The 576,716-nt window shown below is 42.9% G+C and overlaps 3 protein-coding genes and 1 non-coding gene across 9 annotated transcripts in view; 3 read left to right on the top strand and 1 right to left on the bottom strand.

The window, feature by feature from the left end:
• Positions 1 to 236,152, top strand: part of PRKN (parkin RBR E3 ubiquitin protein ligase) — a 1,299,677-nt gene extending 1,063,525 nt beyond the window's left edge. Inside the window, exons 8-12 of the mRNA XM_041744985.1 lie at positions 27,504 to 27,565; positions 44,349 to 44,498; positions 195,917 to 196,000; positions 228,432 to 228,549; positions 233,980 to 236,152. Of these exons, the coding sequence (XP_041600919.1) occupies positions 27,504 to 27,565; positions 44,349 to 44,498; positions 195,917 to 196,000; positions 228,432 to 228,549; positions 233,980 to 234,092 (527 nt within the window). The 3' untranslated portion in view covers positions 234,093 to 236,152. The remainder of the gene's footprint in view (positions 1 to 27,503; positions 27,566 to 44,348; positions 44,499 to 195,916; positions 196,001 to 228,431; positions 228,550 to 233,979) is intronic.
• Positions 236,153 to 284,327: 48,175 nt separating this feature from the next.
• On the top strand, positions 284,328 to 411,752 carry AGPAT4 (1-acylglycerol-3-phosphate O-acyltransferase 4). 3 transcript variants are annotated; one of them, XM_041742805.1, is made up of 9 exons: positions 284,328 to 284,442; positions 321,868 to 322,132; positions 380,266 to 380,435; positions 394,633 to 394,794; positions 395,418 to 395,571; positions 399,223 to 399,325; positions 401,867 to 401,942; positions 408,579 to 408,777; positions 411,197 to 411,752. In XM_041742805.1, exons 2-9 carry the CDS (start codon positions 321,955 to 321,957, stop codon positions 411,289 to 411,291), a joined length of 1,137 nt encoding a protein of 378 aa, XP_041598739.1. In that variant the 5' UTR covers positions 284,328 to 284,442; positions 321,868 to 321,954; the 3' UTR covers positions 411,292 to 411,752. The 3 variants fall into 3 exon arrangements, with proteins under 3 accessions (XP_041598739.1, XP_041598737.1, XP_041598740.1); XM_041742803.1 differs by having other exon boundaries at positions 284,337 to 284,560; XM_041742806.1 differs by lacking the exon at positions 321,868 to 322,132 and having other exon boundaries at positions 284,347 to 284,442.
• Positions 411,753 to 418,745: 6,993 nt separating this feature from the next.
• MAP3K4 (mitogen-activated protein kinase kinase kinase 4) lies at positions 418,746 to 529,616 on the bottom strand. Of its 4 annotated transcripts, none has more exons than XM_041742799.1 (27): positions 529,303 to 529,616; positions 492,294 to 492,484; positions 477,834 to 479,197; positions 460,455 to 460,697; positions 457,593 to 457,739; positions 452,558 to 452,715; positions 450,397 to 450,513; positions 448,598 to 448,697; positions 448,413 to 448,496; positions 447,021 to 447,287; positions 445,638 to 445,787; positions 443,539 to 443,700; positions 442,949 to 443,082; positions 442,233 to 442,311; positions 441,424 to 441,502; positions 438,098 to 438,194; positions 437,166 to 437,309; positions 433,831 to 433,931; positions 433,154 to 433,234; positions 430,260 to 430,451; positions 428,970 to 429,040; positions 427,099 to 427,215; positions 426,060 to 426,219; positions 424,075 to 424,197; positions 423,062 to 423,168; positions 421,487 to 421,666; positions 418,746 to 419,276 (listed from the first exon to the last, which is right to left on the bottom strand). In XM_041742799.1, the coding sequence occupies exons 1-27, from the start codon at positions 529,458 to 529,460 to the stop codon at positions 419,256 to 419,258; spliced, it is 4,827 nt and encodes a 1,608-aa protein (XP_041598733.1). In that variant the 5' UTR covers positions 529,461 to 529,616; the 3' UTR covers positions 418,746 to 419,255. The 4 variants fall into 4 exon arrangements, with proteins under 4 accessions (XP_041598733.1, XP_041598734.1, XP_041598735.1 ...); XM_041742800.1 differs by having other exon boundaries at positions 441,436 to 441,502; XM_041742801.1 differs by lacking the exon at positions 437,166 to 437,309.
• On the top strand, positions 477,311 to 477,493 carry LOC121486033. Its single transcript, XR_005986511.1, has one exon. It is a non-coding gene; the product is annotated as a U2 spliceosomal RNA (small nuclear RNA).
• Positions 529,617 to 576,716: the final 47,100 nt, after the last annotated feature.

Raw genomic sequence — 576,716 nt, 5'->3', positions numbered from 1 at the left:
AAGCATCTAATGGTGTTTGTGTGCTTCAGAAAGAGAATATAAGTGCTTAACTCACACTTTGAGGCTTCCTCCCAAATGCCAACCTGGAAAGGAATACGGACTACAGATAAACTGGAAAGAATAAATAACTAGGTTGTTGTTGTTGTTGTTATTATTATTATTCCCCCTAATGTAAATGTCAGGAAGAAGAGGAATTGGATTCAGAAATGCTCTCTTTGGTTCTTCTCCAAATAATAAATTGGGCTTCACACAAATGGAAAAGCCATCGTTGACCTTCAGTGACAGCTCCAAAGCAATGCATTCTTTATGAAATAACACTGCATTGCTAATAAAGCGATCCCAGCAGCCAGGCTTGTGCTGTTTAATTTGTTTCCATGGTGTGATAGTGTAATTCTGACATGCTGAAAAATCACCGCACAGAGACTCATACTGCAATTGTTGCTGAGCGCATTTTCAATATAGCATTTGTTATTGCGGTGCTGGGGATGTCTTCCGAGAAGCAATATCCTGTTTGAAGCTGGATGTAGAATCCCCATAATGTAGACTCGAGTTGTGTATCCAGCTTCAGTTTATCTCAAATGCATGTAAATAGATATTCATTCCACATTTTCGATTGGATGGAACAGCTACTCTCTTTCAATAAAACCTGGGAATCCTCCACGTTATTTCTTTTACCTTCAGATGGCAAAGGGTTAGGGAGAAATGTTAAAAGGTATTCTTACAATAACAAGCCACCCATAAAATTTGAGGGTTTTTTTTCTTTTTTCCTCTTCAGCGTATAAACATTTTATTTATTTTTATTTTTTTTAAGATTTTATTTATTTATTCATGAGAGACACAGAGAGAGAGGCAGAGACACAGGCAGAGGGAGAAGCAAGCTCCATACAGGGAGCCGGATGTGGGACTCGATCCCGGGACTCCACGATCACACCCTGGGCCAAAGGCAGGCACTAAACCGCTGAGCCACCCAGGGATCCCCATATAAACATTTTAATAGGCAATCTATTATTATATTAAATCAGCTAATCTTACCAAATAGGCTTTTTCGACTATATTTAATCTCAGATTTTACAGCACCATCATATCCAGAGCATGTGGGTGACTGCTTCGTGAGTCACCAGCTAAAAGTAGAAAGGTTGGGCTCTGGTGTCCTATTTGATTGGGAAGCTGGAAGGACAGCCTGTATTGAGCACACACATTTTTCATAATTATGTTGCCTGCAGGGTTGCCACCTGTCCTAATTTGATCTGATTAAGGTGAAATGCAAAAACTGTCCTCATTTCTCTCTGAGTGGAGTAGTGCCAAGCTTCCTCTCAGAAAGGAAGAGGGGATGAATGCATCCACAACTGAGGAGGGGGGGAGGGGGCGGTAAAGCAATCAGCCTGTCTCCAGTACCGTGGCAAGGTGGGAAAAAGTGGCCTCAGTGCTATTGAGGACGTAAGCTTGTAGACACATTCTGACAAGGATTTTAGCAGCAACTATCAAAATGTTTAATGCAATAACACCTTACCCAGCAGCAATTGCACTTTGGGAAATGTATCCTAGTTGATCATCTGAATGGTTGCAAATATACATGTACAGGTGACTCGCTGACACACATATCATCACTCAGGGTTTGGTTAAAGGATATGCACATAAAGGCCAGGTGAGCAGCTGTGAAAAATGATGATGTATATTTGTATTATTTGGCATGAAAAGACGTTCATTCGTGTTATCAAGTAAAAGGAACAAGATACAGAGTTTCATGATGCCTCATACTTAAAATCATGTGCATGTGTATATAGTAAGAGAGTTATCTAGAATAATATCGACCAAAATATTAATGGTGACCATCTCTTGGTGGTGGAATTGCTACTTTTCATTTTCTCTATATTTTAATATGTTACCATGTTCGTGTTTTCATTTTGGAAAATGCTTTAAAAAATACAGAGAAGGGATCCCTGGGTGGCGCAGCGGTTTGGCGCCTGCCTTTGGCCCAGGGCGCGATCCTGGAGACCCGGGATCGAATCCCACATCGGGTTCCCGGTGCATGGAGCCTGCTTCTCCCTCTGCCTGTGTCTCTGCCTCTCTCTCTCTCTCTGTGACTATCATAAAAAAAAAAAAAATACAGAGAATTGCGAACATTAAACATCTCCCAACCTCTTCTAAACAAGGGGGAAATCCACTGGAAATGATAATCTAACACCAGTACTTATAAGAAAAGAAAAATATGTCACCTTGTTGCTATATCCCTGATAACACTGAGCCATTATGCAAGCCAATTTTCTTCTTGATTTCTTGTCCTAAAATGGACTTTTTTTTTGTCTTAAACATGCTCTTTTTAGAACAGCATAACACCATTTGTCCTAACTGCTACCTAGTCACGTATCTGTATAGATAATTTTCTCATTTACCCTGAAAATTTTAAAGACGATATAACAATGCTGTGCATATTCAAGAAACTAACTAACCCATGCCATTGTGCTCCGAGTAATATCTTATCACCAAACACAGGTGAAAGGCAAGAGTCAAACAGAAAAGGCTTCAAGTTTTCTGGCATACTCTCTATATAGTTTGTAATCACAGAATTAATCAGTAAACCGTGAAATCTATTTTGGTTGAAGTCACAGAATCACTGTTTGTGTTTTGAAATAAGATACTTCAGTAGAAAAATGTTAGTTGGAATATAGCCATTGGCCCACAAGATGTTCCAGAATCTTTGTCCTGGTATCAAGCCTATGTTGCAGCTAACCCTGGTGATATGGCTGTTGCACCCATGCCAACCTAGGGTAGGTGTGGATCCAAGTCATAAGACAGAGCTGTCAACTCAACTCCTATGTTCACAACACTTACATCTATCTGGTTTACCTTATTATAATATTAATACTAGTATACAAATGCAGTTTTTTCCAGTTTAGATTATATCTGGTATAGATCTTCAAAGGAATGCTCCCAATTAGGAGGTTCTAAATTGTTCTATGATAATCTCAGTATTTTAACAAGAGAGCTAGTTTTCTCAGGCTGGAATATTTCTATTATAAAATAAGGTAGATTATCAAAAGAATTGGGTTGTCCTTACAAGTTCTGCCTTTTAAAGGATCCCTCTTGAGACTTTTTTTTCTGTGAACCAGAGTGTCCTTCTAGAAAAAGGACCTTACACTTTGGCAAAAACCAAAGACAAAAATGATGATACTACGTGACTACGTGCTACCTTTGAGGAAAGTGTGGAGTCCTGCACAATTACAAAAACTCCTTACCTGATCTCAGGAGTATATAATATAAAATAAACAAAAAGTAGGTATATCCAAATGAGTGAAGGCTGCTGGGAACAGCATGAGCAGGAGACTATTTCCTTAAGATATGTCCCCTCAGCTCTCTGAGCAATAACTACTGATGGACGGATGTGTAAATGCACATGGCTGTTAGGCCCCTTCTCTGCCCCAGGTATGTAAGATGCAGGGAAGACATATCTAAATATCCTAAAAGCTTTTTTGATCCACACAGCCGTCCCTCTAAGACCCAGGTCCCCTAACCACAAAGTCAGTGTTAAATCCCCATGTGGCGAGACCTGTGTCTCCCCAGGGGTATGGATATGTCCACATTACCCATGATCCCTCACCCATCTTTTACATCATTTTCCCTCTCTTCTGGGTTCCTGAATACCACTGAATAACAGAATGGGTAGAGTTTACAGTATATGTATAGCTGTGAAAATGTAATAGATACAGGGAACTCAGTACACCAAAATGTGAGTCATAGTTGCAGAACTTTTGAATCTAATGATGGGTGAGAGAGAAGTCTCTGGAACTGTGTGGAAGGTTTGAGCATCGGGCCAGAGAGTGAGTAAAGCTATTATTTGAGTCACATGCCAGATCACCTCTGCATAGAAGGATATTTTATATATAAAATTAATATGTCCTCCCTCCTGTGTTCTTCTTTTAAAACTTCTTCATCCTGGAAGTTGCTCAACATGGAAAGTAAGGGGAATAATAATGGAAGGAGCCTCTGCATAACAACCACTCAGCCACCATGATTGTGGATTCATAGCCCATCCTTTTCAGCCACACCTCACTCACTAGATTATTGTGAAGCAAACCCCACAGATCATATCATTTCATTTAGAGCTACCTAATGATAAAGAATTATTTCCTAAACATAACCACACTATCTGGACCATACCTAAAATATGAATTATAATTCCTTAATAGTATCAAATATCAAGTCATTTCTTACATTTTTCTTATTATCTCATAATTTTTTACAGTGGAGCTTTTCAAATCAAGAACCCAAAGGAGTCCACATATTCCATTTGGCAGCATGTCTAATGGATCTTTTACATCTGTCTCTCTGTCTTTACATTCTTGCAACGCATTTGTTGAAGAAACTGTGTCATTTGCCTTGGAGTTACCCACATTTTGAATTTTGCTGTACCCCTATAAGGAGATGATTTACAAAGTTAGCATGTATGTAATATATCACTGAGAGGGCTTGTGAAAATGCAGATTGCTGGGCCTCCCCCCATAGTTTCTGATTCAATCTGTCTGGGGCTGGGCCTGAGAATCTGGATTTCTAATGAGCTCCCAGATGATGATGCTGGTGATCTGGGCACCACACTCTAAGAACCACTGATGTCAGTAATCCTCTGTTCCCTGGATCACCTTTAAATTAGTATTTCAATCCAAAGGTTTGATCTGATTTTAGTTTTTATAGGAATCTTCAAAAGTAGTACTATGTACTTCTCTTAGGAGGCACGGATGTCTTTTGTCCATCTTTGTGGGAATAGCAGCCGCTAATGATTATTACTCAATTTCATTTGGCTTTATGAATTATTTATATTACAATAATTCTAACATTCCTTTTTATAATTTAACAGCTTCAGTAGTTTTATTGAAAGAAATTTCCTTCATCAACTATTTGGTTACTGGTAGGCACAATTTATATGTTAAGTGGCAGATTAAAGACTTGCTTTTTCCCTTTTTATTTATGAGTTTTAAGGATAATAAATTGTTTTCCTAATATGTTCAAAGGTGAAAGATGAGATTTAAAAAAAAAAACAAGAACTCATGAATTTTAACACAATATATTTGAATATATTGTATTTCTTATGTATATTGGTGCTCAAATTATTCTGTTTTTAGCCACTATGAGCCTCTCTGTTGGCTCTTGAATCTTTTGACATGACCCTAGTAATTTTTTATTTGAGATATAATTGACATATTGTATTCATTTTAGGTGTGCAACATGATGTTTCGATATATATATTTCTGAAATGATCACAAGTCCAGTTAACATCCATCATCATACATAATATCAAATTTTTTTCTTGTAATAAGAGAACTTTTAAGATTTGCTCTTTTAGCAAATTTCAAATATACAATACACTATTGTTAACTATAGTCACCTGCTGTACAATACACAACCGGGACTTACTTAGTTTATAACTGGAAGTTTGTACCTTTTGATCTGGTTCACCCATTTCTCCCATACCTTAACATCCACCTCTGCTAGCTACCAATCTGTTCTCCATGTCTATGAGCTCAGAGTTTTGCTGTTGTTGTTGCTTGGCTGGTTGTGTTTTTTTTTGGATTCCACATATGAGATGATGCAATATTTGTCTCTAACTTAACATATTGCCTTCAAGGTCCAACATGTTTTTGCAAATGGTAGGCTTTCCTCATGTTTTTATGCTAAATAATACTTTTGTTGTGTGTGTATATATGTTTTAAAGCAAAAATTTCTCCTGAGATTATACTAAGCTTGTTGTCAAGGTCAAGATGTGCCAGTGGAAAGAGAGATTTGATACCAAAGTCTCTGGGTAGTTCCATGATAGCAAGAACCTTGCCTGTCTCCATTACTGCTGGATACCACCTCCCAAAGTGGCCTCAACAAGTATATGCACAACAAATATTTGAATAAATGAATGGCTTCCCCAATGCCAATTCTCTAGGGAACATCACCAGAACCTCAGTATTCCAAGAATTAAATACTCTAATGGAAACTGTCTCTAAGGGGCACCTGGGTGGCTCAGTCAGTTAAGCATCTGCCTTTAGCTCAAGTCATGATCCCAGGTCCCAGGATTGAGCCCCACATCAGGCTCTCTGCTCAGGAGGGAGTCTGCTTCTCCTTCCCCCTCTGCCTGCCACTCTGCCTTCTTATTCTCTTTCTCTCTCTCTCTCTCTCTCTCTCTCTCTCTCTTTCTCTCTCTCTCTTTCAAATAAATAAAAATTTAAAATCTTAGAAAAGAAAAAAGAAACTGTCTATAATAAAAAGCAAATAACTCTAAAGACCATTTAAAGGAAATAGCCTGGGTTTATATAGTCAAAGTTGATATGGGGATTTGGCAACCATTTGGCCAGTATGATTGATACTAATTATAAATGTTTAGAAAAGTCAGGCCAGCCCAAACAAAGAAAAAAAATCTAATTTGGGGCCTGATTATCTGCCCATGCTCTTTTCATCAATTGCATCAACCATAGGGTTGCTCCAGCAGCTACTTCTCTTAGGATAAGAAGCCTCAATCAGCTATGCAGGTTGTAGTGTTGATCTGACCAGAGGAGCCATGACCAGCTCTGCCTCTTGGGACAAACCTCAGGCCATAAAGAGTAGAAGGCTCCCGAATAAACACTGGTCTAGAATTAAAAAAGAACCTGGAGAGCTATGGGCTCTGTGGGTAGAGACACACATGCCATGTCTGCCTCAGGTACCAGCACTGAGGCACAAACTTGCAAAGCTAGTACCAAAATAAATAGTCACAATTTTTATGGCAATTTCTTTTGCTATTGGGATGAATTCAATAATGATGCATGATGAATATAATCACTATATTGCATTTTATATCCATCAGAAGTTTCATGGTGATCATAATAGTAGATGTGGGGATTTTACAGAGTATTTGATGTCCCTCAGGCTTTCTTCAAGGAGGGAAATGGATACCTGTCAGCAGACTGGGGGCAAACTGGAAGGACATGGAATGCTCGGTGAGGATGTCTGGTGGGTCAAAGCATATTCCTTGTCCAAGCCACAGAGGAAGGCCAGAGAGAGAAGCTTGATTTGGCAGACCAGAGATACGTACGTATTGGAGCTGAAAGCTAGTGCAGTCTCCCCACAAGGCTGAGTGTCTCCTGTGACAAAGCTATTTAAGCAAAACTAAGATAAGAAGGCTGCACAGCATATGGCCTCTGTTTAAGCACAACTTGAGAATTTTTAATAGAAATCTCTTTTTTAGTGCCATGTTATTGCTTTTCCCTTTATCCTGTGTAAGTATCAACAGAGCCAACTAAACATAAGCAGAAATAAAGTAACTATCACCTGTATTTCTTCCAGTAAGTGAAAATCACCATCAGTATATTGGCGCATGGTCTTCCAGTATTTTTCCAATGCGTATGTAATCACTTTACCAAACCAGAATTATCCTATGCATGCTGGTTTATAATCTCATTTCTTCACTTAACACCACATCACAAAAACCTATGCTCATCATTAAATAGCCACTTATGGTATCATTCTCATGGCGGTGTTCCATTCCATCATGGTCTTTGCATGGTGGCTTGCTCAGAGTTCAGACCTGCACCTCCTTTGCTCTCCCTGGCTGGTCCCCAGTGTCATGGTACAGCATATACACCCGTGTATTTCTCTGTCTTGAACCTCTTGAACTCTGCACTTGACTACCTAACTGTCCCCTCTGCACTTCGATGGATAATAAGCATCTGATATTTAACATATTCAAAAGTGGACACCTGCTTAGATGCTTACTTCACCCCCAAACGACCTCCTCCCAAGGTCTCCCCTGTCTCAGCCACTGGAATTCTTAACTTTCCAAGTGCTCAGGCCTAGAATCTTGCTGTCATCTATGACCATGACCTTTCTCTCACCCCTACCTGCCATCTATTGGAAAATCCTGTCAATCTGTCTTCAAAAGCATATCCAGATTCTGACCAACTTTCACTTCCTCTCCACCACCACCCTAGTCCAAGCCACTGTCATCTCTCACTTGGACAAAGCCAATGCTTCCTAGCTGACTCTCTGTCTCAATCGACTCACTACAGGCTATTTTAACACAGTACTCAAACTGAATTTCTTTTAAGAAAAAACAGATCATGTGACTCCTCTGCTTAAAACCTTCCAGTGATTTCCCACATTATTAGTAGTAACAGCCTAAATCCTGAGAAATGATTTTAACGGACCCTGCCTGGAGGGAGGGGAGGACCTTTTTGCCTACGACTCTATTCTCCTTTGCCCATCCTTCCCCCTTGCTTCTACAATGTCCTATGAACACGTTTCCTCCTCCTGCACCTGTGCCCTCTGCCTAGATCCTCCTCCCCCAGGTAAACACATGGTGTGATCATGGTCCCCTCACTCGCTTCGGATTGCACCTTTTGTGGAATGATTTTCTAACCACCCAAATAGTTCCCTGTGGTACCCCATCACTACTTTTTTGTTTTGCGTAGCACTCTAGGAATATTTGACATTCTGTTATTTACTTGTGTTTCTTCCATCTGCTCTCCCATCTACAATATAGGTAACATAAGGGCAGGGGCCTTTCTGTTTTGTTCACTGATGTATCCCCACTACATAATACAGTGCATGGCATAAATATGGGTTGAATGGATGAACCTGGATAATTTAAGTATATCAGATAATAATACATACTTCTCCCATTAATATACCCTTGATTTTCTCTTCCTACTGGAAAACTACAGTGTGAATAATGATGATAATAGTAAAATAGTAAAAATAGTGATAATAGTAAAAAATATGGAGGATGAGTTATTTTGTTTTAAATCTTCCCCAGGTGACTATTAATGAATCACATCATTAATAATAGTCTGGATAATAAGATGAGGCAAGTATGGCAAACACTGCTTACAAGCAGTATATTTTCTGAAAATTCCTTTTTTTTTTTCATGCATCAAAAGTGACTAAATATTTCATCTTGCAACCCTCACATGTATTTCCACCGGATGGAGTGGGGGGGTGGGGGCTGGGGGTGGTGAATCAAGCACTTCCTTCTTGCTGTTAGATTTTTATTTTCCAAAATAGACTAGCTTTAGCTATCCTAATGCCTGGAGCCTGTGACAAAGCCTGAATCATAGAAAGGAACACTCACTGACTGGACTTGGCTTCCAACACCCTTTGTGCTAACAGTTTGACAGCTGTACTTCTCCATCCTTCTCCCTGAAGTCCTCACACAAAACCCCAGCCTTCTAAATCCATGTCTATTGGATTCCATTTTCCCCACTTCCTATCACATTCCTATCTCTTGCACCTTATTGATGGCCTGGACCCAGTACTTTTTGCAAAGTCTGTAAATCAGTCTGGTTCCCATTTTCCAGAGACTCAGTCCTCAGACTGCTGCTGTGTCTGTCATTTGCTTACCATCTTCTATTTTAACACATCATCTCTGTTCAACATCTCATCTCTGATTCTAGACTTCGTGGTCCTCTTCTCTCTCAACACTTCCAGGAAAGAACTTTTTGTACTTTGGTACTTATTGGACATGATAGTTCATTTACATTTGCAAAGCCAATGGAGTAACCAAAACACAAACGCAGCACATGCAAGGGAGACGAACAATTTGTGAGTTTAGACCAAAATGACAGCACAAGAACATCACCTCCTGGATGAAGCTACAGTTGATGGGCTTTCTTACTAGAGGAGCTTACTGCAACCTCTGAAAGTTCTGACGGTAAATGTTGGTGGGTGTAAGAACCTCCACAAGGACATTGCAAGTAATTGAAGGTTTTTACCAGGATAATAATCGGCTTTGAAACACTGACTTCCTCAGAATCTATCAGTTTTCATTTTGTAGTTGACAAGTGCTTAAAGCAAATAGTCTAGTAACCTACAGAGCTATATGAGGCAAAATGCTGGATTCAGCTGTGTGGAAAGGCTCGTTCTCAGGCCATGGTGTTGTCTGCTGGGCAGTCCACAGGAGGCAACAGACCCCAGTCTTTGCCAGCTATTGGTGTGGTAACTGGAAACCTGCTAAATGTGTTAGAAGACCTCATTATCCCTGTTCTTTAAAGGTGCCTGGCTGCATGCCTGTGAGTGCTGTACTTTAGAAGATAAATAACAAACTTAGACTCATTGGTATAACACTGCTGACAGATGAGAATTACTCATATTTAGTCATTTTAGCTAATTAAAGTAAATAATGATCACTAATTTTCATGTAGAAAGATCTAGACAATCAAATCACACTACATTAACCATATAGCTGAAGCTGTTATTTTTTTCCTTCTCTTTCCCCCCATCATAAAAGCTGTTATTTGTCCTTGAAATTGGATTTCTGGTTTTATGTATCTCATCTCTTTCCAATGTATATCACACCAGCAAACAAACTTTAAGTATCTGAACTATGTAAAAGCAGTGATGAATCTAAGTGGCAGCACTTAGAGTGCTAAAAAAATTGTTTGTTGTTTTTTTTTAAGAATTTGAAATATGCCTTTCAGTAATGAATGCAATTATACCCACGCTAAGACAAATAAGAGAAACAAAAGGCACAGCACTCAAGCAACCAGGGAAATTACTGAAATAAATTTAAAACACAAAAAAGTCAGAAACAGAACACCATTAAGTACTTGTAAAAATATAAACTTTTTTGTTCCCTCCCTCACCACACTTCATCCCCTAACTGATCTCTTCATCTCATCTTTAAGCCCCCTTTAGAATTGTATCAATTCCTAAAATCCTGTTACGCTTATTTCTTTAATATTGTTTGCGATATTATTTATTTCCTCAAACTGAGTAATGCCTAAAGATGTCCTGAGAAAGTCCATTTTAAAGAACCTCTGTAGAACAAACTGTAGCATTCAAAAATAAATTCATATTGGAAATTTCCAGTTCATAAACAGAGATTTTCCATAAACTTCTATGTCCATAAATTGTTTGGTACCCAGGATTCTTTTACCCTAAAGAAACCTCATTAAAAAAAAAAAAGAAAGAAAGAAAGAAAAAGAAACCTCTTTAACTTAACCATGCTAATTGGTCACCCAGGTAACCTACTAAACCTACCCAATGAAGCTTTTTCTGATATGACACACATAATCTCAGTCTCCTGTTTGATTGGATGCACTCAGGGATTTAATCTCACATGTTATTTCCCTCGTAAGGCTAGTTAGACATCGACACACTCATTTGGGTAAACAAACCACCACAAACTATGGAAAAACATGTTCCAGGGACCCCCAAATGGGGTCTCCATTGCTTCCCCTTTCCATTCTCTCATTTTAACTGAGAATGAACTTTCGAGAGTGACAGGACAAGGAGAGTGGTGGGTTAGGAGCTCTTTCCACTCAGAGCCTCACACTCCCAGTGGCCATTCATGTGTGTTGAGTTAACCATGGAAATTTGTAATCAGAAGGACACCGGAGTACCAAAATGCCACCGGTAGAAATGTAAAGGCAAAAAGCATTTAAAATGTAGATCAGAGATGCCTTGGTGGCTCAGTAGTTGAGCGTCTGCCTTCGGCTCAGGGTGTGGTCCCGGAGTCCCGGGATCAAGTCCCACATCGGGTTTCCTTTGAGGAGCCTTCTCCCTCTACCTATGTCTCTGCCTCTCCCTCTTTCTCTCTCTCTTTCTCTGTGTATGTCTCTCCTGAATAAATAAAAATCTTTAAAAAAAAATAAAATAAAATGTAAGTCAATAACGAAGGAATTTTATGAAATACAGAGGTGAAGGCAAAGTACTGAGAAGATACGTGCTGAGGACAATTTTCTCATTTTTTAAAACTGTTTTGACATAACTCACAAGAAAAAAATTAAGCATTATTAATTTCCATTACTGCATTTTCTCTCTTGCCTTTTGTATATTCTGTGTCAATTCTCACAAATGACCACCAGAAAGTCTATTGATGGAGTAGACCAGTGTTTATTAGACCTAGTGCAGAGAGAGACCCCACCACGGCAACAGTTGTGGGGCTCTTAAACGAAGGGGATGCCAGGATTGATAGGGATTGGGGATCTGGGCTTAAGATAGATCTTCCAGGTGGCGAGCTGCCTGGAAGGGGGCAAGATTCATGACATAAAAGTTGGAAACTGGTAGACACGATGCATCAATGTTTTCTAAAAGGGGGCTTGATAAGAAAACTGTCCCCTGACACTTGAACCTTTGCCCAGGTAAGCACTCTGTTGTCCCATTAAGGAAGATGGCTACTCAGATGAGCAAACTGTGATAAATTACTTGCAGGATGCCTTGAAACAAAACAGTGAAGTTATTTTTTGCCTTACAAGCTTATCTTCCAAGGCAGGATTTTCTGGAACAATTAGGTCTCGGTGCTTAGCCCCAATAGTTGAGCTGTGTGGATGCAGGTGCTGGAAATTCTCATCTGCATGCAGACAGCCACTTGGCTCCGCAGACACACCTGGTGCTTCCAGCCTTCAGGCCTTTGATCCTTTTCTTCCTCCTTCTTTTTCTTTCCTTTCTTATTTTTTTAACACCTCCTTCTTGATTGCTCTTGGCACACTCGGCTATTTCTCTATTTGTGTGGCTTGTTGCCATGCATGTTATTTCTTCTGCATGCTCCACAAAGGCGGAGCCCCTTCCTGATTCACTTTTGCTCCGTCTATAGCACCTGGCCTCACGCACAGTAGACACACACAGAAAAGTAATTCAACACACAATGAGTGAATGTTGGCTTAGAAATCACCTCCCACCAGTAATAATAGTCATGTCTATTATTATTAGTGAGATGAAAACACCTGAGAAATTTCTGACTGCATTTCGTTATCAATGATTCCTGTTCTTCGGCAGCAACTCCCTGGAGGACTGGTCATGTCATGGCCACTAGGAATTGACTCAGAAGGGACACTAGGATTAGCACAGCAGTTACAACAAAGCAGAAAATACCAATGTGCATGTAAGTTAAGAAATCACACACACATCTGAGCTTCATATACCTATTTTGAGCTCCAATAAGAGGCTTCGTGTTCTTTTGGGTAGTAACTGCCTCATCTATAAGTGAGAAACTGAATAAATAATATTTATGGCTTTTTTTCAGCTTACTCTTAAACTACAAAATCTGCCCCAATAAGCCATGCTGACTATATAGTGTTTATATTATAAGGTGTTCCTCTTTAAACTTCATAAATGTTCATCTGTCTTCATGAGAAAAATAAACTCAGGCCTATAAGGTTTTGAATTTTTATTCATCTTTTTTCGAAGTTCTCTTTGTAGATACTTCAAATTTTCTTGTGTGTATGGGGGGGGTTGTTTTTTTTTTTTTTATGAGAAGGTACAAACATGCAATGAGCTAGAGGAATATAATGAACACTCAGGAACCCACTATCCCGCTTTGTTAGTGTCTGACTATTCTCACTGCTTCAGATAACTGTGCCGGGTTAATTAATATTTCTGTGTCTTTGTGTCATCGTCTGTAAACTGGCGCTAATAGTACCTCTCTCGTAGGGTTGTTGCAGGACTGAGTTATTTTACACAAAGCAGTAAGAGTGCTTTATCCATAGTGTTGCAGAAATGTTAACTTTTATTTTTACCAATTATGATAATAAATGCATCAACCCAGAAAGAATTCCCTGAAAAGTAAAGCAAATGGACTTTTATTGGGGCAAGTAGAATTGCAATTTGGGAGACCACAGATTCAGGCAGAAACCTAAATTGTGTTCTGAGGATGATGAAGAGGAGGCACATTACAGAGTTGAAAGGTCCTGAGTATGGTTCTCCTTCAGGTCCTCTGTGCAAACCAGATTGAAACTAGGTTAACTGGGATGGGTTCATATGCAAATGAGTGGTTGAAGCTTGTAAAACTGGGTTGGCTCCTTACAAAGGGGAAAGTGCTGATGAGCTAGGCTGAAGACCACAGCTGGCTAGAAAAGTTCAAGTTCATCCTGTCCTCCAGATAAGGACATGCATAAGTTCCTCCTCCCTCATGGCTTCCTAACCCTATTTTAAGGGACTCTCTCAGTGAGGTTTGCTTAGGTTTGAAACCTCTTTTTGCAAATGTTAAAGACAAAATGGAAGCATCTCCCTCTCCTTTGCTATGATCTTATTTTACCTACTCCTCCTAAATTTGGTGTTTATCATTCATGTGTGTTATCTTATACAATTAGTGTATTTGTAAGAATCCATGTTACCCAAGAGATTTTTCTGAACTTCCTATAAATGACACTGTACTGTGTGAACTATCGCAGCTTCTTTTCTTGACCTTATGTTTTTGAAATTTGTCTACTTGATATATTTCACCCCAACTAATTCTTATTAGCTCATTTTCTTTTTTTAAAAAAAAAAGATTTTATTTATTTATTCATGAGAGACACACACAGAGAGTGAGAGGCAGAGACACAGGCAGAGGGAGAAGCAGGCTCCATGCAGGGAACCCAACGTGGAACTCGATCCCGGGACTCCAGGATCACACCTTGGACCGAAGGCGGCGCTAAACCGCTGTAGCTCACTTTCTAAATGTCATTTTCTCATCAGAAGACAGTCTGAGTACCTTATTTAAAACTATCCCACCTGTTCTTACCTCCCTGACCCTGTTCTGTTTTTTTTCTTTTACTTTTTGACATCATGTTCATCACCTTCCAGAGGTATTTCATCATTTCCCTCTTTAATAGTTTAATTGTCTCCAAGGAGGGATTTTTGTCTTTTCATTTTTCCACCAATGTGGTCTGAGTGCCCTACAGAGCTTGGCAACAAGGGAGTGCATGGTGGGTACTTGTCTGATGGCTTCGTCTCTCCTCTTGATAGTCATTTCAGATGTTTTCTTTTGTTGTTGCTGTTATTCCAGAAATGCTGCCCTAAATATTCCAGCAAATATTTCTATGGGACTGTAAGTTTCTCTATGACATGTACCTGTAAGTGAAATTGCTAGATGAAAGGTGAAAAACTTCCACATTTTTGTAACTCATTAAGGGTGTCTTGGATTCATCAAGTGTTGGCTAGTGAAAAGGAACACATAGGGCATTTGGGTGGCTCAGTAATTGTCTCAGGTCGTGGTCCCACTGTCCTGAGATCAAGTTCTGAGTCGGGCTCCCCACAGGGAGCCTGCTTCTCCTTCTTCCTATGTCTCTGCCTCTCTCTGTGTGTCCTTCATGAATAAATAAATAAAATATTTAAAAAAGGAAGGAAGGAAGGAAGGAAGGAAGGAAGGAAGGAAGGAAGGAAGAAGGAAGGAAGAGAAAGAAAGAAAGAAAAGAAAGAAGAAAGAAAGAAAGAAAGAAAGAAAGAAAGAAAGGAAGAAAGAAAAAGAAAGAAAGAAAAAAAGAAAGAAAGAAAGAAAGAAAGAAAGAAAGAAAGAAAGAAAGAAAGAAAAGAAGGAAAGAAAAAAAGAAACAGAACACACAGAAGAACCTTTAAAGACATAAATAACCTATTGGCACAGATAAATTATTAAGATGAGCCTGGTTTTATTTATCAAAGTAATAACGCTTTGAAATTTTATGGTATAAAGTCCTACTGCTAATTTTGAATGCAGTTGCTCAGTCAAGGTATCTTAGTGAGTTTTACATGGTATGATTAACATTTGGCTCTCAGACTAATTCAGAAATAGCTACTTGGGCAGACTACACGGAGACCCTGATCAGCCTGGCTTGAGCTGGGTGGAAAGGAGCTCATCAAACCGATTGGCATGTCAGGCTTGCAGATGGGCCCCACCCTGTTTTGGCTTGTGATTGAAGGTAATTGTTCAGTGTTGTGCTGCATTATCTTTGATCACATTGAATCATGATTTATTTTTGATGCCATTTCATCGTTAGCCAGTTTCCTTTCCAAAGTTGTACTTATGGGAAAAATAGAAAGTAACTGTAATTGTCAAGCCTGCATTAGGGATTCTAAGCTATAGCCAAGAGAGAAATTAATCCTGAAAGCATTTCACACCAAACAGCAGCAATCTGCAAATTGCAGATTATTTGTGTCATGTGGACAGTGCCAGTGGCACATCAGAGAGCTGAAATCCGTTTCAATTTTTATCCCAAGCCTGGGTGCTCACGGTTTTCCATTGAACCCAAAGGATATCACAATTGCCCCATGATGATTTGCAAGGAAATTAAAAGGAAAAATAGTGATTGAAGACTCATGTGGCTTTTAATGCTTTTCAAGGGAATATATTTTCCAAATGAGTTTCCTCAACTTCACAGCATGGTTATTGAGGAAATTCAGCACAAGCTTTCCACAAAAGTTGTACTTCAATTAATCCCCCAAAGGTTTTTTTTGTTTTGTTTTGTTTTTCTGAGTTTTTGTTTTTTTTAATAGCTATCAGTGGCTTTGTGGAAATGATCCACAGCTTTATAATGCATTTTCCTGAAGAGATTCCATATTAGATTGTAAAATCATCTTATTACATGGAGCCAGAATGATAGTAAATGTTGATTATAGATATTAATTGAAGAAAAATCCCAGTTTAGAAGTTATCCTTTAAAAAAATAAGATCCAATTCTGTCTTTATATGTTTTCGTAAAAATAAATGTTCTTATTCATTTTTAATACCAAACAAGCAACTTTTTTTATTTATTTACAGCGGGCTCAGATTTTTAGAAAGCAGTTGGGAGAGATGAGTGAGGGTTTAATAGCAGAGAAAAGAAGAGAAAAGCATCAACCTGTGAACATATTGTCCAGAGAAGCCCAGAATGAAATGACATTCTCATTTCAATAACCAAAGACAATGCAACAGGCTTTTAAAGTTGGACACAAGACAAAGAGAGGCTCTCATTGAGAAAGAGGGCACAACGTTAGACAGAAAAGCTTTCCAATCCTGGTCTCTCCTGTTTCCTTGAGCAAAGAGAACATCTCCCATATTGGAAAGGAGAGAACAGCCAGTCTCAAGAGGAAGTTCTGCATAAGAAAAATGAGAACAGAGTGAGGAACACACAAGTATTTTAAGTTGCTGTGAGGTCTGCAAGCACATCCACCTGTGACCTCTGAGGCATTGCCAGGGGGTCTTTGAGCAATCATGAAGAACAGAGTTCAGAGTTTGTGAGGTTGGCTTTTTTTTTTTTTTAACTTTCCAAAATGAGAAATGACCAGATCTCAGAAACTGCAGAGCAATGAGTTTGTTATCAGTTTCTGCCATCAACTGAAGAAAAAATTAAATAGTGTGAGCACTGATAAGGTATGTGTAATCATTAAGAGCCACCTCGGATTCACCAAAACCAACTGTGGAAGCAGTCATGGAGGAGGGTGTGGTATGCTCACGGGATCACTAGACCTGAGGTCTTAACCAGCTCTGTCTTCCTGAGACATGGGCCAAGGGGTAACTCGTGGTAGGGGCTGCAATAGCTGGATGTGTGGAGGACCTTTGAGGAGGTCACAATCTGGAATGAGAGAAGCAGGAAGGGTCAGGGACTCTTGGGAGCAGTCCTCCCAGTGGTCTGAGAGTTCCAAATCCCCACCTTCTAGATCTTCATATAGGTGTTATTTTTCAAAAGGTGAAACATATTTTTAACAGCTTTTTTATTTGATTTATGACTTTTAAATATACGAATAAGTGACATGCTTTTACACTTTCCCTTGGGGCCAACAAGTTAGGGACTATTCTAAACTAAGCTCTTGGATCCCAAGTTCAGAGTGGGCATCATAGAACACTTTATCAGTAGGGTGGAAGGAAACCCATCGGTGTGATGTCAAAGATAAAATTAACAAGTATGAGAACTCTCATCTAAGAAGTCTGACCTTGCAAACAGAGTACATCTGTCAAAGCCTTCTCAGAAAAAAAGCACCATGAAATCTCAATCTTGGGCTCCACAGTATCTGTTCAGTTATCTGATGCCAAATACATGGATGAGTGTGGCAACAACAAATAAATAGGAGACTTCCTTGGTACCACATTTGAACAGGAATATTGCCAACTACAAGCTCAAATCTAAGAATAGAGGGAAGGGAAATGAACATCTGGATGCTTCATATAAATTTTCACATGTATCACAGATTATTGCAGGCAAATAGGTATTTCCCCCAGGGGAGAAAGGTCAGTAAAAGCTTAAAAGGATTAGATATGATCTCTATCACTCCAAAGCTACAACTAATATGTGGAAAGATCCTTCTTACCACAAGAACACCTCATTATTAGAATGGAATTCTTTGGCCAATCCTCTGGTCCTATGGTCCCTGTCACTGAAGTCTTGAGACAAAGTCTGAAATGCAGCTGGTAAGTAACATTGTAGAAGAGAATTCTGGACTGACAGAGGGGTTCATCTAGGGATAGTGACAGCTGAGTTGTTTAAAAATGAAGACATTTCATTCTTGAATACATGACTATGAGTTACATAAATCTGTCTTTGATCACTGAAGAAATTAAATGGCAGTCCATAAAAATACAGGAATTAGGTAAGATTGTCATTGATATAAACAAAATCATCAGATAGTGTTTGGCAGTTGTGGGACTGTCTTAAGGAAGATATCTTGATGTTTCCACAGAGGTCTGAGTGGTCTGATTACCCATCAGGGTGGCCCCAATCTGAAGCCACTCAGCAGACCTAGACTCTGCCTTCCATTTAGAAATCTACTCTCACTGAAAGTTAGCCTTATTTTGACAAGGCCAGTAGAGAATGGAACATTTCAAGAACCCTTTCTTGCTTAAGTAGTGGCATGTTAATATTTTGTGTTTAAAAATTAAACTTTGCATTTAAAATACAAAATAATTAATTTCTGAGATTTTACAAAACTGATCCTGGGGCAAATAGACTTTCTCTCATACGACCTTAATTAACTCTACACAGGCTTATAAAGTCATCTATTTTCCAAAGCTCTTGTTTGTAAGATCCAAAAGGCAATGACTTTTCCCCCTTCATTTATATATTCACTCAGCACATATTTATTGAGTATTACCCTTGGGCTAGACACAGTTCCCATGTCCTTTGAAGCTTTGAGCAAGTCCTTGTTTTCATGGAGTCTGTGTTTGGTGTGGGAAAAGCAGATGTTAACAAATAAACACAACAGAAATTGTGATAGGCCTACACATGGGAGCCCTAATTTTTTTTTAAGAGAGGGGGTAAAGGGAGGGTCAGAGACAGGGGAGAGAGAGAGAATCTTAAGCAGGTTCCACACCCAGTGCAGAGTCCAACTCAGGAGCTTAATCTCACAACCCAGAGATCATGACCGGAGCCGAAATCAAGAATCAGATAGTTAACTGACGAAGCCACCCACGTGCCCCTAAAAATGCATTGTGACTCAATTTAATTAGTTGCCATTGATAGAAGCTTTGTGTGGCAATGAATTCACACTGAATGCCTTATCTCTTTTGGAAAATACAGTGATGTGCAGTATGACTATAAAGACTGGCTCTACCACCAAAGAAAGCCCGTCGTCCTACTTCCTTTTTGTTCATTTTTTCAGTCACTCCATGATGTACGCTTTTAACCTCTAAAATTTTGTGTTGCTTTTGTTTCTCTGTTGTGAGTAGATTTTTGGTGTCTTTGTGGTAGCCTATTTCCTCCCCCAAACACAAGAAGTGTGTTCAAGTTCAACAGACTAATCTTACTAGTTGGAGGATTAAAATAATGTTGTTTATGAAATTCTGAACTTGTGGCATATTTATATGCAAAATCTAATATCCATTTTTGTTAAACCACCATGACAGGGCAGAAAGTAGTTTGCAACGCATAGAGTCTGGGATTTAGAGGTAGAATTTCAAGGTAGAATTGTCAGTTACTCAGCTCTATCATTTGCTTTGCTCACAACCTGGGTGACAAAAGGTAAATAGCCTTTAATATTACAAACACGCAGCCACAAGTAGAAACCAGAGCTCCCTCCACCTCCCGCAACAACAAAAAAAAAAAACAGATCAGCCCTGGCTAAACAGAATTATGAGTCGTCAGTTCTCTTCTTTGACATCTTTGTAGAATATTTGTTTTTAAACCACAGCTTGTTTGCCATAATCATCCATCTGTTGATTGTGTACGCAAGTGATGCCCTTACTATGCGTTACGGCTGACTCAGAAGGCTAAACAGAAGGTACATGAAGCAGTTGCTAACTGTCCCTTTTGTGGAAAATTTGAGTCAGTTTCCCTTATGCATATTTGGATAATTGGATGTGCCGGGAGATCTGGGGGTTCAGGAAATTTTCCCGATTGCCTCTATTCATTCACTTTGTAGATACAGATATGTAAATGATGCAATTTGAAATGACCAGTGGGATAAAAAAAAAATCTTCCAGCTAGTTCAAAGGTAAAAAAATGTTGTAAAGTTTTATGATATCAAATAAAAACATCAAATTGCTTATTAATCACTTGAGTTTATTATAGTGAGTAAATGGATAAATGAATTAACAAAAGGCAACAAACTTAAAGTCTTAAACATATGCTAGCCATACTTTTCTAAGCCCGTATGATCATGTGAGTATATCTATGTGTGTATATATGCACATTATAAACACATACACATACTTGATGATCCATTGTTTCTCAGCAGATTGCCCTAATAATCTCAAATATGTCATAGGGAACTGGGCTCCCTTAGCAAAATTGGCCTCTAAACATTGAGGGTTCAGGCAACAAGGCATTTCTGGCAGGGCAGTGGAACAACCATCTCAAGCGTAGTCTGACAAGCACCCCTGCTCTCCAGAGGCCCTCAGAAGAGCAGCTACCATTTGCTAGGAGCCCACCGTGTGCAAGGAACTATACTAGGTAATAGGTATACAAACACGTGGATACCCACACACAACTGTTTACAGCAAGCCCATGAGTTTAATATCCTTACTCTCATTTTACAAGAGGAAGTAAAGGCTTGAAGCTGACATAGTATCTTGGCCCAAGATTGCACAGCTGGTTAGTGATGGGGGTGGACTGTCACTTCATTTCCTTCTCCTGTTCTAGCTTCCTCATTATTTCTCATCTCCTCCAGAGCCAGGGAAATAGGAATGGAGAGAGGGGGACAGGCTGGGACTGAGAGTGCCACCCCCACCCCCGCATGTGGGGTAAAGAGGCTGTGGGATCCCCCCACAGGGCAGGTGGCAGAGGGGGATAACGGGACAGAGACAACCAGGGAAATACCTCTCTCGTCTGGGCACCACTTGCTCTTTTGCAGGCATGTTCAGGAAGAAGCCTGTGTCCTGAAAGGCATGTCCCTGCCTCCCACATTCTTGATTTTACACATGTTCTTCATTCACAGAAGCGTGCCCGTTTAGTCTGTGCTTTCAACGCAGCTAGATTTGCAAAGCCTTCACAGCCAACCTGACATTTCTTTTCCTTCGGTAGGACACCCAAAATAGCTCTGGATGCAGCACTGCTACTCAGTTCATTTCCTCAGCAATTCTTTTTCAAGGCAAGATTACAACAGATTTAAATGCCTGGCATCGTGTGTATTCTACTATCCAGCATTTCTCCCCTAAACTGTCATCTAGTATGGTTTTTGTCTTGTTTTGTTTTTCATCATCTAGTATATTTTGCAAGTGAGTTAGAGCTTCACATTTGCCCTCCCCAAACAAGTCATGGTTTTCACCTTCAGATCTGCCAAATCTAGAGAAAGTGGTCGGGTCCCCATCACATCAACTGCACCCCTGGCCATCTGAGAGTCTTGGGACTTGTACTTGGTAAATCACCTGCTCAAGCCAATGTATTATGGAATTTCTTCTGAGCTCTGGGGGTTCTTCCCCAGATCTTCCTTTCTGATACAGGAAATGGCTCAGCGTCTAACCTTCAGGTCTTGTTCTCTCTGTTCTTAACCACTCCGCCAGTCTCCGTTTTGTAATCTGCGGTCCATTGAAACCAACCCATTTGCGGTTTGCATGGCTTCCACTCCACGTTGGCAGGTCGAGTTGTCACTTGCTGGATTTGCCTGCCTTTCGAGATTCCAGGGTGACACCTGCTCTCTCATGGGTCTAAGTTGCTGGTTTTCAGTTTGCCCAGATTCTCCTAGTTGTAAAGTTAAGAATAATAACTGCCAATCCCTTCACACATCAGAGCTGAAAAAAGAAGTCCTGACCTTTAGTTCTTAAGACAACAGATCATGCAGCAATTGTTTCACGTGGCCACTTCCCTTTTAAATTCAGGAAATTTTTATTTTTATTTTTTTTAGAGTTTTTTTTTATGATAGTCACACACACACAGAGAGAGAGAGAGAGAGAGGCAGAGACACAGGCAGAGGGAGAAGCAGGCTCCATGCACCAGGAGCCCGACGTGGGATTCGATCCCGGGTCTCCAGGATCGCGCCTTGGGCCAAAGGCAGGCACCAAACCGCTGCGCCACCCAGGGATCCCCTAAATTCAGGAAATTTTTAAAAGAAGTAGCAGCAGCCATATGTGGAAACACTATTAATATCATTATCAATTTTTTTGTCATTCTGATTTTTTTGTCATTCTGTGTTGTTTTCACATACTTTGAAAACTGCTGTTCGAGATGGAGATGGGGATTATTCCTGGTAAAAGATCTCAGCACTGGGAGTAACTGATTTATCCAGGAACACGTAACCAGTTAGTGAGTGTACAACCAGAGCTTCAATCCAGGCTCTGACCGCAGGAACTTTTATTAAAGGGCATGAAATCCCCAATTTCGGTATTTCGCTTCTGGAATCCATAGCTCCAATTGCTATTTTCAAGTGGTGGCAATGGCTGTAGGCTTTTCCTCAGAGACCATTGTATGAAAGGAGAAAGGAAGGGAAGGTGCTAACTGCATGCTCAAGGCTGGATTTTTGCTGAATATTTAAAGGGAAGACTTGAATAGCACTTTGTTTGAAGTGAACATGCCACAAAGTGGCAGAGCATGAGGAGAGGGAATGATTGGTGCGTTAGTTCTACTAGGGGCTGAGCAGGGACAGGTTAGGACAGATGAAGAATGAGCCCTGTTTTGAGAAAGACACTATTTCCCCTTTTAGTCTGGAGGAGTAGAGACGGATAGATACAGGGGGTCATAATCAGGAGGGGATATGAAATTCAGGGATGGCGCCCTTGAAAGCTACCAGCTGGGTTCCCTGGAAGTTGAGGCTGAGACAGAGGATGGAGTACTGGTGTTTATTGGGTTGGCACCTCGGAAGGAGGGGAAGGGAGCCAGCTTGGACAGAGTAGGGAGTCACACTGTCATTCAGGCCCCACAGAGCCTCAGCCCCTGCAGAGCCTCGGAGCAGGTGCAGCCCACGCAGCTAGGTGGTGCTGTCCTGGGCAGCAGATTGGGGTCCCTGGAAGGCATGACCTGAGATGAGGCAACTGTCTGCAGCTAAGGGCACGGCTCTGTCACTGTCCCTAGACAGCTCAGCCACGGTCCTTCCTTGTGGGGGGGCTGGGGCCCTTGTCTCCACGTTCACGACAAGAGCTTTACACCTGTGTCAGGTGAAGTCTTATTTTGGGAATGAAGTGTTAGAGGTTAATTAAGAAGAATGGTGATGGTTTGGTGAGTCCCCAAGGGAGGTGACGGGGTGCTGGCCAAAGAAAAGTGAAAGGCCAGCCACAGCCAGGGCCTGACCAGGACTGGACCCCGCACTCAGCAGGGGTGCAGCATCAGGGAGATGGCGTGGTTTCTATTAGACTTCCAGCCCCGGTTGCTACACTAGCAGTGATTGGCAAGACTGGACCCAGAGAAGGAAAAGAAGGTGCGAGGTCCTGGAGGGCATGAGAGATGAGTGGTCAGAAAAGACCATGTAACCAATACGCAGGAAGCAAAGCACCTGCAGGGCTGGAGGTCAGAACTGAGGCTTCTGGGAAGGGGAAGAGGAGTGGTGTGGGAGCCCCCCTCCCAGGTGCCACCATTGCCCAGCCACCATGTGCCATGGTGACCACATGGCAGGGAACTCATCCATAGAGCACCTGCTGTTGAGTGAGTGAGTACCCAGGCACTGTTGTGGGCATGGCTGATACCACAGGGACAAGACAGCAACCATCCCTCCATGTGTCACCTTCGCATTGCAGCAGCTGGCGACAGAGAATAAAGTACATGAGGTGTAAGGTACATTAGAAGATGATTTCACTCTGGAGAAAATACAGCGTGATGAGGATGTGTGGGCAAGGGAGTGAAAACAGGCTGCAATTTCACGCAGGGCCGCCCCAAGCAGTGTCACTTAGAAGGTGACGTTTGAGAAAGGACATGCAGGAGGCAGGGAGCCCCCCATGCAGGTATCAGGGCCAAGAGCTTTCTGGGGATAGGGAGCAGCAAGCACAGAAGGTTGGAGACAGCAGTGTGTGGAATGGTCAGGAGCAGGCAGGCGATCACAGCCCAATGGGATGAGGAGGGAGAAAGAAGGCTCAGAGGGTGGAGGACCTAGAAAGCCACTGCCTTCTTTGAGATGGAAACCCTATGGGGCAGGGGGGTGGCATGATGTCCCAAGTGCACATTTTATTTATTTATTTTAAAGATTATTTGAGAGAGAGAGAGAGAATATGCACAAATGGGATGAGCAGAAGGAGAGGGAGAGAATTTCAAGCAGACTCCCCACTGAGTGTGGAGCCAGACACTGGGCTCCATCCCATGACCCTGAGATCATGACCACAGCCAAAACCGAGAGTTGCCTGCTTAACAATGGAGCCACTCAGCCACCATGTCCCCTCACCACGAGCACATTTTAATAGAAGCCTTTTCTCTATGATCTCAAGAAAAGATTTCCCCTTGGGAGCCTGAAGGCAGAGACTGCTGGGCACTGTGAGGATTCAACTGACCCAAGTAGGCCATGGTGGCTCCAGAAGATGACCCATTGCCATGCAGGAGGAGGCTCTGTGTGAAGAATTGGGAAAAAGCAAGAGTGCAGCCCCAGCATTAACAACAGTCTTCACGGAATCCTTCTTTGCCAGGCTCTTTCTTTCTCCTGGCACCCCAACCTCCCCCCTCACACTACTGGATTCCCTGTGTGTCTTACGTTTCTAGTTTCTTAATTTGGGAACTTGCCTTCACAGGGAGCTTGGGGCTGTCCATTTCCCACACTGATGTTTCTGCAGCGAGCAGGATGCTCCTCGATGGTCTCTTAAAAGTCTTGACCCGTCACACATCTTCCCTTGTAACTAATGCCATATGTGTCCTCGTTTATTATACTTTATTCCTCCTTCCAGGTGTTACAAGTAATTATCTAGTCTTCTGTGAAAGATGTTTATATTGGAACCCTCACTGACATCAATCCTTGTAGTTACATCTTAGGAGAGTGTTAGAATACAAATCCTGAAGACAGGCTAATTTTAAAATCTGTTTCTTATTTTACCTGGCATTAAATGAAGTCAAATAAGTCTTTCTCAAATTTGAGGGACATGGAGGACTACTTTTAAAAAAAAAAAATCCTCTAAAACTCCCAAGGTTGAATAAACTTATTCCGCAAAATAGTATCCTTTTAAATACATCTCAATATAAATGAGGACATAAACATTTTATATTCCTACAACTGGAAGGCCCCAGTGAAAGTTAATAAATTAAATGTAAATTTTTAAAAAGGTATTCCAGTTAGCTCTGTGAATTGAGTATCACAGATGCTGGCATTTTACGGCTCCTAAACTGTTCCCCCGGGATGCAAACAAGGCCCTGGCTGGTTGGCTTGGTGTCCCTGTGCCCATGGTCCCTCCCCCGAGTGCACCTCCTACACTTGGGGCAGACCATGGGCCCCCCACTTGTTGGGAACACATCCCTAGAGCTCTTTCCTTACGAGTTTCACAGAACTTCCTGTTCCCAAGATGATCTAAAACTCTAGAACTGGTATGAGGCTGAACTTCCACTATAGTTTTTGGTTGAATGGCAGCCAACCAAATAATCCAGCATGTCTTCTCCTAATTGTTTAGATAGTTATGACAATATCTAATATGAGCATCTTGAAAAGAACCTTCAGACTGCATGCCTATGGCATCCAGTTGAACAAACACAGTTCTAATGTCAAGGACCTAGCTTCCTTCCTTTATAGCATTGGGTGTGCCTGAGGCAATTAACCTGCTATGCTTTCTGCCAAAATATCCATCTCAGGATTTTCATTTATTTTATTGGTCTATTGTCAGGTGGTGACATCACCCGTTTACATTGTGTTTATATTTTTAAAACTCCTTAGTACTACTTTGGTAAGCACTTACAAACCAGTCTCTCAAAGTATGAAATGTTATATCAAAGACTGTGTCAAATATAACATCAAACACTAAAACTGTGTTTCAGCATTTTACATGACCAGAGAATTTCTGAACTGGAATGGACTCTGTCAAATTCATCTCTGCAATATCTTGCGGAAATAGTCATTTAGCCTGTGTCTGAAAACCTACAGTTACTAGCTCATAAGGCAGTGTAGTCCATTTTTAAGTTAGAAATTTCTTTATATTGAACCAAAGTCTACTGCTGTCATTTTTGCCTATTAGTTATAATGCTATCTTCTAGAACCAAGCACAAATTGAATCTCTCTGGCAAAGGATAACTCCTTCACCCCTGTGACAATGACAACTCCCTCCTTCCTCAGCCTGTCCTCCCTAGACCAATGTCCTCGGTACTTTCCATCCTCCTTATTTCTCAATGCTGAGTAACAAGGACAACAGCACAGTAATTGCTTTGGTACATTGTGCATGCAACCCAATTCCTCACTAGAAACTTCAACAGATTATGTAATCCATAGACTGTATCTAAGAAATGGGCTTTTATGTCAATTTTCGTTACTAGAGTAAAGATTGTAAATGACTACAACCTAATAGGTAGGATTATTCTGTTAAAAAGACAGAGATGGGGATCCCTGGGTGGCGCAGCGGTTTGGCGCCTGCCTTTGACCCGGGGCGCGATCCTGGAGACCCGGGATCGAATCCCACGTCAGGCTCCCGGTGCATGAAGCCTGCTTCTCCCTCTGCCTGTGTCTCTGCCTCTCTCTCTCTCTCTCTGTGACTATAATAAATAAATAAAAATTAAAAAAAAAAGATTTAAAAAGACAGAGATGGAACATAACTTAAATGTGCTCGCTTTGGCAGCACATATACTAAAATGATAACTAAGCATGTGCTGGCATACATATATATAATTTATTTACTTATTTCTTTTTACAAATGGAGAAAGAAAATCTGAAAGCCTGAAGAGGCTCCTACTGACTGGGTAGAATGGAAGGTCATGAGTACCCAAACTATTCTGGCTCTCTTCTTGAGTCCTTTCCATAAGAACTCCTTTCCAGACCAAAAAACGGAATCCTTCTGGTCATAACAGATCCTCCTGAAAGAACCAGGCATGGTTCTAAACTACAACCAAACCCCATGAAGATGCGGTGTCCAGCTGCCCTGTCTTCTTTCTTATCTTTCTGTGTGCAGGGTGCCTGCCTGCAAAGCGAGGAAACAGGGTGTGGTCAATAAGGGCAATGAACCTACACTCACCAATTCTCCCACTCTAGTCAGAATCCTGGTTCTCTATGAGGGAGAGTAACATACTGGACAGAAATGATGTGGGAGCCTAAAGCCCCACAAAGGCCAGATCCCAATCAGAAGGAAGAAAAGTCCTGGTGAGGCTCACCTGCAGTTCCTTCCCAGAGTCACAGTGGGGACCTGGACAGCAGCCATAGCTCCCTCAAAGGTATGGCTTTTGTGTGGTTGGTTGGAACATGTTGTGCAGGTAGGTGTCTGCGTCCTCCACAATAATACTGCAGCTGATAGTCAGAACTGCACATAAAAACACATTACTGTACAGAATGGTAATAACATGTTTGTGATTCATTGTTTTCTCCAACAGCTGGCTGCCCCAACTCCTTGATTAAAGAGCTCCATCACTTCAGGATTCTTGGAGAAGAGCAGGTGAGTCAGCCTCTCAAAGGCAGCGCCGCAGTGTCATGAAAGATAGACACTAATGAGACAGTTTGGGCTCTCTCCAGGGAGGCAGAGTATGTCTCCTGACCCTTGGCGCCCTAAAATGGGGAAGAAAGCCACACCATAGATATGTGTGAGGACACTCTTTTCCTCTTCTATCCATCAGACCTGACAGGTTATTAATTGGTACATCTGCTATCTGCCAGAGTATTTCATCTCAGGACGCTGGCAGTAAGCAGGCATAACGTATTGGCAGATAAGCAAACAAGTAAGTGCCCAGATGCATGATGCCTAAGAGATCAGTCGTCGCAGGTGGTCTGACATGATGTCTGTGGGTGAGTGTGAGAGCTCCTCTCACCAGACCTTTGCACTTTGTGCATGTTCTCCATATTTCCCTGCAACTGCTTTCTCTGAATGTGAATCTGTGACTTATATACAAAGGACCCATTAAAAGTAGATTATTTAAGTACTGTGGTACTCAGATGACAGATTCTAAATGGATGTGCTAAGTAAATAATTCAGGGTGCTGAATTATACACACATACTTTTAACTGCATAAAAGTAAATTTCTTAATCTTTGTATAGAATTACAGCTTCCATGGTATTATGTTAAACCTTGATGTCAAGTTATTCTTGAAATGCTTACACCAAATAGTTGACAGCATGAAAGGGAGACCTACCTCACCCTCTTACTGGCTTTTACTCAAAGGACATCTTTGCCACATCTGACCAGGGAATATGCAATATGCAATAAAACCAGGAGTTTTATTGATGCATTTTTGGTCAGTATGTTTTTCTTTCATACATGTATGTTGTAAAGTTGGATGATTGTGTCCAACATTAGATTAAAAACAGAAAGGAAAATTAAGGAAGACACAAAGAGATGGAAAAACATTTGATGCTTATGGATTAGAAGAATAAATACTATGAAAATGTCTATGCTACTCAGAGCAATTTACACATTCAGTGCAATCCCTATCAAAATACCATGGACTTTCTTCACAGAGTTGGCACAAATAATCCTAAGATTTGTATGGAACCAGAAAAGACCCCAAGTAGCCAGAGGAATGTTGAAACAGAAAACCAAAGGTGGGGGCATCACAATGCCTTACTTCAAGCTATATTACAAAGCTGTGATCAAGACAGCGTGGTACTGCCACAAAAATAAACATGTAGATCAACTGAACAGAATAGAAAACCCAGAAATGGACCCTCAGCTCTATGGTCAACTAATCTTGGATAAAGAAGGAAAGAATATCCAGTGGGGAAAAAAAAGTCTATTCAATAAATGGTGTTGAAAAAATTGGACTGCCACATGCATGAGAATGAAATCGGACCATTCTCTCACACCATACACAAAGATAAACTCAAAATGGTTGAAAGTTGGGATCCCTGGGTGGAGCAGCGGTTTGGCGCCTGCCTTTGGCCCAGGGCACGATCCTGGAGACCCGGGATCGAATCCCACGTCGGGCTCCTGGTGCATGGAGCCTGCTTCTCCCTCTGCCTGTGTCTCTGCCTCTCTCTCTCTCTCTCTCTCTCTCTCTCTCTCTCTCTCTGTGTGACTATCATAAATAAAAATTAAAAAAAAAAAACAAAAAAAAACAAAAATGGTTGAAAGTTCTAAATGTGATATGTGAATCTGTCAAAATCACAGAAGAGAACACAGGCAGCAACCTTTTTGAACTTGGCCACAGCAACTTCTTGTGAGACACATCTGTAAAGCCAAGGGAAACAAAATCAATAATGAACTATTGGGACTTCATCAAGAAAAAAAGCCTCTGTGCAACAAAGGAAACAGTCAACAAAACTAAAAGGCAACCTAGGGAGTGGGAGAAGTTATTTGCAAATGATATATCAGATAAAGGGTTAGGACCTAAGATATACAAAGAACTTATCAAACTCAACACCCAAGAAAAACAATCAGGTCAAGAAATGGGTAGAGGACAGGAACAGACATTTCTCCAAAGATACACATGGCTAACAAGCACATGAAGAAATGCTCCACATAAGTTGTCATCAAGGAAATACAAATCAAAACCACAATGAGATATCACTTTACTCTGAGAATGGCTAAAATTAACAAGACAGGAAACAACAAATGTTGGCGAGGATGTGGAGAAAGGGGAACCCTCTTGCACTCTTGGTGGGAATGTGAACTGGTGCAGCCACTCTGGAAAACTGTGTGGAGGTTCCTCTAGAAGTAAAAAATAGAGCTACTATATGACCCAGCACTTGCACTACTGGGTATTTACCCCAAAAATACAGATGTAGTCAAACGATGGGACACCTGCACCCCAATGTTCAGAGCAGCAATGTCTATAATAGCCACGCTGTGGAAGGAGCCACGATGTCCTTCAACAGTTGAATGGATAAAGAAGATGTGGTATATACATACAATGGAATATTACTCAGCCATCAGAAAGGGTGAATGCCTACCATTTACATCGATGAGGACACAACTGGAGGGTATTATGCTGAGCAAAATAAGTCAATCAGAGAAAGACAATTATCATATGGTTTCACTCATATGTGGAATATAAGAAACAGTGCAAGGGACCATAAGGGAAGGAGGGGAAACTGAGTGGGGAAAAATTAGAGAGGAAGACAAACCATGAGAGACTCCTAATTCTGGAAAACAAACAAAGGGTTGCAGAAGGGAAGGTGGGTAGGGGCATAGGGTAACTAGGTGATGGGCATTAAGGAGGACACATGATAGGATGAGCACTGGGTGTTATACTATATGTTGGCAAATGGAATTTAAATAAAATTTAAAATTTTAAATTAAAAATTTTAAATATAAAAATTTAAAAAAAACAGAAAGGAGTTAATAGGGGGAGGATAAAAAAACTAAAATTATTTTCAATTCCTTGATTTAACAGGTTTCAGAATGTCTCCTTTATATTTTCATACTGCAAAATCCAGAATTCAGCAGGCATAGTGTTTATTCAATTGTAATCAAAATCAGTTATCCTTCATTATAGGTAAGAATTAATAACTGAATCCTGCAAACATACCTATTTAGGAAAACACATGCATCTCCCAGCCATTTTCCTGCGAAAGCCTGAGAGATTTCTTAACGTAAGAATTACTGATTGTTGCCCTGACATTTCCACTCAGATAATGGAGCCCTCTCTTCTAACTTGTACCAATATTTGCAAATTATTTCCCTATTTGTGTTAGAGTCATTGGTGATTAGTAGGGAAAGAAGCCAACTGTAATCATCTCCTTAGTTTTGCATACAAGTCAGGCCACTTTGCATTCTCCTAGAATTGTAATCGAGCCACAATCAAAATCACTATTATTCTGATTAGTTGTGCAACATGGGGTCATGGTGTATCACAACAATTTGATCTTTGTTTCCTGAAAAAAGCACTTTTCCTTCCTTCCTTCTTTCTTTTCATTCAGAAGATACTTAACGAGCACCTACTCAGGTGCTAGATACCATTCTCAGTTATAGGAATATAGGAGGGAGAAAGAAATACCAATGGACAACTGTGATGTTATATACATACAGACACATTCAATATTCATTATGTTAGGTGGTTATTATGGCCATGGAGAAAAATAAAACCAAAAAGAGGGTAGTGGTAGCTGGGGCTTCGAAGAGGAGAAATTTATATCAAGTGGTCAGAAATAACCTCACTGAACAGGTAATTTGTCAGTAAAGTCATAAAGGGTGTGCCGGAAAGCATCCTGGTGACGTCTAGGAAAGGAACTGTCCAAATAGGGAATAAATGAGTACAGAAGTTCTGAAGTGACCATCAGTAATGCTCATTTCATGTAAAAAGTATAAAATATAAGGTGTGGTTGGAGTAAGGTGAGAAGAAATCCAAGAGGGTGTGAACTGGAAGCCATAGGCAGGAAACATTTCTAGAAGGAAGACTGATCATCCATGCCTCCCTGCTGACCAAGCATGAGCCCAGTGAGAAATGAACAATGGAATTTGAAACTTGGAGGTGATTGGTGACCTTGACCACGGCATGGGGGAGGGAGGACAGGGAGGGAAAACCTGCTTGAATTGCTTGAATTGGGTTCATGTGAGAGGAGGAAGAGAAATGGGAGACAACAAATGTAGGTAACTTCTTTTCTGAGGAATTTAGCTGTAAAGGAAAGCAAGGAAATGAGGTAGCTGGGGTGGGGGAATACGGAATCAAGATAATTTTCTCTTTTACAGGAAAAGCTGAGGCATGTTTATAGGCCACTGGGAGTGACTCTGTAAAGGAGTAGGGGGTTGGTGATGCAGGGGAGAGGAGAGATGGTCAGGAACAATGTCCCTGCCGCCAAGGACACAAGAGAGTAGAGGGGGGATGAGAAGAGAGGAGAATGGGAAAGGTAGTTGGTCCATTAGTTCTAGATCCCAGTGGGTCCAAAGAGATTTTAGAGTTTGAGTACTAGCAAGGTTTAGCTGGAAAAGTAGGTGCTAGCTGAAGAGTGAGATCATTGGGGCACCCAGGGTGGCTCAGTGGTTGAGCATCTGCCTTCGGCTCAGGTCATGATCCCAGGGTCCTAGGACCGAGTCCCACATTGGGCTCCCCGCAGGGAGCCTGCGTCTCCCTCTGCCTGTGTCTCTGCCTCTCGGTGTGTCTTTCATGAAGAGATAAATAAAATCTTTTTAAAAAAGAATGGGATCCTTGACATTGAGATTACGGAGGCTTGCAGGGACTGGCAATGGCAGGGTGAGGGGAGGGCCAGGAGTGCTCGTGGCCAAGTTAGTATAGAGGAAAAGTTAACTGGAAAAGTTGAGGCCAAAGGTTTGGGAAGCCAGAGCATTGGAAGGGTGGCCCATGTGGACACTGAGATCCTCCAGAATTATTACCAGAGCAGACTGGGAAAGAGTTCTGGTGAGCCACAAACTGAAGCTTCAAGAAATGGGGGCAGGGGGAGCAGGGAGAGAGAAATTGAAGGAGGTAAGGCTCAGGAGCTGCCTGCAGATGGAGAAAGTGCACCCAGTGGAACCTGGTGGTTCGAAACTCAAAGCTGGAGGGTGTCAGGAGAGAAGAAAACTGTTCTACTTAGAGCGTTGCAGAGCAATGCTTGGTGGTACAAAGTGCAGAAAGTATTTGAGGGAGCCGCCAGGGAAGTGGTGTCACAGGGAAGAAGCCAGTTTCAGTGGGGGAAGAAGGTGAGAGGAACAGTAGGTGTAGATTGAAGTCACAGGGCAGGTAGGACTGTCTGGCCCTGGCTTCCCCAGCACAGGGGTGGGAGCTGGGGCAGCTGGAGGGCAGAGTAGGGCAAAGCAATGTACGGACCACGTGGGCATGGGGGTCAGATAGGAGAATGACAGGGGAGCCAGGAACTGCTTCAGGGACTGATACTAACCAGAGGTGTCAGTCTGGGACATTTCTATCCTGATGATACATGACAAAAGCTAGTGTCCTCAGGGCAGATGGTGACTGAGGCTCCAGAGAGAAAGCAAAGCATTCCAGCCCCACCGCTCCTGCAGGTTGGGGTAGGGCAGCCTTTCAGGGAGCTGGTACAGCATTTAGGCTCTCTCTTGATGCTTAAAGCAAATTTTATTACTTGACGAAATGAGATTTTATATTAATGTGTGTTACCAGTGCCCTTGGACACATCACTTCAGTCGCTCACTAATGTGGCTTTTCCATTCGTAGAAAAGGAAGAGAAATGGTCAGCCATGTCTTAGAATTTTTGTGAATCAATAGGATTGCCAATGTAAGTTGCAAATATTAAGTGCTATGCGAAAATGTTTCTGATTTAAATACTACTTGCATTTTTTACACTCAATCAATAGATTGCAGTGGTAGCAACAAGGTAGGCAATAAAGTAAGTGTGATTGCACCTAAAAGTGAATTGATAAGATGCACACAGATACTGCTTAATTACTGAATCTATTGCTGGATGGTGGAGATAGATGCTTATCAGTCATCTCATTTCTTTGTATGTGATTCCTTTCCATTTTCATTGGTCCTTAAAAGGCCCTTGATTTTTGAGATCTAGATTAAAGATAAATCATTAAACACTATAAATAATTACCTTCCTACAATAAAAATATAATTAAAACTCCTTGGAATTCAACATAACACAATTTATATTAGCTTTTTGGCCCTGTCTCTGACTTGTGTTTATAATTCACGTTCATAAAGCATCTTTCATCCCTCCAAGTCCAAGCTAATTGGCAAAGATATCATCACATAGTAGGTAATTAAGCTACTCCAAAGTTTAAGGTGAGCCTTAAAAAAAAAAAAAAAAAAGACAGAAAAACCCCACCAGGAATAATATCTGTCAGTCCATAGGGTTTTGAGAGCCTTCAGAAGAACGGCATTTCAGAAATACCTCTACTTATACCAGGTTCCCCCACCTTAGGTTCAATCACTAATCACCAGAATTATGAAGAAACAACATTCAAAAATTCATGTATTCCACAAATATTTTGTGAATATATTTTATTGTACTACTATTTGCTAGTGTTAGGTAAAATGGTAAACAAGGAAATCACAAGAATAAATCATGGTAAGTGCTATGTTGAAAACAAACAGTGATTGAGATTTGACGTATTTTAGATAAGGAGCCATAAATTTTGAGAAGGCACCCACTATTCACTGAGCTGGGATCTCAGTATTGGATAGAAGAGCATTCAAAGCAGAGAGAAGCACATGTTCAGTGACACACACACCCAAGAGGCAAAGAGATTGTTCTGTTCAAGCCACTAAGTAAAATTAATGTGGCTGGAAGATAATGAGCAAGAGGGACAGTGATGAAAGATGAAGACCATCCACACCATGTAGGCCATGATCAAGATTTGGATTTGAAAAAATATATATATTTGGATTTGATTGAGTTCAATAGGAAATTCTTGAAAGTTTAAGCAGGGGGCGGGCATTAACTAAATTACATTTCCAGAATGTCAGTCTTGCTCCAATCAGGACAACATCTGGATCAAGACAGTTGGCAGAGGAAAGAGAAGGAAGTGAATATCCAGAGGTAGGACACAGGTGTCAGGGATTCATAAGCTGAAGGAGTCCTACAGTTTTTATCTTACTGAGAGCCATAAGGTGGTAGGAAGGTGAGAATGGAGGTGAGGAAGCTGGGGCTCACCTCTGAACAGATTTGATAGGCCTAAAGCATTGAGAAGGAGGCAAGTCAGGATTTGGATGTATGATTCAGAGCTCAGAGGAGACAGAGGTCAGGGGTCAGAGATGGAGAGATAAATATGGAATCTTTGGCACACAGATGGCATTTTATTTATTTATTTATTTATTTATTTATTTATTTATTTATTTATGTTTATTTAAGTCATCTCTACATCCAATGTGGGGCTTGAACTCATGACCCTGAGATTAAGAGTCATATAGTCTTCCAATTGAGCCAGCCAGGCACCCTGGGCAGATGGAATCTTAAATCCATGGCAGTTGCCAAATGAGAATTAAAGACAAGGGACCAGGTGAATCCTAAGGAGTTCCAACATTTGGAAATGTGTTAAAAGAAAGGAAAGCCCAGGAAAAGACAGGGAGAAGGAGGTGGGAGGTGATGAACACCACAGTGCCTCTGGAGGAAGTCAGAGGCACTTGAATTTGGAGGCCAAGAGTAGTACTACTCAAAGCTGTGTCTCAGGGACTGTAGTAAAGGATAAATAACATGTCCATGGGCCACCATGCCCTATGCTGACAGCCCTTAAACCCGTATGTGTTCAGCAGTCCTGTTTGCAAAACCTCCAGAAGTCTATGGTTTCACATTCACTGTTAGAAACTTTCATGAGGAAAAAACACTTAGCAGGAGCCCCCACTCCATAGCATTGCCTTCCTAGGGGCCCTGCCATGGCCATAGAAAGGACAAGGGATGAAGAGGACAATTGGTTTTGACCTCCTTTCCAGAAGATCCCATAACCACTGGAAGTCAAAGTATTTTTTTGACATCATGTCATCAGGAACATCTGAAAAAGAAGAAACTTCAGGTCCCCAGGCTGGCTCAAGTAGTGGGGCATGCAACTCTTGATCTGGGGGTCATGAGTCTGAGCCTCATGTTGGGCATAGAGATTACTTTGAAAAAAATAAAACAAATAAAAATTTAAAAATAAAAAGGAAAAAACTTTGTAAATTGCAATCCAGGATACAGTCTATTGCTCCAATTATAGTTTAGGTGTTGTTTGATCTGTTTTCTCCTTACATCTGATTTCAGCCATCCTAATGATTATTTTTTCTATGCAGTGAATAAGGTCCAGCCCTTTCTCTAGCCAATTTACTTCATCAGTCGATGACAGATGTCCAGGGATGAAGAAAACATTATTAGCAACAAAACAGAGACTACAAACAGGAATGTGGCAGGCACACCCACAGAGGCTGTCACCAACTCCCCCAGGGCTAACTACCTGCAAATGAGGAAAAATAAGATTAAGGTTACTGAGAATTTAACGAGTGTCAGGTTGTTTTGTTTTTCCCCAGTTCTAACACATATAGAAAATAGGGCATCCTCCGTATACCAAGGAGAAATGGATTAATCATAAATGTGTGTTTCTCTATGAAGTTATTTTAGATTTTTTATCCAAAGAGGAAATTCCATAAGAAACTATTTTTCATTATTTTCTAAAAGGGTGACTGAGGAAGAGTGAGCTGGAAAAAAAAATTTTAAGATTTTATTTATTTATTCATGAGAGACCGAGAGAGAGACAGAGACAGAGACGAGGGAGAGGGAAAAGCAGGCTCCCTAGGGGAAGCCCGACATGAGACTAGATCCCAGGACCCCAGGATCACGACCTGAGCCAAAGGCAGACGCTCAACCACTGAGCCACCCAGGTGACCCTAAAAACATTTTTTTTAATAAAAAGGAAAAAACAGAAAGTGGAAGCCACTTGGTATTGGAGAAAGAGTGGTCTTTAGAACCATAGCCCTGATTTCTGATCGGGGATCAGAGGTGTCCTGCCTGCGTGAAGTTCAACAAAAGACTGAACTTCTATGTGACTCCATGGTTTCATCCTTTTAGTTCCCAGAGTAGACAAAGAAGGTGCTGCATGGGCAAAGTGTTGGCGCAGTGGCTTGGCAAAGAATAGTAGCTCAGCAAATGGCATTTCTGATGGGAATTTGAGGAGGGAGGACCCAGGGAGGGAATCCCCAGGTGCCGGTGGCTAAGACTTAGCAGAATCCAGAGTTTAAGAAGGGAAAGCAAGACAAGTCCCAGCCTACTCTGTTGGGTTTGTCTTGTAGCTATACCTGAGTGCCCCCAAAAGGATATTCTGAAAAATTCCACCGCAGAACAAAAACAGCCTCCTTCCCTGCTCAGAGGATTTGAAAGGCTGCCATGGAGCTCTGGGATTGCTGACAAGCTGTGACTCATTTGACAGAACGTTTGCCAGTTTTCTCAGACTTCAGTTTTATCACTATAGTATTCCTGTACTTTATATTTCCTGCAATCTCAAACTTGAGGTTCCTTTTTTGCTTTCTTTTCTTAGGAAAGCATGCAAATCAGATATCATGACAAGGAGGTATATGTCTTCCTACACAGGTGTTTTGGGTGGTTTTCCAGGAGTATGAGATTGTCAGGTGCGGGGCCTTCCCAGCCCGACTCCTCAAGTGACCACCAGTGCTTAGCATGCAGTCAGTGGCCAGCGAGAAAGAGGAAGCTAGCTGCCCCATGTGGGATTTGAACACGTGAACCTTGCTTCATTAGAGAACAATATTCTACCCAACTCAATTCTTCAACTTACCTGCAGACCCCCAAAATACAACCTCTATTTGATTATACTCTCCCATGATTCATTATTCAGATTTTTAAAATATCAGTTTATTGAAACTTGTCTGAACTTTATATTTTAAAAGGAATATCTTCTGTGCTTAGGAATATCCATGGGAGTACACATAAAGACTGAATAATTTATTTCTGGAATAAATAAAATATAGACCATAGCAATGAGTTGAGATTTTTACCTAGATAGATCATACTAATGGAATGCATTTTCACTATAATCTGATGAAATGTAAGAAATGTTTTTAAAAAATTTTTTTCCTTAGAGGTCAAGTAGTATGCTTTGTTAATATTCACTTTCAAAAAATTTTTGCGAATACCATGTTGTCACTCTAAATTATCTTAGTTATCTGTCTGTGGATTATCCATTTTATGAAAGTATATCCATAAATTTGCAGACTAGTTTTAATAATATCTTAAGCAACATTAGTTGGCAGGTTAAGACGAATACATCCACACACACACAGGTGTGCACACAGTCACTCACAGTGATTCCAAAGATAAATAGTAAGGGATTTTTAGAAAATTTTGAGCTCACCTGAGAATAGATTCTACACAGACTTACCCACATTGCAAATTAATCATGTTCCTTCAGGGCAGCCCGGGTGACTCAGCAGTTTATTTTTTTTTAAATAAATTAATTTTTTATTGGTGTTCAATTTACCGACATACAGAATAACACCCAGTGCTCACCCCGTCAAGTGCCCCCCGGACTCAGCAGTTTAGCGCTGCCTTCGGCCCAGGGCATGATCCTGGAGTCCCAGGATCAGTCCCATGTCGGGCTCCCTGCATGGAGTCTGCTTCTCCCTCTGCCTGTGTCTCTGCCTCTCTCTCTGTGTCTCACATGAATAAATAAAAAAATCTTTAAAAATAAAAAAATAATAATAATCATGTTCCTTCAGTTCTCTTCCTAAAATACCATTATTGATAAGTGAAAAAAGCACCTGCATATTATGCGAGTAGTGTCAACTGATCGGTATCTGTTCACTTTCCCGATTGGAGTCCATTTATCTCTTTACCACTATTGTGTATATTTTGCACTCAGATGAATCTCCATATTCTGCCCTATTTAGTGCTAATTTGTTAAAACTCTCTAGTAAATAAATAGTTGGGTTCTTTCAATACATTGTCAACTTTGTGCCAGTAAGTGGTTGAAAGGAATCCATGGAAATGTCTGCCATACCTTGAAGGGAACCAAGTATCTCTAATGACATACATATAACTACATGTCTAATTTCTTTCCTTAGCATATGAAACTTTCTGTGACTACTAACTCATTACTGTCTTTAGGTCAAATGTTTGTTCTTATAAATTTCACAATGTTAAAAAAACAGTTGTAAAGCACTCAGTAGGCTTGGGTTTTATTTCAGATGTCTGTACTTTTTAATTATCAGAAATTACAGGTATATAAGTTAAAATATTTGTCTTTAGAAAAGAAATCGTATGCTCAAATTCTCTTGAGTGTATCACAAATAGAATAATTATAATTAAGTCATTTTTATAAGCTCCTTAGCTAATGAGCAGAAAGAAAAATATAATTTCACATTTCATCAGTAACTAAGACCACTGTGAATACTGTCAGCAAGAATTTCTAAAGTGTTATTGGACTTTGTCCATAGGTTAACTTCTTCCTAGTTAAAAGCTGCCATTCAGGGATGCCTGGGTTGCTCAGTGGTGAAGCGTCTGCCTTCAACTCAGGGTATGATCCTGGAGCTCCAGGACTGAATCCCACATGGGGCTCCCCACAGGGAGCCTGCTTCTCCCTCTTCCTGTGTCTTTGTGTGTGTGTGTGTCTCATGAATAAATAAAAAATATCTTTAAAAAAATAGCTATCATTCATAGTAGTAAAATCACTTAACTAAATTAAGTAGTTGGGTGATCTATCATTAAATCAGAAAATAGCCAATTGCTTGAGAGCCATTTATTTAAAATAGAAAACCATCCTACATCACTCTTATTAATTCCCATTGCCATTGATTGTTTTGTTAGAAGAATTAAATTAATTGACACTCACTGGAGTTAGATTCCATTAATTCATCCTACAACAGTTTGCTGTTTACTAACTGTGGATAAGATACTCTATCAAATTCAGGAGAAACAAATACAAAAAAACACTGGGGGGTTGTGGGTGTGCAAAAGGTCTACATTAAGATCCGAAGGGACTGAATAATCTGGGTCCCCTGGGCTCACAAAACTGAACCAGCCAAAGATATCTTTGGAAACAAGGCCTCACACTGAGCAGAAATGTGTTTGGAATAGAGAAGGGGATGAGGAAAGAGGAAATCTAGTTAAAATTGGGTAATAATGCTGGGAGCTCATGGAAAGTGAACCCCACAAACCAGAAAAGGAAGCTTTTGAGCCACCAAGAGCTATGCTGGATCCTCCTTGTTTCTAAAGTTTACTTAGAACTGATCTCATGTAAAACTGTGCAACAACAAGAAGCAAGGTTAAATCCTACACAAAGTTTTTAAGAGGTTACAGAGAATGAGGAGGAGAATGATGTCCTGAGAGGTAAGAAAAGCATGTTAGTCAGGTGGAGACTAAAGTCACTCTTTGCAAAGGAACCATATGATAAAGAAATCATACAAATACAAATAAATAACAGATACTGTCTTAAGAGAAACAGAAAGTGAAAAGGAAGAAACTTCTAAACCTGAAAGTAAAGTGAGATGACAGATTCCAGAGAAGTTGACAGATGTAGAGGGTGAGTAAAGAAGATCCAATATATGTATACTAGAAATCCTATAAGAAACATGTCAAAGCAAGAAAATAGAGCAAACACTGAAAATTAAATTCAATGCAATTTTCTTGAATCATGAAACTTGGTCAGAAAATGACCAGCACCAAGATACATTCTAACAAAACTACCAGATTCTAAAGAAAAAAAAAATATCCTTTGGGCATCTGGGTGAAAACATTACCAACTCAATGTGTAAAGGGAAAAAATAATCAGATTGTCATCAGGCTTGTCCATAATGCCTTCCACCAGAAGCACAAGAAGTAATACAGTGAAGTTGCTCAAGGAAGAAAACCTGGGAGGCCAGAACTTTATATCCACTCAAATTCATTTTCAAGAATAAAGGCCCCAAAGGAACCATCACCAATACATATGCAAGACCTCAGTGAATATTTTTCCCATATACTCCTTGTGAGGAATTTACTGGAGAACATGCTTCTAACAACCAAAATTGCCATAGAGATGCCAATATAAGGACTGGGGGTGAGCATGAGATATATTTGTGTGTGTGTGTATGTATGTGTGTGTGTGTGTGTGTGTGTGTGTGTGTGTGTGTGTAGACCCAAGATAGCATGAAAATTAAGGAAAAGAAAGCATAGTATGGAATGGCCATATGCTTCAACAATGCACATAGAGTATAATTATTAGAAAAATTTGGCAGGAGAAATTGTATAGCATGTGAAAATATATGTGAGGCTTTTAGTAATCATATTCATAGTGATACTGGTATTGTTATTCTAATACCCTTGTATGTGTGTGAGATAAAGCAAATGAGCTATTGTGGAATATAGTTTTCTTCCATCATCCTCTGTGTTCTTAAGAACCAGTGTAGAAGAAAGGAGATATAGCAGATGTTAAGTAAAAGCCTGAAGCACTGAAATACCTACCCTCCTAGCAAATTTCAGGTGTACGATATAGTATCATTCGCTGTATTACCATTTTGTGCATTAGATCTCCAGAACTTATTCCTTACAAAACTAAAACTTCATACCCATTTTGTATAGGCATAAAGGTTGAACAGTCCAGTGGTACAGCACTGAGCTGAACACCTCAGAGGGGTTTGAAACATATTTATTGAAATCACTCACAGTCGTGTGAGGAGATATTTGTGTGCCAAAGCCATGTAGGGGTGGGAGGGACCGAGGAGCACCTTATCTCTTATTCCTTACCATCTGGCTTAAATCCAACCTCCTGCCTACTCTGCACTTAGCAGCCATGTGTTGTAGAGAAACATAAAATTCTGCCGACTGGTTTTCCTTTCAATGCATAATCTCTGCCTACAAATGGGTTGTTTAGTGCTGCCTAGCAATAATACTAGCTCCTTCTATCCGTTTCCTCTCCCCTGGTCATTGATGTCTTTCTTCTCTTCTCAAATTTTCAACACCTCCTTTATCTGTCTGCCCCTGGGCCCAAATACTCCCTTCCTTCCTTTGCTAAGGATGGCGGCCTTATGCCTTTCAGGCCAACCCTTCTACTCACCCTTGAGATCCTGCTCCTCCCTCTGCCTAAGGTCAGAGCTTGTTTCCTAGCTGACATCATCAATACTCTCCTCTCCTCTTTCCACTCATTCCCTTATTTCTTCAATTTCAAAAAATCCTTTATAATCCCACCACCCCCTTTAGCTGCTCTCCTATGCTTCTGTTCTCCTTTTCAGCCAAACTCCTACAGGAAGAAGTACCCATTCTCACCTCTTAGAATTCCTTCCCTCCAAATCTGTCTTGACTCCATTTGACTCCACTAAGACTTTTGGCTCCATGACTCCACTGAAAATGGCTCTTGTCCAGATCACAGACATCTGCATTTCTGACTCCAACCAATTTTCAGTAATTGCCTTCTGTGTAGCTCTTGGGACAATTTATCATGACACCCTCCTAGAAGAATTTCATTCCCTTGGCTTCCAGGATACCTACATCCTTTTCATTTTCCACCTGCCTTCTCAGTCCCCTTTGCTGGCTCCTTCTCATCTTTCCTAGAAAAGGTTAGCTAGTCTCAGCCAGCCTCATGACTACTGAGAACACAGAGTCAGATTGTCAAGTCAGACTCGCAGGAATCATAGATGTAACCTTGTGTCAAGCTTTACTAATTACTTCAAGGATACAGGTAATAATGAGGTATCCAAAAAGCACAGAGAAGTGTGGGTCATTTGGCGTGGCTTCCTAGGTCACTTCTCAGCATCTTAGGGTGTGCTTTAGGCCAGACTTAATAAATGAAGTCTCCAAGAAGCTCACAGAATGATCATTAACATGACATCTCTCAATTATATAAACTGTCTCATCATTCATCACTCGAGCAATCATTCATCACATAAGTATTTCCTGCTTAATGTATTCCATAGTTAAGAAATCTTTTCTAGTAAATGCCATTGTATGGATGTACCATTAGCATGTTTACAAGAGAATCTGACCAAGTCATCTTTCTTTCCTGGGGCCAGAAAAATGAGAAAATGCATGGAAGGCTTGATGCTAACCCTTTCCCGCCCAGCCTTCCATGCACATATGATTTCAAAATTTGTATCAACAACCCACACCTTTCTCCTCAACTCCAAACTCATATATTCCATTAGCCACTCAGAATCTTGGCTGTGTAGCAGTTTATCAAATTGAAGATGAGCACAGTGGAAATGGCTCTTTTTTGCAGTTCCCAGCTTATACACACACACAGACATGCATGCACATTCACACATATACAGACACACCTTCTTCTGAGTCTTCCCATCCCAGTAATACAGTCTCTGTTTTGCTCTTTCTGTGTGTGTGTGTGTATGTGTGTCCTATCTTCTCAGGCAAAAACATTACATTCATGCTTGACTCCTTTTTTTTCCACAGGCCATGTATCCAATCTACCTAAAAATTTTGCCGTTTCTACCTTTAAAATATATCCAGCTGATCTCCCACCTTTACCACTAGCTTGCTGGCTCAAGCCACTGTCATCTCTCACTTGTATCACTGAAAATCTCCTGCTTGCCCCTCTGCTTCTTCCTCCTATCCTTCCTCACCCAAGAGTCAATTCTGAATATTTAAACCAAATGCTTGTCTTTAAGAGATTAGTCAAATTATGTCACCCCACAGTTCCAAAGTCTCCCGTGGTTCCCATATTTCTCGGAGTAGCAGCCAGAGTTCTCCTAATGGCCCTCAGGGACCTACATAGCCCAGATCCCCAAAAGTTCTCTGTCCGCATCTTCTGTCATTTCCCTATCTGCTGTCACTCAGCCACACTGGCCTCTGCTGTACCTCAGAGCACCAAGCACATTCTGGCCTCTGCATCTTGGTACCACTCTATCCTTAGCCCAAAAGCCCAGTCCCACAGGTAGCCATGTGGTTTGCTTTTCTAGTCTCCCTTAGATGTTTGCATACATATACCTTCTTTACAAGGCATCCCCTTCCCCCTAATCACCTCTTCAAAATTATAGTTCCTATCTTCTCCAAAATCTGCTTCTTCTCTGCTTTTTATTCTCCTTTCCACTAAAATAAAGCCTTTCAGCATTTGTTGTTATAGGCATGTGGATGAGAGCAAAGGTGTCTGTTTTATTCACTACTCTATCCCCAGCACCACAGTAGGGTCTGACATATAGTAGACTGTCACCGAATGTCACATAAACTAATTTACAGTTGAGCAAATCCACTTGACTTGATTTGAGTTTAGAAGTGAATATGATCAAATAACACAAAGAGGACAATAACAGGGCAGTGATAGGAAGGCTCTGGAAACTGTACTGTGTGGCTTTATGCTGTAGGCTGGGGAAACCAGAGAGGGTGATAATCCACGAAATGGCATGAGGAAATCAGGGATAGAAGAAAGCATGCTTTAAGAAAAAGAATAATGATAAAAGGAATAATGTGAATCTCTTCATCAAGCTGAATGTGCTCAGTATTGCTCAGATATCATGTGCGCTGGATGTTAGGGCCTATTTTCAAAATGGTTTTAAAATAGAGGCATAGAGTCCTGAATAGAAGCATGAAAATGACTACCTGATGAGATTGATAATGATGCATTATGTGTCCATAACTTAAAATGTAAATATGTTTCCTAAAATTTGTATGAAACAAGACTGTTAAATGCAGTTGATAGTAGTATTATTAAAAACAACAACAACAACAACCTTGGGGGGGTGGGAATTTAGGACCAGTTTCCTAGAAATGCAAAGTTATCTGCTTACCAATCACAGTTGGGAAGGCCTTGTCCTTTATGTTGGATCTTACCTTGTCCACGCCACCCCACCTCATTTTTTAACAAAACAGATTAACAAGAAAGCCCACAGACCTCCAGCTATTAATATTTTGACTAAAATAGCACATTGTAGCATTATCACTCTTCAAAACTCATGTTGTTTTTTTACAGTACAACCGATACCAGCAATATGGCGCTGAAGAGTGTGTGTTACAGATGGGGGGCGTGTTGTGCCCCAGCCCTGGTTGTGGAGCTGGACTGCTTCCCGAGCCAGGCGTGAGGAAGGTCACTTGTGAAGGGAGTAATGATCTTGGCTGTGGGGTAAGTACCACCTACACCTCTGGGTGTTGACTGTGTGTGTGTTTGGTTTTAGCGAATTGGCAATGATTATATATTTGTTTTATTTTCCTTTTCCCTTTGTACTCAGATATCTTTGAACTGATGTATAACAAAACAGAATTTTAGGGGTGCCTGGCTGGCCCATTCAGAAGAGTATGTTACTCTTTGTCTCAAAGTTGTGAATTCAAGCCCCACCTTGGGTATAGAGATTCCTTAAAAATAAAATCTTTAAAAAAAAAAAAAAAAGAAAGAAAATAGACCTTTAAATTCTTATATAGGATCCCAGATATGAACATATATATTCATTGATGTGAAGGAAAAAGTTATATTAAGATTTTCTGCTCTAATTGTTTATCACGGTGTTTTTTCTAAGACATTGTGAATTACTAGACCAGACTTTTAAACTTTTTTCCAGTGCTCAGCTGATTCAGAGAAAAAATGTATTATTTTTTCAGAGTTGGCTTTAAGTAGACAGAGTAAAGGCAAAAGAGAATTTCCCACCAGTGATGTCTTAGCAGAATTGTTTGCCTAAGTATTTCAAGAAATAAAATGAAGATTAATATGGAAAACCTGAAATGTTATTGTGTCATAAAAATCATTTTAAATAGAGATGAGCAAAACTAATGGTGCCTCTTAGAGAAGCAGAATAAGAAACATGGAAAATGTTTGTTCTAAGAGGTCAACCAATATGACCCAGGCAGCCTCTTGAATGAATCTATGGCTGCAAGCTGACAGGGAAGGTGTGAGGGAAGCATACTCAAACACAAAAAGCCTTGCTAAATTATAGGTTGAAATGACAAATGGATAATAATCCTGATATTAGATTTCATGCAGGCCAGGAAAGGAAGGAAGTGTATGTGCTTATAAAATGCTATTGAATTTTGATGGGAAAACATTTCTTTTAAAATTGCTACTTCATGAGGAGTTTTGTAGAAGGAGTGTTGATGGCAGAGGCATATTGCCAGGGCCTAATTTTTGGCTGAGAGCTGTAAGTCATCTATGCGTAAGTTGACATCTGTTGTCCTCAGTAAAGCTATCTGTCGTGCAGTGGGGTTGCAAAGCCCTGGGCTGAGCCATAAAGTAGAGGAAGTGGACGTTGGAAAGCAATGAGATACCATGATGACTCCTCAGAAAAAAAATGCCTCTGGATTAATAATCATGATTACATTAGAATGGAAACACAAGTTATAATTGCTAGCTTTAGAAATTACAGATGTCAAACTGCACTTTCCAGCCAAGAGCATCATCATGTACTGTGTCATCTGCACCAATTGTGTGGGGCCTAAGCAAGCTGCCAAATTCTAGGAGACCACAATGCTGGTGAATGTTTTCTATTAAAATGAGTCACAATAGTTTTTAACTAATATCCAAACTGTATGCTTCTGCCTGCTAATTGCCTACTGTTGTTCCATTCTCTAAAGCTGGATTTTAAGGTCTTAAATTTCTTTATGATCTTTATGAGAAAGAGACTTTCTTTGGCACATCTTCTGCATTCTGTTGTTCACCTTGCTTTAAAGAACTTTGAAGGTTTTATGTAATTTTAAGTTTTGAATAGCTAAATCTTCCTTTTTTTGTACAATGTGACAAAGTAAAGAAGTAGCATACAATTTAAGCTTCAAATCCTAGAAAATTACTTTGGGAGTGAATTGAACTGCTTTGATACCTTTGGGTTAAAGAGTTTGGGGGCATACCTTACCTAAATGAGAAAAGCTGTCTTCAGGATATTTTTCCTTTTGAAATTCTAAGTAATGAGTTTTATTTTATTTTTATTTATTTGGTTTTGTTGTTTTCAGAAGTGTGCTTGTCAGTTTGTATAGTATTTCTCTATTACTGCTTACAAATCACCCCAAATTTTAACCATTTAATTAATAAGCATTTATTATCCCACAGAGTCTGGGCATCAAGAGTCCATAATACTTAGATGGGTGGCTCTAGCTCTGGTGCAGGGTCTCTGATGATGCCATAGTCAAACTGAGTTGCTTCACTTATCTGAAAGTTTGACTGGAGCAGGAAGATCCATTTCCAAAATGGCTCACTCACATGAGTTTAGGACAAAAAAGCTCACTTCCTCCCTGGCTAGTGGCAAAAGGCCATAGTTCCAAACCACATGACCCTCTTCTTAGGCTGTTTTTCCCCAGGATGGCAGCTAACTTGTGTAGAACTAGTGATCCAAGAGACAGAGCAAAGAGAAAGTCACAGCACCTGTGTGACCTGATCTCCAAGGCTTCACTTCCACTTCACTTCATTCATTAGAATTGACATGCAAGATTCAGCCACCCTCAAAGAAAAGACAGTTAAACTCCATCTTAAAGAAAAGAATATCAAAGAATTCATGAGCATTTCCTGAGCCACCAGGGTTTACAATATGAAGAACTTGGAAAGAGAACAGAGGAATAATTTTCTAAAGTATGCACTTAACTTGATGCTCTTATTTCTATCCCTGCCCTTTTGCCCCAGTCCCCATACTCTTATTCTGGCTTACATTGATTCCTATTACGCGACTTCTCAACAGAGATAAATCGACCTCATCATTGCCCTTTGCCTTCAAATCCTCAACTTTCACAAAAGGTTGTTAACCCAACTAATCTGCTTTTTGGGACTCTGTAGGGTTAAAAAGGAGATTGAGTTGGATGTCTTAAGTTCAAATCCTGGCTGAACCAACTATTAGTGGTCTTAATCTTTCTGTGCCTCAGTCTCCTCATCTCTAAAATAAGATGTATTATAGCAACCCCATATAAGACTATTATGACAATGAAATGAGATCATAGATGTAAAATGTTTAGAACAGTACCTAGCATGCAATGTATTTATATTTAATATTTAAAGAAACGTTTAATCAATGCTTATCAAAAGCTTGTTTGAAAGACCCAGAATTAAAAAAAAAAAAAAAAAACACCTAAAACCTCTGTTCAGGATAATCATTTGATCTTCTCTTCCAAATATTCTGGAATCAAACCACATCAAGCTAGATCTACAGCAGGGAATTCGGTATCTATGAATTTTAGCCCTTCAAAGGCTATGAATTTAGCCCTCATTTTAGCCTCAAAGAGTTGCTTTTTTTACATAGTACTTTGTCAAAATATCATTCATTCACATGGTGGTCATTATACAGGAAATTTGATACCTGCAGTTCAGAATATCCTAGTGGACTTTTCTATGAAATAACATGGTGGTTATTCCAGGCTGACCTGTGCAACAGGAGCACTGATGCTTGTCCTGAGGAAAGTTATCCTTGAGGACATGGTAAGTTGCACAACCAATGCAGTGTCCCTCTAAAAGGTGACTGGTCAATAACCTTAAACCACATTTGTATGCTAGCTATAGCATATAAATGGACCATTATTAAAACAAATTTTGAAGCTCTTTGTCTGGCTTCACTTTTTTCCTTCTTTTTCTTCCCCTTTTTCTGAGTCCTGCTAAGATTTGTTCATTCTCATAAGCTGCCAAACTTTTCTGGATTTAAGGGTGGTAATGGAAAGCTGTCGTATGGTAGAAATCATGGTTAGCTCAGCTTGTTTAGAGACAGAACAGGGCCCAAAAAGTAGAAGTTAGAGGAAGATAAATCTCTGCTTACCATTTGCCCTAACACTAGGGACAACCAACAACAAAATGGGCTATCTCAGGAAGTAGTAAGCACATCATCCTACATGATCAATGGTTCAAGGAAAATCATTAATAAAAAAGCTATGGAAAAATCATAGAGTTTTGGATGTGATAAAGCTCTAGCCATCATTAACCTCTTTGGTTGTCAGGTTGTAGTTTACGGGTTTAATGTAAGGTATCTGTGAGTCTACCTGTGCTTAATTTTTTTCTCACCTACCAACAGATTCAAAAAGTACAGCTCTTATTATCTGGGTATCCAAGAAGTGCTTGATGTTATAAAGTTGGGCCTTACAGGTGCATTGTGATGTGACCAGGAGCACCCATTTTCAGTTTTGAGACACAGCTCCATGTGTTGTACTTACTCCAGGCTTGGGTGGCTCTAGTCTTCCAGTCAGTCAGCTTATCACTACACACCTAGATGGTCCTTCATACATCCACGACTCCTATGAATACATACAACAGGGATATACATACAATACAATCTGAAGGAACAGATTTCAGGTTTTTAATTGGCTTCTTAAAATAGGTGCTTAGGTTAGTATTTATGACTCTCTTATTCAAACATATAGTACTGTCCATTGGAAAATCAGATTACCTGATCCTTTGCTCTACTGTATCACTAGGCTGAACTGTTACCTGCAGAGCAGTACACATTAGCTAATAAATGAGGACAAGGATTTCCATTTAAATGATAATGTCAGTACAACTCAGAAAGCCTGATAGATATATGATGGTTCCAGCAAATTTATTACCAGGATTCAAGTTGAAGTATTATACTTGTTACATGCCTTTATAATCTTGACATTATTGTCCTCAGTAAATCCATGTATTTGGAGTTCAACATTCATTGGATGGATGGATGAATTGATGGATATAAACAATGTAAAAATAATATGAATACACTATCACTTTTATTTTCAAATATTAATCATCATTTACCCCAGTATTAGAATTGCTTACAAGAACCTTATCAACAAATACAAAATATACAGTGTTTGACTTGCACACATAATACATAATTCAGAAGAAAATATACTAAGTTCAGAGATCCACAAAAAGTCAATTAGGAGCCTGAAAGTACTGCAAAAGTTACAGTTATGTACCTGTCAAAGGCTATGTAGCCAAACTAGAATTTTGTACATTCTGATATATAAAAGTCTTAAGGGTACTGAGATTTTGGTTTTGACAGAGCACAGAATATTTTCACATTGATAGACAGAACCTAACAAAGAATGTATTTTGAAATCAAATAGCCTGACCTCACTCTCTGCTAGCCTTGATCATATTTTTACTACTGCTTATAAAAATATTAATTGATTTCCTAAGGAATTCATGTTATGCATTATTCTTTACTCTGGCTTATTGCTATTCATCAGAACTATCTCACTAACTTTTATGACTCCAATGTAAAATGTTGACGTGTTGAATACCAGAAAACAGCAACAAAATATGGAATATATTAGTACTCACTGACCTGGGAATACAGAAAGCTAAGGCAATCAAATGTTGTGAGTTTTCCATAAATAAAACATCATTATCTTATTTGGTGTTTTTTGGGGATATTATATGTCTGAGAGAGAATTTCTTATCTGGGATAATACTAGGGATTAGATGAAGAGTTTTCTGTTTTAAATTAGAAATCTAGGGACAAGATAACAACTGAAAAAAAAAACAGATTAAAAAAATCATATTACTGACCATTTGTTAAGGAAATAAGAAAGAATTTCTTCAAGCACCTGGTAGGTGCTCCTTACTTTAATGGAGAGCACGTGTTGCCAAGGCAGATTTCTCAAAGTGCTAATGAAGCATCAGCCATGGACTCCCCAATTGCACAAACCTCTTGTTTTTACCAAGTTTGTCCTCTTGCATTTTCCTTGAAGAGGGCCTCAAATATTGTAGTACTTAAAGATGGAAAGGCTCCATCAAACCTAGAGCTAGATCTGTGTAAGTATGGTGTAAGACCCACTATGTGCAAAGAAATTTTTGTTCAAAATGGTGATTTTGGGATCCCTGGGTGGCGCAGCGGTTTAGCGCCTGCCTTTGGCCCAGGGCGCGATCCTGGAGATCCGGGATCGAGTCCCACGTCGGGCTCCTGGTGCATGGAGCCTGCTTCTCCCTCTGCCTGTGTCTCTGCTTCACTCTCTCTCTCTCTCTCTCTCTCTCTCTCTCTCTCTCCGTGTGACTATCATAAATAAATAAAAATTAAAAAAAAAAAATGGTGATTTTGAACTACTTATAACAGTAGCGTTATTATATCATTGAAGATTGTACTTAGATCAGGGTTCAAGCCTCATTTTCAGTTCTTATATAAGAAAGAAGTCAACGAAGACAAATAAAGATACCTAGTCTTTCACTCAAAAATCGGATATTGAGTTAAAAACTATAATAAATAGATGGGGAGCCCCTTTTGCATTACATGGAGCTCAGAAATAAGCAGATAGTCAATATTTAATAATAAAAGGAAAAAATAGTTGTTTATCCTATACTTTAAAGATAGTTTAATTTTATAAAAATACCAAATTTAATTATAACTTGTATGAAGTATTTTGAAAACTATATTGAGTTCTCCCTTTTAAAAAAGAAGTCTAGAGAGTGAAATCTAGACTCCACTATATGTAGTGCTTTCACATATATTTCCGATGCTTTCAAGGAGACACCAAAAAGGACAGGTATTTTTCTTTGTGCCTATATGTAACTGTTTAAGCGTAAAGCTCCAGCTGTAGTCATAAGTGGCTTGCTTTAACCACCTGGCCTGTGCAAAACATGGAGAGTGGAATCATATCTTGTTGACACATTATTCTTTTATATACAAGATGTTCTTTATCAAAAAGTATTTTTAAAAGAAAGTTAATGTTATGAAATGTCAAAAATATGCATTCCATGTTTATTTGACATGTGTCCAGAAATCTAATTTAAACTCTAAGATTGGCTCATTTGCAGATAGGAAACAAGTGTCGCTAGACTTTCTGTATGAGAGACAGCTTGAAGTGCAAAGATAGAAAGCTTTGGAGAATATTTATTTTAATTAAAGAAATCGTTCACAAATGTACAAACAAGTTCTGCATACCATTCCTCTGGGAAACATCTATCAATTGGCAAATGTTCCTAGAAAGTGTCCTATTGTTTGAAATAGAAATACATATTTTCTAATCGACACAGACCACTGACCATTCCATGTGTCCTTAGCTATTTTTTGTTGTTATTAAAATAAAGGTAAATCTGGAATAATTATACTCTTTTAAAATGGTAAGCTTCATCTCATTGAATAATGTTAGGAAATCAGTTCTGTGGCAGGTGGAATGGAGAAGCCTTCTTTAGCTCTACAAGCTGCCAGAGAGCTTAGAACATTCTAGAAAACAGATTTCTACTGAAAATAATATAGTTTCTATGCAGTTCTTTTGATCCTGCTTTCACCTCCTTCTAGGGCCCTGCAGTCCAGTATGGTAGCCACTAGCCAGATGGCTATTTAAATTAAAATTAAATAAAATTTAAAATTTGTTTCTAAGTCACATTAGCCAGATTCCAAGTGGCTTTCAAGCCACATGTGGCTTCCTGCTACTTGACCACAGGTAATGCATTGTGTCATTGTCACCACAGAAAGTTCTAATGGACAGCATGAGTCTAGCTAGAGAAACATTAGAATATCACCCAGAGTAGCTTCTGCAAACTCAAGCTTCCTGTGTCTCACATGCAAACACTGCAACCTCTTCCAATCGAGTTAAGGAGAAAAATCTTTCCAGAAATTAAAGCAATTCCTCTAAGTACCAAAATGTAGAACAGCATTTTCCCAAGTGAGGCTCATTCAGCACAGGTTCCAGGGGATATTACTGGAAGGAAAGTTGTAGTGGAAGCAGAGAGGCTGGGCAGAGGTCCATCACCAAACAGCTTGGAAACACATGTTAAGCTAGGTTAAACAGAGGGGGCTTTTTCCATAAGACTTAAAGCTTTCAATCTGCAAACATGCATTTTGCCTGAACAAGTCAAATACCACAAGCAGCATCTTCTAAACTCTTTAGAGCAAGAACTGCCTTTTGTGTGGTGCATTTTATAGGATAGATGTTCCATGGAACAATTTGGGAAAATGAAAGCACTTGCTTTATTTTTTAAATGGACAGTGCTGAGCAGCAAGTGTACCGCAGTTATAATGAGCTAATGAGATCCACCTACAGCATTTTCCTCTTCGTAGAGAACTAACAAAATATTTTTTTTAATTTTTATTTATTTATGATAGCCAGAGAGAGAGAGAGAGAGAGAGAGAGAGAGGCAGAGGGAGAAGCAGGCTCCATGTACCGGGAGCCCGACGTGGGATTCGATCCCGGTCTCCAGGATCACGCCCTGGGCCAAAGGCAGGCGCCAAACCGCTGCACCACCCAGGGATCCCCAAAATGTTATTTTTATAAAAAATGTATACCCTATTGGTTGTGGATGTATTTTTGACACTGCATATTTTTATAGTGAAAACTTTTCCATTGTCTTAAGCAGCTATTGCCATATATATAATTCTGTGGGTATCAGATCCATAAACAAGATAGGATGAAATGTTACAGTTGTGGGTGATCACTGCCTTCAAGTGATTTGTATTCAATGAAACATGATTTTCAAACTTCATAGAAGAAATGATACTATGGTAAACAATATATTTGCACATAGTAGGTATTAACATAGTCAATCTCATAAAAGGTTAATTGCATAGGACATTATAGTAATGAGGAAGGAATTGTGGGTTTTGGAGGTTCCTGTTTTCTATGCAGCCAGAAATGGCTGCAGCACATTGACACGAGCAGTCACCAACAATGTGGGACGTGGGAAAACAATTCTTGTTTTCTCTGGGCCTGGCCCACAACAATGTGCTCTTGCAAGGTGACCAGACAAGTTACCCTACCTGGCATTCTGAATGGTGGGCCTCCCTTCCCTGGCCTTCCCAGAGGCCATTGGTAGATCTTGGGGACAGAGAGTCATGCTTCACCTCATTATACTAATTATTTTTTTACCCCCCACTATTTCTCAGGCTTCTATCACCTGATGGCAGAAGCCTCATAAATACACATTATGCCCTCATCTTTTTGATTTGCCTCCAGCTCTTTTCTCTTCATAAGCTCTCCTGGACAGCAGCCCCTGCAGGAGCTAAATCCTCCAACATAATTGATCTAGGGCCTGGGGGCCATCATCCCTTCCTTCCTGTGCACTGGAGTTTCTTGATTTACCTTCACTCTGCCTTTAGAGAATGGCCTCAGGGATCTGAAATCATTGTTTCAGTTGCTTCCTTATACTTTCTGGTTCTCACTTCATCCTTTGTGGTGATATTTACACTCAGGATTATAAGGTTATGATCATGTTTCAGCCCTATCACAGAATCATCCTTGGAGATCAAAGTTCTGTGTCCTAACTTGGGTTGCAAAATCCTTACCCCTGCTCCAATAGGTGTAATAGTCACGTGATCCTGCTAGAAATAGACCTTATGGACATAATCACAAAGATTTATCAGGATATTTGTGGAGGATATTTTTTGTAGCAATGCTTTGTAATAGGTAAAAACGTGGAGACAAATTTTCAGTAATATCATTGTGGTTAAGTATAATTTTGACATATCTATACAATAGAATAAAACATCCTGTTAAAAATAATAAGGTCAACCTGTGTGTTGATATGGAACAATTTTTAATATATAGAATTAAGTAAAAAGAGCAAGAAAAAAATGATCGATACTTGTAAATACTTAAAATAATTTCTGGAAAGCATTAAAGAAATCATTAACAGTGGTTGCCTTTGGATAGAGAAAGTGGGGATATAGGAAAGAAAGTTTTTGTCTTTTACTTTATAACTTTCTGTAATGTTTGACATTTCTAAACATGTTGACATATTACTTTTACTTTTTATAACAGAGAATTTTCTTTATGAATTACTTCTTTGTTTCTTAAGCTTCTTATTTAAAAAAAAAAAAGATAGCAATGGTACTTGTTAGGAATAAAAGCGAGGTAATCAATAACTAAATTAGGTAGAATTTGACACCATTTCAGACATAGTTTTTCTTTGGGCTTAGACGAGGGAAGAGGAAATGTGGCTTCCATCAGCAGATATAAAGGACAGGGAAACCAAATTGTAAACACTTGCTACCATTCACTCAAAGGAGCTAGAGATGCAGGTGGTCCGGTTTGGCATCTTTCAAGCATTAATTTGTGTAGAGCATACTCTCCTGTCATACTGATTTAGTTGAATGACATATTTAAGAAAAATGGGAGTGAAGTCTGCTAGGAAATTTAATTTATGATCTCAAAATAAGTTCTATGAAACATGTCAGCAAATGCATTGAACAGTCATGCAAATACGTGAATTTTAATTTTTGTGTAGCTTTAAAGTAGTTTAAGTAGTTCCCAAATTATAGGCAAATATTTTCTGATGGTACCTTGCACAAATTCGTAGTCTAGGAATTATAGTCTTAACGGTGTGTTTTCTTGTTTTCTGTTTGTTTTTGTTTTGTTTTGTTTTGTTTTGTTTTGTTTTGTTTTTGCTTATACCTATTTTCAATAAATTGAGACAGAGTACAATGTGGCCCAAGCACAACAGGCACTTAGCACGAGGGTAATGCATTTCTCACCACTGGTCAGACGTTCCCCTGGAAAAGCTAAGTCTCTAGGTTATTAGATGAGTTCTGTGAAAATTCCTGCACAAGGACAGGGCTTTTCCTGGGTGAAGACAAGTGGCTGGTGTTGTCAGTGGTCCCCAGGGGACTATGATGGATCCATAAACTGTGTTCCCTGGATCCCAGCCTTAACTCTTTCCCTGCTTTACATTCATTGGACCCAAAGATTCCACCAGGTGAGGTCCTCAAACGTCTTTCGCCTCTTCAGCACAGAATGGATGAGGCCCAAGGAGAGGACCTTGAAGGCTGCCCCAGGCAAATCTGAACTGACCCAACATGATCTTGACTCCCACCTTCTCCCTAGACTGGAGACTCATAGGAAGTATACCTGAAAGACCTACCGGAGCCTGCGACCCAGGCTTTCGTCCATCCATCCATTTAAATGTCTATACTGTGACCAGAGAATAAGATTCATTTCATGTTGATTTTATTTAAGGATTTTTTCAAGAAGGAAAAAAAAAATTAAGACTATAGAAGCCCATGGATGAGGCACAGGCCAAATGTAAAAGCTTGGCCCCATCTGAACCACGGTCAGAAGAAGGATGAAAACAAGAAGGAATCCTTACAGAGGGAGATAACACGATCTGATGTGCTCTAGAAAGTAATTTGTCAAGTGGACCTATTACTGCACTCACTTCCAAAAAGAAAGCAATTTTCTTACCCCTTTCATAGAAGCAGGCCCAGAAAGCCTGTTTCTTCCTCCATCCATACCCCTCGCCACTCTCTTTTAGAAATAATATTGTTCCTGACATGTATTCTTCTTCCCAAAGCCTTGGTGATTTATTGTCCAGCATGCAGTGACAGCTGGGAATTTAATGTCACGTGATTTTTTTTCCAGCTCCTCTCAGGGTGTTACTGTTAAACAGACAGGTCCATAATTCAAAGGAAATCAGAATTAGCTATTCCTGCAGCTACTTCCACAGATAGAACCCATTCCACTTACAGAATGTCACCTATCCCTAAAGAATTTTTGAGCAAATGCCCAGACAGTGTTCGCTACTCCCTCTCTTTCTCTGTGAACTTGAAGCTCTTCATGTATGCCAGCCGGCAGATTGGCACTTTCCAATTATTTGGAGGACACAGTAAAAGAAGAGATACTGAGTCCAATCAGGTAATAAGTTAGTCCTTTGCAGAAATAGGATGGAATTTTACTTGCTGGATGTTTCAAGAATATGAAGTGCTTGGAATAGGTGCCTCCTAGAAGAGAAATCACCCACTTACTTGTCAGCCTTCTTTAGACCACTCACGTAAATCATTTAATATGTAAAGAGGGAGTAGAAAACAGAGCTCTATTCAGAAGATGGCTGCTATTTGCAAAGAAGTAAATCCACATCAAAGGAAACTTCTGAAAGTCTGCTTTATGTGAAGACATGGCCTGGCTCTTGTAGAAGCTGTATTGTATTATTGAAAAGTGCCAGAGTTGCTTAATCAGTAAGAAAGGCTGAAGTAGAATGATGGGATTAAGGAGATAAGATCTTTGTTAGACTACGTCTATTGACCTGGAACTTCCCATAGTGAGCTAGATAAAAACTGCCTCCCATTATGAACACAGCAGATTTTTAAAAGGTCTGGAAATTGGTTGTTTGGAGGCCCCATTGCTGTACGAATTTTTAGTTCATTCTAAAGAAACCAAAGATTGTTTTAGTACAATCTTGGAAAAGCATTACAGTTCAATATGGTATAGCTCAAACATTTGCCGGGCATGCCTTTCATATCTTGAACACCGTTTTCAGTGCTATTGACATACAGTTGTAAATTGGCAAAGGACACAAATTACCCCTAGAAAACTAAGAAAACAATCAGCAAGGTGTCTGCTCAACAGGCTGCTTTCTTTGCCTCCACAAATAAGACTACTTTTGGCTGGAGCATGACCCCAGAGCACCTGGCCACCCCCAGCCGGGGTGAGCTCCCAGCAGGTCATGGTTGGAACGCTGCATAGACAGGTTGTAGTGGACAGTGGAGATTTCCCTCTGACACCCATCTCCCTCTTGTTCTTGCTCACAGAACACTGAGTTTTCTTCAAGTATCTTCCCCTAAGGGGAGGATACCTTGGCTCATACCCAAAAAAAAAATCCTCAGTGACCGAACAGTCTTCTATTCCCATGGCCCTTACTTATAATGGTTTGGGGAAAAATCCAGGTCTTTCTGACCTTGACGTGCTACTGGGCTAAGTAGCTCAAAAGCCACTCTGTTTTTGGACCATGTTATGGGAGAGAATACCTTTCCTTTCTATTTAAGTCCGTTGAATCGGGCTATTTTTCTAGCCAAAATCTCTTAACTGGTCCATGGGCATTATCTTAAAAATGACCAAAGGAATTCATTTGGGCAGAACTCTGGGCAGATAACAACATAAAGAGCTATGTGATAAGGCCTTTCTAGTAGCAAACATTATATCCTTCAGATTATATCTATCCCATAATATTTTTGTGTATCCACGGTAGCTAAAATCAGCAATAAACAATTTCTCCTCATTCCTTCTGGCTAAATGGATTGTCACGCATTCCGTTATATTATTCAGCCATCAGTTCCATGGTGTGTGATCGAGACCCAAAACAGCAGTGGCTTAACTAGACGGAAGTTTATTTCTCTCTCATAAAAATCTTGAGCCTGGATGCTGGCTCTGTCCCCACGAAGTCCTCAGTTGCCCTCAAATGTGGTGCCAAAGAGTCAGGGAAGAAGAGGACATTCCACTCCTTAAAACCTACACAGTTCATACCCCCAGGACAGAAGCTAGTTACATGGCCACACAGCCAGCCCCAAAGGCAGTGGGTACCATGTGTCCAACTAAACTATTACCAGGTAGGAAAGGGCAAATGGATGGTGGGGGGTAGAGGTTAGTCTCTCCCACATCTGCCATAAGTCCTCTCCATCCTATCATCCTCACTCAAACACCATCCCCTTATATTCATTCTCAGAGTTTTCTATTTTCATGCAGGAAAAACATCTTGAGCAGAATGCCACTTCCTGTTTATTTCTAACAACACCAGGTGCTTGCCTGGTGATTTTTTCTTTAAACGATACATGTCTTTCACTTTTTCTCTCCAAAGGCAGAAAAATTAGATCTCCATCTCTCAATAATATCCATAAAGAGGGCAGCCTGGGTGGCTCACCAGTTTAGCGCCGCCTTCAGCCTAGGGCGTGATCCTGGAGACCCGGGATCAAGTGCCACATCGGGCTCCCTGCATGGAGCCTGCTTCTCCCTCTACCTGTGTCTCTGCCTCTCTCTCTCTCTCTCTTTCTCTCTCTCTCTCTCTCTCTCTGTGTGTGTCTCTCATGAATAAATAAATAAAAATCTTAAAAAAAAATACCCATAAAGTGGTTTTCAGCCCTTACATTCAAAGGTGTTGCCAAATAATTGTCTGAATTGGTGCAGATAGAGTTAGCATTCAGGATTGCCAAAAACTGAGAGTATGGGTACAATTCCAGAAAATGCCCTGGTTGGACTGAAGTTTTCACACACTGATCTTTTTGTTCTAATTTTACATACAAATGTACTGCTTCACCACATAAGAACCACCCATACCACAGATTAAAGCTTTTGGAGTTACAAACTGAGTATGAGACTTCACTTGGAGTTAATATCAGCTTCTGATTTACATTTGCCACAGTAGTCCTAGGAGTTTTAGCTTTTATTCTTCTCCTGCAATCACTAGAAATCATGCTGTTTTCAGCAACTAAGCTGTTCTAATAAGAAACATTCACTGGGGAGAAAAAATATTCAATAGATCCTTCCTTCTGTTTAAAATAAGTCAGTAATACTTGTAAGGGAAAATCATTTATTTATTCTACGGGCAGTAATTGACCGTCCGGTACATATGTGACGCTGTACAGGGCATTGTGGGCACACAGAGGCAATAACACAGTGACACGCTCAAGGAACACAGAAGCAAATGAGAAAACAAGACGCACATGCACAAAACAGCATACCCATATGGCAGTAGAGAATCATGCCAAATTATGTGCCATGGAACTTCAGCAGAGTTCAGGGCATGCTTGCCCAGCTCCCGTAACACCTTGAACATGGTTCGTTTTAACACTTGCCACCTTGCTTGTTCACAAACCATTTACCCCAGTTAATCTGTGGGCCCCTGATGGGGTGAATAGGGCTGCAGCCTATTCATTTTCAGATCCTCAGTGTCCAGCAGGGGTTTCCAGCATGTACATGTAGCTGACATTGAATTCTCCAGCAAGACAGGAGAAAGCTCTGAACAACTGAGGGTGGGAGCTTCATTAAAGGCCTGGAAGGATGAAGAAATGTTCCCTCCTGGGCACTGGGAATCCACCAGGGTGAAGGCCCAGAAGGTGGGGACTGCAAAGACCTGAGTGGGGAGTAAGGAGCAGGTGACTGGGGGAGGTCAAGGCTCAGGGGGCTCTCATGGGCTGCAGGTAGGATTTGAGACTTTTTCTCAGACCTGGGAGACCAGGTAGGGCCTTTCGAGGCAGAAGCATGACCAGAGCTTCTGGAAAAGTAATTTAGTGCCAGCATGGCGTATGGATGGAAAGGGGAAATTCCTGAAGTCACTGTTAAAAGGTAAACTGAGGCACATTTAAAAAATTTTTTTTCAAGAGTTTCTTTGAGCATATATGGGTTCGAGTCAGGCGACACCATGCTAAAAGTGGTCAGGAGCTTGCTCGGCAATTATTTGATTAGCTGTAGCTCAGGAGATTGCCTTTCTTGGGGAAACCTATTGGCTGTGTGTGAGGCGCTGCCCTGAAGTGTTCTCTTCTCAGGTTTGGGTACAGGGTTCTGGCTCTGGTTAGGCCTCGCTTCTGTAGGCAGCCAAGGCATCAGCATCCTCCCCACCCCCCAGTGCACCCAGAGCCTCCCATTCCAGCACTCCCACATCACCAAGACCATTGTGGCCAGTGTCATCTCCAATCAGTCTAACCCTCCTAACAACCTTGCAAAACCATTTATCTATTTTGTTTTGTACAAAAGTTTTTCAGACATTTAAGGGAGTCTAGTTTTATAATATTAATTTCACTCCCAATGGATACCTTAAGACTGTGGAAGATTTAGATCCCTCTCGAAGTTTAGAGGCTATTTAGGAATTGACAAATTCACAACCACATTCTGTATAATGTTTAAAAGAGAATGTGTAATAACAATTCAATGTACACTATATAATATTTATTCACCTATCTTTGGTATGCTACACAATTTACTGCCTTTTATTCTTTTATTTTTTCCTTTTATTCTTTTATCTGAAAATCAGTGCTGAGGTGTCTGGTGGCAGTCAGTTGAGCACCTGACTCTGGGTTTTGGCTCAGGTCATGATCTAAGGTCATGATCGAACCCCGAGTCAGGCTCCATGCTCAGCATGTACCTCTGGCCCTGCCCCATGCTCTGTCTCTCTCTCAAATAAATAAACAAAATTTTTAAAAATAATAATAAATAAATAAATAAATAAATAAATAAATAAATAAATAAAACTAAGTGCTTCATACTTAATAGTCTTCAAAATCAACTATTCCTCTTCGTTTTCTCAGCACTTACCATGGTATCCAACACACATAAAATTGTATAAGAGGATTTCCTATTTAAAAGTCCCTCAGGGAAAAACATTTCCAGCTGGTAATTGTAGGGTTTTTTTTTAAAATAATATTTGGGGAATAGCAGGTGGCAAGGGGTGGACGGTGCCAGCCACCCTCTCTGTGTGGGTATCTCAGCGTCCGCACACTCAGTGAACAGGATAAAGTGAAAGACTCATTGCGTGAAGCTCTCTAAGCTTTGGGAGCTGGGGAGCAGTGACAATGACATTGCAAGCATGTCGCCACGTGAACATCTCTCTTCTCTAATCCTCGTGACTTTCTACTTAGCAAGAGTGTGTTTTCCTAAAGAAAGCTATTTTAAAAATGTAAAAGTAAGAAGCACAAACTAAAATGTATAATAACCCTAGATATTTTAAATGTCTCCCAACCATTTGACAGTGTTTTGAGAATCACGGTCCTTCCTGGAACTGACCTCCCTAGTTCCTGAACAGACAACACACCTCACACACACAAACCTGTATCACACTTACACACACCACACACACACACACTGCACCATACGCCACTCCACATACACAAGCCACACATCCATCATACCACCCTTACACCACGTATACTATACCATACTGCACTCACATCACACTCACACGCTACACACACACCACACCACGTTCATACTGCATATTCTATAGCATACCACACTCACATACCATATCATACTCACACCACACTCACACCACACACACACCATACCACACTCACACCGTACCACACTCATACCACACACACATACCATACCCACACCACACTCACACTATACCACACTCACACCATCCACACAAACCACAGCACACTCATACCATATTCACACATTACACACACCCATATACCACACACACACACACACACACACACACAAAACACACACACACACCATTCATACCACAAGGAAGAGTATGAAAGTGAAACTTTTTAGACATTTTTACCAAAACCCCTTCTTGATTAAAAATTTCTGGAATCTAATTCCCTTGGTGCCCTTTCTAGATCTCTTGATTGGTTACAGAGACTTTTAATTACTCCTAAAAGTAGGACAAATTGTAAAAGTTCCAGAATATTTCTCAAAGCCGTAGCCTTCTACGGCTTCTCCTTTTTTTCATCCCTAAACTACTCAGTTTCCTAAGCCTGCAAAATAGGACTCAGGTCATGTACTAGCAAATCCACTATTCGAGTTTAGAAGTTCCCTCTCTGGCAGGCTGCCTGTGAACTTCCCTGGACCCTGCCCCTCCCAGGGGTGGGTGCTCTGCTGCAAACAGGGGCAGGCAGGATGCGTCCATGGGTGGGTGTTGGGTCCCCCTCACCCTGGAGCTGGCAGGAGCCTGAATTTTCCTCATTCCCCAGTCCTCTGGAGCTGGGCCCATGGGCACTGCCTCCGTGGCAGCACCAGATGCCACGCTTCTCTCCCCTCCCAGGGGCACCAGGAGCACAAGGGTTGCAGGAAGCATTCCCGGTTTTCCTGTTGGTTCCCATTCTCCCCACTTGGTGGCCTTTGCCAAACCTGACAGCAGGTTTGCATGCTCCCCTGATGGCTTAGCCTCTGCCACATGCAAGGTCCCCTTTAACTTCCTGCAGGAACACAGAGTGGCTCTCTCTAACACCTGGCACTGGCCACACATCAGCATCCTCACACCACCTTCAATCCTCCCAGGACCAGAGGTGTGGGGTGTGTTCCCCCTGTGACTCACAGCTTGGCTTCTGCTGTACCCTCCCTGCACTCCATGCTAGGTGGGCTCCCCCTGGCGTAGGGCACGAGGCTGGTGGGAACAAACAAGGTAGTTGCCTGCCCTGGGGTCTACGACCTGCAGCGGGCTCACCTGGGACACCACTGAACGTCACCCACTGTCTCAGCCCAGGCTTTCCTCCAGGGAGTGTTGTTGTCGGGGGCAACAGGTGAAGCAAATTAATGGGCACTCATCTGATTTAATACAATCAGGTGATATGATCCAAGTCTGTGGATGAGACACAGACCTGCAGTGGCCCAAAGCCTCCTGTGCACATCTTGGGGGTGTATGTGTATGCGCAGACACACAGCCCCCAGAGAGAAACAAGTGCCACATCCTCACCTTTTGAACCTATTTCTGATTCCACCAGGTTCCTCCTTTTATTGGTGAACTTACTGGACTCCATGCCTTGGGGCCTTTTCAGGCTCATAGAGTTGACTTCTCCCATCACATCTCTAGGATATGTGAGTGCGGGGAGTTCCTCAGCAAGCCTGCTGGAGGGTTTGCACAGTAGTCTCTAAGGCCAGGGCAAATAATGGAACCTATGGAACTTACATTTGAGTAAAATAAACAGTATTTCAAATGGTGATGAGTGCTATGTTCTGTCTGAAGTGATAACATATCCTGCAGGTAGCCGGAAATATGAAATTGAAATTTGATGTATTAGGATCATTTTGAAGATGTGAGAGTTACTGGTAGAAAGGTAATAGTTGAAGCTCTCCAAGAATTGGTTTGCTCTTGGAAGAAGAGCAGCCTAACAGTCTTTTCTCTGCAAGGAAGTAAGAGGACTTGCACCTGTTATTATAGACAGACTGAAGCAGTTCAACCCCAGCTGGTCTCAGGGAGGGGACTTAAGAAAATAAAAAAGGTGAGTATGTGATTCTCAAACCAGAGTGTCTGTTACAGAATTTGATACGCAGTCACAGGGTAAGGAGGATACATTTCTCTGGACGATTTGGGGTAGGTCTGGGAAGAATCACTTTTACACTGAACCAAGAATATGCATCTTCAGAAAATTTCTAAATTAGCACCTCGATTCTGGCCTTTGACTTCAAGACAAGTCAGAGCATGCGTACTCTTTCCCCTGCTGTCCAAGAGCACCTCTGGGGAGGACATCTCGAGTGGTAATTTGAGGGATGGCAAGAAACTCATGCACACTCAAAACTGAATAAGAAATGTGCATGAAATAGGGGCGCCTGGGTGGTTAGTCTGCCTTCGGCTTCAGTAGTGATCTCTCCCAGTGCTCTCTCTCTCATGCTCACTCTCTCTCAAATAAATAAATCTTTAAAAGAAAAAAAATGTGTGCGAAATGGAGAAAGTTTTTAAAAACTACTTCTTACATAAAATGCTCTTTGCTGCTCTTTGGTTCTTATATCTAATAAGCTTTCGGTGCTCTAAGAAACAGGTTAATGTTCCTCCATTATTTTGTTTACACACCATGTAAATGGAAATGGTCCTGGGAGGATTGGCATTAATTATTATCAAATGATCTTTCCCTTCATTATCAAAATGTTAGCAATTAAATCACCACTTCCCACATGTGAGAAATATATTAAAGGATATTTAACTCTTGCAGAGTTCTAGCTAGAGATAATAATTTTTATAAATGTGTCTTGATTTGGAAAATATTATTTATGCCTTCCTTTGGAGAAGATGACTTAGATACAGAACAGACCTTTTCAAAGTAACCTCCCTTAAGTCAAATTGCCCCATTGTATAAGTAAGTAGATCATATTTAGCTCAAATATGGAGGTTTAGATGTCTTATCACTCAAAACTAAAATGGTATGAATTTAAAGAGAGACCAGCCTTGTCTCTGTCCCAGGGCTGTGAGGTGATGGGTAAGTTATTGAATCTCCCCGGTACCTGTTAGCTCCTGCAGAAAGGTCTCTTCCACACCTGAGCTTCTGAGCTTCTTTGCCTGCTCTGTTGTCACTAAAGCAGATGACTTGCTCATGACGGCAAGGTGACCCCTTTGTGCTATCAGGTTAGGCCTCTGAAGGGTTTCAATAACAGCCTTGGGGCGTCACTCCATTATCTTTACATTCCTCAGGCATCCATCATCAGCTCTCACTCAAGTCAGATGGTGGATAGTGAGACCCTTGCCTAAATGCATTGAACTTGAACAGGAAGATGTACTTGACTTGAGGAGGGACCCAAAATGAAACTGACGGTTGTGGCTTGTGTGCCACACTGCTGCACAACAGCTGTTTTAAATAACAGATTCCTAAATTAAGATTATTGAAACAAGATGATTCTTGATAACCTAGAAACACTAATTCAAATAAAGTGAAGCGAGGTTTTTGCCTTCTAAGGTAAAACTGTATGCCAAGCAAAATTTACTTCATTCTCCCTTAGCACGCAGAATAAAGGTTTTAAGGAAGGCTTTATTTATTTGGTTTTGGTTTTCCTCAGTTTTGGTCTAATTTCCAAGAATCATTGTCCAGCCTCACATAAACTTTAATCATTCAAGACAAAGACTCACTTTTTTTTTTAGATTTTATTTTTTCAATTTTTTTGTATATTTTTTTTTTTTAAATTTTTATTTATTTATGATAGTCACAGAGAGAGAGAGAGAGGCAGAGACACAGGCGGAGGGAGAAGCAGGCTCCATGCACCGGGAACCTGATATGGGATTCGATCCCGGGTCTCCAGGATCGCGCCCTGGGCCAAAGGCAGGCGCCAAACCGCTGCGCCACCCAGGGATCCCAATTTTTTTGTATATTTTTTATTGGAGTTCGATTTGCCAACATGTAGCATACGTTGGCATATACTATATATGCTCATCCCCAGTGCTCATCCTGTCAAGTGCCCCCCTCAATGCCCATCACCCAGTCACCCCATCTCCCCACCCATCTCTCCTTCCACCACCTCTTGTTCGTTTCCCAGAGTTAGGAGTCTCTCATTTTGTGGCACCCTCTCTTATATTTCCCGCTCATTTTCTCTCCTTTGCCCTATAATCCCTTTCACTATTTTTTATATTCCCCAAATGAATGAAACCATATAACGTTTGTCCTTCTCCAATTGACTTCACTCAGCATAATACCCTCCAGTTCCATCCATGTTGAAGCAAATGGTGGGTATTCGTCATTTCTAATGGCTAATATTCCATTGTATACATAGACCACATCCATTCAGCTTTCGATGGACACCGAGGCTCCTTCCACAGTTTGGACTATTGTGGACATTGCTGCTATAAACATTGGGGTGCAGGTGTCCCGGCATTTCACTGCATCTATATCTTTGAGGTAAATCCCCAGCAGTGCAATTGCTGGGTCGTAGGGCAGGTCTATTTTTAACTCTTTGAGGAACCTCCATACAGTTTTCCGGAGTGGCTGCACCAGTTCACATTCCCACCAACAGTGCAAGAGGGTTCCCCTTTCTCCGCATCCTCTCCAACATTTGTTCCCTCCTGCCTTGTTAATTTCCCCCATTCTCACTGGTGTGAGGTGGTATCTCATTGTGGTTTTGATTTGTATTTCCCTGATGGCAAGTGATGCGGAGCATTTTCTAATGTTCTTGTTGGCCATATGTATGTCTTCCTCTGTGAAATTTCTGTTCATGTCTTTTGCCCATTTCATGATTGGATTGTTTGTTTTTTGCTGTTGAGTTTAATAAGTTCTTTATAGATCTTGGATACTAGCCCTTTATCTGATAGGTCATTTGCAAATATCTTCTCCCATTCTGTAGGTTGTCTTTTAGTTTTGTTGACTGTTTCTTTTGCTCTGCAGAAGCTTTTTATCTTGATCAAGTCCCAACAATTCATTTTTGCTTTTGTTTCCCTTGCCTTCGTGGATGTATCTGGCAAGAAGTTGCTGTGGCCAAGTGGGTCAAAAAGGGTGTTGCCTGTGTTCTCCTCTAGGACTTGGATGGATTCTTGTCTCACATTTAGATCTTTCATCCATTTTGAGTTTATCTTTGTGTCTGGTGTAAGAGAATGGTCTAGTTTCATCCTTCTGCACATGGCTGTCCAATTTTCCCAGCACCATTTATTGAAGAGACTGTCCTTTTTCCAGTGGATAGTCTTTCCTGCTTTGTCAAATATTAGTTGACCATAGAATTGAGGGCCCACTTCTGGGTTCTCTATTCTGTTCCATTGATCTCTGTGTCTGTTTTTATGCCAGTACCACACTGTCTTGATGACCACAGCTTTGTAGTACAACTTGAAATCTGGCTTTTTTTTTTTTTCATGAGTGACACACAGAGAGAGAGAGAGAGGCAGAGACATAGGCAGAGGGACAAGCAGGCTCCCTACAGGGAGTCTGATGCAGGACTCAATCCCAGGACCCCAGGATCACGACCTGAGCCAAAGGCAGACGCTCAACAACTGAGCCACCCAGGCGCCCAAAGACTCACCTTTACTTAGGAGACAATTAAATCATCTTCTGAAGCAACATTTAATTACCTTTACCAACAAGAAGTTACTCACGATCTAACCTCAAACCTTTCTTACTAGAATCTACAACTCATGTATCTTATAGCAACTTTTTGTATCAAAATGTTCTTGAAGACTCCCAGATATAAAGACACCAGTATGTGTTGGTGGGACCAACTATATGTATGCTGCCCAAAATCCACTGGGGGCCTCTGAGGAGAGAAACCTCACAACCCAGTCTCCAGAGTCTCTCCTCAGTGGAACACTGGGAGTTCCCATCTTATTTCCCATTAGTGCCTGGATGCTCATGAATACTATTGAAGGCTTTAAGAATGCTCACTTTAAAGGGTTAAGGAGTCCATCTTTCTTTCTTTCTTTTTCCTTTCAAGTTTTTATTTAAATTCCAGTTAGTTAACATATAATGTAATATTAGTTTTGGTGTAGAACTTAATGATTGATACATCACTGATGTACAACATCCAGTGCTCATCACACAAGTGCCCTCCTTCATCCTCGTCACCCACCTAACCCATCCCTCCACCCCCCCTCGCCTCCAGTAACCCTCAGTTCATTCTCTGTACTGAAGAGTCTGTTACTTCTCTCTCCCACCATGGTCATCTGTTTTGTTTCTTAAATTCCAAATATGAGTGAAATCATATGGTATTTCTCTTTCTCTGATTTCGCTTAGCATAATACTCTCTAGCTCCATCCATGTCGTTGCAAGTGGCAAGATTCCATTCTTTATATGGCTGAATAGTATTCCATTGTGTATCTATAGCACATCTTCTTAATCCATTCCTCAGTCGATGGACACTTGGGCCCTTCCCATAATTTGGCTATTGTAAATAATGCTGCTATGAACATCAGGGTGCAAGTATTCCTTCCAATCAATATTTTTGTATCCTTTGGGCAAAAATCTAGTAGTGCAACTGTTGGGTCATTAGGGTAGCTCGATTTTTAACTTTTTGAGGAATCTCTGCACTGTTTTCCAGAGTGACCCAGGAATCCACCTTTCTTAAATGGAATGGGAGAGTGATAGTTCTTGGAGGGGACAAGAGGCCACATTACATTTCCACAGCTGTGTGTTCATGACAGCCCCAGAAAACTGTTTCTTTACACTTCAGGAGATACTTGTACTTCCTACTAGTAAGTCTGCTAGTATTTTTGAATAAACAAAAAGGAGAAATCAGGAAATATCAATTAGAATAAAATCCTGTCTTAAAATTAAATACTTCGATGAATAAAGTCATAAATGAAAAATCTTGATGCTAAGGATTACTTTAGTACTTAATATGTATTTTATGCATATGTCTGTGTAAATTCTTCTATTCCACAAATGTGTGTTAAGCCTTTAGTATGTCTGAAGTACTTGGAGGGATAAAAAGATTTTGAAAACACTGTCTCAGATTAGTAGAATTTATTCAAGTTAATTCTAAATCTTTAGGGACTAAATAAGAGAAAAGAAATGTTAAAAAGCTGTATTATGTTAAAGGGGCACTAATGTGTGGGGCCTTTCTGGAACGTAAGCTTACCTGGAGAAATGGCTTTCTATAAAGTGCCTTCCAATCTCACACAAGGGTTCTTCAGCCAGTTGGTTCAGTGGTACAGTCGGTAAAGAAAATCTGGCTCCCTAGAGGCCAGGCTCATAAAAAAGATTGGGAGCTTGATCTGCTGGGACTTTTGGGGTATAAATACAAGGTTAAACTCTCATCACAGGAATAATGGGGAGCTCCAGGAAAGGTAACACAGTGCACTCTAAAGTCTGTGTCATCTTAGCCTGCCCAGGGAGATTTTAAAAGGTGCCCACCCACACCCCACTCCCTCAGGCAGACAGAGGTCACAGAACTGGCCCCCAGACACCCTCTTGCTATAAATTAAAAGACACCTCTTCCCCATGTGGGCAGAGCCTCCTTCAGGTTAAAAGGTCAAGAAAGACCACTGCCAAAGTCCTCAGTTTCCAAGCTCATCTGGCCTAAACCTTTGTCAATGCACGAATTATACCACTGTACATGGAGGGTCTGGCTCAAAACTCATGCTTGGTGCTTAATGTCTCTGAATGAATTAATGTTGAATAATGTAGAATTACATCAGAGCCCGCCCCTCATGCCCTACCAAGTGGCAATTACTACTGCATGTATGTTTTATTTAAGGATATTAGAGAGTTTCTAATGGTTAACAGAAGATAAAAAAGAAAGGATGACTGGAACAGGACAAAAAAAAAAAACGGAAAGGGGTGACAGGGAAAAGGAGAAGAACATGGCAAGAGGAATGATGACTTATTAGTTTTCATGATTGAGTTTATCTGTAGTTAAGAGAATTTGTGTCCATTCTTGTAGCCTACGTACTTTGCAAAGTGAGTTAGATGCCATCATCTAAACCAAGTACAGTACTATAAGCAACTGAAGTACATTGAACAAATCTCTGGGTGTGTGCGTCTGTGTGTGTGTGTGTGTGTGTGTGTGTGTGTGTGTGTGTGTTTGGTGGTCTACTGGAGTTAGAGGCTGGCGGTACCTGTTCATAAGAGCTAATTATGCATATTTCTTTCTAGCTCTGTGTTTAGTAACTTTCTACCTCAAAATTGACCAGGATGGTATCGTTTACAAGACTAAATTCTTTCAAGAGAGTGGCATGGGGGCTTTTCTAGCACCTACTCTGTGTGTGATCACCATTATATTCGAGCAGGGGTCTTTAGAACATACACAATACCAGGGAGTCTACAGAGACAGCTTTGGATGATAGACGACATAAATCTACCTTTCAGTTAACCTTCCATATTGTATGTGTTATGTATTTGGGTTTTAAGCATAATTAGATTAAAAATTTGGATACAAATTTGGATGTATATTAGTAACATCATTTAGAATATCATACTATTTGCCAAAGATGACTTTAAATAATTATTTTATTAATTTTATCTATAAGCTATTCTATAGCAAAATAACACACAAAGCGTGTTCAGCATTTGCAATTAGAACAGGTTATTTCCAGGTTAACACAGAGCCTTTCCTGGTGCAATTCATTAAATGTAAGAGTGTAATTAAATATCATAGCCATCTGAGATTCCAGATATTTAAATATACCAAGTCCAGGTAGATGTCCTTGTCTCTGCCCATATTTTAATATTTAGAGCTTGGGAGTCACATCTTGCATGCCTCCTGATAGTCTAAGCTTTTCCTGTGTTTGCTTTCTGATCATTTCCCTCATCTAGTTTTATAATAAAGCATCTCTCAAATTCATTGTCTAGTTGGGACAATATTACTATAGTATTTTCACATTGTTCCCTTTCTAAAGCATCCATTCACTAAGAATTCTTTATTTTATCTTTATTACATCTCTGTTTAATCTTGCTGAGATGCATTCAGGTAATTTAAATTGCAGTGACTGTAAGACAAAGAATATACAGAGTTGTAAAGAATGAGAACAATTAGTAAGGTTCATGGGGCTGGAATTCATTTAAGAAGTCTTTGAGGAATGCAGTTTTCCTATTTATTTTACCTCATGGTGCCATCTCCGATTTTATTGTCTGTTTAGGACTGTTTGTTGCAAGGCCTCCATTGTCAAGCAGGAACCTTTCAGGTTCCTGAACACACCAGCACACACTATCTCGCCAGTTCTCATAGAAATCCAGTGCTTGCTGCGGTTTACATTGCACGAGATTCACGGTGAGTTTATAAAAGCAATAAAGTAAAAAAAAAAAAAAAAGTCCCATAGTATCCGAAAGAGATACAGAATGCTTCAGAAAATCAGCCTTGAAAGGAAGCTTTTGAAGATCTTAGGAATCCAGTTTGCTTACCAACCTCCAACATAAAATTGGAGAGGTATTCTAGCAAGGGGGAAAAAAGTGGGCCTAAATCCAACCACATTGAAGACCAAATTCAACAAAAATAATTACATCACCAACACCTGCAGCGACCAAAACAATTAATAGTCATTTATATTTGTGTAATGACTCACATTTCACCAAGGCATGATTGAAACAATACACAGTGACTACAACAAAAAACTAATAATAATATAAACTAAATAAAGTTCAAATTATATCAGATACTTAGGGAGATGCTTCCTGTTCTACCAAAGGTTCCTGTTCTACCCAAAATGATAACAGTTGACTTTTTAATAAATCCATTTGTCACATAGAGAAAGACATTCCATTGCCCCATTTTCCACTTGTTCAACAACCTTGAGTTTTTATCCGATTTGGGTCTGACATTTTCTGACCAGGCCACACAGAGCACTCTAAGTAGGGAGTTCCAACCGGTGGTATTTGTCATCACTGAATCAAGATACTTTCTGTTTTGATTTACATCTGATCTGCAAACATCTTAGTGTTTGCACTAAATCACCACCATCCACTGATCAAGAGTTGGTGATAAATGTACCTGTCCTTAATTAGCTACATAACATGTTATGAAGACAAGTTTTTACCAGAGAATATGATTTTAGATTTTTGTGTTCACTTTAAAAGTCAAAAGTAAGATTGTCAAAAATGAAATTTGTATTAGCTTTCTAATGCTGCTATAATACATTGTCACAAACTTGGTGACTCAGAACAATATAAATTTATTATTTTCTAGTCCTTGAGGTCAGAAGGCTGATACCAGTCTCTGTGAACTAAAATCAAGACATCAGCAGGGCTGCCTTCCTATCTGGAGGCTCTACGGGAGGATCTGTTTCCTTGCTGCTTACAGCTTTTAGAGATACCCATTTTCCCTGGGCAATGGCTGCTCCCTCCCTGTTCCAAACCAGTAATGCTGCCTCTCCCTCACCTTTCTTCTGTAGTCATACCTTCTATAGACTACAGGCAGGGAGAGTTTTCTGGTTTTAAGGATTTGATAATTAAACTAGATACACCCAATAATCCAGAACAGTCCCCCCATCACTTAACGCTAAATTGGATCAGCAAAGGTCCCTTACCACGAAAGGTGAGATACTCTCAGGTTCTGGGGATTAGGGCACAGATGCCTTTTGAGGGGCTGATATTATGCCTCCCATGATATTATAAAGAATGACATAAAGAATACCCATCCCTGAAGGTTTTCTATTATTTAACTCTGAATCAAACTACACAGGAAGCTGCTCCTCATGCTCCCTAGTTGCTCTCCTCCCCCCTGGACAAATGTAAGTAAACCTTGCGTTGGTGTTATACCCCAAAAGGCTATAGCCATTATCTGTTGTCACAATAATTCTGTGTAACAAGCAGCCACGAAACCTCACTGGCATACACTACACATGTATTTTTGCTTCTAAATCCATGGTTCAACTGGGCATTTCTGCTGACCTCAGCCAGCCTGCTGATCTTGGCTGGGCTTACTCAGTATCTGCAGTACTTGGCAGGTTGGTGGAGGGACCTGCCTGGGGCAAGTGAGCTGCCTTCCATCTGCTACTTGTGATCTCTCAACCTCCAGCTGGCCAGGCTACCTTGCTCCCATGGCCAGAAGCAGGGGTCCATGAGAGAGCAGAGGTGTGCAAGGCCTCTTGAGGCCAGGCTCAGGACTAGGTAGGACTGCACATTGTCATTCTCACCCCATCCTATTGCCCAAAACAAATCACAAGGCCAGTCTAGCCTCAAGGAATGTGGAAAGAAGGGAACCTAGAATTGGTGAAGATATGGATATATGGAAGGATGGAGAATGGTACTTCTCCTGCAGTTAATCTACTCAGAGGCACTCAGCATCTTACTGTGAATTTGTGCTGCCTTTTGAGAATCTGAGTAGAAATTTCTTTCAAATCTCAATACAGAGATAAGCTCTGCCCCTGAGTCCCTGGTGTGGTTATGGCCACATGATTGTACCTCATCTTGGAGACAAAATAAGGTTGATCCAGGTTGGTCCTTGGAAGAAATACTCTCTGGTGATCTTTAGTGTATGGTGGGCTTATCTTCTAGCACCCATGCTAGAGCCAGGCACCTAGTAAGTATTAAAAGATTACTGAAAGAATGGTTTTGTCTGGTGAATAATACAAATATTGTAATTCACCATATTTCTTGTTTGCTTGAATCTGGAATTCTCAGAGACAAATCATAACAGGGTAGGATTTCTGGGTGCAAACTCTAAATATGGCTCTATTTAACTATTCTGATTGATTTTTCCATTATCCTGATTTCATTTTCTGTTGACTTTTATAACTGTAGGTAATTTGACCATCTCAAATCCTTTTTAGAATGAGCTTCCCTGAAAATAAATCAAGTTTCCAACCTATAAAGCTGATAAAGAATTAGCTTCTCAGCGACGAAATCTTCAGACAGTATACACTGAAACGGTTGCTAGTTTCACTGAATCTCTAGGTTTGGTGGCATTGTGTGTGAGGAAAAAAAATAATAATAATCAACTTTATTTAACAACTCCATCATTTTCTATCTATAAGTACATGAGCAAGTCACATCACCCATTTGAGCTCATCTGTAAAACAGGAAGGGTAATAATTAATAATAATAATGAAGATCATGCCAGTGTAATGGGGTGATTGCAAGTCCCAAAGATTATAAGGATAGCCCTTGGTACACTGCCTGGGACTATGTAAGCCTTGATGAGTAATAGGGGGATGGGTTCTTGGGAAATCCTAAGACTTGACTCCTTGTTTCCACCCAATATGCCGACTGGCAAGGTCATCTGTACCAGACACAAGGACAAACTTGGCAGGTACGGACCTAAAGGTATCAAGGTTATCGAACATAGTGTATTTCTAATTCTCGCAGGTGAGAGTCATCTTTAACAAATCATTTTGCTCTCCCTTTCATTCTCCATCTCCTATTGAAGAGGACATTTCCAGGGGATTACTTTGCTGAATGGAAATTTGATCCAGGAAATGACTCCTGAAAGATGAGCTAAAAATGCCCTGCTGTTCCTTGGGCTCATCGTGACAAGGCCAAGAGGAGAGTCTTACTTCTCTCTCCCCTCTGCCTGCACTGAACAGACCAAGCCTCCCTTCTCATAAATTTTAACCTGATTTCTTTCTCATAAGTCCTTTGAGGAAAAGGAAAAAAAAATAGTGGGATTGGAGGATTATTGACTTCTCCCCCTAGGACTGGCTATGGAAAAGGGAGCCATGGGTCAGAACTGATCTTATGCTCCCAACCCCTAACTTATTGACCCTTGTATGCTGGTCATTAGAGAGCAGAGCAGAGAACAGGTGTACTGGGGAAGGGCTTGGAGTAGCCTACTTGTTGGCAGGCCAGGCAACAGGAAGGATGCCCACAGAGCCTGGAAGAGGGGGACTTTCATCCTCAGACAGAAAAAGGACTGGTCCTAAACTTGTTCAGTCTTGCAACTCTGCACAGTGAATTTTTTATGCAAGACTTCCTCTCTTGTCTTGCAAAGGATGACCTCATATGACACATCCCTATGTCCTCTCTCTGTCTCACGCAAAACCCTACACATATGCACACATGCTACAGGCAATCAATAAATGTTATGACTCTAAAGTTTTGTTTTCACATTCAAGGATTGAATATTATTTGCTTTGGAGGAAGAGGTAAAAACAAGCTAAAATAAACGTAATTGATGTTTGGAAATGTGTAAAAAAAAAAAAAGAAAAAGAAAAAAAACAGGCTTCACATCAAGCCTCCTATGATCCTGTACATCAAATGAATACAGAGACAACAGCCAACTCCACTCTCTAATAGGATCTGTCCTGTCCATGCCTCCCAATCTAAAGGAAAGCAGATGAACATTTCACTCCAAGAAAAAACTCTTCTCATTTTGTGCATTGGTAATAGGTGAAAGTATAATTTTTAGGACTTTTCATCTTTAGGTTCCCTTAAAGAAGTATTTCTTCACCTTCAAGGAGTTGGTTCTGCTACCCTAGGCAAAACAGGTGAAATTGCTGTTATTTTAAGGGAATTCAGTTCTAAGGACCACAATCCTTCTGGGACTCAAAACTTTAAATTTAACCTAATTCTGGTTCTATCAGCACACAAAATGATTTTTTTTTTTCTCTTTGGGAGCATTTAGTTCAGATCACTTCTATCCAGTATGAATGGAGCCTCTATTGTGGGCCTAGACAATTCAGTAGGTGGTGGCACCAGGGGACTAGACCTCCCTCCCTACCCTTGGGGCTCCAGTCTACCAGATTCCAACATGCTTTTGTAAGTGCTGTGACAGAGCTATGCAAGGAAAGCCAGGTTATTGTTTTCTTACCTTTTCACTAGATGGGCAGTAATGGAAATAAGTGAAGGGTTTTCTATGTTTAAAAATGTTTAATTATAAAGAAAAACAAGAACTTCCTCAAAAGGAGTCATTTTTAAAAATCCACAGCCTGAATTATGCTCAAGTTTTTGCCCTAGATAACCCAAGAGATAGAAATGCTGCTTCCTAAGCCTTCTGAGGCTCCCGTTCAATCAGAGGTTTTACCCATATTTGGGGATTTTTCTCAGACTGGGTTTTGGAGAGGATTAGTGTTTCCAGGTATATGAAGATTTGCAGGAAAGGAGAAGGAAGAGAACAGCACCAGTGATAAGAGAAATCCCTATGAAATTATTTTAAGACAATATTGGAAAAAAAAAAAAGACAATATTGTCTCATGGAAGCTGTGTGAAATGGAGAAAGACTGTCTCCACTATACCATCGATGTTAGCAGTGGGGACACGCAAACATAATAATGATGACCTGTGACCTGTCACACAGCTAGTTCTAGGGCAGAGCATTCACAGTAATGATGTGTTGCTTTGTGATGGGGCTAATACAAAATGACACTGTGGAAAGCGTTGCAATTGATGTGACTCTCGTTTTCCGAGAGGGAGCTCAAATACGGATCTGCTGTGTCTCTGTCTCTATCAAGATGTTCCATCTAGAAGGAGATAAATTTGTATTTTTTTAACGTGTGCATAGATTTTCTTCTGAATTTGTATGGAATCCTCCTTAATCTGATTAATAACAAATGACATTGACTCAGCAGACACTGGCGTTATCGATGGATATCGCTAAAAGATCGTAAAAACTCAGTATCTCCAGATTCTGAAATTTGTACATGCAGCTAATTTATTATGATAATTCTTGTCACAAATGTAATCTTGGCATAATATATACACTGGATCCAGCCATGTCCTTATTGCAGTGAAAATAAAATAGAAACCATTATTAAAGTATGTACCAATACATACGTGTTTAGAGTATTAAAAAAAAAAAAAAAAAACCTGCAAAACATCTTCTCTTACACACAGCCTGGAGTTACAAGATGCATTACAAGACGCTTCCATTTGATTTTGTCTGCACCGCATCAAGGATAGATAAATAGCCCAATGAGAACATGGGGTTACCTCTGCCACTTTGAAATGCCGTCGGACCTGACTATATGCCATCTGCCATCTAGTGTCACCCGCTCCTTTATTTATTTGGTGTCACCGGGCCTTTTGCCTGTGTTCATGTGATGAGATTGGGGTGCATACAAGGTATTCTGTACTCAGTCTCCATTCCCTGCGGAAGTGACAGCCACCTGAATTGGGACCGATGTTCACAGAGAGTGCCCTGCTGCTGTCATCTTTGCCTTACATTTCCCATTATCCCTGGTCTGACTGTTTACAGGAAATACCAGCTTTCTATAGCCTTAAGACAGTGAGAATATCTTACGTGGTGTACTTCCAGAAGCTGTTGCAGTGCCCTGGAGGGCATCCTAGCTGTTGTCCTAAATTGGGATGACAGTGTTGCTCATATTAAATTGCCTTCTCGCTTGGCTCGGCATGCTGGGATCCATATCTATTAATGCAGGAGTGTCCAAATGTCCTGCTAGGAAAGCAATTTGTTCCTCAGTAGGGCGTCAGGGAAGCAGCTGGTCTAAGAAGCCATCAGAGGTGATGTTAGGGGCAAGTTGTGTTTTTCTTGATTTAATGGAAAATCTTACTGATCCATCGCCTCACCTGTCCTCACCACTTGCCAACAAGGCAGCACATATCCATCTTCAGCCCTTTCCTTTTCGTCCCCACAGGCCTGGCATTGCTGTCTTGTGGAGAGTCAGCCCTCCACAGAGCTCAGGCTTCCTGATGGACATTCTGACAACAACAAACACATTATTAATGGCTTTTTTTAATGCCCTGGGGAGGCAGCACAATTTGGAGACATTCAGTTAAATATCACACTTAAACTCAATTTGTTTTTTTTTTTCAAAAGTACCTCCCCAAGGAGAACTAACGTACATGCACCATATCAAAACATGCCCCCCACATCCCTCCTGCCTCATTACCCAAGCCCAATAAAGTGATTTTCTTGAATGTAGTGATTTTCTTGAATGAAGCACTCCAAGATGCCCGCTTGCATGGTGGTTCTGCTGAAATGCATGTTCAGTGACTAATTCTCAACCAGACATCAAAAGCAATGACCAGACACCAAGTCCATGTTCATTGTGTGCCATGGAGACTTGTCTTAAAGTGTCTGATGAGCAAGGAATGCTCACCTTGGCTCTGATAGGAAGAATCTTTATGGCCCCAGTAACTGGACTGAGAGGCCTGGTAATCCAGAGATGGAAAAGACCTCCCAAATGGGCCATGGTTGCATGAGCTCCTGCTGCCTGCCATCAGAGCGTGCATGTCACAAATGTGTATGAGAAAGCACTGCAGTCTTAACATTCATGGAGAATCCAGCATTCCTTAAAATATGGCAGTGATGTTGTACTAGGCACACAGTAAGAAGTAATGTCTGTGTCTCTGAAGGCAGGTTATTTAGGGTTTTGTCCATATATAAAAATGGCACATTTAATATTCAAGAAGAAAGAGAACTTCCCCAGGACAACTACTGTGTCTTTAATCCACTCTTTTGTGCAGTTGAATTTCTGGATGATTTTTATGGGGCTTCACTAAAAAATTTGTCAGACCTTAAGGATGGATCGGTAACAAATTCTTTGAAATAGAAAGTACATTCTTCTGTGGTACAAAATGAATGTCTTTAGGCAATTGAATAATAAATTGCTCATATGGAGCCACTGTTTATCATTCTTTTACTCATCATTCTGTCTAGAACCAGAAGCCTCCTGCTTCATCAACCCAACCAAGACTCACCCCCACTTCTAGCACTGTCTTGTAAGCATCAGTGCTCATGATTCTCAATACTTTGAGACCCTACAGAGAACTAACTCATTTTGGTCCAAGGTTTAATGAACGATTGCACACATAGTGGAAGAGACCAGTAAAAACTACTTGATTGGTAATAATGCCCAATCATCTTTTCTGTGTCTGACTATACCTTGCAGTCAATTTTGACAAGCATTTATAAGTACAGACCCTGTGTCAGATACTAGACTATCTGACCAAACATTGATACTAGGCTTTGTGTTAGCAATACAGAGATGACTATGAAGAATTTATGTAGTCTTTATGTAAAATGTCTTCACTACATTTGTATTTTGGTGGAGACCAATTTTCTCGTAAGTTAGACTTACATTAAACTTTAGATTCTTCTTTTTCCAGTAATCAAGTTATTTTGAAGAGCCATCTGTAAATTCATGGGCCTACTTTCAAAGGTGCTTTCCAAGTTACCAATTAAATGAGACCCAGAACCAAAAACTGTAGGATACCTTTAGCCATAATCTTCTCTGTTGATATTTAGCTAATTACTAACCTTTAGGTATGGCCAATTTTTTTTTCTCCTCGTAGAATATGTTAGAATAAAGAATTGATTTTCTTTTAATTTGCCTAGAAAGGAAAGCCAAGAAAGTGAAGAAAGTTCATAAGGGTTTCAACCTATCATTAAAAATTTGTCATTGGAGTCACCTAAATATGGCCTGTAAACCATGTATTTACCTACCTACCTATAGCAACAGCACATGATTCATGGCCAGTCTCTCCTGGTGAGATTCTTATTTAGCAAAGCTTTTACCTGACTGCTCCTTCCCTTCTATGCCACTTGCATCCACTTTTGCCTTTTGACCTTGCCTGCACTTCCACCTTAGAAAGAAACTAAAATCAATTTAGGTGAGTTTTCCCTTTACTAAATCCCCTCCAGTTGGTACCAAACCCCATTCTCTTCAAGGTGATTTAAGTGAGTGGACACTGCATCCTTCTTCCAGTCCTGGGTGAAGGCGGGAGACTAAGATTGAAATCTCTCTGAAGGCTACCATTCTATTTGCTCTAGATTCTCCAAGGTACTAGAAGAACGAGATCATCCACTGTGTCTGATGTGGAATCTTTTTGAGTATACCATGGCAGCTCACCTTCTGTAAAATTGCAAAGGAAAAAAATGAAATATTTGCACATACCTTTCTAAATCCATTCCCTGTGATGATGCTCTCTCAAGTACCTCCTCACCTGTGGTTCCTGATCTGCAGCCCTCCTGAGTCTACCTGGGGTCACCCCACCTGGGTCTGATCATACTAAACCCACTCAGTCTGTTAGCACATCCCTTCATTCTGGGTGTCCCAAAGTTGCTAGGGAGATGCATTACTGTTCAGATAATCCATCAATGTTACTTAGACCAATAAGCGAAGTCTGGAGGACAAATTCAGTGCCCTTCCTTCTGAGTCATGCGTATCTGTGTTTTACTAGAGACACCCATCTCTCATCATTCAGAGACATCCTAATAATATTTTCTTCTGGTTGGGAAAGGGAGATGGCCGCATCAGGCTGGGAGAGATATTTAAGGTGAGCAGGGTTTGGGGGTGAGCCTTGAACAGCACAAGGTACATCACTGGGTGTGTTGCGTATAAGCAGCTGCATCCCCGTGGCCTGCACGACATCAGGCCTGATGTGAACTGAAGGGGCAGGAAGGCCCAGCCACCAGCAGCCAGGCGTCACTTAAACTTCTAAGCCCAGTTTCAAGCAGGTAGCGCATGTCTCAACAAACAAGGCCAGAGCTTCATCCTTCCCCGGTAGAACACATCCTGATGTGGATTCCCATCCTCTTTCCAGATGCTGCCCAGAGCCACAGCCTGTACCCTCATCTTCCTCCCACTAACCCTCTCCCCTCGCAGCTTGGAGAGGCAAACCCCGTGTCCACTGGGTCTTAACCCTTCTGCTTTTCTCCACTACCAGTGCCATGCGCCTCCATTAGCCTACACTCCCAAAACAAAAACTTGGTGTGGGGCTGTTGTCCTTGTATTCTGACAGTGGCTTGCACCATAAATGTTTATGTCTCTCAGGTGTCCAGAGAAGGAGTTTTTCCTTTACTTACATTTGGACACAAGTGTGGTTGTCAGAGTGTGTGTGCTCGGGCATTTGTGTGGACAGAGATGTTCTTGTACTCAGCCTCCCTCTCCTACAGCCTTACTGCGGCGTGGCAGGCTGCTCTGAGAGCTGCTTTCCATCTGATTTGATTCAGGCAACATTCCTGGGTACCTGTGCTGAGCCAGGCACCTGGTACTGTAGGGTGCTGTAGATGGGTGAGGATGCTTGGAAGAGCAAGGGGGCAGTGCCTGCATGCAGGGAGCTGAACTCTAGTGGGGGCTTGGGCAACCTTGCAGTGGGTACAGGGAGGGCCACCTGGGCACCAGCATGGGGCCTGCCATCCCAGCTTCCAGGAAGGCTAGCTAAGCTGAAGCCAGGTTCAGGTCATGTGGTTGTGAGGATGTGGTGCTGGCAGAGAAGGAGCAATGCTCTTTTCCAGAAAGTAGAGGGGCCAAGCAGGGTCAGCTGTGACTCTGGGAGTGTCACTTGGGTTCCCCTCTCACCCAGAGCACCCTGCCCACCCAAGAGGAAATAGTGCCTGGCACTCTGGAGCTGTGCTGGGCCTCCGTGTCCAGTCTTTGCGGCCACATGCCAGCTGTCTCTGGGCCCTCCTCCTGCACACCCGGCCCAGGGCACTTCATTCCACTCAGGTGGGCAGTAGGAGCGTGAAGAGGCCAGTCTCACCTTCACACTCCCCTAGGGCCCTCTCCTGCCCCGTTGCTCAGCTGCCAGTAAGTGAGGCAGTGACTGTCCCAACATCCACCCCAGGCCAGTGGCTTTCACTATGTTTCCTGAGATCCCAACTCGCACAGTCAAATCTCCTTCCGGCTCAAAGCCACAGAGCTACCAACTTCTATCAGTTTCATTCTTCTTTGGGAAAGAATAATCTTCTAGATTTCACATACTTTGAAATAATTACAAATATGCAGGAGGTTGTAAAGATAACACAGAGAAGTCCCAGGTAAGGTTTTACCCAGTTTCTCCTGGTGGTTACATCTCTCATGACTACAGTACAGTATCAACACCCTGAAACTGATCTCGTTGGCATTTGTGTGTATAGTTCTGTGTCACCAGATCACACGTGTGCATGTGTAACTACCACCCCAACTCCTGATTCCACTTTATCACTGTGCGGCTGGGTGCTTACCAAGCAGAATTCTTGAGACAGAAAGATTCAGTGGTTCTGATCCATGGTGATATCACCTATGAGTAACAAAACTTAGTGATTCTGGATCAACTTGCTGCTCTCAGATCCATGAAGATTGGTCAGAACAAATGGTCTAAATAAATAAGTCAATTGCATGGAACTCTGCCCCAGCCAAATAGACTTACCCTGAGCAATCACAAGTCAGTGATTGAAATGTGCTCCCATGTTGCCAACAGAATTACTTGTTCTGGTAGCACTTTCCCAAGGCAGACCCTTGTGAAACTTGTCTGCTCCACAACACTCCAATTGAAATCAACACAATTACTATGAATTCCATAATATTACACGTTTTTCATTAATGAGAAAAAAAATTAGTTGTTCAGCCTGTGGATTAAATGTGACTTCTTAGAACAAGATGTAAAATGAGTATAACTCTCTAGAAGCATCAACTCAATTTTCATAATAAATCCGTCCATTGAGATGACAGCTTTTTCAAGAATCGTGTTTCTGCACTTTTTTTCCTTAAAGTCACATCTTTGAAATGCTGGTAATGACCTGGTCTCAGGTTGTGTGGAGTAAAGTGGCATGAGTTTGGCATTGCATTAGGAATATCTAAATGAAGCTTCTGAAAAGCTCAGTTGATGGTTATTTTTAATAATTACATGCAGTACTTGCAGGTCATTGAGATAAATCACATAATGTTGAACTCCACAGTCTTAGAGAGAGAAAAAATTATCTCCTTTGCCAGAGATTATCAGGTTATTAATTTTTTTCAGTGCATGTGTGAAAAGCCATTAGCCTTTTTTTTTCTTTTCCTTAAATATCTAGCTATACCAGGTGATGGTACTTAAGCAGTGATGATTTTCATTGAGCAAAATTACATTAGAAGAACTTCAAGTCCTGTCAAGGTGAAAGCTATCCGATGAATAAGTAGGTGCCATCAGATTTATAGTCTCCAAATTCTCAAAATGGCAATGTGATCTTCCAATTTCATCTATATTTATCCCACACTCAAATCAGTGCTAGAGAGAATTCCCTTTACTTATTATGGCAGCCCAGTGAGATATGGCTTCCTGTGAAACACAAATGAAATAACCCAATTTGCTCCTCGTTTTAAATGATTCTCCTTTAAATGCTGAAATCCGGACTCTGGTGGCCTCTCACATCCCACAACTAAACACATGAAGAGGAGGAATCATCTCTAAAGGCAATATAGCCATAAAAGAAGCAGCCCCACAAAATTCTACTGACTATATAGTTTATAACTATACTAAAAGGTATGCACATGGATTAAAAAGGAAATCCAGAATAGAGAAAATTATTGGGTTAATATGGTGATATTATAGGCATTTTTGCTCCTTTTGTTATCAACAGTCTATAACACTGTAATGTATTTCCCTATAAAACACAGAAGGATAAAAGATGGGTGCACATTTGTCTCCTCAGTACTGTGTATATGATAGATGTTCAGTACATGAAGTTGGATGAAAGTATAACAATAAAATTGGGGCTTATCAGCATAGTCAATTAAAGTTTCAACAACACAATTTACAGAGTGGCGTGGAGACATTGCACGTTTGTTCAATGCTCTTGGGAGGGGGTAGGCATGAGTGGAATGGCTCTGGTGCATCTTGTGTAGATCGTGGTTTCCCTAGTCCATCTTTACCTGGCAGACCTTTACCTCTCACCTCAAAGCTCACCTGCATGAGGCCTCAGGTCCTTCTAGTCCTCAGGCGCAAGGCAGCCTGATGGAGCCCTGTGGCCTTGGCTACAACAGCAGTTTTGAGAAACTTGACCACTATGGTGTCCAGTCTGCTCACCAATGTCTGCGTCCCACCCCACCCACTCTCCCATAACCAGATCCTTCCTGGCCTTCTGTTCCCTCAGGGACAGAGAGTTCCTCTAGTCTAGTAGCTGAGCACCTTCCTCCCAGACCCACACTCCTTAAGATAGGGTCCCATACCAGCTCTAAGGATCACAGAGATGTACCTGCCCATTCTGGTTTCCTTCTCTCCCATCACCGCTGTTCAGACAACCTATTCAGAGATGCAGATCTTTAGAACATAGGTTCTTCTCCATCATTCTCATCTTTGTCCCTTGCATTTGGACCTGTTCAAGTTCATCCCCAAATTAACGTACCCCAGTATTACTCTTTTCATACCTTCCCCTCTTAACCCATTATGCCCATAACCCCTCTCACTTCCTAATAAAACTTTGCTCCCAGAGACCTGTTCAGAAACTCAGTCCTCACCTCACATAGTCTGATGCTATTATGCAGTCCAGGGCCTATTTATAGTGGCACCTGGGATTATATGGCCACATTCAGCATTCAGCACTTGCATGCCCAAGCCCAAGGAGTCCTTGCCTGGCTAAATAAATACATCTAGTTTGTAGAAATGGGAGAAAGGAAGATCCTCCTTTGCTAATCTATTCACTCATTCACTCTTCCAATCAATCATTTGTTCTCAGTTCCCAAGATCCCAGTGTGCCAAAAAATGTGCTAGATACTAGGGTTACAGAGAACAAGCTTCTGCTTTTAAGAAGATCTCAGTTCACAGAGGCCTCTCCTTCCAAACAATAAAGGTTTGCTTAATTTGTGCCAAAATAAACCAAAAGTGGCTGAAGCAATTTACAAGACTTCATGGACTTCACAGGGGTCCTATCAGGGACAGAGGACAGAGCCCTGCTCAGGAACAAGTCCTGTAATGTTGAAGGAGCACCATGCACCTTAGGATGGGGCCTGGAGCTGGCATGTGGATGGTGTGGCTCCTGTCTGCCAGGGAATCCATGTCTTTGGGTGTAACTATTGAAATTCTACTCAAGATGGTGAACCCAAGGAAGCCTATCATGATGACCATGAGAAACTGCACAGTAAATGTGTGGTTCTTACCACTAGGTGGCCCTCCTCATGGCTTGTCAAGTACTTCTCTTTCTTGACATGAATTTGCTGATATTTTATCAGCAATACATTTCATTTTTTATTTTAGTAAGTCTCACTGAGCTCCTGTTCCGCAGAGCCTCCCTTCTGGACAAAGGGTATTTCTGTTTCAATTTGACTTTTGTGGAGGTTAATTTTGATGACTGGTCACTTTCTTCCAGTTGTTTTAAACAATTTTTCTGGGTTTTGAATGTTCTAGTTTATCATGTTTGCAGCATTCAGAGGGCTCTTAGAGTATTTTTATTCTTTTACTAATAAAAGTGATTAAATCACCCTTAATACTGTCTTAGTATCCTTCATGGATCTCTTTCCATTTTTAGACTGACCTTGAGTAAATTGAGTACATGTGTTTTTTTATTCCCATCAAGCTCCAACTTTATTCCAGCATGTTGGCCCTTGACAGGCAAGTTTGTGTGCAGAGATGAGGATGTGTGTGTGTGTGCGCATGCATGTGTGTGTTGGGAAAAATGGAGATGTGGGCGCCACTGAACTCGCATGGCAAGCCCCGGCTTTCTGGGGATGTAATAAATGGAACCGCAGGAGCTGTCTTCCTCAAAGTGAGACATTCTTCTCCCAGACTAATGTTTTCCACGCCAGTTGGCAGACTTTTTTTTTCCAAGATCAACCCATCTGCCATTTGCATCCCACAGTAACCTGGCAACTTGCTGCCCAGGTTGGGCTTTTTCAGCCTGACCTCTGGCCAAGGCAAGCTGCAATATAGTCATACTCCTTTGGAGAATTGTCCAGTCACTTAGGCAGGTCTGCACTGTTACTTGCTCATGTCATGAGGGCTTCGCATTCCTGAATAGATTGGTGACAGTATGACTGTACTTCCTAATGTGTCCCATCAATTGTCATGGGCTGAAAGCCTTTCCAGGAATAGCAAGCATGTCAGATATGGCTGTGGAGTCCATGAAAGATACATCAGTTTCCTGCTCCTCCTTCATAGTGCTCAATATCTTTAGTCTCGTTGCCAATTACCTGGGAGTCTAGAAACAAAGACCTCATCTCCAGTTTACATCAACAATCCTGAGTCTGTGGAGCTTATATTCTACTGGAAGGGAACATTGAAAAATGCCAAGTATCACTTTGATACCTTAAATGTAAATCATCTGAACTATACATACATAGGGGGGAAAAAGGGAGTCTAGTTTGTCTTCATCTCCTCTATTTTTAAACTGACATCATCCTTCCAATCCATCCAATTGAACTACTCCTTCAAAGCAAAGTGATTCCAGCCTCATGGGCCAGTCTCTTCAAGAGATCATCTCATTTGATTTTTAAAAACTCTACAGAGAACACTAATTTTCCTTCCTCGTAAGCAATGTCACTGTTTATCAATATGTCTTATGAAATTTTAAGATAAGCTACCCTTTGTTACCATTGGAGTCCATTATCCTAAACGATTGCTTCATTTTCTACAGCAAACAAAAGATCAGTGGCCTCTTTAAAAATAGCATTTTCCCTATTGGTAGAGGAAAATCATGTCTGGACTGGCTTCTTTGGTGCAAGAAAAGCTCTCTCCCTTATCCAGACTTGGCACTGACACTGCCAACAACCTCCCTGAAACAGTGGCCACAGAGAAGGGGTCCAGCTCCGACCCAGTTCCCCATGGAGAAATGTCTCTGAGACATGTTACCCAAGTGACATAGCATTACACCTGCCATCATTTAGAGTAATAGAAAATGTAAATTCTTAACTCGCTATGATTTTCTTAAGAGTTATCAAAAACATAACTTGTGCTTTAATAGCATTGACTCTGGGTCTCTGAAGACCCAGGCTGGTTACTTATGCAAATAGCTGTGCTGTGTAATTAGGGTAAAGCATTTTGGTTAAATTGCTTTTCTACACCAAGAATTCTATCTTAGACCAACCTTTGTAAATAAATGGAACCTGCTGGGTTTGAAAATTAGGATACTAAACGCAAATGGGTACATTTCTTCAATAAGCTTTGCCTTTGGTGTGTTGGTCTCACATTTGATTAACTTGAAAGAGCAACTTAAATCGAACATCTCAGACACGGCTCCATACCCCGTAATATCGCAACACGCCAGGATTGTTGATTTATCACAAAGCATAAAGGAGGTTCATCTCCACAGATTTTTTATCATTTTAGTGGCCACCATACCTAGAATTCCATCAGTAGAGAGTGAAAAGCTTAAGTTCCTTTCTTTTAAAATCTTCTTTTTAAGATACACTCTTATAAAAATATTTGTGTCTAAATACTATGTCTCTTGGTGATGCATCAGTCTTCAGAAACTTATTACAGAAACAAGGAAGATAGAGGATTCTTATCCCGACAGGGGAATGAATCCAAGAGCCTATGGCCAAACCCAGTCTGCAGACGTGCCCTTGAGAACCTTATGGGATGGGGCTGCACAGTGGCTTCCTTTTTTTAAAAAAATTAACTTTCACTTTTAATTGGAATATTTAAACTTTAAAATATAGGTTTATAGCTTCTCTTAAAAAAGAAGAAGAAGAAGAAGAAGAAGAAGAAGAAGAAGAAGAAGAAGAAGAAGAAGAAGAAGAAGAAGAAGCTCTTGCTACAGTAGATGGGCATTCTCATGTAAAACAAAAAACACAAATCCTCTAAAGGTGAAGCAGCAGCCCCTCCTTGAAGCAGTGAAGGTGTTGGGTGTGCCACCTTCCCAGCCCGCTGCCCTCCGGACCCCTCAGGCTCCCTGCCTGGCCCCAGAGGTCCTCAAGTTGGTTACCTCTCTTTTTGAGGCTCTGCCATTCTTTATAATATCCTAACAGGTCATTTTCTTTCTGAATGGACAAGTGAACAGTTCATACTGGGATTAAAGACTTTTTCTCAAGCACTGCTGAGAAAGATCCAGAAGGCAGAGTTGCCAGGGAACAGTTGCTGAGCTAGCACTCGGGTATTCTCACCAAAAGGAAGATGCCAACTGTTTCTGTGACGTTGTCATGGAATTATAACATCCAGGATCAGCCAAACCATCCTCCTGTTCTTCGCTCTGGTCACTTCCATATCACCCTAGTGTTTAATTTGGGGCAAAAAAAAATGTAAATGGGACATAGATGGATTGGAAATTATTCATCTGAGAGTGACAAAAATGATTAAGATGATTAAAGAGTTGTTAAACTGGTCTATAAGGATAGACTTGAGGAGCTGGACTTATTAAATCTGAAGAAAAGGAAGACTTGGGTGGATTTACTCGGTATATTATGTACTAGGGGACGTTATGTGGACGATGCTGACCAATGTTCTCTTGCTTAACCGAGGACAGAGCAATGGGAAATGGTCCAGTTGCTCAGAGCAGGGGAGAGTTTTTCATCATGTAGAGTGGAGAACGTCAGGATCATAAGGGCTATCCCTTAGGAGAAGCATTTCAATGTAGAGTTTTCATATCTATTATTCTCCTTGAGAGAGAGTTTTTAAGGATAGAGAGTTGACAAGTAGTTTTCTATCCTGTTCTGCCTAAGGGCAGGAATCTGTACCGGATGACCTCTGGGGTATTACCTATTCCTTTGAGTCTCTGGAATTATAGAAGGTCTTGAATCTGATTTTAGGGTATTCAAATCAAGGATACATCAGCTCCTAGCCATCAGAAACCAAATGACAAGGAGACACACATTTTTTTGCTATTGAATTAACACCTGGAATCTCAGATATTCATGCAATCATTTCTTTTGTAGTCTGTGATTGCAAACTAACAGTTATTAGTCTGCTGTGGCACTTATAAAAGGGTGCCGCTTTTATGCCTCACATGTAATACTTCTGTTAGAGAAGTGTTTCCATGGATACGTTTTGTCAGAAACTTCGTTACCAAAAATAAGAATATAGACAAGCATTCTCCTGTGTCAGAAAAGGTAGGTCACTCACTTCCTCTACTATTATGCATTGAGCACCTATTTATGTCGCAGAATCTGTGTTTTGCACAGAGCCTACAAAGGTGAAAAAGGAGCTTACTCTGCGGGTGGGGATGGGAGGAACATCTCCAGCCCAATGTGGAAACCTATTATCAAAATCCACTCCGCTAAGTGCTGGAAGGAGCTTGCAGTGAGTACAGAGGTGGAGGTATGAAAAGATGAAACACCCCTTATGATGGTCAGAAATATCAACTGTGCACTGTGCCCTCAGGAGCAGAGATAAGACAAGAGATGAAGGCAGGAAGAGAGGGGAGGGCGTGGGAGAAGGAGTTTGGGAGAAGAAAGAATTCCTTCCTAAAAGCTGTGTACCAGATTGAGAGGGACCTTGGTCCAAGGGGAAGCTCAGCTCTACACCGAAGCTCCCTGCGGCTTGCCGTGGTGGCCTGACCAATGGAATGACAGCTGGCAGAGGAGATGGCAGAGATTGGTGGTGGCCACCCCCAGTCACTGTCTGACAGCATGTGGGTGGTTCCGTTCCATTGAGATGAACAGGTTTTCCAGTGCCAAGCCCAGCAGATACCTGACACAAATTCATTCACACCTAAGCAGGGCCTTCTTCTGGCACCATAGTATCTCAGGTTGAAAAGGACCTCAGGATGCGTCATCAAACCTCTGACACATTACCCGTCATCTCCACATACCTCCCTTCAATAGGTAGGCATCCACCTAAGTGGTAAGAAGTCCTGATCATTTAGGAGAAATTGTGATTTTAAGAAATGGATAAAAAATAAAGTTTTTCCCGACACGAGGCTAAAATTCCCACCCTGAAACTTCTACTCATTGGTCTGAGATGTACTCCTGGAAGCTTCTAGAGGTAGTTGTCCATGTAGTCCTTTTCTCGGGTCCGTGTCTCTAAAGCCTTCACCTCTGCTCTTCCTTCAGCTTCCTCTGCTGCGGCCCTTGGCCTCATATGGCTGCTCTGCCTGAATGGGTGATACTTTGTTTTTGATATTTCTTAAAATGTGGCTCTCCAGGTTGACCTCTCTGCATACTAAGTTGGCATAGCATATTGGTGATAGCATTTGGGACAGCCTTAGCATACTTACCCCCCAAAATTTAAATTTGTAGCAAATTAATTCTGTCCTTATTCAGGCAGTACCCTAAGTGTATGCTGGGCACCTCCCAAACGGTCTCACTGGAAGCGCCTCCCCCACATGCCCTGGGCCCTGGCTTCGGTAGCCCACATCATCCTTCCTTGGCTCTGGTCTCTCTCACCACTATCCTGTTAGCTCCAGTGACTGATTCTGAGCATTTATTGTCCAATAAGCATTTGTTAGCAAAGTCATCAATTAGATAACTAACTTTGGGCTTCTACTGAGTTACTGTTAATGTAGATGGAAGTGCCATGACACTCCTTCTGTTTGCTCCTCTATCAGCTCCTGACTCAGGCATGTCAGTCAATAAGTGTGGAATGAATGAAGAGTCCTCCATCCTTTTTCTCTCCCCACTCACCTAAGGCTTCTGACCCACTCCTACCTGGCTCACCACTCATTGTAGTGTTTCTGGGAGCTGGAAAAAGGTATTATGCTGGACAGGGGGCTGTCTTGTGGAAGAGTCCCTGACTGGTTCCTGTGACAACTCTGCCCTACCCTAGAGTCTCCCTCAGAGCAGAGACTTTCCAGTGCTCTGACAGGCAGGTAACTTTGTGTTCATGACTGTAAATCATACTCACCAAACTTATGCAGTTAGTGTTGGCCCATTCTTCCAACCTTCTGAGACTCTTTGGATCATTCTTCAGACATCTAAACTATTGATCATCTTGTAGCTTTTGACAGCTAAAAACATGAAAATCGTATCTGCTATTTCTCCATCCATGTCATTGATATGACCTTCAAAACATATTGATATCTTTTCTCTTGCTGTAGGAATAAACATGATAATATAACAATGTACCATAAGTCAAGGTCGAAAATCCAGATTATCTGGTAAAGCAAGAATTATGTCGACCACTAAGGCCCCGGTGACGCTATAATCGAGCATAGACGTCTTGATAATCAAGACAGAAAGGAGGCATGGCCAATGACACAGTTGTCATTATCAGATTAAAAGCATACCAGTTCCTTAGGGGAAGCTAGCTTTTCCTAACAGTCGATTCTAAAAGAATTCTCATGTTTGACTTTGTATGGTGGCTATCCTATAGTGCCATGAATAATGTTTACATTCTTAAAAAAATAAAAAAAGGTAACTGTAGTACTGGACCAGACTGCTTCTGCATGAACTTCACCTAAGATATGGTGACTTTAAGTATGGCCCCAGAGGCAGAGCACCTGCCTTGGAACCCAGCTCAACCACAGAGTAGCTCCCAACACTGGCCAGTCCGCTAACCTCTGTACCCTTCCAGTAAGTGGGGATAATTAAAGCTTGCCCTTCCTGTGGTCATTATAGTGGTTAAATGAATTAATGTAAAAAGCTTACTTAGCTCACTTATGGCAGAAGTTATTTAGGATAAAAATGGTACTTACCCCATGTGTCATGAGAATGAACTAGATAATGTATATAAAGAATGGTGCCTAGCAAACAATCAAGTTCATGAGTGTTGGCTTTTCTATGAGACACTTTTTTATAACTTGTTCCAAACAGATAAAATATCTCCACAATGATGTCAGTAAATTGCAAAATACTCTGTGCTATAATAGCAAGCCATTTACCATACCCCCATTCCACCTGCTTTTAACCCACCTCATATTGCAAATGATGTCCAGACTTTCCTCGAAATCATTTTATTTCTTTAGAAGGAAAATCAATTTGCACTTTATAATACACATCTGGCATTTGCCTCAGGCAGGAAGACACACCCTGACAGTCACGGGGATTCTTCTTTCAACAGCCACAAAATAATAGGATTTTCCATGGATTGAGAAGTTTGATATATATTATCTAACTTAATCCTCACTACCAACTCAGGAAGTAACATATTATTCTACAAAAACAAAAATGAAAAAAAAATGTGGCTTGAAGCAATTAAATGACATCCCAGGTGTCACATATTACCAAGTAGTGGAATCAGGTGTAGAAGCAAGTCCATCTGCTCTGGAGCAACTGCTCATGCCTGTTCCATACCATCCTCTTCACCACCCCGGCTCACCACTGTGTAGATCAAGGCCACCTAAGCCCTTACTGACACTTTTCCATCCTCACTAGTAGCAGCCAGTACACAATACACACTATGTCACAACTATTACCTTTCTGTAAATGCACAAGTGCCTCTGAAGCAGTGCTCCCCAAACCCCTGTGTCTCTCTTCCCTGTCAATTACCCACCTCCTCACTCAGGGAACACTGATCACTCCCATCTCCACAGACCAACACATAGAAATAACAGATCAGATTATACCATGTCTTTAAATGTCAGAAAAGATTCTGGAGTCAGGGATGATGCTTTGGAGAAGAAGGATCAGGAATGCAAGTATCTCAGGGTACTGAAGAATTTCTCATACTTCCTAACTTTGGTTAGAACTGGTCCTTCGCCATCCAGTATGCAGATTTGAAGAAACTGCCCTTTTGTTGCTGCCAGTTTTCTACACAAAGTCTTCATGAGCTTAGAGGAAATATTGTATTGACTTGTTTTACAGTTACTTAGTCTCCTTATGCCTCAGTTTCCTCAACTATATAATAGGGAGAGTAGTGGCACCTCTGTCACAGGGTGAGGAGCCAATAAACTGACATATGAGGAACCCTTGAATAGGGCACGGCACACAGTAGGCATCGTTCACAATGAGGATGATGGTGACACACTTCATTGCTTCCTGCCATCTATAAGTGGTTTTTAACACAACGCATAAAAAATAAGTTTTATGTCCAGGTGATTCAATAATTAGGGTACTGTTCTCTCACTTGGCTCACAACTAGAGCATGTAGACTCTCTCCTGTCACTGACAAACATTTCCCCAGAGCAGGTACATCTTATAAACATGCTCTCTATCTTCTGGAAGGACCTGATGAAGGATCATGCTACAATGAGGCCATGTTGCTTTAAAGGAACCTCTTGCATGGCCCAGCCCCTGACCTTGGTTTATAGACCCTCAGCGACCCCAGGGCGGTGCTTAAGCACTGGGGCCTTGGACAAGCTCAGCAGGTGAGACAATAGGACAAATGACCAATCTTCACAACACACCAGAGGCTCAGAAAGAACGCTGAAGCGAAAGGAGACAGTTACAAATTAAAGATACTAGAGACAAACAGCCATATGAACATCTGGGCCTCGTCTGGAACCTGATTCCTGATGTAAACCAACCAACCATAAAAAGACAGCTTTCCACAGACTGGGAGAAAACATTTGCAAAAGACATAAATGATAAAGGACTGTTACAAATACACAAAGAATTCTTAAAACTTAACAATAAGAGAATGAATAACCTGATTAAAATGTGGGCCAAAGGCCTTAACAGACACCTCACCAAAGGAGACCTACAGATGGCAACTTAGCATATGAAAAGCCGCTCCATATCATGTGGCATCAGGGAAATGCAGATGAAAGAAATAATGAGATACCACTACACACCTACTAGAATGGCCAACCTCTGGAACACTGACAATGAGCGCTGGCGAGGATGTGGAGCAACAAGGGCTCTCATTCACTGCTGGCGGGCATGCAACACGCCTTTGCATGTTGCATGGAAGACCCTTTGGCAGTCTCTCACAAAACTAAACACACTCTCACCATACAACCCAGCAATCACCTTCCTCGATATTTACTCAAATTCGTTGAAGACTTCTATTCACACAAAATCCTGCACATGCACACAGACGTTTATAGCAGCTTTATTCAGAACTGCCAAAACTCGGAAACAACCAACACGGCCTTCAGTAAGTGAATGGGTAAATAATCTGTGGCATAGCACGGTAATGGAATATCAAATGCTAAAAAAGAAATGAGCTCCCGAGCCATGAAAAGAGATGGAGGAACCTTAAATGCATATTGCTAAGTGAAAGGAGCCGATCTGAAAAGGCTGTATACTATGTGATTCCAACTGTAAGACATTCTGGAAAAGTCCAAACTATGGAGACAGTAATAAGATCAGTTGCAGGGGTTTGAGGGAGGGATGACTTGCCAGAACACAGAGAATTTTTAGGGCAGTAAAATACCCTGTAATGATACTGTAATGGTAGATACATGACATTATCATTTGTCCAAACCCATAAAATATGCAACACGAAGAGTGGGTCCTAACATAAAGTATGGACTTCAGCTGATTATGGTATATCAACAGAGGCTCATCATTTGTACCAAATGCCCCAATCTGTGGGGGATGTAGATGCCAGGGAGGCTGTGCGTGTGTGTGGCCAGTTGGCCTAAGGGAACTCTGTACGTTCCACTCACAGTTTTGCTGTTAGGTGTAAAACTGCTTTGAAAAACAAAGCCTATTAAAAAATTAAAGTAAAAAAGATTGTTTTGGCACAATCAAGTTTAGATGATAGTAAGGAATCATTGTTAATTAAATATAGGTAAGGGGCACCTGGGTGGCTCAGTGGTTGAGTGTCTGCCTTTGGCTCAGGTCATGATCCTGGGGTCCTGGGATGAAGCCCCACATCGGCCTCCCTGCGGGAGCCTGCTTCTCCCTCTGCTTGTGTCTCTGCCTCTCTCTCTCTGTGTCTCTCATGAATATATAAATAAAATCTTTTTAAAAAATGGGTAAGACTTCAATAAAAGGAGATGGAAAAAGGACTTTTGGTAGATGATACAGCATGAGCAAGAGTGAAAGAGAAATGAGGGTATCATTCAGAAGCTATCTAGATGCTCAGCTCATCTTTAATCTCCAGAACCATTACAGTTTCAAATACTTTGTTTCACTGTTCCTGTAGGGGTCACCATTCCTACCCTCCATTTCAGAAATCATGGTATTTTGGCATTGAAATTCTACCTGCCTGAATGGTTTCTTAAACCAAAAGTGAATTAAAAAAAACCTTCATCAGGATCCCTGGGTGGCGCAGCGGTTTGGCGCCTGCCTTTGGCCCGGGGCGCGATCCTGGAGACCCGGGATCGAATCCCACGTCGGGCTCCCGGTGCATGGAGCCTGCTTCTCCCTCTGCCTGTGTCTCTGCCTCTCTCTCTCTCTCTCTCTCTCTCTCTCTCTCTCTCTCTGTGACTATCATAAATAAATAAATAAATAAATAAAAATATATTTTTAAAAAAACCTTCATAAAAAAAAAAAACCTTCATCAGTTCAGATAAATGATGTCATGTTAGAAGGTCCCTAGCAGCCTAACACTACATAACAACGTCCATGTCTTCCCTTCATCTCATCACTTATCATCTCACAGCATCTCAAGAAGGGAAAGTACAGTACGATAAGCTACCATGTTCATATAACCTATATTACAGTAGATTGTTACAAGAGTTCTACTTTATTATTAGTTATTGCTGATAATCTCTCACTATGCTCAGTTTATAAATTAAACTCATCATAGGTATTTATGCATAAGAAAAAATGTAGTATGTGTAGGTTTGGTACCATCCACGATCTCAGGCATCCACTGGGGGTCTTGAGCACTGCAATTCTCCAACTTTCTTATACCTAAGAGTTGTTTTGGAGAATCTATGAAACCATAGATTACAGGGCCTCCCACCGTGAACTCTAATTCAGTAGGTCTGAACTGGTACTCACAATCTACATGTCTCCCGAGCATGCCAGTGGACTTGGGCCCAGGTGATTCAGGGACCACATTTTAGAAATCAAGCCACTGGGATATGTGTAAGGGACTAAAGAGATGTCACAATTGCTAAAGCTTAGAGAAAGGAGCAAGTAATAGGCGTGAGTGAGACAACGGGTATAGAACATTGATTAAACTTGGTTTTCATTTCAATACTTAGGAATATTAAACACTCCACAAAGAAATACACTCTTTCTTTGAGTTTTAAAAGAAACACAGTCCTCTATGTGTATATTTTCCCACTTTTGATAGGGATGTGTCACAGAGAAATCTTTCTCTAAGTGAAACAGGCTTGTACATGTAATGATGAATGGCAACTAACAAGCCCCTTGTGATGATGAACTGGGACTGGGATTTCCTACTTCTTCACCATATCAAGGAAAATTCAGAATTTTACGTGTAGTCTCCTAATTTTTAAACGTTAGCTTCTAGTCTTTTAAAAATACTCTTTGGGCCAAAATAAATCAAAATGTACGTGCAGGTCGAGATCCCGTCATGACCTTTGGACTAAAATTTTAGTTGGACAGATTTGTTTGGACTTGATCATTGGTCTTCAAGCTGACTTCCAGCATATGCTAAGAGGCTACAGAGGAGCTTCATGGGCTTGTGGAAACTGAGGCAGTAGCTGCGTCCTCTTCCTCCTCACCCACCTCACCCCTTCCCACCCCTCCAGAGACTATCTGTGCTTATATTACACATAAGTGTTCCATGTCAAAGTTTACTTGAAAATAGAATTTGGCCTCTGAAATTTTAAAGGAAAAAAAATTCCTTGATGTTTTAGTATAGGCTAAAGACTGTTGCTGTAACAAACAACCTCAAAATTGTAATGGCTGAGAACAACAGAGGTTTGTTCCTCACTCATGAGACATGTCCACTTTGGTTGATGCGGAGGTCTGCTGCACCTCACTCCCAGTCAGGGGTCCACTGCTGCTGACCATAGCACCCTGAGTGTCATAGCCACTGGAGCAGGGGTGAAGTAGGGACGAGGAGTTGAACACCAGCGATTAAAGGCTCTGGCCTACAAGCCACATATGTCAGTTCCACTCATGTTTTATTGGCCAAACAAGTCATTTGGCTCCATGTGACTTTAAAGGGGCAACATGGAGCCATCCTCCACTGAGCTGTGATGGAGCAGAGAGCCAAAAATACCTCTGAGCAGTTAGTGTCCACCAGAGCTGGTTATGTGCGGTATAGGAGGGGTGACTTGAATTGTAAGCCACAGATTATTTTTTATCTACTACGGACCAAGAAATTATTATGGGACTTTTGAGGAAAGGAGTGACTTAATAAATAGGATAAACATAAATACTAATTTTTAAAAAGTTAAACATTCTCTTTATCAATTAATGTCATATGTAATAGGACCATGATTTGCAGTCTGAATCAAAATCTCCTTGGTGAGCATGATTCTTGATCAGCTAGGTAATGGATAGATTAGATTAGAAATTGATTAACAATAACTTACCGCTTTCTCCCATGTGAATGTTACCAGTCTAATAACAGTCTTATAAATAACTAATGAAAGAAGGCAGTCTCAGGGCTTATAATACAAATTCTCCTCCTACTACAGAAAATGAGACCTATCTGTTGAATGATAAATATCCCCCCATGGAAACAAAGGTTTCTTCTATCAGGGCTCTTAATCAGATTTAGAAGGATAATTACCATCACGCAATTTGAACTAAATATATTAAAGTGTTTCTTTTAAGTGAAAATAATTGAAAAACATCAGACACAAGCATGTCTATCTGAGGGAAGGTTCACCTTGGCAAAGGTTGGAGCAATCACAGCTACGTAGCACTGCTATTGTCTCCCTTCCCACCTTGGCAACAGGGAATGCAAAATCCCGGCCTCATATCATTTGCTTTTGATGTGAATTCTGTCAAATAGAAAGGGGTCATTGAGTTAGCCTTCCAAATTGAGAGAGTAGCCGGGAATACTTTGTGGTGCAAAGTATGCAGCCTGTGAAGGGGAAATACTTTACTAAAAAAAAAAAAAAAAAACAAGACAGACAACCACTGCAGACAAATGCAGGCTTGAGAACTGTAGCCTTGATTCTTTTCAATGAGAATACAGAACTTCAAAGAAGAGTAATACACCTCTGTTTCCTCCCCTAATTTATTCTCTGTTCAAGACTAAAGAACAAGGATTTTTTTTTTTTCCCTTAAGAGTATAGCCTTTGCCAGAAGGATCTTTCGTGAAAGAGAAATCTTTGTGCATCTGCGTGAGCAGAAAGGTTCTGTACATCCTGTTCCCTGTGGTGGGGACACCCTGTTCTCTGCTCCTCCTTCCCCACAGAACATGACTTTAGGGGGTCCAGATACTTTTCATTCCTTGGCCACCTCCTTATCCTGTCTGGAAGATCCACTTTAGCAGTGGCAGAGAGCTAAGAAGTGTCTATCCTATAGGCCACCTGCCGGAATCGCCTCCTTGCCTCAGCACGCGGGCTGACCCTTGGCCAGAGGCTGTACACAGGGACCTAGGAGGGAAATGTAGGCAGAGCAGTTCTTTTAGGATGCTGCCTGCTTGGGGTATGAGTTTTCTAGTGCTGCTGTAACAACATACCATAAACTGTCTCTGAGTTCTTAGGCTAGAAGTCCAAAATCAAAGTACTAACATCCATGCTTCTAAAACCCACAGGGGAGAACCTTCCTGGTCTCTCCTAGCTTCCAGTGTTTGCTGGCAATTCTGGGCATTTCTTTATGCAGATGCATCACTCCAATCTCTGCCTTTATCATCAAAACAGTCATCTGCTCCCTATGTGTCTCTTCTTATGAGCACACCAGCCATATTGGATTTAGGGCCAGCCTTCCTCCAATATGATGTTTCTTAGCTTACTAATTATATCTGCAACCACCTTATTTCTAAATAAGATCACATTCTGAGGTACTAGAATTTAGGACTTCAACATATTTTTTTGAGGGACATAATTCAATCCATAACACCTGGGTAGCTAGATCCATCTGCTCAACCTTTCCCCTGTGTGCCAACATTATTCTGATGCTCTGTGATATGACTGGACAAAATTGACCAAGATCAGATACTTCCATCAAACCCTGAAGAGCAAGAGCATTTCACTTCTATGTTAAGCCTTTTGATTTACATTTATCTGTTCAACAATAAATATGGAGCACTTCTGTGCACCAAGCCCCAAATGGTCCCTGCTTTCATGGCAGTTACCAGCCTAGTTGGGACAGTTTCTTTCAGTAACCCCATGCATGAATGCTAAGAAAGGGAGAGTTCAGGGTTTCATGGAAGTATGGGATGGGGATGTTGTCTTAGGACAGCTAGAAAAAGCCACCCTGGTAACTAAGTTTGCACTGAGGCTTGAAGGAGGAGTTAGTTATAGCTCCACTAAGAGGCAGGGCATCCGGTTCTAGAAATGATGCAAGTAAATTAAAATAACAGTCAAAAATAAAATTCAGCTGTGTAAGCAAAAGAGATGCTTCTTTGGGGCCCCCGGGTGGCTCATTCTGTTAAGCAACTGACTCTTGGTTTCTGCTCAAGTCATGATCTCAGGGCTGTGGGTTTGAGCCCCATGTCAAGTTTGCACTCAGAACAAAGACTTCTTATCCCTCTCCCTCAACTCCTCTCCCGAATCATACTCTCTCTCTCTTTCTAAAATAAATTAAATGTTTTTAAAAAGAGAGAGAAAAGATGCTTCTTTCTCTCTTGGGTTACAGTACCCATAGGAAATACAGGCCTCCTTTGGCTCTGTGTCAAAGGAAACACAGAACCTTAGGTTCTGTTGCTTAGCTATCTGTGGAGTGTGCCCTCTTCCACATGGATAGAGAAAGCTCCCACCCCATCTGTACATCAGCCTGAGGGAGAAAGAAAGAGAAAGAGTGGGCACACCCCTTTCCTTTTAAGAGAAAAACCCAGAAATTGCTTCACTTTTGCATTACATCCCAGTGACCAGTTCTAGTCATCTGGTACATGAACTCCAGGGGAGGCTGGGAGATGCGGTCTCTAACCTGACAGGCACACACCCAATTAGGGCTTCTAATCCTGTAGAAAACATGAAGAATAAGTATCAGGAAGGTAACCTGCAGCCGTAACATGCCCTCAGACATTATAGCAGCCAAAGATTCCTACCCTCTAGGACCCTGCTATCACAGTAGCCACTGGCTATGTGTGGCTCCTGAATACCTAAAATGTAGCTGATCCAAACTGAGAGGAGTTGTAAATATAGACTACAAACCAATTGCAAAGACTTCAGTATAAATTAATATTTTTATACATTGGTGTGAATAAAATGTATTACCAAAATTAATTCATCTGCTTCTTTTTTTACTTGCCTACTGTGGGCACCAGAACATTTTAAGTCACATATGTGGCTCTCATTTTATTTCTTATTGTCCAGCACTTCTCTGGAATCTTACAGTGTAGTGTAGCAGAGGAGACAAGGAGGAAAGGCAAGGAATCGGGGAAGGATCACCTCCTGCCAAAAGGACATTTAGGCCAGGACACTGAAACTGTAAGAATTGTTTTCAGATGCAAGTGAGGAAACAAAGAGACTCAGCAGAGGAAAGAGAGTGAGCAGAGAAGGTGGAGCTGGCAGACCTGTGGCCGACACAGATCCTGCAAGTCCACCAGAAGCTGAATGTCCTTCAAATACATCTCAGCCATCTCATGCATGCTACTGAAACCTTGCCAACCCATTTCCTTGCATTAACCCGGAAGTGAGTATGCCCATTTCAGAGCACTGTACCATCAGTTAAATCGGATAATAGGTGCAAAGACCTAACACAATGTTGGTACAGTATGATTCAGTTTCATTACTGAATAATGAACCGGTGGAAGAAGAACCTAGAAATCCAGCTCAATCTGAGGCCTCCATGTACAAACAGATTTCAGGTGTTTTGATTGTAGACCAAGAAAGAATTCACTGGAAATTAAAGCAAATGGGCTCTTATTTGGGTGATTAGAATTGTGATCCAGGAAACACAGATTCAGATCGAAGCCTGAATTGTGTTTCAAAGGAGACAAAGGGAGCAGATTATAAAGGTCCTGAGTGCAGTTCTCATTCAGGTCCTCTGTGCAAAACAGGGATTGAAACTAGGTTAATTGGGGTTGGTCGAAGTAATTTGCAGACTGAAGTTTGCTGAACCTGTATTGGCTCCTTTCAAAGTGAAGAATGCGGATAATCTAGTGGCACGGCAAGGATGCTGTTGAGTCCAGGCTGAGGGCTGTGGCCAGCAGAAAAGTTTTTAAGGGTTTATAGTTTCTTCCAATGAGGACGTGCATAAATTCCTCATCCTCGTGACCTCCTATCCTATTTTAAGGGAGAATCTTGAAATTTTAAAAGTCATCGATCATTTAACTATATGGAGTACAGAGCATAAGCAATACAAGGGTTCAAACCTTTGCCTAAGATTGAGTCCCTGTCCTGGAGGGCCTGAAAAGGATCAACCAAGGCTTCTCCCTGGACACCAGGCAACATGATGATGGAAAACATTTTCATTACTTTCTTTTTTAAGATTTTTATTTATTCATGAGAGAGAGAAGCAGAGACATAGGCAGAGGGAGAAGGGAGGGAGGGATCCAGGAGGAAGCCTGATGCAAGACTCGATCCCAGGACCCCAGGAATATGCCCTGAGCCCAAGGCAGATGCTCAACCACTGAGCCACCCGGCATCCCTCATTACGGTTTTGAAGTAAGCAAGGCTATGAACCCAGACCTCACTGGATGCGAGGAGATACGAGTTGAGACACAAGTTGACAAAATATCACAAAGTCCCAACAGAGGACTTTCCTTTTCCATGGCATCTCCCGGGAATCTCTGTAGTAAATCTTCTCTGTCACCTGGATGGCTTTTACTATCCGTGTGTGTGTGTAAGTGTGTGTGTGTGTGTGTGTGTTCATGCATTTTTTGCAAACTACCAGGTGGTTATGAAAGTTTAAAATGTTCTATTAAATCTGATTAAAAAAAAAAAAAACCTAAGTATAAGGTGCGTCTGCAAACATCCACTAAATCAGACACTGCTGTCAACAATTATTTTTCGATCTCTGTCTCCATGGTAGGGGGGAAAGCGCTTATTTCGTTTTGTGGGTGGACCCTTGAATGTGCTGCAAATGGTTGATTGAGTGGCGCTGCCTCCCCAGGCTTTTGTCTTGTCTTCCCAAGCTAGCCCTCTGTTCTTGCCTTCAGGCTGTCACTTCATTAGTCACTTACATATGGCAGTTTGAAGGCATGCTAATTGAGGGACTTCACTGCTAGCTTCTAACTAATCATTCTGACAGAAAGCGTCTCCTCTGCAGAGAAGGAGGTGGAGCCCACGTGCTTTTGCTTCTCGGTGAACGTGCATCATCGCTCCATCTCACGCCAAGATGTTCTGCTCTGAGTCAACGCCAAAAAAGACATGCAACAAAGTTATCAGTGTCCCTCCGCAGCCCTTTGGCACTTCTTCAATCCCTGTGCCATCCAGCCCCTCCTTATTCACTGTAAGATCCTCACACTACTCTGTCCCTCATCTCTCTTTGGGCCTTCTGTTTATCTGTCCATCCCTCAGGTTATCAATTGAGTAACTACTGAGCTAGTCGCTTCTCTCGGGAGAGACCCAATACCATGATGATGCAGAACTCAGACTCTGGAGCCAGACTTCTTCTGGAGCTTGAATTCCAAGTCCATCACTTGCTAGGTGCCTGATGCTGAGCAGATGGCTTAAACCTCTCTGAGGACCATTTTTTTCCCCTGGTCCCAGGGAATAATCATGGTGTCAGCCTCACTGAGCCACTTTGAAGTGCGTGTCTTCAACCAGTGCTCCAGTCCTGCTACATGAGAACACTGAGGCACAGAGAGATGTGCCCAAATCTCCAGCCTAGTACAGAGGAGATGGAGGACACACTCTTAGAGCATCTGTTTCTCAGACCCACACCACACATTTGGAACCCTGCCCCTGTGCAGCAATGGTAACCATTCTTCCAACAGTGTTAAACCAGGTCTAGTAGAGCCAGCCCCAAACTACCCCTTGATGTCCTCCCACATCCTGTATCTGGTTCCCAGAACTCCCCTGAAAGCTTAGGGCAAGGAAGTGCATACAGTCCTGGTGTTGCTCGCTCTGTCACCCACCCAACATGCATTGAAACCTCAAAGAACCAAATGACTTCACAAACTGTAACAGGCTACAGGTACGTAACTCTGTGCTTAACTCAATAACGAGATCTGAACATAGCCGATGACATCTCTTGAAAGTGAAAGGATCTACGGAGATTAATAGACAGGTTCCTGCAGTGTGAATCCTTTGTACCAAGAAACTACCACAAAAGTAGGTCTCTCCAATCCGGCACACAACTCTGTAGTCTTCGTGGCCATGGACACTTTATTTCTGTCACCTTCTCTTCTCTCTTCAACCCAACTAGAGGAAGTAAATATTTATGTCATTGTATGGTAATTGCTGGCCTCTGGTTCTCTTGATGCTACATTAAATTGGAATTTTGAACAGCTACCTTCTTTCTGGGGCTTAATGCCACCGCAGTAACAGATGGGCGAACAGAACTGAGGAGGTTCTGAGGGAATTGGATGCCCAGCTTAAAGTAATTGGAAGCAGTATGGCAGGAGCCTTTGGAACTCAAATGAATCCAGAACTTGGTGTTAGCATAATCAGCATCAAGCAAAGAAGTGGGGAGTTCCCGCAGAGCCTGGAGGAAAGCCTGCATGTAATAGTTTGGGTTTTGAAAGCCTCTCTTTCCCTTGAAAACACTGTCATCCTTGGGCTAATAAACCAAATCTTGACAATTCAACAAGGAAATATACCAGAAATGTCATAATAATGACAGACTAGGAATCTCTGCATCAATAATTCATAGATTTGATACCTGGGAGGATAAAAAAAGTGTATCATAAACCTGGTTGCTATTATATAGCCCATTTTCAAAGATAGCCATTTATATATTTTTTGTGATTACACTGCCCTGATTTTTTTTCAGAATGACTATAGTCACTTTACTGGCAAAGTAAAGTACAAAAAGTATAAATTATAAGTTCCTTTTCTTAAAGGAAGGCAGGGAGGGAAGGAAGGGAGACAATAAAGCTTATATGGGACAGCATGTGAGTGTGCCAAAACTGGTCTTGACTTTTAGGGTCCTTTCTGAGTAACGGGTTAATTTTGAAAGCCCTTAGCCCCTTTCCCTTTGTTTCCACGTTTCTCGCACCTGAGCTGCCTCTTCCCAGAGACTCAGGTAATCAGTAAGAGCTAAGGACCGGCCCCTTTGGTGCAGAGGGGCTGCGGTCTCCTTCCATCCACCCCAACGTCCCTTCAACACTCATTCTCCTCCTAGATGACATGTTCTTTAGTTGCATAGTCTGTGGTCTCTTACTTCTTGGGATTCACTGTCAGAAATTCCTTCTTGGTCCTTTCTCCTTTCTCTATTCCTACAGAGGAACGTGCCTCGAATTCTATTTAAAGTTTGCACTAAAAAAAAATAAAAATAAAAAAAAAATAAAGTTTGCACTAACTAGTGACTCCAGCAGCTTGGGACAAAATTCAGAGTCCTTCTCCCATTCTGGAAAGACTGATGTGATCTGACCTTCTGTCCTTGTCCCTCTCACGTCCCGCTGGTTGGCAGTGCTCCAGCCCCACAGGCCCCTCGTGGTATCTGTAAATGAATCAGCCCTGTCCTTTTTCAAAGGCCTCTATTGTCCCTTCCTGGAACATCTTCCCCTGATTTTCGCATGGCTGTCTTCCTCTCTCCCTCTGACTCTGTTCATGCGTTCCCTCCAGAGACAGTCCCCTGACTATCCCCTTTCCCCCACTGTGACATGGCCCAGCCCATAACCCAGCCCTATTTGCTTCCTCATTTGTAACCAACTAGGATTAGACTATGTATTAAATCTCCTTACTTATTTTTTGTCTTCCCTTCCCCACTATTTCCTGGAAACAGGGAACTCATCTGTCCTATTCACAGTTTAGTAATAAGCATTTGATACATACTTGTTTAAAGATGGGAGAGGAGGAGACAGGGATGAAGAAAGATAAGAGGGCAATGGGAAGGGAGGAAGGAAAGGAAGGGGGGGAGCAGGAAATACTACTCATTCATTTATCGAGCATTCACATGTGGACACTTCCTAACACTAGCCACCATGCTGGATTCAGGGTACAGGGGAGGAGGAGTACAAACTTCTCACAGCAAGACTTCAAGACATACCTTTTTTGAATGAATGAAAAATAAGGCACAGTCCCTACCCCATAAGTAAATTGTATATTAATGTATATATATATATATGCATATATATGCAGTCAATACTTGTATTGTAATAATTGTGTATATATACATAGTCAATACTTAATATTATTCAACTAATTTTTGTTTGTAGTTGTTTAAGAGGCTAAAGGAGGTTGTTTTAGCTGTGACCATCAAAATCTAAGTAGGGGGATCCCTGGGTGGCTCAGCGGTTTAGCGCCTGCCTTCTGCCCAGGGCGTGATCCCGGGGTCCCAGGATCTAGTCCCACATTGGGCTCCCGGCATGGAGCCTGCTTCTCCCTCTGCCTGTGTCTCTGCCTCTTTCTCTCTCTCTCTCTTCTCTCTCTCTCTCTCTCTCTCTCTCTATATATATATATATATATATATATATATATATATATATCTGTGTGTCTTTCATGAATAAATAAATAAAATCTTAAAAAAAAAAACAACCTGAGTAGGATACAGTGTAAAATTATATAGCCACAGAATATAATCTAAAATCTTTTTGCCAGCCTTCTGGGCCTGTGTCAGTACCTTCTCAACACACACCCTTTGTTTTGGAAGCTTCCTTTCCCATAAGTATCTGTCATCCTTGATTGGCTCAAACAGATGACTGAGGGGCAGCAGGGAAGAGTAGATGGCCAGGCGGCTCTGGCATCAGGTAAAACCTGGGTGAGAGTCCCAGCCCTTCATTCAGTGGCTGTATCAGTGAGCTCTGTGCCCCACTGTCTTCCTCTGTGAAAGAGCTGAGCAAGAGTACTTAACTCAGAATTGCTTTGAGGATGAAACATTATCTTTGTACAGCCTTTCACACACGCTTATCATAGCCAACAGTCCATAAACATCAGCCATCCTTACTGCCACTGCCTCTCACCCAGAATATCCTTTTCCTTCCCTGTCACTTAATTATACACATCCTTCATCACAAGTTCTCCTGGCCTCCATGAAGCTGACCTCCACCTCCTCTGAATTATTACTTACACACTGATGATTATTGTTTTAAATATGAGCTCTCCTTAAATTAAACTGTAAGCTCCTTGAGGGAAAAATCAGGCCATGTGAGCACAGAGCAGTTTCAAAAAAATCCTTGATTGATTAGAAGCTCACATTATAATGTTGAAAATTTTGATTGCAGAGTTTGTGCTGCTCTGGTGCTTTAAATTCATATGAAATATGTCTGTAATATTATATAAATTCTAGACTTCTACATTTAATCAAAGTCTTAATCATAATGAGCAGCATTTATGAAAGGGCAATTAACAGATTCCCAAAAGAACTGGAAATAGTAAATTGCTAATAGCCTCCCTGAGGTTTCACTTTTTGTGCTCATAAATTAAATACTTTAATAACAGAGGCAGTATGAACCCAAAAGGGCACAAGTTTGAAAGGCGGAGACCTATGTCTTGATTCTTGTCCTGCCAACATAGGGCCCTGGGCCACAGCTTCTTGACTTCACGTCCTTTAGCTCATCTCGTGTGCAAAAAATTGTATTGACTTAAAAATCGTCAAAATGTGTTCCTAAATTCTTAGGGCTGCGTGGATGCAGTTTAACTTCAACTCCATTTGTAAATATAGTTTAAATTATTTACAAAGTATAACAGAAACAACATATACTGACATAATAGAAACTAAAATGAATGATGTTGCATAGACTTGGGCTTACGTTTTGGTTTAATAAAGAGCATCCTGAAATTGCAAAGTGAGTTCTTTAAAAGAACTGTACCTATTTGCTCCTACTTATCTGGCTGTATCCGCATTTGCTTGCTCTAAACAACTGAATGGAAGGTAGAGCTACATAAGATATAGTTACATCCATCTCCCATGACAGTGAATTTCAAAAGTCTGTGCCCACAGGAATAAGTTCAATTTATAGGGAAAAAATTAGTTTATTTCCTTTAAAAAAAAAAAAACTGGGTTTCTGGGCACTCCTTAGTAAAACATGAACAGCTCTCCTAGACCACCTTCTGGGCATCTTCTAGCTCTCCTACTCCGTAGAATCATAATTTAAACCTAGCAGGACCTTACAATCTCATGCGTGTACTTTTATGTTTAAATTTCTCAATAGACTGATCAGTGCTTTTATCTTTAAGCTGATTTTCCCATACTTTATTTCAATTCCATAAAATTTTAATATAAAGTAATTCCGTCACCAAGACAGTGGGATTGTACGAAGTCTCCAAGATACTCCAGTGTGGTCTAGAATGTTCTGCTTTCCTCAGGCTACCTCTCTCTACTCAGACTTTTTCACCCTTTCACATCATCGTATCAAGCAATAGAAGTATTGCTTTCTAACTAATTCATCACAAGTAGGAAGCTCTGTCTCATATATCCTGCATCTGAAATTCAGAAGCCCTCATCATCCTCAAAACATTGCGCCCATCCTGTATAAGTTAGGATGGCTTGGGGGGAAATGCAAGGTGGCCCATGAATTTTAAACAAATATATTTTAATTATGATACTTAAAAATACTCTCATTTATGACTACATTTATTACAATTTGCAACTATTATGTTAGGAAACAGCCTGGTTTCAGTGTTCATGTTGTCCATTGTAGAATGCACACAAGAGCAAAAATGAATTAGAAGGGGGAAATAGGGAAACAGAACAGGTTTTATTTTGAAGAAAGAATTACTGGGGAAATTACAAGAATTAGCTAATGGAAATATCTAAAGACATTTTTTTAGCCATCCACCAAGCACCAGTATGACCAGGAAATAAAAAGTACTCTCTGCCTACTTAGAGAACTTAGTCAAATTTATTTTATGGAAAGACCTAAGGCTGTAGTCATTTGAATGGCTAACTCAGTTCATAATAGACTTCCAAAAATATTAACACATTTGTTATAGCATAAAGCTTGATTTACTGAAAATACCATACCAGCTTATGCAAATTTATTCTTAAAGCTCAGATGTGACGAATATGCATGGTCTGTTGAAATTGGCCATAAGCTGATCTGATTGGTTCTTTTCCCACTTGTGCTAGTATGGCCTGATTTTTTCCCTCAAGGAAATGGGGAAAGAATCAGTCAGATCCAAGAAGCTGGTGGGCCATAGAGCCAAGTGGCTAAGAGCAGAGATCTTTGCATCAGACCAGTGGTTCTCAGTTGTGGTGATTTTGTTCCCCAGGGGTCATGTGGCAATGTCTGGAGGGATGCTGCTGGCATCTAGTGTGCAGAAGCCAGGGCGGCTGCTGAGCCTCTTGCAATGCACAGGGCAGCTTCCACAGCAAAGACTTGTCCCACCCAAGCTTTAATAGTGCCAAAGTTGAGAAGCCCTGAATCAGGCCTCCTGCATCCTGAGCTCACGCTCTCTGCCCTGGCAGCTTGTTTGGAAAGGCTGCCTGAACTTTGCAGACCCCAGTCATTTCATCTTTAGAAGAAACAAACCCCAAGACCCATCTCCCAGGCCAGAGTCACTGTGACAATCAGACGGATGGATATTTCCGGGGCCTTCGGGATATGGCCTGACAAGTAATATACTCAGCTCATCTTAGTCATCATTAGTAATGATAATAACAACACAAAAAATAATGACGAAGCCTTTTTTTCAGATTTGCTGAAGACCAGGGTGTTTACAGTGTTTCTCAGCATTGCAATAGGGCTGTAGTTTGAAAGCCAATTACAGGCATTCAGAAAATGGCCATGTGCTCAAACCAGAAAAGTTTTCTTCAGACTTAAATCCTGCTGTGACCTTAATATGCCACTCCCAAGCCCTATGGGGTAAGTAAAAGAGGTCACAATGAGTAATAGACAATTTGAGCTCCTAATGTGCCATCTATAGGAGGGGAGAAGAAACATTAATGTGTATGTCACCTTCAGATGTTTGAGGTAAGGATAGAATTGTAGTTTGTTAAAGATTAGTGGAATCCGTGGACATTCCACGGGTTTCTATGCTGAAAATTAATGCAAGTCCATATGCTATTGGCTATTACCCCTTCCCTAACCTTCTAGAAGAAGCCTGACAGGATGCTGAGGCAAGCACCCTGGGGCTAATTAGCACTTAGGCATTTCAACCACACTCAATCTTTATCATGGGTTTTCAGGGGAGGCCAGAATGGAGCCCTTGGAAACATTTGTATAACTATTAACAAGTGCTTTGGAGTAGATCTTAAAAACAAAGCCAATCCAGGCAATTACTACATGGCTCTGAAAATGCCTCTATATTGCATAATTCTCAGTGTCTCTGGGTTTTGTTTTGTTTTGCTGAAAACCAAATTATTAATTGTCACAAATCAGAACTATTGTTCACCTGCTGAACACGTAAAGATTTTCTAAGAAGTCCATGAACTTCACTGGTCTCTAGCATTCATTCACAAAACCAAATTCACTTTCAAACTTTCAGAGAAGCCACATAAGATTCCGAAATGCCAGGCTTCATGATTAAATTCAGAGAAGGTGCTGAGGATGCCTGTGGATTCTCAGAGTTAAATACACCAGTAACTGAAAATCTAAACTCAAATACTGAAAGTGCTTATGAACATCATATTATAAATCTGTTATAAGATGGCCTTATGTTTTAATACCAAAAAGTTGCGGAAGTCCTCTATGAAATCCTTATGAAAACTCAATTAACCTTTGCGGAAGAAAGAAAAAAAGAACCAGAAACACTGCCAGAAGTAAGATCATGATTCCCATACTGGTGTCATGGTCAAGGAGAGCCAAGTACTCAAACTAAGTCAAATACTCTGCAATCAGACTAACTTGAAGGGAATTAATGGTATTAGAAGGCATTCGTCATGCTTCCCTGCCTGTGTGATTTGCAGTTGTACTCTATCCCAATTTTTCCTAAGGTACTCAAAATTATACAAAGAAAATAGGTATTTAAAGCCCAATTCTCAAACTTCTCTCTGATGGCTAGCTTTGTCTTTTAAAATACCCATCCATATTATTCACTTAGGTTCTCACATTAGTGTCGGTAACAATTGTGTCATTGACCAAATAGTAGGGAGTAGGTCAAATTTCTCTATGAGCTCCTTGAAAGAAGTGATCTTGATCCTAATGTAACCTACTATATAACATCCTACAAATATTCTTAACCAGTCAGTATTGGGCAGTAGTTAGGAAATGTTATGTCAAAAACTTCCTAGAATGACTCCTTGAGCCATGAAACTTTAATTTATAATTTGGCATGAATCTATTTGAGTAACATGAGTTAAATTCTTGTTTTAGTTTCATATACAGTTCTCATAAATGAGTATGTTTGTTCATTTTAATTGGGATAAAGTATTTCCTTGAAAATCACCTACCTTCTCCATTGTAAATGACTTGCTGAATCCATCACTGGTAAATTATGATATTGTTGTACTTTCTTCCAAAGTGAACATTTTTATTTACCAGAGTCCCACTAGTTTGTAAAGGAACTGTAACAAACTGTATTCTTTTTCTTTTCTTCCCCCTTCCTTCCTTCTGTTTGAAAAATTACCAAAACTACCTTTTATGAGAAGAGAAGAAAATGGCCCAGGATTTGATCTATTTCACGAATATGTTCTAGGGTATAACCAATGGAGAACAATGCTAAAGAGATCAAATAGAATGATAGATTTCAGATCCCGAAACCCATAATTAAATGATGGCTGCCTTAAAAAAAAAAAAAAAAAACTAATTCACCACCTATACTCATTTTGAGCCTAGATATTCTCTTACCTTTCCTGAAGCTACTATTACTCTGTGACTGCTCCCATCCTGGGGGTCAAGTGGAAGGTACTATCAGGTGGAAAGGTGATAGAAATTCTCAAAGAAAAACTATGTGATTTTCAGTGGATGAGCCTACTGTGACCATAGCTTTTATACATTTTGAATGGCTTTTAAAGGAACACATTATTTCAAGAGTGGTGTGGATGTATTTGTTCAAGACACTGCCTTGACTTGAATATTCCAATATCGTTTGTGGTTTATCAAGTTGAAGGGCAGTGATGACTGGCTTCTTCACAGGGCTGTTATGAGCAAGTAACCTCCATCCCTTCCCTCAGGATCCTCACTTAGTTGTTCTGGATTGTTCTTCCCCATGTCTGGTTACCATGGAGAGAGCTGCACCATCAGTTTGTTTCCAGTTACCAAGTGGTTGTTAGTTCATTGCTTATGAAAATGGTTTCTCTAATGCTAATTAGTGATAGCAATGAAATTAAAAGCTGTGCCTGCTTTTTTTTATTGATACTCTTTCAGATAAAGGATTGAAATTACTAATTATACTTTCTGGCAAAAGAAAGCATTCACTTAGTATGTAATGAGTTTGACTTTAACTCTTTTCTTACCTTCTATTGAGGATTCTGGTTATGTGATTTTCTACAAAGAATCTAATATTCCCTAAGTCTCATCTGCTTCCTGAAATGATGTGTTTGGCTCCTTCTGCCCCAAAGCCCAGATCCATCAACCTACAATAGACCCATTATAGCAATGTTTGTGATACTAATGTAATCAGATTCTGTCTCTGACATTTATCAACTCTGTGATTGTTAGCAAGATGCTTAGACTCTCAATGTCCTCACGTGTGAAGTAAAGGAATTAAGACCCATTTTTTTTCAGGATTTTTGTGAGGTGAAATGGGAAAAGCAGGCTGGCTTCATGGACATTTAACTTCAGGGGGCTCCTACATGGTTGTTAGCATCTTGAAATGCTAAATAATTTTCAAATGAGGGCTCTGTATTTTCATTTTGCATTGGGCTCTGCAAATGATATAGTCAGGATAAGCTAGGCTATGCTGCAGTAAAAATAAATTCTCCAAAGTTCCAGTGGCTTAACACATCCAAAGGTTTTACTTGTGCTACCTGTCCAACCCCCATGGCAAGAATGCTCTGCACATCCTAATCATTTAGGGACACAGATACAAGGAGTCTTATTTTGACTTGAACTCCCATAACCTCTGCACCAAAGGGAAAATCACAAAGAGAATTGTGTAGTAGTCCCTAAAATTCCTACTCCAATGTCCATACTTCTTTGTCCAGAGCAGATCACACAGCCTAGTCTAACATTAAGGGAGAGGAAAGTGCTTTCTTTCCATGTACCTGGACAGCAGAGCTGGAGTAGTTGATGAACAGAACCAATATTACCACAGGACGTGGTGCCTACTGACATCTGCTGTTTTCAACCCACACTTGAGAGGTGTACATTTTAAGATTTCAAATTTCTCCTAAAATGAGCGCAAATCAAATTACCTAACAGTAAGATCATTTTTCTTTTAAAAGAAGTCCTAATTCTCTTCTTTTACAACAAATACAAGATTCCCTTGACTATCATCTTCCCTGGGGATGGAGCATATGCTGAGAAAGTTAATGTTGCAGCATCAGGACTAAATCCTTCCTCACCGAATTAAAACACTTAAGCCAGCACTGCTGAATCCTTCATTACATTTTCTCAAAATTGAAATCACATTGCTCTTTGTTTTGTGATTGTAAAAAATAACTGTATAACACATTCAAACAAGATGAAAAGGTATGAAGTTAACATACAAAGTAGTAAAATCAGTAGTAATCCCACTACTCACTGCCACTTTTTTGTCTTTCCAGACATTTTAGGATACAAAGTTACACTTGAAATTTTTTTAAATATTCGTGTTATTTTACATATTAATTTGTATAGAGTGGTTTTACTAAATCTGTCTCATGGACATATGTATATAACAAGTATAGTTATGATAATAATATTTTATATTTCATCATTGTGATAATCACTTGATATGCCATCACGTGGTATATGTAAGGATTTATTATCCCTACCCACTCATCCCCAGTTATAGGTTCTAGAGGTAATCAAATAGCAGTTGTTCTCATTCCAGAAATGGTCTGCACATATATACACAAATAGGTGTATTTTTAAATTTCTAGCCAAATTGTTGCATTTTATTATAAATTCCTTCAATTGCTATATATTGTTCCATTTTAAGAATATATCACAATTTGTTGGGTGAAATATCTATAGAGGATATTTAAACATTTTTGCTATTATAAACAACTTTACAAAATATTTTTGTGCATAAAACTCTTTGAGTTTATCTGGTTATTTTCTTAGAATACATTTAAAGGAGTAATATCCTGTTGTTGATTATTAAAGATTATTCTAAATATTTATTATATCTAATGAATATCTATATCATACTGATTATTAAAGATTATTCTAAATATTTATTATATCTAATGACTATATATCACTATACTAGTATATATGTGTATCTACATAAGGCTTATTATTTGCTTGTTTGATAAATAATTCAGAAATTTTTGGAGAGGCCACTTACCAGCTATTTTGAGGAATATATGAAATAATCATTTCAAAAGTATTTTGTAGGCGCACCTAGGTGGCTCAGTTGGTTAAGCATCTCACTCTTGATTTCAGCTCAGGTCATGATCTCAGGGTTGGGAGATCGAGCCCCATATCAGGCTCCATGCTGGGCATAGAGCCTGCTTAAGATTCTCTAACCTTAAGAGGTTAGGGGACATCCCTCTCCCCCACCCCCAAAAAAGTATTTCATAAATTGTTAATACATGTGTAAGTATAATAATGGTCAATAGTAATTATCAATGTTATTTATTTTAAGTATGGCCCATCTACCTATATTATTTTATAGGTAATAATAATAAAATATACCTGTCATATGTACTTTCACATTCCAGCAGAAATGGTACTATAAGAGAGATAGAATGTGCATGAATTAGCATCACGTAATCAAGGAACTATGGGTAAAAAGTGATGACAACCACACATCCTGTTCTGCCCAACACAGGCTGGGTTATGCCTACTATTCTGGAGTACATACTGCTATTTTCTTCTTCACTCTCAAAATCCTCTGGCTAACCAGTAAATCATTGCTTGTCAGTAAATTAGCCATTACCAAACCTTGGAAAAGATATCCTTCATATACCCATGCCCACTGTCATTTCACTGTCCTCAGAAGAGCTAATCCAGTTTATCTTTTTAAATTCAGTTCACTGATATGTACAAGTATTTATTCTACCTTACACAAATCTTCCCATTGAAGGCTACTTTTCATATCATTCTTTCTTGCTTTAGAGACTAGTCACCATCTTCTGCGTCTACAATAGATCCAGTCAGTGGATCCCTTGCCCTCCCAGATTGTGCTGGGGCACAAGGAAAGGGTTGCCTACACACTCTCAGAGGATTTGCTGCCATTATCAGGATAGTTCTTGTATCAGTAGTGCTTATGCATAATAATATGACCTCTCTATTTTTTCTAATGCTCATATTTTCTCATCCATCATACAGAAAAATAAAAATGATTTTGAAAGTACTCTGTATAAAAACACCAAAGCAATTTAACCTTTCACCTTTTCTATGACCAGTCCCCAAGTAAAGTTAGAGAAAATACATTTGGTCTCGCATGCTGCCACTGAGTTCAGGGAAAATCATCCTCATAACCATTATTCATTAACCTTGCACTAAATAAAATTCCCAACCATTTTTTCATCACCAGCACAAAGTTGCCAGGAGCCTGCAAGAGGTGTCACTGAATGGTTTTAACACTTTTAAAGCAAAATAACATCTTTTTAAAACACTAGGTAGGAAATTCCACAAGAACAGTGTTCTCTGATAATTAACCACACTGGTGAGTTAAGCGCTCTTGGCTTTTCCTCAGGATAGCTCCCTATTCAGCATCATCCAAGTTAATTAACAGACATAATGCTCACTTCCTTGCCGATCTTACTGCCTAATTAGAACTGCATGTGTTGTTTTGCATCAAAGCCATTTCACCTCAGCTCACCCACCAGTGACTCCGTTAGCAGTTCCTATAAGCTGGCTCTCGATCTCCATCCCCTCCTTTTCGCGCTAGATAACTTCCTCACAGAGCCTGTGAGACAGTGAAGCATGGTCTCATTCCACTGTAATAATGGAACGTTCCAGTTAGAGCCAGAGTGTGGAAATTTCACACCCCTTCCAGCACATCAGCAGTGCACTCAGAAATCGATGCCTGTGTGATAGAACCACAAGTGCCAAGAGGCCAGTCGGTGGGTTCTCCAGCCTGAGGCAGCCCTGACTTCCCCACAACTGTCCCTTCCCTGGCAGCCATATGTAATGGCCTTTTTAATCACTGTCATCAACAGTGGGGATCCCTAAGGAACATCTTACGCTTTCAAAAAAATGTTTAACATGAGCTGGCCACCAATATTTGGAGTTCCCCAGGGAAAGGCATTTTATTTTTTTTTTTTAATATTTCCTCCATTTTTGGACTTTGAACTTTTTTTCCCTAACCAAACACCAAATTCTCATTCCAGGTTATAGGGGTTAGGCAGCAGCCTTTCCACTCCCACCACAAGTTAGTTTTTTTTTATTATTATTATTATTTATTTAGGATAGTCATACAGAGAGAGAGGCAGAGACATAGGCAGAAGCGGGCTCCATGCACCGGGAGCCCGACGTGGGATTCGATCCCGGGTCTTCAGGATCGCGCCCTGGGCCAAAGGCAGGCGCCAAACCGCTGCGCCACCCAGGGATCCCCGGGAAAGGCATTTTAAATGTTTAGGTTTCTATCTTTGAGCTGGGTTCTCTTTTAAGACATATTCCAATTATAGTTGTTGTGAATAGTAACCTTACAAATAAGACCTTAGAGGGGGAAATCACTAAATACGGCTAAATTTTTTAAATTCTGATTTTCCGCAGATGTGTCAGAAGCCTCAGCTTGTCCTTAGAATCTCATTATTTTCTTAATATAAAATATCAAACTCCCAGTAAAGCATTCTTAACTATTTTGTGCCATGGGCCCCTTTGGCAACTTGATAGAAACTTTGGGCATTACCTTAGAATAACATTCTTTAAATGGAATATGATGAAATATGTAAAATTTAAAAGAAATTCAGTTATCAAAACAATAAAATTATACAGTGGAATATTACTCAGCCATTAGAAACGATGAATACCTACCATTTGCTTCAACGTGGATGGAACTGGAGGGTATTAGGTTGAGTGAAGTAAGTCAATCGGAGAAGGACAAACATTATATGGTTTCATTTATACGGGGAATATAAAAAATAGTGAAAGGGATTCAAGGGGAAAGGAGAGAAAATGAGTGGGAAATAACAGAGACAGTGACAAAACAAGAGAGACTCCTAACTCTGGGAAACGAACAAGAGGTAGTGGAAGGGGAGGTGGGCAGGGGAAGGGGGTGACTGGGTGACAGGCACTGAGGGGGGCACTTGACAGGATGAGCACTGGATGTTATACTATATGTTGGCAAATCGAACTCCAACAAAAAATATACAAAAATAAAACAGTAAAATTAAATTTGTGACTTGTAATTTGTGCTTGTTTACTAATGCATTAAATAACAAGTTGATACATTTAAAATATAGGAAAATTAAATCTTATTGTTTAAAGACATGTCAGTACAAAGAGCCTTCCTGCTTGGTTGGAATGAGACTGTTACACTGTCTTTAATCATTTCCTTCCCCGTAGTGGTCAAGAAACAATTGTAGATGAGAACATGGGAAAGCACCATGTGACTGGGTCTCCAACACAAGAAGAGGAGACTCCTGCATTCTCTCATGGTTTGCAGCTACATCACACAAGTAGACGGAACACTGATCACATGCAATCTATTGCAAATTGAAGTAATAATGAACATAAATCACATTTCGAGCTATCTACAGCAACTCTAAAATGATATGAACATATCAGTGGTTCTAATTTATGACAAAGCCACAGATACCACTGATACTACTGACATTTTTGCCTACATTCATAATTGTTTTAAATGCTCAATTTTAGGTAGTAGTAAACGTAAATATGTAACTTCTTCCCATCCAAGTTCACAGACTCCATGGACTCCCACAGATAGCCCCCTACACTATGGGAAATAAGACAATCTGTGGTTGGAGTATGAAGGCTAAGATGAAGGAGAACAACCACTGGGTATCTAACCAGCTAAGAGTTATCGGGAGTTGGCCACATACAAGGCACTGTCCTAGGGTCTTCCATGGTGTGACTTTTATTCATCACCTGAATGCCAGAGGTTAGGATGCAAGTAAATGATGGAGCCATGATTCAAATCCATTCTACAGGACAGGTGGAATGACTTACCAATGACTTTGGAAAAAGTCAACTGGCCATGCTCCACCCACCCACTCTTTTGTTTTGGGAGCAGTCCTCAGGTTCTGCTGTTTTTCCAGAAAATCTAGCTCTGCCTCTGCTTAGGTGGGTAATTCAGTTATGTAATTCAGTATTAGAAAGCCACTAGTCCGTGCACATAAGACACATCCTCCAACTTCATATTATATATAAAAGTCATACCTTACCTGCCCCCTCTTTCTTTTCAAACTGAGATGGGGACAGCAAGTTGTCATTTATTGAGTTTCTTTAAATCCTGACACCTGCAATTAAGACTCATTCTCCTCTAGAGGTGTTTGTTCCATATAAACAATTGTAGTTATTACTGTGTATCTCTTTATATAAAGCTAAACTTAACCTCCCTCTACTGTGCTGAAATTCTCAGAAAATCCTAGTCCTACTGTGAAAATAAGAAACATGCTTGCACCTCATGGCATCCATTACTATTGACAGAACATTACCAACTGGGCCAGACAGGTTCATCCAAATAGACAGGCATACTTCCTTTCTTTTTTAACAGGCTAAAACATTAGATTAGGTTTTCCAAATATTTCTCACGACAGGGAACTTCTCCATATGCTGCAATATTTTTTAATGCCTCCCAAAGTTGATGTTAAAATTAAATGGAATCCAGATGAAGTCTTGCTATAGTGTAGCAAAGAAAAACTATCCATTGCTTCATTCCGTGCTTTATCTTTCTATTAATGTTACCTGAGATTAATTTCTTGTAGCCACACTATACTATTATTTTTCTTCATCACACCTGCTGTCCTCAAGCGAGGGCTCCCACAGCCAGTTTAGTTTTCACATATGTTCTAGTGTTGGGATTTATACTACTCTTTAAAAGTTTACTCTGTTCATCTTGTTACATTAGCCCGTGATTTCAGACTGCTGGAGATGTTTTTGAATCCTGATTCTGTGTTCTATATACTTTCCAATTCAAGATCATATGGAAATTAGTTCATCATTCTAGCAATATCTGTTTTCAAGCTGCTAATAAAAATGCTCAAGAGGGATATATTCCTTATTACCCACTTCATGGGTCTCCATTGTTAACTCTTTCACATATCAAAGATTTGTTGTTTTGGTTGGTTGGGGTAGGTTTTTGTGTCCTTACAACATCTAGCCAAGTGCTAACATTACGCTAGTCACTTAATGAATACTTACAGCTTTGAATTCATGAACAAATATTTTTCTGACTGCAAAAACGCTTATGTATGTATATATGTGTATCTGTGAGCAAAAGAAAAATCCCCCAGTAACCCCAAAATCCAGAAATTATAAACTCTACTAATGTTCGGCTGTATTTCTTTCCAGACTTTTTTAAAGGCTATTTTTCTACTTTTTTCACTCTGTTTCCCTAACTCCTGGTCATCTTGTGCCTCTACCTCTAATAAGAGGGAATGATTAATCCAGGGCTAGCATTTGGAGGACCCAGACTGAGAGAGCAAATGCAGGTTCACATAGCCACATCTGAATATTTAAAAAATTGTAAGGCAAGCCAGCAAACTGTGAAATAAAATACATTCTATCCTCTTTACCTTGGGAAATATGCCTTCATAAGGACCTTGTGGGTGGAACTCTGATTTAGAATTCCCCACTGTTCAGAACTCTTCACCAGAATTTAGTGGACTGGGAAGAGTTGGCCCCTCCCCTAATCCAGCCCTTCCCCTTGTCGGGCCCTGCCTTGTCCACATCCCCAGCACATAGCAGCATCTGGGCTACACTTGGGCTGGGGGTGGCACACTCTTGGTGCAGTCTATCCTCGGGAGAGCTTGCAAGAAACTGCCTGCATAAGCCCTGGGATCAGGCCCATGGCCATTTGGGCAGGGAATTTGGGGGCTCTGGATCCCTGGAGCATGGTCTGAAGAGATTATCCAAGATAGTCTTTCCTTCTCAGAATCTTTAGTCATTTCAGCAAAGTCTCTTTTGCCATGTAAAGTACCCTATGCAAGGTTCCAAGGATTAGGATATAGACATCTTCGGGGAGCTGCTATTCTGCTTGCCACAATATGCCAGATTTGACTATATGGTAGGATTTTGGCAAGGAGTCTTTGGAAAAACACATGAAGCAATTTTACTTGCCTGATGAGGAACTCCCATTTGTATACTGCTTGGCCCTGAACTAAAAGGAAGTGGCTTTGGAAATCAATCCTATTAGTCAACAGAATCAGTATTTGGTGCATCGTGTGGGAAGGACTGAGCCACACTACAATGAAGTCTGGATTGACATAGGGTAAGGGCCTTAAACTCTAAGCACACAGACTATGTTACACACATAAGCACATGTAAGTAAACACTGTTGCATGAGTCCTGCTTCTGGAGAGGAATATATGTGGGCACTCCAAGGCTGGGTCTTCCCAGGTCACTAGTCATAAATAACCAAGCAATCTGCAAACTGTAGATGGGAGGGAAGGGGTTTGGTGACTTAGACATCACATTCAAATCATGGCCTTCCTGAAAGATGAATATTTAAAAGAATCACAGATGATGTTGGGCAAAGTTTAGTAAAGAAATAATGTGTTTTTAATCTTAAGCATCTAAAAATATTAATAAGCACATGTAATAAACGAGGGATGAATGTAAAGTGGAATTAAGACAAAGGACTTAAGGAGCGCCTGGGTAGCTCAGTCAGTTAAGCATTTGACTCTTGATTTCAGCTCATGTCATGATCTCAGGGTCATGAGACTGAGCCTGGTTTTGTGGGATTCAGTCCATGCCCAGTGTGGAGACTGCTTAAAATTCTCTTTCTCAAAAAAGAAAGAAAGAAAGAAAGAAAGAAAGAAAGAAAGAAAGAAAGAAAGAAAGAAAGAAAGAAAGAAAGAAGAAGAAGAAGAAGAAGAAGAAGAAGAAGACAACAAAGACGACAAAGGACTCAAGTCTGGTGACAACAAATACAAACATAATAAAGTCAGGAAGAGACAAAATAAAGTCAGAAAGCTAACTTGGAGGGTAGTTATTTAGGTTGCCTGAAGATTCCTTCCTGTGTGCAAGGAGTCTTGAAGTCTCTAGTATTTAAAACACTAATTCATATAGTATTAAAAATGTTGTAATTATTTTTTAATTCTTCCACATGTATTTTGGGAACATAATTATCATGAATTGAGGTACCACTGCTATTTAAAGGAAACTCTATGTATTTATTGTGGTTGACAGTTCAAGGTTGTGTAAGCACTCGGCATTGCTATTTAGGGCTTAGTCTCTGCAAACCACAGGGCGTGGTGAGTGTGTATTCCCAGTGGGAAAACTTCTTCCTATTATGCTGCCTACCCCTGGGCCTGGAAGTTCTGCCTTTTCAGTCTTTGAAATGAAGCCTCTTCCCACGTCTGGCCTCCATTAGACTCCCCAGAGTTGCCAAGACAACAATCCCAGTGTAGCCTGTCTTCTTTGGTGGTGGCCATACTTAATGACAACCAAGAAAGGCAATGTATAACACATAAGCCTATAATTGTGTTACTTAAATACAGCATATGTGGAATCCAACTTTGGAGACAGTCTTTATGTGTTCCTACACTGGTGCTCAGTCTCTACCCGGGGGTCCACTCACTCTTCTATTTAGTCTCATTCTACCCAACTCCCTGAGGGTCAGTCCAGATCCCTGGTTTCCCATCACTCCATCTCAGTTGCCCTTTCTGACAAAACTACAGTAAATATATACATATTTTAATTTTTATTTTAGTTTTCCAGCATGATAATTCTTTCCTTGCCTCTTTTGGTTTTGGAGGGTAGATGGAAATAGATTAAAGATTTCTTTTCCACATAGGTCTTGTTTATTCTAATAATAATAGTTCCATTGCCTTCTTTGGTGTTACCAGGTGGGGTACAAGCACACAAGTGCACAGAATAGGGAGCAGGGGGCCTGGATGTCTGTTGACTGACAGTGCCCTCCTCTTCCACCCAATCTCTACCTACAAGAATGTAAATATCTTATGAACTAAGCCTATGATATCTAATAATTGAACATTGACAACACCCCAGAAAGCTCCTGCATGTGTCTTCCCAATCAGATGTAACCATTATTCTGAGTTCTATCACTGTCAATTAGTTTTCAATAGTTTTGAACTTCTTCTTTAAAAAAAAATCATATAGTATGTACTCTTCTTTGTCTATCTGTTTTTGTTCACCATAATTCCTGGAACATTCAACCGCATTATTGCATGTATCTGAATAGGTTTTTCCCTTTTTCTCTTTTTATTGAGGTATATAGTTGACATAAAAATTCTGTTAGTTCCAGGTGTGCAGTGTACTGATTCCATATTTGTGTGTACTGTGAAATGACCACCGCAATAAGTCTAGTGAATCTGTCACCATAAATAGTTACAAACCTTTTTTTAAAAGGTCCTATGATACAGACTTTTAAGATTTACTCTCTTAGCAACTCTCAAATATGCAATACATATTATTAACTATAGTCACTATGCCATACATTACATCCCAAGACTTATTTATTTTATAAGGGTTTGTGCTTCTTATTTCTGTACGATAATCTATTATATGAACACCAAGCCCCTTCTGAATCCATTCTCTCTACTCCTCCCAAAGTAATTTTCCCAGATTAAAACTGATCTGGAGACCACCTCTACCAGTCTACAGCATAAAGCCTATATGCTCTTTTACATGATTTTGGAAGCCTTTCTACCCACTGTTTCAGCCTCCTGACCCACCATGCTCCTCCCACATTGTACTCAAGGGGTGCCCACTTTGCTTGTCATGGCCCTGTGCCTCGGCTCTTCCAGATACTTCTTCAAAGACTCTCCTCCAGACCTGCCACCTTGTCTGTTTTTCCAGCTTCACTTCACCTAGTGTATCAGTTTTAGCTTTATGATTGGGTTTGGCTGTTAAAAAAATAAAAATAAGTGAAGGATACAGACGTTAAAAGAGACAGAAGTTCATTCCCTCTCCAATAGAAGAAGACTAGAAGTATGAAATTGAGGCATAGTGTTAGATTTTCATTATCACCAGGGACCCAGGCCTGTTCGCTTCCTCTTTTTCTTTCTTTCTTTCTTTCTTTCTTTCTTTCTTTCTTTCTTTCTTTCTTTCTTTTTTCTTTCTTTCTTTCTTTCTTTCTTTCTTTCTTTCTTTCTTTCTTTCTTTCCTTTCTTTCTTTCTTTCTTTTCTTTCTCTTTCTTTCTAGATCTTATGTATTTATTTGACAGAGAGAGGAAGACCACAGGCAGGGGGAGCAGCAGGCAGAGGGAGAGGGAAAAGCAGGCTCCCCACAGACCCTGGGATCCCAACCTGAGCTGAAGGCAGACACTTAACAGACTGAGTCAAGCACCCAGCCCTTTATTTCTAAACCATCTCTGAGTGTGTAGCTTCCTAGAAGGCCCACAAAAACCTTCTGCTTATAGCTCATTGGCCATCAAGCAAGGCTGGGAAAAGTAGTTTTTATCTAGGCACATCACTGCAGTTCTGTTAGTGAGGAAGGAGAGGAGCATGGGTATCAGTAGGCATTAATGGTCTGGGTCACTCCTGGCTGGCTCCTTCAAGACCCATCTCAAGCACCATCATCTCCAGAAAGCCTTACCCACATCCCCAGACTAGACTCAGCACTTCCCAGTCTGCATTCTCAGAGAAATCTGCACTTTAAAGCATTGTACTGCAATTATTTGTATGTGTTGCCTATTGGATGATAAGATGATAAAGAGGAGCCTGTCGGGATCCCTGGGTGGCTCAGCGGTTTGGCGCCTGCCTTTGGCCCAGGGTGTGATCCTGGAGTCCCAGGATCGAGTCCCAGGTCAGGCTCCTGGCATGGAGCCTGCTTCTCCCTCTGCCTGTGTCTTTGCCATTCTCTCTCTCTCTTTCTCTCTCTCTCTCTCTCTCTCTCTCTCTCTCTCTCTTCTCTCTCTCTCTCTCTCATGAATAAATAAATAAAATCTTAAAAAAAAAAAAAGAGGGGAGCCTGTCTGACTAATCATTATGTCATATGCCCAGCACATAGGAGAACTTGGTAAATGTATGTTACACTGAATTCATCTGAAGTTAATAATTTATATACTCCTTTATGGGCTGGAATTGTGTACATATTATATCCATGTGTATCAAATGCCTAGCACAGTTCCAGGCACGTAGCCCACCCCTAATGACATTTGTTGATGAATGAATCGATGAATTATAGCTAAGACTAAAGGGTATAAATGGAAGAAGTGTCTCTCAAAATGCCGCTTCCCCAGCACATTTAAAGAGATAGCTATTCATCAGTACTAATGGTTCCCTCAGCAGCAGGACACTGATGAGCCATAATGAGAGAGGCTTCTTAATCCAGAGGCAACACTGAGAGAAAAAAAAAAAAGTGAAATCAGTGACAAACAAGTCTAGTTTTTAGAATGCAGAACAGACCTCAAAGAGGAGGTTGGTTTGCATATGGGTCTATAATCCAGACAGGAGCTCCAGATCTAGGTCTCTTGACTAGATCCCATTCCTTTACTGTAAAAAGAATACTTTACCTCTGCTACCAGAAACAGGAGAATAAGAATCTAGAACTCTCTGATTTTGCTTGAGCGTCCCAGTAGGGAAGGAGCTTGTACATAAGACTGGGAACCACATCCTCAATGAGAGGACCCTGAGATTCCTCTCAGTCTCATTCTGTACCTGATGGCTTTAAAATAATTCAGTCACTTGTCAGAAAGCCTGCCATTGGGTGTCTTTCATTTCCGTGTGTCTATGTGTCAATACCTGTTTTAGCAATATGTATGGCTACATATATATTTAAGCATAGGCCCTGATCTTACACTAGTATGCACCTTCCAGAAAGGAAAGCACATCTCAGAGATGTACTAGCTTATCTTTTAATATGCACACTGTACTTCCAAATCCTAATACACACAGCCTCTGGGTTATTGAGTAAGTAGAATTGTTTAAGCTTCTGCCTAAAAACATTAGAGTGGATGAGTGCAGAAATGAGAACCAGTAAACTATAGGAGAAAACTTAAAAATATTTTCTAGATTCCCACTGTAACAAAAGAACAAGTCAAATAGGATACACATTTTCAGGGTTTGTTTGGTTTTTTTTTTTTTTTTTAACCCATCAGAGATCTGAGAATGGGAAGAAAATTAAATGAAAAAAAAATTAATAAAAGTGACAAGCTCTTCTGAGAGGAAAGAAGACTTCCAGCTACTTTCCAATCTGGCAGGGCAACAGGAAAAGGAGAAATCTGCCACAGAGGAAGAAAAGACCAGCTGGGCTCTTAAAAGGACATTTAATAGATACATTTGGTCTACATTGACAAAGTAGAATCTTAAGATGCCCTAGTCAAAAAATGAGTCTGAGCCCCTCATGGATGGGTTTACCTAAGACTGGGGACCATGCAGGAGAAATAAGAGACATCCCTAGCAGGCACACCAGGCCTTCACAGAATGCAAAGGAGTGGCAGCCAAAGGTCAGGGGCAGAGAAGGCCTGCTGAGAGAAATACCTACGCATAGGCCTGAGTCTTCACTGAGAGCACTACAGAAGCCTCTCAGAGGATGGGCCAGGTAGCAGGATGGATATAGATCTTCTGTGGCACACAAAGTGAGGAACAGCTGAGCAAAGAGAATTCTTTTATATATATATATATTTATTTATTTATTTATTTATTTATTTATTTATTTATTATTGGTGGAGAATTCTATACAGTGACCAAAAAAACACATCCAGGCTTACAGCAGAAAGAGATCTCCTATGGCTAGAAAAGTGGAAGCCTAGGCTATAAGATCTCTGGAGTCTGGCCACAAACAGATCTAAAGTCCTGCTGAAGGGAGAAACTGGATCCTTCCTTCAAAATATGTAAAACCAGTGATGAACTGAATCTAGCTGAAGCTGCAGCAAAGTGCAGATCCACGTTAATTATACATGACACCAACAGTTTGAAAGGAAAACTGGCAAGCCCTGTCCTGGGAGTAAAATAAATATCTAATTTGGTCTCTGTTTTTTTACACACAGTGTCTGGCATACAATTGAAAAATTACAAATTGCAAAAAAGCAAAAAAATATGATCCATGGTCGAGAGAGGAAATAGTCAAAAGAAGTAGAACCAACCCCAGGAATGAGAATTATTAGATACCTATTTAAAAATAACTCTGAGGGGCAGCCCGGGTGGCTCAGTGGTTTAGCGCCTCTTTTGGCCCAGGGCGTGATCCTGGAGACCTGGGATGGAGTCCCGTGTCAGGCTCCCTGCTTGGAGCCTGCTTCTCCCTCTGCCTGTGTCTCTGCCATTCTCTCTCTCTCTCTCTCTCTGTGTCTCTCATGAATAAATAAATAAAATCTTAAAAAAAATAACTCTGAGAAATATGCTGAAACATATTTTAAGTGATGGAAGTTTTTTTTAATAGGAATTTTCAACAGAGAACTGGAAACCATGAAAGAACCAATTGGAAATGCAAGAAATAAAAAATATGTGTTCAGGATTGACCCTTTCATGGGTTAACAGAAGACTAAAGAGCAGAGGAAAGTATCAGTGATCATGAATAGAGGTAAATATAAACTATTCGAACAGAAACACATAGCAGAAAAAGTGATGAAAATTAAAAAAGAGCATCTGAGATCTGTAGGACAACATCAAAGAGTCTGACATACATACTTAGAGTCAAGAATCCAAACAGGAAATGAAAGAATGGGGTAGAAGAAATACTTGAAAACATAATGATGGGAAATTTTCCAAAACTGATGAGAGTGCCAAACCACAGATCCAAAAACCATAACAAATCCCAAGCAGGATCAATACAAAGGAAACCATTCGTAAACAAATCATTGTAGAATTGCTGAAAACTCAAGACAAAGAAAGGAATTTCAAGAGCTTCTGGTGAAAAAAGATACATCACATACAAGGAACAGTGATGAAAATGAGGGATGACTTCTCCATCAAAAATAATGGAGGCCATGGAACAATGGAGTAACTTTAAAGCAGTGAAAGAAATGTTGGACCCTGGCTCACGGGTGCCAACGTGTCCCGGCGGACGCCCCAGAGACTCAGACCCCAGACAGGCAGATGCAATTAGCAAGAGGGTTTATTGGACGTTTGCGCAAACGGGCTCTCCGCCTCCGAAGAGGAAGAGAGCCCTGATTAGCAATTACAGGTATCTTTTAAAGGCAAAAGGAACAAAAAAACCGCTTAAAGACAAAAGAACCTCGGGAGTTGCATAGCATTCAGGTTATTGATTTCACAGAGGGTCAACATGAACCTATTCAGGGACATTCCAATCAGGGTGTGGGGGGAAATGGTTTTCTTATTGTAAACAGAATGCTTTTAGTTGCTAAAATTTCAGGAAGACGCCTGGATGGGCTGCCTCTGGATTAGGGCACGCCCTACTTACAAGGGGGGAGGTTTCTTCAGAAAAAAAAAATGCCATACTAAAATTCCGTATTCAAAAAAATTCCTCAAAATAAAGGCCAAAACAAGGACCTTTTTCAGACAGACAAAAGCTGGCAATTCATCTTCAATAGAACTGTAGGAGGAGTTCAGGAGTCCAGGAGAACTGTAGGAGAAACTGTGAAAATGTAGATCAGAAGTGATAGAGGATAAAAAAGAAAATCCTAATGTCATGAAGTTATCATTATGGGGAGAAGTGGGCCAGAAAACATGTAAGTCCTCAAGATGAGCTGCCACAGTAAGCAAGCATAGCTGGAAGCGTGGTCAGCAGAGCCCTGAGACAACGCAGCCTGAAGCACACCCCATTCAGGCGAGCCTACCTACATTGTTGGACCCTGGCTCACGGGTGCCAACGTGTCCCGGCGGACGCCCCAGAGACTCAGACCCCAGACAGGCAGATGCAATTAGCAAGAGGGTTTATTGGACGTTTGCGCAAACGGGCTCTCCGCCTCCGAAGAGGAAGAGAGCCCCGATTAGCAATTACAGGTATCTTTTAAAGGCAAAAGAAAAAAACTCGCTTAAAGACAAAAGAACCGCGGGAGTAGCATAGCATCCAGGTTGATTTCTCAGAAGGTCAACATGAACCTATTCAGGGACATTCCAATCAGGGTGTGGGGGGAAATGGTTTTCTTATCACAAACAGAATGCTTTTAGTTGCTAAAACTTCAGGAAGGCACCTGGATGGGCTGCCTCTGGATTAGGGCTGGCCCTACTTACAGGGGGGGTTTCTTCATTCCCTCCTCTTTGTTTGGGCTCATTTTAACCTTAAAATCTTAGGGAACATTTATTTTTTCAGTTTGGAGGGCCCGACATTGTTAACAGCAGAGCTTGGGTAATGGACAATTTTTCTCGGATGAACTGGAGCAGCCGGTTAAGGATGCAGGGGCCGAAAGTTAGCAGCAGGAGCAGGATAACTAGAGGGCCCATAATGGTAGAGATTAGGGTGGTCAACCAGGGAGACTGATTAAACCAGCTTTTAAACCAGCCCTGCTGGGCCTCCCGGTCCCTTTGTCTTTTATTTAGCCTATCCCTGAGTTTGGCCATGGAGTCTCTGATGACTCCAGAATGGCCTGCACAGAAACAGCATTCCTCTCCCAGGGCCGCACACAGTCCTCCCTCTTTCAGGAGTAGTAAATCCAAGCCTCTCCTGTTTTGAAGTCCTACTTCTGAAAGTGAGGTGAGGGACTGTTCTAACTTAGAAATGGACTGCTCTAGTGCCCATAGATCCTCATTTACAGCTGCCTGGAGTTCTATATAACGTCGTGAGCCCTGGATCAGTGCAGCTGCGCCAGTACCCACCCCAGTAGCGACCCCTAGTCCCAACATAACGACTAGGGTTAAGGAGACAGGTTCGCGCCGAAAACGGGTGGGATGTTCATCATACTGATTTTCTAGAGTTTCAGCAGGGTGAGAGAACGCCCTGGGTATGATCTGCACCATGACACAGAAGTCGTTTGAGCTATTTAGAACCTTAGCTGACACACAGGGGGTGAGGACTTTGTTGCATGCCCACCAAGTTCCCGGCTGGGGCTCCAGGTAAGAATCAGTCCCCAAAATCGGGGTGGTAGTATTGCAGAGTTCCTGGTAGCCCCGGGGGGGTGTAGTTAGCCTTGACAGTGATGTAATCCCAGGAGGAGGAGGGCCTCTCATCCTGAGTCTCCCTAGTCTCGCACCCCCAATTTTTACAATAGAAGTATTCCCCTCCTCCACAGGTGGGATTTAGCCTGCGATCTCTGTGGTACCCGGGACAGACATAAAAGGGAAGAGTGCTGAGCATGGCCCTTCTGTCAGGCGTGCCACATCCTCCCCATGGGTCTAATCCCAGTTGCCCTGGAGGGCTTTCTCGGTTAGGGGCTCTAGAGGTGTCCAAGTATCCCTCTAGGTCCCATGGGCTAGGGGCCCCTATGGTTAGTTTGCATAGGTCAGGATATAGGTTAGGCCACCAGGTTCCCACAGGGGCGGTCTTAGTTATAGACCAGACCTCGTCACCCCCAGACGTTAGTACCTGCCAGGTTAACATTTTGAGGGCATGAGGGTCACCTTTGGCGGAGGTGAAGAGCGCTAGGAGAGGTAGGAATATAACAACTGTCATTGAACAATTTTTGAAAGTCTTATCTTGAGCGGGTTTTGGGTGCGGTGGAGCTTCCACTGAGGTGGCTCCTCCCGTCCGTCCTGGCTGGCGTCAGCGGTGCTCGTTGATGGGGCGCGCTTGACGTGTGAGGCGTGGACCCAAGCAGCAATGCCGTCTACCTTTAAGGCGATTGGGGTGGTCAGTAGTACAGTGTATGGGCCCTTCCAGCGGGGCTCAAGCGTCCTGGACTGATGTCTCCTGACGTAGACGGAGTCACCGATCTGGAACGGGTGTGGGCCGGTTGTGTCTCCGGGGCGGTAGACAGCCGCAAGGGGTTTCCAGATCTGGCGCTGGATAATCTGGAGCGCCTTTAGCCTGTCCTGTAAACCGGGAGTGTTAGCAAGAGGGTCAATAGCAGAATCTAGTAAGCCTGTCACTGGTGGGGGACCTCCATAGAGAATCTCGTAAGGAGTTAGCCCATGGCGCGCAGGAGTGTTCCGGACTCGGAACAGAACCATAGGGAGGAGTTGGACCCAGTCTCTAGTGCCAGTCTCCAATGTCAATCTGGTTAGGGTCTCTTTAATTGTTCTATTTATTCTTTCTACCTGCCCTGAGCTCTGGGGTCTGTATGCACAATGTAATTTTTAATTTATCCCCAGTAATCTGGCCACCAACTGACTTACCTGGGAGACGAAGGCAGGGCCGTTGTCCAACCCTATTACCTTGGGCAGTCTAAACCAGGGGAAAATTTCTTTTTTTTTTTTTTTTTTTTTTTTTTAGAGGAGATGTAACTCATACGTATTACTATTTGTTGTTTCAGTGGGGCTGAAGAGCTCAGCAATCCACTTGTTCCTGCTACTAATCCAAATTCTCATGGGCAGTTTATTTTTTTTTTTAATCTTATTTATTTATGATAGTCATACAGAGAGAGGCAGAGACGTAGGCAGAGGGAGAAGCAGGCTCCATGCACCGGGAGCCCGACGTGGGATTCGATCCCGGGTCTCCAGGATCGCACCCTGGGCCGAAGGCAGGCGCCAAACCGCTGCGCCACCCAGGGATCCCCCAGGGGAAAATTTCTTCTAGGATTTTCTTGACAACCACCTGGGCAGTTTCCCGTTTGGTGGGGGATGCTTCTGTCCATCCTCCTGTGGGCCTAGTGCAGCGGCTCGTGCTGTTTCATCGGCCATCCTGTTCCCCTCTGCTACTGGGTCGTTGCCTCGCTGATGCCCCGGACAGTGAATTATCTACCACGGCCGCCCCGGCTTTCAGTTCACCATTTCGTAGAAAGCTACTCCCCTCGGTGTACCAGGTTGCTTCAGCATCTGGCAAAGGCTGGTCCGTCAAGTCCCTTCTGGTGCCATGGACCTCGGCTAGGATCTGGTGGCAATCATGCATTAGCAGGGAGGGGGACTCGGTTTCCGGAAGCAAGGTGGCCGGGGTTAGGGATGTAGCCGTTCCGAACCGTATCCGCTCGGAATTCAGTACCATGGCCTGATAATGGGTGACCCGAGCGTTTGAGAGCCATCGATCAGGGGGCTGGCGGATGACTGTCTCTATGGCATGGGGGGGCCACCACAGTGAGGGGTTGGCTGAAGGCCAACTTATCTGAATCTTTTACCAGGACTGCCACAGCCACTATTATTCGGAGACATGGGGGCCATCCTGCAGCCACGCTGTCTAATTTTTTTGAAAAATATGCCACGGGCCTTTTCCAGGGTCCCAGTTTCTGAGTTAGGACCCGTTTGGCTATTTCTCAGCGTTCATCAGCATATAGCGCAAATGGCTTGGTTACTTCTGGGAGGCTCAGGGCAGGGGCAGTCAATAAGGCCCTTTTTATTTTGTCAAAAGCCAATTGTTGCTCCTTTCCCCAGTGGTAGGGGGTGTTGGATTTCGTGAGAGGATATAGGGGAGCCGCCAGCTCTGCAAACCCGGGTACCCAGAGGCGGCAGAACCCGGCACTGCCGAGGAACTCTCGTAGCCCTCTGGCATTAGTGGGTGCTGGGATCAGGGCTACAGCCTTTTTGCGGCCCTCCGTCAGCCACCTCTGGCCTCCTTCCAGGAGATATCCCAGATAGGTCACTCGTCTCTGGCCTATTTGGGCCTTTTTTGGCGGAGGCCCTAGACCCCAGTCCTCCCAGTCTCTCGAGCAGGGCCCCCGTACCTTTTACACAATCCTGTTCTGTCTTAGCCGCTATGAGCAAAATCATCCACGTACTGCAGGAGAACGAGGTCCGGATGGCCAACTCGGAAGTCTGCCAAGTCCTGATGCGAGGCTTCGTTGAACAAGGTGGGGGAGTTTTTGAATCCCTGTGGTAGCCTTGTCCAAGTGAGTTGTCCTGAGAATCCCATCTCAGGATCTTTCCATTCAAAGGCAAAAATAGGCTGGCTTTGAGAGCTTAACTTTAGGCAAAAGAATGCATCTTTAGATAGAGCTCAAGGGTCCTTCTGCCTCAGTTAAAACTGAATGTTGAGCTCCCGTAGCAACCAGGAAGGTCACTGGTTGACCCCCCCACTTTAAGGGTTATCTGAGGGGGGGGGGGGCTCCTGGCCCTGACATCCCTAATCTTCATCCTCTAGGGACAGTACGGGAATGGGCTTCTTCTTAGGTCCCTGCGTTTGGCCCTTCTTTGGACAATCTTTAACCCAATGTCCTTTTTCCTTGCAGTAGGCACACTGGTCTCGTTCAACCCGTGGTCTTCTTGTCTCCCAGGTCCTTACTCTGTCCTGACTTACTCTGCCCTGAGCCCTGTACTACGGTGGCCAGTATCCCAGTCAGTTCTTTACTGCGTTTCCTCTCTCTCTCTCTCTCTCTCTCTCTCTCTCTCTCTAAGTATACATATGGTAGCCCTCCATTAATCTTTCCAGAAAACCTGCCGGCGTCTCATCTTTTCCCTGCACTATAGCACGTACCTTTGCCAAATTGGTGGGGCATCGCCCTGCCCCTTTGAGACCCGCTAGGAGTACCTGGCGATAGAGACGGAGCCGCTCCCTACCAGCAGCAGTGTCGTAGTCCCAGGTCGGGCCAACCAAGGGGAAAACATCCTCGATTTCATTAGGCAGCTGGGTCGGCCTCCCAACCGCCCCGGGGACGTTTTTCTGTAGACGCACTGTCTCTCCTCTGTGGTGAGGAGAGTCTGCAGGAGCTGATCAGGGTGCCCATGGGGTCCTGGCTGAGAGACCGGGGCCTTCACCTGCAAGATAATATCAATATTAAAAGTTCCATTCCTGGGCCACCCGATGTTGAGAGTCGGTCACTCTGAGGAGCAGAAGGTGACCCATTTTCGTCTTCTGACTTCGACCGAAAGGTTGTGTTCTCGGCTTGCGAGTTCTTTCCAGTGATCTAGAGTGAGGCTTAAAGGGGTGGTTACAGTTTGCCCCGCGGGTGTAGAAAAGAGGTGAGCGGGGAGGAGGAGGACAGGAAGAAAGACACAGAACAGACAGACATACACAGATGACAGGACTGGCGCGGCGGATTCAGATGGGAGCGGTCGTCAACAGCGACCCTCCCCGAAGAGGAGGGAGTGCCGGGGCTCCGTTCCTCTTCCAGACCACTCCAGAGTCCGACTCCGGAGGGGGACCAGGGGTCTCGGGCACGTCTGCCTCCCCCGCTGGTCCAAATACAGAATACAGAGTACAGCGTCCTGCAGGCACAATACAGACCCGGCACAATACAGACCCGGCCAGTCAGACAAACAGACGAGACAGATATGACATTTAGCGAGCTCGGTCTTACCTCCTACCGGTCTTAGGATTGAGCCTGGGGCGTCTCGGATCCCGGACAAGCCCCCAAATGTTGGACCCTGGCTCACGGGTGCCAACGTGTCCCGGCGGACGCCCCAGAGACTCAGACCCCAGACAGGCAGATGCAATTAGCAAGAGGGTTTATTGGACGTTTGCGCAAACGGGCTCTCCGCCTCCGAAGAGGAAGAGAGCCCCGATTAGCAATTACAGGTATCTTTTAAAGGCAAAAGAAAAAAACTCGCTTAAAGACAAAAGAACCGCGGGAGTAGCATAGCATCCAGGTTGATTTCTCAGAAGGTCAACATGAACCTATTCAGGGACATTCCAATCAGGGTGTGGGGGGAAATGGTTTTCTTATCACAAACAGAATGCTTTTTGTGGCTAAAACTTCAGGAAGGCACCTGGATGGGCTGCCTCTGGATTAGGGCTGGCCCTACTTACAGGGGGGGTTTCTTCAACATGAATGAGGACTAATCTAAAACTGTTGTCTCTGTTGCTGCCACTGTCTGTATGCTCCGCAGTGCTCGAGAAGATGATTTGAAGGACTTTCTAAGGAATCAGAGATATTTGGCCTTTGACTGCAGACGTTCAGGCAACAGGGTCTGAGAAATTGGATTATTCTTTATCTGAATAACAAAAGGGCCAGAAAAAGCATTTAGTGTAATGCAGGTCGATCTAAAGGTCCTTCAGACCTTGGTATTTGGTATCTTCAGAAAGAGTTGCTAGATCCCAAATGCAGTCCATCCAAGGTTAAGGAGAGACAGAATTACATGTTCAATTTAGGATTGCTAAAATCTGCTTGGGCTCAGCTGACGTCTAGAAGACAGGATTCTATGGCAGGCTAGGAAAGGATGTGGTCAGGATACATAGGCCAGGTACAACTGGACAATAGTAATTCTGAAAGCTCAGAAAGTATTGAGGAGACTAGGAAACACACTAGCTAAGGTGGCACCAACCTTTCAGTCACCTTCCAGAAGAATTCTGCTGAGCACAGCAGGCCACCTTTCTCCAATAGTATTTCACTGACCTTCCCAGCAAGAAGTGTCCAGTCTGACCTGGAAACTCTTCAGTGCTCAGTTACCCAGAAATACCAATAGGTGCTTTTATTTTTATGCAGTATTCATGTCAGTAGTTATCTCTATGCCTTTCCTGATACTTCTAGTCTGCTCTACATGGGGCTTCTAACATATTTGTGCTGCCTTGTTTATAGTGAGTGCTCTACCTAATAAACAAACAAATCGAGCAAAGCAGTTCTGAAGGAATGGAACATTTTCTTGGCCTCAGGCTACAGTCTTTGTGTACAAGAGATATTAAACTGGTTTTGAACAAAAATCACTGATTATTTCAAGAATGGCAACTTAAGTAAGGATGCAAAACATACTCTGTGTGTTTTTCATTACTACCATTCTCTAGAGAACCAGAGTAATATTTGCCAGCTACAAAATGTTTTAGTAGCAATTCTCAACTAATTCAGCTTATTTTTCAGCAAGTCAACCTCTGCTAACGACATATTACATTTTGATTCTTTTTTTTTCTCACATGATTACCCTGGGGAGACATTCAAAGTAGACCTTTTAATAAGGGTTAGCTATACTGCTGATAGAACATCATGGTGTCAATTCACTTGAGAGGATATTTTTCCAGAAAGACATACTTTAATGACTGGTCAAACATACTAACCACCTTATCTTTGCTTTGGGCCATATAACTAATTTAGATAGTCATTAGCTTCTAGGTAATGGAAGAGCATGTGCTACAATATTAACTGAATACCAAATCAGGCCCTAAAATACCCCCTTCTGTGGACAGAAAGACGCCAGCTTATAAACCATAGATAGCTGGAAACACAGACCTTCTCTAGCCATTATGATTAGAATTTAAAAATGACTATTGTGAAAGTTGTTAAACACAAATGATGCCAGGCTCACTTTTAATCTGATCTCCCGAGATAGGGTAGACTCTGATTATACTGGAAGATAGTCTATAGATGCAAATGTTGTGCAAAGAAGAAAATAAATCGTAGATTTGGAGGTCCTCCTTGCAACCACACCTGACAGTGTTGAATGCTCCCTCCTCCAACAGCTCCTGTGACTGACCCCTTTCTCATTTACCTCCCCGAGCCCCTCCCAGTTGCATCTCACAGTCTACCTCCCGAGTTCATCTTCTACCTGCCGTTTAACTGTTGGTGTTTTCAAAGGGACCACCCTTGGTCTTTCACTCTTCTCAAATCAAGTCCTCCTGCAAGCCATCTCATTTAAATTTATTTCTGTGGCTCTGATTCTGTGGCTCTGATTCCTGTCTATCATCAATGTACCCCTATCTATCTAGTGAGACTAGTCTCTGGAGCCCCAGGATGACACTTCGGGTTACCTACTGGATATCTCCACTTGGAATTTTCTTAAGTGTGTCAAATGCGAAAGCTCACTATTTGAACTCATTTCTCCGCCTTTTCTATCACCCACATGCAAACCTTCCCTACCTCCTCCAATCTCAGCCTTTGTGGTGTGTGGCACCTGTGATCATCCACAGGCATGTTCTAGACTCTTAGCTCCAGTAGGGGATTGATCACTCATTGATTGATTCCAGCTAGGAAATATTTCTTATATTTATCTCCTCTTTCCCATCAACTCAGGATCCTCCTATCCTTTGCCTCAACTTCTGCAACAACCTACTTTCTTCCTCCCTGCAGTGTGTTTTCCCACTATTCCATCTGTTATATCACTATATATTCAGATCAAAACACACCCCATTCAGTGATTCCCAGTAGGCTAAAAATCTAAACTCCCAAGTATGGCACATACTGAGGTCCTGAGCCCTCCATTATCTAGTCTCACCTTCATCTCTCCTATTCATCCATCATTCCTGTCATCTCCAGCTGCACCTTGTACTTAACTCATGCTGAGCCACTTCCAGTTCTGGAACTCCCTGTGCTCTTTCAGACTCTCAGACCTCTGAATATACTGCTGATCCCTCTGAGCTGCTGGCTAGCAAAACCCTTTTTCCTTCTCTGAGAACAAATTTGACCTTTAATTCTGTTCCTGGGAGACCTGAGGAAGGTGAAATGTTTATTGAGTTAAGAGTAAGTACTACTAATAAGATTTGACTCCTGATTGGCGCATTGAACCCTGACAGCCAGGACTGAATGGGGGCAGCTACAGCTGTGGACTTCCCTAGGAGTCACGCTTTGGATGTAGAAGCATTGCCTTCCATAGCTTGAACTTATGTCAATGGGACTTTTTTACCAGCCCATTTGGGTTCCGGGGCTTCTATCCCAGCTTGGCTACCTCATCCACATGATCTTGTTCCCCAAACCTGAATGGTCATTGGAGTTCAAGGAAGTGTTTTCTGACACTCTCTACTGGCATGCTATGTTTTCTGTCCTATATCCTTTTAAGTGACTCCAGTTCCTAGTGTGACCTATAGTAATCTCATGAATCTAAATGTCCTGTTGACCCAAGACCACCTACAGGCATATTGTACCTCCTTTGCCCGTTACTGCCAAACCATGAATAACTCATTCTTCAAGATCTCGGGCAAAGTCACTCTCCTCTTCAACGTGCAATGCCCATCAAGCCCCTCTCACCCAGGCATAAATAATAATTTCATTACAACTACTGTAACTTCATATAGCAAAGATCACAGTTTTATGTAAATTTTGGTTGTGCTTCCCCCCAAAGCTAAGCAGAAAGTTCCTTGAGGGCAGGATCCACCGCTGTTCATATATGTTTCTGCTGTTCCTACACTGTGTCTGTTACACCCTCTGTGCACACAATAAAAGTTGAATGGTGAGATGGATGATGTTTGAATTGAAGGAAAGAGAACTAGTGGGTAAATGTGTCCTTCACAAAAAGTCAACAGCCATCATCCTGTCTAAACAGAATATCGTTAAGCAGCACCAAGAAAACCTGTTTGCAATGTAATTATTTCTGCTGACCCAATTCTGGACCTACAATCTCCCACCAGGAGGTAAGTCACAAGAAGTCCTTGTTAAGCCACGAAGGAGAAGGAGGCAAATACAAAACTAAACTTCACTGTTATAGTTGTATCCAAAGTCGACACATTAGCCAGTTTCCTGGGACCTCAAAGAACTCTACCTATAAGTAGAATGTTCAAAACAGAAGTGGGAAAATCAGGAAAAAATCTTATTTGTGAGGGAGTTGCAGGCAGGTAAGCAGGGGTGGATAACTGAGAAGGCGGGGGATCATGAAGGCCCTTGTGCTTCCTGGAGCCCCCAAATTCCAGACATTCCTAGAGGCAGATTAAGGATTTAGGAAATTCCACCCTTCTCACATCTTTGCTCAGAACCAGCAACCTTCACGCCATGAATAAGAAAGAAAAATTGGCTACCTTTGCAGACAGACCCCTGATTTGTTCCCACAACTGCAAAGCTTGCACTTTTTCAAAAATAAACTAAAACTGAATGGATCATTTAATTCACACCACGTTCTGGAGTTAATAATCACCTCCAGCACATTTCTCAAAATGGTCTTATGATTTAGAGAGAGAGAAGACGACATTCCCTTCAGCTTGCAGACTGCCAGGAAGAGAACCCCACCAGACACTTACTGTCCAGTTCAACTGGGTTTCCAGTGTCATTAAACCGGGGTAAACCAGCAAGACAGTCCCCCATGGGGCAGGAGCAGACACGGTACATCTGAAAGTAGCTTCCTCTGGCCTCCAGTCCCCTAGCGAGACCCTGGACCACAAATGACCCTATCTGAGCAAAGAGAGCGCTTGCCAGATTTAGAGAGCTCAGCCTGGACTTGAAATCACTCCTGGTGTTGGATCGGCTATGGTTCTTGTCTTTATTCCTGTCTCTCCTTCAGATAAGCTTGAAGGGATTTAAGGCTATCCAAATAATGAGAGGCACTGTAGCTTTCAAGAGACAGTAAAAATGGGTTCTGGTGATTTTTTTTTTTTTTTAAGATCTTATTTATTTGTTCTTGAGAAAGAGAGGCAGACACATAGGCAGAAGCAGGCTTCCTACGGGGATCCCAGTGCAGGACTCGATCCCAGGACCCCGGGATCACGACCTGAGCCAAAGGCAGAGGCTCAACCACTGAGCCACCCAAGTGCCCCAGCTTCTGGTGATTCTAAAGTTCTGACAAAAGTAATAGTGAACTCCTCGCTTTGCCCCCAGTCTTTGAATTTCTGGCAAAAATGTTTCTCCTTTGACAAGCCTGCCTACCCAACCCTAGCACACTCCAGACGGACAGAGCTCAGCAGGCAGGGAGTTACTGGCAGGGGGAGCAGAGAGCTCATGAACGGACTTTCCATTGCTCCATAGAACAAGAGGAAAACACACACATATTTAAGAATAACCTTTGTGCTTAATGGTGGAAATGTTTTTGTGCTTTGGTAACGCTCTTTTGCTACTGAATCAAGGGTGATCGTACTTCATTTAAATATAGGAAGGAAATAATTGATGTTTTCACATTCCTGAGCATTTGGTCTAAACACTGCCTCTGCAGTAAACAGTGTGCAGACGTTTTCGGAGACAGGCGGACCGTAGGAGGTAGACAGACAGCCGCCTCCACCTCGGCAGGGGTCACAGTGCTGTGATCACAGGCTTCCAGGTTCACATCAGCCGTGCTGATGGCCTATCACTTGCGACATGCCAGACGCCTGGTGAAAGTGCCCTCCCATCCTTGCTACTCAATAATTAAAATTTCAATCCTATTCTCCAATAATGACCATGATTAAAGAATGACAACACATCTTTAAGACCTGTAAGTGGCATAAGAGACACCTGACCCCCTTTCCACAGACAAGCAGCTGCGCTGGAATGTATTTCGTTCTTCCACTGGAGGTTTCCTTAAAGCAGTCTGTTTATTTTGTTGTGTTTTTTGTTTTTATTTTTGTTTTTGTTTTTTTAGCAAAGAAAATTTGAATGTAGGAGAGCAGTATTTCTCTTTCTCTTCTTCTAATGTTCTCATATCAGACAGTGGTATTCCATTTTTGTCTCCCGAGTGGTGAGCATCCCAAGTGATTCGGAAGGTAGCTATGCTTGGTAGTTCAGCCCGTGTCATGTGATAGCCCACAACCTTTGAATTCCCAAATCGCATTTTTTTTTACAGGTCTATTGATTATTATCATCCTTGTTCCAGGTAGCTACAAAGGAAGGACAAGAGAGGACTGCCTTTTTTATTAAAACTTTTGTATGTGACTTCCTTTGTGTTTACCCTCCTGATTGTGAAAGCTTGAATAGTATGATGATAAAGCGTGTGTGGAGTTAGTGATTTCCAATCTCTGTATTTTCAGACCCAATCTCTCCTTCCGGAAACATATTTGTACCTAACAATCGACTTTTATATTCCTTGATTGTGCTGTCCACCCTTTTTTTTTTGGAGCTTTATGTGTGACACATCTTCTGCGCTCAGATCACAGGGCACTCATTAATACGTCTGTCCATCCATTTACCCACTTTGGCCATACATTCGGTAATCATGTAGCATTGGCGTCCTAGGCACTCTATGTAGATACAAATGTGGCTTTTGAATTATTGGCATGACACCTTTGTACCCTTTGAGAATACAGTTGGGTCATCAAAAGGCGATTAGAAAAGGTAAATCCTGCTGATTTACTAACATTGCTGATTCCTTTGACATTTATAGTAGGGATCATTAGAGTTCTGTGTTCAGTGGAAATGCATTAAGATTTGGTGTTAAAATTTTTTTAAGTAGGGAACCTGGAGTATTTGAATGCTGTATCGTCATAGCTACCCATCTTCCCTGCTACATGTCTGAGAGAAATATATCGCATGAAAAGTAACAGAACAGTTTATTATTAGCTAGAGCTTTATCCCCAAGCCCCATTGGAGCATACCAATAAACCAGGTTGGACCAAGTGGAGAGCTTTCAAATTCCCAAGCACCAAGAATAGGCCTGGGAGTGAGCCTTGCATGTAGAAGATGCAACCCAAGTCCCAGGACTCAGCACTTGTATAGGGCCACCACTACTCCTGCTCACTGTAGAGGAAGAGACTCTGAGAGGATAAGGACTTGGTTTCAATGGCCAGACACCACCCCAGGCCTCCTGCAGCCACCATAGTATACCTAGGTTTGCAGAAGAGAAAAAAGTTTCTGAGCAATGAGTCCAGGTCTCCTGAGGAAACCCCTGAGTTCTCCATGAGTAAAAGGAAAAAAGAGAGGATATCACACGTGAGCCCTAAACCCTTTTACTGTGTGACCACTGTTGCAAAGCAGATCCATGGTAGTGGACTCAAACACCAAATAGGGTCTTTCTCTTCAGGTGGGATAATGTCTTTTCCTTGATTTTATTTGTACTGAGAAAGGATCAGAGCCACTGAAGCAAGAGAATTGGGGAGTCCTTCACTTGCCCTAGAGATCAACGTTTTACTGGGGAAAAAATGATTTTTGAAATATTAATTTTGAAGTGAAAGAAACTATGAGCACACATGACCAAATGAGACAATTTTTCCATGTTTGTGTTTCTGCTGTATGTCCATGCAAACCAAATTCACGTGTTTCTTTCTACTCACATAATACTTCTAGAACTTCCCTGAGATCAGGGACTGGATGTGATTTATTCAGTTGGAACAGTGCCTACATGTGTAGGCCTCTATAAGAGATAAATTATGAGGATATTTTCATTTGAAACTTTTCTGTTCAGTAGTGGCAATTAGTGGGCAGATAGAAATAGCAGGATGTTCATTCAGCAAATGTTCACCGAGTATCTACTGCATGCCAGGCACTATGCTGGGTGTTTAGAACACAGCATGGACAATGAGACCAGCATGACCAAGGCCACGTCTTAGAAGTCTATATTCCAATAAGAGAGACAGAAAATAACAAAGTGATATATAATGTAATGTCTAAAAGAACCAGGTTTTTTTTTTTTTTTTTAAGATTTATTTATCTTGGAGAGAGAGTAGGAGTGCAAATAGGAGGGGCAGAGGGAAAAGGACAGAGAATCTCAAGCAAACTCCACGCTGAGCTCAGAGCCTGACACGGGCTCTATCTCACGACCCTGAGATCACGACCCTAGCCGATACAAAGAGGTGGAACCTTAACTGGCTGCACCACCCAGGTGCCCCTAGAAGAACCAGTGTTTTGAAAAAAATATATAGCCCAGTGGGTAGAAACTACAGAGAGCTTGAGACTATTGCAGGAGGGGAGGAATAGGGTAAGTTTAGACAGGCTAGGTGGTCTCACTGGGGAGGCAACATGTGAGCAGAGACCCTGATGAAGTTACAAAGCAAAACAAGTCACTCAGAAATCCCAGTGAAAGGCAACTGACCTCCAGACAATAGAGTGGAGCTAATAGAGCCTCAGCAGCCCTGACCTTGGTTTGGATTTTGCATTCCAGCCTCAGTGCTTTCTGACTCACACATCCTAAGCTTCGGTGTAATTTCAAAGCTGCTGCAAGTTTTCCCTAAAATAAGCTTGGGCACCAGACAGGTGTTAACAAGCTCAAAAGTCCATTATTAGGAAAGTTCTGGGCTGTCATTATCATTCAGTTAGGAAACATACAAGAAAAGACAGACCAAACTCAGAACTCTGGAAATTGGATGCAAGATCATGAATGGCCTGTTACTACTTTTATCTGCTCGATTTAAAAAAAAGGAGGGGGGGGGGGGAGGATTTCTACAACAGCGAAATTTGTCTTGCAGCCATTCCGATCCCAACCAGTTCATCTCACCAAGAAGTTCAGAGTATAAAGAATTGTCCATCTAATAACCTAACATGAGCTAGGGTTATCTCTGTCCTCTCCTGCACAGATTCCAGTGTGACATGGAAAGTGAGCTCAAAAGGAAGAGGCTACCTGTCATCTATCCATAATACAGTCCATGCTGCCTTTCTATGACCTGTGACATCACCAAAGCACTGCTGACACCCCTAGCAACATTTATTTGAATTTTTATTTTTAGGTTTCTTTCCGTCTCCTCAAAAAGAAATAAAAAAAAAAAAAGCAACATATGTGATCTGTGCCTGACAAGCCAGTTTCTTAATGTATGTAATTGTTGACAACAGAATTAGCATTGTAGGGCAGCCCGGGTGGCTCAGCGGTTTAGCGCCGCCTTGGGTCCAGGGCGTGATCCTGGAGACCGGGGATCGAGTCCCACGTCAGGCTCCCTGCATGGAGCCTGCTTCTCCCTCTGCCTGTGTCTCTGCCTCTCTCTCTCTTCTCTCTCTCTCTGTGTGTGTGTGTCTCGTGAATAAATAAATAAACTCTTTAAAAAAAAAAAAGAATTAGCATTGTAGACACCAAGTAAACACTTCTATTATATACTGTAGTAAAGAAGAGTAATACACCTTTAGTTCTCATTTCACTAAACAGAAAATAAGATATTAATCTTCCTCTCTGAAGGGGAATTCAGCTACCAATTGCTATGTTACTGATTTGTCATTAATAGTACGATGTGTAGCGACTAACTAGCCCATTCCCATAAAGGATGGTCGTGAAGTTTGCTCTTTTGGATTTGAAGGAAGGAAGAAAGGATAGAGGGAGGGAGGAAAGGAAGGAAAGAAAATAAAAGAAAAAAAGGAAATCACTGTGTATTAGTCAGGGCTCTCTTTATTTCAAAGATTTGGCTTATATGATTGTGGGGGCTGGCAAATCTGAATTCTGTAGGGCAGGCCAACAGTTTGGAACTGTACCAGAGCTGATGTTACAGTCTTAATGCAGAATTTCCCCTTCCTAGGAAAAATCTCCGTTAAGGCCTTTCAACTGGATGAGGCTCACCCATATTATTGAGGATAATTTCCTTTAGTCAAAGTCAACTACCTATAGATCTTAACTTCACTTATAAAAATACTTGCACAGCAACACCAAGAGTGGTGTTTGGTTAAGAAGTTGGTACTATCACACACACACACACAGCTTATGAGAATTCCTATAGTACAGTGATTAAGACTAGGAAATACATAAAGCCATAATTTTAAAGCCAGAGGGTCTGACTCCATAGTTCTCACTCTTAGCCAGTACTCAGTACTACTCACAAGCTCAAAATCCAAGCTCTTATTGACTGTAAGGAATTGGCTATTTTATTCTTTTTAAACATTAAACAAATGGATTATGTGGATTGAATGGCTTTCGAATTTGCGATTGAATTATCAAATGGAAGCCATATCTAAATTTCAATTAGAAAGATTTTAGTATCTGAAAAATGTGCGTGGCTCCATATAAAATATGGCAGAATAGAGGATTTTATTGAGCCCAAAGATCTTGAGATGGAAATATATTTACATCTTAAGAGCACAACAGTACAAATTTAGTCAAGTGATTTACTCAGGTTGGAGGCGGGGAGAGCATTAAATATATAACTTGGATCTAGGGTCACAGGCTCCATACCCACTTCCTATGAGTTATGGAATTATGGCATCATCGCTGTGGCAACTATATATAGGGCTCAATGGATCCCACATGGGTCACCATGAAGAATCTAGTCAGTGTCCCCAGGGAAAAATTTTTACTTAAATGCTACCTCAAGCCAGCTGAGAAGACAATCCCAATTATATATAATTGTATGGGATAATGCAATTGTTTCCTTAGTAATTAATCATCTTTCGCCATCGTAAAGATTTAGAATTAAGTATAGAAAGGTTTAGGAGAATTAAAACCATAGAACTAATACTTTTCTAGAATTTATGTTTGTTTGAAATTTTACAAACTTGTAAGTTCTAAAGGCATGTGCTTAATTAAGGAAACAGATCAGCCTTGTGACTTAGGTTGAAACACCTAATTAAGTAATTGATTTATACCTGGGATAATAAATTGAACTCCTATAGTTTGCAAGCAGTGTTGAAACTTAAGAGAACTTAAGACTTACCAGATTTATTGATTTATTCATAGGAGTTACTTAAGTCCTCAGGAAAAAAATTAATTTTTAAATCTGATATTGGAAGTACTTAAGAATATGCGAAATTTGTAAATGCAGTCCAAAGTACTTGAAGGTGGCACCAATTTTCTACAGATTTGAGAGAATTAATTTTTGAGAATTAATTCGTTTTTGACTGGCCAAGAGTTCTATCAGGACCAAAACAGCCCCTTATTCTTTCAATTATGCTCATTGGCCAGCTGGTGTCGCTGTGTCTGCTTGCACGGGGTCCATCATGGCCCCTCCAACATTTATCTATGTGACCCATTACCAATGTTAACTACCCCATTCTCTTGAAATTGTCCTGCTCGTATTCCTGAAACAGGGATTCTGGCCAGAATATCATCTGAGTCATGCCATATCACAGGGCACTGGCTATCTAAGGATGGGTGGTCCCACAACCCCAGGGCTGAGTAGGCTCCCCTTGAAGCAGAGACTGTGGACAACAGGGTCCTTGAGAGGGACCATGAGCAGGGGACACCCTGAAGTTGTCTTGCCTCAAAGAGTAGTCATGGTACAGGAAGTTTCATCTGTGCTCTGTCTATACTGATTAGGCCACCTATGAAACTTTATATCCCATGCTTGGTACCAAGATCAAGAGGGAGCTGACAAAAGATGATAATCTTTGAAGATCCTACTTCTTGAGACAGAAGCTAGAAGCCAACTGTAAGGGAGTATGAGGAATGGAAACAGAGGTGAGAGCCCTCACCTTGGCTCTGTCTCCTGGGTAGGTGGGTGTGAGGGAGGGAGCAGGGCATTTAAAAGGAAGATACCAGGACCCACCAACGACATTCATTCCCCAGATACCTATTTTTCTACACTTACTCTTTGATCGCCTATACCTGTCCACATGGGACAAAAGCATGTGCATGAATGCCTTTATAAACTTGTGAAGTATTATTGGTTTTGGAAGTACCATCAGTGTGTTCTGCCTCTGCCTCACCCCCTAGGCCTCACCTGTTTTCTCTAGAATGATAAACCTCTCCTGCAGATTCTGACTCCTTTGAGGTCTAGACACCAGTTTTTCCTGATTGTCCTCTTTGTGTGTGTGTTGGCCAACTTATCTTTTTATTTGTTGTGACTTAGATTTTCATGGGAAGTGAATAGAGGATAATGAGATCCCTTGTGGAACAGACATTTAGCAGGTCATGGCCCAAAGTGTTTCTGAGTTACCTCCTTTCAAGAAAGTAATCATTCTGTGGGGCCCATGATGAGCTGTGGTGCAGTATGCATGATAAATGAAAAAAAAAAGTCTTTTTTTTTTCAAACCTTGAAACCCAACTTGAGTTTTTTTCTGTTTGATTGTTGGCTGGGTTTCCCCTCTGATTACTTAAGTTTCAAGTTGTCGTTGAAGGCAGATGACCTGGAGTGGGAGTTATTCTCCTTAGAGGACATAGTGAATCATGGAACAAAATCCAAATGTCAGATTTTGAAACTAGAGTGTTACTTTTTTTGATATTGACAGAATTGACTCAGCATACAAATTCTAAATTACAAGTATAAATCAAGTAATTGTAGCGATAGTACATAGAGCTTCTTTTCTGTCAGGTTGGTCCAGATCGATAACCACAAACCATTTATCCCAGATAATGTTCTTACCTGAGCCCTGATAGCCTCATTCATATTGCCTGTACGCAAGCTATCCACCCCAGGGTGATGACCGTCTTCTCTCTATTGACCCTTTATCATTTTATTTTGAGCAGACAAGACCTCAGACCCACCACCTTTTTAGTGTGACCTTGGGAAGGAAACACTGGGCTTCCTATGTTGCACAGGACCCAAAATCACCTTCTGCTTTGAATGTTTTTATTTTAAAATAGTATGTCCACTCATTCAGGAAGATTAACTTGAACTCCAGCTTCTAAGGATCACCCAGCAACTAGATGACATGGTATAGGAACTGCTAATGGTCCCAGGGCTCTTTGCTTCTCAGAAGTGCAGGGAACATCTTTGCAGCCAGAGATGTCTAGCACTCCTCCTTCGATCAGGAGAGGCCACCCCACAAAAAAGTCTTGCACATAAATATGTAATCAAAGTGCACAGACTTGGATAGAAAATATGTACATGAACCTCAGGATAGATGCTACTACTGTAACTTTTTACCTCTTACAAATTTGAAGCATACATGATAAGTGTATCTGCAGAGTCAGCACTTGATAAGCCTGAGAGGTAGGTACATAAGTGCTTACTGCCTTAGTCGCTGTATTTTCTGTATATTGGAAATATTTCATATATTGTATACATATTATGTAGATAAAGACATGAAAGGGGAAAAAGAAGGGGTGGCTAAGAGTTATGAAAGATTTTACCCAAAACTGTTTAATTTTTTTAAAGATTTTATTTACTTATTTGATAGAGAGAGAGGCAGAGAGAGAGAGAGAGAGAGAGTGCAAGCAGGGGGAGGGGCAAAGGAAGAGGGAGAAGCAGATTCCCCACTGAGCAGGGAGCACGATGCAGGACTTGATCCCAGAACCCCAAGATCATGACCTAAGCTGAAGGCAGACACTTAACCCATTGAGCCACCCAGGCCCCCAAAACTGTTTTACTTCTAGAGACCTTTCTTAAACATAAGCGATTGCACAGAAGGGAAGTTGAAAACGAAATGTAAATTCTACGGAATTGGATTTTGAAAGGTTTGGAGGATTATACTGTTAGGAGTTTAGAAGTGAATTTTAGGTTTTCACCACAGGAAACCCGAGATTAGGCATGTTTTAGAGAACCGAAGAATTTAGACACCCAGGGAAAAAACTGGTCAATGAACAGCAGTCCCTTCTGTGAGTGAAAAGGTCATGCTAGGTTACTTTCTCGGGGACACTCAGCTGTCCTGGGAGCAGGTAGGATGTTGCTATAGAAACAGCTCAGTGTGGGGTGAGAAGGAAAACGGGATTTAAAAAGGATATTTTCCTTCTTTGGGGGTCTTTCCTTAAAAATCATTAAGAAGTCACCTGCCCTGCCCGGGAATAAAAGAAATCCTGTGTAGCCTAATGAAAAAAACAAAAAACAAAAAACAAAAATCTCACCTTCGCTCCTGGGAAGGAGAGATCTGGCCCCTGCCATGTCAGGGCGGCAGAGCCGTTTCTAAGCACACTTAGGAATGTTTCATAGATTTTTGCTATTGTCGTTTTGTGTCTATCTGGCAGGAAAATGCATTGATCACGAAATTAAATGTGAATTTAAAGAAATGCAAAGAGCGGTCTGTTCTGCAGTTGCAGCCTCCCCCACGTGCACCGCCCTCACTCTTGGCTCTTCATCCATGGAGGAGGGGGTTTCTCAACGAGATAAGGATAAATTGTTTTTCATCCGTGGAGGACTTTAATTTGATAGAAAGGAGAGGCCTCATAAATCACAGATAGAAAAGAGGCTCCATTTAGTTTAAATTTTAAAGTACAGCTCAGGTTAACAAGAGTAAGCATAGGTTGCTCTAGGAACAGGCATGAATTCCTTCTGTGACACTCAGCTATCCCATCCCTTGTATGCTTCTAAATGAAGTCAAAGCTGGCTCAGCTGCCAGGCTCCGGGACACCAGAATTGGGGTTCCTACTGGGCTTTACTCTCCTGTGACTGGCCAGGGTGCCAAGCCAGAGCCCTCTGGGCCACAATGGCTGGCTGGGCTGGTGCCTCCCAAGTCACACTCATCCACCAAAGACTCCCCCATTAACCAAGTAGCTCCACGCCCAGTTTCACCACAGCTTTGGCACCCTCCACATCCTGAATGATAGCAGACAGAGGCTGGAAGCTTCCACTCCCAAAGCTTCCCTTTGTTTGAGCAGCTGCCCCCCTGCTTCCTCCCTGGCTTTCATTGATAATCGCTCCTTCCCATGTGCATCGCAAACACCAGCCTCCGAGCTCTCCCCAAGGAAAAGGAACCCACTCCCCAGAATCTCCCTGAAGCTGCTCTAGAGAGGGGTTGGGGAAGCTGGTGGGCCCATGGAAAGAGGTTGGGCCCAGCCAGCTGCTCACTGAGTGATGGTGCCACAAGCCCACCTGAGGGGAGACTATTTACAGGCCTGGAACTATGCTTTGGTCATTTGGCACCCAGGATGCTGCGCTCATCAGATGTGACCACAGAGCAGGTGGGCTGAGCAGTACAGGTGGTCCTGCCCTGTCATTCTGCCCTCAACCCCAGGGAATGTGGCCAATAAGCTTCTATATGATTTAAAGTCTAGGAAATGAGCACCAGGGCCTTTAAACTTAGGGGGAAGGACAGTGCACCTGTATTCCCACTCAGACGTGTCCATTGGTGGGAGAAAAGGGAAGGTGGCCATAAGATCTTGGCTGTCTGCTCAGAAAGCCTGCATCTACCCTTGCTGAGCTGACAGTGGTGTCCTCACCCCAACCCAGGTGCCCTCCCTGCCCCGCATCCATTCTGAGCACCAAAAGGTTGTCACAGGGCGCATGTTTCATCGTCCTCTTCCGCCTGGGTCAGACAGCCTCCAAACGGTTATCATAAAGTCTGGCTTCCGCCTCCCGTTCCCTTATCTGGTCAGTGTGGGACAGGACCAGGGGGACATGTGTAGCCTGGCCAGACTTTCTGTGAGGCTGAGCACGTCTGATCTCAGGGCTCGTGGGTGAAGGGTGAATGAACTGCCAGCCCAAACCTCAGGCTGTGGAAGGCGCTCCTGAAATCCAGAGTAAAATACAGGCAGCGGCTACCTGGAAATAAAAAACAGAGAGTGTGCCAAAGTCCCTTATTAGAAAAGACCATGCTTAAGAATAAATGAAAATGCAGGCTAGAGAGTTTGGAGCTTTGTGGAGCTTTAAATAAATATTACTGACGCTAGCAAAACAGGAATAAATCCATTAACCTGATAACTTACACATACCTCTGGCCAAAACCCCAGGAAGGCTTTTTCCAAAGTAATTGAAATGCAAAATAAATTACATGTAAAGATCCTGCCCATACAGCATGTCAGGAATGTCATTTCATCCATCACTGGAACAAATGTCTCCACCACCGCACAGTAGCTCTTGTCCAAAGCTCACTTTTGCTCAGAAGCCCTTGCTACCCGCAGACAGGCCAAGCACAGTGAATTAGCCTCTCAGGAGGAATTCAGCTTTTCAGAGCACAACCTCACCACATCAATTAATATCTGTGGATTGAATGCCCACTGTATATGTACCACTAACCAGGGTGCTGCAGGGACTTTCCAGAGCATGGCAAGCGCTAGATGAGCCACTGGTTTACAGTCTAAATGGAAAAACAACGCATGGAAACGGCAGTGTTGTTAACAAGTCCACTAGATCTCATGAACTTGAGGGTTTATGCACAGATGCATTCCTGCAGGAAGGTGGTTTGGTTGTTTGGCTAAACACATTACAGATAATGTTCTTGTTAATCAGAGAATGTACCTTCGTGGAGGAGAATCTTAATCATGTCTTAAATGGTGAAGACAAATTGCCAGGCACCGAGAGCCTCTCCCTGGCATGAGATTTTCCCGGGGAAGCTCTGGGGTGAGAGGTGCCTGAACTGGAGTGCCCACCTCCTGGGGCCTGGGCTGCTCCCCCACGCTCAGCCAGCCACCTACAGGCTTCATCTGGGCACATGTAAAGCCTAAACGGTGCCTTGTGGCTCATTAATGTACACTGAACTGAATTCCGTGTAAATCCGATATTAACAGATTACTTACACTAGCATTTTTACCTTTGTCCTATAAAATCACAGGATCCTTGGTGATTACAGTTCAGTAGTGCATTCGTTACTTGAAGTGAAAGACCACTAAAAGGCATCTGTGCAAAAAAATAAAAAAAAAAAGAGGCATCTGTGCTAGCAAAGTGCTCAGACTCCTCTATCTCCACATGCCCTCGACTCTGCCCCCCAGGATACCAGCGCAAGGCGGAGTGATGTTAGGAGCTGGAGCACATTCATTTTTACCAAAGATAATATTGACCAACCATTACTACAGGTGGTGCAGGATTTATTTATTTATTTTTTTTTTGAGAGTGCTGGGGGTGGGTGTGACCATTTTAAAAATTGGTTGGTTGCATAAATTACCATTTGCCAACCAACCGCTCTCTGTGCTAAGTGTTCATGGTTAATAACTGTGTAGCATGATTTGTAAACCTGCTGTCAGCTTCCTTCATTAGGACGTTATGGATCTAGTAAATAATGAGCTTTGCCTTCAAGGGGGCATTTAATGACAAGCTTTCTGGGAGTCGCTCACCCTGTCCCGTGTTCTGGTACCACTAAAGGCTGCTTTAATGTATGCAATGTCCAGCCAGGCCCCTGCCTCCTTGCACACAGGGGCACATTACCCCAAGTAGGACCGCAGGTGTCAGAGGACATTCTACTCCCTGACCCGAATCCCCATTTTCTTAGCCTTGAGCAGGTCAGATAAACATTCCAAGCTCCGAGCACTTGGGTGGCTCAGTGTTTCAGCATCTACCATCAGCTCAGGGTGTGATCCTGGGGTCCTGGGATCGAGTCCTGCATTGGGCTCCACACAGGGAGTATGCTTCTCCCTCTATGTCTCTGCCTCTCTGTCTCTCATGAATAAATAAATTAAATGTTTAAAAAAAGAAAAAAGAAAAGAAAAACAAAGAAAAAACCATTCCAAACCCTGATTTCCCCATTTCTGAAATCGACATGTTAATAACTAATTAGCAGGGTGGCATCAAACGAGAGACAGCTCCCGTTAAAGTGACAGTAGGGACGTATACACGTGCTAAGTATAGTTCTTATTATCTCCAGAATTAAAGAGGAGAAAGGCTCCCTTTCCACCTCCTCAGATGATCCCCCCCTTAAGCGCTGGTCTCTGCTATCAGCATTTCAGTGGCATCATCCTACCAGCAGAAATGGGTGTTTGGAATTGGAACCACTGAATTATGAGCTGCTCAGTCATGGGCCTCATTCAGCTGGGAATCCAGCCAACCTCATGCAAGCCAACAAAAAGCGCCCTGCTGCAGGTGACCAGCACCCCGAGCATGGGCAGTGGCCCCCACAGCTCCGTTCCGTTCCCACCCCCTGCAAGTACGCCGCTGGGAGCCTGGCATTCTCTTCCAGACCTTGCTGTACTGACCTATGAGGGTAGGAGTGCAAGGAAGATTTAGCGTAGGACTTTCTAAATCACACTGAGGAATGGTTGAATAAAGGCTATTTGTTATTATCACTAATAGCCCTTCCAATAAATCTGTACTGAATTTTGAAGTGCAGAAATAATTCCCCTTCAATTTCAGAGAAATTGAACTTTACTTAAAGATGATTAAAAAATTCTTCTGACACACTTTGAGAAAGCCTCTCTTCTGACTGCTCTAATTTTAAATAATTCAGAGTTGGTTTGGTATAGGTATGTGTATTAAAATTAGGATGGAAAGAAAACTGATCAGTGTGCCTGCATCATCTCACTGAGTGACGTCAGAGGTCTCCATAAAGGTGGCAAAAATCAGAAACCGGGGCAGCCCGGGTGGCTCAGCGGTTTAGCACCGCCTTCAGCCCAGGACATGACCCTGGAGACCGGGGATCGAGTCCCACGTCGGGCTCCCTGCATGGAGCCTGCTTCTCCCTCTGCCTGTGTCTCTGCCTCTCTCTTTCTCTCTCTGTGTCTCTCATGAATAAATAAATTTTAAAAATCTTTTTTAAAAAAATCAGAAACCTGTTGGCATAGCTTCCCATTTGAGACTACCAGGGCTGTCTGCTGAGCAGACTGCCACCAGGGAAAGACCCCCGTCATCCACTTCCCTGAGAGATCAGTCCTCCCTGTGAGCACTGGGAGAGTTGGAAGCAGCAGGCCAGGATGTGGGACGGAGAGACCCAGGGCCAGGCAACCATCAAGCACTCCGGTACTATGTTCCTAGCACTTTCTGGGCCCCAGAGCCCCTGCAGCAAAACCCACACCAGCAGCACCCCCCTGTGTAACTCTGGGAAGGCCCTGGAGCTCTCAAGATCCTAGGCTCTCTCTGGAACTCACAAATCAAGAAAATTAATAAAAACGTGAATTGCTTACGGGGCTTCCAACAAACGCCTAAAACTGAGATCATCGGGTGCTTCCTTTTAAATTGGATCCATGATGACTCAGCCTGGTGATTTTCTGGGGAGCTGAGCTGCACCCCCAGCCCTGCCTCCACTTGGCTCCATCCAGCAAGTTCCAGGGGTGTTATAGTCCTCAGGGCGCAGCTCCGCTGGTTTCACACTCTTTCTGACTTTGCTTGACTAACCTTCACCCCAGAATCCCCGATGCTGTTTAGCTGGTTTAAAATCAAAATCCCTCCGAGATCTTTTAGTTCAGAACGTTTGTGTTAGGAAAATCCTCTACATCTTTACCAATGAGATTTTTCAAAAGTGATCCCATCTATCTTTTTGTCTTTCATCTGACATTTCCGCCTTAAATTTTCTAGAGACACCATCAGTTTGGCCTCTTATCACATTAGCCTCTGATTTATATTCTATGAGGTGTTGGTCTTTAATATTCCAGAAGACAAATAAAGAGCCCACAGAAAACCCAGAGCCATTCTACTTTCTACCTTCAAGTGCAGGATGGTGTTGGGAGCCATTGGGAGCTTCGGGTGGCACTGGAAATTTCTCTTGGGTTTTGAAAGGGCAATTTCGATTCAAGCCATCTCAGAATGTGTTTCTGACAGATATGTTATGAATTCTTAGGGTCTCACTTCTTGTCTGCCTCCTGGTCTATGAGGTGGAACCGGGAACTTTTTTATTCACTTCCAGCAACTGCCACACCCTTGGAAGGGACTCTGGGTCTGAGGCTGCCCCTTCCCCGAACACCTCTGTCTTGAGGTTTAGCCTACACAGTGGCAGCCTTGGTGTAATTCCAGGCTTTTCCACCTCAGTCTCAGGCACTCTCCATATTTTGGCCCAGATAATTCTTCATTTTAAGGGAAGCCTGTGCACTCTAGGATGACCTCCAGCATCCCTGACCTCTGCCCACTAGAAACCAGTAGCAACCCCCAGTTGAGAACCAAAAATGTCTCCAAACATTGGCATGTGTCCAGTGGTGGGCAACATGACCCTGGATGGATTGCTCTTGGGGCAATGGGAAATCCAGAGTCAAAATACTGATGCTCAAACCCTGGCTTGAGTTCCTTTTGGCTGGGCAACTTTGACCAAGTCTATGAAAGCTCATGACCCTGTGTCAGGAAGGGATTGTGAGCAGCCAGCCAGACAGTGTGGTAGGTTTCAGGACACATCATTGAGGCCAGATCTCCCATCATCTATTTTTTAATTAATGGTAAGGATTATGTTAAGATGTGCGGTAAATAATGAAAATCCAGCTTCTTTATTTCACCAAAGGTACATTTCCAGCCCTTCTGCACAAACCGGTTTAGTTCAGGGTAGATTTAATGCTCTTAGAGATCTTGCTTTATCATCGGAAAGGGAAGATGTTTAACTTCAGGTGGTATCTTTTATGTGGCCCATGATAGCTGCTCCCACGCAGTTAATGGCACCCAGATAATTATAGACAGAGTTGCCTTCGGGTTGTAAACATAGCTCTGGGTGATTGCACACTTTCATTTATCCGTCCTATTTGCATTCGTACTTATTTGCATTTCTACGTCTCCCACAGCTGACACTTGTTTTTTAATTTTGTGATTCCAAAGCACTTTTCTGATTGCTCTACGCCTACTAGAAGGGCTCCCCATCAGGCGAGTCTCTGGCAGCCTCCTCCAGGCTCTGCCCTCTTTATTTCTTCCTTGGTTTTGGAGGGAAGCCAGTTGTTGGGGGAGCGCATCTGTTGCCAGAACCGGGGCATAATGAGTCATTGTTCTTCTGAGAAGCTCGTTGGTGGCGGCTCCCTTTCAGCTGAGACATTATACGGACCTTGTCTCCTTTCTCTCCAGATTACACCTGGGGACCCGCTACATTTTGTTATAATGACAAGAATCACCTTTCTTTCTCTTTTACAAAGTGAGATTGACCTTCCTTCTGTCTCTGAAAGAAGCACAATTTAAAAAAAAAAAATCTGTAGCAATCAAGTGCCATAGCCTGATCTGAAATTACCAAAACAACCAAAAAAATCCCATTAAGAATTTCGCCATAGTGCTGAGACCATGCAAAAAACTCTAGCCTTCCATGTGCTTCTGTTTCTTAAACAAGATGGTCACGTTCTTCCTGCTTTCTGTAAAATGTACATCAGTGAGTTTAACAAAATGTATGTCGTGATTTTCCTAAGCTAATCCACAGGCAGCATTACTCAAAAGAGCCGTATGCATGATGATCATTCTGATAGCTAATATCTATCCAGCACTTTACAATTTACTGATCCTGTAAAAAAAAAAAAATCCATTATTTATTTTTCTGTTATCTTTTATCTCTATTTCCACATGAGCCCTGCATTGGAGAATTTCCTATTTCCCTACATGCATTATTCTCCCTTCCTGTGGGAATGACAGCAAGCAACCCTATGTGTACCAAGTGTGCCTTCCATCCTGCATGCTGTACATAAAGTTTATTTTTTTTATTTTTTAAGTTGCCTTTTTTAAAAGATATTTATTTATTTATTTATTTATTTGACAGAGAGATAGGGAGAGATAGCATCAGCGGTGGCAGAGGAGGGGGAGAAGCAGAATCCCCCCTGAGCGGGGCTCAATCCCAGGACCCTGAGATCATGACCTGAGCCAAAGACAGACTGAGCCACCCAGGTGCCCTTGTATATCAAGTTTAATGAGATTCGCCAGGCAGACAAGTTTGTAAGAAAATAGACACGGTGCCTGTTCCAGAACTTCTAGGACAGACTAACCCCCTGCGTGGGCTTCTCAGATGATGTATTACATTTACTTAGCTACACCCTGACTCAAGGAATGTCGTATCTCTCTGCCCTAGATATGGTTGCCCTGACTCTGTGCATCTTCAAACAAGCTCCGCATTTAGAAGTATGTGGACAAACTAAGACCCACCTAGTAACTGTATCCATTACAGGAGGAATAAGCAAACGCTTATCAATCAAATAGTCAGAGCAACCTGCAAATGGTGGTCACACTAGTGCTCCTATTTGGGGGAGAAAGTATGACTTAACTTAATATTCATGTAACAACTACTTCTGAAATATGCTGTCAGATATACAATATGCTTATTGTCTACATGCAGACTAGCTCAATTGAGGTGAGGTTAGTAGGTATAATACATTATAAAACCTGTTTTGAGACAGGCTTTATTTTAATTTTCATCTTATTAGCATATGCATACATGATGTCAGAATTATGATGCTTATTTTTTCACATATGGATCATCCCAACTCAGCTGAGCTTACATTCTTCGATCTTATCCATGTAAAAAGTCAAAGGGAGCCTCTTTCCAGGAGACCCAAACATCAGCCCAGGATTAAGTCCCCCATGGAGAGTCCACTCAGCCAGCATGGCCACCTAAGCCACCACCAGGGACATAAGCATCCCGTATTTGGTAAGCACTGCTACCAAGTTCACAAACCTCTTGCTGGTGCCCAGTGAGCCCAAGGGCTGCTGAGGCTAACTGCTGGTTGGAGCAGACCCCAGGAGACAGGATACAAAGAATAAGTACATATTCATAAGTATTATCATTTGTAAAACTTTTTGCACAAAGTAGGATCTCAATGCTTTTTATAAGACAACATCAACAAAATTGTCTCACCTTCACACTAACCCTTGGTATTCAGGACTGTTGTAAATCAGACAGGATGAATCAAAAATGTGAATTTATTAAAATAAGGTACAGCTATTCTGGGCACTTTTTAGGGCAATGAGAATATAGGCACCTATAACGTGTATCAAAAAGGTTACTTGTAAGATAATATCCTGCAACATCCTTTGTAGTAAAATAATCTCTTTTTTTCCTGGCAAACTTTTACAGTCAACCCAGTTTACTTTTGTTATATCAAGCTGCACAAAAGTACATATACTATTTCTTCCCAAGCTATCTCATCCAGCCCTGTCAGGTCACATTAACCTAGTTACCAGTGGAACAAAAATGCAATTGGCCAAAGGTTATATTTCTTTGTCATGAGCACAAGAGAGTGGGAGAACATGCCAGATGAGGGCTTTCAGCAAATTACAGCCAGAATTTGGGCTTCTTCCCAGTATTCTTCAACCTGCCCTCCCCTCTCTCCCAAAAATGCGCACACCATGTTACCCTGGGTGGGGTGCCTGCCAGATTGGTGTTCTGTTTTGTCTTGTTTTGTTAGTTTTAAAGATGCATCTGTAACAGAAAATACTACTGAATTTACTTCAGCATGCCAAGCAATTTAAGAGGAGCTTAGAGATTTCTTGTATAATCATGCATTAGAGTTTTCAAAGAGCTTTCTTTTCCTATCTCCACTCTACCCCTCAAGAGATAGGCTAAAGGTGTTTTGTAAATCCTCACTTTGCAGATGAGAATATTCAAGTTCAGGGAGACTTGTCCTGCAGTTACATATAGCAAGATACAGTCCCCAGTGTGTGTTGATTCTAGAACAGACTATGTTAACAGTAGAGTCCACTGGGAAAGGATGCTGTCTGCAGGGACTGGGGCCCGGTTCCTGCAGGTCGGGTTGTTCTGACATCAAGAAGAGTCTGGATGAGAAGCAGAAAGGCACGGGATACTAACCAGTGTAATAAGAAGCCGGCAGGACCCAGCCCCCAACCCAACCCTGCACAGCTGGTGTTAGCCTAGGGTAGTAGCAGAGCAGAAGGAGCAGGGAACTTCTGAGTGAGTCTTCTTTTCCCCAATGATTTATGGCATTGACAAGCTGGAAGTGTAGATTAGCACAACCTCTTGAGCAAAATAGCAAATGAAGAGAACACTACTAATGGAATGGTACAAAACAGTGGCCCTCAAATTATTTTCCCTGTATGACCCCATACAAAAATTTGGCAACTACATACCTCCTCACAAGCATCTAAGTTAATCTATGAATTTTCTCCTAGGTGTTTGTAAAAAAAAAAAAAAAAAGTGAAATTTCTGAATTAGAAAACTGATCTTTTCTTTTCAAGAGGTATAATAATAGCACTCCTTTAAATGACTGAAGTAGAACCTACATGTTGTAGGGATTCGATACCCACATCACCCCTTTAATAAATATGTGCACAAACTCTTCTTTACCAGTGGGAAATGTGTGTCATACCTTTCACTTGTGGTATTCCCATTCCACTTCCCTCAATCCCCGATGTGCCATGTTTTCATGTTTGAAAATATTTTATGGATCACTGGGTATGTATCTCTGTTACCAGAATATGTGCAAAATTTAAGTTTTTTTAAAATTTCTTAAACATAGCAAGATAAAGGCCCTATGAGATTCTAATTGTTATTACCTTTCCTAATTGAGTTATCATTAAAACGATTCATATTACACAATTCATCAAAACAACACAAATACATGACAGACTTTGATGGGCACTCGTTAGTCAAAAAGTGAAATGGTAATGGGAATGCGCATCTGAGCGATGTGAATGAATGTTACCTTACCCTCTGCTGGGATGAGGGAGAGCTCCGTGCAAAATCTTTTTCTATATTTAATTTTTATCAATGTGCAAGAAAGAACTGTGTCCCTATGATTAGATCATAATAGAAGAATGTTTTCTAGCAGTATCATTCCATTTTCTTAAAACTCATTTACAAGTATATTGCCACGAAATCACATAGTGGTCTATCATCAAAAACTATTCTTAATTTTCAAATTTTCAGAAGCAAAAAGAAACAAAAGAATCCATTGTCCAGCCAGCATAGTAACTCACTTTTTCAGTTTCTGGGAAGTATACCAAAAAGGCTTTATGAAGCTCTAACAAGTAACTATTAATTATACCTTTGTTTTGTAAATTTAGAAATCCTTTGTTTACTTTAATATAGTCAACGAGGATTGAGAAAAGCTAAATATTGTTATTTTTAATACACCTTTGCCAATAAAAATCTTTTGATAACAGTATTTGGCAAACTCAGTCCTTGTCATCAAACCAGTCAACAAAATCAGACCAAGTGGATTTATTTTTTGACATAAGTAAATATGCTAATATGAATTCCAGAGAACACTGTGAATGTCACTAAGAGACAGATATCCACCTTGCAAGATGCATGTGAAACTCAGGATCAGAATGAGAGTCTATTGATTTGATGATTTTGTGACGCTTAAAAAACAGGTATACACTATCTGTTGTTCCTCACTTAATTTGTGATAAAGGAATATTACATGTAGCTGAAATTAGGTTATTTATGAAACAGGTAGGCCTTGAGTCCCTTGATATTGCCTACATGTGTGTATATTAAATGCATTCTGATGTTAGACGTCTGTGAATAAGTTACGTGCATTCAGAAATGACTCCATTAATAATCAAACTTATTCTACATATCTAAAGAAAGTAAAGTGCATATAGGTATGTGTATATGTGGGTAATATATAGATATGGAAGTAGATATAGATTTATACTATAGATATATATATAATATACACACACATTATTTCTGATTCAGCAGCCAGCATATAATTTTAGTTTTTCGTTAATAGGAGGTAGAAATAGTAAACACTGTAATATGAAATACGATGAGTATTGACTGTACTTGGGATAAATATTTCATCATATGATTTAAAATAATATGGGTTTTAACCACCTGATTAAATAATGCACATTAAATCTAAAAGGAACCACGTGAAAATTTTATCTGCAGATTTACTCCGGTACAAAATGTAAAAAATTTGATAGTCCCTGAAAATATTTAAGTTATATTTAAAAGAATAAGCTGTTTCAACTGTTCAAAATGTCTTTCTTCCCAGCCCATGTTACGCCCCAGGAATGAGTATTGGGACTGGCCAATCATAACTGCTTACATTAAATACAAGGGAGGAAGCCACTTCAGCTTTCAGGACTTGTGAGCCATTTTCTCGCTGCATCAGGTTCTTTCCCAAGAGCAGCACATTTACTGACAATAGGAGAAAGAAAAGGTTAAATCATTAAACAAAAACTGAGCAAAAACTGCTCTCGTTCCCACTGCCCACATTGTACAACATCTCTGATCATAGAACATTCTAATGAGAGATAGAATTCCCCATATTTGTCACCTGCTTCGCATTTAACTGCAAATTCTATAAGACCTCAAATCCTAAGGTGGGTCTTTCATGCCTGATTATTTCCTCAAGGAAGCTTTGCCCAAAATAGATTTTAGAATCATCCTTGTTTGGTGCCTGGGAGATTTTTTTCACCCCAGTAGTGAGACTGTGGAGGGTGAAGGGTGTCTTGCTTTTGTAAAGTAGAAGAAGGGCTATTTTTAAAAGAACATGGGAGGGACACCTGGGTGGCTCAGTGGTTGAGCGATTGCCTCTGGCTCAGGTGGTGATCCCAGGGTCTTGGGATCAAGTCTCACATCGGACTCCCCGCAGGGAGCCTGCTTCTCTCTCTGCCTATGTCTCTGCCTCTCTCTGTGTGTCTCTTATGAATAATAAATAAATACAATCTTTAAAAAAATAAAAATTAAAAAAAAAATAAAAGAACGTGGAAAAAGATAACCTGTATGAGACCAGGATCTAGTACACACAGAAATGGAGGCTCTGAAATGGCTTCCCTGAAACTCCTTGCACTTGGGAACCCCTGGAAAGTCTTCTCACTGTACCTCAAGGATCCAAGGTCACTTGTGTAAGGGCCCTTGGTGGTGATGCTTTTGACCCATGGGGCTCACAGGTGCCTCAGGCACCTGTGTGAGTCCACACCATCCTCAGGCCATCACTGCCTGCTATCGATGAAGTTATTGTCCTGGTTTCACCCAGCTGCATCTCATAGATTCAGTCACAACTGGAAAGGACCCTAGACATCTTCCAATACAGATCTCTGATTTAAGAGATGAGGGATCAGAAGCCTGTAGGGTCGATGATATGCCAGCCAGAGTGACAACCCCATCTGGGGCACCCTCTTCAGTGCACTATCTGGATTCTGGGTTGCTGATGGATGACACTAAAGATTAGAGTCATCTGGCAAAGAAGCTCCCTACTCCCAGCATTTGGGCTCTAATTTCCAATTAGCTGTTAACTGATGGGGACCACAGGAAAACCCCAGACGGACCTCGGACTTTAACTACTTCATCTAAATTACTAACCCAGCATCTCTCAGGAGCATTCTGAGGAAAAAGAAGATATAAATAGATTTTTTTGCCCTCCCCTTTTAATTGTATATTATGCCATATGGGTTTGAGGAATGCTTTACTATAGTTATTTTCAGTATTTCCCAAAACTTTTTGTTTGCAATTGGTCTCCTATATATTTCAGATATCCAAGCTAAGGCCAGCACCATAAGTAGAAGGATGATCAATTAACCACACTCTCTGATAATCCCTGGTTATCTGATGGTCATATGTAGGAAGGGGTTTGGGGGAATACAGATTGTGAACAGGAACAGGCAGGGCCAGAACTGTGCCTGACAGATCCTTGAGCCTCTGGGAGAAGGCCCCAGCTCCTCCATGGGCAGTAAAAAGCTACTCTTTTGCTCCCACTATCAGTTCCTCCCAGAAGACTTGAGCAATTCACTCTGAAAACAGAAGCAGAGTTCTTACTGGTCATCTGGTCCACCGTCCTACCTCGAAGGAAGCTAGAATGCAAAGGTATAAGGGAAGAGAGTGTGCAGGGAGAGAAATCTCCAAGGGTCTCTCACATTTCTACATGACTACCAAGAAAAGGCACTGTGCTGGCCCTTGTTTCAGACTGGCTTTCCAAGGATATTTGTACAGGGAACAGCCTTGGAAGTTATCCTCTCCCCCTCCAGAGCAAAGGGAAAGCTGGCTTACAACAAAGATAACATCTCCCTCTGGAGACAAGAGCAGGCCTGCTAGCTGCCTATCATAAAAGACTGGATTCTCTAAGCTCAACGGTGCCACCTGGCCCACCTCCCAGCACCCGGGGAGAATTGGGATTTAGGGTATCAGCACAGGAAAGAGGATACCGCTGTGGATAGTACTTGGCCCTTTGTCACTAACCCAGGAGGCTATTATCTTCTGCCGTGGTCCATGAGACTGGGATAGGCTAACTTATTAGTTTCCAAGGAGGGCCAAACCTCAAACCCTTCACAGTTCTTTTTTTTTTTTTCAAAGATTTTATTTATTTATTCATGATAGATATAGAAAGAGAGAGAGACAGGCAGAGACAGAGGCAGAGGGAGAGGCAGGCTCCACGCCAGGAGCCCGATGCGGGACTCGATCCCGGGACTCCAGGATCACGCCCTGGGCCAAAGGCAGGCACCAAACCGTGAGCCACCCAGGGATCTCCAAACCCTTCACAGTTCTTAACAGGAATTAAAATGCAGTCTTCTGCTGATAGCTACGTGGAGCCCTGAACATCTCCAGTTACTCACAGACCCGTCCTCACTAGGGAAAGGTTCTGCATCCCTGAAGGAGAGGCCCACAGAATGAGTCCAGAATTCACCTTCCTCCCACATACCCACAGGCATGTACCTTTACCCCACTAGTCAGCTGTCGCCCAGACCTGAGACCTGGCAGTGACTGCAGGGTCTTCCTTGATCCTTACCCTCCACATCCATGGACTCCCAATTTCATCACACAGATCTTTTTCTTGGCTCATTAAATCTAAAAGGAACCCTGTCTCCTCCATCCTCACTCTGTACAGCGTATCCCACCTGAACCATCTCAGTAGCCTCCTGGCAGGAGATGTAGCCATAACCCTCCAACCATCCTCCACAAGCCTCCAGAACCTACGGGCAGCTCTGTACTGGCACTTAGCTAGCTCACCCCAAGGGCTTGGCTCCAGGGATCAGCCCCACCTCTCCATGGCGACACACTTTGTCCTTCCCTCATCCCTGTGTGCCCCCACTGCATCCTGTTTCCCAAACCCACACAACAACAGCACACACCACACTATTTTATTGTAATGATCTGGTAACTTGCCTGCACCTGGCGATCAGCTCTCTGAGGGCAGGAACCTTGGCCACCTTGTTTCCAATGTATCTCAGCACCTTACCCAGCACCTGACATACATCATGCACTTAACAAATAATTGGTGTGTGGATTTATAAATGAGCAAATTAGCAAATGAACAAGAATACAAGTGCTTTATCTTTTATCCTATGCAGTGTGATGTTGTTGATCAGAGCACTAAGGGAAAAGTATGCATCTCAAGGCACGTTTGAGGTCAACAAAGGTGCTGTCTGCGGGTGTCCTGCCTAAGAGAAGTATCATTTCAGGTGCAGTTTAAATGATCTCTTGATCATGAGCAAAGCTGCCCCCCTTCTTGGACCAGCTAACTTGAACAGATCAACCATCCTCCCAGTCTTGGGGTAAAAATGTATGCCTAGCCATCAGGAAGAAGGTGGGGAGAAACCAGGCACCCCTAGCCATGGGTCAGCTCATACTTGGGGCCTGGTTAGCAACATTGGCGGAATGGCCATGTAGGGCCAACACAGTCATCTGCCTTAAAAAAAATATGCAATGTGTGTGTGTGTGTGTGTGTGTGTGCACACAAAGATGGGAGATTTTTCAAATGCAGAAGTACTAAGGTAGGAAAATAAAAGAGAAGAAAAATTGTGAATATGTGATTCATTGTGAGTCTTAATACATGTGAACTGCAGACTCTTGAGCAAGGCAGGAACAGTTGATAAAGAATTACCCTTCGGACATATGGGAAAACACAGAGCACAGCAAATTCTCCAAATGGCCAAACACAACCGCTGTGCAACACACTTAGAAACGAAAGAAGGCTCAGTGACCTTGCTGGATGCTGCCAGAAGTGGTCGCCCGCAATGCCATCTGTCTTCCTTTGAAGCTGGTGTGGCTGATGAAGGCAGCGGAGCCCCGTGATTCACAGCACCCCATCCATTCCCCAGATGCCAGCAGCCTGAACAGCCCCTCCATCCATCCCTGCCAATCACAGTAGAAGGGTGATTGCATCATCTCAACATGAGATACCATTATGGCGCATTCTCCACAAGGGGAAATGCTGGAGTCCTTTGATAAAGGGTTGGATTCTTCTTAGGCAATTATTATTGTATTTCATTCAGAATATTAGTAAAGGAAGATCTTTGCCTATATTGCACTAGGATTGAGATTTATGATTTTGAGGAGATGCTTCCTGTAATGCAAGTGCCAGAGTGTAGCGATTGCAGAGCATTGCATACAGGTCAACCTGGGTCCAAATCCCAAGCGCTGTGGAGAAACCCTCAGACTGCCAACAAACTCCCTTCTGCAATGATGGGCACGTCACCCTCTACTAAGACCTCCAAGCCCCTTCTCAAACTGAAAACTTCTCTTCTCAAACTGAAAACTAATGCTTTCAGGTGTATTGACAGGATTTATCTTAGTCTGAAATACTGCCTAGACATAAGTGGTTTGCTTGATGTATCTGAGGAGCAGACACAAACGACTCAACCACAGCATATGTAAATCTACACATTGCAAGTGAAACATGGGATTTGTTGAGAGCCTTATAGTTTACTAAGTTTACTACTATAGTTTACTATAGTTTACTACTGCCTAAATGTGGAAAATAGTGGAAGCTAAGCAATTTTGTGCTAAGATAAACAAATGATAGATAATTGATAGATCGATAGGTGATAGATAATAGATATCTTACATCAATATCTCAAAATATCTTGTAATTGTTTCACATTTTAGATTTCATGTAATAATTACTAATTATTAGCAACTCAGACAAGAGAGTTGCTAATACACTTATGATATTGCCTCATAAATTCTGTGGTTTTTCAGTAACTCAAAGGAAATTAAAAAAAAAAAAAAAAAAGATTTGTTGAATCAATCCTATCCCAGTTCTCTCCCAGCTGCGTCTTCTGTCAGCTGGTGACAACTTCTAAGGCACCCTACCTTGGATACTTAGAAGCGGTGGACATTTCACTTTCTCTTTTCCTTTTTTACTAATCAATCCCCTTTTTCTTCTTTTCCTCTTTTTTGAATTTGTTTTGTTTTTAATGTTCCCCTTCTGCCTCACATAATTGTTATACTCCTAGAGCTTTCATTCAGACTCTTCATTAACTACCTAGATAGATATCACTCCTCCTCACTAATTCCCCCTGAAGATCTAACTTCAGAACCCATTACTGTCATTCTTACCCACTTGTGACACTGGGGACTTGTCTTCAGAAGGATGATGGGATAGAGCACTGTGGCTCACAGAAACCCTGTGGGCCCACCACAAAGGGTTTAAAAATTCCTCATCTCCTGAGGAGCAGAGGCATCATGTGAATATGAGGAGATTAATGCATCTAATGAGTCTAATTTATATTATACATACATCAGAGTGTATTTTACAAAGCATGACATCTTAAGTGTTTGGTTAAATTAGTCTCCTCACAATTCTTGTGAACACATCTGCCCCAAACACCGTTGCAGGGTTGGCTTCCTTCAGAAGGTGAAGAGACACCTTGCTGAGTGAGTCTGACAGGGGAGTAACCATGGCCACCAGTCCTTGATCTGGTCTATCAGAAAAGAAAAGCTAGTAAACTGAATCACTCTGTGGATCTAATCTCAAAAGATGAGGACAATCGAGAAACTTTGAGACTAGCCTTGGAGGCAGATTGAACCATAGACCTTAGCCATCTCTCCATGCAGCTCATCCCAGCACCTCTTACATAAGCCATTGGACTCTTTTTATGAAGGATAAGGATAGACCAGAAAAACAAGAATTGTAAAATTTCACATAGGATTTTAATGTATGCAGTGATAACATTTTTCAGAGGCCACATTTTGATGTGGGGTAAAGCAAAGACATAACATGAAGAACCACAGTGTTGTAAGTACAATCCTCCCTCTACTCTCCAGCAGGCTTCAGCAGACTTTGGACTTGTAATCAAACCAGCTTATGTTGAATCCCAGCTCTGCCACTTACTAGCAGGGGAACAGTTATGTTATTAACTTCTCTGGGATGCAGTTTCCTCCTATGTTAAAGTGTGTTGTGAGTGTGTGTGTGTGTGTGTGTGTGCATGCATGCATCAGTGTATATGTGCATGTGAGTGACAGAGAAATATCTACTTCAATAGACAGATGTTCAGTAAACGTGGCCTCTCTACAAGATTCACAGAAATAGAGGAATCCCTTAGGCGTGACGTATGTAACATACGCCTGTGATTAAGCTGGGAATTTGCCACTACCTCTTAAATACTTACGGACTCAGAAGCTCCCACAATCTCCTCCACAATCCAGTCCCACTTTTCAGAGCATTTTTAAACAGGAAGTTCTTCCCATGGCTTTTTAATTGTCTCTTCAAAATGTAGATGCAGAACAGCTTTGTATCACCCAAAACCCCTCCAGCTTCTCCAGGACAAATCATATTCATTCCTAGATACTGGAATTCCTTTGAGACTTTGATGATTCTCAGTAGGTCTGCCTAAATATCCTCTCCAAACCGTGCCTTCCCCATTTTGGTACCAGACGTGGCCATAGCACTATGATGACTCTACAGGAAGGTTAGCAGTATCCTGGCAGGTCCTACAGGCTGTACCCCAGTCTGCATACCTTCATGCTTCCTCAGTGAACATCTCTGGCTTGCGTGTATCTAGTCTTTTTATAAAAAACAGAAATTTAATGATAAAAATGGTATTCATTCATTCAACTGATACTTAGCTCTGCCTATGTAGCAGATACTTTTCTAGTCAGTAGATGCAGCATAATAAAACCCAAAGTTGGGGGTTTTATTTCCCTGCCTTCCTCCAGAAAGATGGTGGCAACAGATGACACCCTCTAAAGGATGAGATTGGTGGGGTGGTGGGGAGACACTGAGGGTGCTTTCGTGAGGGTGCTCAGAGAAGGGCTCTCCAAAGAAGCACCTTTAACCTGAGACCAGCAAACTTCATGAATCCCAACCCAGTATTGAGGAGGGATCCAGATCTGCAAAATGTTTTGCTCGTCATTGGCCCTAAATCAAGGAATTTCAAGATATGCTTTGTCATCCACATTCCAGAGCTTGACGAACACAGACTATTCGCCATTCAAATAAGTGTTCTTCATGCATGGATAAGTGTACAAGGTTTCCCAAATAAGATTCAGACAGTTACAATGCATAACCGGTGTAAGCTGAGAGCTACAAAATATCCATCAACTGTTATCCACTTGCGTGCTGACACCTCGTACAGGGGCCACCAAGGTCAAGCGTGATGCTAACCCTTCAGATTCCAGAGAAGAAAAATGGACTCTAATGCCCACTGTTCATTTGGGGGGCAGATTTTCTCTGATGAGGACGTCAAACCAAACCCATACGAGGATGTCATAAATTAAGGAAGCTTTCATCCCCAAGCCCATTGTACTTGTCAGGTCTGTTCTGAGAGTGCCACTGCTCTTGATGAGTCAAGGCCCTCTGTTGTCAGTGCATTTCTCACCTAATGTGATACTGAGATGTGAGTGGATTTATTGGAAATATAAATGCTTTCTAAAAGCCACAAATAAAATGTCTGAATGCATGCCCGGCTTGTCCCATATTGTGGCCCGCATGTTGTGAGTGATGTGGCAGGCGATGTCTGCTACACTAGGAGAGGCTGTCATTGACTTCGCGATCATTGGCATCATCTCTGCTGATTTGTGGGTGTCTAGAATGCAAGGCCAGCTCATGACTTCTCATCTGGAAGTTGCCAGCCTAGAAGAAGGCCTTAAAAATATAAGTCATTTGCCTCCTGGACAGTTTTTTCCTTTTACTTCTTTCTTTTTCTTTCTCTCCTTCTTCCTTTCTTTTTTTTTCTTCTTTCCTTCTTAGTTTTTTCTTTCTTCCCTTCCTTCCTTTCTTTCCTTCCTTCTTTCTTTCTTTTCCTTCCTTCCTTCCTTCCTTCCTTTCTTCCTTCCTTCCTTCCTTCCTTCCTTCTTTTAATTTCTTCCTTTTCCATAGTTCTCTCAATATAAAGAAAAGGAGAAGTACAAAGAAACAAAGTGGAGACTAAACAGAGTATGTACAAGAATACAGGCATTAGGGGCACCTGGGTGGCTCAGTGGTTGAGCGTCTGCCTTCGGCTGAGGCTGTGATCCCAGGGTCTTGGGATCGAGTCCTGCATCAGGCTCCCCACAAGGAGCCTGCTTCTCCCTCTGCCTGTGTCTCTTCCTCTCTCTCTGTGTCTCTCATGAATAAACAAATAAAACCTTAAAAAAAGAAAGAAAGAAAAAGAATACAGGCATTAGCCAAAGATAGGAGATAGACAATAAGGTTAATTTTCTTGAGATTTTATTTTTATTTTTGTTTTCTTGGTTTTTTTGTTTGGTTGGGGTGGTTGTTGCTTTGCCTTTGGCTGGTGTACTAAGAGGGAATCATTGGTTAGTATCTTTGATGTGGACCCCCCACCACTTATCTCAAATGGTCTCTTGGAGTAAAACCTGAAAAATATTTCCCTTTACTGTGTATGTTTCTATAGTGATAGCCTATTAACAGGAACCCTATATGGAAAGTCCAAAAGATTCTAAGTAGCTCCTCTTTATCAAAACCCTGCACTTCTAAAATTCACTAAATTCTAAAGCCTTTGTTCCTTAACATATCCACTCTCTTGGCTGAGGATGTAACAAGAATCTTTTCAACACGGCAGATATTAAATCTCTGACTATACTGTATACAGAATAAACCCGATCATATGTAATTTCAAGAAATGCACTTAAAATTTTCACTTATTTCTTGACTCTTTATGTGATTTGTTCTGTGTAGATCTTGCATGTAAGTTCATCTTCCACTGATATCTTTATGCACGCTTTAATTTCTCTCCGAATATCTAATGTGGTCCCTTTAGCATAGTATACAACAAGCAGGGTTGGAAACAGGCCCCAAGAGATATATTTAACTTTCTGGTCTAGCTCCTTCCTGATCTCAGGGCCCTCCTGCCTCCCTCTGCATGGAAGAAGGAATGTCATCTGTAGAAGTTACAACATATTCTCTAAGCACCCCCATGCTTATCCTTCTTAATTTTTAGTGAAGATTAATTGTAGTCAGTGCATGGTCTCAGAGCATTGGTCATTGGAGTAAAATGGTTTTACTCCAGCAACCACTTAAACTCCAGGCATACTGCCGATACCCCATTCCCTTCTGACCACTTCTTATAACTTTTGGATGGAAATTCTGCACCTACTAGTTAATTGTGTAGAAAAGACTGAGTTTTGCTATTCAGAGTACCCCGAGTACCTCCATATATTTGTGGAGAATTTAGTGTGTTTAAAATAGGACTGAGGTGCCCAGCAGAAGTGTTCATTCAAAATAGCAATGAGTAATGCCTGGGTCCTTCCTGGAGGGTAAGGTCCCAGCTTTCCTGGAGCTGCCTGGAGGGTAAAACCTCATCCAGATGAACTGCAGGGGATTTTCTTATACCATCACCCAAAAATACAAGGAAAAGGGGCCTCCCGTTCTCTGTGTATATTCTTCCCAATGATTGTCCTTTGGTCCTTCAATGACTCAGGAATAAAATTAAAGTTAGCAGGGAATATGAATTTCAGAAAAGTAAGAATTTCAGTGAGTTAATGCATTTTAAATCCAGTGAGTGGATTTACAACTCTATAGTGTTGAGGAAAATCATAAATTATCTTTGTTTAAAGGTTTTATTTATTTTTTATTAATGAGAGCTAGAGAGGCAGAGACATAGGCAGGGACCCCAATTTGGAACTCGATCTCAGGACCTCAGGATCACAATCTGAGCCAAAGGCAGATGCTCAACCACCGAGCAGCCCAGGTGTCCCAAGGAAAATCATAAATTCTGTAACACATTATTTAGTGTGGCAAAATAGAAAAAATATAAGGCCCAGCATACCGACATAACCACTCATCATGTCAAAAGCCCATCAGCTCTGCCTGGCACTAACAATTGGCATTTGTAGTAATTTGTATATTTTCACTTTAAAAATGTAAAGAGGGACGCCGGGGTGGCTCAAGGGTTGAGCATCTGCCTTCGGCCCAGGGTGTGATCCTGGAGTCCCGAGTTCAAGTGCCACATCGGGCTCCCTGCATGGACCCTGCTTCCCTCTCTGCCAGTATCTCTGCCTCTCTCTCTCTCTCTCTGTATGTCTTTCATGAATAATAAATAAAATCTTTATAAAAAATGTAAAGAAAGCGGCTTTAGAACTTTCCAGAACTTAACCTATCCACATGTAGAGGTGCTTCTTCAGCTCTCTTTATACAAATGTTTTGAAAGAGGAGCCTGGATGGCTCAGTTGGTTAAGCCTCTGCCTTCTAAGCAGCCGGCCTTCTAAGTGGCTGCCTTGGGCTCAGATCATGATCCCAGGGCCCTGGGATCAAGCCCCACATCAGGCTCCCTGCTCATCGAGGAATCTGCTTTTCCCTCTCCCTCTGCCCTCACCCCCTGCTCATGCACCCTTGTGTGTGCTCTCTCTGTCTCTCCCTCTCACTCATTCTGTCTCTCAAATAAATAAATGAAAAATCTTTTTTAAAAAATGTAAAAGTTAAATATGAGTAAAGCAGCTAGCACAATGGGCAACAATGGTAGCTGTCCTCTTGGTTTAGTGCAGCAGGGAAGCCCTTCTTCCTTCCACACTCTTCTGTTGTCAGTTCCCTTGGTGGTCTGTAGAGTCTCTTCTCTGCTCCTTGGGCTTAGACTAATATTGCTCAGCCACCCATGCTCTCCAAGGGAAGACCATTGAGCTATCTCTTTGTTCCATCTCTTTTCTGCCTGAAACTTAAGGTTTCTAAAAGCCCCTTTCAGTCTTCACAAACTCAAATACATGTTATCATCATTGTCCAGCACACCCTCTCCCCAGTCCTGTCCCCCAGCTGTCAGCAGCCACAGGGTCCTGGGTGGCTGTCTCCTGAGTCCCACAGGAGACCCCTCATCACCCTGCAGCCACGCTCACCTCCTTCAGCTGCTCAGATGCCAGAGCTCACTCCCTTTCCAGGGCCTTTGACCTCTGCTCAGAAGTTCTCAGCCACCTCCCCCACCCTTCCCCTGGACAATACCTACCTCTGGCTTTGCTTTCCCTCAGGAGCCACTTGGAAGGAGCCTTCCGTCATCTTTTACCAGGCTGAGGACTTGCTGGATCTGGGCTCTGCAGGATTTCATTCCCACCAAATGGCAAGGGCTTCCCTAACTGCTCCTTAGTGTCAGTGGTGGAAGCAGAGCACTTATATCTTTGAAAACTGCTGAAGACGAACACCTGCTCCTCACTACACATTTGAGAGAAGGCTGTGTGCTGCATCGCTTATTATTATTTATTTACCTACTTTATTTTAAGATGCATCATGTCTCTTAGATGCCAGCCCCTGTGCTAGGAACTCTTGTAAACGCATCGTTCCTAATCCCTCTAGTAGATGTCACTCTGCCATGTGACAGGGGAGAAAGTGGAGTTCAGGGAAGGGTGAGCAAACCGCCCAGGGCAGGACAGCCGAAGTGGAGGAGTCAGAACTGGAACTCAGGTCCACTTAGCAGTTTCCCAGTTTGGGTGCAAGCAGAACCAAGTCCTTTTCCTACAAAAGTCAGAGAGATCATGTGTGCGGTGGTGAAGAACGTGGGCTCTGGGGTCGAGAGCATCTAGGTCAGCCTGACACCTATCCCCACCTACCCGTGTGGCTCAGGACATCACAGTTCTCCTCAAGCCTCTGTTTTGCCACATGTAAAATGGGCCTGGAAGAGGGGGGCTAACTGAGAGAGGTCTGCAAAGCATATAATTCCACATCTAGTGCATTATGCTCCACAAGGTATCAATGTGATTATCTTCATTACAAATAAATAAGTAAATAAATAAGTATACAAATATTTATTTATTATACTTATTTATTAACAGTTACTGGATGAACATATAATTCTGTGTCCATGGTGTAAATGATGTGTTTGCATTTAACATATTTTTAGAAACTTGCTTTCATAATGTTTTATTTTTAAGCATCCGTGATTTGTGTGTTTCTATAGAGGCAGCGGGTGGCATCATGGTCTGATTTGTGCTGAAGTACTAGGACATTCCATCGCCTCTATCTGCAAATGCCAATGTATTTTATAAGCAGAATCAATTGCCAAATGCTTATGGGGGTCAGGAAGTTAGATCGGAGGTACAAATGTGGTTTAGAAGGAATTCTTACAATGGTGCTAAAGTTCTGGAAGCAAATACTACGTGGGAGGCCACAGAAAGAGTGAATTGTTGTTCACACTTCAGCTTTGATTTGGAGACACCTGTGAAAGAAAATAATCCTTTCCCAGTACTTACTGGTTATTTTATTTCCAGAAAACATGCTTGTTATTTTGACTGAGGCAATTGCTTTGCTTTCCCGGATGGTTTATGGTAAATGAACAGTGACACCTACTGGTCGAGGATGGTAATATTTGTTTACCAAGAAAAGCTACCATTCTCACTTAGCTGTGTATGATCCCAAAAAATGATGCCGGATGTTTTGATGTCAGGGAGCAAAGAGCCAACACCAGAGTTTAATAGCAAAATCAAACCACACAGAGACAGATACATGAATATAGACAAATTCGCTTTCTGGTTTGAAGATTGCTCTTTTCTGCTCCAAAATTGTTGTGCTCTCTTCCCATAAAAATAGGCTCATCAGAACTGCTCCAAGTGATTGGAGCTCAAGTGCCAAGTAAAAATGTTGGCTTGAGTCACCTGTTTTTCTTCTCTACATTGATTAAACAGATTGCAGAGACTGCTCCAAACACACTATTTGTCTAGCTCATTACATATTAATATTTCCAAAGTGTATTTTCCCTTTCTGTAACTTGGTTCTTTAAATATTTTTATTGATATGCAATGATGCCTTTTTATGACAGCATTATCAATTTGACATGCAGCTCATCCTGGAAGTTTTTGTTAGAATCTCCAAGTCTAGAGAAGATAACACCAGGTCAGCTGTAGGGCAGTCACATTGCAACATCATGCCGGGTGCCAGAGGCAGACGGAGTAGAGAAGGCATGGCCCAGTAGCCCCAACTCACTGGGTCCAAATCCCCCTGAGGAAGCAAGTGAGACAGGCCTGCGGTTCCCTAGTGTCACTGATGCCGGGGGGTGGGTCACCGAGTCAGGATCTAAAGCAAGCCTGGGGCTAGGTTTGGAGAGGAGAGTGGGTCTGTCTCCATTCCCCCAGCTCAGCTTTGCCTGAGGCCCTGTCCTTGGGAAATTGTTAGATGCTGTTGACTTACCAAAGCCCGTATGTTTGTCCAATTTGACTCCCTCTATCTAGAGATTAACACCGAAGAGGTCATGAGGGGTGAGTAATGGACAACCCAAATCTCTAATGCCGTGCTGTGAAAGCAATTCATCCTGAGTTTTCACATCCATAAAAACGTCTACCTTGCAGGATAGTTATGATTACTGATGGTAGATATGTTACTCCAACCCAGGGCCTGGTGAGTAACAAACACAGATTCCTATTCCCTTTCTCCTTGTAAGACACAAATCTTGTTCTCAGAGTTGTGTGGGAAGGTAAATTTACACGCTTTAAGTCAGAGATTAAATGAATGAAGTATGGCCATAAAATGATTAGATGACTTCCAGGCCATCAAGAACAGTGTCGCCTAAACTTTGGACTCACAATCAAGTCCTATCCTTGCTCTAGACCAGGGTCTAGAAAGAGAGCGATGGGTTGTCTGCCCTCTAGGCTCAGAGGGAGTGAGCATAACCATACCTCACTCTTCTCCTTTGACTCCTTCTCCCACCCTCCTCACAAGCTCCCTCCTCTCTCTTCCTTCTTCTCTTCCTTGTTCTCCCAAAGCCTTAGCTGCTTCTATACAGATGGCTTCCCACTCCAATGCTTACATCCTGACTTCTCTGCAAAGCCTTCAGTCCTCCACCTACAGGGCCTGCTGGACATCTAGACAGGGGGGTCCTCAAAGAGGAAAGGCCGCTGGACAGGATGCTTGGGTGTGCTGGGTATGACAGTATTGATCCATCAGAGAAGTCACGATGTAAAAATATTGATCCAAGCCCTCAGCAGACCATGTGAACTTTTTCCAGCCAGATGCTAAGAGGAGCTCTAAGTCTCCAGCACTTGCCTAGAAGTAATTTTTCTTTCTAGAAATATGGGTGGTTCTTTCTTGCTTATGTTTCTTATAAGATTAAGAGCTAATAGGCAGCATGTACTTTTTCCTATCAGATTGTCATGGGCTACTAAGGAAAGCTTGTCTCTTATGAGGCAGTAGGCAATGGTGGATAAGGGTAGAGAGGGAGGGGAACTGACGTAAGAGCAGGTTTTAATTTCTATCGGTCTTTCTGAATTTGAATTTGGACACTGAGAGCTGCCTGGCTTAGTCACTAGAGTGACTCTGAGTATTTAAACGACTGGCCTCATTCACAAATTGATTGAGCAAATATGTATTGGGTGCCATCTGTGTTCTAGGTATTTGGGATACATCAGTGACCAAAGGAACAAATATCCTTGCACTCATGAGTTAACCAGGGGAATCAGTCCAAGAAAAATAAGCCCAACAAATAATTAAATTATCCAGATGTTAGAGTAGTGCTGACAGACTTTTTCTATTAAGAGCCAGGCAGTAAATATTTTGGACTTGAGGCCACTGATCTCTGCTGCACTACTCAGCTGTGCCCTTGTAGTATGAGAGTAGCCATAGCAAAACATAATACGTGTCTGTGGCTCTGTACCAGCAAAATGTTATAAAGTCATTGCTGCCCCTGTGTTAGGGCACGACACCCACTATGGAAAGGGAAATGATGGGAGCAAGGGGCCAGTGACGTCTGGGGTGGGAGGGTGGGAAAGAAGGTTTCAGCATAGAGTCGGGTGATCAGTGAACTTCACTGAGAAGGAGTGATTTAAGCAAAGATCAGACAGGGAGGGATTTGGCCGAGTGGGTATCCAAGAGTTCCAGGGTATCCCAAGCTGAGGGAATAGCTGGACCTAATCCCTTGGCATCTTCTAGAACAGAAAGACTGGCAATGTGGATAACGTAGACAATACAGAGAGAAGGAAAACAGGTCGTGGGGGGATGCTGCTGGGGTGCTGGGGACATTTGGCTGTGACTGAGAAAAAGTGGTGGCATTGGACTTGACTTCTGAAGAGAGCTGCTCTGGCTGCCATCTGGTCTACATCTAGTGGGGCCAGGGGACTATCACCTTAGCAGGCAAGACATGACCCTGGCTTAGAGCCCAGGGGAAGCAGCATTTCCTGAAGGATCAATGAGGGATATGAGCGAAGAGGGACTAAAACATCCCCAAGGTCTTGTGTTCCTCACCTGCAGCTGGAGAGAAAGGGGTTTGAAGTCTCCCTTCGTGAGTTCCCATAAAGGGCTCGGCCCAGTGCTGGCTGCTTGGGGACAGCCCAAGGGACGCTGGCGTCATCATGGTCGTTGCACCTGGGTCTCTGTGAGTCGAAGTTAAATCACCTACTAGCTGTAGATCTTCAAAAGGCTCACAATCTCTGAGCCTCCTTTCCCCACACCTGGAAAACGAGCTTAAGAAGAAAGCAAGTGAGGCACCTGGATGGCTCAGTGGTTGAGCGTCTGCCTTCAGCTCAGGGCGTGATCCCGGGGTCCTGGGATCGAGTCCGACGTCAGGCTCCCTCCCAGGGAGCCTGCTTCTCCCTCTGCCCATATATGTCTCTGCCTCTCCCTCTGTGTCTCTCATGAGTAAATAAATAAAATCGAAAAAGAAAGCAAGTAAGCCTACCTTTGCACACGGTTTCAGGGAGGATTCGAGAAGGTTCTCCTGGCACCAAGTGGGCCTCCTAGTAGCACTGCTGTTTTGTGTCCTGTCCGGTGTCATTCTGTTGAGTTACTCAGACGTGCCCTTCCCGAGGTCTTCCGAGAGCCACCTGTCCTGGAGTTGGAGCTCAGAGCTTTCCCCTCCCATGGAGCCTGCTCTGCTACGCGTTCAGAGTAAGCGCTGCCGCACCTGCTGCGATGAAAGAAACAGGTGACACGGTGACAGTGGCTTCCATGCCTCTGCACAATGGCAGGCTCTGCGTCCTTCCCTCAGAGGAGCTGCCAACCGTGTTTAGGTAGAAGAAAGCAAATTGCCCACGTGCTGAGTCCTTTCCGAAACAAGCTTAATTGCCTGTGAATGATAAGAGTTGGTATCTAAAATGAAAACCCGTTAATTCACGGTCCCAGCAGACAAGTCTTTGCTGACGAGGCCTCGTCCTGCAGCCAGACTTCGCCCCGGCCCTGCTGCCCGGAGACCGTCCTGCGCTGCAGAGGTGACGTGCCTTTTGGACCCCCTAAGCCCTGCGCCCCATCAGGCAAAGCCTGCCCACTCCGGAACAAAAATCATCGCCACGCTACACAAAGCAGATATGAAATACGGAGGAGAGGACCCTTTGGCAAGACAGAAACCCCAATACTTGACTTCTACTTTTTCTTTTTTTGAAGATTTTATTTATTTATTCATGAAAGGCACAGAGGGAGAGGCAGAGAGAGAAGCAGGCTCCATGCAGGGACCCCGAAGTGGGACTCGATTCCAGGCCCCCAGGATCATGCCCTGAGCTGAAGGCAGACGCTCAACCACTGAGCCATCCAAGCATCCCTGACTTCTACTTTTTAAAGCAAATCTTAGCCCAAAAGCCAGAAGTCAATAAACAGCTAGCCTCTGAAGTAAGATTTTCACACCCACTTATTTGCCGCGAATAGGAGTTTGGAGACCATTTCAGAGAGGTATTTTTTCACCTCGGGGTGTTAGAGCAGAAGCTGTGGCTACCTGCCTAGGACCGTCTCGAGCAGTCAACGCACTTGAACTTTACTCAGGCCATTTGAAACAGAATCTGGAAATCTCCAGGGATCCTTGGATGGCTCAGCTGTTTAGCGCCTGCCTTCAGCCCAGGGCGTGATCCTGGAGTCCCCGGATCGAGTCCCACATCAGGCTCCTTGCATGGAGCCTGCTTCTCCCTCAGCCTGTGTCTCTGTCTGTGTGTCTCTCATGAATAAATAAATAAAATCTGATTTAAAAAAAAAAGACTCTGGAAATCTCCAGATAAAGGTAGAGCAGTTACCTCGCAGAGACAGAACCCTGAAAGCAGGCCAGGCAGTCCCAGCCATGCGGAGAAGGACGCCCCAGGTGCACGGCTATGACGTTTGGGAGGACTTCTGGAGAGAACCTCTTTTGTGAACTGTGCAGAGATCCAGAACCTACTACTGGGCGTCTACCTGCTTCCATGGCATTCTGAAGCAAAATGAGTGGTATGTGCTCCAGAGAGGCATCTGGGCAGAGAAAGAGTGGCTTTCAGAGGCACATCTCCCCAATACCCTGCCCACACCTGTCCTCCCCACCTGGCCTGTGGGAAAATACCTCGAAGGAGTTTGCATTGCTCCTCCTGTAATCTGTCTCCTCTCCCTCCCTCTGCCTCATTAGCTCCTCCCAGACTCCTCTGAAGGCAGCAGGAGGGGGAGAGGGAGGAGGAGAAGGAGCAGAAGGGTGGAGCCCCCGCCCGCTTCATGCTGCTTTCTCAAGGTGCTTTGCCTTTTCATTAGAAACTATACCCTGGAATTGGCTTCCTCAGAGCTGGGGCAAACGGACAGCTCATTTGTCTGGCATTATCCTTGTCCCCAGGAACGACCACAGGGCTCCATCCTTGGCCTGACTAACATGGAATACAGTGGATAGAAACCCACTGCCCTCTGTGGCCAGCCCCCATTTGGGAACTTGCACAGCCCAGTCCTTCTGTGGGGTTCCCCCTCCCAGCCCCTTCAGGCTGCTCCCCTGACGAAGTATTCCCCGTACTCTCTGCCCCCCCCGCCCAGACAACCCCCAGCTACTTGCCAGCCTGCAGTGCCTAAACCCACCTAGCTCCCACCTTCTTCCCAATTCCCACTGGAAAATCCCCCACCGTGGGCTCTATCCCCAGCTGGCCACATCCCAGCCTTCTGCAATTCAGCTAACCTATGTGGATGTGCTGACGAATTGCTAAAGCCATCGTTCCCATTTCTATGATATATAAATAGGAATCTCCAATGGCCTTTCTGCCAAGGAAGGAGACTCAAGCAGAGAAGGGGGAAGAGGAGGAAGGCAAGGGCCTGCCGATGGGACGCAGAATGTGTATGTAGCAGGTAGTCTGGCGCAGACCTTCCAGATCATGCCCTGGAGGCCCCCATGCAGGAGGCAGGCCCAGTTTCCAAAAATGAAGTGCAACGCTGCCCTAATATACAGTCCTCTCCCAGGGCCTCCTCAGGACTTGACCTCCTGTGTTAGTTAGATGTTTGGAAACGGTAATGCAGTTTCCACAGGAGCCAGAGTAAAGCTGAATCCTGAGATATTCTAGTCCCGTAGTGTTGTGTGAGTATTGTTTAGCATTGAGTGTTCTAGCCCAGTCGTCAAGGAGCTGAGTGAGGCAGACGCAGATAGGTCTGTGATCACCATTCCATCTTCAGTACACATCCCAGAAATGGGACAGAGCTGATCCTTAATAAGCATGCACTGAGGGAATGTACGAAGGAAGGAAGGAAGGAAGGAAGGAAAGAAGGAAGGAAGGAAGGAAGGAGGGAAGGAAGGGATGAACGTGTTCCCAGGCCACCAGCTCCGCCACATTAAGCTTTCGCAGACAACCCCTACATTCACCTCTTCGGTTGTGCTTGTCGCCATGGTACCCAGGCTCTCGGAAAGAGGGTCTCTAGGGTCTCATCAACAAAACAGAGGAAATAAATCTTGCCTCACAATGAAATGAGAGCTTACAAGTGTCCTTGAAAAACAGCAATGGTTTATATTATTGCTTACAGTATTAACTTATTGATCTGCACAATAAAATCAGCTAAGGGGTGGCAGTATGCGTGCACTGCCTTCTTTCAATGGGAGGAAATTATTTCAGACGAAGAGGCCCCGCCTGCCAGGCGCAAGAATTTGTGAACGTCATCAAGCCATCACGTGGCCCTTCCTGTAATTCTTACATGTGGGGGATAGATGAGGCACTTTGTTTGGCTTTGGCTTAAGGAGTCTCAAATCCTTCCGAGGATGAAACATTCCATCAGCTCCTCGATTAACCTTCTGTACTTGGTGCTAGTGCATCTAGAGCCTTCGCATACCATGTTCATGAGACAGGGTGGTATATACCAAACGGCACTTCTTCACGGTCTTCACAAGTACCAAGTCCTCCTCCCCACCCTCCCGTGCAGTGGTACCCACCCCCCCCACCCCACCCCCCCACCCCCCGCCCCAAGCTCCGTCTGCTTCCTCATAACCAATCGTATGGCCCCGATGAGAGCCAGAGAGCCAGAGCACAGGAAATTGCTCACTCTTCCCATCTCACCACTGAGTGTCTGGCCACCTTGACTCCTGGGCTCCTCGGAGCATCAGCCCAGTAGCATAGCCTTAGGCAGCCTCAAGTGCTGTGCAGGCTTGAAAGCCCAAACTGGCAGCCCAGTTTCAGTTGGTCCTGGGGACCCTGGTCTTCCCGAAAGGCCGAGCACAGCTGCTCATAGGTAGAGGGTTGTATGTGCCTCCACCAGGCCAGGACAGAGCTGACAAAGAACCGAGTCTTGGAGGCAAAAGCCAAGCTTGGAGCAGCAGCAACTCTAGCCACTACTTCCAGACCGAGGCCCAGAGGGGACACAGCAGGCCACCAGCAGGCAGCTGGGGTACAAGGGCTACCAGCTGCCACTTGGCCTGTGCTACTTACACAAACATTTGGGGTGGCCATGTCGCCATACAAATGCACACACTGCACCCAAATGAGACACACTCACTGATATTCCCACACCCACTCACACTCACTTTCAGATTCCCTGCCCACGGACCTGCCCCAGGCCCTTGCCACTCCCGGTACTGGATGCCAGAAATCTTCTCTGTCCACGTCTTCAAGGGCAGCTGGCACTTTAAACACGGAGCTGCTGACTCAGCAGGTGCACAGGCTGCTCCAGGCCTACACCCATGATCTTTCTCATCCTGACACAGGAGCTGAAAAGAACATCGGTGCCCAGCTAAGCCCTTTTATTCATGATACACGTAAGACAGAATTTAATCTTCCTGTTTCAAATACTCTCTGAAATATTTTTCAATTCTGCTTCTCAGCTGAAAAGCAAGACAAGGGTAAACTTTATGAGAATGGATCTGCTACTCAGATTTATATAGATACGTAGCAGTTGTATTGATCTAAGGGGACTGCAAGAAACATGGTGGTGAAGAGGAGGCAAACTGCCGTGGAGAAGGTGTGCTTCTGTACGCTGGCGTGAAGGTTGTAGGGTAACGCGGATCAGACCATGAAAGAGAACTAGGTTGGTGACACGTGGCTTCAAATAGGGTTTTAAATTCTTATGGCCTGGATTGCTATTTATTGCAAAGTTATCAACCCAAGGTTGGGGCTTGCTTTTATTTTTACAGTGACAGCCTTATGTGATTCCACAGAACCTTCTGGCAATCTAAAAATATCCGACAAGCACACAACTTTCCTTTGAGCTGAAAAGTGCCCTCAGTTTGAGAGTCACCATCCATGCTCCTGGAAAGGTGCCAGTCGGAAAAGACTGGGTTCTTCCACACTTCGATATATTTATTAGTGTGCCGTGTGCCATTTGGTAATTTATTCTTGAAGATCCCACTCCGGGAGCCATATGGCCATTATAACCTGGCACATTAGAGAACACATGATGGTCTAATAGTCTGAGAGATTTTCTGTCCAAAATGCTTGTAGTATTGAAGGCTATTCTCATCCACACAACCACAGTGTTGAAAAATTGACTTTCCCAATCCAGCATCTGCAAGACTTGCCTGTATGCTTATGAACTGTCGTGGGAATATTAGGTAAATGGGCAAAGCCTCTCCATTCTGGATAGGATTTCTTTAGCCATTCCCTAATACCATATTTCAGTAAAGCAAGGGAGGAGGACTCACTGTGGACTATACCTCTGGATTCTTTTTTAACCTTCACGGATGATTCGAGTGATGTTATATGGGCAAAAAAAAAAAAAACCTGCAGTCATTTATGCCAACACCACACACACAACTCTCCCTCCCTGCTTTGGATCCTTCCTATATTCAATATGCATCTGTCCGCACCACCACTGACCCTCTGGCCGGAGGAGTGCGTCTGTGCTCATCAGCCCTCAGAAATGTTGGTCCACGAACCCAGCCTAGGAGGTGAGGGGGAGAAGCAACCCTAATATCATGTAGTTAGAGGTGAGCTTTTTGACTTGCTGCTGCAGAGCTTCTTGAATGTTCTTTACATGCACACACACACACACACACACATTTTTTAACAGAAATGGGTTTGTGTGGATGTACCATGTTAGCAGTTTTCTCTGCTGAGTATGTATTGCAAACGTCTTTGATTTCTCCAGCACCCCATGCTTCACAGTGACCTAACATCCATTCAGGAGGCTGTGACGTGGTTTACTTAAGTCTTTATCCTACAGAACGGTGACACTCTTCCTGTGGCCAAATTTTTGCTACATTTCTTATTTCTTTCTAGAAAGAACTCCTAGAAGAGGTACTTTGAGGGTCAAAGTATGTGCATGTTTCTAAGGCTCTGCATATGACCATTTCCTCAGTTCCAAGAAGCACGTTTTTATGTGTTTTCACATTTCTGAAATCAGGCTAGTGTTTTAAATCCATGTCAGTGTTTACGATGGCAGTGGGCTTTGTTTCTTTCGTTTGTCAAGCTGTTACAAAACGGAAGGTACTTTTTACAAGTAGCGTCATCATGGAATTAAACCGTCCGATAGGTGAAGTTGCCTTCCGGAAAACAGATGTACCGTGAGTGGCCCTCCTGCCAGCAGAGGGGCTGGCGACTCCCCATCCCCTCCTCTCTCAGCTTTGCCAGAGGATGAGCACTTGTTATTTCTTGTCCATCACATCAGCACATTTCTGTATTTATGATTCACTAATAATTAGCTACCGTGATCATATCTTGTAATAATTGTAATAACTGGAGTAATTTTGGCATAACTTTGACTTTCCATGCAAAGAATTGTGAAATCGTATTTATAAAAATATAAATTTTAATGACAGAGCATGCTCATTATAGAGGCTTTGAAGTTAATATAATTTATGCTAAATGAATCTTAATCTTAAATTAAATTAAATCTTAAATTCTTCTAAAGTTCTACTTTATTAAAAATATCAAACAAGCCTAAAAAGCCTTGATTGGCCAGTATGCATGTCTCCAGCACAGTGGGGAGTTTTGCCCTTCCCTGTAACACCGGTGCCAAACATTCTTCCTAATTCCAGCTGCATTTCCCCATTCTTCAGGAATGATGTAATCCTGCTGACACCATAATTCAGTGCCTGCAGAATGATTGCAAATCCCTGATTGTGCTGATAGCACTGAGCGAGCATGACTCGGTAAGGAGCAGCGACTGATAGAAATAAGTTGTTACTTCCATTTCAATATTGCTGATCCTTGAACAAGAAGAGAGATGAACCCATTCCATGTGAGTGGAATGGAAATTACCAGGGATAAAGGAGCTTAGAAATTGTTTATTGAAAGTCAGCTTATTGCCATTAGCCTACCAGGCATTTCATTTGAGCTAATACTGAGTGAGAAGCCACATTGTCATGACACGGAAGCCATTGCACTCAAAGCATGACTCAGGTCACAGAGCAGAAGAACAGACTAAGACGTTCCTATCAGGTAGCAGTGAGTGAAGCATTAAATCTTACATGTTGCTCCAAAAGGAGAACTTGGAAGCCACCCCACTGTACGTTTTTGATGGATATGAGAAAGAGCAGAAATGTGAAGCTTCCTTTCAGGAAGCACCAAACTAAACTTTATAACATTAGAAAATCAGACACTAAGTGGGAAGATTTAATTGCAAATACAAGAATTATGACAAATTGCCAATATTTGAAGGGGGGGGGGATAAAACCAGAGGGTCATGAGGGTCATTTCTGTCCACAAGACTGCCCATTAGCTTCTTTAGTCAGTGGGTTTATTACCAACATGAACCTTATTTTAATTCTTGAGACTAACTTAACATCCCTCTTCAGCCAAGTAAAGTGTATTTTTCAAAACTGATAGGAGCAAAAATCCACCTTAATAATATCCACTGTAGGGACTCCTGGGTGTCTCAGTGGTTGAGCGTTTGCCTCCTGGGGTTCTGGGATCAAGTCACGCATCGGGCTCCCCCCAGGGAACCTGCTTCTCCCTTTCCCTATGTCTCTGCCTCTCTCTGTGTGTCTCTCGTGAAAAAATAAATAAAATCTTTTTAAAAATAAAATAAATTAAAAATCCACATTTTAGCTGCCATATTGAAAGCCAAAGACACAGATTTGCAGCTAATCCTACTCCTGGTCCCGTTACCACTTCACACATTACCCCACAGGAGGTGAATCTCAGAACATGAGGCTGCCTGGCGGTGAGCCCTCAACGACCCCCGGTTCCTATTCACATCCCCTAGAACCAGCCATAAATACTGGTTCTGGGGGACCCACTTCTCAGTAAAGAAGTTCAGAGGCAACTGCACATGCCACAAAGGAGCAGCAGTCTTGAAGAAGAGGTACATGATCACGTGACAACAAATGGCAATTAATGGCCTTTCCCCTCCAATTCCGTTGTAAATCTTGTCTCCGTGTGACAAAGCCTGTTTCACGCCATGCAGTTTATTCTTGGTCGGCACTAAAGTAAAGGTCTGTGAGAGATGCTTGGGGACATAAATCAGTATTCAGGTCAAAGAGTCGTCAAGCCAAAGGAGCTGATAAGAAGCAACTTTATCGCTTAGTCAATCTTCCTGCTGTCAATGAAAATAAAAAATAATAAACCTATGTTAGACCGTCACAATAGAAGAATCAGTTCCTTTTGAAAAAGGGAAATCGGGGACCCCTGGGTGGTTCAGTGGTCGAGCGTCTGCCTTTGGCTCAGGGCGTGATCCGGGGGTCCTAGGATCGAGTCCCATATCAGGCTCCCTGTGAGGACCCTGCTTATCCCTCTGCCAATGTCTCTGCCCCTCCTTGTGTGTCTCTCATGAATAAATAAATAAAATCTTTTTTTAAAAAAAGGAAATCAGAGGAGATTATACTTTTCTGCTGGAAAGCTGACCTGGTATATACAACTTTGCACTCTAACGTTTTTCAGAAGTATGTTGGCATTGGCTTAAAAGATGAGGGTGTCAGATTTTCTTCAGCAACAAAGGGGAAGGTGTGGCCATCTGCACAGTTCTGCAGCTTGTTTGGAATGAGCATGTCACTGCGTGGACACAGAGCCTTCTGATGAAGAAATCTGTGACTCATGTCATTTGCAGGGAGTGATACACACCATGATACCCTTTCCTACAGAAAAGCATTTCTGAACATGGAGTCATAGAAATGTATCATTACAGATCATGGAAACAGGAGGACATCCTGATACACCTTGTTGTCTTAATTTTGGATCTTAACTAACTGGACGGGGTCAGTACCGCCAGGGTCACTGAGACAGGAAACCATATTCAAGCTTGGTTTGTAGGACTGTCTTGTTCTCATCTCACTTGGTCCAGCGTACCCTTCCAGCCTGAAGTGTCACTACCGCTGTGGAATTTGGCCAGACTTCCTGGAGGGAGCAAACCCTCTCTGGCCTGTGACGGGTCTGACCCCTGTCACAGTGCTGATGCTATAGTGTGATTGTCCGAGGAGGTCTCCGTTTCCTTCTTGGCTCCATGGAATCACAAATAGACTCAGGGCCCAGTGCTAGAGAGAGCAGCACTCGGGACACATGGGTGGGCATTTCTATGTCCCCACCCTCAAGGAACTTGGATCTGGAGGGGGATGTTGGATGAGGACACACCCGGCACAGATGATAGGATGAAGTCAGGGTTCAGTACGGGCTGGTGAGCATGCAGGGAAAGCAGTGAGCCCAGGCTTGGGGTCAGGGACATCTGCCCAAAGTGAGTTCCTAGTTGGGAATCAAAGTACCACTATTACGGGTTAGTCCAGCAAAGGAGGACCATGCGGGACACACATGAGGAGAGGCTATGGCTGTGGCTCGGTGGAGACCCAGCCTCCCCGAGGCCCGCTGCCCTCTTCCTCTGCGCCCCCCATGCTCCCGGGCCCCGCACTGCCCAGTGCAGCACGGCGTCTCAGCAAATGCTCATGGCATTGACGAGTGATGCCATTCAAACCAACAGCCCACCCCGTGAGCAGTCTGCCGTTCATCCTCAGGATCGTAGCAAAGGTTCCTTTATGAGCTATTAGCCTTTTGAAAATTTGATGCTAGACACAGACAGAACTAGAATTTCAAATAATAAGGCGTTAGATCATTATAATTATCCCTAAAAATACTCACTAAATGCCCATTATGCCTGGCATGATCCAAAGCGTTGGGCAATTTTTTAAAAATACAGAATAATATTATGTTCCAACATGAGTAGCAACAGCAAAAGGAACGGGGTGCCTTTCCACCATAAGGGTGATCAATCGGCACTGCCAGGGCCCCATGGCTCTAACATTCTCTGCCACCAAACTGAAGGGGAGGAGAGGGCACCGAAAAGTGAACCTTTTATGCTTCTCTATTCATTGTTATTTGGCTTAATGAATGTCCCTTGTGCTTTGGGACCCAAAGGTACTGGTAAAGAGGCAGCAACATAGGTGACATTTCATTTCTTGTCCCCCGCAATCTGCCGTTATCTTGGCAGCTCTGAGATGCGGAGTCCAGGTATTTGCTCTTCAGGTGCACTTAATTAGCTTCTTTCTACTTCCTTAGCAAAGCAATAAAATCAGGAGGGGAAAAAAACTTGGGAGAGAGTCCTGTAAGCCTGAGTTTCATTCTACACTGTAGTCAGATGCTGCAAGGTGTGTGTTGCCGGGAGATAACATTTCTCGGGTGGCCGAAGGCACTTGGCTCGGCCTGCGGCTCCCCGCCCCCCCCTCCCCCCCAGGCCGGCGTTATCTTCTGCTAACACTCGTCCGGAGGAGTCTTTCCTCCACCTCGACGGGTGGTGGGGCTGCTGGCAGGGCCTCGGTGGGGACGGGGCCTCGTAAGTGGTGTGGGCTTTCACCATTGTCTGCTAGTCAGGGCACAGATGCCTATCAGGGGAGGATAGCGTGGGAAATGCTCCCGCCACGATGCAGCGTGCAAGCTGTGAACGTTCTTTAAGAAGTGCTGAGAACACAAACAGAAGCGTTAAGTGGCTCAGCTCCGCGGAGGCTGGTGTGTGAATGAACATCCAGACCCGTCTTCTCTGTCTCTTCTCCTAAGCTTCGAGCTGGAATCGTCACGAGGGATAATCTAGACCAGAGGTCCTGGGGCAGAGAGCACCTGAGGCCCAGGAGAACTTTAAATAGGGGGTGGCTGGGGACTCCTGGGTGGCTCAGTGGTTGAGCAACTGCCTTCGGCTTGGGTCGTGACCCTGGGTCCCAGGATCGAGTCCTGTGTCAGGCTCCCCCCAGGGAGCCTGCTTCTCCCTCTGCCTATGTCTCTTGTCTCTCTCTGTGTGTCTCTCATGAATAAATTAAGAAAATCTTTCAATAGGGGGTGGCTAGCCTCCAAAATCCAAGTGCCAAGTGGTGATGCACGTGGTGATGTTGTGCACGTGGAGAGGGCCAGAGACGCTTTTGAGGTTTATTTCAGCTTCTGTCATTAGTGCGTGCTTTTAAAATGAATTTTTTTTTATTCAGGTTAATTAACGTATGACATCCTATTAGTTTCAGGTATGCAACGTAATTCCCTATTTATGAAAAAAAATGTTTTTCTATGGGTAAGGACTTATAAGATCTACTACCAGATTATTACCTCCAGTCCAGGTGCCGTACATTATTACACCCCCATGGCTTACTTATTTTATAACTGGAAGCTTGTACCTAAAATTAATTCTTTGGCGCCACAGTGTCACTGGCCCTTCACTTCACTCACCGGGATCCGTCCAAACCATGGCCGATGAAAGTCCACTTGCTCAAATCAGGTGGGGTTGAAGGCTTCCCAACGCAGAGCTCTGGCTTGATCCATTCACACGTGAAAGCAATGGCCTTGTCACCCAAGCCCCGAGGTTGGCTAACTTCACAAGACGCCAGTGATACTCTGTCAAGCCAACAGGCCCAGCATCGCGGATTTCTGTGACTTTATATTTATTCAGTTCTTCCCGTGGCATTGCTTCAACGGAGGATGGTGTCGCAGACATCAGAAACGGTTTTGTGTGCATCTTCGGATCCATAGTCTGTGTCATGATTAATGGCCGGGACGCTATCTGCCCTGGTACATGATCTGACAAAGTGAGCGAGCAGGTAAATCAGGCACCCGTGACACCGGGGAAGTTAGCGATAACGCGGGTCAGCCCTGATTTTCGGGCTTTCTTTAAACAAATCACTCACAGGGTATGACGGGGAAGCTCTCACTACAGACACATACACTTCATTTTCTTTAATTTGACAGATGTTCTGTGTTCTGCAGGTTTTTCTTTACATCATCGTGCAAGGTGCAAGGTGCAAGGTGCAAGCCTTCCAAGGCCCGACGTAAAGAGCATTCTTTGTTAGAAAAAAATACATGAATTTCTTTCCATGAACATTCTTAATTTCCTTATCTCCTCTTTGCGCCCACCCCCCTCGCTCCTCACCTGGCCCTGCTTACCTACACTCTGTGGAAGGTGGTCTGCTTCTTTTTGTTCTGTTGTTCCTATAGTGACCGTGTATATCATCAGACTAGACAGTTCTTCTAAAACTTCCCTGTCCGGCATGGGAGCCGCCAGCCGCGGCTAAGCACCTGGAAGGCAGCTGGTCCAAGTTGAGATGTGATGTGACTGTAAAATTCCTGCCAGAGTCCAAAGAATTCGTGAAAAAAAAAAAAAAAAAAGTAAAATAACAACAACTTGTTGTATTGATTCCATGCAGAAAATACTATTTGGGATGTATCGGGTTAAATATTTATTTCACCTGTTTCTTTTTTACTCTCATATGTGGCTACGAGCACATTTTAAAATCACTCCTATTTCTAATGGACAGTGCTGTTTCAGACTGTGTCCTTTTGCCAGTAGTTTCAGAATCCAACAGACGAAAATGCTGCAGAATTACTCTAGGAAAGTCTATTCCAGCTGGGGTTTATTGGTAATGCATTCCCAGTATCAGAGATTGATTTTCTAAATGAGTGTTTTTCCCCACCACCCCATGGCTGACTCTCTAAAATAGGCTGTGCTGCGGATGCGAGAGGCTTTCAAGCTCCTCGCAGGCCTCAGCCTGGCTCAGCCCGCAAGCTGCAGCCCCTCGTCCAGCTCGGCCACCCCCCCTACCACCAGAATCCTGCAGCCTCCCCCTGAGCTGCACTCCCCCTGGCCCTCATCCCAATCCCCACCCCTGCCTGCGACCACCTCCCCTGCCTCTGAGCAGCTCCCATGCTGCCATGGTGCCCAGGAGGATGAGCTACCCACAGCCCCTTACGTCCTACCTCCCCAGTGCTCGCACTGCCCAAACACTTGGAATTAGCACGATTAGGGGGCCTATCATTTGGTGGGAAAGCCACTGCCTGAGGTAACAGAGCTCAGTCACCGACCCCAACCCACCCCAACCCACCCAAAATCTCGGAGTTTCTGCACACCTGCTCCCTGTAGATGGTTCAGCACAGGATCGCAGATTGTGTGATATTCCCCTCTTGTTCTCTTATTCTCCATAAGCATTGTCTCCCAAGCATGGCCATGAGCTCCTGGAGCTGGGTACCTGGCCTGCACGGAGCGGACATTGGTCACCTCCTGTGTTCCAGACCCTGGGTCCTGAGGAAATAAGACGAACCAAGACACAAATCCTTTCAATGTAGAGGAGGCAACAAGAGAATAGCTTCTCCTGGAGGGGCAAACATTTAATAGACGTAGGTAGAAGAGAAAAAAAAACAGTGCTTAAAAGAAAAATACCCTGACTTTTTGGTTGAGGCTGCAAGGAGAGGAGCGGGAACAGGTAAGTTCCCAAGGCACCTCTGACACTGCTCCATGCCCGGGAAAGGCTTGATATATTTTAATCGATTGGTTGATGAATTATTTCAGCTGCAAAATCTCTAAAGACAAAAGTCTCTAAAATGTGCCACAGGGGGTGCCACCAACTTGCTTGGCTCCTTGCCAAGACTGACCCTGACCCAACATGCCTGGGGTCGGGCCCAGGTGTTCGAGGGAGGTGTTCAGTGTCCCTGATATACAAAGAGAGCAGAAGGATGCCCACAGGCACATGGGACAAATTGGGCTCAAACTGCCATATGGCTTGGATTTCACGTTTTGACTGGCATAGTGTAATCATTTTTACAAAGTCTAGTGCCTTGCTACAGATTGTAAATGATAAGGTCACAAGGATTAGAGACCAGTTAAAAATGTTAGGAGACATATGCTGTGCATTTTACTAATGAATGGCCATATTCAAACATGTTCACTAATTAATGGCAATATTTGAATGGGTCCACTAATGAATGGCAATATTTGAAAGTGGTGTTGAATTTGATGCTCTGTGGCCAGTGCTCCATGTCTGGAAGGAGCCAAATGCTCCATAAGGTCTGGGAAATGCTGGTTTTAAAACAAAATTGAGCCGGCCTTGCAAGATGCTAAAGGGAATTTCCACTCAGAGACCGAGATTTGCCCGCCAAGAAGTTTGTTTAGATGACCGTGGAGGGTGTGAGCGTTGTAAATATAAGAGTCCCGGCCTGTGGCCAAATCCCACTTTAACCTTTGGAAACGAGAAGCTAGGAAGTGAAGCCAAAGCTGGGAGATGCCATGGATGGGGGTGACGACCAGCACCACAGGAATTGTTCTTTAAGATAGGTACAGCTGGGGCACCTGGGTGCTCAGTGGTGGAGCATCTGCCTTCGGCTCAGGTGGTAATCCTGGGGTCTAGGATCGAGTCCTGCAGCGGGATCCTCACAGGGAGTCTGCTGCTCCTTCTGCCTATATCTCTACCTCTATCTCTGTGTCTCTCATGAAGAAAGAAATAAATAATATTTTTTAAAAAACATTATTTTAAATAAAATGGTTACAGTGAAGAAAGGAAGTGATGGGATTCAGGAAAGCATCACTGCCATGAACCCACCCACTCCTGCTGTAAGGGCTGCCTGGTGAGCAGCACAGAGGGCCCAGGACACAGCCCTGGCTGCTGAGCCTAAGGCTCCCTTGTCTTCTGTTTCCTTCTCCCTGACCCAGACCTCCAGTTTGTCGGCTGTCAGCGTCTCAAGCCACCAGGCTCAAATTCACTTAAAGTCCTTTCCAGGGAAGCAGAGCCAAATCCAGGCCGACTGAGCAAGGAGAAGACAGGCTCTGTACACCTTGTCTCAGAGCCTGGGCGCAAGAAGCAGGGAAGTTGACTGGTGAGGACTGACCACAGGCCACGTCTGACCCCAGTTTGGCCAAATGGCCAAGACTCAAAAGTGACTCAGAATTAGTTATTTGGCCAGGGGCCTGCTCTTTGGTGATACAATGTGGACAAAGAGGATCTTAGCCAAAATGCTGTGTTTATTTGCGATTCTTTCCAAGCCACTGTTTGACAAAGGTCATCAGTGGTAACCCAGCGAGTGGGGAGAGAGGAGCAGGCCTTCACATGCCTTGCTGCCGAGCATGGACTGCCCGCCGCATCCTCCACAGAGGGCAGGTGTGCAAGTGCAATCAAAATTTAAACTCCACGTGCCCTTTGACCCCGCTATTTCACTTCTAGAAATTTATCCTACACATTTCCTTTCCCTTGTGCAAAACTGACCTATAGAGAAGAACATTCCCTGTGGCTTTGTTCATAATGGCAAAATATTGGAAAAGACCTACATGGCCATCCTCAGGAGCCAGGTTAGAGGCAGTAAGGTACATCTATCAACTAGAATACTGTGCAGCTGCTCAGGACGAATGGGGTATTCAGCATGCACTTACAGAGAACAGGCTGTAAATGTATTGAAGGAAAAAAGCAAGGAGCAAAGCACAAGGCATAATGCAATATTTTATATGCCATTTTTGCCGTAAAATAATATAATGCATTAAAAACTTCTGGAAAGATACAAACAGATGACAGTGATTATCTCCCAGAAGCATTGTAGGTGACCAAGGAGGAAAGGAGACATATACATTTGGCACCTTTCAAGTTTGTGCCGTGTACATGTATTATCCACTCAAAACATATAAAACTACTTTTTAAGGCCCATGACTGTGTGAGTTATATATCAAAGAAGGTGTTAAAGAAAACATAAAATAAATGTCCAATAAACATGTTTAGGTTTAAAAAACTATAAACATTTTGATGTAGGAAATAAGTTTAAATATCTTTAGGGGTGCCTGAGTGGCTCAGTTGGTGAAGCGTCTACCTTAGGCTCAGGTCACGATCTCAGGGTCCTGGGATCGACCCCCACATCAGGTCTGTGCTCAGCAGGGAGCCTGCTTCTCTCTCTGTCCCTTTCCCCCCCACCCTGCTCATTCTTTGTCTTTCTCAAAATAAGTAAATATTTTTTTAAGTTTAAATATCTTTGAATAGAATTATAGGTTGGACAGGTCAATGTCCAGCAGTACCAGCAGCACCACTTTTGCCATCTGGCACATTCATTAGCCCCTCTTGACTCGAAGTTTGGAGGTCAGCCCTGTGAAGGTCAGCTAGGGGACATGGTCTCTTTGTTGTGCGAACTCATCATCTCCAGTAAGTCTCTGGTTCTGAGACAGATGGTAAAAAAAATTTCCCCCTGAATCTTAGTCACAGTGAATGTGTGCATTAAGGCACTGCACATCGGAAGATTGAATGGGCACGTACAATCCTTGATGAGATCATGATGATGTAAGAAAAGGAAATTTTCAAAAAGAGTTCTGTAAAGAGCTCCCCATGAATGAAAATGAAAACAAGGGAAGTAAGGGTTTCTCATGGTGGCAACCCCTAAAACAAAAGTAATTTGGAGGAGGGAAATGTCAATGTCCCAGTATTTTGTGGGAATCCGGATGGCACTGTTCAACCATCCCGGATGATTCGTATAGAATTTGAAAACTACAAAGGAATTCAGTCACTGAGCTATTTTCAGCTTCCTTAAAATTATTTCTTTTTAGCCATTTGGAGGTGACATGTAAAAGATTGTCTTAGTCTGTTTACATTTAGAGCGTGGCGTAGTTTATGATTGCTTCCCACCATGAGAGCCTGTGATTTTAAGATGTCGATTACTTGAAAGGAAATAAACCTGACTTTCTTCTTTTCAAGATTGTGTTTTAGTGCATTCTAATCTAACACCACTTCCGTTGTGTTGCACTGTCTTGTCAGAACAGTTTTGCATGTATCAGCGGCTGGTCACCCGTGGGGAGCCTTACCCTTCTAATACTCTATTTTTAACACACTGAGGCTGGTTCATATATATCACTGCTGCCATCTTCTGGGAAGTCTTATACCCAAAAGAAAACTATTTCATCTGATCCCAAAAGAAGCACAGATGTGTGCCTCGGGCTTTGATGTTTCCCTTGACTATAGTAAGGGGTCCTGAGACAGTATTTGATTCTCGCCTGTTCTTTTAACACAGAACTTCAGAGCTATGGAAAGAAATAAACGGCATATAATAAAATGCCTTTCTAATAGATGCTGTCGTGACAGAAAACAGGCAGGAAGAAACGTGGGCTTTCATGTAGAGATCATTCAACTTTAAGGATCAAACCCTTATTTTGAGGGTCATTGCTTGTAAGTACCAACTGGCTCTCAACTGTATCGATCAGCAGACACTGGATGTTCTGATTGCATTGGAAGCTGTTCATTTGATTCTTTTTCATGTTTCCAAAGAGAAAATGGAACGTCCCCTTTTGAATGTCTCCATTATGGGCATGTGGGAAATCAGACTCAAACATCAATCAAATGACTTCTCTACTGACATGTGATTGAGTGATAAACATGACGGGCAATTCATAGAGCTCCATGGTAGTACAGGATGGTCTAGGGGATTGACAGTGAAAGTACCCCTGCACGTATACAAGCAAATTGAGGCCAGCATCCCTCCCCATACAGCAGTTAGGAGGGTCAGCAAGCCCAGCATGTCCCAGGAGTTTCCAGTTTTAAGGACAATTACATAACAGCAGTTAATTACCAGAATGGTGGGAATCACTTTAATTAGCAGGGGGCTTCACTGTCACTTTATTGCCTATAAAGCATCACAGCTTTATGAGAAAACCATTTATTATGTTTACTATGTGCCAGAATCTGTGTTAAATTTCATTACCTTATTCTTTACTAAAATAAAGAGATATTAGTATCACACAGGATAATAAGTAGTAGAGAAAGGCCTCTGTCTCCAGGTCTGTCTGACTTCAGAGGGTTTACTTTTAAATATTAAATTAGATCTTATTTTTTTAATATTTTATTTATTTATTCATGAGGAACAGAGAGAGGGGCAGAGACACAGGCAGAGGGAGAAGCAGGCTCCATGCAGGGAGCCCGACGTGGAACTCGATCCTGGGTCTCCAGGATCAGGCCCTGGGCTGAAGGCAGCGCTAAATTGCTGAGCCACCCAGGCTGCCCTACATCTGATTTTTAAAACTATAAATATCTACTATGTGATTTCATGTATTACAATGTGGTATTCTTTTTTAAAAAAGATTTTTTTAATTTATTTATTCATAGAGACACAGAGAGAGAGGAAGAGACACAGGCAGAGGGAGAAGCAAGCTCCCCATAGGGAGCCTGATGTGGGACTCAATCCCAGGACTGGGATCAGGCCCTGACCCAAAGGCAGGTGCCCAACCATTGACCCAGGCGTCCCATGTAGTATTCTTTTATGTATAGTCCAAGTCCAAGATTTTATTCATCCTTAAAGTGAATTGTCAACACATATTAATTAATTTTGCAAGGCAAAAAATATTACTTCAGTGGTAAGAATGGTTTAGCTATTACTTCTTAGGGAAAAAAATTGTCTTATTGAATTTCCCATTTGGTAAATAGTTGTTTTAAAGTTGTACACCTCATATTAGGCACCTAGGATGACCTAGTTATTACAGTTAAGTGAAAAATTTGGCATGAACCTCCCAGGCAGCTAATCCAAAAAGAAAAATGAATTGGATTAGCATATTCAGTGTCAAATAAAGGAACACTGTCCTGTTGTTGGGAGCGATGACCTTATTTCTGGTATGGACTTCTTTTTTTTAATATAGTTCTATTTTATTCATATTCAGTTAATTAACAGATAGTGTATTATTAGTTTCAGAGGTAGAGTTCAGGGATTCATAACTGGTGTTGACTTCTAAGAGCAATTGTCCCGTGGGTACTTGGGATCGAAAACATAGACACAAAGAGATTTGAACTACCATTTTGCAAATAACATAGAAAATCCAAGTACTTGTTTTTCTGTATCAATCCATTTGCAAAAGAATTAACTGACCTAGTAAAATTTTTTCTCTAGCAGCTGAGCTATGTCAGCCAGCCAAAAGAGAGGCGGAACCAGTAGGAGGTGGATGCAGATATATAAATATGCCCAGCTGTCCCCATAGATCTATAGATATCTAGATAAATCTGTGTATCAGCACATGCACATCTCTATACACAGAGAGAAAACTGACATGTGACTGTAAGGCTTACCAGGCTGGCCCTAACCCCATGGGCAGGCCTCCAGGAAGGGCAGGCTGGCACAGCCTGAAGCTGTTGTCCACAGATAGACTCTCTACCTCTCGGGAAAACCCCAATTCTGCTCTTAAAACCCTTCCACAGATTGAATCAGGCACACCCAGATTATCTAGGATCATCTCTCTTCCCTAAAGCAAACTGAGTATAGATGTTATAGGCCGACAAAATACCTGCACAGAAACACCCAGATTAGTGTTTGATCGAAGAAGTAGGGACTACAGTCCAGCCAGGTTGACATGAAAAGCTAACATCGTAGGAGCTGAGATAATACAGTTTGTACATATTGCTTTCTAACCAGTTCTAATAGGGAATAGACTTTAGAGCCAACATTAGAAGGATGCATTACGTTTCTAATTTTTAAGAGGCTTTAAAAAAATTGTTTTTAACTGCAGAAATTGGTGGCATTTATCAGATCTGTCTCAGGAGAAAGCAATTCAGGAAAAGTATACTAGATAAATGTTTGGTAGTCCCTTCCATTCAATTAGTATTTGCTCGTAAGGTATCTTTAGTAGCAAATGTGAGACCACCGCTAATAGCAAGTCCCAGGTGAATTGTAGCCTCCTGTGTTGTCAATTAGAACAAGATCCATGTGCCCTAGATGAGAGACATGCAAGGTCAGCAGACTGAATGTGAAAATGTGGGAACCGGAGCACTTTTCTTCTCAAGCTCTTTCTCCAGAAATATCTGCACCACTGGCAGCGTTTGAAAACTGACCCAAAACATTATATCAAGGACTTTTGTCTATGCCTAAGCCAGACATCCCCCAACTGTCCTCTGTTTGTTGTGCCCCAAGCAACTCAATAAGTGTTTTGTGGTGGTCCTGTGCCAAAGAAATATAGTTTTGTTTATCAAATACTTAGATCCAAACGGTTTTGTTTATTAAATAATTTAGGTCCAAGTAACATCAATAAGAATTTAATGTCTTAGCCATGCAATAGTCATTTGAAAAGGTAGTTCACATAAACTGAAAGAAAGAATATTTTTATTTTTTTTCTTAAATAACTACATCTCCTGTTGCAGACAGTTGTTCACATGATAGTTCTTTTCCTTTTTTAAAAATTTTATTTAAATTCAATTTGCCAGGCAGCCCGGTGGCTCAGCTGTTTAGCGCCGCCTTCAGCCCAGGGCGTGATCCTGGAGACTCGGGATCGAGTCCCACATCGGACTCCCTGCATGGAGCCTGCTTCTCCCTCTGCCTGTGTCTTTGCCTGCCTCTCTCTCTCTCTCTCTCTCTCTCTCTCTCTCATAAATAAAATCTTTAAAAAATAAAAAAATAAATTCAATTTGCCAACACATAGTATAACACCCAGTGCTCATCTCATCGTGTGCCCTGTTATTAACACCCATCACCCAGTTACCTCATCCCCCCTCCACCCACCTCCCCTTCCACAACCCTTTGTTTGTTTCCTAGAGTTAGGAGTCTCTCATGGTTTGTCTTCCTCTCTGATTTTTCACCACTCAGTTCCCCCCTGGTAGTCATTTTCCTATCACAGTAACCAAAACCCAGCTCTGCAAAAACATGTCATTAAAAGAAGGGGAGCACAATCCACAGTAACACCATGAACTGCCTTGAGTCAGTCATTCAGACAGTGTCTAAAAGTGAATGTCACTGTGTGTTCCTCAAAAAATTTAGAATATGAGAGCCTGGGTGGCTCAGCAGTTGAGCATCTGCCTTTGGCTCAGGACATGATCTCAGGTTCAGGGATGGAGTCCCACATTAGGCTCCCTGAGAGGAGCCTGCGTCTCTCTCTCTGCCTATGTCTCTGCCCCTCTCTCTCTCATGAATAAATAAATAAGTCTTTTAAAAAATCAGAATATCCCACTGCACCCCTGTGAGCTTCCTGTGGCACCCCAGAGTGCCTCAGTACACAGTTTGGTAACTGAAGGGCCTAAGCATTTGTACAAGCACCTCGTTGAATCCTGAACAACCTAATTAAAAATTTGAAAATTTTCAGGGCGCCTGATTGGGCTCAGTCAGTGAAGTGTCTGGCTCTAGATTTCAGCTCAGGTCATGATTTCAGGGTCATGAGAATCACCCTTCTGTGGGGCTCACGCACTGGACATGGAACCTGCTTGAGATGCTCTCTCTCTTCTCTCCCCATCTCCTTCTGTCCCTCCCCTACTTAAAAAAAGAAAAGAAAAACCCTAAACATTTTCAAGATTAGACCTTCTAGATATTTCCCTGTTTTGTATGAGAAAGATTCAAGTTATTCAACTAGGAAGCCAACTGCATTGATCTCTACATTCAAGTTATACTCTCTGAATAGAAGCAAATTAACAAGCGCATTAATGTTAAATTACCACCAGCCAATTTTTACAGCTTTCTTGCTTGCCTTCTACCATGCTGAAATGGGCAAGCCTTCATCTTCATGTGCTCTTCCTTTTCTGTTATTTCTTTAGTCCATTGTTTGTAGTTCAGTGTGAAAGGGATTTAATATCTTTGTGTCAGGGAAGGCCTATTTATTCTGACAAACTGATCAACCTCCAGGGTGTTCCTCTACCATGAAACTGATTTTATATCTCATCCACGAGCTAATAAGATGTGAAGCGTTTTCCCTGTCACGCCGAGAGATCAGACTTGCTTCTGTAGAAAGCGCTGGGTGAAATCACACAGTGGGTTCTTCTCAATGACTGAACAATACAGCCTGCATTTTTCCAACATAGCATGTGAAAGCAGAGAAATGGCTCTGAGGCAAACCTAAAGATGAGCAGACACATTAATAAAAAAAATTGTTTTTCATCTTAAGAGGAAGCTCTGAGATCCACTTCACTCACTGTTTACTGGATTAGCTTTCAGTTCAGGGAAAATAAAAATGCCAAAAATTAAAACCTGGTAGTGTTGGTGAATTGTGTAAAGACATCCTGACACACACCCCTCTCCTACCAACCTGAATTTTTTTCTTATCCTTTAAGATTTGATTTATTTATTAATGAGAAACACAGGGAGAGAGGCAGAGACACAGGCAGAGGGAGAAGCAGGCTCCCTGCAGGGATCCCGCTGTAGGACTCGATCCCAGACCCCAGGATCACCACCTGAGCCGAAGGCAGATGCTCCACCACTGAGCCACCCAGGTGACCCACAACCTGAATCTTTAAATAAAGTTTAGTTCCCACTAAATTGGGGCCAGTCTCCCTGCTGTGAGAAGAAATAAGACTACAATACTCTGGAAATAGTGGCTAGAAGGTAGGTTGCATCATATCTATAGAGGCTTTTTCCTTACCAGATACTTGCCTTTCTTGTTTAGTATGCTCAGAGATTAAAACAATTTTCAGACAAGCTGTTAAAACAAGAAATTGGACATAGGGAAGGAGGGAAATCTGTCTCTGTGGTGAAGACAGCATGAACCCTTGGATAGGCTGTTCTTTCTGAGGTGAGGAAGGGTGGTGATATACTAGGGGATAAAGCTGGACTTCTCTGCATCCTGTTTATTTGGGGTCTTACCTGAAGCAAAACTGCACTGACTTCTCAGCTCGTGCTATAGAATATTCATATACAACTTTAAGCCTCTGCAACTTTTTTGAGTCTTCCAGATTCTTGGTACCGTGACTATATCAGTCATCATTTGCTGTGTAAAAAAACACCCAGAAACTCAGTGATTTAAAACAACAATCTTGTTCTTGTTTTGCCTTATTTTCTTTTTTTCCAACAAGGCCGTAATTTGGGCGGGGTCCTGTAAAGAGTTTGTGTCTGTTCCATGTGGGGTCGGCTGGGGTGACTCATCCAGGGGCTGGAAGTTCCCCTGGAAGTATGGCTCAGACTCATGGCTGGCAAAGTCAGTGCTGGCTGCCTGCTAAAAGCCCAGCCAGGGCTGTTGGCCCTCGGCCTCAGTTCCTCTGTGCACGAGCCTCTCAAGAGCCACTGGCAGGAGCAGAAGCCACCAATTTCCTAAGGCCTGGGCCCAGAAAGCGGCATGCCATCATTTCCACCATGTGCTGTTGGTCAAGGAGTGAACACATCCATATTCAAGCAAAAGAGACATAGAACCCACCTCTCCATGAAGAGTACCAGCTCATCCTGGGCTGATGCTAGAAAACCACCACCCCTGCCCATACTCCGTAATCACTGATCCTGCTCTCTTCCCTGGAACATCGCCTCTGAATACAGTTTCTACTGTGAGATGTGTTTCTCCCCAGTGTGTTAGAGAATGTTCGTTGAAGGGAACCTGTTTTCTACTAAAGCAGCTCCTTCCTCAGCTGTGAAACGGGGTGGGGGGGAAACAGTACCTGGCTGTTACCAGCTTGATTTTTAGAAATCAATTTTTAGAAATATTGTAGAAATTTTTAGAAATATTGTATGCCAGTTAAGGCGTACTAGCTCCCCTACCTCGTACAGGGATTCGATGAGAGAGTTACTACTGCTACCCTGGTTTTTCAAAGGGCACATATCTGAGGCATAGGTGCCAAGGTGGCTTCCTGAGGTGTCTCACTCAGTTGGCAGGTGACAGGGTGATGACTTCAAGCCCATGTGTCCAACTGCAGAGCCCACCCCCTTAGCCAAACCCTCTAGAGCATGGCTGGTGACGATGGAGTAGTCCTAGAGGGGACAGCTGCCTTTTCCAGCATTCACTCTGTAGCTTCCTTCCCACAACACAAAGGGTGGAGGTGCTCCCCAGGTCTCTTCCATTCTGCAATGTGGGAATGATGAAAGGAGCACCATCATCAGGTGAGAAGACCCACTCCAGGCCACGTATTAGTCCCTGAGGCCAACATAACCAAGTCCGACAGACCAGGGGGCTCAAACAACAATTATTTTCCCACAGTTCTGCAAGCTAAGAGCCCAGGAACCAGGTGTCAGCAGTGTTGTTTTCCACTGAGGAAACAACAGCAGTGTTGTTTTCCACTTGCAGTCATAGAGGATTAGGGCCTGCTCTAATAACTTCATTTTACCATACTTACCTCTTCAAAGACCCTCTTTCCAAATGCAATGACATCCTGAGGTACTGGGGGTCAAGACTTCACCACATGAATCAGTAGGGGACCCACTTCATTTCATCTCTCCGCAATAGGCTTTCAATGCAAAACCAAATCTATTAACATAAACATATAAATCCCCCATGTATGTAAACAGGTCTTGGATGTGAAATTCTTGAATAAACTTGTTTTCCTCATATCCTAACACCAGTAACACTCTACTACAGGTATTTATTTGCATTATTGTCTCTTCTGGCAGACTGGAAACATCATACAGATAGGAACCGTGTCTCACGCATCTTTGAAACCCTGCTATGGTGCTTGAAATATTACTTAGTGAAAGAATAAACAATACCATTGAAATATAACTTTATTTCTCTTTGCAAAAAGTAATCTGGCACGGAACCCATCACACAAGTCAGAGGAATAAATATAATGAGCTTGGGGGGGGGAAATGTTATATCCAAATGCTGCCAACAAACACATCCCTAACACATGTGTGTTCTTCTGCAGTTCATCTTTTGCCGGGAATGTAAGGAAGAGTACCATGAAGGCGAATGCAACACCCTATTTGAAGCCTCAGGAGCAGTGACTCAGGTAGAGTGCCCTCTTCCCTCCACAAAATAGGGCTCGGGATTGGGTGAGAGACAAGAACTGGTCAGAAGGGTTCCAATCTGAAAAACAAAACAAAACAAAAACCCAAAACCAGACTAGTAGCCTACAGCTACGGGGAATGGGGCTCTGACTATCTACCCCTGTGGTCCTCCCAGATCCATCCGCCTTCTCAGGGTAGGGCTGTAGATGGCCATTGGGATATGCCCATACTTTCCCCAGGGGAATAGGGAGAAGGAACATAGCATGATCAGAGGAGTCTTCAAAGGAGAGAGAAAACAATTTAACAGTTTCTGAATCTGATCAATCAATATGAACCCCCACACTTATATTTTTTTAAAGTGCCTTGTTTAAAATCATTGGTGAAACTATCTCCATGAATGATGTGCACAGACGTATTATATGATGCAAGGATATTATTGTTTTTTAGCAATATCATGAACTATGCTAAATTGTATTTCAGTCTTGATTAGGTAAAGAACGTGTTTACTGAACCTTACTCTCCAATGTACTATATCAAGGCTTAGGGAAATGCAAATACATTTTCTTTTATTTATTAATTATGATCAACAAACCTTAGAGGAAAGGAGTAAAAATTTCAGCACAGTTGATGAATTCACTCATTATTTTTCCACTAATAGAGATGTTAACAAGGTTTTAAACATTAAGTCTACCCAGATAAATCTTTTAGTTATTTTATTGACAGGAACCTCATAAATAGACATAGAAATTTCAGAACGTTTTAATTTTTTTAGAACGTTTTAATTTTATAGTAGAGAATAGAAAATATCTGAATGTTCTAATATCAGAGCATAAAGAAGTATATCTTTATAAGGTATTTTGTGGATTTATTTACTAATATTAACATAACCAAATAAATATAACTTGTGAATTCAGGTCTTCTTATCAGCTTCTAAAATGTTGGCCATGAGCATATTGGGAGATAGGTCTGAATTACCATAATTTTTGCAACAGAGGCAGCAAATGCTCTTTCTGGTGATTTTACTTTAGCCCAGGGGCATTCAAATACGAGCTCACTGCATACTGATGTCAGGAATAATATTAACCCTGAGACTCCCCTCCCAGGACCCTGTAGCCCAGAAGAGCTAGACTAGACCAAGGAACTGAGAAATGGAGTTGGTCTAGAAATTTACATCCATATGTTCTTATAACCACAAATACTGACAAAGCTTTCAAGAAGTGACACCTTAGTATCTATTTATTTGAAAACAATAGCCATAAGGTGAAGGAGAGAACTGCTTAATGTAAAGTTGTCCCAGTGCCTGATCCACTTGATAATCCATGATTCATTTCAGAAGAACCAACTAACCTTGGTGTTAATGATTGAGGTAGCACCCCCAAAGTTTTTTAAACCATTGAAAACTGAATATTCAATTCAGGAAAGCGGAAGAAAGCTAGAGCTGGCCTTAAGCATTAGATGATCAGGATCCTGTATCTGCAAAGACCACCAATTAGCAAACATTAAATCTAGCATTTGTATCCACCAGACATTCTTCTGGAAAACTGCAGGTAAGCATTTTTTTTTTTTTAGGATTTATTTATTTATTTTAGAGAGAGAGCAAGCAGGGGAAGGGGTAAAGGGAGAAGGAAAGAGAGAATCTCAAGCAGACTCCTCAATGAAAGCAGAGCCCAACACAGGGCTCGATCCCATGACCATGAGATCGTGACCTGAGCCAAAAATCAAGACTCAGATGCTTAACCCACTGCCCCACACAGATGCCCCTGCAGATAAGTATATTTTTCTTTAGAAACACATGAAAGAGTTATAGGGGAGACTTAAGGGAAAATAGATAACAATAGTAATATGCAAAACAAAGTTTAGGAAATATATAGCTTTGTACAATGCCTCCCCAGAAAAGACATGGAATGTAGATCAGAGTTTGTCAAAATGACAGTGGGTAAAGGATGATCAAGAACATTCCAGCAGAAAATACTGCATGGACAAAGAAACAGAGGCAAATATCTTATCTGGCGCACAGATATTTAATAGATGTTTGTTGAGTGATTGTTGCATTCATAAAGAAAAAGACATATATGTCTTCATTCATCATATATGTATTAAACACCCATAATCCATTAGGCTTTGTTCTAGGCTCTGGGGATACAGTACCTGCTGTCACAGGTTTTACTGTATTAGATGCCACACGGGCTGCACAATCAGTATGATAGGAGTTCAGAAGAATAGTCGATTTACTTTTTTTAAGATTTTATTTATTGGGGATCCCTGGGTGGCTCAGAGGTTTAAAGCCTGCCTTTGGCCCAGGGCGTGATCCTGGAGTCCCGGGATCAAGTCCTGCGTCAGGCTCCCAGCATGGAGCCTGCTTCTCCCTCCTCCTGTGTCTCTGCCTCTCTCTCTGTGTGTGTGTCTATCATAAATAAAAAAAAATAAAAAATAAAAAATAATTTAAAAAAGATTTTTTTTATTTATTCATGAGAGACACAGAGAAAGAGTGAGAGGCAGAGACACAGGCAGAGGAGGGAGAAGCAGGCTCCATGCAGGGAGCCTGATGCGGGACTTGATCCCGGGACTCCAGGATCAGGCCCTGGACTGAAGGCGATGCTAAACCACTAAGCCACCTGGACTGCCCAAGAATAGTCAGTTTAGCACAGAGTTATCCAAGAAAGAATTCAGGAAGAGGCAGCCCTGTAGTAAGACCTCCCTGAAGCTTCAGCTCCTTTCTGCCTCACTCAAGCTGCTGGGCCCATATCATACTGCTATTATTGGAAACAAAACAAATTGACCAACTAAACTGGATGAGTCTCTCTATCCATTATTGCCTGAGAACAGAAGGTACTTCTTGGGGTTTCACTGCCCTTTTTCTCTATGTCTCTGATTTATCCGGGTCCTACAGGAAAAAATAATCCAACTCAGATGCACATGAAGAGATTTTAACTAAAAGGTCACAGATGACCTACAGTAGTGGGGAAGGGTCACAAGAACCCACAACAACATGGAAGGCCTCCTAGTACAGTGTCAGTGAGGAGCCATGACCACCTGAGACATGAAGAGACAAAAAGAGGAAATGATGTCACACAGGGAATAAGCCTGTGAACTGGAGCCATGGAGGTGGGGCCTCTTGACGGGAGGTATGACCACAGAGGGTCCAGCATAGCCAGTGGGCCCCAAGCAGGAAGGGAAGGAAGATGGACATCTTGACTTCTCTCTCTCACCCTCTAATCTCTTGCTGATGTCTCCCATCGGTCACATCCAACTGAAAGCCAACTTCAAGGAGTCCTAGTGACACAGACTGTGTGGGTCAGCCTTCCAGGTGCAGGGCAGAGGAGGGAAAAGAATACAGAGTAACCAGCACATTCTCTATGTTCTGATTTACCAAGTCTCCAAAGGCTCCTGATTTCAATCATAGCTATTCTTGGACATGGAAAAGGATGAACCACATGAACTGTTTCATCAAACTAAAAGATCCAATTCCATTCAGTAAGAAAAAGAAGGACTGTTATTTTAACAGGGCTAGTTTGTTTTCTGTTCCCTGTATTTCTCTCAAATGGCAGTCATCTCCAGGCAGATGACCTCTGCAATTCCACCGATAAGAAATTTTTGAAAGGAGAACACTCTATACATGCAACAATAAGAATCTAAACACAGCCGCTGCCCCCCGCCCTTGGAATTGAAGGCTTTGGATGCAGCCTCATGTCTGGATTTTGCTCATACTAACAAAATACCCTCATTAACCCTCTTCACATTTCCTTTCAGTTCAATTCACTTGTAAGGTTTTCCCTTTCAGTATTTGCAGCTACTCTCCACTGTTCTCCCTTGAAAGCTGAGCAGTTTCTGGTCTTTGATATTACATTATCCAGCCAAGCAAGCCCATGTCTCCTGGGGCCCAATCAGGCCTTTTCCATCAGTTAGGCTGCTTGACCCTAAGCTTAATGCATTTTTTGATTAATGAAATAATTTTTTTAAAAAAAAGCAAACTCAAAAATTGGTTTTAAATTGGTTTTAAAATATTGAACAAGCTTTAGGTTGAAACTGCTGGGAGTTTGGGAAATCAGTGACAGAAGATCAATCCATCACAGGCTAATGAGAGTCCAGTCCCATTTGCTTCCCCTTGTTCTTGCCTGGCTGTTTTCCTCCCCACGCTTTGTTTCCTTCCATATATTCCCTCTGGAAGCTTTCTAATAAGTAAACACTTGCTCTTGCAAACCACATAAATTGATTCATTCTCCCAGTGGTTCCAAGTAGTACATGTTACTCTCCCTATTCAACTGGAAGGCAAACTGAGACTTCTAGATTTTTAATGATATTGTCCAGAGCCACAGAGGAAATCATTTTCAGCGGCAGTACCCAATGAAAGAAGTTTGGGAACAGTGGCTGCTCTCTCCAAGTAATAAATCTACAGTGTCTAAAGGGAGTGTGCCCACCCCTGCCTGCCAAGCTCCTACCCAACCTGTAAGACCCAGCTCATATATCACCTCCTGCATGAAGCCATCTGACCACCCCCACTACCTCCTTGAAGCTCTCAGACAACTGTATATACTTTCGTTGTATATTAATCACACTGAGATATTGTTTCCCTATCTCTTCATTAAAATTCAGAGCTTTATTGGTGCAAGATTTGTACCTATTTTGTCTTTATAACCTCCAGTGCCTGGGATGCCTAGGATACAGTAGTACTCATTAAGTGCTTTTTGAAAGAATGACAACTCTTTCCTTCATCCCCAAACCTCCCTTCTCACCATGAAGCTGAGAAAGCACTCTATAGAAATGGTGAAAGGAGTCATTCAAGATGGAGACATAGGAGGCTCCTGAGCTCCCCGCCCTCATGGATGCAACAAAACTTCAGGTGCTCATGGAGTAATGCCCTCTGAAAGAGATCCAGAAACTAGCTGAGTGTCTCCTACATATCAGATGAATGAGAAAAAAAAACCCACATCAAAATGGGTAGGAGAGGCTGGGACACACTCTTGCCATAAACCTCACTCCTGGCCCTGTGCCATACAATTAGGGCAGAACCCTCAACTCCTAGCTTCATCTTGGACTCCACATCCAGAACCCTGGCTGTTATGACTGGTTACCAAAAACCTAGCTCTGAAAACCAACAAAGCTTATGACCTTGAGACCCACGGGACTACAGCAAACACAGAAGCAATTCCAGTGGGGTACACCACAGTCACCACATCTATCCCCACAGGACTCAGCACAGAGGGAGCAAGCAAAACATCCCATCTTGCAGTCTTTCCACGAAGGAGGTTTACCTGCCTGCTTTGAAAGCTGCTGCTTCCAGGCCAGGCTTCTAATTTATCAGGCACTAGGGGTTGGCTGTGATCCTCCCCAGAAACTGGGAAAATGAGAGGATGCCTCACTCACCTTCTCCCTGTAGTCCACCACAAGTTGCCAATGTCCTCCTGGAAGGAGCTTACGCACAAGTCTGCACCCCAACTTCAATGGCTCTTACCCAAGAGATGGGTCTCTGATCTCTGCTCTGACAGCCAAAGAGGCTTTGTTTATGAGTTCCACAAGACTGTAGCTAACAGTCCTAATGACACATAGTAACTGGCTATTCCTCCCCCCCTCACAGAGCTCAGTACAGAAGAAGCAGGCAAAAAAATACTATCTCCCATCTTTTCTTGAAAGGGATCTATCAAAATACTTGAAAACCTGCCACCTGGGAGTCAGGTTTCTAATTTAGCAGGCATCTAAGGGCTGGCTGCAATCTTCCCCAGAGACAAGGGAATCGAGCAAATACTTTTCCCATCTTCTCCCTTCAGCCTAATCCAATAATAGAACCAAATTGCTAGTATCTCCTTGAAGGAGCTTGTACACACATGTGACACCCAGTTTTCACAGCTTCCACCTTAAGGATGGGCACCTGGCTTTAATAGCCAAGGGGGCCTGCAATCACAATTCCCACAAGACTGTAGCAAACAAAGAAACAGTGTGTAACAGGTGCAGGATCACTACCACCACTTTATGGTGGTACACCTGGACTCAGCACAGAGAGAACAAGCAAAACCATCTATCTCCCAGTTTCTCCCTGGAAGGGGCGTAACTACATACTTTCCCAGCTGCCACCTGAGTATTCCACTTCTAATCAGCCTGAATCTAGGTGCTGAGGGCAATCCTCCCCTTTGGTATCCTGATAGTTCTTGACATATCGTCAACTACTGGAAGGCACTAAGAACAAAGAAAGAGGCTTGAACCATCACAAAAGTTTGAGTGACAGCCAAGTGCTTGGGCCAGGTTAGTTGACAAGGCTCATCTCCTACATAAGACGACTCTTTTAAGACTGGGAGAGGTGGCTATTGTATCTAATGCACAAAAACCAACACAGAGAATCAAGGAAAATAAAGAAATGGAGGAATGTGTTCCAAACAAAAGAATAAAATAAATCACCAGAAACAAATCTTACTGAAACAGAGATAAGTGATTTACTTGATGGAAAAGTCAAAATAACAGTCATCAAGATGCTCACCAAGATCAGGAGAGCAACGCATGAATAAAATGTTCCAACAGAAATAAAACATCTATCAGAATACCAAACAGAAGTCACAGAGCTGAAGAATACAATAACTGATCTGAAAATTACACTAGAGGGATTCAACATCAGGCTAGATGAAGTGGAAAAAAGGATCAATGAGCTCCAAGACAGGCCAGTGCAACTCCTCTAATCAGGGCAGCAAAAAGAAAAAAGAACTTTAAGAATGAAGATAGCATGAAGGACTTATGGGACACCATCAAGGAGACCAACATCCAGATTCTAGGGGTCCTCAGAGGAGAAGTGAGAAAGAGTTGGAAAGCTTATTCAAAGAAATAATGGCTGAAAAAACTTCCCTAACCTGGCAAAAGAAACAGACATCCAGATCCAGGAAGTCCAAAATGTACTAAATAAGATCTAAAGAGATCCACATCAAGACACATTGTAGTTAAATTTTCAAAAGTTAAAGAATAGAATCCTAAAAGTAGCAAAAGAAAGGCAATTTGTTATGTACAATGGGATTCCCAGAGGGCTATCAGCAGATTTTTCAGCAGGAACTTTCCCAGCCAGAAGGGAGCGGGGTGATATATTCAAAATACTGGAAGAAATAAAAGCCTACCAACCAATAATTCTCTACACAGGAAAGTTGTCCTTTAGGATTGAAGAAGAGATCGAGTTTTCCAGACAAACAAAAGCTGACAAACTTCATGACCATTAGAAAAAATGTTAAAGGAGTTCTTTGAACTGAAATGAAATGCATAAATCAAGAAACAACAGCAAAAATCTCCATTTAACTTTACATATCAAAGAGCTAGAAAATTAAGAACAAACTCAGCCCAAAGTGAGTAGAGGAAGGGAAATAACAGATCAGAAGAGAAATAAATGACATAGAGACTAAAAAGATAACAAAAAACAACAATAAAACTAAAGCTGTTTTTTTTATTAAAAAAAAAAAAAGATAAACAAAATTGACAAACCTTTACTAGACTTACCAAGAAAGGAAGGTCTCAAATAAAAAGGATTTGTCCAAATGTAGCATCCATTCCTGATAAAAAAACACTCAGCCAACTGTGTATAAAGAGAATGTACCTCAACATAATAAAGGCCATATATGACAAGCTCACAGCTAACATCATACTTAATGGTAAAAAAAACTGAACATTTTTCCTCTAAGATCAGGAACATGACAAGGATGCCCGTCACTTTTATTCAACATAGTACTGGAAATCCTATCCAGAGCAATTAACCAAGAAAAATAAATAAAAGGCATCCGAATAGGAAAGGAAGAAGTGGTCTCTTTATTTGTAGATGGCGTGATACTATATACAGAAAACCCAAAAGATTGCACCAAAAACCTGTTAGAACTAATAAATAATTTCAGTAAAGTTGCAAGATATAAAATCAATATGCAAAAGTCAGACATAGAAATGACCAACTGGTTCACGAAAAGCTGCTCAACATCATTAATCATCAGGTAAATGCAAATCAAACCACAGTGAGACATCACCTCACACCTGTTAGTTTAAAAAAGACAAGAGATAACAAATGCTGGCAATGGTTTGGAGAAAAGAAAACCCTTGTGCACTGTTGGTGGAAATATGAATTGGCACAATCACTATGAAAAACACAATGGAGGTTTCCCAAGCAATTAAAATTAGAACTACTGTATGATCCAGCATTTTCACTTCTGCATATATATTCAAAGGAAATAGGGCAGCCCTGGTGGCTCAGCGGTTTGGCACCACCTTCGGCCCAGGGCGTGATCCTCGAGACCGAGGATCGAGTCCCATGTTGGGCTCCCTGCATGGAGCCTGCTTCTCCCTCTGCCTGTGCCTCTGCTTCTGTGTGTGTGTGTGTGTGTGTGTGTGTGTGTGTGTGTGTGTGTCTCATGAATAAATAAATAAAATCTTTAAAAAAAAAAAAAGAAAAGGAAGGTTAAAGAAGATGAGGTATACATAAGCAGTGGGATATTATTCAGTCTTGGAAAAAGAAGGAAATTATGTCATTTGCATGAATGAAACTGGAGGGCATTATGAGCCAGACAGAGAAAGAAAAATCCTGCATGGTATCACATATATGTGGAATGTCAAACCCATAGAAACAGGGAGTAGAAAAGTGGTTGGCAGAAAGCGTACAAACTTTCAGCTACAAGATGAATAAGTTCCAATGATCCCATGTATAACCTAGTGACTATAATTGATAACTCTGTATCATATAATTGAAACTTGCCAAGAGAGTAGAACTGAAATGTTCTCACACACACACAGTAATATGTGAGGGTGATGGATGTATTAACTCGGTGGAGGGAATGCTTGCACAATATATGATACATCACATCACCATTTGTACGCTTTAAATATCTTACAATTGTATATGTCTATCATACCTCAATCAAACCCGAAAATTGAAACACTATGTGGAAAAATTTTCAGATGGAAAATATCTTTCATAGCAAAATCTCAGAGTCATGTCTCTTCAAAGGCAAAAATCTAGCTACTTGTTTTCATAATGAGGTGAAAGCAGAAAAAATGGTAACTCTAAAACACTCTATAAAGTTTGTTTTGCATAATAAAAAATAAATAGTTTAAAATTTTTTAAAGAATGGGCAGTAGCTACAGGGCTGACTTTTGTCTTAACTAACTCTAAAACGTTCTAAAAAGTTTGTTTTGCATAATAAAAAAAATAAATAGTTTAAAATTTTTTAATGAAGGGGCAGTAGCTACAGGGCTGACTTTTTTTTTTTTAATTTTTTAATTTATTTATGATAGTCACAGAGAGAGAGAGAGAGGCAGAGACACAGGCAGAGGAAGAAGCAGGCTCCATGCACCGGGAGCCCGATGTGGAATTCGATCCCGGGTCTGCAGGATCACGCCCTGGGCCAAAGGCAGGCGCCAAACCGCTGCGCCACCCAGGGATCCCTATAGGGCTGACTTTTGTCTTAGCCATCTTTTGAATCATAAGAGAAAATAAGATTGCCCATGGTAACCCACTGTTCCCTCCATCTGCCTCCTAAACTAGAAGAATGAACCTCCGTTTTGCCTGGGATAAAAATAATAATGTACGTTTGTGGAGTACTTGTTTACAAAGCACTTTCAAATACACCTTCTCGGTTTGAGCTCTTCACAACATTATGCCATAAACCTATATTATAAGCAAGGTACAAGGAGAACGAGTGACCACCCAGGATTGTAAAGTTGACAATCAGTCTTTCTAACTGGTGTCACTCTGCATTTTGAAAAAGGATATGGGTAGGCTACTGTTGGCTAGTGAAATACTATACCACGGCAGCACTCAAATGCTAACAGGGACCGGACTAGTAGTGTCCATGAGCAAAGGAGGCTGGGTTAAACTCATGGACTTTCCTATGTTTTGATAAGGATGAAGATACATTTCACTCTTCTTCCAACTTTTCCTTTAAAAACAAATACAGCAGCAGAAAAGTACATTAAAACAATTGCCTACAAACACAATTGCACATAGCCTGTGGGGATCCATGCAAAACTGGAAGTACATAGCTCCGTTTAATTTTACCAAGTAAAATTGGAGGAGCAATGTTACCAGATCTTCCAAATTGATTTATTTTATTTATTGGTAGCTTGACATTTATGTGTTTGTGTTAAATATCCTTATTTGAAGTGTTGAGAGCTAACTGCATAAAAAATTAAATATATCTATAGGTAGGATTTTGTCTCCAACCATTGTGTTACACTTTCTGTTCATGACTACATGAATCTGATTTTGGCTAAGTCTTGATTTCTTATAATCAATAAAAAGAAGAAAAAAAGAGGAATATCCAGTAAATACTTACAAAGCATCTACTCTGTACCATTAAGACTACAGGCTATAGCATTAAACAAGATTGGGAATCCCTGGGTGGCTTCGCGGTTTAGCGCCTGCCTTCAGCCCAGGACATGATCCTGGAGTCCCAGGACCAAGTCCCACATCAGGCTCCCTGCATGGAACCTGCTTCTCCCTCGGCCTGTGTCTCTACCTGTGTGTGTGTGTGTGTGTGTTTTCTCATGAATAAATGAGTAAAATATTTAAAAGAATAAATAAACAAGATAGACCCCAACAAGACTTGATCTCACGAGGTTTATAATCTAGTGACATAGAAAACCAAATTAACAAATAATTAAAATATTATATGCTGAGAGCCACAGTCAGGGAAGTTGAGGATGCTAGGACATCTAGTTTTCTAAGACGTTCAAGGAATTAGTCATAGAAAGAAATGAGATCTGATACTGAGAGGATGAGCTATCCAGACAAGGACAGGACTTAAGGATGCTCTAGGGAGAGATGAAGTATGAAAAGTTCTAGAGATGAAGGAGAATGGCACGTTCAGAGGAGTGAGAGAAGCTCAGTGTGATCACGGCGTAAAGTGTTGGCAGCAGTAGCAATAGACCAAGCTGGAGAAATAGGCAGAGGGTAGCAAATAACGGGTCGTATGAGTAATGTCAAGGAAGTTGGAATTAAGGGTCATATGAGCCATATTAAGTCACTGAGAAGGCATTAAAGGATTCAAGGAAGATCGACATTGTCAGATCGGTGTTTTTGAAAGATCGCTAGCGGGGTGCCTGGGTGGTACAGTGGGTTGAGTATCCAACTCTCCGTTTCTGCTAAGGTCATGATCTCAGGGTCGTGGGCTCAGGCTCCACACTCAGCAGGGGTTCTGCTTGGGAGTCTCTCTCTCCCCCTCTGTCCCCCGCCACTTGCACTCTCCCTCTCTCTCTCCCTCTGAAAATAAATCTTTTTAGAAAGAAGAAAGGAAAGAAAGAAAGAAAGAAAGAAAGAAAGAAAGAAAGAGAAAAAGAAAAAACAAAAGAAAAGAAAGAAAACAAAAGTAAAAAGAAAAGAAAAGAAAAAAAAAAGATCAGTAGCTATAGTAGGAGAAACAGTAGGGAACTGTAATAGTTTTCAGGAAGCAGCCCCTGAGCCCAGAGGTTTGCAAGCGGGCATACTGGAGGATGCTCTGGGAGCACTGTGCAGGGAGCAGGGTTGGGCAGAGAGGGTTGAATGCTGGTGCAGCTGCAACAGTCCTATAAAGAGCTCTGGAGCAGGAACGGCCCTTCCGAGTTACTCTACATCACAGGGGGCCAGGCTTCTGCACCCCTATCGTCCCCAGTGGTCCAAGCCCAGGGTGTGTGCCACACTAAAGCCACGACTACTGAACTTGACCATTTGCTATCAAAAGGACTGCTGCTTAGATGCTCCAGCCCCAGGGGGCTGCAGAGCGTGCCAAGAGCTTTACTCCAAATGGTGCAGAAGTCTCCTCTGCAGAGCCCTACATACCATCATCATGGTTCTCCTCTGGCTTGCAATAAACTCCACGTGATCTTTTCCCGCCACAGACACCTTGAATGCCATGGCTGCATGGCCAGAGACAGGGCTGCTTGCATGGCAGCCTGCCCCACTGCACAGCACTTTGTGGCATCTCAAGACTGCCAGTGCTTGTCTGCCACCAGGAACAGCCTCCTTTATGGGCACCTGCTGCCGGGTCTCTACCTCGACCCCCCATTTTAGAGTTTGTGTCCCAGGACCACCCCTGGTACCACCTGTCATAGGTCAGGTCCCCAGGGAAACAGCCTCTGAGACACCTCTGAGACTTGCACACATGGGGAGCACTGTCAGGAGCAGCACGGTAGGGGGAGAAGGAGGCTGGATGGAGCAGAGAGAGGAGGTAACTCCATGGTGCTGCCTGGAGGATGGAGTGGGGCTGGGAAGTGAGGTGGCTCTTGAGAGTTGTCTGTCCCAAGGTGGGGGGAGTGGGGGAGGCCAAAGGCTGGCCTTCGGCATTCATCCATGTCACTGGATGGGGCCTGTCCCCACATCCTCAAGTGCTCTTTGAGGGACAGTCTTGGATGGTGTGGAGAACCAGCAGCTGGGATGGGGCCGGATGCGGCAGAGGGTCCACCCCAGATCCACGACTAGAGGGACACCCAGCGCACCGGTGAGGGCAGCCGGGCGTGCGGGAAGGTGGGGCTGGAGGCCCGATCCACAGGCCGCGTCAATGACCTAGAAGGCAGGACCAGAGAAGCAGAGGTCCAGGTCGGCGCTCGGATTTCTAACTTGGGTGGATGGTGGCGCCTTTCCCTGGAGGACGAAATGCTGGAGCAAAAGCAGGGGGTGCAGGGACAGACCGCTCACGCTGGACGTCCGAGAGCAGGTGTCCAGCAGGCGAAGGAGTGGATGCATTAGGCACCTGAGAGGGGACGCCTGGGCTGCAGCCAGGGATATAGTGTCTAGTCGCTTGCCCCTCCGCCACCTCCCTACCCCAGCCTCCAGGGGTGTCTGGCCAGAGGCTGGGAGGGGTGCCTCCCCGTGGAGGAGAATGAGACAAGGAGAGCCCGGATTCCTGGATATATTTTGCCTCCTCTCTCACCCCATTATCTCTTGGCCATCTTCTGCGCCCTGCACAAGCGTCGCCCCGGAACCAGGAGCCAGGTGAGAGGTAGTCTCCCAGAGGCGCAGGTGTCGGTTATTTAGGAGCGTAGTTCTGGAATCGCTTGTTGGTTGAAGTGAAGCAGCTTTCTGGATAACCGCTGCCCTGAACCCCGGGGTCCAGACCAGCCTGGTGGCCCCGGGGCCACAGGGACGGTGATGCATCTGTGCAGGTGTGCCCAGTGTGCAGCTCGGTGGAAAGGAGGTGAACAAGTGCCCGCCCCCCGCCCCCCCACCCGGGCCCTCTGTACCCCACTTCCCAAGCGCCCAGCCCATGACAGGTGGGCTCTGGGGGAGCAGGGCCGGCTCTCAAGAACTGGTTCCTGTCTTCCCCACTTCCAGGCAAGTCCCTCACATTGTAACAGCGTTTTTCCTCACCTGCCACCTGGGGCCAGTAAGATCTACTGAGCTATAAATAATGAAATGAGAAGGTATGTGAATCATTTTATAAGTTGTAAAGAACTACAAAACAGTAAAACTCGGGCTTTGGGTATTTTTAAGGCTGAATGCTAAAAATGTCAGGCATGGGCAGCCCCGGTGGCGCAGCGGTTTAGTGCTGCCTGCAACCCAGGGCGTGATCCTGGAGACCCTGGATCGAGTCCCACGTCAGGCTCTCTGCATGGGCCCTGCTTCTCCCTCTGCCTGTGTCTCTGCCTCTCTCTCTCTCTCTGTGTCTCTATGAATAAATACATAAATAAAAAATCTAAAAAATAATAAAATAAATAAATTAATTAAAAATTAATTTAAAACAAATAAATAAAAAATAAAAATCTCAGGCATTACAGAAAGAGAAAATGAAAGACAACACCAGAGGGCAAAGGGAGGTGCACACGCCCACACACGGATACACGGGCCTGACCTCAGAGGCACACAGAGCAGGTCTCTGTCCCTCCAGGGACCCTCCTGCCCTTCCGACTGTTTCCTGCGTTTCTGGGGCTGTCACTCCAGGAAGAGCCTGCACTGAGCCCCACTGTGCACTTCGTGGGCTCAGCATCCCTGGTGGGGCCTCCCCCTCTCTCTAGAAGCCTCCCCAGCCTGGCGTCCTCACTGCAGGTCATGACCCGCCATGCTACCTGTGCTCTCCTACCTCAGCCCCAGCCCGAACCCAGCACCCCCCCCCCAGAGAGGCCCCCCGCCTCTGGCCCCGATCCCCATCCTCAGCAGCCTGGCTCCTGGACTCTTCCTCAGGAGGGGCGGGCTCGCCTGAATGGGGGCCACCTCATGGCTTCCAGATCCAGGGGCGGGGGGTTAGGAATCCTGGCAAACCTGCTCGAGAAGGCCCAAATGTAGACTCTTCACCCTAATTTGGTAGTCTGTGTCCTGTATAACAGACGGAACCTCACATACACAGCAGGCACCCCCGTGTATGCCCCCACGCACCCCCACATACACCTCAATCACCACCCCCACCCCACACATACTCACATACACCACACGCCACCCTCTCACCCCCATACACCGCACACACACTGCACACACCTGACGTACACACCATGCACCCCCATATACACCCTCACATACCCTCACATACACACACACATACACTGCACGCCACCCTCACATCCCTGCACACCTTACACGCACCCCACACATACCTCACACACCCAACATACATACCGTGCACCCCCATATACACCCACACACCCCCACATAGCCATACATCACATACCATCCCCACCTTGCATACACGAACACACCCCACATACACATAGACACCCCATGTACACAAACACCCCCACACATACACTCACATACACCATCCTCACACCCCACACCCCTCACACACACAGCCACACATCCCACATAGATACCATGCACCCCCACATACACACATAACCCCCCACGTACACGCACCTCACACACACATACACATACACCCCGCTCCCCCCCACAGCCCCCCACGTACACGCACACCACACACTGTTTTACCCCCACCCAAGTTGATGGTTCCGGGCAAGCCCGCCTTGCCTCCTGCCGCAGGGAGGGGACACGGCTGCAGGGCACCTCTAACTCACCAGATGGCGCTAAATCCTTAAGGGAAAAAAATCTGCAAGAGGCCAGAGCCACAGGAGATGCCCTGGGGAACCAGGGGTGTTTGCCACTTGGGACTGACAACAGGGGCAGGAGAATCAAAGGACTGTTGTCACCGGAGCAGCATTTCCGAGCGAAGTGCAGGTGTGAAGAGCTGACTACTGGCTGCTGTAAATCCTTCACTCACAGATTAAACGTGGAGAGGAAATCCATACTGTCACCCGCGGGAGGGCTCGTTGACCATTTGTGGGAAGAAGCGGTTCATCTGCTCTGACTGCCTCCTGTCACGTGGAGCCTTTGCCCAGTGCAAGCACAGAGGGCCTGCAGCACCTGCTCCCTATTCCCCAAGTTTTCATCTCTCACCTGCCGGGCCTTATTCTGTGAGGAGTCCAAGGCAAGGCAGAATGGGTTTGGTTTTTTTTGTTTTTGTTTTTGTTTTTTTAAGATTTTATTTATTTATTTATTTATTTATTTATTTATTTATTTATTTATTTATGAGAGACACACAGAGAGAGAGAAGCAGAGGGAGAAGCAGGCTCCATGCAGGGAGCCCGATGTGGGACTCGATCCTGGGACCCCAGGATCACGCCCTGGATCGAAGGCAGACGTTCAACTGGTGAGCCACCCAGGTGTCCCCAGAATGGTTTTGAAGGCAAACAGATCCGGTCTGGAGAAGGAGTTTCAGCCATGCCACGCCATCACGGTTACGTTCTGGGACCCTGGACGAGGCAGTGCAGCCCAACCGCTCTGTCAAATACCAGTCCAGTTGTTGCCGTGAACGTATTTTTGGGTTTGGTCATTGACATTACATTTCTAGGTGTGTATTTCTTCAAGCAATGTGGATGGGCCTCATCCAATCAGTTGGAGGCCTTAAGGGCAAAGATTGAGGTTTTTCCAGAGAAGGAGTTCTGTCTCAAGACTGTGACAGGAACAAAAAAAAAAAAAAAAAGACTATGACAGGAACGCTGGCAGCCTACCCTGCAAATACTGAACTAGCCGGTTCAAACAGTCCCTGGACCCAATTCCTTAAGACGAATCTGTATATTTTATACACATATATATCCCCTACTGGTTCGGCCTCCCCAGAGAATCTTTTTTTTTAAGATTTTATTTATTCATTTATGATAGATATTGAAAGAAAGAAAGAGAGGGGCAGAGACACAGGCGGAAGGCGAAGCAAGCTCCATGCCAGGAGCCTGATGTGGGACTTGATCCCAGGACTCTAGGATCATGCCCTGGGCCAAAGGCAGGCACTAAACCACTGAGCCACCCAGGGATCCCCTCTCTCTGGAGAATCTTGATGCTACATTAGTTGTAGTAATTATGAAGTGAGTCCTATAATCTCTCAGAGCCACGTTTTACTCATCTATAATATGATATTGTAAAATCATTAAGATTTATTGAAATAATGCATGCATAATGCCTAGCTGAGAGCCTGACAAATGATGGTGTGAGCAGAATGAGGTCATTCGGTCCTCATCCATCCCCACCCCAGTATCCACACTCTACAGGATTACATTGGGCTGGGCAGAGGGACACACATACACACACCCCAAATCTGTTCCATCCGTTGCTGCATGCGGACGATCTGCTAGTGGTGCTTTTCAGAGGGAAGTTCCCGGAACCACAGCATGAGCATCACCCAGGAGAGTGTTAAATCACAAGCTCGCAGGCCCCACCCCAGACCTGATTCAGAAACTGCTGTTGGGGAGGACCTGGAGCAATTTGTGTTTCAAGGAGCCCTCTAGATGATGCTGGTACATGCCACGGTTTGGGAACCTCTCTTCTGCTAATGCAAGTGCCACAAGGCAGGGATGTTTTGGTTTTGTTGTTCAATTGCTCGTCATCTCTTTTGCTTACTAATGCATCTCCGGTACCTGGGACGGTGCCTGGCATACCACAGGCACCCAACACTTGCTCACTGAATGAATAGATTTCTGTGGCAGCTCTAGCAAAAATAATAGTCTGCTTTGTCCCAGAATAGCCTCACTTTACACAGAGGACGAGCTACGTGGCTCTGCTCTGGCTTCCTCTTCACAGTTGCGGTGCTTCCGTATTCAAAATCCTGTCTGTGTTGAAATTTTAATTAATTAATTCCCTAAGTAAGCCTTGACTAGAGATCTTCGTTATCAAGAATACAAATTACCTTATCTTCCTTGATCAACTGTGGATTCTTCCCCATTTGTCAATCGGTAATAATAGTTGAACACAAAGCACTTTAAAACGCCCAATACATGATACCTATTAATAATCTTGCTACTTGGTATGTATTTTGTTCCTATTCTTCATCAATCTCCAAATAGGCTAATAGACATTCTTTGCTTCCTTCCCCTCTTTGAAGCAGCTAAGGCCCCGCTGGGCAGTAGTCACTCTAGAGGTCCAGTCCCACAGTGGTGCTTGGTACACGTTGCACTCACAGCAGAAATCACCATTGTTATTGCCGTCATCAAAAATATTGTTCTAAATTTGAAAGTGTGGCCTGTGAAGTTTGGAACTTGGTGGCAAGAGTGTAGCCTAGTAGCCTGTACATCCCTCGGGTCAGACACTCTATTACAAAAGCAGTACTCCAATGAGTTCTTAAATACGTATATATTCTGCATCTGTATGTATAGATATATAGTAAGTATATAGAAACTACTTCCAATATATTTATTTCTAATTTGAAATTGTATATCATTAATAATAATGTACATATATTACCCCAAAAGAGACAGTAATAGGTTTTAAAATGTGAAAAGGAAACAAATTTTGTTGCCCTCTTTAGGTCTGAAAGGTAAGGCCGGGTTCTGACTCACCAGCAGGGGGCAGAGCGCTCACAAGCAGCGGCCTTCAGCTAGAACACCTGTGACACTTTGCTGGGACTCTGGGAAGGCTACCGTCTGCAGAGATTACATGGCAAGTGATGTTATCTGGGCATTTAATTTTGATGAGAAAGATGACACTTCAAAGCTGGCATTCACCTGAAAATATTTCCACCTGAATTAAGGCAACAGCGTTTTCAGTAATTAATGGCCACCTCATCCTTTTTGGAAAACAGATTTGAACGTGACTCGAATTAGGATTTACTTCTCCCAAGTGTTGGCTAAACAGATGTCACAAAAACGTTTCCTGAAGCAGGAAAGACAACATGCACGTCAACAGTCTCTCAAGTTGACCTAACTTACGTGTATATTTGCAGCAACCCCTAGGTACAAATTTTAAAACCTCTCTGAGGACTCTTTGATTTACCTGTCTTTTTCAAAGGAGACTTACGGCCAAACCAGACTTCCAGCAGTCTTCTAGTTTGCACAAACTCACATAGTCTGATATTCCCACCTCTTAAGCCAGAGATGATAATGATGAAGGTGGTGATGATGGTGATGATGATGATGATAACAATGATGACAAAATAATAATGATTATGATCACAGGAAGCAGGAATTTAGCATTCAGATGCACCAGGCTTGCATTAGTCCTTTGTCCCTTTATCTTACTGACTCACACCAACCCTGTGAAGTATATACCACATTCATCACACTCACAGATGGGCAGAGACTGAGTTTGGCCACCTGTCCAATTACACAGTAAGAAAAGAATGAAGCTGGGGCTTAACTCAGGCATGATGATTTCAAAGCCCTGCTCTGAACCACTTCTGATACAGACATCTCTGAATGTTTGCTTAAAATATTTCACCATATAGGGGCACCTGGGTGGCCCAGTCGATTAAGCATCTGCTTTCAGCTCAGGTCATGATCTCAGGGTCCTGGGATGGAGCCCCATGTCAGGCTCTCCCCGCTCAGCAGGGAGATTGCTTCTCCCTCTCCCTTTGCCAGCTGCTCCCCATGCTTGTGTTCTCTCTCTCTCTCTCTCTCTCAAATAAATGAATAAAATATTTTTTAAAAAATTTTTACCATATAAATGAAAACCATGGCCCCCTCTTGAGCCATACATTGGCTATCAAGCCAACATTTTACCTTACTAATACAATTTGGAAGATATCTAGGAAAATGCAGGAAATTGCTGGTTTTAGCCATCTAATACGTAAGGAGACTTTTCCCATCCCACTCCCACCCCCACTGCACACACACACCATCCCTTCCCTTGATGGGCGAACAATAAGCAAGCACAGAGGCCTATGCAATTAACCTAATTGTTACACTGCCCTAGATGAAACACAGCTAATCCCATGTAAGGGCAATAATGCTGAATCACAACAAAACCATCACCTCCTAGCAACACAAGGCCCTGCTTTGTAGCTCAATGACTGAAGTCATAACAGAGAAGAAGTTCATCCAACTAACCAAGGGAGCTTGTCCCCAAACTCCCCTGAACCTCACATTCCTCCAGCTGTCCTTAAAGCTTCAAATCCACATCTACTGACTGCAAATCTCTAGGGTGTAAGCCCAAGAATGTATATTTTTGAAAAATCTCTCAGTGATCCTGAAGCAGTGGGCTTCTGACCACTGCTCACAATAAATTCCAGATGGATTTGAACAGCAGTTTCAAAGACACTCCTAGAAGATGCTAAGCCAAGAGGTGTTCATGTCCTTAGAAAGGGCTTGGTAACAGTCCTTTTCACCAGGAACTGATAATTGAAAGTCTAACACAAACTGTCACTTGGGCACAGATAGCCCACTAGAAGGATGTTCCGGGGCTGTGTTTCTTGGTTTCCCAGTATCCGTAAGAGCTGTCCCAGTGATGTGAGTCTCTGGCTGTCCTTCTGTGTGGATCTAGTGGGTGAAGTCAGGAAACAAGAGTAACTGATGTGAGGGTGTGGGCCTACCCAGTGCCCTCTTGGTGGCTCTGTCCTGCCCAAGAGGAAAGAATCCCAGAAGTGTATGGTACAAGGGGGGCACTTAGAGATAATAAGGGCAAAGAAGAGGCATTGGCTTTAGCAGCTGGGGTCTCACTCATGTCCTTTCTAGAACCATTTCAACAGTCACATGGCAGCGAGAGCCAGACAGGTAGCAGGGATGGCAAATAGCAAAAGAAGAGGCAATCGGTTGTGAAAAAGCAAGAGAGTAAGGGGTTCCATGGTGCTGGCAGGGCAAGCGAAGCTTTCTCCCCCTCGCCTGTTAGCTGCAAGTTGCTGTAGGACTGCTCACAATCTTGTCATGACCTTCAATCCCTTAGTCCTCTTCGTAGCACGTGACATCTAGTGAGACCAGTTGTAGTCGCAGGAGCATGGATATGAAATCAGAGAGCTCTCAGTTAACGTTCTGATTCTGCGGCTCGCAGACTGTGTGACCTTGGGCAAGTCCAGTAGGTTCTCGAAGCCCGGTTCCTTTAACAGAAACAGTTGAAACAAAACCTGCCTTTCGGGGAGGCTGCGATTGCCGAATCAAAGATCGCCATGAAGTCCCTGACACAGGGAGCATTCTTCCTAATGTAATAGAAAGATTTTCACCGTTTCTTCCTCAAACTCCTTCCCTCCTGGCTCCAGGATCCTAAAGCAGCCGGGATCCCCTCCTTCTGCACCAGTGCACTGCAGACTGCAAACCCACAACCTCGCAAGTGTCCCGGCAAGATTCCTAGACACGGTTCTGTATCAGCCCACCCTCAAGTCATGTTCACGGACTCAGTGGGGAAAGCAGTAAAAGGGCGAGAGGGCTGCTTCCATGAGCATTTGAGGCGTGGAGTGCCATATCGTTGATTGGGAAAGGACTCTGAAATACGGCTTCTAAGTTATACACAGAACTGCTTAATGCCTGGGATGGGGGTCAGGTGGAGGGGGTGGATTGGGGAAGGCAGTAACTTCTACCACAAAACAAAACAACATCAAAAAATACATTTTCTGTCCAGGGAGGTTGTGCGATCACCAGAGTGCCAAGTGTGGAAATGGACACACCCGCACAGCACTGTGAGAGCACAGAGGGACCGTGCACTGGCTGGGCCTGAGAAAGGGTGTGACATCTCCAGCACTGATGGTGGTTCAGCAGAGCCTCACAAGAGGGGGAGAAGGAGCAGGCGGGGAGGGATAGGAGAGCCAGGGCCCAAGGTCAGGCTTGCCTCTCAGTTTCCCTGGGCAGCAGGCCCCTGAGACACAAATTTACTGCCTCAGATGGAAAAAGGTAAGAAGGCAAGAGAGCCTTCCCTCCCAGGAAGAAGAGGTAGGTGGAGTCCTCCCAGGGCCTCCTCCTCGGTGCTATGTGGGAAAAGGATGCTCGGGGAGGCATGCTGGGCGGCATTTTCATTGGCCTGTTTAGAGTGTGTCTGCTCTGAATGTTAGGTCTGAAACCGTAGAGCTGGTGACTTTTTGCGTTTGCATCCCTGTGGGATTATTATACCTGATATTATTATTTCAGTTAGAATAACTTAATAGTCACCCTGTCCCCTGACTTGTCTGAATCTAGTCTCTCGGGTCATGCAGCCGTGTTGTATTGAATCATGAGGCACTAAAGCTGTAACTTGACATTTTATCAGTTTGTTAAACTCCCTTCTTGTTGATCGGACTCGGTATCCAGTGTTTGTAACAAAATTGTGTGTGTGTTTGTTACGTGGTTGGCTTGATCACTAGCCCCTATTAATTGAGAAATCTACTCTACCATCCCCTAAATTTATAAAACATGATGAAAACCTAGCCATCTTCCTGAGCTGATTGGTGTCACGGATGTACCCCTCACAGACAAAGCCTAGAACTAGGTCCCTAGGAAGCCAAGGCTCTCTTTTCTCAGATTCTCTTAGCCCTGCTCCTTGGCCGGACCATTTTGTCTATCTTGTTCTTGGCTTCCACATAAAATATGGCAGGGCTTGTTCCCCAATAACCAGAGTGGATAGGAAGTAGGGAGTTACAGCCACCAGAAAATGTGTGGTGAGCCTCCAGTGAGGGGAGCCACTGTCAGCCCTCCAATGAGCCTTTACTGAGCACTCGCTGTGTATCAGGAGATACAGAGGAAACTCTAGATTGGATTATCAGTGAGCACAACACCCAGTGACCTATCATCCAAGCCAGGATGCTTCTGAGACAGAAGGGTACTTTAATAATTTTGCTAGGACAGTAGATATGTATCAGTTTTATCCTACATGTTCTAAAAGATAGGTTTTATTACTGGGGTGTCCAGAGCCCAGCGGATTAGGAAAGGACTGCCATGGAAAAGGTAGTGTGTTCCTCACAGATCCCAAGAGGAGGGGCCAGTGACGCCCTGCAGGGTCCCTCAGGAAAGCACCGGGGCTGGTCAGGAGGCAGAGGGAGCAGGAAAAACACAGACAAGAGCCTCTCCTGTGGTTTCCTTGGGAAGGAATGGGTGAGGCAGGGGAAACTGGCTTTGGATCAGCTGGTTTGAATGATTTCAGGGGGCTCTGGGGTACAGGAGGTGTCCCTAGTTGTCGGGTACCTGGCCCAGGTATGATTAGCACAGGGGAATGGGGGCCAGGAGTGCAAGAGCCCATTAGAGGAGGTACCTGGGAGTGTGGGCTCTGGATTGGTTGGTTTTCATGGGAAGGGCATGATGGAGTGGTTTACTGTCTCTGGGACCAACCGCGCCCTGGGAGGGCCAGTCCCTCTGCTGTCAATGTGACCCCACATGTCAAAGCATCAGAATAAAACAATGTCTGATATACAAGGCTGACCGGGACCTGTGGTCCCCCTAGCAATACAAGAAGTTTGTCCTCTGTGCCCACTCCCGCCACCCCTCTCAGGACCTCATCCCGCCTACTGGCCTGCCCAGGGCTCTTCTCCCCCTCAGCATCGTGGGAAAGCCCCCCATCCCTTTGCAGTATAGTCCATTCTTAGCCCAAGAGAAGCCAACATCAGGCTCCAGACCCTGACTGGCCCCTAGAATGAGTGATAGAAGCTTCAGTATTTGCAATGCTATAGAAACTGTACATGCATTTAAAATCAAGAAGAGGTGTGCTTTCCCCCATACACAAAATTCTTCAAAACCCAGAGTCTGTAAAGGAAATGCTGACAAAGAAAAACCTTGAAGGTGAAACCAGAAATTGCTGCTCTAGCTTGTTCCCTTCCCCTCTCTTATGAATCAAACCTCCTCACCTACCTCCCACTCCGCTGAGATGATACCGCCAGCAGCCTGGCAGATCCATCTCCGCTCGCTCTAGTGTGCAAATGGTTACACAAGGAGTATTTTGTTACTCCTCCCAGGTGTGCAGTCTGCGGTACCCTATCAGAAGGGACCTTGGGCTGGGGGTGCCGGTACACAGCCGATTGGGAGCAATCCTCATGCATACCTGGTGGGCTTCAAGTCACGCTCAGCCCCTTCTCGTTCTGCGTGCTCTGGGGATCAGAAAAGAAGACAGAGAAAACTGGTATTTTGAGAGGATATTATCTCTCTTAGCATGCCATGATTTTTATGCTTCTTTGCTGAAAGATCAAGCATATCCATATAAATCCAATTTTCTGGTTCTTAATTACCCTTCAATAATGTGCTATTGATAGTCTCTGAGGCTTCTTGAAGTTAATCTCTGGATCTTTTTCTTGGGCAGAGCATAAAATCCTTTGTCAAAATAAATGTTTTATTCCCCCAGCTGAAAATGGTTTTTTGATTTGAAGGATTGTGTTTATTTGAGAGAGAGTGCATGAGTGAGGGGTGGCAGGAGGAGGGCAGGCAGAGGGAGAGGGAGAAGACTTCCAACTAATCAGGGAGCCTGAGGTGGGGCTCGATCCCACGACCTTGAGACCATGACCTGAGCAGAAGGCAGACACCTAAAGGACTGAGCCACCCAGGCGCCCCTTGAAAGTGCTTTGATTTTGGCAACATGTCAAACCTTTACATATGCACATGTACAGAGGCAGAAACTTCCACCCAGGAGAATTCTGCTGAGTAATCTTCATAAGAAGTACAGACTCCTCTATAAGAATATATCTCAAGGCTATTTAGACTAATAAGGAACCACCCACATTTAGTGACTGAGGAAATTGGATGCATTCCAACCCTGTAAAACAATAAAAACTAAAATTCTATACACATACCCAAACATCTACAAATGATATGGGGAAAGGTTCATGATGTATTTTAAAGGAAAAAAAATGGGTTACAAAAAATAATATGTATCATAGATGTAGAATTTTTAAAAGACTGAAAATATATACATAAAAACATAGTGATTATATCTGGTGAGGGATGGCAAATGATTTCTATCATTCTTTAATCCTTTTCTTCATCTCTCAAAATTTTCTTAATGAATATGTACATTTTAAAATGAGGTTTTTTTGAAATATACCTTTAAACAGTGATTGCAATCATGTAATAGTAGCAAAAATGAGAAAATTAGAAACTTTACTGTAATTTCCACATGCATATTTAAAATAATATTTGGGCTTTAGTATGAACATTAAACACATTATATATGTACATACGTAATATAAAGCAATATATCAAGCACATGCAAAAAAATAAAATAAAAAATAAAAAAATAAAAATAAAAATAAAAAAAACAACAAACAAAAAAAAGCACATGCAATTTAAGGAATAATAATTTTCAAGAAATAAAGTGAACACACATGCATCCCACCCACCATAAGAAGCAAAACTTCAAACAAATCTCTGACATCTGGCTGTGAGCTTGTCACCAGCCCACCTCCCTCATGCCCAAGGAGACCCCTGCCTCACCTTGTATCTGAATCACCTTTTTTTTTTAAGACTTTATTTTTCTTTTTTAGTTTGAGAAAAAGAGGCAGAGAGCACAAGCAGGGGGAGGGGCAGAGGGAGAAGCAGACTTCCCGCTGAGCGTGGAGCCGAACATGGGCCCTCCATCCCAGGACCCCAAGATCATGAGCTGAGCCAAAGGCAGACCCTCAACCGACTGAGCCACCCAGACGCCCCTGTGAATCACCGTCTGTGTGTCTTTAGATTTTTAACATGTGTGTATGTTTTCTTACTATCTAGTTGAGTGTTTTTAAAAGCACAAATACTATCTTATCACAAATTTGTGTTTCAACTTTATATGAAAGAAATCATGTAGTTTTTGCAACTTGTTTTATATTCCTTCAACATTATGTTTTTTGACATCCAGTGTGTTGATGTGTATTCCTGAGCCCGTTCATTTTCAAAGATGTGCAGTGTTTCATGGTTATAAATATGCCACAATTTGTATTTCCAGTGAATTGTAGATGGGCACATTGGTTGTTTATATTTTCTTGCTGTTATAGCCAGAATGCTATAGACATTCTTGTAACCACCTATCTCCTGGAACTGGAATTCTTAATGCATGATGCAAGAGAATTCAGGGGTCCATAAACCTGGATGGGGAAAATTTCATTGTGTTTTCATTAACTCCTTACTAAAATTCAACAGTTCCTTCCATTATGAACAGCGACCACAAACTACAATAATTTTAGCACTACCTGTGGCTCAATCCAATAGAAGTTATTTATGTTTTCATATCAAGTTATAGTTGTTACAGATATCCTAAAATATCAGTTATGCTCATTACTTATGCTAATGGTAATTTTACATCAACCACTAGATCCTGCTAACTCATTTGTTAGCAACAACAAAATGCATACAGTACTTTGTTTAAAAAAGTATCATTTAATAACCGTATTTCGTGATAGTTTGCAGTCTTCAAATTTTATATTTTGCAGTTTAAAACACTGATAAGTCCAAGGACTGCCCAAAGGAACCAGGGCACAAAAAAAGAAAAGCTAAGAACGCCACTCTAGACCAGGGGCAGGTATATAGTAATGGCCCTTGATAAATAGATGTTCACACCCTACTCCCTGGCCCCTGGGAATATGGTACCTTACCTGGCAGAAGGGACTTTGCAAATGTGATTAAAAGGTGATTCCTGGGACACCTGGGTGGCTCAGGGGTTGGGCGTCTGCCTTTAGCTCAGGGCATGGTCCCGGAGACCCAGAATCAAGTCTCACATTGGGCTCCCTGCATGGAGCCTGCTTCTCCCTCTGCCTGTGTCTCTCCTCTCTCTGTGTGTCTCTTATGAATAAATAAATAAAATCTTTAAAAAAGAAAGAAAGAAAGAAAGAAAGAAAGAAAGAAAGAAAGAAAGAAAGAAAGAAGAAAGAAGAAAGAAAGAAAGAAGAAAGAAAGAAAAAGTGATTCCTAGGGACACCTGGGTGGCTCAGTGGTTGAGCATCTGCCTTCAGCTCAGGGCGTGATCCCAGGGTCCTTGGATGGAGTCCCACATTAGCCTCCCCGCAGGGAGCCTGCTTCTCCCTCTGCCTGTGTCTCTCCTCTCTCTGTGTGTCTCTCATGAATAAATAAATAAAATCTTAAAAAAAAAAAAAAAGGTGACTCATAGATGATCCAACAGGGTCCAATCTAATTGCATGAGCTCCTAAAAGAAGGGAACCTTTCCCAGATGAAATCAGAGAGGTGGGGTAGAAGAAGAGGCAGGAGAGATTCAAGCAGGAGAAGGAGGCCACCACTGACTGCTATTATTGAGGAAGGGAGCCAAGAGTTAGGGAATGAAGGCAGCCTCTAGATCCTGAGAATGGCCCCCCATTTGGCAGCCAGCCCGGAAACAAGTGCTCAGTCCTGTAGCTTCCTGCAGCTGAATTCTACCCATAGACGATATGTAGCTGAATGAACATGACAATTCAATAAAACTTTGTTTACAGCATAGTGGCAAACCAGACTTGGCCTATGGGCCATGCTTTACCAACTCTTTCTCTAGATTATAGTTCACTTCACACCACTGTGAGTACCAAGCTACTTGCAACTGTTTCTGCCACTTTATACTTTCTATATTTCTGTACTTCCATTTCTTGCCTTCTTTTTGACTTTGTTTGCTTTCCCCATTAATTCTACTTTTTCCTTGTTTAGAAGCAAAATACTCTCTCTTTTCTTTTAATGCTTACACTAGAAATTTAAACATATCTTAAGGCAACAAAGTCAGTGACCCTCAGGCCAAATATTATAAGCACCTTAGAGCCACTTAATTCTTTTACTTATATGCGACTCTTGCCTGCCCAGCATTTTAGTTCTACCTTGATATATTTTTTACCTTCATACTTTTAAACCTATAAATTGAACATGATTTTGATAGTTTCATATAGTCAATATTTGCTTCGATTTACCACACAGTACCATTTTCCTTGCTCACAGTTGCTTCTTGTGACTCAGGTCTTCCTTTGGACTTTATCCTATTGGTTGTGCCTTTCGTGAAGGTCTGTTGATGAGAAATATCCTGTATTGGGGCGCCTGGGTGGCTCAGTTGGTTAGGCGTCTGCCTTGGGCTCAGGTCATGATCCCAGGACCCCATGTCAGGCTCCCTGCTCAGCGGGGAGCTTGCTTCTCCCTCACACTCTGCCCCTCCCCCTGCTTGTACTCTCTCACTCCGTCAAATAAATAAATAAGAATCTTAAAAAAATAAAATAAAAAGGAAAGAAATACCCTGTATCTTATGTTTGAAAGGATTTTTATTAATACTTATTTTGAAAATTAATCTTGCTTGTATATAATTCTAAGTAGACTGGTACTCTTTCAGTACTCTGTGGATATCATACTGTCTGCTAGCATCCATGGGTTGAGAAATCTGCCATCAGAATAATTGTAATTTCTTTGTAGTTAATCTATTTCCTTTGCCTCTCTGTCTTCAATACCGTTTCTCCTGCCTGCTCTCTGTTATCTTTGTCCAGGACTCTAGAGAAGTGTTGTACCCTCTCGCTCTGTCCCCACTAACTCCTACTCTCTTTTTCATATTTTTTGACCATTTGCTCTCTGATCTGCAGTCTATGTAATTTCTCCAGCTTCATCTTCCAGTTCACAAATTCTCCTCTCATTTGTATTTCATTTGCTATGTAATTCATCAACTGGGTTTCCAATTTCTAATCATTGGTTTCTTTGTGTTCAGAAAAAATACAACAAAGAAATATGTTTTTTTTTCAAAGCTGCCTGGTTAGTTGTAATAGTCTCCTATGTCTTCACCAAACTTCTCATGCTTTTATTCCTTTGAGCATATCAAGCACATTTATTTTGTACTCTGTATCTGATCACTCCAATATCTACAGCCTTTGCTGGTTAGCTTCTTCAGTTTTGTATTTCTGCCACTTTCACTCATGATAATTCGTTTTTTCCTGCACTAGATAACTTTTTTTATTGTGATCTTGGGCTCTTTGGAACTTTATTTGGGTGATTTTTTTGGAAGTTTGGTTTTTTGAAGTGCATTGCTCTATGGAAAATAGTTTTGCTCCAGCCAGGTTCCTGGGTATGCTACCAGAGTATCCGGAGTATTTCAAATTAAATTCTTGGCTCAGGTTATTTATTTAGCTAATCAGTAATATGAATTCCTTTCAAAAATCTTGTGTATGAGGCTTAGTGATTAGGAATTTTCAGGGAGACTTTGTCTCTCCAACCTGCCTCACCAAAAGGCTGAAGGCAGCACACAGCCTTATTAATTATTTATCAATTCTCTCTTCTGGAAAGATTTTTCCCCCTAATCCATCAGGTGAAGATGTCACCCCTTGGGAGTCTAGGTTGTCCCTGTGTAATTGGAAAATTTAATTTCACTTTCCACCCTGCTGTGGCCCAAGTTTTCTCCATCTATACTCTCAGGGCCTGAAAAGACCCAGACTCTGGGCTGCCTGAGACCAGGAAAACAGCCCCATCACAAACCCCAGATTCTTCCCTCCCTTAACCAGAAGGATCTTCTCTTTCTTGTTCCAGCCACCAAGGATTTCCTTTATGTTTCTATCAGATCAGCCATGCATTAAGCAGTGATTTTCCTTCCATATTTCATCCAACATCTTTAGATGTATAGGCCAGGGAGAAATTGCACTTAGTGGACAGTGTGCCATACTGCTGAAAAGCAGCATTTTGAAATAAGTTTTTAGTAAGTAACATTACCTACTTCTCTCATCCAGACACTGCAGTAAATAATTTTAAAGCATTGCTTTAGAGTTACAAGCTCCTGGACCTTAAAAAGAAAATCTTGGAACATATGGCTGGGGGATGTATTTGCTGTGTATCACTGAGTATTAGTCCCCCCTATGAATCTGAGCTGATTGGAAGATGTGTACTTAAGATCCAAACCTACTCACTAAATCTTGCAACCGATCTCATTAACCACGGCTTTATCACACTGTACTCTCAGCCACGAGTGGCCTGTAAATTGTCCCAGATCCAAAGGAAGTTCTCAATACCTGTAGTTGTTCTTAGCCATTAAACTTACTCTGTTATATCCTAACGAAGTATTAACAAATCAGATGACACCCTCTGAGTTATAAAGGAAGTTTCCTTTGTGAATGGGATTTCTCTAATGCAAAGAGATTTGCTTCACTGCAAGGATCACCATTAGGATGCACCCCATGTGCCCCACCTGGTTTTGGGGGCTTTATTCCCAAATGATTATCATGTTAGCATCTTTGTGGATTATGTCATTTCTTCATTCACTGAACTAACATTTACTGAGTGCCTATTGAGTGCCTCCTAGGTACCAGGCACTATGCCAGACACTGGAGATGTGAGGAGGACACAAACGTGATCTTGGCTCTGGGCAAATTCACTTTCTATTGGAAATAACAGAAATAGAAACACTAATTACAATAAAAACCACTGAATGCTGCAAATGAGGTATAAGCACAGTTACTTATGTCCTGATGAGCACCAGGTGATGTATTGAAGTGTTGAATCACTACATTATACACCTAAAATTAACACAATTCTGTATGTTAACTACACTAGAATTAAAACTTTTTAAAATTAAAGTTATTTGTCTCATGATACATTGTTCTTTTTTGAGATATAATTGATATGTAACATTATATTAGTTTTAGGTGTACAACATAATGATTCGATATATATACATATGTATAATGATTACCACTGATGTAGTTAACACCCATCACCATACAAAGATACAAGATTTTTTCATCTCATAAGACCTTTTAAGATCTACTTTCTTTGCAACTTTCAAATATATAATCCGGTGTTGTTAACTACTTTCATTCCCAAATCCCACCTCTGGCCACCATCAATCTGTTCTCTGTATCTGTGAGTTCTGGTTTAGATTCTACATATAAGTGAGATCATATAGTACTTGTCTTTCTCTCTGACTTACTTCACTTGGCATAATGCCCTCTGGGGGCATGCATGTTGTCACAAATGGCAGGATACTGTTTTCCATAATGGCTGCACCAATTTACATTCCCATTCCCACCAACAGTGCACAGGAGCTCTCTTTGCTCCACATCTGCCAACACTTGTTCTCTCCCGTCTTTTTGTAATATCCATTCTAACAGGCATAAGGGGACATCTCATCGTGGCTTTGATTTGCATTTCCCTGGTGATGAGTGATGTAGAGCACCTTTTTATGTCCCTGTAGGCCATTTGTATAAATTTCTTTGGAAAAATGTCTGCTCAGATCCTCTTCCCATTTTTAAAATCAGATTGCTTGGTTTTATTGTTATTGACTTATCTGAGCTCTATATATATTTTGGATATTGACCTCTTATCAGGTATAAGATTTGCAGATATCTTCTCCCATTCAGCAAGTTGCGTTTTCATTTTGCTGGTGGTTTCCTTTGCTATGCAGAAACTTTTTAACTTGATGGAGTCCCACTTGTTTATTTTTGCTCTTGTTGCCTTTGCTTTTGGTGTCTCTACTAAGACTGAAAAAAATTAACATTTTTTAAGTATTTAGAATCTGACAGTGAAATGCTAAAAGTTGGATTCATATGTGGGGTGAAGGATTCTACTCACTAGATTCTGCATCTTCTCTAGGTACCTCACTGCACCAGGGTGATCAGAGGATGCAATACTAACTGAGGCTGTATCACTCTCACCACCTAGAAAACCTGCTAAGCATGATGGTGCTTGACAGAGTTTGATTCTCAAAGCGTAATGTTATCTGTGTGTGAGCATCTCTGGTTTGGGTTTCCGTCCTTCAGGTTTTCAAAAAAATTTTTAATATTTTATTTATTTATTTGAGAAAAGGAGAGAGCGAATATGTGCACACACAACTGGGGGTTGGGGTGCAGATAAAGAAGCAGACTCTGCTGAGAAGGGAGCCCAATGCAGGCCTCGATCCTGGGCAATGGGATCATGACCATTGCTTAAGGCAGATGCTTAACCAACTAAGCCACCCAAGCACCCCCAGGCTTTCCAGATTCTTACATTTGATGAGCATTGATGCTGCCGTATATGATTTAAGCATCCTGAAACTGGCACTTGACCTTTAGTAATTACTCAGAGGCTTCATCTGCAAAATAAGTTTGGTATCTATTAGAAACCCTGCTGTTTTCTCTAGGTTATTGGGAGGAGCAACTTAAATAACAAAAGTCAAGTGTAAAACATTATAAATTTGTAAAGTTTTATCATTATTATTATTAGAGTATTATCAGAGTATTAGAGCATTTAATGATATTTGATTTCTTCACTAATTTATATTTGAAGTTAGTTTTAGTAGTTTCTTAACTTAAAAATTGCTCTGGAAATATTTTTAAATAGTTATAAGTAAATAAAGTGACTTGCTTGCTCATGTTAATTTTAAGGCATAGAAGAAAAAAATTTTTGAATACAATAGAGGCAAAAATGGAGGGATTCTGTTTGGATTAACATGTTGAAATCTTTGTAAATATAGACCTAGACCACAAGTCTCTTGTACTGAATCCAAAAATGTACCAATCCTTTTTCTGCACATGTCATTCAGTCCTGAAGTAAGCAGAAGAGACAGCAGTGTCTGAGTGATTAGACAGGAACAGGATGAGAATCTGTGTGGTTGCATGAAACCCCTCCTCCTCTTTGTGCAGAGAGTCAGGAATAAGTCAGTCCCGTAACAATAATAATATTAGCAAACATTTCTGAGAGCTTGCCTGAGGTATTCATATTATACACGTGCCAGATGCTAGTTCCAAGCCTTTAAAGAAATTCCATCAATCCTTAATACCCCCCAATGCACTAGGCATTGTTTATTTCCATTTAAGAGATGAGAATTTTCAGGTGAGGGAGTGTCTGACAGGGTCCCACCTGATGGAGCTGGGATTGGAGCCCAGGCACCTATGCCCTGAGCCCACAGTCTTCACCCCTGGCTCTGCCCAACTCCCTCTGCCTTCTATGTCATGTCAACTTCATTTCCTTCTTCTGGCTCCTATCTCTTCTGTAACAACATTTGGAGCTCCCCATTCTCCAGGTGTGAGAATGAAAGGTAACAAGACATAGAAGGATATCAAAACATCCCCCTTTCCAGCTTTGGGCAACTTTTTAACTCATCTAATCATTGATGTAAAAGAAAAACTAGTACACTTGCCTGACAAACCATCGGACAAAGAGGTGTCTGTAGAGCATTTATCAACTTGCCTGCATGTTTAACACCTGATAGATGTTTTTTATTAAAGTTATTCAAACAACCAAAGAAAGGATCTCATGCTATAAAATCAAGACATGTTTTCTCAGCTTATAAGCAAAGACCACATGCCAAGAAAACTATGTTCCGTGCATGTCAGGCCTTGCCCACCACTTGTCAAGTGAGTTTATGTTTGAGTTTCTTGCCTGAAGGCACTTCCATCTTTAAGAATTTCCTGGACCAGTGTCTCAAGGAATCTACACTTCAACCCCAACACAAAGATCTGAGTTTCAACTCTTTCCATCTTTATTCTGCAGGCCTACAAAGTTGATGAGAAGGCAGCAGAGCAAGCTCGGTGGGAAGAGGCCTCCAAAGAGACAATCAAGAAAACCACCAAGCCCTGTCCCCGTTGCCATGTGCCCGTTGAAAAAAATGGTGAGTCTGGGGTATGGAAAAAGTGAGGATTTGGAGAGTTCTTGGAAAGCGTGAGCCGTGTGGTTATAACAAGCAAGAACTCTTGGAGGATGTGTAACTGAGTAGCTCAGCACTCAGAGAGGTTGGAGCCATTGGACATAATGCAAATCTCACTCTCCCAGGTCAAGTTTCTTAACTGCTTAAGCCCGAGATTCTCTTCTGTCAAACAGAGATGAAAACAGCAGCTGCCCCACAATAGTAGAATCATGAGATATCACACATGGCAGATACTCAGCCAAGTGCCTGGCTTAGACAATCAATAAACACCAATTGCCATTATTATTATTAATTATTAATATTAGACACTTTTCATCTGGTAAGTTGTCCACCAGCATAGTCAAATATATATATTTGCCCAATATTTCTCAGAGTATCCTCCATGGTATTCTGACATCTAGAGTTATTTGTAGGGAAAGGATTATAAGGTCATTCCTATTCGATGTCCCTCTTGGATAATAACAACACAATTAACTTTTATTGAGCATTTACTGGATGCTTGTCCTAAGTTCCCTACAAATATCCAATCCTTTACCACTCACAGAAATCACAATATATTCCCATTCACAATATACATTAGCAATTCAGGATTCCTTTCGTAAAGAAATCCGTGTGATTTTGTTTAATTACCTGGTTCCCCAATTTTTTGGCCATGAAATTCCTTTTTTTTTCCCCCTTCACACCAATTTGTATACCTTTGAACACCAGCATGCTCTTTGGGCTTTGGTTTCTCCATCCTTCTGTGGGAGATTTAGAGCCTCATGTTATCGTGACACTTGCCTGCTTCATTAAAATATCCTTTACATGAGTATGTTTCTCAATAAAGCTATTCCTTCTGCCCTTTACCAACTACTCTCTGAATTTTAAGAATGTGAAGTGATCATTTGGAGATGCCTCTGGAAGCTGGGGTTGAGATGCCTTTTAGGAGCTCATGTAGAGGCCCTACGTGGTGTGGGTTAATGGGCTTAGAAACATGGGATCCATACTCTGAACAGTTCTCTCCCTAATGACACTCCCTACTGGCACTCCAAGGCCTGGTCTCCCTCCCTGACACACGCAGCCACAGTGATACCTCCTTATAAATAGCTGTGGGGAATGGGAGAGCCTGTCCTCCCCACTCCTGTCCTAATGGACAAAGAGCCCTGTCCTCACTGAGGAACACAGAGGGAGGCCCACTCAGCTCCATGATGGTGCGCCCAGGCTTGTGGCTACAGCTGTTCCTCCCGCCTTGAGCTTCCGTGGCACTGGTGTCATGTTGCCTATGGGTGGTCATAGCCTCTCTCTCTCTGCCCTGCAGCACTAGCCCACATTCAGGGTTCTGCTTTGGGCCACTCTGATACCTCGCACCAGCCAGCGGCGTACCTATTGCCATCCATCCTAGGCGTGCCAACCAGCATAAAGCCATCCCAGCCCAGTGCCCAGAGCCCATTCCGAATGTGAGGTAGAGGCCACAGCACTGAGAAATAAAAGAATGAGATGAGATGAGAAATGACGCAGCACCGGGGACACCTTTCCCCACATTCCCCTCACTGAGCATGAACTGCACCTAGGTGGGAGGCTGCGAACAGCTGGCTCACCCGGCAATCTCAGGATGGGCCTGCGAGCCTCTCTTTCGTCACATGTGTCCTTTAGAAGGTCTTCGTTAATGCAAACAAGAGAGTGCTGACACATCCCTGTGCAGCAGGAACAGTCTCAGCTCAGGCCAAGTCCCTGGCTCTGAAACAACAGTCTCCTAGAAATAAATAAATAAATGGGTACAGTGAGTCAGTGCATTCCTCTGCGTGCTGGAATGTGCCTGGAAGGTGGGCTGGCACACGAGGTATGAAGAGAGGACATCAGTGGAACCAGGGCAAGAACTCTTCCAGTCCTCGCTGCTTGAGCAGTGCCCTGTGGGCAACGGGAAGTCAGAAAAGATGCAGAGACTCTTCACGAGGGAGGATGTGCAGTGCTGATAAACATGGGCCAGTGCTCCATTCATTGCACACGGATTTCAAGAATGTAAACCAAATAGTAGGAGACCATTCTGCTATTACCAAAGGTCATGAGCCTTGCTTTTTTATCCCCTGAACACCCCCCGCCCCAGAAAAGCACTGACAAATACCCATTGAGTCAAAAAGTAGCTAGTAAAAGGGATCACGCATAAGCAGATATTTGTATTAAAATATAATAGAGAAAGCAAACTAATAGAGCACAAAAGCCGGAGGGCTAAGAGTTGCCTTCCTGAAAGAGGTGATACCTGAATAGAGAACTGAGGGGTCAGTAGAGATGAGCCTGTCAAGGGAGCCAGAGGGAAGCCTTAGAGGACGGCAGCCCTGCAAGAGCAGGGAGTGGAGATTGGAGATGCTGGGTGTGCAGGAAGCCCAGCGGTTGGGAGTTCCAGGTGAGGCAGGGCAGGAGCAGGTGCACAGGATGGAGGGGACATGAAGGGCCAGAACCTGATTTTGTAAGACGGGGAGCCATTGCAGGTGCGACACCTGGAAGTGATCGGGTCAGACCTGCCTTCGATCAGACCCCTCGACTCCCCACCCCTTGCCCCCACAGCCCTGGCAGGTAGGTGGCCCTGACCGAGTCACGTGCTACATGCTCTAGAATGGCTTCCTGATCTGCTATTTCTCTGAAATACCATGATTTACTATACATGGAAAGCCCTGATTATTCACCTAGAGATTTTTAACCTATGAGCAGAAAAGCTGAAACCTTAAGCTTATTAATAATAAGCTATTATTAATCTAAACTGTTTTAGACCATATGACAGACAAACGTGAGCTCTGCAGGCAAGAAAAGCTGGGTTCATCATTTCGTTCTCAAAGGACGCTCATGGCCTAGGTCACAGTCCTCTGAATCCCAGAAAGTCCTTCTTCCTGCAGCAAAGCCTCAATGAAAATGAGGCTCATTTCCATTTTAAAGACAGGCTAAGCCTCCTCCTGTAATCTTCAGTCCAGGAAAGTGTCTTCCCTCACTTGCACCTCAAACAGATGAGACTCTGCTTCCATTCTCTGATCAACAAGTGCCTGTTGCCTGTTGAGTCTCCCTTTGGGTCGTTCAAGAACTTCTGTTCTCATTAAACCTAATGAAAGACTCGGTGCTGATGGGCAGAGGCTGGACTTTTCGTAAGGTTTTAGGCATCAGCCAGGGGACTTTCCTCTCATAGGAGAAAAGTCATAGTCATAATTTATTTCTTTAAAGGCCCACAAAGTCTGGTGAAGCTGTCAGCAGCTTCTTGCTCGCATTTACTTTTACATTAGCAAAGCTTTAAATTAGAATCCCTGGTGCTTCTCCACATCACGGGAGCTAGCATACTGCCTTGCATATATATATCAAGCAACAGGGGAGGGAAAGAAAGTTAATAACATGAATATTCTCTCTCCCTATTTCCTTTCTTCTTATTCTAAAGAGCCATCATGGTTCTAGTTTCTATAATAAGATCTTATTTGTAATGTTAGTATTCCATATCTATGAAGATTTTGGCATAGTAGGAAAACATTGTATTATTTACATCATAAGCATGTAATCATTTAATATGTGTTGAAAATTGTACAGCCGTGCAATTGTGTAATCCTAAATGAGATCTAGCAAGATGAAAATATCATAGCTGAGTTTTCCCCTTTATTTTATGAATATTTATAATTTCTAAACAATCTTGAAAACCAACCAAAAAGAAGTAGAAAAGTAAGGGATTTTAAATGACCTTAAATTGGGACGCCTGGGTGGCTCAGCGGTTGAGATCTGCCTTTGGCTCAGGGCGTTAACCCCAGGATCTTGGATGGAGTCCCATGTCAGGCTCCCGGCATGGAGCCTGCTTCTCCCTCAGCCTATGTCTCTGCCTCTCTTTCTGTGTCTCTCATGAATAAATAAATAAAATCTTTTTAAAAAATGCCCTTAAATTATCCTAAAACAAATTCCTTTAGTTACATATTCATAAATATTTTAAATCAGTGGAAGTTCTCATGCCATGTTTCTAATGATAAAAATGAGACAGTACGGAAGCAATTACCTGGAAAATTTGGCAAGAAAAAAATGACTTAACAAGATAATTGGTAAAATTGAATAATAGAGCACATCTGATGCTGTGTTGAATTCAAGCAAAGAACTGCTTTTGCCTGAATTATCTAGAAACTGACTGAATTTCTGCACTCCACTGCAGCCGTGATGTCTGAGCCCCAGAAGCAAATAAGAAATGAATTTAACAGGGATCCCTGGGTGGCGCAGTGGTTTAGCGCCTGCCTTTGGCCCAGGGCGCAATCCTGGAGACCCAGGATTGAATCCCACGTCGGGCTCCCTGCATGGAGCCTGCTTCTCCCTCTGCCTGTGTCTCTGCCTCTCTCTCTCTCTCTCTCTCTCTCCTCTCTCTCTCTCTCTCTGTGACTATCATAAAAAAAAAGAAAAAGAAATGAATTTAACAAATACAGGAAGAGGAGGTATCCCACAATAAATCCTGGAATAAGGGACCCTTCATTTCATGCTGCAAAAGCCCCATTCTAGGAAAGAACAGATCCTGGTTAAATCTCAGGCTTTACCACTTAGAAGTACTTGACCTTGAGAAAATTCTACAGCGGAGTAACACTCCCACTTACTAGGTGCTTTTGAGGAGTAAATTAGGTAATCCACCCAGCGTGCCTAGTTTCCCCCATCTGCTCATCTTAAATACCATTTCAAACAGCATTAAGGAATGTATTGTTCCCTAAATACTTTCAGTACTGCTTTCCCAACTCCCATTTCATGAATTTTGCCAAGGCAAGTAATAGTATATATACTGTGTTAAATTATTAAGTGTATTAACATCTCTTTAAAACATGAAACAGTACACATTTCAATGAGGAATTGACCCCTGCTTGTGAAAACAACACATTTGTCTCTAAATCCCATTTCAGGAGAAGTAAATAGACTCAGATTTATAAATAAAATTTGGGGCAGCCCAGGTGGCTCAGCGGTTTAGCGCTGCCTTCAGCCCAGGGTGTGATCCTGGAGTCCCAGGATCAAGTCCCACATGGCGCTCCCTGCATGGAGCCTACTTCTGTCTCTGCCTCTCTCTCTCTCTCTCTCTCTCTCTGTCTCTCATGAATAAATAATATATATTTATATATATAAGATATACATTATATATAATATATAAATATTATAAAATATAAAATATATAAATATATAATTTTATTTATATATTTTTATATTCTTATATATTTGTATGTAAAATATTTTACTTATTTATTTATATAGAACTTGTCCTAGATGGGAGTGGCGAGCTCTACCCTCACTCCTTTCTTAGTGGATGCCCTAACTTCAGAATGCCCTGGGATTGTGGGTGACATTCCCTTGGAAAGTCCTTTCTTAGACCAGTGTGTTGGGGTGGGAAGGATGTTCTCCAGATGTTTGCCCGTGTCCTTTGTCTGCCTGCAGGAGGATGCATGCACATGAAGTGCCCACAGCCCCAGTGCCAGCTGGAGTGGTGCTGGACCTGCAGCTGTGAGTGGAACCGGACCTGCATGGGGGACCACTGGTTCGACGTGTAGCCCTGCGAGCAGGCGCCCCACTGCCAGCCAACTTGGAAATGTACAGAGTCCCACAATTTGCTGCTCTTTCTCCAAACTCTCTCTTTCTCTCCCCACCCCCCCCAGGCACACACACACACACACACAGACACGCACGCACCCCTCAAATCCCTTCCCAATCCACAAAAACAAAGTTACAGGAGAAGCTCCTGGATCCCTTCCTTGGTGCTCATGAAAAGCAGCACGAAGTATTCTCAGGCGTCAGCCCTCAATACACAGACCCCAGAGCGCAGATGGAAAGTGCATTCCACCTTTTGTATGGATTGCATTCTCCTGTGAATTCCAGTCAGGCTGGATTTAAGGACAGAAAGATTTCTCAGGTTTCATTTCCTGCATTTGACCTTCAGCGAAGATTGGGAAGAGGCCATCAGTGAGGAAATAGACTGGAGAGACCAGTGTCGGGGGTTCTCTGTAAAACCGAGGGCAATGGGTTCCACAGCCCTATTCCTGACTTTAGGAGCAATGCTCTTATTTAAATTTTCAGAGAGTATCTGTTCCCAAAGAACCCCAGGCAATAGTCAAACTCTGTGTTTATCCCTAAGGATTCTACCTTTATATATTGCATCGGTGTAATATCAACTATGCATAAATCAGCTTGTCAACTAGTGAGAAATTAGGAAAGTTAATTTGAATGTTGAAATTATAGAAATCAAAACTTCGTGTGCTTTCATTCCATTTAATTATTTGAGACCTCAGAAAGAAATTGTTTTTCTGAAAGTGTTACAAAGTCTATAATTTGATTTTAAACCTTCATTTTGCAGCTTGGAAGAACAAGCTAGTATATCTGGCTTCACTGTACATTTAATGGGTAAGGTGCCTATAGAGGAGACGTTTTTGGAAATGGCTTTATAATGATTCTCAATGTTAACAAAAGTGCAGGGTGTTAAAGCAGAAGTCTTTAAAGCAGGAGCATGGCGAGGGCGGGCAAAATGAAACCAAGACCGATTCTATCCCAGGGGGGTCAGTGCTCTTTCTGCACCTGCTCTGTCCCCCATCTGCATGCCCCAGGGGCTCTGCTCCCTGAATGGGTTCCTCCAAGAGGAGCTCTTCTCTAGAACAGTGGAGTCACACTAGAATATTTCCTCACATTGAAATGGATTCAAATGGAGTGTTTTCATCTTTTTTTTTTTTTTGAGACATTCACAACACATCAAAAAGAGATGTGTTTACACTATGCAGCAAACCTCATCTTCTTATAGCACAGTGTACAGATGAAAACCTATAACCACCATCTTCTGTTCTCATTGTCTGTCTTCTCGGGGATTCTCTTTGTAGACATAGCACCAGAAATCCTTGCTGGGGAAGGAGAGGTAAGGACCTTAGAATATTGCTCGAGAATGTCTGTCCCTCTATCCCTAACCATTCTTCTAGGCTCTGTTTAGAAAATCCAGCCTACCCCAAAGCTTCCAGAGTCATGTCAGGAAGCCTTAAAGATCATAGCAAGGGAACGGAGAGCCAATATCTGTGAGCATTACTGACAATCCCAGCAAATAGCTTCTGACACTGACCTGACAGGACAAATCAGATGGCTCCCTGCCATGTGGAACACCCACTATTTTATATTCACTATAACTTTTGGGTTTAGTGATGCTGTCGTGATTGCTTTCCTCCAAACCGGCATGTTGTGTTGGGTGCGTGAAACCCAAACAAGGTTTGCTCTCATGGGTTCAGGCATGATAGAAGCTTCTGGGGCTCTCTGCTCCTTTCCTGGTGGTGGTCTTTTTTCTTTTTTTTCTTTTCTTTTCTTTTTTTCTTTTCTTTTCTTTTTTTCTTTTCTTTTTCCAGAATAGAACACTGAAACAAGTTAAAGAGAAAAACAGCCTCTGTAAATGAATGGGAATCACAAACCACTATAAATGAACACGTTTGAACATGAAATGTGTAACCAAATGTGAATATATCAAAAGAATAGAAATAAAATCTTTGCAGAAAAATCTTTATTTTTCTCTGAAATGTGTAAAGGAATATTTGACAACTATGTCTAAGGCTGTACTCAAATTATCAATAAAAGCATCAAAAGAGCTTTTGAGTCCATCTCTGAGGGTAGATTTTCAGTAAATGCTCAAAGTGTGGGAGGGAAGCCCAGGACACCTCGCTCCAGGAGCCTCCCTCTTGCCTGAAGGGATCGCCTGGTGAGGCAACAGGCATTTTTATCTAAAAAGCAAACCATTCAATTAAAAAAATCTGTTACTTTCCTGCTTTATCAGCAAACTTTTCTAGTAAATGTTTAAAACAGAAGTTTGAGTCAGGAAAAACTACAAGGATTTTCTCTGTAATGTCATTTCAGAAAAGCTCAGTGACTTTGCATTGCTCTCAACGTGGGTGTGTTGACACTGCATTTCTTTAGAACTGTTTCAGTGGCTGAAATGAGTGACAATGAGCCTGTGTTTGAGCAATCTGGAATGGAACATTCTTGGAGAGCTCCTATCCATAGATTAGGGAAGCCACACACCATGAGGGCCCATTGGTGCCAAACACCACAGGAAATACTCTAAAGAAACACAAAGTTTCTAGGAATGATGGCCCTGGTATTGACACTCATCTCCAGGGTGTAAATTAGAGAGTTGAGATTGTGAATGGAAATGAATAAACACAGATGTGGAATGCTTATTTGAAACAAAACAGCAGATGTGGGGAAAAGCCAACATCATTGGCCTTGTGGAGCATGTGCCTCACCACCATCCTTGCTGGGCCATTTCTGGTACCATGGAGAGTATTGATGCCAGTTTTTATTTTATTATTTTTATTTTTTATGCATGTGTGTTTTTAAGATTTTATTTATTTGAGAGAGAAGGAAAGCGAGCACTAGTAGGGGGAGGAGCAAAGAGAGAGGGAGAGAAAGAATCTCAAGCAGACTCTGTGCTGAGCATTGAGCCTGATGTGGGGCTTGATCCCACGATCCTGAGATCATGAACTGAACTGAAACCAAGAGTCGGACTCTTAACAGACTGAGCCACCCAGGCACCCCTCGATGTCAGTTTTTAAAAGAAAACCCTACTTCAATACAACATTGAACTCATCTCCCAGTTACCCACTATGAATAAACTGTTGGCCCACAAATATGTAAAAATTTTCTCTGCAGTTTGGATAATCATCCAAAAAAGAAAAAAGGTGAAAAATATTGTCGAGACGACGTTTGGCACAAAGATGGTTGGTGCTGCCTTGATAGGCCCACTGTGTTCCCCAATCTCATCATCTGATGTGTAGACCGAGAGAATCAACTTTGTCAGCATCAAGAGGTACCGGGACCCCAGAAGATGGATTCACACTAATCCAACTCATAAGAGAACAAAGTATAAAACCTAGAACATCAATTTAAATGTATATTTACAATGAGAAGTTCGTGTCCTGATCTTCACACATGATTTTCCATCTGCCTAGAATCTTTACAACCTCTTTCTTCACACCCTTCCTGCTCTGGCTGGCCAGCCTCAGATCTTCATCTAACCAGCTCCTCCAGAAACACTTTGCTCCTCATCTTGACCTTCACCGAGGGTCCTTCCTGAATGTTCCTATATGGTGTGGTATACGACTTCCCACGCCATAGCTGTGTGGTGTTTTTCCCTTTATCAGCAAATTTTCCAGCTCTCCACACAGCAACTGAGTGTCCTTCAAGTCAGTTTGATTCAGACATGAACGACCCAGAGGAAGTGTCAGACCCCGCAGGTAAGAGCTCAGTTCTGTGACACCACCCCCACGTCAGACATGACACAAGTCCCAGGTTGCCAGCTGTACTTCTCATTGGCTGGCTGTGACTCTGGGGCCCCCATCAACCCCTCCTCGGGCTCAGTACCTCACTAGAATGACTCACAAAACTCAGGAAAGTGCTTTACTATTAGCGGCTTGTCATAAAAGAATCCAAACTCTGGGATGGCTAAATGGAGAATTGCATAGGACAGGAATGGGAAGGGAGGGGATGCATGCACAGAGCTTCTGTGCCTGCCCCCTACAGGGGCACCACCTTCCCTGCACCAACTGGGAAGCTCTCTGAAACCCCCTTGTTTAGGGGTTTCTACAGAGGTTTCATTAAGTAGGCATGATTGATAATATCTTTGGCTGTGAGTAATTAACTCCATCTCAGCCTTCCAGGGATGGTTGGGGATTGGAGCTGAAAGTTCCAGGCCTCTAGTCAAGTCTTGGTTTTTCTGGCAAGCAGCCAACATCCTGAAGCTACCTGAGGCCCCCCAACCACAGACACTTCATTAGCATACAAATGATTCTCATCACTCCAGAGATTCCAAGGTTTTAGGGAGCCATGTGCCAAGAACCAAATATATATATCATATATTTATTTATATTTATTATTATTTATATTTATTATTTTTATAACATATATATATGGCTTCTTTTTTTTTTTTTTTTTTTTTTTTTTGAGAAGGAAAGTCCAGGAGCCAGGAGAGGGGGAGAGGCAGAGGGAGAAAGAGAATGTCAAGCAGACTCCACACCCACCACAGAGCCTTTCTCAGGGCTCGATCTCACAACCCTGAGATCATGATCTGATCCAAAATCAAGAGTCCGACACTTCACAAATAAGCCATCCAGGTGCCCCATATATAGCATTTATTGTGTAAGACTTTATTCATTTATCCCCCTAGGAGCAGATAAGAGCATAACTATGGTATTCATCTTTGCGTCTATAACACCTAGCCCTCGGCTTGCCGCAGACCAGGCTCCATGGCTTAAGAACTGCAGTTTTGAATTCTGAGCAAATCTACATGGCAAATGAAACAATGAAAAGCTTCCTTGCTGGGACGCCCAGGGCGGGGGGCTCAGTGGTTGAACGTTTGCCTTTAGCTCAGGGTGTGATCCCAGGGTCCCAGGATCAAGTCCCACATCGGGCTCCCTGCATGGAGCCTACTTCTCCTCTGCCTGTGTCTCATGAATAAATAAATAAAATCTTAAAAAAAAAAAAAAAAAAAAGCTTCCTTGCTGAGCCTAGACTCAATGCTCAGTGACTTAGCTGCTCAATGTGTGAACAAGGAACTCCTGGACAGGTATGTCATTTTCCATCACAAATGTACATCTGACACAGGCCAGGAACCCCTCGTCTCAGGTAACTTTACCTCAAAGAGCTTCTGAGCTATATGATGGAAGGATTCTACTTTTAAAGCCCCTATTATGACTGTATTGCCCTCCTCCTTCTCACTGCCCCAGGTGAGCTCACCTGTCCATTGGATGTTCTTGAAGACTCTCCAGCTGTACAAGCAAAGGCTCACGGCACTGTTTTCCTTTCTATAGATGGTTTGTTTAGTCCGTGATTCTGTGATTTTTAATTTCAACTCAGAGGAACTTTAGCATCAAATCTCCACTCAGTATGCTTTCCCTGTAGAGTTTTCCTTGTGTTTTTATTTTTATTGTAATATAGTAATTGCATTATTACATGCTTGTTACAGAAAACAAAGGAGAAAAGAAAGAAAAATCACCATGTAGAAATAATTATTTTGCATCTTACATATTTCCATTTAAAATATATGATGAGCATCTTCTTATGTCAACAGATTTCTACATTGACAATTTTGTAGGACCTCATTGTGGTCTCCTGTATGCTAATTAAGTTAATCAGAGTATCTTTTATGCTTTCAGATCTAATTCAAAAGTGTTTTTTTTTTTTATGTAGTCATTAAACAGTCTGGATATGAAAAGTGTTATGCAGCCTGAAAAAATGTTTGCTGTATAATGTTAAGTGTAAAGGAATTTACCAAAATTGTGTATGTACTATAACTCAAACTATTTTTAAAAACCTGGAAAAAGGGCAGCCCGAGTGGCTCAGCGGTTTAGCGCTGCCTTCAGCCCAGAGCATGATCCTGGAGACCCGGGATCGAGTCCCACATCGGGCTCCCTGCAGGGAGCCTGCTTCTCCCTCTGCCTGTGTCTCTGCCTCTCTCTCTCTCTCTCTCTCTCTCTCTCTCTCTCTGTGTGTGTGTGCCTCTCATGAGTAAATAAAATCTTAAAAAAAAAAAACTGGAAAAATTGATTGAAGAACATACATTAAAATGTAGTTTGCAGGGCACCTGAGCAGCTGTCAGTGAAGTGTCTGCCTTCAGCTCTGGTCATGATCCCGGAGTTCCAGGTTCTAACCCCACATCAGACTCCTCAGAGAGGAGTCTGCTTCTCTCTCTGCCCCTACCCCTGCTCATGCTCTCTCATTCTCTCTCTCTCTTTCTCTCAAATAAATAAATAAAATCTTTTAAAAATAAAAGAAAATAAAATGCAGTTTGCCATGGTAATTATACGTGATTTTTTTTACTTGTCTCTACTCTCTGTGGTTTTCTGCAGTGTGAAAATATCTCTTTAAATAAAAATAATAGATTTTTAATAGTTTTTTGACTAATAGTTTCAGTTTTTTAAAATAATAATATTTTTTAATAATAGTTTTAATATGACAGTGAGAGCAGCCATATCACATGCAGCCAAGGAGTGAAGATTTTTCCCATCAATAATTCTGCTCTTGGGGCTCCTGGGTGGCTCAGTGGATTAATCATCTGTCTTCAGCTCAGGTCATGATCCGGGGGGCCTGAGATAGAGCCCCCTCATCAGGGCTCCCTGCTCAGTAGGGAGTCTGTTTCTCCCTCTGCTCTCCTCCCTGCTCGTGTACAAGATCTCTCTCTCTCTCTCTCTCTCAAATAAATAAAATCTTTTTTAAAATTTTTAACAAATAATTTTGTTCTTGAATTACAACTTTTCTTAAAATAACAAAATAGTAGAGACACTAATTTGGGAGAGGTGGGCTGGGAGAGGGGTGACTCTGAGAAGGGGAAGGCGCAAACCTGCTTACAGCCCAGCATGAATGCAGCATGTCTGAGTTTCTCAAGCACCTGTGAGTGGTGGGGTGGGGAGTGGATATGCCCACCTTCTTCACTCTGCCCCTGCCTTGCCCAGCACTGAGAGGGCTCCTAGCTCCCAGAAAAACTCTTGTTTCCTAAGAAGGCAAGAAAATAGAGGGTTAATGTACCAATTTAAGTGGCCACTTCTGTCTCATTAATATTTTTTAATAACAAAGATTTTTTTAAGATTTTATCTATTTATTCATGAGAGACACAGAAAGAGGGGCAGAGACATAGGTAGAGGGAGAAGCAGGCTCCCTGTGGGGAGCCCAATGTGAGACTCAATCCCAGGACCCCGGGATCATGCCCTGAGCCAAAGGCAGACTCTCAACTGCTGAGCCACCCAGGTGTCCGTGTCTCATTAATATAAAAGAAAAATGGTTTTATGTTTCGGATTTCTCCCTCAAAAGGCATCTTTCCCAATGCAAACTCGATCAATTTTAGGAAGCTAGACTGATGCAGCGGCAGCTAACAGAGTGTGTGAGAGAGGTGAGCAATGATGAAATCAACATTACACAACATCACGCAAGGGGTGAAGACCTTGTTGGGTTCATAGGGATGGGAGATATAAACCTATTTCTCTTTTGTGAAGGAAACTGAATAAATTGAATGAAATCATTTTAATTTATTTTTTAAAAGTTTGAAGACTGAGACAGTGTTGGGCAGGCCACAGGCCAAGGGCAGGCGCTAACAGTCCCCCACCCCCACGCCACCCCACCCCCCCGGCCGTGACCCCCCACAGCTGCCACTCCCCCTGTGTAGCCTGCATCTGCAAAGGGTCCCCTGATCCATGCATGAGCCAAACCAATCAAGAGGCCAACATCTTGGATACTGATACCTCCCAGAGGAGCTTATCCCTCTAAAAATAGTGTCTACTGACACCACAGCAAGCCCTTGATACTCACGAGGGACCAGGGCGTGGTATTCGAGAATCCCGAAACTCTGAACTATCTTTTTGTACCAGCAGCTGGCTTTATTTTCAGGCCATTGGTTACAGAGACATTCAGATTTCATGATTTCACACACATTCTGTGCATTATCCCAGTGGAGTCCCCACTCTCTGCAGCCCATCTCCCTGCACTGACCTCCAGCTGGTATCTGATTCTGGGCTCCCTCCTTCCCCACATGGCCTGCTCCCTCCCTCCTTCCTCCCTGCTAGTCCCTCCTCCACACTCTCTGTTCTCTAGTCTGGCTTGTTTTTCTTCACATTGCTCACCTGTACCTGAACATAGCACACATTTTACGTGTTTATCAGGTCTCCACCTGTCCCCTATTAAAATGTTAGTCCCATGAGAGCGGCTCATTGATGCAACTTGGCTTGTAAATGTATGACTAACAAATAGCCATCAACAATCATCAGCCAACTGACTAAAACAACCCCTTGAGGAGTGGTGCCAGAAACACCAAGTGCCATTGCACAAACTGTTATTTAGAATCATTGCCACTGGGGTGCCTGGGTGGCTCAGTGGGTTAAGTGTCTGTCTTCACTCAGGTCATGATCTCAGAGTCCTGGATCAAGCCCCACATTGAGCTCCCTGCTCAGCAGAGAGTCTCCTTGCCCTCTGCCCTTTCCCCTACTTGTGCTCTCTCATGCTCTCTCTCTCTCTAATAAATAAATAAAATCTTAAGAAAAAAAAAAGATGGCTGTGCTCAAAATTCTAACAAACTAGCAGAGGAGGCAAATACATAACTACAAGGCAGTTTGATTGATGTTCTAACAGATGTTGTACCAGATCAACATTTGGTGAGGAAAAGGATGATGGGACACCATGGAGAGATAAGAAGGGAAGGGACTTTATCCAGTCAGTGTTTCAGAAAGATCATTCCATTGGGCCTTGGGACTGGAGAAAAGAGACCACTTGAAGGCTTTCGCCACAGTGGGTTGAGGGGAACTTGGGTCCAGAACCGAAGCAGGGCAGTAGCCACAAAGAGGAAGCATTCAATATGTATTTATGCCTCCAAATCAATGCCTATTGGATCCAGGAGCAGAAATAGGATGTGAACGGAAAACTGAAGAAATCCAATAAAGTCTGAAGTTCAGTTAATAACACTGTACCAACGTCAATTTCTTAGCTTGAATAAATCGTGCTGTGGTTATGTAAGATGCTAAAATTAGGAGAAGTTGCATAAATAAAGGAGAATGCTATCCACATCCTCACAACTTTTCTGTAAATCTAAAATTAATCCAAAATAGAAAGACTAAAATGTTTTTAAAAGTATAGAGTTTGGTCATCAGTTGGATGCGACAAATGAGTGAGACAGAGAAAAACCCTAGGATGAAGCTGGGCTTTTCTCAGGTGTCTGTGGGGCTGCTGGGTGAGGCCACGTCTGCATGAGGGACTCAGGGTAGCAGAAGAGAAGTGGCTCCTCACACTCCTGGTTGAATCTAACCTGCTGTGGGTCATCCAGTTAAACCTCAGAAGAGATGTCCTAGAAATATGTTTTATTGTTCCTTTGTGTTGCAAATAAGTCATTTGAAACACATAGTCTCTTCAAAATAAAAATTCTACATGATACCCTAAATTGGTAAAGAAATGAGCAAAGGTCATCTAAGCTATGATAACCTACGTGTCCAAGGTTAGAGGCGCATCTCTGGCTGTTTGTGATACAATATTTTAGACTGAACTTTCTCCTGCCAAATCAGTAATTTGATCAGAAGCGAATGCGTCATGTAGGTAATCAGGGAGAATCATAGCTCAAGGCTAAGCAGTGAGTGTCGATTCCCATGGGGCCAATTCAAAGGCAGAATTACGAAAAAAAGCAAACAAGCAACTTCCCAGGGGAATTATGTTTGCAGCACATAAGGAAAAAAAAATTGGGAGATTGAAGAAGGGAGGTCAAAAGATGGATGAGTGCTTCTCACCTGGATAATCCAGATTATCCGACACTGGGAAAACGTGGCAAAAAGAATACAACCTTGACCCCTCCCGTGGTTCTTTCTATTTCTTCTTTCTTTCTTTCTTTCTTTCTTTCTTTCTTTCTTTCTTTCTTCTTTCTTTTTATTTATTTATTTATTTCCTCATGAGAATTACAGAGAGAGAGGTAGAGACATAGAAAGAGGGAGAAGCAGGCTCCTTGCAGGGAACCCGATGTGGGACTCGATCCCAGGACCCCAGGATCACAACCTGAGCCGAAGGCAGATGCTCAACCACTGAGCTTCCCAGGTGTCCCGCAATTTCTTAACATTAGAGGCAACTTTGGGAACTAATATAGTGTCTAAAGAAATATTTGTATAAGTTTATCTGTCCTTTCTGTTTCATTTCATATTTTTTCTTTCTAGTCATTTCTGAAAATCAGTGTTTCACAAGACGGAACTCATGTCTAATATGATTCCCTTGTTTAAATGAAATCACACTGACTTGTGCCTGTATCCACTGTCCATTGACTCTCCCATATATACACTTGACAGAATTTAATGGTTGGAATGAAGCTTACCAAAAGTAGTGCTGGCTTTTTGGGGTGGTGAGATTGGAGGTGATTTTTCCTTCTTCTTTATGTTTTTCTGTAGTACTTGAATTTTTAATGACAAAAAGACATCATTATCAGAGAAAATACAATTCATTACTTAAAAGAGAGAAGGCCACCAGAAATGTATAGACCAGCCTTATTTATGAATGTGTGCTGGGGGTTCTTTGTGGGGTTCGTGAAGAGAACATGGCCAGGCTATGGTGCCCCACATGGGAGGAGACTTAAGGTAGAGAGGTTGACAGTGCTCCAGGATATTCAAGGTGTACTACTAAAGTTGAAAGTCCTGCTGTTGGCCTGAAAGTGTCCAAATCAGTCTGAGCAGTGATTTAACTATTGCCAGGACCTCTGTCCCAGATGCAGGTGGGATGGCGCCATGCAGACTAGATACCTGGGGGCTTTCTGGGGAGCTCTCTTCAATCAGTTTTCTCTGTGGACTTTCAGGCCACAAAATCTCCTTCAACTGCTGAATATTTTTCTCAGCTGTTTTACTACATCTCTGCATTAACACTCATTTACTATTCTTATTAACAGCTCATCCTACTGCATGTGCTACATTGTTTGCTTATGGTCCAGAAGACTGAATCCCTACCTATATATTATTACAACATAAATAGAAGCATTTTAAATAAAGAACTGTAGAGACATTTTCAACAGTATATTAAAAGAACTGCCCACTGCAACCAAGTAAGTCCCACAAATTTAAAGTTATATTAATATTAAAAATCTATAACTACAGCATTTCACAATTTAGGCAAACAAAATAATGTCATTTAATGGCAAAATGCCATTTGGTAAAAGTAAATATGTATTCTTATCGAATAACAGATACTTTAAAAAACTAGGACTTGGGGGTTTTAATTGTCATTAAAAATTCAAATATGTAAATATGTATTCTTATCGAATAACAGATACTTTAAAAAACTAGGCGCTCAGCGGTTTAGCGCCTGCCTTTGGCCCAGGGCGCGATCCTGGAGTCCTGGGATCGAGTCCCACGTCAGGCTTCTGGCATGGAGCCTGCTTCTCCCTCTGCCTGTTGACTCATTGCTGAAATCTAAAGGTGTGCTCATGAAATTTAACCCTTGTGACACTAAGAAACATCATAGCAACCATGATTGTCCTCAGCTGTCATCTCTTCTCCCTCTGCCTGACAGACCTGGATTTTGTTCGGTTTTCTACTCCTCTCCTATCCAGCCACATGCCACAGGAAAGGTGACCAACCCCACCCCAGGTAAATAAAAACATATATCCAGACAAAGTCCTGTACAGGAATGTTCAGAGAAGTTTGATGCATAAGGGCAAAAAGGTAGAAACAATTCAATGTCCATCAACTGATAAATAGGTAAATAAAATGTTATGTGTCCATAGACTGGAAGATTATCTGTTCACAAAAAGGAATGAAGTACTAGTAGGTGTTACGACATGAATGAACCTTAAAAGCAATGCTGAGTCAAAGAAGCCCAACATGAGATCCCACATATTGTAGGATTCCTGTGATATGAGCTGTCCAGAATCAGCAACTCCATAGAGATGGAAAGTAGGGTGCTGATTGCCAAGGGCAGGGGGGTGGAATGGGGAGCCACTGCCAATGGGCACAGACGTTCTCACTGGGGTGATGGAAATGAGCTAAAGTTGATTTTGGTGGTAAATGCACAACTCTATGAATTTACTAAAAGTTGTTGAATTATATGATTGAATGAGTAAGTTGCTTGATATGTGGATTAAATCTCAAAGCTTGCTGCCAAAAAAGAATAAGTGGAAGAAGGAGAAGTAGAACAAATATGATCTTGAGAAAAAAATATATGACCTTGGTCTTTTGAGGGACTTCACTTAATGGTAGGGAGAGAGAAAGGGTTGAGGTAAGACATTTAAGATAGGATCATGATTGCAGGGCAGGAACCCATGCATAGAGAGGAGTTGAAAGTACAAAATTAATTGTTGGGACGCAGGGATAGCTCAGCGATTGAACATCTGCCTTCGGATCGTGTCCTGATCCTGGAATCTGGGATCGAGTCCCACATCAGGCTCCTTGTGGGGAGCCTGCTTCTCCCTCTGCCTATGTCTCTGCCTGTGTGTGTGTGTGTGTGTGTGTGTGTGTGTCAAATAAATAAATAAATAAGAAAGTACAGAACTGTGACTGAATGTTCTAGAAGAGAGAAGATCTGATTGTATAAGGGAGACTGGCCTCAAGCAAGAAGGCTGCAGGGGGCCTCAGATTGCCCTGCTCACTCTTGCCTCCTTCTAAGAGAAGCAGTGTGTCTTCGGAATGAGGCCTGATCCTGCTGCCCAAGTGAGGGCAGACCCAGGCAGAGTCTGTGCCCGAGGCTGCCCCTGCTCAGGAGACACTCTGCATGAGGCAAGTGGCCACACAGAACCGGAGAGTCAGCGCCCCAGTATCCAAGGGAAGGCAGAGGATGAGGCCTGTGCCTTTGAGCTGAGCAACCTCAGATCCTCCCAGGAGCCTCCCCACACCATTCTCCTCCCAGGAAAGAGGGAGGAGGGAGGAAAACACAAAACGGGGCTTTGGCCCCAATTTCTTGTTCAGTTTGGTAGGGTATCTGTGACAGGTAGTAGCCGCTAAGCAGATACTCACATGAGGAAGAACACTTAGCAAATCAGTCGATTGCATTTTATATGTTTCTGGTCTCAAGGGTAACTATCCAAATGTGGGGGTTTTGCTTTCATCAAACATGTAGAAATATCAAATGAGCCTGGATTTCTGCTCTAAACTGAAACAGTTTTCATTTTTGCAGTATTTAAGCAGTTAGGCTTAAAATAATTCCCTAACAATTAACTCTGATAATACACATGCAAAAGAAACAGAAATCAAGAATCTCCTCACACTCTTTCCTGCAATCAGTTGGAATTCAGGGTTAAAACTGGGGATACCCGATGGATGCAGTCAGAACAGCATGTCTTTTTACCCAGTAGGGGTTTGATAAATATAGCTTGACTTTAATTAACTTAGTCTGAGAAGGAAAACGTGACCTACATATACTTGTCAATGTTCTATCATTCAGCCAGGTGGCTGGAGTTTCTACTGTACTAAGGCAACATCACTATTCTTCCTACACACGTATGAAGCATGGATGGATGCAAATGGCAAAAGACAAAAGATCTTCCCCACCTGATCTCTCGATTCAAGAAGTTAAGATCAGTGAAATGAGTTTTTGAACCACTTTTAATGAGTTGGAAAATAATGAGTTCATAAGTAATGAAGTTAATAAATTACTTCTAATTCAACAATCTCACTTGCTCCAACTCCCTGGATAAAAGAGTGGGCTCATGCCAGAGTAACGGCAGAAAGGATTGGATTAGGAGAGAAAGAATAAACCAGGAGGTCATCCAGGTTGCAGTGTGACACTAAGTGGCTGAAGAAGGGGGGAGAGAGGGTGGAGAGGAAGCAAAGAGAGGACCACAGAGGCCAGAGGACCCATCTGGGTCCTCCGTCTGTGTTCCCATTTAACCCTCTCAACAATGCATACATGGCACTCTGATTCTACAAATGAAGAGAAATGACTTGACAGAGATAGGTAATTTATCCCAGGCCATCACATATGGAAACCATTTGGAAAAAATAGATGGCAGAGCTTGATAACCAAATAGACATGAGCAACAAGGATGACTTCTGAGTTATGGGTATGGATGCCATTGACCAAATCCAGAAAGGTTAGAAGGCCAAGACAACACCTCACCTGTTACCGAATATGAGCCAAACTTCTCCATCGTGTATCCAAGTTCTAGAAGATCCACTGAAGCCCCTCTTCCAGGTAAATCCCCTTCTAATATTCCCACATACCATGGGCTCTAGGCAAATTGGCCACATCCCCTCAACCAGGCTTGGTTTCTTCCCCATCTCTGAAATGTCCCAGCACCCATTTCTCTTCTGAATCACACAACATTCTGTCTGGTAATATGGCTCTTCACCTCCCACCCTAGGCGATGAACAGCTAAAAAGAAGCACTAAAAGTTAATAATCTTGATTACCATCCCCACCTCACTCAGAACCTACAACTATCCCTGGTACGCAGTAGGTGCTTAATGTTTCATGAGTTTGTGCGTGGATGCATGAATTAGGTTCCATGCCCTTATCTGACAGCTATATATCAACACCATTTAATAAAGATAAATGAGAAAGGATGTTTGGAAAAAAATATGAATTGAGATTATTCCATTCCATGATTTAAGTGTGTAATCCTATTGAAACAAAAAAGCTCTTCCATATGTTTGACGGAACCTCCCTAGTTACCTGTGTAAGAACTCTGCATTGGGGTTGGGTTGGGTCAGGGTGGGATAGATGAGGCCAGTACTGGAAAGTTGCTGGACTGGTCTCTCGCCCAGGTTTGCCCTTCACCGGCTGCAAAGCCAGAACATCTCTGGGCCCCAGTGCCTCCACTGAAACCTGTGGGGATGATAATGGTATCCATCTACAGGGACCATGAATGGACAAAACGAGAACATATATACGAATATTTAGCCCAAAGTCTGCCCACAGGAAGTGCTAGCATGCAAATTGTCACAGTCAGCAGCAGCAGTAGTCATGACTGATTTTTACCAGTCTTAATTTAGGCAGGTCATTAACTCCTCTGTGCCTGAGCCTTTTTAGCTGTAACACAAGGACAGTGACAACTGCCACATCTTCCTTATGTGAAGAAAACACAACTAGATTTTGTAAATATTCAAGACAGTTGTGTAAAGGAGTATGTTCTACAGTCTCAGGGAAAAAAACGAAATGCAAGGAGCGCCCTAATGAACACATTCGGAAACCACAAGTTTACAGGGAGAAGAGCTCATGTCTTAGTGCTGCTCCTTTGCCTACAGCAAGGATCTGTTCGAGGGACTGGAGCCACCAGGGTGGTCCCGTCTGGGCCGGCAGTCAGGAGGGTTCCACATGCCCACCACCACCACTACAGATTTCTCCTGGAAAGATCTCAGTGCCTGTCCCAGCTGGTGCTTCATGTGGGACAGCCCCCCTTTACTTATTTGCACCCCAGATTCAGGAGAAAGTGGCAGGACCTCTCTGCAAAAAGATCAGGCTCAAACAGCTCCTTCAAAGCCATGTGCCAGTCACAAATCAATCATGTTTAAATGTCCATGCAAAGTCCCTTTTGGCTCATCCATCCCAGGAACTGAAATTTATTTTGCTTTCTCTGGAACGAAATTTCTCACCCTCAGCACTGTTGATATTTGGAGCTGGATAATTCTCTGCTGTGGGGGCTGTCCTGTGCATTGCAGGACTTTGGTGGCATCCCTGGCCTCTACTGGGGGCCTCTCCCTGCCTCCCTCAGTTGTAACAACCCCAAATGTCTCTAGATCTTGCCAAATGTCCTCTGGGAAGCAAAGTCACTCCCCATTGAGAACCACTACCCTCCCATGTTTCTACAGCATTGTATGCTTAGATAAGGTTCTCTCGTTAGAAAATCTTCCTTTCAAATCTCCCATGTATCTACACCAAGAGAGTTTTTACCTAAATTCATGTCTGCAAACTGTTTTCTCATCTGGCTAAAATTACCTGGTAGCAGCAGTGTAATTCCTATAGGAAGATGTGCTTTGGAGTGACTGGGTTTGGAGACAGTCCCAGGTTATTCTGGTAGTAAATTGTAAACAGCTCTGAGCCGCAGGAGAAATGGCTTCTGAGAGAGGTAAAACATACAATTAAGGCAATTCAGGAAAATCTTGAACTCCACACGCTGTACTTTGCCTGTGGATAAATAGGGACCATACTAGAGTAGCCACGATTCCTTTCTAATACCTGTCAAGAATGCTCGAATTCACTTAAAATGAAAACCCGATTTCTCAGAAGCAAAATAACCAAATCTAGGTTTCTGCTTTCCCCACCAAACTTCTCAGTTTCTCAACCCTGGGAAGCTTCTAATTGCTATGAAGATTTTCTGCAACGAGCAAATGATGGTGTCCATTACTTGTGTAGTTAAAAATATGCCACCAGATACTTAAGTATTTCTATAGCAGATCATGTTCCCAGGTACAAAATAACGTATCAAGTACAAGATGGTTCCACATGACTTTTTCCTACATTATTTTCACAATACCAGCTAGATTACAGTTTCTATTATTGAAAAAGTGCACCATATTTTACATACTCGGCAAATACCTACAGAATTTAATTTCCTTTGTCACTACATCTTCTTAAAGAGCTGTGTCTTCTCTTCCATTTGAAATGTTGAAATAAAATCTCAGCTTGCTGGAGTAAGCAATGCTTCCTTTCCAAAGATTCTTTTGGTGGGTAATCAGGAGATGATTAGTACAATGGAGTTTTGCCATTTGTCCTTTTAACTGAAACAAAATCAACTACCCTTGGCTATGAAACAAGAAAAGACACACACACACACACACACACACACACACACACACACACACACAGTGCAGGCAGTTCCACTGGCCCCTTCTCTCAGAAGATGTATGTACATACTGGAGCCAGCTTGAGGCACCAGCTGTGAATCTGCCATTCCTTTGGTCATTCTTATTTCTGGCTTCCATGAATAGGATTCCATTGTTTCATTATTTATATACATCACAGCCCTAAAAACACAAATCAGCTATTACTGCTGGTCCTCAGCCTGAGAAATAGTCATTTGTTTCAGCTCTGGAAGAAAAAGCAATTATGTTGAATTTATTGAGAAATATATTGGTTTCCAAAATGACCATCCCTTTCGGAGGGATTTTTAAGAGTAACATTAATGTTACACTGCTTTTTTTTTTTAAAATAAATTTATTTTTTATTGGTGTTCAATTTGCCAACATACAGAATAATACCCAGTGCTCATCCTGTCAAGTGTCCCCCTCAGTGCCCGTCACCCATTCACCCCCACCCCCCCGCCCTCCTCCCCTTCCACCACCCCTTGTTCGTTTCCCAGAGTTAGGAGTCTTTATGTTCTGTCTCCCTTTCTGATATTTCCTACCCATTTCTTCTCCCTTCCCTTCTATTCCCTTTCACTATTATTTATATTCCCCAAATGAATGAGAACATACACTGTTTGTCCTTCTCCGATTGACTTATTTCACTCAGCATAATACCCTCCAGGTCCCTCCACATCGAAGCAAATGGTGGGTATTTGTCATTTCTAATGGCTGAGTAATATTCCATTGTATACATAGACCACATCTTCTTTATCCATTCATCTTTCGATGGACACCGAGGCTCCTTCCACAGTTTGGCTATTGTGGCCATTGCTGATAGAAACATCGGGGTGCAGGTGTCCCAGCGTTTCATTGCATCTGAATCTTTGGGGTAAATCCCCAGCAGTGCAATTGCTGGGTCGTAGGGCAGGTCTATTTTTAACTCTTTGAGGAACCTCCACACAGTTTTCCGGAGTGGCTGCACCAGTTCACATTCCCACCAACAGTGTAAGAGGGTTCCCCTTTCTCCACATCCTCTCCAACATTTGTGGTTTCCTACCTTGTTAATCTTCCCCATTCTCACTGGTGTGAGGTGGGATCTCATTGTGGTTTTGATTTGTATTTCCCTGATGGCAAGTGATGCAGAGCATTTTCTCATGTGCATGTTGGCCATGTCCATGTCTTCCTCTGTGAGATTACACTGCTTTTTGCAACCTTTCTCTGACCTGGGAATTTTACCAGGTGTAAGCGATGATGCTTTGGTTGTTCCCCTATTCCCAGGTAGACGATGTCACCCTTGGCTCCCTCCTTAGGAGATGCCCAGTAGGCTTCTTACTGGACCATATGTGTCTTCACCCCATTCCTCTTCTGTGTTGGGATACTCTAAGTGTTTCTTTTGACTTCTTCTTCCTCTGGAATCCATGAAAAGGAGAACTGTCACCCCTACACCCATGTTCTGTATTTCCTCTAATCTAATAGCTTGTTATAACAGCCACTCCCTTCTTCCTCTCCTCTTCTGCTTTTTATTTTTCCCGCTTCTCTATTTCCTTAATTCAACTTTACTTTAGCCTGCTGCCCTCCAAGCACTTTGTAGGTTCTGAGGATGCAAAGAAGAGCCTGAAGCCCAAGGACAGGACATAAGATGCACAAATCCATAGACTCCTCAAGGTCAAAGATAGACATTCTAGAACTTTCCATGTTAAAAAAAATTGCAAATAAATGGAATGGATGCTGCCATAAAATTCACCACTGTACAAACCTTTTAAATATGTTCACAAGGATTGAGTATTCCGGGCAGCCCAGGTAGCTCAGCAGTTTAGCGCCGCCTTCAGCCCAGGGCCTGATCCTGGAGACCTGGGATTGAGGTTCACATCAGGCTCTCTGCATGGAGAGTAGTTCTCCCTCTGCCTGTGTCTCTGCCTCTCTTTCTCTTTGTGTGTCTCTCATGAATAAATAAAAATTTTTAAAAAGACAAGTATTGAGTATTCCATAATTCTGACTTAACATTACTTTAGTGCAGTAACATAGACTCTTCTTCCTGATATGAGGCATTTTGTTCCAGCCAGAAACTATCACAGAAACTTGCAAGACACAAATAAATGTTAAAAGAAAATCCGTTGAGGGGATCCCTGGGTGGCTCAATGATTTAGCACCTGCCTTCAGCCCAGGGCGTGATCCTGGAGTCCCAGGATCCAGTCCCACATTGGACTCCCTGCATGGAGCCTGCTTCTCCCTCTGCCTGTGTTTCTGCCTCTCTCTCTCTCTCTCTCTCTCTCTCTCAAATAAATAAATAAATAAATAAATAAATAAATGAAAGGAAAAAGAAAATCCGTTGTTTAGAAATACAAGAAATCCTTTCTGAGAGAAAAATTATTATCTCTTTAGTTGTATGCTCAAACTTGTCACCTACTAGACATTTTTTAAAAATGTATCTTGAAGGGTTGCCTAAGGGGGTCAGTTGATTGAGCATCCAATTCTTGATTTTGGCTCAGATCGTGATCTCAGGGCCATGAGATCGAACCCTGAGACAGGCTCTGCACTCAGCATGGAGTCTGCTTAAGTTTCTCTCTCCCTCTCTCCTTCCAGCCCTACCTCTCCTTCCCCTCAATATAGTAAATAAAATCTTTTTTAAAAAGCAAATCTCGAATGAAGGGTAAATGAGTACATTTTACCCTGAATATGAAAATAAATATATGTGTGTCTTAAGTCTTGTCCTTCTATCCTTGAGGCTTATTCTAACTTAGGCAGGCTACAAAGAGAATAAAATGCATGGGCTCTAAGACCCAGCTCCCAAACTACAGGACAGATACAGAACAAGAAAATGTGGTAGCTTCACTCTGAGGAAGGAGGCGTCAAAACCTTTCCTTGTGTACTTCTTTTGGTCATTGCTGTTAATGTTAAGATCTAAACACACCTTTGTGAGTGCACCTGTTGTTTTAAAAAAACACACACACACACTATCTTGTTAGAGTTCATCAAAATCACAATCATTTTTGCCAGGCCCTGTGCTAAGAATTCCACACATGCAATCTCGCTTTGCCTTCTCTTCCAGAGCCCTCTGAGAGAGTTTACTTCATCTGACCCAGGATGAGAGAGACCCTCAAAGACATTGACTTGCTCAAGGTCACTCAAGTAGGAAGTGGCCTCACCTGCTTCCTTGGAGACTGAGCTCTGGGTCTCAATAATCATCTTGCTGTGTAGCACGTCATTCAGGGACAGGGGTCAGCAGTGCAGAGACTGTTCCACCTGCATCATTATTTTTTTTAAGACTTTATTTATTAGAAAGAGATAATGAGAGAGAGAGAGAGAGAGAGCTCATGCAGGGAGGAGGGGTAGAGGCAAAGGGAGAAGCAGACTCCCCACTGAGCAGGTAGCCAGACTTGGGGCTCCATCCCAGTTACCCTGAGATCATGACCCGAGCCATAGGTCATGGCTCACCAACTGAACCACTCAGGTTCCCCCCCACCTGCATCTTTATCCTCAAAATGAATGCACCATATCCATGGAGAACAGTTGATGTTACAGGATTATTTACTCACCCAATCTATGAAGTGTGGTCAATTGACTAATTTAGATTTTTTAATTTATTCATGCAAGACACAGAGAGAGGCAGAGACACAGGCAGAGGGAGAAGCAGGCTCCCTGTGGGGATCCTGATGTGGGACTCGAACCCAGAACCCCAAGATCAACGACCTGAGCTGAAGGCAGCCGCTCAACCACTGACCCATCCAGGCACCTCTCATTTAGATTTTTGAAGACATGTCAGAATTACACATTCTGACTACCCATGGATGCACCAAAGCTGACAATGCAGTGTCATTGGAAAATATTAGTGACTGAGTGAAATGTGATTGAAAACTGTATTTATAAATACAGTGGCTGAGCATGTCAACAATTTCAATTCCCTAGTTTTTAAACGAAGATCAGTATTGTCCCTTCACAGTGGGAAAAGCACAATGCTCTTTTCATCCAAGCAGTTGGCAGTATTATTGGTTGCTCTTTTATTTATCCAATATTGTGGTTGTTCTAATTAATGTTTCATCACTTCCTTTAAGAAATCAATCATTGCCCTTAAAAGATAAAAGATAAGGTAATGCAGGGTTTTTTAAATATTTTATTTATTTATTCATGAGAGACACACAGAAAGAGGCAGAGACATAGGCAGAGGGAGAAGGCAGGCTCCCTAAGGGGAGCTGGATGCGGGACTTGATCCCAGGACCCTTGGATCACGACCTGAGCCAAAGGCAGATGCTCAACCACTGAGCCACCCAGGTGTCCCATTAATGCAGCTTGTAAAATAACTGAAACACATCCCTAATTCCACTATTTTTAAAGGTAACACTACTATGTAAACAACAGATCTTGATATTCTTGTAATCAGAGTCTTTAATATCTTATAGGAAATTAGTCACAAATATAACAAGATAGGACTATTTGTTATTAAAAGCCCTGCCCTTCTCCGTTTGAGGTAATATTTGAAGAACCATTGTGCAAGAGGAAATATGGATTCACGGGGATAAAGGAAACACAGAGTAAAGAGAATCTATAGTTTGAAAAACCAATAGAATTTGGTGCACATCCTAGTACACCTGCCCAAAGCTGCCCAATTGCTTCCCCTTGATTTAATGAATAGTGATCACATCACATCAAATGTACTCTGGAACATCTTTTTCAGGAAAAGAAAGCAGCCTCTGCAGGCACAATGGGTCATTGTCAAGCTGCTAGGGGCCAGCTGGTTCCTAGAGTGGACCATGGGGACCGGGTCCCTCAGGCGTGCACCAAGAGATTGATCCAGATGTGGAACAGTGAGGCTTTCATCAGGATGTGGATGGACATGTCACATAGAGAGTGTTAGCTAGAATGCAAAGGAGGGTAAAACTGGGCGCAGGGTGGAAGGGGTCTTGGGAGTTGGGGAAGGATTACAAAACTCACCCTCCAACCTCAGGAGTCAAATTTCAGTCTTTCAGACGAATAGGTGAGGAGAGAAGGAGACCAAAATGAAAGAAAACTCTCCACAACTCTGTCTCTAAAGCAGAATGCTATTCATTTCAAATCTATATGCAGTCAGTACAAAGTAACCTTGTTTCCCTGGACAATTTAGGATAATTGTTTGATGTGCCCATAGAACTTTTTAACAATAACTCACTGTTGATATATTTATTCTAGAACTTGGGATGCATGAAGTCTTGAAAGGAAGCATAGGGAATGTTGAAGAAAAGAGAGGAAAATAATCAACTGTCAGAATGAAGAAGAAGAATGAATTTTGGCCACCTGAAGTTCTAATTTTAAAAAGTCATCATGATCATGAAATATATTTCTTCTGTAGTCTAACTTTTTATTTATTTTTAAAGATTTTATTTATTTATTTAAGAGAGAGAGAGAGAGCACAAGCTGGGGGAATGGCAGGCAGAGGGCTAGGGAGAAGCAGGCTCCCCACTGGGCAGGGATTCTGACAGGAGGCTTGATCCCAGGACCTCAGGATCATGACCTGAGCCAAAGGCAGATGCTTAACCGCCGGAGCCACCCAGGTGCCCCTGTGGTCTAACTTTTTAAATGTTCTGCTATCCAGATGTGGAACAGTGGGAGGATCCCACAGCTACACACAGGGCAGGAGAGGGGGCCGCCAGAGCTGTGAGCACCTGCTGTGTGCACAGTCTGGCACCCTGCACACACGCTCTCCTTTAAAAGGGATGCTTTAAGGAAGATTTTCTGCTGGCACTATTTGGTACCAAATATGAGAGGAAAATTTTCCTCTAAAATATGAGGGGGGAAAGTCTGCCTTACAGAACAGTGTGCCCTGATGGCAATGAATGTGCTGTCAATTTCCACAAAAGCCTCTTTGTGACAGATCTGACACAATGAATGCAATCACAGCAGAAGCTGTGCCCTTCTTTGTTGATGGATGTGAAATCCTACAATGCAGAGCTCCATCCTCCTCCTGCTTTCTTTTTTGTAATACTGGTTTGCATTCCCCGTAGTTTAAAGTGGTGCTGTAACCTGGGAGCTCAGAAGATACGAGATACAATTAATAGTAACTCCCATCTGTTTCCCTTTGAACAGGTTTGCCAACTTCTTGACTGTTCCCCTAACCACTAGTATCATAAATATCACCTCACAAATGACAAAAAGCCACAGTTGCAAAATATATATCCTGTCAGGTGTAAGGTTTCCGCCAAGATCAATGAGAAGAGCTTGAAGGTTGTGTAATTCCCACGTGGAGTTCATGAACTGTATGGAGTCACATGGCTTTTCAAATCTGAAGACACGTCAAAAAGGATTTTTCATTCGCTCATGCCTCCCTCCATTCATTCCACTAAAGTTTATTTTGGGACTTCTGTGTGTGTCACCTTGTGCCAGCTCCTGAGTTGAGCTGGTGATGCAAGCAGGGGGTAAAAGTGTGGATTCAAGGTTGAAAATTAGATCACCTCTGAAAAAAACAGAGCTATAGAAACGTTGTATTAGGGGCACCTGGGTGGCTCAGTGGTTGAGCATCCGCCTTTGGCTCAGGTCATGATCCCCAGGTTCTGGGATCGAGTCCTGCATCAGTCTCCCTATAGGGAGTCTGCTTCTCCCTCTGCCTGTGTCTCTGCCTCTCTCCCTCTCTCTTTCTCTCTCCGTGTCTCTCATGAATAAATAAAATCTTTAGAAAAAAAGAAAAGAAAAAGCAACATTGTGTTAGATCTTAATATTGAAGCAATGATAATTCCCTGAAGAGTATAATTATATTACTATGTAGAAAAACACCATTGTTCTTAAAAGATATATATTTAGGGGTAAAGTGTCATGATGTGTACAACTGTTAAAAGTTTGGCAAGAAGGATATATGTATGTGTGTGTATATACTACATGTATACATGTGTATATATAGGATATTTTTTCTTTAGGGAATATATTATGTGTGTATATGTATCTATATGGAGAGACTAAATGTTACAAAATAGCAAAGAGTGGTGAATCTAGGTCCAGAGAATAGGGGTGTCCATTAGATTTATCTTGCACCTTCCTATGTTTTTAAATTTTTCACAGTATGAAGTTGGAGGAAAATTTATCATCTCTGACTTCAAGGAGCTTACTATCTAGAGATCAATTTTTTTTTTCTAATGAAAAGGAAGAGAGGGAAAGATTAAATTTCAAAATGCAGGATCAGAAGTCCCTGGAAGGATGTTGAAAGTATTCAACCAAGCTGGAAATGTTTGCCAAGGAGGTCTCGATGGCCAATGTCAGCCATACACACAGACTCAACTATAAACAAGAGAGGCTCACAGCAGATGTCCTTGGGTCCAGCTGAGCCCACAGCAGATGCTCTCAGGGAGCAAACATGGCAAGGTTCCTAGAGACCCTCCCTGTCACCCCAGGCCCCGGAGATGGTCTCCTGCTCTGGGCTCAGTTCCTCAGAGATGATGATAACCACATACTGGCTGGGACCAGGCCCCAACCTTCACACTACAGGTGCCTCCAGTCACCGAGGGATGGCCAGATAACATTGCAATAGATATAGTGTAACAGGGAAAGTAGTGAGAATGTTTAGGAACATAAATCAAAAGGAAGATGGAACAAGGTTCCTGGGTGGCTTAGTCAGTAAAGGAGTTCGCTCTGGATTTCTGCTCGGGTCATGATCTCAGGCTGGTGAGATCAAACCCTGCATCAGGCTCCACACTCAGCGGGGAGTCAGAGCCTGCTTGAGATTCTCTTCTTCTCCTTTGCCCCTCCCCCTGCTTGTGTGCATGTGCTCACTCTCTCTAAAAGAAAGAAAGAAAAAGAAAGAAAGAAAGAAAGAAAGAAAGAAAGAAAGAAAGAAAGAAAGAAGAAAGAAGAAAGAAAGAAAGAAAGAAAGAAAGAAAGGAAGGAAGGAAGGAAGGAAGGAAGGAAGGAAGGAAGAAAGAAAGAAAGAAAGAAAGAAAGAAAGAAAGAAAGAAAGAAAGAAAGAAAGAAAAGATGAAGCAAATGCCTCTGCTTTGTGTTTGTTCAGAAGGACTTCACAAGAGGGGATAGAAACAGATGTGGGCACGCAGCTGGCCAGCCAGACCTGACTGGACCAAGGGCTGAGGGGCTCTTCCTGGCTGCTGTGGAAGGTTCGGCACTGCTGGGAGACTAGGGGCCAGAATTTCTTTGCTGGTGGTGTTCACACAAGAGGAGGAAGAGAGAAGAGCAGCAGTAGGGCCTGTTGGGAGGGGGAAGAGGGCTGCAGACCTAGAGCAAGCCACAGGTGAGGCTCTGATGACCTCATGGCCAGGTCGGTGTTGACTTGGCCAGGAAAGCTGAGGCCCCCCTGCAACCCCTGAGTCACCCAGGATGGGATGACGGCTAAGCCTTCTCCCCAAGGACAAGGGTCCGCCTGCAAAGCCTTCCTTCTCCACTCTGTTCCTGCTGCAGGGAGGTGGCACCATTTTCTGCTGGCAAGTACCCCAGGTGTCATGAGTAACAGTATCTGAAGTCGGGAAGGCACTCTCAGGAGTGGTGGGGAGCAAAGATGAGCCAGGAGAGAATGTTCTCCACCTCAGCAGCAGGAGCTGTGATTCTCTCCCCACCGCTAGTCAACTACAGATGCAGGATGCAGACCTCAGCTGTTCTATTACCAAGCCCGAGTCTTTCTGTGCGGCCATGAATTCCCAGAACCACAGGACACTTGCCTCACTGTCAGACCCAGAAGCAAAGGTTTATCTCTACCCGGGCCTGGGTAGTGATGTCAACACCCTTGGTGGACCTCCGAATGCCCCAGTTTCATAGTTCTTGACCTTGTAATGCTTTTCATCTAGGGATTACCTCACCTAGTGATGCTAACAATGCCCCCATGCGTGGTCTCTGCCCTGACCTCCAGCCCTGTCTGCCATCTGGGGTCCCAGGCCCAGATTTCTCCGTTTTGTTAGATGTTCCACTGTAAGGTCGTCAGCTCTAAAACGCCAACTGGCGCCTCGCTCTGACTTGAAATAACTTCTCATTCATTCCGAGTCCCAGCTACTGTGCAGATGACCCGCAGGGTCTCTTTTAGTTATAAAAATCACTTGACAAAACCTTTTATTGACTCTTTAATCCTTAAGTCAACTGAGTCCATCATACTTGCTCCAGTTTTTCAGAAAGAGCTATTTTTTTGCTCTGAAAAAGCTAACCTTCCTCCATCTGTGCTTTTGACTCTTTCCTACATCCTCTGGAATCTTGTTTTAATTATTTCCTCTCATTTTTTTGAGATTTGTGATCATTGTCTTTTGGGGCCTCTTGTTCCCAGACAGCATAATGTGGTCTCTCTCCCACAATCCTCATAGACCTTGAAACTCAAAGCACTTCCCGCCACCAACGCGAGTGGCCATAAAATGTATTGGGGACATAAAGATTCTAGGGCTTGTACCACATGCTTCCAAGGAAGCCAGCCTGGACTCTGGACATGATGGCCTGTACCAGGCATGGGTGTTGAAGCCAAGGGCAAGTCCTGCCGAGCTGGACACCAGAGAAGCCAACAGTGTATGAGGCAGCTAGACCCAACCTGTGACTTAAGTCACTTAAGAAGTCCTCTGATCAGATCCTGTTCCAGAAGCATGGCTCTTGAGCGCAACCTGCAGAAGGTCATTGAACTGTTGAGTCCTGAACTGGAGTGGGTCAGTTTTCCAGTTCTACACCAACATGCTGTACATCCAGGGTAGAACATGCTGGATTCCCATAGCTTCCATGCTTCTCACCCCACTCCTTGAGATCATCTGAGGTGTGCTGTTTCTTTCCTTTTTCTTGCTCCTGGACCCCTTCCTGTGGGATGTCATGAGCAGTGTTGTCAGGAAGTCTGGATCGAGACAGGCCATGGTGTTTTGTCATGCCTCAACACATGATTAGAGCTCAGCACATGTATTTGACCAAAGCAGCCTCCTCTCATTTCTTAGTTTCTTTTAATGGCACTACCACTTCCTATCTCCACAGTGCCTTGCATCATTCCCTTTCTCTCTAACGGGCTCCTTGCCCTCCCATCTCAACTTCTGTGCTGCCTCTTGAGTTTGTCACCACCTTCCCATTCTCACTGTCACTGCCACAGGCTTCCACCTAGACAGTCTGACCTCACCAGGCTTCCACCTAGACTGTCTGACCCACCAAACTAGCCCATAAAATTCTTTAAAGGCTGTTGCTGTTAGGAGTCCTCACAATGATCATTGTTGGCTCATGGAATGACTTTAAAGACATTGGAGGGTATCCTGTGTGGTCATCCAAGCTAGAGGTTCTTGGTCAGGGTCAGAGCAGGCAGCTACATATGTGCTTTCTGTCTTCATAGGCAGAATCTTTCTGTTGGAGCTACAGATAAGCACCTCTCCTTCCCTGTTCTAGAAAACGGCCTGCTCTCTGTCCTGTGGAGCTAGATGGGAAAAATCAAAGCCCTTGGCAAACACAACCCAGAGTTCCTACAAGAAAGATGGAGGAGGGGCACCTGAGTGGCTCAGTGGCTGAGCGTCTACCTTTGGCTCAGGTCATGATCCCGGGGTCCTGGGGTCTAGTCCCGCATCAGTGTCCCGCACAGGGAGCCTGCTTCTCCCTCTGCCTGTGTCTCTGCCTTTCTCTCTGTGTCTCTCATGAAAAAATAAATAAAATCAAAAGGAAGAAAAAGAAAAGAAAGAAAGAAAGAAAGAAAGAAAGAAAGAAAGAAAGAAAGAAAAAGAAAAAGGAAGGAAGGAAGGAAGGAAGGAAGGAAGGAAGGAAGGAAGGAAGGAAGGAAGGAAAGAAATGTCCCTGGGGTCAGAATGCGGGTCTTGGGTTCAGAGAGAATAAGTGAGTCAGAGATGCCTCTGAGAATGGGAGCTGAGAGCCAGGGCTTGTGTTCAGTAAGACCGATCTTCACATTTTCATCCTTTACACCTTTTACTGGAGGTTATCTCTTCGGTGTTTATGTTTTCAAATGCCCCCCACACACAAGTACAAAAGCACAGTCTGATTGATCGGAACAGAATTCTAATGTATATGTAATCATATTAAATGATGAAAATAAAGTAAATGGCTTTTTCTTTTTTTCCTTGATTTTTCACCCAAGAGTACTGGCTTTCTTAAGGCAATTAAATGTCTTTTTATGATTTAGACCTTTTCAACATTTAGAAGCAACAATGGTTTTCCCAAAGTGATAAGCGCAATGCTACCAGACTATTTCAAAAACAATTTTAAATTGTTTTGTTTTATCCTTCCCCTGCCAGACAGTGGATGCCGAGTTGACAACCAACATTAAGTGATAAGAAGAACAAACTGAATAACACAGGAGCGTTCTTCCCCCTTGGCTAAGCAGCTACTATTACGGGGGCGGGGGCTTTTAGATGTTGGCTAAAGCATTTGGATCCAAGGGTCAGGGACAGATGAAAAAATGGCAAAGCTGGAAAGGCAAACTGAATTGGATTGACCTTCAGGGCTGAACAACTTCTCATGGGAAAAAGAAAAAGAGATCTAGAAGAGGGCTGAGCACCAGAAAAACTGAAGTCTTAGGCTTTGGGGATCTGGGGAGAGACAAGGAGTTGGAAACAATTGCCACATGAGCTGTATGAGATTTTGAGAGCACAAAGGAATGGGGAGAGAGGATTTTAGGAGAAGTTGGAATGTATTAGGAACATACTCAGAGACATGCTCAGAGACATGGCAGTGAAGGCTCAAGTTACTTTGAATTACTGTAGTTCTTCTGAATGGGATTCTGGCCTGAAGATGAACAAGAGCTGATGTCTTTATGCAGATTAAATTTGCAAGATAAGAGTAAAATTAATTTAAGAAGACTGGTGTAGGATTCCCTGTTCCCCAGGGGAATTTTAATGGCTGATTCCCAGCCAATACTTTGTTTTCGGGTGTGGAAACAAAGAGCCAATTTGCTAGACAATGGCCAGTGTGAAAATTCAAATTCACAGACCCTTGCTTTTTCCCTGAACTAGATTTTTCTAGCATTGCAAAGCTTCCTTCTAACCCATATATAACCAGGGCTTTGTCTATGAGATCATTTAAATTTCTTGACGAATGCACATTTTCCTCAGTATCTCTTTCTTTTTTTTTTTCTTTTAAGATTTTACTTATTTATTCATGAGAGACAGAGAGAGAGAGAGGCAGAGACATAGGCAGAGGAAGAAGCAGGTTCCCTGCAGGGAGCCCAATGTGGGATTCGATCCCAGAACCCTGGGATCACGACCTAAACCAAAGGCAGCTGCTCAACCATTGAACCACCCAGGTGCCACCCAGGTGCCTCTTTTTAGAGTGATTTCTAAAAAGGTATCAATTGATTCTCTCCCACAAAATGGCTTTTGTCTTTTTAGGTAACATGTTTCTTAGGCAAAAACACTTCACCTGTACAGGACCCAAGAGAGAAGGAAATCATAGAGGAGCCATTACAATCACCTAGACCAGTTTTGAAATTCAGGCAGGTAGTTACACCAAGCTTGCTGAACACTTTTAGACCTCAGTATTCTCTGTCTTAGTTGTCAGGCTTCTCAGGTATTCATCTTTAGTAAAAAAATAAAAAGAAATAAAAAAAAAAGAAACGGAAAAAAAAAAGAAAAAAATTAAGGAAAAAAGAGTGACCCATGATGCTCTGCTTGTGTAAAAGGATAGATGTTGGAGGAGTGGATAGATGTTGGGTGGAGTGGATGCATGTTGGGTGGGTGTTGGATGGAGGAGTACGTGCATCCTTCCCTCCATCAGCCAGTCCTGTGGTGGCACAAGGACGAGAGATAGGGAGGCACTGAGGCATGGAGAGTTCTGGCATTAAAGAGCACAGACAAACAGGTAGACTGAGTTTTAGGGTCTCTATGAAGGCAGAAAGGAGAAGGACAATACTCAAGTTTCTGGGCAAGACTTAGGAAGCAGCTGTGGGGAATGAACAGTTAGCAGACTCTTCTGGGGGCCAGATGTCAAGTTCTGAGCCCTCTATCCCTACAAAGAACTTTTTGTTCTCACTATATCTTTTACCCAGTTGGTTTGTAATTGCTTCCCAGCAATCAGGTAACTGATGCTTTTTCTGTGGCCTTTTCTTAGCCCATTGTCAGTGAAGGGGAAAGGCTCAGGACTAAGAGGGCGATTGATCCCTTGGCAATAACTGTCAGCCCCCAAAATTCCAAGCTTCATCCTAGCTCCTAGGGCCACCATTTCTGGGTGGCCTGGGCTCTATATCCCTGCAGCTGTCTCCGTGTACCCCCTGTTCTGCAGCCCAGAGGCAGCCAGCTAGCATCCCCCTTTCTTCCCACCCCTGCAAAGCCAAGAAAAGAGTCTCCAGGCCCAAGTTTGTGGTATCAATCACTGCCTTTGTTGGAATGATGTGCGAACAGATCCTTTCAGGATGAATGAATCTATCAATTATTCTTCATTCTAGTTATCATCCTAGAGCAAGTCTGCCAATTATTATTCAAAGACCTTAACTATAAGAATTTTATGAAATTCTGGAACCATTTTAATCATCTTTGTTCCCCAGAGTGATTCATGGTAACTATAAAAGTGAAAAAGACCTGTTATGGACTGCATTGTGTCACCTCTCCAAATTCATATGCCGAAGTCCTAACCCCCAGGCCCTCAGAATGTAACTGCATTTGGGGACAGGGTCTTCAAAAGAGGTGATTAAATTAAAATGGGGGTCATTAGAGTGGTCCCTAATCCAATGACTTTATTAGGGGAGAGGATAAGGATAGAGGCATGGAGGACAGTCATGAGAAGACTCAGAGAGAAGACTGCCATCTACAAGCCAAGGAGAAGCCAACCCTGCAGATACCTTGCTCCAGCATCCAGGACTGGGAGACAATGGCTTTCTTTTGTTGAAGCCTCCCAGTTTGTGGTACTTTATTCTGGCAGCCCTAGCAAATGAATATAGGGCCGAAACCCCCAACTGGAGAGACAACAACAACAAAAAAAGGTGAAACAGACTTTCTACTCATCCTTGGAGCAATAAGAGAAAGGGAGATGCAAGAGGCAGCACAAAGGGGAAAGGAAGTAGCCCCATGCCCAGGAAAATGACCCAGGGGCTCACAGCAGGAAGACCCCAGTGGGACCCCATCTCTGACATTTGATAGCAGAATGGAAGTCCCAACTGAGGAAACTAGGGTTACATTTAGAAGCAGACAACACTTTTACTCCCCACGCACCCACAGAGTTACAAACACTAGGTGAGAACACAGCTAGAAAAACCATAACAGCAAATGCAAAAATGCAAAATGCGTCGAGAATCTGGGCCCACTGTGCAAATGGGAAATGGGCCTTTGCAGGGTGTCCAGTGTCTTCAGAGCACCTCCCTACTCACTAGTTGGGAGGGCAGGGGGCCCAGGCTACAGCGGTCTGGACCTTGGTTCAAGAACTGCAACTGCGGTCTCTGGACCAGCTCCCTTTAAACCCAGCAGCACGCTCCTGCCTTCCACTCCTGTCATGCCTCCATTTGTGCATCTAGAAATGGAGCTAGCTGCTCTCTAAGGGTCCTTTTTGTACTAAAATCCTATGGTTTTTGATTCATAATGATGATTCATAGTGAGTCAACAAGAAAAAAGATTGAATTATGTTCTGATTATTCTAGTTAAGAAAACAGGCAAACATGTGGTCTATTGTAGAAACGTTCCCCTCAGAGTTATTGGAATTTGAGAACCACTTTGTTGTTTACAGACGTAAGGTTCAGACAATGGGCATGAATGTTAGTGGGACCTCTCATTCCTTATAATGCCCAATGGGGACAAACGGTATGTGTCTCTGCAGCATTACTTCTTCAGGACCTTCCGGGCACAGGAAGATTACGTATTGTGTATTTTCAAGGTCAGGAAGTTCCACAGGTTGAAACAGCATGTTATTTCATGTAACAGCGTGGAGAGTTGGCATATCATATCTAATCAATCCCAGCTTTCTTTCAGAAGCTTGGGTAAGAAAGCAAAACTTGGGTATTATAATGTGGTCTTCCTTCCTTCCTAAGACGTCAGTGGTTTCTGAATATTGTGAATCTGTAGGTAATCTTATCTGTCTCTAAATTATTTGAAAATTGTAATGGTTTCAACATTAACATGAAAGGACATGAATATTGTCCCTTGCCTCTTAGATAAAGATGCGTTCACTTCTTCTGGTTTATTTACTCCTCAAGGGGTAAATAAGGTAAATAGGTAAGAACAGCTTGGCAGTGCCAGCAGGTGCCCTCCTGCTCGACTTATGCACAGAGCTCGAGGCAGACTATAGAGGGAAGTGCCTGAGGAAAGCCCCTCTCTGCTCTGGACCCCCTGCCTGCACTTCCCACGCCAGGGCTATTCTGGACTCTAGGTCCTTCTTCCACATGTTTGGCTGGTTCGTTTCCATTCTAAGATGAGCATTTTAAAGAAAAGGAATAAATCTCTCAGTATCAATTGTCTGGAACACTGGAACCACTGATTTCACTCTGTGACTTCCTGTAGTAATGAGATGTCCCCAGACATCCTGTTGACAGGAGATGATGCCGATGCTCGGAATTGCCCGGCTCCTCCCTGCCCTGAAGAGGACCCGGTGACTCTGCCTCAGTGTCCTCTCAGGAGAGCACAAATACAAATGCTTCCACTGACTCATTCAACAAACGTTTGTAGGGAGCCTATGAGGTTTCAGTTAATTCGCAGCATGTTGGAGTTTCAAGGAATTTGTAAAATAATCCGGACCAAGGCCTTCATTTTGCAGTCAGAAAACCAAAACTCTGAGCCAAGTGACTTGCCCAACATGGAGGTTATGGCATTGTGAGTGACAGACGGGACCGGAATCCCATCACCTAGGTTCTGCTGAGACGCTAGGGTTGACTTCTGTTTCTGCAGGCTGTGGCTCCAGGAGTGGGTGAGAAGAGCACAATGCTGCTCCTAATGAGGAGAACCACCCCTCGCCACCATGTCCTGCACAGCTAGTGACTTCCACTGCCCTGGGCCCAGAGCCTTTGCACAAGGACACAGCCTGCTCTTTTCAGCATGATCATTAGTCTCCGTCCCTTAGCCTGGGATTCTCCTCCCCAGGAAGCCAGGATCATCCACAGAGCAGGAGACAGAAAGAGTCACTGCTTAGCTCTTGACTTTTTTTTTTTTTTCATTTTTTTATTGTGATAAGACACAACATAAAATTGTGCACATCACTCTTTTCCAGTGTACAATGTAATGGCATTAGGTACATTCATGACATGCAGCCATGACCACCATCCATGTCCAGGACTTTCCCATCATCTCAAACAGAAACTCTGTCCCCATTAAACCAAACTTCCTCATTACCCCCCTCCCAGCCCCTGGCAACCTCTGTTATACCATCTCTGCGAACTTGTCTGTTTGCAGATGCCCCATATAAGCGGGATCACACAACACGTGTCCTTTGTGTCTGGCTTATTTCACTGAGCATTATGATTTCAAGGTTCATCCATGTTGTAGCATGTGTCAGATGTCATTCCTTTCTCCATTATTTTTTTCTTTTGCTTTTTAAAACTTTTTTAACTATTGTAAAATACACGTAACATAAAATTTGTCACTTTACTTAATTTTATGTGTACAGCTCAGCATGGTAAGCATATTCATATTATTGTGCAACCAATCTCCTGAACTCATTTCATCTTGAAAACCTGAAAGTCTGTCTTCATTAAAAACAACCCCTCATTTCTCTGTCCCCCTTAACCCCTGGTAACACCATTCTACTTTCCATCGCTATTAATTTGCCTCATGCAATATTTATCCTCTTGTGTCCAACCTGCTTCACTTAACATAATGTTTTCAAGGTTCATTTATGTTGTATCATGTGTCAGGACATTTCATTGCATGAATATACCACATTTTGTTTATCTATCCAGCTGTTGCCACAAATATGAGTTTAGTGAATTTGTTATAGTGTAAAACCTGTTTCCCTGTCTAGGGACAGGAGTAGGGAGTGAGGGATGGGGTTTACTGCCTAATGCATCAACCACCTGCCAAATCCTGACCGGAGACAGTTGAACCCCCAAGAGAGATGTGGAAATCCAAGTGTAGAGGAAATGAGAGCAAGTCTCACTTCTGGGGAGTGTGGAGCCCTCCCAGAATTACCCTAACTATAGCAACATGGGCCCTTAGAGGGGGGATGCCTGGGCAGAGTGGGCAGAGGGCATCGGGAGCAACTAAAGTCCCTCCCCGGTGACCGGGAGTGAGTCTCTTGCCCTATAGAGGGATAGAGTCATGTGGACCAGAATACGAGCAGCCACATGTGATACCACCAAGAATTCTCTCAGGGCTCAGCAGGGGCCTGTGGAAAGGATCTTCCTAAAGGACTATGGGTATCATGACGTGTGCTTTTTCCAACTGAGATAGAGAAGCAACACTGAGGTTCAAGTTCAAAGAGGTATAGCCAGAAACATGAAAGTTCTTGATGTTCACAATGGCTATGTCATCTCTCTAGCTCCAATTCAAGCTCCTTTCTGCCTGTCATCAAAAGGAGGAAAGAATGTGCATAATTTAAGCAATATAAAAATAGGCTCCCTTTTGACTTAAAGAGGAAAAGAAGAATGAGTCCCTCCCTGTCTAGAAAAGACAGGAGGGAAATGTCAGTGGATGGAAATGACAATGAGCCACTCTGGAATTCTGGGAGACTGGACATGGACTCCGGGCCTAGGTCCTGGAGGGACACTGACATTTATTCACCTGCATTGTGGTTTCTCATCTATAAAATGAGGAGCTGGGGTCAGACGCTTCTCGTGGCCCCTGCATGGTTCAGTGTGGAGAACTCTGTAGATAAGCTCTATGATTGCCCTTCTCCAGGTGGGGTGTGGTCCCCTAGCCGGCAGCATCTGCCTCACCTGGGAACTTGTTAGATAGGCAACTTTTCAGGCCCCACCCAGACCTACTAAATGAGAAACCCTGGCACTGGGGTGGGGCCCAGAGCTCTGTGGTTTAACAACCCCTAAGATGATTCTGGAGTGCCTCAAAGTTTGAGAACCACAGCTCTGATATAGATAAGAGACTGAGTTGGCAGGCTGTGTGCAGTAGGGCCTCACCACTTTACTCTTGGGAAGATGGCAAACAGTGAATAGCACTTATTCAAAGAGTCACTAGATGCTAGAAGAAATAGATTAGATTCATTCAATTTGGTAACCAAGCTGCACCAAAATAAATAAATTTCCACAATTTATAAGTATGTATTATCTTCCATTTATCTTAATTCAATTAAATAATTTTGATTCTTTTTTTAAAAAAGGACAATGTTATAGGTAACCAGACATCTCTATCCAATTAAATGTACAATATGCAAAAAGCTTTCACAGATAGATGAAGTTATATAATAATTAGGTTACAGAGGCCTTTGCAAAATATTTTTCAAAGGCCATGTCATTGAGTTTTTTAGGGGGATAACTTGTAAAAACATAATGTATTCAGATTTAAGTAGATAGATCATATACATAGCCACCGTGTTGTGGCAGTAAATATTACTACTTTTTCTTTTCTTTTTATTTATTTATTTTTTACTTTTTCTTTTAAAGACAAATGTAATACCCCTAACAACTTGCAATTATGTACAGTCGTGTTCTCCAGCTTGTTTTCTGGTACAAAAGGCTGACTAAGGTCTCCAGTCATGATATTATTTGGATGAGAGACAAAGATGAGCTCTGTGTTATCAACTGTGAGGCAGAATGTTCTTTTGAGTCGCAGCCCTGGCTTGTTCTCAAAGTAAGTGAATGTCCTGTGTGTGGGGTGATATTACACCCTTGCAAAAATCACCTCACCTCTCACATTCAAGACTGCAGCAAAAGCCAAGCTATGTGTTGAATGTTTGCTTTTATTAGTTTTGTTTCATTTTTACCTCTAAGAAGCAAGTCTTGTTCAGGGGACATGACAGGGTTTATATCTCATTGCTTTCAAGTGAAGAAAGAACGTTGTGTTTTTCTTGAATTAAGGAACTTAATGGTAACAACCACATTTTTTAAAAAATTGAAGGATGCAAATGGTACCACTGCTGTTTCTTTTTCTAGGAAAAAAAAATGTGCTTGCCATTGGAAAAAAAAGCTAAGAATGCCGTGGCATGTGGGCCCTTCCAGCCCTGCAACAATCATGGCTCCCAGTGGGGGGAATTTCCTGCTTTCCATGCTTCTCAGAAATGAGGCTCAGCACATCAGGTGACCCTCAGTTCTTCCCTTATTGGCCAGCCTCCCTGTTTTCGTCAATGCACATCACGTTCACCTACTTCAATCCTGCGTCCATGCTCAGGATTGTCTTCTCTGACAGAGGTGTCCAGTGAACTTATTTAAAACCCCACTGATTATGTTCCTTCTAGGCCATCTTTGAGGTGGAAAGTGTCTACCTGAACACAAAGGTGAAAGTCATCCTGACCCCTTTCATCAATCCAACTAAGGACCCGCATGTCAGGCCCCAGGAGGAAGAAGACCACTAATTCTAAGCTCTGGGCTCACACTCAGCATTGCAAGATGCTCAGGCACTGGGCGGTGGCTGCGCTGTCAGGGCCACCAGCAGCCAGATCCCATAGTCAGCTTCAGTCCTCTCGTGTTCCTGGAGAGCAGTGAATCACCTCCTCTTCATGACTGCTTTCTCCCTCTGGGTTCCAGGACCCCATACACTTGGATTGTCTTCCTCCCACCTCATGGACTCTCTGACCCCTTCACGTGCTCCTTCCCTCTCTTTTGCCTGACCCCCCACTGCTCAGATCCCCATTGCAGTCTTCAGACCATCCCCTTGCCGGCACTCTCTCTCAAACTAGCATTGTCACATTTTCAAAACAGGAGTACAGAAGTCCCTGTTAAAGAGAGTTTCAGACAAACAACTAATAATTTTGTAGTATAAATATGTCCCCAATATTCCATGGGGCCAAATATTTACTTGACTTGGTTAACAAGTAAATATTGCATGAGACATACATACGATAAAAACTCTTTATCTAAATTCAAATTTAATCAGGCGTCTTGCATTTTATCTGCCAACCCGAAAATGATCTCATCCAGTTTCAGGGCTTTTATGCCATCTAGATGCTGACTCCTCCTAAAATGTTTATCTCCAGCCTGGATCGTCCTCCCCTGAACCTCACACCCCTGTTGCCTACACCCCATTGCCACATGGATAATTAATGGATGTCTCCACCTCGACATATCAAAAACAAGCCTCATCTTTACCTCAAATAAGTGCTCTATTCACAGGTAATTTTGTTCTTACCTGCTCAGCCAAATCCTCAAGCTCATGATTCTTCGCTTTTCGCATGCTCTGGTCCCAGCTGGTCTGCTACCGGCATCACTTGCTGGATCCCTGCAAACATCCCCTACTCATCCTCTGCTTCATCCTGGATCCCATACAGTCTTTTCTTAATATACCAGCAAGATCAGCCATGCTTGCCACTTTTCAGCCCACCATGGTTCCCCATGCCACTCAGCCTAAAAGCCAAAGGTCCTTATGTCATCCTGCAAAACCCTCATTACCCAGTACCCTGGGTCCCCTCAGGTGGTATCTGCTCCTGCTGCCCCTCCAGTCACACGCTTCTGCAGCCTCCTTGTTCCTCCAACAAGCCAGCATGTTCTCGATGCTTGGTTCTGGCACCCCTTCCTCTTTCCCAGAATGCCCTGTGCTCAGATACCCCTCCACCTGGAGAAGTCCTGCCCCTGCCCAAATCCTTGCTCAAATCTCACCTTCTCAAACATGGCTACTGACCATCTTATTCACATTCTAACCTACATACTACTCTGGACACTCCAGACACCCTTTTTCTGACTCTTCCTGTCATTTTTCCAGAGACATCAACTTCTACTGTATTATAAAAATACTCATTAAATTATAATTTGTTTTCAGGCTCTTCCCACCAGAAAGCCCCACAATCTCCAGGAATCTTTCCTTGGTTCCCTGATGTGTGCCAGGCACCGAGAAGAGGGCCTGCCTCACAGCTGGCATACATTTTTGTTGGATGAATAAGTGAATGAATGTGCGTGGCTTTGGTGAACAGAGAGGATTGCAGGAAACAGATTCAGGTCGGTTCATGCTCTTCCAGGGCATGGTTCACTGGGTGGAACAGAAAAGAAATCATTTAAGAGCTTTAATCATCCTTTGATTCTTTCCTTCCCACCCCCTTTCTATCCCTCAAAATTAAATGCAGGCAGGTTAAATGCAAGAAGTGGGTGCCCTGTTTCTCCAGTTGGGTGGAGTCCCAGGGAAATGTGTCAACTTACCATGGAGCCGGGAGCCACCGAGGCAGTTTCCAGAGATTAGCCTTCCCAGAGCCAATCATTAACTTCCTGGCCAGGAAAGAGCTGTTTGTTCTTGGGCTCTGTAGCTTCGTATTCATCTCCTGAGAGCTAATGAACCCACAAGGAGTCACGTGACACTGAAGGAATGAAATTCACTGTGATTGGGGCTCTAAGTGCTATCACTTGGTTATCAATAGTTATTTTCATGGGTGAAGTTGTCAGTTTCAGTCCTGGAGGATGCTGGGGATGTCACGTTCTAGGAGTGAGATAAGAGAAGAACGAATCAAAGTTGTTTGCTGAAAGGGGACTTATTCATCTTGACATAAATAAGACACAGAGGAACCAGCTTGGGACTAGTCTCTGACCCCTCTCTCCTCAGCAGCCTCAGGACTCACTGCACTGGGTCAGTGTATGATCCTGGGCAAGGTGACATGATGTCGAGGGCAAAGGCTTCAGGCTAACTGACATGGATGAAGGTCCAACTGTACTTCCCTTGTGGGATGCTCTCAGCTTCTCTGAGCCTCAGTTTCTTTCTTTCTTTCTTTTTTTTATATGGATGCTATGCCAAAGAGGTGTTGTAAAACACAAATGAAATATGAATGTAATTACTTAGCAATGAGTACACAATAAACTAGAGTTATTTCCATTTGGGGGGAAGTAAGTGAGAGATGCTGACCGCTGGGTCCCAAGAAAATAATTTAACTAGTACCAGGTTTTCCCAAGAAAAGTGAAATTCATTTCTGTTAAGGGTGTGGTTTTGCTTCAATGGATATTTGAAAATCAGGTAAGAGTTTACTTCTCTGTCCTGGCCAAACATTTTGGCTGTTCCTATGATGATAACATAGGAAGCTCATAATCTTAAAACTCCTTTCTGGTCGAGGTACTTCTTAGTCCAAGATATATGCCTGCAAGGTGCAACATCTTCCCAGAACCAAACTGGATCATGTGATTGGTTCCTGGCAATATTATCGATCCTGTCTGCAGAGAGTTGGTATTAAGTAGTAGAGGCATGATAAACTAGATTAGTGTTTATTATAAAGAATACTAAACTATAAGCTACATCCTTATAATAAAGAGAAAATCAAAGTAGAACCCTGGGGAGGGGACTCACAAAACAATTTCACAAAGAATTTCTAAATAAATGCAAACTATTTTAGTTTATACTGATTATATTAGACCATCTTACTTACAATATTCCTAAAGCCCTTTTCATAAACCAAAGCTAGGCTCAGTACCATTCCTGGGTGACCTAATCAAAGAGAAATTTACTTCCATTTTATTATTGGGCTGGGAAAGCCTCAAATCTGTTTTTCAAATAGAAAAATTGGAGTGAATAGTTTCAACTTCCTTTCAACTTTTTTTTATGGAAATAACATGCCTGTGCAGAAAGCACACACATCCTAGGCATATACATATCAGGGACCGTCCTCAGAGTGGATCCACCCATATGACTACCTGACTACCAAAACAAGAAATGGAACATTACCAGTATCTCTCCTTATCCTTTCCTGTTTGCTTCGCTCACACATCTCCAAAGGTAACCATATAGACTTGTAACATAACTTTTTTTTTTTTTTTGTAACTTGACTTCTAACACATGGGCTACTTCTCCAGGTTTTGAACATAGCAGTGGATCATAGAATAGGTTGTCTCTGGGGTTTGGCTTCTTTGGATCAAAATTATATTTGTGACATTTTTTGGAAAGTTTTATTTCAGAGAGAGATGGAGGCACAGAGGGAAAGGGAAAGAATCTCAAGCAGACTCCCTGCTTAGCATGGAGCCAGACTCGGGGCTCAATCTCAAGACCCTAAGATCATGAGCAGAAAGCAAGAGTTGGATGCTTAACTGAGTCACCTAGAAGCCCCTGTGACATTTTTAAAAATGTTTCTGCATTTAGTTGAGTTCCATTTATTCCCATTGCTGAACAGCATCATATAGCATACCTACACCACTGTTTCTTTATATGCTCTCTACACAATGCCTGTAGCTGCAGATCAGGTCATTGTAATTGCTTGCTGGTTCACATAATGTTGCTGTGAAGACTGCTGAATCATGTGAGTGCATTTCTGTTGGGCATATGCCTAAATGTAGAATTGCTAGGTCATGGGGGGTGCATATCTTCCACCTTATCAAGACACATTACAGGACTGTCCAAAGTGCCCCATCTCTTGACCTGCCTCTAGGGTGTTTGTTCCAAGCACCACATAGTCTCTTCAACAGCTGGTACATTTCATCCTTTGTACATTAGTTATTCGGATGGGCATGTGGTTAGTCATCTTTTCAAATGTGTGTTGATGACTTGGATACTCTCTTTTGTGAAGTTTCTATTCAGATTTTTCACATTTTCTATTGGGGTTGACTTTTTCTTACTGATTTGAAGATACTCTTAATATCTTCTAGCTAAGGACTCTTAGTCATTCACATAACAAAAATCATCTCACTCTGTGTCGCTTGCCTTTTGACTCTTAATGCATTTTGATGAGCAGAACTGCTTCATTGTGGAGCAATCCAATTTCTTAGTCTTTTCCTATATGGTTAATGCTTTTGAATCCTATTTTCCATTACAAAGCCATGGCGATAGTTTCCATTTTGTCTCCACGATTTTTTATTGTTTTATTTTTCATACAGAAATCTACAATGCACCTGGGAATGACTTCCACATATGGCTTGAGGAAGCAGTCAAGTTCTGCTTTTACTGTGTGGCCATCCAAATGACTCAGGAACACTTTATTAATATATATATATTTATTTTACTAACTATTCCTTCCTAACTGTCCTGTAGTGCCACTATCATCATAAATCAAGTGCCCTTAAATACATAGATCTATTTCTGGGCTTTCCATTCTGCTCCATTGGTCTATTGTTTATTCTTGCACTGTCCTAATCAATGTAGCTTTATAATACACACCCATAGCTCTTGGATCTGAAATGGTAGGCCTTCCCTCTTTATTCCGTTTGGCTCTTTGCATTTCCATGTAAATATTAGGATCAACTTACACATCCGCTGGGTTTGAAATGGGTTGCATTAAAATTACAGATCAGTTTAGGGAAAATTTACATCTTTACTTGAATATTTGAATTTGTGTCCATATTCTCCCATTGATTTAAATCTTTAATTTCTCTTATTAGAGCTTTATATTTTCTTATGTAAAGGTCTTACCCTTCGCTCATTAGAGCCCTTCATAGATATTTGAGTTTTTTTTAATACTATTGTAAATATGTCTTTTTTTAAATTTCTTTTTTTATAATTGTCCATTATGGGTGTATATTTTTTTAAAAGTTTTTATTTATTTATTCATGAGACACACACACAGAGAGAGAGAGAGAGAGCAGCAGAGACACAGGCAGAGGGAGAAGCAGGCTCCATGCAGGAAGCCTGATGCGGGACTCGATCCTGGGTCTCCAGGATCAGGCCCTGGGCTGAAGGCGGCGCTAAACCACTGAGCCACCCGGGCTGCCTATGGGTGTATATTTTGATGTTGCAAAGCTGTATGACAAACTACGCCAAGCTCAGCGTTGTGAAATAGCCACCATTCTACTATGCTCATAGCGTCTGTGGATGAGCGAGAAAAGGCAAAGTGAGAAGGACTCCTTTCTGCTCCAAAATGTTCGGGGCCTCAGCTGAGAAGACTTGAACAACTGGAGGTGACTCACATGGCTAAGGAACCATCTGGAGGCTTCTTTGTTCTTGTGAGGGCATGGGGCCGGGATTGACTCACAGGCTGGTTCCCTCTGGGACTGTCCACAGAAGTCCTTCATATGACCTCTCATGTGCTTGGCCTTCTCACAGCTTAGCCACATGGTTCGGAGAAAGGGGACACTGAGAGCAAGCTTGCAGAGCCCAGGAGTGTTCAAAGAGCCAGGAGGAAGCTGCCTGGCCTTTTCTGACTAAGCCCTGGGACTTCCACAGCATCATTTCTATCACATTCTATCAGTTACAGTCAAGTCGGCCACCCAGGTACAAGGGGAGGGGGAGGGAACTCTATCTCTTGATGAGGAAATGGTTACTCACACTGCAGAGGGTGAGTGATGGGATGGCAGAGATTGCCATGGGCATCTTTGGAAAATGCAATCTGTCAGTGATATGTAGATGCCACTGATGCCAGCATGGTGACCCACCAAACTCTCTTATAAATTCTAAAAAATTATCCATAGATTTTTTTGGAATTTTATTTGTACAAATACGTCATTGCAAATAATGGGTCTTTTATTTCTTTTTTTCCCAATCTTTACACTTTTTACTTCTTTCTCAGTTACTGGTTTCTTCTTTGTCCCATTGGTGATTCTATCATATAGTTAAGTTTGCTCTCCCTTCAATCCTGACACAACTATTTTGAAATATATCCTATAAAATGACACGGACAGAGCTAAGATCACAAAAAAAAAGATGGGGGGAGGGAGTGGTGGGTAATAATGGAGGTAGGCAAAAGGAAGGGTATATTTTTTTCCTCAATAGAATGTTTGAAGCCCCTAATTCATTTTTTCCATCTAGGCCCAACTATAGAATTGGCTTGGAAACATTTATTTCACAATTTAGCCAGACATTGGTTGTTAAGACATCCAGCCAACTGCTCCAGGTCCGCCTCTCGAGACCAGCAATATTCATTGCCTTAGGCCACCTGAGGTCCTTTGGGAGATGGCTGGCTGACTTTTCTGTGTCTTGCAGCTTCAACGTGAACAAAGACAGGGGTGCCCTGTGGGTGGGACATGGGTGGGTGTGTGGGATGAGGCATGGGGTGCTTCAGTTTCTCCCCACTGTCCCACATCTCTGGGCCCTGCTGGAGGAGCAGAAGAGAATGTGCACTTCCCCTTGGGAAAAGCTGTCCCTAAATACAACAGGATGGATTCCCTCAGCCAGGCTCCTAACCCACATCTGCTTTCTCCAAAAGCACTCTTTCTATGTCAGTGCACTCAACAAAGGGAAGATTTATTTAATAAGTGGCAGGACAGGATGGCAATTTGCTAATCATCTTAAACAGTTTACACCACACACAGAGAGAGGATGATCGCAAAATAAGAACTGATAATATGGAACAACAGGACAAGGAGTAGAAACTAGAATCAAGGGCTGGAGCAGTGGTCATCATAGAAGAAATAGATTGGCAAATCACGGTTTACATGCAAACAGTAAATACCAAGCCCAGGGCATAAAGAGTCAATGCTAAAGAATAGATCTCACAGAAAAATATCTGCAAATGGTAAGAGTCAGTAAAACAAAGCTTCACATGCAAGGCACAAAAATTAAAATTGGTATTATTTAAAACTGTGAAACTTGCAGAGTGTGGTGAGGCAATTAGCAAAGGATAGTGAGGTGGTGATGAGCAGCAACATATTAGTGCATTCAGTGATGCATAGGTGAGTGGCAAAGCCCTCCTCTTCTGAGACTTTCTCTTAGGGCATCACCCCAAAGGAGAGAACCTCGTTTGTGGTAATGGTGGTATGCTACAGTAGTCAAGAATATTGGTGTTTGGGGTTAGGTGCACTTGAGAGGGAGTCCTGCCTCTGCTACGTAGCCTTGAGGAAGTGACTCCACCCAGCTCATCTTCAGCTTCCTCATTTACAAAATGACAGGGAAGGGGGGGGCCTCTGATACAAAGTGCTTAGTGCCCAGTAAGTGGAAGCAGCAAGGAAAAGCTGGAGGCAGGCAGTACCCCAAAGGAGAACAGTTATAAAAACTGTTGTGTCCTAAGTAGGTAGACAATTTGGAAACCATTAAGAAGATAGTTAAGAAAATCCTGATGAGGAAAACTTTAGGATGTGTGAAATAAAAATATGACGATATTTTCTACACTCCTATGATTAGAGACAATAAGCTATGCATCCATGTGAGCAAAGACGGGGAAAGGACACAGTATAAATGAAAATGAAGGAGGTGATTTCTTGGCGAGTTAAAACTTTCCTTAAATACGTTTAATATAGGAAGACCCGGGATGAAAAGGATGCCTGAAAAGAAACCTCTTTGAGTTATGGGAGTAGAAACTGAGAATCCCACTAGCCTGTGGTGAAAGCACAAGTGATCACGTTCATTCGTTCAGTTACCATTGACGGAGCCCTGGGACAAGACAGAGCTTTGAAAACACGCATCCTGCCCTCACAAGCTATTAGGGACTAAATATATAAAAGCAACCGATGAAATGCACTAGTAGAGATAAGCTCAGGCCACTCTTCCTTTTGAGGGGTTGGGGTCCTCCGGGAGGACATGATAAGCAAGCCCTACAGGGAGGGAGGCACAAGTCAGCCAAGAGGTGGCCTTGGGAAAGATATGGGAAGACGTGAGAGATGGGATCCAGGAGAGAGGAAGGCCGGGTCATGAAGGGTCTTGTGTGTTACCCAGAGGAGTTTGAGTTTTATGCTGCACTGAACAGTTGAGGAAGAGGTTCTTGCAGTCAACCATGAGGAGGATGCCAGGGTGACCTCCGCCAGCAGCAGTGCCAGTGGAGGAGAACCTGCTGGCTGGTATCTTCGATGAGAATTACCAGCATGCCGTAGGGAGGATGAGATGCAAGAGCAAGAGGGAGACTCAGAGGGAACTTTGGGATCACCATTCACCAACATAGGGAAGCAGAGTTGTCTATGAGATAGAGCCAGGGAGCTCTAGCAGAATTGGGGCCAGAGACCGTCAGGGGACCTGTTCAGTTTGGGATGCAGTTAGGATTCGTCCATGAAGACATTCATCAGGTTAGCGGGTAAATGTGTCTAGGGGTTAGGAGAGAGATACCACCTGGAAGCAAAGGTCTGTAAGTCATCTTGAATGGGTTGAGGAGAGAAGAGACAAGAAAGATCATTTTTTGAGGTTCTACACTATTTCAGGTGCCTCCCATCTACTGTCTCATTTAAACCACCACTTCATGAATTTTAGGAATGAGAAAGCTGAGATTCTAAAAATCTACATGAAGAATTAGGACCCTTTGGGATACTTGGGTGGCTCAGTTGGTGAAGCTCCCGACTCTTGATTTCAGTTCAGGTTGTGACCTCAGGGTCATGAGACAGACCCTGTGGCAGGCTCTGCGCTGCTCATGAAGCCTGCTTCAGATTCTCTCTCCCTCCCTCTGCCTTCCTCTGTCTGACTCCTCAAAAAATAAATAAAATAATAAAAAATAAAAAAGAATTAGGACCCTTTGTTGCAAGCAACAAAGCTAGATTAAAGGAGGAAACATATTATAGAGAGGACTCTTGTGGTGTCTAAAGTCAGAGATGAGAGAGGGGGGAAATCATATGCTTTGTTTTTATTTTGCACAGGCTCCCTGGTAAGGAGCAAGCAGACTAGGAAGTGGCAAGAGCAAGGCAAGAGCAAAACAAGGAAGCCCATGGAGACCATTTTCATTTTTACAGCCTCTTGGAAATCAGTCATGAAGCTAAGTTTTGTTGGACTAGACATTGCTTTGGCTTGCAACCAAGATAAAATGAGTGATCGTGGAGAAAGATGTCACATGCTTTTCACCAATTTTGGTCCAATATTCCAAAACTAACTTTCTTTGGGTAAAACTGACTATGTTTAAACTCAAATGCATGGAATATAGATGGACTTTTAATAACCACACCTAGTATAACGAACATGAGTTTTAGTAAAAATTCTCTTTTCAGCATTTTGATGCCAATGGAGTTTCTTTCAGACTTGCTTTTCATCTGGAAGCCTGGAGAACAGAATGGAAAGAATTTTGAGGTAGGAATCATTAAAAACTGAGCCTTGGTTTCCGCTGCTCCCTGTTCATTTATGTGCGTTGTGTAACCCAGGACAAGCGGACCCAGCCTTCCTGGACTCTGATGTGAGAGATCGTCTGTAAAATCAGAGATGTGGATTAAAACAAGTACTTCTCCGTTGTTACTGTGCATATGACTGTCCCGGAAATGTCATTAAAATGGAGCTCTGATTTAGTAGGTCTGGGGTAGGGCTGGAGACTGCATCTCTAATGTGTTCCCAGATGATGCCCATGCTAATGGTCCCCACAACGACACGTGAATCAGATTACCCTTTAAGGTGTCATTGGGCTATAGGCTCAAATGGCTGCCAAATCAAGAAAGGCATATGTCACAGTTAATAACAATAAATATTTATTTTTAAAAATGAAAATGCTTTATGTTTTCTGTTTATAAAAATAATACACACCTATCAATTTCTTTTTAAATCACAAAATTATAAAGTGCAATGGTTGAAAATCACCCAGGGTTAAATACCACTCAAAACAGTGTGCTTTCTTTTCACTTGATCACGAAGAACACAAGTCCCAAGTTCCAGTATTCCTTTGTATTACCTTGTCTCTTAAAATCAGATCGTGAAGCTGGTAACTTTCAATTTGCTGCCCATCAGCTAAGAGTTCGTTGATTTTTTTTAAAAGATTTTATTTATTCATGAAAGACACACACACACAGAGGCAGAGACACAGGCAGAGGGAGAAGCAGGCTCCATGCAGGGAACCCAATGTGGGACTCGATCCCGGTACCCCAGGATCACGCCCTGAGCCAAAGGCAAATGCTCAACCGCTGAGCCACCCAGGTATCCCATGAGTTCATTGATTTGAATTCAGTTCCTCCCCTTATGGTAGATTTGCTCCCGTATCCTATGATTTCCAGCTGCTCGTTGCCTGGATTCAGAAGCAGGGAAAGACTTTCTAGTCATCCCTGCCAGGTTGAATGGACCTGAAGACATCCAGAAGAGAAAGGAGATACGTGAATCCTGAGAATGATTTTTAAGAGACTTAAAACGCAATTCTGAGTTAAGATCATTAAGAGTTGATGGACGTGGGGTACTGTATCCACATTAATATTTGGGGAAATGACTTAGGACAGTCATTTAGAGGAGGTAAATCTAGATAGATAGAGGAGGTAATCTTGCTTTGTTCCTCTACACTTTCCTCCATGATAGTTAATGTTATTTGAATGTTAAATGTTCATATTAAAGCTATTTGAATGTACTTAAAATAATTGGGATGACAACATAGCCTTATGAGCTTGTTGGTCATTAAACATCATATATGACACATCTATAAGGCTCAATTAGAGGTGATTGAAATACACAACCTGTAAACATAAGATGAAAGATTCCAAACCTCAAATTGACTTTACTAAATATTTACACACTTTTCTTTGTCTACTTGACACAGCCACAATTCCTAATTCAGCATACAGTGAGAGGTAATTATAATTGCAAATCTATGATATGTTTATATTTTATAATTTGAGGAAATTTTCAAAGTGTGTATATATCTATACGGATTTACTTATATTTGTAATCCTACCATCAGGCAAACAAAATAAAGCAAAAAAAAAATAATACATCAGCATGCAGCTAATAAGGTGTTAACAGAGCAGGTTGTTCGAAATACTCATTAATAACTCAACCATCTAGCGTAGCAGTTAAATACATGGTATGTAAGTTAGCATTTTAGACAAATGATATTCATCATTTTAAGTACCAAAATTTAGGTTAAAAAATTTTTCTGAAACACATAGCATTCCCTCTTTAACCAAGACTCCTGAAAATACTTTAATCTTTGAGCTACAATATGTTGTAATCATCATCGATTATTCTTCACTTGTGTTCTAAATCATCCTAGAACACTATGACTTTGGAAACTTGGAATCTGGGTTTTACTCATAACCATTTTCTTTCACAAAAGTTCTAAGTGTTCCTGGTTGAAATTTTTTTCAAAATGCAGTAAAATATAACAAAACAAATAAGAATCATCCTCAACCTCACAGTCCAGAAAGAATCATTAACAGTTTAATGACTTTTTTGCACACCATATGAGTCTCCAAGGGCTTCCATGACAAATGACCACAAACTGAGTGGTTTAAAACACAGAAATTTGTTCTCTCACAATTCAGGAGGCCAGGAAATTAGGGTATCAGCAGGGTTGGTTCCTTCTAGAGGCGCTGAGGGAGAATCTGTTCTAAGCCTTTCTCCTAGCTTCTGGCAGTTGCCAGAACAGACGCTTTGACATTCATTGGCTTGTAGACACTCTGCTCTAAGCTTTGCCTCCAACATCCCATGGCCTCATTCTCTGTGTATATTTCTCTCTAATCTCTCTCTTCTTACAAGAATACGAGACTTTGGATTTAGGGCTCCTCCTAATCCAGCATGACCTCATCTTAACTAATAACCTTCTTAAAGACACTGTTTCCAATAAAAACATCTTCTGAAGTTCTGGATGGACATGAATTTGAGGGGGGGGGGGACGCTCTCCAATCCGTTATAGGCAATGTAATATATATTTGTATAATTATAAAGAAGAGTTTACATTTGATATATACCTTAGTTCCTTCTTCACTTAATATATTGTGGAAGTTTACTCATGTCTTTCAAATTCAGCTTTTTAAATTTATGGAGAGTGTTCTGTTATATTAATATCACATCATTTATATAACTAACCTGCTACTTCAGACGTTTAAATCATTTCTAATCTTCACTATCATAAATGACTCTAATGAATCTTCCTGTGCCTAAATCTTTGAGGTCATCACTGCTTATTTCCTTAGCATAAATTCTCGTGAGTTGAATTGTTGCATAAAGAGTATGACCATTTTAAAGGCTCATGATAGATCATGTTTAATGGAATTCCAAAAAGAGTGTACCAATTTACTGTCACCTCAAGTTGGGCTCCATGCTCAGTGGGGAGTCTCCTTGAGGATTCTTAGCGCATTGTGACCTATTAAGGGTCAGAACAAGCAACATATTCAATCAGCAAGACTGTAAGAAACTAATGCTGGTCAGTGGAGAAATTTGAAAAGACTTAAAATATATCGGGGTGCCTGGGTGACTCAAGTCAGTTAAGCATTTGATTCTTGATCTCAGCTCAGGTCTCTATCTCAGCATTGGGCTCCATTCTGGGTGTGGAGCCTATTTTAAAATAAATGAATGAATGAATGAATGAATGGACATAAAAGACGTAAACTGTAACACACCAAAAAAAGGATACACAAATAGCCAACAAACAGCACCTTGAGATCAACACCTGGGCTAAAATCAAGAGTCGGCTGCTTAACTGACTGAACCGCTCAGATGCCCAGAAATAATACATGGACATTAAAACATAATTTGAAAAGTTATGACAACTCTTAGAAATTGCATTGGCTGTACGAAAGGTCTTACAAGTATCTTTTATAAGCATTTCTATATGGTCAGATAAATTTTCTCACGGATATTAAAATAAGCCATTGCCACAAATGGGTTTTCTCTTCAGATCTCTGTTCACATTCCTTCCTGGCGCCTTTGATGTTTTTTATCCTCCTCCACATCCACGCCCCATCTCCCTCTCTCCCATCACATACCATCAACATGCCACACACCCTACAGGACCCAGTCCAAACCCGGTTTCCTCAGTTACCAATGCCCTCTTTCCCCCCACTCCCACTATCACTGAAAAGATCCCTTCCATCTTCTCTGTTCTCATGGCACACTGTTTTGTTTTGCTTTTCAGCAGTTTGTTGGGTCTTAGTAATTTTGCAACGTGGTCTAGTTATCCGTGAGCATGTTCTTTTTCCCTGTGGATCGTAGACATCACCAGAATAGGAGTGAACAGCGGAGTCATGTCTAAATACTCGGATTCTTTTTGTGACTGTGGTTCCAACAGTGAACATTTGAAGGGCATGCATCTGAACTCTTTGGAGGGGGGGTGAGGTAATGTTGTAGGGCTGTGAGAAACCGGGCATTTCTGGAGTTTCCACAGCCCGCCCTCCTTCAAAGTTGTGACGACGCTGTTTCATTAGAAAGGTCCGCCCAGACCCTCTCCAACACACTACATGCAAATGCCACGTGCACGCCTGTGTGTGCATGTGTGTGCGCGCGTGTGTGCAGCGGTGATCGACCCTGGTGGCCGCTCTGCAGGGAGAGGCCACGTCGACCTCGGGGCTGCTTTCCCCCCGCTCCTTAACGTCTCCCATCACTGGAGTTCTCGGCATTACTTCCTTGAAGGTGCTCTGGGGGCTCTCCGGGGTGGAAAGCAACCTCCGGCCAGCGCAGCGGAGCCGCGAGAGGTGAGGGGGGTTGCAGAGGGCGCGCATCCTCCAAAACAAAGCGATCGCAGACTTGCTCAATTCCGACCGGGCCGGCGGAGGAGGCTTTCCAGGTCGGCACACAGCCGGGGCCGGAGTCGCTCCGGGCTGGAGGCTGGAGGCTGGAGGCTGGAGGCTGGAGGAGCCATTTCGGCTCGGGGATGCAACAGGATTTGGGAGCCGCGGGCAGGACCTGAAAGGCCACCTTGCGGGCTTTGTTCCCGAGTCGGGGCAGGTCCCCGAGCCCCAGATTTGCGGTCGCGAAGCCGAGCGGAGCCCTTCCTCGCACTAATTGGAAGGGGAAGGGAGTGACTCATGTTACACCCGCTCGTATCTTCCCTCCCCGTAACTGCTAAATTGTAGCTTTAAAAGGAAGTGACATGGGGTGGGGAGAGACGTCAGCTGAGGACCACTTTTTTTTTTTTTTCCCCCGAAGGGTCCACCCCATGGGTGGAGTCTCGCTTTTTCTTTCCAGTGTTGGCTGACTTACAGCTCCTATAAACTAGTGGCAATTTCTGCACCCCCAGCCTGCTCCCTTTCAGTTTCTGATTTCTAAGTCCATGTGCCAGGGGCCGCCAGAAAGGAGGTATGTGCCGTTCGTGCTGTTTGCAGGCGACTTCACCTCTGGGCGTGGCGGATGCGTGTGGGTCTCTCTCTGTCCCTGTCCTCTCCTCGGCTGGACCTCACTAAAACCTCTGGAAGGGGTAGGTACAGGACGAGGAAGAGTGGAAGGTGGAGGAGGAAGTGAGGCGACAGTGGGGACGTGGAGGGACAGAGCCTGCCAGGCAGAGGGGCTTTGCTGCCAGGGCAGGACCCTTTCTTTGTGCTCAGCCGGGGGAGCGCTCCCGGCCGGGGTGGGCTTTCCAGCTGCTGCTCCGGGCTGCATTTCCCCTCTGCGGCCCCCTCCCCTTGGTGGGGAGGAGGAGGGGGGCGGTGGAGAGCGTTTTCCCTGCAATAGATGAAGCTGGGGAGAAGGTTCCTGTTACGGATCGGTCTCCTGTGTCATGCAACACGTTCTTCCGTCCCTGGCGTTTCTATGGCAACCACAAAAATAATACTCCACCAAAGGCCGCCCCGATATAAATTGATTTGTTCGTATGGCGTTGGGAGTCTGCTGCTTTCCGGCGGCGATTGCCTCCGCTTGCTAAAATCCAGCGTGGCTTTGTGGCTACCCCTCAGCCACTTTCATTTTGGTTTTTCCCTATCACAGGAGGGCTGGGGGAGGGGTGTTGTCAAGGAAACGGGCATTGGTAATTACCTCTTTATTTACTTAATTTTTGGCCTCTGGATTTCTCCACCCTATCTAGGAATTGTGGAAGGAATGACTGGGTGTCGATGCAGGTCCGCCGGTCCCTGGTCTGTCTTAGAAAACCAGGGCTCTAGATGTGATGTTAATGTCTTAACCAGACCAAGCAGGGGGCCAGCCCTCACTTCTGGAGAGGAGGCGAGATCCTTGAAAAAAAGTTTAAAAGGGTGTCTGAGAATGGGCACCGATAGATATAGTATCATCTGCCTCATAGGGTTGCCTCGTAGTCTAAATGTTCAAAAGAGGGCTTCTTTGCTCTAGCCTGAACATATGCAGAAAAAAGAAAAAAAGCTAAGTTCAACAAGTAGGAGTGAGTAACAAAAGGTAACCAACGGCAGGATTCTCAGCTTTTTGCACATTGTCCTTGGATGGATCTCCATGCCAACGGCTCTCATTAAGGGTCCCTAGGGTCCATAGATCTTCTCTTTTTCAAAGTTGGGAAAGCGTTAACCCATCTGTGATTATGAATCAAGCATCTGCAGTTAGAAAAGACCTATCATGACAAGAGGGAGAAAGTGTGTGCATGGAAGTGTGTGTGTGTGTGTGGGGGGGGCAGTGGACAGGGACAACAGGGGCAAATCAAAGTCCTAAGTTAAAACTATTGAATCTTCTGATTATCCTCCTCCATGGGGAGAAAAAGAATTGATTTTCAGGAAAAATATAAAGTATGAGAGAAAGGTACTATGCACCCAATAAGCAAAGTTAAATATAATTAGAATCAATTGCACATCTGCTATAAAAGCATAGTCCAAATGAGCCGACAAACAGGTAGGCATCAAACTGAGGCTTTTATTCAGTATATCTGAGGAAATATTTGATAATGGACAGACACCATTCCCTTAATTCGGGCATTCCGAATTACAAATCAGCCCTTATAAGACAGATCAATAGTCATCTCATCCTCAATTCTTAAGATTGCCTGTAAGTTTGAATACAGATTTGTGAAGGTCGCTCAGCTCTCCCAGTGCCTTCCTGCTATTGAAGCCAAAAGCATTACTTAGAAACCTCAGAGTAACCCTTCGGTGTGGAAACAGGAAGAAGGGGTGGTTTGAATGAGGTTCTGTTTGCAGAAATCCTTACCTACATATACGCTTTTATCCAGGACTTACAAAAGTTATTATAGTGCAAGAGATCTCGAGTGTTTCAGATACAAAAGTTACTTGAAAACGGGGACTACATAGCGTGGCACAAGACTAACTAGAAGCAAATGGAGTTAAAGCCCAGAGAATTAGTTAAAGGGCCTAAAGCAGGGAAAAGTGTCATTGAAAAGCATATGACTCTCGCTTTGGAAATGCGTGCTAGTACACATGGCAGTTGAATTGTAAGCTTCCGATGTTTGCAAAGAGCATGGAAAGCAGTTGTGCTAAGTTACTGTTTTTCTAGCCTGAAAATGGTCCTCAAGGATGTAGAGTCACCCTCATGACCCTGGAAAGCAGCTGCCCAGTGTGGAAGTCCAAATCTGTGAGGGGGGCACTCTGGAGTTTCCAGACCTAACCATTTCACAACAAAAAGCCTTTTTTAAAAAAAAGATTTTATTTATTTATTCATGAGAGACACACAGAGAGAGAGGCAGAGACATAAGCAGAGGTAGAAGCAGGCTCCATGCAGGGAGCCCGATGTGGGACTGGATACCTGGACTCCAGGATAATGCCCTGAGCTGAAGGCAACCGCTGAGCCACCCAGGAGTCCCAACAAAAAAAACCTTATGGAATGGAGTTCAAAGGGCAAGAATCCTTTGGAAGCACAGCCAGGAATAAACAAATACTGTCCCATCATTGGACCCTGAGTGGAGGTTAAAAACATAATTAGCAGCCCTGACCTGACCTGGGGAAGGTCAACGGAGCTATAGATGCAGAGCAAATTCAGGATCCCAGGAAAGAGGCTGAGTAGAGGTGACACCAAAGAAAGGACTTCCGGAGTTGGAGTTATTTGCCCATGGAGCTGAGACCTCAGTGTCTGCAAGGCTCTGAATTGGGTGCCGTGACGTTTGTGAAGGATGGAGAAGTTGTAGTCTGGGCTCCCAAGTTAAAGATCCACCAAACCGGAGTGACAACACGTGCCGATGTGCACACAGCTGGAGAGCAGGAGGCCAGGACTCCTGGAGGGAGATGAGAGAGAGCAGATGTAGGTTGGTTAGTTTGAGGAGAACATGATCAGGATGGGGATGCAAGGTTGGAAGTAGAGGAGACGGACAATTCAAGGGGAAGAAGGCAAAGTTGTCCCAGCTGATGGAGGTTGGGGTCAGGAAATGAAGCATGGTTCTTGGTTCTTGTCCCAAGTGGGGAGAGTTCTGTCTTTAGTGTGGAAATGGGGCAGGTGTACTCTATGCTGGTGAATATAGATTCAGGGACAGAATTTTGTCTAAACCAGAGGAAGAAAGACTGGTAGGAGAAAGATGATGTGAGCAGGTGGTGAAATCCTGCCTAGTCCAATTGTTTTTGAGATGAAGCTCCAAAAAGTAAAGACCAGACTTAAATCAGATTTTAAACAAGTGAGAAATTTGGAAAAGGGAAGGAACCCCCTCCCTGCCCCTACAACATCATCCTCATGATACCTACCATTGCCATCTCTTTAGATTGTGGGGTGTTCAGATAAGCGTGTGGCCAACTTAACTGCATTTTGTGCAATTTCTTTATTGTCAAAAGGAGGTTTAAAGGGTATGTGAAGACTCTGCATTCACAGTTCTGAAGGATTTTTGAATGCCTAAGTGTTTTGAGAGACATAGGTGATCAAACCTGGCTTCATAATCACCCAGCACTATCCAGAGCTGGGGCATAGAGTTGCAACAGTCTTTGCCTAAGACAGACTCAGTTTGGAAAGGAAGTTTTGGTGCTCTGAAATTTGGCTTCATGGTGTGAAGCAGGGAGGACCACTGCTAAGGCTGTGGGAAAGAGAAAGCTCAAATCAGGAGCTTGTGCTTTCAACAATATTCATTGTGCATCTTTTGTCTGCCAAATGCTACCGACTCAACTGTGAGCAAAACTGGATACAGAGTAAATAGCTACAGTTTTCAAATATCTGAGGGGTTTTTCAGGGAGATACTGTGACGGATTGATCTCCATTTTCTTCTAATGACTAAGGAGAAAGCTCTTAAAAGCAATTTTCGTTTGCTTTTTGAATTTTGAACATTATCGTGGAATGATCCATCTAACCTGTCTCCTCTATTTTTCAAGAGGAACTCTGACTCCACCAAAGATTTCCTACCTGTCTTTAATTTTGTCCTCATTTTGTTCTACTTCCTCCTTTAATCCTAAATCCTACTTTTCCATCACCCTTCATTCATTCATGTATACATACATACATGCTTCCATCATCCATCCATGTATTCATTCACTCAACAAATGATACTATCATGTGTCAAGCGCTATAAATTATGGATATAGCAATAAATAGGAAACTATTTCTTTTCTAAAGAAGCTCAGAAACGAACAGAGAGACAAATGTGGAACCAGTCCCTTAAACAAGTGAGGGTTATTTTTGAGAGAGGCATTTATTGGCTAATGGCACTGCATGCTTCCTTCATTGAACAATTTTATATATAGATTGTGCTGAGCAGAGGAGGAAAGAGTGGCTAGCTGTTTGACCATTATCCATCTTAGAATTTTCTTATACCTTTCATACTGGTTGAGCTTATGGCTGGTGTCAGGAAACATTTGTTGATTAATGAAATGGGAAGAGGTGGGATTTCTGACCCTGGAGCCATAGAGGAATACAGTCCAGAAGACTTACATATTCTCTTTCTCTCAAAGTTCCCTCATTGCGAGTTACTTGTAGACTTCTATGGGACTATGGCTCCCTCCTGATGGACTCCAAGTATAGCATATTTATTTATTTATTTATTTATTTATTTATTTATTTATTTAAAGATTTTATTTATTTATTTATTCATGAGAAACACAGAGAGAAAGAGAGGTAGACATAGGCAGAGGAAGAAGCAGGCTCCATGCAGGAAGCCCGGTGTGGGACTCGATCCTGGGACTCCGGGATCACACCCTGATCCAAAGGCAGATGCTCAACCACTGAGCCACCCAAGCGTCCCCAAGTATAGCATTTTTAAAAGAGAAACTCCCCCCCCTCATCAAAATTATATGCCCATCGGTTTACTAGAGAGCCTCTTGTCCTTTAGAGCTAGATTTCCCATAATGCATTTCAAGTCTGTATCTCCTGACAAAACCAAGTAGGAACATCTTAAATCTAAATATATAAACTAAAGAATGTTAAAACCTCGTCAGAGTACTTCCTGCTCGCATTTCCTGATGTCATGTAGCTTCTCTTAGAATTGTTTTGCTCCCACTTGATTTCTACCTTGGCATGGAGATTATATGGGCAATATACTGAAGTTCATCTGAACTCCACCCCCCTCTGCTTGTTTGACCTTCAGAGAAAACATTTAGCAAGTTCCTCTTCTTTGTTATTTTGATCTCAGATGAGGTCAGCTTCTCCTTCCAGCGGGAAGCTGTTCCAGAGTTCCAGATAACTCCAGTTGCCACAGATCTCTCCCTTTTGAATTTGAGTTATACATAGTGGCTATTCCATGGTTATTTCTATGTAGGCTTCTACAAGAGAACAGAGGCACAGTTTGGACTTCATAGTTGTCTGAAGCTGATTGCTAAAATTCCTGCAGATTATTCCTCAGTCTGGGGGATGGCAGGTCACCTGCGGCCGCCATCAGAGATGCCAGGTGACCAGCCAGCCTGTCAGTTCCCTGAGAATGGTAATGGCCCACTTTAATGAGGACTTCCTGCGTGCCCGGCTATTACAGGGACCGCACATCTATCAATTCACTTTGTCCTCATAACACACCACGCAGGTAAAACTATTATCAGTTTCCATTTTACAGACACAGAAAGATTAGTGAGTTATTCACCTGGTTTCACAATATGGAACAGAGGTGAGATTTGAACCAAGGCTATTGCTTTCCAGGGCCCAGCTGTGTACCACTGCTCCCTCCACACCGTTGGTGCTGTATTCATCCCTCTGTGCCCAGGACCTGCATGGCAGCACATACTGAGCGGATGTGCAGTAAACATTTCTGGCATGATGATCAGATCTCTACCATGCACACCTTCCCCTGTATCCCTTAAATCCTAGTTTTTGGGAACTGCAGAAACATTGGAAGTGACAGTGGTCACTTGAACTTGGGGTACAGCTAGGAGCATAGCTTAGAAGACAAGCTTCCATGGTTTTCTGGGAACTTTGTTCCAGTTTAGCCAGAGAGGTGACCTGGTAGGGAAGGGCAAGGGCCCTGTGGTTAGAATAGCTGAATAGCAGTGCAGGGTATAACATCAAATTAAAGATCAACTGGGACGCCCGGGTGGCTCGGGGGCTGAACGTCTGCCTTCGGCTCAGGGCCTGATCCCGGAGTCCCGGGATTGAGTCCCGCACTGGGCTTCCTGTGGGGAGCCTGCTTCCCCCTCTGCCTATGTCTCTGCCTCTCTCTCCCTCTGTGTCTCTCATGAATAGATAAAATCTTTAAAAAAATTAAATATCAGCTGTTCTCAAAACTAATTTTTAAAGCTTTATTTATTTGAAAGAGAGAGAAAGAGCATGACAGGGAGGGAGGGTAAGGGGGGAGGAGGGAGGGAGAGAGAATCTCAAGCAGACTCTGTGCTGAGTGTGGAACCCGGTACAAGGCTCGATGTCACGACCCTGAGATCACATCCTGAGCTGAAACCAAGAGTCAGACGCTCTGACTCAGCCCATTGAACCACCCAGGAACGCTTCAAAACTTAATTTTTAACCAAGGATTGACTTTGCTGAGAAGTTGCTCTTGAGGACCCTGGTGGTGGCTGCTTGAATGGCTCCAAGGATTGTGCGTGGAGAGGCAGACTTTCTTTTCTGTTGTCTCTTGTCAACAAGTTTATCACCAGCGTAAAGGCAGAGTACTCTCTGGGAAGACACTGCCCATGCTTATCTCAGACAAACTTTGAAAGGAGAACCGGTGAAATGAATTGACCAGGAGGGAGATTTGGTCTCCTTCCCATCTCTGTCAACTCGCTTGTGTGCTGTCACCTCTCTGTGGACAGAGGTTAACCCAGGCTGATGAAATTTTAAAGAGCCTGGCCATACCGAGTGCTTTTTCCCAGGATGCTGCCAGTATCAGCCTGTCATCGATGCAGTCTCTGAACCTTCCTAGTGGGTCCAGCTCTTTGCTCCTCTTTTCTCTCCTCTGCTGTGGGGAAGGGCCGGTTGCATGGACACACGGTGAGCAGCTTCCTTCCCCAGCCGTGCCCCACCCTTGTGCCTATCTCCTGAACCTTGGCCTCCATATTCCTGACATTCTTCTTCCATCCCACCACCTGTCCTTCATAAAATGTCACTCTAGATGCCTTTATATTAAATGGCAATTCGCCCTTTACGCCTCTAGCCTAAGGACTGCCCTGAGTGCTTGCTGATGGCATGCCCTTTCTTCTTTTTTTTTTTTAAAAGATTTTATTTATTTATTTATTTATTCATTCATTCATTCATTCATTCATTCATTCATGAGAGAGAGAGGGTGGGGGGAGGCAGAGACATAGGCAGAGGGAGAAGCAGGCTCCATGCAAGGAGCCCAATGTGGGACTCGATCCCAGATCTCGGGATCATGACCTGAGCCAAAGGCAGACGCTCAACCTCTGGGCCACTCAGGCGTCCCTGGCATGCCCTTTCCAATTGCACTGTTTCTAGCACCAAGCAGAGTATCTGGCACGAATGAGTACTGTAGCCCAGTGAAAGGTAGGCACAGGGAGTCAGGGGTGACATGTGCCTCATCTGATGCCCCCCCCACCCTGGTCTTCCCAGGCTGACATTCCTTTAGGACAAATTCTCAATCTGGAAGGTGTTGACATCTTGGACCAAATAATTCTTTGTTGTGGGGCCATGCTGTGCATTGCAGGATGTTTAGCAGTAACCCTGCGGCTACCAGCCATTCCCCTCCCCTCCCCTCGAGTGACAGCCAAAAATATTCCACATATTGCCAGATGTCCCCTGTCGGGGAAGAGTCACCCTTAGTTGAGAACTTTCAGGAAATCTTACACCCGACACCCAGAAATCCAGTTAGCCGGCTCCCTGAGCCACGGAACCCATCTCTCTGGACTAACTTGCACTCAGCAGGTTGAAAAGGGACAGCCCAAACCAAAGGGGCAATTTGTTCATTTCAATGAACAAATAGATAAGTGAAAAATAATAAAATAAATGAAGAGCAGACTTGTAACCCTTAAGTCCTCAAGTATGGCTTACCCACAGATTTCTGCTTCGATGGCCCCTGCCCCTCGGCCTGCTGAACTCTCTGGGGGACAACCCCTGGGCGGGATAGATTCACGTATCTAAAGAAAGAATTGTGAGAGCGATTGATAACTGACTTCGAGCCTTTGCTGGGATTTCCTGATTAATTCCCAGTTTCTAGGCCAACCCAGGGAGCTCCACTCCCAGGTTTCACTGGTTATTTATTTGCCTCTTAGCGCCCTCCCCTCCCAGTCATGTAGGCATTTCAAGCCTCTCCTCTCCTGCCTTCTGGCTTACTCCAGAGGGCCACTTACACTGGGTGTCCCAGGACCAGCCCCTACTTCAGGCAAGGCCCGGCTCCCCAGCCCATTGCCTCGTAACGCTAGGTGTTCAGTCACCCTGTGTCCCTTCTCCCTTCCAGGACCAGAAGGATGGGCATGGGGGTGTGGCTTGGGTGAGTCTGTCCTTCCAGACTCCTATGCAATCCTAGAGCCCCTCACGGCATTTCTTACTGAATCCTAGTATCCAGTCTACCAGCGGCCAAGCGCTGAGGGTACAAAGATGAGCCACACAGGGTCTGCGTGCAGGAAAGGACAGCATCTATAAAAGCGTTGCGTATGCTTGCATGCTGTGTTCTTTCCCATAACCTCCCTGGATCTTCTTTCAGGGTTAAAAGACCTTCTGTATCTTCAAAATCAGCAGAAATTCTACATCTTAACCCCCAAATCACATGGAAATTTAAGAAGTGACTTAAGACCAAATGATATAATGGAAGTCATGTGGTGTCACTAAATTCCTCATTTGACCTCCATTTCTGGTGGAAGAGTGGGGGTTAAAGTTTAATAGGGGAAACAGAGAGAGAGGACCGCAGAGATATTTTAAATGTGCCTGGTTGTTTTAATTATTTATATTGGGTCCAATTTTAGCCAAACTGGGACTTCATCTCCCACCCCTACCCCCACCTTTTCCTACTCCTTCTGTCTTCTCAAATGGCTGAACTGTAATTTGTCTTTAAGACAGTCTGGTCGTAACAGCTTCTCTCTGGCTTGGCTCTCCAGAGAAGATGTACCTTTCTTGAACATGTGCTTTGCCAGGCTGGGATCTAGTTGTGTCCTGTGGGTGTTGGGCAAGCATTGAGTTGCAATATCCTAAGAATGGGTGCACCATGTGACACAACTCTGCCTGCCTCTCTGGGCGGGGAGAGGATTAGCAGACTGGTGAGCAAGGTGTCCTGCCCTTTTCAGAGTCCACAGGAACATTTCATTAGCCAGAATCTAGAGACTGCTGGGCCTCCTTCTCTAGACACGTTTGACTGGGCCACAGAGACTGGGGGCCTTTTAGGGACCACAAGAAGCAGCATGGCATAAGGGAGGATCAGGGCAGGGTGGCAAAGCCTGGGTTGAGTCCCCATCCCTGGCCACCTGCTTCCTTTCTGTGGGATGGACCTTGGGCTCCTTGAGACCAGGGCTGCCTGTCCCTGGGTCTGCCGTGGCCCCACACTGGGAGATAGCCTTGTGCATCCCATGGCTTCATTTCCCGACCCGGTTGGGCAGGAGGCCAGGGTAGAGGCCAACTTCTTCAACCACCAACATGGTGGGGCCATTTTGGGAAAAGTGTGCCAGCAAGTGTGCAGGGCTGCAGGATAAACTGGGCTCAGGTCACCCAAGCATCAGTTTGCTGAAAGATCTAAGATTCATTTTATATAAAAAAATAAAACAAATATAGATATATGCCAGGATAGAAAATGCAGCATTTATATGAACTTTTAGGACAAAGCATGCTTGGTTGTTTGGATGGCTTTAGGCCATGGCTCCAGACCCTTCAGAGTTAGCTTCCTCTGCTGAGGGGAACATCTTTGTGGAAAGTTTTTAGAGGAAAACTGAGCTGGATGATCTCTGAGTGACTTTGTGGGAAGGAAGAGTCGATTTATCATACTGTCCTCCCACCACCTTTCCTCTTTTCCACTGTCCCTAAATGGTGAGTCTTGGGGATGGGATGGGTCATCCCCGTGGACTGGCCTGCCTTGACTCTGTTTTCTTCCTTGTCTCTTTGTTCCTGATGGTATAATTGATGGAAGGTTGCTTGAGTCCCTCTCTTTTTGGCTCTGGTCACCCACATTTTTGGACTTTACTCCCTTCTACTGGAATAACCCCTTTTCTAGATCAGCCCAGCACCCATTCTGTTCTTTCTAATCTCTCTTCCTTTCCCATTGCCTTGACTGTCTCTCCAATGAGGAGTTGCTTTAACTCCTCCTGAGTACTGATATCTTTTATCTTATCACTGGTTTACGATACATTACCTCCTGTTCTCATAAAGATTTTTCTCAACTGGGGTTATCTTTGGAAATTTGAACAAAACAGTCAGGCATGTGAAATCTGCCAATTCAAATCCTAACAAGCTGTTCTAAAGGTACCCCACTTTCAGGGTCCCACGCTCTCCAGGAGGTGGAAGAATAACCTAACCAAACATTATATAAAAAGCCTGGGCAGATCGTGTTGTAATAGAGGGAAAGAGGGGCACTCAATACCTAACTACTCTAATAAACCACTTTTATTCCCCTTTACAGTAAGATGGTGGTGGAGGAATAAAAAAATCTGAACTGTGGACTTTGTCCAGGCACAAGCAAACTAAGTTTTATTAGATTTCTTTGAGAATAGTAAGGAAGAAGGGTAGGCCTCTCGTGTATGTGTGTGTGTATGTGTGTGTGTCCGTGCTCTTTTCAAAACCATGTTTTTGTGCTGCCCGACTGGCTCAATCAGTAGAACACGCGACTCTTGATCTTGGGTCAGGAGTTCAAGCCTCATGTCGGGTATAGAGATTACTTAAACAAATAAAACCATGTTATCACGCATGGATATCCAGAATCACCTGTCCCAACGTTTCATTGAAAATGGAGATAATGCCATCAAAGTATTAGGGTGCTGTGGCATCTGTCTGGCAAAGCATATTCCATTTACGAGATAGTAGACTAGCTGAGGACAGATTCAACCATGTGGAAGACAGCCCCAAATCTGCAGTCTCTGGTGGGAAAAATTATTGTCAAAAGCCTATGTACTTTGCGAGGCTTACTCTGATTTTACCCTGAACCTACTAGGAGCAAGTATAATCCTGAAATTACTGGCTTAAACGTGGCTACCTGTTTGCCTGGGTAAATTGTGAAAAAGGAACAATTGATAGCAAGGTAGAAAAAGAAAGAACAGTCAGTTAAGAAAACTGTCCATGGTTGAGAGTCACTCATATCCAGCAGAACCGTGGTCCTCGGCCCTTGGGGTGGCATCTGATGTAATCCATTGACTAAGGCAGGAAAATCTAGATGACTCTGGAAAGGTTGCTGTCAAAAACAAAGAAAGGTTTTGTCAATTTTATCTTTTGGCAATTTAGTTCTGGATTTTAGCTCTCCAGAGAATTATTTCACTGAAACAAGTTGTCCCCTGGCTAAGATGGTTGAGGAAGGAGATGGCTGCAGGTAGAGTCCAGGTGGCCAGCTGCCTGCTCCTGGCAACAGCCCTCCTTTGGGGAAGCTGGGCTCTGGGCTGGCCTTCCAAGCCCCAGATGGAGGGCCATGGAGCCTCTGTTCCATGTTTGGTTCCTACCCCAGACTGCAGTGGAAGGAAAGAGGACGTAAATCAAAGGCAGAGAGTGAACCTCAGTGGAGCTGGCCGAGGAAGGGTGTGCTGACCTAGCCCCCCCACTTGGTCTTGGGTGCAGAGTTGGGGATGTAGCCACAGATACTGTGGAGGGACTAGTACCTGGCTGCCAGTGAGCAAGGAGCTGTGTCTCCCTCACATTATTCTGAGTCTCAGGGACAGAATCTCACCCATGTTCTCAGCTTTGCCCATCTGTTAGAATTGCCCATCTTGGACCAGCGGATTGAGTCTCCGGTTGCTCCAATTAAAAAAAAAAAAAAAAAAAAAAAAGGGATCCCTGGGTGGCGCAGCAGTTTAGCGCCTGCCTTTGGCCCAGGGTGCGATCCTGGAGACCCAGGATCGAATCCCACGTCGGGCTCCCGGTGCATGGAGCCTGCTTCTCCCTCTGCCTATGTCTCTGCCTCTCTCTCTCTCTCTCTCTCTCTCTCTCTCTGTGACTATCATAAATAAATAAAAATTAAAAAAAAAAAAAAAAGGAAAAAAAAAAGTTTTCTACATGATTCTGATGGGCTGGGAAAACTGGAACCATGTGACAGAAATAGTGTGGCTAGGAAGACAGTGACTCCAGACAAACAAAACCAGAGGTATAAGGAGGAGGATGCTACATTTAAGGTCATCATGTGCCAGGCAGCATTCCAGAAACAGCTCATCCTTACCATGACCCATGAAGGTGGGATCTATTATCTCCATTTTCAGGTGAGAAGACTGAGGTTCAGTAACATGTCCAGGGTCATGTAGCCCATAAAGACAAACCAGCCCTTTGGCTCTTGAGTCCCTGCTCAGGTGTTCAGACAGGAGACAGGACATAGCCTCTTTAGATCCTCAGGGTGCAAGGTTCCATGTTAGATGAGTGTAGCAAGGAGCTAAAGATTTACTTCATAACTAAAGACAAAAGGACCAAAGAGGATAAAACCAGTTAGGTAAGGATGTGGTGGAAAGTTACAGTAGAAAAAGTCTGGAAGGTTCTGTTATCTCTGACCAACATATATTCCTAGAATAGAGGTCGAGTTAAATTATTGAGTTGTCCCACATCAAACCCAGCTTGCTAACATTCCATGATTAGCTGGATTTTTGACAAGAAGAATATCCTACCCGCCTAGAGGAATGCTGCTTTGTTAGCGATGAGGCCCTGACCTGGGTGCAGTATGGCAGCTACGTTCCACTGACACTGTGGTCATGTTATTAATACGCCAAAGCTGGCTGTTTTTCTGGAATAGTGTGGTGGATGTGACTGGCCATTCAAGTCATTCCTATTGTGAGTTCTCATCATCCACCTGCCATGGCCAGGTCCCCACGCTGGACGCCTTGGACACCAGATGGAAGCTCTTGGGCTCCTGAGGAATTGAGGCTTCTAGGAAGGCAGATGTACAGAGGAAAACATTTACTGATGTTGTATGGCCTTGGTGCGGGGCTGAATCCTCTACATCACTTACTTGTGCAGTAAGTCACGATTACCACACAACGGTCAAGGTCTTTGATGGTGGACTTCACAGTGAAGACCAAAGAGATCATGGAAGACAGGAAAAGGCATCTCGCAGTCTGGGGGCAAGCAGCAGAGTTGTACAGTCAGGGAGAGGGACAGGATTTGGAAGGATGAACACAGGCTGAGCAAGTCAACAACAGGAGGAAGGGGGAGGGTGGGCATCAGGGGTAGGGGACAGATGACCAGGGGCGCAGACGCAGGGGGATCTGGTACAGCTGGGTCAGGCTGCAGCCCACAGAGCGGTGCCCTGTAGGAAGTCTGTCCTGCCCTCCTCACCGCCCTGCCTGCCCTCATTTTTCATTCTAAAAACACCCTGCATTTCCGAGAGAGAGTAGCTTTAGTATTTAAAATTCTCTCCTTGTTCTTCCCTACAGGGTAGCAAGCTCCTTGAGGCAGCTTGGTATCTCCACTCCCCAGGGTGGTGCCTCAGTAAATATTTTTGAAGGAATGAAAGGCATCCTCTAAGGAAGGGGGGCCTTGCAGGGGGAGTGACTGCCCCCCCAGTGCTAGCCAGCTGTTGCCCTACAGCCTGAACTGCATCCCAGCAACAAGTGGTCAGGCCAGGCCGGTGGGGCTTTAGTTAAAAGAAGACACTGAACCTCCTTCTTCAGGAGATGTTTCGTTTGTGAGCCTAAAATGTAGTTCGGTACCAGTCCTGAACATGTACACGTGGATGCCTTCAATGATGGCCCAAGAAGGGTCATGAGGATCAAGTGTCACCGCTTGGCCAACTCAGGTGCTCCGCTCTGGCAGGTAGCTTGCAACGATAATGCTATGGACTTAGCCACTGACATCTTCTTTCAAACGAACTTCTTTCCCTGAAGACACTGGTTTGTTTTCTGGGAATTGTTAAATGTCTGCCTGAGTTGGACAGATTTGAGGAGCTGCCCATTGGGATGATCAGGGCGCCATCGAGTGGGCAAGGCATTGTGGGTGTGGAACCTGAACGGACACACAGGAACTTGTACTTGGTGTGAGATTCTGCATTCGCTGTCTTAATTCTTACTACATTCTCAACCAGGGGGCCTTACATTCTTATTTGGCACTGGGACCCCCAAATTATCCAGTCCATGTGGCATTGAGTCTAGAGAGGTCTGTTGGATATTCGTGAATGCCAGCGGCAAAACTGTAGTGGTTAAACTATAGTCCTGCCCTAACTCTGGACAGCTTTTCAAAAGAGGGCCACATAAAAATAAATCGGTGACCACCAGCTGCTTAGAGCATAGGTGGTACTGCTACCCAGTCCACCTTAGGTCATCTCAGTATAGGAAGGGGGAAGTCTGAGACTGAAGTTGCCTCAAATATGAGAAATGATTTCTGGTGATCATTGACAGGTTATTGCTCTTCTGTGTCCATTTAAGTCTGTGCATATGTTTTCTATATTTTGATTGCCTTTCTGACTCAGGAGCTGAATAAAAATTTGTGTTTCAAGTTTTGTACAGAAAACATCAGTTTTATATTCAGTAGAAGAAAGCTTCTTAAAAAAACAAAAGATTCTGAAAATTGATAGACACCTTTCATGTATTTAGAGATTCTGTTAACCCTGTTTTTGTAGGAAATTTGTATTCAAATGGGGAAGGATAGAAAAACATAAAGGTGGAATTGTTGCCGTTTTGAATTATTTCAGTTATTCAAGCCAAGACAGATGCCTCTTTTTTTTTTTTTTTTTGATTGATTGATTGATTTGAAAGCGGGGGCAGGGAGGGGAGGACAGAGAGAGAGAGAGAGAGAGAGAGAGATTTAACCAGACTCCTGACTTAAGACTTGATCTCATGACCTTGAGATCAGGACCTGAGCTGAAACCAAGAGTCAGTTGGGCCACCCAGGCGCCTTCAAGAAAGATCAACTTTTTAAGGAATAGAGTGGATTTACAGTTTTCATCTCTGAATTGTCATTCTCAATCTTGGTGATCTCATGGGGAAATGGGGAAAGTATCATAAGCCTGGAGAGAAGTAAAATTTGCTGTTTCCGAAAGTTGGAAGATGTAAGTACAGCCTTTATTCTGGTACGCAGGACTTGTCTCAAATATTTCATTAGTAACTAGTAAATAATCACATAGAGCCACTGTGAGCCACTAAAGCTAAATTATGCCGAGTTGACTTAGCTTATTACGTTGGTACCATTATTGGGTGAGTCACTTGAGAAAACGGTGGAGCATAGGTGGAATTTTTATTTAAGTAAAAATGCAACAGAATGTACCCTAACATCTTTGTGTATATGATAGTGAAGCTGGGGGTTGGGAGACCAGCTGGACTCAAAAGCTAATGGGACAACAAAACAGGCTTGTTTTTATTTCCACTATGAAATAGAAGATGGAACTCATGCTGTCTTTCCTTTTTTCTATTCTGCATCTCTTTCTCATTCATTCCTGCCCACATTCCTTTTCAATTTCCATGAAGAAAATTAATTTAAATTGGCTCCTCATATTCAAAGGATCAGCCTGTCATTCTTTTTCATTGTTGAGAAGTCAACCATTTTTTTTGTATTTCTTTCTTCCATTCATTCATCTAATTTTTGGATGGCTTTTTTGAGATCCATTTTACATATCATAAAATTCACTCATTTTAAGTGTACAGTTCAGTGAGTTGTAAAGATTACACTGTTGTGCAGTGGTCATCAAGATCCAGTGTAGAACCTATCACTTGCACCTGTAGCCCCCAGGTGATCAGCAATCCATTTTCTATTTCTGTAGTTTCACCTTTTATGGGAGCTGCATATCAACAGAATAGTTCAATATAAAGTGTTTTGTGTCTGGCTTCTTTCACTTAGCGTAGTTTTTTTGAGGCCTATGTCCGTGTGTTGCCTGGGTCAATAGTGTGTTCCTTTGTTTTGCTGAGCATTATTCCATTGTGTAGATAAACCGTATCTTATTTATTCATTCACCTGGTGATGGATATATGATTTTCAGCATTTGTCCAGTTTTAAATGTATTGCTTTTATTCCTCATCCAAAGTACAGATTAAAAATAAGTCCCAGGGGAAAAATTAGAGAGGAGGACAAACCGTGAGAGACTCCTAACTTTGGGAAACAAACAAAGGGTTGAGGAAGGGGTGGTAGGTGGGGGGATGGGATGAGCACTGGGTGTTGTTGGCAAATTGAATTACAAAAAAAAGAAATCCTAGTTTCCTTGCTACTTCATCCTTCTTCCCACAATCCCCCTTGAGGGACACAAGCATCCATAGGAAGGGCTTGGAGGAAGGGTGAGGGGAGCTGCCTCCACCCCCACCCACCTCTCCCCAGGCCCTGGCCACAGTGTCTCTCTCTCAGCAGGTATTTTGAATTGGATGCTGTGGATTGATCACAACTGACTGGAGAAAGAGCAAGTCTCTCAGACAACAAGGAACATAAATTCTCGACTTCTATCTTGGCTCAATTGTCTTCCAGCCGAAAAACGTAGAGGTTTCAATGTTGCAGATTGATGAACCCATTTTTTCTACTCAATTATTTATCTTCCCACTGATTTCATTAACTAAGTGAAGCTTTTGGCAATTCACCAAATTTCATTCACAAACTCTTTCCATAAGTGTCAGCTACTTGCAGGCCCTGTGTTGGCTCCTGGGGGACAGGGTAAGGCATCAGATACCAGCCATGCCTCACCAAGCTCTGCTCCAGGGAAGTTTTGTTGGCTTCTGCTGTTTGGTCGCTAAAAGGCAGCTGACCTTATAGCTCTAGTAAAATCTCTTTTGCTTGCCTATTTGAGCTCTGAAATTTTACCTGAATTTCCTCACGGTGAATCTGCTATAGCAAATATCGTCTATTACGTACTTTAGTGGGTAGCATTGGCAGTAATGAACATAAGCAGAGTATTCAAACTCAGGTATTCAAAACCTTTGACCCAAAAAAAAAATAAATAAATAAAAAAAAAACAAAAACAAAACAAACAAAACAAAAAAAACAAAACCTTTGACCCACTGAAGATTTTATCTGGATCTTAAGCAGGAAGCCTATTTTCCTGTATGGTGGCAATAGCTTCTGTTGGCATGCATGCCTAGGGTTGATTCCCCTTTGCTCTTTGAGGCTGACTAGAAGACTTAGAGGTGGTAAATATCCTTTACAGCCTTTACCTACAGGCTTTGCTTAGGATCTAAGGTGAGGTCCCACCCTACGTTTATTTACAGTCCAGTCTCACAGACATCGTCCAGCTTAGGAGGATACAATTTACCTCCATACAGTGTTCTGGTAGGGATTCATGTCATGCCAGCAGACCTGGGCACCACCATCTTGCTATGTTCCCTGGGTGAGGGGAGGGTGCCTTCTTCCACTATAAGGACTTGCCCATTTCTTTTTTTTAAACAATGTCAGGACTGTATGATTATATCACATGTAGATTAAAAACTAACTATGTTTATGTTTTGTCATCTATAGGGCAAGGGGTTTGTTTTACTTTTTTAAACAACTTGATGGGATAGCATTCATACCATGAAGCCCACCCATTTAAGTGTACAACTCAGTAGTTTGTGATATACTCAAAGTTGTGCAATCATCACCTCTATCTATTTTTAGGACATTTCATCACCTCAAAAAAAGAAACCCGTACCCATCAGCAGTGACTCCCCACCCCTCTCCCCTCCAGCCCTGAGCAACCACTAGTCTATGTTCTGTCTTTATGAATTTGCCTATTCTCGATATTTCATATACAGAACCACACATTATGTGTTCTTCTGTGACTGATTTCTTCACTTGGTGCAATGTTTTTGAGGTTCACCCATGTTTGTTGCATGTGTCAGTAATTCATTTGTTTTTGTGGCTAATATTTCATTATGTGGATATACAACATTTTGTTTGTCTTTGCATCAGTTGGTGGACATTAGGGCTGTTTCCATCTTTTAGCTATTATGAGCGATACTGCTCTGAACATTCACACACAGGTTTTGGATGGACTTCATGTTTTCATCTTTTAGGGGCACATACCTAGGACTAGAATTTGGGGATCATATGGTAACTCTGTTCAGCATCTGGGGATCTAGACCCCAGGGCTTTTCATTTACTTCCTAAAATCTTTCTGAGGCTAAGGAAACAATGATACTTTGCATAGATGTCTCAGGCCTTCAAATCCAAGTCCCTTTGCTATTCAGGTCTATCTCAAAATGTAATCAGAGAACTGATGCAGGAGAATTTTATGGATGACCTACCACAGGGAAGGAATGAAGACTATCAGAAAGGCTGTTGGTTCAGCTCCTGTAGTGGTGATTACATGGGGTTTTATGATGGGGAACCAGGACTGTGTCCTGTCCAACCTAATGTACCGGTGTACTGCCCTCAGGATAGAAAAGATGGTTTGTTGGATGTGTTCAGCAGTGTGTACTTTTTTTTTTTTTTAGAATGTTTGTTTTATTTTTATTTTATTATTTATTTATTTATTTATTTATTTATTTATTTATTTATGATAGTCACAGAGAGAGAGAGCGGCAGAGACACAGGCAGAGGGAGAAGCAGGCTCCATGCACCGGGAGCCCGATGTGGGATTCGATCCTGGGTCTCCAGGATCGCGGCCTGGGCCAAAGGCAGGCGCCAAACCGCTGCGCCACCCAGGGATCCCCTGTTTTATTTTTATTTACTTTTTTTTTTTTAGATTTCAAGTAGGCTTCGTGCCCATTATGGGGCACGAACTCATGACCCTGAGATTAAGAGTCACGTGCTCTATGGAGTGAGCCAGCCAGGTGCCTCAGTGTATGCCTTCTTCTGAACAGTTTTAGGACACTAGCTTTTTTGAGTTCAGGCTTTATATTTCCAGAGCTCTCCACTCTGCCAGGATTTGCTTTCTTAGAAACTAGGAAGTCTTGCGAAGAGCGTTATCTGAAACCAAAAAGCACTTGCTTTCTGTATTGAATTCATTTTTCTGTTCTTTCGTTTAAGTAGGTATTTACTGATCTTTAAGAATTAAATTACTGTTTGAATAAAGCTGAGATCAAGGATTAAAGGAGTAAGTCTCCCAGCAATAAACCATTGCTAAACTATACTTCCGTCTGTGGAAAGGACTTGTTGAAGTGGTACCTTGAAGTTTTTTGTTTTTTCTTACCTTTAAGTTTTGTTAAGAATATATTTTCCCCCATATTCCTTGATATTTAGTTATTTCTTACTCTGTGCAGAGGAGTGACATAACCATGAGAAAAGATAACCAATGAAATTTACACATTTATAAATCGCCTTATAATATTTTATAGAATTTCAAACCAATTGTCTTATTTTTCACCCCCAATGCTCTTGGGGAGTGATTTTTTGGGAATGATAGAAAAGGAAAATGAAGACCCTAACGAAGCAAGTCATAGAACTTCCCTGAGCCTCCATGTCCTTACCTATAAAATAGGTAACTGATAAATGAGATAGCATTGTCAGAACCAAGTAATGTATGACATACTTAAGTAATCTGAAAAGTGTGGTGCAAAAGTGTGAGCTCTTTTTTTTTTTAAACTAAAATACATTACCCAATGTATTTTAATATGCCCTACTTGGGTAGTGTATTACCCCATCACTCTTCTACCAGTAGTATTTACCAGCATAAAGAAGAAAATGACTATTTTCCATTATCTCTAACTCAGAACATCCTTCTGGAGTGTTAATTGTCCAACCATTTTGAAAAGCACTTTGTTAATATCTGGGAAAGCTGGAGGTGTGCTATCAAACTAATGTAGTAGTTCCAATTCCATTGGTCATTAATGCATTGTCTCTAATAGAGGAAAAAACTGGAAATACCCTAAATGCCCATTAATACGATAATACATTAATTTTTGGTGTAGTCATACCAAAGAATACTTTTCTACACTTAAATCAACTAGACTGGATGCACAAAATTTCAAAAAATAGTGAAGGTAGAAGGAAAATCATAAAAGGATCCAAATATTATTTATGTACATCTTTACAACTAAAACATTATATATGGTCTGTGAATATATATACATACAGTAGAAGAGTAGACACATAGAAGAAAACACATGAATTTCATCCTCAGATTGGGGAAATGGCTCCAATTATCTCTAATAGGTTATTTCTTTTAAAAAACATGAAGCAGACAGGACTAAATATCAATGAGGTAAAGCATTTTGTATCTTTTGTGTATTTGAAGTATTTCAGACATTTAAAAAAAGTTTGATAGCTTATACTCCAGACTATTTCCTTTTTTTTAAGGTTTTATTTATTTATTCATGAGAGACACAGAGAGAGAGAGAGAGAGAGAGGCAGAGCCATAGGCAGAGGGAGAAACAGGCTCCATGCAAGGATCCCAATGTGGGACTTGATCCCAGGACCCCAGGATCATGCCCTGGGCTGAAGGCAGGCACTCAATCGTTGAGCCACCCAGGCATCCCCAGACTATTTCCTAAGCATGAGATACACTTTTTTTGTTTTATACAACTTGGCGCCTGCCTTAAATGATTTTTTGATTATGCATCTTGTTAACATCTTTTTGTCACTAGATATACTTTCTCATTGTCATTTTTCTTGGCCCTCCTAAGTCTTTTTGTTACAATTTAATTATTTCCTCAAAGAATTTTTAGAAGAAACAAAACTGCTGATGCTTCCTTTTAATATCTTATATTTATTTTATTTTCTATTTGTATTTATTTGTCATTTGTTATCATTTATTTATATTTTATTTATTCATTTGTAATTCAAAATTATTTCTAATTCACTTATGATATATTTGGTTTCTGACACTGAAGGAGCTCTTAACCAAAAAGCAGAGGGAAAATTAAAGTCTGGTTTAATCAGGGCACAAAGAATCCATTGAGTTTCTTTTTCTTTTTTTTTTTTTTTTTTTTTTAAGATTTTATTTGTTTAGTCATGAGAGACACACAGAGAGAGAGGCAGAGACACAGGCAGAGGAAGAAGCAGGCTCCATGCATGGAGCCTGATGTGGGAGTGGATCCTGGGACTCTGAGATTACGCCCTGAGTCAGAGGCAGACGCTCAATAGCTGAGCCACCCAGGCGTCCCAGAATCCATTGAGTTTCTTAAGGAATAACTCAAATTTGGACATTCACAATGTGGAACTTTATTATTCCCAAAAATAACAAAGAAGTGTCTGGTTTGGAAAGCAAATCCTCCCAACCTGGTGGCCTCAACTCAATCACTGGCTCCTGCCCATAACTCCCAGAATGCCCTGCAGTTTCCCTCTGTCCTTGGACTCCCTTTGGAGTTTCCTGTGTCCAAGGCTGTTGGTCCTTCAGCAGAAAGTGGCCCAGAGGCCTTGTGAGGCCTTGCTGTTCACTTTACTCTTAGATGCATCCCTGTTCTGGATTCTTGAGATCCACCAGTTAAGACACTAAAGCTCCCTGCTGTGCTAGGGTTTCCATTCTCTAATCTCTAATTGATAATGTGTCCTTTTTTTTTTTTTAAGATTTTATTTATTTATTCATGAGAGACACAGACAGAGGCAGAGATATAGGCAGAGGGAGAAGCAGGCTCCCTGCAGGGAGCCCAATTGAGGACTCTATCCCAGAACCCCAGGATCATGCCCTGAACTGCAGGCAGACGCTCACCCGCTCACCCACCCAGGTGTCCTGATAATGTGTCCTTTTACAATTTGAACTCTTCATTTCTGCTTTTTTTTTTTCTTCTGCAGAAACCATCCTATAGATAGATAAGTACCATGTCAGAGCTAGTAGGACCCTTACAAGTATTGGGAGTACTTCTTGGATCTTTTTGAATGGGAAAAGTAAGGCCCAGACAGTGGCTTCTGTATCCACCTTGGTTTCCCTCATTCCCAACTGAGATTCTGTTGGCATGGATGTAGCTCCAAGGTCTAGCCTCCTGGTTTCCTATGGACTCTTAACTCGTGATTGGTAAAGACTGGTCTGTAATACACAGTAAGATTTGCTGCCTCTAAGGGAGGAAACAGCATCCTTTGGGAGTGCCAGGAGAACAGGCAAAAGGAAGAAAGAGTGCTCAGAGCTTTGTCCCTACCCTCGTGAGTGATGGGGCCAGTCATCTGACTCTCTAGCTGGCCAATGTCTCATCGATAAAATGAGTAGTTGGAGTGTTGATCCTCGTAGTTCATTTCTTCTCTATTGGTATTTAAGGGATGGAATTGTAGTATTATGAACTAATAGAATAGGAAAGATCTTTCTATAAATGTCTTGGATACAACTGGTTAAATATTTGGAAATAAATCCACTTAGATCTTCACAGATTATCATAGACAAAAAATAAATTTCAGATCAAGTAGTTAAGAATAAAAATTAGTTATGGAAAAACAGTGACATATGTTTTCTGCAGGATGAGAAGTAAGAGTAGAAGGACTAGCTTTCTACCTCAAACTTTATGAAAGAAATCATAGTTACTACTTCAAAATGATTTAAAGCTCCAACGAGCTAAAAATAAGAGCAAACAAATTGGAAAAATTGTTCACTGTAAATGGAATAGGAAAGATGTTATTCTATTTAATATATGAAGAGCTCTTGAAAATCAATAGGCAAGAGATAAATGGGCAATAAATTAAAAGGCAAGTCATGAAGAAAAAAGCAATAGTTTAATGAATGTTAAAAAATATCCAACTTTAGTTGCCACCCTGAAAAATGGAAATTAAAACAACAAGAGACTTAATGTATGAAGAGTGAGTTTTTGTTATTCTTAAGTGAGAATTCTTACTGTTGATAGACAGGTGATGAAATGGGTTATTTTTGTATTTTGCTGGGAAGAATTTAAATAACTACAAATCTTTTGAAAACAGATTTGGCGATATTTCCAGAAACCCTAAACCATTTGCTCCTTTAACCCAGAAATCCCATTCATTCTAAGGAAATAACTAAAAATTCAGAAGAAAAGTTACTCCCCAAATTTTAATCATTGCTTTATTTATTATTAAAAAGGCAAAAAGATGTCTAGGCTTACGACAATGAGGCAACTAGATAATAATTATGACATGCCCAGTATAAGTACTAGAAGAGTTATCTTGTGACATTGAAAATGCTCTCACTAAAGCTTAAGGAAAGGGCATATAAAATTGATTTAACCTAAAAGCTCAATGATATTTAAAAACAAAAAGACTTTAAAAAAATGAAAAAAAAAAAACAAAAATTAAAAAAAAAGACTTTTGCAATGGTTGTACCTAGCAAAGAAAAAAAAAAGGTCTGAATTCACCAAAGACTAAAAGAATAAACCAAAATGCCAATGACAGTTATGGATGTTAAAATGTCTACATTTTAGAACTTTGCAAATTTTACATAATGAATGTGAATTATTATTAAAATGGGGGGAAATTATCTTTAAAAATATCCCATGATTGGGATCCCTGGGTGGCGCAGCGGTTTGGTGCCTGCCTTTGGCCCAGGGCGCAATCCTGGAGACCCGGGATCGAATCCCACGTCGGGCTCCTGGTGCATGGAGCCTGCTTCTCCCTCTGCCTGTGTCTCTGCCTCTTTCTCTCTCTCTGTGTGACTATCATAAATAAATTTAAAAAAAAAATAAAAAAAAAATTCCATGACTATGGCTAAGTGACTTACATAGAGAGTATATAATTTACTTTTTTTTTTTTTAAAGATTTTATTTATTTATTCATAGAGACACAGAGAGAGAGAGAGAGAGAGAGAGAGAGAGGCGGAGACACAGGCAGAGGGAGAAGCAAGCTCCATGCAGGGAGCCTGACGTGGGTCTCGATCCCTGGTCTCCAGGATTACACCCCAGGCTGCAGGCGGTGCTAAACCGTTGCGCCATGGGGGCTGCCCAATTTCCTTTACTTTTATCAAATTTGTATTTTATTTTATTTTTGTATTTTTATTTTTTAGATTTGTATTTTAATAGAAGAATCTTTGTTTAAAACAAACAAACAAACCAAAAAAACCAGTCCACTCTGGTCCCCAACCAATATCTGAGCTCCCCTGCTGGGATTTAAATAGGTAATTTGCTTTCATTTTAGTTATTTTCATGTCAGTTTGATATATTGCCTCGTGCAATTTTAGCATTTGTAGAAGAGGATTCTATGCTTGTTCCACAACGCGGTGGCTTAGGGAGCAATCATGGAGGCTTATCTGCATGGCTTTTGCAAGGAGAATAAATTGTTGGGTCATCTGCCCTCTGCTTATTGTAATGGGAAAGAAACTTGGGACTTTGTCAGTTCATGCTATTGCTTTTGCACTTCACTTTTGATGATTCAGAGTTATTGGTATGAAGATCAAATTATATTAGGTCATCTACAGGTTCAGATTGAATCAACATTTATTGAGCATCTGTTTATTCTGTAAGAAGTGGATGGGGGAGGGGTTCATCCTAGGCCTGGAAATATTACTCAATAAATGCTGGAGTTTACTGAGCATAGTACCGACCCACATAAAACACAGAGAGGGGCCTGGTAAGAATCTCCTGTGCTTACCCTGAAGTCTAATGCAAGGGCATAAGGTTATAACGATACATATGAATCAGTGAATTTTTAACTGAATGGATGAATGAGTTAGTTAGCTTTACAGACAACCTAATGAATGAATAAAGCTATCGATGGATTAATGAATGTTTGCATGGATCCAAGAATACCTGTCCTGGATTCTATTTAACAGATGTTGAAAAGAACATCACTGCTTTCACCAAGGATCCCGTTACTGAGCTTTGTGACAAGAGGAGAAAAAGAAAGGGGGAGAGAGGAGGCCCTGCTTCATGGTTTATCACGGCTGTTATTAATGAAACTTTTCGAGGAATAGCCAGTCTGTAATGACCCCGAAAGCATTGTTCCTGTCTGGGTGTTTCAATATTCTGTGGTCATATTTCAGACCTATCTAGAAACAAGGATACTGTAAGTCAACTTATTTTGGGCCCTCACAGCCACCAATTCTGTCTTCAATAAATGATTCATGTCAGGAAAGCATTTGAGTGCATTTCTTTTCTAATAAGTCTCTCTTCGGGTCCATTATGCATGAATCAAGTCAGGGAAATTGCCTGGGTTCATTGGCATCCCTTTATGAAAATCAAAGAAATGAAAGATTTAAAATCTAGCTTTATTGATCTCCCACCTTCCACATACTCCTTACCAGAAAAGGAAGAGTTGGCAACAGGAGAGCCTCCAAGAACTCAAGAATCAAGGGCGCTTAAGGAACAGTGAGGAGAACAGAGAGGGATCCACCAGAGGAAAGAGCCCACATCCTGGTGCCTCAGACACAGAAAGGAAGGCCATTGGCTTATTTCACCCAAAATTAGTTCCCCTGAGTGGACCCTCACTGAGCCATCTCCCAACCCACACAACGAGCCCCACTGATAAGGACAGAGCCAGCAGAGTGCTTCCTTGGAGCTCTGCTCCCTGGGGAGAAACCTGAGTATTTATGCCATAGAAGTTTCTATGAATCAGAAGTACCGTGGTTGACGGCATGTGGGGAAGCAGCACCATTTCCCATTTTCTGAGCCATAAAATTGGGCTTGAAAGAGCCCCGGTGTATCCCTTACCTCACTGAACTCTCCCACCACCCTTCTATGTGGTCAGTGAGTCTGTCAGAGACAATTGACAGAAGAGGAAGCTGACATCCCTGGAGGCCAAGTGGCCACACTGATGCAGACACATGGATGGTCAAGAGTCAAACCCAGACCCGAGTCAATGCTGGTGCTTCTCTGTCTGTACATATGTCTTTGACTACTGGTAGAATCATGAGGTCTCCAATCCAGTTGTTACAAGACAATGCAGGGTAAGTTCCCAATCTATAATATAGCACCCCCTAGTCTGTATTTGCACCAGGTTAGCTGTTGTGTAGAAGAGCATCCAATGGCCATGTGGTTTGTTACATAACCTTCAAGCTTTGGCTACTGTCACTTCACATCTTCTTGGCTTTATCACTTCATATCTAATGCTTGGAGCTTCCCCAGGACTGGCAGTTTGGCCATTTGTCTGAGGCTGGTGACTTTTGTTGGCTACAGGCCCCATTCACAGGGCCACAGATAGTGTTGTCCTGTCATAATGGCGAAGGGTCAGCACTCTTAATGGAATTGTTGACCCAGACAGACTAGGTGGGCTAGGCCAGAGTGAGTGAAGAGAGTTATACGATCTCATCACCTTTACTGGAAATTCAATACCACAGAACGTGTTTAGCTATCTCTGGTGGTTCACGACTCATCCCCATGGTTTCCTGGTCTGGCCATTCCCAGGCCATGTGGGATTGTTTGGCCAAACTGGGGCCAAACTGGAGCCCGGTATCAGGCTCCCTGCTCAATGGGAAACCTGCCTCTCCCTCTCTCTCTGCCTGCTGCTCCTCCTGCTTGTGCTTTCTTTCACTCTATCTCTTGAATAAATTTTTTTAAAAATCTTTTTTTTAAAGATTTTATTTATTCATGAGAGGCACAGAGAGAAAGCCAGAGACATAGGCAAGAGGGAGAAGCAGGCTCCTTGTGGGGTGCCCGATATGGGACTCGATCCCAGGACCCCGGGACCATGACCTGAGCCAAAGGCAGACGTCTACTCAATCACTGAACTACCCATGTGCTCCGTAAATAAAATCTTTTAAAGAAAATTATAAAATACACTTAAGGAAATTTCCAATGAAGTTTTAAATTTTGCCTAAGTCTTAATTTTAAAGGATTTTCATTATTAATTATTTTTGATTATTTTGAAATATTAAAGACCAGATTTTTCAAAAAAAGATTTTATTTATTTATTTATTCCTGAGAGACACACACACAGAGAGAGAGAGAGGCAGACAGAGACACAGGCAGAGGGAGAAGCAGGCTCCATGCAGGGAGCCCGAGGTACAACTCGATCCCGGGACTCCAGGATCACACCCTGGGCCGAAGGCAGGCTCTAAACTGCTGAGCCACCCAGGCATCCCTAAAGAACAGATTTTATGAAAAAAACTTAGGGACCATGATTTGCTAGTGACCTAAGCACAATGTCTCTTCACAGCAGAATGGGTCCCAACCTCACTCTGCTCAGAAGTCAGCCCCCTGCAAACTGCTTCCTGGTGGATGCAGACACACTTTTTATCTGTTTATTCTTAACATATTCCATATACCTGAGTTGTGTCCTCAGTTTCTCATCGCAAGGCTCCAAGGATATACTGGTGTGTTCAGAGGGCACCAAGATGATCATAGACTTGATCTTGTCAATACCACTTTTTATATCTCTTTAGCAATGTAAAAAGCAAAACCCATATTGTATGTTCAACTTATTTCATCCATGCAGTTTATATAGATTACTAACTGAAGAGAGCCTCAGAACCAATGAGTTTGAACAATCTTACCTTAGGATAGGAAGGGGGACACAATCAGTTAAAACTCATGAGTGGACTTCGGGGGTCTTACAAATCACTTCATCTCAGGGTCATTCTGGAGCATGTGGATGTCAGAAAAATGTCCAGACAAGGAATCTTCTTAAAACAAACAAAAGAGGGGAGCCTGGATGGCTCAGTCCTAGAGCATGCAACTCTTGATCTCAGGATATGTAAGTTCGAGCCCCACGTTGGGTGTAGAGGTTGCTTAACACAAACAGAAGAAACTGATTGTGAGAACCACATTGGAGGTTTTAGTAAGAAAAGATGATAGATGGTTTGGGGTTGTAGGCAAAGCAGCTGAAGGAGAAGGAGACACTCCAGGCAGCCTGGGAGCGCCGGCTGGCTTGTCCCAAGGAGCTCCTCCATGCAAGCCTGAGCCGGACATTTGCTTTCCATGCATTCATGCATGTAAACGTCACACCGTTCCTGGAAGGAAGGGATCATTGCCTCCATTACACAGACACAGAAACTGAGGCCGAGATGAGGAGCCCAAGGTCACACAGTCAGTAAATGGGGATTTAAACCCAGTGTCCTCCCTGCAGAGCTTCTCCTTGGCTGGTTTGGCCAGGCGGCTTGTCACGGCCCGTGTGGGAAGGAGAGAAGTGGGCACCGTAAGACCGCAGGCCTGACCACGTTGCCTTGGTGACGGTAGGACTAGAGTAGGAGGTGGTTCGTATACTGAATAAAGCTCTCTTTTTTTGTTTTTGGTGCCAGCTGGTGCTGCATCTGCCTCACGCCTGCTTCTGTAGGCCCATAGCTGGTCCCAGGCCATTTCCCCACTTGGAGAGACCCGAGGGGATAACTGCCCGAATATTCCCCGGCTTCGACGCATCTCCACACACTTCTACCATCACAGGTGTACCGCTGGCTGGTGGCCACCACCCTACAGTGGCAATAGTTGAAGAGCCAACAATCTTCCATTCAAATATCTGTCCTGCTTTCTTTCTATGTTTGAAAAGCTTTCATTATTAATTGGAATATTCTTAGTTAAAGCAGGAATGTCAGTACTTTCCCATTTGGAAGATTAGTTCTCCTCATTTCATTTCAGTTTTTGGTTTCATGATATTGGTTTTTGGGGAAACTTCCAGAGATTGAACATAATTGAACAACACATTTTCCACCGAGGACCCAACAAAATAGTTCACACAAGTCTACAAACGCTGTGAGGTCAGCCCCCCACCGTGTCCTGTGACTGTGGGGAGCTGGATTGGGGCTTAGAAATGGCAGGACGTTGTGTGAGAGCGCTGTCTGGGACCAACTGGCAGGGCGGTAGCCCAAAACTCATGATCACCCCAATGTCAGAAATGGGACCGTGAACTGGAGTATGGACTGGTGCTCTGAAGGCCCAAGTTCATGTGAAATCTAGCCACGTTGGGCTTCCTGTATCAAAAGCAGCATCACAGCAGTCAGGGCATGAGCTTGGGTTTTAGACATTTATTCACTCTTTGACCTTTGCGTGCTACTTAGTCTAACTAACCCGTTTCCTCATCTGTACAATGGGGGTAACAGTACCTTCCATGGTGGGCTTTTGTGACAGTGAACGTTGGTGTGTGAAACATTCATGTGCTGATCCTGTTGCACCAGTTACTACTCAGAAAATCTCCTGTGTAACTCTGGATGTTTCAGTCTTGTACACGTTACAGCTACAAAAGGCCTTAATTTCCTTCCATCTTTGTTCTTTCCCCATGACCGAAAAAGTCACCTAGGTTATCCATCGGTGCTTACCTCTGAGTCTTAGTTTCCTTGGGTTAGACAGAAAAGCTCTTCAGAATGTCTTTTTCTCATATAAGCTACTCGGAACCAACTATTAAATATAAACTTAGAAGCCTCGATTTTCTATAGACTTAGGTTTTTATCATCCTAAAATTAGACTTTGGAGGGAGAGGCTCAGGGTTATTTATCAGAGGGCGTAATGAAAGTGTTGAGTATGATTTATGACTTCTTCGGAGCTTGGTTCGTTTTAATGGACATCATGTATGGTACAGGGATATTGGACAGAAGACTGGTCCATCAAATTTTAACATAAGCTAATTTTAAGAGGCCTCTGCCAAGCCATTATGTGAGGATGATTTTTTAATTGAGGACTATTTTAGTTAGAGATGGTCCCAGAGACCGTTAAATTCGGTCTAGAACACTTTCTTTCCTGTTTTGTTTTTGGGCCTTGGGCCAGTCTAACTCACAGGAATCCAAAAACTAAATTTATCCTCGTTTGTCAGGACTAACGTGCTAAGAGGCTGCCTCAGGCTTCCATGAGTTAGCTGCTGCCCTCTTGGAGATTTCTGCTAAATTCATTCAATCCAATGAAGAAGCCAGAATCCGAATGTTCTAAGAGTAGAGCACACCTCGCTCATTTCCCCTGAGTCTGCATCCCTGCCCCTTTCCTCTGGGGCCACCACTGGCCCTAGCGCATTCTCTGCCCTGCTGACTGAGAATACTGGTCCAGAGGCAAAATTCACCAGCCAGGATGCCTGGATGGCTCAGTGGTTGAGGGTCTGCCTTTGGCTCAAGTCGTGATCCCGGGGGCCTGGGATCGAGTCCCACATCGGGCTCCCTGTGGAGCACCTGCTTCTCCCTCTGCCTATGTCTCTGCCTCTCTGTGTGTGTGTCTCCTGAATAAATAAATAAAATCTTTTTTAAAAAGTTTCACCAGCTAGCCCCACGTTCGCTTTGTCCGTACTATTCTCTGCCAATCAATCCCTAGAGTTTGCCTTTCCTTTTCATCTGGTTACCCGTGCCCCTTTGAGAGACCCCTCTGTACATGAGAGCTAAGGGTGAGAGAAGGAGCTGGATCCCCTTAATCACTCCCGAGGAGACCCCCGCTGCATTAACAGGAAACTGGTGTGTGAGGGCATTGGTTTTCTGTATTGGAATCAGAGACTTATTGATTTGTAGGGGATCTTAGAGCTCACCTCCTGTTTCTTCCTAAGGAAGAAGATGCTATAGCAGAAGTCAGGCCAAGCCCAGACTCCAGGTTGGCTGACTTGTCTAGGTGTGTGGGGCACTGTGTGTGTGTGTGTGTGTGTGTGTGTGTGTATAGACAAAGACAACTGTTACTAGTGTTTTCATAAGGCTTTCTTTGCTTCCAGTACTTTTTCTATACTTGATTTTAAAGTTGTGATTATTATTTATATATGTGTGTGTGTGTATATATATATAGATATGTGTGATTTGGGGCCCTTTAGCTCATAAATATCGTTTTGAAAATATCTTCATTTTACTACAAACCTATTAGAGTGATACTTATTCAATCGTGTGGGTTTCCCATAATTCACTTCATTGTTTCCTCATGTTAGAAATGTAAGCAGTTTCTAATTTTAGGTGCTTAGAAATAATGCTTGCTGAGTATCTTCGTGCAGAGAGAATTTTCTAAAAGTTAATTTTGTCCTTAAAAGAGTTTTCTCAGAAGCTGGGTTCCGAGATTGAGTGGTGTGAAGATGTTTAAGTCAGTCAAAAAAGCCTGAGTGGTTGTTCTCACACTGAGGCTGGGAGTCCCACGTGACCTCATCTCTTTGATAATGGAGTCTTATTATTTTAGTTTGGAAGGTAAAAAAAAAAAAATCGAATTTTGTTTGTTGGCTTAGTATTTCAATTTCTTTTCTCTCCTTTCTGTGTTGTGACCTCTTCTAGTGTTTGGAGTTAAAAGAGCCCAAATAGGGGATCCCTGGGTGGTTTAGCAGTTTAGCGCCTGCACACCTGCCTTTGGCCCACAGCATAATCCTGAAGTCTTGGGATTGAGTCCCAAATCGGGCTCCCTGCATGGAGCCTGCTTCTCTCTCTGCCTCTCTCTCTCTGTATCTCTCATGAATGGATGAATGGAATCTTTAAAAATAAAAATAAATAAATAAATAAATAAATAAATAAATAAATAAATAAAAAAAATAAAAGAGCCCAAATAAGGGGTTGTTTTGATTTCGATGATGATACTAAGTTGGTCCTGGGTATTTTTTTAGCAGTTCCCACTTGGACTGATTTCTTTGGGAGAAAGTTTTGCTTCTTCTAAAACCCTGACCTGGTTCAGTGCTGTAAAGGTAAACGTAACAAACAAACAAGCCAACCTTTAGAAACAAGCTAGCGGGGTACCTGGGTGGCTCAGTGGTTGAGCCTCTGCCTTCGGCTCAGGTCGTGATCCTGGGGTCCTGGGATCGAATCCCGCATTGTGTTCCCCCCTCCCCCAGGGAGCCTGCTTCCCCCTCTGCCTCTCTCTCTGTGTCTCTCATGAATAAATAAATTATAAATCTTTAAAAAAAGAAAAGAAAGAAAGAAGAAAGAAAGAAAGAAAGAAAGAAAGAAAGAAAGAAAGAAAGAAAGAAAGAAAGAAAGAAAGAAAGAATCTAGCAAAGGAGCTAATCCCATTTCTCTTTTCCTGAGGGTGACTGGAGTTCCTGCTTGTTTAATAGTTCCAGAATATTGACTAAGGGCGAACATGTAAGTCTTAATTAATGAAGGTTCTCCTGTTTGTTAGCTTAATTGAATGCTGTACGTGGAAGCTCTCCGGGTCTATTTAGAGGAGGAGGCCGTTTGAATTCTCTCGTGGGGACATTCCGAGCTTTCTTTATTTGCTTATGTTTCCACTGACGGAGGCTGGGCAGCATATGGTGCCATCTGCTTGACCACACAGAGCCCGCTTCAGGACTCCCGGGAGCCGGGCCGGGCTGCTGTGTGCACGGCTGCTCCTGGGGTCCGCTGGCTCCCAGGCTAGAGAAGCGGTGTGGAGGTGGCCCTCTGCTGCCTGGTACCCTCTCTTCCTCGGGGGTCCACCCCTTCACCCCCACGCTGGGAACGATTATTCCACAGGTTAGAAGGCAAAAAATACATGAGCTTCTGTGGCCGCATCGTTTCCCCTTTCTGAGTCACTCGTGGAAAAGGGGAGGTTAGAACGAAAACAAATGAGGGAGGCAATGTCTTAACAGGCTTGAAGGTAAATGAAAGGAAATGTCAGGCTCTAGATGGGGAGCGAGAAGGCAAACCGAGTGGGTTTCTGGCTCACTGCTTCCCCAGAAATGCCAAAGTCAGAGAGCTGAGCTGCTTCCCTTTGCCTCTTGATTTTCCTGCAAGGATACAAACGTGCTCCCATTATCTAGGTGCTCCCATTATCTGGGTGCTCCCCGCGCTCTGGGCATTCTGCTGAGTGTTTCAAATGCTTTTTCATACTTGATCCGCACAGCAACCTCATGTTGAAGGCGCTGCTCCGGTTTCACGGACAAGGAAGTGACTTCCATAGCTGTCAAGTGGCTGAGCGTGGAGCCAGAGGGGCCTGACTCGAGAGGTCCCCTTAAGCTTTCCTGGTCTCTAACCCCAGTGCTGTATCACCCCTCCCAAGCCCCGGTGCTTGCCTGCAAGGCGGCCTCCGGGGCCTCCACGTTGCAGAATTTCTCTAGTCCCTTGCTCAGGGGCTGGATTATCCCCTTTGTGCTCACCTGACAGGGGGTGCCAGCCCTCCGGTCCTTTCTCATCAAGTCTGCGAGCAACATCCGTGTTCTCCAGCAGCCACCTGCAGGTTTCTCGCCTCCATCGTGGGACCACACCCAACCGCACGGCCCACCGGGAACCGTGCATCCACTCCTCTTCCCCGGGAAGGGGGCGATCTCATTCTCATTATAGAAAAAGAATAATAGAACAGGGGAGAAAAAAGAAACCACCATATTTCATCCACCAAAAATTAGCCACTATTAATAGATGGCCATGAATCTAGAAATAGATGGAGATGTGAGTGATATAAATATGCACATTATTATTTTACACATCGGAATCCTGCTTCTTTGCTAGCATTTTTAACTCAGTGTGTTCTAATATTCTTCAAAGGCCTGTACGAGCTGGTTTAATGGCTCTTATCCAGCTGGTTCATGGTCATTTGGCATCCTCTATGTGTGTAACCCCTAGGTCTCTCCCATCCTTGTATGGACAACCTTTTAGGTTCTGGTGGTACATAGGGAGACTCTTCCCATTGAATAAGAAGCCCCTTCCAATATTAATGACAGCTTTTCAAATAGCTGTGAACCAATTTAACAGACTCACAGGCGATAATGTGTCCTCAAGGACTGCCAGAGACTTTGTCAAATGATGAGCTAAATTCAAAATCTACTAAACATTAGTAGCTGGGAAAAAAGGTAATTTGGAGTAGCCTATTCTCCTTGAACCTATTACAATTCCTGGTGACAGGAGCTTTTCGTCTATATTTAAAATGCTGGTTCAGTAATTTTCAGGTGATGTATATTGAGCTCATGGGTCAGACTCGACCTTCTGAAAAATTCAAATGATGTGTACAGATTGGGTTTTCTGGCATTTTTCCTGTGCTCTATGCTTTCTCTTTACATCATCTTCGTACATGCAATTCTTCCTTATATGTCAGTCTCGTTCAGTGGATTGTGATTGGTCTGGGCTTCGGTATCTGCCAAGACCCCTGCGTCTGTTCTCATCCTCAGCCAGCTCGTGTTTCAGCCCCAGTCATGTCACTTCTTCCTTCTGTTCTCTCCTCAAACATGACCTGTATTGGTCACTTGCAGCTGGATTTCACTGTGTAAACATGCTGAGGGAATGCCCAGCCAGATTTGGCTTGAATTCTGCTCCTCACGTGCCTGGAGTCAGCTTTCTGGGCCTGTGGGTGAGTGGTGCTGGGAAGGGAGGGCAGAGGGGTTAAAGGCTACTTGGGAACTCCCGAGGCACAGGCCACTACTCCTCTTGTGCAAGTGACTGGAGCAGACAATGGGCAATAGAAGTTTTTGGTTTTCAGGCACCTAGGTCCTTCACTGTTGCTCTTGATGATAAAGAAATATTTTTTGTGGGACCCCTGGGTGGCTCAGCAGTTGAGCGTGTGCCTTCGTTCTGCTCAGGGCATGATCCTGGAGTCCCGGGATCGAGTCCCACATTGGGCTCCCTGCATGGAGCCTGCTTCTCTCTCTGCCTATGTCTCTGCCTCTCTCTCTCTCTGTGTCTCTCATAAATAAATAAAATCTTAAAAAAAATTTTTTGTTACAGAAATATGACAGGGCAACAGCTTCACAGTTAATTGTTGATTTACAAACTACATAAATTTGCTCTCATCAGCTGAGAAAGAAAATTCTTTGCCATTTCCTTGCTTCACATAAACTACTAGAGTGAGTTTGCTGGAAAGGTTCCCTCCCTAACATTCTAGGTAATCACAAATCTGAAAGGAAAACAGGCAAAGTATTTTAATATATTTTCACTTTCCCTGCTTTCATCACTAGAAAGATCCTTATACCATGTCTTCTCAGTATGGCACTAAATTTGCTGATTACCACATTCAAGAAAAAGCTCTTCTTTATTCATTATGGGTAGGGTGGTCCCCCAGACTTCCATCTGGAATAAACTTAAGACACATGTTACATATTCACCCACTAGACACCTCTGTAAAAAATTTAGCCTCGGGTCTCTCTTTTACTAATCAGTCCTAAGACTACGTCAGTAAAATTGCTTAACAGAATCATGGCAATGCTAACCTTGATCTTCAGGCAATTCCTTGGCTAGTCTTGTATTTTGCTCTTGCCCAGACATTTGAGAATTCAGTTTAAGTTGAAAGAAAGAAAGAAGGAAAGAAAGAAAGAAAGAAAGAAAGAAAGAAAGAAAGAAAGAAAGAAAGAAAGAAAGAAAGAAAAAGAAAGGAAGGAAGAAAAGAAAGAAAGAAAGAAAGAAAGAAAGAAAGAAAGAAAGAAAGAAAGAAAGAAAGAAGAAAAGCAGTAGTCTTCTGGGAATTTTGATCCCTCTTTATAGATAAAGAAACTGAGATTCCAAAGAGTTATTTATCTGAAGATACATGACACGAAGAGTTGCAGCAGGACTTCACACCCAGACAACCAAACCCACATTCAGCCACCGCACCAGTCTAGGAAGGGAATTTGAGGACATGTGGGCAGAACCAAACCCCCCAAAGCCCGCCTGCCTGAGATCCCCTTATGCATCACCAGTATTGCATTAGACCCCTGCTCCATGCATACTAGTGAGGGTTTTACTCAGGGGCATGGTGGTCCCTTGTCTTTTACAAGGAAAAAGAATCTTACATTTTTTTTTGAAATGCCTTACCACTGACTGGGAAGTGAGGAAGGCAGCATTTCATCCTCTGCATTTCCAATGTCAGTTGACTTCCTTTTCTTAGTGTTAAGTCAGCATAGCAAAGGATTTGCCAAATACTCCACAAATACTAGATCCCAGAATCCTAGTGAAGAATCATCCTTCTTCTGGCCAGATTGTACGGAAGCTTTTAGTGGCTAATCTAGGGACAGTGAAGAAAATGCATGAATATTCAACATCATCCTATAACTGCTGCCAAACTGTAAACCAATGTACATCACTCCTCTTTATGTGGCTCCCAGAAGTCAAGTGCATGGAGAGTGGGGTGCCAGCTTAATTAGAAAGAGACTGAGTATGTTGGAACAGGGTGTGTCCTAAGGAGATCTGTGACATCTGTGGGAAATGCTGCCCGAGAAAGGTCAGAATTCTGACAGGTGCACCTGACAGGTGTCACCTGTCTTTGCAGAGTCCTGGCTTTGTGCCAGACAGCAGGGCTTCTGGGAGAGTGGGGTGTCTCAGCTAACTCCAGAGAAAGCAGGCTCAGGGTTACTTTTCATTTCCCCGCATCAGAAATTTATGGAAACCATGCGGAAGTATGGGGTACCTTCCAGATTGTCTAAACAAGTGTAAACATTCTGGAAAACACACCTCATGTCTGTTCTCCTGCCCAAGACTATCCTCAAAATCAATCTAGGTGGCATTCTCTGCTCTGAGCATAGCTTGTGATTCTGAACTTCACTGAAGGCTGCACTGTTTTTTGCGTTTGGGGTCATCTCTGGGCTGCTCTGCACAAGCCCAACAGGACACCCCCAGCTCACACCCCAGGACCAAAGCAACCCAAGTAGGTGCGTGAGAGAGAACTTAAGATAAGACTGAGTGCTATGATTAGTTATGAGCTGTGACGACCGTAAGCAAATCACCCAGCCTGTGAGTCATCTCAGTTTCTTATTCTGAAAAATGGGATAATAATAATACTCATCTCATTAGACTCATGAGAGGCCTAAAATGGTATAATAGATATGAAATGACTATACAGATTCATTGCTGTTATGAATAATGATTGTAATGAAGTCTTGGGTTTCTCAGCTATCACCGGTAGAGGAAGCTTGCAGTGAAAGTCTGCCTCCAGGAGCACCAGTCTGCTGTGCATGGCTGCCCCAGCTGAATTTATTTTTCCCATCACAGTATTTGAGCCTCCTGCCTTTACACTTTTCTTCCATGGCTTTATTTGCCCCACCATTAAGTCATATCATTATGCCATTTTGGGGTTGAAGACTGACTACCAGCCTTTGAGTCTGGTTGCTATGGATGTTTTTGAGTTTCTTTCTGACTTTAGAAAGTGTGTGTGTGCATGTGTGCATGCACACATCACCAGGGGTGTGATGGTGGTGGTTCTTTTGCCTTCATAGTTGCTTATTCGTATTTACTTATATCCTAAAGCCCATCCCTTGTCCACTTTCATTGAATTGTTCCATAAATATATATATTTTAAATCAAGCTCCAACTCTGTGCAATTGCCAGGGAGAAAATGATTTTCAAGGTAATCGTGTACTTGGGAGAAGTGACAGGGTAGTCGAGGAAGGCAAATGATTGAACGAATACCAGCAGAGGGTACTACATGGCACCGAGTACAGGTGCTTTGGGAAGTAAAGCCCAAGCCAGGGATGTCCTTGATCTCACGCAGGCCAGACTTGCCAGGAGAGGTCATCGGAGCAGGATCTAGAGGATGAGATGTGGAGTGGGGAGGGTGAGTGTTCAGGCAGAGATGGGAGCAGGAGGGAAGGCCCAGAAACAGCTTCTGCTGTGAGCCCCAGAGAGGGGAGCTGGCACAGTGGCTGAGCACGAGGACTCGAGCCAGCTCAGCCACCTCAGAGCTGTAGAAGCTGTGGAATCCCGGCCTAGTTGCTTGACCTCTCAGGACCTTGGGCTCCTCCTCTGTGATAGTAGTCCTACCTCGGAGGGAGTTAGGACCATGAAAGAAACTATTAATTTTAAAGGGTTGAACCTGTGCCATAAGTCAGCACTATGTAAATGCTGAATAAAAATAAATCAGCTCATGCACAATGTGTTTAATCTTAAGAGTATATTTTTAAGAGTTGTGTTTTTTTTTTTTTCCCTGATTCTAAAAGCACATATGATCTTTGGTAACACGTAACATTGGTTTGTGTTTTTAGACACTTTCCCGGGTGCCGGACTGTTTTCTCCTCTGGAAGTATTCTCCTGCGAGTATTTATTTGTTTGAATAAAAGCAACCACACACCATGGACCTCGTCGGGTTGCTGAAGTCCCAATTCCTGTGCCATCTCGTCTTCTGTTACGTGTTTATCGCCTCGGGGCTAATAATAAACACCATTCAGCTCTTCACTCTCCTTCTCTGGCCAATTAACAAGCAGCTCTTCAGAAAGATCAACTGCCGACTATCTTACTGTGTCTCCAGCCGTAAGAGTTTTTGCGTATTCTCTCTATTTTTGCGTATTCTCTCTATTTGCATCCTCACTGGTGCGGGGCGGGGGGAGAAATAGGACTTCAAGGGGCTCCCTTGGCTTGCACTGTGTCCTTAGCTGCTTTTTGTTCTTTTCTCTTAATTTGCTTTTTTTTTTGTTTATAGCAGATTAAAATTTTTTTTTTACATTTTTTAAGTTTAAAGTCAATTTGCCAACATACAGTATAACATCCAGTGCTCATCCCATCAAGTGCCCTCCTCAGTGCCCATCACCCAGTTACCCCATCCCCCCCCCTTCTTCAATCCTTTGTTTGTTTCCCAGAGTTAGAAGTCTTTCATGGTTTGTTTTAGGTTTGAAATGGCTGTTTTGTCCACACTCTTAAAAAAAATTTTTTTTTTGGATGGGTAATGTCAGTAGCACACAATTCGGTTCAACAGGCATGGTAGGGTATGTCATGGAAAGTAAACGGGCATTCTGGCTCTGTTTCTGCAGTTTTCTTCCTCTGGAGCCATCAGCGTTAATGATTTCTTAGTTACCCTTATGGAAATAGCATATATATGTGTGTATCTGTATGAGGCTTCTGCGAGGGAATATATCTGTATGTTTGGCTCTTATGTGTGGACATGAATGCAGGTGAGTCTCTGTGTACATGTCTAGATGCATAATACATACTCATATGTTTTAAAACGAAATGACAGTATAATATGCTGCTCTCTTTCTTGCATCTTTTCTTTAGCTTTTTATTTTCAGATAATTATAGATGTACGTAGGGATTGTAAGAAGTAACGCAGAGAGCCCCCATATACTCTTCAGCCAGTTTTCCCCAGTGGCAGGGAGCCTCTTGTATTAATATAGTGTAATATCCCAACAAGAAAACCAACGCTGACATAATCCACCAGCCTTGTTTAGATTTCTCCAGTTTTACATACACGGATTTGTGTGTTTGTGTGTGTGTTTGATTATACTAGACTATTTTAAACGTGACTATTTCCACTGGCCTGAATTTCAAAACTGAAATGAAAAGGGATAAATCAAAATATTGGGAATGCCTCGAGATGAGTCTTATTGTGGATTGACCTTTAATCTGTACCTATTCTCAACAGTAGAGAATGCAGTATATCATTACCAATTATATATATGGGTGTGAATATATTTAAAAGTACGAGCTCTTCCAAATCAAGCAATTTAAAAATCTCAGCTCTGTTAGATTATGCCGAGTCCAAAATTATTGGTATCTTTCTGAAACCCTTTAAATGAAGCAATCAAATTTGAATTTGAATCACAACAATACAAGCTGCATACAATTATCCAAATGGATTACTACTGATCTAATCAGTTATTTTTTAAACCCTAAAATACTAACTTGAGAGAAAAAAAATGATAAAAACATCTTTATTCATGATTTCTTTCCCCAGCTCAGGACTTGCATATATGTCCGATACTATTTCTAATATGGTGTCAGTGCTACACCAACTATGTCTTTTTTTTTTTAAGATTTTGTATTTATTCATTTGAGAGAGAGAGAGAGAGAGAGAGCACAAGCAGAGGGAGAGGCAGAGGGAGAGTGGGAAACGGACACCTCCCTGAGCAGAGAGCCTAACATGGGGCTGGATCCCAGGACCCTGAGATCATGACCTGAGCTGAAGGCAGACATCCAACCATCTGAGCCACCAGGCACCCCTCCACTCTGTCTTATATTAGTGTGTTTTACCCAAATATATCTTGAAAATATTCCTAAGATCATAAAGGCAATTTATAACTGAAAAAAAAATCTGTCATTCATGCGTCTATAGCATATTGGGTGCAGTACCATTCAATGCAATAGTACGTAATGCAAGATTCTTTGTCATACATTTTAATCTCACACTGGTCTGTGGTACTTAGGCATCTAGAAAAGGGATGACTTGTCAGAGCAGGGCAGAGCTAGTAGGAGATGGCCTGAGCCTGAATTGGAGCGGTTTGAAGAGAGAAGAATTTGCATAATCAAGGGAAGGTCTTGATTGTCAGAGATTTACCTTATGATTTTACATGTCTTTTTGTACTCTAGTAATAGGTATCTACTTAAACAAAATCTAAATTAAACAAAGCAATGCTGATTGCACTTTTCATTGGAACCCATATTTATATGATTCGCATACACCTATGAGATTCCAAAGTCTGTCAGTTTGCAATTTGAAATCATGTCTGTTTGCCCTGTCATAACCCTTAACTGAGTTTCAAGCAGCTGGTCCAGAATCGGGTTTCTCATTTGGAGTCAAGAAGTAAGAGGTAGAATTTGAGATGTGCGTTCCTAACAGAACCATATTTTGCTTGTTGTAGGTAAATGAAGATGTACCAAGGTTATGGCAGGAAAATGTCAAATTCTTCTGAGGGTGCTTTAGCCTACTTGTTTCTGGGGGAAATTAAGATGGGTAACAAATTCGGAAAGCAAAATGGATTTTTACCCGTCACACACCGATTAAGTTATTCTAGAATAATTCCAAATGAAATTCAGGAACTAACCATCCACGACCACTGGCATTTGCCCGCTTGGGGCACACAGAAGGACGGGCGGGCTCAGGGAAAGGCAGTGCATCCATCCATGTGCAGCTCGGTCAGGTACATGCACACTGTTCTGGGCCTACAGTCCCAGAGGGGAGCTTCCACGGGCTGTCAGCTGAGCAGAAACAGAGCTGTTTTATACATGTGCATAGAGAAGGGAAGGAGCAGTCCTGGCTCCTAGGAAAAGAGCCTGTGGTAGCAGGGGAGCATGATGCAGCCTGGGCCCTGCTTGTGGGCACCTCATTGTGGTGAGTCCGGTACAAATTTGGGGCTCCTCCCTTTCCCAGGTTCTCCATCCCTGGTACCCTAGCATGTGCTGCAGAGCAAAGCTGTTCTCCTTCTCTTTCTAGTTTATTTTTTTGAGAGAGAGGGTGAGAGAGAGACAGAGAGAAAGAGAGAGACAGAGAGAGAGAGCATGAGTAAGGGGGAGAGGTAGAGGGAGAAGCAGACTCCCCGCTGAGCAGGGAGCCCAGTACAGGACTCGATCCCAAGACCTTGAGATCATGACCTGAGCCCAAGGCAGATGCTTCACCGACTGAGCCACCCAGGAACCCTCTCCTCTTTCTCCTTTCACTTGCTCTCTACTATTGGTAGATTTTCTTACCCCCCACCCCCCCACCCCCGCCTCCCCGAGCACCTCACAGCAACAGCAGAGGACCTGGAACAGACAGACTGCTGGCCATTGATGGTCACAGGCGACAGGTCATGGGCTCCTCCGCACCTTGGAGGAGGAGACGGTCAGGTTCCTTCTGTGGCCTTCACCCTCCTCCTCCTCTCTCCCAGTTGAGATGAAAAGTGTGTGTGGGGTTTAATTGTGTCTTCTGGCATATGAATCACTGTAAAGTTTAGAAAATCAGCCAGAGCCATCGCTTGGCGCAGATACTTTAAGAAAAAAGGGAGAATAAGTTATTTCCTGGAGATTCAGATCCCCCTCTCTTCTGTTCACTTTTTTACTAATAGAGCTCTGTCATCATCCCCTTCTCTTTAAACGTTTGTTAAGAGCTTGGTGTTGTACCAGGTAGATCCAAAGCAGCCAGCAGCCCGGGTGTGGTGAAGCCCGAGTGGAAAAGGCTACAGGTGAATGACAGGTAGAGGCAAAATGCAACCAAGAACGCACTGTTGCCCCCAAGACGCATGGCACAGAGAGCTTCATTCTGGGGGCCAGGACCCACATCAGGAATAGCAATTTGAAAGCGTATTTAATCTGGGTGGCTGGGTTTGGGATGATTGTTTTACTCTACTTTTGCCTGGATTTGTAGGCAGGAAAGGCCAAGACAGGAGGACGGATGAGTGAGGTCAGAGAGGGTGGAGCCAGCTCTGCAAGGGGTGGAGCAGGAAGAAAGTGACAGGAAGCCGGCCAAGGAGTGGAATTGAAATTACCTTTCCTTCCCACAGGATGTGCCTTTTAATATCTAGGGAAAGGTGGCCAAGGCTGGCTGGCTTGTTTTTCTTCCCCTCTGACACTGCAGGTTAAAAAACCCCCCAAAACCCAGAAAGATGAAAAGAACCTATTAGTGGTAGAGTTTTTTAGAAGGGGGTGGGGTGTCAGGGAGGATTACAGGTGATCTGAATGATCTAGCAAGGCAAGGACTGCTGGTAGCAGGAAACAAAATGGAGACACCCCTCCCCCTCCCTGCCCCCTTGCCCCCGCTCCCGCCCTGGTGCCTTGCTGCCAAATTCCCTGCTGCTGCTAACTAGTTCTGTCTGGTTGGGCCTCCCCATCTAATTCCACCGGACTGTGATACTCATGGCATGTGATACTCAATGTCGGTCCGATGCACAGCTCCAGGGGCCAGGCCACATGGGGGCCAGGGACAGGCAGCATTTGGACTCCCAAGCTACAAAAGAAGACACCCTGGCTTCCTGCTTACGGCCTACCTCTTCTTTCTTCCCATTATGGCAGTTAACTACTTGGATAGGTAACTTCAAATCAAGGAGTAGTTTGAATAAAGGGGATGGGAGAGGGGAATTGTCCAAGATTCCAAGATTCTTCTAATAACAGCTTTAGATTTTTTTTTGTTTTTACACTTGGGGAGATGTTTCCTCCTGCCTTACCACCCCTGCTGCTCCAGGGGTCTTGGTTATCAGCCACTTTATTAGTAGCAGGCAGTAGTTGAGCATGAAGAGAGAAGCAAACTCTTGATCCCCACCTACAACACCACCCATGTGTCCTACCTTGAAAGAGATGTTAGTTTTCCTGCTGTAATAATAATGCACATTTGCAATGGACTCCAGGACATATAAGTCACTTTAGAGTTGTGAGCTGAGAAGCGGGGCTCAGCTGTATGGTGAGCTTGGCAGAAATCAGTGTGTGTTCCTCTCTGGAAGGATCAAGGCTCCGTGTCTTGTCAGAACAGCCTCAATGAAGGGACATGCATGCAGGTGGGATGGAAGCTCTGAGATGCCTAAGGAACTGTGCATCCCAAGGCATTGAATTCCAGGGACAAGGTGAAATTGAAGACCATGTTGACAGGGAGGCAGCTCCATCCCCCTGAGAGAAAGCAGATTCTTCACCCAGCCAGCATGTGTAAGACCATGATCCATCAAAAAAGGGGTCGCTGTAACCTTTTCCAACATGACCTTGGGGAGAAAGAAATGTCCTGTTACCTTGGCAGCAGGCTTGATCCATCTCTCTTCCCAGCCTGATTAATGGCAGGGCTGCTTTTCTCATCTCAGTCCAACTGATTTTCACTCCCTTCAGTTGTGAATAGGTTTGACTCCTTCACTTGCCACAAGTTTCTCCTCCAGGACATCATGAAGAGTCTTTGTAAGATAATCCCAAAGCCCCTAGTCCTGACCCTTCTCATGCCGTCTTGGCTCCTGCTGAAATGTGGGTCCTGGGAGGACCTGCCGATACCTCTGCTGGGAGCCATGACCAAAATCTGGGTGTTATCATCAGAGGTCTTTCACTGCATCCTTAACAGGTGCCAGGTGGCAAGGTACAGGTAACTGGCTATAGTTGACATAAGCAGAGAAGCCTAAAGTTGGTGCTCTCTCCTTTGTCACAGCTTTGTGATCAGATGGTGGCTTTGATGAATAGGGTGAAGGATTGTGAAGACTCACGACAAGTACCTCAGCACTGCTCTAAGGCTAGTTTTGCCTGTGGGTTATAATTCTAACCCAAAGGCAAAGCCTAGCTCCCCGAACAGAGCAGGGGCACCCAAATTTCTCTACTGAGACCCTTTCCTCTCCTCACTGTCTCCTGCTGGCACCTTTTGCTTCCTCTGAAGTGTGTCGCCACCCCCCCAGCTTTAACAAGAAATGCTGCTGGGTTCACCTGGAGTCACCCTCTGGATGGCCTGACCTGGGAGATTTCACAGTGTCCACAATGATGTTTAGTGAGTGCTTTCAGGAATGGGCAAAAAACCTCTCCCTCCTCCTCATTTCTATTTCTAAGGAGCATACCTCCTTGTCAACCCAGGCGATGACAACAGAATCCAGACTGGATCCATGAGAGAAGGATCAAACAACAGAGGTCCTATGCTAAGGAGTTTTTTCCCCCCTGGCAATGTATTCAACAAGTATATTGCACCTACCATATGCAGGGCAAAGAGGTTCAGCTATGTGCCCTGGGTAACACAGATGGTGGAGGAGCTGTGATTAAATCCAGGAGGTCTAAGTGCAGGGCTACCAGGCATGGCCCTGGGGTTGAGGAACCTGTCTCCTGAGCTGAGGCCAACTGTCTGACTGGTGACCACAGTAAGTGACATTCCCCAAGGCTATGGAGAAAGGAAGAGAGAAATACAATCCTAATAGGAAGTTATTTTCATTTCTTTTTCTTTTTTTTTTTTTTAAGATTTTATTTATTCAAAAGAGACACACAGAGAGAGGCAGAGACATAGGCAGAGGGAGGAGCAGACTCCCTGTAGGGAGCCCGATGTGGGACTCGATCCCAGGACCCTAGGATCATGACCTGAGCCGAAGGCAGACACTCAACCACTGAGCCACCCAGGTGCCCCCTTATTCCCATTTCTGATCATCGCAATCACTGCAGTCTGTGGTGTTTACTATGTATTAGGCATCATGCTAAATATTTTATATCCATTATGTTGTTTAAGCCCATAATCACTCTGAACAGGCAATTCCCCACATTGGGGCTCAAATTAACTGAGGCTCAGAGAGATCAGGTGATTTGTCTAAGGTCATACAGTTAGTAATTAGGAGAGCTGAGGTCCTCAAGTGAGTTTTCGCTACCATATTTTGAAACAAATAAACACAGTATGTGATAAAAGTTTTTATTTCAACACCCATGGCTAATGTCAAGCAAGCATCTGCTAGGATCAACCCTGGGCATGTTAATTCACTGTCTCAGCCCCAGGTGACCCAGCAGGGTGCCTGTCATGCTCAGCCAGTGTTCTTCCACAAACAAGCATTTGACTTCACTCTGGGGGCCTGACACATCGCCAGGAATGAAGGGGGTTCAGCAGCTGCCCTCAGAGGGATCTAGTCTCAGGGGGGAAGAAGACATGGAACACAAACCATTGTGGAGCATGAAATAAAAGCTAGGATAGAGGTATATGGGGAACACAGAGGAAAGGACAGTCCATCCCCTGAAAGGGTCCCTGTCCTACTGAAACACTGTCACAGGCCAGGTGTTCTGGGAGGAGGTGGATTTGCAGTGTATTGGCAGGAAGAGGAAAGGTGGTCTAGTCTAGCCTGAGAAAAAAGCATATTTTAACATCACCTAGGGGAAACTGGTTTATTCAGGTCGTCAGGCATCAGAAGGAGAGGGGACCTACCAAATGTCATCAAGACCGTCCTGTGTCCCCAGACTGGAGCCTGACTGGATGAGGCCACAGCAGTCTCATCAGGCCGGGAGGACAGGAGGACAGGTGTGCAGTGACGACCAGAGCGGGCTCGAAGCCCCTGGCACCCCAGATGAACTCCCAAGGATTCGTCCTTGGGGATTCCAAGCACTGTGAACAGCAGTTTACGTCAGGATTTATTTTTGTCTTGCTCCGAGCGGCATTGTTCAAAATGTGCCTTGAGAAATTGTTAATTTGTTCTTTTTGAAAAATCTGTTCACACATAATTTTTTATAGAAAGATACCCAGCTGGGTCATTATTTCTCTGAACCATGCTACACCCTAGGTATAATATTAAGTAAAAATAGCATGATGCCAAACTGTACAATATAATACCAACCTTATAAATAGACTGGGAGTAAATTTATCAGAGTGCCATTTTTAGGAATTATAATTTGAGATGATTTTTTATTTTATTTTATTTATTCATGAGACACAGAGAGAGAAAGAGAGAGAGAGCAGAGACATAGAGGGAGAGGGAGAGGGAGAAGCAGCCTCTATGCAGGGAGTCCGATGTGGGACTCGATCCTGGGGCTCTAGTACCACGCCCTGGGCCGAAGGCTGGGGCTAAACCGCTGAGCCACCCAGGGATCCCCTAATTTGAGATGATTTTTATAATCGCTTTTATATTTTCTGAATATCTTATATTTCATACAATGAACATATAAAGTGAAAGGAACAAAAACAAGAAAAACCCAAACACCCAAAAGAACTAAATAGAGAATCACCAATGGGAGGGAGTAGTGTGAGTAAATATTAAGTCAGCCCTTTGCAATAAAGGGTGGGTGTGGCAGGAGTCCTGGGGACTGGGGTGACGATCTTTAGGCTCTGCCTTCCTGGGACCCACATACAGTATAATGAACCCCACTGCAAATAAAGTGACTCAGTAGAAAGGAATCAAGAGGGAAGCATGACCCCAGAGCCATGTACTCGGGTTATGGGTTGAGCTGGGTCCGCCTTCCCAAAAGCTGTGAAGTCCTAACGCCCAGTGCCTATGAATGTGGCTTTACTTAGAAACAGGGTCTTGAAGATGTGGTCCGTAGGGTGGGTGCTAATCCACTAAGACTGTGTCCTTGTAAAGGGGACAATGGGACACAGCGACAGATGCATACAGAGCAAAACGATGTGAAGATATGGGAAGAGGACCTGAGGTTGGAAAGATCCGGAGCAGATCCTGTTTGACAGCCTTAGGGGGAGCCAACCTGCCTCCACGGTGATCTCTGGCTTCTGACCTCCAGAACTGGGAGACAGTATTTCTGGTTTTAAGCACCGCAGTCTGGGATACTTTGTTAGAGCAGCCCAGGAAAACCCGTACACTTTGCTTTTCTAAGTCTCTCTCCAATTGGGCTTTATTTTACGCTTCACAGTCATGGTGGAAGGAAACTGCCAGTATGTGTGAATTTTGTGTTTTTTTGCCCTCCTCCTCCTCACCTGGCTTCTACTCACCCACCGGGGCTTGTTCTTACTGGTAGCACAGGAAACAGAGATGATGCAGGTAGACTGCCTTGCTCCCATTCACGGACCAATCTCAGGAATCCCTCTTCCTTACCCCTTAAAGTCAGGGACCTCTGATGAGTGAAGTGGGCCGTTCACATGGGACGAGGAGGACAGTGACAAGCGCACCTGGAGGTGATGGCCCCGCTCGGGCCCAGCCATGACCAGGGTGCAGATCTTCCAAAGTCTGGAGGTAATAGGGGCTTGCACTTTTCTTTCATCCTGTGTGTCTTGTATTTCCAACTGGCGTTTATTTTTATCACTTTAAGTACACCATCCAAGTCCAGAACTGCTTTGGCTAACCACCAAAGCCATCTGCCTGAGAAAAATAGAATTAAATGGTCCTCAAACCTGGGGAAAGGTCTCAGAAGTGTCAGCGAAAGGGAATTGCTTACACATGAGGCAATACTTGGGTCTGTTTTAGTAATAACCTCTCTGGCCATAAAGGGAGCAATCAATCTTTTCTTCCTTCTATTGGCCTTGAATAAAGAAGTCATCGCAAATGAAGTAATCTCAGGGAGGCAGTCTGTTCTGGCTCCCCCACATGCCTGGCTTTTGTATTCTCAAGTATCAAGGACAGTGTCTGCCCAGCTTCGTTCAGATACAATGTCTTCTCCTAATCAGTGTTAGGCTTCTGCACAGCTCATGATGAAACCATTTCATCTCATTTCCTTTTTAAAAAATATTTTATTTATTTATTCATGAGAGACACACAGAGAGAGAGAGAGAGAGGCAGAGACACAGGCGGAGGGAGAAGCAGGCTCCATGCAGGGAGCCCGACGCAGGACTCGATTCTGGGACTCCAGGATCACACCCTGGGCCGAATGGAGGCGCTCAACCACTGAGCCACCCAGGCATCTCAAACCATTTCATTTCCAATGGGGCTTTTACTTTTTTGACTTTTCCCCCTTGTTACAAAATTAGCTCTTTGTACCAGCACCATTTTGTTTATTTAGGAGTAAGAAGTCTTGGAGTTGAGATCTGACTACAGCAGTATGTCATGAGCTCAAGTCATCAAGAAATATCGCGACTATCTGGTTGATACTCCTGGTGATCGGAAGCACGGCAAATATCCAGATGGTCCTATCTTATGTAACAGATTCAGTAAAAGGAGTTTGATAGGCAACACTGGACTTTTTAAAAGTTTTTAAAAGTAATGTCGCTATGTTAGAGCATGCTGTGTTTAACTTGAGTAAATATATGTTTTATTTAAACATATATTATAAATATATGTCTTAAATATATGTTTGGGTATGTGTGTGTGCATGTATGTTTTACACACAGTAGAGGGATAGATAGATAGATAGATAGATAGATAGATAGATATACACATTTTTTAAAGATTTTATTTATTTATTTATGAGAGACACAGAGAGAGAGGCAGATAAACAGACAGAGGGAGAAAGAAGCAGGGTCTCCGCAGTGAGCCTGATGTGGGACTTGACCCTAGACTGGGATCACACCCTGAGGCGAAGGCAGATGCCCAACTGCTGAGCCACCCAGGTGTCCCTATATATATATATATATATATATATATATATATATATGTATATATATAAACATATAATTATATATGCATACAATCTTTTGTACAAGAAATCACTTTATATTTTACATAGGGAGCAAATTTCAAATAGGGGTAGTAAAGAAACTGCAGATTTAGTAATATTCATGTGATACTGAATTGTATAAGCAGATGCTCACCTTGGAGCAAGGTGTCTTAGCTGTCGATGTGGTTTATAAATAAATTAATCTTCAGCCAAGGTTCCCATTTGTTTTTGCAAGCATTAAATTTCACTTGTGACTTAAGTTACAGCTTTCAAACTAGGTTATAAGTTTGGCTTTGGTGTCTCATAACTTGGTAAGACGATGGTGTGTGGTCTCCACAGTGGGGTGGGTACTCCCCAGGAGGTAACCAAGACAAGACAATTATAGGGAATAGAGAGAAGTTTATGTTTCTAATGTATGTTTCTTTTATTATTGTACATGGATAAGATAAAAGATACTTAAAATATTTTTTAAAATATTTAATATGTTAACATTTAAAAAAAATATTTTTTAAAATATTTGTGGATTATATACAACATAATATTTGCATGTGCTAATGGTGCATATTTAATTTCTTTTACTTAAATAATCAAAAGCATTTGAAGACCACTGCCTTTGCCTATAGGTTTGGGTGCCAGCACTCTGGAAATAGAATTTAAAGTAGCACAGCGTTTGAGGCAAGGGAGAAACGGGCTTCATAGACACAAGTTCCAGAGCAAAGGGAAGACTAATGACAAGAAGTATTCCCTAGTTTCTGCTATTTCAGTCTATCTTTGGTTCAGATGGGAGATGAGGCATTTTCAGTTTGGGTATCCCTTCTCGGGGTCTATCCTAGGGTTTCAGAAAGGAATTACTATTTTTTTTTTTTTAAGATTTTTTTTTTTAATTGGCAGACTGAGAGAGAGAGAGAGAGAGAGTGAGCGAGCACAAGCAGGGGGAACATCGAGCAGAGGGAGAGGGAGAAGCAGATTCCCTGCTGAGCATGGAGCCCCGATGCGGGGCTCTATCCCAGGATCCTGGGATCACGACCTGAGCCAAAGGCAGACACTTAACCAACTGAGCCACCCAGGTGGGTGGCTTTATTTCCTTCAGAAAGGAATTAAAAGTATTTCCCCACTTCCACATTTTGTCTTGAAGAAAAAAAATCTTAAAAATGCCTTGGTGTTTTGTCCTAATGTTTTAAAGTACACCGGACGCCCCTGTCCATCTCAGTGTACATAGGCCATCCGGCGGAAAGCATTGAGTAGAGTGGATCTCCTCTCACATGCTCAGGCTGCCTTCACAGCCTCCAAGCAGCTGCTTTTGGGTCTATTTATTTGCATGTATTGTGTCTGAGGCCATGGAACAGGGGGATGGGAGGTGACCTGCTCTGGTGTTCTCGGAAGGAAACTATGTTTGGAGCCAGGTGTCCTGGATTCCTGTGCGCTAGTGTAACCACCTTGGTGACCAGGCCTTTGTTTTTCCACTTGTAAAATGAAGGAAATAAAATGTAACATGCTATAAAAATGTAGGGTGAAGATGCTCTTGCTGTTACTATGCACTTAGTCTGCAGGCGAAGGCCCAGTGGAGTTCAGTGTGTCCTACAGGGAGCTATGATAACCTAGAATGGTGGAGGAGGACGTGGGTGGGATGGAGGAGAAACATGGCTGGGGGGTGGGGGTGGGGGTAGATGGGGGCTAGGGGAGACCTGCCTGGTTGGGGCCATCACTGTGTCAGTACCAGCAGGGCCCTACATGGAGGAGCAACTAGATGTGGCCTATGGCCTAGCAAGGAAAGAGTTGGGCTTGAAGAGAAAGCCACCCCAAACAGGTGCAAAGACCCATAGTGACGGAGCTGTCTGGGAACAGCCAGGCCGTGCAGGAACCCCTCCTGTGAACTCCGAGGAGCCTGGGAGACCTTCCCTTCGGGGAGTGTTTTGCAGGGCATTCTTCAAACCACCTATCTGCATGGAGGAGTTGCTCAGAATCTCTTTCAGCATGAAGAACCTGAGTCAGGAGCTTTTACCCCATAAACAGGGCCTCAGGGGGCCTGCCCAGCCCGGGTGCTGAGGAGAGAGTGTTGAAGGCTTTCTGAGGAGGTGGCCTCCAGAGTTTAACAAAAGAATTTAAGGACTTGTGTTAGAAAAAGTAAGGGTGGGATAGATGAAGAGATGACAGGGGTCCAAGGCGTGTTTACCCGCTGAGGGAGCGGGAGGCTGGCGTCGTATCAGTTAGATGGGCGGATGGAGGAACATAACCAATTATGTTTAAAACAACAGGATTAAAAACTATGCTAAGAAAAATAATATTTTGACCTGGCCAGAAGGTTAAAAAAGGAGGCCGACTTTGGTGACTTGCTTTGCCTGATAATGGCTCCTGGGAGGGAGGTGATGGGCATGGGGAGGGGAGGGTTTCTCCCAGAGATAAGGCCCTCCCCCATCTGCCTCCTCCTCCCCCATAGGTGTGATCTGCCTCCAGGGTGTTGAGGGTGAGCAGCCTGTCAAGTTTGCCTTCCACTGGCAGGGTTCCCGGTGGGTAGGGCTTCCAGCTTCACAGGATGGCCCCAGGCACACTGACAAGTTAACCTCCTTAATTTGGGTCCAAGTGGAGGCATCTAGGCCTTCACCCATCTCCAGAACTGAGAAATGAGCTCATATTCACCGTCTGCTCCTTGTGGGTGATCCTAGGCCAAGGGCAAGAAATATTAAGGTTATGTGCACTCCCAGGCATTAATTTGTTGCTTCACCTGCCTTTTATCATGTGATTTCGCCACTTTTCATTTCAAAAGGAGTATCTTTCAACAGACACTCTAATGTGACATTTTAGTTTGAACGTCCTCTGAGCAAAAAGCACGGCCAATTGTCCTGGGTTTTGTAAACACGGCCTTCGTGTGTATGGTTCAGCCAGTAGTCCTTTCTCAGTGGAAATAAAGGAGCTCTGTAAATTCAACAAGAATTTTTTTTAGTGTGAGATTTTTGTTTCCAGGGTGAATATGTCTGGCTGACATTGCATTTGGAGGTCATTTTCATGCTGTTCCCTTTTTTTTTTTTTTTAAGATTTTATTTATTCATGAGAGACACACAGAGAGAGAGGCAGAGACATAGGCAGAGGGAGAAGCAGGCTCCCTTCGCGGAACCTGATGTGGGACTCGACCCCAAGACCCCGGGATCATGACCTGAGCTGAAGGCAGATAGATGCTCAACCACTGAGCCACCCAGGCATCCCTCATGCTATTCTCATAATCATTTAGGAAGGCTTGACTGGATTGGACAATTCCTGGCTGAGATGCGCAAGTGGAAAGCAATCTTTCATGTCTTTTGCATCAAAATAATGTGTGTGATGCTTACGATTGCTTTCTTGGAACAAAAGAGGGGAATACCACATTCAAAGAATTAGGCAGTTCCTTCCAGCAAAGGCACTGGCCAGGTACACAGTACAGGCCACCCGTTAGCGTGTGCGAAGGAACTGACGTCTTAATCTGGCACCTCTGTCTCCTTCCTGCCATTTGTGAAGCCCATGCTGGCTCTTTCCTGCAAATCCTAGAAAGATGAGTCACTCTCTTCCCTGGGATTCCCTGGCACTTGTCTCCCTCTCTTGACCTACCTTATTGCTGTTGGGAACGTGAACTCCCTGGGGGCAGTGGTGTCTGATTGGGGGATCATCCCCATGAGGCCAGCAGCCGGCACCCTCCTGGCACAGAGCAAGAGTCCCCTCTGTGACGGTCGTGTGGATAAGTCAGGGGAGCACCCCAGGCCTGGAGTGAGCCACAGTACACATGGAGCACCACCCCGCTCGGCCCTGGAGATACATTTGTGTAACATCCAGGCGTGGGTGATTAGAAGACCCATATGGACTCATTGCTTTTCACTGTTTGGAAGTCATAATTCTTGAATGAGCCCAAACCTGTCTATTGAGCACTAATGTTATTTAGCCATGAAAGTAAGTGTTAACACATGGGAGGGAACCAAAGACCATGTTATTCATTCCTGAGTAATATACGCGAGAGACCTAAGTATTGTAGGATTTCAGTTACTCTAGTCTGGACTAGCTGGGGAAGGCTCTAGAAAGGATGACATCAGCCAGACGTCAGAGAGCAAGAACGTGGATGAGGAGAGAGACAGATGGTATGGGTGCGGGGACTCTCAGCTGCGTGGGGCTGAAGCCCAGCTAGCCAAAGCACCAGGCTGGACTCTATTAGCTCATGATACCAAACTAGGGAGGGTGGCTAGTACCAGCATACATCGGTCACAGGGGCTAGGAGGCTGGCAGACTTAGCCCTCTTAGCTCCTCTGGGCTGGCGGCCCTTTCTTTGCAGGTGGGTTTTCTTCACCCAGCATAGCTGCCAGAGGCTTCAAATTCTCATTCTATTCACTTCTGCTACCAAGGGGGAAAGGGGTCCCCCACCCCCAGCTCCAGGGCCTGGCCCAATCCCAGTCACTAGCCCATCTCTATAACCAGTAGGGTCGAGAGTCACTGCGCCAGCTGCTAAAATTTTCCAAGGCAATTATTAACCACAGCCACCACAGACTCACAGTATATTACAAAACAAAAGTAATAAATACTCAAAACTCATCACTCCCTAATTAGTTTATTGCATTTTAGTATTACGTCTCTTCTTTTCTTTTTTTTTTTTATTATTACATCTCTTCTGAAGGTTATTTAGTCGACCTTATGAGTATGTTACAAATGCTTTAATATAACTCCACGTCCAATGTACAAATTGACAGCTTGAGGTCGGCAAAGCTGTATGTTGAGGCTTTCTGCACACCCCCCCACCCCCCCGCCCCGTGACCTGGTTATTAAACATTCCTCAGCACACCCCCGTCTGCGTGGTCCGTCTGGACAGGGAAGTACTGACAGGTACTGAAGTGACCTGGTCCAGGTCACATGCCCACCGCTGAGTGTGTGCTTCTATTACCCCAAGACAGGAGGACACAGGTGGTCAGACAAAGACACCAGCCAACACAGAGGGCATCTAGTGGTGGGTGAGTTGACATTCAGAGGGCCTGGGGGGAGCAGAGAGGGGGAACCAAAATGACCCATCCCGAAACCCAACCACCACCTCAGGGATGGGGGGTGGGGGAAGAGGTCTGTGCACCAGTGACCCTGGGATGAGCCATGCGGGGGGGTGCAGGGTCAGGCTGGTACAGGGAGTCCTGGCCAAGCCCAGACACTGAGGGCTGTGTTGAGGGGGGCTGGGCGGGGTGGAAGGGAGGCTGCCGGCTGGACTCTTTCATTCTCTGTGGGCCGTTTGTCCCTGGAAATCTTCATGTGCCATACTGAGCAGACGTGCCTGCCAGGCCCTCGTTTTGGCCAGGATAGTTTGGATGATCATAAGTACGTGATTATTCACGTACAATGTGCATCTTTAAGCAGAAGGGAAAGGATTATATTCCCCATTTCTCCAGCTAGAGGCAGGATTCATGGGCAAAAAGGTAAGTTGAAGTCAAACACCGATACACTGGGTTTGCACACGCTTGCTTGGCCCTTCAGGGAGCTGTGGGAAGGACCTCCAGCCTGGGCTGGGATTTTGTCGGCACCGTGGCAGTGAGCTCTGAACAGAAGCCTCACCCCAGCCCTCCCCCTGCACATCCTCCACCTGACACCCCACACATTTTTGAAAAGCACACTCAACAGTGGAATGCCCTTCAATCCAACTCAGTAAACACTGATTGAGTACCTACTCGTAAGCACGTCCCAGGCTTCGTGCTGTAGGGGCCAGGCACACCAAGATGCCCGCGACTGAGGTCCTGGCCTGAGGTGCCCAGTACCCCCAGCTCTGTCGTCTGCTGCATCACCCACCCTCAGCTCCATGCCTTGGAGGACCATGTTTTTCTGGGCACCCCTGTCTTTGCCCCTCTCCGCACCTGTGCTTGCTCTGCTCTGTCCCCTGGCATGCCTCTGTGTTCCGTCCGCTCATCGTTCAGAAATGTTGTGAGTCAGGCCAGAGCCATGCTGGTGGGAAAGCCGGGGAGCAAAGCACAAGTGCGTCACGAGGCCAGAATCCACAGGTGGAGACGAAGCCAAGCAAACGCAGAAGGGAAGCCTGAGCGAGTTAAGGCAGGAGGCAGAAGAGCTGAACAAATTACCTTCAATGAGAGAGTTGGGGTCCCAGACACTGGCTGAGCATTTTCGGAGCTTTCAAGAATGGGGCAAAGAGGGTTCGTGGAGAGGAGGGGTTGCACAAAAGCCATTTGACTGCACGGTGGAACAGCTGGAGAACTCCTGGAGGCAGGGGTAGAGGCCGAGTGTCCTCCTGGTGCAAGGGAGTTGTGTGTGTCACACGGTCGCCCAAGGACAGAGACTGGGGAAAGCGTGGCCTCCGCCTCACAGCTGCTTCCAAGAGCCCTGTGAGCATCGCTCTTGTCCGTCAGTTTATTCTCACGCAAGCCCACGACCCTAACGTGGGGCGGGAACTCTTTGAAAGCAGGTATCACCATCCAGTCCTTGGGTATAAGCGTGTTACAGCCCCCTCCGTCGGGCTTGCAAAGGAGGTTTATCAGATCGGGAGGCAAGCGAGCTCTTGGCAGCCTCACAAATTTGGAATTTGGCTTTAGTTGAATGTCATTGTCTGTTTGTTTTCTGTAATCCCTGTCAACAGGGCGCCAGGCAGCAGAGAGAGGCGAGCTTGTCTGAGCTGGAACCGCTTCTCAGCTCTGGGGGCAGAGAAGGGTTGACAGCCCTCATGGAAGGGTGCGTGCCCCAGCTTTCCCTGTGGATACACATTAACTGGATTTTGTCTACGCCGTCCAGTCTGATGTGTGTTTTCGGTGGTGATGCCGTACCTATAGTAAAGGAGTGGGTACATACACCTACAAAGGGGACATCAGAGTGGGTTGGTGACTGTATGTTGAGACTTGGGGAGGTTGAGCCACCAAGAGAAACCTTGGGGTTTTTGTTTGTTGTTGAGGTGGGAGGGATTATTCTACTCGGTGGTTCAAGTGAGTGGGCCTCTTCTCTCTGCCAAACGTCTCTGTGTCTCATGTGTGTGCTTGACTCCAGGACAAAAAAAAAAAAAAAGAAAGAGGTTTAAGGTTTAAAGAGAACTAACCGTTAAAATACGGTTTTTGTCTATATCTCTTTGTGCCAGAAAGCCAGACCTGACAGCCGCATCACGCCAAGGAACCACGGTATTTGTGTGTGCTGCCCAGGAGCCCACAGAATGTGGGCTGAGCTACAGTCATTGGGTATTGATGTACATTGGACAGATTCAGGAGTGTGCAGGGCAGCAGAGAAGGAATGAGCTTTGACCTCCAGGAGTCTGAGATCTGAGATCTGAGATCTGAGATCCAGCACAAATCTGCCGGCTGGGTCGGACAGACATTTCAACCCCTTAGACGTAGGGAGACTCAAGTCTGGGAAGCCATTTACAAGCTAAGCAACAGATTAGAAATGCAGGGGTAGGTAGGGATGGGCTCCCCCGTTAAATAGGATTAGCAGGTCATGCCTAATTGTGAAGAGTCTTTTAATATTAGCATTACATTGTATTCAGGCCTGTAGAAATGAGAAGTGTGTGTGTGGATATTCCCTTTTGGGGATTTAAGTCCATATTTAAAAGCCTATATAAAGTCCATAGTTGTAGCCTCACGAAACGAACAATTGTCACCTGTCAACTGGAAATTGATTTTTCCAGGTTGCAGTTGGCTGGCTCTGTCGCCTTTATCTTAGTCCTATCTGAGGAAGCTAGCAGAACAGGTTTGGGAGCCTACAAAAGCCTACTTTTGAAAGACTCCAACTTGCAATGCAATGCAATCCAGTCTGAAATATTGTACTTCTGCAGGCCCTTCCCAGCAAGGATTCTGATGGCCCAGGGCAGGCACCACGCCACTGCTGGCCTGAGAATGGAACAGTCTGGCAGCTCCTCTGAGGCATGTGGAAACAGAGGAGGCCACAGAAGTGACAACCCCCATAGTCAGCTCCCCACCGGCAGATGCAGCCCGTAACCCGCAGGGCCCAGGCCGGCCAGGCTGGTTTAGTTGCTGCCACTACGAGACTGCTCAGAAGCCCTGGGAGTCGAATCACCCCGGACCCCCAATAGTCCTGGCTTTGGCAGTGTCCAGGCTTCCACTGGTCTCTTCCGTCCCAGCTGCCAGCTTGGGATTTAAACATGCCACTTGCCCTGTTCTGCGTCCCGGCATTTCTGTCTGGTCTCCAACCTTTCATCTGTATTTGTGCCTTGACTGACCTCATTGATTCACTCGACAAACATTTGTTGAGCACCTGCCCATGCTGTCCTAGGAGCCGGGCAAGACAACTGAGGACACCTTCCCTCTCCCTTAGAGCTTCCAACCCCGTGGGCATGGTTGCTGACCCTTCAGGGGTCGCCCAGCCTTGACAGGGGGTCTTGCTGCCTGAGTGGCCCCTAAACCTAGGCCCTGCCCTCTGCCCGTCCCTACCTCTCCCCCTTGTCCACATGTAGGCGCCAGCTTTAGGTGTCCCCCAACCTGTGCTTTCAGACTCCCCCTGTGGGACTGGGTGCGGACTCTCAAGATCAGTAATAAATAAATAAATTTCCTCCTCTTTCTGCCTCTGTTAAAATCATTAACCTATTTTATAGCTAAATTTGTGAAAACCTTTTTCTAGGGGCTAGGCAACATTTTCCTCCGAAAAGAGCGGTATTGGGGCGCCTGGGTGGCTTCGTGATTAGGCATCTGAACTTCGGCTCAGGTCATGATCCCAGGGTCCTGGGTTCAAGCCCCACAGGCTCCCTGCTCAGTGGGGGAATCTGCTTCTCCCTCTCTCTCTCTCTACTCTTCCCCCGGCTTGTGCTCTCTTTCTCTCTCTCCCCACTCTTTCAAATAAATAAATAAAATAAAAAAAGGAAAGAAAGAAAGAAAGAAAGAAAGAAAGAAAGAAAGAAAGAAAGAAAGAAAGAAAGAAGAAAGAAAGAAAGAAAGAAAGAAAGAAAGAAAGAAAAGAAAGAAAAAGAAAGAAAGAAAGAAAGAAAGAAAGAAAGAAAGAAAGAAAGAAAGAAAGAAAGAAAGGAATGAGAGGTATTTGAGCCCTTTGATCCAGCCCCGTGGTACGTGTCTGAGTGTGCCTTTCTGCTGAGCTGTCCTCTGGAGGGAGGCAGGGCCGTCCACTCTAGAGATCTCCACTCCCGTGGGGGTTGCGTCTCAGTAAAGCACCACTCTGACCTCTATCACCCGGCTTCAAGCTGACTTATGGACAACCCAACTTTTTCCATTTGGCTTGTAATTTCTGTTTCCTTGACGAAGCCAGCCTTCCCTGTGGGATGCGTGTACTCTCCCAATAATTGATATGTGAGGTCGCGGTGCTCTTTTTTTTTTTTTTTTTTTAAGATTTTATTTATTCATGAGAGACACACAGAGAGAGGCAGAAACAAAGGCAGAGGGGGAAGCAGGCTCCCTGCAGGGAGCCCAATGCGGGATTCGATCCCAGAACCCTGGGATCACGACCTGAGGCAGTGGTGCTCTCCGCAGGGATCCCTTCTAGGGCTGCTCACCCACTTTGCTGATGCACCCAGTGGTGGTTCCAGTCACATGTCCTTTCTGATGATGAATCGCTCTTTCCTGTCAGGCAGCTACACCTTTCATCCTGGCTGTAGTTTGATTGCTACAAATTATGAATTCATGGAATTCAAATTAACTTCTTTGGTACCCGATGTAAATACTTAGAAAAGAAGTCTCTATTTAAACCAATCAGCCACAAAGAGTTTCCGTTTGAGTGCATATAATTATTTTCCATTTCTTCACTTTTTTTTTTTTTTACTGTAGCTGTGACTCCTTTGAGAATCTGAGTGATGAAGGGTAGTTACTTTTTCCACCAAGTTGCTCATTGCAGGCATCTTTGTTAGGTCACTTTGTTGATCTAAGTGAATTCGAATGCAGCCTGCAGGGATAGGCATCGCCGTGCGCTGCATTGGATTTTGTCTTCAATTCTGTGCGAGTTGTGAAAAAGAAAACCCAGATCTGCGATGTCAGTGCCGTCTGGCATGTGTGGGTGCGCACATTTGTAGACAGGAGTGTGTGTGTGCGTGTGTGTGTGTTGCATCCAGCTGCTGACAAAGAAGGACTCCAAGGTTGAAAGCCAGAGAAGCGTCCCCAAAGCTGCAGAGATGACAAATGCACAAGAGTGAGCTGCTTGGGTAGCTCCACGTAGGAACCATCCTGAGCGATTTGTCCCAACACCGACCGGCTTCCTTTTTATTTTTTTATTTTATTTTATTTTATTTTATTTTATTTTATTTTATTTGTTTGTTTGTTTATTTATTTATTTATTTATTTATTTATTTATTTATTTGGCTTCCTTTTTAGTACCGTAGTGTTGTTCTTGGTAGCTATGTTGTGTATAAAACAAGAAAGACGGAAATGGTAGAATGTATGCTTGCTTTCTGGAAAATCTGTTTTCCAAACTGACAATTTCTGCCTTATTAGAATGGGACCTCGGCCTCCTGGTTGGGAATGAGGCGACCAGGACTGGGGGCAGGGGAATTTAAAGAAGCCTAAGGAGTGATGGCTGATGGTGCTTTTGGCTCTCCTTCTTCAACCTCTTGTTAGAACAGATAAAATAAAACACCTCTGGACATGCCTTGGTTGATTCTAAATCCACATGTCTCAGCCTCGAGCCTCAGACTCGGTAGGAGCACCCACTCCTGGCTGGGAGCACCGCTGCCACCACAACCTCGGTGTGGTGCTCCACCAGTGGGTCACCATTTTGCTTCCAGTGACTTTCCAGAATTGCCCACTCCCTCTCCATCCCTCTTATTCTAGTCTACCATTTCTCCTCTTCCTCCTCCCTCTCCTCCTCCTCCCTCTCCTCCTCCTCCTGCTCCTCCTCCTCCTGCTCCTTCTCCTCCTACTCCTGCTCCTCCTCCTCTTCCTCCTCCTCCTCCTCCTCCTTCTTCTTCTTCTTGCTTCTACCAGAGGAATATAATTTTCTTAAATACTAATTATTTATTTTTTATGTTGACTGCTAATGGTCATCTGTCTGCACCCGCCCACCCCTCCATTCACTGGAATTTGAGCTCATTCCAGGGACCTCCGTCCAGAGTTCACGTAGGTGTTCCAACTGTATACACAGCAGTGCCTTGCACCTAGCAGCACTAATAAATATTTGTTGAAAGAATGGTTTTGTTGCCTTTTACTTGTTTTATCTTCTCCGTGAATGTGCTTACCCAGCTTTACAGCATCTTCATAGCTGAGTGCCTTGAGTGACAGTTGGTACCAAAACAGCCTGGGGGCTGATCACATGACCCAGGAGGTTTCTGTTCTGTTCTGTTTTGTTTTGTTTTCACTCAGATTCGCCCTAGAGTTGGGCAGGGTCCTGGTACTCCCTGGAGAACAGATGGTCATAAACCAGTGCACCAGGAGCAAGAGGGGCTTTTATCTCTTCAGTGACTGATTCTATTGACATTTTTAAGCAGCCAAAGACATTTTAGCAACTTTGCCTCCAGGAGATTTCTAGAATCACTAATTGATTGCTCACTCTTCCTTTGCAGAAGAGAGATCAGATTGACTTAGCCAGCGTAGATTTTGTGGAAACTAGAGACTCTTTAAAATTCACATCTTCATTGGAAATAGTGTCTGGGTAATAGCTTTATATTTTCTAGGGACCCAGGAATTCCTTGGAATGTTCCACTGAGCAACTGGAAGGACTACCTTGCAGTCTGTTTTTCTCTCTGTTGTTCTGATTGGAATTTCTATTGTTCTGTCTTTGACCTCTGCTTCTGTTCTGTTGGGCCCATCCATTGGCTTCGTTACTTTGTTGCTGCTTTTCCAATTCCAAAATTTCCATTTGATTCTTCTTTGCATCTCTTACGTATTTGCCCAGACTTTCTATTTTTATTTACTTCAAGTGTATTCACGATTACTTGTCTGAGGATTTTTAAGATGGCCATTTTCAAACTCTTGTCAAAGGGTACCTGGGTGGCTCAGTCGGTTGGGCATCTGCCTTCGGCTCAGGTCGTGATCCTGGGGTCCTGGGATGGAGTCCTGCATCCAGCTCCCTACTCAGGAGGGAGCCTGCTTCTCCCTCTCCCTATGCCCCTAACCCTTGCTCATGCTCTCTCTCACTCTTCCTCTCTAAAATAAATAAATAAATAACGTCTTTTTTTAAAAAGTAAAAAGATAAAACTCTTGTCAGATAAGCTGAACATCTCAGTGTTGACAAGCATCAATTGTTCTTCATTATAGTTGAGACTTTCTTGGTCCTTGGTATATACAGTAATTTCCACTCGTATCCTGGACATTTGGGGTATTGTGTTTTGAGACTCTAGATCTTTTCTAGACCTGTTTTAGCAGGTCTCCTCTGACATTGTGTTAGTGAGGGAAGGGCTGCCAACTTGCTACACCCCAGCAAGGATAAGAGCAGGTTCCTCACTGTACCTCCACTGACACCTTGGTGGGTGGAGGGATGCCTTGCTAGTGTAGAGCAAAGCTGGGAGTTCAGATTTTCCACCAGGCCTCTACTGACAGCCCTTGGGCTGGAAGGGGGAGGAGTGCCTTTTCACATGGGGGACCTAGGGGCTCATTCCCAAAAGAGTGTGGTGAGAGCCCCAACTTTCCAATCAGCCTTCCCAGACACCACCCAGCAAGCAGGTGGAGGACTTGTGGGGAAAAGCTTCATTAGAGCCTGGAAGTGGTCCCCACCCTTCCCTACCCTGAGCCTTTAATGATATGAATCAGTGTGGGGCTAGTTTTCCATAATGTTTGGTTGGAGTAAGGCAGTTAATGTCAACATGTTTTCTGTCTTATAGACTGCCTTTTCCTTTAGCTAGAAAGAGGAGGCTTGGGGATGGGGGTGCAGGGCTTTTACCATCTGCATCCCATTGGCATTTCCAGGTTGCCAACATCTACAGCACCCAGTCTGGGATATATGAAAACGTATACATGAATATCAGGGAGTTCACCGCCATGTTCTCCCTCTGATCCTGAAGTGGCCCCGGCCTTCTTCTCTTCACCTTTCAGAGTCTCTATATAAATGCCCTGCAGTTGGCTGAACAGGAAGAAGTGTGTCCATTCCACCTTGTCCCAGAACTAGAAGTCGGGAAGGACTATTTTAATGCCCTATTTTAGAAGAAACAACTTTACTTTGTGGGGACGCCTGGGTGGCTCAGTGGTTGAGCATCTGCCTTCAGCTCAGGTCATGATCTTGGGGTCCTGGGACCAAGTCCCGCATCGGGCTCCCTGCAGGGAACCTGCTTCTCCCTCTGCCTGTGTCTCTGCCTCTCTCTGTGTCTCTCAAGAATAAATAAATTTAAAAAAAAAAATCTTAGAAGAAACAACTTTGAGAAGGAGACCAACAAAGAATAGAGAGTTTCATGTTAGCACTTGTTGTTATTGAAATCTCAGCTGCTCCAATGGTTTCTCCCCCTCTAATCTAATCCTCAAAATTGACTTAATTTCCTCTTTCGATTTTTTTGTGATCTGCCAGTAGGAAGGTTCATGCTGCCCTTTCCCCCCCACCCCAAGAGTGTTATTGCTTCTTGCTTCTGAAACTAAGTACTCTTCTATGTCAGTTGCATGTCTTTAGTAGAAATAAGCTGGAGACATGTTTCATTGCCTGCAAAGATGTGTTTCAAAGACTCTGTTCCCTCTCCCTCTTTCTGAGGAATGTTGCTCTTTCAAGTTTTTGACTTTGAGGTGTCCCTTTCGGTCATTTTTGTGAGCATTCAACTTATTGACCAAAGTTGATGCAGGAAGAGAAGGCTCCAACGTCAGCATCAGGAAACAGAGGCGCAAGGCTCCTTATTAAGACTGCCCTTGTCCAGGAGACATAGGGCTGTCCTGGCTTCCTCTTTCAGCTCTGGCCATTTGGCTTCACTGCCTCACTTTCTCTGGCTGAGCCTGGAGAGCAGCTTGGCAGGGGACCTGGAGGTCAGTGGGACATACATGCCCTGTGCCTGAGGTGGGGCAGCCTGGAAGGAGGCAGGTGGAAGGTATATGTTTTAGGAACAGTCATACCAGTGGATCATTACTCATTTGGCCCTGGGCAAGTCAGCTGCACTGCTTCTCACACTTCCCCTACAGCGCAGAGCGTCCATAGGTGAGCCTGTTCTGCACGCACCTTCCATGAAGGGCTGTCAACCTTCCCCTGCCCCCGTGTCAAACTCTTCTTGCTCAGTCGGCAGTGGTGGGATTGAGGCTCGTGCCATCTTTGGCTTCCCTCCAGCACTTTTTAATCAATAGTGCTGTGTAGGCACTTATACCAGGTATACTTTTATTTTATTTTACTTTATTTTATTTTTTCTAAAGATTTTATTTATTTCTTCATAAGAGACACAGAGAGAGGCAGAGACCCAGGCAAAGAGAGAAGCAGGCTCCTCACAGGGAGCCTGATGCGGGACTCGATCCCCAGACCCAGGATCATGCCCTGAGCTGAAGGCAGACACTCAATTGCTGAGCCACCCAGGCGTCCCACCAGGTATACTTTTAAACTTGTTGATCTGGGTGGCTCAGTCGGGTAAGTGTCTACCTTTGGCTCAGGTCATGATCCTGGGGTCCTGGGATCGAGCCCTGCATGGGGCTCAATCTCCCTCTCCTTCTGCTGCTCCCCTTGCTTGTGCTTGCTTGCCCTCCCTCTCTCTTTCCCCCTCTCTCTTCCTCTCGCTCTTTCTCTCTGACAAACAAATAACTAAAATCTTAAAATAAATAAATAAACTTGATAATCTGTCAAGTAAAGGAGTGATCCTGTTTTCTTTTTTTTTTTTTCCCCTTTTAACTACAACTCACTTATTTCTAAAGCTGATTCTGTAGTAATAACAACATTGTACAATTGCAAGGGAGAGGGAAGGAGTGAAAAAAAATCATTCGAAGCTTTACTTCACTGCCAGTATGTGTTTAATGCTGGGGGGATAATCCTGCTTCTTTTATCAACCACTTCAGAATATAAATATATAAATGTATATGTGTGTGTATCTATATTTTTATTTGACACCATAGCACACAAATTCTTTGAATTTGAGGGAACTTTTTTTTTTTTTAAGCAGCTGCTAGTGACAAACAACTGTAGATCAGTTTTGATTGACATTTTATTTGCTTTTTTAGATTTAATTAGCATTTGTAAAATTTAGGAGAGTTAAACTTAATCATGACATAATGGGATAATGAGAACCAAGTGCTGTTCGTAGATAATTGTCTATGACTGCAGGGTAAATATAGAAGGAAAAGGAAATTTTGGTAGGGGATGAAGTAGTAGCTGAAGTATTTGCCTTCCAGCCTGGATCCAGTTACTAAGTTGGATATATGAATATTAAATTGAAGACATTCATTGTGATTAAACCCAATAAAACAATAAATAAAGGCATTGGATCAACTGAAGTGCAGCTTGAGAACACAGCAATTGAAACCTCTCTAGACCAACTTAAAGACCATTTTCTCAAATATCAGACATTTAAAAAATATACATATATTTTTTAAAGAAATTATTTATTTATTCATGAGAGACACAGACAGAGAGGCAGAGACACAGGCAGAGGGAGAAGCAGGCTACTCGCAGGGAGCCTGATGCAGGACTAGATCCCAGGACCCCGGGATCACGACCTGAGCCAAAGGCAGACGCTCAACCACTGAGCCACCCAGGCGTCCCTGTTAAATATATTCTAGGGGTGCCTGGGTGAATCAGGGGGTTAGGCCTCCAACTCTTGATTTCTGCTCAGGTCATGATCGCTGGGTCCTGGGATCAAGCCCCATCTCAGGCTCTGTGCTCACCCGTGCTCACCTGGGAGTCTGCTTGTCCCTCTCTCCTTGCCCCCCCAATACATGCTCTCTCTCTTAAATAAATAAATACATTCTTAAAAAGTATATATTCTATACTTATGTGGAAAGATATACAAATGTTAATAAACACACATCACCTTTGTATAATTTATTAATATGAGGATTAATTGCATTCAACTCCTGAACACAACTGAGGAAAATTTTAATTTTTTATTTTATTTTATTTTACTTTTTACTTTTTTATTTTTAAGATTTTATTTATTTATTCATTAGAGACAGAGAGAGAGAGAGAGAGAGAGAGAGAGAAGTAGGCTCCTTGAAGGGAGCCCGATGCGGGACTTGATCCTGGGACCCCGGGATCACGCCCTGAGCCAAAGGCAGACGCTCAATCTCCTGAGCCACACAGGTGTCCCCCAAATTTATTTTTTTTCCAAAATTTAATTTTTTAAAACACATCTTCCAGCCTATCTATTCGGAATTAAGAAGGTGAAGTCAACTCAAGAGTTCTAAAATTGTTTTCCAAACACTGAACCTAGAATCAAAATTAAATGGAGGTATTTTTTGGCTTTGAGGTCACAACCACTTTTCCCAGCATTATTACTGTTTATTTATGTTAATGGCATGCGAGTCTTTGCATAGCAACAGAAGGAGGCCTTGATTAAATGCTTTTGTGGTGAATTTAGAAGGTCAGAAGAAGGGCGGGATGAGAATACAACAAAGGAGCACAAACTCCAGGGGGGCAGGGAACTGGGCACCTGAGCTAGACAGGCAGGTAGTGGCAATTCTACTACAGGCCTTGGGTCCCATGGGTCTCATGAATTCCACTACCCCAGCACAATTCCACGAATTTGCACCCATTCATTATTCATTGAACAAAGATTTGTTGAGTGTCTATTACAAGCCAAGCACTCTGCTAGGTGCTTTAGAGGAAGGAGTAAGACACAGCTCTGTGCCGTTGAAAAGCTGTCAGGCTAACAGTCTAATCGGGGGAGAGGGAGAGAGAGCATAGAACTACAATGCAAAATATGTTCCAGTTACAAAACGCTGTGTAACCCAGAACCCAGAACATAGTGGTTTAAACAACCATTCAGTCACACCTGCCGATGCTGTGAGCCATGAAGCTGCACAGCGCTCGGTGGGAATGGCTACACTCTGCTCCAGGATGCCTGGCTGTCCGTGGGAAGGCTCCAGAGCTGGGGCCAGACTGACCTGGAGGTGTCTGACTCACTGATCTAGCGGTTTACGTTGGCTGTTGGCCAGGATCTCAGCTGGGGCTGTCAATCCAGTACTCCATCCACGTTATCTGGCCTTCCTTGTGGCCTGGCATCCTCAAGGTAGTAGGATTTCTGAGCTGGTCTCCAAAATGTGTGTCCTAGCACACAGGGCAAAAGGCACCCTGCCTTTTATGACCTATCTTTGAAAGTCATACCTTACTTCCACCACATTCTGTTGGTTACAAGCACGTTAGTAGGCCTCTCAGGATCCGCCGGGGGGCCGGCAGGGGGGTGGGATTTGACTCTACCTGTCAATGGAGGAGGGAATGATTCCCCTCTAGAAGAGCATGGGGCATAGGAGATATTGTTACAGCCATCTGTGGAAAATTCAATTGGCTGCAGGATGGTAGTTTTTAAATATGTCTTTGACAATCTTTTCTGTGGGAAGTGGGACCCAGTTCCTAACTCTCAAATGTTGGCTGGGCTTAGTGACTCTTTTCTAGCAAACTGAGTGGTGGAAATGATGCTTTTGTGACTTCTGAGTCACCAAAAGTATAGTTTCTGCCCCCCTCCCTCTCTCTCCATGCCTCCTGCTCCCCTCCTCCCCCCAAGCCCTCTCTAACCCTTCCCCCCTACTCATGGTTCTGGGGAAGCCAGATGCAATATCATGAGGACATGCAAGCTGCCCTGAGAGAGGCCTGTGAAAATAACTGGATCTGCAGCCAGCAGTCAGCGGCGTGGGCAGCCACCTTAGAGGTAGATCCTCTGGCCCCAGTCAAGCCGCAGCTGAAATCTTGCCTACCACCCCCCAAGAGATCCAAGTCTGAAGCACTCGGTCATGTCAGCCCAAAATTCCTGACCCCAGAAGCTGTCAGATAATAAATGTTTCTTGTTGTTCTGAGCCATTAAGTTTGGGGGTACACTTGTTACAAAACAGGAGATAACCAGTGCCTCTAGTACAAGTATATAGGAGTACATATTGGTGTATATAGGACAGCCACCTTGTGTAGGCTTGCTAGGCCAGGAAGGCTTCCTGGAGGAGGAAACACTTGTGCTGAGTTTTCAAAGGTTCAGACTGGGAATGGCAGGCTGAGGCATAAGAACCTGGATATACCACATCAGAACAATGGCAACAGAGGAAGGATTATGTGTCAATTGTGACCCAAGTCGACTAACGTCGTCAGATGGGGCCTTCCTCGTGGACTGCTTAGAGACTGAGGGGAACCAATGTATTCCAAGAGCTGAGATGAGGACCTGGCCTTAGCTGGGGTGCAGTAATTCACCCATTCCTCTCCCCCAGGTCAGCCTCAGGATCACTCTGGAGTGCTTAGGGGGGCAGATCCAAGGCCTGCCCCTGCCCCAGACCTAAGACTTTATGTCACAGCCCCATCTGTAGATTGTACAAGTGGCCTGTGAAAGTTTGAGAAGCCCCCTGCACAGGACAGACTCATGCTTCCTGCTCCAGAGCCCCCGGTGATTCACAGGAACAGCTCTCGGCAGGGGAAAGGTAGACAGCAGTCTTGGAACCCGGGGACTAATGGGGCACCTGGGTGGCTCAGTGGTTGAGCGTCTACTTTTGGCCCAGGTTGTGATCTCGGGGTCCTGGGATCAAGTCCCACATTAGGCTCCCCACAGGGAACCTGCTTCTCCCTCTGCCTGTGTCTCTGCCTCTCTGTGTCTCTCATGAATAAATAAATAAAATCTAAAAAAAAAGAAAAAAAAAAAGAAAGAAACCAGGGACTTGTAAAAGAATCAGAAAACCATCTTGCATGGCGGTGACAATCGACTTTCTTAATTCTACGTTCTATTTTTAACCTGAGGTCCTCTTTGAATAAAAATAAAACTTAAAAAAGGAAATGAGTTCCTGTAATTTCCTCTTCTTTTGGTACTTGGACATCTCCCTTAGGACCGCCGTGCTCATTAATCTAGTCCCAAAGCAAATTGTCATTTTTCCTTAATGACTTCCCAAACTTTGCCTTATCTGATTAGGTGTAGAATTAAGTCTGCCTTGAAAAGCCTCCAGTACCCGCTTCCCTGCCAGCTGATTTTCTCCAGGAAGACCTGGAAGGAAGATTGATACTGTGGAGGAAACTGAGTGGATCAATGGGACGAGGTTTCCTTTGTAACACTGCTCGATTTATGATGACTTCCTCGGCTCAGCTGCTACCCTGGGGGCTGGCTGGAGAGTGAGGCACATTGCACGGAGCTATAGCTTTCCCACCTCTGCCCCTGGAAGGGTCTCTGCCCCTGGAAGGTTCGTCCGGCCTTGTGCTCACCAGTCCTCAGGCTAGATGTGTAGTCTGAGCTGAGAGCAGTAACCCAAACTGTGAGAGAGACTCATTCTTCTTAAACGAGGTGGTAGGAGATCTCTGTGTTTATGAATTTGGGTAGAGCAGAAAGCATGGCCAAATAGAATGGCCTTCTCAGAGATGAGAGCCATGTGGTGGCAGTGCACCAAATGGCCCAGGAACAGATGGATCCTCCTTTGAATTCACACATGTCATTTATTTGTCTCTGATTCTTCTTCTTTTTTTTTTTTTTTTACTCATTTTTAAAATTCAGTATGTTTAAGCTAAAAAAACAAGTGAACTCAAGCAGTTTACCCATTTTTTCCACCTCTGATCCTTCCACCTCTGGCCACCACCAGTCTGTTCTCTGTATTTATGAGCTTATTTATTTGTTTATTTAGATTCTACACAATATTTGTCTTTCTCTGTCTTAGTTCACTGAGCATAATGCCCTGGAGGTCCATCTGTGTTGTTGCAAATGGCAAGATTTCATTCTCTGTTATTGGTGAATAATATTTTATGATATGTATTGTAAATATGTATATGTAATTGTATTGTAAAAAAGTATATTTACTTTTTTGTAAATATATGTATACGAATATTATGAAATATTATATCATATGTATGTGTATACACACACACATATATACATACACACACACATATATATACATATCACATCTTCTTACCCATTCGCCTATTGATGGAGTTCTTTATATATTTTGGAGATATGATTTGCAAATATTTTCTCTCATTTGGTAAGCGGTCTTTTCATTTTGTTGACGATTTCCTTTGCTGGGCAGAAGCTTTTTAGTTTGATATAGTCCTGCTTGCCTGTTTTTGCTTTTGTTGTTTTTTTTCACTTTTAGTGTCAGATTAAAAAAAAAAAATCATTGCCAAAACCTATGTCAAGAAGCTTACCACCTATGTTTTCTTCTAGGGCTTTTATGGTTTCAGGTCTTAAACTTTCAAGTCTTTAATCCATTCTGAGTTAATTCTTACATATGGTGTAAGAAGATGGTCCAGTTTCATCTCTTTGCATCTGGCTGCCCAGTTTTCCCAACACCATTTATTGAAGAAACTTCCCTTTCCCCCATTGAATAGTCTTGGCTTCTTTGTCATAAATTAATTGACTGTACATGTGTGGGTTTATTTCTGGGCTCTCTATTCTGTTCTGTTGACCTATGTCCATTTTTATGCTAATACTATACTGTTTTAGTTACTATAGCTTTGTAACATAGTTCAAAAAAGGGAACATGATGCTTTGTTCTTCTTTTTCAAGATTGCTTTGGCTATTTGGGGTCTTTTGTGGTTCCATACACATTTTAGGATTGTTTGTTCTAGTTCTGTGAAAAAAAATGTTATTGGAATTTTGATAGGGGTTGCATCGAATCTGTAGATTATTTGGGGGGTAGTATGGAAATTTTATCAATATTAATTCTTTTAATCCATGAACATGGAATAGCTTTCCATTTATTTGTATGTTCTTCAATTTCTCTCATTAATGACCTGTAGTTTTCAATATGTAGGTCTTTCACTTCCTTGGTTAAATTTATCCCTAGGTATTTTATTCTTTTTGATGCAATTATAAATGAAATTGTTTTCATAATTCCTCTTTCTGATAGTTCACTGCTAGTGTAAAGAAATGCAACAGAGCTGTGTATTGATCTTGTATTCTGGAACTTTACTGAGTTCACTTCTTAGTTCTAACAGTTTTTTGATGGAGTCTTTAAGGTTTTCTAAATATAGTATCACATCACCGGCAAATACTGACAATTTTACTTCTTCCATTCCAATTGGATCCATTTTATTTCTTGCCTAGTTGCTCTGCCGAGGGATTCTTTTTTTTTTTTTTAAGATTGTTTATTTTTTTATTTGAGAGAGAGAGAGAGAGAGAGAGAGAGAGCAGGAGTAGGGGGGAAGAGCAGAGGGAGAGAGAGAAGCAGACTCCCTACTGAGCAGGGAACCCAACATAAGACTCTATCCCAGGACCCTAAGATCATGACCTGAGCTGAGGGCAGACACTTAACTGACTGAATCACCCAGGCGTCCCTCTGTCTAGGACTTTTAATACTATCGAATAAAAGTGGTAAGGGTGTCTTGTTCCTGATCATAGAGGAAAAGCTTTTAGCTTTTCATCATTTATTATGATGTTAACTGTGGGCTTGTCATATATGGCCTTTATTATGTTGAGGTATGTTTTGCCCACTTTATTGAGAGTTTTTATCATAAATTGATATTGAATTATGTCAAATGTTTCTCTTGCATCTATTGAGATGATCATATGATCACATTGATCACATTGATAGCTTTGCAAATGTTGAACCAAGCTTACATCCCTGGAAAAAAAATCCCACTTGATTCATGGTGTACGATCTTTTCAATGTATTGGTGCATATAGTTTGCTAATATTTTCTTGAGAATTTCTGCATCTGTATTCATCAGGGATATTGTCCTATATATATATTTTTTTCATGTGGTGTTCTTGTCTGGTTTTTGTTATCAGAGTAATGCTGGCCTTATAAAATGACTTTGGAAGAGTTCCCTCTTGTATTTTTGGGAAGAATTTGTCCCTGATCCTTTGCTAAGAAAGGAAGGACCTCTTGTATACCCAGTCAGCATAATAAACATGATTATCAAAGAGGACGAGAGGCACAGATAAATTCAGAGTATTCTTGAGCAAAGGATGGGATTGTGCTGCACTGTGACATATGCTCAAAGACACATTTTTCCCCCTACTTTCCAGTCCAAGTGTGGTAAGACACTGGCCAGAGATGGGATGAGGGGAAGAGAATGCAAGTCTTCTTAGATACATTTTACTACATTATAGCATTTTACTATAGTTATTTGGGGATGAAATGTCATATTATTAAAGTAAGATTCCCTGAATCAGACAGCCCACTCCATTATTTACTGGCCCATACATCCTTTACTATGGCACTTGGTATACAGAGCTTAATAAAAATTTAACAACAGTTATTGAATGCCCTCTATAGGAGTAGTAAATATGCAAATGTTAACAGTAATATTATTAGCATTATTCTACTGTGGTTTTCTCGTAGAAGTGATACACATTTTCACAGTTTCCTTGCCAGGATCTAACTACAGAGCTGAAGATTTTCCTTTTTCTTTCTTTATCTCTTCCTTCCCTGTTATGCATAGACACAGCCCAATTCAAACCTGAGTTTCCCAGGAACACACTTGAGTACCTTTTCCTATGTCTTTTTCTCAGACCCCGTATCACTGTGCTGGGCTCGAGGCTGGTGTTTCTCTGAGATTTTAAGGGGCAAGCTGGTGTTCTTGGAGGCCAAGAGGCATATATTCTTTATGCAAGAATTTGCATGGTGCAGGGGGGAGCTTAACCCTAAGCAATCTTCAGTGGTGGTGATGGCCATGGAGCATGGCCATCGGTGCCTTGCTCTTGGCCAGCCACTGTGTTCTATCAGGTTCCCTCAAAAAGAAATTATGTGTATGATCTCGACATCTACAAAGAACCTTCACAGCAACACCTAGACTTAGATTAGGATTTGATTAAAGAACTGGGGATCCCTGGGTGGCGCAGCGGTTTGGCGCCTGCCTTTGGCCCAGGGCGCGATCCTGGAGACCCGGGATCGAATCCCACGTCGGGCTCCCGGTGCGTGGAGCCTGCTTCTCCCTCTGCCTGTGTCTCTGCTTCTCTCTCTCTCTCTGTGTGACTATCATAAATAAATAAATAAAAATTAAAAAAAAAAAAAAAAAAAAGAACTGGGTATGATAGCCAGGACAACAAGTTAACACATAAACCTGCTATCACAGCAGCTGTGGCTGGAACCAAGTCATGGGGCCCACGTGGGGTTAGGGACCTTCACTTTGGCCTCCGTTGCCCTGTGCTCCAAGCAGTATGGGAGTAGGAGGAGTGAACATGGCAAGAAGATGGGTGAATGAAATGCAACCAAATGCTGGCTGAAAATGTTTGCAGCCATATAGAAGGGGCTTTATATGTTTATGCAAGTCTGATTCACAGTCTTGTAACGTGTTATTTATGCAGAAGAGACACCAATTAGTGTTTTTTAAAATTTCTCTATAATTATCAAACCAGAATCTTTTTAAAACTTGCATTGTTAAGCATGCCATATCCAGATGTTCTGTCCTAAGCCAGTGAACCCTGTTGAGAATGTAGACAATCTGTTCCAAAGCCCTTCTGCACTGTGAATTTCAAAAGCAACTTTAAGGACTTCAGAGAATGAATTAATATTAGCGGTAATTCTGGTGTATGCTGGTTTGAGGATCTTCTAGAGTTTAAAATACAGATTCGTGGATACTATAAGGTATCTTTCCCTTAACAAGCTATGTAATCCCATATTCACTTGAAGACACATAGAAGTTCTGGGTCATTTCTCCTGTGAACATGCACACACCCTGCCAAAGAAAAGGGAAAAAAGCAACAATGATCCAATGTTCCAGGCCCTGTTCCAAGTCCTTCACATGTGTCAGTACTTAAGACTCAGAACAACTGCTATAGAAGAGAAAACTGAGGCACAGAGAGGTCAAACAACTTGCCCAGGGTCTCACAGTAGTGAGCAATGGAGTCAAAATTCGAACTGGACCAAGCATTTATGGATCTGAATCCATCCCTAAAACCATGTTGCTGACCTGGCTCATCTTTTTCACCATCAATGGCCATACAGCAGGTTTCTCAGCCTCCATACTGCCAACATCTGGGGCTGGATTGCTCTTTGTCCTGGCAGTTATTCTGTGCATTGCAGGATATTTAGCTACACCCCTGGCCCCAACCCCCTGAGGCCAGTAGGGGCTCCCCACCAAGTTGTGACAACCAAAAATGTCTCCGGACACAGTCAAATGTCAGTCTCAGCTGAGAAGCACTGCCATAGAGCGAGCAGTTATTTGGAGGCTACCCTGGGGTACAAAGTAAGTTGTGTAATTTACAGGCTTTTATTGTATTTTGGAAAGAATATATAAATCATTGTACTTATCCACTTTTATCTTATTTTTTTAAAGACTTATTTATTTGAGAGAGAGCATGCTCACCAACAGGGGAGAGGCAGAGGGCGAAGGAGAGGGAGAAGGAGAGGTGGAGACTGTCACACAGATCCCCCACTGAGTACAGAGCCCGATGTGGGGCTTGATGTGGGGCTCAATCTGACGACCCAGAGATCATGACCTGAGCCCAGATCAAGGGTTGGATGTTCAACTAACTGAGCCACCCAGGCGCCCCTTCTCCACTTTAAAAATGAAGAATAAGAAATACAGAAGTCTTCTGTAAGTGTGTCAGTAAATGCAATGGAAATATACTCAGGTCTTTGTCACAGAGGCGGAAAGGGAAATTGGAAAGATACGAAATACTCAGCGAGTGAGGAAGAAAGACATGTTAAGTGTCAAAAAAAAAAAAGAAAAATGTAAGTGTCGAGGAAGAACAGTAATGAAAACAGAAGCAGAAAATGTCACACATCTCCCCCCTGCCCCAAACAGAGAAAACAATACAATGGAGCTAACCTGTCACTAGTCTGAATTTAGGTGGACCATGCGGGGTTTTCACTTCTGTGGACAGTGAGGCCAGGACCAGATTTCAATCAATCACTAGTGAATATTGATTGCTGGTGACATTTCCCCTCAAGCCCTGAACGCCCACAGGCACTGAATCGTCTGGCCGGTGCCCTCTGCCAGGACGTCACTGGGAGGAAGGGCTGGGGCATCGGAGCCTCTCCTTGCCCGCCTCCCCTCCACCGTCTCCATCCCAATGGGAGCTTCTGCAAGAGGACCGCTCTAGGTCAAGAGCAGCAGGGAAACTCCAGATCTGGTTTCCGAGGTAAAATCAGGAGCACTTGTCAGTCAGGCAGCAGGGGGGAGTCGGGGGACCCCTCCCTCCAGGCCTGCCCGCTGTGGCAAGAGGGAGCCGACCTGCTGCTCTGGGAGGCCTTCCAGGGGAGAGGGCAACCAGGGTTAGACCTGGAGAGTTTTTACCAAGATTACATGAAATAAAACGTAAAGAAATCAAGGCAAACAAGTGTGCTTCATCAGGAATTACGGGGTCGTGGAACACGCCAGCTCCTTAGCCCTGCAGTGTGAGGGTGGGAGTTAGGGGCCGAGACCCCTCTCTGAAAAGTCTCATTAGCACGTGAGGTGTGTCCTGACCAGCTGGTGGTGAAGACACTGATGTCGCATTTTTTTTCTGAATGACTAATCTCTGCAACCACTTGTTCATGTCACTAAATTGGGGTTCCATGGAGCAGTGTGGGAGCATGTTTTTGGGCATGGGTGAAGTCTGCATGCGTGGGACCCATTGTGATTAGCTCTTCTGGAAGAGGCTTGGGTGCCTGGTCTGCCCAGAAGCCGGTGTCCCACAAACACCCCTCCCCAACGTTGACTGTGTCTCATCCCAAGCTCGCCCTCTCCATTTCCCACTTCCCAACCTCACACCGTCTTTAAAATCATGTCAGCTTTCATCCTTTCAGGGCTGAACCCTTCAGTGGCTTCCCATCACATTTCTAGTAAAATCTAGAGTTCTGCCTGTGGTTTCTGAGGCTGGCCTGGCCTGGCCCATGTCCGCTGACTCACTTCCTACCCTCTGAGCTCATGCCTTGGGCTCCAGTCACTGTCCCTCTTACAGGGACCTGCATGTACCCGCCTCCACCCACCTCCCCACCCCTGACAAGACTCACTTTCTCTGTCTCTACTGGAGACCCTTCCCCAGCTACCAGCATGATATGTTCTCAAGTACCGCCTCCTGGATGCCTTCCCTGCATGCCCCATCCTGCGGTATAAGCCCCGCCCCCATGTCCCGGAATGTGCCCACCATTCCCTGCTCCCTTAGTGTTTCCTCCCGGATGTGTAAGCTCTAAGAAGACAGATATTTGTTTTTCTCATTCAGGGCCCAATTCCTGAGTGCCTGGAACAGGGCTGGCCGCCCACTGAGTGCTCCTCAAATGTTTGCTCAGTGACCTGCTGTAACTCTCCTAGCCCAAAGAAAAACTTCCAGTTTTTCTTCCCCTTGCTTCTAGGATTTAACACATGAGGTTGAACTCTGACCCTTAACTCTGGTCTTCTCCAGACCCTGTTGCTTCAGGCCTACCCAAGGACCTGGGTCCTCCTCTCCAGGGCCAACTGCTCAGAGTGGGTGCCCCCCACACAATCACCACGTGGCATCTGATGTGTTTTTCCTGCTGTACTTGGCACAGACCCGTTTCTCCCATCCTCCCAAACTTCCCCTTCTCTTATTTCTCCCCATTTCCCTCCAACCCTCCAGACTCACCAGTTACTAGATTTTTCTTAATGTTGCTTTAAAAGTCAGTAAAAATTCAGCAGTCTGTGTCCACAGTGTAACGTACCATGTCCCTACCTGTGGCATTTCTTCATCTCCTAGAAAAAGGGGTGTTTGAAGATGGTGAGCCCAATCATTCAGGAAAGATGTCAGGACTATCCTTTTTGTGACTGCGGTCTTGTTTCCGTCTGTTAAGCTGTGCTAGTCCTAAAGCACTGAGCCCTGGAAGCGCTCTTGAGTATTAGGACATGGAGCAGCATACAAATCATGAAATCTTGTAAGGGAAGGGGTGCCCGGGTCACCATGCAAGATTGGGCAGAGGCTTAACATGATCAAAATGCTTCTGGGAAAGTGTGATTGGAATAAACCTTGAGAAGCATCACATTCAAGACTTGCCTTAATGCACGGAGGCGACAGGCTCACTGGCCACTGCGCCTGCCGAGAGAAGGCAGCTGGGAGCGCCTGTGGATGTTGAAGGAACCTGTTGGGAGGGGTAACCCTCTCTCTGTCTAAAGTTTCAATGCACGTGAAGCTTTGGATCTGAGGGATAGAGGGTGACTTTCCTAGAATTCTCTCCTATTCACAATAGTTGAAGATAACTGAGGCATGGCACAGCCTGATGCATTAGCTACCCCAGCGTTTTTGGCTTCCTCTGCGTCTTTGGCTACTTGATGCACACACCGTAAACATGCGGAGGGAATTGTGCCATTAAGTGCACCCTGCAAAGCTTCTTTGGCCTTTTAAAGATGACTGGTTACTAAACGAGATGCTAATTCTTATGATCATGAAATCCCTGTAATTCTAGATGGCTCTAGAGCTAGCAATGACGGTGTATTCGTTGCAGGACACACCACACAGTGAATGTTTGCTTGCAAAGTCTTTATTCCAGTTTGCCTTCCAGTTTTGCTGTCCTCTCTGGGTAATTGCTTTTCCCCCTTTATTCAGGAAGACTACCATTGGAAAGAGCTAGAATCTTACCCTGAAAATAGCAGCCAGCTTCTTTTCCTGAGTTAGTCTTCAACTTGATTTTGAGTTAAATGGGAAGTTTGCTTCAAATTCTGAATAATGTTTCCAGCCTGGTCAAAGTCAAGTTGTATTATATTCTTTTGGAGAAAAGAATCTTTCTTTTTGTGAAAGGATTCTTCTTTTTCTTTTGGAGAAAAAGAATATATATAATTTTGGACATAGACAATACCGAAATCTCCAAGAGGCCCCACTTATAGGACCCTTCTCAGTTATTTTTCTAAACAACTTGAGAACTTAAGCAAAGACGTGGAGGATGTTGGCCAGAATATTCCCTCTGTCTCTGATGGAACCTGCCTTGCAAGCTATAACTTTGTAAAACCCAAATGGGCCTGCCGACCAAGCCCCAGAGCTGGGCAGGCGGGGCTGGCCCAGGGCAGCCTCCTGCGGTCAAAGACAGCAGTTCTTGGAGAGTGTTGGAATGCTCACTCGAGGAGGGGGTGCAGGGCCAAGTTGAGAATTCCTACTTAAGCTTCCCGAATTCACCAGCCACGTATTCCCATCTCTCCTGGGTCAGGTGGGGTAAGCAGTGTTGAGAGGGCAGGTATTTGTGTAGAGAAACCAGAAGTGAGGAGAGGTGCTCCCCTGAAAGGCAAGAGTATCAGATCACTTACTTTGGAAAGTGTTTCATTCATTCATTACCCAAATGTTCGCTGGGCTGCTACTTTGTAATAGGCACCAGGTGTGCTAACATAAAGATGAAAGAATGTTTCTTTCCTCAACAATCTTGTAGAGAACTCACACACCCACATACACGTGCACACACACACACACACACACACACACACACACACACAGGAGTGGTAAGCAAGTTTGTTAGTGAGGCTGATCAAGGATGTGGGAACCACTCATGAAAGGTCTTTATGACATACTAAAGAGCTCTAACTTTATCTTTTAGGTTAGTGCTTTCCATTAGAAGTATAATGAGAACCACATATGCAGTCTTTAATTTTCTGGTAGCCATATTAAGAAAATTAAAAGAAACAGGTGAAATCCATTTTAATAATATATCTTATTGCCACAATATGTTCAAATTATCATTTTAAAATACTACCATCATAAAAAATTATTAATGAGATATTATACATTCTCTGTTCTAAGTCTTCAAGCCCTAGCGTACATTTTATACCTACAGCATATCTTGCTTTGGTGTAGCTGGGTTTCAAAGCTGCCCTGGACAGCACTAATATAGACACTGATTATTAACCCCATTTTACATATGGAGACATTGAGGCTTAGAAAAGTTTACCACCTCCAAGAGAATTGACCCATTTTCAGTATGGCTGCCTAGGTTACTTTGCCCACTCTTGTTCTGCAAAAAGCAAGATTAAAAACTAAAGCCTAAACTAAAGATTAAAACGAACCTATACGGACGCCTGGGTGGCTCAGCAGCTGAGCATCTGCCTTTGGCTCAGGGCATGATCCTGGGATCCAGGATTGAGTCCCACATCGGGCTCCCCGCAGGGAGTCTGCTTCTCCCTCTGCCTGTGTTTCTGCCTCTCTCTCTCGCTGTGTCTCTCATGAATAAACAAATAAAAATCTTTTAAAACCAACCTATAAAAACTGAATAAAAACTATTTTTAAAAATATTTTTCAAAGTATCAAAATGCCATAAAGGTAATAAGGACATACCAGGCAAAGTCTAAGGGAAGAAAAGAGCCAAAGAGTTCTGATAATTTTGAAGGAGGCAAGAGAGGAAAGAAGAAACACACATTGGAAATGTGGGACAAATGGAGTGCCTAAAATAGGATCATCACTAGGTCAGGACAGAGAGCAGTGCACCACCCCATACGCTGTGCAGCTCTGGTCATAGTGGTGTCATAGGCTGTGGGCATTGAGGCAAATGCATCATTTCTGCCTCCAAGATTGAAGAAAAACAAATGACCTTCCCAAAGTCATTACCTAGGAGAAGTTAGAGTCAGTCATCTAACCCAGCCTGTGCTGATTCCAGTTTGAACTTACTTAGGGAACAGTAACCACCTTGGAGCCTAATTGCGTCCACATGAGCTGAAACTCTCTTCTGCGGTGACATCTTTACCCACTGAGATGACGCAGATGCCCTCTCAGCTCATGTCACCTATATCTGACAAAATCTCTGTTATTGATGTTTCAACTGTCAGTCGACAAAAGTCAAGTGGCTGCAATTTAACCTTGACTGTGCCCTTAGCCTAATGCCTCAATCAATGTCTCCAGGACTATGACAAGTAGACAAATGTATATATACATCTTCAATCTTGTCTGGTTCTAGTTTCACCAGCCATCACAGCTGCTGAGGGTGGAAAACCTCTCCACTCGTATCTGAGATCTTTGCCTCTTCTTCCTGCTGCTTGGCATCCTAACTTCAGTGGTCTGGGGGGTTGGCCTCCTTGATCAGGGACTTGCTTTTCTACACTTGAGTTTATATTGTGATGGTACAATGGTCTTAGTTTTGTTGAGTTCCTAAGTACCATTTTTTTTTTTTTTTTTTACTGTTCTACATATTTCTTACTCTTAATTTGCATTTAGCAGAGTGGTTAAGGGTGTGGGGTTTGGAGTGCGGTGGGCCTAGGTTGAATCTGGCTTTGTGATCCTGGGTATCTACTCAAGTCCTCAATGCTTTGGTGTTTTTGTGTGTAAAAAGGATATACTGTAACTGCCTCATGAAATAAGATGACATTTATAAACATTGCCCCTATACAGAGCCCATAATGAGCACGTTTTTATATCTGGAATCCAGCCATTAGCCTTGTTCATATATTCTTTAAGGATTCAGAAACCAGTCTCGTGATCCTGGGGAGATTTGAACACCAAGAATAGTAGTGAGTCCAACCGACTTCTATTCGTAGGAAATCTAGACTGGGAAGACTGTTTGCCTCTGAATATATTTGTCAAGAACAAAGAACAAGCCTTGACTACCATTTTAGCCGTAGATCATAGTCTAATGGATAAATAGATCAAATTATGGCCCAAGAGCCAATGCCATTGACTCTCCTAGTAATTGATTCCTTTTTGCTTGCCTTTACCCCAGAGATGGATATTTCAGGTCATGTTTGTATCATTCCTTTTTCTTTTGGACCTACTGAGGCCTGGCAGCTACCAATCTTCTGTTCTCATTCCCACAATTGCAGAATGAGATTTGAGGTGTTTGGAGGTAAGAATGGGATGGGATTATTTATTGGTCAGCATCATAAGGCCAAGATTTTGACAGCACCTTGGTTTTCTTTCTTCCTTGCAAAGCATCTCCTCAACTCTTTGTTGATGGGCCATGGAGAATGGACAACAGCTGAAAGGCAGGAGACAACACGTCAAGGACGGAAACATGGACAATAGTTTGTGTTTTCTGTAACACTTTTTTATGGAAGAAATATAAAAGAATCAACTCATCCTGTCATTTTTTAAATTAATAGACTTTATTTTTTAAGAGTGATTTTAGGTTTACAGGAAAACAGTCAGAAATTACAGTTAGTTCCTCTGTAACCCTCACTTGTACCATCTGCCACACACACACACACACACACACACACACACACACACACACACATGCATACTTTCTCCTACTACTAGCATCTTGCATTAGTGTGGTACATTTGGTCCAGTTGATGAACTGGGGCTGAGGTACTGATACTCACTGAAGTCCATAGTTTACATCAGGGTTCATTCTTTGGGTCTTAATGAATGTATCACATCACGTATGTGCATGACAATATCATACACAACAGTTTCACTGCCTTAAAAGTCCCGTGTTCCATCTGTGCCCCTCCCTGCCACCTCAGTGCCCGGCACTACCCAGATACATGGGCCGCATCTCAGATCAGCCTAGCTAAGTGCCATCGGCTTGCTGAGGTCACTCTAGTTCTTGTAATTCCTGTCTTTTGCAGAATCTAAGATCCACAGATTGCAGGGTGCATCATGACTTGGAGATCTCTAAGAAAGAAACAGACAGGCTGCAGTTATGCTGAGGTTCACCTTCCAGGGTAAGAGGCACTGCTTCCAGGCGTGCCTCTGGGATGAGGACAAATCTGCATCTCAGAGCCAATAAAATGATAAAATGTTACATGGAGCTCAGGCCTACACAAGTACAAAGGATCCAGAGGCAGGCACCAAGGTTGCTGTTTGGCCTCTTCTGAGGGGACCATGCATGAGTGGGTTGGGAAGGTCAGAGGTGAGGCTAGGGTGAAGGAGACAGTGAGCAGAAGGAAGTTGAGGGAAGGAGCTCTAGGCTGTGCCCACCTCCCCAGGCTTGGGCATGGAAGGGCACAAATCAGAAATCCTGGGCAGGTTACTGGCATGTGAGCCTCAGTCTCTGCATCTGTGTGGATAATGGGGCTAGGTGCTGGGTTAGGGTATGTGGCCAGCCTAGCTCACTGCCTGCGCACACAGTGTGCTTCTCCCCTCTTCCCTCATTCCCAGATCCCCCCTTACCTCCTGCTCCATCCTTTGGTGTCCTTCCGCTAACCCTCCAACCCACACACACCACCACCCCCAGTCAGGCTGGGTTACCTCAGCTCTGTTCTCCTGAGTCCTGGATGCTGGAGGCCACCCCTCACCCCACGTCCTCCTTGGGCTCAGCCAGCTGCAGCACTTAGCCTGGCCAACCAGAGCTGGTGGGGATTACCTAGGCCACTCACAGATGGCAAAGCCTCTTAAGTCTTGGCCTTGGTGTTACCAGGGCTGTTGAGCAATTAGGGTTTAGTAACGGGTCGTTGTGCCCACTCTTTTTAAAACTTGATTCGATTGAGCTTAGGCAAACCCCAGTACAATGATTTCTCAGGGACCTTTGGAAGATTGGGTTGTAATTGAAGTATAGGTTTATTATTTAACAATTGCTAAGATTCTAAGAAACATGTGTTCTGTGTATTCATGAGGCCAGCAAGGTGAGAAAACTCTGCCCCCAACTGCCAGGAATCCCAGGTGGCAGCAGGACTCCTGCTCCTCTAGATCTGTGACCTTGGAAAGCCCTGTACTTTCCATCTTGTCCTCCGTAGACTGGGGGAGTCAAGCCCATCTCCCAGATGGCTGTCAGGGTTCCAGGAGGTGGTGTTCAAGTGAGTCCATGGGACCACGGAGGCCAGGCAGCCCTGACAACTTCGAGTCCATCCACAGCTGTCTTCCTCCAGCCTCATCAGTGCTCGTTGCCATGGCTTCTGCGGGCTTGATAAGGACGCAGACTGAGCAAATAAAAATTCAGGTGGCCCAGTGAAATTTGAATTTCAGATAAACAACGAATAATTTTTTAATAAGAGTACACCCCAGATACTACATGGCTCATACTTTATTATAGGTCTATCTTCCCTTTACAACTGCACGAGACATATTTATGCTGAACAATAATTTGTAGTTTATCAAAAATTCAGTTTTGCTGGGCGCCTTGTGCCCCATCTGACAACCTTGACAGGAACAGAATATTACCTTGTTGAAAACACTAGTAAATAGGTTTCACTTGAAATGGCTTATGTTAGGACAGATTCCAAACTATTTGGTGGCCTCATTTATCAGTGTGAGAGAAGAAATAACCAGTTTTATATGTTATTCTCGATAATTAAAAGTTGTTCCATTGAAGTGATCTTGTATGAGAAAAGGCAAAGTTAAGTACCTCGTAGCCTCCTACGCTGAGAGGAGTGACTCATGTGAAGAAAAGGGTTTTTTTTTTTTTTTTAGGTTTATTCATTTTTTTAGTAATCTCTACACCAAATGTGGGGCTCGAGCTCACAACCCCAAGGTCAAGAGTCGTATGCTCTTCCAACTGAGCCAGCCCCAAAGAAAAGGCGTTTTCAAAAACAATTCCAGAATGGTTTCTTCTTCACATGGCCCTATAAATTATTTTGGGAATTGTGAATATTTTAGCATTTTAATTTTTTTACCCTTTTCAAAACAACGATTTATGTATTTCTCCATGGGTAATGAATCTGAGTTATGAAAATAAGCCTAATTATATTTCGATGAGGGGAAGGTGAGAGAAGAAGACAGCGAATAGATGAAAATTAAGAGCAGGTATTTATCTGAAGTAGGTTCTAAAATTTGCTTTAAATGTTCTTAAAGTGATTAGTAATTTCGTAAAGTTGCTCTATAAAAAAAAATAGAAGTACTGAGCTACAGGACCCTACCGTCCTTAACTGATTTTTGACATCATCTGGATCTTTGTGAATTTCCTCTTATCCAAAACTCACACCATTACCCAGGCTGGTGGATGACAAATATTTGTCGATGTCCGTGCAAGCCCTGTTCTGTTCTGCCATGGGCAGCAAGCAACAAAATGAGCAAGGCTCAACCCTTCCACCAAGGGAACTCATGCTCTCTGAGGGGAGAATGTCGACCAGAGAAGCCTCCAGAATGGGGGAAAGGAGAGAATCAAGCTGGCTATTACCACGGCCATCTGCAGGGTATTATGCCAATACTAGTTTTATCTAATGCTCACAACAGTTTGTGAGGGATGTGATAGTGATCCTTTTTTTGCAGAGAAAACTGAAGGCCAGAGAGGCTATGTCATATGCTGATGTTATAAAGCTAGTGAGCGATGGAATGAGATCTCAAATCAGGTCTGTCTGACTTCTATGAACTATCAGTACAGAGTCCCTAAATGGGAGGGATTTAGAAGAGAGACAAGCTATTTGTAATGAGGGGCTGGCGGGGGGTGGAGGGCATCAAGAAAAACTTCCCAAGGAGATCTTGTTTGAGCTGAGAACTGGGAGACAGATTAGCTCTTGACATGCTATGGAAAGGAAGGGCCTTTGGGCTGAGAGAAGAGCTCGTGCAAGAGGCCAGACCGTGGGGTAGGTACAGAGTTCTAGGTAGTTCCAGGAACTACATGTATGTAGTTCAACTTAGCTTTGGCTCGAGGTGAGTGGTAGGACAAACTGGAAGAGTCAGGGTGGGCCACGCAGTGGGACTCGGCTAAGGAGTCTCACTGCCTCTGTGGATGGTGGGGACCCAACTAGGGTGCTGACAGGGTTAAGTGGGCATTGGGCACAGGCTGGATGAGAAGAGCATGTGACTCTGGAGGCAGACAGACCAGATGGAAGGTCATCGTGGAAAAGAGGATGGCTAGCAACAGACGCAGACAAGGTAGGCCTGCGATGGCAGTGGATGGCAGGGGGACTGTCTCAGGGTGAACAGATGACCCATGAGTGCTGTGAGTTAAAATTCTGGCCAACTAAATGGCTGTTTGTAGGGGAGCTCTAGGGATAGCAGGACGAGGGATGGACGTCCCCCTTGGCTGGTTTTACTTGGAGGTCACCACATTCCAGAATGAGATCCTCAGTTTTTTGCAGCTATGACATTGGATTTATTATTATTTTAATCAGGCTCCAATGAACTAATATTAAGCAATCTTATGATACACTTACGTATGAAAATAAGAATGCAGTTAATAATCTATTTCTCAGTGGAGACAGTAAGATGAAATGAATGCTCCATTTGCCGACCGATACGTTTTTGCCCTGAAAGCTGATGCCCAGATGACACTCAGGAGGCAGTTGGGTGCATCAGCAATCTCAGCAGAGGGACTGGGGTGCACATGCAACACCAGAGGTGGATCGGCCCCGAGAGCCGGCCCCTGTGTGACCATCGTGCCTTCTGGTTGATTCACTCTTTCCACAGTTGCGTCCATTTCTTTGCATGAAGCTGAGTCTTGGCCAGGAGACCGCTTGTTCTCTTGAGGGTGACCTCTGCACATCTCTGCACTGTGCCCTGGCATTTGTTTTTACACCTTCCTTTGAGAGCACCATCTCGTGCCTCATCATTTCCAGGCTCCTTGGCAGAAACACGAGGTGGAATGTGGGTTCTGCCCACAGGGGGATCATGTATACCCACCTGGTGAGGGGCCCTCTTATCTTCAAGGACCTGAGGCTTACTTACCAAGGGTATATAATGTTTTTATGCATTTGGGAAGGTCAACACCTCAGAATAGGACCATGGCCTTCATGCTTCTTGGCTTTAAGAAAACTTTCTTTCCTTAAAAAACTCAGCACTTGATTCTGACTCAGACCTTAAGAGCAGGTAGTAGAAGTCGAAGCTTCCAGGCACCCTGGGAATTTAAATAGCACAGTTTAGTCATTGCTCAAGGAGGTAAGAGACCAGAAGCACACGAACCTGCCATCACAAGGCAGAAGGCAGAGAGACCTGTTCTCGAGTCAAGGGCGCCGCATAATTTGGGGTCAGGGTGATTTGATCCGGTCTTAAGGGGCACTAGGATTTAGATCAGATAAATTGGGAGGTGTTGGAGGGAGGAGAGGGGAGGGGTCTATTGCCCCGAGAGTCTGCTGCCAGCCAGACCCTTTGCAAAGCGTTGATAAATCCCCATTTCACTTGGGTGTCACTGACCTCCTTGCTGTAAGCGCCTGGAAGATCTCTGCCCATCCCTCCCCGTAAGGCCCAGACCTGGCAGAGAAAGCACTTAGCAAGTGCTCATTCGATCAAGGTCAGAAACCTGGTCCACAGCCAATAACTATTACCGAGCAGTCACCTAGCTTTTATTTACCGCTCACAAAGCACGGACACGGGAGCTGCGTCACAGACTAGTGGTGCCAGTGTCCCCACATTATAGACATCAGGAGACTGCGACGGGGTGGGGGGTGGAGGGAGCGCCCCAGAGCCCCTCTGCTGAGATGGGGTGAGGCTCGGGGGTTCCAGCCTCTGTGGCCTGACTCCCATGTGGCCCGGACCAGGCCTGGGAACTGGTGACAATGTGAACAGTGGAGCAGCAGCAGGTTTTGAGAGCTCGTTAGGACTCCATGGAGGGAGCGAAGAGAGAGCAGAGAGGGGGAGGCTTTCCGACTCTGAGAACTTCAGACCTTTAAATCACTTACCAGAATGGCATTGAAATGCAAAGTATTTTCAAATTATATTTTCATCTTCATCTGTCTCAGAAATTAAAAAAAAAAAAATGGAAATCCATGTGTGGGCTTGGTCTACATTTTACATGTGGATATCTTCCTAAGACTTTTGTCTTTGTCTTTTTCTCCTCGTTGCCCCAAGACAAGTGGCGGTGAATGCTTGAGGCAGGACTAGGGTGTTTGGGGGAACGAACGCCCTTGACCCTGGACTCATTGCTTCCTGGACGTATTCTTCTGCGGAAGAAGGAACTTGCTTCCTTTAGGTTTGTCACTGCAGAACATAGAAGTAACTATGAGCAGAGGGAATTGCGGAAGGATTCCCCACATTCACGGCCCCCAGCCTTAACTTTTTCATCTTGGTGGTGGCTGTTTTTCAGACGAATCCCAGACCCTGCGTGCCAGGAAGTACCACTCCGAACGACCCCAAGGTGTGTTTTATAAAGACTCAGGACACCTTAAAAACATAACCACTATCCAAATTGATATTCTCTTAGGATCATGTTATACCATCTAGATTCAGATTTCTCCAACGGTTTCCGTTGCTTTGGGTTTTATTTTTAATATTTGGAGTGTTCAAGTCAGGATTTAAATCAGATCCTCCCACTTGTTATGTCTGTCATTTTGCTATTGGAACAGAACCCTCCCACCTTCCCCTCCTCCCCCCCACCCCATCTCCCGCGTCTTGCTCTGTCCTGTGGAAGGTCCCACATTCCGGCGGTGTGAGCGCTCCTCCCTCGCCGGTGAACTGGGAGTTAGATATGAATGCTCCATAGATCCCAGATTCAGTGTTGTCCAAGAGAACATCACACGGCAGTGCCGCTTGTCCTCACTGTGGACAGTGTGCCTCCTGACAGTGGGGAGTAGGGTTTAGAGAACAAAATCTGGGTGCTATCGGGGTGTGCTAATCCTGAGCTATTGCTGCTTCCAGAGCTGGTGAAGTTCAATTTCTCATCTCACCAAGCACGGGAAGGGGTCAGAACCTAGCCCGGTGCCGAGTGGGAAAGTGTGTTAAGGAGAATCACTGGCAGGGTGTGAGAAGAGGTGAGGCAGGGAGTGGGGACAGTGATCCGAGGGTGTACAGGTGCCAGGGAAGGGGGAGGCTGGAAGGCCCGGGTGGGATGTAGCCTGATACTACCACACCAGGCCCAGCTAGGACTGCAGGCTCCCTCACCCGCGCCCCCGCCACCTGCCCCTGCTCCTTGACCCAGTTTCCCAGCTCGCTCACCAGGACATCCACCCCAGCTGCTCAGGGCAGAAACCTGAGGATATCTCTCTCACCTTCTCTTCTCCTGCACCCCATCCAGCCGACCTCAGACCCTGTCTGCTCCACCTGCTGGAATCCAACTTGCCCTCCGCATTCCCACCACCCTCCGCCCTCTCCCTGGTAATCATGCAGCCCAGGTGCCAGGTCTCCACCCTGATCCTCTGACCCCAACCACCAGTATTCCCCCCCATGGCAACCAGGCACCTCTTAAGTCCAGGCACCGGAAACATCCCTGTGTACAAAACCAGCCCTTAGTCTGGCAGAGGTTATGTTCCATAGCAGGTCACATTCAATTAGATCACGGCAATTAGATAGTGCTACACTGTTGTGACAGCCAGAGAGGCTTGCTTGGAGCCTTCCCGAAACATCCTGCCCTCTCTTCCCCTCCTGCCACCCCCACACCACTGACAGCATCTTCCAAGTGTTTCTGTGCCCGTGGGTTAGTGTCTCTGCTGCTGGAACGGGTTTGCTCACCTCCATAGCCAGGCACCTCCCGCTCTGCTGGGCACCCGGTCGGCTCAGGAGCTGGTGACTGGATAAGGTCTTTCACGTAACCGGGACTGGAAAATCAGATGGCACAGGTGCCACGGCTCTGGGGCCTCTGAGCTGCTTACCTGGAAGGGAGTTTTGAGAAGTCAAATGTCAGGGCACCAGAGTGGTGTGATTGGGTTGGGTTCTAGACTCTTTCTTTTGCTCTTCTTCCCACTGAAGGTTTTGATTGACAGAGGGAAGCATTGGGCTTCTCCGCAGCTTTAATACCCATCACTCAAGATTGTCATATTTCTTGACGTTTTGCCTCTCTGAAAGATGGACCCAATAATTGGAAGCTGAGTGCTGACTCCACTTGATAGGAAGCTGATAATCCGCCCCTTACATTATTCGCTTCATTGTTCATACTGTCAGGTCCTGGAGCATTAATACTGCCCGTTCTCAGTCCGCCTGTAGTTCGAGATCCGTTGCCCAGTTCCCCTCTCCTTCACTTGGGAGGATGTGGGTGTGGTGGGGAAGGAAGCCGCAGCACCCCATCTGCCCCTCGCCCCATTCCAGCACATGTTTTCATGACCCCTCATTGAACCTGCTCAAGGCTTCAGGAGAAAGTTACTATGTAGTGACATTACCTTTTTAGGATTTGAGCTTCAAGAACATATCAGGTCAAGTCCATTCCCTCCATACCCTACCAGGGGCAAAGCCTGCCTAGAAACAGGCACTGAATGGGGGCTGGGAGGGGGACAGTGATGGGGGGGAGTGTATCGTCGAGAGCAAGTGGCTTCACACGATGCCAGCTCCTAGCAGTTGGGTTACCATCAGAGCCAGGCTGCAGGGCTTCTCAAAGTGTCCCTCCTCCTCCCTCACTCCACGGAGCCTTCAGAATTACTATTTTCCTAACCTGCCGCACGGAAAGGTAGCAGCACAGGTGTACTGTGTGTCAGTTGAGGGGCATCTTGCCTCTGCCTCGTCTGATGGTCCGGGCTCGTAAGTTGGAAAAGCTGGAATGCCTCCCGGGTGAGGACTGAAGTGTAGGGAGTGCACTAGGGGTCCCCGTCCTGTGTCGTCGCACTGCAGGCTGCATGTGGCCCGAAGGCATGAGTATCCACCAGAAATGGTGCAGACAAATAAAATGAGCGGAGTACCCTTAGCATCAGGAAATTAGGAAGACCCGGGTCTTGGCCTTGGATCTGAGGCTTCATAGAAGTACGGGCCTGTGCTGAGCCTGGTGAGAAGATGGGAAGACCGAGAACATGCTAAGCAGGAGGAAGCGGCTGCATTAGGGGCAGCTGCAGGGGGTGGCGTGGGGAGCGGGTGGCTGCACAGGAGAGCCTGGGGGTGGGCCAGCGGGGACCAGTACGTGGATCTGGTCTCAGATCAGAAATCCCTGCATCTGCATCAGGCCCCATGACACGCAAGTTGCATTCGGTTATTTAACTCTCTTCCCTCGTGCAGCGTGTCCGGGATCACTCCCCGGGTCCTGGCCACCGTGTGTGCCACTCGGCACCTGCAGTGGACATGCTGGGCCTGCAGCTGAGACCAGACCTTCTTGTTGCCTCAGCTCCCAAATCTGTTGGGTTTCATATTTTTCTTCCAGTTTTTGCCCAGGGCCCAGAGAGTGTGGGGTGGGGTGGGGTGGGGTGGGGGGGCTGCGATGAATGGCCTCCAGTGAGGGAGGCAGGACAGGTGCAGAGGAGCTTGTCGCCGGTCCCCTCCCAGGCCCCAGCGCCGTGCAGCCAAGGGGAGAGTTGTGTCCCCCCACCTTCGGTTCAGGACGGGGACAATAGCACATCATGCATAACAAACTTTAGAGCTTTGTTTTTGCATTTGGGGGGCTTTTGAGGATGAGAGGTTTAATTTGTAACCTACTTATTATTAGAAGTTGAAATGATAACTATTATAAACACATAATTATATATACTCAGTTGACAGTTTACACATCATTAGAGATGTAATTATATCACTTTTAAAATGAGATAAAGTTAATTATAAAACTACTGTTTTCCTTTGTTGCATCTCCCCTGAACGTCCAGATGTGGGAGATGCTGTATTGTTGGCACATGTCGGAACAGGAAATCTGGTCCACAGCCTGAACCCCAGAGTCTTTCCCGCAGAGACATTGCCTGCCCTGTTTTATCAGCCTCCTCCTCCACCAGGATGGGCGGCAGAGAGGAGAGAAAACCACAGTCCTGTCCACCTGCGGGTGAGCACAAAGTCCGGTGTGGTCCTCGTTGCTGTAGGGTCACTGGTCGTGGTGACACGCAGAAGACAAGCTCTGTGCCAGGCACCTGTTGAATGCTTTGAAGACTTCGGGTATTTCATTTTACCACAAGCTTCCTGCGTCTCACAGATAAGGAACTGACCACTGTGTGTCTGAGGCCAAGAGGTGATCCTTCCACTGTGACCTTATCTGCCCTCCTTCCAGAATGTTCTCTCTCACCTCCCACCCCAGCCCATAGCATCACGGCCTGTAGTGTGTGCAGCCTGGGAGAGGTGTCCTGGGCACCAGGGTCCACAGCTCTGGGTCCCACACCCCGAGCACTCACTTCCCAGCTCCGGGAGTGTGGCCACCTGCCTGCCCCACGGTTTCCAAGCCCTGATCTGCAAAATGGGGACAGCAAGAGCGGCTCTCCGGGATGCTGCGAGCTAACTCAGCAAATGTCGGTCCTCAGCATCCCCTCCTCTTCCTCGTCCTTTATGAACAGGAGCATAGGTGCTCCCCTCCCTCCTCACCTCTCCTTTCATCCATCTACTTCTCCTTGCCCATCTGTGATCAAGCGGGGCAGCACAACGGCAGATACAACAAAAACAAAGCTGTGCTCCAGATCACATGTCCCCTTGGTCACTACCCGGCTTTGGTCCTTCCCCGGGTCCCTGAAATCAAAACCACAGATGGGGATTTCACAGGGCAAGCCACTCCTTGAGCCACATGCCCCTCCTTCTCCAAGTGGGGTTCGCAAAACAGGCCCCAGTAGCCGGCAGGACGGGGTGTGCCCCACAGCCCAGAGTTCAGGGGGTGCTGAGTTGCTGGAGGAGGCCGTGGCATCTCCAGCCCCCACCCCTCCCTCAGGGAGTCACCAGCAGTAAAAACGAAGACTGCAAAATTGGGCAAACTGAAAATTTTTTATTTTGATTTTTATTAAGGTTTTATTTATTTATTTGAGAGAGAGAGAGAAGAGAGAGAGAGAGAGAGAGAGAGCAGGAACGGTGGGGAGGAGCAGAGGGAGAAGCAGCCTCCCCTCGGAGCTGGGGCTCCATCCCAGGGCCCCGGGGTCATGACTTGAGCCCAAGGCAGATGCTTCGCCCATGAACTTACCCAGGTGCCCCTGAAGATTTGTAAATAGGACAAGAGTTTCAAAATTGCTGTGTCCTATTGTAGAAACCTTGGTTTGTGAATCTTGTGTGTTAAGAGTTTCTGGCAGCCCCCAGGGCCCTGCTGGCTCACGCTGGGACCAGGTGAGGGGCGTCCCCTCCTGCCAGGGATGAATGTGCTGCAGGCTGAGGCTGCAGGGGTGGGGGCACCGGCATGTGATGAGCTAGGCATCAGCTTGTGACAGGGATGAGGGGTGGTGGGAAGTGAAGGGTCAGGGAGAGGAGGGAGGGGTGGGGAGGGAGGCTGGGACAGAACCAGGGGGTTTCGGTGATTAGGTGGGGAGGCCCGGGGGACCAGAGGAAAGCTGCTCCTCTGCCTACCTTTTGAAACCAGCCTTCACGGTCTGAGGGGCCTGTCTTTCCGCTGGGTCCCATGCATTTTCTCCATCTTTGAACAAATACTGATCTTTCCGTTTAGATTTATTCTGAATTCAAAGTAAAGTGGCTTGAGGATTGGGGCTGCGGGGCTGGGTGGCCAACAGACAGCCCTGTCTGTGTTTGTGGTAATATGGGAATGTTCTCGAGGACCAAACAGACATGAGCCTGTAGTAAGGACAGAACCTGGGTGGGGTGTGAGGCCTGAATGTGAGTCTGTACCCACTGACCTTTGCAGGTGTCACCCCCACCCAGCCAGCGAGGTGAGGAAGCCGAGGGGGGGACTCAGGGCCCAGGGGAGGGGGTCAGAGCTCCTGGAGGGGCCACCGCAGAGCCACCAGCAGCTCCAGGAGTGCAGAGCCTGCTGTCACCACTGCAGAGGCCGGAGGAAAGCGTGTTGAGTCCCTAACCAGAGGCAGTGCCCCTGGATAGAAGGCTTTCTGGGACAGAATGGAGAGGACTCTTGGTTGGGGGAGAGGCAGTGAAGAAGAGGGAAGGACCCCCCCACCCCACACACACACACCCAGGCCCCTTCTTAGGTCAGGGAACAAAGCTTTTTCATTGCCACCAAGGAACCCAGCAAAATGTGCCCAACAAGCAAGTCTCAGGAAGAGCTGGGAGAGAGGTGGCTCCAGGGGTCTGAGGACACCAGGTGGGGAGGGCATGTGGCCCATGCGTGACCCCCCTGCAGGCATCATCCATCCCAGGTGAACCCATTTACCACCCACTTTCCCCAGGGAGCAGGAACCGGCTGATTAAGGAGAACCATGAGGAGTCACCCGGATGCTCTAGTTAGGGAGGTGCTCTGCGAGGACGTCACTGAGGGACATAGTGGCTTCTCCACGCGCTAGAGTTTTCTGCTGTCCTCTGCCTTTTCTGTCTCATGGCCATTCGTTGCCCCTGTATGATGCGGCCTCAGTGATCTCCTTGGCTCACCAGTCATGGGGCCAGACCCGGGCCCGACCCAGGGCCCCCGGAGCCAGGAAGTCCCCAGAAGATCCGTCTGCATGTGTTCTTTACCTGGTGGCCCCTGACCACCGTGCAGGAGTCCAATCCCGGCCACTTTCCCAAGTGGCCTTCCTGGGCAGGGCCTCAGCTGTGGGTAATGGCACTAGAGTTTCCATGGAGGGAGGGGGTCAGAGCCCTCCCAGGACCTGCTGCCGCCCCGGGCAGACGTGAGAGCAGGCGAGGTGGGCTGTTGAGGGAGCCGCTGGCTGACGTCACGGACCCCTCTGCACAAGGATCAAGGGGCCCTGCCTGCCCTGAGCCCTGGTCCCCTGTAAAGCCCTGATGTTCCATGGGTGTTGCTGCAGAGTGCGTCTCGCTTGAGTGACAGATGTCCCCCCTCACATGGGAGCAGCTCCGTGTGGCAGGTGCCCTTTAGCTAGAAAGATGGGGCTGCCCGGCCATTGCCCGCAGAACTGTGGAGGGAAAGGCTGAGCCAGGCCCTTGCCGATCGCGTTGGGAAGTACCCATAGCCGCAGGGTAAATGAAACCTTAGTTCATGAGGGTAGCTCTAAGTTGTGTGTAGTTATTTATGTGAGCACATCCAGCTAACACAGCCAGGAAGTCATTCAACTAAAGACAAAAGCTCTCTTTCCAAGTGTCTTCCATGCTGAGTATTGGGACAAGGGTGTGGGAGACACAAAGATGAGGGGACACGGGTGCTGCCTGGAGGATGCCACAGGTATTGAAGGAATTAGTCCATGCTTCATGGGAACACATGTTGAAGGATGTGGATGGCTCCCGGCCTGCAAGGAGCTACAGTGTCAGTTCCAGGTGGCGGGACACAGACCTTCTCCCATGTTGTTGATTCAAGTGTAGATTGGCAGGATCTTCTTGGAGGGCAATTTGGAAACATCCATACAATTTTTAAATATGCATACTCTTCAACCCATAATTCTATTTTTGTGTATATCTACGCAGGAGAAATACTTTCACTAATATTTGTGTCTGAAATGTGCATTATTCAAGGCTGTTATTGCCGTATTTTTAACAAAAAAAGTGCGAGGGGAAAATGCTAATCAATGGCAGAATGGCTAAATAAATAGTGATATATGCGTAGCCTGAACGTGCATGCAGCCATTGTGTTACCGTTTATGAAATTGTCATTCTGGCTATTTTTGACCTTAAAAAAGCAACAATTCCACATATTGAACAGAAATCCCATACTTTGTATTTCTTTATCTTTAAGATGGGGATAATAATCGTATGTTCCAGTGTCAGAGTTAATGGGAGGATTTCACACGATACCACATGCAGAGCCCTTGGAATGGTCCCCAGCACATGGCCGGAGCCCAACAAATATTTGCTAATGTCACTCTGAATATGTGTCCATATGGAAAGATCTAAAATATACCACTTGGAGAAAACAACTGTGTGTATTTTTACAAAGGTCAAGAGTGTGTGAACCATTTGTGGGCAGGAAACACATGAGTGTAGGAACAGGACTAGAAGACTTCCTTCCAAATTTATGTGAGCACATCCAGAAGAAAGGAGCAGAAAGGAGCTTGCGAGGAGAAAGGAGCAGGTTGGGGGCGAGGAGGAGGACGTGCCTCATCAGGGTTCCAGCAGGGGCAGAGCTTCTGGGAGCTATGCATTTACCTGTGTGCAGGGACAGGTGGCCAGGACCGGTCCTTGTTCAACCATGGGGCTGGTCAGGTTGTCTCTGCAGCTGGGGGTGTGGTCTCTGCAGCTCTTGTTGGAGCGTGAAGGTCCAGGGCAGGCAGTCAGGAAGGCGTGATGGAGGTAAGATGGGGCGATCAAGAGGTGGGAACCCCCAAGCACCATCTGAAGTCCTTTACCAGGACAGACTGAGTCCCATGTCAGTTCTTACTGCATCTGGTATTGATGGTGTGAGGGCCCTGCATGAGCCAGCAGACACACACACCTGGCCCAGGAGTCCGAGAAGCTGAAGGAAGGAAGGGGATGTGGAGGAGGAGCAGTTACAGGCTCAGCTCAGCTCAGTTGCTGCTTGGTGCCGAGGAGGTGGATCAGCAGATCAGCTGCAATGGTGTGTGTGTGTGTGTGTATGTGTGTGTGTGTGTCGCTTTTCTTCCACCTGCCAAACCCTCTTAGGATTGTCCCTTGTGACCCCCCGTAACTGGAAACAAACAAACAAACCGAAGAGGGGTCTGGGAAATGTAGTCCAGCCTAGCCTAATTGACACATCACAAAGCCATCCAGGGGAATTTCACCCTTTCCTCTACATACTTATGCATTTTAAAATTCTTTTACAATATGACTCTATAAATGTATTTATTGTGAATAAAAAAAGAAATTGAAAGCCTTTGGTATTAAAAAAAAAGAAGGAGAGAACCTTCTTTGTCCCAGGGAAATCTAGTGTTTGGTTATATGGCTAATCGCGTCCTGAGAACCTATATGTCTGCTGTTACCTGCCTGGCCTCGGCCACCATCCCCTCCTCGACCGCCAGGCTACTGCACCCACCTCCTGACTGCTTCTGCCCGAGTCTCGGTCTGTTCCCACTTCAGCCAGAGTGAGCTTTTCAAAATGCAAATTAGATGCTGCTGTGTGCCTATTTAAAAATGCTCTAGTGGCTTCTCATTGCCTTCATTATGAAGCCATAAATCATCGCTTCCCCACTCTGGTCCAGAAGTCTCTGTAACACTCCCCCTGCTCTCTGGGTCTGGCTCTGTCTGGCTCTCCCCCTCCACCCCCCACCCCTTCCTTCTTGCGGTCCTGGTGTAGAGCGTTGCGTGCTATAAAATCACCACGCATATCACGGTGATAAAAGGCTGGTCGCTTACTGATTACCTACTACGTGCCACATTATGCTAGGTGCCTTGACCATGTCATTATGATTCCATACCCACAGACAAGGACAGGGAGACTTAGGGGACATTGAGAAATGAGTGAATGGTGAGTGGCACCAGCAGAATCCAGAGTGTCTGAGCCCCGTATGCCTGAGCACGACGCTCAGCAAGCATCCGCCCTGTGCACGAGTCTTTCCTGCCTGTCACTGCGCCCTGTGAATGGAGAACCGTCTTCCTCCTGGGCGGCCGAATCCGGGAGGGTAGGCACCTGAGCCACACCTCCAGGACCTCCAGGACCTGGCAAGGTGCTTGCACACAGTAGGTCACTGGTGCTCTTGAAGGCATACGTGTGCGGGTGCCGCGCCGGGTTCTGGATTAAGGCCAGAGTTAGAAGAACCAAACAATGCGGCGCTTGCTCCCAGGGCCCGTGCTCTGTAACAGGGGAGCCAAGCTCACGCTGTATCACACAGGCTGCTCCAAGTGCCACCTGGGGAAAGTGTGCACCAGCCCCGCCTGACCTTGGGCAGGGGCGGGGGGGCGGGGAGTGGGGCCCAGAGAGGCCTCCAGGGAGTGTTTGCAGAGGGCCGGTGGGACGTGAGTCACCGAAACGGGCAGTCTTATCTGGTTGGCCTCTGTGTAGTTCTGCTTTTGGGGCTTATCTGGGCTCTGTGGCTAGAAATGGAATAATAGATGGGTCCTGCCCATCCTGCCTCTTGGAAGAAATCCGTGCCGAGAAGAAATCAGTGCAGCAGTGTAAGCATCCCTGCACCCAGTGGTGTCGAACTGTCCCTGTGTCCTGGCTGGCAGCGCTGCCTGCCCGGCCCGCCCCCAAACACCTTCCTTCCCTGACCTGCCACCTTCTGTCCCACTGATGTCACTGCCCGAGGGACAACCGGCTGGGGCTTTGGTGTTTTCTCTGGGTCCCGAGGGGCTGATTTGTTGGGATCTTCCTGCGCGCTCGCCAGAGTGCCCGCGGTGCCTCGTATGCTCCGATCCTCCCAGGAGCTGTGAAGTGGCCCATGCTAAAGATCAGGACCCCGAGGCGCCAGGAGGGTCACTTGTCCAAAGTCCCACAGTGCTCACTGCTTAGGAGCTAGCCTGTAATGCCTTCTAGAGAGTTCTAGCGCACCTGTTAGAAAGCATCCATCTCTGACCTCAAGGAGAAAGATTTCCAAGGGCAGACACTCAAGCCTTTAAAAATAGGTTTCCCTGGAGTCAAGACTGCACCTGCTCCTCTGTGTGTGTATGTGTGTGCGCATATGTGCATGTGTGTGCATGTGTGTGCGTGCGTGCATAGGGGGAGGGTGATGAGTGAGTCCTCTGCTAAATGTGTACCCCACTAACTGGTGATAAACAGGGCTACCTTGGCAGAGGCCTCGCACATCCACCCACCCACCTGCCAAACACCTTCAGCTTTCAAAATTCTCTTTAAAGCTGCTACATAGATTGAGTTTTTACACCAGTATGCAACTCTCTCTCTCTCTGTTTTTTTTTTTTTTTTTTTTTTTTATGGACAATTTCTACCATATAGATAGGCTTTTCCCGAAGCAACCACGTTGGGAATTGGTCACCTTAATTAAAGCCATCACTGAAAAATCAAGTCAAATGGGTCATTATTGCCTGAGAAAAAAGGACTTCTATTTTTCACAAGCTCCTTCAAAGAATATTTTAAGTTTCACTTAGGCAGTATAATGGCTCTGATGTAACCTCGCTTCCTCACACCATGGGTCTTCATTATTTCGGTTGCACACAAGCATCTTGAATGGGAGAGAGGAATTAGGTATTTAGTGCTCTTTGAGGGAGTTAATAAGTATCCCGATTAGTCATTTCCCAGGATCTTAAGAATTCTGTGCATCACCTCATGCCGCCTTTCCTTTTGGAGCGCTGTAAACACCAGGGCAGGCATTCTTGATGGATTCAGGCTTTCTGATTTACCTCTCCCCAAGGCACTTAATCAAGGAATGCAAGTCATTTTGCCTTCTCAAAGCTTCCTCTCCTTCCCTGAAAGCTGTTGCAGGGTCTTTCTCGTTTTTCTTCCGCTTCTAAACCATTTTGAGGACGGTGCTCTGGGCTGAAATGATCCAGAACTTGACCCCTAGAAATTGCTTTCTGTCCCAGCTGGGAGGGTAGAGCCTTGTGCCAGCCCGGCCCAGCAGAACCAAGCCTTGGTCACCGAGGATGCGTGAAATAAATGTCTGTCTGTTGTGGTTTGTTCCAGAGCTGGTGATGTTGCTGGAGTGGTGGTCGGGCACGGAGTGCGTCATCCACACAGACCCCCAGGCCTACCCCAAGTATGGAAAGGAAAATGCCATTGTGGTTCTGAACCACAAGTTTGAGATTGACTTTCTCTGTGGTTGGAGCCTGGCCGAACGCTTTGGGGTGTTAGGGGTAAGTTGGATTCACCTTGACCCCCTCCCACATTTCCCCTGCTCGACACTATGACTTGCCTTTTTGCTCTCCATCGTTTAGGATGACAGAGGCATTCACGGTTTCCACGTGATGAAATGTTCTTAACCAATTGCTTTTCATTCCTGCTTGGGACCAAGATGAACATCTTCTAATGCACAATAATAGTATTTATTCAGCAATTATGTGCTAGATATTTTATAGACAGTTTGTTTACTCCTTACAGAGACATTAATGAATAGACAATGTATATCCTCCCTTTTAAAAAAAACTAAGTTATAGAGGGTTTAAATAATCTGCTCAAGGTCACACAGCTATGAAGTAGATTTGGATTTGGACTCCTATGGTCCGAGGCCACTTCATGCCCTTCATCTCTATGCTCTACTGCTCCCCTGGCCTATGGGCACCATTCACCCCCACATTTTCATCTTTGTGGGCTCAAGAATGTTGAATCCTCAAGCCAGAGAGTGTCAATGTCAGAATTCAGAATAAATAGGAAATTCTTTATCCTCCAACTAGTTTGACTTCTTGCACACCTTTGGGACTGGGCTTTCTTGGTTGACTTTTGTCACCTTGAAAACATTGAGGTGTGTATTGGTCATGCCTATACCAGATAACCGAATTAAAGTCATCTTGGTGCTGAGCTGTCCCAGGAGGATTTACAACAGGTGCTGGGCCAGGGTGGGAAAGGTCTAGAACAGCTGGTGCCAGAGCTGGGGGATCCTGTGTTGCACCTGGGAGCAACCCCCGCAGCCAGCCAGGGTATCTGCTCCTCACGTTATTTTTGGTGGACCAGGTAGACCAAATCGCAGCATTCAGTGTGTAGGAGATTGAAGATCAGGGGGGTAGCTGGGATGTGGGAGTCCCCGGGTCTGACGCTGAGGGGAGGCACCATGCATCCAGTCCCAGTTGCGCCTGTAGGGTCTCAGAGTGGCCAGCAGCGCTGGGGGCCCCCTTGACTTTGCCCATTTGGGAAGACCCTTGGCGAAGGAGGACTATCTAGCATGGGACACATTTTGCATCTGCTTTTATACATTTATGCACTTTTAAATTCGAGGCAAAAGGAGAGACAAGGAAATGCGCTTCTCGGGGACAAATGATGCTCCTCGTTATGCAGTTAAACTTTCAAAAGGCAAGTAAGATCTTTAGCCGTTTTTCAAGAGATAGAAACACTGTGTTTCGTCACTGTTGCTACCTTGAGACTTCTGGAAAACTGGATTGCATGTGAATCACTGAAGGGATTTCTAGGAAAGCAACAGGCCCTCCTGCCAACAGCTCTCCTCTTTGCTTTCCTGTGTATTCTTCTAGCTCCAATGTGATGTCCGTGCGCGCATGTGCGTTCAATGTATTTTCGGGAACAAGACCGAACGTTCTAGCATCTGCCTTTCTCTATTTTAGAGACGCTGGGCAGAGATCTCAAGTATAATTTTGTGGTTTTATTTCCTGCAAGAGGAGACTACCCCCCCTAAAATATCACAGTCGGAACCCTGTTGTGGATATGGATGATTGTGACAGGTCCTTCTTCTGTCTTGGGCACCCTGGTGTCTTTGCACCCCGACTGCTGGGACATCCGTCCTCCTGCCTTAGAGCTAGACTTCCCAGGGTGCCGATGTCCCCCCAATCCGGGTTCTCCAAATGTGTTTGGGGGGACAGTCAGGGTTTTCCCGGCTTCCCATGTGGCTTTGGGAGGCGTTCAGGCTCAAATGTGAGCGCACAGACAGCCGGGGGCGGGAGGCCCTGGGCCAAGCAAGTGTGTCGGCCTCGCAGGCACCATGCAGTCCTCGCTCTACCCTTGGTAGCTTGACGACCACCAGCTCTTTCTGGGTGCCGTTCACTGTATTTATGTTATTTCTGATTCTTAGCACATTGTGATTATTTACACTTCCAGAGCCTCGTTTTGGCTAAGTCATTGGTTCCAGGAGACTCATTAGTAAGTCTGATTCAGAGCTCTGCTCTTTACCCCGAGGAGGTGTTGGGAGGAAAAGCTGTGGGGAGCCCGACTCACTGGGGCCACAGGTTTTCTGGATTCTTGCTGAACTGCTTCCTAGAGCCCTGGGGTCCCCAGCAGGATCGGAGGGAGGGTCTACACAGGGACAGGAGATGACCACCTTCCCGTTTCTTCCAAGCTCCCAGCACCAGCCCGAGCCATGGCTGCACATTCGAAGGACACTTCGTGCTGGCCAAGTAGTGGCTGCCAGGAGAGGGTGAGGGGGGTGGCAGTTGGTGACCTCTGTCGGGGTCGGGGGTTGGGCCAACTCAGGGGGAAGCTGCCAGACTCTTGTCCCAGGGGAATGCCTTGTCCCCACAGCAGGTGCTTGCTGCTCGAGCCACTGAGGTCCAGGGAGAGGCCAGGAGGCCAGTTGAGCTGCCTGGCCCCTTTCCAAGGTGGCACGCTTGTTCCCGCTACTCTTGAGAGGATACAGAGCAGCCTCTGTGTTATAAGAACTGCTCAGCAGTACCTGTGGTCTTAAATCACCTTCCCCAAAAAAGACACCTGATTGATCTCTTTTTAAAAATAACGCATGACTTTGAGATCTTTCTGGAGTCTGGGGAGCTTGCCTCTCAGAGAGGAAGGGCCAAGGAGAAGGTTCCTGATGGGCAGTTCTCACCGGCGCAGGTAACAGCCCAAGAGGAAATGAGTTTAAATAGAAGCAAGTGAGATTTGCCCAAATTCCTGAGAATGGGGTAATTAAATGTGGAATTGTTTTTTGGGGGAAAGTGATGAGATTTTCTGAAAAAGGAGAAAAAAGTCTTTAGACTTTTTACAGGTGCCCAAGGCCCCACACGGTCATTCTGGGGGCTGGTTCCCCTCGGACCTGGCATTTCATGGTGCGGGCCAGGGCGCAAACACTCTGGTTGTGACCTCCAAAGAGTGCACCCACCCTCTCCTCCCTGGGGGTGGGCATGGCCTGTGGACAGTTACGAGTATGTGTCTGTAATGTGCCCCACAAACTTCGGTGTGCAATGCAGAGGGTCAGGGCTTCTAAAGCTTCCGGTACCTGTTTACCTCTTTCTGTCCCAGTAAGATACCTACATGCCACTTCACAGTGGCCCCGGCAGGTTGCCCAAGGTCATGTTTGTTGGGTCTTCTAGCAGCACCAGGGCCCCCGATAAGCACCCTGCACACAGTAGCCGCTACGGTCAGTGTTTACCTGCTGAGAGGTGTTGGCCTGGAAGTTGGCCTACATCCCAACTGGGGTATTTCTCTTCAGATTGTTAAAAAGGCCAGATATGTTCTATGGCAGTGTGACAAGCCCCAAAACATAGCCGCTTCACACAACAAACACGTGTTACCTCAGTTTGGGTGGCTGGAATCTAGGCCAACTGGGGTCCTGGCAAGGGTCTTTCATGAGGTCGCCATCAAGCCACCAGCCAGGGTGGTGGTCTCATCAGAAGGCTCGCTGTGTGGCGGGCGACCTGCCTCCACACTGGTCCCTGTGTGTGTTGCCAGGCCTGAGCCTTCCCTTGGGCCTCTTCTCAGTTTTACCCTGGACATGGCCATGGGCTTGTCCCAGGGCATGCAGTGCTAGAGAGAGGGGGAGAAAGCACACAAGGCAAAAGAAAAAAAAAGCCACAGCCTTTTTGTGAGCAGAACTCGGAAGTGGTATCATCACTTGGTCATTATTCTGTCCATGAGTCCAGCCCACCTCCCCCAGGAAGCAAGGTGGGCTACAAGAGGGCTCAGACCCCAGGAGGTGAGGACCACTGAGGCGGGCACAGAGCCTGCTACCACACCATAGCATGACATCTGCTCTCGGACCTCACATTTGCTGTTAGAAAATATTATTTAGTTAATACGTATTAGAGCTCAGCCTGAAAACCGATCGAATTTCTGTTGCATTTCCTCATTCAGGGAGAAGCAGGAGAGTAGTAGAATTATTACCCTAAGCAGAGGCACTCTGATGTTGCTCACAAAGCTCTTAGGATGGTGATGATAGCCATGTATGCATCCTTACAATACTTTTTTTAAAAGATTTCATTTATTTATTCATGAGAGACTCACAGAGAGAGGCAGAGACATAGGCAGAGGGAGAGGTGAGCGTGATGCAGGACTCGATCCCAGGACCCCAGGATCATGACCTGAGCCGAAGGCAGACCCCTGAGCCTTCAAGGACCTACAGTCCTTGCCTTCAGTGACTTTATAATATACAAAAGAGAGGTAAAGAAGGGACATACATACCTCACCACGGGACCCAGGGGGTTGACAGGACCAGTGACATAGGGTTGACCACGTTCGCTTAGGGCAGCAGCATGTGGTGGGCAGGGGTGACAGCCAGCGTATTTGACCACAGACCAGTCAGCCCTACAGCACCATCCTGGGGGCTCCTGTCCTTCTGAGTGTCACCCTCAAGGGAGACCATGGATGATACCTCCCTGCTGTGAGCAAGCGGCCGGGCTCCCGGCTCCTGGGTGGCGCTGACTGGCTCTTCCCCTGGCCTGGCCAGGCGCGCTCGCTGGCCCTCCCACTCACTTCACTGGCAGCCAGTCAAGGTCACCGGGGGCTGATTCAGACTCCCTGAAGGTGTGGGCTGCTGCTGCTTTGCTGTGCTCACCTGGGCAGGGGTAGTAGCCTGTACGGCCCTTGGTAAAATGACTGGCAGATGCCATAAAACCCCAGAAAAGCACTGAGGAGTCGAAACTACAACAGGACCCTGACTGCTGGTGGTCCAGTTTGATTTTGCCAGGATGCTTCTGGTCCTTAATGTGAAATACGGTTCTTTCTGTGAAAGGTGACACGTGCCTGAAAACCAGCATGCCTTAAAGTTTGATTATGAAGGGATCACTTTTCTCCCTAAAGGTTGTCTGCAGGAAAAATGTCAATGCGGAATCATTTAGAAAGGCTACAAGGTGATTTCCTATAAACCCCCATCAATTATAACATCCCCCCCCAAATGGTGGGTTTCCTCTCTCTTGTCTTCGAAGGTGTAAAACTTAGCAGAAAAGCAGATGCTTTGAAAGATGATCCTATGCCTTCTGCTCAGACATCAAGAGCAATTCTTTCTTTTCCCCTCTGCTTACTCCAGAACAGTTCTCTCCTAAGGGTGGTGGGGAGAGAGGGATGTGTAGGCAGACAACGTCTTCGAGCTCTACAGACGTGGCTCCTGCATTGACCAGTTGTGTGACCTTGGAGAGGTTATCTGACTTCTCTGAACCTCAGTTAATAATTCCCATTTCGTGGTGTCATAAGAGCTTAGTAAATATATAGGGCTTGCTGAATATATGTAGCGGTTTAATGAATATAAGTAAAATACCTAGTCCAAGTCCTTTGCATGAAGTAGATGTGCAATGATTCTTAGTTTCCTTGATCTTAATGAGTTTCCCTTCACTGAATATTTTCTTTTTTTTTTAAGATTTTATTTATTTATTCATGAGAGACAGAGAGAGAGAGAGAGAGAGAGAGAGGCAGAGACACAGGCAGAGGGAGAAGCAGGCTCCCCTCAGGGAACCCGATGTGGGACTCGATCCCAGGACTCCGGGATCACGAGCCAAAGGCAGGAGCTCAACCTCTGAACCACCCAGGCATCCCTGAATATTTTCTTATTATGAAAAGTAGGATATGTTATGGAAGACAGAAGAGGGAGCAAACATTTTACAAAATGGGATTTAACGAGAGCTAGATCCCCACATGACCAGCATCCCCCATCATGTTTATGCAATGCAAAGTGTGGTTGTATTCCGTGTATCGTGGTTTCTTCATACATGTTTGTCACGTCCCTGTTGGCTACAGAGAGATGAGAAGTTTAAAGATATGGAGAAGTGTTCTTCTTTTTTGAAGATTTTATTTATTTGAGAGAGAGAGGGAGCATGAGTGGGGAGGGGGGAGCTGCAAAGGGACAGGCAGGGAACCTGATACCGGGCTCGATCACAGGACCCTGGGATCCTGACCTGAGCTGAAGGCAGATCAGCTTAACTCACTGAGCCGCCCAGGCGCCCCTAGATGTGAAGGGTTTGATGTTTTCCATTAGAGACACCTGCAGCCCTGGTTTATCAGCTCCATTAGGGTGGGTTTGCATCACCCTCAAGGCCACTATCACATGGACGTGTGAGAAACACGCTCCCCCACCACCCTCAGTGGCTTAATCAGCATCATCCATATTGCACTCCGGGAGCACCCACCACACAGAGTGGGCAGGGTGCCTCCAAGTATTCTCCTGTTGGGCCCCATATGGGGTCTGGTGTTGTAGAGACGAGGAAGCCAAGAGAACGGCGAGCAGGTGCCATCCCTTAGGACTCGGGCAGTGGGCGTATCCCCGGCCAAGGTGGAAGTACAGATGTCCCTTGAGTTCATCACTGAATACATCCCTGGAAATATTCATGTATACTTTATTTTTATTTTTCTTAAATATTTTATTTATTTATTCATGAGAGACAGAGAGAGAGAGAGAGAGAGAGAGAGAGAGAGGCAGAGACACAGGCAAAGGGAGAAGCAGGCCCCATGCCAGAGAGCCCGACGTGGGACTCGATCCCGGGTCTCCAGGATCACGCTCTGGTCCGAAGGTGGCGCTAAACTGCCGAACCACCCAGGCTGCCTTACACTTTATTCATTTTATTTTTTTTTTAAGATTTATTTATTTATGATAGACATAGAGAGAGAGAGAGAGAGAGAGGCAGAGACACAGGCAGAGGGAGAAGCAGGCTCCATGCCGGGAGCCTGACGTGGGACTCGATCCCGGGACTCCAGGACCATGCCCTGGGCCAAAGGCAGGCGCTAAACCGCTGAGCTAACCAGGGATCCCCCTTGCACTTTATTTTTAAAAGTGTAGTGCTGTTAGAACCCCCCCAGGGTCTTTTTAATTTTTTAAAAAGATTTTATTTATTTATTTGAGAGAGAGAAAGAGAGCATAGAAGGAGCATAGGGAAAGGGACAAGCAGACTCCCTCCCACCTGGGGCTGGATCTCAGGACCTTGATATCATGACCTGAACCGAAATCAAGAGTTGGACCGACAGAACCACCCAGGCGGCCCGGTCTTCTTTTTTATTAGTCAGTCTCCTCTGGCAAGGTCTTTCCCAGGCCAGCGTGGGATTACACCAACAGATCGTCAATCCAGACTTGCTCCAAGCAGAAGTACCACTGGGCTTGCTCGTCCTCTTCGCACAACCCTCAGCAGCCCTTCAAAGCCTGTGATGTTCATCCTGGGAAACAGCTGTGACTCTGCAGGGCCCAGTGATGCTCCCTGTTTGCCACACCGGTCTGCTGACATCCCCAGGGCCCTCCCCTGCCCCCATCTCCCTGTGCTTCCCTCAACTGCTAACCAAACACCCGCCACAAGGTGTGGCCCGAGCTCCAGTTATCTTCCGCCCTTGCAGGGCCCTGCTCTCCCAGCCCCGGCCCTGCAAGTCCTGCTCTGTCTCTCCATCCACCCTGGGAAGGCCTGGCCATTCAGGATAGAGGCTGGGGGTGGGGTGGGGCAAGGATCTGCGCTCAGGAAGGGGGAGCAGGGCTTTGCACAGGGGGCTCCTCTCTCTCATCCGTTTATCAGGAGCCCTGATCCTGCGGAGCAGTCAAGTGTGCTAAGGAGCCAGCGTTCAAGAGTTTCCTTTGTCCCCAAGTGCCCTTCCGTCCCCAATCCATGTCTGCACTCCGGGCAGTCAGGAGAGTTTCGGGTTGGATGAGGGGAGGGCTGTAGACCTGGGTGGGGGAAGAGGCCGTCAAGGGCCCGAGCGCTGTGAGCCTTGTGCTCCGCCTGGACAAACGATCCACGCTCATTTCCAGTCGAAGAGCGATGAATTCGCACAGAGTGCTTTTGTCTCATGTTTGCTTTATGCATTTCCCCCGTGGCTGTGACTAATTGCGGAACAGTGTTCATTTTGTTTTCAGACTCTCTTGAGATTTTCCTGGTAGTGTAAGTCCCCAGCATTTTCTTTTTTAGCATCAGAGAAGGGAGATAGCAAGAGAAAGCAACGAGTATAAGCAGAATTAGGCCACATGTATGTTCCCTTCATTGGCACAAATGGAATCTCACCTTTAGACACGCACACGCGTGCACGTACACCCACATGCCTGGCTCCTTATTTTGAGCTCCAGTCTTAGCTCCTGCCTTTTACTGCAGTGAGAGACTTCCATTTCAGAGACACATTCCAGCCCCATCTTTTCCAGTCTCGGGCCTACCTCCTTTGCCAGAGAGCATGTCTGTTCAACAACTCTCAGAGTTTAGTGGCGGAAGGGAAGGAGAAATTGGGAGCTCCCTGTTTCTCCCGTCCCGCTAGCCTTTGAGCATCTCGAGGCCAGGGGTGATCATCTTCACCTCGCTGTCCCCAGCACCTGGTGGCTCAGTGCCTGGCACAAGAGGTACTTAACAAACACTTGTGGCATGGACAGAACGGCTCCGAGGTTCAAGTCCATGTATCACACATCAAGAAGGAGGCTGAGCTGTTGGCTGACTTGCTAGTCCTCTGCAGTGATGGGGCCTAGCTCACACGCAGGGGAAAATTCAGAGGGTTAATGTTGTAGTCTGCGTTCAAGTTCCATTTAAGATACATCATTCAGGTATTTTATGTATTTAGTGGAAATAAATGACTTTGGGTGAATCCCGATGACCAACTGGTGACCGTACTGGTAAACCTTCAGGAACGGCCATGCGCTTGGAAGCCAGGAAGAGATACTTGTGCAAGCAACGTGTTGACCAGGGACTGTCCCTACTGATTAATATTAGTCCCTAATTGTGTTTTCTGTCGGTGCCTGCAGAGTGGTCAGAGGCGAGAGCCACATAGTCTCAGTGTATCTTCAAAGCAGAGACCATGTGGTGCTAGAAAGAACTGCTTTGAAGATGCACTGAGATCCAGTACATTCCAGTGGTCTCCCTTGTGTCAGCTCCACAGCCTCCGTGATGAAAAATGAGCAGAATCAGGACTTTCTAGCTTAGGTTTTTCTCCGACATGTCCACCTGCCAACTGATCAGATAAAAATGCTTAGTGTTGATGCTGGGTTTGTAGGATGGTTGGAACTGGTAGGGCATCCTGTTCAGTCACCTTCCCATGACGCCCCTGCCTCCTCTGACCCTTCCAGGTGGCTGGAGGTGCTGAAGGGGTTCATGGGGTGTTGGAGGGTTCATGGCATTGGATGTCTCTCTGAGCAACTGGGTGGTCCCAGCTGTGGTTATGGGCTGCTGAGTTAGATGATTGGGCAGCTGTGGTTAGACAGCTCTCTCCCTCACTCTCTCTCTCTCTCACACACACACACACACACACACACTCTCTCTCTCTCTACATCCACACAGACTCACATACATACTCTTTCCACACAGTCTCACACATACTCTCACACTCACACTCTCACAGTCTCTCAGACACATGGTCTCTCACACACACATGCACTCTCTACACACACAGTCTCACATATACTCCTTCTTGCACACACACTCTCACAGTCTCTCTAGACAGTCTCACTCACACACACACTCTACACTCACAGTCTCATACTCACAGTCTCTCACACACTCACTCTCCCTCACACAGTCTACACACACAGTCTCACACACACACACACACTCTCTACAAGTCTCTCTCACTCTCCCTCATACACAGTCTCTACACACACAGTCTCACACACTCTCTACACAGTCTCTCTTACATACACTTCTCATGAACATTCATACGCACACTCTCTCCTACACTCACACATACACACACACTCTCACATACACTTTCTACGTAGTCTTTCTCCCACACAGTCTCTCTCACACACTCCCTCTTTCTCACATGCACTCATACATACTCACACTCTACATATACAACTCTCTCTCTCACGCACACTCACTTTCTCTCTCGCAAATCTCTCACACACATACCCACTCTTACACGCACACCTCACACACACACACACACTCAAAAGTTTCATAAACTTTTAACTGTAGAATGTGATATTATGTCAGCAACTCCCTACAACTACCAGAAATGGCCAGGTCCTTGCAGTTGTCGCTTCCTCACAGGAAGTTGAATTTCCTATGAACATTTTTGATTTTCCAGACATACTAATGTCTAGATGGGCCTGTGGTAAATCTAACTCATCAGTAAATCCTTTCAGATCTACCCTCAAAATAAATCCAGAATAAACGAAATTGATATTGTTTTTATACATTCTTTCCTGAAGAATTTCCTTTCTGTTACCACCCAAGCATGGAAACCTTTGCTTGGCCTGGGAGAGTCATGATACTGATGGCATATTGAGTTTCCTGGAGGACTGTAAGCATTTTTGAGTAGTAAGTTCCTAGTCTCTTGGTCTTAAATGAAGTGCTGTAAATCTCAGCACACTGCCCATCGAGGAGCACTGGAAGACCCAAAACCTTTCATTATTACCACATGCTAAAGCATGGCTTAGGAAATGGGTTGAATTGAAAGGGATGTTTACCCCCTGTGTTTACTCTGTGGTGGTAATAATAGCTAAATGTTATCGAACACCTGTTGTCAGATACTCATCTCGGCTCCTTTGTATATATTTCCAGATGCTATCTAAATCTTTAGAGCAATACTTTGAGATAAGTCTTCCTTTCCTCATAATACAGCTGGGAAAATTGAGACTTGGAAGGTTAAGTATCTAGACCAAAGTCACACAGCTGGGCCGTGGTAGAGCCTGATCAAAACCAGGTCTGATTTCAAAGCTTCTCAAATCCTATTATCCCTGCCAAGGAAAGGAAATCAAGTAAAGTATCTTTGATTTGGAAGGCAAAAGTTTCTACCTGATTATTTAAAAACATTTCTTATATCAAATAAACACAGTTAACATCAAGGGCTAGGCCTAATGATAACATCCAGAACTTCAAAGTTGAAAGATATAATTCAACATAAAAGCAAATATCTCCTCTGTTCCTTTTGATCGTCGTCACCAAATAGGCTGTTTTGATCCAGTCTTACTTATGTTCCAGAAGCAAATGGTTGAAATGTGCTGATGTCAACTACTTCTTAAAAGGGGCATTGTTAGAGGAACACTGCAAAATATTTTGTTGATAAAATACAGGAAAATCTAATAAAATAAAATAAAAAATCACTTCTGATTCAACCACTCAGCTGTTTTACTTTTTCCATGTAGTCATAATCAGCCTGTAGACTCAACTTTGGTTCCAGACCATTTAAAAATTTAGTATTGCATAATAAGCATTTCCCCAGCTATTAAACATTTGTAGGAAACAAATTTTAGTGGCTGTAAATCAAAGGGTGACAAACTTTATAACTGGTGAGATAGTGAATATTTTAGGCTTTGTGGACCATATCACCTCCATCACAACTATTCAGCTCAGCTGGTGCAGCATGAAAGCAGCCATAGGCAATGTATAACTGAAAGAGAGTGGCTGTGTTCCAATAAAACTTTATTTATAAAAACAGGTGGTGGAGCTGCTTTGGCCCACAGGCTACAGTCACGGCTCTGTAGTATCACATTATGCACTGTACGTAAGGTCTGTCGTATATACCATAATTCATTGAGCTCTCTACCATGGGGCATTAGGTGATTTGCAGCGCTCTAACACAGTAGGACAGTGATGGAATGTAGACTCTCGAGCTCACCTCTTTGGTCTACACAAAGTTCCGTTTCCTCTTAGCAGCAGGTTATCAAAGGTCAACCACTAAGACCCACTTAGTGGGTTTGGTGGGATAGAGCTATTAATAGGAAATACCCCAGAGAGCACTTTCCCCACCAGACATACAGGATTGACCGCATGGAGCCACTCCCCTTCCTAGATCCAACAGGTTGCTACCTTACAGTATACAATCCCCTTCTTGGTTACAGAATAGATCATCTTTCAGAATCCCTCTGTGTTGCCACAAAGTATTTTTGGAATGAGTTCAGGAACATTTAGTTTTTGTCAATAGTCCTAACCTACTGAGAAGGTAAGTTTAGTTCATTGGTGAGGATTTTCTATCTTGTTTTCATCTCTCAGGCCATGAGTAGCGAGTTAACTGAAGTGCGGAGGCAGAGAGCATGAGAACATCCCTGCTGACGAGGTGGAGGCTGAGGGAAGGCAGACAGGGCCTCTCAGGACCTGAAACCTGGCAGTGGACACATGCTGAATGGCTTTTAAATGGCTCTTCTGGGCAGAGTGGTGATTCCCAAGGCAATTTGGTTTTGTGTTCTGAGTGACAGGCACTTCCTTCTCATTGATAGCATGAGCAAGCACGAGTCAGGATAATTAGTTCATGCTTTTAGGATTTAAAGTGACCCCATGTTGAAAAGAAAAAAGCTGATTCTAGGAAAGATTTGTACCCATAACGTGACTGACCCTCTGTCACAGGCTCTCATCAGCTCAAGATGTACAGAAACTTTGATCCTGGGGCTTTGGCCTTGAAGGCATTCTGCTACCTCAGATGATAGCAAGTCTGTAGCCAGACGTCTCCTGGGTTGGCTCAGAGGCTCCAATGGCCTCAGCAGTTCTAGGTTATTGTCTCAGGGTCACAACGTGATGTCAAAGCCGTGGCACACTCAGCAGCCATGTTCACGGCAGAAAAAGTAGCTGGGCCTCCTGGCCATCTCTCTCCTTGTCATGGAGCAGAATTTCCCAGAAGCCCCAGAATGCATGCACCATTGCAGACCTCTGAGCCACCTGAGCAGAACTGGGTCAGATGCCTGCACTAAGTGAAGGGGGTCCGGGAGACACCAGGCTGGGGTGACGTCACTCATGGTTACCCCGCCAGGGCCTGAGCATGTTGCCTTTGAAAGAGTGGAGGCTGTAAATGAAAGAGGAAGGGACAATGGCTGTTGGGTAGGCAGCCCTCGGTGTCTGGCCCCATGCCTCAGTGGGCATTCACGTTCATCATGGACTTTGTCCTGCAGTAGGCAACCTGGCCAAAAGTCTCAGCTTCCCCAGCTATTAGCTGGTGATTTTGAGGAAGTTACTTAATATCTGTGTGCTTCAGTTTGATCATCTATAAAGTGGGGGTATTCCTTTTGATTTCAAATTGAAGAGAATTCCTATAAATGCATAACCTGTGCCTGGCCTGCATGAAGCCCTCCCCTCCAGGGACAGCGAGTTCTTGGACCCACGGGGACTGGCCTGTAGGTCCCCGGGGAGCAGGCCCAGCTTTTATGGCTTGGTTCTCTTCTTCAAGAGAATTGCTTGTTGGGTCTGTGGGAATAACAAAAACAAAACCCATGGACATGGAGACACTTAAGCCCGAAAGGTGTCTGTGCTTTGTCTTTCCCACCGTGGGGGAAGATTATTATTGTTGTTGTTTGGCTTTTGGTGTTTTGTTTGTTTGTTTGTTTGTTTGTTTTAATCTAAATTTCAGTTTGCCAACATATAGCATAACACTTAGTGCTCATCCCATCAAGTGCCCTCCTTAGTGTGTTGTTTTTAACATAAAGGGAGCAAGCAGCTGTTCATGTCTACACAGGTGGGTGGGGTGCTGCGGCCCTGCTCTTCCCCAAGCTACAGCTGCGTGGTTGTTGGCAACGTGATAGGCCTCCTAGGTTCAGGGCATAACGAGACAGTTGTTGCCAAGAGCCCTGCAGAGGCTGCCTGCCTGTCCAGGTCACTGGCCCTATCACCCATGCCGCCGATCAATGACAGCTATCTCAACAAGTACCTTGGCCAATTCCGAAATTAGGGTGGAAAAGAGAGAGGCCAACTCACTAGATGAAAAGCAGGTTTTGTGTCTCTCCTGCCCCTTGCAGTGCCCTGGGTCCCTGGTCCTCTCCAGGCAGGTGCAGGCCAGGCGGCCTGGCACAGCGGTTTGGGGCCTGCATGGAGCAGCCCCAGGGGCTGGCCTGTCGGTGGGCCCCACTTTGCCACCCTCCGAGTCAGAGAACCCTCCAGACCCCATTTCCTACGCTGGGGAAGGAGAACTATGTCTGCCCTACTGGCAGAGCTAAGCGTGGCCGAGGATTGAGTGAGATCTACGGACAAAGTTTGGTGTCACAACTGAGTGACCGGCTTGGAAAATGACACGGGCATCCCAGAGATGCTGAAATGTGCCCCCCAGTCCCCATGTGCCCAGATGCCTGCCTGCCCCCACTGAGGGCCTCCCCCCTCCTCCTCGCCCCACGGACTTAGCACAACCTCGGCCTCCGGTTGACCGGTTTGGGAGGCTCCTGGGGTCAGTGGCTTCTTGCTTCCCTGAGCTCTGGAACCATCCCCTTAGGCCTTTGGAGAGCATATCTGTTCTTTTTCTAGTAACATCTCCAACAGCCATAAGAGAGGGGCAGTAAACCCTTTTCACAGACACCCTGGGCCCCCTCCTCTGTTTCAGGGCTCCAAAGTTCTGGCCAAGAAGGAGCTGGCCTACGTCCCCATCATCGGCTGGATGTGGTACTTCACCGAGATGGTCTTCTGCACGCGCAAGTGGGAACAAGACCGCAAGACCGTCTCGAAGAGCTTGCTGCACCTCCGGGATTACCCTGAGAAGTATTTCGTACGTGAGACCCTGTGCAGCCACGCCCCCACCTGCACTTCCCCAGCCCCGGTGCACGCCCACGTGAGAAGCCTGGCACGCCTCATGCCTGCCCTGCCAACCTGCCCTGCTGTCACACGCTACCCTATCCTTTCCTTTGAGCTGACTGGTGCAGAAATAAATCTTCAGAACACTCTTGTCACACTCACGCTCACTCTAGGTGCTCTTGTCACACACAGGATGATTGTGTCACAGACACACTCAGGATGCTCTTGTCACACACACATGCAGTCTATTGTCACACATTCAGATGCTCTTCTCATGTTCACATACATACTTGGGATGCTCTTGGCACATTCACATGCACGTATTCACACACAGACATACAGAGCCACACAGGCGCTCACTCCTCTACTATCCTTAGATGGTAAACTTGTCTCCAAGGCCCCTGTAGACACGGAGAGGAAGGCCAGCCTCTGGGCCCGGCTCTGAGGCCATGGGCAGGCGTAGCTGCCAGGCCATCCCTACTCTGGCCAGCAGGGCTCCTGTGGGGCCCTATGTGAGCGTGGTGTATGGGGGGGGACAGCATGCGACTCGAGTGGGACCAAGGGCCATGTGTGTGACAGCTGCCCCATTCCTTCCAGTTCCTGATTCACTGTGAGGGCACTCGGTTCACGGAGAAGAAGCACCAGATCAGCATGCAGGTGGCCCAAGCCAAGGGGCTGCCCAGCCTCAAGTACCACCTGCTGCCGCGCACCAAAGGCTTCGCCATCACCGTGAGGAGTTTGAGAAATGTAGGTAAGGAAGATCTCTGTACCCCTGCCCCCTGCAGCAAGGAGACCCACCCGCTCCCGGTCTGAATAGCTCTCCCCTGGCAGCGCTTCCCAGCTGACCGAGGCTGGTGGCTGGTAGCCAGGGGGGCAAGCGGGGGACAAAGGCTGGTTAGCTAGGATCCAGGCCACTGCCCGCCAGCGCTCGCGCTCTCTCTCTCTCTCTCTCTCTCACACACACACACACACTCTCTCTCTCTCTCCCTCCCTCCCCACACGCGCACGCTGAGCAAACACTGCCCTCTGCTGCTCCGCCCCAGGACAGCAAGGCTGTGCTGACCTTGAGGCATCCCTGGGTTCCCACCTGGGGCCTCTCCTGGGTTCAGCCTGAGCCCACCATCGTCAGCCCAGGGTCTTGTGGTCATTCTGCTTTGCTTGGCACTTCTTGCCCATGTGTTGGCACCAGCTGCCTGCAGCTGATGAACCCTGTGGCCTTGCCGTCTGTGCCAGCTGACCGAGTCTGGAGCCCTGCATTCCGTGGGTGAGAACAGGAAAGCAGCTGCATTTATGAAGTCTCTTGTCAGGGACTCTGTCTCGCCTTAATCCTCGGCCCTTCGGTCCAGAAGCCCGGGCTTTGCCTCTCCTTCTCCCGGGCAGGCCTCCCTCCTCCCAAAGGCCCGCTTTCCTCATCCGGCCAGAGGAGGCCAGGTGGAGGCCTGAAGGAGGCTGGGAGGAGGCTGGCCCTGGGCTCTGGTGGGCGGGGAGGGGCGGAGCAGGAGGCAGCAGCGAGGTCACACCAATGTCCCCACATCCCCCAGGGGCCAGGCACCGCCCTGGCGGGAGGCGGGCAGCAAGTCAGACAGCTTCTGTCCGCACGCAATTATTTTTCTTCGTTGCCCCCAGGACACGTCTTCTCTCTCTCTTGTGAGCCGAAGGATCTGAGGGACGGGCGAGGGGGTCTCCTGCTGCACTGCTGGACCCCCAGGCCACGTGTAAACCCTCCAGGGCCTCCCCTGGGCCACAAGGCCCTAAGTGAGCCCACCGGGTAGCAGGCCTGCAGGGGGAGCCCAGGCCGCAGGTGCGGGGGGAGCACTCCCGAGGGGATCCCAGGCCGCAGGTGCGGGGGGAGCACGCCCTGGGGGGGGTCCCAGGCCGCAGGTGCGGGGGGAGCACGCCCGAGGGGGAGACCAGGCCGCAGGTGCTGCAGCAGGTGTGCCGAGCCCAGCCCCGCCCTCTATGCCCCACACCCGTTTCCCACCCACCCCCAAACGCCCGCAGGCTGACCCAGGTCACCTCCTGCCCAGGCATCACCCCGCTAGTCCTCGGCCTCCCATGGGAGCCACACCACCAAGGGGCACCAGCTGTCCGTCTGCAGAGCTGTTGCCCTCAAGACTCACCCCCAAGGCTAGAACCTGCCTGTCCCCGAGCTCCCTGCGGTCCCTGTCCCTCCTGACCCCAGCACGGGGTGGAGGTCGCCCACCTGTTGCCCGTCCCTCCTCCCGCCCCCAGACCCCCCCCTCCCCAGACCGCATCTAGCATCCCGCACAGCACAGCAGGGTTGGAGCAGCGGGGACCGACATGAGCGCAGGCTGCTCCCTTTGCGGGCCTGTGACCCGGGGCGCGCCACCTCGCAGAGCTTCCACGGGGGCAGGGAGGGTTAAATGAGGACATCTGCAGAGGACTCAGCCTGGGCCTGGCACCTAATGTTGGAGGTTGCTGGGAGCCGCCTGCTGAGCCTGCTCGCCTCACCTTCGCCCCCTGGTGGGGGTGCCCCCCTTTCCAGAAGGCCCTGAGAGAGAGCCAGGCTGAACCCGCCAGGCAGGCTGTGCCCCCTCCCCAGGGATAAGTGCCAGTACGCACAGGGCACTTCTGATTTGCCCCCAGTGCCAGCTCGTCACACACGGCATGGCCAGAGCGTGCTTGCCAGTCAAGGATACTTTTTTTTTTACTTCCAGCCTACGGATGAGGAGGTTGGGGCTTGGAGAGAATCTAAGGAATTCATTCTAAGTGGCTCCACTAGCTCACAGGGGAGGGGGCTCACACCCAGGCTGCCTGGTGGCAGGGGCTGTCGGGGCTCCCCCTGGTCTCAAGGCCTTTGCAGGCAGATGGATGTATGCTGGGCCCTTTTATCACTTAAAGACCCTTCTCTTGGGGTTGCTCCTATGGAAGAGGAGGGAATTGTGCAAATCATTAGTGTTTAGGCTGCCCTCTAAGGAACCCCCGTGGCTGCCCCCCATTCCTTGATTAACCAAAGTAACCCTGCATCAGGCTCCTGTGTAAGAGCCAGTCTGAAGAAGGTTGGAAACCCACTAAAGCACACGAGCTCCGTGACCCCTTCTTGCTCTCGGACCCTATGACCCCCCCATGGCCACACCCCTCCAGCCTGAAGGCCTTTGACTCTCTCCGCCAGCCTCACTCTGCCATGGAGAGTGATACCTGCTCCCACCGGGGAGGACAGCCAGCCTCCAGTCCCAGGACAGAAAGGGGCAGTGGTCTAGGTGGCTGGGAGTTGGGAGTTACCCCCAGGCACTCCTGCGAGCCAGCGGGAGAGACCCTCTCTCAGCCAAGACCAAGGAGCTGCTGGAGGGCCTCCTGCAGACCCCACAGGGCCGTCCAGCAGCAGGTAGAAGGAAATGCACAGAGGTTTTCTGACTGATTTTTGAATCTTGGTTCTTCATATTCCCTACCAGACCAAGATGACCCTCCTGTCATCCTCCCACCCACTTGATTAGTAGTCATTGCACATAGGCAAGCTCTCAGTGAAGTAGCAGGCTCACCATCTCCTGTCCCAGCGTGCCAGGCCCTGCGGGAGGTGCAGACTGGCCAGCTGAGCCAGCATGTGAGGAAGGCTTCGTGGGTCCCCTCTCCAGGGGAACGAGGTTTAGGGGGGCTGAGTGGCATGTCCCCAAGAAGGCCCCACAGGCACCAGGCTGACTTCAAAACTCGTGTTCTTTCTCCTGCCAAGTCCCATCATCCAGACACGGCAGGAATGGCACCTGTCCACACTCTGGATTCCTGTTCACCCACTGTCCGTTGACACCCTCTGCATCCCTCCCCACCTCCACCCACTGAGCAGGTGTGGGACCCGGGCCAGGCCCTGGGGCTGCAGCAGTGGGTGCTGACATATGCAGCATGCTGACAGGTTAACTCACCACTCAGTAGATGCATTAACATCACACATTCTTCTTTGCTCCTCAGCCATATTTCAACTGACTCTAGTTCAATTCCCTAAGATGTCTCCAGCACCTTATTCTAGTTTGGGAGCTATCTTACTTTTTAGGGGGAGAAACGCTCGTAAAATGGTTATACTGCCATAAATGTAGACACATCCTTAGGATTTAGACGGGCTGATCTTATTACTGATGTCTTCTAAACAGTGGTACTCATTTTAGTACTTCTAGATGGGACACTGCAGTATTGCTTTAAGCTGTCCTGACCGCAGTGATCACTCCGTCTCGGTTACTAAGTCATAGAATGCTTTTCTAATTACAAAAGGTGATGTGTGTTCCGGTAGGGTATTTGGACAATATAGAAAAGCATGAAGAAGAACCCAGTAATCCCACCCTCCCGAGATAACCAGCCAGCAAATTTCATTATTGTTTTCCAATGTGTGTATCTACAAAACAAAATTGGGTTCACATGCTATATACTGCTTTGTATTTGTTTTATTTTTTTATAGTTTCAGCTGTATATGACTGTACACTCAATTTCAGAAATAATGAAAATCCAACACTGTTGGGAGTCCTAAATGGGAAGAAATATCACGCAGATTTATATGTCAGGTAAGTTGGTATCATTTCCTTTCCAAAAGAGAGTGTGCCCATCAAAGTAAATAGATCACAAATGGCTTACAGACCTCTTTCCAGGGCAGTCTTTACTATTTTCTTGTCTGCAACCTGTAATGAAACGAACTTCATTGTCTGTATATTAGGAGCTTGAGACACACAGCGCGAATGTCGATGATCAGTAGAAGGTTCCTTTCTTCTCAGCTGCTTTGATTCTCTCTGAACAATTCATACTCATCACAGAGTCAGGTTGGGCAGATGGAAAAGAGTATTTTAGAGTCATTTTGAGACTGAGTGTGAAGAGATTACTTTACTGACCCCTTTTCTTGGAGGACGTGTCTGCTACAAACAGATACACACAGAGAAGAACACGTATAATTTGTAGGGAGGTCTAGAATCAAATGGAGAACATTTTAGCAGTGTCTTACTTATGTGTTACATTCCAAGATATAACGATTTTATTGAAAACATGTCACAAGATATTAGGCAAAGCAGTTCTCTTGGCCTGTTTATCACCTTACACCCTGGTCTTCTGCAATGCCATCAAGATGAATGGGGAAAAAATGGAAAGATGCCATAGACAGCAAAATACAGCAGGGACTCACACATAGAAGCCAGTGTGACAGGGCTAAGTCATGGCCCTGGGTTCTTATGTACTAGGATGTCTTCCCAGAAGGCTAACCCAGATGATCTGACATGCCCGCTGTTGGAGAACTAGCTAAGTGTTCTACAACATTTTGATGACTTTTGAAAAGACCTTACAGATGCCAAAGTCTAACACACGATGTAAATTCGGTGGCTGATCATCACCACGAGGCTGCAAGAAAAGCTCAGACCTTCCAGGAGAGATGTTCTGGTGGCCTGACAGCCTGAATTAACCAGCTTTCTTGGTGGAAATGACTCTGTCTCCCCCCTAATAAGTAGAAAGAAGCATCCTATTTATTATGTTTGCTCCTGCCACAGTTAGCAGTCTACCTGCCTACACAGTTTAAGGCTTATGAGGGCAGGACCACCGACCTTCCTGAGGGAGGCCTTCTCCCAGAGGTAAAGGAGGCTTTGTCCCCTGGGCCCTATAGACACCTGGCAGGGGCTCTGCTGAGTGGCCAGCTGGGCTCCAGGTATTTGGGGACACGTTGAGCTGTGCAAGATTATGGGACCTCCACTAGGGTCGCCTCTCGGATAACAGCAACTCTCTGGAGCACGTGGAGGAATGAGGGCGTTAAGAGCTGAAACCATACCAGGTGGGCCCTCCAGGGCAGGTACATGACAGTGTCTCTCTCCAGCCCCCTCCTGCAAACACACACACACCCCCTCCCGGTGCAGGTGCACCTTCTAAATGGGACAGGCTGTCTCGGGTTTTACCTCAATACGAAGCATTAAAACAGGAAGGGCAGGGCTGTCAAGTAAGTTATTGAAAAGAACAAAACTGCCTCAACTCCTCCTCTCCAAATAAATAGTATGCAGGCTTTCTAACCTTTTTCAAGAAACACACGTGGAGCTCTGGTTTCCAAACCCGAGGAAGCCAGGATGCGTGAAGGAGTCGGGTATTCGTGGGAGCAAGTGTAGGAGTTTACACGGTAATTTTTCCATCGTGTGAAAACTTACCCTGTACAATGCCGCCTCTGTCAGAAGACGAAATCCCACATTCTCTTAACAGGCTATGGTGTGACGGATAAGCTCTAAAAATGTACCTTGTTACTGAGCTAGTCCTAAGCCAGAGAGGGGAGTGAAGCCACTGTGGCAGTCATGGGGGATGCACAAAACCGGAGACGAATAAATATGCCCCAAAGTCACAAAACCCAGCAACCTGAGAACAAACAGAACTAGATACACAATAGAATAATAGAAGGTGTGGCCCAGTGGCTTCCTGCCTGCCCAGGGAGGCTGTGTGCAAGGGGCTGAGCCTCCAGCACCTGCCTGCACCAGCCCCAGGGCCACACTGGAACTTCCCCCACCTCTGGTGAGCAAAGAGCCTTGGGGCCTGGCCAAGGTCCCCTGCTTTCTCCATGTTCCCCAGAATACACGTCCTTCTATTTGTCGAAACCTTTGCAGCAGGTCTGCCTCCACATGGGCCAAGAGGCCAGGGGAGTCACTGCATGGGAGACACTACCCCATTGTGTTAAGTCATTACCTGGGCGAGAGAAGCACTAGTATAGTATTACCTGTATGTAGATTCTGTGTATATTGGATTATAACAGTTGGAAAATGGGTCAAGACTGCTCTCTCTTGAAGAGGCCAACACCCAGTTCTATGAGGTAGGGAGCGAGGACAGAGAGGCAGGCATCTCTTGCTGATGGTGCCCTTGTCAGAGTCACTGAACCTGCCATAGGTCATTCCTTTGGGGACCAGGACGGTATCTGGGCCGGGGTCTCCCCACTATGGCTGTGAATATCCCTGTCAGTTGAGCTGCCCTTTGCACATCCACATGGCCTAGACTCCCTGGACAAAATCCAGAGATGTCAAGCATTGTTACTTTGAAAGCACGGGTGGGGCATGTGGCGCTGGCCCCCTCCCTGCTAGCTGCTCTCTGCTTTGCAGGCGGATCCCTCTAGAAGAAGTCCCAGAAGATGAGGACGAGTGTTCAGCTTGGCTCCACAAGCTCTATCAGGAGAAGGTCAGTGCAGTGTGTGGTCCTGCAAGACCCAAGGACCGGTTTCCAGGAGTAGCTCTGGGTGCACCATGGGAGCCTCTTGGGAATTGATTGTGGTGACAAGCTTATCTCCATCCGTGTGTAACCCCAGGCCTCAGTTAGTGACCACCCCAGGGCTGACTCTCCTTGGCAATGGGAAGAGAATGTAGCAAAATATGTTCTAAGGGGGCTTCACAGGAAGCATGTTGGGTGCAGTGGGCAGGGAGTGATGGCTCCCAAAGGGCTGTGTCTACTTTCCTGCTTCTGGTTCTTTCAGGGGAGATGGGGGTGGAGTGTTCTTTCAGCAACGTGTATGATCACGATGCTTCTGGCCCCACACTGGCTGCCTGTGTGGCCTCAACAGCACAAGCAAGAGCAAGATGGCGCCTTGTAGGATTCCCCCCACATCTGGCCTGTGTCCCAGCTCCTGAGCTGTCCCCACGCCCCTCCGCCTGCCACATACACCTCCCCCACATACACCTCCTTTCCTTCCTCTGAACAGGGCCTTTACCTTTCATTGGCTTCTCTCCCCTGAGACACAGGCTAGGGGCAGAGGGCATCAGATCATTCCTGCCCTAACTGCTTGATCTCATAAAGGAGAGAAGGTTGGCTTCCACCCAGTGAAGGCGTTGGTATGACCCAGTCTCACCGCCCATGAAGACTTATTTCTGCTTCAGCATACATAACCAGCCTATGACCTAGAATCCAGTACATTAAGTAGGAAAGTTCATTGAACCTGTTGCCAGGTTCTCTAAATAGAGACTGGGGGCACGTGCCCTCTGTTCCTCCTCATCCCCGTAGGGAAGATAATCGCACAGAACTTTATGGGCCATCCACTCCAGGTAAATAAGAATTTTAATCCTTCCTTTGAGAATGTGTTTTGGCCCCAAAGACTTCCAGATTACCACCATGCCATTAAGTCGAGCCTTCCAAAGATGCTCAGTTTGGGGGATCAAGAGCCTGGTACTCTCTCAGCATGAAGTCGCTTTTATGTTCCCAAGGAAGTGACTTTGTGATGCTTCCTTTACAAGCCCATTCGCAGAATTTGCCATTTGGGGTTCCTTTTTTTTTTTAAGATTTTATTTATTTATTCATGAGAGACACACAGAGAAAGAGCGAGAGAGAGAGAGAGAGAGAGAGAGAGAGAGAGAGGCAGAGACATAGGCAGAGGAAGAAGCAGGCTCCATGCAGGGAGCCCAACGTGGGACTCTATCCTGGGTCTCCAGGATCATGCCCTGGGCCGAAGGCGGTGCTAAACCCCTGAGCCACCAGGGCTGCCCTGGGGGTCTTTTCAGAACGGGCTATAGGGTTAGGCATCTGTCTCCTCTTCTAAACAGAACTCAGGCCTACCTGTCCCAGAGTGGGGACCAAGCGGCCTCAGAGATTCACCCCGCAGGTTGGAGGGGGCCCTAGAGACTCCGATTTCTAGGAGGCCTCCTCTGACACGTGGCCAGCAGGCTCTGCTCAAACACGCACTGCAGGTGCTTTTAAGCAGGGCTCCCAGGTATCAGCTCCTGGGCCGCCGCAGGCCTGGGCCTGACAGAAACACACACAGTCTATGTTCCTTTCCTCCAGTTTCATGCACGAGGCAGCATTCTCCTTGTGCTGTTTTCTGGTTTAATCATCTGGGCAGTATAAAAAAGGTCACTGTTAGCAAGAAGAAACATGTGCTAAGAAAAGGCCTCAGAAAGGAATCCTTTGTAGAGAGAACCACACAAACAAATCTAACCAGTGTGGGCCCCGAAACCCAGCAAAGCAAAGGAGATTTTTCTCCATCAGCAGGACATTGGTGGCCATGAAATAAGCCGAACCACTTGGGCATTCAGCAAAGAGGTACCTTTTCTTCTTTTAAAATTTATTTTTTAGAAAGATTTTACTTATTTATGAGAGACACAGAGAGAGGCAGAGACATAGGCAAAGGGAGAAGCAGGCTCCCTGCAGGGAAACTGATGCATGACTTGATCCCAGGATCCCGGGATTATGCCCTGGGCCGAAGGCAGATGCTCAATCACTGAATCACTGAGCCACTCAGGCGCCCCTCCTTTTTTAAGAACAAAAAGATTTTGTTCGTTTATTTCAGGGAGAGAGAAAGAGAGAGAGAGAGAGAGAGAGAGAGAGAACAAGCAGGAGGAGAGGCAGAGAGAGAGAGGGAGAAGCAGGCTCCCCACTGAGCAAGGAGCCCCACGCAGGACTCAATCCCAGGACCCGTGGAACATGACTTGAGCCCATGGCAGATGCCCTAGCCACTCAAGTGCTGCCCCTAAATTGCACCTGTCCTCTTGATGAAGTCTCTCCGGAGGTTTTTCTCTAAACTCTGTATGTATTAAAATGATAGCGTTCAGTCTGGAAGAGGTTCTCGAAACCATCATCCAGTTCAAAGCCCTTATGCTAGTGATGAGGAAACTCGGGTCCAGAGAATGACATCGTGTGCCCATCTTCCAGCCAGGTGGCGGAGGGCCAGGTCCTTTCTCTGTCCCGAGGGTGTTGTGAGCAGACCTCTGAGGCTGGCCTTGTCCCTGGAGGGACAACCACTGAGCGGTAGGCAGGAAGTGGTCAGTGGTGCCTCCAGGGGGCAGTGTGGACAGGTGTGAAGGAACCACTGAATCCTGTCCTTTGGCTGGGTCTGGGGCTTCATGTGCTAGAAATCCTGCTGCCCCGCCAAGCTTGCCCAAGTGCTTCTGTTTTAATGGTCATCTGTCAGGTTTATGGTGTTGAAAGTCAATTCTGTTGACTTTGAGCTTGGGACTTTAGGGCAGCAGTTCTCTGGCTTTGCTTTCACGGACAGGTGTCTGCAAAACGTGGGAGGGGGTGGTGGGCAGCCAAGCAGGCAGGTGCTGATGTTTCTTTCTGTTCAAGAAGAGATGTAAGGAGAAATCCACTATCTACCACAGTCATTTTAACACTCAGATAGGAAGGGCATCGTGTCTTGAAATGAGGTCTTCATTTAAGGGGAACGCATTTAGCATTTAGGAAATAAATGCACAGTGTTTATTGTGTGTCAGTATCCAGTACCGCTGCTGGCTGTGGGGCATGGGCTTTGAGAACCATCCATACCTCACGTGATCTCTTTGGGGACAATAGCAGCTCCCAAATCACTTTTCCCCAGAGCTGTCGTGGCCACTCCATCATACAGTTTAAACGAATTCTAACTTTTCTCTTCTGACAGAAATTACTTCCTTCCCCGGCTTGCAGTGTGAAGTCGGCTAAAGGGATGAGGGATTAGCCAGTAACGGTGCAGACTGAAAAGCGGGTGCAGGATGCAGCATTCGAGCCGTCCCGTGGGTGTGTAGGGTTCCCAGGGCCACGGCTGGGGGCTGCTCTGTGTGCGGTGCAGAGGCCCGCGGGAAACTCTTCATGCCCAAGAAGTAAGGGTTTTCCAAGCCGGCGATGGCAGCAGGATCTCTGGCTTGGCCCCGTGCTACAGTGCTTTGCAAACAACACACTCCTGGCCTGAGTTCTGCCTGCGTGTCAAGACATTTTATTTTGCTGAGCCAAAAGTTGTGAAAACTCAGCCGGTCCAGCTGTTTGTGGACGGCCCGGCCTTCGGTGCCACCTCTCCAGGCTTTGGTTGTGCGCTCAGGGGATTTGCCCTCTGTTGGGAGCATCTCCTCCTCCTTTAGACTTTTGGGGTGATATTTCTTTCTGGAAACAAACCAACTCCCCTTTCACTAAATACACTTCCCAATTTCAACTTATCCTATGCCGTGGGACGCTAACACCCGGAAACAAAAAAAATGGAAGCATCATTAACCAAGGCTGTTTCCCTGTGGGGTGGGCTTGATTACAAAAGAGGTAGCACAACCAAGAGAGGCCACGACCATTCTGATGCTGGAGCTGACATGTGGCCCCAGCCAGGTGCTCCTGTGTCCTACCCTGCAGGGTCACAGAGCCACAGCGATGTCACTTTGGAGCCCAGCAAGGGTTACTGCAGCAGCCATGTCATGGAGGCAAAGGGGGGGTGCAGTGAGGGGCTGTGGGGAGAGATTGAGTCTTCTAAACAAAACAGAAAAAGAAAACTCTGGAGAGAATTAGTTCCTTAGAAAAGGGAGTGCTTTTTCCTCTTGCTAGAAGTACAAATAGCTTTTGGCTTAGCGAGTGTCTTTCTGGCACAAGATGATAAAGCAGCATCAGTTCCCTGCAGAAAGTTTGCAACAGACAAGGACTAACAAGACTATTAAGGCAAAGAATTAAAAAAAAAACCAAAACTGCCCATTTTTAAAATGGGGGAGTTTTATGGTTTATAAATGACAGAAAGCTTTTTTTTTTTTTTTTTTTAAGGCACTAAAGTATCCCCTTCTATCTCAGTCCAATCAGGCTTCTGTAGCAAAGTGCCAGGGAGCAGGTGGCTTATAACCAGCAGGCATGTCCCTCTCACAGCTCAGGAGGCCAGGTGACCAGGAGCCTGAGAGCAGGGCCAGTGCGGCTGGATTCTGGCCATGTTCCCCCTGGGGCTGCCGTGTCTCACGTAGTGGATGGGCACGGAGGCTCTCTAGGATCCCTGTGATAAGGGTGCTACTCTCCCAAGCATGAGGGCTCCATCCTCCACAAGGCCCCACCTCCCAAGACCACCACACTGGGATTAGGCTTCCAGGTGGAGATTCCGTGGGGGGGTGGGGTGGGGGGGCACAAACATTCAGTTTGTAGCAACCCCCTTGCCCAGTTATTGGGCTCTGTTGGCCCCCACCTGGGATGGGGAAAATCACCCAATGGCAGGGAGGTAATATGGGAGGACTTGGCAGACTTAGGGGCCCTCTTGCTGGCCATCAGACAGGTCACTGTCCCCCCTCCCGAGAGGTCTTCCTGGAGGGTGGGAGCACTCAGCACATGAATCGATTGTCCTGAAATTGCTTGATTATTTTGTCCAAGAGCAGAGATGCAGGAGGAGAATCTGGACCAAGGAAGGGGCTCTGGCGAAGGGGTCCAAGGCTCTCCTTCCAGAATGGCCTGTTTGTGGACTCATCTTAATAGTGACCCTAAGTGGGGTGCCTGCGGGGCTCAGTCGGTGGAGCATCTGCCTTCAGCTCAGGTCATGATCCTGGGGTTCTGGAATCGAGTCCCGAGTCGGGCTCCCTGCACAGCGGAGAGCCTGCTTCTCCTCCTCCCCTTGCTCATACTCTCTCAGGGGTTAAATGAAACCTTAAAAAAAAAAAATGACCCTAAGTGGTCAAAAAAGCATATCACTCAGTCCATCCTGATTGGGGAAAACAGAGAAGTGTGGTCTATTTTAGAGATTTCTCTCTCAGGTTGTTTAGAAATGGGCAAACCTGCCCCACCCCATGTCTGCCAGTTGCCGGCCCTCATGCCCACATGGTTCCTGGGGGATGGTGTCGGTGTCCTGGTGCTAGTCTCTCTGTCCTCATAGCCTGTCACCCAGCCCACCACCCGGCACCTGCTGTGTGTGTGTGTGTGTGTGTGGGTCTCCTGGCCCCGCAGCATCACTCACTCCCTGGGGGCTCCCTGGTGCTTCCTGTGCCCAAGACCCCCTGCAGGCTCCTCAGTGACACACACACACATTGGGGACAGGCAGTCTCCTTTATCCGCGGTCTCAGCCATGGCCAGTGGCAGTCCAGAAGCAGGGGAGCCTTCTGACGCACCGCCAGGTCAGTAGTAGCCACACAGCATCTAGACCATTCCCCGCACTTCATCTCACCCCGTCCCCAGGAGGGACACCATGTTCGCATTACCTGGATAACAGTATTTTGTTGCAATTGCTCCATTTTGTTACTGTACCTTATCTAAAAATGAGACTATCACAAGCGTGTAGGTACAGGGTAGATACAGGGTGGTGGATACAGGGCCCGGTGCTGTCTCTGGAGCCCGCGGAAAAGGGTGGATGCCTGTGGTCTCGGGTCGGGCACCAGATGAGAATCTGCTCCTACTTGTCCAACAGGAGACTCTTGACCATCTGGCTGTCTCGACAGTCACTTATCAGAGCTGCTAGATCCTGAGGAAGGAAGGAGGTGTAAGGGCAGTGCAGCTGGAGGCTGGCCTGGGCTGGGCAGTGAGCCCTCCTTTGCTGGTGTCCTCCGCAGGTGCCTCACTTCCTGTGAGCAGCCCCACAGCCCCTCCTCCTGGTGCAACTTCAGTACACTGGCCTTATGCTATCGGGACAGTCATAGGTTAGGCGCAAGAGGGCAAGCTCATGGCTCTGCCTGAGGCTCACGGTTCTAGTCTGTTCTGTTCACTGAGGGCAGGTGTGTGTTGTCTCAGTTCATTCTCCACTGGCCTGTTCTGGGTGGCAGTGCTGCCTTTCTTGCCAACCAGGAGCCTGGCTGCCTGACCAGAGGCAGGTAAGTACTAAGGACTAGGATGGACCCTGGGCTGGCCTGGCACCAAAGCTCAAGCTCCTATGCCTGCCTGGGCTAGTGACAGAGCTGTGATGGTCCTGCCTCTATGGGAAGGGGACAGCCAAGTTCAGTATTGGTAAGACATATCAGGTGCCTGCAAGATACCTGTTGGGGTGATGCTGCAGCCCTTCCCCTCCTTCCCCCTAGTTCTGCTGGGCTCACAGGGACCCCAGGTGCTCTGAACTACCTTCAGAAGCAGAGTCTTGGGAAGGGCCTGCAGGAGCTTGGTGTCATGCATGAGGAAAGTACTTCAGAGCCACTTCTCTGTCCCCAGGATGCCTTCCAGGAGGAGTACTACAGGACGGGCACCTTCCCAGAGACACCCATGGTGCCCCCCCGGCGGCCCTGGACGCTCATCAACTGGTTGTTCTGGGCCTCCCTACTGCTCTACCCTTTCTTCCGGTTCCTCATCAACATGATCAGCAGCGGGTCTTCCCTAACCCTGGCCAGCTTTGTCCTTGTCTTCTTTGTGGGTAAGTAAAGAGCAAGAAGCGTGAAAGCCTGCCCTACCCGTGCTACTGTGAGGAGCATCTGACAGGAGGACAGGTGGAGGCAGAAGTGGGGGTGAATTCAACCCAGGTGCTGCAGCATCTGTGAACAGAAGGCACAGGATGGACAGGGAAAACTAGACGCCAGGACTCACATTCAGATACACCCAGAATCCCAGGCCTGGAGGAATTCACATACAGTTGCTTTCTGCCTGGCAAGGGAGCAGCCACCGGAACTCCTCCCAGAGCAGGAGCTCCGCAGACAGCTCTGTTCATTGTAATTATTTCTCCTTCTCCCCAGGAAAAGCATTTCCTGGAGCCCAGCAGCATCTGACAAAGGCTCTTGCCCATTCAAAGCAGGTCCAGGACCCTTTGGGGAAGTGCGTGTGCTTCTTGAACTTGGCTGCCACATGCGCTGACATCGAATAGAGAGATTTGGGAGCAGTTTTTCATTAATCCATACTGGCTTCATGGACCAGTAGTTTCAAATGACTGTGATTTCGTCATTGCACCAAGGTTCCCTGCACACTGCCACTTGTATCTGAAGTGGGGCGGCCAGATGCCACAACATCTGTTTCTTGCTCTATGAACAGGGGAGCCAGAGGGAAATTTGGTAGGATTCCCTGGGAGAGGCAGCCCCATTTCACTGCCAGCTCCTCTGGAGTCTGAGGAGGAAGGCATCCTCCTTTGAGACTTTGGAAAACTCAGGCAGAGTGTACCTTGCGTTTCTGAGACCAAGGAGACATGGCACGGAGTCAAAGCATGCAGTGATCTGTGTGCTTGTTTCAAATGGACATAGCTCAGTTATCCCTACAAAAGATATAGGGGCTGAATGAATGCTCAAAACAATAAATTGTGGCCACCTACACATGTCATGACACAGAAAACCTATCTCCTTCTTTTGGATCAAGCCAACCAATTCTAGACTGTTTGCAATAGGCAAACTGGCCATTGTTCCTAGAATAGACTCTACTGTAGTCTCTTTTTAAAGTGAACGGTTTATTTTAATGCTGGACATTAAAATAATATCTGCTTTGTGCAGAAAAAAAGAAGAGGGTACAGGAGAAAACCCATTTCTAATGATTTAACTCCCCAAACAGGCCAGAGGACCCCCACTCCCACCCTGGCTGCTGTGTGCTGGCCAGGTGTCCAGGAGCTGTGGTCATCAGGGTGCCCAGAGGGTGGGAGGCAGGCTAAGCCTGTCTGTCTTCAGGAAGGCAGACATACAGACCAGTGCCCTGGGGAGAACAGGGCTCCTTGGTGATGAATATGTGGAGTGTCAAAACAAGGGCTGACCACTCTCTCCCCAGGAGATGGGGTCTCCAGGAGCTCTGGAGGAGCTGACTGCTCTGAGCCCCCCGACCCTTGCCCCATAGACCAGTGCATCAGCTGCCAGCTCAGGCCTCAATACACTCTGTCCAGGATTTCTGTTTGTGTCTCATTCCCCTTACCAGGCCTGTGAGCAATGTCTCTCTGCAGTATCATCATCCCCACTGCATGGTGGTTCTAATATTGGGCAGGTCCTCCTTAGAACTGGCCATTTGTAACTGACCCATGAGATACACAGGCCTTGTCAGGCTGGGCTGCGTGGGCCCCATGTCAGGCAGTTCCATGTGTGTGAGTGACAGTTCACAGAGCACGATGCTAATAATGCTTTTAAACATGTGTGTCGTGACTTGGAGACTTCAGATTATCACCCATCTATGCATTCTGAAATGTGTATTAGAAACAGACTATGTGCAGGCCCTGTGTTTGGTGCCATTCTCTTTGCCCTGAAGGAGCTCACCCAGTCTGCTCTCTTCAAGAGAGCAGCTTCAAAAAAAAAAAAAAAAGAGAGAGAGCAGCTTCAGCTGCACTATGTGAACTCGGCCCTATTTTCAGCTTCCTGGGGGCTCAGCTGGGCTCTCATGAGGGTCCCTTCTGTTCTCTCTTTAGGCCGATCCCACTTGGAGAAAAGGCTTTCAGAGGAGGCAGAGGTTTTTCTCATTCAACTGCTCTAAAACTTGTACCAAGAGCAGAATTGGGCACAAAATAAACATTTGAGCTCTTGCACTCTCCAGGCTCCAAGCTTTGCTCAAGGGTGTTTTGTCTTTGCCGTGGGGGCCAGTATGGAAAGCATTCTGTAAGCCTTATGTACAGTAGAGCATGGCTTAGCAAATTTGAAGGGTTGAAGGATTAAAACCCACCAGCAGGACAACCCTGCTGTGTTTTAATGTCACGGAGTCTGATGCCCGTGCTCAAGGATCACTGTGACAGGATTATGCAATGGGCCCCAAGTTGGCGAGTGAGATCTCAGCTGATGCTTGAGGTCTGCAGACCGCTGACTTCTCAGCATTCTCCCCGGCAAATCACCCTGGAGCCCCCATGGGCTCTACCTAACTCCCTGCACTTACCATTTCTGCAGCTTCTATGGGAGTTCGATGGATGATTGGCGTGACAGAAATCGACAAAGGCTCTGCCTATGGCAACATCGACAGCAAGCAGAAACGGAGCGACTGACCCAACACACTAGCGCCCAGAGGGGACCTTGGGGACTGGTGGACGCTGCCTGTCATCCTTAGTGGGACCCAGGGAGGAAGTGGGGTGAGCCCCTGCTGGGAAGGCAGGGAGTTTGGTCTCAATGCCAGATGGGGAGGAAGATGTTCTTAAATCTTTTTTTCCCCATAATGCTTTAGTGGGTTTTGATTTTCTTTTCGTGTGAGTGTGTGTGTGAGTGTGTATGTGTGTGTCAGGGAAAGAATACCTATGTGAGAATAACGTGCAGTTGAGTGCCAGCCTTATTTTGTGATCATTCAGAGGGGATCTGAGGCACAGGGGGAGGGCAGGGACGGGGAATAGAGGATTCCCCTTCATTCTTTGGTGCTGAGTCTTCTGTATTGGATTGCAAGAGATTGAAAGGCGCTTAGGTAAGATGACTAAATTATGCCTCCAAAAACAATTAAAGTGTTTGGCTCCCTGTGCTATGTGTTTACACGGACTGCTCCATCTTCCCATTCCGCCCTCTGCTGTTGTTGGAGTGTTCTGGATGGCAGTGACCCAGCAGCGCTGCAAGGAGGGGGTGGGGTGGGCTCAGTATGCCAGGGGCAGCTGGATGGGGCCCTCCTGGCAGCAGACACAGGTGCAGGAGCCTGGCGGGGTGTGCTCAAGGGGTACGGCATGTGCTGGGGGATGAGCCGAGCCTGTCTGTTGGACACAGCGAGAGGCCCTGTAAGGGATCTTTGGTTTTCCCAATCTGCCTGCAATGGAGTCTCCCTGGCCCAAGTCTTGAAGAGATTGGCCAATTCCCTGAAGAACCTGAACGGAAACATCAAGCATAGGCACTCTGCAGCTATTTGAGAAATGACTTTATACGCACTGCTCATCTCAGCAGCAAGCAGGAACTGGGCCCCCCAACCCAATACAGGCTCACTCTGTAAAGACACCACGTAGGAGTGAAGGTACGACTCTGAGCAGGGTCAGATGGGAGCAAACACCAGGGTACAAGGACGCTCCCTGGGCTTCCACTTCCCTTCTGGAAGCCCTGATTTTCACTCCTCATAAGAGGGCTGCTCCTTGACATGCAAGCTGTTCTTTGGAGTGACAGCCACACGCAGGACTTCTGCAAACTGCTACCAGTCCATAGAGGCCAAATGTACAATGTGAAAGAAAGAAAAGGAGTAATATTTCTGGTACAGAATGTTTAGACGCTAGACACCATGTCCTCTTAGGCCAAAATGCTAATGGCACTTAGACCGATGGCGATTTATGAGCACAAGAGTTGAGCAGAAGACTTTCTTCCCATGCACAGCCACACCTCTGGCTGTGCTTACAGAAGGGATAGACTTATGTTTCCTACAAAAGTTGGGCACAGTCTAGTCAGAATCAGGTTTTGAGATGTTTGCTCTTTCACTCACCAAGTGTTTACCAAGCACAACTCAACTAGGTAAGCCAAGGAGCTCTAAGAACGCCCTAGAGAAGCTCTCTCTGCTTAAGGGATGGTAATGTATCATTGGTATGAACTGCAGAAGCCAAAAGAGAAACAAATTCTGGCTTAGCTGTGGAAAGGGAGTTTCGGTGAGGCCACTTGTTAGCATCCTGAGAGTGGGGTTGATGCACCCATGCATTTGCTTACCTGCATAAGGCCACGTGCTGGTTTCAAACACAGTCTGCCCACAGAGCAGGCAGAGATTTGTGAGCAGAAGTGTGGGGATGACCACCACAGGACAGGCCCTGGGAGCAGCTTAGGTGTCTGTATTCATGCTCCTGTGTGCTGATCTGCCTGGACATGGCAGCTGTTCTATGCCAAGGACTCCTCGCTTTGCAGGAGACCCAAGTCAGGGAGTCGGGGGATCCTGCTCTGAGCTGCCTGGTCCACCCCCATGGCACTCTGCATCTCACCTGCTCTAAGACCTTGGGTGAGCCTTCGGTACTGGAGATCTCTAGAGTCTCAGTTTCCCCATTTGTAAAATGAGGGTGATAACATCTGCCTCTTGGGCTGTTTCAAGGGTAAAATGAGGCCATATATGCAAACACACTTTAAGAATCCTATAGCACTAAACAAAGAAGGGATGAGAGATTAAAAAGCTACCTCCATGTTGCTACATCTCAAAATGCTTAGAAACTACGCTGAGGTGTCCAAAAATGTGTCATTTTCCTGTCATTCCCCCCATTAATATAGTGATTAAGTGCTAATAAATATACCTTGCCTTTGTTCACCAGTGCTGTGGATCTAGGTCGAGGGAAGACAGGGAAAATACTCTCCTGGGAAAGAACTCATCAGTGCTCCTTTTCACGACTGCCTTAGGTGTAGCAAGAGAATGTGGTAGACGGGGGACAGATCCTGCCATCTTTTCAGCTGTTTGGCCCTCCCGTGAAGAAGCATCTTGTTAGGAGGCATGGGGGGCTGGTTTTCCTTCTGCCCTGTTCCTGTTTAGGACAGGGATGAGCAGGGTACCCTGGAAAGACCCATCCCTGGATCGCTTATCCTGTGTGCAGGTCTCACAGATGCCATAATCTCTTCAGCAGAGAGCTGTTGTGTCTCTCAGGATATAGCTTTCTCCCAGAATTAAAACCCCATGGAGGTTAAGGCACCTATAGTGGTGGTCTCTGGTGGCACATCACAGATAAAGAGCTTCATGTTCTAACATTTTTATCTCATAGTAGGTGAACCCTGCTCAGAGCCTGCTCTGAGATCCAACATAACAGAGAAAAATACACTTTTCAGGCACTCTGGAGCACAATGGTCACTCTCCAGACTTCCCTGCAGCTTTGAGGCAGGGAGCTGATGCACTTCTAGGAAACCAAGCCCACAGAGCTACACTCTTTACTAAAAACATAAGCCATCCAAAAGGTAGCAGCAACTGGGGAAAGTGGAACTATTCTGTGCCTGCTGAGTCAACAGGAGTAACCATGGAGGAGGAACTAATACACTCTATCACCTTGTTTACTTTTTTTGAGAGAGAACACAAACCTTTCTCAGATGATCACTTAGTATGGAATATCTCTTGACTGCTGTATTCTCTAAATAAATGCATGCCAAACCTTGTAAAAGTAGCTACTGGTGTTTAAAAATTAAAAACATTAATCTTTTCCTAATATATCTGTAAGTGGATCTGAAAGGCAGTAAATTAGATGTAAAATCCAATGGTAATCACCCAGGAAGGGTGATGTAGGAAGGGAGGATGTGGCAGTCACCAAAAGGAGCCCTGGCAGCTCCTGGTTTCTCTCCTGGTGGAGCCAAACTGTGGTCTGGCTACCCCCACACAAAGTAGATTTGGCTCCCGAGGCCTTAGAACTTACTCATAAATACGGACGGAAGTGAAAACTCTCAAGGGTACCTGTTCTCTGCTCAAAATGAGGTTTAATCCAGCTTGCCCACTGGGCAGACTGCATGTTTGCTAGGCTCCAGGGAGAAGAAAAAATACTCCAGTGCCACCAGTTTCCTGAGTGACCACAGGGGCAATGCAGTGCCAAATTACCCACCACCTGTGTTCAGAAGACCACAGGAGCCAGAGGTCCCTGAGCCTCTGGGCAGGGTGCCTGCAATATGAGTCTCCAGTTCATTGTGCATTGGGTCACGCAGGCCATCCTATCAGGTTACCTGCGTTCACCCTCTTTCAGCAAGTGTGTCTTACAGCCTTAATGAAAGCAGTTTTTATACTCTGCTTGCAGCGAATGAAATAAAGTGTTAAGTGCGACCCTGATGATGCACAGGCACTGCCCACTTCTCGACCAAACAGGGCCAGCAGGCTATTTCGATTTCTGCCTCTTGTTTTAATCAATGCTCTTCCTCCAAACAAAAAAGGTTCTAAAGTCTCCTGCTGGAATGAGACATGGGAAAGGACTTCCAGGTTTGGGGGAGAAAGGTGGCTCCCTTGTGTGCTCAGCCCTGTGACAGCCCCAAGGAGATGGTTTGTAGCTGCTGCCCTTGTGAAATGGGAAGACAAGTCAATGGCTCTTAAGACAAATGACTTTGGGTTGACACTCTGGTCTGTGGAGCAGCCCGTTCCACCGGGTCAGAACTCATGGTCATTTGCTGTCTTTGCCAAGGAATTACTTAGGAATGTCATGCCAGCAGCTGAAACTCCCTCATTTTGGATTCTTCCCCACCTACATAAAGATATTGTGGCTGTGCAGATAAAGAATTGGCTGCCATTGGAGTTGGGTGATTTCCTAAAAATATCTTCAGACATTTAATCAAAAAATATTTTAAAAATAATTTTTGTTTTGCCAGGATGAACGAGGCTCAACTCACTTCCTTGATCAACATGCAAGGGCAAGTCCGTTTTCAGGGCCCGCCCCTCTGCCCTCCAAAAGGAGCCTGTGTGAAGGCTAGGCCAGTACTGCACAGCATCTGACCCATCAACTAGGAGTGAATGGCTATCCCAATCTCTAGCGCACTCCTGCAACCCTGGCTTGGCTTATTTTTCCAGTTTCCACAAATATCAACGAAGACCAACCACTTCAGATGTTCCAAGGCTTTCTGTCTTAACACTGTGGTACTGCAAGCACTGACATACAGCTTGAGAGGACGGCAGAGGACCAAGCATGAATTTCTTTCTCTCTTGGCCCATGACATTCTATACCCTTCACAGCCTCTGACATCAGAAAGAGTATTAGAAACTTCTAAATGGTTAGTGTGTGTCTCCTCTCTGGAGTGTCACCTCCCTGGGGTAAGGCTGGGCTCCCAGGCCCCCTCCAGCAGGGCCAAGCCATTGGCACTCAGTGGAGGCTGACATGGGCACTTTCATAATTGAAATGCCACCGTCTTTTTTTGATTCCCCTTCCTAAGGTAAAAAATAAGAACCTTCCTTAAGTGAAAACTTTTTTTCAAAAAAAAAAAAAAAGAAAAGAAAGAAAAGAAAAGAAAGAAAAGAAAAGAAAAGAAAAGAAAAGAAAAGAAAAGAAAAGAAAAGAAAAGAAACCCAGAACATTATACATGGTCACTATATTGAAATTTCAGAGTTAGTGAAAAAAGCAAAAGATAAAAAAGGAAAAAAGATTTTCCCCAGTAAAAGATAAGCAATTCCAAATTGTGCAGTCCTCAGCCCCTGCAGCCTTGTCCTATTTTAATATTAAGGTTCTGAATTGTTTGAAAAGCATTTATTAAGCACCTACGTAGATCTTTTCAGCATCTAGAAAAATTTCCTAGGGCTATGTTAGTAAAGTGTTCCACTGAGGAAGACTCACAGGATTTTTACCATTACCATTTTTTTTTTTTTAAACACAAGCACAGTCTTGTTTTACATGTTGAAGGAAATTTTTGAAATTGTTTTACATGTTGAAGGAAAATTTTGAAATTTCTGGCATCTAGGTTCTGTTGAATTTGAAAATTGTTTTACATGTTGAAGGAAATTTTTGAAATTTCTGGCATCTAGGTTCTGTTGAATTTTAAGGAAAGAAGCAGTACAAATACAAAGTTAGGGCTGCTGAATAATGGAGTTTCAGGGTGCCATTCCATCTATATGTTTGCAAATGAAGGGGAAGGAAAGCAGTGAAGAAAATTAACAAAGTTAATGATGAACTAGTGCAGGGTGGTTTGGACTTTGAAAGTTTACAAGGTAACATCACAAAACTACAGAAGCCCATACACTGCCAGGATGGGCTGGCATCTACAGTGAGCTAGCTGAGTGCATCTGAGCCAAAATGGGCCAGGCTCCATGGGCCGCCTGCACACCACAGGGGCAGTGCTGGGCCGAGCTTTCTCGTCTTGCCCACAGTTGAAGTTAAGGCATCAGTTACCTGAAGTGCACAGAGAATCCTATCAGTATCATACACAAAAATTAACTGCAAATAGATGACGAATCTCAATGTAAGATCTGAAACTATAAAACAATTCCAAGAAAATATAAGTGTAAAACCTTCATGACCTTGGGTCAGGTAATGGTTTCTCAGATACGATATCAAGAGCACATGCAATAAAGAGTTAATAAGCCGGACTTCAAAATTAAAAACTTTTGTGTTTCCAAAGACACCATTAAGAAAGTGAGAAGAGACCAGAAGAAAAAACTATTGTAGATCATATCCCCAGTAAAGGACTTTTATCCAAAACATATAAAGACCTCCCATAATTCAATAAGAAGACAAGGAACCCAATTAAAAGACGGGGCAAAAGAGTGGAACAGACATCACATCAGAGAAAAATAAATTGCCAGTGCACACAAGAAAAAATGCTCACCATCATTAGTGACATGCAGATCAACAACACAGGGAGCTACCATTTCACATGAGTGGCCATCATCAAAAAGTAACAAGTCCTGGGAAGAATACAGGCAATCTAGAACCCTCACATGTGGCTGCTGGGAATGCAGGATAGTGCTACCACTGGAAACTATTTGGTAGGTTCTTCAACTATTGAACGTGGATTTGCAATATGACTCAGAAGTCCCTTCCCAAGAGAGATGAAACGTCTGTCCACACAGACTTGCCTATGAACATTCAGAACAGCATTATTTATAATAAAAAAATGGAACCAGTAAATGAAGAAAATGTGTGGCACCTCCTTACACTGGAGTATTCAGCAATACAGAGGAATGAAGTCCTAACGTGTGCTTAACATGGACAGACCTTAGAAGTACCATGCGAGAGAAAGATGACAGACACAAAAAGACCATGTATAGCAAATTTCTATAGAGACAGAGGTGGTTGGTGGTTGCTGAGTGGGGACCGAGTGCAGATGGGTGTGAGGCTGCTTTCTGGAGGGATGTTCTAAAGACGGACTGGAAAGATGCTTTACAGCTGACAACTGCTGACCTGTACACTTCAAGACTATGTGAACTATACCTCAAAAAAGCTGTTTGAAAGAAAGGAAATCTTAAAAAAAAAAAAATCTGAGTGTCCATATAATCCTTCTGTGATGCCAACATTCTCTGGACATTAGCTGCTTGGAGAGGATCTAGTGCTCTGGAGGGAAGGACATCATGCCTGAGAGATTACTGCCCAGAGTCAGCTGTGATACGTCAGGAATGAGTCTGTGAGCTTCTCAAAGATTTCAGGAAGCTGTAAGGTCAATATTTTAAAAATCTAATAGCAAAAAGAAGCTAAAGAATATCATCAATGACATATACTTTGGGCTATTTTAGAAAATTAACTACTGAAACGTTTACTTTCTGAAAAAGATGCTTTCTTGTCAAGAAATAACTCAGCAGACTTAACACTGATCAAACACTTGCACATGTTGATTTAAAGATCAACAGCCTCCAACATGTGGTAGGATGGCTTCTGCTTTCCCCCATCCTCTCCTGCATAGGGAACGTAAGAGAACTTAAAGGGGCCTCTGGATCTGCAGCGGTGTTTCCTTTAGTGAGGAGATCGATCCCAGGCCCCGCAGAATCCTAACCCAGTGCTCATCTCTAGCACATCTGGCTGTGCCCCTTCTGTACCAGAACGTGTGATTCAGAGTGACAGACCTCCGGCTCAGATAAAGTGTTGGCTTCTGAAGTTGGTAACCAGTAAAACAATATAACTGAGCTTTCCTAAAATAAACCATTTATTGAAAAAAGAACCTTTTTCTTAAATTTCATTAATCAGCCTTTGCATAACAAACCTGTGGCTTGCCAACAACAACAAAAGGTAAGATTTCACAGTCAGTGCACTCGACAAACAAGAGTTTAACAAGGCCCAGGACACCTGATAACACTACAACTGCTTTTGAACCCAGGAAGGTCAAAACACTACACTGATGTCACGGTTCTCAGTCACACGAGAAACAGGTGACAGAGGTGATGGTCCGTGTACAGTAGTAATGGCACTTAACATGCAGCTTCTTTACCTCGTGGACACCGTCACTCAGAGGGCCCCGTGCCACGTCAAACAAACAGGAGCAGCAGGAGAAGTGACGCTTGTCACCTGTGCAGTCTTCAGTCTTGGAAGGTTAAAAAGGCTTATACTGCTTCTCAGCACAGTCTTTATGTAAATATTACATACAGTAGTGATTAAGAGAATTCTCCGAGCACACACACTACCAGGCCGCAGACCGATTAGCTTCATTCTTCATCTGTGCAGACCTGGGAAGGAGGCAGGAGAGAGCTGAACCAGATCTGCCATAGACACACAACTAACAGGTAAGTCACCACCACTGCTGCAGCCTCCTCCCCAATCCCTGCACTGGGGAGCCTGAGCAAGAAGCCCAGCGCAGAGAAGCCCCAGTGCAGAGAAGCCCCAGCAAGGACCCAGCACAGAGGGGAGGCTCAATGGTGCAGTAAGTGATGTAGGTACTAAAGTCACGGTTCTGTCAACTGGCTCCTGAAAGCATTTTTAAGAATGTACCTGGACAGGGGCAGCCCATGTGGCTCAGCGGTTTAGCGCTGCCTTCAGCCCAGGGTGTGGTCCTGGAGACCTGGGATCAAGTTCCATGTCAGGCTCCCTGCATAGAATGGAGCCTGCTTCTCCCTCTGCCTGTGTCTCTGCCTCTCTCTCTCTCTATCTGTGTGTCTCTCATTAATAAATAAATCTTTTTTAAAAAATGTACCTGGACAATATCAAGTCAATACAAACCATCTAAACAAAGAAATGAGTGTGTTTTAAATTACAAATCCCTAATCTCTACACAGCAAAACCAGCTGCTTGTTCCTTACTTCCACTTACCCTGCTCATTGGCACCTTCCCTTCCTCCGACAGGGGCTCCCCTGTAGGGCCCTTTCAGCACTATTTTCTCTCCCGGACCTGCATATTTTCTCTCTCCCCGCATTCACACCCATCTGAAAGCCCTAAGCAGATGTTCCAAACATGCCTTAACCATCATCTGCCAAAGAGGAACCCACTGCCTCCCTGACCCAACCCTCTGTATCCCTCCTTGGCCAACAGGATCTCCAATCTGGTGATCCAAACCAGGGCCTGGGAGCCATCCCAGACCCTCTCCTTACTTGTCTCTCATCCCATCAGCTATTCAATTGTGGCCATTTTAACCCCGAAATAGCGCCAGTAACTTGCCCCTGACCTCCCACGCCCAGCCCATTAGCTATATCAGCAACTTCCTAACCACTCTGTCTCCAGAAGCATCATTCTGAAACACCATTTAATCAATTTACACTGAAAATAAAACTGGAATTCCTTCCTGGGGGCTCCTTTTCACTTCTGCAGCCTTACCTTTTACCACTTTCCACATCCTGTGATCCACTGGTACACAGTTCCTGGATTGTTTTACCCTTGTTAGCCTGTCATACCCTACCCCCCACCGCCTGACCTCCCTATACCCTCCCAAACAGCTCAGGCATCTCATTCCAGAGAAAGCAATGATAGCTGAAATGGCCTGGCTGGATGAAATCACTCTTCCCAGGATGCCTGGGTGGCTCAGCAGTTAAGTGTCTGCCTTCAGCCCAGGGCATGATACTGGAGACCTGGGATCAAGTCCCACATCAGGCTCCCTGTATGAAGCCTGCTTGCCTCTCTGCCTCTGCCTTTGCCTCTACCCCTCTCTCTGTATCTCTCATGAATAAATGAATAAAATCTTAAAACAAAAACAAAAACAAAAACAAAAAAACCCTGCTCTTCCCAGTGGCCCTACAATGTGGCATACATACCCTACCCCAGCTCTGAACAAAATGCTTAGTCACTGCTAGCCCTGTCTCTCTCTCCTCTCTTAGAGTGCAGGCATTACTAGCCCTGTATGCAAGTAGACCATACACTCTCAGGAGTAGAAACTTGGTCTTTCACCCAGTCCCATATAAAATGCCATGTAACAGTCCCAGGTGTACCACAAACACACTGGGTAGATCAAGCAGAGAACCTCAATGAACATTTTCTGCGAGGGGAGAAAAAATCTAAAACTCCCTGGCATAATTCGTTTAGCTCCTTAGCTCCTTTCCGTTTCTTTCTCTTTTTTTGATATTTAAATATATACATTTTACTACTAAAAGTAAATTATTAAAGAAATGAAAATGGAAACAACACTAATAACACTAACTATTTTGCCTATCATATGGGGGGCGGGAAATAATACTACACAATGCTGGCAAGAGTATGGAGAAAGCAGTGCTCTGATTTTCTGCAACAGGGAGTGCTAATTGGTAAAACTTTTTGGAAATTAATTTGAAAATACATCTTGAAGTTCAAATATTGCATAACCTTTGACTCAGCGATACTATGTTTATAAATGTACCATGTGTGTACTAATACAAGTATTTTATGTCTAAGTTTCCAAATTTCCTTCATTGCCAGATACAAACAGAACTCAAACATCCAAACATGAAAAAGAGTGTACGGTGATCTGCCCAACCTTGACGAAGGAATGGTCGAGGAGCTGGCTGGCCGTCCACCTCATCCTGGGCTCACTTTCAAGGCAGTGAGAAAGGAAGTCCTTTCCTTCCGGGCTTAGTCTCTCAGGGATGGGTGGCTTGTGCCCCATTCCCACTTTATACATAATCTGAAAGTTGTGTTCATATTCATGCCAAGGCCTCTAAAGAAAGGGGAAAAGCAGGTTTAATGATATTACATGGCCATAAAAAAATGAGATGGCCCAATCCTTTCAGGCATCTCAATATTAATATATATCAGAGGCCAGCTAGCTTTTACTTACAGGGCCAAATAGTAAGTAGTTTAGGTTTTTTGCTTACAGAGCCAATTAGTAAGTAGTTTAGGCTTGCGGGCCACAGTGCTCAATTCTCCCGCTGTGACCTGACAGCAGCCATAGAAGATACATAAATGAATGGGTGTGACTGAGTGCCAGTAAAACCTTATTTACAAAGCCAGGTGGTCAGCACAGTCTGCCAACCTCATTTGGATGTTATGATAGTCCAGCATTACCTGGAAGCCACTATCATGAAAATAAAAAAGGATATATATAAACTGATATAACAATGTCAACAAAACATATAAAACTCAACAATTCTCTCACAGGGACATTACTATGCTACCCCGTTGAATAATGAACATCAAATTCTAATAGTGCGAAGCTCTGGTTATTTTATGTATCATAAAACATAAGAACAAAACGTTCAGCAGCCACAAGGTATAATACATTTTCCTACTAATAACACTTGAGAGGTTTCTAACATTTTTTTTGCTTTATAAATAATGCTACTACACACACACAATGGTCCCTCTAGACATCTGCTGTTCATTAGCAGTATTTTCATAAAAAAGTAAATTTTTAGAATTTTAAGATAATCATACAGAACAGTCTCACTGCCCTAAACATCCTTGTGCTCTATCTTATCATCCTTTCCTTCTTCTCCCAGAGCTACTGACAACTGATCCTCTTACTGCTGCCTCCTGCCTTCCCCCCAGAATGTCATGTGGGTGGAATCACACATGTATGTGGCATTTCCAGATTAGCTTCTTTCTCGTTGGCAGTATCCTTTTACAGCTCCTCCTCGTCGTCCTCTGGGCTAGACGGCTCATTTCTTTTCATTGCTGCATAATATCCCGTTGTCTGGATTACCAGTTTGCTCACCTGTTCACTTACTCAAGGACACCTTGGTTGCCTCCACGTCTGGCAATCATGAATAAAGCTGCACTCCAGTGCTAGTGTTTGGACAGAAGTTTCTGGTTTCTCATTTTTTTTCTGCAGCTCCTCATTTCTCCATGTTTTAACTTGAGCTTCCTACTTTTTTATTCACTCAAGTAAGTGTTCTTTAAGTCATAAATCTTATAAATATTTGGTTCCTAGACTGTCACCTGTCTTCACGTTACTGTATCTTTTTAGAGTTCACTTTTTTTCATGTTTACTCACATTCTCTAGTTAGCAGAAAATGTGTCCCTGGTATTTGTAATACCTAATAAAACACAATTACAGCTCTGTTCCTGTGAACACCCTCTGGGAGTTTCTCCTCCTGGTGTGGGCTCTGCTCACCTTGCCGGTCACCATCTCTATGACGACACAGCCCAGACTCCAGATATCAGCGGCACGCCCATGGCCTTCTCCTTTTGCACGAGTGATGACTTCTGGAGCCATGTATGCTTTAAAAGTCACAGATATGGTGACAGAAATGGATTACAAACACAGCACCATGCAATAATAGAGCTAAGCAAGAAATTAATATTGTGTAATACTCCACATTAATGAAACTAACTTATGGCGGGGGGGTTGTGCAGAAAGGACTTTCTCAGAGTTATATAATATGAAATATTGAAACTAACAAAAGATTTCAAATCAATTTTCTGAATTGACATTTTAGGGATGAATTAGTATCTAAACGACAATTTCTGAATGGTAAATCTTCAGATAAACTGTATCATATTAAAAATATGAATTAAATGTTCAAAAGAAGCTGTAAAATTTTATGACACTGAATAATCAAAACAAATAATTACCATTAAACATGTCCCTTTTTAAAGGGACAATGAAGCAGACTGGTGGGGAGCATACCAGGTGTGGGCTTGGCTGCACTAGTAACACATTCCCACGTGTTAAGATATTCACCCACTTCTGGGTGTGCCTACCTACTCCTTTTCATTTAAAAGAGCCAATAATGCTTCAAACTTCCTGCCTCCTTTAGACAGACATGAAATTGTCACAGGCGCTCGACAATAAATAGGTTATGTTCTTAAAAAAAAAATCCATACTATCCTATTTAACATACTGTTGTGTTTTGACTAGAATAGTTTTAATAAACCCCTTGTGAACAACAAAGGTAGTTTTTCTGGGAAGAAAAAGAGGACTTTCTTGTCTCCTTTCACTTTGGAGGGAAAGGCGAATTTCTGCATCTGAGACGTGCTGGCAGGTGGAAGCCTGCGGTGTCTGTGGTCAGAAACCCTCCCCCCTCCTCCCTGGTCTGTGCTGACAGCAGAGATGAAGGGAAAGCCCAGTTACCAAGCACACTGTAATGAGTCATCGTGGCAAAGACAAATCAAGCCAGTCCCCACCTGCTGTCCCCAGTGTGCTATTCACTTCTCCCGGCATGGTCTGTGCGTTGTTTTTAAGCTTTACTGAGCATCCAAAATCCCCCAGCTTGATGAGTCCAGAGGAGGTTAAGAAGATATTGGCACCTAACAAGAAACAAGCACTTGTTGGGCTTGGGAACACAGACTGCATTTTCAGCTACACGGCAACCAAAATTCCCAGGAACTTGATTCACAAGTTAAATAATGTAAAGGTTTATAAAATTTGACTTACAGAGTATAATCATGGAAGGATTTTAAGCCTTATACACAAATGTTACTACAAAGCAAAGAAATTTTCATATCAGTACAGAGAGCTTTTTTTTTCTTTTTTTTTTTAGTACAGAGAGCTTTGACGAACAGACTCTGAACTGAAACACTTGCACAGATCTAATGCTGCAAATACAGGGAGACCCTTTACACAGGAATTATGTGGAAGCTACCATTGCCTGTAAAATCAGAGGCGTGAACAAGTAGCAGCGCCTGTAACAGATCGCAACATGGAGTTTGGACCGGCGTACATGCTCTTCTCTGGAGTCCTGGCCGAGGCTGCACAGACAACTTCGAACTATGACTTAAGAGATGCTATAGAGCCTCCTCACATCTCTGAATGCAAAGACATGCTCATACTCTAGCTGGAATCTGGGGTGACTGCTCACGGCTGCAGGCAGCTCTAGGCTATGAGATATCGTTGCCCTAACCAAACCACATATGTGGCGCTGTGTGTCCTATGGCACTTTTCTCAAAAAGCAGTACAGAGCCACTCAAATTAGGTTGGGGAGCCACACCATGAGCTGACATCTAACAGAGCACCTGAGTGCTCCCAGGATATACGGTCCCCACAGAGGACTACACACTACCTACTTCACAACTCTGGAGCTACTCCACACGTGGATATCAGCCATACTGAATCACAAAAAATATCACAAGGACAAAGACTTGATTCAACGACCCTGAGGAATTCTCTTTATGGTCATGGCCCATGAAAGGAAGGTACCATTCCGTGACAGGGATCAGAGCCAGGATATTGGTATTTGTGGCTGAACAACTGGAAACAGGCAATGTCATGGCTGATAAAGAGCCAATTAGGCAAATGCTCAGAATGATTCCAAGCAGCAAAGCAATGGGGGACACGAGCAGGCAGGGAGGCCATAAGAATGGTGGATGCTGGGGATTCAGGGTGAGCTACTGGAGGGAGGATGGACAATCCTTACACTCAGACCAAAGCAGGTTCTGGTGTAATCCAGCCCCGTGCTGGATCAAGTGCTGGGTCGGAAGTCAGCCAATTCTACAGAGAACGTGCTTATGCTGGCCTCGGACTATGTGACAGAGTGGAATCCTTCAGTCTAGGGCCCACCAGAGACAATTTGTCACTTTAATTATCCCTGACTCCCCAAATACAAAGGTCAGGGACAAATGCCAGAGGGACAGTTCTGAGACAAGCATGACTATTCCCCTCATGCCAGAAGAGAAAAGCACTTTAAATCAATCAGCATGACCAAGTCAGTCTTTAGGAGAATGTACACTGGAGGAGGTTGGTGTAAATAAACCTTGTCTCCCAAAACACAGCTTACACTGGCATTTCAGATTCACGGTCACTTTACATATGCATGATGTTCACATGGAAATACGCAAAAGTCTTGAACAGAGAAAAAGATGCGTAGATTGTGAATGTCTAGTAAACATACAAGGTTGGCTAAACCAGCCTATAAAAATAGCAAGTTTCATTCTTGGGGAAACAGACCTCACTAAAAACAGTGTTACGCAGAAAGATAAAGCAGACTTATCTGCTCATGGATGTGCTATGTGGTTTCTCAATACTGGGTTCTTAATGGTAGCATATTCACAGTAAAGGCACTTCTTTCTAGAGAAATGGTTTGTGGGAGGGGGATCTAGTGTCTTGGCAGCACCTACTATGTGTAGGGCACACAGTCTGGTATCCATGGCAGCCAGGTGAGTGTGAGGACTACCTTTGATGTCACGGTGAACGATGCCATGCTCATGGAGGACATTGATTGCGATGGTGATCTGCTTTGAATACAGCCTAATGACATGCTCCTGAAGTCCCAGCCTTGACACCTCTTCTAATGTCCCCTCGTCACAGTATTCCATGAAGATGTACATTTCTTCCTGCGGGAGGAACAAAATGCAGCCTGTGTTTATATGTACACTAAGTGAAGAACCTGGAAAATGTCACAGGTCATGCCCCAAAGGAACCTTCTTTCTAATGGTATGCTACACTTGTCATCCTCAACACTGAATTTGTCTGATAACAGTCATTTCTCACTCCTACACAGAGGTGTCTGCCTGCCTCCTCTGTCTGGAATTATACAGCTTGTCGAGATAAGAATGTCTTCTCCAAATCACAGGTGATAAGTTGTCTATAATCCTCTGAAATTAAGTCTGCTATATAATCTCAGACAGGGACCAACAGGGCTGTCCCTATAAATGTATTATTAAGTACTGAAACACATCCTTTTCAGATATGAATTTATTTGTGAAAACATTAAAAATCACCACTATTCAACTTCCCTTGGAAGTTCAGACTCCACCAAGATGATCCGAGTTATCCTCTTTCCCTCCAAGTGTTTACTTCCAAACACAGGGGGGAAACGAATTTGAACTTTCTCATTTCACAACGGTTCCTTAAATACATGTAGGAGAAAAACCAGCATTTCTTGACAGTGCACCCAACAGTGGTTCAGTGAAAAATGGGGAGAAAAAAGTAACACACTGTGTAAGGGGCATTTTAGAAGAATCTTCTGATCGGCAGGATGGGTTTCAGTGCTTTATAATGTCGGGTTAACGACTACAGTCTACAACTTACATTTTAGGAAGAACTCCTCTAGTTTCAGAGAGAAGGCAGAAATGATGTAACTCATGGAGATTTCCTGATAATTAGGCAAAGTTACTGTGCTCTGAAATGAGAAGACCTGCGATGTAGAACAGGACTCCGACTGTGCCCTTACTGATTCCTCACACAAAACCGCGTGATCAAAGTTGGCTTACTCTATGAAGCTCCACACCAAAATACCGAACCAGATTGGGGTGTTTGATGCCCTCAAAGATTTTCAATTCGTCTGCAGTTTCCTTGATAGTTTTATGGTCATTAGGTTGAAATCGGATCTGTAAAGAGAAAACTGTTGATCAGTGCTGGTCCTGTCACAAACCAGAAACAAGACACCTTTATCCCCGAGAGCCGTAAAGCTGCCTCCTGACATGTGCATCATCCAGACCCACAGACTACGGTCAGTGTGTCTGTACTTGACTTTCTGAGTCTTTCTCTGCTTTGTCATTCCAAGTGAATTAAACATGCCTGCTTTAGAATATTTGGTGAGAGAACAGCTAACAGGATCATTTTCATAACTGCAAACCTAATTCACAAAATCATTAAACATTCGATAAATGATCATAAATATGTAGGTTCTGGAAGATAAAAAGGTGAGAGATAATTGTGCTCTGAAGAAGTATACGAAAGGGCACCTGCACCCCAATTTTCAGGAATGAAATGGAATGGTGACAACAGCCAAACTATGGAAAGAGCCCAGTATTTGTCAACAAATGAATGGATAAAGATGTGGTCTATACATATACAATGACATTACTCAGCCCTCCAAAAAAAAAAAAAAAAAAAATAAGGAAAGAAAGAAATCTTGCCATTTGAAATGACATAGATGGAACTAGAGGGTATTATGCTAAGTGAAATAAGTCAGTCAGAGAAAGACAATTACCAATATGATCTCACTCACGTGGAATTTAAGAAACAAAACAGGATCACAGGGGAAGAGAGGAAAAAATAAAACAAGAGGACATCAGACAGGAAGACAAACCATAAGAAACTCTTAATCATAGGAGACAAACTGAGGGTCACTGGAGGGGTCGGGGGTGGAGGGATGGGGTACCTGGGTAATGGGCATTACGGAGGGCACGTGATGTAATGAGCACTGGGTATAAGACTGATGAATCACTGAACTCTACCTCTGAAACTAATTAATATATTACAGTGTTAATTAATTGAATTTAAATTAAAAAAATTTTTTTTAAAAAGTAGTTTATGACCAGAGTGCCTGGGTGGCTTAGTTTGTAAAGCATCTGTCTTCAGCTCAAGTCATGATTCTAAGGTCCTGGGATCGAGCCCCAAGTCAGGCTCCCTGCTCAACGGGGAGTCTACAACCTCTCCCTCTCTCTCTCCCCCAACACATGTTCACTCTCTCAAATAAATAAATACAATCTTAAAAATAAAAAAGTTAACAACCAAGTGGGAACAAGGTGGTAGAAGCAGTGTGGGTGAATGCCATGTGGGAAGACAAGAAATGCCACAGGAGCTCAGAGAGGGAGGGCTGGGCACTGCATGTGTGTGCTGCCTGCCAATCCTACCAACCATGGAAGCTCCAGCCTCTTCTGCCACAGGCTCCTCCTACCCCTTGCATCCCGAGTGTCTCCTCAGGAGCGACAACAGAATTTGCTTCCCTGAAAGGAGGCTGGCTCTCCCCCATCCTACCTTTAGCTATTGAAATGCTGCTCATTCCTGAAGCTGATCACAAATGTTATCTTCTTACCTAATTCCCCACTAAGATGCTACAGTTACCACCATCCTCTCCACCTTCAGCTAACTTTGCTTGCTTCTTTCTGTAAGGTGCTCAGCACACCTATGTGGTGGCAGAAGTACCTGTGCATCTGGTCTGAGAGTTCTTACTAGCATCCTCACCAGAATTGGACACTGCGCTACTCTATCATCTCCAGGCATCTGCCTAGACAGCTCAACACAGAGGAGCTAGCTCTAGGAGCTAAGAAGAGCCTTGAAAATAAGCTTCTTTACCAAATCTCTGTCACGCAGAAGCTTCAAACCAGAAGGCCCCCAGCAAGACCAGACCACTTACCTCCTTCATAGCCATCAATTCGCCAGTGTCGACACTGATACAGGTGTAGACCTTCCCATACTGCCCCTCCCCTGTGAACAGAACAAACATACCATCTCAGTCACCAAAGAAGGCCATTTGAAGTCACTCAGATGTGTAGTAATGTTTCCCAAGTCTAGATCTATATTTATATAATCTATAATTATCTACTATTCCAAGACCCAAAATGTTCCCCAATAGCTGAAGGCAATCTCTTCACTGAGCCTTACCTGTAAATATCTGTAGGGTAGAAGGAACTTTGGCAAACCCTAGAGGAAGCATAAAGGAACAAAGGTGCACACTTCTAAGCCCTTACAGCCCTTGAGGAGGTCAGGGCCCGGGGTGGGGGCACCGTCTAAGTGCACCTTGTTGTGGCAGTCCAGGGGTGGGTGGGAGTGGATATTTTACTAACGTATCTTTGGGGACATTAAGCGAAGGGGACGGGACATATAGCAAAGACCAACAACATAACTGATAACATTTATAAAGCACTTGGTTTCTTCTGTGTCTTCTGCCTTAATTGCTAGCTCTACAGAACCTTAAGGGTATCCTGGGCTCACAGAGTCCTATTATCACAATCGTGTTAGCCTCTTCAGAACCAAACACTCCATTGAGAGATGCATTTAAAAGACAGAAGGATCTGAAACATGGTCAGGCTGCTTCTGTCACACGATCCACCTCTAGTTATAAGAGGCACTTGACTTGGAAATTAATAACAGGCAATGCTTTAGGAAGTACGGTCTCTCTTCAATAATGTTCTTGAGGGAATAAGGTCATAAGAACATCAACAGGAACAAATGGGTAAAATTAACATAGGTTTCCATTGGCAATTTCTGGAGTTATCATGCAAAAACTACTCATTTTAATGAACCATTTAAAAAAAATCTTTCTAGGGGCACCTGGGTGGCTCAGTGGGTTAAGTGTCTGCCTTTGGCTTAGGTCATAGTTCTGGGATCCTGGGATGGAGCCCCACGTCAGGCTCCCTGCTCAGTGGGAGTCTGCTTCTCCCTCTCCCTATGCCCCTTCCCCTGCTCACTCACTCTCAAATAAATACATATATACATCTTTAAAAAAATTTAAAATCTTTGTATTGTTCTTATAACACATTTTACTGAAACATTATTTACACAACCTAAAAACCAGAACCCTCTGCAAAAGATATGCTACATCTACCAGAGATAAGAATCAGTTATACAACTTAACCTAAAAAAGTGTGACTGTTGCTGTTTCTAACAGAGGTGAACTCTATGTCACATTGCTCCATTTCCTTACCAATTTTGTTTCCTCTTTGCCACTTGAAGGTCACCTTCCTCAAGCCTACATGCATAACGTTATCATATGATTTAGGGGTATCACAAACTTGACCAATGATATTCTTTCTCCTCATTTCTCTATACCTCTTTTCTTCAAACAGTCGGACTGATTTCTGGATAGCTTCTATGGGTCCTTGTTTGGAAGCACTGTCTGCAGGGAGAAACAAGCTCAGTAGTCCCAGTCACTAGAAGTAAGTCAACGTCCAGCAAATAATAATAGAAAGAGAGCGATACACATGAGCACTTGAGCACAGCAAGGCTTAGCATTCTCTAGTCAGATACCCAGCAGGTGCATTCAAGTCCATTCCAATCCAACAGCTCCAGAGGATGCGCCACCCACTGCACAGACACACACATAAAATATAGGCTCGTCAGGCAGAGCTGATGACTTCGCCCCCCCCCCCCCCCGACTGCTGCTCAGACACTGGAGTGACTTCCTACCTGCCACCAGACTCTCCATCTCCAGTCCACTCTCGTTGGCCAGTATTGTCTTACTGACACATAAAATCTAGTATGTTCCTTTCTTACTTAGATTTATTTCACGGTTCCCAACAAACAGTTTACCAAAAATCCAAGCCCTTCATCTGGGATTGTAGGCCGTGCAGATTTTGGACTTGGTTTATCTTTCCCAGTTTGCTCCTGTCAGTATTCTCTCTCTCTTCTCCTGCCACAGGCCCTAGATGAACCAAACTAAGCAGACTTGTAGAACAAACACTCCAAGCCGTTTCTGACACTTATGTTCACACTTTCCTGCTGGTCTAAAAAGCTGTCTTCCCACCACGGTGTCTGGGGTGTACGTCTCACCAATGACAGCTCAGCTGAAATATCATACCCCTTTTCGGAAGCCGTCTTGATGAGAAGGGAATTAAGTTGTCCCTTCTCTGGGAAGAGTCCAGAATAAAGGCTCTGGAACCAGGATGCCTGGGATAAAGTCCTGGCTTCATCATTTTCCAAGTGGGCAGGTTAACTGACTTCTTCATATATTGAACTCCTAATTTGTGAAATGAGGGTAATAATATCTCGTGCACAGACGGCACTACTGTATTTAAGGAAATCATACATTCAAGGTGCTAAGCCCTATGCCTGGGACACAGCAATACTCAGTGAGATTTAAGTTACTTTTGTTACTATTCCTTAACTTCTCATCAGGTTCTATATCTCTAGTTCTCCAAATTATTTGGTCATGACTTACAGTAAAAAATAACTTTTACACATATAGATATCTAAAAAAGTTTCATAAAACAGTATTACTGTTACCACATGTGATTCAGACTCCGCCCTATGTTTTTAAATGCTGACTTTACAACCCACAAACGGGTTATGACCCATAATGTGAAAAGCACTGCTTTGTACGTGTCCCCATTACAGTCCTCCTCATGTTGCATCCTCACTAGCTAAGAGCCTCACTTTCTGGCCAACAAAGAGATCACTAAGGACTAGTATGGCTGTATAGTTAATTTGAGGAAGAGAAATTCCCCCAAGGTTTATAGCATTCTAACTATAGTTTCGCACTATAACCACTTCTTAACAACATGAATCGCTGTTTTCTTTACCTCAATATATGACACATCAGGTCTCATGGGCACCGAACAAGATTTCACAGCTATGAGCCCATGGACTCCACTGTCAAATATTTCTGGGAAAGGCATTTTGGTTTTGTTTTACAGTAAATATTTCTCAAGATTTCTCCATCTTTGTTACTGTGAACTGTAACTATCCCAAGAGTTCCCAAGTTCTCCTGACCACAAAGTATTTGTTTTGAAGATTATCACAAAGAGCTGGCATGTATGGGAACTTCTGCTGACGTGAGAGCTGCTGGAGAGACCCAAGCTCCAGCTCGTGGCTTTCCCTGCCCTAAGCCCTCCACATACACCTCACCTGCCCCAGGCTTGGCAAACAATGCATCAGAGTCATTTCTTCCACTTTGTTCCTTTTGTTCCTTTTTTTAAAAGCCCACCTGAGTCTGGTGTCTTGCACGGCACCACCATAATGATATGCTAACCAACCTCCTTATTTCCCCCCACTCCAAGCAGCTCCCACCGTCTCTCCTATCTCCTCCTCCCCACACCCAGAACACACCAGGTGCTCAAGAGGCTGCAGGGCTGCTGACCATCTCAAGGTGAGGCCTTCATCCCTTAGCTGTCACTGAAGACTGGCCGCAGTCTAACTTCTCCCAGCCCCTTCGTGTTCACCACCTCTTATATCTACACTGCCCAATCCAGCTGGCTTCTTCTTTCATCACTGGGCCTCCCTCTGGATGTGTTTCCTACTCTGTACTTTTCCTCCTGGCTTGATGCAGATCTGTTTTGATATAAGAGTCAGCTCAAGCCTCACCCTTCCATAAACCCCCCACCCCCCCGCCAACTATTTTCAACTTTGGTGGACAATATACTTCCAAGGGGCGAACACTGGTATGAGCACTGGACTTGTAGATAAAAGCAGTGTGCGCCCGCCCCAGCTCTGTCAGTTATCACCTTGGCCAACTATTTGGCTTCTCAAAAACTTCATCAGAAGAAGACATGAATAGTTATTCAGTTCACAAATATTAATTATATTCCTACCATGTACAAAGAATTATGTGAAGGACCCACCCAAAGTGACATAAAGAATTAACTACCACCATAGCTTAAAGAATATAAGATGAATAAAACATGTTCCAGATCCAAAGGAGCTTATAATTTATTATAAGAAACAGGAAATGTATACACAGTACACATAGGAAGTAATGTCACAGGAATAAAAGAGATCACAAAATATTAATGAAGAACTAATAATTCAAAAGCTAAAGCATATTTTAGCTGAAACTGCTTACTTTATGCTTCAATATTTTAAGTTCAACATTCTCTCTCTTACCCTTAGTCTGGCTGATAAGTGTCCGAAGTTCCCAACTTCTTCGAGCTGACCCACTTGAATCACCTTTTGGATACGCTGGTTCTGCAGGAAGTATGTTTTTCACAAAATTAAGATTTATGGAATAGATAAGCCTATGTAATCGAGAGTAAGACTGAAATGGTGCGTGGCAATGATTAGTTCCCGTCAATCTGTCCTTTCGTAATTAATTTCTATTTGATGTGAGTGTGAGAAGCTACCTTGACAATTAATTCCAGAAAACTATACCAGACTAAGAAGTTGTCAATGATGTTACATGATTTTGACTACATGAATTTTCCACACATGACAAGACAACAGAATACTGAACAGAAATTAGATTCTGTAGGGACCCCATTCAAGAGGCCCTGCATTATAATAAAACCTCAGTGCATCATTAACAAACTTAGTGCAGGTTCATATTTTTAAAGAGAATAAGAGTGCCTGGCAATTAAAGTAGCAGACATAATATATTTTTAAAAAACCAAAACTAGCAGATCTAGAAAATGCAAATACAACTAAAAGGCATCTATATTAAAAAGCCAACACACGTTGATCAACAAGTGTTTTCTGGGAGCTCTGTCATTGTTTTCTCATTCTTCATTTCTTCCTAAGGCATAGACCATAAAAGCAGTAGGATATTCAGCACCTCACACACTCACCGTCGCGCTCCTCCGTGGGGCTTGAGTGGCGGCTCAAGGACCGAAACTGTAACTCGGCGGCTACAGAAGCCAACCGGTCATTCTCAGGGACACTGGAACCCCTGTTTTGAGATTTTAAAAAAAATTGAGCTGTCAATTCAATGGAATTAAAAATGAAAGATCTGTGAGATTCTTCTAGAGTGGTAATTCTCAACTAGGGGTAATTCTGCCCACTGGGGACATCTAATATCTAGTGAACACGGGATAATGCAAACAATAGCCCCCAAACAAAGAATTATGCACCCAAAGTGAAGAGTGCTGCTACTGAGAAACCCTTCTCTGGGGAAGGAATGGTCAAATTTTTGCTGACACCTGACAGCAAAACACTCTGTTAAAAGTTAAAAACAACAAAAATAGAAACAAAATAGGATTTATTCAAGTGTTACTGGCATGCGTGGAAAGCTCCACAATTTAACCCCGGATGGATTAGAAATTATTAGCCAAATATAGCTAACATTTACAATTCTGATCATACTATATATTAATGTACTTAATTCTATTTTTTTAAAGTGTTAAAGTTATCATATGATTGAAAAGATTTCAAATCTCTTAAGAAAATGGAAGGGAATACCTAATGATTTTCTAAGCGGTAGCCAAGCAAAGGTGCAGAAGAGCAGGAAGCTTAGCATGTGAAGAACAAAGTTAATTTGCTGCTTTTCCAGAATAAAGTTAGGTGTGTTTAGAAATCCAGAATGAATCCATAGACAGTAAAACCCAGAATTAAATAAGGGAAGTGTTAAAATTACAATTCGAGTAATCCATGATAAATATGGCATGAGTTTATTAACACATTCAGTGTGTACTGTGTGTATGAGCGATATTATGAAGTATGGTAGCATTTATGCTCTTTTCCAACATACACTGAATAGATTTAAGGGGACATGGTTCTACTGAACAGATGCTCAGAGATTATGAAGTATGCAATGCTTTTTATTTCCCTAAACTCTCTTAAATCTAGTATAATACTTGTTAAGTCTGAAAAGAGGGGGACATCCTCTATTGCCGTGTAGTTAGTTCATCAAAAAGTCTTGAAGCCGCTTCATGGAAAAAATCACTGATGTTGAAGAGACAAGTGACTCCTAAAGCAACACCAAAGACTGTGGTGCCAAGGGGAGGTCACCTGACACCACTATATTCCTGATTTCTCAGAGACCAAATCAGACCATATCCTCAGAGACTTTTGCTAGGGTAAAAGGCAAAAAATATACTTAAAGGAAATAGTGTGTGAGTGAATGTTTAACTACTAGTGGTAGAGTTCCACAAGTTCAGTAGTGTAACAATCAGCTTGCAAAATTCCTGAAAAATTAAGTCTCACAAAGCAGCAAGAGCCAGCTCCAACAAACAGAACACCACAAAAAAGTATTATCAACAATGGTAAGATAACTGAAGTCCAGACTATTTGCTAAGTCAAATCAAATCAAATAAAATCAAAGCATTTATAGGATGCCGTGGGGCACAGTTAAGATTTCACAGGGCTCATGGGTCTCTAGGACAGGAAGGACTGCACACTATGAGGCAGGGGCCTTCCTGCTGAGGCTGGAAGTCCTGGGCATCACTCTGCTTCCCCTGCAGCACATTCACAAACCCTGGGCTGTACAAGCCATCGGCACGGAGCAAGCTTGCCACTACAAAGGGGCTGAAGCCCAAAGTTAAACTGAACATGTGCCAGGCTTGAATGCAGGAGCAAGGCAAACCACCATTGGGGCGCACATCTCCACCGGGCCTTGCTGCTCAATGCGTGCTGTCACATATACACAACCAGAGAGTAGAGAGAACTTTACTCTTTTGTAAAAACTGCCCTTCAAGACAGCACACTATGATGGTGGTAAAATTTCTGTGTGTCAAGAGCCATCCCAAAGATGAACACTTAGGAAGTGCTATTCACAATGGACTGAAAACAACTTCCACAAAGCCTGAGACTAAATGCACAAGAAGACCGGCCACATGTACTTCACTTTTACACTAACACATGCTTCATGCACCACACCTCTGACTCACAAATACCTTAAGCCACAGTTCACGAACCCCGAAAAAAAGAAGAGCATTCCTCCCTTTTCTAGTTTGCAGGAATGGTGTGCAAACATGGACACAGCGGGTCATGAAGTGTTCTCAACTGAGTCTGCTCATGAGGGCATATGGCTTCCCTTCGCCCTGTGTTACTCTCATGAAAAAGACAATTTCAATGCCTCCCTAAGGGACAGGAGAGCAGATGTGGGAACATTTGCCATGAAATGTTCTAAACATAAAAATGAAGAAGGTAAAGGGAATCTGTTTAATGGTAACTGTTAGTTGTTTTGGTTGACAGCTGAAGCTGTAAAATACATTGACTTTTTTAGGTTATACAGGTTTATCACTACAAACTGGGAACATTTGTTATTTTAATGAATGGAAGAATGGCAATGTTTGTAGAAATTTTAGACTGTTATAAAATAAGTCTAAAAAACATTTGAGTGCATTTTCAATTCTAAAGCTACATGTCATCTTTCTGCCAACATACTAATATTTTTTCTGTGGAGCAAGATACAGAGCCCTTGGTTCCTTCACAGTTTCATCTTTTTTGATCAGGTTACCCTCAACTCATATAGTTTATTTGACTCTATCACTATCTTTATCAGGAGATGAGAATAGTGGCTGTGTGTGCCCTCTGCTAGACATGAGGATAGAATTAAGAGTGACCCAATGTCATTTGTCCATTGAGTATATGAGGCCTTGATGAAGCCCTCTGTCAAAACTAACGAGAGTGGGAAGAAGTGTAACAATACTCCTTACCTATACAGACGACTCATGCAAGAGACTTTCCAGAGCTTGGCAAGTATCTGATAGCTCTCTCTAGTAATGATACATTCTCTATATAAGATACAAACCCCACGAGCTCACTTTTCCACTTTCATAAACTACTTCTAATCAATAATTCTATAAATCAGAAAATCTGGTTAGAAAAGGGATCCTCCTAAAATGCAAATTTCCACCTAACGGTGTTAACTAGAAGCCATCTCTGAACTACCTTGGGACCCTCCAGAAAGGCACCACTTGCTGAATTTTTCGTGTTCCCTTCGGTAGGGACCAGGTTCTTTGGTCTGTTACTCTCACCAAAGAGTTGTTACTGGCAGGAGTCTGGTCATTCTGGTTAATATTCGCTCCAAAGAAATATTAATCAGGCAAATTATCTACTGGTGCTGCTGGGTGCGAGAGCCTTCAGGTTGTGCCACCCCATGGGCTGCCTCCCGAAGCTGAGGTCCCTGCGGGAGTGCACAGGAGAGGGCCGAGGAGACAGGATGCTGGGGAAGGGTGACTACCTGGTATCATGGGCACTGCTGATGGGTTTGGGTGCAGAGTCACTGCCTGCGGGGCCGGGGCGACCGGCGGTGGCGGCAGCAGCAGAGACAGGAGCAGCAGCAGGGCTGCCGTGGCTCCGTGCGTCTGAAGGCACGCTCCGAGTGCTGAGATGAGAAGAAGAGCTTTAGGAACACAGGTTGAGAAAAGGGACTGGACTCTCCAGTGGTTTTCAATTAAAAATAAAATAGGGTGAGGAAGTGAAAAATATTTAAAAATATAAAACGCAAATTTTCCTTTCAATGAGATTCAGGTCTAGGTATAAAAAAGAAAAACATTAATTATTCTGAAAAATAACTGTGGTCTTTTCCTAGCAAATATTGTCAAATAAACTTAACTTTTAAGAAGTGATTCTAATAGGGGAGAGAAAATGTTCACTCCCTCAGGATGCAGAAATGCCACCACATTCAAGAAAAATACTTTGTACGAGTTTCAGAACTCAGTTCAGTATTTAAGTTGCTTCAAGGTTACATACACACATGACAGTCAAGACTAGAAAGATCATTCCAATTTTTTCTCCATTTCTAAAATGATGTTTAGGATTGTTTTCAAATGCTTACTGTGCTATGCACACTCAAATTTGTTTTCATAAGGTCATTTTCAAAGAAAAAAGAATTATTCCAAAGCTGGTGAGCATTTAGTAGCTTGAGGTTATAAATAAGCTGAGAAACTAAGTTATCTGGAAAGGTACAAGTCTGTTTTAAAGTCACATGTCTTTTTCTCTTGCAATTAAGGCATTGTGGTACATTTTCGAGATAATGCAATTAAGAGCTTTTAAACAGTATGAACAAGAACAAAGAAGAAATACTTAGTGATCAGAGCAAGCACTCAGTAGCGTCAGAGCATAAGCATGCACAACACAGAAGAATCAAATGGCTAGATGAGCACCAAGTACCTGAATCCCTCTGGAGTCGGGATAATTAGATGTGGGTTGGGAGGGTCACTATGGCATCGTGGTACCTTCACAGGGCGGGGACTGTTCCGATGAATAGCTGCCAGTGACAATGGCGACAAATCCAATTTGTTAAAAGGGTTAAAAGAAAATGCTGAAGCAGGCCACTAAACACTTAACTTTGTTGGTGACCAAAATAAACCCATTATATAAGAAAATCATATCACATATACAAACATTGCGGAAAATGGCACTTTTTAAAAATTAATAAAAGGTATATTACACATTCAAACTTTTAGCATCAAAAGCATCTCCCAAATCCTGGAAAGAAAGTACATGATGTACACAAAACAAACAATGTGACCCAGTTAGAGACTGAGATGTGTCATCTCTGTAATAAAAAAGAGTTCTTTATGCTTGCTACATTTTTAGAAAGATTCTGGCCCGTGCTGACACTTGAACAGATTCTGAGTCAGGGACGGTCACTGTCATTTTCCTGAGTACATGGAGTTTTATTTAATTCCTTTAAACAAACAAGGAGGATCAGACACAAATTAAACAGGTTATTCTTTTTTCAGAACACATTTTCTTCTCTACTTAAATATTCTGGTAAAAACGAGATAAAATTTAAAATAAAAATTTACAGAGCCCTTGCCTTAGTGATTACAGAAATGCTGATAATTCTCTCCTCGGAACTAGACACAACTAGCATAGCATATGTGTTACATTTTGTCTATTTCGCCCTGACACGTGTCCTCTTCCTTTTGACTTGGTTTTAACCCTCCTTAATTGTTTAGGGGTCATATTTTCTCCTCATGTGAATAATTTTATTCCACGTTTTATTTAATCTATGTATGCTTTATCCTAAGTGGAAATACATTCTTCTTCATGGTTCTGGTTGGTCTGTTGTCAATGATATTACACAGGAAAGACCAGAGTCCCCAAAATGGAGCGATCTGAAGGGAAAACTTGCGAAGCAAAAATCAAGCAATTTTTAAGAAAACAGTCAATTTGTGTCTCTGGCTCATTATCTCAACAGTTACAATAGTAAATGAAAGAACTCCAATAGTAACAAAGGTAAAAAGAAAAAAAAAACAATAAAAATGCTTCAGGAAGGAAGGTGATGTCTTTAATTCAGCAAACATACTGGGGACTTTGGAGTCAAAAATCACTAGAAAACTTCCCCTTCAAGGTGTAAAAGAAAGACATGCTGCTAGAACACATGCATGCAAGTTTCACATTCTTCATATGAACATTTCTTTTAAGAGCTGATATAACTAACTGCTGCAAAACTGTGATATTTCATTGAAAAGAAAAGCCAAAAGGTCAATAAACATAAAACAGATGCTCCAATTTCACTGGCAGTTATTTACTACAGAGATGTTTTTCATGGCAAAAACTAACAAAACAAATGTCCACAAGGAAATGGTGCAAAGCACTGTACTATGCCCATAATGGACACAATGCAGCCCACTAAGGAGAATGAACTGGATCCCTACCTGCTGACCAGAAGGAATATCTACAGTTGTCAGGTAAAAGAAGCCAGAGATTAACATCTAATGTGATCCACTTTTATACAGCAAAACCAACAGCCCTGTCTGTGCTTGTGTGATGACAGGAGGATAAAGAAGGCACGGCGGAACGCACCTGTATAATTACGTGAGCACACAGAACCTGGGGAAGGCTCTCCACCAGGCTGTTATCGGTGGCCACAAGCGTAGAGCAGAGGGAGAGGAAGATGGTACACAGCGGGAATGATGGTTGCCATGCTCCCCTTTCACTACTGTTCTTGTAAGGAAAGAACATGAAACCAGATGCAGACTGCTGCCTTGCACAGAACACTACAGTTTACAAAATGTCATGACCTTAGGGAATCCACATTAGCATCTGATGTTGAGCACTTGCAGAGGAGGTTCAGTGAGGTTAAACAAGCAGCCCCAGGTCATAGGGCTGTCAGGCAATCAGACTCTCAGCCACTCTGTTTCCACCAAACCACACACCCAGAAGACAAACAGCACCTCCAGCCTGCAGACAGCACTGCTAACCAGCTGTCCTACCAGCAGTTTGGGGACAGGCATATGAATAATTAGTGACTCCACGTTAGCAGTGATTACCTATCAATCATGGAGGTACAACTATTTTTTGTTTCTTCCTTCCGTAGTATTTTTCTACCTTGAAATTTTTTCTACATGTACATTTTCTACATTTCTCTGAATACTCTATATTTTAATTTTGCTACCATTAAAATAATTCCATATATAGTAAAATATTTTAAAGAAGTGATTTTTACTGAATTATTGATCATGTATTCTTAGTGAAATATTTTAGGAGAAAAGAAAATCAAAGTTTTTAGGATAATATGACTATTCAAAAAATTTCATAAGAATAGAATGCTATAAAATTATGATATTATATAAAATGTTCAAAGAGTTTTGTGAATGCTTTCATTTCGTAACAGCCCTGGGAAAAAAGGTATAAACTGAGTCACTGAATGAATTTTAAAAACAGAGAAACCAAGCATTAAAACCTGGTCTACTGAATTTTCTGTAGCTAGCAAGTACCTTTAAGATACAGTTCCTGCTCAATAAATTTACCATTTATGAATTATTTTATTCTGTGTAATTTAAACTGTTTTAAAATTTCTAAGTTTATATATATGGATGTTTATTGCATATAAATACATTTTTCCTTTTATTTACTATCTCAAGAATGGGGGAAAGCACAGTCTTTTTCTGATACATTCTGTCTTAAAGTTTCAACATACTCCATAAAACTGTATACTAAACTGTAACTGAAAACTATAATGAAAGTATGTCACAACACAAGTTAACCTGTGTTTTTTGTTTGGTTCAGTTTTTTAAGTAAAATCAACTAGGAATACACTCTGTTGCTCGGGAAATTCTTAGCTGTGGAGAATAAAACAAACTCATTCTCCATCAAAAGGTGAGGAAGGAGGCAGAATGACCACACTCATCCACCTGCAGGAAAGGAAGGCCCTTGCTCCCTAACAGCCAGCCATCTATCCAAGTCCTTCCTTCCCAGAAGAAGAGACTTTAAGGGGGTGGACAGAATCAGTGTTGGTGCGCAAAAAAATAATTAATTAATTAAAATGTGTAGTTTAACACTTGCTGGCAGGCAGTGAATACCTTGTGCTGGCATTTTCACCTTCCTGTGAACTGAGTATTGGAGTTCTCCATATACACACCTCATTCCTGTCAGTGTCATCTCCCTGAATATTGTTAAAGAACCTCTCTACAGGTGGCTGCAACTGTAAGATGATGCGCTTGCCCAAGGAGGTGCTAGGGGAAACGTTCTAACTGCCATCTTACCAAGGTACAAACCTGTAACAGGACTGTGTGGCTTTCCTATCACATGACCAATGCACTCATTCATCAAGGCTTGAAGACTCTAGGAAAATGGGAAAGGACAAGGGAAAGAATGTGCATTCTCTCAATTATAGCACAAATTAAGCTTTCAGTATATTTAAAAGAAATATGCTATGCTATCCTTAGTGAATATTTTCAAAGTTCATTGAAAAAAAAATAGGTATAAAGATAAAATTAAACACAAACAACACATAATTTAAAGTAATAATAATTTATACCATTAAATTTTTATAAATAAGAGCAAATTAGCATTCAAGTCCCCATAATGCAATGATGTGCACAAGCAAGGGACTTCTATAATCGTCTCTACTATTCAGGGGCTAACATGATTGAATTCACATGTTGAACATTGTCTCTTTGAGCTGATGGAATGTCCTGGAATAACAGTGATAATATTTAACATTTGGCATGCTCTTAAATGACACATGCTGAAGTAAAACAGTTAATCCTTGTTCTTCATTAAACTGTTAAACAGCAGCAACTAATAAGTCAGCACTTTATAAAACCTGAAACTGACAAATATTTTGGAAGTGTCAGGCTTCACAGCTAGCCACTGACTTAGTCGGTTGAACAATACTATTATAACAAAAACAGAATGTGGAATATCTTACTATGTTGCTAATAGTGCTTTAACTTTCAGCATTATCATTACAGTTATGAAAAAATATTTAAAACAACTATTAAAAAATACACAATCAGAAACAGTGATCAACTTATTTCTTTAATAAAAAAAATTCTAGAATATTTCATACCAAGAAGTCATCTTCTGGCAAAGCTGAAATAAAGGCAGGTTCAATGGCTTGTAGAAAGTCAAAACCTTGGGTTGCCCACCTGTTACATGAGAAAGTTCAATAATCACAAAACCAAGAAAACGCTGTAGTAGTTTTAGTCTATACAATACTGAAAAGTAATCTGGAAAATTATCATCTAAAAAAATACACTTTTTGTCTTTATGTAAATGCCTGCGGTTGCGTAAATTTACAATGTGTTTTGAGAAAAAAAGGACAAACAGCTTCTTAATAAAGGAACTGGTTACCAATTTGTTTCTATTTATGTTCATAAAAGGCTTAAGTTTCATGAGGGAGGGAAAAAAATTAGCCATCAGGAAGACCTGTCCAGGGAGAATGTGAACTTCCTTAAAGTTCACTCATTATGGAACAATTTTTTTTTTAAGTTTTCTAAGAATTACGGAGTTTTTGGTTAATAGTTTCATTTAAAAACAAAACAAAGCAAAATTCTTTTACTGAAGAGTTCAAAATGCTCCTTTTTGTGTCATCTGCTCAGAAATCTCACATAAAATATACAAATGCAGTACTATCAATCCCACATCCCTCACTTATTCTTCCATTTTCCTGCTTCACAGGCTGCTCCAACTCTCTCTCTCTCTCTCTCTCTCTCTCTCTCTCTCTTTCTGCAGTAGGAGTACTGAGTTACTTGCAGCTCTAGGAAACATCTACTTGGTCATTACCTGGGTCTTGTACCTCGACCACTCTCACATTTAGTTAGGACATAGTTCATCCATTTCCGGGCAAAGCTTATATATTTGTCTCCTATCTTCTGTCTAAATTCTCCAGACATCAAACGAACAACTTCTTTATGATACTGTAAGAAGATTTTGCATAAATCAAAATTAAGTAATGCTATATCTGTTTAAAATGTCATTTTTCTAAAAACAAAAAGCAAACTCCAATTGGAATTGACATATTTTCAAAAGGATAAAGAGTTACAGATAATATTATGTCTTAAAATGCAGTTTCACCAATGTTTTACTAAATTCAAATTACGAATGTACTTTCATGATATTAAGTATCTCTTAAAGAAGATTTTAAAATGTAAGTAGAAAGCTAATGTTAGCACAAAACAGAAACTAGGCAACTCTGACAATTTCAAAGAAAACCAAATTTCTGATCCTCAGCAGTGGGTAAGACGACATTCTTGACTAAGCTGTGATTACAATCAGTAATCTGATTTGCTGTACAAGGTTCATAATACTTTTGGTAAGTAAGCCTCAGAGCAACTGCGAAGTTCACTGTTCGTTTCCTCTTATTTTGAACCTACCTCGAACCCAAAGTTGTAGCCCTGAATCATTGCCTCTCGGTAGTACTGTTGCAATGTGACAGACTCTGATTCATCAACTTCCGCATCAAATTCTGAAGTGAACATGTGGTCCACTCGGTCAATGGCATCACTTATTCTGTTGCAAAGCTCTAGTGCATCATTCTAAAGAGTCCCAAACCATAATTAATCCAAAAAAAGCAAATCACTTAATAGTTAACTATATTATAGAGGAAGATTTCTCTCATCATCACAGACATTAACAATCATTGCAATATATTTTGGTCATACTTATTTTGGTTATTCAAAAATAAAGGAAATGTATTATTTATTTATTCATTATTTTCATCTTTATTTGTATTAGATATTCTTTAACATCTTATGAAATAAAAGAGAAAAAATCCACTTACAATAATAATGCCTAATGACTATGTGGCCTTTAAATAGATGCTTTCATTCAATATTTTGCGTATCAACCACTAGCTGCTTTTTTCCCCTGGGTGGTTGCTAAAGTATGATTTCAATCTAACAGGAAGACTCTGTATTGTCCTCTTAGCTCCCTGCCACTCCCTAGGTTCAGGGGTTCTCAGTTGGGGTTGATTTTACCCCCTTCTGCCAAGGGGACATTGGCAATATCTATTTTGGTTGTCCAAACCTAGGGAGATAGGGGGTGAAATCTACTGGCATCTATGGTGTAGAGACCATAAATGCTGCTAAACATCCTACAAAATAGGACAACTTCCCCCAAAACAAAGAATTATTGACCCAAAATGTCAATGCTGCAGAGGCTGGAAATCCCTGCCCTAGTTCACACTGTTGTCTCCCTAAACAGGACTACGATCACTCCAAATTGGATCCCCTTCCACTCACTCTTACACACACGTGTATGTACACAATGGTCTCCACTGGTAATACCCTAAATTACCAAACTATTCTCCCTAGATCTTCAACTATTTGATGTGGCTTCGAAAAAATAAAATCCCAAATCTCTCAATAGCCTGATTTTTGCCCACCTGATTTTACCAGCGTTAACTCCCATGACTTTCCACTGTACATATCAAGGTCTAGTAAAGTCAGACTATTTGATATTCAGTGACCAGTCCCAGCACCCTGACCCAGGGACGCCAATGCCCAAATGTTCCTTCCCAGTTTGTATCTTCTGAAATCCTCCAAGCTAAAATGCCCCCATGGTGGCAGCTTCCAGATGTGACCAGGAGGATCTAGCATCTCCCTTCTCAGTACTTCAGTGTCACACTTCAGGTCATACTCAATCCACTGTAAATTCCTTAAGCTCAAGAATAATCAATATCGTATATAATTTTGCACTCCCTGGAGTTCACTGATTTAAACTGAAAGAACAGTCTGCTGCACTGGTATTCGAGTGGGATGGCAACCGACGAGAGAGTTTCTAGGCAAATGAGACAAATCAGACTGACAGAAGAAACAAGGCATATCAAACTACTTATAGTTTCAAGAACTGCTGCTTCTTCAAGAAGTCAAGCCTTACTGTGATGAAGGCATAACTGATGGCCTGTAGAAAAGTGCAGATCAGACCAAAGCCCAATGAGCAGAAGGCCAGGTAGGGGTAGTGAAAACAGGAGATAATGGGAAAAGAAGGTGAGGCTCTGGCTTGCCCTGAACTTCGAAGGGCTAGTGCCTGTCTACAACCGGCTGTCTCTACTACATTTAATTTTACTGAATTATCAGTTAAATAAAAGAAAAAAATAAATTTTCTTTTAGATTACACATTACTGATATATATATGGAAGTACCTCTAGCAAATACTTGTCATTGCTAAAAAAGAAAGAAACCTGGATGAGGAGTAAAGAGATCTAAATTCTCGGTAGGCTGCTAACCAACCATGTGGCCACTCAGAAGTCACATAACTGGTCAAATTTCTATCCCTTCCAATTCTAACACTTTATGGTTCCAAGACAGATCTGGGAAGTCTTTAGTGAAGACATGGGACAATGTTTATTGGGAAGAGGAAGAATGGTGAGGACCTTGTAAGACTTTGGGTTCCTCGGTTGATATGACACTGTAGCACACAGACCCTTCCACACTAAAACCAAGGGGCTCAGGCGGAGGTGGCAGCGACATACTTTTAACTGCTGTAAAGCTCTGGCGATGACCGGCTGACTGGACGTCTGCTCCTGGCGGAGAGTCATGAGTCCTTCGATGGACTGCTGGAAAGCTTTTCTCTGGATGGTGAGATGTGCAGACTGCATGACAACTAGTAAAAGATTATCCACCTGGGAGGAGAATTAAGCACAGGGCTTAATTCTGGAAAATCAGATCCACTTACTGTTTCCCATTCTAGCTCAATCCTTAGTCCAGAACAATGCCAACCTCATCAGGGCTACCAGTAGCTCAGTACTCCTGCAGCAGTATATGTGTATGTGCGTGTGTGTGTGCGTGTGTCGGAGCAGCCTATGAAGCTGGAAAATGCAGGAATAAGAGAGGGTGAGATGAGTGGCCTTCCATGAAACAGAAGAAAACAAGACTTTATTATTTTTTTCCTTTTAAGTGACAGTGAGTCACTGTAGGAGTCTGCATAGAAGAGTGTGTGATGTGATCAGTTATATATTATAACGTCATTTTCCAAGTATCCAAAGACACACACACACACACACACACACACACACACACACACAGGCTTTGAGAGAGGGCAGGTGAGGCTGGAAGCAGGGAAACTAAGTGTGACACTGCAAGAGGTCAGGACAGGATGACAAAGTCTGACCCTGGCAGTGGCTCTGGACAGCAGAGAGAGTGTCATTTCCCAGAAATGCTTTGGGTGTGAGGGCTGGTGATGACCTGGAAGGGTAAAAGAATTTCTGTTGATTGTCACATTCTGGCTTAAACAACTGAGTGGACAGAGCACCATTCTCTGAGACAGGGAGCACAAGTGGAGGAGTGGGTCACGTGAAGCCAAAAGGACAGGAAGCCAGGGTGTTCAGCTCTGGGCAGGCTGAGTCTGAGGTGTATATGAGCACTCACCACCAACGTCCGGAGTGAGCACAGAGAGAATGAGAAGACTTCTTAAAGATTTTAATTAACGAGCTCTACAAACCATCATGGGATCTCTGTAGGGTAGGCAGGTAACAGCCTTTACTACACAGTGTTAACTAACACCAGGTAAACCACAGTGCTCGAAGAAGGAGGATTTCTGAATTACAAATTAAATGAGGGCGATAATTCCTTTTAGATCATGAGTATACTGATTACAGCTTAACTACGTACAGATGTATTTCAAATATTCCAATATAATTTAATATACTTATAGAATTTGAAGGAATATCTTAGTACAAGTTGTAATACAAAATTACTAAAACATTGAGGCCTATTCTTGAGAAGCCCACACTTGAGATGACTATGGCAACTAAACCAATCACTCAGGGGCTGCTAACAATTTTTTTTTTAGTAACTAATACCACTTCAACACAGGGATGTGAGCAATGGCTACAGGAACTGGCAGTGACACATACCTGCATGCTTCTTAGGGTGTCGACGGTCTCGACCTGAGGCACAATTTTGACAGGTCGCGCTTCCCATGAGGCCCAACTATCCTCTGAATCCCGAGCACGATCACTCTGCTTGGTTAGCAACAGATAGGCATCAATCAGTACATCATCTGACTCTTTCGAGCAATCTTTTCCTGCGGCTGCATTGAGTAACTGCAAAATAATGTTCTTCTCCTCAGCAAGAGTGTCTGGAACAAACACTTGCAAGTTTTCTAAGCCAGGAATCTGTACCTGCAGAAGAAATGATCCAGAATCTCAGATGAGGGAATGTCACATGTTATAAAAATGTTATTTAAAATAAACAAAACCAGGAAAAGACAAGCAGGTGTGAGAAGGTGTTGAGGGCACTGCAAGAATCCCACTCCAATGTGACTGAAGTCAGGGAGAGCACGGGGGTGCTGTGCTGGAGGCCTGATAGAGCTTCTCCACCCAGTGGGCAATCCTCTATTTTATTGTCAATAAGCAAGAAAATACCCTTCAGAGGAGGAATGCCAGCCTGAAACGACCTCAATTGATGCTACTTTGTGATAATTATGGAAAGTCATCTGACTTGGTAAAAAGACAAATATGGATTCGCTAATCATTCTTGGTGGGGGATCACAAGAAGCCTTTTAAAGATCATTTTAATAAGGATTGTGCAAATCACATATAAGTACAGGTGGGATAAAATCTCCAGTAACAGTATCATACAGAGAATCTACAAGCACTGAAACTCAAATAACTTTAATGGTGGAGCAAAGATAAGGACTCAAAAAGGAGCTCTAGTGATGAGCAGGGCACTGATGGCAGAAGGTCCTGTAAAAAGCCTGAACTCTTTCAGGAAATGTAAAGGTAAAAAACAAAACTACTACTTAAAAATCAATTATCAGAGGCAACTGGGGGGCTCAGCCAGTTAAGCATCTGAGCTCAGGTCATGATCCCCGGGATCCTGGGACGGAGCCCCAAGTCAGGCTCCCTGCTCAGCAGGAGGGCTGATTCTCCCTCTGCTGCTCTCCCCACCCCCCTCCATCATGCTCTCTCGCTCTCTCAAGCTCTCAAATAAATGAATAAAATCTTTTTTAAAAAAATCAATGATTATTTCATTATTTTGCACTATTTTAGATACATTATTTTAAATACATATAACTAATATTAGTACGAGTAAATATTTGATTACTTTATTTGCATTCTATAAGCAAGTTAGTAAGTATGAAAAAGTTTGTTTTTCTGGTGATTTCACTGAAAAATTATGAGAAAGTCTTATCACTGGAATCAATATATCACCAGCAAAGCCTGCAAAATTTACTATCTGGATCATTAAGAGAAAATTTTCCAGGAAAAGCAAAATATTCCAATTACACCATCTTTAATATTTACCTTAACATACTGCTTTGATTTCAGAACATCCAGAAGGTCTCTAATGGGGGCTGAAAGTATGAACTCTGCTGCTATTTCCAGGTCCTAGAATCACAGTTACAAAGAAACTTCTTTAGGGTTAACTTTAAAAAAAATAATAAGATAAAAGAAAAAATTGTAAAAATCAATCAGGATTGTGAACTCACCTTTCTCAACATTTTAGCAAATCCAAGCGCCTTGGAGGCTCTTTCTCTAGCTTCGTGAAAAAGCTCCTTCAGAGCTCGACTGATCTCTATAACAGATCTCCTGCAAAGATGATTGAAATCCAGTTAGGGTACATTAGAGTATATCAAGAAATAGAAATAAGGATGAAGCAAATTCCAAATCATATTAATAAAGACTGAAAAAAATGGGAAAAAGCAATTATTGAAAATGTATTTGAAATATTCAGAAGCTTGCTCTCTTGTGGTTTTTAGAAACCATTTGTATTGTTCAAATAAGTAAGGCACATACAATAACATGCAAATAACAGTAAACTTAATTTTCTAAAGATTTCCTTATAATAACTTCTTGGAGTTTGAAATAAAGTTCTTAAGTTGACTACCAGCTCAGAATCTTACTAAGGAGGAATATACACAATGGCAGGCTGGTAAATGCTTAACAACTGGCTCCCCTCAAAGAACTATCGTATGTGGTGTTTGGTGATTTTTGGGGGTGTATAGGCTCCATCGTCCCTGCCTGCAGGTTACCAGTGTGACAGCACTGAACAATGACTGAAGAGATGTGTGCAATAGCACTTTTGCTCTCTGGAGCCAGGATGAGCCAGCCCCATCATACCACTGCACATGAGCCTACTTTTTAGATCCATCTCTAGTAAACAATCAGAGCATCATCAGAACTGTTCTCTAGTTCACCATCTAGATCTCCAATTTTCCCTGCTTATTCTGAATCCATTGTGTTAGCACTCAAAACTGCAGGACCTTCTACAAACTGACTCATTTTGATCCTCAGCTATTGAACATTGTCCCAGGTAAGAATCTGTGAGGACACTTCTTTTTTTTTTTTTTTTTTTTTATTATTTATTTATGATAGTCACAGAGAGAGAGAGAGAGAGGCAGAGACACAGGCGGAGGGAGAAGCAGGCTCCATGCACCGGGAGCCTGATGTGGGATTCGATCCCGGGTCTCCAGGATCGCGCCCTGGGCCAAAGGCACGCGCCGAACCGCTGCGCCACCCAGGGATCCCTGTGAGGACACTTCTGCTTTAACCCTGGCATGATAACATCTCAGGTGTTCTGAAACCCAAAATGTGTTTTTCATCAAATTTTGGATGGTGAGAGAAAACATTTCAGCTCTAGAGAAGTCAGTTCCCCCTGAATATTTCCTAAGGTTGAATCATATGATATCACTAGTAATTGGCCACAAAATATGGCTGATATTGCCAAAAAACAGCAATTTAACCTGATCCAAGCTGAATACTATCTAACAGAAGTGAAGGAAATGCAATAGATGCATAAGCCATAGATTCATGTACTCAAGCTTAAAGTTTAACAGAAGGAATAAGCCACGCATAGAAACAGTAACAACATGCCAAGTATCATAAATGTCATATGCTATGGGGAGTCGGGGGGTGTGTGTGGCAGAAACATAATTATTTAATTAGAGACATTTCTCTAATTCTCACAGAGAATTCTGTATACATTTCTCACAGAGACGAATTCTGTATACTCATTTTTAGTTAACTTACACTCTCCCTCCCTTTTTCTAAAGACACTATTTTCATTAAGCTAACTAAATTCTAAGTTCATCTTCAAAGAAAATTTCATAGAAAACCCTAAGTAATAAGTAAGACATAAAAATGTAAGATAGTAATGAAGAGAAGTCTTCAGGTCTACTATGGAAATTCCTAACACGGTTGAATTTCTGTTCAGAGCCCATTCTGGGCTCATCGCCATGAGCAGAAGTCAGTGAAATAAGGAAGGAGAAGAGAAGGAGTGAGGCTGCACCTTATTTCGTCTGAGGCATTGGAGTCGTCAGCGCTGGTCCAGAACTCTGCACAGCTCTCCTGCAAGCCGAACTCTAAAAAACTCCCTGTTGACTTCAGCAGCATCCCTGCAATGTCACTAGAGAACAAGAACAGGAATGTAAATCAGGGAAGAAAAATGGTCCTCACTCATTCTACTTCTCGAATAGGACACCGAAAGGGTCACTGAAAGGGTCAGCTACTGTTTTAATAGTCTGAAAATCAGTAACAGAATTTTCTTTTACTATAAAATCATGATGAACGTGAAAAAGAGGAGCTCTCCCATTAAGGGTAGGTACCTATCTTTGTTCTATATCCACAGTTTTATCATAAACTTTAAAATCTTAAACTATATTCAAAGCAGCTATGTAATTATTATATAAGTGTAATTTTCATCTTAAATGTCCAAAATGGTATAAAATAGCCTCAAACATATATCTACAAGATGTTCTTAAAAGCTTAATAAACTAAACGATAGCATAAGAAAACAAAGTGAATTTCTTAAATACAACTGTTTTTCCAAATTTCCCCCACAATTAGCTTTTCATAGTCCATCAACATGACATGTCTCACACAGCTGATGCTTCTCATTGAGTATGTAATCTAACTATGGGCTTAAAATGTAAATCCAAGTGTGTACAACAAATCTAAATGAGTGTAGTCAAGATTCAACAGCAGCTTACTGACCACTTTGCTCAAGGAAAAGAGCTTCTATCTAGTGAAAGAGAGCAGGTATGCATACAGACAGTGTCAGAGGGCTGGACAGAGGCCAAACTCAGCAGAAGGCCTGGCTACACTGGGCCCGCAGGCGATGCAGAGCAGTGAGTGGTGAGTGGTGAATGGTAGTGGGAAGAGGGGCTCAGTCGGGAGAGGAAGGGCAGTTGAGGAAGAACAATGAATATGATCTAAAGGCATGAAGATGAGTTAAGTAAGAGGCCTAGTTGTGAAAAGAAATTGCACAATCTGAAAGGCATACAGGGTGGTGGGGTAAGACTGAGACAGCAAGCTGGGGCCATGATGAGGAAGGCCGTGTGTGTCGCCCTAACTGCCTGACCTTCGATTGGTGGGCAAAGAGGCCAGGCTTCAAAAGTAACCAGTGGGTAAGTGACCTGATTACAAACGCATTCTCTCTCTCTTTTTTAAAGATTTTATTTGAGAAAAAGCGAGAGCAAGTGAGGGAGATAGAGAAAAAGAGCATGAGCAAAGGGAGAGGCAGAGGGAGCAGGGAGCCTGACGCAGGACCCAAAACCCAGGAATCAGGACCTGAGCTGAAGGCAGACCATCCAGGTGTCCCACAAACCCATCTTCAAGAACAGTAGTATACAAGGATATCCACGAAGAGTTTACTCCACATATACTGAGTATATGTTATATACCAAGCAGCAGTGAGCAGAATAGATAAAAATCCCTCCAATGAACAGAGGAAAAAACAAAAAAATAAAGTAAAAAAGGAAAAGATATAATTCAGATATTGTTAAGTGCTATGGAGAGAAATAAAGGAAAGGGAATGAAGATGGACCCCATGAGTAGGAATTTCCATTTTAAAGAAGGTGACACTTAAAGACCTAAAGGGAGTACAAAACAGGTCATCAAAGTAATTGGGGGGAGTGTAACTAGGGAAGAGTAGAGCGACCAGCACGTGCAAAGGACCTCAAGTACAAGTGTGCTCAGCCTGGGAACACAATGGAGAAGCCCCTGCAGCTGTGCGGTAAGCCCAGGAGAGCCTAGCAGAAGAGGACAGAAATGCAGTGACAAGTCAGACTATGCCCACCTGATGGGCCACATTCGGGCACTCTCACTTTTCCTGAGGAAGAAGGGAAGCCGTGGAGTAGTTGGAACAGAGGAGAAAATGCTCTGATGTGCATTTTAACAAGATCACTCTGGCTGCGGCCTTGAGAACAGACCAAAGGGACAGAGGAGCCAAATAGAGAGACTCCTTGGAGAGCGCCTGCAGCCATGCAAGTGGGCTCAAAGCAGTGGGGCCTCCCCTCACCACAGTCAAAACTGTCTCCAGACGTTGCCAAATGTCCCCAGGTGGCAACCGGGCCCTAGGAGATGCACACACGCACACAACTGGTTGTCACATTCACACAACCAAACAGGCCTGGGGGAAGCAGGCAGCTCAGGGGCACAAGGGCTCCTACCAGAAAAGTTTTCCAGCCTGGGCTTCTCCTCCCCGGATGTAATGGGTTATTTCTTTGGTGAAATTCCACTCTTCTTCTAACAGGTTTTTTAGACTATGGGATGCTTGAGGTAACTGCTGCAGCATTTGGATCCAGCTTCTCATGTAATCAAAATACACCTGAAAATACAAAAACACAATGGGAGACATCTGACAACAGAAGCCAGCAGCTCCCAACCTTCACCTCTGTCAACCCAGAAACGACACATCAGAAGGGCCAGGTGTAGGCGGACACTGAGGCATGCAGCACGGAGAGAAGCAAGAGTCACAGTACTGCTGTCTGATCGAAGATCTCTCTTCAACTGCACAACTCAACTCCCCGGCAATTTAACCCATTATTTACAATCTCTGTAAATTACCAAGAAAATAAAATGTTCACAATGTACATAAAACTTATAAAATGAATCAAAATAATAGCACCCAGAAATGTTCATTATTAACATACTGTGAACACTATTCCTTTAAGAGGTTTGGATCTTTACTTGTGTAACTGCTTATTTTAACTTTAGACAGCATCTTCCTTGAGAAGAAATGAGTACACTTTTCCCTACTATCCCTTCCTGACACCCAGATTTTTATGACATTGTTTTTTTTTCAAGATTTCTGACATATAAATTATGATTTCTAATCAAAATACCCAGTTTGTATCTACCGTAAGTCCTAACGACAACAGCCTTCTCATTCCTAAGTTCTCTGCCCTGGGACGTTTAAGGTATTACTCCACCTTCGAATGTTGTGTGTTGTTTGAACGAAGAACCATGACACCGGCCTTGCCTCCCGCTGTCCCTGCTCGCCTTACACCCTGAGCTGCCTTGCCTTTTCTCTCCTTGGAGGTTCACAGGATTCTGGATCTAATCCTGGATCTCAGTGACCTCACCAAGCTACATCTCAGGGTTCACTGGAATGAATGCTTTCTGAAATCCAGTACTAACTTTCAGTACGCAAACCTTAGATCTTTATTTCAAGAAAACTCTTCTGTTGTGTCTTTGGATGCTTCTGGGCCTCCGCCTGCCTGGCTTTGTGGTGGGAATCTGCAGTCTGGGGTCTGCATATGTGGAAGTGGAACCCACAACTTACAGATCTACCATCATCTTTGCCAAATGAAATAAATCCTTTAAATATGAGGCCAGGACTTTCCTTTGGCTTCTCAGAGTGCCACTTCCTCTCCCTGGCCTTCCTTAAATCTGGCCATCTCCTGAGGACTGCACTTTTCTCTTACAGCCCGAGGGCTGCACGCAGTTGCCATCCTCATGTACATCACTGCTCTCTTCAAACCACTGCTCTTATGTTCTTACTTAAAACCAAAACAAAAGAAATATCTGCCCCTTTAAGATTTGCGTCATCAGACATACAATCGAACCCTCTCCACACACTGTCACCTACTGATTTCCAGCTGCCTGTCCTCCTCCATCACACTCTGACATCTGACATAGTCTTCTCTCCGCCCCAGGCTCAGCCACCACACACGGTGATTCGCCCCCGTTCTTGTCATTACAGAAGAATCTCTAGGCCTCAAATCATCGATCCAAATAGACTGATTCTAAAACCTCATCTCCTGCTCCCAGTTTTCTGTTCAACTACCACCACAGTGACTGTTCTCTCATTTAAACCTTATTTGAACTCCAGGCCCCGAGTTTCTCTTCTCTCTCCAGGTCATCCCCTTTCCTCCACCCCTGTTCCTCCTTAATCAGCTTACAGCCCACACCGTCACCCTGTCCACTCACTGCTGCTGCCACCCCACACCCTGCCACCTCTCCCTTCCTTTTCAGCTCACTGCCTGCCAAACCCCAAAGCATGATGAGTCCAAAGAGCCCATTCACCACACCCACAACTCAAGGTGATGAGTGTCACAGGACAGGGAGGAGCCACTGCTCTACATATTGTAATCCCAACCACATGGTGTACATTTCCGGTAATATTTATACCTCCACTCAGCCCATTCTCTTTCTCCCTACAGCCACAGTTTGAAACACCTCCATTTTTGTCAAATGGCCAATGCCTACCCTTACTTATCTCACCCCTTCTAACAAAGGAAAAAAAAGTATTAGATATAAAATCCCTCATCTTCTCAATACCAAAAATGCACACCCATATATGACATGCCGATCTTCCCTTTTGAGCAATGGCCAAGCTGAGCTTCCTCCCAGTCTCAATACTTGTGTTTGGAGACCCACCTCCTCATGGCATCTAAGGAAGCTCACACTATCAATTTCCCTCTTCTCTGATATGCATAGAATTCTATTCATCTCTTTCCCTGAACAAGTCCCAAAGGCATTCAAATGATCTCTAGTAAGTTCAATTTAAAAACCTCACTAAACCCATAGCCTTCCCTATTAACCCCACTGCCCAAGCCCAGCCTCTGCGGGAAACACCAGCTGTGCACATCTCGGCTCTCTCCTTCTAATTCTTCCACAACTATCATCATCTTGCTCATCATTTTCACATTTTCATTCTTTTTAGGTAGTTTCCTTGTGTCTATCACATGTTCCTACATCTCTATCATGTTTAGGTTTTGATTATTTCTAAGGCCAGCACCACAGAAATGTGCTAATAACACCGTTTATAAGCTTCAATGTGGTTTGTTGCCTCAAACACTTGCCAAGTTAAGCCCTGGACCTGCACGTATATGTGCTTAGGTTTTCCAAGTCAGGATGATGATGTAACACAGAGCAAAGCCCCAAAGTCACACACATTCTGCATCACGACCTGCTAACCACTCCTCCTCTTACCCTATGAGGCTCTCATTCGGCAGTCCTTCTCAGTTAGCAAGCTACGTTCAGACAGCAGAAGTGTCTCTACTTTTGTTCCCCTGTCTTGCAGATCTGCCACCAACAAGTCCTCTACAGGGACTCCTCCTGCCTCTCTCCTGACTGTTCACACCCCCAGATATTCCTATCTGGGCTATGAGATATTCAGAGCTTGTACTCACCCTCATTTCAGCCCAAATTTCAAGGCAAATATAACAGTATTTTGGTCAGGAAGGAGAAGAGAGCAGTGTAGCCAATTTCGTCCTCTACTGAACATGGAATTTCTTTCTTCATTGTTTTTGGCGAGTTTCAAGAGAAGGGTATTGTGGTACACATAATGTGATTGACTTTTGAAAGGCCATTCTTTCCCCCCTTCCTAACAAAATCACTGATTTTGTTTGGGTTCCTCCAGTTTTCAAAACATGCCCCTGCCATTAGCCATCAAGCATACAATTTTAAAATCACTGGTAATTTCTAGCTCTTCATCTGTGAAATTATGGGGATTAATTGTAGCTCTAAGGAGTACTTCACTTACCCTGCACTTCAGATGGCCCACAGATACGCTACAGACACTGAAGTTTAAGGACCTGGAGGGCACAGTTCACCTGCCTGATTCTCTTCCTTCCTGCCTCAGTGACTGCATGCTAAAGGGTGCCATGCATGCCTTTATAAAACCACCAAATACAGCAAAGCACTTTTTGTCTTTTTAAACTCCTGCTTTAACCATCCACTGAGAGAGAGAGAAAATAATCTGCTTTTGTTTTTTTTACCATGACTTTCCAATGATAAAGACTCTTCTGACATAAGAAATATATGGTATTTCAAAACGTAGCCACATTTTACACTCTCTGGTCTTTTATGCATTCTCCCCAATTAGGAAATCATTTCGAACTCAAAATTATTTCTAATATGTTAGATATTACAAGTCCCAATGCTACCCTCGTTCTTCTTTCTATCCTTCTATGATAGAGGCTAGAAAGCTAAATATTTGAATCTCCAGTCTCCACTCAGTCAAGAGGCATGCAAACAGGTCTGGCCAATACAACACAGGGGAAACCTGTTGGGCATGGCTTCCAGGAAAGCTCTCCCTGTTTTGCACTGAGCTGGCAAGGACACTTTTTCCCTTTTGCTCTTTTTCCTTCCTTCTAACCTAAAAAGTGGGGATGCTCTCTGGAGGTGCTGCAGCCATCCCGAGGCAGGATACAGTGAAGTATCACACAACACATGTCTTGAAAACATTCCAAAAATAACATGCCCATGAGCATTGTCATTCTTACATTGTTTCATTGACCTGCCACATGACACAATCATCTGCACATATACTCTAATGAATCCAACCCATATTTGCCTATACTAATACTCTGCCAGGCATGATGAAAGACAAGATAACTTCAAGCCACAGCCCCTGGCTTACAAAGCTTCCAGGCCAGTAGGGGAATGCTGAGAACAGCTGCCCTGAGAGTGCACGGGAGGTACAGCTAAGTGCACATTAGGTTGAAGTTGTCAGATAGAGCTTTCCAGGGAAAAGTAAAAGTTGCAAGGAAGTCTTAACTGGGTAGATAAGGAAAAGGGACATGTCTACCAGAAGGGAGTAATATGAGCAAAAGGACAGAGGTTAACAAGCACAAGTAAGCACAACATGTGGTGTGAGAAGCCTGGGGGAGCTCCTCTAGGGAAGAGATCAAAGTAAGTCTGCTCCTGCCAGATCACAGTATTTACAATCTCTCCAATGCGCGCGAGGTTCCTCAGCTAAGTCCTGACTTGGGGTAAGAGCTCCCAGATGCCCCCAAGGCTAGTTTAGAAGACCGTCTCCAAGTCACCATGGCACCCCAGCAGAATTCCACCCTGGCACGCGGCACGCAGGTGCAATTCTCTAACACGCCCAGGTCCCAGCAGAATAAGAAGCCCTTACTGCTCACTACTGCCTTCCCAGTCCCAGCACGGGCAGGCCTTACAGAAACAGCTGACGAGAGACAGTTCCATAAACTAGGACCACACTAGGACTCCATTTCTGGGCCATTACGCTGTACGAAGAATCTTACAGTTAAACAATGAACTAGGGTAAGTTGTCAAAAATTCTAATATAAAGACCACTGAGGATTTAGGAGAAACAAATTTAATCCAATACTAGATGAAAAAAATCAGGTTAAAGAAATGTTGCCCCCCTCCCTCACTGGCTCTCTATCTCTCTTGCTCTCTCTCTCTCTCATGCACGCACACACAAGGATGGCCAACCCCCATGGGTCTCACCATCAGCATTTTGTGCAGGTCCTCCTCAAAGGCATCGATGTTGCAGTCGGTCTTCTGCAGGTCGGCCAGCACCTCGTGCAGCATGAACTGGTAGTACTGCTTCATCAGAAGGCCGCCCTTTAGCACCTCTTTACACTCCCTCACCAGCTGCAGGAGATGGGCACAAGCTCTGTCACTGCACACACCCTCACCACATCATCTGGCAGTTTCACACACCTTCCTCTTAATCCTCAAAACCTCTGAAAGTCCTCAAGTATTTTCCAATTCTTTATCAGTTCAGTTTATATAAATACCTTAGGAGTCTTGTTTAAGAACAGAATAGTGAAAATAAAAGTAGCTAACATTATAGCAGCAATACACATACACACAGAAAACATCATCCAGGCAAATACTGATTTGTGAAAATATATTCCCCTATAAATACATTTACATAGAAAATAAATCCCATGGAGAAAGATCTATTTCTCTACTAGTTTGCGTTATATAAGACAAGGGATAGGAGAGAAAAATCTTCTAATGAAACTGATGATTTCTGTCCAAAAACACAATACTGATTCACATAAACTTACATGCCACAGAGCATGACAATCTTTGAAATGATTTAGCATAGCAACTACAGTGATTTGTGGTCTTTACCATCAAAAGCCTTTAATCATCACAAAAATCATCCTGAGATCAATCTGATGACGAGATGGAAGTCCAGGGAAAACAAATGTAAACAAAAAGCTGAGCACCACCGCCAGGTGCAGGCCCCGCAGGTGATGCTGGGGAGGAGAAGGGTTGACACGGGATGACTGACCTTAAAGTCCTTTCATCACAATACTTATCAGATACTATCACAGTATTATTTAAAACAATGGGGATTGGGCAGGCTGGGTGGCTCAGCGGTTTAGCACCTGCCTACAGCCCAGGGCCTGGTCCTGGAGTCCCAGAATCGATTCCCACTCCCTGAATGGAGCCTGCTTCTCCCTCTGTCTGTGTTTCTGCTTCTCTCTCTCTCTCTCTCTCTCTCTCTCTCTCTCCCTGTGTCTCTCATGAATAAATAAACAAAATCTTAAAAAAAAAAGGGGGGGGGGGATCCCTGGGTGGCGCAGCGGTTTAGCGCCTGCCTTTGGCCCAGGGCACGATCCCGGAGACCCAGGATCAAATCCCACATCGGGCTCCCGGTGCACGGAGCCTGCTTCTCCCTCTGCCTATGTCTCTGCCTCTCTCTCTCTCTCTCTCTCTCTCTCTGTTACTATCATAAATAAATAAAAATTTTTTAAAAAGGGGGGGGGTTAAATAAATTATGATGTACCTATATAGCAGAGCACTACTGTGGCCATTTAAAATCTTATTTTTGAAAAATATTTAAGGGTAAAAACCATACGCATATTTTTTCTTTTACTTGTATGTGTAGGAAAAACAGATGGATAAAAATATACTAAGAGAGTTACAGTGGTTACCTCTGAGTGGAAGCATAATAGGAAAAGTTTTCATTTTTATCTGTATCATTTTCTTTACTCTTCAAATATTCTAGAATAAATATAGATTGCTCTTATAAACATAATTTCCCCTTTAAAGTATTCTAAAAATAATTACCCATGATAAGAGAGCCATGGCTGGAGTCAAATCTATTAAAAGCTGTTCTGTTCAGATGCAAATTTCTCTGGCAAAGAGGTCACTTAGGTGCTTATAACTGAATCTCTGAATGGTTTTAGCCAAAATATGTTTTATTTTGATTGTAGTAATGCCACATTTGTCTAAGTATTGTTTCTATTTTTAAAAATATTTTAACAAAACGTATTGTTTCATCCTCACAATAGCTCCATTAACAAAAAGTAAAAAGTAAACTCTGCCTTCTCTTACTACGTTATATTCCTGAAGTATTCATTTTGTGAGAAGAGAAGTCAGTATTTTACCTAAACTTCCTAAATTACCACCGCAATAAGGTGGACAAGTGGAAAGCATGGCCACAGTGGATGGCAGGACAATAACCAGGAGCAAGGTGGGTGAGCAGCAAAGCGAGCTCTCTGGTCAGTACTGGGCAGAAACTGAAGTGAGCACAGTGGGGTCCATGAGTCACCCCCCTCCCAGCTAAACCCACAAATTCAAGTCTTATTCTGTGCCTATCCTACGGCCTGCGCTTGTCCCCAGGTGCCATTGGTTACACCGAGCCAATGAGCTCTTGGCCCTTCCATCCCAAGAGGACGGCCACACACGGTCAACAAAAACATACCTTTTTCTTTCTTTCTTTTTTTCAAAATCTGACATATTTATTTTGCATAATGGATGTCAATATGGTAATATCATAATGTACCAATACAAACAATCTCTGGCATTGACTGTGCTAGATACAACTGCTTCCAGCCATTCCGGTTACCTCTGGAGTATCAAACTCCCTGGAGAATCCCATCCAAGAAAGCAGAAGCTGTCATTACTATTTAAACCACGCAACTGCCTAAGCAAGCAAAAAGTCCAAACATCTCCCCACTGCATACTCAAAAGACATTTATCTATTTCCATGTAACTTAAATAGAACCAAAAAAGAATAAATTTAAGGAACTTAAAGTATTTCTAATGAGTGAATTTTATGTTTCCAATCTCCAAAGACTGATATTAATAGACTATGTCATTTCATAGTACTTTTACATCTTTTTGGAATGAGGAAGTAATGGCGAAAAGGCAGAACCACAATCCTATCTTTGAGGGCTACATGCAAAGAACATTTTAAATTACCCTAAAAAGAGTAGCTTAAAAACAGTTACACTCATTTTTCATTATTTGCAACAATTAAAATCCTCAATCCAAAATAAAAACAAGCCTGTAGAATAGTAGCATTTAGTAATTGCTAAATATTTTTAAACGGTCACTGAAACAGACCTGCTTAATACTTAAGAGAGATGGTTCTCCAGCAGGCCTCTGCTCCAGTCTTAACTTCAGACACTCATGTATCACATTCAGAAGGACTCGACAGAGCACCAGGAAGGCAGGTTCGAAGGAGGGTAAGTCCATGGACTTTAGCTCGTCCCACGACACAGTGCTGCCCTTCTGCTCCGAGGAAGGTGGTGTCCTGGATAACTGCACATAATCGGAACCCCACATGGGGTCTGGAAATTCGGAAAACTATAACAAGAATTCAACAAAGGTTAAAAGAGCATACAAAACAATGTCCCGAGGTTGTGGTTATAAACTATTATTCGCTACAGTTTACTGGTAATATACAAAATCACAATTTTATAGGTACAATAATCTTTAGACTAATTCAACATTTTCAACATACAACCTAGAAGTTCTAAAAGTAATAGAAAATCATAACAAGAACATTATAATTTTTTATCAAAAAAAGCATAGTAGAAAAAGAATCATGTTCATCATTTGCATCATATATTTTATCATCATATTTTAAATGATTAGAACACTTTATTTTTAAAGTTATATATAGTATTATCCACAACTGTCTCCAGACTGAGAAAATCAGAAATTATTGAAATTTGAGGAAAGGTTATAAAACCAGGGAGCCATTTACATAAACATAAAAACCAATTCTTCTGTCCGTTGCTCTCTTGAGCTACACCAAAAGATGCTGAAATAAAAATATTCATAAAATTGACCTGGATGGTCCCACTCAAATGTTATTCAACATTCCTGGGAATCTCAGTGTTGCTAACCCTTTCTCAAATTCCTTATGCTTTTCTTCATAAAGTAGGGAATTTAGAGCTTTCCCCCCACTATCCTTAAACCTTGGCAACATCATCCTGACTAATCATATTCAAAGACCTTCCCCTCTCCCTTTACTGAGAAAATGAGGCCAACAAAATTCAAAAATCTCAAATTCTCATCAATTAATTTTTTTTCAAAGAGTTATCCATTCCAGAGAGAGAAAGAGAAAGAGAGCAAGAAAGAGAAAGAGGGAGAGCACGCATGCAAGCAGGGGAGGGACAAGCAGACTCCATGCGGAGCATGGAGTCCGACAAAGGGCTGGATCTCAGCACCCTGAGATCTGAGATCATGACCCGAGCCAAAACCAAGAGTCAGATGCTTAACAAACTGAGCCATCCAGGTACCCCTCAAGTTCTCTTCAATTTAAAACATCACCAATTATAGCTATTCTGCATCCATGTCATTCATATCTATGTTCCCTGTCATTTAGTGAACTCTTAATTGGTCTCCTCTGCTCACATCCTTTCATGCTCAACACATATTTCTGCATTTAAATTAATACATACTTCAGTTTCCCATAACACAAGAATTTTTAAAATAGCACACCATTTTTAACATGTGATCAATGTGGTTAAGGTTAAAACATGTCTGTTTAAAAGCTTTAGGCAATATAAATGCATGTTTTCCTCTGGTATAGAGAACGATCTCAGATCAAAGGTTTACTTAAAACTCTATAAAACTCAGCAAACATTCTCTGATAAAATTCTAAAGAATTCTTCTGGCATTCTCTAGAGTTCCAGACCGTTCATCCATGCACTATGGGCTCACTGGGAAAGGAACAATCCTTTCTGGTCCACACTGCAAGACAACACTGCCTGGGAGACCCAACAGCCAGACCTACACAGCTGCTGAGGAAACGTATTCCTGCTGGTGGTGCGCAGTGGGTCAGTCCCTGTCCAATGAGGACCAGGTGTTAAAAACCTTAGCACTGAAGAGGAAACAGCAGTTTTAACTGAAGAAACTAAGGTGACGCATCAGAACAGCTGATGCTCATTTAATATAGGAAATAAGAGAGAACCATAAAACACTCCACATCAATATCACATTGAAGTCCTCTGGAAAAAATCTAACAAACCAAGATTTCTAAAACAAATTCAATATAGCCCATGAAAATAAAATTAATGTGGTAAAAATAATAACTTAGACATTAACAGAAATTATCACTACAACAAAGAGCAAAAGAAAAAGAAATGGAAGTTTTGGGCGAAAAATAGACACGTGGAAGTCGGATCTGGGAGCTTAATGTGCAAGTAACAGGAGTATGGAAAGAACAGGAGAGGGAGGAGAGGAGAGGTTTTAACAGTCAAGATTCCACGAATATGTGAAGAAAGAACCCTCTTTAGACAAGGAAGAACTCAAAGTACAATTCATTTACCCTCACTAAAAATTACATGAGGAAACACAGTAGGGTCTCGTCAAATGAAAATTTAATCAGAATAAAGATCCCAAGATAAAAATATCCAAGAAGTGAGAAGCCAAGAAATTAGCTGAACTTATACAGGCAAATACAACTCCATGACGATAACCAGGTTAGAGACTATAATCAAGTTCTAGAGAGGAGTTTTGAATTTCTTTTTTTTTTAAAGCATACTATGAGAAAAAAAAAAAAAAAAACCTGGAGCTTAAATTCCCAATTATTTCAATAAAACATAAGAGGGCAGCCCTGGTGGCCCAGTGTTTTAGTGCCGCCTTCAGCCCAGAGTGTGATCCTGGGGGCCCGGGATCGAGTCCCACATCGGGCTCCCTGCATAGAGCCTGCTTCTCCCTCTGCCTGTGTCTCTGCCTGTCTCTCTCTCTCTCTCTCTCTCTCTCTGTGTCTCTCATGAATAAATAAATTAAAATCTTTAAAAAAAAACACACACAAGAAGAGAAGAAGGGGCAATAAAGTGCAAGAATGGCATTTTTTCTATTACTTCATGTTTATTATTCCTTCTAGTGAGAAATACAGGATTAACTATGCTATAAAATCTGTGATCAACCCAGGAAAACCAGGCCGACTCAACAGTACAGAGACATCAATAAAAATGCAGTGTAATTACAATCATAACCCCACTGGCATTTTGAGTGGGCTAATAAATTCACTCAATAAAATTCATGTGGAAGAAAGTAATATGCAAAAGTCAAAACAGCCCAGAAATTTTTTAAAAGAATAAATGGGAAGAATTGCCCTACATGATGGCAAACCTTAATAATAAACCTACTTTATTTAAAATAGAAAATCAGCAGAGACATGTATTGAATTATCTATAATAAATACATTTAAAAAGTATGCAGTAGTTGAAGAAGCTGGAAGATGGATAACCCAATGTTAAAGAAAATTGAAAAATGATTACATCTTACCTCCCCCTATAATTATAGTCATAATTTTTTTAATTATGTGGCTATTTTAGAAGTTCTTGCCTAATAGGAGAAGCTAGAGTATGTATTAACATAAATACAAAAATATGTTTTAAATATATATATATGGAAAGACTCCAAATGTTAATAGAGGTTTAATAACCTAAACACAGAGCTATACATTAGGTTAAGCCACATAAAACTGTCATTTTCATCAGGCAAAAATGACCAAATATTGGCAATTTAGTACAGGTCAACATAACGGGAATTCTGGAAAGACAAAGGTGGCAGCAGGATTTTGATTCCTCTTAGTTCCCCCATAAGAATGAGGACAACAAAGTCAAAACTCCTTGAGACATATACCAAGTAAAATTAGGTGACCCGACATCTCTGCGAACTCCAAAGGAGAGATGGGGGAAGTGAACTGACCCAGGCCCTGCAGTATTCACACATGTGCAAGGGAAACACAGGGGATTCCTAGGCTGTCTGATGGGCCCCAAGGGGCAAATTCCACCACCACTAACAACTATTCAATAGAATGCTCAGTGTTTCTATTTGAGGACTTGAGTGAATCAGAAAGCGACTTGGACACAATAGTCACGAGTGAGGTCAAGAGGCTGTGACAGGTGTGAAGGGGCTGAAGTTGTTTAGGCTTCCCAAACTCTTAAAACTCTGAGCTAAAATCCCCTACCAGGACAAACCTGCTAGACTGAAATTCAACCGACCAATAAAGTAGAGGAGAGATAAAGAACAAGAAGGTCTAGAAGTGGGAAGGGAACAGAGTCAGGAGATCTCAAAAAAAGAGACATTTTTTGGCAATTCAGAAGAAGGAGTTCAAAGCTACAAACTCTCATCTTCTGAACTCTCCTTAAAGTTCATGAAAACAATTATGTTTTAAAATGAGCAACAAAAGGACTGCGCTAGAATCCAATACAGGGTTTTAAGTAGAGAAATAAGGAGCAGAATAACCCTAGAGACAATGAAAGCATGCCAGAAAGACATGACCACTAAAGACAGGACTGCAGCCCAATTTTCAAAAAAAAAAGTTAAATTAAGAAAATCATAGAAAATATAAAAGAACAACATAAATTAGAAAGCCTCACAAACAATGTGATAGTACTCAAAAGATAATTTTTTTAATGGAAAATAATTTTAGAGGCAGTTGGTTAGCTCAGTCCATTAAGCATCTGGCTCTCAGTTTCAGCTCAGGTCATGATTCCAGGTTTGTGAGATTGAGCCCCTAGGAGTGCTCCCGTTTAGCAGTGAGTCTGCTTCTCTCCCTTCTCCCTTGCCCCCCACCCCCCGCTCCTGTTTTCTCTCTCTAAAATAAATACATAAATCTTAAAAAAAAAAAAAAAAGGAAAATCATTTTTTTAAAACATAAAACAGACTATTAGGAACATGAGCACAAATAAACAGAAGAGATAATGGCCTCAAAAAGATATGAGGTAAAAATAAAGAAAATTTTATAAATCAAAAGGAAAGAAGGGATTTGAAATAAAGTGACAGAAAGGCAAAGTAGATCCAAAACAGATATAGTAGCAGTTCCCAGAGAAGAAAATCAAATCAATGAAACAGAAAAAAGTTAAAACGTTAAGAAATTCACTTGAAATTAAAAAAAAAAAAAAACAAGCAGATAAAAAGCAAACAAACCTGAAATCATATACTAAAAGGGCACCACGTATTCAAAAAATATCAATGTGGAAAAACCAACACTAAGTAAACTAGTGGAGTTGAAAGAAAAAGAAAAAAAATCAATTCTTTGGGCATTCAGGTTCTAAGTAAATAAATTAAATGAACAAAGGTTCTTATGGATTAAAACAAAAAATTATATTACCATGACACTTTGCAACCTCAGTGCTGCATGCCAAAAGACAATGAATGATATATATTAAATTTATTCAAGAAAAGAATACACCAAAGATTTTATGGCCAAATAGACTTGCAAGAGTCAATGTTGCAAACTGTTAGGAAAATCCAAGAACTCAGAAAACGCTGGTCTTAGGAGCCCTTACAGAGGACTCTACTCCGGAACAAAATGACTCAGGAGGCTGTTACAAAATAAAAAAATGAGCCTTAAAAACAAGTAAAAACTACATATGTAAACCTAAAAATTTCTATATCTATAGAGACATATGCACATACTCCTGTAGGCTAAAAGGAGGTGAGAACATAAGGGAGAAAGTTGGGCCCATTAGGGCCATATCTCAGATAGACCACAACTATCAAACCCTAGGAGGAAGGGGAGAGCACGTGCAATGTCACAGCATTTCACTGGAAGAAGAAAATAACTTCACATGAAAACCTGGGTAAAAGGAAAGGAAAATTCTAATATCCTCATGGTTGAGAACCAACAAATAACAACCAAAAAAATTTGGGGCCAGGGAGAGCAATAAGGGGATTAATATTAATAGGAGTATGACCTTAAGGGGTAAAAATAAACTTGTCATATATTAAAAGTAAACTGCATACACAGCTTATATTAAAACATGGAAGAATACAATTTTTTTTAAAGATTTTATTTATGTATTCATGAGAGACACAGAGAGAGAGAGAGAGAGGCAGAGACACAGGCAGAGGGAGAAGCAGGCTCCACGTCAAGAGCCTAACGTGGGACCCGATCCCGAGTCTCCAGGATCACGCCCTGGGCTGAAGGTGGTGCTAAACTGCTAAGGCCGGGGCTAAACTGGGGCTAAACCGCTAAGGCCAGTGGCGCTAAACCACCAGGGCTGCCTGGAAGAATACAATTTTTTAAAAAGCTTCTCTTGATCAAGGAAACCAGATTCCCTTGAAAGTGTATTATTCCATAGATTTTTCTCTTAAAACCAAGTATTTTTAAAAAAAAAATAAAAAAAATAAAAAAAATAAAACCAAGTATTTTACATAATTCTTGAAAATTAAGTTTAAGAAGCAACACCAAAAAATAAAAAATAAGAGACCCATGAATGGAGAAGTAGAATGTGGCTGGTCCACACAATGGAGTATTATGCAGCAGACAAGAATGTAGCACTGACGGCCGCTAAGCATGGATGAACGTTGAAAACATCATGCCGAGTGAAAGAAGCCAGTCACAAAAGACCACAGATAGGATTCCATTTATAGGAGATGTCCAGACCAGGCAAATATAGAGACAGAAAGCAGGTAAGTGGCTGCTCAGGGCTGAGGTGATGAGCAGAAATACCATGGAGGTGGAAGGGGACAAGGCTTCTTTTAGGAATGCAGAGTATGTTCTAAAAGTAGACGGTGGTGGTTATACAACTCTCAATATAATAAGAACCACTGAACTGAACAGTTCAAAATGGTGAGTTTCATGGTATGTGAACTGTTACAATAAAGCTGTTATTTTAAATATACAACCCAAAAAAGAAAAGAATCTAATTATATGTCTAGTTAGTGGCATAATCATGAGAAGGATTATTCAAGTGTCTTGAAAACACAGTAATATGATAGTATATCCCTAAGGATGGGGGGAAAAACTTAAACTGTTTTTCAGTAATCATACTGCTGATGGTATTATTCTGAGACTGCTGTGTATGTATTTTGGAATATAGTCAGTGTATCCTAATATTCTGCTACTCTGATATTCTAATGTCATCATTTCTGTTATCACTGTAAATTGAGATTTTCAGTGTAGAAGTCAAAAGAGAGTACATAAAAAATTTAAAATCCTGGGCAGCCCGGGTAGCTCAGCGGTTTAGTGCCACCTTCAGCCAGGGTGTGATCCTGGAGACCAAGGATCGAGTCCCACGTCGGGCTCCTTGCATGGAGCCTGTTTCTCCCTCTAACTGTGTCTCTGCTTCTTTTTCTGTGTGTCTCTCATGAATATATAAAATCTTTAAAAAAAAATTTAAATCCTGATTTTGAATTGTTAGTATGAAATTGTGAGGTATTTTTGTATATTTGTGTGTGTTCTGTCTACTAAAGAGAACTAAAACAATGATGGACCATTTCAATAAACAATGCCAATACTGTAGTCCTGAAATACCATTTCCCAATAAAAGGAACAGGGATTCCCTGAAGATAAATCAGATTCCCAATCTGAAGCAGAAGTACGATATGAGCTTAAAATAGATTCTTATATCAGCTATCAAAGAAGCTATTAAACAATACTTACAATGGCTGTGATAAAAGGACTTTAGCCAACTTGAATATGTTCCCATTGTCCAAAAATGGGATAATGTGAACATCAATTATTACAATTTCTTAATTGGATTACAATAATGATTTTGATGGGTTGAAACATATCAAACAGGTTTAAATTCATGAGGTCAAAATCACATTAATAAAAAAAAAAGACACTAACTAGTTTATTTAACTAAATAAAAAAGGAAAGACTCAAGCATATTCACTCCACCATTTCTGTTCAACTATTCCACTCAGTGACCAAATAATGACTGAGGAAAGTTTTTCTTTGCAGTGATATCTACTTAATGCAGCTGATAATTAAGTTAATAAATTAAGAAGAAAAAAGAATTAGAATATCACTTTTCAATCCTTAACAAAGTAAGGGATCTAGGTAATGATCATTAACTGCTAATGTTTCAAAAAGAGTCATATATTGTATGTGTCCCCATAACACCATCAATCAACCAATCAAAAAATCCTGAATCTAATCAAGCCACTAATTCTTATAGCCAGTTTACACAAAACACAGAGAAAAAGGAAATTCGTGAAAGGACAACTGTAGATACAATCACCAAAATTCAGACTGTAGAAGACTCTCTATGGGATGAAAGGCTCAGGTTCTTCAATAAATATATGGCAAAAAGAAAAAAAAAGAGAGGGAGCAACAGATTTAAAAAGACTTAAGAAATATAATGAACTGGGAACACCTGGGTGGCTTAGTCAGTTGAATGTCCAACTCATGATTTCGGCTCAGTCATGATCTCAGGTTGTGGGATCAAGCCCTGCATTAGGCTCTGTGCTGAGCATGGAGTCTGCTTGAGATTCCCTTTCCCTCTGTCTCTGCCCCTCCCCACCACTCACTCACTCTCTAATAAATAAAATCTTTGAAAAATATATATATAATTAATTGTTACCTTGTGTGATTATTTGAAAATCAACTTAAATTCTACAATATGTTTTAAAGAAAACCAAGATAACTATGATACAATCAAAAGATGAACACGAATTTGATCTGTGATGGCTATGGGAGTTAATACTATGTTTAAGGTCTGATGATTGTACTGTGGTGTATTTCCAGAACAAGCCTTGTCCTTCAGAGAAACATACTGAGCTATTTAAGGATTAAATATGACATCTGAGGTTTTCTTCAAAGTGATAGAGGAAGGTGTCAAGTACTTATAGGTACTAGCCATGAGCTGATAATCAGTGTGCAGGGATACAGATTCAAAGGGATTCATAGTATTATTCTCTCTACTTTTGCATGGGTTTAGTATTTTCCCTAACAAAAAATTTTGAACCATGTAAAAAATGAGGGAAAAAATACAGAAAGCTTTATAATCTCTGACTATACACAAAAGGTGATCAAAACTAAAATAAAAATTCTAAATTTCTACCTAGTGAAAAATGTCATAAACAAGTTAAAGATGGTCTATAGCCATAATAAAAAATGAATATCCATAAAATAAAGATAGCTCCAACAGATCAAAATTGTAACAAAAAACTCAATAGAAAATGAACAAAATGAATCAAAGAAAATTCCAAGACATGTATGTGCCCATAAACATGACAACATGCTCAATGTCACTAAAAATGAAGAGAATTAAAGATAAAAAGAAAATTATATAGTTTTTACTGATCATGGTTACAAAAATAAGGACAAATGGGCTTTCTCCTATACTGTCAGGTAAAGTACACAATAGTATAGCCATTTTGAAGAGCAACTATTCAATATCTATCAAAGATTAAACTGTGCATACCCCATGACCCCATAATTCCATTTCAATTAACCATTCTTACAAGAACAATGGAATAAGTTCATTTATTGCTACACTGCTTATAAAAGTAAAAAAATTAAGTGTCCATTAAGAGTGAAATGGTTATTAATCATCAGGGGAACGCAAATCAAAACCATAGTAAGATGGGCGCCTGGGTGGCACAGTCAGTTGAGCATCTGACTCTTGGTTTCTGCTCAGGTCATGATGTCATCATGGTTGTGAGATCGGGCCCCATGTCTGGCTCTGGGCTCAGCGCAGAGTCTGCTTGAGAAACTCCCCCTCTCACTCTGCCCATTCAGTTCATGTGGATGCACACTCTCTCTCTCTCTCAAATAAATAAATAAATAAATAAATAAATAAATAAATAAATAAATAAATAAATACATCTTTTAAAAAACCACACACACAAACACAATAAGATATCACCTCACAGTGAATGGCTATTATCAAACAGTTAAGATACATGTGCTGGTAAAGATGTGGAGAAAAGGGAATGCTTGTGCACTGTTGTTGGGAATGTAAGTTGATGCAGCCACTAAGGGAAACAATACAGATGTTCCTCAAAGATTAAACACAGACCTATCGTATGATCTAGCAATTCCACTTCTGTGTATTTATCTAAAGAAAACAAAAACACTAAGCAAAAAGAAATCTGAACCCACTGTGTGCAATAGCCAAGATATGGAAACAACCTAAGTGTCTACCAATGGGTGAATGGATAAGGAAAGTGTGAAATTTTATATATACATATATATATAAAATATATATATAAAAATATATATACTATATATATACACACACACACACCAAGTCACTTGACCAACCCACTTTTATTTATATATATAAATATATAAATATAAATATATATATAAATAAAAGTATCCTGCCATTTGTGATGAGGATGGATCTTGAGGACATTTTGCTAAGTGAAATAAATCATACAGAGAAAGACAAACACCATATGATCCTACTTCTAGGTGGAATCTAAAAACAAAATAAAACAAAACTGAGCTCAGAGATACAGAGAACAGATTGATGGTTGCCAGAGGTAGATGGTGGGATTTAAATAAAAGAGTAAAATGATTTGTTCCTATGATGGAATACCAACCATGTAGTAGTTAATTGCAACTGAGGTAGAGTTACATATACCAATATGGACAAATCTGAAGGAGAGGGGGAACAAGTCTTATCAATCATAGAATAAATATAGCATTATCACTTTTAAAAAAGAGAGCGCTTTTGGATGTTATATGGAAGTTCTGAATCACTGTGCTATATACCTGAAACTAACATTACACTGCATGTTAACTAACTAGAATTTAAATAAAAACTTTTAAAAATTACTGTATCACATAACAAAAATATATATTTATATAAGCACAAAAAACTCTAGAAGATGCAAACCAAAGCATTACTACTCTGAGCAGGGGTACAAGATAAGCAGCAACTTTGCTTCTTTATATACACATTAAACAAAAGAAAGTACATTGTTTTATAAAATAAAGGAACAGGTCAAAGTATAGTTGATCCCTGAATGGCACGAGTTTGAACTGCATGGGTCCTTTAACGTGGATTGTTTTCGATAAATACAGTACAGTACTGTAAATGAATGTATCTTCTCTTTTGATTTTAATAAATTTCCTCTTGCTTACCTATTGTAAAAATACAACATATAGCCCAGGTAACACACAAAATACATGTTAACCAACTGTTAAGGTTATCAGTAAAACTTCCAGTCAACAGGAGGCACTTACTAGTTTTGGAGAAGTGAAAAGTTTTATGTGTTTTTTTCAACCGTACAGGGGATCAGCATGCCTAACCCCCATGTTGTTCCAGGATCAAATGTAGTCTTTATGTTACCCTTCAAAAGTTTCTATGCTTCTACACCAGGGGTCAAAGCAGAAACTGAGATGCCTACAGGGCTAGGTGGATGATATCAACAGGGGTGCTAGGGAAGGGTGACAGTAGAGAATAGGAAACGATAGGCACTATGGTTAACTGGAGCCTGCCAGATGCTACTGTGTGGGAATGTAAGCCCAGTGTTGACAGACCTCCTCCTAGCACTTTAAGGACAAATTCCAGATTTTCACGTGAAATCTTATTTTCAAATGCTACCCACTAAGCCAAAAACTACTTCAAGTACTAGGTGGGACAAAGTAGAACTTCAAAAGGCAGTATACTGTAATGGTTAAGAGCACAACTTTACACCCTGTTCTGGGTCACATCCTGGCTCTGCCCTACAGGTTTATATAGGATCTGAACCAAGTCACTTGACCAACCCACTTCCATATAGCAAGTATTCAGTTAATGCTAGCTACTAGTCTTGTTGCTACTGTTGTGTTGTCTTCATGGGATGCAGTTCTCCACTGTGAGCTGATGAATTCTGTCCTCTGATCTTCTCCATCTTACATCAGATTTGTCTCCATTGGCTCACTGTGGTCAAAAATAACATAGAACAACTGCCTATTTCCCCTCAAGTATGCATGCTTCTTTTAGAAAACAGAAAACCTATAGGCAAATGAGCAAGGATATGCTTATTAGCTTGCCACTTAATTAAAAAGTCTGTGCAACTTTACTAATGAAATCAGACAAGTAATGACTGAAGCAAATAAAACAATTAACTACTATAATTGTGTTAATGAACATTGATCTGGAAGGCAGGGCTAAGCGAGTACTATTGTCTACATAGTGTTTCCAATGGAGCTCACTCAGAATTGCACTGGTGCTGGTCTTTGCTACACAGGCAGCTTGTTGGAGGTTTGTTAATGCCAGCACTCATATCCTACCTCAAGAGATTCTGATTCGCCCTATATCCCAAAAAGGCACAGGTCCCTGAATTTTCTGAAACTCCCTGGGTAGTGCTGATGTGCAGCCAGGTTTGGATACCATTAGCACAGTTGAAAGTGTAGCATCCCAGAATCCTAGGTTTAATCCCTCCAACAATCTATAGCTCCTACGATCTGGGGTAAGTCATTTACTCTCCTTATTTGTAAAATACAGAATTAACACCACCACTTCACTCATTTGTTGTGCCTGGTATACGGTAAGACTTGATAAATAGTAGCTGTTGTTACCATATTCCCTAGTTTCTAAAAGCTTTGTCCACTCTGAATATATAAGGCAACCTCTTCAGGGTTTCTTGTGCATACAGAAAAAATTAGCATAATTATTCCTGGATCATCAAACAAACAATATTTTATTGGCCACTAAACTTATAATAATTACATTATCATTTGTAATTCGAAAGAAAGTAATTCATAAAATAATCAAAAGTCTTCCTTAGGATTTGAGGTAATATGCACGGTAACATGCAGTGAGGCAACTAGATCTTTTTATATACTACACTAAATAAATATTTTATCTTTCTTTTCTTCTGAAAGTGTATAAATTTCATAAGGTAAAGCAAAAAGGAAGAAGCATAAAATAACCATATCATAATCTGTGGCTCAAATATTTATGGATATTTAACATTTTAAATGCACAAAACCCAAAGGACTATACAACATAAAGAGTGAACTCTATGTAAACTTAAAAAAAAAATCAGCTAGGACACTGTGGAATCTCAGGACGGAATGCAGACTGAGATGAAGTAACTCTAAGTATATTACAAACATATGATATTATGTCACTGAGGAGAGTGAAGGAAAGAGGTGCTGACCTAACTAACTCTGGAAAATTCTGTGGGGACTCTCTAAGACCAAAGACAAAAGTAATTGTACTGAAATGTCGTACTCTAGTTCACAAATTTATCTTCAGAGGGGTCCTAGTTAGCAGTTCTGAAACTACTTTACATGTATACTCCGGCTGTACCAATATGTGAATGAATGTAGTAATGGGAGCCAGGTTTCTCACCGCAAGAGAAGAAATTACAAATAAGCAGAGGAGGAAGGCTAGGATGGTAATGCTAGATTAGGCCAGAGACATCAGTGTGAAATCAGGTTTAATTTTCACAGACAGGTAAGCAAGGAGACAGATGATCAATTAGTCAACTGATCAACTGTCAAGCTGTGCATACACACACATGGGATGAAGGACATACCTCTATTTTCTAACTCTATGACTGAGTGGGCCTGGAAGCAATGATACCCAACAGTAACATCCAGTGCCCAGATCTTCATCTCTAAATACCATACTCCCATTAAAGGAACCGGAGCTCCTCAGGGAAATGGCTGATTTCAGGACTGCAACAGGAAAAATAGAGGATGATGTCACAAATAAGAAACTGCTCAAAAGCAACACCATACACAAAAAGATGCAAGCATGTCAAAAGGACACAGAAGGAAAGAGATCCAGTGACGAAGCAGGAACAATGTGAGCAACAAAGTAAGGAGCAATACTACTAGATTATAACCCAAAGAAAAAATAAGTATTTATGACTTTCCAGTGAGGTAAGTAAATGGGAGAGAAGAGGTAAATCTTTCATACAGAATAATTCTAAATAATTCATGTAGCTATTCCCTTCCTCTGGAGTAGAGAAACACTGGCCTCCCCTTGAATGTGGGTTGCATTTAGTGACTCACTTCAAAGAACTAAGCATGGGCAGGAAAACTGCTAACTCATGGAGGAACCTGGCAGACACCACTTTCAACGCGTGACCCAGGTTAACACCACCAGGGACAATATGATGCCATAGGGCATTGCAACTCTGTGGCATTCCTGCACAAGCCCAGGCCCTCAGTCTAATCTTGAGAAGACACCAGACCTATCCAAATTCCAGGACACTCTACAAGCCATCCAGACCATGACAACCAAGGGAAGACTAAGCAACTACCACATATCAGAGGAGACCGAGAAGACATGACTAAGTGCAAAGTGGTGTCCTTGACTGGGTCCTGGAACAGAAAGAGGACATTAGCGCAAAAACAGAAATCCAGTAACGTCCACAGTTTAGGTAACAGTATTTTATACCAATGTTAATATATTAACTTTGACAAATACAGCAGAGTTAAGTAAGAAGCTGGATAAAGAATGTATGAAAACTCTGTACTATCTTTGCAAGTTTTCCATAAATCTAGAATTATCTCAAGATTACAGGTTTTTAAATTTAAATATTTTGAAATATAATAAAATTTTAGAGAAAAATTGCTTTATAAAGCATGTTTATAAGCCAAAGGGAATTAAATATAAGACCATGTTATTATAAGCACTAATTACAAGTAACTTAGTTATAAAGAATAAAAATACAAAGACATAGACAAGAAAACTCAAACGTCCTGAGTATTTTTCCTCCTTCCTACAAGTCCTTCAACTATATTCATTACTATTATCACATAACCTAAAAAAAAAGCGCAAAAAAAGATGTGTATTGAGTACAATCTGTGGTGCCAGCTGGTCAAGACTCTTCTATCAAGAATGAAAATAAAATTGTCCTTAAACCAAAAGGCTATACACTGCTTAAAATGTATGCCCTTCAAATGTAGGAGTATTTGGCAGAGATTAAAAGGTTAAACACATTTTAAAAATAAAAACAGAATAGTCTAGCCCATACTGACTGTTAGCTTCAAAAGAAAAAAAAAAAAAGTTTAACAAAACCTCTAAAAAATTAATAGTTTATATTTGGCTTCTATAGCATTTTACCATTTATACAAACACATTTCAGGCCTCACAACAACCCTGTGAGGTAGGTAGAAAAGTATATAGTCATTTTACAGATGTGATAACTTAGGGTCAGAAAGATTAAATCATTTACAAAGTCATGTGGTGAGAAAGACCCACACCAAGGAATGGAATCCAGTTACTTGATTTCAAAACTGTGGCTCTTTCTCCAACATACTCAAAGACTGAAACAAACCCAGAAGGAAAGTCTACATGTGTTCATACACATACAAGTACACACCTCCCCTTCTAGAAGTTATGTCCCTGAAATGGTAAAAAAAAAATAAGTCTAACTTTCCCACTGAGTTAATTGTAGTGTTGGAGCCTCATCTTGTATTCATTTAGATTGAATTTCTACTTCAGCTCTCAGTTACTCTTTTGTTATATGACAAACATGACATTTTATAAAACAAAAAGCAACAGGGGCGTCTGTACCTCATTTCTATACAAAAAATTCTACAAGTCTTTAATTCACATACTTTTTTAAAATAAATTTTTATTTATTTATGATAGTCACGGAGAGAGAGAGAGAGAGAGAGAGAGAGAGAGGCAGAGACACAGGCAGAGGGAGAAGCAGGCTCCATGCACGGGGAGTCTGATGTGGGATTCGATCCCAGGTCTTCAGGATCGTGCCTTGGGCCAAAGGCAGGCGCCAAACTGCTGCGCCACCCAGGGATCCCCTAATTCACATACTTTATGAGCTCTGAATCTATATCTTTTCTTTTCTATAATAAGGATAACCTGTTTACTTAAATCACAACTGGTCAAAACAAAGGAATACAACTTTGACGGGAATTCAAAACGATGGACTACCTACTACCATCTATTTTCAACTTGACTTTTTTTTTTTTCAACTTGACTTCTAATAGAAAATGTAGCGCACTCATTTCCAATCTTTTTCTTGTTCCAACACATTTCAGGCATGCAAAGCTCTACCATTAGTAGCAATGGTTCATTGTCACAGAGGGTCCCCAGGGGAGAGGCAGACAATTTGGGAGAGGGAGTTTAAAGCAGTTGTAAGAAGCCCCCATATACCTCCCAGGGCCCTTACTCTCATGAGAGTCACTGAATCAGAGATGGGGTAATACTGCCAGAGCTGTTTCGTTCATATTACTTCAAAAATAGTGCTTCACAATAAAAATCAATCATTGTCCCTGTCTTGTCCACATGTGTCCTCATTGCAACTGAACCACTCCAGCCAAAAGTCTAGATCAAAGTCAGTCATTCACCATCTGAAGTATATGGCAAATCCTCAATCTGTGTCTAGTTTTGTTCTACTGATTTTGAAATCTGCACTATAATAAAATTGTATGAAATTGTTATGGACTAAAAGGGGAAAAAAGAGTCATTTGCTCTAAAAAAAAAAAAAAGCACATAAAAAATCATTCGGAGTTAAAATACTGTTCAAAGAAGACTCATAAAAAAAAAAAAACAAAGAAGACTCATATATAAACTCACTATTAAGACTTGTAATTCAAATAATACTCAAAGTCAACTAACTTCCTATAGCTACAAAGTACAGACTCCTTTTGCAAACATCTTGCTATATTATGTGAACCCCTTCTCCTAGGGGTTCACGGTCTAGTTCATGAAAAATAAAAATCTTATAAACTCAGATTCTCTTCCAATGTTATCCATTATATATATATAAAAAAAAAATGCCTTCTGTTTTATCACCTTTCACTCCAAAGCAAGCCAGATTGTGTAGTAAACTGAAGTTTAAAACATAAAAATGAAAGGTGCACAAATATGTATGTAGATAGCTACTAAAATTTAGAATTGCGACATAGAACAGGACAAAGGATCTCAAAGATGTGGGTGCTTTTGCTTTTAGCCAGATGAACATGCAAACTCACCACAAAAGAAAAACTGTTCTTCTTCCTCTGAAGAACAGTATCCAACAGTGTGCCCTCTCTAGTTTTACCACCCTTCACAGTCAAGAATTTCTGAGACATCAAGCTATCAAAATAAAATGTGTACTGTTTTCAAGCTGCTTTTTCTAGGAGGCATACTCCTCTCACAAAAATCTTCACATATTGAGGCATGGATTTGATAATTAAGGCTTCCCTTAACCTTCTATCATTTATACTAATCACAAACTTTGCTAAATATGTAAACTCTTTTTTCCTTTGATCATTCTTATAATTCTCTACAACTCACATCTCTTTAAAATACAGTGGCCAAATAGCCTCTTGGCCTGTGGCTAAGATCATGCATAGTATCTGTTCTTATCAGTTTAAAATACAGTGGCCAAAACTGGACATGCTACTCAAAAATAAGCTAGTACAAAGAATAGAGAAAGAACGAGATCCATGACCTCGGATGCCATATTCATTTAAAAATATTTCAGCATCATGTTGACTTTTTTACTGACTCATATTCAGTCTGTGGTCACCCATGATTGTGGCTTTCTTCCCTCTTTATTTATACCTACCCTGTCCTTCTCCATCCTATATTTATATGGCTGGATATTTTTTTTCCCTCCACACACCACCTTACACTTAATTCACTAAATTCATACAGTTTTCAAAGATCCATTTCCCCATTTATTACAGTGCTTTATAGAAATGTTTAAGTCTGCAAGTTACAGTAACTATCACTTACATCTTAAAAATATCAAGACTATGAAAGTACATAATAATCAACACAACACACTGTAATAATGGAACTGAGGACAAAACCATACTAATGCCGACCAGAAACCTACCTCCACTGGATGGTCACTCTTTACCAGTGCTATACGTGCCCTTTGCAAGGAACCGTCCATCAACTTGTGAAGTCTTAAAATTAACTTTCTTAACCCCATTTGCTTCAGGGCTTTGTCTACAAATGGCCTATAAATGGAAGTCAGACAATGTCTACTAAAGCCTGCCTCTGTGCTGCAGTCTGGTGCTCCCCAGCCAAAAGAATCATCCTCAGACTCAAGCCTCTCAAGCTTCTTCAGTACACAATCCTGTGAATGGATGCTGAAATTGGTGTCAATGGGCTGTGTGGGCTCTGGTGCCCTGGGACCTGAGAGTTGTTCTTCTTCACTCTCATCCGTACTACTTTCCAGCTCTTTCAAGTCCCCTTCTGTGTCATCACCCTCATCTTCTGGCTCATTGCCTTTGGACGATCGAGGAGAAGGGATTTCAAACACTGGCCAGCCAATGTCTGATAAATTCTTGATGCCCAAAACAGTGCCCATAATCCTTAACTTCTGATTTAAGTCCTTTGTGATGTTTAACCACAAACAGAGTGCCTGCACCCTGTCCTGGAAGTCTTTTGCAGCATATTTTTCATAATCCTTTTGAAGAGCCTGCAATGATGGATAAAGTGCTTCCATGTACTCCAGCAGCTCCATTATCCGCTTTACCTGCTCAAATGACACCCTCTGGCGTTGGAGATGCTCATGATATGTTGAGTAACCCACAAGTTTTGTTCCAGGAGGGGCTCTGCACTGCCCTTCTACTGAAGTACCATTAAAACTAGCTCCATTTCTAACAAAGGCAAAGCTCCCATAATTAACTTTGAAAGTAAGGATTTCATTAATAATATCAGGGATGGCTTGACGGGCTGTATATAAAAAGAGGTCCTGGTCATTAATGGTCCGTCCTGCGTGCCAGGCTTGTAGCTCTAACCAGATCAGTTCATTAGATCGGTTAAACCAAAAAGCAGATGTATTTTCCTGTCCTCTTTGCTCCCTGTCCTTCTTCTTTGAGACTGAGGTAAGCTTTAGCAGAAGTCGTAAAGTCTCAAAAAACTTTAAGCGATCTGCTGGACAGTCAGTCCTAGAAGTCTGGCGTGCAGTTCTGGGTATAGGCATGGGCACAGATACCGGAAGCTTAGCATTGCTGCAGCCAAGACTGAGGTAAGGCTTATTAAGATCCACATCTGGAATTGATTTTTTGGGCAAAGACCCACCCACTGAGTCCAACATGAACGAGCACTGCACATTTTTCTTATGATCACGCTCTGTTGTCCTAAGAGCAGCTCGGATCTTCTTCTCCTGCTTATAGCTATATTCTTCCACATTCTCCATGGTTTTTCCAGTGTCTTTGTGTGGAGGCTGGTTTGGTGCATTCATTTTTTCTAGTAAAAAGAAATAAACAGAACACTGGGTTAGCTCTAAAACATGAAGCTACTCAGTATCTTCACTAAAACTGATTCACATTTACTTATTCTTCAGGCTATTACTGAAGAAAAAAATCATAACCATAGGCTGAAAATTAAAAGATTCAAGATACATACAACATTTCTCTCTAAATTTCTAAAAAGATGTTATCCACTTCCCCACTTTATTATACTTGCTCTGCTCTCTACTATTCTCCACTACAATCTAAAACAAGTTGTTTCTCTACATTAAAGTTGCAGTTACCCAGTGAGCAAAATTGCCACAAGTTACCACCCCCGACATAAGAAGGGAAAAACATTACAGATCTGAGAAACGTGGTTTAGAAAACAAATCCCATCCCTGCCTCTGCCCTGAACTAAATGTACTAACTCAGAGCAGACCACGGAAGTTTCCTGGGTCACTTCTCTCATTTGTAAAATGAAGTAGATTGAGCAAAAACTCTTTAAGGCACTCTCAGATTATTCTCATTTAAAAAAATGAAAGAGGTAATAGGCAAAAATGTTTATTTATTCTATTCTTTGTTTTCTTCTTTCTCACAAATGAACAATAATATTTTAAATTTAGCATTAAGAAAACTGAAGACATAGAGACTAATTCAGTATCATTTGCCTGAACTGGCATATAAAATCATTCAAAATTAATGCAAAGAAAGCAAACATCACACTTTCTTGTCAAACAATTGTAGAAGGTTCTATTAATTTAATTCCCAAGCTTTCAAATGAACACACACACCCCTTCCTTCCTGTTTGGCATTTCGGCCAATATCAATGACCTCTGCCTTACTGAAATCCCTTCATCCTGTTACTTTCTAGATACAACAGTTTGGGTTCTTTTCTGCTTCCCAAGTCACACCTTTTCAAATTCCCTCCTTGGAACTTGGCTCACTCCAGAAAATGCTGTTTCTTAGAGTTCTGCTCTTTGATCTATTCTGCCTTACTCTCTCCCTCCCTGGGTAATCTCTGCTTCTACTTCATATACAGATAATGCCCAAACCTAAAACACCATCCCAGTCTCCCCTCCACACCCAAGATATACTTCATGTCACTGACTCTAGGACACATGTTCTGGATTTTAAGAACTCTGAAATTAAAATAGATTTTAAAATTGATATGAATAAGCTTTAAGAATATATTCACTAGTAGGTTTCATTTATATTTTCTTTTATACACACATACATAAGTAACAAGTAGTTCTTTAAAATCTGTATCTAAATATCAAGAAGTATAAAAGGGTTCTTTTAGTAAATAAAAAATTAAAATTCTAAGTATAAAAAAACAATTGTAAGCATTTTTCTTCTTAAAACATAGTATGCCTTAGATCTGGTGAAATAGGGCATATTTATATGGGCTACAAACTGATATATCCAAAATTAATTCACTAAAGAAATCCTGTTGTGTTTTTTTTTTTAAGATTTTATTTATTTATTCATGAGAGACAGAAAGAGAGAGTAAGAGAGAGAGAGAGAGAGAGAGAGAGAGGCAGAGACACAGGCAGAGGAAGAAGCAGGCTCCATGCAGGGAGCCTGACATGGACTTGATCCTGGGTCTCCAGGATCAGGCCCTGAGCTGAAGATGGCACTAAACTGCTGAGCCACCCGAGCTGCCCAGAAATCCTGTTTAAAACCAATTTACCTTCTAATCAATTAAAAAAATTTTTTTTAGATTTTATTTATTTATTAGAGAAAGCGACAGAGAGAGTGCGAGTAGAGGGCAGAGGGAGATGGAGCAGCAGGCTCCCCACTGAGCAAGGAACCAAATGCCAGGACTTGATCCTTGAACTGTGGGATCATGATCTGAGCCAAAGACAGACACGTAATCAACTGAGCCACCCAGATACATTCCCCCCGTTTTAAAGATTTTTACTTGAGAGGGTTAATCAGTTTAAATTAAAATAGTTTTAAAAGAAGAATTTTTAGGTCCGTCAGTTAAGTATCTTATTCTTGATTTCTGCTCAGGTCATGATCTCAGGGTCATGAGACTGAGCCCCACATTGGGGTCTGCTCTGAGCATAGAACTTGCTTAGGGTTCTCTCTCTCCCTCTCCCTCCTCTGCCTCTGCCCTTCCCCTGTTTACACAGGCAGGAGTGCACACTAGTTCTAGCTCGCTCACTCTCAAAAAAAAAAAAAAAAAAAAAAAAGAAATTAAAACAAATATTCCTAAGAGGAATTCCTAAGTCCAACTTGACTTATATTTATTTCCTTTATGGTCCATCAAAAAAGATTTTATCTATAGGGATTTTTGCTATATTTTAATATAAAAACTATTACTTTTTAATTACCAATATTTTTTAAATGATGGAATTTTTATCCTTAGTTTTAATCTATCTTACTTCTAAAGGTCTTAAAACCTTTTATGCAGTCCATTCAAGAAATTTCTTCACAATTCTGCTTCTAGCTACAAATGCCTATCATTATTCATTTATAAAAAAAATGAATTTTTTTCATTTTGGCCTTTGTCTCCTCTTTGATGTTTTCTTTAACTATGTTCTTTTTTTTTTTCTGTAACTGTATTCTTTATACTTTTACTGACTTAGCACATACCTACCATTTATTCATCTCTACTTGGTAAAACAATGGTTATTTGAAAGCAAAGCTAACAAGTGCTTCCAAATTTAACTCCACTATATTTTATTTTTCAAGATACGAATTTATACTATACTTTGTCCTATGAAACACATAATGACATACATGGTATCACTGTTTAAGACTAGAGGTAAAAATAATGAGTTTAGTTTTAATACACTAAATTTGAGGAGCCTATAGGAAGTCATATTGGCGATGTCCATAGGTACATAATGTGGATCTTGAGTTTAGGAGAGAAATCCAAAGATACAGACTTGGAAGTCATCAGTGTATACATATGTTATTTAATACTAGGAGAGTACATAAGAATATCCAAGAAACATGTACAGAAGAGAGGCAATGCAGACCTAGAAGAGAATGTTGTCTTGGTTTTGAATCAAAGAAATCAAATATTTATGTAACAAAAAATGATGCTTTTAGCTTAGGATTTAGGATCCTAACAAAATTTTATAAAATGATATAGGATAACATTATTGATAATGGCCAGAGAATGTCTGCATACAGTTTATAATTTGAAAACAATAATGAACAGTGAAAATGTAATACTTTACTTACATAACTCATAAATGTTCTTCTAATCCATGATTTAAAGATTCTAAGGAAAACAAAAGTGTTAACTGAGAGTGGCTTGGATGGTTTTTCATTATTCCAGAAGACTGGGCTATAAATATTATGCCCAAATCTATGCTATATTTTCTAGGAAGCTAATATTCAAAGCATGAAAAAAATATTGAGATAAAACTTCTCAGCCTTGATCTTTATTTCAGTAATTAAAAACACTTAAGGGACCCCTGGGTGGCTCAGTGGTTGAGCATCTGCCTTTGGTTCAGGTCATGATCCTGGGGTTCTGGGATTGAGTCCCACATTTAGGTTCCCCACAGGGAGCCTGCTTCTCCCTCTGCCTGTGTCTTTGCCTCTCTCTCTCTGGGTCTCTCATGAATAAGTAAAATCTTTTTTTTTTTTTTTTTTTTTTTTTTTTTTAAATTTTTTTTTTTTTTTTTTTTTTTTTATTTATGATAGTCAGAGAGAGAGAGAGAGAGAGGCAGAGACACAGGCAGAGGGAGAAGCAGGCTCCATGCACCGGGAGCCCGATGTGGGATTCGATCCCGGGTCTCCAAGATCGCGCCCTGGGCCAAAGGCAAGCGCCAAACCGCTGCGCCACCCAGGGATCCCTGAATAAGTAAAATCTTAAAAAAAAAAAAAAAAAAAAAAAAAAAATGCCACAGTCCCACTTTCCTGTATAAGAAGAATCCAATTTTAGTAGCCTAAAAAACTAATTTTTGCAGATTATGTACACACCTTAGGCCTACCTCATAGCAAACAAAATGGTGTGTTATACTATTTTTTTTAAATTTTGTACATACATAAAGCAATGGCTTATTTGGATGTACAATGTGCATAAAGACAAGCAAATTGGGAAAGGCACAAGATGGAACATAAAGAACTTTTTTTTTTTTTTTTTCAAAACAAAAAACCAAGTTGGTTTTGGAAAAAAAAAAAAAACATAATTGGAAACTGATACATCATGCTTTAAAATGATATTAATTTAAACTTAAGATAGACTTAAATCCTAGTCTAGCTACTATAAAAAACTCTATCAGTTGCTATACTTTTCAAATGATAGATTTGTGATGGACAGAGGAAACACAAGAGTATTTCCTAGCAATCAGTGATCAGACAATCCTCTATGAAACTCTAAGAGACCTGTCAGTTAAGGGAGATGGAGAAGTACTAGGATGTTGGGGATGAAAATAAACCTATAAGCTGAGACACAGTTATTATTCTCAAGCACTTTATATTCTGTCTTTACCCAATCTGACATGAGTATAAAACTTCTAATAATAACTTGAAAGCCCATTAAGTTTATCTAGTTTTCTTTGAATATTAAATCCCTCTGTAATTAATAAAAAGTCAAATACAAACAGCTTCTGAAAATAATAAATCAAAAGTATACAGAATATATTACATGAGTTCTCATTATAGTATTTTAAAACTAGTTCATCATAACTTAAGCAAGATTAATGGAACATCTGATCTCCTGAATGGCTATAAATTAAATGGTGTGATTTGGTTAGTGCAGTTTCACCAATCTTCCAGAGTAGTTACTTTTTCCTTTGGCCAATTACCAATAATTCCTGCCTAATTGGAAGAACAAGAAAGGAAAAGGAAAAAAAAATTATAATGAAACCAAAAGCAATCAATAACAAGCAATATGGTTCACTTGCTTAAACAGATATGAGACATTCAACTGAATTTTCCCATCATCCATATCTAGAACTGGCTCCTTAGAATATGTATAAAATGTATTTTTTATCAAGTCCTTAGAATACTTCTGCTCTCCTATATGAGTACTGTCCAAATTCTACACAGCAGCCTTCCTCAAGCTCTCAAATGAGTAAGCATAAACAGATGGCCACCCTTTACCTTTAAGTGTGAGATGGTCATTAGAGCAATGATGTCCTAGATTATCAAACAATGGCAGCAATCTGCAGGGGCTTAGAGATCCAATTCATGGTTCTCAAATATCAGTCAACATTAAAAATCACTTGGGTTCTTGCTAAAATGCAGACCCCCGGTCCCACTCCGAGTGTCTCCAATTCAACCTGGCTAGAATGGCACATTTTGGGAAACAGTGCTTTCTTCAACTCCCTCATTTTCAAGGTAGGACCTATACAGAGACTCTCATCATCTTCACAACACTGTGATGAAGTCTACCATGGAACATCAACACGTAAATATTATGACTGGGATCCCAATCCATGTTTGTGCCATCACATCACAATTACACCTGTCACAGGTAATCACAGGCCAGTGCTAACAGCCCAAGGAAAGGTTAGACACAGAGTGTCATAAACCACAGTTATAGAGAGTAACTAATCTATAAAGGCTTTAAATAAGACCACGTAATTGACTGGGGCCCTTGAAATTAGAGCTCAAACAAGGGTAGCAAGAAAGTCGAGAGTATCTTTTAAGCCAATGAAGAGACACAAAGGCAAAAAAAAGAGACTCTGGCTGGACAGTGAGTCTGCATATGGGTAGCCTGAAACAGAACTTTGACTACCAGGCTGAGTTTAAAGAGCTGAAATACAGATTTAAGTCCACTCTAGCTAACAATGAAAACTCAGCTGACTGACGATACAGCTGACCTTTGCACAACAGAAGCTTGAACTATGCAGGTCCACTTACATCCAGATTTCTTTTTTTTCTGATAAATACTATAAATATATTTTCTCTTAGATTTTCTTAAAAACATTATCTTTTCAGGGCACCTGGGTTGCTTGGTCAGAGAAGTGTTCGACTCCTGATTTAGGCACAGGTCATGATCCCAGGGTTTTGAGATCAAGCCTTACACTGGGCTCACACTGGGCATGGAGCCTGCTTAAGATTCTCTCCCTCTCACTCTGCCCCTTCTCCACCCTCTCTCTCTCTCTCTCTCTTTAAAAATCCCAATAATAAAAATTTCTTTTCTCTAGCTTACTACATTGTAAGAATACAGTACATAATACATATACAAAATATGTGTTAATCAACTATTTACATCATGGTAAGACTTGTAATTGACAGTAGGCTATTAGAAGTTACGCTGTTGGGAAGTCAAAGTCATATACCAATTTTTGACTCTGCAGGGAGTTGACCCCTAACCCTCACCCTGGCATTGTTCAGGAGTCAATTCTATAGACTTGTAAGCATTTTATCAACTCAAATTTACAGCAGTATTATACTCTTTCAAAAACAAGTTGCTAATCATACTACTGTTAGCAAATACAGACTTTAACACACACATTTTTTTTTAAGATTTTATTTATTCATGAGAGACACACACACACACACACAGAGGGAGAGAGAGAGAGAGAGAGAGAGAGAGAGAGACAGAGACACAGGCAGAGGGAGAAGCAGGCTCCATGCAGGAAGCCCGACGTGGGACTCCATCCCGGGTCCCCAGGATCACGCCTTGGGCTGAAGGTGGCACTAAACCGCTGAGCCACCCAGGCTGCCCTATATACACATTTATATACACATATACCTTGAGATATTTATGACAGGGAAATCAGTATGCGTATATAGGAATGGACATGTAGGTTCAAATTCTGATATAAATATCTTGAGGTATTAGTTCTATCTCTATAATTTGGCTATTGCAGTATATCATACTGCTGGCAAAATGAAGCTGACACTGATTACAAGGCAGATTCACTCTGAAAAGAACTTGGTTTGAGTGTTTTAATTCTTGATTAATTAATTTATTTAAAGATTTTATTTATTCATGAGAGACAGAGAGAGAGAATGGCAGAGACACAGGCAGAGGGAGAAGCAGGCTCCAGGCAGGGAGCCCGATGTGAGACTCGATCCCAGGTCTCCAGGATCACACCCTGGGCTGGAGGCTGCACTAAACCGCTCACTCAGGCTGCCCTAATTCTTAATTTAAACTGTGAGGTGAACTAGATTTACTTCTTTCTGCTATGTTAAAAGGCACAAAATTTTAAGGAAGAGATACTTTGACTATCTTTCCCTTAAACCAATCTTAAGAACAGCTATTTATGACTAATTATTGTCCAAAATTTATTAAAATCTTAATTGCTGTAATTTGGCAGTTATTTACCATTATCCTAAAGTACAATTTAAATAATACCACAATTAAATCCTGTTACTCATCAAAGTATGAAACCAAGCCTGGTGGGTGAGCTAATTCGAGAGCTTAACCGGTAGGTTACATCAGTCAGGATGTCACATAGCTAACTTTTTTTTTAGGTAATAAGGAACTAACTGTTCATACCTAGACATCATAACATTGCTATCATATTTATCACAGCTTCTAAAACCAGTTTCATGTTTTGAAAACAAAAATGTTTTTAAATTCCCAGGGAAATGCAAAAATTGGATAAGATATCATTTTGCACACTTCTAAACTGGCAATCATTTCAGAGTCCACCAACATAAAGCAAGAAATAAAATGCTACAATGATGGCCTCACTTTCATCCTTCACACCCCCATACCATCTTAGCAATGGCAACCTCACCTTTGTCCTTCATCCCCGCCCTCGTCCCCAACCAAGGGTCTCCTCTCCTCAGTCCCCTAGCATCCCAGACAACCACTATGACAGATACTAATTTTGAACTACCCTGCTGGGTGGTTACACAATTGCATACTATGCTTGGAAATCACAATGAATGACACAATGAATCTTTTTTCAGGAACTTCTCTAAAGTCTAGTCCCAGTGGTGGATATGTGGGGTCAAGGACATAACCAACCATCGCTTAACTATATTAACAAATTACTTTCCCACAAGGATTGAGACAATTTACACTCCCATTAGCATTGTATGAAAGCTGTCATCTCCCCACACCTTTGCTAGCAGTTGCTCACTGAGTTATATAATAAGAAATATATTTGGGTTTTGTCCAGGTTTCTGGCACAGAACTGCTAAAACAACAACAACAACAACAACAACAACAACAAAAACCTTTGGATTTCCTGAATGATAGGAGCATCTTTTATTACTCACAGGAGCCCCTTTCAATCATATCTGTATTTATGCTAATGAGGTGACTTAGGGAATGCTCCTGGATAGCCTCAGGACAGGGCTGGGCACAGAAGGAAATAATTAGTGGGCTGGAACCTTTAGCACCTCCCATCCATCATCCTAACCTCCCAGAAGGGAGTTAGGAGGGGCCAGTCTGGAGATTAAACTCTATAAAAACTCTTTAACAAGGAAATGTGATGAGCTTCCAGGCTGGTTAACACATCCAGGGAATGGGACTAATGCTGGCGGGACTGGGAAGTCTCAGGTCATCCCCCCCACCCCAACTCCCCAATCCCTTGCTCTTTGCATCTCTTCCATTTGACTGTTCCTGAGTCCTTTATAATAAACCATAAACGCAAGTAAAGTGTGTTCTTGAGTTCTGTGAACAGTTCTAGCAAATGATGGAACGTGAAGAGGGTCTCAAGGGAACTCTCAATTATAGCCAGTTGGTTAGAAAGTGGCCTGGGACTGAATTTCCAATTACAAAAAATAAATCTATAGTAGTTCATTGCTATTATAGATTGGTAGTAGTTACTCTGAGCCTATAATAATAAAAATATTTAAAGAATCATATCCATGTAATCAGTTCATGACAACAGCTACCATTGCTAAAAAAAAAAAAAAAAAAAAAAAAAAAAACCAAAAAGCAAAAAAATTTAATGGTTACTCTCCCCTCCTTACAACATGGTGCCCTCAGATACCTTCTTGTGTCCTTATAGTCCTTCAGGGACGCTTATGATGTCTGCCTTTACAGAGGAGAGACTGGGCACTAATGCCCCAAAGCTTTCTATCAAATGCAGGTAGGTGCTAATGCCTTACAGCCGGCAACCACATCTGCGGCTGAAATGCCCTGTGTGGTCCCCTCCCACACTGAATTCTGGCAGCCCTGTGTAGCCAAAGCATGCAGCAGAAGTGGTGTTATGTGACTTCCTAAGCTAAGAACCCTTACAACTTTCACCTTGATCTCTCTCATGACACTTGCTGTAGGGGAAGCTAGCTGCCATGTAAGAATTCCAATTACCCAGGAACAAGTATGCTGTGAAGAATCCCAGGATGACCATGTTGAAGGTCATGTGGGAAAAAAACAATGCTAGCCAGCTCTCAGTCCAGACACTAGATATGTGAGTAAAGGAGCCATGCTGGACCACAGAGACACAGCTGACACCATGTGGAGAAGTGAAAGCCCACATTTAGGGCCCTATCCAGGCCATGCCAACATCTTCAGCCAACTGAGCCATTCCAGTTAAAGCTCCAGACATAATGTGTTTGAGATGAGCTATGATCTGCCTAAATACGTGGCCCAAAGAATCATGAGCAAAATAAAATGGTTGTTCTTTCACACCACCAAGTTTTGGGGGTGGTTTGTTATACAGCAATAGATAACCAGAAAAAATGCAAATATTATTGGTGACATTTATTAAAAAGATGAGTCCAACTTGGACTGCAGCTCTAAAGTGAATAGTATGATTCAGAGAGCCTTTGCTTGTGGCAGTGAGAAAGGAAGAATGCATCAGTTCATACTTCCTTGGAAAGCTTTTAAAATAAATCTGACCAACCTAATTAATTCTAAAAGCTCTTGAAAATACTAAGAGACCAATATATTATCATGAATCACACACTAGTTTGAAATACTGGCCTCCCGGCCTCAGCCCTGAGGTCATAACACAAATGTCACTTGTTCCAGAAGTCTTCTACCCCCAGGGCTTCCCAGTCCCTCCTGTGGACACCGCAGCAGCCTCTCCTTACCACCCTTCATTCTAGCTCCACCGCACGAGCCTGCACTGCCTATTTACCTGCATGATTCCTATGCGGGATACGGCTTTCACCACAGATGGTAAAAGTTATTACTTCTGTGTATTGGCTTTATATGTATTTTTATTTCTTTTTGCTTTAATTTTCTAAATTTCCTATAACAAACATGTAATCTTTGACAACAAGAAAAAAGAATAAGTTTTTAAGGATTTTGGTTTCTTACGTTTGCTGTTAGATAGGTACAGGTCAAAAGACATATGGCCATACATTTCTTTACCTGGCAGGAACTGGAATAGGTGGTCTCTAAGACTCCTTCCAGAGCTAAAATTCTGTAATTTTACGAAATAAATAGTTGAAAAAAGTTGAAGGAAAAGAAACAACCTTCCATTTTCTATTTCCCACACATCCCAGAAGGACAGTAGGAGCTCAACAAATACTTAGTGACTGGGGTGCCTGGGCGGTGCAGTTTCATAATGCTGGTTTTTTTTTTTTTTAAGTTTGTTTGTTTGTTTATTTATTTATGAGAGAGAGAGAGAGAGAGAGAGAGAGAAACAGGCAGAGGGAGAAGCAGGCTCCATGCAGGGAGCCCGATGTGGGACTTGATCCCGGGTCTCCAGGATCACGCCCTGAGCGGAAAGAGGAGCTAAACCGCTAAGCCACCAGGGCTGCTCGGTGCAGTTGCTTAAGTGTCTGATTCTTGGTTTTGGCTCAGGTCACGATCTCAGGGTCTTGAGATCGAGCCCCATGTCAGGCTCTGCACTCAGCATAGGGTCTGCTTAAGTTTTTCTCTCCCTCACCCTCTGCCCCTCCCTGCCCTCATGTGGGTATGCATGCACATGCTCTCTCACACTCTCTCTCTCAAATAAATAAATAAATCTTAAAAAAAAAATCTAGTGACTGGTTTTCTGACTGATTAGTGGAAGACAGCACACTTAATTCAAGTACTGCATTCAGGTAAGTTTAACATCTGCTGTTTGTACTAGGAAAAAGTCCAAATCAAGTACCAGGAGAACTATTTCTTTTATTTTTTTTTCCAGGAGAACTATTTCTAAAAATAGTCCTGTCACTATCTCAAGACTTCTGGCCTCAAAGTTACTTTAATAACCCTATACTGCAGTTTCTCAATCTATAAAATGTGAGAATTATGCCCTTAACTCCTATTCTAAAATAGCATGGACCAACAACAGCAGATGTGCTACTGGCATCTTCTCAGTTTTACCAGCTCGAAGCAAATATGTATTAAATAATATTGATTCAGTAGATGCTACTTTACTTTATAATATCTAAAGTATTAGATAAGGAACTTCTATAGCTATCTTTGAGAAAATGAATAAAGATTGATTTTAAAGATAATAAATTGCAATGAAAAGCTATCAGTTTCCAAAGGGGATAATAAGTTCAGGTCACAGGTTAATATCCTAGTGCAAATAAACTTTTAAAAGAAAGTAAAAAATTGGGGAGCCTGGCTGACTTAGCCAGTAGAGTATGTGACTCCTGATTTGGGATTGTAAATTTGAGCCCCACACTGAGTATAGAGGTTACATAAAAATAAAAATATCCTGGGGTGCCTGGGTGGCTCGGTCAGTTAGGCATCTGACTCTTGATTTCGGCTCAGGTCATGATCTCAGTATCATGGGATCAGGCCCCACACTGGGCTCCATGCTCAGCATGGAATCTGCTTGATCCTCTCCTTCTGCTCCTCCTCCAACTCACAGGGGCTCGCTCTCTCTCGCTCGCTCTCTCTCTCTCAAATAAATAAAATCTTTAAAAATAAATAAATAATTTGAGAATGCAAAAATCCTTAGAAAGAAAGAAAGAGAAAGAAAGAAAGAAAGAAAGAAAGAAAGAAAGAAAAGAAAGAAGAAAGAAAAGAAAAGAAGAAAAGAAAGAAAGGAAGAAAAGAAAAGAAAGAAAAGAAAAGAAGAAAAGAAGAAGAAAAGAAGAAAAGAAAAGAAGAGAAGAAGAGAAGAAGAAAAGAAAAGAAAAGAAAGAAAAGAAAAGAAAAGAAAAGAAAAGAAAAGAAAAGAAAAGAAAAGAAAAGAAAAGAAAAGAAATCACCTTCCCTGTAGAAAAGAAAGACTATTAAAGCTTAGGAATTCTTCCTTGGGCAAGATTTCACCCAAGCAAATATACACAACAAAATCCATTTCTCTTGCCTTCCTTCTTTCCTGAGGAAGGACCACAATGCAGACAAAAAGTGAACGTGTCCCCTTACAACCACAAAAGGTCAATATGTGGAAGATATCTACAGAAAGGGGAACCTGGCCAGAGAAAGGGAGAAATAGGCATGAACTTGATGTCAGTAAGGGAGACCATGTGATAGGGAAATGTGATAAGGAATAGAATCCATATTTTGTGCAGTAAGAGACGAATGAATTCCACAATACTATGAGAACAATTTTAGGACAAATGGCTTGCTGAAATTAATAGGAGAATTCTAAACCCATAAGGCTTCAGCACTCTGAGGATCTGAGCCAGAAAGTAGAGAACAAGAAAGCAGCAAGTCAGCACGATTTGATTTATCTACCTTAGAAAAGAACAGCTGTAACATGCTGGAGGAAGTATGAAATGAAACCAGAAAACACTTCCAGCTTCTAGGAACAGAACATTATCAGGGCTCTGAGATTCCAAACAGAGAGATAAGTAGAAGGCAAGTTCTGTCCATGATGAGGTACCATCCAAGCACTGTGCTTAGCATGAAGGAGGGCTGTGCATATGTAGGACAGCATCACGGTCACTGACAGAGAGCACATGTCACAGGCTGGCTAGGGAAGCCTGGCTCCGCCTCTCCCAAACTGCCCAGTACATCATGTCTGGAAGACAAAAGCTAACGACTCAAAGTATAAAAAAGCCATCTCTCTCATGTATCAACAGCCATCTTGGATGAGTGCATGGATTCCCGCACACGTGGCCTCTTCTATATACCAACAGGTATACAAATGCCTCACACCGCTGGCTTTAACAATTACTCAGGACAAATCTTTCTATCTCTGGAGAATTATTTTCTCCTTTATTAACAATATTGCTACTGGTAATAATTCAAAAATTAAGAAGTGAAATTTAAAAGCAGCATTAAAATCAAATTCAAGATAAAAAGAAAAACATGATCATAGAAAGGATCAATCAGTAGTTATGCGTTATACAGATTACATACTGAAAGTGCCAAGCCTGTCTATTTTTGTAAGTACCAGACTCACCTTTCAAACCAGATCGATTGGCAGGTTTCCCCACGTTATTCCTCTGGTGTTTGGTGGACATGCGTTTCATCTGCCGAGGTGTGCTGGGGGGAGAGGTGCCATAAAGGTTCTCCGTATTGATTTCATCTGAAAAATCCTCTGGATCAGACTCAGAATTCTTGCAAGCTGAATCTCCCACTGTGCACTCTTGCCTACAAAAGACAAAAAGCAGAGAAAATGTTCAGTAACGTGGTAAGTGAACTCAAATTTAAACTACTTGTGGCTTCTTTTAAGAACTCTTGGTAAAACTTTTTTCTATGGCTACATCTCCTCCTCAGCAACGTGGTCTTTCTCCTCTATCGTTAGTTGTGGAACTCAGAGGAGAACTTCTCTTTCACCCAAAGGGAGTAAGGTCTGCGGTGGCTTCTGCTCTGACCGCAAACAGCAGGAGTACTGTGCAGGCAAAACTGGCAGGCGGTTCCTGTTGTTTACAGAATTCTGACACACAGGAGCTTAAACCTAAAAACGCACAGACTGAGGAACAAGAGAGCAAAGGACTAGAAGATACAAATGAAAGAGAACGAAGCATGTACTTGTGTGCTAGCCACTGGAGGCCTAGTGCACGAGTGGGCAAGTACTTCCTCTTTTGGAAGCACACAGAACAGGAAGCATATGAACACTTTACTGTGATCCGGGGAGCAGCAGGTCAATGTTCCTATGTCCTCTGCTAACCACTACAGAGCAGAGCTGGTGGGGGTGGGGGGGTGGGAGGGTGCAGGGGGAGAAGGACGCTGTGGAAGAAGAAAAAGGAATTAGGTTCTCTTCACCTTCAAAATACACTCCTCATCACCTTATTCTCTGGTAATGCTTCCTGCCAATCCTCTATTCCCAGCCAGTTTCTCAAGTAACATCACTATTTTGATAAAGTTCTATTTTGCAAAGCTAACAAAAATGAAAAAGCTTACTGATACAAACAGAATACAATCCCCAAACAGCAAACTAGAAGGAATCAATCACATAGCTCCTTTCAAATATACACCACCATCTATCTCATTCTGAATATTCTTTCTAAAATAAACTTCATATTTTATAAATCAAACTCCAAACTACATCCAAGATATAACCAGTGTTCTTCCTGGCAATTTATATCTTGATATAAAATCAAAGCTATTACAAAATTGAGGTGGAAAAAGAAAAACCACTCTAAAATATATGACACCATTATTGCTGAATTATACTAACAAATAAAACTTCAGAAAATGAACTTCCAAAAAAATAAAAATGCTGCAGAATTATATAAATTTACAGCACTGAAATCCATAAAGAATCCCTCTGACAGGTCAAAACTGATTTAATCAGACGAAATGACTCTAGATATTGTGAGTACACGTGCCCCCATACATATGTGCACACATTAAGACATACAAATGAAATACCCTGAAAGCTAATGACCACAAATTAAACCATGAGCAAATTTAGAAATAAGTTTTAAATATGTGTGTTCCCTTAGGCTAACTAAATCTATAACTGAAGTATCACACAGTCATACAACAAATAATACAACTTCCAGATGAACTTGAAATTTCCTACAACCACTTCTACACTCACTACAAAATAGCTGATTCAGCTGACAAGAAGATATGTCCATCAATGACAAGGCCACTAATGTCCTCTCCCTGCATTGTGGTGCTTACTATTACTAGCACAGGTTTGGAATGATTAACTCTGCAGGCTTTGTGTCCTGAGGGACTTTGGTTCAAATCCTGACTGCCCTGGTGATTAGCTATGGTGATTGCCCAAATTATCTAAAATCTCCACAATGTACATTTCCAAAATAAGGATAATACTTAGACTCCAGTGAGGATTAAATCCAATAATGCATGCTTAACAAAAGAGTAATAATGGACTGGGGGTTCACTCAATGATTGCTACTACTCCTTTTATAAGCCTTCGAAGTCCCAGACTCATTTGTCACCCACTGAAAGAACCTGAGTTCCTTACTCATCTGCTTAACATTAGGAACAGGGGCGCCAGGCTGGCTTCATCAGTAGGATAAGTGACTTTTGACCTTGTGGTGAGTTTGAGACCCACAGTGGGTCATTGGGTGCCTCCTTAAAAATAAAAATAGGAAAGAAAGGAAAGAAAGGAAAGAAAGGAAAGAAAGGAAAAAAGGGAAGGGAAGGGAAGGGAAGGGAAGGGAAGGGAAGGGAAGGGAGAAAGAAAAGAAAAGAAAGAAAAAGAAAGAAAAAGAAAGGAAAGAAAGGAAAAAAGGGAAGGGAAGGGAAGGGAAGGGAAGGGAAGGGAAGGGAAGGGAAGGGAAGGGAAGGGAGAAAGAAAAGAAAAGAAAGAAAAAGAAAAAAGAAAAGAAAAGAAAAAAAGAAAAAAGAAAAGAAAAGAAAGAAAGAGAAAGAAAGAAAGAAAAGAAAAGAAAAGAAAAGAAAAGAAAAGAAAAGAAAAGAAAAGAAAAGAAAAGAAAAGAAAAGAAAAGAAATCCACCTTTGAGTTCACCACGGTACAGGACTGGAGATCATTTTAATATTTGTAGCATCTTCTAAATCCTTTCAAATTCAATACTATAACTTTTTTCTTCCCCACTAAGATAAAGTCAATGGTAAGGACAATGTATTGCATTACTTTTGTATCTCCAAGTTTCTAGAATAGTGTTCAAAACCATTCAGTGTCTCAGCACAATAATATATTTCATATATTAGAACGGTAATGGTAATCACTACAAAACTACAGCACAAATATTTAGGCAGTTAAATACATCGAGGCCAGACAGCAGGGAATGCCAGGGTAAATAGAAAAATGGAGTCAGATAAAGGAACATACAAGACCTTGTTTACAACATGCTCTCTGCAATGAGGAGAGACATGAACTCAGGAGTCAGAAGATCTAAAGCTACATCCCAGCCTTAGTACATAGGTACCTGCATACCTGACAAATCTTCCTAAAACTAAAAAAAAAAAAAAGACTAATACATAATTTGTAAAGTCAACATTCTAAAAAAACTTCAGAAAATTCAGTTGTGAATATTCAAAATAATCAAAACAATGGAAATAAATAGCTATTAGGGAAACACTAAAATATAAAACAGGCATATAAAATGGTATGTTTTACTGGTACCCAGTAGTCTCATGTGGATGAATAAATTAATAAAATGCAAGTAAAAGTGGAAAAGGATTTTTTGAAGAAGGACTGAAAACACCCAAACTTCCATAAGCCAAGTTCAATGGCAAGCCCCCAGAGCTAAGGACAGAGTCATGATCTGAAGAGAATAGTTTATTTTTCAAATAAGTACCCTTCTCTAATCTATGTATGATGGAAACAAGTCTGGTGCTTTTGCGGATAAAAAGAATCAGACAGTACATATAATAAAAATGTTAACTTTTATGAAAAATTTAATTTGGGGAAACAAAAAAATATTTGTGTTGTGCTGTCATCCAACTATGGACAAGTTATTCTCTACCCATGGAAAATTTCATTTGGCTGCACTCTCCAAATAAAAGCAGAAAACTAAGTCCCTGTAATACGTGCACAGAAGATGAAGATCTCTTGTTTTTAAACCCACACCTATCATAAAACAAAGTCATCTACCTCAGTCTTTATACCCTCAATGACACAATAAACACTACTTATTCCAAAGTATTTCCGAATTATCTAATTTTCTAACAGGAGACATACAGAATCACACGGAAGCAGAGGAATACTGTCGTAAATGATGCATTAAAATAAGAAAAAACAGCGTATTTCATCACTCTTTATTCATTATGCCACACAGAAAATGAGGTAGAAAAACGTACCATGTGGTGCTGCCAGCCACTATATAACTCATAATTAAAATGAATTTTAGAACAGACATTATAATAAAGATGAATTTATACATTTAATACTCTCTTAGGATTTACTTAACTCCATCAAGATGGTATTCACACACTAATTGGATATGTTAATATATTCCATCCAAGTAACTTAGTAACTTAACACATGTCAGTACAGGGGCACCTGGGTCACTCAGTGGTTGTACATCTGCCTTTGGCTCAGGGCATGATCCCAGGACCCTGGGATTGAATCCCACATCAGGCTCCCCACAGGGAGCCTGCTTCTTCCTCTGCTTCAGGCTCTGCCTCTCTCTATCTCTCATGAATACATAAAATCTTAAAAAAAAAAAAAAAAAACACATGTCAGTACAAAGTCCAAAAATATTTAAAGGAATTAAAGTCTAGCATTCAATAAATACAATGCATAATGTCTGCCATCCTATCAAGAGCTATCAAACAAAAGGAAACTATGACCCAAACAAGGGGAAAAAAATCAATAAGCAGACCAGAAATTACTCAAGTAGAACTTGCAAATATGAAAACTGTTCCTAAAATGACAAATACTCTGTATAGAATTTAAAAGCAGATGAGACACAGCAGAAGAAATGATCTGTGAACTTCAAGACAGCAACAGAAACTATCCTAACATGAATTAGAAAAAGATTACAGAAAGAAAAGAAAAAACATAGCATCAGTTATCTATGGGACAATATCAAGCAGTGTAACACATGTATTACTAGAATCTAAAATGAAAAAGGGAGGCACAGAAAAAAATCTTTTAAGAATTAAGGGCTGAGGGACACCTGGGTGATTCGGTGGTTGAGCATCTACCTGCCTTTGGCTCAGGTGGTGATTCTAGGGTCCTGGGATCAAGTTCCGCATCGGGCTCCTCATAGGGAGCCTGCCTGTCTCTGTGCCTAGGCCTCTGCCTCTCTCCGTGTCTCTCATGAATAAATAAATAAAATTTTAAAAAAAATAATTAAGAGCTGAAAATTTTCCAAATTTGAAGAAAACTGTTTAGTTCACAGATCCAAGTAGTTCTACAAACTCCTAGCAGAACAACTTGAAAAAAACTATTGGTTTTGGGGATCCTTGGGTGGCGCAGCGGTTTGGTGCCTGCCTTTGGCCCAGGGTGCGATCCTGGAGACCCAGGATCGAGTCCCACATCGGGCTCCCGGTGCATGGAGCCTGCTTCTCCCTCTGCCCTGCTTCTCCCTCTGCCTATCTCTGCCTCGCTCTCTCTCTCTCTCTCTGTGACTATCATAAATAAATAAAAATTTTAAAAAAACTATTGGTTTTGATTATGCATATCATAATCAAATTCCTAAAAACCAATGATGAAGAGAAAAATCTTAAAAGGAGCCAGGGAAAAACAACTTTGAGAGTCTTAACTTAGAAGCAATATATAATAGTGCAGTGTGAAGGGAAATTAAGCAAAATTTTTCTGTAAAAAAAAAAACAAAACAAAAAAAAAACTTATACACAAAATCTAGGAATATAAACACTAGTGGTAAGTTCAAAAGAACTTGCATCATTTCAATTAACTAACCAAAACCATCCAAAACCTCATTTTGTATTAGCTCATATGAGATGAGCTAATGTGGTCAGTTGACTGGTTCAGAATGTTTCCATGGATACCAATTATTTTGGATAAGGAAAGTAGTACAAGGTCTACATCAATTGCCCGGAAACACTGGTCTTATTTGTGTTGAAAAACACATAAATGTGAAATTTCTTTCTGATGCTAAACTTCTGACAGTCACATAAAACAATGTCTCACTCTTTTAACATAAAACTTTGCCAAGTACTATTCACTTGACATAAAATCTGGTCTAAGAAAAGTATGTGTTGAACTCAATCTGAGGGAGTTTGGTCATTTTTCAATGGAAAACGTGTGGAAGACAAGACAAAAATTCAAGTAACTTGAGGTTACATAGTTTTGCTGTGACACAGTAGGTAAACCACATGGTGCCTGAAATAGCTCATCCATAAAATAATAAAGTTGGATTAGAGAAGTTCAAAAACATCTGTGGTTTTGCAAAAGCCCTAAAAAAAAAAAAAAAAACTTCACTACTAGTTCCTTAGCAAAATCCTTGGAATTAAGATCTTTTAGTCACTTAAGCTCACCTGTGTGAGGTCTTCTTTGCCACCTCTACCTCCTCATTAACCTATTCTCTATTAAATAATAATTAAAAGGAGATTTCTGCTGTTGAGGGAAAGGGAAGGATGGGGAGGGAAGCAGAGACGGTAGATTCTCTAGGTTTCCTTTTTTAAGAACTTGTATAGTTTACTGGGCAAGCAGTATACATCAAAAGGAGCAAGCTAATTTTGAGGCTGCATGGTTGGTTCGTATTGTAAGAGCCATTTAATTAATGTCAATTGATCTATATTGTCAGCCTATTGTTGAACATTTACCAGCTAACCTCCAAGGAAGCTGTTGTCAAAACTCATACTTATCCAACATTCACTAGTTACTTCTTCATTGATTCAGAGAGTACAAGATCTTTATAAACCTACTGAGTATTCGTTTTCAAGACAGACTTTCTTTTTTAACTAAATTTTATTTCTTTTTCAAACAAAAGTAGATTAGGAAAAGAAAAGTATCTCCCATGGAAACAAACAAGAACTATCCCCTCACCCCTCAATCAGACTCAAAGCTCTGTGAGGGCCGGGACCCCATCTATCATTTTACCACTGTTTCTCCATTGTCTAGAACAGTGCCTGGTGCAGATTACGTACCCACAACTACCTACTAAACAAGTGAATCTGTGAGGCAAAAATGTTATCTTTGATACTTTAGACTTAATCATTATCCAAAATCTATTAAAATACAATCACAAGTATTTGAAGAATGTGATTTTTTTAAAGGCTGCAAGAACTAAATGATGGTCAATTTCTGCCATTAATATTATTGTGATTATGTAACCTAGGTGCCAAGATAACTACTATGCAAAACAACTGCAATGGGGTATAAGGAATAATGGTTTGGGAATCAGATTAACATGGGCTGAAATTCTTATGTCCCACTCTTATTAGTGAGAATACAGGTTTTATTCATTTTTTCAAAAGATTTTATTTATTTATTCATTAGAGACACACACAGAGAGAGAGAGAGAGAGAGAGAGAGAGAGAGAGGCAGAGACACGGGCAGAGGAAGAAGCAAGCTCCATGCAGGGAACCCGACACGGGACTGGATCCTGGGTCTCCAGGATCACGCCCTGGGCCAAAGGCAGACGCTGAACCGCTGAGCCACCCAGGGATCCCCGAGAATACAAGTTTTTATCAAATTACTATAAATAAGTCTGCTTGCAAACTCCTTCATTTATTAGAAGCCTTCTTATCAAATGTTACTGGGACCTGTGGTTAGCCAGGTAATTTTAAAAATACAGGTCAAAAAAATAAAAAATAAAAAAAATAAAAACAGGTCAAAAGCATTAAAAATAAAACATGCACACTTAAACTGAAACATCTCTGGTGGCTGGTTACTTTGATGGCCTCCCAGTATTCACACACCTTTCTATAATCACCTCCTCTTCACCTGGGGTGACCCTGTGCCTGCTTTACTAATGAGACATAGTAAAAGTGACACTGGGTCAGTTACAGCTGGGTACTTCAGGGGAGGCTAGCCACCATGTAAGAAGTCCAACTGCTCTAAGACTGCCACGGTCTTCGAAGCCCAGCCTAGCCAGGTGGAGAAGCTGCATGAAAGAGAACCTAGCTAGGTCAAAATCTTGTTGAGCTTCCAGCTGACAGCCAGCACCAACTTGCTAGCTTGTGAGTGAGGCTATTTTGGACCTTCCAGCTGTCCCTGAACCCAAGCCAACATCATGAGAGGCAAAAGAACTACTCAGTACCATAATAGATAGTAAATGGTTTTTATTTTAAGCCATTAAGCTTTGGTATGTCTTGTTAAATTATATAGATAACTACCACAAATATAAAACTTAAAACATTTACTTTTGCTGTAAGCCCATGAATGAGATTAAATCCATCACCACTTTGATGAGGGCCACAGCCTTGTCTTGTAGTATGGGTCCCTGAGAGAAGTCATGAGTCACAAACCTGCAACCAAGTGTAGTATCTACAATCTACACTATTTCATTAAAATAGAACAAGAATCTAAAGACTTCCATGGAGCAATTTTTCTGGATTTTCATGATTTTTCTTCCTAAATGTTAACAACTCTTTCCTATGTCTATTTGATAGCAATTTTCTTCTTGTGACCTATCTTGAGACTTTCCAAAGCACTGCAATTCCAGTTATATAGAAATCACAATTCTCTCTTGTATTCACATTTCATATATTTGTATAAGAGTTTGCTAAATTATGCAATAACAATTAAAACATACAGTAGACCTATACAGATTTAGGAACAAACAAGGAACTCTTGATGGAAAAAGAATGGCACGGGCATTCTAGAGAGTAGCCTATCAGTCATAGCAGTCATGATGCTGTGAGCATCAGTAGATATGTTTTTTTTTTTTTTTTAAAGTTTTTTCTTTTTTTTTTTAAATTTTATTTATTTACGATAGGCACACAGTGAGAGAGAGAGAAGCAGAGACATAGGCAGAGGGAGAAGCAGGCTCCATGCACCGGGAGCCCGACGTGGGATTCGATCCCGGGTCTCCAGGATCGCGCCCCGGGCCAGGCAGGCGCCAAACCGCTGCGCCACCCAGGGATCCCAGTAGATATGTTTTATAGAAGAAATGGACAGGGTCTCATCTTGGAAAGGGTTAAGTGGTTGCATGGATAAGCCCTGCCTTAGATCTTCTGGCAAAAGTTTTTTATGTCACAGATTTACACAAAGTAGATTTTATCACTCCTATACTAAGTAGAACAAAAAAGAACACAAAGACTTAAAATATATAAAAAGAACAGTTACTCCACATGGATATATCCTGCTCATCATTAAGAAATAAAATAATTATATACTTTAAAAAATAAATTTTCAGATGAAGGCTTCTGGAAAATAAAGTCTTATAAAACCACATAAACAAATGTAACAAAATGCTTTAAACACTTCATATTATTATCTCTAACTTCTGCTTAAGTAGAAAACTACTTGAAAAGAACTAGAACCAAAAGAGAAAGACAGAGAAAGAGAGAGAGAAGCTCTAGGTATTTAAATACATAGGAGTCATATTACAGACTGCAAGACAAATGTGATTATTCCTGTTATTTCTGCAATTTTGCTGTAAAGAGTTGAGGACTTAAAAACAAGAGGGCAAAGAATAAGATATTTTCAGATGCACTTTCTTATTTTTTACCAGTTCTAATGGCTTATACACACACATATATATACATCTTTTTCCAAAACTCTGCAAATCAACACTAGATCATATGTATACAGATTAGCAAGGGGACAATCAAAATGGAACAAAAACCCTTCTGAGATGCACATCCTTGAGGCCTTTCAGCCATACAACAGGTTGTACAGGGGGAATGCTCAGGGAGCAAGGTGGGAGGATGTCCTTTCAACACAAGAAGTGAAAATAAGCATGTCAGTCTTGCTGTGAATGCATTTGATGATGAAATGCCAATGGAAAAAAATTTAAAGAAAGCAACATAAAATAAGAATGCTAATTCATTCAAAAGGTTGTTTTAGGCTTAACTAAAGACAACTGTGGGGCTTAAGCAGGAAAAGTTGGAAGATGAAAAACTGGATCAAAGCTGGGAGGAGAAGCAAAGGGTATTCCACCATGCCAAGTGCACACAAAACATTACAGAATTTAGGGAGAAACAAGAAAAATGTTTAAAACTTCAAAGGTAGCAAAAAGAATTATGATGTTCCTCTACCTACTCTCACAAATGAGAACATTTTTTAAATTCCTTTGTTCTAAATTGAATTTATTTGTTGAAAACAAATAAAACACTTCCCGTCATGAATTACTCCCTGTCATTCTTAGAAATCAAGTAACGGAAGAGCTACTTACTGTGGGAAGCACATGAGCTGTCTGAATCTCCTTAGCTCAAGTTATCTTTCTTTCTAATTCGATTTTTTAAATAGTTAACTATAAATATGCCCTATGACACACACACACACATTCAAAAGATGAACCCCACCTGTTTGGGGGGATAGATCTAGGAAATACAAGCATATGAGATCTATTCGCCCAGGTTTTCGGTGGCATAAAATGCAAAGAAAAGTGAGGAAAGCAATTAGACAATTGGGACATAAAAAATCTCTTACCTCTGCTTTGACATCAGCACAGAAAAAGCTCATTTATCTGAGATCAGATCTTGGTTTCCAACATCATGATCCAATTGAAGAACCAGGACTCACTGGAGAAATGGCTGAGTCCAGGACCAGAGCAAGGGGAAGATGTAATATGAGCTTGGAGCACCTTGTAGTGCCAGCAAGGAAGGAAGTGCTCAAAAAACAAAAAACAAACCAATGAGAGTACTTTAGAAGGACATAGAAGCAGAGCTCCCACTGGCAAAAGCTGGAAAAATTTGAGCCACAAAATAAAGATACAGAATTACATCCAATGAATCCATGAGTCTATAGTGATATAATTACTAAAAAATAAATAAATAAATGGGAAAAGGGAGAAGTCTCTTGCACAGAAGAAAATCCAAATAATTTATGTAGAAACTCCCCTCTCAAGGAGGTGGAGTTTAACTCCCCACCACTTAAGTGTGAACTTCACTTTTAGTGATTCACTTCCAAGGAGTAGAGCATGAACAAGTAGAGGAAAAATGTTAACTGTATGGTAAACTGACAAAACATTCTCAGCCTTCAGCCAAGTGATCAAGGTTAACAGCATCAGTAAAAAGTCATGCTGAGAACATGGGCCCTGATACGATGAGAAAGGCACTTCAGCTGTGTGGCCATCCTCCCAAAACCCGTAACTCTAGTCAAACCATGATAAAAACAGCAGACAAACCCAAATAGAAGACTAGTGTACAAAACACCTGATTGGCACTCCTTAAAACTATTAAAGTCATCAAAAACAAGGTGAGAAAAAGCTAAGGAGACATGAGTACACGTGATGGGATATCCTGGATGGGGTCTAGAACCGGGAAAAGAACATTAGGGGGAAATGAACAAAATCTGAATAAAGCACAGAATTTAGTAAAGAATAATGCATCGACACTGGTTCACTAGTTGTGACAAATGTACACAGTAAGATTTAACAAAAGAAGAAATGAGGCACTATCTTTGCAATTGTCTCTCTAAACTATTCTATAATAAAAATTATTTTAGAATTAATTAGTTACCTTAATAATGTTGTATGGGACAGTTACATGATAATGCTGAATAAATGACATTACTGTACAGATACAAAAGACTAAGAACCAGGACTAAATGAAATCTTTAGTATTATGTTAAGCAATTCTTTATCAATATAACTGATAACTGTGGTTGTAAAAAAATTTCAAATGATAGGTGAAGAAATGCCACTTAAATTAGTAACTTCCAAAATGGGGATATGCATCATATTTCTATTTGTTTTTAATCAGCTGTATAATTTGTTACATAGTAATGAACAATTTCCATTCTAACAGTGTAACTTATGCTACCACTGGATCCTGAGTTCTGACCATTTACCAGGCACTATGCTAACTATCTTACATAATTTCACTTAATCTTTGACAGAGCCTTATGAATCCATTTTAGGATTATTTGCCCAGAGGGCCAATTCTCATTGATGATGAGAGGTATTCATCATCAAACCTATTATACACTAGGTAGTCAATTAGGCACTTTACAAATGTTAACTCATTTAACCTTCCTGATGACCCCCAAAGGTACTATGGATATCTCTAATGTATATAATAGGAAAAACAGTTGCAAAGGTAACTTGTGTGCTCAGGTGGAAAAGACCTGGGCCAGAACTGGAGTCCTGGTCTACCTCCACAGCACAGACCCCTCACACCCCAAGCTTGGTTGCTGGGATGTCGGCCCTTTCCTGGTGGCAGACACGGAAAATTACTCTCCCTATAGAAGGATGTCCCTACCAGCTGGAGAAAGAGCATAGGAACGGCTCAGAGACTAGCTCTCTGCTCAGCTGCAGGACTCACATCTTTGCTGAAGTCTTTTAACCACTCCACATCTAAATTTCCTCGCCTATAAATAAAGGTGTTAGCCTAGCTAAAATATTGAGTCTCAATTAGCCTGGGGACACAGTATGACTACAATTTAAATGAAAAAAGAAAAAGTGAGGGTTTTTCTTGCCCTTATTTCTGCATATAAAATAAAAGGCCTACCTCAAATCCTCTCTTTCATGTAGCTATTCACCTTCTCTACCACGTCTAAGAATTACACCCTGTCCCCCCATGGAACACTAATATATACTGGTCCTCTAACAGAGCATTCCTCAGATTAGGCTAGTGTTTTCATTCACTTTGTGTAAACCTGTGTGTGTTTTTGTCTAAAAAAGAGCAGAGAGGGACAGAAAAACAAGCCTTTTAAATTAGATAACAATATTTTGAAATTAGCAACTTTTTTCATTCAGAACAGGATTTTGTATAAGAGATGTGACAGGGGACAATATAAAAATTTAAATGTATATTATTTTATTCTTTGTTTTTGTTTGTTTCTCAGGTCTTTGTTTTAGTGATTGGTTTATTTAGAGTTAAAAATACCCATTAACTGGTACTTTACTGTGTGTAGGTGTGTCAATGACACAATTAGCTCCTCCAAGACAATAACTGTGTCACTCATTCAACAATGACCCTCCTGGAAAGTGCTGTGCTAAGAGTTGGCAAAAAATACATCACTGAACGAGAAAGTCACCATTATTGCCTCCTCCAAGCTTTCAGTCTATAGAAAGAACTAGATATGCAGCACACGAGTATAGACCCCCAAGTCTTTAGAGTATAGCGCTCAGTAAGGCTATCAAAGATTACAGAGCATGCTGGCAGACAGGACTGAGCCTCGAGAACTGGGAGGATGAGAACAAGGCGGCCTCTGAGATTCGAGAGCTCTGAAGGCATGACTGGAAGGAGGAGAGGAGACGCAGGTGACACAGAAGAGGGCAGGGCTCAGCGGAGTTGCTGAACAACTACAACGCCCAGAGCAGAGTGAGCAGAGCAAACGTGCGCCCCCGGGAACAGGCAGCCAGCCAACCACGCTGCCCCCTTGTCCTGACAGAAACATGCCGCTGGATGGGCACTAAGTAGGGGACAGTCGTGAGCGAACCTTCCTTTCTCTTCTCAGTGTCTACCCTATCACCATCCGCTACTGGACAGGCAGACACAGAGGCACAGTTCTCTAATGCCATGCAGACTTTTTCACACACAGGCTATTCACACACTACTCAGTCTCAAAGTCAACCAAAACAACTCTTCTGTCTATACTATTTTAATAAGCAAGATCAACTCATTGGTTAGGGGCCAAAAGAGGAAAAAAACTTGTTCACCTGAGAGAAACAATGCCTGTAGGGATTATGAAATCCTTAGAAATGGCACATTAACAACAATTAAAGCACTACCCAACACCAAAGATGTAATTAAAGATTTACACACACACAAAGTTGTCTCATGAAAAATATAACTTTCTCCTAATTAAAAACTATGTAAACTAGGAAAAAAATTAAATGAGTCTAAAACAATTTTAGGAGACAAAAAAATAAAAGCTCCTATTTTTAATTATATAGCTTTCTTCACTCAAGGGAACATAATTGGTAACTGTGGTTGAATGTATAAGGCCAACGTGAAATTTACTGGAAATGTGTGACCTAAAAGTCCTGTGTATGCCAAAAATAAACACCACCTACAGCTTCAGAAAGAAATGTCTCACAGTATACAATTAAATGCAACATGTACCAAAAAAAATAGGAAATGCCAAAAAAAAAAAAAGTTAACACATCAAAACTATATTACTTTATATTTCAACCACCAGACCATGAATCCCTGGACAATGAATGTAAATTTTTATTATGTGCATTTTTCAGGGGAGTCAAGAGTTCACAGTTTTCATCAGATTCTCAAATGCAATCTATGACCCAAAAAAGGTAGAGAAGCAATGACCTAGACAATATTTACCACACATCTAGCAGGGTTCTCTTCAAAATCCCTCATCCTGACATGTATTAGACACTCAAAGGATAAAGGTTTCAGATGCATAACTAATTCAAAATCAATATTCAAGCTACAAGGTCACTTCCACAGTAGCCAAGAAGAGAGACAAATCCCTTCCCAACCACAAATACTGGCTTCACACAAAACACACTTAAAAATCACATGAATGTCATGAAGTGAACCAACTAAGAAAATAATTTTCAATCTTTTTGACACACTTTTGTTGTACGTTTAGGATAACACAATCCTCCATACTCCCTGCAAAAGTGGTTAATTAAAATGAATTACATTTAATTTAGTAACAGTTAATTTAGGAATAAATAAATCCTTAAACGGTTCATAATCAAAGCAATAACTAAATACAACAGAGGCAAAGCCTTTGGGGAAAAAAAGATTTTAAGTAAACATGGAATATAGTGGTTTGGTAAATGAGAAAAATGGAAAACATTTCATGTAATACAATACTAGAAATGTGAGAGAAGACACACAAGACTAAAGTTATTTATAAGACTGACAAGGGTAGAAACCATAGAAGAAGAAAATTCAAGCAGTGATTTTTTTCCAGTGATGGTTGTCTTTGTATTTATCTTTCCTGGGGCTCATCAAATTTTTTTGAATCAATGAGTTTATAGTGCCCAAATTTGAAACATTTACAGTTGTTACTTAATTTTTTTTTCCCAGTTTCCCCTCTTTCTTTCTTCTTTCAGGAACTCCAAGTACACATATGATGATGACTTGACATGTTCTCATATGCTATCGTTGTTCTGTACATTTTTCCTGGCCTTACTCTGTACTACATTTTGCATAGTTTCTTTTGCTATGTTCACAAGTTCAGTCATTTTTTTTCTACAGTGTCTAGTCTTTGGAAAATCCCATCTGGTGTATTTGTCATTTCAGATATTGTATTTTTTTCATCTTCAAAATTTCCATTTGGTCTTTTTTATATCTTTTTTTTTTCCAATGTTCATGTTTCCCTTTAAATACCTGCATATAACTATATCAACAACTCTTTCTTCTACTTCTGTCATTTTTGAAATTTCTGGGATTGTTTCTATTGGCTGAAAGCTTCTCCTGGTTATAGGTCATCTTTTAGGGCTTACTGGCATGTCTAGTAATTTTTGGTTGGATGTTAGACATTATAATTTTATGCAGCTGAATGTCTACATTTTGCTGTTCTTTAAAAAGTATTGGAATTTTTTTTTTAAACAAGCTATTATTATTTGCAATTCCACTTTATCCTTTCAAGATTTGTTTTCAAGCTTGCTTCGGGTAATTTCAGACATGCCTTTGCTCTAGGAACAGTTACCCCCCCTACTAAGATATGAATCTTCCAAATCTTTATCACATGTCCCAAGTGATCAACACAACAAAAACTTTCCACTTTGACCAGTGGAAATTCAAGACCCTTCAAGCCCCATGTGAGCTATAGCACCTTTCAGCTCACAATTCCCCAATGGCTCTTTGCCTAACCTTGAAGAGTTTCTATTCTATGCAAGTGCATCTTGCATTCAAAGACTCAAGGGGGCCTGCGTAGATTCTGGTACTCTTTTCAATATCATTCCTTCCTCTCTAGAATTCTGCCCTCAACTTCCAACTGCCTCAGTCTCCCTGAATTCCAATCTGTTCCTTCAATTCAAGAAGACCATTCTGCTTTGCCTGGGATTTAGACTGTACCACAGCCTGGAACACCTTATAGGCAGAAAAATCAAGATAATTATAGGGTTCACTTTGTTTCCCTTGTCTCAGTGATGACAATCGGGTACAGTCTTATCATCCAACGTCTGAAAACACTTGTTCCATATTTAAGCTTATGAACAAAATGATAGAAACGGTTTATTATATAGCACTAAAAGACAATATACTTATAAATTTTTAATTTAAAAATTGCTCTGTAGATTTTTTTGGTGTCATAATGAAATGATACACTATCTATCTATAACATATATAAAGAGAAGCAATGAATGACTTTCAAAGTGACTAACTCCACAGTCCAGCTAAAGTATTTTATGATAGAATCATATAGCAATTACTTTAGGAAACAAAGAAGAGGGAAAATTTTGTTTACAGACAAAAATAATACAGAAAGGCAAACATCATCTCATTTTAAAGGTTAAAACATTTACAAATAGTCAAATCCAACCAATTTATTTTGTAGCAATTAAAACGCTCCCAGTTTCTATAATTTATATAAGATCAGAAAGATTCTTCATGGACCTCTAATTTTTAAAAAGGAATATAGAAGATCTAAACCTTAAGACTTAAAAGACAAAGCTGGTTATCACTTAAATATACAAATATATAAAAAATGACATACTTCTCAACTACAGATGGTACCAGAATACCAAACAAATACGTAGCACTTTTGACAGGTCCTCGATTGGGCTCATCAGAAAAACTATAAATAGTTTTATTACTACTCTAAGTTCTCCTGCTGAGGGAGAAAAAAATGATTAACAGAAACAAAATGCCACTAAATTTTTGTGACTACTTAAAATCACCCAAACAAAAGTTCTAATATATTAATACAAGAAGCCACTCAATTTCTGAAAGCTTACAATTAAGTATACAAATATATACCTCTCCTGCAAGAATAATTTTAACTATATTGAGTCTCAATACTTCTTTACAGCTTAATATTGTGTTGGTTAATCACTAAAACCTTTGCTGATGCCTTTTTCCTTATCTATGATTCTTTCCTCAGTGCATACACGACCTTTAAAAAGCAACCTACTCCCATGATATACTTCATTACTAGAAACTTATTGACAGAAATAATAAGGAACTGAGTATAAAATATACTGAAAATGTGTTAGCTACAGTTGGAAAAGTATTTAGAGATACCAATTTACCAATCAAATTGAAATTGAACTATTTACTCTAAACCATCCCTGCAATAAATGCTCACTAAAAATTACTATATCCTAAGCACTATTCTAGACACAGGGATATAAGGAGTTAAAAAAATAAAGACAACCAAAACAATCCTAGAAAAGACTCATGTTGAAGGACTCGCCCTCCTGACTTCCCCTTGCAATTATTATAAAAGTTAACAACAATCAAGATACTGTGATTATCGCATACAACAGATACATAAATCAATGGAACAGAACTGAGAGTGCAGATATAAACCTACGCTTATGATCAATTGATTTTTGACAAGGTGCCTAGACCATTCAATGGGAAAAGAAGAGTCTTCTCAGCAAATGAAGCTGGGATAATCGGGTAGCTACACACGAAAGGATGAAGTTGGATCCTTAACTCACACTATATACAAATATCAATTTAAAACTTGATGGGATGAGCACTGGGTGTTAAACTATATGTTGGCAAACGGAACTCCAATAATAAAAAAATATATGTACAAAAAAATAAAATAAAATAAAATGGATCAAAGACCTAAACGTAAGATCTAAAATTATAAAACTCTTAAGTAAATCTGTAAGGCCTCAGATTTGGCAATGGATTCTTAGATATGACCCAAAAATATGAGCAACAACAAAATAAAGTTGGCTTCCTCAAAATTTAAAATGTTTGTGCATCAAAGAATACTATCAAGAATGTGAAAAAGACAACCCACAGAATGAGAAAAATATTTGCAAGTCATGTATCTGGATAAGAGACCTATCAAGAATACACAAAGAACTCTCATAACCCAATAATAAAAAGACGGATAACCCAAGGGCACCTGGGCAGCTCAGATGGTTAAGTGTCTCAGATGGTCCTAGGATCAAAACCCCACATGGGGCCCCCTGCTCAGCAGGAAGCCTGATTCTCCCTCTCTCTCCCCTTTTCATGGTTGCTCTGTCTCTCTCTCTGTCTCAAATGAATTAAAAAAAAAAAAAAAGACAGATAACCCAATTTAAAAAAGGAGAAAGGATCTGACTGGACACTTCTCCAAAGATATATAAATGGCTAACAAGCATCTGAAAGAATGCTCACCATTGTTCGGAAAATGCAAATCAATACCGTAAGATAGCACTTGACACCCATTAGGATGGTTATCAACAAATAAAATAATTGCAACTGTGGGCAAAGATATGAAGAAATCAGAACTCTCACACACTGCTGGTGGAAATGTCAAAAGGTGCAGTCACACTGGAAAACATACAATGGAGCATTTGCAATCCTATATATCCAAGTAAAACGAAAACATGTGTCCACACAAACACTTGTGCACAAATATTTATGGCAGCACGATTCATAATGGCCAAAAGGCGGAAACAACTCAATGTCTATTGAATGATGAATAGATAAACAAACAGTAGTACTTCCATTAAAGAGAATATTATTCAGCCATATAAATTAAGACTGATACATGGTACAACATGGATGAAACTTGAAAACATTAGCTATGTGAAAGAAGTCAGTCACTAAAAACCACATTATACCATTCAATTTATATACATACAATGTTCAAAATAGGGAAATATAGAGAGAGAAGGCAGATCAATGGTTACTCAGGACTGGGAGGTATGGGGATTTGAAGATGACAATAGCTAAAGACTGTAAGGTTTCTTTTTGAGGTGATTATAATGCTCTAAATTTCACTGTAGCAGTGGTTACATATATATTCACAGATGTATTAAACTGCGAATGTATCTGAACCAATTGATCTGGACACTTCAAATGGGTGAATTATAATGGTCTATGAATTATATCTCAATAAAGTTACTTTATCTTTGCTGCTGCTGCTTTTTTGTTCTTGCTGGGGGGTGAGGGTGGAATGTGGGGATGATGACACCTGGACATGAGCCAGAGACTTCCTGATGCGCAGAAAACTATTTATTTTTTTTTATTTTTATTTTTTTTGCAGAAAACTATTTAAAAAGAAAACAATAAAAGCAAGATTCTTACTCCTATAGTTCTCTTATGCTCCGTGAAAATTCCAATTCTGGTTAGAGTACTTTCTGATAACTTGGAGATACAATGCTTTTGATAGTCCAGAATTCAAATATATACTTTAAGGTTAGTACAACGTTTTAGCACCTAAAGCAAAGAAAGGTTATCTCATTTTTTTTTTTAAGTGCTATTATTAAAGCCCAGGGACAGGACCCATGGGCAGAAAGAGTTGCCTTACTTGTTCATTTCTCAAAGAAATTGTGAATAGCAATAAATTTAGAAAACAGTACAATACAGATCTCCAATGACCAAATTAACTCATTTTAGTCACCTATCATTCAAATTCTAAAACAAAACAAAAAAAATAAAAAAGCACTAACAAACTAGCAGGATCTGAAAAGAAGGCAATCCTATGTCTGCCTAAAACAAGGGGAAATAGGGATCTTATGACAGGTTCTAAATTAACTCTCACTCAAATATCATTTCCAGGAACAAAGCTCTTACCAGATATGTAAGATATAGTACTAGTAATGCAAAAAGCAGTAGAAATCTTATATAAGAAGCCTAAAAGAAAGGGCACTTTGTCTTTTATTCACTAATTCTCAGAAAATAAGAGCATACTGAGAATCCAGGGGAAAAGGTGCCAAGAACCAGTGAAATCATTAAAGTCACGTCAGTGATAATTCATTGAATTTAACTCTTATTCATTCTACCAAATGAAAATTACTCAGGACCTACTATGTGCACAGCTACTGGGATAAGATTTACAATGACACAAAAATACATAAATCATTATAAGCTCCCTTACACCTTACAGTATACGTAAACTATTGTGTTTTTCCATAAAGTATTACAGAAAATGTATTATATGATATTTTTTCAGAAAATGGGTCTGAAATTATATTCCCTTAACCACATGTGTTGGACTTTCTAGCTTTAAGAAATGAAAGAAAACTTTAAAAAAAAAGATTTAACTATGTAAACATTTAAAACTTCAATATATTAAAAAAAACTAAGTTATCCTGAAAGCTCAAATGGAGGAAAAACCCTGTCCTTAATTTGTAAGTAGCTCACTAAATCTGTCATGAAAAACACTAACACACCAAACAGGAAAATAAGCAAGGAATGAGAAAAGATAATTCACAAAATAAATTTAAATAGCAATAAAACATGAAAACAGTTCCACCTACAATAATAACCAGACACTCAAAACGAGATAACCTTTTCTGACCTATTAAATTAGCCAAGACTTTTTCTAATACTCAAAGCTACAAAGAGTATAGTACTGTAAGCACTACTTGTGGCCTATTACACATCATACATTTGTAGTCTTTCCAGAAGCAAATGTTTAACAATAGATATTAAAATTCTTAAAAGTGTTCAAACTCCTTTTGAATTCTACATTCAGAAAATAATTTTACAAGAGCACCCAGAAGAGCAGAGTTGTGTACTAAATGGTTCACTGCAGTATTATCTAAAACAGTAGGAAAGTGGTAATAACTTAAATAGTTTATGGTATAACCATAAAAGGGAAAATAATAGAGCCATTTAAAAATGATATTTTAATATTTTTACCGGAATGGCAAATGTTCACAATACATTCAGCTACTGTAACATGCCCATCTCAGCCTAAAGAGATCTCTTTCCACTCCTGCATAATTTACTTGGTAATTAATCATTCTTGTTGTATCTCTTACTGCTATTACAAACTATGATTAAGATCCTTCACCATGTCCTTTCCACATCTATGCCTACAGACATACTACATAACATAGAGAACCAAAGACTCTAAAGTACAACAAATATGGATGGGTTCTGGCTCCAGGTGTTCTGAACTAGTATGTCTCTTAAAGTCTCATTTTCCTCATCCAAAAAATGCACGTGTATTTTACAAGCTTCTTGTAATTGTTATATAAAACAAATGTTACACCACTTGAACAATGGCACACAAGTAGATGACAAATGCAAATCTATTACCATTTCTCCACCAGACCATGAATTATCAAATTTCCATTACCTTATCTGTTCTCCTTAACTAGATTATAAATTCCTTAAAGGCAGGGCAAGTATTACGTTATGCTTATGTATAATAGAAGTATTACTTGCCTGGAGGAATATGGGTACATTCACAAGATGAGTGCCTTCTGAAATGACTCAAATAGAAAAGGGAGGAACAAAGAGCTGACAGAGAGGAACCAATCTTGGCAACGACAAGAAGCTGAGGAAGAAGATGGTCATTGTGAATGGAGATTCCAAACTCTAAGAGGCAAGGGGCTCAGGAGCTCCATTTGGCCCAAACCTCCAGCTTAAGCCTAAAATTTGTCTATTGATGAATGGCAAATTTGTGTGGGGATGCAGTGTGAGGTCTCTTCACAAATGGGATTTAATTGAAACTTGTAGCCTTCCTAATTCTGCTAAATCTAAAGGTGGGGAGATCTCCAACTCAGAAAGCTCTCTGGGCCTGGTCACTAAGCCAAGTCATGTCTTTACTTTATCCACCACAGCAGCCCCATGGCCTGGCCTGCCCATGCCTGACACCTGGTAGGTACTTCAGTTACAAGCTGGCCTCACTGGAAATGAACATATGGTACAGGAGTCTTAATAGCTAAGATGGGATGAAGTCACACACTACTATGACTACCAGTCACCACAGTTAAGGTGGAGTTTTTAAATTTCTTTCACAGAGTCAGGCTAATGAATCTCCCTTTTTAGTAATCATTCCTCAATACACACATACTCCTTTTGGTTTTCTGTTAAATAACACCTGGATATTCAAAGAGCCAAGTGCTTTTTACAAAGTAAAAAGTCAGCTTTGAGGGTGAACTTCACGGCAAATACTTCTGATGCTTCCAGAAGTATTTATCCACGTTATTCTGACATCCTACTTCATCAGATACATGAATGTAATCAAACAATTTCTAAGTTATTTTAGTTCAAGATGTGATTTCCAAAATTAAATGTCTGATTAGTGGCGGGGAGGGTGTGTTGAAAGGCAACCAATAAGGGGCTGTTACCATTTTGCCTTGCCAAGGAAAGATATGGAAGATATATAAAATCTACTGCCACCATCATCTTCAAAAACAATTTAGCCCTGGAAAATAAGTTTAATTTTTTTTTTTTAAATCACTACTCTGTCATTTTATCAATTTACTGCAGGCTGATAACTTGAAAACCTGTCTGGGAACCTCTCATTAAAGGAGTTTATTTGATGTATGCTGCCAAAGAAACTTTCCTGAAAAGCATTTTTCTTTATAATTCTTCGTAAGACTTTCCTTCTATAAGCCCATCAGGACGATGACTGCTACTATGAGTTGGGAAGCATGTCTCTACCCACCTCTTCTCCCTTCTTTGCATCTCTACCTCCCGCTGCTGACACTCTCACCCCCTCTTTGGGGTCCTCCTCATTTACCCACTCTCCTGCAAGCACTCCTAGAATTACACACCCATGAAGTATCTAAGCAAAAGCATCAAAGTGTTAGAGTTCTCACTTAGGTGGCTGTCTTAGGATCCTCTAAGGATCATCCACTCCAAACGCACAAGGAATAAGAGGCACAAAAAGCATAATCAAAGCTACACAAAAGAACCTCAGTGCAACAGCCTTCAATGCAAATATCTCAAAAGTTCAGAGCAGAGAATTCAAAGTTTCAGAAAATGCTTTCTATCAGACACCTATATGTGGCAAGATACATTCATCTTTTTTTTTTTAAACTTTCCAAATAAACTGTTAGTGGTTGAGTACTTAACAAAGATTAATGACAGTAGATACAGCAAAGTGATTAGTGATAGAATCCTAAGCCCAGATTCAATAGTACTGTCACACTTATGTACTCAAAATAAAGGGGTAAGCAATTACACAATTAACTTAGATGGGCTATGGACTAAGTAGGAAAAAGAAATTTAATGGATCAAAATGACTTTTATTTAAAGTGAACTATTTAGGGGCATCCTGGGTGGCTCAGTCAGTTAAGCAGCCTGCCTCTTGATTTCAACTCAGGTCATGATCACAGGGTCATGAGATCAAGCTCTGCCTCAGGTTCCATGCTGGGCATGGAGCTTGCTTGAGATTTTCTCTCTCCCTCTCCCCTGCCCCTTTCTCTTTCTCTCTTAAAAGAAAACCAAAGTAAACATTTTAAAGCTATCTGAAAAAAAAAAATACATATTTAACCTAAGAAATGTGAAAAAAAGAAAGCTTAAAATAAAGATAATTTCTAATCAAGTATCACTTGAGTCTAGTTATCAAATACTACTTGAGACTATTTACTATGCAACTGCTTTAAGAAATGTTTTTGTAGGGGGATCCCTGGGTGGCTCAGCGGTTTGGCACCTGCCTTTGGCCCAGGGTGCGATCCTGGAGTCCCGGGATCGAGTCCCACGTCAGGCTCCTGGCATGGAGCCTGCTTCTCCCTCCTCCTGTGTCTCTGCCTCTCTCTCTCTCTCTATGTCTATCATAAATAAATAAATCTTAAAAAAAAAAAAAAAAAAAGAAAGAAATGTTTTTGTAACAGGTCATAACATACCAAAAAGTACTACAAGGATATAGCCTTATGAGGTCCCAATACATCCACATACAAATGTATTCATTCATTTACCAAACACATCCCGGGCATCTCATGTAGTAGACTTAGTACTAGACACTTCATGAATAAAAAGGTCTAAGATGATAGCTACTATCCTCAAGTAATTCAGTCAAGAAGAAAGATATATGAACAATTTTTAAAATACAATGGGAAGAAATGTAAGTAAGTAAATGACGTAAGAGTGTTCAGGGGCGCCTGGGCAGCTCAGTTAAGCATCCGACTCTTGGTTTCTGCTCAGGTCATGATCTCAGGATTGTGGGATTGAGTCCTGTGACAGGCTCCATGCTCAGCAAAGAGTCTGCTTGTCCCTCTTCTCTTCCTCTGCCCTTTCCCCCACTCACGCATGTGCTCTCTCTGTAAAATAAATTAAATCTTTAAAAATAATTAAAAAAAGATTGTTCAACCTCACAAGTAACCAAACCACTGGCGAAAACCTACAAATTACTGTAATGGCAAGAAAATTAACACAAATTTTCTGAAAAGCATTTGGCAATATTAAGTCAAAGATCTCTAAAATTATACAAACTTCAAAAAGATGGAAGCAACCCAGGTGTTAGTGGACAGACGAACGGATAAACAACATGTGGTATATTCATACAATGGGATATTATTCGGCCGTAAGAAGGAAATCCTGCCATGCGACAACGTGGATGAAGCTTGAGGACATTCTGCTAAGTCAGCCTGTCACAAAAAGACAAATACTGTATGATCCTACTTACATGAGGTGCCTAAAATAGGCAAACAGGCTAGAAAGTAGAATGGGCATCACCAGGGGCTGGAGGGGAGGGGGAAGTCACTTGTACAAGATGAAGAGTTCTAGAGACTTGATGCCCAATAGTGTGAATGAATGTACTTAAAACAGTACTGGGCACCCCAGCTGGCTCAGCGGTTTAGCGCCGCCTTCAGGCAAGGGCCTGATCCTGGAGACCTGGGATGGAGTCCCACATAGGGCTCCCTGTGTGGAGGCTGATTCTCCCTCTGCCTGTGTTTCTGCCTCTCTCTCTCTCTCTCTCTCTCTTTCTCTCATGAATAAATACATAAATAAATCTTAAAAAAAAAAAAACACTACTACCTGGACACTTAAAAATGATTACTATGGTTAAAAAACACTGAATACACTATGATACATCCACACAAGAGAATATTTTACAGCAACAAGAATAAAAGCATCACTACTGCCCAAAACAAAAAACACATGAATCTACAAGTACCACACTGCATGAAAGCTGAAAAATATGAGTAGGGGGTCTGGGTAATAAGAGGCAGAAAAGTGGCGGTGTGGGGGATTTCCAGGATGCTGCTCACGGTCTGCTTCTTCACACAGGTGATCTCTACAAGGGCACCTTCACTTGTGGACAATTTATCAGACTATTCATTTCATATACACACAAATATCTGTGTTACATTATACAACAAAAAATATTATATAAAAATTTAAAATAAAACAACCTGAGGAACTTACCAGGTCCTGCCTAATTGGTCAACTAGTCTCTTTCATTTCTGTATTATCAAATTCTGTCAACAGCCTATATAGTTGCCTCCCCATTATAAATAAATTCACTATGTAAAATTCTGTACTTAAAGAACAGTAGACTATAACTAAAAAAATATATACACATGCTCTTTGATACAGCAATTAAATTTTCAGAATCTTATCCTAATAAAATATCCTGGATGCACATGAAGATTGAGCTAAAAAAAATTGCTCATAACTTTATAATAGCAAAAGAAATGGAAACACCCTAAAAGTCCAACAAAGGATTGGTTAAATTAATTAAGATCACAAACGGCTTCCTGGAATAGAAACATCAGAAAACAATCAATGGGAGTCAGCACCCAGCTTGCTACGCAACAAAGGTTCCCACTGGTAGACTGAAATTATGCTAAATTTTATGTAATTAAAAATCACCACACCCCACTTTTTTCTACCCCATCCTACTTCCCTTTTATTCTTTGTGAATTTATCAGGATCTTGTAGAAACCAGCAGCTTCTTCTGTATATATACTACCATATATATCACATTAAGTTTAAAAATAGAAAGAGTTGGGCACCTGGGTGAGTCAGTTAGTTAAGCGTTCAACTCTTGATTTCAATGATCCTCTGGATCGTGGAATACAGCCCCATGTCAGGCTTTGTGCTCAGTGTAGAGTCTGCCTAAGGTTCTCTCCATCTGCCCAGGCACCTGCTTGAGCTCTGACTCTCTCTTTCAAATAAATAGAAATAAAATATTTTTTACAAAATAGCAAGAGTCAAGACCTCCCCATATTTCACTGATTTTAAAACACACATTTTTCCACATTTTAACATCTCTAATATTACACTGCTTCCTACAACTGATACAAAATGCACTGTGTCATAGTATAATTGCAATATTTTTTCCTTCATGATATATAAAATTATACTGCATCTTACAATCAAGGGCATCTTATATTTGATGAAATACTACTCTTTAAAAGCTCATTTCAAGAAATTAAATAGACAAACATTAGGCAGCTAAAAATGGCAGCTCTCTATTCAGGAGCAAAAGCACCAAAATAAGTATGAACCAGAACAATTTTTTAAAAAGAGAAAAAACTTTCTTTAGTGTTTTAGAGTCTATAAAAATTATGTCCAGATATTCACAATTAAATAAACTACTTCAAACTATTCAGTGCAAACTATTCAGTGCAACATTATAAATAAAACACACAGTGAGCTGGGCACTTACACACATCTCTTGTGATAAATATTCAATCTCATCTGAGCCCTGTGCTCCTGGATGAGAGCAAAGAGTAAGAAACCCTCACCCTTATGTGCTCCAAGAAATGACTAACCTGAAGGGCCACCATGTCCTTACATATGAGGAAATAAGACCCACCTCCATCTTCCTCCATGACTCCCATGTTTCATAAAACGAGTTTTCTCCCTCCTCTCTGAGACATTCTCCATTAATGAACATTCCCACACTGCCTCAATTGCCTTAATACTATGTCCTTTGTTATTTAAGAAAGCAAAAGTTTCTCAGTGTAGGAAAGGTCCTTCACAATCATGCTACTCCTTATGTTTACTTTTAAAATCTTTACTGTCACTTTGGTCAAATATATATTTCAAATATCACTTCTGGATATTCCATAATCCTATCTTAACTGAAGTGTTCAAACTCCTGACAATTTTGATATTTTGCCTTCCCAAAATTAAATCCTTAATGGTTTTTTTTTTAGACCTAAAACTGTCTTTGAGATTTCCCATGGGGGTCTTAGAAAATCACAAAGGATTTGTTTTCTCATGTTGTAAAAGGAGAGGTGCTAGAAATAATTAGGATTATTTGATGTGTTACTATTGATGAGATACCAAATCAGAGCAGATGCTTAGGTTAAATCTGTCTGGGTTAAGATGTCATAAATATTTCAAAAATGGTTTGCTGTACGAGAAGTTCCTACAGCACTGTCAATGCCTGCACTGTCCATGACACACTTGCATTTATCAGGGTGCTGGAGTTAACCTGTTGGATATTAGACAACAGCTATATTCTAAAGCATAATTGCATTATGTTTTCTATATTGTTCACTTAGTCACAACTGCTTAAATTTGAATCTAGGATCTTCTAGGCCAGTGGTTCTCAAGTAGAAATGGATTATCACCTATCTATGCAGCTTTATATACACAAACAGAAGTTTAAGACCTGTTCCAGATTTACAGAATCTCTTTACCTGATATTTGATATATTCTTGGTATATTCTAACTATACATTTAGTATATTGTTGGTGTATTATGTCAAAACTATTATATGTCTTATCTGAAGATCTTTTCTCTCTGTAAAGTTTATGTGGTTTCCATTTTCATAAATTAGACAACATATCCACTCTTTCTTGACAGTAGTTATTATTATGTTTATAAATATTCTGTCTAAAGATTTTTGGATCTTTATCTTGTTTTGCATGTCACAAAAACAATCAAATTTTATCAAATGCCTTAATCTTATCATGGTTTCCAACTGTATCTTACACTTCTGAAAATTAGCGATAAATTAACCAGTCATTTTTAAGTCTTCCATTACCTACAAATAGGTTTTTGTTTTACTCTGTTGTTTCCCTGAAAGCCACTTGTGATCCTATCTCGGCAAGAAGGTGGATTCATAAAACTGCTAACTGAACATCGAACAGAGCCAGAACTGCATAGGACAGAATGCACTGATGAAGGATGACTGTGGGTTTTGTTTGGAATACTCCTGCTGTACTAACATCTTATTTTCTGAATCTATAAGGAAACTTTTTCTCTTAAGCTATCTCTAACTCACAACAATTTAGTAGACTATGCTTTTGTAATGGAGATTATCCACTGTACTTTATCTTTAACATTAGTATGAGTAAAATAACTTAGTACCTTCCAAAAAGAAATGCTGCAATGTCTCAAGAGTCTTAAAACTTAAAATATCTTATGACCTAGTAATCTACCTTAGAGAAATGACCTAAAATACTGAAAAGTTTATATAAAGATTTTTTATCACGTCATGGGAAGTGGAAACATGTATTATAAAACAATTTAAGAACAATTAGTTCAATTATGGCATATACATGAACAGAATACTGTTTGTCATTAAATATATTTATGCCATAAAAAGACGCTTATGACATGGTAGCTTTTCAAGTTAAACTGTATGGAGAAAAAATGTATATATATATAAGCATGTGTGTATATACGTGTGTGTGTGTGTGTGTGTGTATTTCGCACACATAAACCCAGGAAATCAAACCCCTAATCAAAATGTTAATGGTAACTATATTTAGGTGGTAAGATTATCGTTGGTTATTTTCTTTATACTTTTCAGATTCTTCAGATTCTTCCATAATAGACATGTGCCGCTTTTATAATCTGGAAGGTTTCTAGTTGATTAAGTTAGTTTTATTAACCAAATTTTATTTGCTTTTCTGAGGCAGCTGCTAGATCAATCTGAAAAACATTACTCTTAAATACAGCATGTAACCTTTTAAAAAATGAACAGTACTGACCTAAGTTATAAAGACATGTCCAGTTAAATAAACAACTAAAAAGAACTTCCAAAGAAAAACACTGAACTGTGCCCACTAACCCAAACAAGTCAATCAGTAGTGCCACACTTCTGATTCTAGGATCATGGTTTATGACCCACCAAGGGCCAGTCAGAATTCCAAACACCTTTAGGAATAATATGCAAAAATAAATCAAGTAATTGAAGCAAAAGAAAGAACTTGGAAAAATCAGGTCCCCAAATCCTTTTTTTCCTTCTATGACTTCTGCAGACAAAGAAAAAACCAACGTTTCTTCAATAATGCAGATGATTGCAGCTACTTTTAAAAGTAGGTAGTTTCTAAGCATATGTGATGGCTTTTTAAGAAAATTAATTACAATGGACTTCCCCTTTTCTCAACTTAAACCAAAAAGGAAGGAAGAAAAGAGAACTGTAACCATGATAACTACTATTGACTGGGTAACTTTATATTAAAGGCCATTATTTCCCTGAATCTGAACAACCTAGAAAGTAGGTGCTACTATTACTGCTCTTTCTCAAATGAGGAATGGAGTCTGAGAAAGGCTCTATACATCCCAAAAACATACAGCTAAAAATCAAAGGTAAGATTCCAAGTCCATCTGTGTAATACCAAACCCATGCTCTAACCAATACAATCACCACCTCCGACATCCAATAGGTATGAGCTGAAAGCCAACTGAGTGTTAGATGCAGTACCAGGAACTGGGTTATAAAAATGAGCAAATCAACGTCCCTGCCTGCATGGAGTTTAATGTCTCCTTGTTGCCAGGGCACAAGAGACAGACCTTCACACTCTCGGTGGCAAAGTACAAGGGCCATGCAGACTTATAACAGAAGGATCTCATTTAATCCAGGGGAGAGGAGGCGGCGGTCCAGGAAAGTTTGACTCAAGTAAGTGACGGCTGACAGAAGACGGAGCACGGGAGGAATGATTAACAAGGTGAAGAGGGAAGAGCAAAAGACAACTCTCCAGGTCATCTCCTCTCAAAAAGATACTTCACAGCACTGAAGACTGCTGTGTACACAGTACACACATGCACGCACACATGCATGCATTCACGTGCACACACGGCAGGGAAAACGGGTTTTTTTTCCTCCCTTTCAGGCCCACTCTACTTGAAAAAAATTTAAATACAAATTTAATTTTTTTTAATTTTTTAATTTTAAATTAAAATTAAATTTTTTAAAATTTAAATACAAATTAGTGTTTTAGAGAAAAATAGTCTAAGATACTCTTGTATTTCAACCCCTAGTTTACTCTAAAATTAACTCTAAATTCTAAACTAACCTTTACAGTTCCTATGTTTTAAGGATAAGCAATGGAGAGAACAGCTCTGAGCAGCAAGGGTGAGATGCACTCTTATTCTTGCCTTTGGGAAATAATGCTGTTTTCAAGAAGAAATACTCAGATCCTAACCTTGCCCAGCTTCTTCAAAATTATCAATTAGTGGATAAGTACTGTGCCATTCTCCTGATTCAATCTAAAGGGACAAAGTACAATAGGACATGTTTTTATTTTTAGTAGAGCCATGTTTTTCAAAATGAGGGTCACAACCTATTTGTGGGTACTAAAATCAATTTAATGGATCATGGTGAACAATTTTTTAAATATGTCAGAACAGAATTATCAGAGTGTATCATATATTACAAGGCCAAACATTATTTGATAAATTTTTACTTCACTTATATAGCATACACATACTATTGAAAAATTTCTTACTGTACATCACAGTCATAGCCAGAGTTCAACATCACCACCCCAGAACAGAAATTACAACCTTACTGTCTGCTTAATCTAAAGGCTGAGCACAGAAAAGAATAGCAAGATAAATAAAAAGGTTTCAGCATTGGTTCTTTATTTTATGAACTTAAAATTTTCACGGGGCAGCAGGGGCAGGGGTTTGTACGAGTTAGTGGGAATTTTTCTGGAGGGGGGAGACTGTATTTTTTTTCTGAAAATGAATCGTTCATCACTGCTGTATCCTGTAAAGTCTAATTAATCCAGAAAATATAGTATTCCACAGTTGCCAGGTAACTAGTCACGTGGGTGTGAGCTGATGCTGGGCTAGGCATAGGCAGTCAGGTGGCCGAAAGCACCTTTAGCTTTGACCCTAACCCGGGTAGCACGGTGTGACATGAAAGAAAGGGAAGCAGGGATCCCTGGGTAGCGCAGCGGTTTGGCACCTGCCTTTGGCCCGGGGCGCGATCCTGGAGACTTGGGATCGAATCCCACGTCGGGCTCCCAGTGCATGGAGCCTGCTTCTCCCTCTGCCTATGTCTCTGCCTATGTCTCTGCCTCTCTCTCTCTGTGACTATCATAAATAAATAAAAATTAAAAAAAAAAAAAAAAAAAGAAAGAAAAAGGGAAGCAAGAGCCTGGAAACCTGGAGAAGCCTGGAGATCTTGGGGAAACAGCAGCCTCTCTAGGTTGCTTTACTCTTCTCTAAAATACACAGCTGGGTTCCAAATTCCCTTCCAGCTCCAATTACTATAATTCTATAAGCAATTGCTGAGAGGTTAGACTAAATAAATATTAACAGTCCTACGACCCAGAAGACTTACACTGTAAGTACTTAATTCCTTCTTTGAATAACTAGAGAAAAACCTACATTTTTATGTTCCTATGTAAAAAAGACTTTAGAATTTTTAATGGTACAATAAAAATAATGCATGTATTAAATTTTCTTCCAAAATATTCTCACTGACAGAGTAAAAAGGTTGACAATTTCTATTAATTTCACATCTCTAAACTAGCTATCCTCTAATAAGCCCTATTCAGAGCATTCTACACTTCAGCAGTATCCTCAAATAGCCTGCTCACATGCACAAAAAGCTTTCACTGAAAACATCAAATCTGATCAGCTTTAAAGCTTAGTATCCACTTTTCTCCACAAAAGGCTTATTTCTTCTGAAATTATGCTGAAATGAAATCCACTTATGAAATGCTTTTGAAAGAATGCCTAATATATTCTTAATAGCTTTCTCTGCTAGTTTATAAATGTTTGGCATCCAAATGATCCTTGAGACTAATACTTCTACTGATGTCTGCAAATTATGACAAATGAATGTTCTCATAAGTTTAAAAAAAAAAAATCTCATTTTGCCTAGGCTCTTAGTGAATAAATACCTAAAGGCAAATTGCACTCCATCACATGAGTCTGTCTGAGGTCTCTGGGAAATACAAGAATATACCTACCACACCTATTTTTCAAAGGAATAATATTCCTTTTAAATACAGTAGTTTTGCATTTTGCCTCTTAAAAAGGGGAAAACATTTTAATATAACATACATGATGAAGATACAGTCATAGATTCTAAACAGTACCACTACAAATAAGAAAGACTATCATAAAGCAAGCCCTTTGTTTTGTCACTGCTGCTGCTACTATTTCTAATCTATAAATTCTGTTACCCAGGATGAATTAAATAATTAAAGCAAACCATCTCAATATAGTCAGCTCAGTTAGTTCATAGATATTAAAAATACATTTGAAAAATGAAAATTTAAGTAGTTAAAATAATTCAAAATTTGGCAACCACATCCTCTTTCTATAAAATGTAGAATCTCATCAATTTCAACTTTAGTAACAATTCAAAGTAAGGACATTTAAAAGTATAAAAATACTAGTTAAGAATTTGGGCTCTATAGTTAGCTTTTGATTATAAAATAACATGTAACACATTAACTATAAAATATTTTAGGAAACAATTAGTATGTATCCTTTCAATCTTTTCTCTGCACGTATACACTTTTTAAAATGGGATCATATTGAGCTTAGCTAGGATTAAGAACCCTAACTCACCTCATTCAGAGTTTAAGCAAAAACAGAGATTCTATTAACCCACATATCAAATCAAGAAAAAAATGGAAGTGAATCTAGCATAAAAGGAAATTGGCCAAAGTGCTCTTCTGGCCTCTCTGCCTTTTCTCTGGGGGCTGACGTTATTGTCTGAGGCCAAACTACTTCTCCATGAGCCTTACTACAGCTTCAGAGAGCTAGCTCCAAGCTCAGAACTCTACATTATATATATTTTAGTTATTAAAAAGAGCACTGCTCTCCACCAGTGCCAATTCTAAAACCCACGAAAGAATCCTAATGACTTGGCTTGGGTCGAGTGTCCATCCTTACATAGGCCAGAACATATAAGAAAAGGGCATGTCCAATGTGAACCAAGGAGCTAGAGCTAACAGGGAAAGAAAGATGACAATGGAGGAGAGGGAGGACAAAGGAGGAGATATTGGTGAAGACGGACGTAACCGGTGGAGAAATATAGACCACCTGAGCAGCCCTTGGGTACCACGTTCTGCAAATACTGTTTTTATCATCTGTTCTCAATGAACACAGTGGTGAGTATGTACACATTAGAACTACTTGAGAATCTTTTAAAAACTGGATACTCAGGTCCCATTTACCTATAAAGACTTTTCTTTATAGGTTTTCTGGAATGAGCATTTGTTCATGTCACTGAATAGTCCTTAAAAACATGGTTTTTAATAGCTGCACAGAATTCTAATGTGGTTCTAAATTTTTTTCATTTAATGATTTAAATCCAGAAAAACCACATACCATCATGATCTTTTTTTGAACATAATACAAGAGTCAAAAAGCATTTTATGAAAGCACCAACCACTGATCTCTGCCACACCTTTCTCAGAAACTATGCCACAGGATTCTTTCTGGGGGGAGTTGGCAGGGGGATGGATTAAAGGGTGGGTGGAGATAGTTGTGACCTTCTGAGACTTAACACTAGTAAAAATCTAGCACTTGTAAAAATCTAGACATTAAGAAATGTCTTTAAGGAACAAAGATACAATATGCTTCAAAGTATAGCCAGAAGAGCAAGGTCTGTTACAATCTAATTAAAGTAAGACTGAAGATTATAAACAAACACACTATCACCCAACTAATGGAGGGAAGTTAATGACAAGATGGGAAAAAAGCAGTCTCAAATCTAAGGAAATGAAAGCCTAAGAGTAAGACTTTGTCACATGCCTCTCACACTAGAAGAGGGTGCATCTGATGGGGATGCAAGCCAACCTTCCTTAGCGACATCAGTCGCTAAGATCATTCAGCGAATTTTCCTTGCTGATGTCATGTTCACCAATCAATTTCTCAATTATACTGTGGCTTTCTATAGTCAAGAGAAAAATACACTGGCCCACCAGATGTAGACAAAGCTGAGATGGAGATGAGGCACAGGACCTAGACCTTGCTTATCTTATCCTGCTAAGGGAATGCCAGCTCAAAAAGACCCACAGCAGTCATTGCCCAAACTGCTTTTCTGACACATCTTCTATTTTCTCTTTAAAGAAACTATTTCCAATGGCCTACTGATGGGCAACATGCAGGTGTCTTTAAAAAGAATACATACCACCCGGTCAAATAAGAAAGCTGAGACAACAGAATGCTATGAGCAAAAAGACAATCATTGAGGAATGAGGAATTATTAAGTAACAGGAAGTTATTAAAGCAAATGTATCCAGTAAGCAATCCAGACCTTATATCCCCAGGTTTCAGGTAGAGCTCAGAACAAGATTTACAAGACACTAAGAGAAGACCTGTGAAGGAAGCAGAAGCAACTTCTAATAATATAACGATTAAAGGGAACCACAAAGTCCTTCTTGAGAAGACAAGCTGTCCCCATTTCAGAACATGAAAGAGCAAGCTTCTGCCATCACTGAAGCCCTTTGTTACCACTGGCTGCATGGTCACTGCTTCTGTGCCCCCACGCCGCCCCCGCTAATGGGATCTAATGTTGTCATGGTCTCAGGCCACACCCAGCACTGATGCTGCCCAGGCAGTCTGCAGCTGCACCATAAGGTGGATTTCGCTAGGTAGAATAGGTGACATCCAATGTCAAGACTGAAACATGTGGGCTCAAAGGAGACATTCAAGTTGAGAGAGAGATCAAATCGCCCCGGAATGACAGGATATTCAAGTACTTTTACTAGTGAAGCCCATTTTTTTTTTTCAAATGAACTTAAAAGAACCATCTTTTTAAATAAATAGTAAATCAAAATACCTTGGTTTTAAAAAAAAAAAGTATTTTTAAGCTAAAGTAACATGTATTTTTCAAAGTCAATAAGTGAGAACAATGAGGCTATTTTAATATAAACATTTTAAATGAAAAGTTACAGATAAGAGCAGTCTTTTATCAGCCTTAACATCCAAGTTCTGTTTGTTTTTTTTTTAAGTACAGATTCAAGAAATCACAGAAGTAAATTGTTCCAAATTAGTTTTAATAGCTCTCCTTGTAATCTCAGGATCCTCCTACAAATGACCCAGAAGCTTGAAAAAGAAATTATAAGAAATGTTTACTTCTAAGTTATATCACTAATAACTGCTACCCTTACGATTCTTTATCATAAATAAGGACAAGAAGTAGCCACAACGGACAATCAGAAGTAAAACTACAATAGAGTACTATCACCTCTCAACCTGTTTTGTGTTCCTTGGTGATTGCATAACTCTCACGTCAGCATGCACCAAACAGATGTGCTGGGCTGGCACCTGCCACAGTGGTGCACTGGCCAACATGTGTAGGCCTGCATCCTACAAAAGACCTGTGCCTTAAAGCAGCCTTCCTAATCAATGACACGTTAATATAAAGTACGTGAACAAAGACGGCAGGAGTTTCATTCTGTCTGTCCCAAAACCAGTTAATCTGGTAGCATATGTCACATTTTGGTCTCTGGTGTTAAAATGTGGCATCTATCATTTTGAACGTGCATACTGAGCTTCTTTAAAATAGTTACAAACACAAATAAGAGAAATTCAAATAAACAGTTGCAGAACCCCTAGAGCAGCATCTTTTACTGATGATCCACAGGAAGTTTGTCAGAGGTCGGCTCTGTGTATGGAAGAGGTGGTGGTGATAATGAGAGTGTGTATAAAAGACAAAATCACAGCTTGGCCAAGTAATCTGTTTTACAGATTTGCTATTGTAAAATTAACTATAATGTTGCTAAGAAAAATATTTCTAAGATCTTCTTGTTCTGCACACTGCTGTTCACTTAAAGTTGGATGAAGCCCATTTATCCTGACCTATTTTTATTATAACAAAGAAAGGCAACCTGACTTGGAAAAAAAAAAAAAAAACCACCAAGGTTTCTTTTTATCCTTGGGGAAAAGTGATTGTTCAGCACATTTCCACTCCTCTTTGCCCTTCTTACTTTTACCTAAGAAGGTTCATGTCTACTTATTTCCAAAGTACCGTTACACTGATTTATAACCTCTGATCTGTCCGTTTGGGTAATAAAATCACGCCTCTTCTTCAAGGTGTTTAAGGGTGTGCAGCCAGGCTTGTGTTCAACTAGCTGCGAAAGCTTAGAGAAAACACAGCAGAACCTTTGTGCCTCAGTTTACTCATTCGTAAAACAGAGATAACAGGACCTACCTCACGGGGTGGCTGTAAAAATTAAGGCACATGAAAAAAAATGGCACATTTTAAGCAGTCAATAAGTGTCCTTATTCTTCTTAAAAACTTAAGTCAAAACGCTCAAAGACAATCTACTAAGGGATTTATACAATAAGGTATTCTCGCAACACTTCTCAAAACGTTAGACGGATTTCGCAAGGAACAAAACGTGTTCTCGTTACACCCTGCAATATGATTTAGAGAAGCTGTTCCTTAAAAGTCCACAGAAGTATCTCAGAATTCTAGGAAAACGAAGAACGAAGTTTTTCGCAGCTTATAAAAATAAAATCTGTTTGAACTGACTGGGTCGACAAGCAAGAATACGGTTTCTGTGTTCGGGGCTAACCAAATTCAAACTTTTTTTTTCTTTTTTTCTTTTTAAGCAGGAAAAATAAAGAGGACGCTTCTTTGCCGTATTCCTGGAAGTACAGAGCAAGACAGGAAGATTCAAGAGGAACTCTGCAAGTATTTCCATTGTAAGGGACAGGGGGCAGCAGTTTGCAAGTTTAACTCTGGGATGCGAAGGACGGGCTAAGAGGACAGTGGAACAGAACAAACGTAAGCACATGAGAAGAGGTAAATCCTTGGGTATGGGGAGTCTGACTTCCCAATCAGGAAGAAAGAGAAAAAAAAAAAAACCGACATAAAATTCATGAGCAAGAGTGTCTCAGGAACGGAATGCAACAAATGCTCTGGGGACCCAAGTTCCATCTTAGGAGCTTCAGGCGGTTGCAAAGTTTCAGAGCAAGCAGCCCTGTACTTTGTGTGCGGGCACGTGCGGGCGACGATGTGCAGCTCGCACGCCGCCAGCCGAGGCTTGGGCAAGGGGCCCGCGGAGAGAGAAGCCGGCCCGGCCGCCTGCACAGACCCAGCGCGGGCTCCCCGCGGAGAGACGGCAGGCGAGGCCAGGCGAGGCGAGGCGAGGCGAAGGGCGGGGGGCCGGGGGCTGCAGGAGGAGCGCAGCGGGGACGCAGGGCAACCGGCTGCGCGCGTCGGCTCCGCAGGCGTCTGCTCGGTCGCTCGGACGCGGGGCGGCGCGGAGGGCGCGCTTCCCTCCGGCCACGCTGCACGCGGTTTCGGCGCGGCCCCCGCCCGCAGGTCGCGGAGGAGGTCGCGGAGGAGGTCGCGGGCCGGCCGCGGGGCCCCGGGTCCCGGAGCTGCACCCCGCCCCGCCCCGCCCCGCCCCTGCGCTCCCCTCCGGGCCCGGCCCGGGACCGGGACGCAGCCCTCGCCACCTGGCGGGAAGCGCGGGCCCCCACGCCCCCTCGGCCGCCCGACCGAGTTCCGGCCGGCGCGCCACCCGCTCCTCGCGCCGGGCCGCCGCGGCAGCCCCACTCACCTCGCCGCCCGGCAGCGCTCGGGCTCGGGCTCGGGCTCGGGCTCGGGTCCCGGCGGCGGCGGCGGCGGCGGCGGCGGCGGCTCCTCCATGGCGGCGGCGGGCGTGACGGCGAAGGCGGGCGGGGGCACCAGCTCGGCGGCGGCGGCGGCTTCTCTCATCCGTGCACGGGGCCTCGCATGGCCGCGGCGGGCGGCAAGCTGCAGCCTGGCGCGGGGCACCGGAGCCCCGGAGTGCGGGAGTGACTCGGCTCCGCCTCCGCCTCTAGCCCGCCGCAGGAGCCGCTCGCGCCGCGGCCATCTTGGAAACGGCGACCGGCCAGCGCCGGGCTACGGCGGGCGGCGAGGGACAAGCCTCGGAGGGCGGCGGCGGGCGCGGCGGCGGCGGCGGCGGCGGCGGCGGGCGGGGAGCCCGCGAAGGGAGGAGCGCGGGGATGGGCCCCGGGGGCCGGCGGCGTGGGCGAGCGAGGGGGCGGCCCGGGAGGCACGTCGGGGCCCCTCGCCCCGGGGTCGCGCCCCGCCGCGCTCGGCTGGTTTCGCTCGGGGCGGGGGGGAGCTGTGCGCGCGGTGCTCCCGGGCTGCGGGCGGCTGGCGGCCGCGGGAGCTGATGCCACGCTCCGCAGTAGGCGCTCGCTCCCCGCTCCCCGCTCCCCGCTCCCCACGCGCGGGGCACCCACCCGCGAGCCTCGGGTCTCGGGCCCCGAAGACGAAACCAAGTCTCGGGGGACACAGGACCCCGAGGCTACCCTCCTCCTTCCAGCGGGCGGGAGAGGACGCGGATCTAACCTGACTCGGTTCCACGCGGTGCTTTTGCATTTGCAGAAGCCCGGGCTGCAGGGCCGGGCTGCCCCCGTACGGGAGGCAGGAGCTCTAGAGAGCGTGTGGGACCTCGAGCAGCCCTGTTGCAACTCCAGGGCATCCTGGGCCCTTACAGGGGACCCATCCTGGGCCCTTACAGGGGGCGCCAGGCTTCACAGCTGGAAGTTGCCCGTCTTTACAGAATTGCCCACCGAGTGCAGAGTTAATTCAAAAGTAGCATCGTTTAAAATTAAGCGTATCTCCGTTCGTTCACGTGTGCTGGTTTTTAAAACTTAATTCGGTGGAGCTTGAATCTGCAAAAATGCACGTTTTGAGTAAATGTTGGGAAGAAAACCGGTCCAGGCAGAAAACTCTTAAGCAGGGCTATATTTAGAGGCCAGTTGTGAAATTAGCTATATTGCCCTCAGAGTACCTTGCAGAAACTTCTGCTTCCATCTATTCTATCAGGGTCCGTCTGTATTGACATTCATTTTATTTATTCAGCAGCATTCCTTCAACAGATACTTAGCAAATGCATATTATGTGGATACTGTGCTAGGTGCTGAGGCTAGAGCAGTGAGCAGAACAGACTAAATCTTTTCCTGGCAGAGCCAACATCCTAGGTAAGAAGAACAGAAAGAGAAGAAAAACAAGTAAGTGAACATACAGCGTATCAGCCGGTGATAACTGCCCTGCAGATCTCAGCTGGGAAAGGAGTTGGAGGGGGAAATCATGTTTTACCAAGGTTGATCAAGGTGTTTAAATGATTTGGTTATACAACCAATCTTACTTACTGAATTTCAGATTTTCTTTCAAAATAATTGTATGACCAAGTCAGTTAACTGTATCCTCATTAAGTCATATCTAAGCATTTTATTTATTTATTTATTTATTTTTAATGATAGTCACACACACAGAGAAAGAGAGGCAGAGACACAGGCAGAGGGAGAAGCAGGCTCCATGCACCGGGAGCCCGACGTGGGACTCGATCCCGGGTCGTCCAGGATCGCGCCCTGGGCCAAAGGCAGGCACCAAACCGCTTTGCCACCCAGGGATCCCTAAGCATTTTAATATTGCGGATAAGTCATAGTTCACAAAAAATTCCTGAGGACCATCTAAGCCTGGGGCCTACCTTCAGGCCTCCAAGCTTGTACATCTATATTTGATACATAGACCAACATTTGAGAAATGTGTGGTTTGCTGTTTTAATTTCCCCTTGAGGATGCTATTTGAGCATGAGCTAAAGGAATTTACACTTGATTGGTCACAGAAGGCATCATGTGTAGAAACCTTAGTAAATAAACTTGTACTGAATATTCAATTTAAGTGCAGTGAAGTTTTCCTTCACTTAAAGGAATTTGGTGATAGGCATCCACATTTTTTTATTACTGTGTTCTCCTCCCTATTCTGTGCCACTTCATTTCAGCGATTCACTATTCCAGATTCCCAGGTACGAGTTGATTTACTTCCTACTCACACCCACCTCAAACCTGCACCTGCCCATGTCCTCTGACTTGGTGGTGAACTACAGCACCCCTGCTCCATCAGAGTTCTGAGTGGCCACGCCCTCAGCCCCCTGACTAGTGGGTCACAAATCCTGGCAAACTCTACCTCCCCTGTGGAATCCACACACTTGTCTCCATCCACTAGCTCAGACCACCATCCTGTCTCACCTAGATCCCTGTGAGTCTCCAGGCCTCCCCGCCCCTGCTCCTGCATGCACCTCCCAATCCAGTCTGTCCTCACCGTGCAGTCACACTAATCTTTCCAGATCTCAATGCAAACATGTCACCCTCTTACCTAATTCACCGCTGTCAGAATGAAGTCCATAAAGAACCTTTCTGGGTTCTTCAAAAGTTCCATCGTCTGTACCATGACTAGGATTGTACCCAAGCAATTCCTATGTTGTCATACCACTCTATCCACCTGGCCCGTGCTCTTCCAGGGCAGGAGTGAGAGCTGCACACTCTGGCAGGCTTAGAATTGGCATCCATTCAAATGATAATTAAAAAATATTTGTTCAAGAGGGATCTATATCACTTACTAATTCACTGTTGTGTGAAGAAAGCTCAACAAAGTATTTCCCAGCTTTCTGTAATTCTGGTTCTCTTCTTAATTCTCCTTTATAATTTTCTAGGCCAGAACCCTTCTTGGAAGGCATATTATAAGTATTAAATGTTATGTAATGAGATGCATCCCTCTCCTGTAAACAGCACTATGCCATATTATTCTTCCATGTTGGTATTCCAAGCCAGTGTGACAACTGATTTTAGTGGAGCCACCATATACACAGGTACACCCAAGACACAAAAATACTCCACGAATATAAATCAGGGACTGACTTCTTGTTATCTTAATTTCCACCTAAGGGTACTCTCTATTTTAGCAGGAACCAAACAAATTAACATGTAAGTCATCATGTAAGGCATCTTGTATAGAAACCTAACGCAACTGGTGCTAAATATTCAATATAAGTGCAGGGATGGCTTACCTCAACCCAGGCCCCCACAACACCCACCCCTTCCAGCCCTCAGATTCCTTTCCTGCCTTCTCCGCTAGAGTGTGTGCTCCTTCACGATAAGATCCTTCTTCTCTTATCCACCTTTCTGCCTCCTAACCACTAAGTGGACAGTGCTGGAAGGAGGTTTCATCTGGCTGTATCTGGTGCCCAGCACAGTGTTCAATACATACCAAAACTAGCAAATACTGTTGCATTCAGGATGCAGGTGTTTTTATTTTGAACGTTAATAAACTACTATTACAATTAGATTTTTGTCTCTAAAGTTATCACTGTTGTCACATGACAGATCTCCTTGCCTTTAATCACATTCTCAAAAACAATGACAACACCAGCTACAGAGGAATGCCTCTCACTTTCTGTCCTCAAGACTGACTTCACACGGCCCTTATTAAATTTTCTTACTTTAAAATGAGTTACGGGGCGCCTCAGTGGCTCAGTGGTTGAGTGTCTGCCTTTGGCTCAGGTCGTGATCCCCAAGGGAAGCCTACTTCTCCCTCTGCCTATATCTCTGCCTCACTCTCTGTTGTCTTTTATGAATAAATAAATAAAATATTTAAATAAATAAAAATAAAATGAGTAACAAAAACAAGTTGAAAGATTTTTTTTGTGGGTTTTGTTTTTGTTGTATTCATGAGAGAGAGAGAGGCAGAGACAAAAGCAGAGGGAGAAGCAGGCTCCATGCAGGGAGCCTGAAATGGGACTCAATCCCGGGTCTCCAGGACCAGGCCCTGGGCTGAAGGCGGCGCTAAACCGCCGAGCCACCCAGGCTGCCCATGAGTTGAAAGTTTTAATAAGGATCCAGTTTAGGTTGAACTACACAACACTCTTAACTTTGCTTACCACAAGTTTCAGGCCAATTTGATACATATTACTGCCATTATGAAGACTCAAACTAATATATATATTTTTTTTTCAGTATAAGTACAGTGATGGTCTGCTCCAACTGCCATGTTTATTTATTTACTTATTTATTTATTTATTATTTATTTATTTAGAGGTTTTTCTATATAATATATTTAATATATAACATGTACTAAATATATATATTTATAGTTTTTGGTTTTGTTTTTTATAACAAAGAAATGACAAAGACATTCAATGTAAAGGAGATCACTATGGTACCTCAGTATCTGAAAAACCACCCTTTTAATACCTTAGCATCTTATCAGGGCTAGTATATTAGCAGAAAGTCAATATCACAGGTTTTGTTGCAAGCTGTTTCAAAAAGCTGTTGCAAGCTGAATTTTAATGCCAAGCCATGCTATAAATAGGGCCATGTCTCTGTTATAAAAAACAAAAAACAGATTTTGAGGCTGTACCTTTTCTTAATTATTCTGAGCATGGGGCTACACTTTACTTAGCTAAGTTCCTCCGTTCCCTGTGGTATTCATGAGCTTTCTACCTAGATTCCTGTGCAAAGCTCAGACATCCCCAGCCAGTCCCCTCTCCTGCCATTGGCTCCTTGGCAGCTCCGCCCAGCTCTGCAGAGGCAGAAAGACTGGAGCTCGGACAACCCCAACATGCTCAGACCAGCGAGGGTCGACTCATTTTCACTCCAGCACATACCAAGAAAGTCCAGCTCAAGATACAGCAGTAAAAACTTGACTCCTGTGGAAGAAAACCTAAAGTGAGCATTACACACAAAGATATTTTTTCCGTAATAATAATAAAATGGCATCTATTTCTACCCACTAGTAAAACACAAAAAATATTGGATAAAAAAGATAATTAGTTACTATACTTTTTAAATGGTCCTTGTAACATTGAAGCTTTGCGCTTTTCTGGTAAATAGTGAGAAGTCAGGTAAAATCACCCCTGATGAGCGATTAGTCTGTTTTTGTGATTTCTCCATCAGGACACAAATCATCCCTTATTTCAGACATTCTCCTCTACACAAACAAAAGGTCTAAAATGAGTCCCCCAAGGGCTCTGAATCATTAAAGGATAAAAAGTCACTCTCTTTTTCAATGGTTACAAGAGTATCAACAAGACTCGTGGGGGAAGGCATTGTCCTCCAACATGTGAAAAGTTAGACCAGAGAAGAGGATGGGTGCTCCAGAGATCCACAGCATGAAGAGAATGCCATTTCCTTCTGGAAGTGTAGACAGCAAAAGCCAGGAGAGCCCACACTTCATCACTGCTCTGACTTTTCCATTCGCTTTTCCAGGGTCCTGTAAGCCGTTAAATCCTTGACGGAGCCCTTCTTGCTAGCCAAAAATGTCTCTCATTGCCCCACTAACACAGCTATAGAACTTACCTGATCCTCTCCCTTTCGTTCCTCTTTCAGATGTCCAGGTGCAAGCTTTAGAGAACTATGAAACCACAAGCTACAGTTCCTAAATGATTCTCTGATCCCTCCAATCCATAAGCATGTACTTCGCACATGACATGGGACCAGGCACACAGAAAGGATGACTGGACAAGCAAAGAGCTCCACCAGAGGCTTCTGCTCTTCCCTCTCTCCTGCCAAAGCCACTCATTCCAAATGCAGTTCAAGGTTCTCCCAAACCACTCAAAAGACTTTTCTGAGCCCCACCACCGGTCTGTCCTAACATGACAATTGGGTGCTGCCTGCAATGTCCCTGTAACATCTTGAGTGAACCCCTATTTTAGCACTGTCTGCCTCCCTAAATGGGTCCATATATTTGGTTGATTACTTGTGTCTTTCCTCGCCTATGACCTTCTAGAGAGAGCAGGCATTATTTCTTGCTATCACTGTCTCTTCAGTGCCTAGAATAACATACTGCATATAGTGCATGTTCAGTAAAAGGTCTATTCAAAAAAAGGAGCAGGATAGAGAATGAATATACGGACAGATGGACAGATGGATAGATGGATGGATCTATTTGGGGAAATAAGCCTAAGATAAAAATTACTGAGGTACACAATGACCCTAAGAAGCATCATAAGGCAGATTTTTAAAAAATGTAATAGATGTTCTAAAGGGTCAGAGACAAAGTGGACACAATTAAGGAAGAAAAGTTATATAAAAAAAAAAAGACATTCAGTATGGGGGTAAAAGCAATGTTAATTCATATGTAAAGATTTAAGTCACAAAAAAATTAGAGCAGAAATAACCTGGATTCTTATATTGACGATGAAGAATTTTAATGACCCCTTGGTTGTCTGGCACTTCCTTTATTCCAGTTGAAGAAAAAGAACAGTAGTCATTGATAAATACTAAAATAGAATTTAAGACACTAATTTTTATTGAGATATGACTCTGATGTACATCGAAAATATTTAGAGCCAATGGACTTATAAACAAGGCCAGAAAGAAGTTTCAAAAAGTCAAAGGCCTATCCTTCTGAAGTTAACATTTTCAGAGTAGTTTTGCAATAACATAAACTCTTTGAATTAAAAACATTCTTCAGGGATCCCTGGGTGGTGCAGCGGTTTGGCGCCTGCCTTTGGCCCAGGGCGCGATCCTGGAGACCCGGGATCGAATCCCACATCGGGCTCCCGGTGCATGGAGCCTGCTTCTCCCTCTGCCTGTGTCTCTGCCTCTCTCTGTGACTATCGTAAATAAAAATTAAAAAAAAAAATGTTACTCTTTCTCTCTGCACTTCTCATTAAAAAAAAAATAAAAATAAATAAAAAAAATAAAAACATTCTTCAGGGGCACCTGGATGGGTGGCTCAGTCAGTTAAGTATCCAACTCTTGATTTCAGCTCAGGTCATGGTCTCACAGTCATGGGATCAAGCCCCACGTTGTTGGGCTCCATGCTGGGTATACAGCCTCCTTAAGAGTCTCTCTCTTCCTCTCCCTCTGCTCCACCCCCTTCTCCCTCTCTCAAAAAAAAGAAAAAAATATTCAAAGCCATTTAATATAACCAACTTCTCAGAGCAAGATTTTTCTCTTCACTAATCACGGAAGTATCCAAGTCTTGAATTTCCTGGTTTCATAAGACAGTCTATTCTGTATTTTGACAACTCTTAATCTTTGGAAATCAATGTTTGTAATAATTCCAAACTTGCCTTCTTAACATGTCTTCCCAATGTTCCTAGATAACACAAAATAAATGTTCAACATTTGAGAAGAGCTATTTTGTGGTTCTCCCCAAAAATGGCAACAAAAAAAAATCCGTAAAAACTTTTTTCCAAATTAATCATCCTCTCCCCTCCACCTCAGACTTGGGTAGTATAGGCTAGAGATGATTCCACTAGAAGATTTTTCTTACAATGGTTTACTTGACAATTCAGGTTTGATTAGCATAGTTTTGGTTAAACTAATCATAGAATTTGAACTCATGACTTCCGAACATTTTTACTTCACATACATTACAAGGAATAATCAAAGGATGTTTAAGAAAAGAACGTATAATGGTTAATTCTCCTGTTTAAACAAAAGACATTTGTCCATAATGTGTTCAAAGCAACCAGGATCATTCACCAGTATAAAAGGAAGGTAAACCAAAAGGAAGATTTTTGTTATTTAGACGACCGCTTTTCAAAATTTAAAGTATATATCCATCACCAGGAGAGTTTGTTAAACTGCCGATTCCCAAATCAGTAGGTTTAGAGTGGAACCAGAGGGTCTGCATTTTTAACAAGCTGCCAAGTGCTATGGATGCTGCCCAAAGATGGACCATACTTCGAATTGCAAGGATATAGAATTCTGCTTGGGTAAATCAGAGAACTATGCTTAAAAGAAATGACCAAAAGAAAAGATGGAGGTGTTAATTTCAAGGAAAGATAACTAAGCCCCCCTGGTCAGGTGCAATCAGTAAATATGTCATGATCCTGGGATTGTGAGTTGAACTGTGTCCCTCAAAAAGATATGTCAAAGTCCTAACCCCTGATACATGTGAATATGACCTTATTTGGAAATGGGATTTAGCAGATGCATTTAAGATGTAAATTAAGAGGAAATCATACCAGGGGCACTTGGGGACCCAGTGGTTGAGCATCTGCCTTTGACTCAGTTCGTGATCCCAAGATCCTGAGATCAAGTTCCACACCGGGTTCCCTGCGTGGAGCCTGCTTCTCCCTCTGCCTATGTCTCTGCCTCTCTGTGTGTGTCTCTCATGAATAAATGAATAAAATCTTAAAAAAAAAAAAAAGTCCTACCAGAATACAGTTGGCCCTTAATTCAATGTGAGTGGCAACCTTGTAAGAGTAGAATAGATGTAGAGATAGACAGGCACACAGGGAGAAGGCAATATGGCAGGGGAGACAGAGACTGGAGTGACAAATCTACAAGCCAATGATTGCTAGCAAATACCAGAAGCTAGGAAGGGGTAGAGAAGGCTCCCTCCCCTAGAGGGAGTATGGCCCTCAGACACCTTGATTTTGGACAGCATAAAGGTCTATTACTTAAACACCCAGAATCATGTTGACCACATATCTGGGTACTGCAGCCCAGTAAAGTTGACATCGTGTTGGCATATTAACCATCACTTAGGGATTTCATCAAATCTAGTGCTAAGAGAGGGTTAAAAAAAGAAGGGAACAGGGGAGGGGAGGTAGGGGCAACTCAGCGCATCTTAGGATCCTCCAAGCAGGATCCTTATACCACCAGCATTGGAACCTCCACAGAGAAATGCAAATCACTGGGCCCCATCCAGGTATCAGTGAATCAGAACCTATGGGGTAGGACCTGGGCATCTATCTGTATTTTCAACAAATCCCCCTGGTGCCACAAAGCGAGTTTAAGACATCGTGTTGACCAACCGATGGCAGACCTAGACCGCCCAAGGCGTCCATCTGTCTGGCCATGTGTCTGCCATAAAGCACTACCTACGAGCCTCTCTGGAAGCAGGCTACTGAGCAACAACATGGGGCTAAGGGATTGCACTTGAGTAGAGACTTGAGACCAATGGGATGCCACAAGTAGAAAGGGTGGAGGGTGCTGAGAGGGAAGGACAGGGAGCCAAAGTGAGTGCAGGTTGGGGTACAGACACCGTCCAGATGACATGGTGGTAGGAGTGTGGCCCTGGGTGGGGATTAGAAAGTCAAGGACTTCAAATGCCAGTCTGCACTTTGCATGCAAACCACAGCAGCCAGTGCTGAAATGACTCTTCTCAGTTGAGAGTTTCAATTTTAGAATATTCATAAAAGACAAAGTATCACAATACGAGGACAGATTAAGACACATTTCCAAGTGGCCGTGGTTCCCTAGCAGCAGCAGAATGACGATGTCTGCCTGGCCTGTGGCCCGCACTGTGTCAGGAGAGGGTTGCAGGCCTTGTCCGCGTCTGCAACACTGAGAACAGAAGGCTGGAGGCTGTAAATCTCCCTCTTGGTTGGCAGTCTCTGCTGTGATTCATTCAACCCAGATCCCCAGTCAGAGCACTCCCAGGTCCCAGTCAGCTGGGTGCTGGGGAACCGGTGAAAGCAGAACCCAAGTGTGAGCTTGGACACGTCAGAGGATTTCAGGCCAAATGTCCTCCTGTCCCCTACTGCCCGCCAGGTCGTGACGCCTCTGTTATTATTAGGTCATCACTGTGGCGTGTTTACTAACTGGCCCAACACCTCGGCCAGATGTGTGGGAGAGTGTTCTGGTTACTCGATCTGCCTGCTGGGTTTGCTCCCAATTTCCTCTTTGGAAAACACTGAACTGACGTGCTTAGCAATATGAGATCAAAGCAGCTAGCTCAAGTGAAAACCTAGGAATAAGGCATGAGGGTGAAGATGACCCTTGTCCTCCAAATACCAGCTTCCACAGATCCTTCGTCCCCTTTCCCATCTGTCCTCTGTTCCCTGAGTCCAGCAGGGTAGGTGGAGAGGGAGTCTCATCACCCCCCCTACTCTCTGCTTCACTGGACAGCATGTACACATCTCCACACGCTCCCATGCCACCCCTACTACCCTGTGTCCAGAATCTACTGTCCACAATTCTCAGGCTTCCAAATTCAGTGATGTCATCTCCTAATTATTATAATTTAAAAAAAAAAAGAACTCTTCAGGGGTGCCTGGGTGGCTCAGTGGTTGAGCATCTGCCTTTGGCTCAGGTTGTGATCCCAGGATCCTGGGATCAAGCTACCCATAGGGAGCCTGCTTCTCTCTCTTCCTGTGTCTCTGCTTCTCTCTCTGTCTCTCATGAATAAATAAATAAAATCTTTTTTAAAATTAAAAATTTAAAAAAACCTCTCCAGCCAGTTTATCTAGGACATGCCTTGTAAATCAGTCTCCCAGAAGTGGCTCTTAGGCACTCGAGATTGGGATAAAAGTTGTTTTTTAAAAAAAAAAAAAATGCTCATGTGGAGTTTTAGAAAGAACATTGTCAACATAAGAGCATAAAACAAATAATAATTCAAGATAAGCATTAGAAAGAAATTTCTGGCTTTGTCATGGTCATAGCCATCGAAATGTTTACAAGAGAATAACAACATTTTTTAAAAGATTTTTAAAGAGATGTCTTACTATCCCTATTAACAATTTCAGTCATTGCAAATTAACCTTCCCCCATGTATTTTTGAGCACTTTCATGACAACCTCGTTCCAGGGGAGATTGCTACTCACCTACAGTATGCATAGCTCTGCCTTGGTTGTGGAGGGAAAGGTCACTCTCCCCTGGGAGTGTGCAATCTCATTGGGAGATCAAACCAGTGCAGGTAACATTTAAGTAACAATGTCAGGCAGGAAGGTCTGCTCTGCTCCCTGCCTATCCTTGGGGATCCAGCCCAAGCCCCACCTCCTCTGTGACGAAATCCTCATCCTCTCCAGGTGGCCCATCTCTCCTTGCCTGGGCTCCTGTATTCATGGCTCATCCCATCACTTCCTGGTGCGCAGCCTTTACTTTTGACTTGACTGTCTTTCTAGGTTCTACATTTGTCCCTGAGCTGGATGGTGATCTTTTGGGAGACCAAGATTTACATTTCTTTTGCCCTCTCCTCATTAACTAGCACATGGAAAAGACTCAATAAATACTCAGGTAATAAAGCATAGGGCTCAGATGTCATGAGGTCTGCTCCTGAGCAACTGTCAGCTCCCTGGCCTCTCACAGAGAATAACCTGCAAGTAATCCGTGTCCACAGTTGTGATTAGCTATGAGCTGGAGTCTCCAAAGGCAAAAGTCAGAAGCTTATCTATTTTCACAGCACAGCCAGGCATAACCAGCCTTGTTTGTGTTCAGAGCTAATTTCTGACAAATAAACAAAAAGCGCCTCAGTGACTAACCCCAGGGCCTCCGGATTATCCAGTGGAACAATGTAGACAGAGACATGAGGGATCTTTGAAATCTTTAATATTTGTTTCAAAACATCTCAATGAATATAATCATGATAAAGCCAGATCTCTAATGCTTATCTCAAATTGTTGTTTGTTCTAAGCTCTGATGTTGACAATGTTCTTTCCTTAATTCAACTTGATTCAAAAAAAAAATCAATTTTTATCTCACGCTAAAGCACCTAAGAGCCACTTCTACATTCATGAATCAAAGTGAGTCATGGCTATGAAGGTGTTAGTAGAAGCTCTTTCTGTCTACTGGAAATGAATTTCCAAATTTTGCCAAGCCTCCGCATATGTGCTCTCACCAATGTCTGTTCTCACCAATGTCTGAGTGGTAAATGCTTCTTAAAATCTGAGCAACAGTGGTTTTACTGAGATTTTTGTATCAGAATAAGATACTACAGTTTGTTGAAATGAAATCAAGCACAGTGGCTCTTAAGCTCTACAGTTTTGCTGCTGCGATCAGAAGGATTCACATTATGAGTGGCATAGCGGTGGATAGCCCTGGGCCCTCTAGGCTGTGGACCTCATGAGTCAACACAGTCCATTCTTTCACCCTCAACCGCTCAAAAGTGGCCTTGTGAACATCTGAAATGCTGCCTCATTACTGGTACTTTAAGCTAGTTAAGTAAGTGCAAGGAGTTTTGAATTTGAATATATACACTGCAATTTAGAGAGCTTGACACCTAAAATGTATTTCTGCATGTAATCTCCTGATTGTGAGGAAAAGCCTTGGATCTGCTGCTGTGAGGGGTCTTCTTTCTGACCCTAGACCCACCTGGGCAACCAAGACCCAGTGCCTGACCCTCATGTCTACTTTTCTCAATGAGTGTTTTGAGAATGAGCTATGAATGAAGTGTTCCAATTCTAGAAAGCTGTTGTCTATATATATGGTGCAGATCACTCTAGTGACAACAAGTATGATGGCCTTGCTGCTTTGCCATCCACGAACCCATAACACCCTCAAACTATCACAGGTAGCAGAGATCTGCCCACTGAAGGACTTCCAGAAAATTCTTTCTCTTCCCCTGCTGCCTAGACCATTGGTTTACAGCTCAGACTGTAAAGAAATTCTTTTAGCTTTAAACAGAAACCCATGCTTAGGACCATGCCTTCTGCCCAGCATCCATGCAGAGGGAATCCTACCATGTACTAGGTACAGTAATATCCTCATACCCTCAAGCACTACTAACATCCTCTCTTCTCTTCAGAAAACATAACACCATTCTTTGCTCATTAGACCTATTTCCCAAACCTGTCATCATCTCTGTAACTCTCTTTCGAACAATCTCTGTTTTCTTTCTCTGCACCTTAGGAAACCTAAAAAAGAGGCAGCATTTTCTTGGCCCTTCTTGCCATGGATAAACCTTTATATTTTTTACTTGTAGTCAAATTTTAAAATTTATCTTCCTAAATTCCACAGTGTCTTTCTCCTGGTCTCAGTGGGCTGCAGAGATCAGATGGGAGCTAAGAGATCAGATTCATTTGCTCTTTTACACTTCTACCTCTTGTAAAAAAAACATTCATTCTTTGGAATACTTGTTTCTTTAATGTACTCAGATTCAAAACAAGCTAAAAGATGTTTCTTTGAAATATGCAAAGAATTAAGAGATGCTTTTTACCCACAGGAAATAGCCAATTCTTTAGTTATTTTAACTCTGCTTACTTTAACACACTGAACAGAGGATTTTTCAGTTCTTGCCACCAAGTTCTTCCTGCAGACTTCAAACCAGAACCAATTTCAGGTGACAATGTAACCTTAAGTTTCCTATACTTTTATATGTTCTGCTATTACTGAGATTTAAGAGAGCTGTGTTTCACAGATGAGCTGAATGACACAGGGAGAGTTGAGGCTTCATTCATTCATTCACATACCTATTTATTAAGCAGCATTTGGTGCCCACCACCTGTCTGGAATGCTGCAAATGATATCAAGGAGGGAGAAAAAAGAGAAGACAGAGACAGTTTTATATCTTAACACAAGTTACTAAGGGTTTCTGGTTTAGTTAATAACAATCATACCACTCAATGAACTTCTATATGATTGAGATGTAAAGAAATTAGATCTCTGCCCAGCACATAAGCAAGCATTCAATAAATGATAACTGTTGCAATTATCATTATATCTTTCTCTCATCAAGATGCTTATCAAATTTTTTAAATTGTAAGTGAGGATATTACCCATTTGATTATCAAAAGCTTCTATATATTAAAGCTTCTTTTTTTTAAAGATTTATTTATTTATTTATGATAGACAGAGAGAGAGAGAGAAAGAGGCAGAGACACAGGCAGAGGGAGAAGCAGGCTCCACGCAGGGAGCCCCACGCAGGACTCGATCCCGGGACTCGATCCCGGGACTCCAGGATCGCGCCCTGGGCCAAAGGCAGGCGCTAAACCGCTGAGCCACCCAGGGATCCCCTATATATTAAAGCTTCTGTGTATTAAATATAAATAATATAAAGTATATAATATGTTACTATATCACATATTTTATATTTAGATTACTATTTACTATATTGTATATAATCACATATTTATGTATTAATACTATATACTTATATATTAATACTATGTACTTGATTTTTAGATATTTCATTACATTATATATTGAATATGTTATAATCATATAATGTTATATAATTCTATTTTATATTAATATAAAAATATAGATTAACATAAGTTACACTTAAATAGTAAGAGTAAAGAAAGTTTAGCATCCTCCAATAGGGATATCATGCAAGTCATAAATGTGAGCCATATATGAAATTTTTAATCAGCCACATGAAGAAAATAAAAAGAAACAGGTGGAATTCATTTTAATGATATATTTTATTTATTCCAAATAACCAAAATACCATAACCTCAACATGTAATCAATATAAAACTTTATTAATAAGATATATTTTTTTTTTCGTACTAAGTCCTCAAAATCCAGTATATTTTACTTTTATAGCACATCTCAATTCAGATGTGCCTCTCTTCAGACTTAATCATAGCCGCATGTGGCTACTGGTTACCATATCAGATAATGCAGCACTGGTAAACTAATTATAACTGATAATAATAATTATATAAACTGTTGTGGGTTTTGTTTTGTTGTTGTGTTAGTTGCCAGGAAACCCAAAGCTAAATTTGGTGCTCAATTATAGAGATTTTTCTCATCCTGAGTTCCTCTAAAATTTCTCTTCCTTCTAAATGGATCTCAATATCTGTGTTTTGTATGTCTTTTTAGAGAAGTAATTTAATACTAATAACAGCAATAATGATAATTGCCTTTTCTTGTTCATAATAATACCAATTTATCACTCCCTCACTGTGTGCTAGGCAGAGTGCCACATGACTTACATGTGCCACACAGCAAGACCATGGTCGAGCTGAGATGAGAGCTGAGATATAGTTCCAACACCCTCTCTCCTGACTATTCAGCTCTCATAATGCTTATAATAATGATGACCACAAGCATTACTCTGTGCCAGGAACCTCACATGCACCCCATCCTTCAATCCTCAGAAGAAACTTGTGGGACAGTTACCTTGGTCCAATTGTTCAGGTTAGGATGGAGGCTCAGACCTCAGCTCTCTAGTCGAGGCACGGCTAATAAACACAAGAGCCAGCATCTGCACTTAGATTCTTAGTCCATTCACTTTCTAAATGCTCTTTGCTTCAATTATGTAAAACCAACTTTAAAGGATCAAATCCCTTTTGAAGATCAACACATCACCTAGTTATTCATTCAACAGCTATATTTTGAGCCCCTTTAATGAGCCAGGCACTGCCCTCCCTGCCCTCCAACACTGGGATTCACAAATGGAAAAGACAAAAGCTCTGACCCTTATGGAGTTCATAATGGAGGAGAGGCAGAGTGAAGTAGAATGTTACCAATACCAACAGGAAATTCTCTGCTGGGTTTTGCATAACAGGTGCTCAGCACATATTTGCAAATGAACATATCTAGCTCAGACGAAATGAGTAAAATAAATGAGAAAAAAATTGTTCAAAGCACTGAGTACTTCGAGTGGACACATGAATGTGTCAGCATTGACTGCCGCCCTTCTGCGCCTCCTGAAATGGCCTATATGCCCTCTGTGTCTCTAGGAGTGTTCCCGTGAGCTGCCCAAAAGGCACAATGCCCACGAATGGAGACAGCCCACACCCTGTCTCAGCATAAGCTGATACTCAGTCAGCACCATCAGCTAAATTGCTTGGGTGGCTGGTAGAGTTCACAGGATGAGAACTCACAGCTGCTCTCTTTAATATTTGGCAAGGCCCTTGCCAATGCATTTTGTCAGGTTTGACACACGGGCTGTTGGCAAACACACGAGCAAATGGCACTGTTGTTTTGTGCAGTGCTTCATTTGCCCATCTCCCCAATATCAGGGGCTGGACCAATAACTAATTCATGTACAAGACTCACTGTCCCATAAAATTATTATGCTTCCACTCAGCCCAGGTTCTTAATGCTCTGTCCCTGTGACCACACAGGCAGGTAAGCAAAGATGGGACTTAAATGAAGCTCATTCATCAAGAATCAGTGGGGTGTCAGTGACACTCCAACCTCCCCATTCCCTATTCTGACATTATATCTGATTCTAAAAATAGCAGAGTCTGAAGCCTAACCTTTCAATGACACCTCATTCTTCATGCTATAGTGTCCTTAATTGCCCCTTAAAGCCAGTGATTTTGAAGGAATTCCTTCCCATGGGACCTGATACGAGTGAGTCATTCTCACTGGAGGGTTGCATGTTTTCTGTACACCTTGCGGAGAGTTGCTATTCGGATTGTTTTGGCTGCAAGGAACAGAAGCATGTTTTAATCGACTCAGGGAAAGGGAGGCTTATCAGAAGGACACAAAGAGAATGGAAGTGGAGCTTGACGTAGAAGGCAGGTCTAGGGAGTGATGCATAGCCCCACGCAGGCTTGGCCGCTCCCCTCTCTATCACCAGCCATTCTGTCTCCTGGACAGCTTCCTCTGCTAATCATAGCTTGTCTCTCCTACAGTCTCAGACTGCATGGCCCTGACTTTCACCCATGACATCCTTCTAGCTGCTACCCGAGCGTTCACCTATTTACATTCCCTACAGAAATCACTGTTTTGCCCCAATCCAACTTTTAAGACCGTTTGTCACAGGTCAGTTCACGGATTTGTTTACCTTGAGTCGGATGCCCAACTCTGGCCCAATCTGGTCTAATCGGTTTTGGGGGTGGGGTGGGATGGGAAGGATGTGGCATCAACAAGTGTGTTTGACTAGCAAGGACCCATGTGTGCGCAGTATCCACAAGAGGTGTTGTCCTGGATGACACTTGAAGGTTTGTCTTGTCCAGTACAGACAAGTAAAATCACAAAATATGCTAGTCAACTAAGAAGCATCTAGGAATTAAACACTTCCATGTCTGAAGCGGGGAAAGAAGATGAACATAGAAGATAAATTAAATCTACCCGGACTAGCTGCTGAAATTAGTATTTGTTAGCTACTTTATTTGAAGCATTGTGTAGGCATTTTATATGCATTATTTCACTTAAACCTTCCAAATATCCTGGAAATAAATGTCACTAACCCATTTTCATCAGTAGGAACTGAGGCTTGGAGACATTGCCTGTGTCACTATGTGACTCAAGGTCACAGAACCAATAAGTGAAGTTAGGATTTGAACCCATATATACTTCATTCCAAAGTTCTTTCACTAGAAAACACAGAAAAAGAGCTAAGTATTAGCATCATTCTAATCTATCTGCTAAAAAATTATAAAGTACAGCTGTTTCCTTGCAGACCTTACCCATATTAATAAGAATAAACAATAACTGAAGCGACTTGACAGCATGGCAAAATTAACAAATTGCTGAGTTATAACAACGTGAACACTTATTACTTGGAAAAAGACCAAACCCTTAAAATAATTCATTTTAATCTGCCATATAAACGATTCTTGTCACTACCAACAATAATGCAATCTGGTAACCCACTGAGCCAGTCTGCTCTTATAACTCTCTCTTATGTCTTCCAAGCCAAGCTGAAGGAAATGAAAGTATTGACCCAATCATACCCCGTCCTAAGAGTGCTCTCACAGCTATATTTCCTCATAATGTAAATATCATTTTAATTAGTCATATCAACAAGACATTGTGTTAAGCTCTTCAAGAAATAAAATACTGTGTTTTTTTTAAAAAAGATTGCATTTATTTGAGAAAGAGAAAGCAGGGGAAAAGATAGAGGGAGAAGCAGACTCCTCGCTGAGCACAGAGTCTGACACAGGGTTCGATCCCAGGACCCTACGATCATGACCTGAGCCGAAGTCAGATAGTTAACCAAATGAGCCACCCAAGCACCCCAAGAAATAAAATATTGTTAAGACTCAGACCCAATCATTAAGGATTCAAGCAAAGCGAATCTAAAATGTAGTACAATACCCACTGTTGATCTGATGGACACTGTAACAGAAACACTTTTTCTTGAGTAGAGATGGGTGAAGAAACATGGTTGTTCAAAACTTTTCTTTACCTTGTTAAAAACTGGCATTGTCAGATCAAGGTAGAAATGTATTGCTTTTGGCCTGATAACTTTGTGGGATTAAAAAAAGAAAAAGCACGAGCAGATACAAAATGATTTTTAAAATCAATATGAAAGTTTAAGCCTAAGAATAGATAATACTTTAGACAATACAAATGAGCAAAGTGGGGGAGGGAAATAAGAAGGAGAGAGAGAGAGAGAGAGAGAGAGAAACAAAGCAAGACAGACTCTTGAGAGAACAAACTGGTGGTTACCAGAGGGATGAGGGAAATAGGTGATGGGGATGAAGGAGGGCACTTGTCATGATGACCACTGGGTGATGTATGGAACTGCTGAATCCCCATATTGTACACCTGACACTGATATTACCCTGTATGTTGGCTATACTGGAATTCAAATAAAACCTAAAATACAAAAAAGAATAGATAACACTTTAGAATTGCCATCACAAAAAGAATCCTCACATTTAACACCATCACCTATTCCACCTTCACTGCTTAAAGTGTCTTTAGTTTTCAGCTTTGAAATGGTCACATCAACTGAAGACATAACATCAGTAACATTTCTGGGTATCAGAGCTCTTAGTTAAAAACAATGAAAACTAATTTTAAATGATATAAGTAGAAAATAAAATTTATTTTCCTTTAAATATTAGCCTCCGAGATGTGTATGACAATGTTAATGTTCATGGCAGCACTATTCATAAAAGCCACACCTGGACCCACGCTACGCCCAGTGACACGGACACGGCGTTTGTGATGTGTACCTTTCTCCAGTGGAAAACGACACCTAAGTGAGAATGAATGATGACACAGACCATGGAGGCTTTGCAACCACAAAATGAACGAGCCCAACACCAAACAGCACTATGTGATTCCACCTTCTTAAAGTTCAAAACCCAGGCAAAACTCATGAAGAGTGTGAGAAGTCAAGACAGTGAGTTCCTTCTAGGGGCAGGAGTGACTGACAAGGTATGTGAAGGGAAATAAAGGGTTTCTGGGGTTTTGTTTATTGTTATGAATCCTAGGAAGATCGATCCCCTGAATGAAAATCAAAGTATTTATTTTTAGGATTTGTGCAGTCTTATGTGAGTGTGTTCTTTTCCAATATAATTTTATATGATACCATGTGGCTTCGGTATTGCTAGGAAGGCTGGAAAACCAGGTTCATGGCCTCACAGCTGAGGACAAATCCTCCCGTGGAACTGGTTGGTCGAGGGTGATGCTGTCACTGCTCGACGACCCAACTGTAGACTGTAGCCTGGCACACTAAGCCCTCCTGCCCTCCCTCCTCCTCTGAGTACTGTCCTCCTGTGAAGCTTCCTCACCATCTTGCCTCCTGCTCACCATCTTGCCTCCTGACTCCAAGGCTGGTGTGGCTGTGTCTACCACGTAGGACTGCTATCTACAATTTTCAACCTCTGTAGTGAAAAGGTCCAGGAAAGATACAGACTGGGCAGATATCAAGGAGGCAAATGTCTCCTATGACATTTACATGGGACTCTGTTCTGGGGCAGACACTGATTCAAATGACTCGAGGAAATTTCAGGCCTGGCAGCAGATATATGAGACAACATAAAAGGTATTTTAGATGTTTTGGTCCCAAGGAAGGTCCTGAGAAAGGTCACCAGGTTGGGGGTCTGAGTTAGAACTCTGAAGCAGGGGTGGCTTGGAATCAGATTGTTGAATGGCACAACTGATTGTAAAGAAAGCCATATACTGGCCCATTTGGATGGTCTGTTAATGGCCATTTTAAAAATAAATTTTTATTTTAAAATAGTTTCAGGCTTAACAGAAGAGTTGTGAAGATAGCACAGAGAGTTCCTGGATCCCCCATTTCCCTCTCTTTATGAGCATCTTATATTCGTATTGTATATTTGTCTCAAGTAATGAACCCTGATGCATTATTATTAACTAAAGAAGGTTAATGCTTTATTCAGATTTCCTAATGTCTTTTTCTGTTCTGGGGTCCCCATCCCAGATACCGTATTACTTTTGGTCCTCATGTGTTCTTAGGTATCTTATGGTTGGAACAATCCCCAGTCTTCCCTTGTTTTTGATGATAGTTTTGAGAAGTGGTCAGGTATTTTGCAGAAAACCCACCAACTGGGATCTGACATTTTTCCTATGACTGGACTACAGTTGTGGGTTTGGGGGAGGAAGAGTACAGAGGTGAAGCGCCCTTCTCATCACATCGCATCAAGGGACCTTATCACTATTGGCGTTGACCTTGACCACCTGACTAGTGTTCACCAGGTCTTCCCATGGTGAAATTTCTCTTTTCCCCTTAGCATTCTCTGCTTTTTGGACAGAAGTCACCATGTGCAGCCTGCCTAGGGGGCGGGGTACACACCTAAGTTACCTGGAATTCTTGAGTAGGGGAAGTATATCATTTTTTATTACCTTCTAATGTGTGGTTAATTTTATATCCCAAATAAATAGCCAACCAGATACAATGTTTTGATTTATTAAGAAATTAGTTTCATATTTAGCTTTTATCTTAAAAATAACCCATGAATATAAGGGCGCCTGGATGGCTCAGTCAGTTCAGTGTCTGACTCTTGATTTTGACTCAGGTCATAATCACAGGGTCATGGGAGCAAGCCCCATGTTGGGTTCCACCCTTAGCAGAGAGTCTGCTTAAGATTCTCTCTCTCCCTCTCCCTCTGGCCTCTCATCCCTGTTCATGCATGCTCTCTTTCTCTCTCTCTCAAAGAAAAAAAAGAGAGTGAGAGAGAATGGGATGAAAACCAAGCAATCAGGGACTAAGCCCCAAGCAACAGATGTGTGTTGGAACTTCTTCCTCTTTTCTGGGCCTAAAGAAAGCCCCAGGGTAGTCCTAAACCCGACTGTGATGCCAGGTGAAACAGATGCCTTACCCCTGGGTAAAAATGTTGACTTCTGCTCTTCCCATCCCTAAACCCTACCCATGCAGTTAACCCTACTGATAGCAGCGTGCCTCCCTCAGGCACAACAGAATTAACAAGAGTTCTTGCAGTCTAGTTGGCATCCTAGAAATAAGAGATTTCTTAGGAAGTATTGAAAAGAAGGTTAATCCAGTCTTTTGGCTATTTTCCAGTCCTAAAATTGTAAAATCAACACAGCTGAATTTTAAAACAAGAGCCCCCATTCTTTTACACACTACCATCTCTGGGGAGCAACCTTTGATATTTCAGACTTGGCTGGAAATTAGTTAATTGTGAGGCCTACTCACATTACTTGGAATAAAAACATGTTTTGGAAATAATGTTTGAAAATACCTTTAGGGTAGCACATGGAATTGTTGGCTTTTTAAGATTTTCTCATCATGCATTTAATGAGTGGCAATTTGACATGGGTCTGACTTTACTGGTTTTAAGAGAGGCTTCATAACATCCTCAATCTAGAAAAATAGAGTTTTAGTATTCAATCTAAGTGATAGTGAAGGGAGGCAGGAGATGGCGGTGGCTGAATGTGTATTAGGACTATTATGTACATTAAAGGAAACGTGATGCTAGAATTCAATATCCTGAATTGGACTGAAGTCTGAATCTGGACTGACTCTGAGAACAAACCATGTCTCTGGGTCCGACAAAGGTTCAATAATACAGGTATGACTAGCCATCACATGTATGACTACCAATCACATGTGTGATTTTCACATGTATGGCTGACCATCACCACGTGTATGACTCCCCATCAAATGTGTGACTGCCACATATATGACCAGCAATCACATACGTGACTAGCTATCACATGCATGACTAGCCATCTCATGTATAACAAGCAATCACATGCATGATTAGCAGTCACACAGATTTTCTTTTTTAAAGATTTTATTTACTTATTCATGAGAGACATAGAGAGAGAGTCAGAGACATAGGTAGAGGGAGAAGCAGGCTCCATGCAGGGAGCCCAATGTGGGACTCGATCCCAGGACCACGGGATCACACCCTGACCTGAAGGCAGACGTTCAATTGCTGAGCCACCCAGGCATCCCAATCACACAGATTTTTAACACAGCACTCATGGGTTGGGTATAGGTACTTTCATGTAGCACTTTAAATAGGTTGTAAACACAAATAGAGCATAGATGATAGGTAATACAGAAGTCCACTGTATATTGTCCTGTAAACCTTCTCAAACATCACCACAGTTAATCTTCTTGTCTGGCCCACTGTCACCATCTGCCTCTGTGGGACAGTGAAGCCCTAGGGTGTGGGGGCAGGGTGGCAAAAAAGAAAGCTTCTAGGTCAAAGAGCACAATCAAAGCAACTTCTTCTACCTAAGAATTAAATGAAGGGCTGGAGAATAGAGCCTTCAGAAGCCTATTCCTGTCCCCATTATAAGTCTACAGAGACTGAAGACTGCCACACCCATTATCAGTTCAGTGACACTTTCCCTAGAAGGTCTACTTTTCACAGCCCGTGGCTCACCAGCCTGATGAGAAAGCATGTAGCAGCAGAAAGCAATAAAGAGGAGAAGCAGAGATGAGATGTGATCGCATGGCTTATGCAAATTATATCATGAAACAGTTATAGTATCTTGATGAATTGATTATTGATCTTGGCTATGGCTCCAGGATAAAGCTTCTCAAATTGGTCTTGAGTCATAGGAACTATTAGTATATAATTTAGTCGGCAGTCTGGGTGACTTGACTATGTGTGACACCTTGTGCTATTTGGGAAGGAAGGTATATGTAGAGGATATCAAGGAGAGGAAGATAAAGGCTCTGCCTTCAAGAATACAAGACTAAATTTAATGAAACAGAGGATAAATATTATAAACATCTCTTTAAAGGACAAACCATTTGGGGTATTAATTGGGATATTAATGAGTCATTATAAACATCCAGAAGAAGGTAACTGGGCTGAAAGAGGACAAGAAACCAGGTCATAGAAATAATGACCAAAAGATTGTTTTGTTCCCAAAAAACAGAGAACTGTGAAGGGCACAGGGTATATGCTCATGGGGATATGTATATGTGAAGTAGAGTAACGTGACTGCTCTTTTCAAATATTTGAAAGCACGTGTGGGAAAGCCTTATGCTGTGTTCTTGAGGCCAACACTAGAACATGCGGCAGGGAGCTGAGACAGAAGGAGGGGTTTCCCCGAGCAATCCATCTGCTTCTGGGCTTTCTCTACCCCTGTGCAGTGAGCTAGGACCATGTGACCAGCTCTAGTCAATGTGGTAGAGGCAGGTATCACTTCTAGACAAGGCAGAGAAGAGACGGGGGCTGTTTATTACCACAGCATATCCTACCATATCCTAGCTGATACAGAAATTACATGGAAGGAGATTTGGGACCAAAAAAACCCTAAGCAATTAGAACTGTTTGAACAGATTATTTGCTATTCATGCTGCCTTTTTCTAGAAGTGTTCAAAGAGAGGGGTGCCTGGGTGGCTCAGTGGTTGAGCGTCTGCCTTTGGCTCAGGTTGTGATCCCAGGGTCCTGGGATTGAGTCCCACATTGGGCTCCTTGCAGGGAGCCTGCTTCTCCCTCTGCCTATGTCTCTGCCTCTCTGTGTGTCTCTCATGAATAAATAAATAAACTCTTAAAAACAAACAAACAAACAAACAAACGCTGAACATATAGTAGAAATTCCCAACTTGGGTGAATAGATTTGGTTATTTCTGGGAAAGAAGGCAGTTAAGGGCCTTACCTTTAACTATATATAAAAATAAATAGCTTTAAAACATTTCAAATTAGAAATCTTGAGTTAACTGTATACATCTACAGAAAGGTATAACTTTCAGATACCAAGCAATTTTCTAAATTTAAAAGAAAAGGAAGGGCAGCCCGGGTGGCTCGGCGGTTTAGCGCCGCCTTCAGCCCAGGGCCTGATCCTGGAGACCCAGGATCCAGTCCCACGTCGGGCTCCCTGTATGGAGACTGCTTCTCCCTCTGCCTGTGCCTCTGCTTCTGTGTGTGCGTGCGTGTGTGTGTGTGTCTCATGAATAAATAAATAAAATCTTTAAAAAAAATAAAAAGGAAAGAAAAGGAAAATATCAATTTGCATAAAATGTTATAACTTCGTTGGTCATATGATGCCATTATAAAACCAAATGCAAACAGCTGAGGAAAGTATTTACCACAAATATCAACGTTCTTACTGTCCTGGTGATTTGATCAAGTAACTAACAAAAATGTAACATTTTAACAGGTAAATTGACAAAAGACATGAGCAAAAGGTGTATGAAGCCATAATCAGTTCATAAAAAAAAAATGCAAACATCATTGATAATTTTACCTCTATTCTCAAAAAAAAAAAAAAAAAAAGAAAAAGAAAAGAAAAGAAAAGAAAAATGACTGAGACACAATGTTGGTGAAGCCACAATAAAATGTGTACTCTTTTACAAAGCCAGGAGGAGTAAAAATGGTAGGATCTTTCTGGAGGGATTTTTATAATATATTCACTTTTGGCCTTGTAACTCCATTTCTGGAAATTTATACTGAAGTATCAAAAGATGCACACAATAATTTCCACACAGGCACTATTTATGATGCTGAAAAATTGATATAAACACCCAATAGTTAGAGGAAAAGAAATAAATGAGAGCACATCCCTGACACGAAATACTTAGGCAGTCACTAAAGCCACATATAAGAATTTGGGATAATGAGATGGAAAATGCTTCATGAAGTAATATCAAGTTGAGGAGACAAATACACACATACACACACATTTTGTGAAAAATGAGTGAGCAGGGATCCCTGGGTGGCGCAGCGGTTTGGCGCCTGCCTTTGGCCCAGGGCGCGATCCTGGAGACCCGGGATCGAATCCCACATCGGGCTCCCGGTGCATGGAGCCTGCTTCTCCCTCCGCCTGTGTCTCTGCCTCTCTCTCTCTCTGTGACTATCATAAATAAATAAAAATTAAAAAAAAAAAAAGAAAAATGAGTAAGCATAAAGATATCACCAAAAGTATTAATGCTTTATTGTTTTGTTTGTTTTACAATTCTCTATTCACTTTTCATTATTCAAATTTTCTTCAGTGAAAGACATTGCTTTAATAACTAGGAAAAATCAAATTGCAATTAATAGTACTCACTGACAGAAGAGAATGGTTAAAAAAAAGCATCTGTCACTCATTTTGGGTGTGTGTGTATATTCCTACAAACTTTCTCAAAAGCAGCTTGGCAATACACAGCAAGTACTCTAAAATGCTCGTGCCCTTGACTCTCCTTGAGATCTATCACTTCTGGATAGTTACTCTAAGAATTAGCCTCCAATGAAAAGTAAGATGTTATTTTCATTTTTAAAAAATATTTTATTTATTTGAGATAAATATTTTTGATTTTATTTATAATACATATTTTAAGTAAAATACGTATTAATATTTTATTTAATATAAATAAAAAGATTTTATTTATTTGAGAGAGAGAGAGAGAGCACCAGCAGTGGGAGGAGAAGAGGGAGAGGGAGAAGCAGGCTTACCACTGAGCAGGGAGCCCAACTAGGACTCGATCCCAGGACCCTGAGATCATGACCTGAGCTGAAGGCAGACGCTTAACCCACTGAGCCACCCAGGCGCCCCTAAGACATTATTTTCAATGTTATTTATAATAACATTGGAAACTTGTTGGGAACTTAAATGTCCAGAAGTAGAGGAATACTTAAATAAATTATGATCTAGAATAAGGTACTGTGCAGTCCAGTCACTGTGAATAGTGTTTATACAGCACTTCCAATGACCTGGGAATATATGATGTAATATTAAGCTTATAAAAGAAAAGTACACATAGTCACAAATATATATTCATAATCTGGTCTCAAATATATGAGAAAAATGCATTTAAAAACTGTCTATGAATAGTTGGATTATGGGCAATTTTTTTGTTTCTCTTTGCTTTTCATACCTCTGCCTTTTTTACATCGGGTATATATTTCCAGAAGTCAAGTTTTTAAAAAAGGACAATGTAAAAATGAAAAGACCAAACTCCTGCTGTTATTACTGTGTTTTAACATTACTTTTTATGCTGATAAAGAGAAAGAACAGACTGCCCACCTACTGAAGTTACTTCCATGTTGCTAAAATCATTCACATCTTGGACCTCCAGATGCTTGACCATTGGCCGCATCTGACAGAGGTGATCCCACCCTTCACTTCATCCTCTGGCTTCCTGGACCACTCTCCCCACCGCCCTGCTCCTCACCCTCACTCCCCCAACAGGTCACACTTGTTCATCCTCCTTTGCTGGTTCCTTGCTATCTCCTAAATGGCAAATGTTGAAGTGCTATGGGTCTCTGACCTTGGCCATTCCCTTGCTTTCTCTGTTCCAGAAAATTCCATCTACTTTTATGGGTTTAAACTGCATCTCTGTGTTGATGTAGCCAAATGCACAGCTCCCACCCAGACAGGCCCTTGGCTCACACCAACCAAGGTCTGAGCGCACATCTCTGCTCAGGTATCTAATGAACCTTACATACCCCAACTCCTGATTTCACCTGTATCCCTCAGATGCAGAAAAACCTGCTCTACCTGCAATCTCTCCCTTCTGGGGCACCAGCAACACCATTCTTCCAGCAGCTGGAGCCAAAAGCTTGGAGGTCTCCATTTTTCCCTAAACCCCACTTCCAAACTTTCAGCAAGTTTCCAGTTTGACCTGCAAGGTCCATCCAGAATGAACCATGCTCCACAGCTCCACCACGACAGCTCTGGGCCCCCGCTGCCACCACCTCCCAGCTGTGTCTGTGGCGAGGTCTGTTCTCCTGGCTACCCCTCTTCTGTCTTCTGGACACAGCAACAGCATGAACCCCTCTCCTCAAAACCCTCACTGCTTGCATCTCACCTGGAATACAAGTCAAAGTTCTGTGATAGCCTGGAAAGTTCTACGACGGCCTGGCCCTCTGCCCACTCTCCCACCTGCTCCAACCACTCTTGCCTCCTCGCCACATTCCCAGTGTCCGAACCTGGCCTGGCTCCAGGAGCTCTGTGCTTGCTCCTCCTTCCCTGCAACACTCTCTAGAAGTCTGCAAGTCCGCAGCAGACAGTCTCTGCCCAAATGCCACCTTCTCCACGTGGCCTTACCTGCTTGCTCAACATCAGACATCAGTCCCCCAACACCCGATGCCTCTCACCCTACTTCATTCCTCTGCAGAGCAGCAATCTCTACCTGGCAGGCTGCATGTTACTTGCTGTTTGTTTATTGTCTTTTTTTCCCTCCACTAGAATATGTGCTCCCCGAGGACAGAGACACCACTGTATTCCCAGGACCTGGAACAGTGTCTGTTTTGTAATAAGCAGTCAAATATTCATTGCATAAATGGATGAAAGCTATAAATGGTAAAAACAATGCTTCTCTGGAGTTCAGGACACCTTGTACCCACAGGCAAGCTATTGGGAACTTGGTACTGAGAGTGACCGCCACTGCCTCATCTCTCAAACAGCAAAGGCACTGCACATTTGCAAAACGCTGGACATATAAAGTTGACAAAAGGAAGCTTTTTGCTTTATCCTGGGCTTTATCCAGCATCTGTTGCCTCACTCATTTTCTGTTCTTGAGAGCGTCTGGGTGCAGGGATCTGGTGCTGTGCACTGCGCCAGTCCCAAAGGGGCCCCCCAAGGGGTATGGTGGGCTAAGGGCTTCCAGCGGGGAGATGGGCTTGTTTGTTTTCTGAGAAGACTTAAGTCATTGGAATAGCTGAGGCAATCTCCAGGATGGCTCTAAAGAATGACATAAAGCTTGTGATTATTCCACTTATGTGGTAATCATCACTGTGGACCAGGCACTCGATATGCATTATCTCTAATCCTTACAACAATACCAAGTATCATTATGCACATTTTCCTGAGGCAAACAGAGAGCAAATGCTCTCACTAAGCCATAAGTCTGTGCTCTCCTTCTACTATCTTCTATGGCTCCCTGAATTTGGACCTAGTCTTCACGATTCTTTATGTCAAAAAAAACGTCCTTGTTAACTAGTTACAAATAATTTTAAAATATACACATTGATGCACTTTACCCTTGCCACATAGATTTAAACTTTACAGAAAATAAAAATTTGATTCCATTTAGAGTAAACATGAAAAACACCCAATTAATTAATTAGTTCATTCCACAAATATTTAGAGCCCCTACTATGTGGTAGCACCATGTCAGGCACTGGAGATACAGCATCTAACAAAAGGAAAAAAATATTTTGCTTCCATTTAGCTTACATTTTATTTTATTTTTTAAATATTTTATTTATTCATGGGAGACACACAGAGAGAGGCAGAGACATAGCCAAAGGGAGAAGCAGGCTCCCTGCAAGGAGCCCGATGTGGGATTCGATCCCAAGACCCCGGGATCACGCCCTGAGCCAAAGGCAGATGCTCAACCGCTGAGTCACCCAGGCATTGCTAGCTTACATTTTACTAATGAAAACAAGAAGCATAATAAATAAGCAAATACATGGTTATGTCAGAAGGCGGTAAGGCCCAGGATAAAGCAGGGAAAGAGCATCAGGTGTACAAAGTGGGAGTGAAGACTTTGGTTTTAAATTCAGTGGTCTTGGTCAGCCTCACTGTGCTGGTCAAAGTGAAGGAAAATCTCAAAAGACAGAAGGTCACCAGTAACAGGGTGTCTGGAAAGAGGCTCCAGGGGGAAGGAGCCACCAGCACAGAGACCTCAAGAGAAAAGTAAGCCTGGTGTGCTTAGAAATCTGAGTGCTCCTGGATTGTAGGGACAAACTAAAGATCACTCTGGCTGCTGGATTAGGAACCAGGACGGAAGTAAGTGGTCAGTTAGTAGGTCATAACAATAGTCCGGATGGAGAAATAGAGATGCCATGATTCAGAGTCAAGGTCAAGAGAAGCAGTGATTCTCTTATATGGGATTTACAAATAGGTAAGTTAGGAGACTGCTCTTTAAAGTAGATTTTTCTAAAAATTTTATTTACTTGAGAGAGAGAGAGAGATCATGCATGTGCACACACAACTAGGGGGAGGGGCAGAGGGAGAGGGACAAGTAGACTCCTCACTGAGCAGGGAACCCTACTCGGTGCTCGGATCCCAGGATCATGAGATCATGACCTGTGCCGAAGGCAGGTGCTTAACTAACTTAACCCAGGTGTCCCTAAAGTAGATTTTCACTTTAGAAAAGAGCATGACAAACTCCTGCAACTAACCGTCTTGCCTAGTATGTTTCCATTCACAGAAACCGTGCACATCATGTCAGCACACGTTTCTATGCAAGCAAGGTATAGCCATGGTTGCCTTATGAGGATTATCATCAAATATGTAGTGTAGAAACAAATGGGTTTTTCAAGCTTGTTTAAAGCCATACTTCCTTATCTAGTTAAATTTTCAAAAGTCAAATGTCCCTAGGAAGTCCCAATAAATGAAACCATGGAAAAATATGTCAAAGGTTCCTGCCAGAGTCAAACACATGCATCCATGAGGAAAGGAGCTACTGTCTGCTGAATGTCTCAAAAGTTCAAGGAATTTGCCTTCAAAGTTTTTTTGGACAAAGACGCCTCTGAGCTCGCATTCTTTCCTACAGAGTATAATGATGCTTTGCAAGAAGGGGAAACCATTTAGAAGCGGAATCAATGCAAGGCTTCTTAGGGACAGAAGGACATTGGTGACAAAGAGGGTTTGCAGCGCACACGGAGTGGCTGTGGGGGAAGTCAGGCACATGCTGGCACGTCATGAACATTGATGGCATTGTTGGAACTATTCCTTAACCTGATCAACCACTGGAACTCTAAGACCTTGGGACAATGACCACAACACATGGAAACACAAAACAAATATCATACAGCTGATTTCTCTTTGATTTAGTAAGTCCATAGGCATCAAAAAGATTGGAAGAGTGGACAATTTAATGGCAAGTGTATTCCCAGGGTGGGCTTTCTGTTTTCCTGTTTTTTGTTTTCTATTCAATAAAAGGTTTAATGTATTACTATTTTTCTCTTTTTAGCCAGTCCAATAAAATGTCTCCCTTTCTTGTAAAACATTAGGATTGGGCAGGACTTCATCAGTCACACCTAAATTCCTCAGTATTTTCATGAAGGGTCCCTCGTCCAGTATCACAAAGCTGCCAAGGGCAGGGCTGGGGCTGGACCCCAGGCTCACTGGGGTTGGTAGCTCTAGTCTCACCAATTACCTGCCCTCAAAAAAGACCCTATTTTATTCTCAATCTTGCCATCCATCCAGTCTCCTGAGCCAGAATGCTGGGAGTCACCTTGACTTCTCTTGTTTCTTCACCTTCATATCCAGGAAATCATCATGTTCTGGGGGATCTGATGCTTATCATTCTTGAGGCTGTCTCCTCTCCATCCCTAACACCATCTAGTCCTTGTCTCACCCTGACTGCTAGCAGGGTCTCACAGCACTCTCCCCAGAGTTAGCCTTGCTTTCTTCAATTCTATCCTATGTCCATTAATCTGCCTGAAATGCAATTCTGACCATGTGGCTTGCCTGCTGAAAACTTTTGATGGCTCCCTGTTGGATGGATGGCTGTTGATGGCTCCCTGTTGGATGGCTGCCTGTTGATGGCTCCCTGTTGGATGGATGGCTAAGGATGAAGTCCGATCTCATTCACATGGCCCCAAGGCATCCAGGAGTCATCTCCTTCACTCTACATGCCAGCAGTGCCCTACTGCTCTGACTTCCTCGGAGTATGACCTGCTCTTTAATGCATTGTTGTTGTCCCTCACCAGGGCTGTCTGTTGTCACTGACACTCCCTCCCATTCTGGTGGGAGACACACTGATGTTCATCCTCTTTGGCTCAATTCAGGCATCTTTCCTCAGAACACCTTCCCTGGCTGCCGCTTCCCAAAAGCTGAGTTAGGAATGCATCTGTCACATAATATCCGGCATACTCCACATGGAATTATGGTCATTTGTCTATGGCTCGGTTTCCCTCTCTAGCTTTTGACCTCCTGGAGGACAAGGATCGCCTCACTCACCTTTGTATGCTCAGCACCTAGTATAGTCCTGATATGCAACAGGATCTCAATACAAGTTTTTTTTAATGCAAGAATGATTGTTACAGATAATACGTGTGGGCAATGCTCAGCCCAATGGTAGCCTGAAGTGATATTATTGTATGCAGAAGTAAAATAATGGGGTCTGGTTTCCCAAAAATGGAATAATTAACTTTCCTCAAAGTTACTGGCTGGGGTTAGACAGATCATAATACCGAAAGCTGTCTCTATTAACAAAAGACAATAGTTTCATTACTAAAGAGCTATAAAATCAACATATACTCGGGTGAATTCTTTTAAGCACTAAAAACTAGCCTGGTACGAGTTCCGGGTCACCACCTAATTGCTTCTCGAGTAGTGGGAGGTGAACAAACTGGTAGCAGCCTGGCACCTGAGCAGAGCTCCGTAAGTGACACACTGCCTGGTGATGTCACTGTGCAAAATAGCGGATAACCAACATGACACACATTTACTTTCCTTTCTCTGAGGAGGTTCACCCATCTTCACAATTAGTTGCTATTTTGCAAACACCTCTGGGACATTTAAGGAGGTCTCTGAAAGGAGAGAAACCTCAGAAAGTGTTTAGACAGAAAACTGAGGCCAGCTAGACTTTTACATGATCACCAAAGAGAGTGAACTCGCTACCAATCATCTACAAATTTTATAAATGAAAACTGACTATTCTCCAACCAAATATCATCATTTGCAATTTGAACTTCAAATTGCAAACTATACAATCAGTATGGAAAAAATCGCCAGCCAACCCCTACAAATGCAAACATACATACCGTTTCTCTTAATATAGCACACATTTTAATTTCAGCACAGAGGGTGTTTGGAGGACTTTTACACTGTACTCTAGAGGTGTTTATTTATAATATGGGTGTGGAGTAAAATATCACATCGCAACACATTAGGTGCTTCCATGGGAGCCTTTCCTTTCTGCCCAGAGCTATTTCTACCTTCCTTCTCACACCCCATTTTAAAAAGTGTATCTTGTCAAATTGTGATAAATTGTTACCTGAATAGCAAAGAACTTGCTCACTAGAAGTAACTCCAGTCTTCTCTAAGTACATCCTTTATGTAACAAATTGAATCTACTCTTTATACTTCTGTAACCTTGGGGAAAAAGGAGGTGGGAGAAGTCAGCAAAACAGTTGGATTATACCCAAGAAGGCTCAAACATATTAAAAAACGTTTTTTTTTTAAAAGAAAGTATTGCTTTTAACTTATAAAAAATGAAATAGTACAGTCTGGTGCATAACTCATGTAAAAATAGTTCTTTGGTAAAAAAAAAAAAAAAAAAAAAAAAAAAAAGCTTTCTGCCCTTAAATACCAAGGCCGTGTGCATTGTGTGTTGGTGTGTACTTGCCCACACATGCACAAGTATTGTATCATATGGTTGGAAACTGGTAACTTTGGCTCAAAAAAAAAAAAAAAACAAAGAAAAAAAAAGAAAAGAAAAGAAAAAGACAGAAGTCTTTAGTGAATTCTTCAACAAAAACTAGAATGTCAGTTTTCTTTGATATGCTTTCAAGAAATTGTATACCATTGTAAATAATGATCTTGTTACATAAAAGTAAAACTTCAAAGAATACACAAAATATCAAGAAAAATGAATCTGATTTTTTTATATCCAGAATAAAAGTATTTTTAAATGTTTTGTGAAACCTAGATCTGTGTGCTTTTTAAGTTATGGATTATCTCGAGCTCTGTGGAATCTAAGTCTAGATTTCTAGATGTTCCCTCGCTGTTTTGTTTCTACCTGCCCAGGGTTTTACTTTGCCCTGGGATGTTTCTTTTTTGTTTTTTTTTTTTTTTGTGTATTTGTTTTATTAAGTATAGTTGATTAGCTTCAGGTGTACAACATAGTGATTGGATAACTCTACAATTATGCTGTGCTCACTGCAAGTGTAGCTGCCGCCTGTCACCATACAATGCTGTTCTAATACCACTGACTAAATTCCCTATACCTTTCATCTCCATGATTTATTCATTCCAAAACTGGAAGTCTGCACCTCCTACTTCCTTTCACCCATTTTGCCCATTACCCCATCTCTCCCCTCTGGCAACCATCAGTTTGTTCTCTGTATTTTTGGGTCTGTATCTCCTTTCTGTTTTTGTTTTTTTAGGTCCCACGTATAAGTGAAATCACGTGGTATTTATCTTTCTCTGACTTATTTCACTTAGCATAAGACCTTCTAGGTCCAACCATATTGTCTCAAATTGCAAGATGTTGTCCTTTTTTATGGCTGAGTAATATTCCATTATATATATAATCTTCTTTGCCCATTCATCTATTGATGAACAATTAAATAGCTTCCACATCTTGGCTACTGTAAATAGTGCTACATATATCCTTCTGAATTAACGTTTTCATTTTCTTTGGGTATAATACCAAGCAGTGGAATTACTGGGAGGTATGGTATTTCTATTTTTAATTTTTCAAGGAAACTCCATACAGTTTTCTTTTTTAAAAAAAAAAAATTTTATTTATTTGAGACAGAGAGAGAGAGAGAGAGAGGCAGAGACACAGGCAGAGGGAGAAGCAGGCTCCATGCAGGGAGCCCTACGTGGAACTTGATTCCGGGTCCCCAGGATCACACCCCGGGCCGAAGGTGGTGCCAAACCACTAAGCCACCAGGACTGCCCTCCATACAGTTTTCCACAATAACTGTACAAATTTATACTCTCACCAATAGTGCACAAGGGTTCCTTTTTCTCCACATCCTTGCCAACACTTGTACTTTCTTGTCTTTTTGAAAGTAGACATTCTCAGAGGGATAAAGTGATATGTCATTGGGGCTTTGATTTGTATTTCTCTGATTATCAGTAATGTTCAGCATATTTTCATATCTCTGTTGGCTATTTGTATATCTTTGGAAAGATGTCTATTCAGATCTTCTGTCCACTTTTAATCAGATTATTTGGGGTTTTTTAGTGTTGAGCTATAGAAGTTCTTTATACATTTTGGATATTAACCCTTATAAGATATGCCATTTACAAATATCTTCTCCCATTCAGCAGGTTGACTTTTCATTTTGTTTTTTGTTTTTTGGGTTTTTTAAATTTATGATAGTCACAGAGAGAGAGAGAGAGGCAGAGACATAGGCAGAGGGAGAAGCAGGCTCCATGCACCGGGAGCCCGACGTGGGATTCGATCCCGGGTCTCCAGGATCGCGCCCTAGGCCAAAGGCAGGCGCCGAACCGCTGCGCCACCCAGGGATCCCTGACTTTTCATTTTGTTGATGGTTTCCTTCATTGTGCAAAAGCTATTTATTTAGGTGTAGTCCTAATAGTTTATTTTTGCTTTTGTTTCCCTTCCCTGAGGAGACCTATCTAGAAAAATGTTGATAAAGCTGATGAGATTACTGGCTATGTTTTTGTCTAGGAGTTTTATGGTTTCATGTTTTATGGTTTCACATTTAGGCCTGTAATCCATTTTGAGTTTATTTTGGTGTATGGTATAAGAAAGTGGTCCAGTTTCATTCTTTTGCATGTAACTCCAATTCTCCCAGCATCATTTATTGAAAAGACCTTCTTTTCCTCATTGAATATTCTTGCCTCCTTTGTTGTAGATTAACAGAGGATGGTCCTTTTGTCTTAAGGAAAGAGACGAGGGAGGACCCAGGTACACGTATGTGTTGTAGGAGTAATATCTGATAAGTAGGGGAAGAGATATTTGCAGTACAATTTTAGCTATAATGAGTTTGTTACTTCGGCTAGGATCATTAAATAACAGAAATAAATATTTTGTGTGATTTCGTTAGTATTTTCTTTTAAGCAAAATACAAAAATAGCTTAGAGGTAAAAAAAAAAAAATATCCATGGAGGGCTTTTGGGATATGCCACATTACAGTGTAATGTAAACCTTTATTTGTATGTCAAACAAAAATAGACGATGACGATCCATAATGTATTTTTCCAGTTTAGTTAGTCCTATATCTGTGAATTAAAATTCTTCCCCAAATTAAGATACCACTTAGTAATAATACATTAGCCAGAAGGCCACCATCAAAAACAGTTGTAAAACTGTCTCTCAGATTTAACTAATCATTTTCACAGCCTGGCTAATGAACAAAAATTGAAATTATACTCATTTGTCCCATAACTACTGGGTAATAACTATTCCACCTATGAGAATAAAAAGTGAGAATAATCTGGGATCCCTGGGTGGCGCAGCGGTTTGGCGCCTGCCTTTGGCCCAGGGCGCGATCCTGGAGACCCGGGATCGAATCCCACATCAGGCTCCCGGTGCATGGAGCCTGCTTCTCCCTCCGCCTGTGTCTCTGCCTCTCTCTCTCTCTCTGTGACTATCATAAATAAATAAAAAATTAAAAAAAAAAAAGTGAGAATAATCTGAAATTTTTACATGTGGTAGATTCCTAAAAACAAATCAGGTAAATTAACCTTTGAGGGAGTTTTGACAAGTGATGTTGTGTCCTCTCTTTCTGACTGGAAACAAATTTGGTAATGCAAGGGGAAGTGGTTTCATTAAATATATCAATGAAAAAAATCCTACTATTTGATCTATAACAGTCATGTATTAGAGATACTGACAAAAATTTTTCTCTCTCCCCTGGTTATTGGCACATTGACATGATTATATGTGATCTTCGATCTGTAGATCCATGCAAGCCAAGGTCTGAACATAGACTAGTGTGATAAAAATTCTTCTTTTCCCTTGAGAAATGCACTTGTGATATATCTGAGAGATTACATATGACTTGCTGTTGGGGATTTTTTGGGTTTGTTGTTTTTTTTTTTTTGGAGTGTTTGAGAACAATTTCATTATTTTTCCAGTTTGAGTTTTTTAAAAAAAATTTGCTTTAATTCCAGTATAGTTAACATACAGTGTAATATGAGTTTCAGGCATACAATATAGTGATTCATCAATTCCATATAACACCCGGGCTCATCACACATGCCCTCCTTCATCCCCATCACCTATTTCCCCCATCCCTCCATCCCCCTCCCTTCTTGTCACCATCAGTGTGTCCTCTAAAGTTAATAGTCTATTTCCTGGTTTGCCTCCCCCTCTCTTTTTTTTTCTCTCTCTGCTTGTTTGTTTTATTTCTTAAATTCCACGTATGAATGAAATCATGTGGTTTTTGTCTTTCTCTGACCGACTTAGACTACATGTGGTTTTAATACTTGTTCCAATGCATAGTTAAGGTCACAGAAAATTCTGATATTCAAAACATACTGATAGTTATATTGACCCAAATAGGCAAAGCAGTCAATAGTTAATGGCAGTAATGCCGCAAATCTCTTTAATCAAGAGTATATACGGGGCGCCTGAGTGGCTCAGTTGGTTAAGCATCTGATGCTTGATTTTGGTTCAGGTCATGGTACCACAGTTGTAAGATCGAGCCCTGGTGGGCATGGAAACTGCTTGGTTCTCTTTCTCTCTCTCTCCCTCTGTCCCCGCCACATGCTCTCTCTCTCTTTCTCTCTGTCTTTTTAAAGTATATTAACTGTTCCCCCATAGCATTTCCTATATACCTTCAGAGAATTTGCTGACTTCAAATTTTTTAAAGATTTTATTTATTTATTCATGAGAGACACACAGAGACAGGCAGAGACATAGGCAGAGGGAGAAGCAGGCTCCCCATGGGGAGTCTGATGTGGGACTCGATCCCAGGACCCCAGATCATGTCCTGAGCCAAAGGCAGACGCTCAAACACTGAGCCTCCCAGGTGCCCCACTGCCGTCAATTTTCTTACTGAAATGCGGAAGGCCAATTTCTTATTGATTTTATTTTAAGGTCTCTTTTTATCACCAAAACCTTCCCTTCTATAGCATGGTGGCATGGGGGTGGGGCAGAGGGGGATGTGTCAGAATAGAGGTAGTAAAAAAAAAATCTACAAAGGAGCACGAGGCCATATTATTAAGCACATCTTGAAAGAATATCTTTCTGGAAAGATTGTCAAAAGGTCACATGGAAAAGTAGTCTGGGGAAGATAGAAGCATCAATCACACCTAAATAAGGAGTCAGTGTGAGGAATAGCTCCAGGTATTTTGATAAAAGAAGGATAGAATAAAGAAGCCAGGGTGTCCCAGGGGAGCCAGGACAAAGTGATTGCTCATAATTCATTTCAAAGGAAATAAACAGGGAGATTTTCCAAAGAAGAAAATTGCACAGAAGTAAACTGCCATAATGTGTCACACCTCTTACTTTTAATGGAACAAATGGTAACTTCTGCTTCAGAGAGACAAAGTACCATTGGGGCGAAAGGGTATCATCAGGATGAGGTAGCCTGAGTCGACCCTGCAGAAGCCCTCCTTGAACGGGTTCAGGGCAGCGCAGTCGTACAATCATATGAGACCCCGAATCAAAGGAAAACCAAAGAAGCAAAGGTCAACGAAGTTAGAGTCTACACATACCCAGTGAACTGGCCCGTCTAGGTTGATTTCTGTGTTCAACTTCAAGATCTGGTTATAAAGCAGTTCACTAGGGCAGCCCGGGTGGCTCAGTGGTTTAGTGTTCAGCCCAGGGCCTGATCCTGGAAACCCAGGATCAAGTCCCACGTCAGGCTCCCTGCATAGGGCCTGCTTCTCCCTCTGCCTGTATCTCTGCCTTCCTGCCCCCCGTCTCTCATAAATAAATAAATAAATAGATAGATAAATAAATAAATAAATAACTTAAAAAAAAATAAAGCAGTTCACTAAATGATTTCATGGTTGCCCAAATTCAGACCATATGATTTCATAGCTTTTCTAGTAGGATCGCTACCAAATGGCATGTCTCAGACATACAACCCAAAGTACCCCGATTCTTACCGTCCTCGGACCCAGTACTCAGTACCCCAGCCCCAATCAGCCAACCATTACACGGAACACTCTCCCCAAGCTTGCCTCGCACCCCCAAAGCCAACTCAGATTTTTCCCTTCAGTTGATCTGGTAGGGAGCTCCATTCTTCTTGGGGTGAGCCCACATGCCAGTGCAGAGAGGTCTGTCTCTGGGGCTTTCCCTCTCCTGAAATAAATCTCGGATCTCTTGGGAGGCTGGAAATTCTGCAGGAAGCTGTGTTCCCCATAGCTGTGTTGCTCTTTGGGGAACACCGCTTCTGTCCTGGGTCCTCTTTGGCCTCACCTGCATCTGGAGCTTCCCCAGAACTCCTGCTCCCCTTTCTTTAGCACCGCCATCTGTGGGCATCCTCCAGCCTGTAAAATCGGCTGCCACCTCTGGTTTCTGCCATGGTCTTTCCCACCCATGGTACCCCTTCCTCTGGTCCTTGTGAAGTGAAGCCTTTTAAGTCTCTACCTCTCCTTTGTTGGGCCTCTCTCAGGAGGGGCCTCTCTCATGAGCATGGGCAACCAAATACTTTGACCAAAAGTTACACTAAGTTATTAGCACTTTCAGCATCTACAATTAAAATACTGTTTTGGTCACTGATACTACTATTTCTGTGTTTCACTTTGCCAAAGAGATTTTTAAATTCTTAGGCCAGGGCTACTGATAAGGCTTCATCCATGGTGCTGGACACAGAGCAGCTTTACCGAAACCCACTTGACTCATTTTTGAGTCTCAAAAAGAAAATCAGTTTTCTGTGTGCAAGCATACCTTTGTTCACGTGGGGCCTATGGCATCCTGCTTTATTCACTTTCTTCCTAAAGCCTCTGCCTCTTCACCTGGCCCACCCTTCCCTTTGATGCTGGTGCTCCTCAGAGATTGTGCCTTGGCCTCTTTTCTCTCACCCTGCACAGGGACACTCTCATCTACTCCCGTGGCTAACATCTGTTAGTGAGAATATAGAAAAGTTAGAACTCTTGTTTATTGCTGGTAGGACTGTAAGATGGTTCAGCTGATACAAAAAGCAGCTTGGCAGCTCCTCAAAATGTTAAATAGAATTACCATATGACTCAGCAGTTCAACTCTTAGGTATATACCCCCAAATAAATGATGACAGGTACTCACACAGATACTTGTGCACAGATGTTCATAGCAACACTATTACAATAGCCAAAAGGTACAAACAACCCAAATGTTTGTCAATGAATAAATGAATAAACAAATTGTAATGCATATACACACACACAATAGAATATTATTAAGCCATAAAAAGGAATGAAGTACTAATACATGCTCCAAGACGGCTGACCCTGGAAAACATTATGCTAAGTGGTTGCTGATTGCTAAGGCTGGGGGACAGGGAGATGGAGAGCAAACACTCAGTGGGTATTGAAGTTTATTTTGGGATAACAGAAACACTTTACAACTAGGTAGAGGGTGTTGTTGCACAGCACTGGAGATACACTACATGACAAAGAATTTTTCACCATGAGATGGTCAATTTTGTTACATGTATTTTACCTCAATTAAAAATAATTACATGCATCTTTTCTAAGGATGATACTGGAAGGTTTGCTCCAATAAAATGAAGAAGTAATAAAAAAAAAAAAAGAGAAAGATATGGGATCCAGGAAACAGGGGCTCAAATCAAGGAGGCAAAGGGATCTGCTGGGTGACAAGACATAGAGATCACAGGACAAGAGTATAGCAGGCCCTATGTACCTGCTATAGGGAGATGGGAGCAAGATAGGAGGTCCAGAGAAGAGATCTCTAGGAAGAGAAAATCACTTGATTGCCTAATGGACTTGGGTGTACACAGAGAAGACATGTAAAACTGGTAGAGAATTTGGGCTGGAATTCGTGAAAATACGTATAAAGCTTACAGAAAGAAAATTAGTAATTCTAGGGGGAAATGTAAAAGAATACTAGATGACTCAGTTACCAATAGCATTTTTTGTCATCATTAAAGATGCAACATTGAAGATTTATAGAACCAAAATCACAATATAATTAATAACTATATTGGGAGTATATGGGAAAAGGAGAAACATGTGTGTGTCTGTGTGTGTATGGTTGTTGTGATGTTGATAAGTGACTTAAAGGGAGTTGAATCCTAATGTCGCAACGTGGGAAGTCAATAGATAATGATTAAAACTGAAAAAAAAAAACTGAAAAAAAAATCTAGAAGTACCAGGATTGTAATGTTATTTAGAGATTTGAAGGTGAAAGTCAATAGAATCAGTTTAAGGAGTTAAAGGCGTTGCTTTTGGGAAGAGGGAAATGCAGGCACTTTTCAGAACTTTCTGACTCTCTAAACCATGTGCACATATAAAAGTTGAGTTTTTAAAAATAAAATTAAAAGAAAAATTTTCACATCAAAATAGATTGGTTGGGTGCACAGTGTCATGACGGTATAGTGGGCCTTGGTTAGGGACAAGATGAGACCTGGAATAGAGGATCTCGTCTTTTGCTTTTTTAAAAATAATGTTCAAAGGATGAAATGTTCACTATTATTAATTCTAGGTTGTGGGAAAGTTGGGTAAATGGCTTCGGAATTTGTTCAATCTGTAATTTTCGGTATAGCTAATATTTCTTAAATTAACATATTCTAATGAACTCTCTAATTAGTTACACAATTGAGGATGGAGAGCTAGCTTCAGGGCAGTTTACACACAGGACAGCTGAATTTAAAATAAATGGTCTTTTAAAAAAGGTCTGCGGAATTAATAGAAATCGAACAAGGGATGCCTAATAACAGATCCATGTGGCTCTTAGTTCTCCGGACCATGCCTAGAGGCTGTGGTGCTTTCTAAGGTGGTGCATTTTCAGGGGATGTTGATGAGGGACATGGGAGATCTGTAGCCCTGAAGGATGCTTGGTCTGGGAGCCGCCTGCAGATGCCTGGAAGACTGTTATCTATAAGAGGGAGTGAGGGATGACTGGCCCAGCACAAGTGGTCCTTATACTGAGAACATTTTTTGATCACCTTCTATGGGTAGGACTCTGTGATTGCATTAAATTTCTACTTTCTTAAATGCCATGTTTTGCACTTGTTTTCTACTTTTGTAGGAAAGACAAATAAAGAAAACCAGTAATCTGGTCAAAAGAGCAATTTCCAAGGTATGACATTGAGGGTATTGGATTCAGTCTTCTGCATTTATCTGCATTTTAATCACTGATTGCTGATAATGGCAACTTAATGCTTGATCACCAGTAGAGATTATTGCTTTCACCTTTTTAGTGGGTTTATGTAATCACAGGAACATGCAATGTTTTTTTGTTCTTGTTGCTTATTTCATAGATCAATATAATCCACTTTTTTGATTTAAAAAGGGTTTAGTGGGGCACCTGGGTGGCTCAGGGGTTGAGTGTCTACCTTCGGCTCAGGGCATGATCTCGGGGTCCTGTAATCGAGTCCCGCATTGGGCTCCCTGCAGAGAGCCTGCTTCTCCCTCTGCCTGTGTGTGTCTCTCTCTCTCTCCGTGTGTGTGTGTCTCTCATGAATAAATAAACAATATCTTTTAAAAAATAAATAATAGTGCAGCCCAGGTGGCTCAGTGGTTTAGTGCTGCCTTCGGCCCAGGGTGCGATCCTAGAGACCCGGGATCGAGTCCTGCGTGGAGCCTGCTTCTCCCTCTGCCTGTCTCTGCCTCTCTCTCTCTCTCTCTCTCTCTCTCTGTATCTCTCATGAATAAATAAAACCTTAAATAAATAAATAAATAAATAAATAAATAAATAAATAAAAAGGGTTTAGTGATTTGGTGATGGGCAGTAAAAGTATAAACTTAGTACAATGGCTAACACACCTTTTAAGATATCTGTGTACTTATACACACATACACATGTATATCAAATGGGTCAAATTACTAGATGGAATGAAAATTTTTAGAAATTGGGATGTTTTCTGATAATTAAGCATACCAGCTAGCTTTAGAGTACTAATTTTTCTCTACTTATATTAATTTATTGAAGCTTAAACTTCAGAATAGTGAGGGATACCTGTAAAGCTGATCAAAGTAAAATGGTTTCTCCTTTACTCCCTCTTCTATAAATAGGAGAGATTTAAAAAGAAAATAGTAAACCTCCCTACCCCATATAACCATGAAGTAACCAGCTCACAATTCTCAGAAAATCACTCAGAAAAAATCGTCTCATCTGTAGTTCTACATGACGTGAAGCAGACAGAGCATATAAATATCCAAATTTAATTAAGGGCACCTAAACCCCTTCTACCTGGGATCAACATGCCTTATGGTAAGCTACTTCTTCCCTTTTCGATCAGATTCAATAACAAACATTGTTCTGCGTAGGCTTTCCAGGAATGCATCTGTCACACAAAACAAGGTAAATATGTAGAAGGAAGATCACCAAGTGTTAAGGAGATGGAACTGGCTTTTCTGGTGTTTGAATGCCTCGGGTCAAACATACAGGTGCTCACTCCCTGACCCCTTCTTCCTAACTTAGCCTCTCCAGCCTCTTGCACACGCCTTCATCAAAAGGATGCTTAAAGCAGAGGAAGGCAGAGCGCTGCCCTCCTGCAAACATCTCCTACGCGCTCGCCCGTCTCTAAACGCAAGCTTCGGGGTCTAGAGCATGAAGGCTCTGCATCAACACACGTGCAGAGTGGAAACCCGCACTCCCCCCCCTGGAAATCCCACTGCTCCTGCTCCACGCAGACTGGGCCCGGACCCACCCGGAGGGAGGGGTCAGAGCCTGGGCCGCCTCTTGGACTTAGCCGGGGGCCCCCCACCTTGAGGGCCGGGCAGCGGGGCAGGTGATGCGCAGACCACCCACCCGGGCCTCCTGGGGGCGGGAGGGGGGGGAGGGCTCCTACCTGGGCTCCCCGCCGCCGCGTGACCTCGCCAGAACGCGTCCCCAGTGCTCCCGGCGGGACCCCCAGCACGGACGGTCCGCGGGGTCTGCGGCCTCGGAAGGGAGCCCACGCACCTGCTGGGGGAGACCCCGAGGACCTGCTGCAGGTTGGAGGACCTGGAGATTCGGCCCCGAGGCGCGATGCTCAGCCTCCGCGGCAGGGAGCGGTGGGGTCTGCTGCCCCCTGCCGGCCCGGGAGCCCCGTTGCGGGTTCCGTGGGCTGCGGTGAAGTCTGCACCCGCCGGAGCTGCTGCCCTCTGCACGGGGAGCCCCGGGGTGGGGGGTGGGAGTGGGGGGCGTCCCAGGGCTGCGTCTCCGGAAACTCCAAGCCAGCTTTCCACGCTGAGCATGCAACCTAATCCACTTTGCCTGCTGGGGTTCACCGGCTCTGCAAAGCAGCAAGCCTCTGCAGTCAGGCTTACAACGAGGTCTTCTTAGAGGAGACCGCAGGTGTGCTGATTCCCGGCCTAGGGGTCGTGGGCCGCGTCGAACTGATGCCCTTCAAGGCATTCGTGGATAGGAACCCGTCAGTAAGGAAGGGGATGGGAAACGGCACGTTCCCTTCAACTCCTGGGGTGTTCCCTCGCGGGCCAACGCGCCCTCTGCAGGTTTGAGGATATAAAATAGAAATAAAGTGAGCAGCGTGTGTCCTCCAGCAGGGAGACTTGGCTCAGTGATGCGCAGCCTAAAAAAACGGGAAGCAAACCCGACTCTGCACGACCAAGCGGCAAACTCGGTACAAGAGATGGGGCTGTGCTCCCCTCCCCCCGGCAGGTGGTCCCTGGCAGTGGCTCAAGGGTGAGCCGGTCTAGGCAGCGCAATTTCAACAGTGGACACCGGTTTGGATTCTCTTCTGTCTACCAGTCCTTGGCTTTGCGTCATCGCTGGGCTTCCAGGACGGGTCATAGCAATCTACGAATGCAGGAGGAGCTCCATAAATGCTTATTCTGGGTGCTGTGCTTGATGGCGGGTGATGATGAGCAGCCGGAGGCTTTCTGCAGCAGCGAGTCTGAAGGGCCTGGCTCCAGCATTCAGTGCCCGCAGGGATGTGATCCCTGCTCTCTCCTGCCTCACTAGCTGTGTGACACCGGCCCACTTACAAACCTCTCCTCATTTCGTTGTCAGCAAAATGCAAGTGATGATAACAGTACCTCCCTTTGAGGGGCAGGATGAACAGCAAATGAAACACCCTTTGTAGAGTGTTCAGAACCGAGGCTGGCACGAAGCCTGGTACTCAGTCATGTGTGGCTAGTATCCTTGTTACCACTGCTGTGAACCCCCCCCCACACACACACACACATCAGTTGCTGTGCACTAGTTAAAAGCAGTCACCTGAGGACCTGGCTCTGCCAATTTCCACTGACATGATGCTGGGCAAGTGAGATTCCATGCCCTGATCTCTTAAATGGCAATAAATTCTAATAGAGAAGAATATGGTGATTATTTCATGGTCTGGGATTGTGCTGTAGCTAATTCACATAGTTGTTTGCACCCAGTGCCGAGTGGTCAAGCCCACAGAAAGTGGTGGCTGGGAGTAAAGTAAATGTTTTTAAAGGATTTGCTTAGACCAGTCACCAATGCCTCATTGTCCCCCGAATTAATATCAACCTCTTCGTCTTATTGCACTTTTCCCCTCCAATTTCTTGGCAGAAGGTCAATTCTTAGCGAATTGCCGGCATCTGAACTTTGTGATGTGAAGGTCAGCGACTGGCTATGGCACCTGCTCTGAGTCTACAGTCATTTCCTAAGAAGGGCCTTAAGGACTTTTGATGGTGATTACCGTTGATAAAGGCCTGGGTAGGTGGAAAGGTTTCTCAGAGAAACTAGATGCAGTAACGTTTTAGCACTTACAGTTATTCAGATATAGCACTTGGCTTTGTAAAATTGGTCAAATAAAACCCAACAATGTTTGCAACCATCTGGTGCTCCTCAATGACCGGGAAGGATTCTGAAGGAATTGAGCTGGAGACGCCTGGCAGGAGGCCTGCGGTGAGACACTAGTTAGCAATTCATCATCTTTATATCCTTTCAAGATAATATCTAGGGACACCTGGGTGGTTCAATGGTTAAGCATCTGCCTTTGGCTTAGGTCGTGATCCTGGGGTCCTGGGTTCAAGTCCCACATCAGGCTCCCTGCAGGGAGCCTGCTTCTCTCCTTATGTCTCTGCCTATTTCTCTATGGCTCTCATGAATTAATAGATAAAATCTTTTTAAAGACAATATCCATACAAGTTATTGAATTGGAATGCTAATGTAGAAGATATATATTTTTTTCTCTCCAGCTGTCCTTAGGAACTCAGGAAGCCAGGTTGGAATGACTCAGGAAATGATTTTTAGAAATCCAGGGAACTACTTTCTGATGCATGCTCTAAGACTAAGCACCAGAGAAACTGTTTTTTGTTTTTTTTTTTTAAATGAAGGTCAGAGGATCCTCAAAAAGGAAGGACCCTATCTCCTTTTCTACACACAGGAAAACCTTTTCTTTTTTTTAAGGAACTTGGAGCTCTCTAAATTTGTAGTATCTATAGCCCACTTGAAGTCAGAGCCTTTAGGTTAAAACTCATGGTATTTAGCAAACACCGCCCCTCCAATCATCTGACCCCAATGTAATTTTCCACTCCTATCGTCCCTCCCTCTGTGTTCCTCATCTGCATCTCCTGCTCTAGCGGGGCCTTGGAGAGCCAGGCCAACTAATGACTCCTGAGGAGAACCAAATACAACTTTTAAAAGCATGGTCATTAGTAAACAAAATAATTGTCACTCCTGCCAGCCTCATAAAATCCAATTCCCTGTCACTTCTTTCCTCTGAGCTGCTTCCACTTCCCGAACCCAGATTCAATGAAAGCAGCTCAGGCCCAGGAGATGTTTCCAGCAGAGATGAAGGTGCTGGAAGCCAAGTAATTGGCCTGCCCACTGGGCTAGGGCACCCAGGAAGATGTGATCAAGGCAGGCTAGGTATGCTACATCCTGCTGAGAAGCGAGAGGGGCCGAGGGCTGCAGAGTCTAGACCTCCGGGCGGCCAGCCCTGGGGTTCCTCTCCGTCCCTCTGTGAACCTCTTCGTGGGCAGGCTCAAAACTTCCTGACCTCCTCTCATTTCCTGTCTGGGCCTGCCCCCTCATGCTCCTTCTCCTCTGGGAAGGATCTAGAACCCTGAAGGGGCTCACTCAGCTTCCTGCTGTGGGGACAGCAAACACCTTGTCCCTAGATCACAGCTCCTCCTCTGCTAGAGCTCGGCCCTTCCCATCAGTGCCCTCTGCCCTGCCTCCCTCCACCCCCCCCCCATCCCCATCAGCCCTGCAATGTGAGCTTCGCCCCATGAGGCTCCCTCCAATGGCCACTCCACATCTTTAAAAAAAAATTTTTTTTTATTGGAGTTCAATTTGCCAACATTTAGCATAACACCCAGTGCTCATCCCGCCAAGTGCCCCCCTCAGTGCCCATCACCCAGTCACCCCAACGCCCTGTCCATGTCCCTTTCCACTACTCCTTGTTCATTTCCCAGAGTTAGGTGTCTCTCATGTTTTGTCACCCTCACTGATATTTTCACTCATTTTCTCTCCTTTCCCTTTATTCCCTTTCACTAATTTTTATATTCCCCAAATGAATGAGACCATATAATGTTTGTCCTTCTCCGATTGACTTATTTCACTCAGCATAATACCCTCCAGTTCCATCCACATTGAAGCAAATGGCAAGTATTTGTCGTTTCTAATTGCTGAGTAATATTCCATTGTATACATAGACCACATCTTCTTTATCCATTCATCTTTCGATGGACACCGAGGCTCCTTCCACAGTTTGGCTATTGTGGACATTGCTGCTATAAATATTGGGGTGCAGGAGTCCCGGCATTTCATTGCATCTGTATCTTTGGGGTAAATCCCCAGCAGTGCAATTGCTGGGTCATAGGGCAGGTCTATTTTTAACTCTTAGAGGAACTTCCACACAGTTTTCCACCAGTTCACATTCCCACCAACAGTGCACGAGGGCTCCCCTTTCTCCACATCCTCCCCAACATTTGTTGTTTCCTGCCTTGTTAATTTTCCCCATTCTCACGGGTGTGAGGTGGTATCTCATTGTGGTTTTGATTTGTATTTCCCTGATGGCAAGTGATGCGGAGCATTTTCTCATGTGCATGTTGGCCATGTCCATGTCTTCCTCTGTGAGATTTCTCTTCATGTCTTTTGCCCGTTTCATGATTGGATTGTTTGTTTTTTTGCTGTTGAGTTTAATAAGTTCTTTATAGATCTTGGAAACTAGCCCTTTATCTGATACGTCATTTGCAAATATCTTCTCCCATTCTGTAGGTTGTCTTTTAGCTGTGTTGACTGTTTCTTTTGCTGTGCAGAAGCTTCTTATATTGATGAAGTCCCAATAGTTCATTTTTGCTTTTGTTTCTTTTGCCTTTGTGGATGTATCTTGCAAGAAGTTACTGTGGCCGAGTTCAAAAAGGGTGTTGCCTGTGTTCTCTTCTATGATTTTGATGGACTCTTGTCTCACATTTAGATCTCTCATCCATTTTGAGTTTATCTTTGTGTATGGTGAAAGAGAGTGGTCTAGTTTCATTCTTCTGCATATGGATGTCCAATTTTCCCAGCACCATTTATTGAAGAGACTGTCCTTTTTCCAGTGGTAGTCTTTCCTGTTTTGTTGAATATTAGTTGACCATAAAGTTGAAGGTCCACTTCTGGATTCTAAAAAAAAAAAAAGAAAAGAAAAAAGAAAAAAGAGGATCCCTGGGTGGCTCAGCAGTTTAGGCCACTCCGCATCTTCCTCCTACTTCACCATGGCCTCAATTCTTGAAAGAGCTGTCTGCACATTCTTTCCATTTTACCTGCTACCAATGCTTCAGCTAT

This window comes from Vulpes lagopus, chromosome 2 (genome assembly GCF_018345385.1).
Source record: "Vulpes lagopus strain Blue_001 chromosome 2, ASM1834538v1, whole genome shotgun sequence".
Classification (NCBI taxonomy): domain Eukaryota; kingdom Metazoa; phylum Chordata; class Mammalia; order Carnivora; family Canidae; genus Vulpes; species Vulpes lagopus.
The sequence above is the reverse complement of the archived record's forward strand: the minus strand, read 5'-3'. Positions and strand labels throughout refer to the sequence as shown.

What these genes read in the sequence shown, in the direction of transcription:
- AGPAT4 (XM_041742805.1), top strand. Translation starts at nt 321,955, where the DNA reads ATGGACCTCGTCGGGTTGCTGAAGTCCCAATTCCTGTGCCATCTCGTC. An exon ending in ATTACCCTGAGAAGTATTTC is followed by an intron (nt 394,795 to 395,417) that starts GTACGTGAGACC and finishes CATTCCTTCCAG; the next exon opens with TTCCTGATTCACTGTGAGGG. An exon ending in CACGCAGATTTATATGTCAG is followed by an intron (nt 399,326 to 401,866) that starts GTAAGTTGGTAT and finishes TCTGCTTTGCAG; the next exon opens with GCGGATCCCTCTAGAAGAAG.
- MAP3K4 (XM_041742799.1), bottom strand. Translation starts at nt 529,460, where the DNA reads ATGAGAGAAGCCGCCGCCGCCGCCGAGCTGGTGCCCCCGCCCGCCTTC. An exon ending in ACCTGCACAAAATGCTGATG is followed by an intron (nt 452,716 to 457,592) that starts GTGAGACCCATG and finishes TTGTATTTTCAG; the next exon opens with GTGTATTTTGATTACATGAG. An exon ending in CAGGCTGGAAAACTTTTCTG is followed by an intron (nt 450,514 to 452,557) that starts GTAGGAGCCCTT and finishes CTTGTTCTCTAG; the next exon opens with TGACATTGCAGGGATGCTGC.